Source organism: Monodon monoceros, unplaced genomic scaffold (genome assembly GCF_005190385.1).
Source record: "Monodon monoceros isolate NGI ecotype Baffin Bay Population unplaced genomic scaffold, NGI_Narwhal_1 Super_Scaffold_12, whole genome shotgun sequence".
In the NCBI taxonomy this organism is placed as follows: domain Eukaryota; kingdom Metazoa; phylum Chordata; class Mammalia; order Artiodactyla; family Monodontidae; genus Monodon; species Monodon monoceros.
In genome coordinates this window covers 127259246-127735571 of record NW_021703768.1, presented here as the reverse complement: position 1 = coordinate 127735571, position 476326 = coordinate 127259246, and the positions used below count along the sequence as shown (strand labels likewise).

Here is a 476326-nt window from a genome sequence, read left to right as displayed (position 1 = left end):
CCGCTCCCCACCGCCCTCCGCATCGCCCTCCCCATCGCCGCTCCCCATCGCCTCCCCATCGCCCTCCCCAGCCCTCCCCATCCCCGCTCCCCATCGCCTGAAAAACTGTCTTGCATAAAACTGGCCCCTGGTGCCAAAAAGTTTGGGGACCGCTGCATTAAAGGATAACAAGTGATTTCCTCATCTGGTGTGAGTGTAGGTTCTTTGGCACTTCTACCTCCCTACCTGTACCGAAACCCACATAACGGGTTCTGGGAGTTAGGGAATGAAGACCTGGGCTCCTTTGCCAGCTCCCCTCAGAGTATGGAAGACATGGCACCAACACTTAGAATAAGGCCTTGGCTGGTTACCTAATTTGAGGCTTCTCACGTTGAAAGTGAGAATGCTACCTGTTGATCATGGACATATTGTTGAAAAGCCTATTGCCATTGTATGCTCTGAATTTATAAATGAGTGGGAGAATGTGCCCTTAACTGTTCCATGGGACTCAAGGGCGGAAAATTCATGATCTTTACCACATTTTGCTGAGTCACGTTGGAAAGATGGGTCAGTGGTAGGATAGAAGTGGTTCTTTGGAACTTACTTCCTCAGTCTAAGGTTCTTCCACCTGGCTTCCTCATCTCAGACCAAACCATTCTGGTCCTAATCAGAATGTTGGAATGGGGCCCAACAATCTGAATTTTAAACACACCAGGGCTTTTTTTATCAGAGTGGTTCGGATTCTAGAAAGCAGTTGCCAGGACTTATGGGTCCCTGTGCATAGGAGTCTTAATGTTCAACGAAATACATCATGAAATGCTAATGAAAAAAAAAGTGTGCCAGTCTGTTGCCCCACAATTTCCATTCTATGAATTCACGGTATAGAAATATTTCCACAAGTTTTATAAGATACGTTCAAGTATGTTTACATGGTTGTGATCATAGTGAGAGATTGGAGGCAACCTCAGTGTCCTTCAGAGGGGGACTGAGTAGATGGATGGTACATCCACACTATGGGATATGGTGTAGCTGTTAAAAAAGAATGAAGTTAAGTCTGTATGCACTGAGATGGCAAGATATCCTGGACATTGGAAAGTGACATATAGCAAGACCTGTTTACTTTTCATTTGTCCATCAGGGAGAAACACTGGATAGGGGCCCTATTGTTCAGTGATCCTTAGAGGTAGGAAATAGTAGGGGCCTTACAGTTTCAAATTTTATTCAGAAATGCTTGCCTTTTTTATTTTTAAATGGTGTGTCTGGGGACTTCCCTGGCAGTCCAGTGGTTAAGACTCCGCACTTCCACTGCAGGGGGGCACGGGTTCAATCCCTGGTAGGGAAATTAAGATCCCACATGCCGCGTGGCACGGCCAAAAAAAAAAAAAAGTGTGTCTGTATTACTTTTGCAATTAAGAAAAAAAAATTTTTAAAGCCCCCATCTAGAGCAGGGATGGGCAAACTACAGCCCCTTGGGCCCAGTCCAGCCCACAGCCTGTTTTTGCACAGCTGACAATGGTTTTTACATTTTTACAGGGTTGTAAAAACAATATACAGAAGACTATGCAGCCCACAGTTCCTAAAACATGTGCTCTGTGGCCCTTTTCAGGAGAAGTGTGCCGATCCTTGGTCTAGAAGAGAGGGGAAGGGTGGTGGCCAATAATTCAGGAGCCTGACTGGGAACGTCTCTGTCCCCCCTCACCCCCCTTCCTGCAGGAGTTCAATTTGACATTGACCTGCCCAACAAGAAGGTCTGCGTCGACTCTGAGCACAGCGTGGACACTCTGCTGGAGACCCTGGGGAAAACAGGAAAGGCCGTTTCCTACCTCGGCCCCAAGTAGCGAGGGCCTGGGCCCCCAGCTTGCAGGATGGACCAAAGTGGGCAGGTGGGTGAGGCCCCAACACTGCAACAAAATATGTCTCTACTGGATGCAAATCACAAGCTCAGGGACTCCTTCCAGCCCCCTGTGAGTAGACAGAGCACTTCGTGATGTCTCCCAGGGTCCCCTCTATGACTTCAGGGTACATTTCATGATCAGCAGGGTTTAAGTTTAAGCATATGGCCCTGAGCAGTGTGTCTTTTGCTTTGATAACTTAACGGTCCCATCAGAGGTGACACCTACGCCCTGAGCCTTGTGGTCCGGTGCACTGACCAGGTGAGTTAGTTCACCTTGGCCTCTGTCCCCACTTGGAACTGTTCTCAGCTTCCTGAGCATGCCCTCTGCCCAGACTGGTGCAAAGACAATACTGTGGTCAATCTGGTAGTTTCTTAAAACCTACCATATGACCCAGCCATTCCTTTGCCAGGTATTTACCCAAGAGAAATGGAAAGCACTGTCCATATGAAGACTTGTAAATACTGAGAGCAGCTTTACTTGTAATAGCCAAAAGCTGGAAACAACCCAATGTCCATCACTAGGTGAATAGATAAACAAATTGTGGTATAGCCATAGAATTGAATACTATTGTCCATGCAACAACTGCAATGAATCTCACATACTGTATGATATCATTTATATAAAGTTCTAAAAGATGCAAACGAACCTATAGCGACCAAAGCAGATCCGTGATTGCTTGATGATGTGGGGTGGCAAGGAGAGGCAGGAGGAGACTTTGGGGTTGGAAATGTTCATTATCTTGAGTGTGGTGAGGGTATGTGGGTGTATTCAATTGATAAGTCACAGATCATCACATTGTGCACTTAAAATATGTCTACGTATAGCATGTCAGTTACACCCCCAATAAAGCTGTTAAAGGTGAAAAACAACACAAACAAAAAACAGCATCGTGTTTAAGCTGGATGTTCCCTTTGATTTTACATAGTCCAGAAAGGAGGCTAGTGACACTGTGCCAGCACCCTTCACTGCGGAACCAGGGCAGACTTTAGTCATCCATCCAGCATTCCTTCCCTCCGTGCCTAGCCACAGTCTCAGAATCCTTCACAGCACAGCCCTCCTAGCAGTCACTGGCCCCGTAGTGCCTTTCATGCCCTTCATGCGTGTATTACAACAATCGTCACATCCCTGATGTCGCTCAGTGCTCTCGCTGTAATTAAGGAAAATGAGGCCTGGAGAGGGGAAGTGACTTGGCCAAAGCCCCACACAGGTGAGTGCCAGGGGCAGGCTGAGAATCAGGCATCCAACTACAACTGACTGCTGGGCCATGGCAGTGAACTTCAGCTGCAGCCTCCTTCCTAAAGGTGTGCGTTGGAATCTGAGCCGTGGCAGTGTCCTTTGTATCTGGTGACATCACGTGCAAATCATGAGATGTCAGATGTGTCTGTCTTCGTCATCCCCTTTCTGCCCATGGATGAACCATGTTCAGGAATGAGCCCAGGATGAATAATCAATATTCTAGGAGCCTAGTTTTTAGCTCTGCCCTCATTTCACACTCTGACTGTGGACACTTCTCTTTCATTCCTGAGACTTAGTCCTCCCTCCTGTAAAATGGGGCTATAACCTCTGCCCTGCTTTCCTGCCTTGTGGAGGTTACTGTGAAATCCCTCTGAATATGAAGGATGATCCTTAAAGGGAGGGTAACGTTTCTACCATACCAGTGTTCATCACATGGTTCCTGCATCCCTAGGGTTTTGGGGGGAGGGTGGGTGGGTGGGACCCTAGACCCCTCCATGTATCCCAAGTAGCCCCGTTTTATATTGGGCTTCCGTGTAAGACTGTGTGTATAAAAGTCTCTGTGACAAGGAGGGATGGAGGGAGGGAAGAGAAAAAAACTTCTTCAGCTGGCTACGCACGTGGGAGAGCCCCAGTGTAGACACTTTGAATTGGAAACTCCCGACCTGAGCATGTGAATTTTGTTTGACTGAAAAAGCAACACCTGCCTGTTGTAAACCATGTGTAGCTTAATGTGTATTTTTCTCATAGTAGGCTCTTTTTTTTTATTGAGATGAAATTCACATGACATGCAATTAACCATTTTAAAGTGTACCATTCATTGGCCTTTAGTGTATTCACAATGTTGTACATCCACCACTTCTCTCTAGTTTCAAAACTTTTCATCACCCTAGAAAAACTCCCTGTACCCATTTAGGCTGTCCCCACTGCCTCCTCTCTCCATCCCCTGGCAACCACCAATCCGCTTTCTGCCCCCTGGACTCACCTGCCCTGGATATTTCACATAAAAGGAATCATACGTTATGTGGCCTTTTGTGTCTGGCTTCTTTCACTTAGCATAATGTTTTCAGGATTCACCCAAGCTTAGCATGTATCAGTACTTCATTCCTTTCTATGGCTGGATAGTTCTCATAGTAGTTTTAATTAATTAATTTTAGCTTTTTTATTATAGGAAGTGTCGAACCTATGCAAATAGGGTAGTAAAATGAATCTCCATGTACCCACCACCCAGATCCAACGGTCATCAAGTCATTGCCATCATTTCATCCATGGCCCGCTCTCTCCACCCCCATATTCACAGCAAATTCAGGCATCATATAGTTTCATCTGCACATCTGTCAGTAACCATGTGTAGTATGAAAAGGCTCCTGGAGATTCATATGCACGGCACTGGGTGAGAATCACTGATCTGGTAAGCTTTTACCCCACACACTAGGCAGCATCTGTCTCTGAGTCTGTTTTAAGAGGCTGCCCAGTGACTGATTTGAAGCCAGGTTCAGGAACCAGAGATAGAATGTTTATTGGTTCTGAAATTTCCTTGATCGTCTGGCTCTCGGCAGATTTGTTTGCTCGTGATTTTTTTTGTTGCCCTTCTGGTATAAGTTGAAACAGGACAGGGAAGGTGCCCCAGCAGCCCTGGGAGTTCCCCAGAAGAGGGCCTCGGCGGTGACCGGCTTAGCAAGATCAGTGGGTTCTGGTCAAGACTGCCAAGAGGCAGTCTTGGTAGAAGCAGCGTTTAGGGCTGGACATGGGGTTCTAGTCCTGCTCCAGCACCTGGGTTTCTCACCTCACCCGGTACAACTGCCTCTTAGTGAACCTTTACTGCTTTTGTAATGTCTCCATGTGTCCAGCAGATGGCGCCTGTGTTCCACCTCACGTCTCATCTCTTCCAGGATGCTGAGCCAGCTCCTGCCTTCCAGACAGATCTAGGACCTGACAATCCTGCTCAGAGATGGTAGTTCCTGCGGAGACCCTCACTTGCCCTGCTCTTCTGTAGCTTCCTTGCAATAAAGTCAAGTCGATTTTGCTGGAGATATTGTCTCTTGCCTGGTCTTGATGTCACTTGCTTACGTGCTGTGCCGTGCTGCTCCCATGTTGCTCTGAAGGAGATGACTGCAGTGCTTGCTTGGGTGGGAGTTCTAAGAGCTCCCAACTGGGTGAAAGGGGTCCGATGGATTCCGAGTCTTTGCTGTGTGAGCTTTTACAAGTCACTTCCCCTCTCTGGGCCTCACTTTTCCTCATCTATAAGTGAAGGTGGGTGATCCTCTTTCTTTTCACTACTTTCTTAGACTCCGTATTGTGAAAAACTTTTGTCTGTCAAGTGAATCGCATTTAAGGGAGGTAAAATTGTATGGCAGTTAGAATAACGGGAAGAGGCAGTGAAGACAGACTGCCTGGGATAGAGTCCAAGCTCCATACCTCCCAGCTGGGCCACGTAACCTCTTGGTGTCCGCAAGCATAAAATGTGGTAACAGCATCTCCTGCAAATGGTGGTTGTAGGGATTAAATGAGGCAACTCATGTAAGTCGCTTAGATAGTGCTTGTCAGTTAGTAATCACTCAGTGAACATTCTCTATTCACGTACATTTTTTGTGTGTATTTAATTATCAAAGATCTGTAGAAATGGCAATTAGAATTCCAGTCAGCCTAAAAGTTAGTGCCTTACAGAGTTGATGCAATTATATCAAAACAAAGGGAAATGTTTTAGTTTGTACAGCTTTACTTATTTTTTAAAAATATTTCTTTAAGCCAGCAGCTCTCAAACTGTTTCATCCCAGGACCCTTTTACACTCTTAAAAGTTACTGAGTATCTCAGAGAGCTTATGGTTGTGTGGGTTATGCCATAACAGAAATTAAAACAGGAATTTTTGTAACACAAGAATACGCAAGCATATATCCCATTAGCCATCAGGGTGAGATGAGGTCATTGCACAGCACTTAGATTCTGGAAACTTCACTGCATGATTGTAAGAAAAAGAGAAAAAGGCATCTTGTGTGAATAGTTTTGACCTTGTGTTCCTTCTGAAAGGTCTTAGGGACCACACATTGAGAATCACTGCTTTGACCATCTACTGGGCAGTGACTGGGGACCAGCGCTGCTGGACCTGGGATGAGACCCAGCTCTGCCTTTGGCGACCTGTGACCTTGGACCAGTCACCTCATCTCTCCCAGAGGCAGTTTTCTCACCTGCACAACGTACCATATCTGTACCTCAGGGGCCTTACGTAAGAGTTGGCAAACTTTGCCAACTCTGAACTGTATGCTAGCATAATTTGGGTCCCATTATGAGAGTATTAAAACAAGTCTCAGCCATTTCTGCCTTTGTGGTCCCTTGGGGGCACAGGGACTCTCCCTGCCCTCATGGTATCTAGGGTCCTTGGCCACAAGATGGCAGTGTTCTTTGGCTCTGACCATCCACGGAGACACTGAAGACAGTTTCTGTGGGCGCTGGGAGTACAAACTTGAGTTTTTCCATTTTCACAGCTTCCCAGGAGACCTGGTTCAGGCTGTCTGGCCCACTGGGAATGCCCAAGGGTAAAGACACTGGTGTCTTGGGCCGAGTGGTCATTGGAGGAGTTCCTTTCCTTTGGCTCTTCTCTTACCCCCCACCCCGCCGCTGGAATCCAGGTTTCCAGCTGAGGCCAAGGCCCCAAGCAGCTGGAGCAAATGAGACCACACAGCAGGGTGTGGCAGGGGGGAGCAGATGTGTCCGCCTGTCACCCAGGTGCTCTCCCCAGCACCTGACCCCAGCCCACCTGCCCAGCATTTCCAGCGCCCCCTGCAGCCAGCCGCGCCTCCTGTGTCTCCCAGGTGCCTTGCGATTGTTTATGCTGCCCCGAAATGGCATGATCTCTGCCTGCTTCCCCAGCCCCGCCTGTCTCCATGTACAAATTCCTTTTCTTCCCTTGCATACCACAGCCTGCATGAAACCTCTCCACAACTGGAAGTAATTTATTTCTCCTCTTGGCCCTCACAGCATTTATCCCACTAGCTTCGGGGCTGAGGCAAAGCTTTTCGTCCACGTGTCTTTCCTGTCCTCAAGGATCAGGCCACGTATCTATTCCCTCAGCGCACAGAACAGGCACTGAGGGGATATTTGATGGATGTGTAATGGCTGCCATCTGGGGGGCATTTATTGTGTGTCCTGCCCTTGCGTTCATGCCATTCATCTTCATCTGGTCCCTGTAAGCCAGCGGACCAGGACAGACCCAGAAACGTGGTAGGTGTGCCGGAGGCGTTTGTTGAGTTAATCTCACAGAGGTGGAGATCACCTGGTCTGATCCTTTCAGCAGGGTTATGTTTTTGTCAAAGGTCCCTGGTGTGAGTACAGCAGCCTGGAGCCACCCCTGGGGCTCACTGTTCCCGGCTCCTTGGCCTCTGTCGACCACCCCACCCTGTGGCCAAAGCCTTACCGTGTCCAGTGCTGACATTCCCAGGGCTGGAGAGAAGCCTCACAGCCCCCATGAACTCGGGAGAAGGTCCATCGCCCGTGACCGGGTGAGCTGCAGAGGGAGCCCGTCTGCTCTGAGTGAGCTTGAGCAAGTCATCTCCTGTCCCTGCCTCCTGTTAAGGACAAGTTTTTGACTTTTAAGTGTTTTTGTTTTTAACAGCTTTAATGAGGTATAATTTCATTCAATAAACTGTACACAATTTAAGCCTATATGTAATTTTTAAAGATACACATACACGCTCATGTAAACCATAAGCACAATCAAGAGAGTGATGACAGTTATCACCTGGGAAAGTCCCCTCAGGCCCCTTGGAAATCCTTCCACCCCTCCCTCCCCCCTCAAGCAACCACCATCTGCTTTCTGCTACTATCAATTAGTTTGCAGTTCCTAGACTTTTATTTAAATAACAATCACACAGAATGTACTCATTTTTGTCTGGCTTTTTCCGCTCAGCACAGTGACTTTGAAATTCACCCATGTTACTGAGGTATCAGTGATTAGATACTCACTTCCTATCACTGAGTAGTATTCCATTGCATGGCCATACCACAAAGTGTTATTCATTCAACTGTTGATGGACACTGGACTTGTTTCCAGTTTTTCAAACTGCTGTCTGAGGCTGGCCAGGTTCCCCAAGGGCTCCACAGGGCACAGGGGGACAGTCTCAGATGCCAAACCAAAGCAGCTCAACATATGGTTTTACCTACCGAGCCTCCACCTACCGAGCCCAGAGGTATTCAGCCACGATCTGGACTTGAGCAGATCTGGATTCAAATTCCGTCTCCACCACTTAATAACTGCATGACCTTGGGCAAGTAACTGATTCTTTTGTGCAACTCAGTTTCCGCATATGTAAAATGGGGATCATAATGTACCTACCTCAGGTGGCTATGGTGGGACTTAAGATCACATGCCTAATGCTTGATGGTGGCATTCCACAAATCAAGCTTTTTGAACAAAAAGTTTCACAATTATACAACTTGAAGTTTGAAAACTGGAATTTGGAAGTCATTGGATCTAGGTCCTTTCAACCCTGCAGACTCAGAAGGAAAAATGGACCCTCAAGCGCTGTGCTGTGTGGAGGAGAGCGGTGGTTGTTCAGGTCACAGCCCTCTTTGTGGCACCCTCCTTTAATTAGGGACAGTCTCTTCAAAGCACGAGTCTGTAATTTCTGGGGAGTGCCCGGCAGAGCTGCTTTTAGATTTCCATGTCTTTAGGGGCTGTGGCCACTTAGTTTAAGTGGATGAGGCGAGTCTTCTAATCTGCCTCCCAAGAAGGGAAAGGTCTGCAAATCTCATGACTGCCAGTTGGAGCCTTGAAAGAAAATATCAAAGCCTCTGGAAATAAGGATGCTGTCTATCCCCCACCGGTCTGCTCATCACGGGCTCCTAGTATCCTAATCCTTTTAGGACCACAAATCCCCAGGCAGCTAGAAGCCAGCTGGATCTCAGATAAGAATGCAGGCTCTGCAGACAAACGGATGGGTTCAGTGCCAGCCTGGCTGTTTCCCAGCTGTGTGAATTTGGGCAAGTCGCTTAACTGTTCAGGATCTCAGTTTTCTCATCTGTAAAATAAGAATAATAACTACGCCTTCTTCTCAGAGTGATATACGCACACGGCGAGTGCTCAGCTTGGCTGCTGCTATCACTGCAGGATCTTTGAAAAGAAGGCCTGGCTGGTCATCCAGCCCAATGTCCACATCCACGCCCCCCTACACCCGACAGTGGGGCCCTAAGCCTTGGCCTGCACACTACCCCTGCGAGGGAATGCCACAAGCAGCTGGCTCCGCTCTGGACAGCAATCTGGGGGAAAGTTCTGGCATCGAGCCCACCCTCACCTCGCTGGCACGTCTCTCACGACTGGGGCTGGGTTCATCCTGACACCCGGGGCATCAGTCCAGCCCCTCCCCATGGTGCCTTCTCAGAGGCAGAACTCGCTCTCCCCTTCCCATCCCTACCCCACTCCCTGGCCCACCACTTCCTCAGGGACGGAGCTGGAGTTATCAGACCACCTGGTCACTAGTCTCTTCGTTGATGCCCCTCCTCCCATTTTTTTTTGGCCGTACCTCACGGCATGCAGGATCTTAGTTCCCCAACCAGGGATGGAACTAGTTCCCCCTGCAGTGGAAGCATGGAGTCTTAACCACGGGACCACCAGGGAAGTCCTCGTTGATGCCCTTTTGATAGTGCAAGGCGAGAAAACACGAAAAGGCCAGGCAGCCCTGGACTCCCACCACTCCTAGGCCCGTTCACACGGTTCCCGGCGCAGCACGGAAGGAGCTGGGCTGAGTCCAGAGAGCACGAAGTCCTCACACAGGGGAACCTGGGCGGGTTACGCAATCTCTCCTCATCGGGGAACTGTGGCTCCGCCCTGGATAGCACCTTCTTCACAGGTAAGGCCCATAAAGCACCTAGCATGCGCGTGTGCGTGTGGCACGTGCCTGGTCAGTGCTGGCACTCACTTTTACGTTTTGGGGAGTGGGTCCCTGAATCTGATGGCTCCATAAAAGGAGACTGAGGCTGCCTGGTCAGGGCACACCCCCAAATCAGACCTGGCCTCTATTCTGCTCACTGCCCCTCCCAGGGTCCAGTTTGGAAACCATGCTCTCCGAGGCAGCCATTTGTGAGTATCTAACTCTTTTTTTTTTGTTTTTTTTGCGGTACGCGGGCCTCTCACTGCTGTGGCCTCTCCCGTGGCGGAGCACAGGCTCGAGACGCGCAGGCTCAGCGGCCGTGGCTCACGGGCCCAGCCGCTCCGCGGCATGTGGGATCCTCCCGGACCGGGGCACGAAACCGTGTCCCCTGCATCGGCAGGCGGACTCTCAACCACTGCACCACCAGGGAAGCCCCCTAACTCCTTTTTTTGGTCTAAACAGAAACTGTGGTTCCCTCCGTGTTCCTGGTAATTAGAGAGACCAGAAAAGCCATTGAGATGGTAGGAAGGGCTAGAGGGAGAGGTGGAAGGCTAGAGGCTGGCACAGAGCAGCCTGGAATCTCTAAGAGCTTCAAGTGCCCTCCAGGGCAGAGAGACAAGCTCCCCAGACCTTCCCACCATCGCCCCAGGCCTGTGCCTCTTCCTCCGACCAAACTCTGGACATGGCAGAGGCCTCGAGGAATTCCAGAATGTTAGAACTGGACGGGTCTTTAGAAGGAAAAAGTCCTTCTGCCTCATTTGGTGGTGGTGTTATATTACTAGTGGAAATATCTAACTTTCGATGATGATACAGAATAATTAGAAAAAAGTGAAACAATCTTATTTATAAATCACTCCCCCCATTATAATCTCTACATGACAAAGAGAGTCCACTTAACTTTCTGGTGTATTTCCTTCCGGATCCTTTTTAGGCTTATGTAAATATATGTAAGTAAACATAAAAGGCAATATACTGTAGCATTTCAAAGCTCAGGCTCTGGAGTTAGACTGCATGGGTTTAAATCCCCACTCCGTATGTTACTGGCAAGTTATTTAACCCACCTAGATCTCTGTTTCCCCATCAGTGAATTGGAGATCATTGCCTTTATACTGTAGGGTAGTTCTGAAAATTAAACAAGGTAATCCACATAAATCATTTAGCACAGTAAGCACTCAGTAAGCGGTTTAACCATTTTATTAGTATTGATGTTTTGTAACCTGCTTCTTTCACTAAATAGTTCACAGACACGTTTTCATCTCAGATGTATGTGTTCTCTGTGGCTGCTTCTGCACTACAATGGCTGAGTTGAATAGTTGCAGCAGGGACCATATGGCCCGTGAAGCCTAAAATGTTTACTATCTTGCCCTTTACAGAGAAATTTTATCAATCCATGGTCTAGATCAGTGATTTCAAACGGTATTCTATGGAAACCTAAGGTTCCTACAGGTGTGTCAGGGGAAAAAGGAGTAGATGGTAGGGCTCCAGGCCCCTAGCACCTTTCTAGCAAGACTGATCCTCTTATTTGTTAAGATTAACTATGTGTTCTACCAAACGTAAGGAAGAAAATATACCAATTCTCTACAATCTCGCTCAGGGGATAGAAATAGAAGAAATATTTCCTAACTCACACCATGAGGCCAGCATTACCCTAATACCAAAACCAGACAAAGACTCTGCAAGAAAACAAAACCATAGACCTTATGAACATAGACATAAAATCCTCAACAAAATATGAGGAGATCGAATCCAACAATGCGTAAAAAGAATTTTATACCATTATAGGTATGCAAGGCTGGTTCAACATTCGAAAATCAATGAGTGTAATCTTTCACATCAATAGGCTAAAAAAGAAAAATCACTTGATCATAGCAATAGATGCGCAAAAAACATTTGACAAAATCCAACAGTCATTCATGATTAAAAGCTCTCAGTATCCTCACTTGATAAAGAATATCTACAAAAAAACGTAGAGCTAACATCATACTTAATAGTGAGAAACTCAATGCTGTCTCACTAAGATCGGGCACAAGGGAAGGATGTCCCCTCTCACCACTGCTTTTCAACATTTTACTGGAAGTCCTTGTAATATAATAAGGCAAGAAAAGGAAATAAAAGGTATAAAGATTGTGAAGGAAGAAATAAAACTGTCTTTGTTTTCAAAGAAAAACAACTCTCTTTGTTTGCAGATGACATGATTGTCTATGTAGAAAATCCAAAAGAATTAGGGTTCAAAGAGCTTTCAGGTTGGAGAACGCATCCATGTACCAGGAGGGTGGTACACCCCAATTCCATGGGGACAGAACCTTGCTCTTGCACCTGGAACCCTCCCAGACCTCACCCCTATGTATCTCTTCATCTGGCTGTTCAAGTGTATCTTTTATCATGTCCTTTAGTAAACTGGTAAACGTAAGTAAGGGTTCCCTTGAGTTCTGTGAGCTGTTCTAGCAAATAATCAAATCCAAATGGGAGGAGGTCATGGGAACCTCCTATTTGTAGCCAAGTCAGAAGTTGGGTGTGACCTGGGGACCTACTATTTGCAAGTGACATCTGAGTAGGGGGAATGTCTTGGGACTGAGTCCTTAACCTGTGGGATCTGATGCTATCTCCATGTAGGGAGTGTCGGAATTGAGTTAAATTGTAGGACACCCAGAATTGCTTGCTGTGGGGAAAACACATACACATGTGGTGACCAGAAGTGTCAGAGTGTTCTGTGTGGCAGTAAAGGAGAAAGACATAGGACGAGAACTGTAGGTTTCTCAATATATGGCAAAACATCAAGATTCGTCAAAGACAGCAGTTACATACAAAGATACTAACTTTAATATCCTCTATACCTTCTTTGTATGCTTGAAGTATCTCATAAATTAAAAGAAAAAAGATTTGATATACAAACATGGAAAATACTGCCAACAGTTCAAAAGGATACACAATGAAAAATAAACATCCAGTTTATCTTAGATCTGTGGTTCTCCTCAGGGACCACAATGTAAGCTTTAAGATCCAAAAGAGCGGCTCCACTCAGAAGAATCATTAACCATCCTTACACACATGGACATCTGATTCCATCCCCCACGTGGGAAGCAGCTTGTACACCGAGGCCTTCCGTTTGAAGAGTCTACCTTGTGACCCTTTATTCTGGATATTCACTGGAAACCACTCTTTGCTTTCTCTGTCAGTGGACCCGAACCCATCTGGTGCATCTTTTCCAGTTGGTGACTATGTGGGCCTCTCTTATTTAACTAGAGTCAGCTTCTCTGGAGAATGACTGCTTATCTCCCCAGGACCCCTAGAATAAAATTTCCATATGCCAAACAAACTATATTTTAAGTCAGACCATCCCAAATATATTCTCAAAATTTGGTATGAATCAGTCCAGCCATTTTCTTGCAATGGGGTACACAAATACACAAGAAGTCACAAACTTCATTTTTATCTTATACGGACACACCCCTTACTGCTCTCCTACCCTGACCTTTAGGGGAAACAAAAGAGAGAACACATAGAACATGGGAACATAGTTAGCACGGTGTGTTTTGTACTTTGGCTTTTTTTTTTCATACATTTCACAACATCTTGAAATGATTGCATGTTTCATATCAATCCACATAGTTTTGTCCTCCTATTTATAGTGCAAATACTGGTTCGATTTCATTTGTGAATATACTGGAGGCTAAAATTCGTAATCATCTTATTCTTTCTAAAATAGTCTTAATTTGTGCTAAGTATAGGGTGAACAACTCATCTCCTTGCCTGAGATTTTTTTCAGTTTTACTACTTAAAGTCCGGTATGCTGGGAAACCCCTCAGTTCTGGGTGAAGTGGGATGTTTGGTCATCATATTTAAGTACCATAAAAATATCAGACAAGTTTGAATAGGAGTTGGTGCCTTATAACAATGTGAGTAGTAATCTTCATTTTTGCCCTAAAATTAAGTTATTAACCAAATAGTTTCCATATAAAGTAAGGATTTTCCTAGGACTTTTGTGATTATTGTTGGGAATTGCCTCATGCTGTTAGGTGGCTGCATAATATTCCATTGTATGACTTCACCATAATCTTATTAAACCCATTCCCTACGAATGGTCATTTCATTTCTTTCCCATGTTTTGCCAGAATAAACAAGTCTGCCATAAATGTCCTTATTTATCTGTTCTATAAACTGGTAAATTCTTCCAATAATTTGTTTTAAAAATAATTCCCGCTAAAAACAAAACTCAAAAAGCCACAGTATTAAACACTCTTTCATCTTGGGTCTCCTGTGAGCCTCTTTTTCTCCAGGTGACTGGGCTGAGGATGAGTTTAAAATGGGTTGGCAGCCAAGGCCCCTGGAAGGAAGCCCAGGCAAAGGGGAGGCTTCCTGGGGTGCAGGAGGGAGAAAAACAGCCCAGTGCTGTGGTTCCCAGCTTGGAGGGGGTGTTTATCAAGGCGGTGGGAGAGGAGCTGGCCAGACTTCTAGGGGTCCAGTGTTGGCTGGGAGAAGGGCCGAGAGACTGGAGCCATTCAGCCGTGTTCTAAGAAGAGCAGGGAGAGGAAGGAAAAACAAGCCCAGACACACACTGGGTGGCTGCCGGCTGGCCAGGGATCTTGGTACAACAAGCCAGGTGCCAGGCTGTGCGGCCAAGGCAGCTTTCCCCCGGGAACCCACCCCAGACTGGGCAGGTTTAGGTCAGTTCCACAACTGCTTCTTGGGTCTATTAGGAATGGGTTTTTACAGAGTATGGGATAATTCAGTACTTTTCCAGAAAGATGGGCTACCTGGGGCAGAAAGGTGGTTTTCCAGCCCTGTTGTATACGTGATACATGTGTATTAATGCATCCTTTACCCATCAAAGGGTCTGAGCATCACTTGCCAAACTGTTCTAGGCAGAACGGTGTCAGTGAAACACGAGATCCAAAAGTCGAAAAAGTTTGGGAAATGCTAGGTCAGTCAAAATCAAGCAAAATTCTCTACTGTGGGAATTCACAGAGCCTTCAATATGCTAATGCCATACTTCATGAATTTTCCAGAAGTGGAGAAAGTGTGCATTGTTTCCCAAACTTTGAGTCCTCAGAACACAACCCTACCCCCAATCACGGGATATATGATAACAACTTTGCTAAATGTTGATTGCTAATTTTAATCCATAGGATAAGACAGAAGCCAACAGACCTACCCTTAAATGTCCAAGCATCTAGGAGAGAGAGGGCTGTGGAATCTGGCCAATGTGAGATCTTGGACGCTGCCAGGTCCTCCATGAAAGCACAATGGGCACCTTTCACAAAATAACATAATTGACCTTCACGAGCAGGAGGGATTCTCCTGGAATTCTGACTTGGGGGTAGCCCCATGCAGGTCATAACAGTTGAGTGAATATGGCAGAAGAGCTCAGGTTTGCTCCAGCCTGCCTCTCTGCATCTCACTTCTCTTGGTCTCAGAGACTCAGCATCATACTTAACCACAGTGCTGTCTGAGGGCCTCTGTGTATCAGGGTGGGTGCACACGGCACCACAGGAGAGATGCCCCACACTGGGTTCTGAGAAATGCTGAGAAGATCACTTCATCCAATTAGCACACCCGTTGTGTGGCTCTGTGTCTATGACTCCATCTTTGCTGATGCATTCTTTTAGGTTACAATGCACAGCCATCTGGGAAGAAACACTGGCAGCCTCTCTACCCTGCGATCTCTGTGGAAAGACCCAAGTTTGGTGCTGGTGGATGATGAAATGCCCTGTACTAGACAGGCCGTATTTGCAAATCTTTTCCATCCTTGAGTAATTAGGTAAGGCTGGTACCTTGTATTGAGGGTCCCTTCCCCTCGAAAGAACTGGAAAAATGAAATGGTAAGGCTTCAGCGAAACCCGGGTCTTAGTTCACCCTGCCACTAACTTGCTGACTGATACTAGAAAGTCCTTTCCCAAGAAGCCTCACATTCTCCCTCTGGAAAATGAGGTGGTCAAACTATTCCAGTTATTTTCTAACTTTTGACCAGAGGAAAACTTTGGTCAAACAAAGTCTTAAACTTTATCCCATATACTACAGATAAAAGTGGTTTTTAACCAAAATGTTTTTAAGGTAATATTACAACATGGAAGTGTTTACTATAAAAGTCAGGATAGAGGTGCTTTTACAAGCAAAGAGGTAGTTGTAATTGAGTCAGGGCACACGGAGGTCTTCTGTGTGGCTGCAAAATTCTGTTTCTTGACATGAGTGATAGTTACAACTGGTGTTTTCCTTAGAATCATTAAGTAAACTATACAAATATTGTATTACTAATGCATTGTAAAGTCAATCGCTGAGAACATAAATGTGTGAATTAGGTTTAGCTGCAAAAGGCAGAAACTCCAACATAAAAGTGACTTGAATATGACAGAGGTTTATGTCTCTTTCATGTAAATGAAGTATGGGAGTAAACAGCCCAGGCACTTAATGTAAGTAAGTAAGAACACAGTGATCGTCAAAGATGCAAGATTCCTTCTCTATTTTTGCCCACCATCTTCAACATGAGCCTTCCAATTCGAAGTCCAAGGTGGCTGACCGAGTTCCACCATCATGTCCAAATCAGAGCCAGTGAGAAGAGGGAAGAAGAAAAGCATACCTCTTCACTCTAAAAAAACACCCAGAAGTAGCACTCACAACCATTATTTACATCCCACTGACCAAAACTTCATTACATGGCCTTACCTAGCTGCAAGGGAGGCTGGGAAATGTAGTCTTTAATCTGGGTGGCCATGGACCCACCCAACTGTAGTTTCCACCACAAAGAGAAAATGGAAGGGTAGATTTAGGGGACAATCAGCAGAATCTGACACAACATTCTAATGGATTTTCATTTCTGATGTGTTGAAATCTAATGGGTGACTGATACGACTGATATTCGTGTCTTTGCTGTTTTTAGGTCACAGTTTTAAATACACCTTGAGGTATACAAAAGGAGATGAATATTAATAGTTTGTGGAACTGCAGAAGCACTCACAGAATGCGGCTTGAAAACCCCTGAACTAGAAACTCCCTAAGAGATTTTCCAGTATTGACATTCTAGAAATCTATGAAAGCCCTGCCCTGTTTCGTGAGCTTACAGCGGGCTTTCTCTCTGGGGACTGGCAGGGGACTTCTTGTTACCTTCAGGACTGAGAATTGTACTGTTTGTTTCTTCTGAGTCAGCACAGCCCCAGCCAAATATCTTGAAAAGCTCTCTGTCGTTTAGCAGCCTTCCCTCTTGGGCTGGGAGTTCCCTAGAGGAAGTATAGTTTACTGAGGCATTGATAACTCAGTGTTTCGAAGCCGTGGCAGCTTCTTAGCAGGGAGTGGCTTAGACTTTCCCTCAAGGGTTTCAGAGATCTTTAGAGTAGAGGGCGCTACCTTTGGTTCAACTCTTTCATTTTTTCAGAGGAGGAAGAACTGATCCAGAGAGGCGGAGAGATTTATTGGAAGTCACCAGCAACTTACAGCAGGGCTGGGCCATGTACTGACTTGTCCTGATGCCTTCCATTAACTATAATAGCTTGAGTTTAACGTACACTTTCTATGTGCCAGGCTCTGAGCTAAGCACATAACATGCTAATGTAATGTCCTCCAGCACCAGAGGCTATTAATCTATTCCAGGGACGGAGGAGAGGTGGGATGAGGTCATGAGCCTGAGAGACTTGGTATCTTAGAGAAGGTTCTAGACAGACTCAGGGGCCAAGGTATTGTTTTTGTCCTGATTCTGACCACATTTCTGAGAGGAATGCTGTGAGGGGTGGGACTGCTGGGCAGCCTGTTGCAAGGGTAGCAGGGCCGGAGCACTGAAAGGGGATCAACATAGCTGACCTGCCTCTGTGAGAGCATAACCCCGGAAAATCCCAAAACTTCATGCAACCCCAGTCTGGGCAGAGCCACAATCGAAGAAAACAAAGTCCCACCGTCACCAGTCATTTAAAAGCTCTATAATCTTTACTTTTATATCTCTAGGAGCATTATAGGGATCTAATTAATTAAGCTAATGAATTAATCCATTCCCATCCCCATCATATTCTCTCATCTCCTCGCTCTTACTGCCCAACCGCTAGGAAACTACAAAACCCGACACCCAGGACTGGTAGATTTTCGTCTTTTCCTTCCTTCCTATTAATTAAAAAAAATTTTTTTTAGAACTTTTAATTTTGAAATCATCATAGATTCACAAGAAGCTGAAGAGGAAGTAGCAAAAGTACGCAGAGATCCCATGTACCCTCTACCTGGCTTCCCCCAATGGCTACTCCTTATGTAATTCTTTCATATTACATTTTACTAGCTCATCTAATCCTTGCAACAACTCTATGAGATAACTATTACCATGACCGTTTTACATGGGAAGAAACTGAGTCCCAGAGAAATTAAATACATTGCTCAAGATCCCCAGCAATTTGGTGCAGAATCAGGACTTCGATTCAGATTTTCTGACTCTAAAGTTTGTGCATGCTCACATGAATTCATTTTCTCCCTCCATCTTCTCCCTGACCCTCCCCAGGAGAGTGGAAAAATCCAGAAGAGAGAGGCCCAGCTCCCGAAAGAATGCAGTTCTTCACATGCCTGAGAAGTGTAAGGGCCAACGGCAGCTTGCTAAAAATTGGAGGAGCCTCCCTACATAGCTTGGCTGTAGAGTCATCAGAATTATGCGTGTGACCCAGACAGCGGCCCCAGACACTCTTTCGGCTCCTTTCTAAAGCCAGGACACATGTTCTGCTCTCCTTAAGGCTACTCTTTGCCCTCTCCCGTGACTTTCTTCCTTTCTCGTCCTGCTTTGCTGTTTCTCTGAAGCCGTAGGGTGATTCTCCTCTGCCATGTAATGAATTTCATCTCCTTTCTCTTAAAGCTATGACTGGGGCTCACCTTGTCTCAGAGACGTGAGAAAAGGTTAGCCGCCTGCTTGAGTAAACACAAGATCTCCTCAGAGCTAGAAATCTGAATTCTTCTCTTGAAAGTGACAGAACACCCATAAAACAGATAACTAATGAGAAACTACTCTATAGCACAGGGAACTCTACTCAGTGCTCTGTGGTGACCTAAATGGGAAAGAGATCCAAAAAACACGGGATATACGCATACGTATAGCTGATTCACTTTGCTGTACAGCAGGAACTAACACAACATTGTAAAGCAACTGTACTCCAATAAAAATTAATTTTTAAAAAAAAAAAGAAAGAAAGAAAGTGACAATACCTAACCCAAAGCAGCATAAGCCCCAAAGGGACCTGACTGGCTCCTGTAAACAGAAAGGCCAGGAGCAGGGCTATATATCACGTAGGGAGTGCACGCTGCTGTGTGTCACAGAAGCTTGATTCCAAACACATTGATCTCTCTCTGCAAAGCAACCTGTTCCTCCCATCAGCCTTCCTGGTGCCTTTCACTCCCCTGCTGCCCTCCTTCTAGTCTCATGCCTGCAATCCGAGAAGAAAGGGACAAGGGGCAAAGTCTCCTTCCTTTCACAAGCTTCCTCAGAAGCTTCCAGGCATGGACTTCTGCCTACAAGTCATTGACCAGAAACATGTCACACGGCCTCCCTGCACAGCAAGGCGGTCTAGGAAGCTCAGTATGTTGGCTGGACGTGGACAGAGAGCTCCTTGAGCAAAACGGAGGGTCTGCAGATTAAGCAGAAGAGCAGACAAATAGTAGTGTCTGCCTCGGGCTGGTTTAGGGGCTCCGACCAACGTCCCAGGACCGGTCTCTGTCTCTGTCTCTCTCATGTTGGCTTCATGCTCACACAGGCCTCCCCATGTGATCTCAGGAAGGCTGCTGCTACTCTGGATCTCGCATCCACTCCTAGTCCAGCCCAGGAGGAAAGGCCAGATCCTTGGCTGCAGGCCTGGCTTCCACCTCATGCTCTTCCTTGAAAGGGTTGCTGTGGCCATGGAGCATGGGATGGCTTAGCCTAGTCACAGGCTCTTTTTCTAAGCTGGGCTGAGCGTGCAGGAGAGGGTATTATTGCCTGAGAGGGAAATCAAGACATGGTTCCCAAAGAAGGGGAAATGGATGCTGGTGGCCCCCCAACGCCCCAACAAATATCTACTGCTGAGTCTAAGGCATCATCGTGTTCCAAGATTCTGAAATCACTGAAGGTGTGTCCAGCCGCCCCAAATATTTGATTAAAATTTCATGTTTTAGATCAGTGGTACTCAAAGTGTGGCCCCAGGGTCCTGGGGGTCCCTTTAAGGTCCACGAGTTCCAGACTATAGGTTCATAATACACTAAGATGTTATTTGCCTTTTTTACTCGCATTCTTTCCCAAGCATCCAGTGGAGTTTTTTCAGAGGCTACGTGACACGCGGCTACATGACATATGATGTTCTCATTGCCCTGATACCTAATGGGTGGTGTGTTTGTATATTCTCGCGTTTTAAAAAGATCTTAGTGTTAATTTCTAACACAGTGAATATTGATAGATATAACTGACTAAATAAAAATTCTTTGAAGTCACAACACTTTTCTCTTCTTTTTTTTTTTGGCCGTGCTGTGCAGCTTGTGGGATCTTAGCTCCCTGACCAGGGATTGAACCTGAGCCACAGCAGTGAGAGCCCAGAATCCTAACTAATAGGCCATCAGGGAACTCCCTCATAACAATTAAAAAAATAATAATTTAATTAATTTATTTATTTTTGGCTGCATTGGGTCTTCCTTGCTGCGTGCAGGCTTTCTCTAGTTGCTGCGAGCGAGGGCTACTCTTCATTGCAGTGTGTGGGCTTCTCATTGCAGTGGCTTCTCTTGTTGTGGAGCACGGGCTCTAGGCATGCGGGCTTCAGTAGCTGTGGCACGCGGGCTCAGTAGTTGTGGCTCACGGGCTCTAGAGTGCAAGCTGAGTAGTTGTGGCACACGGGCATGTGGTAGCTCTGCGGCATGTGGGATCTTCCTGGACCAGAGATCAAACCCATGTCCCCTGCACTGGCAGGCGGATTCTTAACCACTGCACCACCAGGGAAGTCCCCCTCACAACAATTTTTAAGACAATAATGGGGTCCTGAGACCAAAAGTTTGAGAATCATCGTGAAGGGCAGCCGAATATGCCACCCATGCCATGTTGGCATATTTTGGAGTGGCATATTCTGCTACCTTCCAGCTGTTTTAGATATTAGGCTCACTTGAAAATCTTAAGGAACAACAGGCACACTTATAAGTGTTAGGTAACAAATTTTAACCCATTCAAGGCCATCATCTGTTTACTTTTCCATATCACAGTTTCAGCTGTAAGTATCAGAAAACCAAACCAAAAACAGCAATGCCTTAAACAATGCAGAAATTTGTTTTGCTCTCATATAAACAAAATTTGGAGGCAAGTTATCAAGGGCTGGGATTTTGGCTTCATGATCATGAAAGACCTGGATTCACTCTATTTTGCTGCTCTGCCACACCCAACATTGGCTTTAAACCTCATGTTCCAAAATGGCTGCTTAAGCTCCACCCACCCCAATTGCATTCTGTCAGCAAGGCATTTCCCAGAAATTGCATATGACACTACTGTGTATATTCTTTTGGCCAGAACTTAGTTATATGGCCACATCTACCTGCAAAGCAGTCTGGGAAATTCACTTTTTAAAATTCTGTTTGTCACACACCCAGTTAAAAATCAGAGTTTCTATTTCTGAGAAAGAAAAGTCTATAAATATCAGCAGTCAACTATCAGGTTAACTTTTGTGTGTGTGTAGACCTTGGAATCAAACTTCTCCTTTATTCTCTGTTTAACTGCAAAATATTCTGTTTCAAAGAGAGCTGTTTAAAAATTGCGCCCAGTTTCAACTACATATCCGTAAATTGGTATTATCTCAATATTATGGCATAAAAAATATATATTGTTCAGTGGATTGGCTGCTGAGGCTGATTCAAGTCTGCAATTGTCATACAAACTCCAGTTTCAGTTTCAAGTTTTTGTGATCATCAATGCCTATTCTTCTCATTGACTGGTTTTAACAAACACAGGAAACAATGTTTATTTATTTATTTATTTATTTTGGCCACGCCAAGCAGCTTGCAGAATCTTAGCCCCCGAACCAGGGATTGAACCTGGGCCCTCGGCAGTGAAAGCCCATAGTCCTAACCACTGGCCTACCAGGGAATTCCCAAAATGATGTTTAAAATCAGAAAATAAACTTATATTGATAAGACACTACTATTAGTTATTAATATATTGAAAGTGTGTGTGCAATTTCATTTGGAATTGGGGTTGTATTATTAAAGAATTGATAGCAAAGATTTTCTGAAGGTCCCAGGCCAACAGGTGTTTTCTGTCTGGCTACCACTTCGTTCATAAGCATTTTAAATTTGAATGTCTTTATGCAGGCCAGATACTGTCCAGTTCACTAAGGCTCCATCCCACTCCCTTGTGTTAAACTGGGCCATTTAACCAAATCTTAACCTCTGCCTCGAGGCACCTGAAATTTCTACCAGATTATACAGAGAGGGAAACGTCTTGTCTAAAGTCCAACAAGTATTTGTCAAACTTGGGAAAAAACAAGAAGGTGGGTGAGCACTCTTATAGAGAATAATCACTCAAGTATGAAGTAAGTAGAAGGTGCGTAAAAGATCATGGTACACGTTGAGGTCAGATGTTGGAGAATCTTGAAGGTGAGCTGAGAATCCTGGCCTTGACCATGCGGGAGATGGCAATCCACTGGATGTTAAATTTTAAGTGGTTTAGGATTGTTACGGAGGTCCTAGGAAGTGCTTCTTTAAAACCAAGGGTAAAATAATCTATTCTGGGGATGAGACTAGGCAGGTTAAAACAAGGCAAATAGGATGGCCTGCGGTTAGTATTAATAGGGAGAAGGACTGGGTGTGTCTGCCAAAGGAATTTGGGAAAGACTTCTGGAAAAAAAAATGGGTCAGATTTATCCTAGCCTCTCGGCTGTTTTTTATGGTCATTAGTGTTCCAATCAACACTCATAAACAGGAATTTGATTGGTTTCCTGAGAGTTCCAAGCATACCTGCTTGGGCCATTCAACCTAGAGAATGACTCAGGGGCCATAAATTGAATGACTAGGGCCGAGGTTGGGTTTTCTGGGTCCTATGGGTGGCTGAGAGCAAGGGTCACAGATAATCAACAAGAAGGTTACACTTCAGGAAGCCTGGGCAAGCTAGGGAGTTGCTTTCTGGGTCTAGCGAATGGACTAAGTGGACAAGAAGTAGTGAAAGACCTGCCATTTTTTTTCCAGAATTAAAACTTTTTTTTTAAATTTACTTTATTAATTTTTTATACAGCAGGTTCTTATTACTCATCCATTTTATACACATCAGTGTATACATGTCAATCCCAGTCTCCCAATTCATCACACCACCACCCCCACTCCCCACTGCTTTCCCCCCTTGGTGTCCATACGTTTGTTCTCTACATCTGTGTCTCTATTTCTGCCTTGCAAACCGGTTCATTTGTACCATTTTTCTAGGTTCCCCATATATGCATTAATGTACAGTATTTGTTTTTCTCTTTCTGACTTCACTCTGTATGACAGTCTCTAGATCCATCCACGTCTCTACAAATGACCCAATTTCATTCCTTTTTATGGCTGAGTAATACTCCAACGTATACATGTACCATATCTTCTTTATCCATTCATCTGTCAATGGGCCTTTAGGTTGCTTCCATGACCTGGCTATTGTAAATAGAGCTGCAATGAACATTGTGGTACATGACTCTTCTTGAATTATGGTTTCCTCATGGTATATGCCCAGTAGTGGGATTGCTGGGTCATATGCTAGTTCTATTCTTAGTCTTTTGAGGAACCTCCATACTGTTCTCCATAGTGGCTGTATCAATTTACATTCCCACCAACAGTGCAAGAGGGTTCCCTTTTCTCCACACCCTCTCCAGCATTTGTTGTTTGTACATTTTCTGATGATGCCCATTCTAACTGGTGTGAGGTGATACCTCATTGTAGTTTTGATTTGCATTTCTCTGAGCAGCTTTTCATGTGCTTCTTGGCCATCTGTATGTCCTCTTTGGAGAAATGTCTATTTAGGTCTTCTGCTCATTTTTTGATTGGGCTGTTTGTTTTTTTGATATTGAGCTGCATGAGCTGCTTGTAAATTTTAGAGATTAATCCTTTGTCCACTGATTCGCTTGCAAATATTTTCTCCCATTCTGAGGGTTGTCTTTTCCTCTTGTTTGTAGTTTCCTCTGCTTTGCCAAAGCTTTTAAGTTTCATTAGGTCCCATTTCTTTACTTTTGTTTTTACTTCCATTACTCTAGGAGGTGGATCAAAAAAGATCTTGCTGTGATTTATGTCAAAGAATGTTCTTCCTATGTTTTCCTCTAAGAGTTTTATAGTATTGGGTCTTACATTTAGGTCTCTAATCCATTTTGAGTTTATATTTGTGTATGGTATTAGGGAGTGTTCTAATTTCATTCTTTTACATGTAGATGTCCAGTTTTCCCACCACCACTTATTGAAGAGACTATCTTTTCTCCACTGTATATCCTTGCCTCCTTTGTCATAGATTAGTTGACCATAGGTGCGTGGGTTTAGTTCTGGGCTTTCTATCCTGTTCCATTGATCTATATTTCTGTTTTTGTGCCAGTACCATATTGTCTGGATTACTGTAGCTTTGTAGTACAGTCTGAAGTCAGGGAGTCTGATTCCTCCAGCTCCGTATTTTTCCCTCAAGACTGCTTTGGCTATTGAGGTTCTTTTGTGTTTCCATACAAATTTTAAGATTTTTTTGTTCTAGTTCTGTAAAAAATGCCACTGATAATTTGATAGGGAATGCACTGAATCTGTAGATTGCTTTGGGTAGTATAGTCATTTTCACAATGTTGATTCTTCCAATTCGAGAACATGGTATATCTCTCCATCTGTTTGTGTCATCTTTGATTTCTTTCATCAGTGTCTTATAGCTTTCTGAGTACAGGTCTTTTACCTCCTTAGGTAGGTTTATTCCCACATATTTTATTCTTTTTGTTGCAACAGTGAATGTGATTGTTTCCTTAATTTCTCTTTCTGATCTTTTGTTGTTAGTGTATAGGAATGAAAGAGATTTCTGTGCATTAATTTTGTATCCTGCTACTTTACCAAATTCATTGATTAGCTCTAGTAGTTTTCTGGTGGCATCTTTAGGATTCTCTCTGTATAGTATCATGTCATCTACAAACAGTGACAGTTTTGCTTCTTCTTTTCCAATTTGTATTCCTTTTATTTCTTTTTCTTCTCTGATTGCCGTGGCTAGGACTTCCAAAACTATGTTGAATAATAGTGGCAAGAGTGGACATCCTTATCTTGTTCCTGACCTTAGAGGAAATGCTTTCAGTTTTTCACCATTGAGAATGATTTTTGCTGTGGGTTTGTCGTATATGACAATGATGTTTGCTGCGGGCTTTATCATGTTGAGGTAGGTTCCCTCTATGCCCACTTTCTGGAGAGTTTTTATCATAAATTGGTGTTGAATTTTGTCAAAAGCTTTTCTGCATCTACTGAGATGATCATACGGTTTTTATTATTCAATTTGTTAATATGGTGTATCACATTGATTGATTTGTGTATATTGAAGAATGCTTGCATCCCTGGGATAAATCCCACTTGATCATGGTGTATGATCCTTTTAATGTGTTGTTGGATTCTGTTTGCGAGTATTTTGTTGAGGATTTTTGCATCCATAATCATCAGTGATATTGGTCTGTAATTTTCATTTTTTGTAGCGTCTTTGTCTGGTTTTGGTATCAGGGCGATGGTGGCCTCACAGAATGAGTTTGGGAGTGTTTCTTCCTCTGCAAATTTTTGGAAGAGTTTGAGAAGGATGGGTGTTAGCTCTTCTCTAAATGTGTTTTTTTTTTATAAATTTATTTTTATTTATTTTATTTTTGGCTGCATTGGGTCTTCGTTGCTGCACGTGGGCTTTCTCTAGTTGCAGCGAGCAGGGATTACTCTTCATTGCAGTGTGCAGGCTTCTCACTGTGGTGGCTCTTCTTGTTGCGGAGTGTGGGCTCTAGGCCTGCGGGCTTCAGTAGTTGTGGCTCGTGGGCTCTAGAGCGCAGGCTCAGTAGTTGTGGCGCACGGGCTTAGTTGCTCCGCAGCATATGGGATCTTCCCTGACTAGGGTTCGAACCCATGTCCCCTGCATTGGCAGATGGATTCTTAACCACTATGCCACCAGGTAAGCCCTCTAAATGTTTGATAGAATTCACCTGTGAAGCCATCTGATCCTGGACTTTTGTTTGTTGAAAGATTTTTAATCACAGTTTCAATTTCATTACTTGGGATTGGTCTGTTCATATTTTCTATTTCTTCCTGGTTCAGTGTTGGAAGATTATACCTTTCTAAGAATTTGACCATTTCTTCCAGGTTGTCCATTTTATTGGCAAAGAGTTGCTTGTAGTAGTCTCTTAGGATGCTTTGTATTTCTGTGGTGTCCATTGTAACTTCTCCTTTTTCATTTCTAATTTTATTGAATTGAGTCCTCTCCCTCTTTTTCTTGATGAGTCTGGCTAAAGGTTTATCAGTTTTGTTTATCTTCTCAAAGAACCACCTTTAGTTTTATTGATCTTTGCTATTGTCTTCTTTGTTTCTATTTCATTTATTTCTGCTCTGATCTTTATGATTTCTTTCCTTCTACTAACTTTGGGTTTTGTTTGTCCTTCTTTCTCTAGTTCCTTTAGGTGTAAGGTTAACTTGTTTATTTGAGATGTTTCTTGTTTCTTGAGGTAGGCTTGTATTGCTATAAAATTCCCTCTTACAACTGCTTTTGCTGCATCCCATAGGTTTTGGATCGTCGTGTTTTTGTTGTAATTTGTCTCTAGGTTTTTTTTTTTTTTTTTTTTCAACTTGAAAGTAATTATTTTAATCAAGTAAAAAAAACTTGGTGTATGGGGGGGGGGGGGGGGGGGGGGGGGGGGGAAGGAGACGCAAGAGGGAAGAGATATGGGAACATATGTATATGTATAACTGATTCACTTTGTTATAAAGCAGAAACTAACACACTATTGCAAAGCAATTATACTCCAATAAAGATGTAAAAAAACCCAAAAACTTGGTGTATAGACACAGTAATGTACCCATATTACAAGTCTACAATGAATATTACAAGCTGAATGAATTTTCATAAACTGTTTAGGTATTTTTTGATTTCCTCTTTGATTTCTTCAGTGATCTCTTAGCTATTTAGTAACATATTGTCTAGCCTCCATGTGTTTGTGTTTTTTACGTTTTTTTCCCCTGTAATTGATTTCTAATCTCATAGCATTGTGGTTGGAAAAGATGCTTGATATGATTTCAATTTTCTTAAATTTACTGAGGCTTGATTTGTGACCCAAGATGTCATCTATCCTGGAGAATGTTCCATGAGCACTTGAGAAAAATGTGTATTCTGTTGTTTTTGGATGGAATGTCCTATAAATATCAATTAAGTCCATCTTGTTTAATGTGTTATTTAAAGCTTGTGTTTCCTTATTTATTTTCATTTTGGATGATCTGTCCATTGGTGAAAGTGGGGTATTAAAGTCCCCGACTATGATTGTGTTACTGTCGATTTCCCCATTTATGGCTGTTACATTTGCCTTACGTATTGAGGTGCTCCTATGTTGGGTGCATAAATATTTACAATTGTTACATCTTCTTGGATTGATCCCTTGATCATTATGTAGCATCCTTCTTTGTCTCTTGTAATAGTCTTTATTTTGAAGTCTATTTTGTCTGATATAAGAATTGCTACTCCAGCTTTCTTTTGATTTCCATTTGCATGGAATATCTTTTTCCATCCCCTCACTTTCAGTCTGTATGTGTCCCTCAGTCTGAAGTGGGTCTCTTGTAGGCAGCATATATATGGGTCTTGTTTTTTTATCCACTCAGCGAGCCTGTGTCTTTTGGTTGGAGCATTTAATCCATTCACATTTAAGGTAATTATCGATATGCATGTTCCTATTACCATTTTCTTAATTGTTATGTGTTTGATTTTGTAGGTCCTTTTCTGCTCTTGTGTTTCCCACTTAGAGGAGTTCCTTTAGGATTTGTTGTAGAGGTGGTTTGGTGGTGCTGAATTCTTTTAGCTTTTGCTTGTCTGTAAAGCTTTTGATTTCTCCATCGAATCTGAATGAGATCCTTGCCGGGTTCTTCCCTTTCATCACTTTAAATATATCGTGCCACTCCCTTCTGGCATGTAGAGTTTCTGCTGAGAAATCTGCTGTTAACCTTATGGGAGTTCCCTTGTATGTTATTTGTTGTTTTTCCCTTGTTGCTTTCAATAATTTTTCTTTGTCTTTAATTTTCGTCAATTTGATTACTATGTGTCTTGGCGTGTTTCTCCTTGGGTTTATTCTGCCTGGGAGTCTCTGCGCTTCCTGGACTTGGGTGGCTTTTTCCTTTCCCATGTTAGGGAAGTTTTTGGCTATAATCTCTTCAAATATTTTCTTGGGTGCTTCCTCTCTCTCTTCTCCTTCTGGGACCCCTATAATGCGAATGTTGTTGCATTTAATGTTGAAAGACCTGCCATTTATCAAGTTTTTTTTTTTAATGTTCCAGGCATTGTGCTAAGCCGTTTACATGAAGTATCTGCCTGGATCTTTTTCATTGCTTTATGGGGATAGATACCATTATCCCTATTCCACAGAGGAGAAAACTGAGATAGAGATGTTAAAACAATTCTTTGGACTGATTCCTATTGATGGGGTTAGTTAAGAAGTAGTAGAGTGGGAACTTCCTGGTGGCACAGGGATTAAGAATCTGCCTGCCATTGCAGGGGACATGGGTTCAATCCCTGGTCTGGGAAGATCCCACATGCCATGGAGCAACTAAGCCCATGAACCACAACTACTGAGCCCGTGCACCACAACTACTGAAGCTTGCATGCCTAGGGCCTGTGCTCCACAACAAGAGAAGCCACCGCAATGAGAAGCCCACACAATGCAACAAAGAGTAGCCCTCGCTCACCGCAACTAGAGGAGGCCTGCGCACAGCAACAAAGACCCAACACAGCCAAAATAAATAAATAAATTAATTAATTAATTTAAAAAAAAAGTAGTATAGTGACATTTCTTTATGTTATCTCCCCACAGAGGAATGGGGAAGTGTGGTACATTTATTCTAGCACTGGCAGTGAGATAAGAGAGGCAGTGGGCTGGTACCTTCTGTCCCTCAGCATCCACTGACCCTTTCTCCAGTTACAGCACCTGAGTTTTCCCCTGGACCATCCGTCTTCCCACTCTCAGCACCTGTGTGGGGTGGGAAGACTCTACCCCCTGCTTCAGGATAAGAATGACCCCTTGCCTAGCTATTCAGGGCATCGCATCCCCTGGTCCCAGGGAGGTGAGAGCTATTCTGAAATGCAGGTGGTCTGGGGAGGAAAAGTCAGGATTTGAGTAGGCAGGAGATCTGGGAGAAAACTCCTCATACCCCTTCCAAAATGTACCACTACACCAGTGTCTACTTTTCAGAATAACTAACATTCTCTTGGAAACGGCAGATTACAGCTAGACCCTAAGCTCTGTGTGCAGGCACATCCCAGCATCTAGCACCGTCAATAGTAGGTGTTGAATAAATTGATTGTTGAATGACTGAATGAGTTGTTAGACACATTGGTCATTTACTGAATCACAGCTTGACATAATTGGAGGGATCCTAGAGATTTTTTAGCCTGATTTCTCCCATTTTACAGAGGAAGAAACCAAGGTGAGGGGACTTCCCATGAGACAGTTCTGAGTGAGAATTTGATCCCAGGCCTCCTGCCCCCAGTCCTGGGCTCACTTTATAATACCGGAGCCTCTCAAGATGGGACGCTGACCACTTTTTGTTCTGAAGATTATTTTTCGCATGAAATTACACTGAATCCACAGATTCAGTAAATTATTTGCTTTTAAATATTTTTCTAAGCCTTCTGATCACATGGAGGAGAAAGTCTTGGTTTGAAGCTATTAAATTGCTAACACCTCTCACTTGCTAATCTTTCTTTTTTTTAACAACAGTGGAGTCCATGTTAGGCTCAGAGCCTTCACAAGAAACAGAAGTAATTTAGTTTAATATTGTTATCTTAATGTTTTGTGGAAATTTTCAAGCATAATTCAAAGCAAAGAGAATAATATTATTAACCTCCTATGTACCGGCACCCAGCTCTAATTACTCTCAAGATTTTATCAAGCTTGTTTACACACCCAGTGCCATCACACACCTTTTTGCAGAAGTATTTCAAAACAAATCTTATACATTATCTCATCACACTCATAAATATTTCAGCATGTAAAGCTAACAGATAAGAACTTTCTTTTCAGTGGAGCCACAATTCCATCATCTCACCTAACACAATTAAAAGTAATTCTTTAATGTCATCCAATACCCAGTCTGTGTTCACATTTTCCAAATTATCTCAAAAATATTTCTATTTGGCTGATTTGAATCAAGATACAAAGAAACCCATACCCTACACTACTTTTACGTCCCGTTCAATTTATTGGAGTTCCTCCGCATGCCCCACCTTTTTTCACACCATTTATTGAACAAACCATCTTATTTGTCCTGCAGAATTTCTCACATCTGGATTTGGCTGGTTGGATTCTTGCAGTGTTTCTGAATATGTTCCTCTATCCCTTTGTTTCCTGTAAACTGGTAGTTAGATGAAGATTCAGATTGATACTGAAAGTGGTTCCTGAGAAACAGAATCTTAAGATGAATTTTCCAAATTGATTCTCTAGTCTGACTAGGTTTAAAGGCACTAATGACCTTGTTTTCAGGGCTAAAGGGGACACTTGCAGTCTATGGCAGGTGGTGGTACAACAGTTACTCACACTATTAGCTACAGATTCCCATAACCAAGTACCTATAGAAGCCAAGGCCCTAAGTGATCAAATATTCGCCATCATAGAACATCTTAGTGAAATTAAGGAGAGTGATGAAGCTGGTTGGTTGCTTCTAAGGGTGCTGCCAGAGGCAAGGAAAGAAAATGACGAGCTCAGGGCTTTAAATTCCCAGTTCAAGTGATTACAAGCATTTTGTTTAATTGTTTTATTTTAAAAATGTATCTCTTAGGCTCTAAATGTTGGTTGCTAATGATATCAGTACAAGTTATTTCCTCTACCACCTATATAATTTATTTCTTTATCCTATCGTATCCAGATACTAATATTAATACTAAAAATAAGTCTATGGAATATACTTTTTTTCCTAAGTATATATCTCCTTAAGGATGAACAGCCAAAATACTATTAAATTTACTTGAAATAATGGTTCTGAGGATGGTTATGCCACCAACGTGATATACAATGAGGCTCTTTCGCTCCTGTATATTTTTATTTTTAGAATTTACTTTATCCCTTTGATATAATTTAGCTATTTAACTATTAAAACATTTAATAGTTCCAAAGTTAGAATTATATAACAAGGTATATTCAGAAAGCTAGCTTTTATCAATAGTCTTTTTCTCTCTCCCTAAGGTAAACACTTCTATTAATTTTTGGTTTGTCTTTTGTTTCTCTTTGAAAATATAAGCAAACACCTACACAGATGTTTGTTTGTCTCTCCCTTGTACTCTAAACACTGTTCGGCACCGTGTGTTTTTGTTGTTGCTTATTTGTTTTTTAGCTAATATGTCCTGGAGATCATTTTATAGCATTACATAGAAATTTCCTGGACTTAGAGATTGTCATACAGAGTGAAGTAAGTCAGCAAGAGAAAGACAAATAGCATATAATATCGGTTATATGTGGAATCTAGAAAAATGGCTCAGATGAACTTATTTGCAAAGCAGAAATAGAGTCACAGATTAGAAAATAAACTTATGGGGCTTCCCTGGTGGCACAGTGGTTGAGAGTCCGCCTGCCGATGCAGGGGACACAGGTTCGTGCCCCGGTCCGGGAAGATCCCACATGCCGCGGAGCGGCTGTGCCCGTGAGCCATCGCCGCTGAGCCTGCGCGTCCGGAGCCTGTGCTCCGCAACGGGAGAGGCCACAACAGTGAGAGGCCCGCGTACTGCAAAAAAAAAAAAAAAAAAAAAAAGAAAAGAAACTTATGGTTACCAAGGGAGGAGGGGGGTGGGATGAACTGGGAGATTGGAATTGACATACATACACTACTATATATAAAATAGATAACTAATGAGAACCTACTGTATAGCACAGGGAACTCTACTCAGTGCTCTGTGGTGACCTAAATGGGAAGGAAATCCAAAAAAGAGTGGATATATGCATATGTATAACTGATTCACTATGCTGTATGGTGGAAACTAACACAACACTGTAAAGCAACTATACTCCAATAAAAAAAAATTAAAAAAAAAAGAAATTTTCCCTCGTTCTCTTTTACACTGAGTTAGAATTTAATACCATCATTTTATTAGCACTGTGTCAATTACTTTCTATTTATGACAAGTTTATCAGTCAGGTTCCCAGCAGGAAACAGATGGCACTTTCAAAACGTGGGCCCAGGGAGGTCAACCACAGGGATGGCACAGGTCCCCAGGGCCAGCAACAGCACGGGGCCTGAGGGGCAAGGGGAGAGGTGGTTACAGGAAAAAGAGAGGGGCCTTGGATGGGAGCTGGGCCTCTGGGCAGAGGGACACAGTCAGTCTGCTGTGAAACCCCAGGGCAGGAGCTAGGGGAACTGATACGCCAGCCAACCTCGCTCTTCTTTCTCCTCTTCCCAGTCTCCTACTGTGCTTCCCACTGGCCCATCCCAAATGGAAACAGGCCATGGGCACCGACTGGGGTGGGTTTAAGACCAACCTCTGTGGATGGACCTACGGTCTGTCATACAGAGTGAAGGAAGTCAGAAAGAGAAAAACAAATACCGTATGCTAACACATGTATCTGGAATCTAAAAAATAATGGTTCTGAAGAACCTAGTGGCAGGACAGGAATAAGGACGCAGACGTAGAGAATGGACTTGAGGACACGGGAAGGGGAAATGGTAAGCTGGGACGAAGTGAGAGAGTGGCATGGACATATAAACACTACCAAATGTAAAATAGATAGCTAGTGGGAAGCAGCTGCATGGCACAGGGAGATCAGCTCGGTGCTTTGTGACCACCTAGAGGGGTGGGATACGGAGGGTGGGAGGGAGGGAGACGCAAGAGGGAGGAGATAGGGGGACATATGTATATGTATAGCTGATTCACTTTGTTATAAAGCAGAAACTAACACAACATTGTAAAGCAATTATACTCCAATAAAGATGTTAAAAAAATTTGAAAATTTTTAAAAAGACAAAAAAAAACACCCCAAAGTAAATAAAGTCTATTGTTTAAAAAAAAAAAAATAGACCAACCTCCGTGCAGAGGGGGAGGGGCAGAGAGTGGATCCCAGACACAGTTAGTGAGACACTTTTTCACTTATTTTGGTTTTAAAAAATAAGCTGAAATAAGATGGTAGGTGTTAGGAGGACACGGCAAAGATGGTGAAGGTGGTGCCCGATGACTGAATCTGAGAAGCCCCGCTCAGGAGGACACACTGCCTCCTTGTATTTTAGGAGAAAGCCTCCCCTCTCTCCTGGCTCCCCCCTGGCTGCCTTTCCTCTGGACCTCTGAGAGTTGCTGAGAAACATTAGAGAAATGATATTTTTCATTGGAAAGAGAGGAGAGCCCCTGGGAAGTCACTGGGTGTAGGACTCTGAGAGCCCCTGAAATGGATCTGTGCTCGCCTGAGCCTTCCACTGCCTGCTCCCTGCACCCCAAACCCGCTCCCTTGACTACTCTTCTGGGGAGCACAGGGCCTTCTTTCTTATTCCCTGATCAGCTGAGCCACTGAGGGAAGGCGGATGCTGCCTGCCCTTGGGGCTGAAACCCTGGGCTGGAAACCAGAGAAGGACTTAAAGAGGTGGAGGATCCCCTGCCTGTATTCAGTGCAAGCCCCACCTGGCCCTGGCTCACAGCCGCCATGGCCTGAGGGCTACGTGAGGACCTCAGAGAAGATCTCTCCAAGGATGGGGGAGCCAGAAAGCTGTATGATTCCAGGGTGGGAGGGATAAAAGAGACCATTCTAAAAGTAGGGAGCCCTCCTGCCTTTTCTTTGCCTTCCACCACTAGGTATAATCTCATTTACTCAAATGAGCGATTGAGCCCTTCCTCTGGGCCCGGCACTGTGCAAACGCTAGGGACACGATGGAGAACAAGGTATCATTTCCACTCGCCCCCCCCGCCCCCCGCCCCCTTCGCCCGGCATGAAACTCAGTATAGTGCGGAGAAGAGATGAGTAAACACTTACAGAGCCTGTAGGGAAGGTACCTAACCCAGTCCTTGGGAATCAGAGAAGCTTTTCCAAGGAAGTGATGTCTAGGCTGAGCACTGAAGGATGGTAGGAATGAGCAAGTCCATAGGGAAATTTTCCTACGCAGGGAAAATAGGATACACAAAGGCAGCTGCAGGTTCAAGAGATCCTGGTGTCATAGAGCAATTACAAGTGGGTCAGTGTATTAGAATGTGTGTGTGTGTGTGGGGGTGTTGGGCAAGGGATGGGAGGTGTTGAGGGATGAGGCTGGAGGGTAGGCAGGGGCCAGGCTATGCAGGAACTCAAGCTGCCTTAAGGAGCTTGAAGGGTATATTCTGCGGGGAATGAAGTGTTTAGGCAGGGGAGTGACACCAGATTTGTGTTCAAGAGACTCTTCATGCTACCCTAGAGGTAGCCCTCAAAAGTGCCTTGATACTTCCATCCTCACTGTCATTCCTTGGATCCCTGCAACAGCAAGTTCTCCTCCTGAATCCCCCAGCATGTTGTGCTTCTGCCCTAGGTGAACCCCTCCCTCCCTCCTTCCTTCCCTCTCTCTCTCTCCCCAGTACCTCAGAATGTGCTCTTATTTGGAGATAGGGCCTTTAAATACATGCTTAAGTTAAAATGAGGTCAATAGGGTGGGCCCTAATCCCATATGACTGGTGTCCTTATAAGAAGAGGAAAGTTGGACACAGACACACACCGAGGGAAGACCATGAAAAGACACAGGGAGAAGACAGCTATTTACAACCCAAGAGGAGAGGCCTTGGAAGAAACCAACCCTGATGACACCTTCATCTCAGACATCTAGCCTCCACAATTGTGAGAAAACAAATTTCTGTTAAGTCACCCAGTATGTGGTACTTTGTTATGGCAGCCCTAGTAACTAATACACCGCGCAATTCACCTATTTAAGGTGTATAATTCAATGGTTTGTAGTATATCCACAGAGTTGTGCAGTTGTGCAGATCACCACAGTCAATTTTAGAATCTTTTCATCATGCCAAAAAGAAACCTCATTAGCATCCATTCTCCCTAGGACCCCCGCTACCGTCAAACCCCACCCCCAGCTCTAGGTAACTACTAACCATCTTAAAATAGGTAAACAACAAGGACCTACTGTATAGCACAGGGAACTCTACTCAATATCTTTTAATAACCTATAATGGAAAAGACTCTGAAAAAGGATTTATATAAATATATATATATATATATCTGGATCACTTTGCTGTACACTTGAAACTAACACAACATATACTTCAACTTTAAAAATACACTAAAAAACCCAAATCAAATTCCAGTTAACCTTAACATTCATTAGTGTTAATTTCTTAAAAATAATTATATCGCTATTCCTTAAGCCTTCTAATCTTTGCACCTAGTAAGACTGATTTTTTAAAAACTGTGATAAAACAAACATAACATTCATACGGGGAGTTCTTGAAAATGGAAAAATCACCACTGTCGAGCAAATGTAGGCATTGTGTGAGGCCACAGGGCTGTACTGGTGATCAAGACATACAAGGTCCCTGCTCATGGGACACTTAGATTCTGGGGAGAGGGAGATAGAGAACAAGCCCACGAATAAACACACAAGGTCAATTTATCTTCTGATAAGTGCTATAAAGAAAATCCCCCCAGGGTTGTATGACAGAGTGACTGGAGATTAGGGGGTGGGTCATGAATCTTTTTGAGATTAGGTCGTTAGTGAAGGCTTCTCTCAGGAATTAGTTGAGCTGAGATCAGATGGCTGGAGGGTAGCATGTCTGTGAATTCCTGGAGTTAGAACATTCTGCATGGGAACAGCAAGTGCCAGGTCCCTAAGGTAGAACAAGGATCTGCTTCACAGAGAGAAGACCAGTGCAGGTAACGAGTATAAAGTAAGGGAGTGAGTAGTTTGAGCTGGAGGCTGATAGCTGGGACCAGATCACATAGGGCTTTGGGGGCCAAGAAAAAGAATTTGGATTAAAACAAATGTTTAGGAAACATTAAGGGTGAATCAATTAGAATTAAGTTTGACTGCATATAATGGGAAACCCCAAAATAATAGTGCCTTAAACAAGACAGAAATGATTTCTCTATCAGGTAAAATTCCACAGTTGATGTGGCAGCTCCTTGGTCATCAGGGCCCAGGCTCTTTCTATCTTAGCTAATGGCTTCCATTCTTAATGTCATTTTGTGGTCCAATATAGCTGCTGGCACTCCAGCCATTATGTCTGCATTCCAGGCAGCAGGAGGAAGGGAGGAAGGAAAGGCCAAAGGGATAGATTTCCAATCGCTAGATCAAAGTATTGCTGGAAATAACAACTCTGTCCTTTGGAGTCCTTTTTCATCCCACCAGAAATGAGTGTCTACCACATGAGAGAACTTCACCACCTTGGGAAGGAGAAGGGATGAAGAGGACCAGCTCAGTCTGCTTTGCCTGCCAAGAGTGAGCATTTGAAGCATCTGAGGGGAATTCCCTGGAGGTCCAGCGGTTAGGACTCCGTACTTTCACTGCCAAGGGCCCAAGTTCAATCCCTGATCAGGGAACTAAGATCCCACAAGACGCGCAGCATGGCCAAATTAAAAAAAGAAAAAAAAAAAGATATTACAATATCATGGAAGGACCTGAGGAGGAGAGTCCATGTCAAGAATCTATTGAGGACACGAGACAAGATATTTGGATTTAGCCACAAGCAGAGCTGCCTCTAGGGTGTACATGGCCTTGGCCAAATTTTCGGGGGTGGGTTAGAGTCCCTATCTATATAAATAATTTGATTTTTTAAAAAAGAAATAGATGGACTTCCCAGATGAGTCAAATTCCTGAAAGGATCCTTCTCAGAAACTCCATACATCTCATTGGCTAGAAAATGGATACTGCAGGAGAGAATTCTGCAAGGGTTTCAAGCAAGGCAGGGACATGAAGTGATGTGCATTTTAAAGGAGTCATTCTAGTTGCTGTGTGGAAGGGGCAAGAGTGGAAAGAATATCAAAGAGGGAGTTGCAGACTCAGTTCCTCATCCTGATGATATTCAAATTAACCATGTGACCTTGAACAAGTCTCTCCTCCTGCCTGGGCCTGAGTTACCTCATTTCTTAAATTGGGTTGGACGTGACAAGCACTCAGTCCCCCTTCCCCTTAGGAGGCTGACGTACCAGAGGTGGTTGCCTGTGGGCCTGGCAGCTCTCAGGGCAGATTCCATGCCCTGGAGAAGCACCTCTGGGAGGCTCTCCTGTCCTCTATCTCCTTAGCCCCACAGCTCTGAAAGGCACCTGACTTCAGGCCTTGGCGCCCAGGTTCCGGAAGGAGGGAGAAGGTCTGGCCTTGGCTCCTGTGTGCCCCTCCACCTGCCCCGGATCTCCCTGTTCCTGCTCTATCTGTGTCCTCCACGTCTGCCTCTTCTCTGCTTTCTCCGGCTCCCTCCCAGCCTCCCACCCAGACTTCCAGCAGCACCACACCCAGCCCGTGCCAGCCTCCAGGGCCTCCCTTCAAATGTCGCTTTCCCTACTTGTGCTGATCCTGATGCCAAGTCTGTCTCTGGTGGTTTCTTCCTCACAGTCTCTCTTTGCCTTTCCCTCTATGTCTGATTCCCTCTTTTAAAACCGTAAAATAACAGGCAATTACATGTCCATGAAAAATGCAATACAGAAGTATTAAGATGTGAGCATGAAGTCCCTTTCACCTCCATGTTCCACTCCAATCCATCCCCTCTCCAGAAGCCACCACTATTTACGGTTTTGTGCGATGCATGACCAACACTATATTCTGCTTTTAGCCCTTATGTCTCTCTCTCTCTTTCTCTCTCTGATTTTGTGTATGGGTTTGACTGGGTCTCAGTCCCTCTGCCTTTATCTCTGTGTCTCTCTGTGTTTCTGTCTCTTTTCTTTTGTTTTTTTTTCCTCTCTCTCTGACTCTCTGTATGGCTTTGACTGGGTCTCAGTCTCTCTGCCTTTATCTCTCTCTTTTTTTTTTTTTTTTCCCTTTTGGCTGCACCATGACTTGAGGGATCTTAATTCCCCGACCAGGGATTGAACCCAGGCTCCGGCACTGAAAGCACCGAGTCCTAACCACTGGACCGCCAGGGAATTCCCATCTCTGCCTTTGTCTCTTTCTGTTTCTCTGTGTTGCTTTCTCCTGCCGGTCTGCCAGTGTCTCTCTCTCTTTCCCTTTCTCTCTCTGTCTCTGCGTCTCACTCTCACTCTTTCTTTATCTGCCTCATTCTATTTTTGCTTCTCTTGTCAAAAATATAGTTTTTTTAAGTTAAAAACACAGCTTGCATAAAAATAAAAAATGGGCACATGTCAATGATTTATTTAACCTGTTAATGAGGAAATAAGCAGGGTGGTAAAGCTGATTCAAGGAGAGTTCAAAGAGAGATCATGTCTACAAAGGCATTGAAGGAAGGCTGGAAAAAGTCTGCTAGGACATATACGAAACTGTTTAATGTCCTACAAGGCATTAAAACTGTAACCTCTGGGCTTCTTTCTTTAACTGGACAGAAATCTATGAGTTAATATGTAACTTCAGAGCCAACCCCCAATCAATAGTAAACAGCAAGTCAAACAACAATATATCCCCTAGAGCAGCAGATCTTTGGACAGGCGTGTGTAAGCTTCAGTCTAACGTCAAGAGGATACACAGGGACTTCTCTGGTGGTCCAGTAGTTAACACTCTGTGCCTCCACTGCAGGGGGTGCGGGTTCGATCCCTGGCTGGGGAACAAGCCATGAGGCACAGCCAAAAACTTTTTTAAAAGGTAAAAGACCTCTTAGCTTAGTACATTCATTTATTAAAAAAAAAAAAAAAGAGGATATGCATTCACCCTTTTGTCTTATTGCTAAGTTTTGAGTCGTTTTCTCCACATTTGTTTCTCTGTGTCTGCCTCTTCCCCTCTCTCCTCACCTCTCTTGATCATGACAGACTCTGTCGGTGTCTCTCTCTTCCTCTCTCCGAGCCTGTCTCCCTTTCTTGCTTTGACTGTGTCCCTCTGTCTTGATTTCACAAACTCATTTTAGTCCCCTTTACCTGGGAGTCAGCCATGTGCCAGGACCCGCACAGGAGCTACAGGGAAAGGCCAGAGCTGAATCCCAGAGCTGACATGCCCCTGCCACTCTGTCTGAATTTCTTTTTAGCCTTGGAAGGACATCATATGGAAATTCTGAGCACTTGGAGGAAAGGAGCTGAGGGTGTGGGACGTGGCAGGAGAAGGGAGGGCCGGTGAGCTGTTGTGGGCTGTAGCAAGCTCCTGGCTTCAGCTGGCTGGGGCAGAGATGATTTCACACCACAAAAATGTCTGAATCAGGAGAATAATCCAACTTGGGATAAGGCTGGGAAGCTGGCCGTTTAGTGGGGGAGGGCAGGGGGTGGAGATCTCAGTGTTGCAACCAGGGGCCAAGATGGGTGGCTGGCTACAATTCCTCACGGCCCTGGGATTTCAGGAAACAAACCATTTCTTCTCCCACGTTGCAAGTGAAGGCGCACAGCCTGGTCTCTCGAGAGACAGCGGGACAGACTTAGGGTTGCTACCCTGGAGGACTGTTAAGTCTCCACTAGCAAACCTGAGGACCTGAGGGAGGGAGAGACACAGGAGCAAGAATAGAAAAAGAAGAGGAAACACTGAACTGAAAGGCTGGAAGGCCTTGAGTTAAATGACTTGTGATTTTCAAGAGTTATTTAGCTGCAGAACCTGATTAAAATAGCCAAACAGCTGCCTCTGGGGGTCTAAGGAGGGAACCTGAGTCCCCTCATCTTGGTCCTCATTCCCTGCTGTTTTGAAATTATGACCTCACCCAACAGCCTCATTTTACAAGTGAGCTAACTGCCCAGAGAGGGGAGATGACTTGCCCAAGTCATTTACAGAGTGAGGAACTCAGGCCCCTTGATTCTTGGTCCACTGCTCTTTTCAAAAAGATGGGAAGGACAGAAAGAGGAGGGGCCCAGGCAAAAAGGAAGAAGAAAAATGAGAAAATGGAGGAGAAGAGGAACAGATTAGCAGAGAGAAGGAAGCAAGAGGCTATGTCTCTTTAAAGTTTTCAAAACCAGAAAGTAAGACGTTGGCCCTTCTCCCAGAAGAATACAGAAGAGGGATGGTCCATTCCCTTAAAGAAAGGTGAACCAGCCCCTATCAGTAAAGGTGCCAAACTGGTGGCCAATGGAGAGATTCCTCCTGAAGTTGCATTTTGTTTGGAGGGCAAAACATTTTTAAAAAGGGCAGAAGGGGGACTTCCCTGGTGGTCCAGTGGTGAAGACTTCACCTTCCAATGCAGGCGGTGTGAGTTCCATCCCTGGTCGGGGAACTAAGATCCCACATGCCTCGCAGCCAAAAAACCAAAACATGAAATAGAACCAATATTGTAACAATTCAATAAAGACTTTAAAAAATAAATTCATTAATTAATTAAAAGGGCAGAAGGGATCTGAGAGCCTCTGGGCGGGGCATGTTCTCTCCAGGTTGCTCAAGGCCCAGCCAATCCTTAGAGGGGCTGCTCACATCCATCACCGCCTGCCCCTGAAGATGATAAATTTACCTCCCTGGTAACCCTTGTTTCTCCTCCAGGGATGTACCGGGCTGGTGGATGGAGCCCCTTCCTCATGGCTGCCTACCTGGGGTGAGTGGACTGCAAGCTTCCGGGGAGTGGGTCTGACATCCTCCAGGGCTCATGCGTGGCTCTCGGAAACCTCCCTTTTCCCATAGGGCCTGGTATAGTTTGTGAGTTTGTGATACTCGGTATCTGGGACAGATTACCCTCTTTTTCTCTGTTCATTTTTTCTTCACCCATAAAGCCAGTGGATGAAAAATAAATTTGTACATTTCAAATTTTTTTTAAGCAGCGAACCCATTCTAGGAAATGAAATGAAATCTTAGGCAAAAGTCTGATATGTCAGACAGATAAAAGTAGTTCTGCTCTAGATAACTAATAAGAAGCTGCTATATAGCACAGGGAACTCTACTCAATACTCTGTAATGGCCTATATGGGAAAAGAATCTACAAAAACAAAAAAAAGAGTGGATATATGTATATGTATAACGGAACCACTTTGCTGTACACCTGACACTAACACAACAGTGTAAATCAACTCTACTCCAATAAAAAAGTAGTTCTGCTCTGGTTGAAGGCAGGGATGGACTGGGACCTAGAGACCTGCCCCTTTGGCCTTCTTTCCGTCCCCTTAAGACTCCTGCATGAAACTCCTATAGAAGGCAGTTTGAACACCACTGGCTTGGAAAGTCTCGAAGATTCATCACAAGAAGTTGCTGTCTGAGAACAGAAGCCAGAAGTGGGGAGAGGTGACACATTGGGGCCGTGTTAGATCAGTCTCTGAAGAGAGCGATGCGACCTGCTTTATCCAGGCAATGGTGGGGAAAAAACAGACTTGTGCTGCAGATGGGGGTAGAGTTTCTACTGGTTAATCCAGATCTCCCTTCCATGTCCCCTATCTGCCCAGCCCTGGGACCCGGAAAAGACCAATGGAGGCTCCAGGCTGCCCCCCAGGTCGGCTGAGTCACAGCACCGTCTGCCACGTCGCTGGGCTGGCGGGGCTGTCATTACTCCTGGGTCTACAGCTGCTAAAACTGAAGAGAGGCTTGGTTTGCGGGCCACGTCAGGGAACATGTAAGAGCTGCCACGTTGTTGGGTTGGGTTATTGGGCTTTCCTTCTCCTTCAGAAAAGATTTCCAGGCGTGTGGGGCTTCCGAAGAAAATTGGTGCCTGCGTGGGAGTGTTCCCTGGACCTGGACCAGCAGCTGCAGTGTTACAGAGCCAGGAGTGGGAGGAGGCAGAACTAATCCATAGTCGAGCTCCTCCAACCCCACCCAGGGCTGCGGGGAGACAGCTCGGGCCAGAGGGAGCCTGGCATCCTCAGTCATGGATACAGAACCTCAGAGGAAGAATAAAAGGCTATGAAACCAGTATAGAAATCTTTGACATTTAGAGAGTCAAACAGCAGAAGGTGTTTTCTCAGCGTGCTTTAACAGAGCAATAGCCCAAAGAATTCGTTAGCTTGGGTCAAGTCCCAGCTCTGCCATTTACTGGCCACGTGACCCAGGACAAGTCGCTTCACCTTCCTGGACTTTAGTTTCTTCTTTGGACAAGGGCATTGGATCAAATAGGCATTCCCCTAAAGGTATTTTCATGGAACACGAGTTCTGTGGGACGCATTCAGAAGTTCATGGAAAAGAGAGATGTGTAAATGTTAGATGGAGTTAAACAGGTTTCTTTTCTGCAGAGCTTTTCAGAGGCTTTAATGCTCTCATGTGCCTGAGGAATAGCTATAAGGAAGGTGGCAAATGCCACATTTCCCAAACTCGCTCGAAGCCAGGGTCCCCCTTTTTATCTGAGGACTAATAGTTTGTGGACATGCTTTGGGAACTGTTTAATGATCTAATGGTAAGATAGCTCACATTTATTCATAGTGTAGGATATGAACGGTGAGCCAAACACGTTACCTATATGATCTCATTTAATCCTCACAAGATAAAGGGGGGGGAGTTACACGTTACACTTGAGAAAACTGAACGTGGAGGTGAAATAACATGCCCCCAGTTTTAGAGTTAAGTCACTTGCTACAGGATCCAGGCCCAGAGATCCGACTCCAAGGCTGGGACTTTTGACTGCTCATGTTAATTGACTCTCTGAAACCCATGCTCGCTTGAATCTTACACTGACCGTGCACCCAGGAGGGTCAGATAATTATGCTCATTTAACAGACAAGGAAACCGAGGTGGGGGCTTCCCTGGTGGTGCAGTGGCTAAGAATCCGCCTGCCAATACAGCAGACACGGGTCCGAGCCCTCGTCTGGGAAGATCCCACATGCCGCGGGGCAATTAAGCCCGTGCGCCACAACTACTGAGCCTGGGCGCCTACAGCCCGTGCTCCGCAACAAGAGAAGCCATCGCAATGAGAAGCTTGTGCACCACAATGAAGAGTAGCCCCCGCTCGCCTCAACTAGAGAAAAGCCCGCATGCAGCAACAAAGACCCAGTGCAGCCAAAAATAAAATAAATAAAATAAATAAATTTTAAAAAAAGAAAAAGAAAACCGAGGTGGAGAGGAAAGATGGGCCACTCAAGGACAGACTACAGGCAGGGCCACAGGGCACAGGTCCTACTAAGGGCAGAACCTAACTGGAACTCAATCACTTCTCCTTGGGTGGGTTTGTGTCAATGCGAGGAAGTGCAGCCAACACATTGTGAACAGTTTGTCACCTCAACGAAGAAGGAGATGGCTCGGTAAGCTCTCCCTGGACCCTGGGTGGAGGCAGCTGGTTAATGGAAAGAGCCTCGGACCAAGGGTTAAGTTTGGAATTGTCATTTCAGTGCCACATGGGCCACCAGGGTGACCATGAGCAGGACATTCTGTCTGCTCAAGCCCCGAACATGCTTAGTAAATTCGGACTTTTCTACCTGAGAGACTGACTGTGCCGCTCCGTAAGACTATGGGAATAAGAGTCCTTTGTGAATAGCAAAGAGTTGAGGGAAAATCTGAATTTGCCCAGTGGGAGTGTGCAAGTGGGGAGGGGTGCTGACATGAAATTTCATCCTCCTCTCCCTTTGGCCTTGCCCTAGTCAGTGGCCACTTTGCCCAGGGGACCAAGGGCCAGATGACAATGGGGTCTTTGTGCCCTTCAGCCAATAGGAGGGCTGGCCCAGGAAAAGATACAGTAACAGGACAACAGGCTGAGTCAGTCTCCATGTGCCCAGGCCGTCTTAGCTTGGCAGCCTTGACCTTCAGCCAGATGCACAAAGGGTGCATTTCAGAGTTTTGATACATAATCTTCAGCCCAAAGGATCAGCTGGTCCAGTCCCTGACTCCAGAGAGTTGGAACAGCCAGAGCTGGCCTCTACCTGGGTCTGGAGTTGGGAGACCAGGGCTCTAGGCCTAGCTGTGTACACTGTGACCTTGGGCTCTACGATCCTCAATTTCCCCAGCCATACAAGGAGATGTAGGGTTGGATAGGGCTGAAGGGCCTTATCAGCTCAAAACTTTGAAAGACTAGGAGAGAGTCAGCCTGAGCTCAAAGGATGGGTGGGGGGCTTCCCTGGTGGCACAGTGGTTGAGAGTCTGCCTGCCGATGCAGGGGACGCGGGTTCGTGCCCTGGTCCGGGAAGATCCCACATGTCGTGGAGCGGCTGGGCCCGTGAGCCATGGCCGCTGAGCCTGCGCGTCCGGAGCCTGTGCTCCGCAACGGGAGAGGCCACGACAGTGAGAGGCCCGCGTACTGCAAAAAAGAAAAAAAAAAGGATGGGTGGTTTTGGGGCAGATGGGGGAAGGGAGGCAGCCTCACCAAGAGCATGGCATAGGCAGAGCTCTGATTAGGGAAGCTATGGAGAGGTGAGGTCTGGAGTTAAGCTACTTGTGTGGATTCCTGGCTTGACCACAGTGGGACTTTGAGCAAGTTATGTAGTTCCCTGAACCTTTGTTTCCTCATCTTTGGAATGGAAATGGTCATTGTACCTACCTATGGTAGACTAAATCATGCCCTGGCCCCCCACCAAAGAAGTCCATTTCTTATTCCTGTAACTATAAATATGGCTAAAGGGACCAACTTTGCAGGTGAAGTTAAGGCTTTGGAGATGGGAAAATTATCCTACATTATCTGGGTGGGCCCAGTGTAATCACAAGAGCCTCTATAAGAGGGAGGCAAGAGGGTCAAAGCCAGAAAAAGGAGATGCAACAATGGAAGCAGAGGTTGGAATGATGTGCTTGGAGGAATGGAGAATGGGCCGCAAGCCAAGGAATGCGGGTGGCCTCTAGAAGCTGAAAAAGACAAGGAAGCAGATTCTCCCCTCAAGCCTCCAGAAGGAACACAGCCCTGCCGACACCTTGATTTTAGGACTTCTCACCTCCAGAAATGTAAAGTAATAAATGTGTGTTTTAAGTCACCAAGTTTGTGGTAATTTCTTACAGCAATAATGGAAAACTAACATCCTACCTAAGTGTGTATATTAAGTGAAGATTAAATGAGAGGATGGACATAAGTGTCTTGCCCAGTGTCTGCTAAGAAATATTGGATATTATTCTCTCTCTTCCCAGTTTACTCATAATTGTTCCAACGGGACATGGTCCCCCCATAGGCCTTCAAGTTCCCACATGCAAAACTCAATAAGTTTTTTACCTGCAAGCCCCCTTAGGATTTACAGCCTGGAGATCTGAACCACTGAGATCCTGACACTGTTTCCGATGTGAGGCCTTAGGGGATGTTTCTTGGCACTGCTTTTATTTACTTAACTTTCTGCTTGGTGGCCTTCCTTCCTGAGAGAAGTTAAATCGAGAAGTACCTCCCTGATCTATTCCAGAGATCAGACCTCTCGCTCCCTGTCCTGGTATTTCTGTCCATACATGGGAACACTGGTTGCCCACCTGGCCCCAGTCCAGCTCCCAGAGATGGTCCATCAGGTGGTGCAGGTGACACAGACTCTGGAGTTACGAGAAGACAAGCAGGTTCTCAGTGGGGTTGAGACTCTGCCTCTGAGCCAGGGCTCAGGAGACCTGGTTTTGAGCCCCAGCTCCACTGGGTGACTTGGGCCTCAGTTTCCCCATATCTACAACATAGGTTCTAAGCCCTAGCCTGACTCCCTCACAGGATGGCTCTGTCATTCACTGAGAAAGTAGACGAAGAAGTACTTTGGAATGGCCGAAAGGGTGTAAAAATAATATGCATGAAGCAGAGGAAGAGGACGGAGAGAAGGAAGAGGAGGGCCAGGAGAAGGGAAATCTCTGATCGGTAATTCTAGCTACACTTTCAGTCACTTGAAGAAGCCAAGCTCTCCCCGCCCAGAGTCTTGGCACTTATTCGCCCCTTGCCTGGAACACTCCTCCCCCAGCCCTTCTCACTGACTCATGATTCAACTTTTTTTTCTCAGAATTGGCCTCCTCCAAAGGCTTACCCCAGCTACCCTATCTAAATAGTCCCCCCACTGCTTTCTCAAGTCATCTTGTTTATTAGTTCATTATAGAATTGATGACAAGCTGAAACTCGTTTATCACCTGCCTCTGGCTGTGAGAATGTAAAAGGCAAGAGGACAGCCTTTGTCCTACTTATTGCTACCGCCTCTGTGCAGTGGAGTCCATGAATGAGTGACAGAGGCCAGCTGATGTCCTGGGAGGTGTGGGGAGCCTGGATGCCGTGCACCTGTGGGTATTGCCCTGGAGTTCTAAAGCAGCGCTGGGTGCTAAGTCAGGAAGGGCGGGATCAAGGTAGCGGGGGTGGTGCCTAAAGGAACACGGCTGGTGAGAGGGTGGAAGGGGTGGTGGGCAGCTGGCACGGACCCCAAGGTGCTGACTTCTCGTTCTGCAAGCTGAAAAGCTGATCCAATCTGATGCTGGGTCAGCAACATACTCAGCTAGGGAGATGGGCACCAAGTGGCTGTGTAGTCCAGAGTCCACAGATAGCAGAGCTGGAGAAAAACTTAGCAGAGGGTAGAGTGTAGTGGTTAAGGATTTGGGCTCTGGTATCCCTTAAACCTGGATTTGAATCTCTGATTTGACCACGTATTCGGTGCATGAGCTTGGGCAAATTATTGATCTGAAATTCACTTTCCACATCTCTAAAGTGGGGATACTAATAGTTCCTATTTTATAAAGTTTAGGTCAGAAAATACGTGCCAATCACCTAGCTCAGTGCTCGGCACATAGTAGGTGTTTAATAAATGCTGGCTCTCATTACTACTATTATGCTGTCCAATCTACTTACCGATGGAAAAAGTGTAGCTCAGACGGGAACGGGGATGAGCCCTGTGTCACTTGGTGACTCAGTGGCAGAGCGGGGACTGGCACCCCGATCTAGCACATCTTGCCCAGCTGCACGTCTCTCCCTTCTCTTGGTGGTGCCCTTGCTGGTGGCAGGAGGACCAGCCTTAGTCCTAATGGTCTTATGTCAAAGTCATCTTGCTTCAGAGGCTCCTGTTCTCCCAGGGTGCTCTCACCCCTAGATAGAAAGCCTACCAAGTGTTCCCCTGAGGGATCTGGGCTCAGGGTTCCCCCACAGGGGCTTGGGAGTGGCCCCCAGACAGGATCTCTGTCCCAGAGCTTTAGCCTGGCCCCAACCGGCTTTCCAGTTCCTGAACCGAAGGCCATATGGGAACTCCAGCGAAACACTGGGAATGGTTCCGTCAGCTCATTCTTATCATCATCATTATCTTAGTTCATGAAGGAAAACACAAAGTTCAAGATAATTTTCGCCCCCCCCCCCCCCGCGATCCCTGGGAGCTATAGCAACCAATCCTATGAAAACATACATCTGTCCACATTGCAAACAGTTACCTGAGGGGTCTGCCAGCACCCTGTACTGAACAGCTGAGGCACAGAACGCACTTTTGGCTTCTGGACCAGGGAGGGGTCTTGGGGGTCAGTTGGAACAGAGAAACTTTCATGGATTCCTGACCAGTCCCTTTGGAAACCTGAAGGAAGCCATGGACCTTCTCTGAAGAAAAATGCACAGACGCCCAGACTTTTGCAGGTTTGAGGATCTCTCTCTCTCTCTTTTTTTTTTTTAACTTTTTATTTTATAGTGGAGCACAGTTGATTAACAATGTTGTGTTAGTTTCAGGTGTACAGCAGAGTGATTCAGTTATACATATACATGTATCTATTCTTTTCAAATTCTTTTTCCATTTAGGTTGTTACAGAATATTGAGCAGTGTTCCCTGTGCTATACGGTAGGTCCTTGTTGGTTATCTATTTTATATTTAGTAGTGTGTATATGTCAATCCCAAATTCCAAATTTATCCCTCCCCCCAACCCTTCCCCCCGGAAACCATAAATTCCTTCTCTAAGTCTGTGAGTCTGTTTCTGTTTTGTAGATAAGTTCATTTGCATCTTTTTTTGTTTTTCTTAGACTCCACATATAAGTGATATCATATGGTATTTGTCTTTCTCTGACTTACTTCACTTGAAGACCAGTGAAGACCAGTGCTGGGCACTATTGCAGGGTGGAACCCTAGGTAAAAGACAACTCCCACACTGATTGACAGCCAGCTTCGTGTTGGCCACTGCTCTAGACACGTGGAGCACTGCAGCAACTAAGACACGAGAAGCCCCTATCCTCATGGAGTGTCTGTCTAGTACGGTTGACAAATAGCTCCTGATCGTGACATGTGCCAGGAAGGAAACAAAACAGTGAAAGGTGTTGAACTATGCCTGTGAGACAGGGGGTCAGGAAGGGCCTCTCTTAGGAGATGACATTAGAACAGAGACCTGAAGGGTGAAAAAACTCCAGGTACACACAATCAGATGGAGGAAGTTTCCCGGCGGGGGTAAGAGCAAGTGCAAAGATCTTGGGGTGGGAATAACGTTGTGGTTGTTGAGGAAATGAAAGGAAGCCAGTGTGGCTGGAGTAGAGTAAAAAAGGAAGAGAGGGCTTCCCTGGTGGTGCAGTGGTTGAGAGTCCGCCTGCCGATGCAGGGGACACGGGTTCGTGCCCCGGTTCGGGACGATCCCACATGCCGCGGAGCGGCTGGGCCCGTGAGCCATGGCTGCTGAGCCTGCGCGTCTGGAGCCTGTGCTCCGCAACGGGAGAGGCCGCAACAGTGAGAGGCCCGCGTACCGGAAAAAAAAAAAAAAAAAAGGAAGAGAGTGGCAGCAGGAGAGGATGGCCAAGGAGGTGGAGGCCATATTGTATAGAAGTTTATGAGAACGTTCTCTGCCTTCTCCCTTTCCATGTTATTCAAACCCAGTTCATGCTTTGAGAGCCACCTATTCCAGGAAGCCTTCTCTGTCTGCTCCAACTCAGAGATCCTGCCACTCTGAACCCCTGGGGATAAACCTCAGAGTCTGTACTCCTCATGTGAGTGGGTGGATGCCTAAGGCATGCCCTCTCAGCAAGATTCAAAGCTCCTTGAGGACAAGGACCAGATATTAATTCTTATACTTCTCAAAGTGCTAGGCCTGCACTCATAAATATTCATACACTCATCAATATTCTCATAAATATTCAACTGAGACCTGTTGCACCGAGAAGCTCATACAGCCTGAGTGAACCAAGCTGAATGTAGACTCAGCCTGCCTACCTCACTTCTAGCCACGTGATCTTGAGCACGTAACTCAGTCTCTTTGCGCCTCTGTTTCCTGATTAGTAAAATAGGCATAATAACAATACCTATGAAAATTCTAAGTCCTCAGTAAACCTTGGCCATTGTTACCTCTGTGATTGTAGTCGATATCATCAATTACCTTATTTGTTCTACACTGATGACATAGATCCCCCAGCTAGAAAGCTAACCCCTTCTGTGTCCATTGCTGGTGCAGCTAGAGTTTGAGTGGCTATTTTTAGACCATATCCCGAATCAGCAGCGATGACGCATCAATGGCAGCTTCTTTAGTCTGTACAGAGGCGAGTCCTAGCCTTGCCTCTGTCACAGATACAACCCCCTCCAATTGCTCTGCCCTCCTCAGCACTGACTGATGTTAGGGAGGCTCTTGTAAAGATCACTGGTCATACAATCAAGACCCTTGGGCCTGGCTCTGCCCCTGGGAACCTGGGGTGATCCCTTGCCTCTCCAGGCCTCAGTTCCCCTCTGAACAAGGAGGAGGCTGTTCTAGGTGATTCCTGCCGCCCCTTCTAGCCCTGGCGCACCGCTCCGTCTGTCTGTTTAGGCAACGGCTCCAGAACCCATGTGGCAGGCGGGGGTAGGGGAGGTGGGCCGTCCTGACCCACAAGGAGAGGAAGAAAGAAATGGAAGACAGAGACAGCTTTGGCTGTGGGGAGAAGGGGAGGGGGAGGGAGGGGAAGGAGGAGACACAGGAGGAGGAGGGACCACGGGGTGGAGGGCGAGACCCAGCCCAGAGCTCCGAGTGGTTTCCTGTTACCAGGCTCTAAACCCCTCACATTCCTGCAGACCTTCAGACTGCCCGGTGCTCTCGCCTGCTGCCTTTCTGCCTGCCACTGAGGTATGCACGACCCCTGCCCTGCCTGTCCCTTCTCTAGTCCCATAACCCCTGCACTCTGGTTCACTCCTCAACTTTATGTACAGGGGAGGGGAAGCTATGCTGGGAGGTCTCTTGGATCAGAGACAGGGATGTGCATCTCCTTTGGGCTCCATCATTGCTCCCCTTAAGGGACCACGGACTTGCTGCCTGCTGCTTTTCAGGATAACTTGGTCTCCCTTTTGGGTTCGCGGAAAATAATCAGACTGTCTTTGAGGGAGTCTTTTCTCTCTGTCTCTCTCTGTGTCCGTCTCTCTGGTTTCAGAGGCTGCCTTTACAAATGCGGCAGCCTCTTCCTTTCCTGGGAATCTGATCTGGGCACAGCTGCAAGAGGGGCCGGCCAGCAGCAGAGTCTGCCCTGCTTCCCATTCCAGAAGAAGAAACTTCCTAGACTTGGCTCTTGGTCAGGGGCTCTGTTTTCCAAAAGAGACTTTGCCTGAATGATACATTGATCTCTGGAAGGCAAAGGGGTAGTCTTCATTTTTAATCAGCACCTCTGGGAAGGCTCCTGTTTCCCTGGAATTTCTCCCCTCTCAAACCCCGTCCTCCAACACACACACACACACACACACACACACACACACACACACACTCACATACACTCACACACACACACTCTCACACACACACACTGATTCCGGTGCCATTCACCCTGAAATAGCACTATCAGACCGTCAGTCTTATCCTGGGTTCCCTGGGGTGTAAACACAGGAAATGGTCAGCAGTAGCCCTCTGTGTATCTAGATCTGAAGACCCCAGACATCTGATATGGTCCAGCTGAGGCACTGGGTCTGATGGGAGGCTGGGTGGGGGGATGCGCTGTAAAGAGTGGAAGGGAGGAGGAAAGGTGGAGAGGGTTCCAGGGCAACCTTCTCACACCTTGCTATGAGAAGCTCAAACTCTACACAGGCTGGTGTTAGGTCTTCTTCGGTCTATGGCTCCACTGGCTGGTTGAGAAGTGGACTTCCTGAGTCCCTGAGGACACCAAGAGAAAAGGGGGCATTAGGGGAGGCATGTCTTCTAGGAAGCCCACTCTGCCCCAAAAGGAACAGAGAGGCACACATTTTCCTCCGGAAAATTCTATTCTATGCAGAACACATAGAGGAAGTGTTTTCTCTGCGGTTAAACTTCTATACACCCCAAGTGCGGACAGTAGGGTGAGAAGCACATCAGAAGCAAGGTGGCAGACCGAAGGTACACATTTTATGTGTGATCTTAGGTAAGTGTCTCCTCTGGACTTAGTCTCCCTGTCTGTGAAGTAAGAGGGGTGGACTTGATTGATGGTCTTTGGGGTGCCCGTCGTCCTCTGAAACTTTCAAAGGAAGGTCTCTTAAACCAGAATCCACGGACTAGCTTTTGAATAGGCTTAAAGGCACCTGCAAACCCCTTAAATTTGTATATACAGTAGTGTGTGTGTGAGAGACAGAGACAGAAAGAGGCAGAGACAGCAGCAGTGTAGAAGAGGATGTTCACAGCCTTCGGTCTTAACATATTCTCAAATGGATGCTGACCCTCCAGGTAGCCAGAGGGCATGATGTGGAAGATGGAGTGGGTGGGTACTGGAAGCAAAGGTGTATTTGCAGGAGGATGAAAAACTTTGAAACGGGAGTGGTTGGGGGAAGAGAGAGTTAACTCAGCCGTCAGCTGCCACATCGACAAAGCCTGGAGCGGAGGGAGGGAGGGTGGGGAGGAAGGGGGTGGTGCTTGGGGAAGGAATCAACTTTTGAAACTTTTTCCAAGTCCCACCCACCAAAAGGCTCTACTTTGCTATGACTCACTCTATGAGGAATGCGAGTTGCCACGGCAACCTTTTTTTCAGGGTCTCTGCCTGCTGGCTGGGGACTCTAGAAACACTTAGAACATCAGGCTCAGTCTGAATGTCCCCCACTCCACTCTGTCCCCAAACACCAGGACAGCAAACTCTAGGTCCTGCCCTTCTGATCTCCCAGCACCCCAGGGCAGCTGTGAGGCTGTGATATGCTTCCCGCTTCCTAGACAGGCAACTTGAAGACCTGAGTTTCAATTCCACCTCTGCCTCAAAGGTGCCATTTGACCTTGAACTAATGGCTTCTCCTTTCTGAGCCCCAGGTTCCTCTTTGGTTAAAAAGCAATAACAGCACCACCTCAGAGGGATACTGTGTGGACAAAACAGGGTGATGCACAGCGAAGCACTTGCTACACTGTGGCCCTCCCACTTAATCAGATGGGTTTTTAGAACTGATGAATTTATGGCACCCAAGAGTTGAAAGCATCCCCAGCTTTTTTGTCTGGCAGCTTCATCATCTTGGGGTTTGGATATAACTTCCCTTTACTAAAAGTGCCGACAGGCACATGTAAACGAAATAAATATTGTTCAAATTCTTTTGATTTGGGCATCTTCTTGAGTATTTCCCAAGAGTGTTGTACCCTCCGGTGTGGAAAGAGCACTGGCCAAGGCAATGGCAGAGGTGGATCCTAATTCACAGTGAGTGACATTTGGAAAGACACTTCCCCTCTCTGGACCTCAGTTTCCCAATCTATTAAATGGGGAGTGTAACTAGATGGTCTCCAGGTACCCTTCCAGCTCTGAAGTCCTGTGAACCTAAATGCCAGGTGCTGCTTTCATTAGAAGGAATAGTTGGGCTACATTTTTAACACCTCCTGGCCCCCTAGTTGAAAAGGAAACAAGAGAGGATGGGCTAGGGGGTCTTGGGTTACATAACAGTCCTGCTAAAATCTTTATCCATCTCTAGAGACTTGTCAACCAATAGCATGGCTGGGGTTTGCTATTCACAAGAGCAGTCTTCCTTGCTGAAAATAAGCTATAAATAGAAAAGGATGGTGGAGGAAAGAGCTGAGGATGTGAGGTAAACAGGGAAACATTTTATTTTTGAGGTTATTTAGATAGGTAGCTATGTGTGCAGAGATAAAAAACCCACGAGGATACCAAATATATAAACATTGATTTCACCAACAGGCACCCACTGGCATAGCTAAAAATAAATGTCTCAATACATGAGCAGACACAGAAGGTCATGCACTCAAAGCTCTCCCTGACTCCCAGACAAGGTCCAGGTGTCCATTTTGATGCATATGCAAACTCTGACTCTCACCAACACAGGCTGAAACCGACAGATGCCGAGTCAAGTAGACATGCACAGAGTCGCACACACAGCTTCACGCAGAGGTCCTCAGGGCCATCGGTCACTCATACAGATACACAGCTGCTGTTTGTAGCCACACACGGATGTGCACAGCCAGATCTAACTATAGGCCATGGCAGGGAGACAGACTCCTGACCGCCTGTTACATATTACAGACAGAAATTGAGACTCAGGAAGGGAGAATAACTCACTTAAGGTCACACAGCAAACTGTTGCCTGAGCCACACTTTCAGACGTCTGGAAACATCCAGATGTTCAATGCGTGTTCTGTTCGTTTCATCTGAGCAGGTTGGCATCCTCCATACCCTCCTCCCTCTAGAGGCAATGAGCCCCGCGAATAATAAGTGACGAGCAGGACTTCTTTCTCTCCTTCGCTGGCCTGCCATGGCCTAAGCCAGCCCGCATGGCTTTGTCATCAGGGCAGCAGGATGTGGCTAAGGGGCGGCTGCTCATTTGCTTCCTGCTGGCTCCCTCCCTAACCTCCTTTAAAGGAGGAAAGGGAAGGCTGGAGCTGAGTTTTCAGCCAACCCTGGGGATGAAAGAAATTACTTTTTCTCTACAGCACAGAGCCTGGGTCCTGACCCCAACCCTGAACTCAGGGACAGCTGGGCTGTGCAGGCCCAAGGCCAGCAATCAGTAACTTGATAGAATTATTTAGAAAAACAGCCTCCTTCTCACCCAGAAGATGTCTTAGACGGGAAATTAACTCTGCCCTCACTCATCAAGCTATAGAGCTTGATATCTATAGGGAAAATACAAATGGAAATAGCAACTCTCTCCAGAGCTGGGTTCTTTCAGAAACTTGGTATTAACCCATCTCATCTGTGGATCCTTCTGGGCCATCTTGTGTTGGTCATAGCCTTAGGATCCTGACTTGATCAGATGAAAAAATAAAAACGCAAACATCTGGATGTTTCTGAACATCTGGGAAGTTTAGCTTGCCATACGACCTCGAGTGAATTATTTTCCCTTTCTGATCCTCGGTTTCCCTATCTCTAAAATCAGAAGCATGGCAAAGAGATTTCCCATGGCTTGACAATGCCAGTCCATTGGTAGCAGCTGCTAGAAGAACTGTGTTCAGGATTTGAATGCCACTCTGGACTTTAGAGGAAAAGGTCGTATGATTGATTAGTAATGTCTGCCACATGCACAGGAGGGGCAGGTAGAGGCATATATGCCACAGATTTGCTATCTTTAGGATGTGACAGCCTGGACACTTTGATGTTATTTTTCATCCCCTTCATTGTGGTCACCCAGGTGCAGCAGTGGACCCTAGGGGGAGCCAAGAAGGAGAGCCTGAAGCTCCACCCTGGGGCCTCTCCTAACCATGGTGAAACGTGGCATCTCAGATGTGTTTATAGAACCTCAGTCAGATTGATTCTAGTCTCACACTCTGGGGCTGCTTCTGAGTTGCCTCTGAACCTTTTCAAAGCTAGGCTTGAGCACCCATAATACCCTAAAAGTTTCCCTTAGCTTCTTCCCTTCCAGCAAGAAATGTTAGAAGTGGAAGCAGGGAGTCAAGGGGCAAGTTGGGAAAGGTGGTATTCTGAAAGATTTCTCCTTCAGTTGACTCAGAATGTCAGGGCTGAAAGGAACCTTAGGGACCCCCTGGCCCCAAGGGCTTCAAACTCTGTTCATGAAAGAACCTAGAGGCATTCCAAGGTGTCTCAGGGGGTGTCCAAGTGTACAGGATTTCCAGCCCCCATCTCAACACTGCTTTCACCTGCTTTTTTTTTTTTTATTTCAAGCTAATTCATTGAATAGATAATAGTACATTCATATGTTCAAAAAATGCAAGAGGCTCTTAGCTGTTTCAGATCTGGACTTTTGCAGAAGACTTCATTGAGAGAAAGAGCTCCTGGCTTGTATGTTGAATACACTGGTCTAAAAGATACCCCTCATTGTGCAGATGAGTGGCGCTAGGTGAGGTCCAGGGAGTAGAGGAGCCTACCCTAATCTGCATGGTGAGCTGGGAGCAACATGGCCAAGACTCGAACCCAGGACCCGACTTCCACATCACCTCTGACTGGCTGCGTCTGCTCCCCCGGGGTGTGAGTGCCCATGTGGCTACACTGGCCGTGATGGTGCCTCTCTGGCCTGGCTCAGCCCTCCTTCTGAGTCCCAGCTCCCGGGCGGGCCTGGCTCACTCACGGGGTTCCTTTATTAGCCTCTACACTTGTTTTCCTCTCTTTGGGCTTGTTTACCAGGAACATGTGTTTTTTTGGAACCCTTGTTTGCAAGCCAAAGAGTGGAAGCAAGACGCCTGGTTTGCGTCAGCAGCTCAACTGAGAGGGCAGCCTGGGGCCAGCTCTGTCACTGTGCCCACTGGGGGCTGGGCTGGTGTGCCTGAGACCAAGAGGAGCAATGTCTCCTTTCTCCACCCCAACACCTTTTCTCCCTGGGCCACAGACAAAGAGCTGGTATTCTTGCCCTGGATTTTCAAGGGGGGTGGAGATTCTGGGATCTTTGGATTTTAAGATGCTCTTCCATTGCTAACCTCTTGTATTCTCTCGGGCAAATCACCCATGAGCCTTTCAAGGTAGGTGTGTTATTTGCATTTTACAGACGGAGACATGAATTGAGGCCCAGAAAGGGAAAGTCACTTTCTGAAGGTCACACAAATGCTAAGTGGCAGAGCCAAGATTTGAACCTGTATATTCTATCTCCAGAGCCCCTGGGCTTACCTTTCTGCCATACTGCCTCTATAAAACTTGATAACCACCCTGTTTCATATGGTAGCCACTAGCCACATGTGGCTACACAGATTTAATTAAAATGAAATACAGTGAAAACTTCAGCCCTTCATTTACACTAGCAACATTTCAAGTATTCAATAACCACTGGAGGCCAGTAGCTACCATATTGGACAATGCAGATATAGAATATTTTCATCATCTCAGAAAGTTCTATTAGACTGCATTGCTTCATAAAATCTTCTACTCAAATCAGATTTGATGACTGCATCTCAGATTCTGTGTTTCATGTTCTTAGGGGTCTATGATTCTAAGACCCACGATCTAAAATTTTATGATTCTGAGATTTCCCCCAGTTCTGACGTTCAGGGACTTTTCAGTGTCCAGCGAGAGCCCAAAGGAGGCCCGTTATATTTTGAGGGAGATGAACTGGGGGCGCTGGCTGTACTTTTCCATCCCCAGAGAAGTGACCTCAGCTTCGGGTCCTGCTGGCAGCCAAGGACAGGTTTTCAGCCATCTCCAGAGCAAATAAAGGCAAAAGGAAGGGACTGGCTGTACAGAACAGGAGGCAGGACAGGCGGCGGGGTGGGAGTGAGCGGTGTCTGCATCTGATGACCACTGAGCCAAGGGAAACACACCTCCTGCCCCCCTCATCCCCCCCCCCCCCCCCAGGCTCCTTTCCTTCCCTGTAACTTGGGCCAGTTCGCAGCCCAACTGGGCCCCCTTCAGGTGAGCACCTAGGGAGGGAGCTGCCACAAAGGGAAACAGTGTGTGAGGTGGAGGGCATGCCAGTGGCAGAGGGGGGCAGCCTGGGTCCTCATTCAGCCCTGCCGCTAGCTCCCTGGGGCTCTGGGCAGGTTTATTCCCCGGCTCCGGCTCCAGCTCCGGGCCTCAGCCTTCTCTCCTGTGTTAGAAGGCAGAAAGACATGCCTTCAGCCCCCAATGGGATGCCGGATTATGAAGACATTTTGAAAAGGATAAACACAGGTGTCATTACAAACTAAAGCGATACAAAGAAGGGAGTTTTCATTTAAAATTGCTCATTTATACAAAAGTATTTTTATTTTCCCTGGGCACGCCAGACCTAGGTTTGATTGGCAAAGGATGGGTGCACAGCTGATAATTTCTGGATGCTGGGGTTTGACCCTGTGTTCTGACCTTGCTGGCGTTACTGATGCACCCCCTTAGCTTTGCAGGATGGGTGCCTTGCCTCTTCGGCCAGTGATGGTTTACAGAACCTCCAAGAGGGAGGTCATAGGTATGCAGGGAGTATGGTCGCGCATCCGAGAGCAGTCCAGCTGCCCCCCTTCCCTCCCATCCCATCACCTGGAGGGAGAGGGTTCTGGGACTGGTGAGGTAGCACTGGGCACTGGGCAAAACCTCAAATTTGGAGAATAACTCCTCCTCCAAGATTTCGTGTCCTTTTCTTAACATTCTCACTTTCCGCTTTTCTCTCCCACCCCACTCCCATCTCCGAGCATGACCCCTGTGAGGCCCAAACCAACGCCATGGGAAGGGAGTTTGTCAGCTTGAAAGGGGCCTGAATGTTGCGTGACTTTCTCCCTCTCAACTTCAGACTCCTCATTGTGACAGCAGGACTCAGAGCCCTCCCATGCCTGCCGGTGTGTCAGAGGCTCCAAGCGGACAGAGTACTATATGTGAGGCCTTTAGAAACTATAAAGTACTGTAAGATGTAGAATTATTTTTCTCTTCCAGCTGCAGCACCAAGGATGGGGGTGGCAGAAAGGGTCAGTGTGCCCCTGGGAAAGAGCGCAGGTGGTGAGGCAGGACAGACAGAAGAGCTGACCCACAAACCCTTCCCTGGTCAAAGAGAAGGAGCGGTTCCTCTGCTCATATGAAGGACACAGACTCTGGAGACATCAGTCTTCCTGGCTCTCCAACCTGAAGCTTATTGCATTTCCAGTCCTAGTTGGGCTGTTTCTCTAACGATATGTCTTCTCTGCAATTGGAGCCCAGACGAGATGACTTTTTTTGTTCCTGCTACGAGTCTCACTTTGACCCTTCAACTTCAAACAATCTCAGACAAGCCCTTCATTCATGCTTTCTCTCCTGTTCCCTTCGTCCAAAGCCACATGCGGGAGTTGCTTTGCTTGTATCTTCCAAATGTGGAAGGAAGAAGGGAGATTTTTCCACCTCAAGGCTTGCGGGCAGAGGGGGGAAGAAAAGCATACAGCTGTGTGAGGGGAGGAACGTTCCCAAAACTGCCTGGAAGGGGAAGACTGGATTCCTCTGGGAGCTGGGGACATCGTGAAGCAAAGCCAAGCTCCCAGGTTGATTTCTTTAAATTTCTGTTGGTTTTATTTCTTGTATACTCTATGAAATAGTGAGGTTTAGTGTCTATTTCAGTCCAATAAGGGACCATTATGAAGTCTGCCCTTCCCCTGTCTGTTTCCCCAAATACCATAATCCAAGTTAAAATGGAGGATATCAGAGGGGAGGATGTATGCCTAGACCAGCACATGCTGTGACAGTTTAAGGGCATCTTAAGGGCCCAGGCTACCACCGCAGTGTTCACCTAGTCTAACCCTCTCAACAGAAGGGGGAACCAAGGTCTAGAGAGGATGAAGGATTGAACCAATACACCAGGTTAGTATTTCGACAGAATCAGAATCCCTGGTATTTAGTTCCAAGCCAAGTGTTTCTTCCACGATGCCAGGGTACCTCCCACCAAGGTGCTTGGTCAGTTGAGAAGTCTTGGGAGGAACTAGGGATAATGGGACTGATATGGAAGTTTTGGGGGACAAACGAGGGAAGATACGGTTGTTGCTCACCTTGGCTAAAAGCTGCTTGGGGGCAGAGGGAGCATGCTTGCCCTGTGTGGCCACAGAAGGACCATCAGAGTAGACCAGGAGAAGCTTGAGGGAGGCAAATTGAACAGTATAAGGAAGACCTTTCTAAAGCCATTTGGAAACGGAAGTCCATTCAGTTAGAACAAGAAACGAAATGTCCCCACCATAGTTCCTCAGTTAGGGATGGCATTTTGGCAGTGAACCATCAGAGGAGATTCTGTTCCAAGATGCCTTCCAGTCATGAGATTGTTAGAGTCGAGAGCTCAGCATCTAGAGGAAGGTCACAGCAGTGACCAGGGCAGGAGAATTTTCTAGATCTCAGCTAACATCCTTTAACTGTGAAGGGGAAAGGGAAGGTACCATGCAACATATGTAAGCATTTGGATATTAGTTCCCACACAGGATCCAGAGAAGTGCCATCCTCCTGGGTAAATGGAGGAAAGTATGGCCACAAGTTCCACTGGCCACACTCAAAAACTATTGTTCTTTGTTTAGAATGTAGATCTCATTGTCTCAAATTGGCAAGAGGTTGCTGCCCATTAGCTTCTCTTATTAGAGATGGGAACGAAGCAGAAGGAAGAGGAGGGGAGGAGGAGAGTTTGGGGTATAGGAAGAAAACAATCCTAGAACACCAGGGATCGAAGGGACCCTTGAACATGATCTGGTTCAGCATTGCCCAGACTTGACGAATTAGCCAATCACCTTTGTCGAATCACTTTTTAAAAACTTAAATAAATGTATTGAGGGGACTTCCCTGATGGTGCAGTGGTTAAGAATCCGCCTGCCAATGCAGGGTACACGGGTTCGAGCCCTGGTCCAGGAAGATCCCACATGCCGCGAAGCAACTAAGCCCGTGCGCCACAACTACCGAGCCGGCACTCTAGAGCCCGCGAGCCACAACTACTGAGCCTGTGAGCCACAACTACTGAAGCCCGCACACCTAGAGGCCGTGCTCCTCAACAAGAGAAGCCACTGCAATGAGAAGCCCGCGCACCGCAACCAAGAGTAGCCCCCGCTCACTCCAACTAGAGAAAGCTCGCGTGCAGCAAGGAAGACCCAACCAACCAAAAATAAAAATAAATAAATAAATTTAATAATAATAATAAATAAATGTATTGAGAAAGGAGACTTAAGACCACTACCATAAATGGAAAAATCTGTGTACCTTTGTCATAAATAGAAGGAAACTGTAAAACTAAACACAAAGGAGACAAAACAAACTTATTGAATTCCAGCTGAATGTAGTTTCCTGTGGAGGCTCTGAGCCAGAGGCGTACTCTCGGTTCAAAAAGGATGAGTGTTAGGTGTTAAAGACACATTAGCACCGAACTGAGACTCTCATATAATCAGGATTGAAAGAGAAATGAGTAGAAGCAACTTACTCCCGTGTCTTTCACTATCCTTTAACATGGACCACCTAAAATTACCTTGCATATCACAGGAATTCAGCGTCAAGAACTCTCCATCAAGAATCCTCCCCCATGGGGACTTCCCTGGCGGTCCAGTGGTCAATACTCCGCGCATCCAATGCAGGGGGTGCGAGTTCGATCCCTGGTCAGGGAACTAAGATCCCAAAAAAGAAACCTCCCCCTCACTGAACTCTCCATCTCTCTCCTCCCCACAGGGTTCCTAGCACCATGAGGGCCTGGATCTTCTTCCTCCTTTGCCTGGCCGGGTGGGCCTTGGCAGCCCCTGTAAGTACCTAAAGGTCACATCTGTTTGGTCTTACCTGCCACCACCAGCCCAGGGGCATCGAATCTGCCAGCCCTAGATGCTCAGAAGGGACAGAGACTTCCCCATCATGATTTAACTGTCTAATTTAAAACAAAAAATTTTTTTTCTTTAATAAGCTCCGAAGAAAAAGTGAATGAGGACCATTGGGTGGAGATTCCAGAGAAGAGAGATTTCCATGTAACATGAAGATGCACTTTTTAACAATCAGAGCTTCCCAGAAAGGGACTAGAATTGCTTTAGAAGGAAGTGACCTGTTTGTCATATGAGGAATTCTAGCAGAGGGCAGGGGATACTGATGGGGATGATGCTAGAAGGGATTCAAGCCACAGAGAGAGGACTGGGTTAGTTTCTGAATCAATGAGGGCTACTTGGTTGCAAGCAACAGACTCCAATCTGACTAAATTAGGAGGGAAAAGGATATAGGGGTAGATTATAAAATCCAAGGCCTTGGGGAGAACTAGAAAAGGGCAGCTCTGGGATCTGGGAGGTAAGATCTAATGGATGGTCATGGAGGTAAGATCTAATGGACGGTCATGGAAGTGTTGCCATTTGAATGTCTCTACTCTGACAGTTTTCACATCTTGAGAAAATGTGCCAACAAGATTAAAAAAATTCAAGGAGAGCCAATCTAGTTGAGCTTGGGTCCTGGGCCTGCTTCTTGGCCAAGGGACTGTGAGGCACCTTGACTGACAGGCCCTCCAAGAATCGCATGGAGAGGGAAGGCAGTGGTCATCCAATGCTACGCTGGAAGCTGTGACCAGAAGACAGAGGAAGAAACGTGAAGTGGGCAAAGATTTTCACCTATGATTCCCTCACCCTCTCTTCACTAGAAGGTGTGATGATGGTAGACGCTGGCAATCCTGATCAGGCAGTGAGATTTTGGCAAAAGATCTGGCAAGTTAGCATCACTTTTAGAAGAAGCCCCAGCCAGCCAGGCACCTCAAAGTCATACGCTATCTTGCTGCTTCTAACTCCAAGTTGACTCCAAGAAGGAATCGCCAAATAATAATAATAATGATGATGATATCATGGTTGTGGGGAAGATAATGACCTCTGTTAAAATTCAGTGTTCATCCCCTCTGGGTCTCAGTTTTCCCATCTGTACGATGAAGGGAGTTGGTCTGCATTAGCGGTTTTCACACTTCATGGGAGCCTAAGCGGCGGAAATGTTTTTCCAAGCCAAATCTTAGATAGAAGCTCCAGATATAACTATAAAGGCAGGTGCTCCAGAGCCCCACAGGGCCCCCGTGTTTGGCTTCTCCTGTGCCTCATCCCTGCTCACAGAGGTCCCTGAGGGGCTCTGCTCATTGGAGACCCCCAAGTGCACAGCCTTGGGGGTCTCCAACGAGCCACTCTCCTAACTCCCCAGCTTTAGAGGTCCAGGCCGAGGCACTTCAGCAGTGAAGCTGGCCTTGGCCCTGACCTCTCCAAACCCCATTTTCACTTCCCAACAGCAACAGGAAGCCCTGCCTGATGAGACGGAGGTGGTCGAGGAAACCGTGGCTGAGGTATCCGAGGTAGGTGGGGAGGGACCCCAGACCTGCGGCCCCTCTTTGCCCACATCTGCTCCCTGAGAAAGCCAAACAGGTGCTGTGGGTCTCCTGCTGGAACGGGCGCAGCACAGATGTAAATCCTGTGTATCCCCCAATCCTGACACACTCCTGAATGCTCCCCAAACCTTCCATGGAACCTAACAGTTGGGAGCTATGATTTTGAATTTTGTTTACTTTTTAAGCTGTGGGACATTTTTTCGTAGATGATCGCCCACGGTCTTCCCCATATGTCAAACAGATGAAAGAGGAGCTGCTCTGGTGTGGCTGGAAGGGTGGAGAGCTTGGCACCCCCTCTTGCTCTGACCCCCCTGGTGGCCTCTGAGGCATCTCCATAGAGCTCTGGGGCCCTAGAGGCACAGCGGCCTGTAAGATTCAGTCTCACTTCTGGACCTGGCAATTGTGCTCTCTGTGACCTGGGCCCAGTGCCCCTCTCCAGCTTGTCTCTCCCCATCCCTTTGTGGGTACCTGAGGCTCCAGGCAAGCCCCCTCCAGGCTTTGCCCCTTCCTTGCAGGTCTGGGATGGGGGTAGGGCCATTTGACTCATTCCTCCCCCTCCACCCCAGGTACCTGTGGGAACCAACCCCGTCCAGGTGGAAGTAGGAGAATTTGATGAAGGTGCTGAGGAAGCCGAGGAGGAGGTGGTGGCTGAAAGTAGGTCCCTTCCCCGTGTCTGGTCACATGAAGGCTCTGCCCTCTGCCACCTGGGCCTAAAGCGTGGGCCCAGCGTGCATGAAGTTCCTTCCCAAGGAAATGCAGGGTGGGGTCCTCGCTGCAGGATGGGCCGTGGAGGAGAAACTGCCTTGACTGAAAGGTTGGGATTATTTTCTGGAATCTGGAAAGATCTATTTATAGCCAGGCCTTGAGTGTCAGGAAGGGAAGTTCTCAAACTGCAAATGGCCTTCTCCCCTTATAGCCCTTTACTGTAATTCCAAAGTTGGGTTTCACATTCCCACTGAGGTCCCCATTCCCATCTGGTCACTCGATGGCCCCAGAAGCTTTCACACTCGTGAGCTTATTTGATTTTCACACAGCCGTGGGGAAATAAGGCCTGGAAACCTGACACAACTCATATAAGCCTACCCGTGGAGTTAGCGCCAGGGCCACAGCAATGACCCAGGGCCTCTGGCTCCCACCCACAGTGCCAGCATTCCCATCCCACACAGTGGAGATGCTCCGTACCCCAGGGGCTAATAGCACAGACTCTGGAGGCGAACCAAACAAGGCTTGCCTCCAAACCGCCGCCTCTTTCTGCGATGCCCTCCGACAGCCTGCGAAGCTTCTCTGAGCCCAGCTTCCGCATGTCTTACTTGGGGAAGGGTGAAGATGGTAGATCCTTGCCCCAGGGCTGTCAGAGGATTATGAGATAAAGCAGAAGCGCCCTTGGCCCAGGGCCTAGCAGGGCAGGCATCCAACAAAGGATGACTATGATACCCCCAGCCAAGCACCAGGAGGAAAAGGCTAGACGGGCTCGCATCCTGAGGGCACAGAATATTCTCATTGGAGCAGAGGGGCGTCTACTGAGTCACGTTCCTTCCCCTCCACGCCCCTCATCCAGTGTTTACCAGACACAGGCAGGCTCTATTGTTCAGTGTGGGCCTTGGGGCTCTGCTCCCTTTTCCGCTACAGCCGCTCAAGTCTGTTTTGTTGGGCCTCACAGCTCCCTGGCTCCGTGACAACAGCTGACTTTCCAAGTCATTCTAGAAAGTCTATTCTAAAATCCCAAAATGCCTTGCGATGACTGATCCACCAACAGCTGAGGACACAATGGTTGCTTCCATCCTTGGGGGAGCTATATGGCACCTGGCGCTACTGGGTCCCAGACGGAGCCCCCAGCCCCCCAAGTGTGCCTGGCCCTGACCTCAGACTGAGTCTCTAATCCCCAAACTGAGCCAACTGCTCCCCTACATGCCGATTGCTGGGTTCAGCAGAAGAGAAGGGAGGACACAGGGCTGCTCAAAGCCCGAGTGGGGGCCACAGCCTAGGACTTCTGTCCAAGGATCCACTGTGGGGTAGGGTGGACGTGCTAGCCCGGGTGATGCTAACCGGGTGCCCTTGCGCTCTACCAGACCCCTGCCAGAACCACCACTGCAAACATGGCAAGGTGTGCGAGCTGGACGAGAACAACACCCCCATGTGCGTGTGCCAGGACCCTACCAGCTGCCCTGCCCCCATTGGCGAATTTGAGAAGGTGAGGCCTGAGGGACAGGGGCAGGGCGGGGGGCTGGGGTCCTCAGAACACAGAGCATCTGCCCAGAACACTGCTGGCTTGGTGGTCCCACGGGGCAGCTCCAGTCTCAGAAGTCCCCTCGCTAGGTGTATTCACAGCAAGTGAGTCAGAGGGGAGGCTCTTCCCACCACTGGACTCTCCAGCAACCACCAGGAATTGACGTGGCGCCACCAGCTTCCAGCTCTGCTCAGACTCCAGAGGGAATACATCAACACCGCCAGGCACCGAGATAGGGGCTTTCTATATGTGGGAGCAGCTTGGCAAAGCATCAGGTCCAAAAATGTGCATTCTGGGTCAGACTGAAGGCTGACATCAAACCCCATCTCCACCACTTGTTAATGTGGGATCTTAGCTATGTTCCACTCCAAGTTTTCTCACCTCTAAAAATGGGACAGAAATAGACTTTATCTCATAGGGCTATTGTGGGGATTTGTCAGATAATGTCTGGTACTTAGTAAGTTCTCAATATGTGCTATTTTTAAAAAATCTTTCAAACCTGTTCATTATACCTCCAGTAGGACTCAACCATCCATCCATCCATCTATCCATCCATCCATCCATCCATCCATCCATCCAAGTAAATACTTATGGAGCACCCATGCATGTCAACCATTGTGCTAGTGGTAACCTAACTCAGGGCAACAAATCGAGTACCAGTATCATTCCCACAACCTCCCACCTGGCTTCTCCATCTTCAATCTCTCCCCAGTACAGCTTATTCTCTGGGCTCCAAATTTTAGCATCTTTGTCAACTCTCCCCTCCTCGTCACCCCTTCACCCCCTACTGCACCGGTCACCAATGCCCATCAGTTCTCCCTCTGCAGTGATATATAAGCAATAAGCGTGTGCAGGGTGTTCAACGCAAGGCTCCCCTCCTCCTGACACAGCCACTTACTCTGCCACTGCCTTTGTTCAGCCCACGGCATCTCTGCTCCGCCACCCCCTCATGCAGAGATTCGCTAGGAGGACCAACATAACTCAGCATACAGTTGCACTCACCACTAAGACTTAAGGGTATGTAGCTGGATGAAAAGGGAACAAGATACAGGCAGAGTGTGGAGGAATCCATGCACGGTCTTGCTTACTCTTCCCCCTGCCATGAGGGGGTCTCACAGAACCCACTCTTTCCCCAGCTACAAAGATGAGATGTAGCCACATGTGAGCAAGGCTTCTGCCCAAGAAAGCCCTTTAGAGACTCAGCACCCAACGTTTAATTGAGGGCTAGTCACACAGACATCCTCTCCCTAGCATGTACCCAAAGTCCAGACTCCAAGCAGGAAAACAGATGTTCAGCATGAACCATATTATTTGTACAAGCAATCTAGGCACAGTGAGCCACTTTCATCATTGTGGACAGTTTTCTAACAGTGCAGGGAATTGTTTACCAGCCACGTTTTCAGACTCCAGCCAAGGGCCAACCTCATAAGCACGCCTTTCTAAGGATAACAATCCCAGGCCTGCTGTATTAACTCTTCTGCACACCCTGCGCTTTACCCATCCTCACCTTCAATTCATCCTTTCCGTATCTCCCAGGTTTGCTTTCCCATGTCTCAGCCCTGACTCAGCCATACCACAGCTCAGAGACCAGCAGTGGCTCTCAGCATGGGCTGAACATTGGCCTGGGAGCCCAAAGAGTAGATTCTTGTCCGGGCTCCACCACTAACTCACTGTATGACCCTGGGCTAATCACGTTCCTTGCCTGGCCTTCAGTGTCCCCATCTCTGAAATGGGCAAGGATGGCGGTACCAGCGAAGGGCTCTGGGAATGAATGTGACGCCCTCTATGCTTCGCCGCCAGGTGTGCAGCAATGACAACAAGACCTTCGACTCTTCCTGCCACTTCTTTGCCACCAAGTGCACACTGGAGGGCACCAAGAAGGGCCACAAACTCCACCTGGACTACATCGGGCCTTGCAAATGTGAGTCTCTCCTCGGACCCCGCCAAGCCTCCCATCTCAGGGAGAAGGCACTGAACTGGCACGGATGCTGGCTCTGCCACTCCTGTGCTGTGTGATCTTGGGCAAATCTCTTCCCCTCCCTGAGCCTCAGGGTTCCCACTTACAAAATGAGATGATTGTCTACGAATAGGTATCTGCATTCAGGACATGTCCAGGGAAGAACTGAGCAATTGTGGGAGCACAAGATCAGGGAGGATCTCTCACTAGCATCCAAGACAGCTCATTCCTTTCCTGTAAAGATGAGGAAGTTCTTCTATAGGGCTAACCACAATCTTTCCTGCTTCAACATGTGAAGCAAAAGTGATGTTCTACCTGGGCCTATAAAGTGTTTTAAAACTACTTGAATTTGAATGCTTTAAAATTGGGGCAAGGCTGTCAGTTCCCCTTAGGCCCTGTTACTCAATATTGTCATATCCTTGGCCATTTTACTCCATTACATTCCTGTCTGCCCGCATAAGACATATGATTCACCACCTTCTTCTAGAAACCTGGGAGCCAGGTGTTTGGCGAAAGGGATGCCAGGGTGTCCTCTGGCCCTTTGTTAGTGATCCCAGGTGCAGTCTCAGCTGGCCGAGGCTTCTGCTTCACCGTGGCTGCCTCCCTATCATCTGAAACACCCAAGGCCACCTCTGCTCCCCTCCAAGACAACATCCACGTGGTGTGTCTGGTACATCCTGGCACCAGATGACACTGGGGAGGGCCCCTCACCTGCCTCAGGTGTGCAGCGTGCAGAAAGGTGGAGGAGGGGGAATGAGGTTCTCCTGTGGTCAGCCCTGCTCTCCCAGTTATGGGGCCCAGGGTGTGAAATGAGAAGGCACAGCCTGGAGAAGGAAGGCAGGGGGAGGAATGCTGGTAGGAATTCCTGGGCAGTGAGACTGACACACGTGCTGAGAGGCTCTCCCGTCCTCTGGGGCGTATCACTCACTCCCTCCAACGCCTAGCATCTCCAACCCAGATCTTCTCTTCCATTCCCCAGCTGCTGGTGAAGAAGGTTGTGGCCCTAATCACAGAGGGGGCTTTCCATAGGTGAAAGGATGAGGGAAGGATGGACCCCTAGGCCCTCAGGCACCCACATGCTCTGGTGCTGGATGAGGCTCTGACAGTGAGGCCTTAGTCAAGCCCCTTCTCTCCACACGGACCTCTAATAAGTCCAACAAGAGGGTGGACTTGGATGAAATCTCCAGGTCTGACATTCTGGGATCCTAGGTTCCAAAGACCAGGATGGAATCGTATTGCTAAGAATGTTCTGGTGATCAAGCATACCTGAAACCCCACCCCAGCTAAGCGGGGCCTATGGGTGGATGCTATTCCTCAGTATCCCAGCTTCAAACACCTCTCAAGAGTCAACATCATCATCGAGGGTCCTGGCCTCTGTTTTCAGGGCGCAACACCCAGAAAAATGCAAGAGCCATTGGAGGGAACCATTTCCTTCCGCAGATCAGATGAAGGTCAAGGGGACAGCAGATGTGCCCTTTGCACTTGCCCATTTGCAGAGTATTCTTCCCCCCACACAATCTCTTTTGTTCAAAAGGTGTGAAGACACTGTGGCCCAGAGAGGCTGAGCCCTGTGCTTCAATCAAGGTCGCCGACTGAAGCTTCTTGCTGGAGGAGGGCGTGGGGCGTGGGGCGGGGAGAGGCGCCCAGCCAGCATGCTGGCCCTCAGGCAGGGAGAATCAGGGTCTGTGCTGACCATGCTTGTGTGTTGGACCCTAGACATCGCTCCCTGCCTGGACTCTGAGCTGACTGAATTCCCCCTGCGCATGCGGGACTGGCTCAAGAACGTCCTGGTCACGCTGTACGAGAGGGATCAGGACAACAACCTTCTGACCGAGAAGCAGAAGCTACGAGTGAGTGTGGTACCTTTCCATCCTGTCCCAGGGCACCTGAGCTGGACACCTCCTGGCCCCAGGCTGGCTGCGATCCACAGACCCACTCCTAGATCTAGATCCCCAAGTGTAAGCCCACATCCCCACTCCAACGAGTGCCTGTATTCTGGGCGCTAGGACACAGACTCCTCCTTGCTGCCTTTGAAGGCTCCTAGAGTACATTCACACCTTAAAGGCTCTGAGGAGTCCTGGAACAAAAAGACCTGCTGGGCTTCCCCGGTGGCGCAGTGGTTGAGAGTCCGCCTGCCGATGCAGGGGACACGGGTTCGTGCCCTGGTCCGGGAAGATCCCACATGCCGCGGAGCGGCTGGGCCCGTGAGCCATGGCCGCTGAGCCTGCGCGTCCGGAGCCTGTGCTCCGCAGCGGGAGAGGCCACAACAGTGAGAAGCCCGTGTACTGTAAAAAAAAAAAAAAAAAAGACCTGCTCACTTTGTCTCCATAAGAGATATAAATAACTTTATTCCTTTTTCCTTCTGAGTCTATGGATCTTAAACTTTAATGGACATACCAAGCACTAAGAGTACTGATAAATGCAGCTTCCTGGGCCCCGCCTCAGGCCCACTGAATCAGTGTCTCTGTGAAGTGAGCCCCAGGAACCTGCATCTGAACATACTCCCCAGTCATTCTGGTGTGGCAGCCCTATGGAGAGCCCTTTGAGATTGCCCCAGGCCTTCATTTTTGTGGTCGAGATGCTGGTACCCATCTACGCCACTTCCTTTCCTCATTTTGAACCGTGGCCTTGGCTGGTGTCTGCCAGCTCTGGCCCCCTGTCAGAGGCGGGAGGGGCCTTGACTGGTCTGGACAGCCTCCCCGGACTCTGTCCCATGCGTCTCTGCCCCCACAGGTGAAGAAGATCCACGAGAATGAGAAGCGCCTGGAAGCCGGGGACCACCCCGTGGAGCTGCTAGCCCGGGACTTTGAGAAGAACTACAACATGTACATCTTCCCTGTGCACTGGCAGTTCGGGCAGCTGGACCAGCACCCCATCGATGGGTAAGACCCCAGGCCCTCCGGATCCCGGGGAGCTGCTCTGGCTTGGCTCTGGAGTGGACAGTCGTGGGTCAGCGCTGCTAGGTGCACTAGATGCGGTCAGAAAACCTCCCAGCGGCCTCTGCTGCTCCCAGCCCTAGAGCCCACGGTTTGCCTAAGGGCTGTGGCAGGAAGGGACAGGTGTAGGAGGAAGGATGCAGGACCAGGAGGGAAGAAAGCCATGAGACACTCCCTCCTGCCAGAAGAGGCAGAAGCCATTGGAACTGAAAAGCCATCCTTCACCCGGTGAGTGTTGGCCTGGGGTATCCATTCACGGAGGGAGAGCGAGCTAGGAAGGAACGCCAGACTCCTCGGGGTGGTAGAGCCAAGGTGGGGCAGCCTGTGTGCTCACGGTCCTTCAGCAAGACCCTGAGACCCAGCCCTAACAGGGCAAACCGGCCCTGGACGTTCTTAGGAAATTCACAGAGCCAGCCCCATCCCCAAGGCAAGCCCTTGGTTTGATCACAATGAGTTAGGAAGTGCTGTGTAACTGCCCTGCAGGATAGGCAGGGAGTTGGTCAGTGAACAAACACTGACTGAGTGTCTATTACACGCCCAGCACGATTCTAGGCAGGGGATTGAACAGTAATCGGAGCTGACATGGCCCTTGCCCCCATGGAGCTCACACTCTGGGTGATGATCAGTTTTTTCCCAATCGAAGGAAAAAGTAAAGAAGCCTCCTGGAAGTTGCAGGTGGAAGCTGGCGCACCTGCAGCTGAGCAGGGGTGGTCACCCTCACTACCGCCTTCCGGCCTTCTTTTGCTGTGTGTTCTTGGAGCAGCACAAAAAGGAAGGCCACCCTGCTTGCACGCTGTGCCCAGGGATGCTCCCCTCGGGGAAGCTCACCGCTCCCTCCTGGTCCAGCCCCTGTGCCTGGACTTTGCCCACCCTGTGGGTGATCCCTGGGGCCTGGGGTCTCCTGAGCACTGGGAAACTCCCTGCTGCTTCTCTCCCAGGCTCTTTCCGTGGCTGGGATCCATCTGAGTCATACTGTGGTGGGGAGGGCAGAAGTCAGGGGACATCTGGAGCTCAGGCCGAGCGAGGAAGGGGCCAGGAGGGAGGCTTCTGGATGGAGCTGCAAGGACTGTGAGTCTGGGAAAGCGCTTCAGCCTGGGTCAGGGGATCCATCCTTCCCCTCTCCTTGTCCCAGAGCTGCCTGGTGACCTTGCTTGAGTCCCCGCCCCTCTCTGGGGCTCAGTTTTCTCACTGGTATACAATGAAGCGGGGGAGGGTTCAGTTCAAACATTGTGTGATTCCTTCCATGAGTTGGGTGGGGCAGGAGGGCCTGGGGTTCAGAGAGATAAGTGGAGTCAAGTTGTAGTCCCTTGGGGAAGAGTGTTTTCAGGACAACGAATTGAGGGCTCTGGGGAACAAGGAAAAAAAATCATACATATGCTCTGGAGTCCAGGCCAGCTGGAAGGACAGTGGGAGAGAAATCAAAAGGCCTCCTTCTCACACATGACACAGTGTACAAACGATAAAGTTGCATCCACCCTCCCTGCCAATCCCAGTCTCTTCCCACGCTCCTCCCCGGAAGTCAGCACTTCCTTCATTTTGATGCATCTCTTTTTAGCCTCTTTAATGTGCATTTGCAGCTGTAAAAATGTGTGTCCACAGAAAACATGCATCGTTGTTCCATACCAGATTTTGATCTACCAATAGCAGAAATGCTGAATATTTTCAGTTTAAGTTTCTGTGCCCTCAACTCTTAGCCAGTTAGGAAACCAGTGCACCAAGAGACCTGTGTTATGAACCCACGGACATCAGAACGGAAAGGGCCCTTAGACATTATGGTCAACTCCTCCCCCTTTGAGGGAGGGGCAAACCGAGGCTCAGGGTGGGGCAGGGCTGTGCTCTCAGAAACACAGCAGGTCAGTGGCAGAGCTGGGGGGAGACCCAGGATTCTGGCTTCTCATCTTGCATTGAGCATCCTTTGGCCCCGAGGGGCAGGCTCCCTGCCCCTGGCTCCCCATGCAGGGGTGTGGGGCTTTCTCAAGCTCTCAGGCTCTCCCCACCTCATCCCCTGCAGGTACCTGTCTCACACCGAGCTAGCCCCACTGCGTGCGCCCCTCATCCCCATGGAGCACTGCACCACCCGCTTTTTCGAGACCTGTGACCTGGACAAGGACAAGTACATCGCCCTGGACGAGTGGGCCGGCTGCTTCGGCATCAAGGAGAGTGAGTGTCTGAGCAAAGGGGCCGCCGTCCTCTCCCTCCCTCTTCGCTGCCCTCTCTGCCGTCTGCGTGTCTGTCCTCTCTGCCCATCTCTGCTCTCTGTACCTCATTAACTTCTGTCTGCTCTCCCTGCCTGGGTGGGCCTTGCTCTCTCAGGCGGCTTCCTGATCCTTCTCTGTCCATCCATCGGTGTCTCCTTCTCTCTCCCTTCCTCGAGCATCAGCTCTCACTCTGTGTCTAGCACTACTTTGGGAACTGACAGGCACCTAGAGAGGAGACAGGGAGTGTAACTTGGCAGTGGGTGTAAGTGACAAGGACCAGCCAGGGAGGGGGAGACCAAAGTTCACAGTCATAGGCTCCCTGGTTGACCTTGGACGGGTCACCTGGCCCCTGGTCCCGGGGATGGGTGGTATCCGCCAACTCTCTGGGAAGCACATCTCCATCAACACCAACCTCCAAGTCTAACGCTGCTTCTTCTTGCTTTACAGGGGACATCGACAAGGATCTCGTGATCTAAAGCCACGTCTCCACCTGCAGAACCAGATTCTTTCTCTTTGACCTTCCCCCTCCTGTTTTCCCCAATGTTTAAAATGTTTGGATGGTTTGTTGTTCTGCCTGGGGTCAAGGTGCTAATATAGACTTAAATGAATACATTAACGGTGCTAAACATGGAAATTTTAACCCAAGTCATGACATTCTTAGCTGTAACTCAGCTATCACGGCCTCTTACTCATCTACTAACAGTACCACTTTTGTCTTAACGTTTGCACCTCTGCCCATCGTCTTAGTGGCATATAGGTGGAAATTTTGATCTGTTCAAGTCTGCCTTCAACACACGTTGCATCTTTAGATTTTCTACTTTTCTGTTTGAAACTAATACTCACTGTATCAGACTTTGTGTTAATTTTATTTCAGGGTATTGGCTGCCAGGGGGGTCATCCCTACGTGGCCTGAAGGTGGGCAAAGGGAAGTAATAGACATGTGACGTTGGCAAGGATGTTTCTGGGGCTAGAGGATCAGTGGTGGGGAAAACCTGCAGAACCCACCAGCCAGAACCGCAGATAAGAAATCTTGTTTGCCCGGGGCTATAACTGAGAGAAAGAACCCAAGACTGTGTTCTGGGAATACATAAACTCTCACGTAAACCCGGTTCCTCACCATTCTCCACCCCCCTCACTTTTCAGTGCTGTTTCTTTTCATATTAGGCTGTTTGTTCAAACTTTTCAGAGCCGTGGACCATCAGTTCTCTAGAATCCACCACACCTCTGGGGGACAGATCACCACATTGTACAGGGCTGCTCCCCTCTGAACTGTCTTTGGGAGATGCAGGAGTAGGAGGGTGTTTCAGCCAGAAAGGCCAAAATCAAGAAGAGAGGCTGAGAATGTTGGAAAACAGAAAAAGTGCAGTTGGTGAATTGGTTTTGTTCAGGGTTTTTTTTTGTTTTTTTCCTCTTTTCTCACATCTGGATGGCTGTCATGAGGGATCTTTCCTTTGGTTGCTAGCACATTCCTCCTCTTCTCCCCCACCCCTCTCTTTTCTATTAATCAAAAGAAACTTCAAAGTCAATGGGATGGTCGGATCTCACAGGCCGAGAACTCGTTCACCTCCAAGCATTTCATGAAAAAGCTGCTTCTTATTAATCATGTAAACTCTCACCACGATGTGAAGAGTTTGACAAATCTTTCAAAATAAAAAGTACTGACTTAGAAACCGCCTTCCTGAGTGATTTTGCATGTGTCTTAGTGACCTCATTTCCCTGACACGCCAACACATGGACATTCGTGTCCATACACAACTGTACAAATGCAAAGTTTTGCAAACACACTTGTGCTTTTGTACACACACATGCACACACACACACAGGCTTGCTTATACACAGGGAATGCATGGTGCTTATAAGCACAGATTTAGCTTACTCTTAATTTTATGACCTGGGGGCTGACCTTTTTCATGACTACACTTCATTATCAGAGCACCAGGCTAAGCAACTCTCTCCCTTCACTAACCACTCACTCATTCATCCATCCATCCATTCAATAAATGTTTATGACATACCTCCTCTGGACAGATCCCATTCCAGGTGCTATGGGCACAAATGTGGCAAAGCAGACAAAGCATCTGTTCTTCTGGCTTTTACAGTCTAATATGGAATGGGTTAAAAAATGTACAAATAAATATAAATTACAAGGTGTGATAGGTACACTGAAGGGAGAGTATAAGAAACCAGGAGTGTGTGTCACAGGAGGACGCAGGATTATTCTAGAGTCCCACTCTCCCGCATGGTAGCTACGACCCATGCATGGCTATTGAGATTTAAATTTAAATTCATTAAAATTTAAAACTGAGTCCCTCAGTCACTCTAGAAACTTTTCAAGCGCTTAATAGCAATACGTGGCTAGTGGTTACCCTACTGAACAGGTAGATCCAGAACATTTTCATCAATACAGAAGGTTCTATTGGACAAAGCTGTTCTAGGGCTTCCTTAAGAAAACTTGAGCTGAGTCACAGAGGAAGAGAAGGAATGAAGCGTTTGGAGAGGCAGAGGTGAGAGAGGGGAGCGGTCGGGGAGAGGGCATTCCAGGCAGGGGGAACAGCACAGGCAAAGGTCTTGAGGGGATGGGGCGTACTATGAGTCCCACGCCAGTGTGGCTGGTGTGCAAAATGAGGGCTTATCCCGGATGAAACTGAGGAGGTGGGCAGAGGCCAGACCCTGCAGTCTGGTAGGTCATGATATGGAGTTTGGATTTTATTTTTTTGTTTGCAATGGGAAATTGTTGGAGGGTTTTAAACCAGAGAAAGAGAGAGACAAGATTAGATTGCCTTTAAAAAGAACACTCTGGTTCTGGAAAGATAACGGCATCATAAGTCCACAGAGCACATTTCGAAGCTCTTTTGTGCCCGCCACGCCGGTGTGATATTTCAGGCTGGTGTTCCGAGGCACCGCTTCGAGACGGAGAAACAGTTCCAGGAAGTGTGCTCCGTTGCAATGCCAAGCCTAGAGTTGGTTTATTCCTCTCTTATTTTAAATTATTTTCAAACTACTAACGTAATACAAACTCATTTAAAAAAATCATAAAACTCATCTCATAAACTTGTATTCTGGTGTTCTGTTTTCACACCAGAAGGAGGAGAGACTGGCCATTTGAGGAACTCAAGACCAGCACTAGTCTCATGATCTCTGGGAACCTAGGCAGGGACTGATAGCGTAAATTTCGGGAACGGCTCATTCATTCATTCGATGACGTTTACCAGATGCCTGCACTATGCTAGGCATGTTCTGTGTTCTCATGAGTACGCTCGGGCACGGCCCCTGCTGCCCTGGAGCTTTCATTCTGGCTAAGCAGACAATGCACAAGTCAGACCATTTTGGGTAGAAACACGTGCTGTAAGGGAAATAAAGCAAAGAGCTCTGATGGAACATGGCTTGGATGGGTTGTTCCTTTGGGTAGGGAGGGAGATGTGATGTGACATTTTTCCCTGAGACTGTAGGATGCAGTCCTTGTGCCTTGGTCAGCCTGGGGCAGATCACCCGTGCAACACACAGCACCCACTATCATGACAGCTCTGCCACCAACTTACTCACAGATGAGGAAACTGAGGTTCAGGGAGATTGAGTGACTTGACCATGTGATGAGGCAATGAAAAATGGGGGGAACTGGAATCCAGAGCTTTCTCCCTCATATCTGGATGCCTCCCTCTAGGGAGCTTCTCAGTTTTCAAGGGAAAGGCAGCATCAGAGAGAGGCAAGGAGCATGAATCAGCCTGGGGCCCTGGGAGGACAGGGTGGGGCTTCACTGCCTGCTGGCTGCAGCAACACTATTAGCTGAGTTGAGAGGGGCCCTCAGAATCCGTAAAGGCAGTGTTTTCACATTCTCCTTCTATCTGTGCTTCTCCTCCCTTTAAGTCAAATCTCTTAACCAAAAACAAACCAAAACAAAAACTTACCATTTAAAAGAAATTATCTCATTACCTTGGGTGGAAAACCAGTATCATTTACCATAGACATAAACCTTAAAGATAAATTTTTAAAAATACAGTGGAAAAAAATGTCACCCAATTATGAATGTCCCCTGTGCTTGAAGGATGCTCTGTTTCTTGTCAAAAGAAGAAATCTGAGAGACTTTCTCTTTGATAATCAAATGGTCCAGAAGAGAACTGAATTACACTTAATTCAATGTTAATTCATGCCAAGTCTGTAAGTCTCCTAAAATCGTCTCCTGCTCCGAAGTGGTGGGTATCTCTCCCTTTGAGCAATTCCTCTTTTCCTTGAAGGGGGTATGGGTCCCTTGGAGATCATCTAGATCCTGGTAACAGAAGCCAGCCTCCCTCCCTCCCTCCCAACATCTGCTGCAGAACTGGACTGAGCCCCATTCAGTCCAACGACCAAACACTGAGCGTGTTTTCCTCATCTGTAAAATCCTGATGATAATGGTCCCTGCCGCATAGGTCATGGTCCCTTCCTCATAGAGGAGGAGATGATATTTCCAACTTAAATGTGAGGGGCCTGGTCTTTCCCCACTGCCTGGACTGGTCTTTTACCCCTGGTCCTCTCTCATTTGTAACGTTTCAAGACCACATCCCCTTTGAGAAGGGACTCAGGCAGGCCACAGTTGTTAGGCTGTGCTGGTCTGCCTGGTGTCTGTGTTGGCTTTGGCTTTAAGACAGCAAGGGTAGGGCTTCCCTGGTGGCGCAGTGGTTGAGAGTCCGCCTGCCGATACGGGCGACGCGGGTTCGTGGCCCGGTCTGGGAACATCCCACATGCCGCGGAGCTGCTGGGCCCGTGAGCCATGGCCGCTGAGCCTGCGCGTCCGGAGCCTGTGCTCCGCAACGGGAGAGGCCACAGCAGTGAGAAGGCCCGCGTACAGCAAAAAAAAAAAAAAAGACTGCAAGGGTTAAAATATGGCCAACAGGAAGCAGAAATAAGGGCACCCTAAGGAGGTAAAGAGGCTCTGGATAGGGAATCATAAGTCTAGTTTCCAGGACAGGGATGTGAGCCTGGACAAGTGCCTTCGCCTTCCCCTCCGGGGTCCAGTCTCCTTTCTATATAATGGTAGAGGGGGAGCTGAGTGAGATGGTCTCTTCTTCAGAGACTCTAAGAGATCTCCCCATGTCTCCTTCTGAATAAGCTATCCTAGGGATGAGTAAGGGCCTGGGGCCATCGAAGCCTCACAACCCGGTTTCCAGATGGCCACCCAGAGCCAGAGGGACCGAGCAGTCCGCTCCCTGAGCCATAGGCCTGGAGCTCGCTGAGCTGAGCCAGGGCGCCCTCTGGTGGAGCAGGGGAGAAGGGCTCCCAGAACAGTGGGATGCATCTAAACTGACTGCTACAAGCATCCAAACCATAAGAACCCACAGAAGTCATCAAGCCCAGGCCCCCTCATCTTCCAAACGGGGAAACTGAGGCTTGCAGGAGCTGAAGATACCCCCTCAGGTAGGAATGCCAGATAAAACACAGGACTTCCAGTTAAAGTTGAATTTCAGATAAACAACAATTTTTTTTTGTTTTTTTAGTGTATGTCCCATGTAATGTTTAGAACATGCTTCTATTAGAAAATTATTCATTAGGTATCTGAAATTCAAGTTTAACCAGGTGTACTGTCATTTTCTTTTGCTAAATCTGGCAACTCAACCTCCAGTCCACCCACTGAGTTAATGTCTGAGCTGGGACTGCAGCCCAGATATGGGTCAGGTCTTCTTCCCCACAAATACCTGACCAACGTCTTTTGCTAGCAGCTCTGCCCAGCAGTCAGGCGCATGGGAAATATTTGTTGACATTATTCTGGGGGAGATCAAGTGGAAGGATATCTGAACATGACTTTGATGATCCTAGCAGTGCTTCAAACAGAACAAGGGAGATGGGTCCTCCCCACTCCATGCCCCGCTCCTCCCCACCCCTGGCAACCATCAAAAATCCACGTTTTGGGGCTTCCCTGGTGGCGCAGTGGTTGAGAGTCCACATGCCGATGCAGGGGACGTGGGTTCGTGCCCCGGTCCGGGAAGATCCCACATGCCGCGGAGCGGCTGGGCCTGTGAGCCATGGCCGCTGAGCCTGCGCGTCCGGAGCCTGTGCTCCGCAACGGGAGAGGCCACAACAGTTAGAGGCCCGCGTACCTCAAAAAAAAAAAAAAAAAAAATCCACCTTTTTGAGGTTTGGGTCATAGAGTTGCCTGACATCCCTGCCCCAATCTGATTCACAAGGTTAGGGAGGAGACTGGGCATCTGCATTTCTAAAAGTTCCCCAGGTGACCCTGATGCATAGCAAAGATTAAGACCTCCTGAGTTGGCTACAAGGAAGAACAGGCAACTGCTTGATGGGGCAGCTTTTAACTGGCATATATCAGTAATTGTCAAACTTCACTATGCATAGGAATCGTGGTGGGCGAGAGAGGAGGAGGGAGGATGGATTGTTTAAAATGCACATTGCCAGCTCTACTTCCAGAGATTGTGAGTGAGTAGACCCAGGCTAGGGCCTTGGAATCTGCACTTCGACAAGCACTCAGGCTTCACCTGTATTTGTAACGTGTTTTATTTCTTAAGAAACAGAAACAGAACTGTGCCAAATATGGACAAATGGTAAAGTTCTTAAAAGCAGATACTAAGCATATAAATATACGTAATTTTATTTGCTATAACTTAAACATTTCACTAAAAACACTTTCAAAACTTAGGAACATTTCAGGGGACTGTGATACAGGTGGTCTGAAGACCGTAAGAAACCATAAGACCTTGAGAAACATTGGCAAGAGAGTGAACAGAGCCGCCTGCTTCAACACATACTAGGCGTCCCCCCCATCCCCCATGTCTAAGAGCTGGGAGAGTCACGGGAGTTTCTGGGAGGAGACGGATAGAAGCTGGTCTTGAAAGGTGGATAAGATTCAGAGAAGTAGAGGGAAGTATCATGGTCAGGAAGCAAGCAGTCTGAGCAGACGGGAAAGTAAGTGCCAGGAGACAGGGTTGTGTCTTGTTTACAGACGGTGTCTAATAAATGACCCCTCCAGCCCTGTCTCCTAGCACACACCCGTCAGCCACTATACTGGAGCCACAATGCCTCCTTTGTGTTCCTGAAACAGCCGAGGTCTGCCCTGCCTCAGGGCCTTTGCACTTGCTGTCCCTGCCATTGGAACTACACTCTTTCCCCAGCTTTTCATTAGTGGGCACATTAAAACAGTTTCATTAGTAGCTTTTCATTAGTAATGAAAATATTGCCTCTTCACCACTGTCAGGACTCACTTCAAATGTCACCTCCTCAGAGAGACGTTTCAGGTCTACCCCTCTTACTCCCATTTCCTCTCCTTCATATCAATAATCACAATTTGTAATTATTATCTTGTTTATTAACTTTTGTTACCTGACAACCCTCCCCCAATGAAAATGTAAGGTCCCTGAAAACAGGGACCTGATCTCTTTTGTTCACTGCAGTGCCCCTAACCCTGAGCACATTTCTTGGAACATATTAAGATTTCAGTGAATATTTGTTACGATAATTAATTAATTAATTAATGAGAGGTGGGGCAAGGTCAGAGTAGGAAAAGCCTTGTAACCAAGAAAAAGGGCAGGTGGACACTGGGTCTGAGGAAACAGGGAAAAACTCCTTGACGTTGGTCTTGGCAAAAATTTTTAAGTATGACACTAAAAGTGCAAGCAACTAAAGCAAAAATAAACAAGTGGGACTGCATCAAACTCAAAATCCTCTGCACAGTGAAAGAAACAATCAACAAAATAAAAAGGCAACTTACAGAATGGGAGAAAATGTTTGCAAACCATCTATCTGATAAAAGGTTAATATGTAAAATATACCGGGAACTCATAAAACTCAACAGCAAAAAACCAAACAATCTGATTAAAATATGGGCAGAGAGCTTGAATAGATATTTTCCAAAACAAGATATTCAAATGACCAACAGGTACATGAAAAGGTGCTGAGCATCATTTATCATCAGGGAAATGCAAATCAAAACCATAACGATATATCACCTCACGTCTATTAGAATGGCTGTCAGTAAAAACACAAGGGTAAGGAGTATTGGTGAGGGTTTGGGAAAAGGGAACCCTCCTACACTGTTGGTGGGAATGTAAATTGGTGCAGCCACTATGAAAAACAGTATGGAAGTTCCTCAAAAAACTAAAAATAGAACTTCCATACTATCCAGTAATCCCACTTCTGGGTATATATCTGAAGGAAATGAAAACACTATTTCAAAGAGGTATCTCCATCCCCATGCTTATTGCAGCATTATTAACAATAGTCAAGACATGGAAACAACCTAAATGTTCATGAATGGATGAATGGATAAAGAAAATGTAGAAAAAAAATGATCACATGGAAACTAAACAACATGCTACTGAAAAACCAGTGGGTCAACAATGAAATCAAAAAGGAAATCAGAAAATACCTGAGACAATGAAAACACAGCCTTACAAAATCTAAGGGATGTTGCAAAAGCAGTTCTAAGAGGGAAGTTCATAGCAATATAGGCCTTCCTCAAGAAATAAATCTCAAATAAACAACCTAACCTATCACCTAAAAGAATTTAAAAAGAAGAACAAACAAAACCCAAAGTCAACAGAAGGAAGAAAAAAATAAAGATTAGAGAGGAAATAAAATAGAGATAAAAAAACAATAGAAAAGATCAACAAAAACAAGAGTGGGTTTTTTGAAAAGATAAACAAAACTGGCAAACCTCTAGTCAGGCTCACCAAGAAGAAAAGAGAGAGGACCCAAATAAACAAAACAAGAAATGAAAGAGAAGAAATACCAACCAATACTGTAGAAATACAGAAAATCATTAAGAGAATACTATGAACAGTTATATGCCAACAAATTTGACAACCTATAAGAAATGGACAAGTTTCTAGAAACATAGAGCCTATGAAAATTGAGTCACAAAGAAACAGATAATTTGAACAAATTAATCACTAGAAGTGAAATAGAATGTGTAATTTTAAAAAAAACAAAAAACCAGGCTTCCCTGGTGGCGCAGTGGTTGAGAGTCTGCCTGCCAATGCAGGGGACACGGGTTCGTGCCCTGGTCCGGAAAGATCCCACATGCCGCAGAGCGGCTGGGCCCGTGAGCCATGGCCACTGAGCCTGCGCGTCCGGAGCCTGTGCTCCGCAACGGGAGAGGCCACAGCAGTGAGAGGCCTGCGTACCGCAAACAAAACAAAACAAACAAAAATAAAAAACAAAAAACCAACAAAAAAACTCCCTGCAAACAAAAGTCCAGGACTGGACAGCTTACTGGGGAATTCTACCAAACACACAAAGAAGAACTTATACCTATCCTTCTCAAACTATTCCAAAAGACTGAAGAGGAGGGAACACTCCCAAATTCATTTTATGAAGCCACCATCACCCTAATACCAAAATCAGAAAAAGACACTACAAAAAAGGAAAATTACAGGCCAATAAGTTTGGTGAATATAGACGTAAAAATCCTCAACAAAATATTAACAAACCAAATCTAACAATACATAAAAAGGATCATACACAATGATCAAGTTGGATTCATTCCTGGGATGCAAGGATGGTTCAACATAACACAAATCAATCGATGTGATACACCATATTAACAAAAGAAAGGACAAAAGCGACATGATCATTTCAATAGATGCAGAAAAAGCATTTGATAAAATTCAACATCCATTCATGTGGATGTTGGAACTCTCACCAAAGTGGATATAGAGGGAACATATCTCAATATAACAAAAGCCATTATGACAAACCCACAGCCAACTTAATACTCAATGGTGAAAAGCTGAAAGCCTTCCCACTAAATTCAGGAACAAGACAAGAACGCCCACTCTCACCACTTCTATTCAACATAGTATTGGAAATCCTAGCCACAGTGACCAGATAAGAAAAGGAAATAAAATGTATGAGACTGGAAGGGAAGAGGTAAAATTGTCATTATATGCAGATGACATGATACTCTATATAGAAAATCCTAAACACCCCACACAAAAACTATTAGAACTGATAAATGAATTCAGCAAGGGAGCAGGATGCAAGATTAATAAACAGAAATATGTTGCATTTCTTTAGGTTAGCAATGAAATATCAGAAAGTGACCCCAAAAAATCCCATTTAAAATTGTGTCTAAAAAAATACCTAGGAATAAACTTAACAAAGGAGGTGAAAGACATATACCCTGAGAACTATAAAACATTAATAAAGGAAACTGAAGATGATTCACAGAAATGGAAAGATATCCCATACTCTTGGATGGGAAGAATTAATATTGCTAAAATGGCCATACTACCCAAGCAATCTTCAGATTTAATGTGATCCCTATCAAAATACCCATGACATTTTTCACAGAACTAGAACAAATAATACTAAAATTTATATGGAACCACAAAAGACCCAGAATTGCCAAGGTAATCCTGAGGAAAAAGAACAAAACTGGAGGCATAACCCTTTCAGACTTCAGACAATACCACAAAGCTACAGTAATCAAAACAGCATGGTATTGGCACAGAAACAGATACATAGATCAATGGAACAGAAGAGAGCCCAAAACTATATCCACACACCCACAGTCAATCCATGACAAAAGAGGCAAGAATATACAATGGAGAAAAGACAGTCTCTTCAGCAAGCGGTGTTGGGAAAGCTGGACAGCTACATGTAAACCAATAATATTAGAATACTCCCTCACACCAAATACCAAAAAAACTCAAAATGGTTTAAAGATCTAAATATAAGACATGGGACTTCCATTGTGGCTCAGTGGTTAAGAATCCACTTGCCAATGCAGGTGACATGGGTTCAATCCCTGGTCCAGGAAGATCCCACATGCCACAGAGCAACTAAGCCCATGTGCCACAACTACTGAGCCTGCACTCTAGAGCCTGTGAGCCACAACTACTGAGCTCACGTGCCACAACTACTGAAGCCTGCATGTTCTAGGGCCTGTGTGCTGCAACTACTGAGCCCACGTGTTGCAACTACTGAAGCCTACACGCCTAGAGCCTGTGCTCCGCAACAAGAGAAGCCACCACAATGAGAAGCCCGCACACCACAACGAAGAGTAGCCCCTGCTCGCCGCAACTAGAGAAAGCCCACATGCAGCAACAAAGACCCAATACAGGCAAAAAAAATAGTAAAATAAATAAATAAATAACTAAAAGACATGACACTGTAAAACTCCTTGAGGAAAACGTAGGCAAAACAGTCTCTGACATAAATTGTAGCAATATTTTCTTAGATCAGTCTTTCAAGGTAAAAGAAATAAAAGCAGAAGTAAACAAATATGAACTAAGCAAACTTAAAAGCTTTTGCACAGCAAAGGAAACTATCAACGAAACAATAAGACAACCTACAGAATGGGGAAAAATATTTGCAAGCCATGTGACTGACAAGGGGTTAATATCCAAAATATACAAACAGCTCATACAACTCAATATAGATAAAACAAACAACCTAATCAAAAATTGGGCAGAAGACCTAAATAGACATTTCCCGAAAGAAGACATACAGATGACCAACAGGCACATAAAAAGCTGCTCAACATAGCTAATTATTAGAGAAAAGTACATCAAAACCACAGTGAGGTATCAGCCCACACCTGTCAGAATAGCTATCATCAAAAAGTCTACAAAAAAATAAATGCTGGAGAGGGTTTGGAGAAAAGGGAACCCTCCTACACTACTGGTGGGAATGTAAATTGGTGCGGTCACTATGGAAAATAATATGGAGGTTCCTTAAAGAAAAACTAAAAATAGAGTTACCATATGATCCAGCAATCCCACTCTTGGACATATATTCAGAAAAGACAAAAACCCTAGTTTGAAAAGATATGTGCACCCCAATGTTCACAGAAGCACATTTACGATAGCTAAGACATGGAAGCAACCTAAATATCCATCAACAGATGAATGAATAAAGAAGATGTGGTATATATATACAATGGAATACTACTCAGCCATAAAAAAGAATAGAACATTGCCATTTGCAGCAACATGAATGGACTTAGAGAATATCATAATAAGTGAAGTAAGTCAGACAAAGACAAATATTACATATCACTTATGTGTGGAATCTAAAAAATAATACAAATTAATTTGTATACAAAACAGAAATAGACTCACAGATATAGACAACAAATTTATGGTTACCAAAGGGGGGTTAGGGGAGGGGAAATAAATTAGGAGTACGAGATTAACAGAAACAAACTACTATACATAAAATAGAGAAGCAACATGGGTTTACTGTATACAGGGAACTATATTCAATATCTTGTAATAATCTATAATGGAAAATAATCTGAATAAACTATAACCGAATCCCTTTGCTGTACACCTGAAACTAACACAACAGTGTAAATCAACTATACTTCAACAAAAAGAAAAGAAAATGTACACACACACACACACACACACACACACAGACTGCAATATTATTCAGCCATAAAAGAAGGAAATCCTGCCTTTTGCGACAACATGGGTGGACCCTGAGGGCATTATACTAGGTGAAATAAATCTAACAGAGAAAGACAAGCACTGTATGTTCTCACTTTTATCTGGAATCTAAAAAGCTGAACTTACAGAGGGTAGCATGGTGGTTGCCAGGGGCTGGGGGCGTAGGGAAAATGGGGAGATGTTGGTCAAAGGGTACATACCCCCAGCTATAAGATGAATAAGTTCTGGGGATCTAATCTACAACCTGGTGAATATAATCAAAATGTGTTATATACTTGAAAGTTGTTAACAGAGGTCTTAAATGTTATCACCACACACAAAAGAAGAGGTAATTTTATGAGGGGATGGAGGTGTTAACTAACCTTATTGTGGTAAGCATTTTGCAATACGTACGTATATCAAATCATCACATTTACGCCTTAAACTTACATGTTATATATCTCTAATATCTCAATAAAGCTGGAAAAAATTAGAAAATAAAAAACAAACAAAATAAAACCTCTGCATTTCATATACCTCTGCTAATTTAGTAACATTTAGTTCTCCATCTGTTAAAAGACCTCTCAGGTCTCTCTGGTTACGGATTTGCCAAGGAATATGGCTACAAATGCACGCAGATACAAGTGGGTGGAAATGGGGACCACACAGGTGCCCCTGGTGACGTGGTTTTATGAGATGGTGAACAACTCTTGGTAAAGTTCTAGACAAAGCAAAGAGCAAGCATCATTGATTTACAGGATGGTTGCAATTCAGTAGACCCTAAAACAGCGCAAAACAGAACAGCAACAAACAAAAACGCAAAAGACTTTGTTAATGTTTGTAAAGGAGAGTGAGTTTCAGGTTCAGACAATTATGAACAGGATTTCTTCACTGGTTCATTCAAAAACCATGCAGGATGTGAGACAATTCTTCACTGTGCAGTACTGCCTCAAGCCTTGGAGGATGTCTAGGGTCTCTCAGCCCCTGCCCGTTAAATGCCAGCTGCCCCCCAACACCGCCACATCCCCAAACAACTCCACACATCTCCAAAGGACACCCAAGGGGCGGTACAACCACCCTTGAGAACCTCTTTCTTGGAAGCTTCCTGAGCATTTCCTAAGAGACCAGCAGGGGGAAACCTGACACAACAAATGGGAACTCCCAGGCTGTGCGCCCCAACTCTGGAGCTATGCCAGGAGCAGCCTGGCCTGTCTGCCCCTAGGACACTGAGAGATCACCTGCTCCACCACACTCCCCGACACACACACACACACACACACACACACACACACACACACACACACCATGTTACAGGTGGGGAAGCTGAGTCTCAGGGAGAAAAAGGGAAAGTGACCGGCTCCATATCTACTCTTAGTGGCACAGCCAGGAAAGGAATTCCAGAAGCAGAATCCCAAAGCCCTACAATGCCATCATTCCTGTGCCTGTAAGTATCATGAAGTATCATGGACATAATAAAAACCCACCCAACAGCAAACTCCAAACTGTGCAGGACATAAAATGTAAATAAAAGGTCTTCTCCTCAGCTCCCGTTTCATTTCCTCAGCTGTTAATATTCTTTATACATCTTTTTGGAAATATCATAATAACACACAAGAATATATGTGTGTACGTACATATGTATATATACTCTTTGTTGCACAAATTGGGTTATACCATACGCTTTATTGTGTGCTTTATTTTTCATTCAAAATATCACCAGTAATCTTCCCATAGCAATGATGTATATTTGTCTCCTTCCTCCTCCGAGTGCCTGCACAGTATTCCATAAAACGAATGCCCCACAGGTTAATGCTGCACCTACCGATACTCATGCCCTGTGCTGTCTCTGGGGTTCTTGCACCGACAAAATGTGCACTACAGTGAACCTCGTACATACAGCTCTGTGCACACGTGCAAGCATTTCTGTAGGATGGATTCATAGAGTGGAATTTCTGGCTCCAAGAATATATGTGTGTTTAAAACATTGACAGATGTTGCCAAAATGCCCTTGAAAATGCATCCATTCCAATTCCTCCTCTGGCATAGAAGGCCACCTCCTCTGCTGGCCAGCAAGGGGAAGTACTCAGCTTTGGGGTCTCAGTCTTTTCATCCATGGGATAAAGGTTGGACTGGATGATACCCACGGTCCCTTGCAGCCCTAACTTTCTAAATTTGTGATTTTTTTTTTTTCCTCCAAGATGTCCAGCTTGGGGAGTGGGACTGAGCCTGGAACTTTAGTAGGACTCTGCTCCTCTCCACTCCCCTCCCCTCCCTCCCTCCAGTCCTAGGAGAGTGGAAAACGCAAGAGGCTGCCAGGTAGCAGACCCAGTCCCTGAATTGCTGTGGGAAGGAACCCTGTAAGTCTCTCCACGCTTGCCTGTCCATTTCTCCACCTGGTTCAGCAACTTCTGCATTCCCTCCCAGGGCTCCCATGCGGGTCTCTTGAGATAACATCTTATGAAGTCCTGTGCCAAAAGCATGCCTTTTTCTGCCCCTGGAAGGAATTATTTTCACTTGTTCTGAAGAAGAGTCTCTGCATGTACTTGTAACTCCTGCCAAGAAACCTGAGAGGCCCCGAATTCCTCAGCGCCTGGATCCCAGAATCGCCTAATCTGCCGACTGCTCCCTTCCAAGGGGCACTGAGATGATGGAGTTACGAGCTGCTTAAAGGCTTAGAGAGTGTCAGCCTGAAGGGAGGAGAGAGTGAGGGAGCAGGGAGGAGAGAGTGAGGGAGTGTCTGCCGCCCCTTGGTTCGACCTCTCAGATGAAAGAGTTTGGGAGAAGGGAGTGTTTATGGGGATCAGTGCAGACACCCTAGAGGGGCCAGAGTTCCCCTTGGGCTTCTCAAAGATGACAGAGGCTTGACATCATCAGAGCCCCTGAGGAAGACTTTCTACCCCTAAGTCACTTAGCATCAGGGTCCTAAGAGCCTGAAGGTTCATGTGGATTGAGCTGCTCACGCGGTCCGGACTGCTTCACCTTGCACAACTCCAGGGGGCTCTGTTTACATTAACTGCACAGTGAATGGTGCCCTGGAGAGGTACAAAGTGGTGCTAATGACAGCACTATAGCAGCCAGCGTGACTTTTTTAATGTTAAAAGAACTCTAACGATCTCTTGTTATACTCAAAACAAAATCCATAAATCTCTCTGCTCCATCCAGCCCCATTTTCCTCTCCAACCTCATGTCCTGCCATCACCCTGGCTCCCTAAGTTCCAACTACATTGGCCGTCTTTCTGATCCCTGGTGGCCCAGTGGCTCACTTAGTTCCTGCCTCAGGGCCTTTGCACAAGCTGCCTCTAGACCTTCCCAAGTTTGGCTGCTTCTTGTTAATAAATGCTTACTTTGCTTTCGGAAATGGGCTCTTTCTATTCACTCCCATTTTACATTCAAAGTTCTATCCACAAGGAGCCACAAGTATCCATTCTCAATTCCCTTTTCCTTTTCCCTACCATATTATTTCCCTACCACTTATCTCACTCATGCTTATATCCATAGAGCCAAGACAATGCCTGACACCTTATAGATGCTCAGAATTATCTGTTGAACTGTTGACCTACAATAAATAGACTGCTGGATAGGTCTCCAGCAAAAATGAATTTATTTGGGATCAGCAAAGAATTGCAATTTGGGAACTGCAACCACGGTGAGCTATGTGCAAGTCCCTGCACAGCTAGGAGAGAAGAACTCTTTTACATAGGGGAAAAGGCAGGTGGAAAGGTTGTAGTTAAACAAGAGTCCACGGCTTTTCAGTGGCTGAGTCTGTGCTAGCAAAGAAGAGGAGTCTTTCTTCTTCCTGCTGGGCTCTGCAGTGGTGCTGGGTGTGAAAGCTCCCTCTTCAGGCCTCCAAATTCTATTTAATTGAGGTTTCTGTTTATTAATTTTTTACAGAACAAGCACTGAATTGAATCAGGGCAGTGACGGCACCTTGGAAGCTGTAAAGTGCCACACCTCGGTGAAAACCATCCCAAGTAGCAGAAAAGCAATGAGTGTTAGAGAAAACTTACCATCTCCTAGTTTCATGAGCAGTTCTTAAAAAGCAGAGAACTTTCTTTTGGTGTGAGGGGTCAGCCCCATCATTTTCTCCCCCCAGCCAGCGCCCCGCTTACACAGGCTGGTAAATGGTGGGGCTGGTGGTAATCCTTCCATCCAACCCCTTTGCCATAATGATGGGAAAACTGAGGCTCTCCCCAAGGGGCAGAAGATACCAACGTTGATAGCTGAGCTGAGACTAGGGTCTCAGGTCCCCTTCTTGCTGGGCCAGAGCACCCCAGTGTCCATTGCATAGACAAAGAACGGAGGGGGAAGTATACTTGAGGGGCAGCCTAATCTGCCCTGAGAAACCTGTCACAGTGCCTGGGTATTATGTCTCCAGAAGATTCCTATTAAAACAGAAACACTTTTTCAAAATTTCATCTCTTAGAAGAGATTTGTTTCGGAGATAAGCCATGTGAAAAAGCAAAGAATGAGACCCTGAAGGGGGAGGAAATACCAAAGGTGGTGGTCGTGGTGTCTGTTATAAAGGGGAGCTTGGGGTCTAGACTTGGGCAGGAGAGTGGAAGAGAGGTGTGGCACCCATGCCTACCTCTGCCAATCTCATTTTGCCTCAGGCTGGCCTCAAACTTGAACCACAGAGAACTGTTCAAATGCCAACAAACAAACACAAGCAGGAAACAAAGAGGTGTTTGTACTGGGGATAACCAGTCCCACGGGTGGTTTGGGTGTAGCGGAAAGCAAGCTTTGGATTTTGGAACAGATGGAGTTTAGAAAGCTGAGGAGGAGAGAGGGTCATCCCCTACGGCCCTGTGCCACCCTGCCCAGCACCCCTGTGGTGAGGGAAGAGTCTGCATCAGGGGCACCTCCTGGGGGGCTGGACCACACAATCAGAGCCCCTCTTCATTCCTGCCCTCCTGGAGGGTGGGGTGGGGAGGATGCAGGGGGCTGTCTATAACTGCTTGGACAGCTGGAATAGGCAGAAAACAAGCAAGTTCAGCAAGACTTTGATATTCTAGCTAAAAAGCTCAGAACTGTACACACCCGGCTCCCTGCAGCCAACAACTAGGAACACCTATAAGAAACTCAATGGAACAAATAATATCACCCGTGGAAGAGGACCTGAGCATCCCCTGGTTTGTTCCATTCATCCTCTCCTCCTCCAGGGAGGGAAATGAAGCCACAGGACCTACTGCCAGACCTTAGTTTGAAGGCTGCTGAGTGGGCCTCCAAAGTGCATAGAGTTTTTCCTTCTTCTCTCCTTATTCAAAAGCTATCACTTCTTAGGGGCTTCTCCAGTGGCGCAGTGGTTAGGAGTCCACCTGCCAATGCAGGGGACACAGATTCGAGTCCTGGTCCAGGAAGGTCCCACACGCCGCGGAGCGGCTGGGCCCGTGCGCCGCAGCTGCTGGGCCTGAGCTCTAGAGCCCGCGAGCCACAACTACTGAAGCCTGTGCACGTAGAGCTCGTGCTCCGCGACAAGAGAAGCCACCGCAATGAGAAGCCCGCGCACCGCAACGAGAAGTAGCCCCCGCTAACCACAACTGGAGGGGGCCCGCGTGCAGCAGCGAAGACCCAACGCAGCCAAAAATAAAATAAATAAATTTATATATTAAAAATAGCTATCACTTCTTAAAGCCTCAGTTAAAGTCCTTTCCAGCCCATAGCGGCTCTCTTCCCCCTGAGCGCCAATGGCTGTTTTCTTCACCTGGCACCTTGCACAGGCAGCCTCGCGTCACCACTGCTTATCCATGCCTTACATCTCTCCGCAATTCATCATCAAGCTCCTTTGCAGGCACAGTGCTGAGCACATAGTAGGAGACCCTGATAAAAGCCTGGAGCTGGATGGAACCTGAGTCACCATGATTGTGCACTCCCTCCATATTACAGATGGAGAAACTGAGACCCAGAGTGGGCAAGGGGCTTGCATGACAGACAGCTGGGGAGGGCTGGGGTATTTGCTGAACTAAGAAACAAGGATAATGGTGGTCCCGGCGGTGTGTCCGCATTGGCAGGCATGGAAGGCAGCATTTCAACTGATGAATCTGAGATGTCCTTCAACTTTTGGATAACTGCATTTTAAGAAATGAAATCCTATTTTAGCTCTTTGGGAGCATTGTGGTTGAAGAAATTATACAGGATATTGTTCCTTAAAAGTCAATGATCAGTCAAGATTCTCTAGTTGTGAGCAACAGAAACTGACTCCAGCTAATTTAGGAGAAAGGAAATTTACTGATAGGATGTGGGAATACTTGAAGAATAGAAGGAAGAACTGAGACACCAGGATAGGAAAGGGCTGGGAACTGGGCAGCTTTGGGGACCCAGTAGGAGGAACCTGCAACAGAGACACCACAAGTGACCACAGGTTTGATCAGTTTCAACACCTTGTCCTTGCTTCAAGATAGGAAGGCCAGATAGAAAGGTCCAGCTTGGGCCATGTGCCCGCCTCTTGGCCCGAGCTGGGCGGGTTACCTTGACCAACAAGATCACACACAGGCAACTGGAAGTGTGGGTGCAGGAGGCAAGGAACACTGCTACACCTGCTTGCCACATTTTAGCGTATTGGTTTAGAACAGGAGTCAGCAAACTGCAGCCCACTGCCTGCTTTTGTAAATAAAGTTTTACTGACACACAGCCACACTTGTACGTGTTATCCATGGCTGCTTTCCTGATACGGCAGCAGACTTCAGGAGTTGAGACAGAGATCCTGTGGCCCAGAGTCTAAAGTATTTACTACCTGTCCTTTCACAGCAAAAGTCTGTCGACCCCTGGTTTAGAATCCTGGGCCACCTCCATCAGTACCTCAAGGCCTGACTTTGAGCAAGACCTTTATTCACCAGCCTCAGTTTGCTCATTTGTTAATGATGAATTTGAGCTGTGCCTTCCTTCACGTGTCTTTCCAGAACACTTAATTTAGCCCCGTTGTCCTATAATTAAGCTGGTACAAGTAATTTTTTAAAAACAGTCTTTGTTTCACGCCCATTAGGGTGGCTATTACTGAAAAAAGCAAAACAAAACAGGAAATAACAAGTGCTGGCGAGGCTGTGGAGAAATTGGAACCCTTGTGCACTGTTGGTAGAAATGTAAAATAGTGCAGACACTGTGGAAAGCAGTATGGTGGTTCCACAAAAAATTAAAATTACCATATGATCCATCAATTCCACTTCTGGGTATATACCGCAAACAATTGAGAGCAAGGTCTCAAAGAGACATCTGTACATCCATATACGTAGCAGCACTATTCATAATGGCCAAAAGGTGGAAGCAACCCAAATGTCCATCTGCGGATGAATGGATGAAGAGAATGTGGTATATACCACAAGGGAATATTATTCAGCCAGAAAGGAGGGAATTCTGATACACACAACAACATGAACAAACCTTGAAGACATTATGCTAAGTGAAACAGGCCAGTCACAAAAAGACAAATGCTGTATGATTCTATTTATATGAGATACTTAGAGAAGTCAAATTGATAGATAAAGTAGAACGGTGGTTGCCAGGGGCCTGGGGTGGAGGTGGACAAAGGGGAGTCGTTTAATGGGCATAGAATGTCCATTCTGTAAAATGAAGAAGTTCTGGAGATTAGCTGCACAGTGAAGTAAATTAGCACCGCTGAACTGTACTCTCAAAAGTGGTCAAAACGGTAAATTTAATGTTATGTATATTTTACCACAATTAAAAAACTTTTTTGAGGAAGTCTTTAAAGCTCTTATATGATTTAGCAAATCATGGACGTTCCCCGAGGGCAGGGATTTTAGTCTGTTCTGTGCACTGCTGTACCCTTCATGCCAGAGCTGCACCTGGCATGGAGCAGTGGCTGGGTACATATTTACAGAGAGAGAAGGACTCCCAGCTACTTTGCCACGGTGTTTTAGTCAAAACCCCTTTAAGGGTGAGGGTGACACTGCAATTGCTGTTTGAAGGTCAAGCCAAACCCCAGAGGGTCCTTGTGGGACTTGCCCTTTCACCTGCTTCCTGCCACCAGCTGAACTGGCACAGCTGGCACCAGGGCAAGGCAGCAACCTAGCATGGGCTGTGACAACCCAGAATCTATCCTGCACCAGACCTCACTAGCATTCTTACGGGTGACTTAAATAAACAGCCATGTCTCAGAGCACTCTTAAGTTAATCTGCTCTATCACACATGAATATGTCAAACAATATCTGAAGCTAGGATGAAACAAAACCAATAACTCTGTCCAAGAGGCACAGTATGCCTCATTTCTGTTACAGTAAACCTGTTTTGGCCATGTTGGGTAGGAAACCTTCTCTTCTCTGACTCCAGAAGGCAGAGAGCTGTGACTGGCCTTTATCCTTTCTTCTTCATTCTTACACAATAGTGGGAGCTCCTCAAATGACAGCATTTTAGAGAAACAAGAGCTGTTATTATAATTTTTTTAAATAAATTTATTTAGTTATTTATATTTTTTGGCTGCGTTGGGTCTTTGTTGCGGCACGCTGTCCTCCTCTGGTTGCGGCGAGTGGGGGCTACTCTTCGTTGTGGTGCACGGGCTTCTTATTGCAGTGGCTTCTCTTGAGAAGCATGGGCTCTAGTAGCACGGGCTTCAGTAGTTGTGACTCGTGGGCTCAGTAGTTGCGGCTCGTGGGCGCTAGAGCACAGGCTCAGTAATTGTGGCACATGGGCTTACTTGCTCTGTGGCATGTGGGATCTTCCCGGACCAGGGCTCGAACCCATGTCCCCTGCATTGGCAGGCAGATTCTTAACCATTGCACCACCAGGGAAGTCCCTATAACTTTCATTATGCAAAATTTCAAACAGATACAAAGGTATACAATATGGCATAATAAACCCCTGAGACGCATCCCCTAGCTTCAGCAATTCACATCCAATTTTGTTTCATCTCGATTCACCCATTCCCTCTCCTACCTCTTTTATACTTTATGTAAACGTTTATTGAAGCAAGATATATATCCAGAAAAGTGCCCACATTATAAATGTACAACTCAATGGATTTTCACAAATTGTACACATCCATGTAACCAGTGCCCAGTTCAAGAAACAGAACATCGCCAGCCTCCAGAAGCCCCTTCACGTTGCCTGGAATGACACTGAATTCTGGTCCACTATTTTCATTTCGTAAAGGAGAAAATTAAGGCCCAACACAGAAAATGGCTGTCCCAAAGTGACAAAGTTCAAGGCGCTGCTACTAGTTTATAGTCTTGGAGATGCAATGACTCCCACACAGAACATATCCCTCTGGGCTGCAGGCACAAGCACGTATGGAACACAACACGCTGGGTACCTCATGCCCTCTGCCTGAGGATGCTCAACTCAGGGCATGGTCCGCACCGGCCCTTTGCGGGGCTGATTTCTACATCCTGGCCATTCCCAGGGTTTCATACAGAACTTTCCCCTGACCACATGCTCCCAAGAAGCTCTTAAAAAGATTGTGCCACAAGGACCCTCAGAGAACCAATCATCATATGGTTTGCTTAAAAAAGAAAAAAACCATGAAATCTTATTTTTAAAATTCTCTAAATTAGTGGGTGGTTATTATTTTTAAAATTCTAAAAATAGAGAAATATACCAAGCCAACGTAGACTATTTCCTTGCCTGGATTGTAAATTAGTCAGGAGTACAGGTGGCGGGGTGGCCAATAGGTTTTACATGTGTGTGATTTTTTTAACAGCTAGAGGAGAGAGCTACCTCTTTTTCTTCCCTCCTCCTTGGCTTTCTCTCAAAGTCACTGTTTTTTGTTTTTGTTTTTTAAAGAAGATGTTGGGGGTAGGAGTTTATTTATTTTTGCTGTGTTGGGTCTTCGTTTCTGTGCGAGGGCTTTCTCCAGTTGTGGCAAGCAGGGGCCACTCTTCATTGCGATGCGTGGGCCTCTCACTATCGCGGCCTCTCCTGTTGCGGAGCACAGGCTCCAGACGCACAGGCTCAGTAGTTGTGGCTCACGGGCCTAGTTGCTCCGTGGCGTGTGGGATCCTCCCAGATCAGGGCTCGAACCCATGTCCCCTGCATTGGCAGGCAGATTCTCAACCACTGCGCCACCAGGGAAGCCCCTCAAAGTCACTGTTTTGCTGCCAAAAGCTGGATGAGGAGGAGATGGGAAGGGTAGGGTGATTGCCACTGGCTATGTACCACAAAAGCCCAGCTTCTCGTTCACTTCTGGTGTCATGCCTTTGTGTGTGATAGAAACACAGAGCAAGAAGGGTATTCTCAGCACTAAGGTCTCTGTAAACAGGACCATGTACTAGAAAACACAGAAGGTTGGAGTGAGATGCAGCCTACCATGATGATGGGGAGACCAGAGCAGCTGTGCGGTCTCCTGGGCTCTCTCTCACCAGAGCTTGGATTAACTCCAAGTCTCCTGGCCACCAGTGCAGTGCTCTTTGAACTTTTCCACTTGAGTTCCCAGGACAATCTCAATTTTTCTACTCTGTTTTATTTGCTCCCCAAACATGTATTTGTACTTGTAGTACTATGGGTGTCAATTCTGGGTTTGTGAAACAAGCAGGAACTCAGAGAGCCTGCCCCTTTGAAGAGCTGAGTTGGCTGGGAATTTTTTAAGGTAGGCATGTGTAGCCATCAGAGCCAATTAGGTTGCAAGTGACAGAAACTGAGATTAAATGAGTTTAAGTAGAAAGATAAGTTATTGGTTCATGCAACACGTAAGTTGAGACTTCAGACATGGCTGGATCCAGGGCTCTCTTCTCTCCATCTCTCAGTTCTGCTCTTTCTGCCTGTTGGCTTTTCTCTTTTGATGCTGAGCTTCCTTTACATGAATGGATGTGTGAGCTGAATAACAGGCCCCAAAGATGTCTGTGTCCTAATACCCAACTTGTGAATATGTTACCTTATGTGGTAAAAAGCAATGTGTGATTAAGTTAAGGATCTTGTGATGGGGAGAGTATCATGGATTATCCAGGTGAGCCCAGTGTAATCACGAGGGTCCTTATAAGAGTGAGCAGGAAGGTCAGAGTAGAAGGAGATGTGATGGCAGCAGAGGTTAGAGAGAGAGAGAGAGAGAGAGAGCGCGAGCGAGCGAGCTTTGAAGATGATGACTTGCTGGACTTGAAGACACAGGAAGGAGTCATAAACCTAGGAATGGAGATGGCCGCCAGAACCTACAAAACGTCAAGGAGTCTTGTAGTCTCCCTCAGAGCATCCAGAAGGAACGTGACCCAGCTGACAGCTTGATTTTAGGACTTCTGAGCTCCAGAACTATAAGATAATAAATTTCAAAATATGTATATTTATTTATTTATTTGGCTGCACCAGGTCTTAGTTGTGGCACATGGGATCTTTAGTTGTGGCACGTGGGATCTAGTTCTCTGACCAGGGTTCAAACCCGGGCATTGGGAGTGTGGAGTCTTAGCCACTGGACCACCGGGAAAGTCCTATAAGACAATAAATTTATGTTCTTTTGAGCCACTAAGTTTGTGGTAATTTGTTACCACAGTAATAGGAAACTGACACAATGGGCTTACTTCCCCAGGTTTTTATCTTCTCACATATGGATCCAGTAGTCAGTCCATGGGGGTGGGGAAGTTTCTCCCAAAGTCCCCACAGGACTTCCAGAGGAAGATTCTCTTTGGTCACAGTCAGGTCATGGGGCTGTCTGTTGTCGTACCAACCACTGGTGCCAGGACAGGGGAGTGAGAAAGTCCGCCCAGCCTGGGTTACCTGCCTGGATGGGGACACTCAGCAATGGGCCCTCTGAGTCACTTACAATGGAGAGAGGAAGGCCTGCTGGACAAACTAAAAAATAACACATATGCCCTACATTTGGGACTATCTGGAAAGTGATGTGAGGAGATGAAACCAAGGGCTGGATTAAGAGGTGCTGACCATAGCAGAGAGGTGAGTGAACCAGGGGAGGGGACGGTAGAATTGCCTGGAAGGTTCTGGACCCTTCAGAACCACATGGGAATTTTGTTGCTACGTCACAGAGTTGTCAGTGTGATAGTGCTAGAAGATTCGGGGTGTGTGTGTGTGTGTGTGTGTGTGTGTGTGTGTGTGTGTATACACATACAGGAGGTAGTAGAGTGCAGTGGTTAAGTTCTGAAAAGTCTGGGTTCCTTATCTCAGCTCTGCTACTTACTGGCTGAGCAACCTCACACAAAGTTCTTCATCTCTCCTAAGACTCAAGACTCCTCATCTACCAAATACGGACAACAGTCATCCCTACCTCGCGGGACCATTGTGAGAAGTGAAAGAGATCAGGCATGTAACGTGCTCAGCAGAGCGTCCGGCCACAGTAAAATTCCACATTAATGGTACCTGTTATTATTATTTTAATTAAGGGGAAACACCTTCAACACATGAAAGATTTTCAGGGGACAACTTGCTTTGTGAGGTCTTGGACGGCAGAACCAGGGCCAAAGAGTGGAAGCCATAGTTCAACACAAGGAAGAACTTTGTCTGGAGTCTTGGAAGAAGGGCCAGGCTGCCTTCGGAGGTGGTGAGCATCCATCACTGAGGCGCTCAGGTAGGGTGGAGGACCACTTGGAGGGGATGCCATGGAGGGGATGTATTTTAAGTAGGAGTTTGGTGTGGTCACCTTTTAAGGGCTCTTCTTGTTCCAAGAGTCAGTGGTTCTCATCCCTGAGGGGAGCCTTCCCCATGTGAGTTGGGCCTCTGTGGTTTCAGAAACCCTCCAGGATCCATTGAGTCCACACATATTTGGTTCTGACACTCGCGGTCTGGGATTACTTCCAGGCTTTACACTTGCAGCCCCAGAACTTGACTCCATCTCCAACTTGTTCAGCTGCAGCTTAGCGAGCAGAGGAACTGATCTGTATTCAGTAACTACCTCAGGAATCATGTGTGAAAGGCTTGGGAAAGTAGCTTCTGTCTTGGGGATAAGATCCCAGCACCCGCCCCCCCCAGGAGAGCTGAAAATAACAGCATTAACAGTCTTTGACCACTTCCAAATTGCCTGGCACTGTGTGAACTCTGGTATCAACTAGAATTCAGCATAGCAAAAAAGCCAAATAGCCATAGTTTACACATAAAAGTTTTGTTTTTCTTAGGTATAGAAGAAGTATGGACACAAGCAGTTCTGGGTTGATGTGATGACGCCATGCAATTACCAGCAACCCAGAATCCTTCTACCTTTTTCTCTTTAGAGCAGCATTTCTCCAAAGGGTGTTTGCTCTGATAAATTTGGGACATACTACAAACTATAACCCTTCTTTTTTTTAAAAATAATTTTAATTGGAGTATAGTTGATTTATAATGTTGTATTAGTTTCAGGTGTACAGCAAAGTGTATAACCCTTCTTTAGAAATCACAAATGAGCCCCAGAATGCTCAGGACCTGCACTGCTTCCTGGTGCTTTCTTAGTATCTTTGTTTTTTTTCTTTTGGCCACACTGCATGGCAGGTGGGATTTTAGTTCCCCGACCGGGGATCAAACCCGCGCCCCTTGTAGTGGAAGCTCGGAATCTTAACCACTGGACCGCCAGGGAAGTCCCTCCTGGTGTGCTTTTTCATGAATAATTTTTTTAAAGTATTTGCTTTTTTAACCACACAGTTCATATTTGCTATAAAAAATGTTCTTAAGTATAAACAAAGCTGAAAAAAAAGAAATTGTCCATATCTTTTCACTCAGAGAGAACCCTTATTAGGAAGTTGGTATGTTACCTAGATTAGATATAAAAAATATACAAACATAAATATTTACAAAAATGGGATCATTCCCACATACTATTCTATAACCTGCTTATTCCATTTAGCAAGATATCATGACTATCTTTCCACGCTGAGAATTACGGTCATAGCATCAAATTAATTCATTTGTTTATTCAACAGTTGATTCAGTGTCTAGAAAGTGACAGGTGTGAGCTATTCCAGGTGGGATGGACAAAACCAGAAGCTATCTCTTCCTCTTGGAGCTCATGGCATTGCTCCCTGCACTGTGTTTCACCTCACAGCCACATGACCCCGCGCACACACACACACACACACACACACACACGTTTATACACATATGATTATTTATTGACATGTACATAGAGTGAGGGGTCGACACCTCAGGAGCACAGCTCGATGGACTTTTCCACAAGCATGCACCCCCGTAACCACCACTCACATACTGAACATATCTGGAACCCCAGAAAGTTCCTTCCTGCCCTTTCGCAATCACACAGACCCTCTGAATGGAAACCCCTTTTGGAGCACGTGGATTTTTTCACAGGAGTGAGTTTTGACTCTAGAACCAGACAGAATTTGAGCTCCTCGGCACAGCCCTTCCTGGGCTGGGCTTCCCTCTGGCCCTTAGGGACAGGGCAGGCTGTTGGGCACTACTGACGGCTGCGGGTGCGCCCCCTGGGACCTCCAGACACCTACCCTCCCTGGGGGCACTGGAGGCAGAGGCTTAGGCGTCCTGCGCTCCCGGGTCAGAGAGCACGAAAGCTCTCCTCGCGGCGGCATCTCCTGTCCTGTCTGGCCTGGGCAGGCCTCAGTGGAGCGGGAGGGGAAAGGGGCCCTGAGCAGGAGGCAGCGGGTGAGAAAGAAAGGATTAAAGGCCTGAGTCAGGTTCCCCAGGTGAAAGGGAGGGGCACAGGGGTAATGAGTAAAAATAATCGCCAATTCTGAGGTGGGGCTGGGGGCACGACTGAGGACATTTGAATATGGACAGTATATTAAACAATGGTACGGTATCAAAGGTAAATTTCTCGATTTTGATCATTATACTGTGGTTTTGAAAGGGAAATATTCACTAACACCCTGAGGGATACTGTATTTGACTTGACCTCAAATGGTTCAGATAAAAATCGGGGTGTGTGTGTGTATGTGTGTGTGTGTATTTACGGAGCAAGAGAATGGTGAAGAAAATGGGGCAAGATATAAACAAATGGTGAATCTGGGTAAAGGGTTTCTGGGAGTTCCCTGCACTATTCTTTCAACTTCTGTCAAGTAAGTTTAAAATTATAACACCAAAATCACAGAATATAATGGTGTCTGAGACCTGCCTGAGTTTCAGATGTTTCCATTCTGACCCCAGGGAACAATGTGATCTTGGGCAGCTTCCTGTCTCTCTGGTCCTAAGGTTCTACTTTGTAGGGGTGAAACTGGACACCAGATGGTCTTTGTGTGACAGATCAGCTCTGGCTTTCTGGAAACTTAAGGCTCTGTGTTTGTACTGATAGAATCACAGGATTACCCAGGTGACCCACCAGGTGACTGACGGGTGTAGGGTCCCTCTATCTTAATCTTCCCATTTTTACCAGATCACCTGGGGCATGGGGTTTGCTTCCTGCTGGGGAGAATGAGAGGAGAAGTGGTGATTTTCCAGTGGTTGCCTTTCTCCCAAATTTAAAGTAACAGAAAACTTGTTAAGTATGGAAAATAGGGAAATGACAAGCAAGTAGCCAGGCCTCTACAATCCCACTACCCTAATGTTGGCACTTATTCGACAAGTACAGGCTGTTAGAATAGAAGGGAATCCCTACTTGCTGTACTGCTGGGGAAACTGAGGCTCAGAGGTGGGAAGTGACTTGCTCAACATTCCACAGATGCCCCCTAGTGGCAGGTTCAGGATTAGAGACTATGTGTTGTGAATTTCAGACTAGCCCAATATTGGTGTTTATTATTATCATTACTTTTTTGGCCAGGCCTCACGGCTTGCAGGACCTTAGTCCCCCGACCAGGGATTGAACCCGCGCTCTTGGCAGTGAAACCACGGGTTCCTAACCACTGGACTGCCAGGGAATTCCCCCAATATTGGTGTTTGATATATGTTATTTTTTTCTAATTATGTAGGAAATATAAAATATGGAAAAGTCTGAGAGGCCATATCAGATGGATTTGCTTGCTGGCTTTCTTGCTCTAAGAATCTCCAGATTCCAGGTGGAGCGTTCCTCTCTGCATTTGGGTCCCACACCTGGCCCTTCCTTCATCTAGCAGCCTGGGCGGGGCGGGGCAGGGCAGGGCAGGGCAGGGCTGGACTCCATTCCTCAGCAGGGTGTTAATGGCTTCCAGCTGACCATCAGTAAAACACTCAGGCCCTGAACCTTCCCTGATGGTTCCTTCTCATCCCCGCCATGGAAAGTTGGGCTGGGGCTAGCCCATGGGCTGGATGTTGTACAGTATATGCCACTCACAGAATCTGGCTTCAGGGGATCAGGAAGATAAACCATCTGTGCATCGTTCTACCTGAAATTTCACAGTTAATGCTTCATTCTTTTAACTTAAGCTTTGGCCAAATTCCTCCAGTAGCCAGGTCCACCTCTAGAGTTCATCAGAAGATGGGGGTCATTCTGTTTGTGGGGAGAGGAGGTATCCTGCTCTTCTTTTTCTCACTCCCCAGAACCCCTTTCATGCATATTCTCAGTGAACATCTGTGTTCTGCTCTGGGGCCATCCCTGGATGGGGCTTACTGTGATCTTGAGGTTGGTCAAAGTAAGAATGGCTGAGGGCAGATCCATTTAAGTTGTTTTATAAAATAAAACAAAAATAGTGATGAACTTAATATTTATTGAGCTGTTATGTTGGGCTAGGCACTCTGCTAACTGCTTGAAATACATCACTTCTTTTAATGCTCACAACGGCCCTATGAGGTATATATTTTCTTCTCCCTGGTTTATTCTTGTGGAAAAACTGGCTAGAGAGATTAGATTACACACAACTGGAAAGAGTAGTAGGGATGGGGTCAGGGATGCAAGTCCAGGTCTGGTCTGGGAGGGGGGATCACCGTTGTTTTTGGGGATTGGCTATCCTTCAACCTCTAGACCGTCTCTATCGCTATGTCTGGCCCTGGGCAAAGGCTCCATCCCTTCTCCCTCCCCAAAGCCCCACACCCTGCTCACACTGCTGCCAGGTGAGACTGGGAATTGCCCTCAGAGATGATCCACACCAACCCTCGTCCTCACTTTTCGTAGAGCTGAGGAAGCTGAGATGGGAGGCAAGGCCGCTGGGTTGCACAACTCCAGGGGCATCGTTTCATTGTCTTCCATGTGCATGTTACTTCCTGGAGCTGTGCAACACAGGGCCTGTGAGAGAGAAGCAGGGACTAGCCCAAGGCACCCGGACCAGAACCAAGGCCTTTCCTGGCAGTCAGGGCGGTCCTTTCGGTGTGTTTTGGGGAATGGGGAGGGTTAAGTCTTGCAGGGATGTCTGCCCTGGAGGCAGGCCTCGGAGGCTTGGTGTCCACTCCAGCCATTCCTCAGGGCAGCGGCCCCCAACCTTTTTGGCACCAGGGACTGGTTTCGTGGAAGACAATTTTTCCATGGACTGGGGGCTGGGGGAGAGGGGATGGTTCAGGTGGTAATGTGAGCAATGGACAGTGGCAGATGAAGCTTCGCGACCACCACTCACCTCCTGCTGTGCGGCCCGGTTCCTACCAGGCCGCAGACCCGTAGCAGTCCACGGCCCGGGGGTTGGGGATCCCTGCCATAGTGGGGAGGCTTTCTCTGCAGGAGGATCCACAGCCTCCTGTATTTGGCCCCAGAACACAGCTGGGAGGCAGAGGTGCCCGTGTGCAGCTGTGCAGCCTGACGGGGAACCCTTCTTACCCCATCCTGGCAGCTCTTCTGGAAGGCCCAGCAGACAGCAGGAAGTGGTCAGGCCTCCTCCCAGAGCCGGCCCCTGGCCTGGTGCCCATCCTTTCACTTGTTGCCAGTGAGCACAGAGCACAGCAGGTCTCTCCTCCCTTACAAAACCTTCCAGGATGCCCCACGGCCTGCAGGATGGAAGAGTGCAGACACTTCTGCCCACCTTCCAAGGTCTGCCATAACCAGGTTCTACTTTTCCAGCTGCATCTCAGGCCACAGCTTTCTTTGCACTCCATCAACCCCAGACCACTTACAACTATCACCAAGCACCTTGAACTCTCCTGTCTCCTGCCTTATCTCAGTTTGTCCTCAGCTCCCCAAACACCTTTCTCCTTTCTTTTTTTTTTTTTGTCTTGCCTCCTACATTACTTAATAAAGGAGCTATGAACAGTTTGTTCCCTATATTCAGCTTAAAATATTCTGGAGACCAGAGTAAGCTAAAAGCATAGCTTTTTGTGGGACTGCTTTGGGTCCCAGAAGCTATTTGAGAGACCTTCCTTTCTCCTTTCTAACCTCTTGTTCTTACCCTGCTGAAATCTTACCCATCCTTAAAGACTCTAAGAAGTGTTATAATCAGAATTAACTTCCCTCTGGGTTCTGAAAATATTCAACTGACCATCCATCCATTTATCCATCCATCCACCCACCCATCCATTCATCCATCCATCCATCCATCACTCCCACTGTGTCTTCTGCTTAAAGATTAAGTATTTAATAAATACTGCTTGGACACTGCCGTCAATTAGCTGTAAGTCAGAAGGCAGATAACTAAGCAAGGAATGTTGTAAGCGCTGCCCTGGGGAAAGAGAGGTCCTCAGCAAAAGCCTCACAAGGAGATGGGACAGTCAGTTCTCCTTTAATAAGTAAAGGAGATCTACGTGGATTCAACTACATTTGGAATTAAAAGCATAGCTGTTGGTGACAAGCAAGCTGTCCAGCATGCACTGTTTATCACCAGCATTATTGTGTGTCCTTAATAACTCCACATATTAATGTTTTCCTTTATTTATTTTGCTGCATGCTTTCTTACGCATTCTCATTTGGGTCCCACAATAATCTTGTTATAGATTAAGACGCTGAGGGTCAAGGAGGTAAAGTGACTTGCCCACACCACACAGCTAGCAAGAGGCAGGAAAAAAAAAAAGGGGCAGAGCTGAGACTAGAACCCAGGTGCTCTGATTCTAATCCACTGGCTTCTCATTTCCATCTCAGCTGCCTGCTTTTGAGCTTCTCGCTTATATCTGCTGGCTCCATTTACTGCACAGCCAACACAATGGACACGGATGCTCCCTGCCTTTATAAATATGGAAATTACAGCCTCTCACCTCTAGCTTATTGAGGTGGTCAGCCATACTTTGGGTGGGTGACCTTGGGCAAGTAACTTAACCTCTCTGGGCCTTGATTTCCTTATTTATAAAGGGAGAAATCCTTTCTCCATATATATGTTCCATATATATGTTCATTAACTACTTTTAACTGCCTTTGGAGGAACTAATGATTTTATATATATATATAAAATTAATAAAATATATAAGTAATATATAAATATAAAATGATGATTTAGAGCTTGGGTTCTGGAGTCACAGAGATGTAGTCACACAAATCCCAGTTCTGCCACTGACCGGCTTTGTGACTCAGAGTCACTTAACCTTTCTGTGACTCTGGCTTCACGTCAACAAAATGGGGATAATAATTGGCAACTTCCCAGGGTTTTTTGAGGAGATTAAATATTACATGAAAAGAATTTAGCTCAGTGCCTGGCATGTTATTTTATTATTATTTTTAATTTTAAATATTTTTATTTATCTTCGGCTGCGTTGGGTCTTCGTTGTTGTGCGCGGGCTTTCTCTAGTTGCGGCGAGCAGGCGCTACACTTCGTTGTGGTGCGCGGGCTTCTCATTGCGGTGGCTTCTCTTGTTTTTGAGCACGGGCTCTAGGCGTGTGGGCTTCAGTACTTGTGGCCCGTGGGTTCTAGAGCGCAGGCTCAGTAGTCATGGTGCATGGGCTTAGCTGTTCAGAGGCATGTGAGATCTTCCCGGACCAGGGCTCAAACCCGTGTCCCCTGCATTGGCAGGCGGATTCTTCACCACTGTGCCACCAGGGAGGTCCTTTGCTTAACTTTGTTTTAACATTTTACCATTCTCTCCCCCTCTCTCCTCTATCCCTAACATCTAATCATCTAGAAAAACTGTCCAACTTGTCTTGTTTTGGTTGGTCAATGAAAAGACATTATCCTATTTCTTCTTTTCTTCAATAAACATCCCCTAATAAGAGCCCCTACCACATCCCAGGAGCTGCAGCCAACAGAGCAAAAAAGACCAAGAGGGTCCCTGACCTAGTGGGGAGGCAATGAATAATGAAATAAGTCCATATGTAATTATAACCTGGAAGTGCTCTCTGGATGACAGAGCAGAGGCAGGGGAGAGCTCAGGTATCTTACACTGAGGTCTTATGTAGATGTGGTTTGGCCCGTGAGACTGCAGATGGGGTGCATTTCACATCGGGACAAAATCAGACAGTGGAGGATCCCCATTCCAAGTGTGCCCAGGTGCCTGTAGGTGTAGCGAGTGTGCGGATGGAGGAGGGCCGTGCTCAGTAGGACAGCTGCTGCAAACGGGGTCTGCTAAGTGACTGTGATGAATCACCCGGCCTCTCTGATCTGCTTAGCTTATGTAATAGGAGCAAGAAAACTGACTTCCCTCGGTCCCAGGAGGGTCTGCAGAGTCCTCTGACATGAGGGAATTATTCACGTGTACCTTCATTTATTCGTAAAAGATTCCTTGAGTGTCTACCTACTCTGTGCTCTGTACAAGAGGAAGATGAACCCATAGGCTCTTGAGAGGCTCATCATAACAGCCAGGATTTATTGAGCTGTTATTATGTTTCAGGCATTTTACCCATATTAAGTCATTTTATTGTCATAAGACTCTTATGGCAACAGTTATTACTGTCCCATATTTTATAAGCATGGAAATTGACGCACAGAGAGGCTGGCTGACTTGTCCATCGTTCCCAAGAGTTTGGCCATAATCACTACACCAGTGATTCTCATGGAGTGGCCTGGGGAACCCTGAGGGTCCCAGAGACCTTTGTTCATGGTCCAAAAGGTCAAACTAATTTTCTTTATTAGTAAGAACTTGGTTGCCATTTTAACTCTCATTTTCTCATGAGGGCACAATGGAGTTTTCCAGAATCTACATGACTTATGATATCACAGCAAGCAGCTGGGAGAATCCCGGTATCTTCTGCAGAGATGTGCAAAAACGTAGAACGATGCCACTCTCCTCACTACTTATTTATTTATTTAATATTTTTATTTATTTATTTGTTTTTTTATTTTTGGCTGTGTTGGGTCTTTGTTGCTGTGCACGGGCTTTCTCTAGTTGCAGTGAGTGGGGGCTACTCTTCGTTGTGGTGTGTGGGCTTCTCATTGTGGTGGCTTCTCTTGTTGCGGAGCATGGGCTCTAGGCATGTGGGCTTCAGTAGTTGTGGCACGCGGGCTCAGTAGCTGTGGCTTGCAGGCTTTAGAGCGCAGGCTCACTAGTTGTGGTGCACGGGCTTAGTTGCTCCGTGGCATGTGGGACCTTCCCCAACCAGGGCCCGAACCCGTGTTCCCTGCATTGGCAGGTGGATTCTTAACCACTGCACCACCAGGGAAATCCATTAATATTTTATCATGAAAACATTTTTCACAAGGATACTTTTTGTGAATATGTGATGGGTTCACTGCTATTTTTAAAATAAATTACTCCAGATTGGAAGAATCAATATTGTGAAAATGATTATACTACCCAAAGCAATCTACAGATTCAATGCAATCCCTATCAAATTACCAATGGCATTTTTTACAGAACTAGAACAAAAAATCTTAAAATTTGTATGGAGACACAAAAGAACCTCAATAGCCAAAGCAGTCTTGAGGGAAAAAAAATGGAGCTGGAGGAATCAGATTCCCTGAATTCAGACTATACTACAAAGCTACAGTAATCAAGACAGTATGGTACTGGCACAAAAACAGAAATATAGATCAATGGAACAGGATAGAAAGCCCAGAGATAAACCCACGCACCTATGGTCAACTAATCTATGACAAAGGAGGCAAGGATATACAATGGAGAAAAGACAGTCTCTTCAATAAGTGGTGGTGGGAAAACTGGACATCTACATGTAAAAGAATGAAATTAGAACACTCCCTAACACGATATACAAAAATAAACTCAAAATGGATTAGAGACCTAAATGTAAGACCGGACACTATAAAACTCTTAGAGGAAAACATAGGAAGAACACTCTTTGACATAAATCATGGCAAGATCTTTTTTGATCCACCTCCTAGAGTAATGGAAATAAAAACAAAAATAAACAAATGGGACCTAATGAAACTTAAAAGCTTTTGCAAAGCAAAGGAAACCACAAACAAGATGAAAAGACAACCCTCAGAATGGGAGAAAATATTTGCAAATGAATCAATGGACAAAGGATTAATCTCTAAAATATATAAACAGCTCATGCAGCTCAATATTAAAAAAAAAACAACCCAATTAAAAAATGGACCGAAGACCTAAATAGACATTTCTCCAAAGAGGACATACAGATGGCCAAGAAGCACATGAAAAGCTGCTCAACATCATTAATTATTAGAGAAATGCAAATCAAAACTACAATGAGGTATCACCTCACACCAGTTAGAATGGGTAGTATCAGAAAATCTACAAACAACAAATGCTGGAGAGGGTGTGGAGAAAAGGGAACTCTCTTGCACTGTTGGTGGGAATGTAAATTGATACAGCCACTATGGAGAACAGTATGGAGGTTCCTCAAAAAACTAAAAATAGAACTACCATACGACCCAGCAATCCCACTACTGGGCATATACCCTGAGAAAACCATAATTCAGAAATACACATGCACCCCAATGTTCATTGCAGCACTATTTACAATAGCCAGGACATGGAAGCAACCTAAATGCCCATCGACAGACGAATGGATAAAGAAGATGTGGTACATATATACATTGGAATATTACTCAGCCACAGAAACGAACGAAATTGGGTCATTTGTAGAGACGTGGATCAATCTAGAGACTGTCATACAGAGTGAAGTAAGTCAGAAAGAGAAAAACAAATATCACATATTAACGCATATATGTGGAACCTAGAATAATGGTACAGATGAACCAGTTTGTGGGGCAGAAATTGAGACACAGATGTAGAGAACAAACGTACGGACACAAAGGGGGGAAAGTCGGGGGGTGGTGGTGGGATGAATTGGGAGACTGGGATTGACGTATACACACTAATATGTATAAAATGGATAACTAATAAGAACCTGCTGTATAAAAAATAATAATAAATAAATTACCCCATAAAGATTTAGAATATTCTTCTCAGTTTTAATTTCTAATAAATTAAGAGTGTAAAGGGGCCCAGAGACCAAAAAGCTTGAGAACCACTGTACTACACTAAATAGAAATGCTCCCCAATCATTGTAACGTGGGAATAATGCTCTAAGAGAGGCCTGTTGGAGGTGTGGTCCCAGTGTTGCTTGCCAATATCATTAGCATTATTAAGAGACAGATCCCTGGATCATGCGACATGGTGTGGCCTGTGTGAGAACCAGCCCCATTCCAAATCAATGCCTGTGATTCAGAGCGTCTGCCCTTGTGACTTGCAATATGGGAGTTAAATTTTAAAACCCTCTTTGTCTTTCTCTTTCTACAGCTTCTTCACGGCTATGGCTTGTCTCTCTTGATCAGCCACCCATCCAGGGTCTAAGATGACTTCCCTACTCTTTGAGATGCCCCCCACCTGAGCCCTGCAAAGTAAATTTTGTTTCCTACGCAGCTTATATTTTACACAGTATGCTCACAAACATTCCCACTAAATTTGGTGACCACCCATCTAGTCGCTTTCACTTGATAAGGTGACAAATCAAAACTGAATAGTAAAAATGATGACAAGAATAATATCAGGAATTCAGTAAACACTAATGGCATGGAGACAAATGCCAAACCACGGCAGATCTGAAGAGAATTCTGTGAAAACTTTCACAAAATCTGTGTAAGTGTCCCTTGTGGGGGAATCTGGTCTTCTGGATGACAATCTTGATATTAACTTTTAGATTATTCTCTCTACCTGGAACTCTGCAGGAAGCTTCTTGGAGGAATTCCAAAGGACATATATTTGAAAAGAATTTCATTCCAGAGATATTAAGTTACGATCTGACACGAACATGATTCTAACTTACAGTGTTTCTATAAAGGTTTCTTCAAAAGACGAGAGCTAAGTTTTTCAGCCACACTGGTTAAATTACTACACTTGTACAGGGTGTGTTAAGTCTCTATACAGACTCACCACAGGGCATTCTATATCATGCCTGGCAACTTGGCTTCACCTGGCTCTGCTCTGAATTTTGTAACTCATTCAGAGGCTTGCCTAAGAGCTGATCTTGTTTTGGAAGCTTGCGATGGCAGGGTATCAAAGGAATGAGCTTCAGATCTGACCTGAAAAAATAGTGCAGGCCACAGATTTCAGCTCCTGGATCAGGATATTCCTGTGTGATCCTGGCTGAACTGTTAGACATTCTAGAGCTTCAGCTCCTCAGCTGTCAAATGGAAAAAGACATCTACCCTTCTTAGCCTTACAGCTTTGTTCTGAGGATCAAATGAGGTAAAATACTTTGAAAAACAGAAAGCTCTTATCTCTCTCCTGAGGCCTTCGCACATGCCGTTCTTACCTGGAACCAGCTCCAACCCCGCCCTGTAGCTGCTCCTAAGTTATGGCTTGCTCGGGTCCAGTCATGCTGCCCTGCCCTGCAAGTCTGTCTCAGGACCTTCGTAGCTGCCATGTCCTTTGCATGGAATGCTCTTCCCTCAGGTACTGTGTGCCCGACTCCCTGATTTCCTTTAGGTCTCTGCTCAGATGTCACCTTATCAGAAAGGCCTTCTCTGGACACACTATACGAACTAACATCCAACCCCCAAGAGTTGGATGTTATTCCCCTTACATCAGAGCACGTGTGCAGTTTATAGTTGTTTACCTGTTGATTATCCGACTAAAATGTCAGTTCGATGAGAACAGGGGCTTTGCTTTGTTTGCTATAACCCTAAAGGTTAGAACCTATCATGCATGCTCTCCTCCACCAAAAAAAAAAAAAAAAAAAGAAGAAGAAAAATCAGCAGACAGCCATATCAGGGTACGAGACAGGGTGGGCTGGGTGGAAGAGACTCCAGCGGGGCAGACCAAATAGAGTAAAGAGGAGGCCCCATGTTCCCTCCTGCTCCGACTCCCACCTCTTGGCTAACATGTGTTAGAGCAAATCCTTAGCGTAATTATGGGTATTTGGGTTGTTTACTCCTTGTTAACCACCCTCTTTGCTCACTTAATTGGTCCAAAGCCTGTGGCAGGAGTAACTAACTGTGCAGCAATTTGGCATGCAGTGAGCCGGCAGCGGTGGTGTGATCACACAGTGAGGGCTGCATTTGCATTAACCAGGCTCTGGGTGCTCCTCATGCAGTAATGGAGTTCAGACGTAGCCCACAGCACCTCTGATGTCCCGGCAAACACACTTGGCGGGACTTGCTCAACCCCAGCACCTTCACTCTGGGCTTCTCACGGGGGTCTGATTGGTTGCTCAGATTCCATGCTCTCTGAGCATCCTACCCAAGTGGGCAGAGTAATTCACATCCCTGCTTCAGGGGGAATATAACCCAAGCTGCGTATGCATGGCCTGGCTTCTGCTTGTCTGGCCACCTCACCTCACATGTCTCACCTCCACATTCAACTCCTACTTCCTCTCCTGTATAGGTCCTGCCTCAAGCCCTTTGCACTAGCTGTTTTCCCATATCCTCACATGGCTACCTCTTCTTACCTGTGTTATCAGCTTATATGAATGACTGGATGACTTTGGGCAAGTCCTGGTCTCTCTCTGAATCTCCATTTCCCCATCTGATAAATGGGTAGATGGATTCAAGGTCTATGTTCCTCTCTAAAACACATGTCTGAGCACTGTGCTAGTCATCTAATGAGGCCACAAAAATTTTTAGAGACTTTACTGCGTACTGGGTTCTAGGGGCTAGGTAGATAGTGGTGAAAAAAGAAGATAGAAATCCTGCCCTAAAGGGGCATACGTTCTAGTGGGAAGAGACTGACAGACAATAAACATAGAAACAGATAAATAAGATAACTTCAGTTATTGTAAGTGCTGTGACAATAAAAATAAAAGAATGTGATGGAGAATGAGTGATGGGGGTGGGCTTCAGTTAAAGTAGTCAAGGAGGGCCTCTTTGAGGTGGTGACCTAGACAATAGTGAGCTGGGATGAACATTCCAAGAAGGAGCAGTAATTTCAGGGACCCAGAGAAAGGAACAAGGTGTCATCTTCTAGGAGTAGGAAGAAGCAGGGAAGATGACCAGTAGGTAGGAGAGAGAGGATGAAGGTTTTGTCTAGGGGCCGTGGTGCCTCTGCACCTCTATGCGTTTCATGCTAAGGGCCATGGGATGTCCATGGAGGGTTTTGGGAGGAGAGTGACTTACATCTTACAGCAAATCATTCTGACTGCTCCTCTGAGAACAGACTACAGCAGGGAGGCAAGAGTGGAGGTGGGGGAATGGCCATCTAGGGGATAAAAGGCAGCAACAGGGGAACTCCCTGGTGGTCCAGTGGTTAAGACTCTGTGCTTCCAATGCAGGGGTCGCGGGTTCAATCCCTGGTCAGGGAACTAAGATCCCACAAGCCGCGAGGCCAAAAAAAAAAAGGCAGCATCAACATCTGGGTCAAGGACAGAGAGGCTGGTCAAATTTGGGGTGTGTGTTTTGGAGGTAGAGCGGAGAGTGCTCACTGATGGACTGGATATGCTCGTGAGAGAGGGAGAGGCATGTGGGATACAGTTAATACATGTCTGATGAGTAATAAACATAGCTGTGATCCCTCCGGGATGCGAGTTTGCCAAAGACAAACTCACATCATTGGGGTTTAGGCACATCTAAAATGATGACAGAGTGATCTTTGTATTTCCCACTTGTCATCGTCCTTGAGGGCAGGAACCATGTGGGTTTTGTTGCTTTATCCAGGGTGCCTAGCACAATGCCAGGCACAGAATGGCACTTATAATAGTTACAAGTAGTCCCTGGAGCGTCTATCTTCCAGCAACTTCACAGGGAGCCTGGGCCAAGAAGGCATTCCTGGGCTCACAAGCCACATGATACCTCATAGTCCTATCGGTCCCTTGATTAACCGATTCCAGCAGGTGAGGCAACGCTGCCACATAACCACTGCCAAACACAGATCACCCAGAGCCCTCTTCCTGTCCCAGGCTCCCAACTTTGATGCAATCTGGCTGCTTTACCAGCTCAAAAATATGCCCACTGCTTAAAAGTCGCCAATAGCCTGGACCCCCAACTTCCTTCTTCCCCTGTGCGTCACACACACATTCACAGAGGCCTTTGAGAGACCCGGGAGTCTGTTTCATATTAAGGGTGGAATTTCAAACTGTATGGGGGAAATGTTAGGGGCAGGGGTACTTTGGGGAAGGGGTGATCTGTATTAATCCAGGCTTCTTTTGGCTAAGGAGCACCTTACCTTGTCTATGACTAGGGCTGGTACAGGAAATATATACTCCTTTTTCTGAAGGTCCCCCCAAGATACCTCCAGAGGGGGAGAGGGCTGCCCCAGAGAGCTTCTCAGGGAAAAAACTCCAACCCTTGCATTCCTGGCTCAGCCTGACTATGCAGGCTTCGCCCTGTTCCAGGGCTAATAAGAAAGCACAGCCCCAAGGCACTGGGGCTCGGTATTAAATTTTTAATAGCCACAGTGGGTTTGATCCCATACTACTGGGAGAATTAGTCACTGCAAGTTCAGGTGAGGAATTTATGGACAGGCCTCAACAATCTGCTTCTAATCTGGGGATGGAAATTCTTTGATTCAAGAATCCCAAGAGGCAATATGATATAGACAAGGAGGCCTAGGTTCCTACTGTTCAACAACTTTCATTGATCTATGTGTCTGGTATTGTGCTACTCCAAGCTCCTTCCTATGAGTCTAAAGCTGTGTGACCTTGGGCAAGTTCCTCCCCATCTCTGGGCCTAGGCCTCTTGACTTGCAAATGTTAGTGTGGGACTCTTCCCAGCTCTGACGCCCTGTGTCTGGGTCTGTGAAGGACAAATGGCATTTCTAGCTGCAGCTGCTCCCTGGGAGGCCTCCCTTATGGAAAGTTGGCTTTGGAGGCACAGCAATTCCTAGATGCCCAAGCATGCCCTGCCCTGCAGTCCTGCTTGCCCTCCTGCTGCTTGGGGAGGCATGGAAGGGGTTAAAGTTGGCTCAGCCAGGCAGGGGGAGACTCACTCAATTCCTTCCCTCTTCAGGTCCTCCCCTCTTTTTGTTCTCAGGGATTTGCTCAGCTTGCTGAGGTTAGGTAAGCCTTCTTGCTGGGCCAGGAGCCATGCCCCTCTGCCTCTCTGCTGTGTGAGAGAGCTGAACTGTAGCAACTTGCCCTAGCTCTTCCCCCAGGCAAGAAATCTGAAACTACCGCAAGGGGTGGAGAAATCTTGGAACCTGAGATAGTGATTCCAGCTGGAGCCAGAAGTGGCTTTAGAGTTTATTGAGTCCAACTAACTCCTTTCGCAGATGGGGAAACTGAGGCCCAGAGAGGGGACTTTTCTTAGGTTCACCTAGAGAGTGAGGGACGGACTCAAATGCAGGTTCCCAGACTCCCAAGCCACTGGGCTGATTTCTGGAGTTTGGTGACAGTCTTTGGGGCTGAAGGTGTCATGAATAGGTCATGTTGGGGTGGGAGGCAGGCAGAAGGAAAGCAGAGGGGGCATGATTCCAGGTGTCATGAAAGCAGGAAAAAGGGCCTGACTCTTTGTTGATGCTTCTTGGAGCTGCCTTCTCGACACTTATCCCTGCTTCTACCACGTTGCTCCAGGCACCCCAAATGTCTACCCCTCCAATCCTCAGATTGCAGTAGACAGGTGTGTTCTTACTAAGAACCCGGTTTGGATGGAGGTTCCTTTGTTTACGGCCCAGTTTTCTAAACAGACCCCTGCCTCAAGCCCCAGCTTCACTTCTTATTAGCTCTGTGACCCTGGGCAAGTTGTTTAACTCTTTTGACCCTGAGCTACCTGTCTGAAAAATGGTGGTGCTAATAGTTCTTTAGCTTCACAGCATTGATGAGAAATGAACAAGATAACGTAGGGCCGGGCATAAAGTAAGTGCTGGAGAAATCACAGCGGTTACTATATCACCCCTCAGCTTCCTCCTCTTCTCTAGAATGGACCTATTTCTGGTCCTGCCCCCCTCACAGGATAGTGTGAAGCTCTAAAAAGAAAAATGGAGATAAAGGAGCTCTATGAGGACAATATGCAACCAATGGTCTCTCTTGGTGGTCCCTCTGGCTAGATTGTCTCATGGCTCTGGACAATCCCTGGGTTGACCAGTTGTCAGTCAGCTCAGGGTGTGGTGTAGTGGAAACACCAGGAAGCCAGGTACACTGGGATTCATCCTAATCACCTGTGAGCTAAATGGCTCTCTCAGATAGTTATGCCCACTGCAAAATGGGACCAGAATCCCTGCATCTCCTTTTTTTTTTTTTTTTTTTTGCCGTACACGGGCCTCTCACTGCTGTGGCCTCTCCCGTTGGGGAACACAGGCTCCGGACATGCAGGCTCAGTGGCCATGGCTCACGGGCCCAGCCGCTCCATGGCATGTGGGATCTTCCCAGACCGGGGCACAAACCTGTGTCCCCTACATCGGCAGGCAGACTCTCAACCACTGCGCCACCAGGGAAGCCCTCCCTGCATTTCCTAATTCATAGGTCTATGGTAAAACTGCAAAGCTTTAGGCCTGCTCTGCATTCATCCCCCCTTCCTCCGGTTCCACATCTGATTTTCATGAAGGGTCCAGTCCACTCTAACCTTCAATTTTAACCAGTGGTTTTGGGGCAGATGACCCAACTTTTGCTCCAGGGTTGGGGCTGAGACATGGCCTTGCCGATCAGAGCCCTGAATTCCCTATGGTCACCATGATTGGCTTGGGGATGGGCCTCTGACCCAATCACAGCCAACCAACTTTCACCCTGGAACTTCTGGTTGTAGTGACAGGGAGAAATGACTCACTCTCTTTTCTGCTAGACCACAGGTGGGGTGAATGAGAGCTTGGAGCTCCCAGGCACCATCAGGTGAGGAGAATCTACCTGATTATTAAGCAAATACAAAAGAAAAGAAAAAAAAACAGAAAGTGGAGAAGGGCAGTCTTCTGCTAATGCTGTTTGCACATTTGGCCCCAGACTTACCTAAAGCCAAACTATTCCTGGGCTTCTCAGGAAAATGAGTCAATTAATTTCTTGTATTATTTCCCTTCCTTCTTTCTTTCTATTAATTTTTCTATTTATCCATTTCTTGATTTTTGCTTAAGGCAGTCTAATTTTGGTTTCTGTCATTTTCAATCAAAATTTCCTAATTGAGACCAAAAAAGAATGGTGATAGTTACTGGGATAAACAATATTAGCTGCTGACCCAGTATCTATTTTTCCCTCTTCTTCACTAACAGAACCCTGGATAGAGGATGGGAACAGGGAGAGATGGTGCGGTAAGCCCCAGGAGAGAGGTGATGTTTGGTCTAAGCTAATCATGACACCCCTGTTTCATGTTTTTCAGAATCCCTTGTACTGACAGTGGTCACATGACCCAGTTCTAGACCATGAAACAAGGAGAAATCTGCTGGGAAAGGAAACACAGGGAAAATAGACATAGCCAGCATCACTCTATCTCCCTCTTCCTACCTTGAAAGAGGATGTGATGGCTGGAATTGCAGCAGCCACATTATGACCATGAGGCAGAGGCCAAAAGAACTGCAATGACACAAGTCCTAACATAATTGAGCCACTGAACTAATGCCAAGAGCGCTCTACCTGTGTTTTTCTTGTAATAAAAACAAACACCTATTTGTTTAGGATACTGTTAGTTGGATTTTCTGTTACTTGCAGCTTAAAGCGTAGGAACGAGTCATCTTAGTCATGCAGAACTCAAGCAGCTACCCAGCAATGTCACTGACTCAAAACTCAGACAGGAATACTAGTTAAGAATAAAACAAATAACCCTTATTGAGTAGCTACTATTGCCAGGCAGTGTATAAAGTGCTTTTATTGCATATAACTTTACATTTAGTTGCAGTAACCTTACAAGGCAGATACTATTATTCATCCCATTTTATAGATCAGAACTGTAGAAATATCTTTTTAGGCTCATATGGCTAATACGTGCTAGAAAAAAAAGGCTTCTGAGTAGCCACAATGAATTCTACCATGTATTTCACTCTTAGGAGAGCCCCTTGCTTAGACAATGTATGTTCTCATTTTCTACACAACGTAGATGTGCAGTTATCAAACAGATTCACTGTTGTAAATAGAGCAAGAAGGGCCCCTAAAATAAGTGTCAGCTGATACTTCTGCAATGAACAAAGAAAAAATATGAAAAAGAAAAGCCTGGGGACTTCCCTGGTGGTGCAGTGGTTAAGAATCCACCTGCCAGTGCAGGGGACACAGGTTCGAGCCCTGGTCTGGGAAGATCCCATATGCCGCAAAGCAACTAAGCCTGTGTGCCACAACTACTGAGCCTGCGCTCTAGAGCCCACAAGCCTCAACTACTCAGCCCATGCACCACAACTACTGAAGCCCATGCACCACAACTACTGAGCCCATGTGCTGCAACTACTGAGCCTGTCCACTTAGAGCCCATGCTCTGCAACAAGAGAAACCACCAGAATGAGATGCCCGTGCACTGCAACGAAGAGTAGCCCCTGCTCACCACAACTAGAGAAAGCCCACACACAGCAACGATGACCCAACGCAGCCAAAAACAAATTAAAAAAAAAAAAAGAAAAAAAGGAAAAGCCTGGCTCTTGCATTGTAGGGGCAAATAGCCTAACATACCTGCCCAGCCCTCGAAGACATTCCAGCATTAACACTCAATTCAATCATTAATGTTTTATAATGGCCCTGAGTCATCAAGTAAAGATGAAGTCACGCCTAGCCTCTTGTTTGGGAAGACAGGGAAGCAGTAATACTGTACATCTAGGGAAGGTTCCCATCTGAAATACTTACACGAAGGTTGTAGCATGTTAATCAGCAATACCTTTCCCCTCGCGCCTCCCACCCCAACTCTCCCTGGAAAAATCAACTCACAGAATGCTTCCACCCCCAGAGGCCCAGAGGCCAAGGTGGTAGAGGACTGCATTTTTCATCACCATTTTCCCAAAATGTTCCCTTCCCAAGCCTATAAATGTCAACCAGTGGGCTTCTAGCAAAGGGGATCTTAATTATAATGCCTGGGGATTACCAACGGGCACTCACACCAGAGGACACAGCAACAGCGTGAAGACTCAAAGAACAGGACTTGGCTGGGACCTCTGTTCACAGCCTGAGCTGGGATCAGAGGAAGTTGTACAAGAAGTGGGAGAAGGACCTGAGAGAGGCAATTAAATCAATCCAATGTCAGGATGGACAGGGGCCACTGAGCAAAGGGCTTGAAGGTAAAAACCACACCATGCTGAGACTGGATGTGGCCTCTGATGTCCGTTAAGTCCAACTTGCTCTTTTAACAGGGAAACTGAGGTCCAGAGAGGGAAAGAGACTTACTCAAGGTCACACAGCAAGGTTATAGCAGAGCTCAGAGCTTTGTTTCATGACTTTTGACCAGGGCAGAAGGGGACACTGGACGAAAGTCTGAGGGTTGGAGAGGTCAGCTGACACGTGTCCCGAGCTAGGAATGGGATCAACCTGGCTGAAGTCCTTCTCGCATCCCCCTCTTTGGGATTTCTGGAGCTTCTCAGGGAGCTGGGCCAGGTGGGAGCCTCTCTGAGATATTAATTCAACAAATGGTACTGAGTATCTATTATGTTCTCACAACAGTGAGAAAAATAGGAAGTGGCGCCTGTCCTCAAGGGGCTAACAGTCAAACGCGGTGGTTGAGATTACCGGTTGTGGGATCATATGGCAGGAGCCAAGCTTGGGGCCTCCTGCTTGCTGCACTACGACAGGTTACGGAGGGAGAGACAGACATGTAGATCCACACAACAGAGACACACCGGCACAGGTGCAGAGTGACCTACACATTCACACACAGATGTAGACACTGCACACACACAGAGACACAAACACATAGATGGGTGCATAGACAGGTGTGCCCAGAGACACACACGTACCTACCACACGCAGACACATGCACACATGTACACACGTGAACACACACACACAGAGCCTTCTCATTCCCCCATAAGCATGCTGCAGAATCAGCAACTCGAGAGATGACATCTACATGTTTTCCTGGAAAAAGAGACTTCTTCAATGCTGCCTGACCCAAGACCAGGGGTGCCTGGTTCTCCATCCCCCCACCTCCCTGGCTGCTACAGGTATTTGCTGAGTAGAGGCTGGAAACCAGGATCCGAGCCACTCCTGCCTGATTCACTCCTCTCGGGCCGCAGAGCTTCCTCTCGCCTGCCGCCTCCCAGGGCTCTCAGCACCTCGACTTCTGCCCCTGACTCATCCTGCCTTAGCACAGTACACAGGCCTGTGGTTTGCTCAAGTCAGGGCACAACCCAAGGTGGGGATGGGGCGATCTTGGCGGGGGTTGGGGGTCATTATTAGGTAAGGGCCCAGGAGGAGGTAAGGGTGTGGGCTGTGTGCTCGCAGGGAGTACAAGGCGTGGGTACCAATCAGTCCTGCTGGAAAGCCGGCTAATGGGGCAGGGAGGGGGACCTAGCAGTAACCCCGGGATCATCTGCAGTTAGGATACCCCGCAGGCTGGAGCTACAGGGCCCCGCCCTGCCCCTCATCCAGTGGCATTCTTCGCCTGGGGCCGAGCGTCTGTGGAGCCAAGGGGATGGCTCTCCCCAAGCCTGTGACCCCCCCACCCCCCGCCCAGTTCCCTCTGCATCAGGCCTCTGCCAGGTGCTTTCCTCCAAGGGCTGGCAGTGCATCCCCAGGGAGATCTAAGCAGGGGCCACGTTGGTGCTGTTTGCTGGCCAGGAGTTAGGGTGGTGTGGGTGGACCCGGGGCTGGGAGGTGTAGGCATCTTCCTTGTTCGGAGGGAACAGGTAAGAAGGGAAGGCAGGTGGGCTGGAGCCACGGGGCCTCGCATTTGGACTATTGCTTGTCGCTCCACACTATTAAGGGTGGACCTGAAGTTGGTCGCTCCTGGTTCAGGGATGTGGAGGCCTCCCAGAAGGGGTACACCAGGCTGAATATCTATTCTAAAAGCAAGAAGCATGAAGCTGAATGTCAGAGAACCTGGGCTCTGGCCAAGTTCTGCCTAAGAGTTCCACTGGATAGGAGTAGAGGCTCTGGGGTCAGCTACGCTGGGGATTTCTAGCTGGGTGACCCCAGTCAAGATCCCCTCCACGAGCCTCAGGTTCCTTCTTCGTCACATGAAACCAATAATTGTCTCTACCTCGTGCTGGCTGATTAGCATGACCATCTGTGACCTTGATAAGTCCCTTGCTTCCTCTGAGTCTCAATTCTCTTTCAGGAAAGGGGGAGGGGTTGATGATGCTAAATTCAATGATCTTTAAAGTTCCTTCAGAAGCTCTTAGTTCAGGATTAGGCCCCAAGGAGATGCCTCTCAGTGCCCTGAACGCCCCACTGACAGAGAACGGCAAGCACACGGGACGTTTTCCAGCACCAGCTCTCTGCTCTAACAGATGGTTTGAAACTGCAGAGCCTCATCAAAGGGCTCGGAGAGGAAAGTGGTTCTCAGAGAATCATACTCCCCACCCCAGGGCCTTTGCACACGTTCATTCCTTTGCTGAGACCACTTGCTGTCTTCCACTTCTTACCAGTTAACTTCCACTTAGGTTTCAGGTTTTAGATCAAGTAACCTTCCTCAGGAAAGTTCAGACCCTCTGTTACAGGTTCTCCTTGTTCTTCGGATCTATTCCCATCTATGATCATATATCTATGCAGGTGACGTTAGATGTCACTTCCTCTAAGAGGCCTTCCTTTCAACCCTGTCAACGTCTAGTGCCCTCCTGCTGTGCTCCCAAAGCACCTGCACTTTGCGTTTCACGCTTCATCTTGGAATTCTTTGTATTTCATCTTTGAGGAGTGGATGAAATGTCATCTTGTCATGGAGGCACCGGATTGAGACAGGCTCCCCTGCCGCATGTTCCCCTAGAGCTTCTTACTCTCCTTTCACAAAATGCACTGTACCTGTCAAACTTGTCATGACTTACTGAATGTCTGTCTTCTCTCACCAGAGCAGGAACTTCCTGAGGCAGGAACACACTTGTCCTCTGCACAGCTGTATCCCTAACATATAGAACAGTGCTTAGCGCATTGAAAGAATTAGAGCAATATGCCTACCCTTTCCCCTCTGCAAACACACACACACACACACGCACAAACGCAGACATGCTTGTATCCTCAGTGTCTATGACAGTGCCTGGGACAAGGTAAAATTCTCAGTGAGCACTTGTTGAATGAATGAATGAATGAATGATTCTCCTTGATTGGATTAGAAGCTCTGGGAGCCAGGGATCATGTCTTCAATGATGTTGTTTTCCATCTCCTTGTGAAAATGGGATCAAATGAGATCCCCAGAGAAATGTCCCTGTTATAGGATCAGATCTCCTGGCTTCCACTCCACGCAGACACATCAGGGCCTCCATTTCCTCACTTCTCAACTGTTTACAACCTGCCCCATTCTCCCATCTGGTCCCAACATTTCTTTCCAATCTTCATTTCCACAATCTCCCCTCAACCTTAGGTCTCAGCCATGGGGCCCCTCCCATGGTTTCCTGAAGCCCCCTGGTTTTTCTCCATTGTCCAATAGCTACCATGGAGAGCCTCATGAGAGAAAAGATGCACAAGTTCAATGGCATAGGGGGAAACTTCATTGAAACAGTGATATTTGACACTGGCCTTGAAGGGTAACTAGCTAGCTAGCCACGCTGAGACTGTGAGGGGTGGAGTAGAAAAGAGCAAGGGAGGAAAGGTATTTCAGGCGGAGAGAACGGTCAGCAAAAGCTCACAGCAGAACCAGCTGAAATGCCCGGCAATGTGGCTACTCCCTTAAGGACACTGGGGTCCAGCATTATGGGGGTAGCAGAATGATTGGCAGGGGCTGGAAGAGAACCCGAACCTGGTAGCGTTTTAGAAAAAAGAAGTACTGTTATCAACAGCAATAGAAAAACTAAGATGTGACCTTTCCTTTTAAAGAGACCATTGTGTAACCGTCCGTGGGGCCTTGCCTTTCTTAGGCCTCAGTTTCCTGATCTACCAGATGAATGTTTTGGTTGAGGTGATCCCTCCAACTCTTTCCAGCTCTGAAGTCCTGTGACTGAAACTAAAGTCTTCTCTTGGCTTCTCATTCCTGTTTTGGGCCAGCCCCAGGACTTGTGACCAGATATGAGGTCAGTTTGCAGACTTCAAGACAAATGAGGGCTCAGTCTGTGCAGCTGGTGCCCATTTCCTGTGTCCAGGATTTTGCTCTTGTGCTTCGTGCGGCCGGCTGTCATCACGTCCATGGCGTCACCTGCTCCTACCAGCCTTTCATCCTCAGGGCTCCTGGAGCATCCCTGGAACTTGGCCAGGGGGAAGGTGGCACAGCAGGTCAGGGAGGGTAGGGGGATCCTACAGAGGGCTGGCAGGGCATTGCGGACACCCTGATGGTCCTTGGCTCGATGGCCAGGCTCCCGTCTTTTTTTCCTATACCCACATATGTTCTTTGCAGCCAATAGATTTTGGAATGAGTCAGACCTGGCTTTGAATTCTCTTCTTGCCACTTACTAGCTGTAGGCATTTGGCCTAGTTTAGTTGTCTGTTTACTACTTATTTCATTTGTCCATTAGCTCAATTTGCTTGTCGATGCATCCACGCATGCATTCTTCAATAAATGTTCATTGAATGCCTACTATGTGTCCACTCAATGCAAGTGATGCAGTGGTCAACAAGCTGACTCTGTCACTGCCCTCATGACAGTGTGACAGGAGTGTTGGCCTGTGTGTCCAACACAATAGCCACTAAACATCCATGGCCATAGAGCACTTGAAATCTGGTTACTAAGATTAAGGAACTGAATTTTTAATTTTATTTACTTTTTATTAATTTAAACTTAAAAGCACATACTTGGTTCACTTTTAAGTATGTTTGATATAACTCAGGAATGTGAAGCTACTTTTTCAAATGTAAATTTTGTGAAATCTAAACACAGCTCAAACATTGCTGATGAAAATTTAGCATTTGAATCAAGGTGTGCTGGACATCTATAAGAACACATTGGATTTTAAAGTGTTAGTAAGGAAAAAAAGAATGGAAAGATATCCCACTAGTAAATGTTTAAATGTTGATTAATGCTGGAGAGGATAACATTTGTGATATATTGAGTTAAATAAAAGTATATTACCAAAATGAATTTCATCTGCTTCTTTTTACCTTTTTAATGTGGCTCCTGGAAATTTTACATCACATATGCAGCTCACATGGTATTTCTCTTTTTTAAAAAACAAATTTTATTTATCTATTTATTTACTTTTGGGCTGCCTTGGGTCGTCGTTGGTGCACGTGGACTTTCTCTACTTGCGATGAGTGGGGGGCTACTCTTCGATGCGGTGCGCCGGCTTCTCATTGCAGTGGCTTCTCTGGTTGCAGAGCACGGGCTCTAGGTGCACAGGCTCAGTAGTTGTGGCACACAGGCTCAGTAGTTGTGGCATGCAGGCTCAGTAGTTGTGGCACACAGGCTCAGTAGTTGTGGCTTGCGGGCTCTAGAGCACAGGCTCAGTAGTTGTGGCGCACGGGCTTAGTTGCTCCGTGGCATGAGGGATCTTCCCGGACCAGGGCTCGAACCCGTGTCCCCTGCATTGGCAGGTGGATTCTTAACCACCGTGCCACCCAGGAAGCCTTCACATGGTGTTTCTATTGGACAGTGCTGTGTTAGGCAATTAAGCAATGTGACATAAACTGACAAGATTGTGGTGAGCATTAAATGAGATGCATCTAAAGTGCTTAGTTCAGGGTAAGTACTCAGTCAATATTAGCTACTTCTGAACATCAGACATTGGGCAGTACCCCCACATCACTGCTTTCCCTCATCTTGACACTGGTGCCTTCTTGGGGCCAAGATCTGGTTCCCCTGGTGGAGGGTGACTTTTTTCAGGAGTCTTTTGGGCCTTTCCTGCAAACAGTCTTCCAGATCCCACCTCTCAGCCCTTCAGACACTCTAAGACGTACCTGTTACACCAAGGCCCCACTTGATGCCCTCGCTGTCTTCCATCTTCCTCCCCAGGAGTGCACACTCTCTGCCTTACCTCTAAATCTAACCCACTCTCCAGAACTTTCCAAGTCGCTTTCGGATCTCACAGATTGATAAAATTCCCCAGAATTTTGCAGGTCCAATACAGGATTACTTTTTTTTTTTTTGGCTAAATAAGGTCTTTAAAAATTACTGTCTTCTATCACCTTATTTCATAAAAGAAAGAACACTTCTAAAACTGAGACCTTTTTTGGGTAGAATTTGACAAGCTAATTCCAGAATTTATATGGAAATGCCAGGTACTCAGAAAAGCCAAAACAATCTTGAAAAAGAAGAACAAAGTTGAAGGACTCATACTCCTCCATTTCAAAAGTTACTACAAAACCACAGTAATCAAGACTGTATGGTACTGGCAGAAGGACAGGCATATAGGTCAATGGAAGAAAACTGAGAGCCCAGAGATAAACCCTTACATTTATGGTCAACTGATTTTGATGAGGGCACTGAGACAATATGGACATAATAGTCTTTTCAACAAACGGTGCTGGTATAATTGGATACACAATGCAAAAGAATGAATTTGGCCCCTTATATATCATCATATATGAAACAGCTCAACATGAACCACAGACCTAAATTAAAGGGCTATAAACTCTTAGAATATACAGGTGTGAATCTTTGCAACTCCAGATTAGGCAATGATTTACTAGATATAACACCTAAAGCATAAGCAATAAAAGAAAAAACTGATAAATTGGAGATCAAAATTGAAAACTTTTGTGTTTTAAATGACACCATCAAACAAGTGAAAGGACAACTCACAAAATGGGAGGAAAATATTCGTAAACTGTATATCCAATAAGGGACTTTTATCCAGAATATATAAAGAACTCTTATAACTCAACAACATAAAGACAAACAATCTAATTCTAAAATGGGTAAAGGATTTGAATAGGCATTTCTCCAAAAAAGATACACAAATGGTCAATAAGCATATGAAAAGGTGCTCAACATCCTTAGTCATTAGGGAAATGCAAATCAAAACTCCAGTGCCATACCATTCACACCTACTAGGTTGGCTATAATAGCAAGTGTTGGCAAGGATGTAGAGAAACTGGAAACTTTATACACCGCTGGTGGGAATGCAAAATGGCCGCTTTGGGAAACAGTTCGGCAGTTCTGCAAAACGCTAAGGATAGAGTTACCATATGACCCAGCCATTCTACCCAAGAGAAATGAAAACATATGTCAAAAAAGAAAACCCCACCCCATATACATATGTGCATAGAGGCATTATTCCTAATTCCTAGAAAAGTAGAAAAAGCCCAAATGTCCATCAACTGGTGAAGGGATAAACAAAGTGGGGTACACCCATACAATGGAATTTTATTTAGCCACAGAAAGGAATGAAGTACTAATACACGCTACCACATGAATGAACCTCAAAACCATTATGCTCAGTGAAAGAAGCCAGGAACAAAAGAACACATATGATTCCATTTATTTGAAATGTCCAGATTAGGCAAATCTATAGAGGCAGAAAATAGATTAGAGCTTGGCAGGGGCTGGAGGTGAGGCATGGGGATTGGGGAGTGACTACTAATGGGTATGCAATTTGGGGGTGGGGGTGATGAAAAGGTTCTAAAATTATATTAGGGCAATCGCTGTAAATAAACAAAAAGCCATTGATTTGTACACTTTAAATGGGTGAATTTTATGGCACTGTAAATTGCATCTCAATAAAGCCATTAAACATAAAAGTCAGCTCTAGGACAGATGGCATATTGGTTAAGAGGGCAGAGCTCTGTGTCCCAAGGGCCTCAGTGTGTCTCAGCTCTGCCACTTTTCAGCTGTGGGACCGCGGAGAAATTAGTTGGCTGTGCTAAGCCTCAATTTTCTCAATTATATGAGGGGGCGTTGTGAGGATTAAGCAAGAACATCTGTGTAAAATGTCCAGGACACAGCCAGGGCTCGACAATCACCAGGCATTTTTGTTCTTAGATAGGTTTTCATCTCTGATTCAAGTGCAGTCCTTTAAATGAAATAAAGTAAATTTTTTTGAAAATCTCACTGGCTTATCCTTCTTTTTCTCATTTTGTAAAAACTAAGGAAAGCCTCTTTACCAGCTAGCATCTCCCCCAGCCCCCCAGGCAGCAGCGTGCTGCTCACCCACAGCTGCATCCCTCTCTTTGAGAAGGAGACTGCCAGGGCTGGGAGATCTTTAGGGATCATTTACTCCAGTCCTTTCCAAACATGTTTTAGAAGTGGAATCAGTCTTCACAGGAAATTAAAACACTAATAACCATGATAGTAGCTAACGATTATCGAGCCTTTACCATAAGCCAAGTTCCATGTGAAGTATCTCATGCGCATTATCTCTTTCAATAACCCTCAGGGTACTCAAGGCCTGTTAGTAAGTAGCAGAGTCCTCAACTCAAGAGCCTATTACTTTAATACAAAACACCTGTACTCTGAATGGGGGCCAGTTAAAAGGGGCCTGACCACAAGCCTTTGCCTCCTAGCTCAGATCCTAGACAGGGTACTTAACAGCTCAGAGCCTCAGTTTCCTCATCTATAAAATATATATGCTCATGATACAAGTACCGTGCAGGGTAAGTGCAGTAAGCATTTTGCACACATTAGCACACATAATCAACCAACATCGTGGGAGGGTTCAGTGTTTATTTTCATTATCACTACACATAGTTCCTCATGAAGAAACCCAGGGTGTGAAACAGGTTAAAGTAGGCGGTTCTGGTTGAAAAGAGTGAGGGCCCACTTCTATCCGTCCTATCTCCTGCTGCCCCTGCCCCCAAGGCAGCCCTAAAAACCTCTCTCTGGGACTGGAGGGCTCCTTGAAGCATAGTTTGAAACTATGCTTCTTACCACGTCCTCGTTAATTGCGCAGATGAGACACCTGAGGCCCAGGGAGGGCAGGCTACCCACCCAAGTTCACACGGTCACTTGGGGCAGAGATAGGACTACAACCCCGGCTCCCTGGCTCCCGACCCAGTTGTTGCTGAGGCAATTGGGGTCCCCAGGTCTCCCTGCTGCCTCAGAGGAGGTTGTGTGGCTGCCAGAACTCCCAGGTTGAGCTCCCTGCCCTCACCCAGTCTCAGGGATAATCCTTTAAAGAATTAAGTGCCGCAATGACGGGGCTTCGACAGAGGTTTTGTTACCTTTTGGGAACCGACTAGCATCTTGCAGGGTCTCATTTACTGTCAGTTGCGTACGCAGAGAGAAACCCTCTCGCTTTTCACATCTCCATCAGAATTTCCTCCCAACCACCTTCCCCTATCAATTCACGGCACCCCCCGCCCCCGGCCCCACCGCCACCTCCTCTCCTGGCGCTTCCAGCTAGCACAGCAAATGGCACCAAACAAGCAAAAACCAGAGCAAAACCCCAAGCAATAAATAGTCTCAAGCTACCTTCCAGCGTACGGCTCTCCTGTTCCGAGTGGAGGAAGGAGTTGTCTTGGAGGAAGCACAGAACAAGGCCTGGCTGCCGCTTTTCCTTCCGCCTGGAATGCTCCTCTCTGACCTGTGTGGCTGGCTCCTCATCACTCTGGGTCCCCTCAGGGGTCATCTGTTCAGAGTGGCCTTTGCCGGCCACCCCACTGGCATGATACCCAGCCACTCTGGCCCTTCCTCTGCTTTATTTTCTTGAGAGCTCACAGTTAGCTCCCATCATCCAATTGATTGATTTGCTGATGTGTTAATTCTGTCTTCTCCTGCAGTGGAAGCTCCGGCAGGCAGGAAACGTGTCTATCTCACTCACTTACTGCAGGCCCAGCACCTAGAGCAGTGATTGGCATCTGGTAGGGGCTCCACAATACGTGTTAAGTGAAGGACAGGAGGAAGGAATGGGAGAGCAAAGTGCAAAGAAGTGGGAGTTGGGAAAGGATTCTAGTTCCACGTCCATCACTAACTTGCAGTGGGACCTTGGGCAAGTTTCCTAGCCTCTCTGGTTAACCTCCTTTTCTTCAATTGCAAAATTAAAGAATTAGAGTTAGCATCTCTTTCAGCTGTGTGCTCACATCTCTCTATAATGATTTTCACACTGAAGTACAATCTTGTCTCTAGACATCTGTCTCACCCACTAAGCTCTATGTTCCTTGGGGGCAGGGACCAAGTTTTAGTTTCCAGTCTAACCTAGCACAGTACTAAACATACAGGGGAGCTAACAGTGTTGGGTGAGTGGATGGATAGATGGATGGATGGATGGAAGGCTCTCAGAAGTTCCTGCCAGGCCTAGAGACTTAGGGTTCTAGGGTTCCTGTAAGCATGGGCAGTTAAAAGAGGAAGTAGGTATCCAGGTCTTTGTCTCCTTTGGTGTCTTAGCTTGGATGTCCTCCCCAGAGTCTTCCCAAATCCATTTCTGGGGGTTCAGGCTGTTCCTCCTCTCCCAAGCCCTAAGGCAGAGACCTATCTGCCCCACCGGAGGTAAGACTGTGGAAGGAGTGGTACAAAGGTGGCATATGACACTGTCTCATTAAAGAGTACAGACAGGGCAAATTATCTCATTATCCAAACAGCACAGGCTGTAAAGGTGATACAGCAACAATCCCGTGGACTGGGGGGACCTAGAGCACAGGCTGGCACACTTTTTCTGCAAAGAGCTGGACAGTAAATATTGATATTTTAGGCTCTGTGGGCCATACTGTCTCTGATGTAACTCCTCAACTCTGCCATTGTATCATGAGAGCAGCCATAGACGGTACCTAAATGAGTGAGCACGGCTGTGTTCCCATAAAACTAGGTACGGACACTGAGATTTGAATTTCTTTTAATTTTCACGTATCACAAAATATTATGCTTGATTTGATTTTTTTCAATTATTTACAAATCTAACACCCATTCTTAGCTTGCTGGCAGTGCAATGGGCTGCACCGGCCCATGGGCCATAGTTTACTTGCCCTTGACCTAGAAGGGAGAGGACAGTGTTAGGTGGCCTATCTGGGGGGCTTTCTGGAGGAGGGACCTAGAAGCCAGGGAAAGAGTTGGATAGGAGAGCAGTGGTGGTTCAAATCCAAGGTGAGCTAGCAGGGCACACACTCAAATGCTAACAGAGGCCAGGGAGACCTAGGGGATGAGTGAGGCAAGCCGGGAGGGACTAGGGGAACTCACATCCTTAAAATCTACGGCATCTGCTGCCAACATGCCCATTTTTCAGATCAACCAAAATTTCAAGAGAAGCCTGGATTTAAAACAACTCATTGATAAAAATGAAAAAAACCTAGAGTTGGTTAAAAAGAATGTGAGGAGGGGTGACTGTGGCTCAGGAACCATTAGTTTGTGACTCTCAGCTTTGGATGTTTATGGAGATCATTCAAACTGGAGTGAGGGGGAAAGCTTCTTAACCTGGGAGTGTGCCTCCAAGGAGAGGGGACTGAAGTCCACTGGATAAACAAGGCCTATACTCCTGAAGAGTCCATTTTCCTGAAACATTCTGGAGGAAATCATTGTTAAATTGCAAAGGTATTTGGATAGACTGCAAAAATTACATGTTGTTTCTTTTTTTTAAATTAAAACATTTTTTAAAAATTGGCATTACATACAATAAAGTTCACTTATCTTAATAAGTACAGCTCAGTGAATTCGTTTTGCCTGTTCCTGAACTTCATGTACACGGAGTCATATAGCATATGCTGCTTGGGGTCTGGCTTGCCTCTCTCAGTGTGTTGTCTGAGATTCATCCACGTTACTACGTGTAGCAGTGGTCTGCTATTTTTTTGTGCTCATGTACTATGGCTTAGTTTACTGATTTTACTGTTACTGGACATTTGGCTTGCTTCCAGTTTCTGGATTCTAGGAATGACATCGCTATGGCCGTCCCTGTGTGTGTCTCTTTGTGGACATAAGCACTCACTTCCCTGGGGTATGTGCCCAAAGTGGACTTCCTGGCAGTCTGGCTGATGTGTGTCTCAAAGGAAAGATGTGCTTGCTGTGAGTGATTTCAGATTCTGCTCCCATGCCCTCAGGGGCCCAAGCCCTCTCTCCTTTGCAGTTAGGTGCCCCCACTGGAAAAGTTGAGAACAAACGTAGAGGCAAGAGCATGGAATGAAGAGCCAGAAGACAGAGGTCAACAGATGGTACCATTATTAGCATCCTTTTGCAATGAGGCTCAGTCAGAGAAGTAGGCTGATTTGTCCGAGGTCAGGGAGATATTAAGGGGAGACCCTGGGTTTAAATCCAGATTCATCCAACTCCAGAGGTTTTTTTTGTTTTTTTTTGTTTTTTGCGGTACGCGGGCCTCTCACTGCTGTGGCCTCCCCCGTTGCGGAGCACAGGCTCCGGACGCGCAGGCTCAGCGGCCATGGCTCACGGGCCCAGCCGCTCCGCGGCATGTGGGATCGTCCCAGACTGGGGCACGAACCCGAGTCCCCTGCATCGGCAGGCGGACTCTCAACCACTGCGCCACCAGGGAAGCCCCAGAGTCATATTTTTAATTGCTCTGCTCTTAAACCTGGGAGTGGGCACCTGTATTTTCACCCACTCAGCGTCCATTCCTCTCCTTTTGGTAACAGTGCCACATTTATCCCTTGGGGAGGCATCCAGGGGCTATCTGATGCAGTCTTAGTGGGCTGTCACTAAGGACAGGAGGTACCCTCCTCCGTGGGCCAAGGTGTAGGACCAGCACAAGGGTGAGGGGAGTCAGGTGTCTAAGGCCCCCAGGGTGCAAAATTTAAGGAGGCACTCACTCTCAGGGTCACACAAGTGCAGGATCAGCCTCGCCCTCATCCCAGCCCTGCAAGGGACCCAAGCTCAGCCAGCCCAACCCACCGGCAGCGATCTGGATCTTGAGAAGACCAGCTCACGGAGAGGAGGGGCACCCTCCTGGTGGTGACGGCCTGAGTGGGTTGCCCATCCACTCCTGGCTCCTGTCTTTTGGGAGGTCTAACTGTGAACCCTACACTCTCATTTTGTGTCGCTCATAACTGTGCATTAACTCCCCCTTCTGCGTAAGTTAGGCAAGGTTGATTTCTGTGGCTCTTAAGGAACACACTATGCGCTCTGGGGCATGTTGCCTGACGTTTCTGAGTCTCACTTACTCCATCTTGGAAATGGGGATTCGATGCTTAGCACTCCAGCTGGAAAACACAGCAAGTCCCTGGGTAAGGGACACCTCTAGGCATTGCTTCCCAGCCTTGCCTCCACATTGGCGTCACCTACTGAGACTTAACAGTCCGACGCCCAGGCATGCAGACATTCGGAATCTCTGGGGTGGGCCCACATAACAATAGTTTGTAAAGTTCCACAGGTGATTCCAGGGAGCAGCAAGGGCTGAGAACAACTGCTCTCAACAACTCGGGCTTTCTGTGGGTAATTAGCAGCTCTACCTCCCCTGCAATGCCCTCGTGGCTCCTTGCCTGGGACTTGAGCAGCACATTAGCGTGGCCCCCGTCCGGGCAGCAGGCAGATGGGAGGAGAAGAACCTCTTGCCTCCATTAGGCCTCCCTTATCCCTGGGTTTTCAAGGATCCCAGCAGCAGCCTGGAGAAAGCCGGAGGGCTTAGTTCAAAGTCCTCGGGCCGTTGGAGAGGCTTGTGTCTCAGAGCTGCTGAGGAGTCTGCGATCTCAGAGCCCAGGGCCATGGAGAGGTCATTTGGGCCACTTCCTTGCAGGAGGCACTGGCAGGGGTGCTGGAATAGGCAGCAGGAGAGCTGGGTTCAAGTCTCAATCCTCAATATCAACCAGTGAACCTGGGCAAACACCAAGAGCTGCAAAATGAACACATATTTATGGAAGAATCACTGTGTGCAAGGCACCGGGCACATCAAAGGACACTGATGGAGAGGATGGAAGTGGGACCCCAGAATCTGTACTTGTCAGTGGGCATCCAAGTGATTCTGATATTGGTGGGTTCTGGATACTGACTCTGAGGCTGAGTAATCCAGGTGATTCTGAAGAGGGAAGCAGAGTCGAGCGTCACAGCAGAAGGTGCTCTCTTCGGGAGGAGTGGCATGCTTTGGATGGTGAGACAAAGCGAGTAAAGCCAGACACTGACCTCAAGCAGTCCCCAAACATCAGGCCCTTAGTTTGCTCCACAGATACTTGATAGAGTAGGTCCTACAGCTGTGTAATATACATTCCAGCTCCTACATCTATTCCTCCACCAGTCTCTTAATGTGCCAGTTCTGCATCGTCCTCTATGTGTATCTAGGACCGAGAAGTCCTTTAGATTTGCTTATAACCACAATCCTCTGACACTTACATGCAGCTTTATGCAGTTCTCCCTCTCATCTATTATTTGAGCAATTCTTATAATTTCCTGGGGAAGGTGACAGGTTGGACTGATAATCCCTGTTTTCAGCACAAAACTCTCATGGTCACATGGCCAATAAGAGTCAGTAAGCAGAAGGGCCCAAATCCAAACTTGGACATTGGACCCTACATTCAGCGAGCCTAGACTAAGATTATCTGTCTGTCTCTCTGCTTGCTCATCCATTTGTCCATCATCCATCCATCCATCCACCCATCCATCCATGTGTCCACCTATCCACGTGTCCATCCAACCATGCATGACTAACTTACTTTCATCTGCTTATTTCTGTCATCTATTTAATATACTCATATATTTATATTTATCCATTTAACGCAATTTGGTATCTATAACAATCTGTTTATCGCAAATATTTATCAAGTCTGTCATGTGTCACACTCTCCCTATCTCCTGCTTTCACTCTCCGCATACCTCATTTTCCCTCTGAATGCTTTCTCCTCTGACCTCTTTGCTGGACCCTTAGTCTGTGTGACCACAATTTCCATTTGCCTGTCTCCTAACCCACACTCTTCCCTGATCACTTGTGAGCCGACCCCTTGTCCTTCCGTGACTGCCCCCACCTGGCTCCATTCCTCCCCATGCTAGACTCCAGGGAAATACTGATTGACTCGATGACTGGACCCCCAGCTGGGCTGTCTGCAACTCGAGGGCAAGGACGATGTCTCTTTCAGAGTTCCATCCCCCTCAGTTCTCAGTCTAGGGCTATGCACACGCTATGCATTTTGTTCACACTGGTTGGCTGGAATCTGCACTCCTTGGGAGTTGGAAGGGGCTTTTCAAGTATTATTCATTCAACAAATCTTGCATAATTTTTCTTGCTAGATGCTCTTGCCAGGCATAGAGATTAATGAGTACAACCTTATGGACAGATGGGGAGAGGGAAGCCCTGAGAAGGATAAGGGCTTCTTCATGGTCCCACAGCTGTGACAGAATCTTGAGGACAGTGAGGAAAACATTACTACTCTAGACCCAGACAGCTCCTGGGTCCCCCACAGAGCCAGATGGCATGTGCTAGAAGGTCCCCAGCGAGGACGTATTGGGAAACCCTGGGCTGCTTCACCAAGTCAAACCAGTTAGCCTCCATCAAGAGCCATGGGGAGCTGCCTTCCAGGTGGCAGGGAGAGCCTGAGTCAGCCCTGCCTGCACAGATGACATCAGGATGACCAGGGGCTGGCAAGGGAGGGAGGGAGTGGCCCTGAGAGTTCTAAGGGAAGGGAAGTAGGGGACCTTAGCTGGATCCCAGGGTACCACACTCTTGATACGGGATATCTGAGCAATGAAGTCCAGCTCCAAGTGCCAAGGACACTCTAATTAGGCTGGACCTTCCCTCATTGCTGGAAATATCCTGCTCTCCCTGCCCCTACCTTATGCTAAAATTAGACTCATAAGATGTGATGTCAGAATTCATCTAGCTCAGAGGTTCTCAAACTTGAGTGAGCCCCAGAATGAGCTCCAAGCGTGAGGTGGAGCTATGTGTACTGCACGAAAAGACCCCAATACACACCACTGACTAAAAAAGTTGCAGAAGGACACACAACATACTGCTTTAACAACCCCCATTCCCACCCCCTCGAAACAAGCAAAATACCCAGACGCTATATATTTCCTACTGGTATGTATATATATATATATTTTTTTTTTTTTTTAATTAATTAATCATTTTTGGCTGCGTTGGGTTTTTGTTGCTGCACATGGGCTTTCTCTAGTTGCAGCGAGCAGGGGCTACTCTTTGTTGTGGTACGCTGTTTTCTCATTGCGGTGGCTTCTCTTGTTGCGGAGCACGGGCTCTAGGCATGTGGGCTTCAGTAGTAGTGGCATGCAGGTTCAGTAGTTGTGGCTCGTGGGCTCTAGAGCGCAGGCTCAGTAGTTGTGGCGCACAGGCTTAGTTGCTGTGCGGCATGTGGGATCTTCCTGGACCAGGGCTCGAACCTGTGTCCCCTGCATTGGCAGGTGGATTCTTAACCACTGCACCACCAGGGAAGTTCCCCTACTGGTATATTTATGTGTCAATGTAAGTATCTCGAAACGTTACACACGTAAATGATTATACTGTTTGCCTTTGGAGAAGGTATTGGTGGTGGCAGCAAAGAGGGCTTTAGCCTTAAATGTAACGTTTTATTATTTTAGAAGGAAAATATACCATGTATTATTTGTGTAAATGCAACACTTTACCCATTTTATCTGGTTGGAAGTCTGAGAATCTGCATTTTAGCAAAGTTTCTGTGCTTCTGTGGAGCTGATCCATGCACTGCACTTTGAGCAAAGCTGGTCTAGTCCCATCATTGTACAAATGAGTAAGCTAAGAGTCAGAGAAGGTCAGGAATTTGCCTAAGACCACACAGCATGGTAGTGACTGAGTTGGGACTTGAGCCCAGGATGTCTTACTCTCTTGTACACGGTGACATGAGGAGGCAACGCATGAGGAGAGAGGAGATGGGGGGGTGGGCGTGGTTGTCCACAGGCAGCGTGTGAGCAGATGGGGCTCGGTGTACCACTGAGCTGGGATCGTTAGCAGCCTCTGTGAGGGACAGGGGTACAGGGATGGCGGTGGGGAAAGACGGGGAATCATTATCCATCTTTCTAACTTTCCCTTGAGCCACCCTGTTCTCAGCTCCTCTTCCTTTCTGGGTTTCCCTGCTCTTGTGCATCTTGCCTCTGAGGCCCTCCTGTTTCCATCAGTGGCAGTGGCTCCCCTTTGGACAGCCTGGTTGCTAGGTAACCTTGGGCCATTCTCTTCCCTCTCTTGACTGCATCTTCTTCATCTCTCATCTATACAGTGGATGGACTCAGAGGCTCCCAAACCTGATTTTGCACCCTCTTGGAAGCTCATTTAAAAATGCAGAATGCTGGGCCCCTCCATAATGGGGGCAGTGGGACCTGGAACATGCACATTTTAACAACCTCATCGCTCTGTCCCTCCATGAGGCCTACAGAGCCTTAAGTTAGAAAACCGCTGTGCTGCTAGACTTTTTCCTCATGAGCAGCTCCCCCAGCACCCCCAAAGGAGCCTTGGGTGGCCTGAGGTCTGGCCTGTGAGGAGCACCTGCTGTGCTGAGGGATCCAGAGCGCCAGCAAGCCTGGTCCCCAGGAGACCTCTCTCCTTGCCACCCCCTGTCTAGTGGTTCCGGATTTCCTCCCTCGGGCTGGCCTCTTCCTCGCCTGGGCAGAATGTCTGGAATGTGGCTGCCAAGGGAGATGGGGCCGGTGGGGCTGCCAGAGCTACCTCCGGAATTCAGGCAGCAGAGAGCAGACTCCTGCCCCTGAGGGCCTCTGCCTTGCTGACCTGGAGGTGACCCAGCAGGACCTGAGTACCCGAGCAAGCGAGGAAGAGAGGGCAGTGGGGCCCTGAGCAGGCCAGGAAATCTCTCCAGGCCTCAGTTTCTGCATCCGTAATCATGTTCTACTCTCTACACGTGTGGCATTCTGGCACTAGCAAAACAATTTCACATCTATTCCTCCTCTGCACCTACCACAGTTCATTAGCACTATATGAAGACCTACTGGAAATTCATAGATGAATTAGACACCAAACTGATCCAGAACACTACCATTTTTCGCCTCAGGCACACTGCTTAGTTTTACTGATTCATTACTTTATTTAATTCTGACAACCCCTGCAAGATAAGAACCCCATTCGGGCACCCTCCATTGCCACCTCCAGTTGGCAGATGAGGAAACTACTTCCCAGAGAGGTTAAGTAACTTGTTCAATGTCACACAGCTGCAAGATGGCAGAGCTGGGTTTGAATCCAACTGTCTAACATCAAGTTCAAACCGCCCCCTGTGCCCCACTCCCCTGACAAGTACAGCAAGGGGGAGGAGGACCACACAGTGGTATCCTGCCCTGACCTCACTGTCAGACCGGAAGACAGCAATCTGTGCTCCACAAAGAGCACAGAAGCCCCAGCGGTTCATGGGGAGGTGTGGAGAGGGAGGCCAAGAGACGCTCCTGGATTGGGTAACCTTGTGATGGATCTGGTAGGTGCGAGCGGGATGGCAATCCAGGTAGACACACAGCATGAGCCAATGGAGGGTGATGGGCTGAGGTTGGCTGATCTGCAGAACCTGCTACCTCATCTGCTTGGCCCAGTGCGAAACGACCATGGGTGAACCTCATTCAAAAGTTATTGGGGGGCTTCCCTGGTGGCGCAGTGGTTGAGAGTCCGCCTGCCGATGCAGGGGACACGGGTTCATGCCCCGGTCCGGGAAGATCTCACATGCCGCGGAGCGGCTGGGCCCGTGAGCCATGGCCGCTGACCCTGCACGTCTGGAGCCTGTGCTCCGCAACGGAAGAGGCCACAACAGTGAGAGGCCCGCATACCGCAAAAAAAAAAAAAAGTTTTTGGGGGCAAGTCTGCGGCGCACAGATCGAGGGATTGAAGAATGTCCTGAGTTCCCTTGGGGACGGTCCTCCTGAGGAACGTCATCCAGCACATAGATGCTCACAATAAGACTCAGGAGGAATCAGATATGTGGAAAATAAGAGAACTGGAGAAACAGATGGAAGATGCGTACCGGGGGACCAAAAGGAAAATGTTACCCAGCAGTTCAAGCCGGATGCGTAGTGATGGTTTTGATGAAGAAAGTCAAAAGAGACTATTGGAGGCCAAAGAATGAAACTTCTGGGGCACTGGATGATGGTTTTCTTAAGCCTAAATCCTGGAACAAGAAGTTACATGATTATGAAGCTAACATGCCAGACAGATGGGGTCACAGTGGATATAAGGTGTTATACCCTGAAGAATTTGAAACAGTAGTGATCAGCAAGATATTACCAATGGGAAAAAAACATCTCCCCAGGTAAAAATCATCTACCCATGAATCTCACAAACACAAGAAGTCAAAGAAATCCTCCCCCCAAAAAAAAGCAGAAAAAAATGTCACACAAAAAACAGAAGAAAAGCAAAAAGGAAGCCACAGATATAACAGCAGATTCCTCAAGCCAGTTCTCAGAAGAAACTGGGGCTTTTAGTACCAGGAAAAGGAAACAGCCACACAAGCGCAAGAAAAAAATCCAGGAAAAAGTCTCTCAAGAAATCTGCTTTATTCTTAAAGGCAGAAAGTGACACGTCCAAGTCAGATGATTCTGCATCGGGCAGTTCTGAGGAAAGTGAGGAAAGAGACACAAAGAAAACCAAAAGGAAAAAGAGAGATTAAAAAAGCCCACATCCCTACGGATAACAATGACAAACAAACACACAAATTGGAAAGTGGCTACAGATGGAAGGTCTGCAGAGCGTTCAGAGGACGACTTAATGAGAAAGAAACATTCTTGTTTCCTGCGTGACTCTGGATATTTACAGCTCTTACACCTTGGGGATTTGCCAGTGACTCTATCGCTCAGCACAGGGGGCCTGAGGTCAGAGCTGTCCTGTGCCATCTATATACATTCTGACAGACTTCTTGTCTTTTTTTTTTTTTTTTTTTTTTTGTGGTACGCAGGCCTCTCACTGTTGTGGCCTCTCCCGTTGCGGAGCACAGGCTCCGGATGCGCGGGCTCAGCGGCCATGGCTCACGGGCCCAGCCACCCCGCGGCATGTGGGATCTTCCCGGACCGGGGCACGAACCCGTGTCCCCTGCATCGGCAGGCGGACTCTCAACCACTGCACCACCAGGGAAGCCCCTTGTCTTCTATTTTGGCCTGTTAAACTTGATCCTCTAATTGTTAATAGGGAATCTGTTATTTTGTTACGAAGGTTTCTTGAAGACATTATTATTATTATTATTTTTGTACTTAATCACATTTAGTGGAGAGTGCATATGCAGCCAATTAAAGGACCCAGAAAGCTGAATCCAATAATGACCTGGGTGTAGCAACTGGAATGTTGAATTTGGGGAAGGCAAGGGCTGGGGTCAAGAGATGGATTGGAACTAGTGCTGTATACAATGGTATGATAAGGGAACAGCTGTTGCTCTTGTCTGTTTACATAGTAGGTGCCACAACTTGACTTTTTTTGCCTTTAGCCTTGGTGCTTTGACCTTTCTGTATTTCGACCCCACAGGTGTGGTCCAGTTTACTTAATGAGGAAATGAGCATAAGAACATTTTCTATTCATGATAACATCCATAGACAGCTGTTATTGGAAGAGACTAGGAGTTTTTGTCAAATTTCCCTGCTGGACAGGGTCTGTGGCTACACTCAGTATATCTCTAAACATGGTAATTGGATCGTAAAAGGTTTTCTAGTTCCATTGTTCATTGCCTAAATGGACTTGTGTTCAGAATTATTTCCTCAGTTGTCTTAGGTTAAGTCCTCAACCAAATGAGGAAGAATTAGGCATTAGCTGTGCTAATGGTGCTCTGAACAGGATTCAGGGCAGCAACAGCTATCTAAACGTTGTCTTCCTTGTTCATTTCTTAATCTGTTAATGAACTTTAGATTTTTCCTGAAGCTAGGTTGAATCAGTTCCAAAATGAAACAGGCTTCTCGGGGACATATCCATTTCTTCCTAGTCTGCCTTTGGATTAAAGCACCAAGCAGAGACCTTGTTACTTCCCTTTGCTATATACTGTGATCTCTACAATGTTAATTCTTAAGAAACCAAATATCACTGGAAGAAGGCTGGCAGAAAACAAGTGAATTTTTTTCATTAAGGCAGGTCAAGTGACATTGTTTTTTCTTGGTTGTCAATTCATGGGTGGAGTAAAAAGCTTGAAAGCTCAGACTTTCGGTCTTGGTTCTGCCATTCATTGGTTATGAGGTCCGGAGCAGGTAAGTCAACCTCCCTGGCCTTACTTTCCCTGTGTGTAATACAGAAATACTTCATGGTAGCATGACAGTGTACGACACTAGCAACAGACTATAACTATGACAACATTCCACGAGGTGGTAATATTTTGCAGTTCTAAACTATTAAATTTTTCTCTTTACAGAACAGATTTCCAATAAAATGCTTAGTCATAAAATAAAAAAAAATTTTTTTTTAAGTTATTGGGATTTGTAAGACAGAGACAGCAGAGCACTGAATCAAGAGCGGGGGCCTATCTAGATATAGGCAGCATGGCCATGGATCCAAGTCCTGTGATTGGATTGGAGCATAACAGAGGGCAGAGGTTAAGAGCACAGGTTTTAGATCTAGATAAACTTAGTTCAAATCCGGGCTCTGCCATTTAAAGGTATGACGACCTTGGACAAGTCCCTTTAAACTCTGAATCTCAGTTCCTTCCTCTGCAAAATGAGAATGATAATAGTAGTACCTTACTGGGAGGATCTCTGAGGATCAAGTGAGACGATGCGTACTTAGCCTAGTCCATAATAAATTAGAACAAATATCAGTTATTCATATATTCACCACAATTGTTACCGTTGTTGTTACTATACAAGAGGGAGAAATGGGAGATGATGCTGGAAAAGTGGTTCGCGGTTGTGGAGAAGGGGACATGGGAGGGATACTGGTTCTCAGTGGGGCCAGGGCCACATCAGAGCCCCCCATCTGGGGGCAGGTAAAAGTGGGGATTACATCAGAGGTTCCATTTCACGTCCTCAGGGTGGCCCCCCATCTCCCGTCTTCCTGTTGCGGTGACCTAACCAAAGACATTGAACCAGCCAGCCGGGCTCTAGGAGCTCTCAGAGACACCCCACCTACCAGCACCAGACTGAGGTAGGCTGAGTAAGGGCTGGATTGGGCGGATGAGCTCATTCTTACTAGCCTCACCAACCAGGCCGGACGCTTCTCCTGGCAGGAGCCTGTCAGAACTGCCAGCTGGGGGTCAGGATGAGCTGGAGGGCCTGGTGGTGCCCAGATGCCCATGGCCAGCAGGTCTGCTGAGTGTTTGATTACATTCCCGGGCACCCCAGGCAACACCAGGGCTGGCGGTTCCCACTCCTGCTGGGTCCCGTCTGTCAGCCACACAGCTGACATCCCCAGCTCGGCCCCCTCAGCCCACCTGCCTTCCACCTTCTGCTTCTTCCTCTTGGCTGCAGGCTGCAGCCCTCACGGAGCCAGGTGGCCTCATCCCCTGATGACTTCATCCTCCTTAAAGGCATCAGGTCCCATGGACAGCCAGGTCTCTGGAGCCCTTCCTGTCCACAGGTCCACGAACCAGACTCCAGGGTCTCCGCTCCGTACCCACTCCCATCCTGCTATATGTGACTCTCCCCGGGAAGTATGACAGAAGGGACCCCAGCCCTGGAAATGACAGCTTGCATCTCATGTTCATTGAACATGCTATCTCATTGTAACCAGTCCATCAGCCAACTGTCCCTATGAGCTGAATCTTTTCTCCAGACTGGTCCTCCAAGGTGGGCCACACTCACTCCACACCTACTCTGGGTATGCGACTCCTGTGGGCCAGTGATGTAGCAGTTCCCTCTGTTAGGGTGACGGACGGTTCCCATTTCCCTGAAAGTCCTGCATCCCTGGAAGCCCCTCAGTCCCGTGCCAGCCAGGATGTTTGTCAGCCAGTCCTGCACGTGCATCCGTGATGCGCTTTCTTTCATGATTCGTGTCTATGATTTTCACTGAATTAACCAGAGCCTTTAGCCTGCCCCAGAAGGAATCAGAGGGGTTCAGTCTATTAGAAATGAAAATAATACTCTCTGTGCTTCCAGAATCCATGGACACCCTGAAACTTGTCGTCTGGTTAGAATTTTCATCACTGCTCAAGCCCCTCATTTATACTCTCTACCCCATGGTGAACATGGACAGATTGCTCTAGGAAGGAAAACCTAGGAGGGAGGGAGGAAGTGCTCACCAGTCCAGCTTTCCTCAGGCAAGTAGGAGAGTGGACAGTGATAATTTGCCAGGTCTTTCTCTTGAAGCCTACAACATCCTATGTCAAGAATGTTAGAGCTTTAGAATACTAGAGTTAGATGTCAAAGATCAGAGTTCAACACCTGCTTCAATGAGACAGGGAAACTGAGGTCCAGGCAGGGGATTCAGAATCAGATGTAATTCTTTAAATGCCTATGATGTGGCTGACACTGCTGGGAAAAACTGATGCCCGGGGCCCACTCCCAGGGAGTTTGATGGAATTGGTCTGGGGGGTGGGGCCTGGGCACCATGATTTGTAGAAGCTTCCCAGGTGATGCCAGTGTGCAGCCTCGGTTGAGAACCCCTGGGTTAGACAGAGATCCATCCCTGAAGAGCTTAAACCAGAGTGGGGCGGGAGGTGATGTGAAAAGAGGCACCCACAAAAGTAGAACAAAGCAGAGAGGCACACAGGAGGTTCAGCCACAATGCTGCAGGGAGGCAGGGGAGAGCCGGGGTAGTACAGCCCGGTGGTTAAGAGGGTCCAGACAGAGCCGGGCTTGCAACTTAGCTTAGTCTAGACCAGTGACCTTGAGCAAGGAATTAAAGCTTTTCTGGGCTTCAGTTTCTTCATCTGAAAACTAGAGAATGGTAACAGCGCTTAATCCATTGTGGCGGCGTTCAGAGAAACGAGATAATCCCAGCAGAGTGCTGAGATGAGTGCCTGACATAAAGATTAGCTGCTATTATTATTACTTCTCACTCAGGTCAGGGCCATGGTCTGGGGGAGCTCACAGAGGGGAGCTGGCATATGGGCTGTACCAAGATGAATAGGTACCATTTTTGATGTCCGGGAAGCTGTGAGCAGGGGCTCAGGAGTGAGAAGTTGCAAGCATGCTTGGGGGTCAGTGAGGAGTGCAATTTCCCTGGAGGGCTGGAGGCCAGAAGGTCGCCCAGTTAGGTCCTGGGACCCGCAGAGTGGGGGATCAGGGCCTGGGGCAGGAATGGTGGAGGAACTGGGGAGGAGAGGACGGATGTCAGTAGCGTTCTGCGGTTCTGCGATCTATCCCAATCCTCGTTGCTCCCTTATCCCCAGGCTGCAGACATCCCTGCACTGGACAGGCTGGAGGCCAGCCTTGGCCAGGATGGGGAGCCCAAAGGAAGGCAGTCACACATGACTAGCCAAAGGGGCCGCACAGCCACCTTCCTCGGGTTAATGCCTAATCGGCCCAGACTCGGAGACTTGGGTGGCAATCAGCCAAGTGAATAATTGCCCAGGTTAGCCTTCCCATTGGCGTTGATCACAGCAGTCCCCCTCATGCTGTAAACCCCTAGGCCTCTCATGCAACTTGTAGGAGGGAACACCTGGGTGACTCTTCCTGTTAGGGGGCCCCTCTAGATGTCTTGGGCAACACGTGGAAGCTGCTTGACACCTGTGGTCATCCCTGACCCCGGTGACAGATCCCTGAGGGCATGGCCCACAGTGGCTGCAGCCACTCCATGAATGGATATCTCCTGAGGGCTGGGAAACCACCAAGCGCCTCATTACTCCTCCATAAACAAGACCAGAACCTTAATGGTTCCACTTAGCCATAGGGTCCAGAGGCCTTAGGTTTTGTCGCATGGCAGAGGAAATAGTTCTGTTCTGAGTGGCCCCAGCAGTTTTGAGCCCATTTAACAAAAGAGGAAATAGAGATAGCAAACTGACATCATTTGTCTTGAGTCATATAGTTATAATAATAGTAATAATAAAGATATGTAGACTTCTTGTTTATTAACCAGGTTCAAGGGCTGCTACTCAGCTGAACATCAGGTAGAATTGCTGAGTCAGAACTGACTGCTGGAAGAGGTAGTGAGCTCCCTGTAATTAGAGGTATGCAAGCAAAGACTCATTTATTTGCCAGGGAAGCTGCAGAGGGGTTGTAAATCTGGGGGCCGGGGGAGAGTGGGGGGAATGAACAGGATGGTAACAGAGCCATTTTCAGCTCTGTGGGGCAGGAACTATTTCATTTACCTCTATGTCACCAGTGTCCAGTACAGTACCTGGAAAAGAGATGCCAGGCACTGTGCTTTGCACTTTACACACATTATCTGTCTCACGATTCTGCACAACCTTATGAAGTAGGGATTCCTGTTACCCCCATTTCACAGCTGGGGAAACCGGAGCTCAGAGAGGTTAAGTCACTTACTGAGGAAGGCACAGCTAATAACAATGAGAAGAAGAATTACCTTTTACAGGGGACTTTCTCTGCCAAGTGCCTTCCCTCAACTGTTATCTCATTTAATCCTCATAACAACCTCATGAGGTAGCGAGTTATTAACCAGACCTTGCGGGGAGGGGTGACTGTGGTCGTCCATCCAGATCTGCAGTGTGGGGAGGAGAGAGGAGAGAACACTGGCCGGAGAGCTGAGCGACCTGTGTCCCTTCCCAGTGCCTCATGGTCTCTTTGTGTCCTCAGGCAAGTACAACCTGTCCAGGGCCTCAGTTTATCCCTCTGTAAAACCGAGAAGGGAGGTGGAGATGGGCCCGATTTCTCAGCAACTCTCCAGCCGTCATTTTCCATAACTTGATTCCCCACCGTGAGTTCTGGGCCACAACCCAGTTGGCTCCCTCCCTCCACTCCAGAGCTGGCAGGAGGGGATGATCCGCCTCAATTCTCCCACCTCCTTTTTCCTCCTCCTCCTCCTGGGCTGGGACACACCTACTCCAACTTTCTCAGCAGCCTCTTCGAGTGTGAGCCTTTCTGCTCTGAGACTCTGCACCTCCCTCCCGAGCTTGTCAGCCTGGGGCTTGTGAAAGGGGCTCCAGACCAGCAGCCCACCCCGGGGCACCCTCCCCCACCTGAAGGGCACAGGTAAGAACTGCTGGAGGATGGGAAGTTAGGGGGTGGGAGTTGCAAAGTTCATCCATTCTGGTCCCTGAGCGGGGGCTACTGGAAGGTGGTGACAGAACCAGGAGACGGCTGGGGCAGGCACGGCAGGGGTAGGACAAGGACACCTGGGTCCTGGTCACCTAGGTACACTGAATGAAGCCAGCCTGAGCCTGGGGGCTGGGGATTGGGGCCCAGGAATGGACAAGGCTAGGGCTTTGATCTTCGGGAGAAGCCAGGTCACATTTGCATGTATGGAAAGTTGGGCTCCTTTTCTTGGAAGAATGAAATCCCCTGCTCGGGGTCTCTGGGGCTGAGCCTTCAAGGGGATGTGGAGACAATTTCCTCCTTGATTTTAGGAGGAAGGGCTGGGGCTAGGGAACCGAGAGGTGCTGAGTTCTCCCGTGTGTCCAGGAGGCACGGGGTCCCTAAAACAGACAAAGCCACCTGGTGAGGGGGAGGGAGGGCGGGAGGGTGACTCTCGTGCGACTCTTTAGAGGCACCCGGATTAGAACCTCAGCTTTCCTGGCTGTCGGATGGGGGTGCTCACTGTCTCCAAGGGCTGCGAAAGGCGGCGAGTCTCAGAGGCCAAGGGCAGCACTGCGGTGGGTGTGGGGAATGGGTGCAGCTCTTGGGGGAAGCAGGAATCTGACGCCTATCTGTGGGGGAAGGAGAGCTGGAGTGGAACGCTGAACAGAGCCACCAGGCCAGAGTTCAGCCCTCCACTTGGGGGGGGGTGGGCGCGGGTGCTATTGGCCCCAGTGTGGGAAGCAGCAGGCCATGCTGAGGTTGGCTAAGGGCTCAGAAAGTCTGCCTCTGTCCCCAGGTGCACAGCACTCAGGGGCAAGGCCTGGGCTCAGGAGAGCAGGGAGGTAGAGAAGCAGGCTCAGAACGCAGCATTTCCAATCCTTCAGCTCCTTTTAAGGTGGGGGTGCTGAGCCCGGGCAGGTGAGCAGTGCCCTCCATGCAGAACCAACTAACAGTTTTTATTACAGCTGATACCCACTGGATGCTTCCTGTGTTTAGGGATGGGGCTGAGTATACACGGTTATTTGAAAATGTTGGGTTTTCAAAGCAGGCAGGGGGAAAAGAGAATTTCATTATTCACGTCCCTGTAACTCAAAGGCGGCGTGGCCTGAAAGAGTTTCATACTGCTCTGGGCCTACCTATTTCCCTACATTTTCAATAATGGTGGTTGGATTATTGTTAAGATCTGTTCTTTTTTTTTAATTAATTTTTTTATTGGAGTATAGTTGATTTACAATGTTGTGTTAGTTTCTGCTGTACAGCAAAGTGAATCAGCCATACATATACATATATCCACTCTCTTCTAGACTTCGTTCCCATATAGGTCATTACAGAGCACCGAATACAGTTCCCTGTAAGATCCATTCTTAATCGATTGACCCCAACAAGGCTGCTGGGTAGGCAGAGCAGGAATGATTGCATTTTGCAGGTGAGGAAGCTGTGGAACTCAACACCCTGGTGCAGGAAGAGGCAAGATCGGGTTCGCCCCAGGGCTCTCCACGGGGCACAGGTTACACTTCTGGCAGGAAGGGGCTGAGTCCATGAGTTGGCCAGGGTGGTGGAGCGAAACAGTGAGGCCCCGTCAGCCACAAGCTCCCTGGGTCTCAGTTTCCTCATCTGTAAAGTGGGGAGGAACTGGAGGGAGTCAAGGTTTCTCTAGAACTCCCCTGTTTCCATGACCCTTAGTGGTCTCCTTAAGGACTCAGAGAACCAGACCCAGAAAGACACTGACACTCTTCAGCCCCTACATGTCAGCTGTGCCTGTGCTTTCCACTGGGAGGGGCTGCCAGGCCCCCCTGCCCCAGGCCTCTGTGAGCTGGGCCACCACCCTCTGCTACCTGCACACTTTTCCCTGGGTATCAATGAACTCACCTCGGCCTGGCGGTTTTCCTTCTTGTTCTCGCCAAGTACGCGAGAACGTGGGGCAGCCTTAGTGGAAACTAGTGTCTGCTAGGGACGATGGGGTGGCATAGGTGGGGACCTTCCTGTACCTGCCGGATGCGCCCTGGCTTTTGGGTTCCTTCAGTAATGTGTGCGCTGAGCCCCTGAAAGCTTCCCGTGCTTCCTGGGTCCCCAGCACAAGCTGAGCTAACTCAGAAGCTCAGTGTTGCTGTTCCTATGACTAATGGAACTAAATGCTTACATTTACAATAGGGGTTTCCAGACAGGTTTAAAATGAAGAGTGTGGGTCCAAATCCTGCATACTATCGGTTGTATGACCTGGGCCTCAATTCCTTTAAACCTCAGTCTCCTCATTTGAAAAAACGGGGTGAATGATAGTTCCTTTCTCAGAGATTGATGTGAAAATTAAATGAGATAATGCATGTAGTGCCAGGGCCTTGTTCATGCTGGTCACAGTCATCAATTATGTGCCTCCTCTCCACTTCCCCTGGGGTGGAGATCATCTCACGGCACCCTGAAGTGTTCCTTCCTAAGACAGATCACAATTGTAATTATTAGTTATTTGCGTATATTTTGTTTGATATGGTCTCTCCTACTAAGTGCTGCTCTCTGCTCTGGAACCCGTGTCTAGCACAGCACCTGGCACGTAAAAGAAACTCACTGCATATATGTTGAGAGAATGAATGAAGCTTCACTTCTAATTCACAGATGAGAACTGTCGCTCAGAGGAACTAAGCATTAGTCCAACCCCATCATAGATAAGAGTGGAAGGGTCGCTAGAGATCATTGAATCAGACAGGTAGAGACACGGAGGTCTACTTAGAGAAGGCTGATAACTTGGCTGCGGTCACACGGCAAGTGAGTGGGGAAAGCAGGGCCACAAGGCAGATCTTTTCACCTTCCTTTTCCTCTCTTTGCCTCGCCCAGCTCAGGACAGAGTCCTGCTCCCTGTGTGGGTGGTCAGCCTCAGAGGCCAGTGAATGGCCCCCATACCCCCTGGAGGCAATTTGGGATCAACAACAAGATTGATCCCTAAACTGTAAGATGCCTTTCAGGGGACAGGGGACATAGACCTCATCAATCAGACCCCTCCCCCAACACCTACCAACACACACACACACACACACACACACACACACACACTTGCACACCATTCCCTCACTATTGCCAGAGAGTCAGCAAGAATCTGCAACTGTACAAGTGGAAGGTGCTCAGGAGTTCCCTGAAGTCTCCCTTCAAGAATTACTGGTTCCATTTTACAGATGGAATCATAGATTTGGAATTATTTGCCTAAAGTCAGTAGCCAGTCTGCAGTGGTGTCCTGGGTCAATGCGCAGCCCTGAACATGGGATTTAAAGGTTGAAAAGAGACCTCTGATGTACTGAGCCCCTCGATGTGCCTGTCACCAGGTTAGACTGTGTCACATATACCTTCTCTTCTACTCTGCACAACCTCCCTGCAGGCCTGCAATCATGATTCTCTACCACTTCTTTTTGTTGCTGTTCTTGTTGTTTTCAGTGTGGATGTGAGTAGAGACTCAGAAAAGCTAAGCCGCTTCCTTTCAGTTGCACAGCTTCTGTTTTCTCAACAGATCTTAGTTCAATAGACACTTAGCACTTACGACGTGTCAGGCCCCCAGAAACTCACAGCTGGTAAAGGCAGCTAAGTGGGTGGTTCAATACCCCGAGGTAGGTGGTAAAATGGAGGCAAACTGGGGCTAGCAGTGGGGCCCGAGGAGCCATACATAGATAGCCCAGTTATGAAGTTGGTGGAGGAAGGCTTCTAGGAGAATCTGAGACTGAACATCAGTTTTGAAGACTGAACGAGGCTTAAAAAAGGAAAGAAAAGTGGGAAAGGCAATTCAGAAAGAAAAAGTAGCATACGCAAAAGCATAGCAGTTAAAAGAAAATGGCATGTGTGTGCAGAAAACTATCAGCTGGGTGGGGAACATTTGGAGATGTGCTCTGAAAGGCAGGATGGGGTCAGGTCACTGAAGGCCATGTGTGCCAGGCCAAGGAGTATGACTTTTAAAAAATAGATATGTATATAATTTATGTATAATTTTTTATTAATGAGAAATTATAGAAATACCAAAAGGAAGCAGAAGAGTATTAAAAAAAAATCACTCAGCTTCAATAATTACGTTTCCCCTATACCTCCACCAACTCTTCCCAGATCAGATTATTTTGAAACAAATCTCATATACGTAATTGCATCTGAAAATATTTCAATATATGTCTTTAAAACGTTAGGATTTCAGGGAATCATCATAGGGGCATGGTTTTTGTTTTGTAAATATTGGAGGACCACGTTAAAGAAGTTTAATTCAAAGAGTGTCTTGGTGGAGCCAGAATTTAAGGAGGGGTCAGAGCAGAAGGTGATGATATCTTGTTGTCTCCCCCTTGGCCAATCACAGTGCCCGACTGTCCACCACTACCCACTGATTGACGAACTACCTCCTGAATGAGGTGATGCCGTAAGCATTTTCCAGTTAGGAGCCTGCAGAAGAGACAAATACCTTCCCTGCCCGCCTTTCTCCATTCCTGAGACTTGTGGGTCACTGCAAGGTGACCTGGAATGGCAGGTAAATGGCAGCTGCCCATCTTCTGGCTGAGGGCAGGGAGCCCACAACAGAGAACTCTCCAGTTCCAAGTTCCCGTTCAGCTCCAGTACCCACAGCAGTTGGCCTCGGTGCCAGCTGAGCAGGATTGTACATGCCAGCTGTGGGGTAACGTCAGCATGTATGTGCCTGTTGGCCCACATGTGCTCACGTGTCCCAGGTCAGAGCTGCTGTCTGTCCCGGCAGCATCCCCTTCCCTCTGGGTCCTCCCAGCAAATGCAAGGCTAGACGGCACAAAATGCATCACTGAGATGCTTAGACACTTAGCCTTGGGAAGCGGCAGACCTTGATACCAGTATGGCACCATGGTTGGGCACACCAGCTCTGGAGCCAGGGTGCTGGAGATCTGGTCCTGGCTTTGCCGCTTTCCAGCTCTGTGAGCTTGGGCACATCATTTCACCTCTCTGAGGGTCGTGGGCTGGATAATGTTATCTATCAATACCTCACAGAGCTGCTGTGAATGGATCCATACGAAGCTCTTAAGCTCTTAGCACAGCAGTCAGCACATGCCAAGAGCTCACTAAATGTTAGCTACTGTTACAGATTTGGGGGCTTCCTGAAGTCTTGGGAATGGACTCAGAGAATCACAGCATCTTGGAAAATTCGAATCCTAGAATCTCAAGCTCTTGGAAGCATGTAATTAGAAGAACTCTATTGGATTTCTTGTATAAATCTCTACTCTGTGTAAAGATTGCTCTTTACACGGTGTCTCTGACAGATGGTTGGCCTGACTTTTGTTTTTTCCTTTTTGTAAACATTCAGAAAGAGGGCGTATCAACTGTAAGTTATAGCTTGATGAATTTTTACAAAGTGAACGCCAACGGTGGCAAACCAGGAACCAGAGCGAAAAGCAGACATCACCAGCACCAGTGCCCTTCACACAACCTCCAGATGCCCCTTGTCAGTCACTGCCCCCCACCCTAAGCATAGCTATTATCCAGCCAGTCGGGCTGCTCTCAAATACCTTCTGGAGGGGTTGTGTACCACTGTTAGGAGGACTCTAATTATTAGAGAGATTCAGTGTGTTAATCTGGAAGTTGCTGAGTTAAGCTTTACCTTTAAATTATCTTGCTTTTACTGTCTTATTTCAGTGGCAGCCTAGTTTAGAGCTGAGCATCCCAAATGCCTAGGGCTGTTTTTAAAAATACAGCTTTCTCAGCCCCATCCTGAGTCGACATCATTGGAATGTGTGGTCTGGCGGTGGAGCCAGGGAATGTGTATTTTTACAAGCTCTAAGGAAACTCCAGGTGAGGTCCAACTGGGTTTGGGAACCACTGGACTAGTGGTTCAGACCTTTGACTCAACTCAGATCTGACCATTTCTTCCAATCCATGCTCCACACTTACTAGGCATTGACCTCGGACAAGGCACTTGGACTTTCTGACTTTTCAGTTTTTTCATTTGTTAAAATGGAAATGATATGATAGTACCTACCTCCTTGGGTTATTGAAGGCCCTGAGACATCCCCAGGGAAAGTGCTCACTAACTGATAGGTGCTATAATCAGCATTGCTATTACTGGGAAGAGACCATCTGCGGTGTAGCCAAGGGAGTGTTGGATTTGGTATCTGAAGCCTTGTGTTTGAGTCCTGGCTGGGCCGCTTGCTAGCCCTTGCTAGCTTTGGACAAGCCTTTTGACCCCCATCTCGGGGCCTCAACTTTCCCATCTATAAAGTGGAAATACTTCTTGCTCTACATTTAGGGTCTTTGAGGGGATCAAAAAAGAAAATGGGCCAGAAAACTGCTCTGAGGACGGAAAAATGCTGCATGAAGCAAGCCCCAATGAATGCGAACTCAGCTGAACGTGGGAATCCAGTGCAAAATGGGCTGCCATTGTCCTTGCGGTTCTGGGGAGGGCGGGCCATGGGGGGGTGGGGACAGGAACTGCTGAGGCATCGGTTTTCCACAGCCGTCGTAGGACCTGGCATGACGCCCGAGCTCTTGGGTTCTGAGAATTGTCTCCTTTCTGGTTCCTGGGACAGGAAGAGTCCACGATCCCATAGCCATGAAATCCCATGCAATTTGCCACAGTCAGAAGTCACCTGGAGTTCCCTTTTATTATTTAAATCCTTTTCCTTTTATTGAAAGTCTTCTTTGAAGTCCTTTACTAGTACTTTTAGAAAACTTTTAAATTAAGTATAATATGCATACAGAAAAATGCACAAATCCTAAGTGTGCAGGCTCAATGAACTTTCCAGAAACTGACCAGCTCCCAGATAAAGAAACAGAACTTTACCACCATTCCAGAAACCTTCTTTGTGCCCCTTCCAGTTACTAACCACCCCTCTTCCCCTGCCCAAGGGTAACTTTATCCTAATGTAATCCATAGATGAGTTTTGCCTGTTTTAAAGTTTTATATAGTTGGAATAGCACAGTATGTACTCTTTTGTATATAGCAGTTTTCACCCCACATTATGTGAGGGGGATTCATCTCTGTTGTTGCCTAGAGCAATACTTTCATTTTCTTTGATGTATAGTATTCCACTATATGACCAAGCCACAGTTTACTTAGCCATCTGCTCTTGATGGACATTCAGGCTATTTCCAACAGAGGGCTATTATAAACAGTGCTGCTCTGAACATTCTCGTGTGAATCTTTCATGAACATATGTACACACTTCCGCTGTGTAAATGCCTAAGAGTGGAATTATTGGGCCCTTGAGGTATGTGTGTGTGGCTGGAACCCTTTGATTTTCAGTTCAGTTCTATTCATTGCAAGGGGAACATTGTTCACAATGTTCACAACATTGTGTCTCTATCTGGGACAGACCTGTCCGCAAGAAGGTAAACAGTTGTCTCTGGGGTTTGACATGCTAATGAGTGGAGACATTTGCAGACTCAGGGACTTCCAGGCAGGAATCAGATCTGTTGTTTCCCTCTCCTGTCTGCTCTTCTGTTTGACTTTAGAGATGACCTTGTGGCTGCTTTGCCCGGGAGCCAGTGTTCCCCATCTACAGGGGAAAACATGCCCTCCGAGTTCTACCACAGCCTTATGAAATCAAACTTCTTAAGAACGAGGCTGTGATTTTTAACACACTGACATTTGAGAAGCACTTGTCTAGCCTAAAAGAGTCATGGAGATTTCAGTCTTTTCCTAACTTCCCCACCCGCCTCTCTCCACCAGGGCCACGAGAAGGCCACATATGCAATATCAACTTTGCAACAAGGCATGGTAGGACACAGGATCCTAAAGAAAGCGATTACCACCTTCAGCGGATCCCAAACACCAGTCACCCCGGGAGCTTGTTAAACATCTATTCCTGAGCCCCACCCCTAAGGATTTTGATTCAGTAGATTTGGGGTGGGGCTTGGACTATGTATTTGTAACCCCTACACCCACCCGCTTCGGGAATTCCCAAGATGTAGCCCCTGGTTCAATTCAATGGCCAGCCCTGTCTGATGAGAGCACAGCAGGCCCAGCAGTTCTGCTGAGTTCCGTGTCCGCCAGTGGCTGGGTGGAGCACAGAGTTACCATGGGTAAGAGGAACCGGTGTGGACACAGCCCAGGGGGCTTGAATGTGGGACTCTGGGCTTGAGCTGGAGTCCCCGCAGAGGTTCATTTGCATCTCATTAGTATGCACCTTGATGCTCCCAAATCATCCCTAACCCCTCTCTTGCCTCTGGCCCTACAGTTCAGGTTCAGCCAGCTCCACAGCAGGACCGCCAACAGCGGAGGGAGCTGCCTGCCTTGCCCCACTGCTAGAACCAGCTCCTCACCTGCCAAGCAAGGCCTACCTACTTGCCAGCTTTGTCCTAAGCTGTTCTGTTCAGAGAGGATTGGACTTGGACAGACAGACAGCACTGCTGGGCTGGGTTCAGCCAGAGGGAAAATGATGGAACTGGGGATGAAGGCTTTGCTGAGAATCTGTGTTTGCTGGTGGGAGAGGACATACGGCTACACGATCCCTGGTGTGGGGAAAGGATCATAAAACTCTCCCCCTCCCAAGAGCTCTTTCCAGGCTGTGGGCACCGGCGTGGGGCAGCCCAGGGAACTGTTAGACACCCAGGTTATCTGAGTTTTAATCCTGCTTTGGCCGCAAACTAGCTGTGTGAACTTGGAGCTTAGGTAACCTCTCTGAGTCTCATTTATCCCTTCTGCAAAATGAAGATAATTACAGGGTTGCTGTAAACCAGCTTAAAAGTGATAATGCCTGCCAAGCACATACCACAGGGCCTGGCGCATAGTAAATGTTCAGTAAACATCAGCTATGACCAGGGCCTGTGCCTCTGTAAACATTTCCTATTCCCCAAATGTCGCCTTCTTCAGAGCATCATTTGACAACAGCTCAGTGGAGGGTTACCCAGGAAGGCAGGAGAGCAGGGACTAGTCCCAATTCCCAGATGGACAAGTGGAGGCCCCATGAAATGAGGGCGTTTGCTCAGGGGCCTCCGGCTTGATCCCCTCCCGGGCCCTCTGATATATTACCAAGGCCCCTCGGCACCAAAGGAGTGCTAAATGCTTTGCATGCATAAGCTCATTGAATCCTCCAAGTAGGTAACCACTGCCAGCCCCATTTCACAAATGGGGAAACGGAGGCTCGGAGAGAGGAAGCCAGGCCCCCAGACGAAAGCACAGGCAGGATGGGGGGGGCAGGTCTGACCCCGAAGGCTGGCTCCTTCCCCTGCACTCTCCTGGGTAGGAGACCCTGCCTGTGTGGGTTCCTGAGGAGCCCCAGGTTGGGAGAGGAGCCGGGTTGCAGGGAGCCACTTGGCCAGTGCAAAGCGCCCAGGATGGGGAGACCGGGTTCTGGTTCCAGGTGCGCCATCAACGTGTGATGTGACTTAGTACATAGCACTATGGGACTTCCCTTCTTGGGGCATAGTTTTCCAATCTCTAGAAAATGGAGATTAGACTCCTAGCAGTTTGTAAACTGTGCCCTAGGGAGACTTGGGAACTTCACAGGGATGCCTCAGAAGGTGAAGGTGGGAATGAATGGGCACGGGGCTCAGGGCAGCAGCTGGGTTTCAGTCCAGTTTCCATAATGATAACGATCGTTTTTAAATAACAGCCAATATTTACTTAGCGGTTGCTAGGTATCATGCACTGTGTTAACTGCTTGATATGAATCATCTAGTCGAACCTTCAGAACTATCTGAGGTGGGTTCAGTTAGTATCTCTCTTTTAAAGATGAGGAAAACAGAGGCTCAGAGATCCAAGTCATCCTGTTGGAACTTGATGTCTAGATGTCTGAAAACTCATTCATAGTTCCTGGAAAGACACAGGATTTCATTGGATCAAAGAGTTTCAAGGAACGCAGAAGAGGAAGGACCCCGCCGGATGAAGTCCACGCAGCAGGGACATTCTGGCCTCTGCAATCTGTTCTGCCCTCTGAAAGGAGCATTCCGGTCCTCCGGGGGGAGTCTATCTCTTGACTTCAGAACACAACCTTCCAGGCTTGCAGAGAGCCACCCCCCAAACCCAGGCCTTCCGGGCAGCCTCCTCCCATACAGGAGGCCTCCTGGTCCCTGCCTGGCCAGAGGCTGCCCCACCAGGAGGAGAGACTCCAGGGTTCCCCCTGGCCTTCCCATAGGGCTGAGTTCACACTGTGCCCTGATGGATCCCAAGGCACAAACGCAGAACTTAGAGGAGGTGCTCTGTTCCTCTTGCTTTGTTTCCAGAGCTTCTAAATGATAAATAGGTTCAATGCCCTGCTGAACTAGAGCTGGTTTTGCTCTTACAAACCTCTCTGGACAGAGAGCCCTGGAAGAAGTGGGGCAGGATTCGCCCTCCGTCCAAGCCCTCTGATCCTGGGATGCCCTCTGATTTAGGGAGTTTACAGCTCCAGATGCAAAGCTCATGGACCCATATAAGGCAACCCCAAGACGAAGAGATCCCTTGCTCTCTCTGGGGCTCAGTGAGTGTCAGGGGCTCCAAACTCAAATGTCTACAGCTGGCAGGAGCCTCAGGGCTGAAGCAGGCCCAGTGTGTGAACAGGAGGCCATCCTGGATTGTATTTTCTTCACAGTTTGGAAAGAGGTGTAGGTACAGATATGTGTCTCTTCTATTAGAAAACTACCTTGGAGGTAAACGGTAGCTGAAATGGCCTCCACATCCGGGAGAGCTTGGGGAGGTGGGATTAGAGAGCCCAGGCCCCATCTAAAGGGGGCAGCCACCACTCAACTCCAGCCAACCATGCCATGGGTGGACACAGACAGTGCCCTCCACTTTGGTAAACAGAAGTTGGAATCTAGATTTTTGGGTGAAGCTTCCCAATGTTTATATGTTAAGTAATTAAGTAGAAAACCATCAAACAACAAAACAATGTATTATAGGCCCAACAAAACTAATTGCAGCTGGACAGCTTGCACACCACCCCTTGGCCACAGGGGATGGTCTTGAAGGGCTCTAAGATTTTATGTCCAACAGCACGACCCTCCCTCCTTCTGCTCCTTACAGAACCATCATGTAAATCCTGTGATGGGATCCCACCTCACTACAGGTCTTTTCTTTGGGCTGAATTGCCCTGGGCCACCTCCCTGATCTTGCAGGTACCCCTCTCTCTTTGCTCCCTCTAGTCTGTCTGCGGTCTCCTTGCTCCTGCCCCAGGGCCTTTGCACTGCCTGTTTCTTCTGCCTGGAACTCTTTCTCAAGATGGCTTTGTGGCCCTCCCTCTGCTCAAATGTCACCTTGTCACGTAGGATTTCCCTGACCACCCTTTTAAAAACAGCGCCCCCTCCATCACTCTCTAACCTTGCCTTGCATGATTTTCCTTCATATCACTTTTCATCACCCGATGATAGTGTATATTTTTAAATTTATCATCGCCCTCTCTCTGCCACTAGAATCCAATCCCCACAAGAGCAGGGACCTCACCTGTCCTATTCTCTGCTCTAGAATGCCCTCACAGGGTAGGCCCTCAAAAAGGAAGTATTGAGTGAGCGAGTGAATAAATGACTTTGGCAGAGGAAGTCCAATAACAAAACACTTTCTCATCATCTCCCACTTTGTCTCTTTTTTTCCTTAAAGCCCAGGTGCCTGGAAGCCCTGTGTTTCCTTCAAATGTCTATCTCCCCAGGGTCACATTCTGACTTTCAAGGGCCCTAGTCACTTTAGCTTTTGTGGGCCCCTTCCTCCATGAAAAAAATTAGAGATTATATTTAAGGACAACATTGGTATAAAGATGAATATATGGGCTAATGGCTCCCACACTGGACAGCTCAGACATAGAACATTTCCATCACTGTAGAAAGTTCTGATGGAGAGTGCTGCTCTAGAGAATCAGCCCCAGCCACTCCAGCCCCCTCTGAGTCTCTCTTCTTGGAATATGGATTCCTGTTCTGGGTCAGTACTTGAATCCACCACCTACTAGATGGGTAAACCCAGGCAAGAGCCTTCCAATTATCTGAGCTTCAGTTTCTCATTTACAAAATGAGAGTGATAATAAGTGCCACAATAAGGATGAGGTTGATACAATAGCTGGCACTGAGTGTTTCCTGTGCTGGGAATGTACCATGCATTGACCCTTGCAGCCTTCTCAGCAGTTCCATGAGATAGCTGCTACTCTCATTTCCCCTTTTTCTGGGACCAGAGAGGTTAAATAACTGCCCAAGGTCACACCGCTGTTGAGTAGGATTTGAAAGCAGGTGTATCCGACTCTAGAGACCACTTTCTTACTATTAATTCTACCCAATAATGGGTCTTCTCCCCAAAGACCAAGTGAGAAAATGCATGCAGATGTGTTTTGAAAACATACAGATTACCATCCAGATGTAAGACAGTATAATTTTTGTCATCAATAATAATAACCAGAATACTGATAAAAAAGGGGACCCCAAGTCCCACCTCCCTTTCACCCATGCGCTAGGCGAGAACTTCCTTTTCAGTCGTTTCTCTTCCCCTTAATTCCAGTCTCGGGTAGGCCTTGCTTTTACAAGCAGCTCTCCTGAGACTGCCTCTCAGTCCGCTGGTGGTTCCAGCTGCCTTTTACCAAGCCATTATTGGTCCTAATAAGGTATTACTCTGCGTCTTTCCTCCCTATGCTTTCTCCTACCGTATTATCTGTCTTTCCTCCAGCCTCTAGGAAGTAGGTAGAAGCAGCTATTATTATCTCCATTTTACAGACAGGTAAATTGAGGCTCAGAAGAAGTTCTGTGGCCTTCCCAAGGTCACATGGCCCATCCAGGGCTCAAGCCTCTGGTCCTTTTCCTGCTCGTACCCAGTTCTTTGATTTGTTTACGTTACACGAGGACCCAGCAGCGGCTGCCTACAAACTAGCACATGACTCAAGTGTTCATCCAAGTTTCTTAGAAGTAAATCAGTCCCTCCTACCAATTCCTGAATTCCAGTTGGCTTAAACCAATAGAGCTGGTGGTGTTCAAGCCCAGTCCACACTAGAGTGGGAATCTTGAATGTGAAAATTCCCCTTTTGATCTGATGTTAGATTACTCTTCCTAGCATATAGTTCTGCTCTGGTTCTGCCTCTTCTCTGAAACTTTCCATGGCTCCCAAAGACTAAGTAGAAAAATTATTTCAGTAGCTAAAGACTTCCTAACAAGCAGGTACCTGGAATGTCAACATTCTTTCACTTACAGTTTTAATCTGGCTCAAAGGCACAACCCCTCCTAATTCCTGCTCCCCGGTCCCACCCTCCCCCCACTTCCCAGCCTTTGTCATAAACAGAATATATTTACGATTCTTTCTTGAGAGCCATAGGAGCCAGCCCTAACACTGGATGCCTGGGACAGAGATGGGGGATGGGGGTGGGAGGTCAGAAAATAAATGCTGAGGGCACCCAAATCCTTTGTAAATTCACATTCAGATTTTGGGGGGAGAGTATGGACATTCTCCAATCCAGAGGGATGAATCCAGTGACTCCTTCTTTCAGGAAAGACTCTCCAAACTTTGAAAAATATCTTCCCTCTTTGCTTCTCCCCTCAGTCTAGGAAATCCAGAGCACCCAGCTTCAGGAAATCCGGCTCTCTGTTATCAGTACAGCCGCCCCCTTCTGGGTGGCCTTGGGTGTGCCAGGCAAACCTCAGTTTGTCTTACCTGAGAAATGGGAGTAAAAGGACAGATGCGTTTCCTAGGAGTATGCTGTGGCTATTAGTTAATGTCTGTGTCATGCCTAAGAAAAGGGAAGCTGCTGGGCCATGAGGGAGAATGTCATTGCTGATCTGTGCCTGGGTGATGGGAGGAATTTCATCGTCAGAAACAAAGCCTGGGGACTTCCCTGGTGGCACAGTGGTTAAGAATCCACCTGCCAATGCAGGGGACATGGGTTCGATCCCTGGTCCAGGAAGATCCATATGCCGTGGAGCAACTAAGCCCGTGTGCCACAGCTACTGAGCCCGCATGCTGCAACTACTGAAGACTGCGTGCCTAGAGCCCGTGCTCCGCAACAAGAAAAGCCACTGCGATGAGAAGCCCGTGCACCGCAACGAAGAGTAGCCCCTGCTCGCCGCAACTAGAGAAAGCCCGCGGGTGCAATGAAGACCCAACACAGCCAAAAATAAATTAAAAAAAAAAAGAAAGAAAGAAACAAAGCCTGGCATTTTGAACAAATTTGGTAGGAGCTTCTTTAGCGGAAGTTTGATTTGGCTTTGAATTCCTTCAAGTACATCTGCTTCCCCGTGGAAGGGATAGAATTAGCAACAGTGTCACAGGCTCCTAGAACTAAAATGCCTGAGCCACTGCTCATGGACCATTACGGATACAGGTCACAGAGAATTAGAATCACAGAGCACCCAACCACACCGCTTAGAACATGTAGGCAGGACACAGGATGTTAGCATAGCAGAGCCCCCGCTTATCAGATCTGGAGGGGCTCTTAGTCCAGTTTTTCAATCCTGTGCTTCCCAAGGGAGTGAGGGACAAACCTGGGGGCAGGGTCCTAGGCCTCGAGCCCTGCTTCAATAGTGCGGCTCTGCTTTTATCTGTTTAGAGGCTGTGTTTCCAAGTACAATTTCATCAGGAAAAAAGAGATTCTGCCCCTGAAAGCAACAGAGGGGTCTGAAATCACAGATCCATTCCCGCCCCTTCCCCCAACATACACACATCATTTACAGATGAAGAAGGAGGTCCAGAGGGCTTAGGAGACTGATTTGACCAGTCACGGGAATAAGTGACTTTAGACCTAGGTCTCCTGAGAGCCAGGTCAGCTTACTACACTGACCACTGAATAGGCATCGCGAATGATTTTCCTGATCCACAGCCAGAGGCAATCCCATAGGCCTGCACAAGCCGAAGAACCTACCAGTATAAGATGGAAAGGACTTTAGAGCTCTCCTTGTTTCCCCCAAGGGCACCTATCCCGCTAGAGTAGCATATCCTTCTTGGGTGGCCACTGCTTGGATTCCCCCAGTGACGGGGAGCTCTCCACGTTGTGAGATGAGTCGTTCCAGAATTGCACTTGAGATCACTAACCAAGAAAATGAGGATGGATCTCAGAGCACTTATCCTGCCAGTTGTGTTCAGACTTTTATCAATGACTCGGATAAAGACATAGATGTTACAACCACCAAGTTTCTGAACGTTAGAATTAAGATTCTGGGATGCTGGGGCAGTGAGTGAAACACAGGGAGAAATGAAATCACAGTCTCATTAAAATCCTACGTCATTTAGTTGCAGAAGATCAGCCTGCACAAGAACTGATTGGGGATGATGTGAAAAGACATCTGAGAGTTTTCATTACCCACAAACTCAACAATCAATAGTCTGAGCTGGCTGCTAAAAAGTAATAGTACTTCGTAATATTTTTCAAAAATTGTGTCACACGTCACGTTCAGCATTTATGTACATTAACTCATTTCATTCTCAAAATGGTATTATGAAGTCAGGAAACTTAGAATCAGAGAAGGTAAGCCACTTGCCCAAAGTCACACAGCCAGAAGCTTTGTCCTGTGAACCACCTTCTGCTGCCTTCCCCATGCATGAAATGGGGTTGGGAGTCACATGGAGACAGAGTTTGATTCACACATATGTCCTAAAAGGGTCCATTCACGAAACCCCACACCTGCACTTGCTCACACCCGTGTACACACAAGCCCCACAGCTACCAGTTTATTTATTCACACAGCATGCATTCTGCCAAGCAGGTGCACACAATTAGCGTACCCACACACAATTATTCAAAATTGCCTCCTAAGTGTGTGTGTGTGTGTGTGTGTGTGTGCTTTCTTGCAAATGTGCACATTCACCCACATGCAGATTTCTCTCTGAGTCTGGGGAGCCAAGAGCATGAGGCCCCACCCCAGACAAGCGCCTGCTCGCAGCTTCCCAGCAGAGCCTGCGGCTGGGCCAGCAAGCTTAGACTTGACCAGGGACCAGCGGATTCCTGCTCCACTGGGGCGCAAGCTGGGCCTTCTCCAGGAGGTTCAGTCTACCTCACCCTCACCCCAATCTCAGGCTTTGATTCTGTGTTGGCTTTGAGACTAATATTTATTGAGTGCTTTTCTATGGGCCAGGCACCAATGCTAAGCATATTAATGTACACGATCGTATTTCATCTTCATAAAACCCCAGGAAAGAAGTACTGTTAATAGCCCCATCTTACAGATGAGGAAACTGAGGTTCAGAGAGGTTAAATTCCCCAAGGTTATACAGTTAGCAAGTGGTGGAGTTGGGCTCGAACCCAAACAGTTGGATTTACAGGTGAACACAGTTTCTCTTTCTGGCAGCATGGTTGGGAGGAAAGAACCTGGCTCTGGTTCTCACCCTGTGACTTTGGGCAAGTCCCTTTCTTTTTTGGGGACTTTATTTTCCAGCATCAAAAAGGAAGGAATGATCGCTAAAGGTTCTTTCAGCTTTCACTTTGTCATTGCTTTCCCTAAGTCCAGATCCTTTCATTTTTCAATTAGTATTTATTGAGCTCTGTTATGTACCAGGCACTCATCTAGGCACTGGGAATTCGTGCATGAATAAGATCAAAAAGCTCCTGTCTTCATGGAGCCTAGCATCTAGGGCAGGAGACAGTAAACAAATAAATAAGAACATATTGGGAGGTGACAAGTGCCATGGAGAAAATGGGGTGATGTGATAAAGAAGGGCTTTAGGAAGGAGGCTACATCAAACTGGGGGTTATGCAGTGACATCAGAGGTGAGAAATGGATAATAACAAGAAGCTAGCCATGGGAGAATCTTAAATAGAGGGAAACAGCAAGTGCAAAGGCCCTGAGGCAGATCCCAGTTTAGTACGTTTGTAGAGGAGAAAGAAGGCCCTTATGGCTGCAGCTTGGTGAACAATGGGGAGAGTGGTGGGAGGTATCACTGGAGATACAGGCAGGGCCCAGATGGTGGGGAGCCTTCCAGGCCATGATAACAAGTTCAGATTTTCATGTAAATGCTGTGGGAAGCCACTGGAAAATTTTAAGCAGGGAAGTGAAAAGAACTGATCTATGTTTTCACAAGATGTTTCAAAATAGTGGTCCTAGGTGGTATGAGGTGGGAGGGTAGCCCAGGGAGCCCATATGCCCCTGCACCCTGTAAGCCTGTTCACCTGCCCAGGTGTGGTGCCAGAAACAAATATCAGACACAGGCCCTTCCCCCAGCAAACCACTCACCAGGTCTGTGGGTCCCACGGCTTGAACACAGCCATGGGCACCAAACCCCTACACAAGGGTGCACCCCCTTTGGCATCTTATTGCCCCCGAGGGAGACCCCATCCCTGCTCCCTTCCCTACAGCTCATCTTAAGGACTCCGGCTCTCAAGGCGCCCCTGCAGCTGCTGAGCGGAGTGTCTTGTTGGGACCTGCCCTCCACAGGTGCTGACCTGGTGAACAGGAAGCTTTCCCCAAATCAGGGCAGGCAGCGCTGGGAGGCTGCACGCACCCTGGGCTCGCCGGGCCAAGGAGTGAGTGTGGACCTGGGACCGGGGTAAGCACTCATTTCCCCCCTGGGTCTTCAACTTCAAAAGCAATGCCATCCTGGGGGAAGGGGTGGGGTCCAAATGATTCAGGGGTGTCCTCGTGCTTGCAGCGGATTGTCAGGGATGGGTGAGTGTGGCTTTTGCCTGTGGCCGGGTCCTTCATGGGCTGTGGTGGCAAGCAAGGGGTGACAGCAAGGGGGCAGGAAGGGTGGGGAGTAGACAGCATCTTTTTCTGTCCCTGGCTTTAGGACCCTAAGCATAGAATCTACCTCCATCCTGCCCCCTCTCTTCTGGGGTGCTGGGTTTAGGGCGCCGCCAACAGGATCTCAAGCGAGGGATGGTGGTAGGGAGGCTGGAAGGAGGAGGCCTATTCAAATTCTTTTCTGTCACAGGCTTTCAGAGGCCAAGTTAGGTTGGCTTTTCCATTTCTGCCTCCACCCTCCTTCCCATGTTGAGATGCAACCCACGAGGTCTTAAAGAACCTGCATTTGGTTCTCTCAGGACTCTGGAAAGACAAGGATCCAAGCCTCTCCCTTTCCCCCTTGCCTGGAAGTTTAACTCTTCCTTGCCTTTGAAGACCAAGGCAACTGGAAAAACAAGTTTTGCCTGTTTCCTCCAAGAATGCTCGGCACATCTGGCTGGTAGCCATGAACTCCACGGAGTCAAGACTCCCAAGGGCAGGCCGGCCACCAGCCCGGTGTACACAGCCTCACACATTGCTTCTAGAAGACCCGGTTTGGCAACCGAACTCTGCCCTACCCAGTCCTCCTCCCCATCCTCGGCTCTGATGAGTCTCACATTTTGACCCAGGCTGGAGTTCAGGGATGAGGCGTTCGGGAAGCGGCAAGGGAGAGGGTGAAGCGTTCACTCACGGTTAGTTCAACAATCTCCAGGGGTTGGTTCCTACCTGGCCACCCACCCTGGGAATTGGGGCAAGACCCCTCCCCCACCTGGGGCTCTATTTCCCTATCTATGCATGAGAAGGGGGATCTGAGCTCCATCATCTCTCAGGTCCATTTCAGCTCTGACATTCCAGTAAGGGAGGGGTTTTCTCTGTTCAGGGTTACAAGATGAGTCAGAATCAGGCTCTGTCCAAAGGGACTTGTGGTGGGATAGGTGGAGGTAAGCCTGGGATGGGGTAGCAGCCCTGGCCTGTGATGCAAGGAGCTCCAGGTCTAATTCTTGCTTCGTTTCTATCTAGCTGTAAGGCCCTGGGCAGGTCCCTTCGCTTTATGAAACTTAGATTCCTATGACTAATAATAGCTAATATTACATTAAAACTTACTATGTGCCAGGCACTATGCTAGGTCATTTACCTTTGTTATTTCACTTAATTTTCACAACAGTCCAATGAGGTAGTTAATATCCTTATTCCTATTCTACAGAAGAGGAAACCGAGTCTCACAGAGGTGAAATGGCCTGCCTAGAAAGTCACCCAGTTAGTAAGTGGTGGAGCCAGGCCTGACAGCCTAGCAGCCTGATGCCGGGCCTGTGATCGTGGTCCCTTTGCTTTTCTGCAGCCCCTACGTATGCAGACACAGCTCAGTTCAACTGGAGCTGAGCCCTGATGGAGGGGTCTTGTCAGAAGTACTTAGGGCCAGACTGCTAAGCTTGGGTACCTGGTCAGAATGATTTCACCATCACTGGGGAGACATTGAAGGTTTTGGGAAAAGGAGGAAAGTGGTAAGGACAGTGTTGTATCTGCCGGATGCCCTTCAGAAAGCACTTAAACTAGTCTGTTATTCTTCAAACACAAGGTTTCGCAATCTCAGCCCTAATGACTTTGCTGTGGGGATCTGTCCCGTGCATTGTAGGATGTTTAGCAGCATCCCCGTCCTCTATCTACTAAATGCCAGTAGCACCTCCTGCACACAAGCTCGGGTAGCCAAAAATACCTTCAGACATTGCCAAATATCTTAACCACCCCAGTTAAGAACCACGGCAGTAGGAACCATTTCTTTGCTAACTTGTACCCTTTCTTTTTCTGCCCAGGGTTTCGGGAGGTTTTCCATCATGATTATTGCCTTGTTGGGGTTTGCCATTTTCTTGCTTCATTGTACAACTTGTGAGAAACCCCTAGAAGGGATCATCTCCTCAGCCTGGCGCTTCACACACCCCCTTTATAATGTGACCATCTATGAAAACTCTGCTCCCAAGACCTATGTGGAAAGCTCTGAGAAAATGGGCATCTATCTCACAGACCCCCAGTGGGCAGTGAGGTACCGGATTATCTCTGGAGATGTGGCCAACGTGTTTAAAACAGAGGAGTACATGGTAGGCAACTTCTGCTTTCTGAGAATAAGGACAAAGAGTAGCAACACAGCCCTTCTGAACAGGGAGGTGCGAGACAGCTACACCCTCATCATCCAAGCCACGGAGAAGACCTCGGAGTTAGAAGCTCTGACCCGCGTGGTGGTCCACATCCTGGACCAGAATGACCTGAAGCCCCTCTTCTCCCCGCCTTCATACCGAGTCACCATCTCTGAGGACACGCCCCTCAAGAGCCCCATCTGCAAGGTGAGCGCCACAGATGCCGACCTGGGCCAGAACGCCGAGTTCTATTACACCTTTAACACAAGGTCGGAGATGTTTGCCATCCATCCCACCAGCGGAGTGGTCACCTTGGCTGGGAAGCTCAACGTCACCTGGCGAGGGAAGTATGAGCTGCAGGTGCTGGCTGTGGACCGCATGCGGAAGATCTCAGAGGGCAACGGGTTTGGCAACTTGGCAGCACTGGTCATCCATGTGGAGCCTGCCCTCAGGAAGCTCCCGGCCATTGCCTCAGTGGTCTTGGCTACACCAGAGAGCAGTGGCAATGCCACCTACGCCACGGTGGTGGTAGATGCAGAGAGCTCAGGTGGTGACGTGGACTCGCTGGAAATTGTTGGTGGTGACCCTGGAAAGAACTTCAAGGCCATCAAGTCTTACGCCCGGAGCAGTGAGTTCAGTTTGGTTTCCGTCAAAGACATCAACTGGATGGAACACCCTCATGGATTCAACCTCAGCCTGCGGGCCAGGGGTGGGAGCAGACCTTCTTCTTATTCCCAGATCAGGGGCTTTCACCTACCTCCTTCCAAACTGGCTTCCCTCAAATTTGAGAAGGCTGTTTACAGAGTGCAGCTTAGTGAGTTTTCCCCTCCTGGTAGCCGTGTGGTGATGGTGAAAGTAACCCACGCCTTCCCCAACCTGAAGTATGTGCTAAAGCCATCCTCAGAGAGTGCAGCGTTTAAACTGAATGCTCGCACGGGGCTGATCACCACCACGAAGCTCATGGACTTCCATGACCGAGCTCAGTACCAGCTACACATCAGAACCTCACTGGGCCTGGCCTCCACCACTGTGGTCATTGACATCATGGACTGTAACAATCATGCCCCCATGTTCAACAAGTCCTCCTACTATGGCACCTTTGATGAGAACATCCCTCCAGGCACCAGCATTTTGACTGTTACGGCCACAGACCAGGATCATGGAGAGAATGGATATGTCACCTACTCCATCGCTCGCCCAAACTCTGTGCCCTTTTCTATCGACCCTTACCTGGGGATCATCTCCACCTCCAAACCCATGGACTATGAGCTCATGAACAGAATTTACACCTTCCAGGTATGGGCATCAGATTGGGGATCCCCATTTCGCCAGGAAAAAGAAGTGTCTGTTTCCCTTAGGCTCAAGAACTTGAATGACAACAAGCCTATGTTTGAGGAAGTCAATTGCACTGGGTCTATCCATGAAGACTGGCCAGTAGGAAAATCAGTAATGACCGTGTCAGCTATAGATGTGGATGAGCTTCAGAACCTAAGATATGAGATTGTGTCAGGCAACGAACCAGACTATTTTCATCTAAATCACTTCTCTGGAGTGATATCCCTCAAACGCCCTTTTAGGAACCATACTACTAGTCAACCCATCAAATATTCCCTGAAAATTACAGCCTCAGATGGGAAAAACTATGCCTCGCCCATGACTTTGAATGTTACTGTAGTGAAGGATCCTCATTCTGAGGTCCCTGTAAAGTGTGATAAAACGGGGGTATTGACACATTTCACAAAGACCATCCTGCACTCTGTTGGCCTTCAGAATCAGCAGTCCAGTGACGAGGATTTCACTTCCTTAAGCGCATATCAGATCAATCATCATACCCCTCAGTTTGAGGACCACGTCCCACAGTCCATTGACGTCCTCGAGCGTGCTCCTCTCAACACGCCCCTGGCCCACCTGGCAGCCACCGACCCTGATGCTGGCTTTAACGGCAAACTGGTCTATGTGATTGCAGATGGCAACGAAGACGGCTGCTTTGACATTGAGCTGGAAACAGGGCTGCTCGCTGTAGCTGCCCCCTTGGACTATGAAGCCACCAGGTTCTACACTCTCAACGTAACGGTGTGTGACCTGGGCACTCCCCAGAAGTCCTCCTGGAAGCTGCTGACGGTGAATGTGGAAGACTGGAACGATAATGCACCCAGATTTCCTCCTGGTGGGTACCAGGTAACCATCTCAGAGGACACAGAAGTGGGAACCACAGTTGCAGAGCTGAAAGCAAAAGATGCTGACTCGGAGGACAATGGGAGGGTTCGCTACACCCTGCTAAGCCCCACAGAGAAGTTCTCCCTCCATCCCCTCACTGGGGAACTGGTTGTCACAGGACCCCTGGACCGGGAATCAGAACCTCAATATATACTCAAGGTGGAGGCCAGGGACCAGCCCAGGAAGGGTCACCAGCTCTTCTCTGTCACCGACCTGATAGTCACATTGGAAGATGCCAATGACAACTCTCCCCAGTGCATTACAGAACTTCGCAGGCTTAAGGTCCCAGAGGATCTGCCGCCAGGGACCATTCTAACATTTCTAGATGCCTCTGATCCTGACCTGGGCCCTGCGGGAGAAGTACGATATGTCCTATTGGATGATGCCCATGGGACCTTCCACGTGAATCTCATGACGGGGGCACTCAGTCTGGAGAAAGAGCTGGACTTTGAGAGGAGGGCTGGCTATAACCTGAGCCTGTGGGCCAGTGACAGCGGGAGGCCCCTGGCCCGAAGGAGCCTCTGCCGCGTGGAGGTGATCGTCCTGGATGTGAACGAGAACCTCCACCCTCCCCGCTTTGCCTCCTTTGTGTACCAGGGCCAGGTGCGGGAGGACAGCCCCTCGGGAACCTCAGTGGTGGCAGTGGCTGCCCACGATGAGGACAGTGGCTTGGACGGGGAGCTCCGGTACTTCCTGCGGGCTGGCACCGACCTTGCAGCCTTTAGCATCAACCAAGACACAGGTACTGGGAGTGGGATGGGATGGGAGGGCCAGGTGCTGGGAGAGGATGGGCCTAAGGGAATCAGGCACTGTCTCGAGAGAAGTCAGGCTATAGGCTGAAAAGAACAATAAATAGGGACACTCCTTCCTGTCCCTTTTATTTTATTTTTAATTTATATACATATATATATACTATATATATAGTATATATATGTATATATACATATGTGGGTGTATGTATGTATATCCATTTAAGCTGAATCAACCATCTCACACACACTTGTATACACATACACACACACAAAAACATATATTACATATATATGCTTATAAAAATAATGTATCATAGTTATAAAATTTTTATATATAATTTAAAAATGAATGTTTCTCTGTGTCCCATCTCCCCAGATATAATCTCTATTAAGAATTTGTCCTATAATCTTCTAAATGTTTCTCATTGCATCTGATATATTATCTCTTTTCATTTTTTTATTATGAAAACATATAATACAACAGATACTAATTCTGAAACTTATTTTGTCACCAGGATATCTTATATGTCAGTACATATAAATCTCCTTCATTCTTTTTTAATGGCTGCATTTGTTCATATACTTTTACTCATATGCAATGAGTCTCTACAGGAAAAACTCTTAAAAAATGGAGCTCTTGGGTCAAAAGATAACATTAATAGATATATTATATCCATATATCCATCATCCATGGATATATAATTAATATCAATGCTAACAGATATTTTCAAATTGTCCTCCAAAAAGGTGGCACCTTTGAAGCTCCACAGAAAATAAGTGCAATTCAGCAAACACTCACTGGGCACCCTCTACTTGTGAGGTCCTGAGATAGGCACCTTGGGAGAGATCCCAGGTGAATAAAAGTAGGTCCTTCTTGATGGGGTGATTTCTCTCTGGGGTAGAGGGCAGGGTGATGTGGTAGAACGAGCATTAGACTGAGAGTCAATCCTAGACCCAGCTCTTCTGCTTACTTGCTACATGATCTTGGTCAAGTCATGCTCTTTCTCTGGGCCTCAGTTTCCCCATCTGTCAAAGGAGTAAGGTTCCTTCAGCTCTGCAATGCTATGGCTCTGAGTACAGGCTCTGCCCTGTCATCTGGGTCTTTCCAGCTGTGTGTGACCCATAAGAACTTAGGCTACAAGCCTCTTCCACTCACTCTTGGACCCTTGACTTCTAGAACAGTGCTAGCTCATAATAAGCAATTTGTAGGTGAGAGAACCAATGAATGAAGCCAAGTCTCTAAAATCATGAAGATGAGGAGAGGGGAACAGCAATTTATTTATCAAACCCCTACCCTTGAATTGGTATCTATAAGGACTTGAAGCTTGAAGGAACCAGTCTAAGGACAAATGTAAGGAAATCCCACTTAGAGAATGTGAAATGAATAAATTGGACTCGGCTTGAAGTAGTCAGGAGAAAGTAGGTCAACTACCATGGTCTTCTGGAAACCCTGCATATGCCCACATGCCCCAGTCATGGGCCTATCTTAGCAGAGAAAGGCTCTGAGAGGTTCTACAATAAGGATATGAATTTCCCTGTGCTTAACTCAGCAGCTCCCATGCCATATCAGCCACAGTTCCCTTTTCTCGTGGAATAGTTATTAATATCCTTTCCACAGTACCATTTCAGGATTGTTAGGTAAAGTGCTTTCTAAAGCTACTTTGAGCTCTAAACTATTTTGGGTTTGGTGATTGACTATCCCTAGGAATGATTCAGACTTTGGCACCCCTGGACCGAGAATTCATGTCCTGCTACTGGCTGACGGTACTGGCAGTGGATAGGGGTTCCACCCCCCTCTCTTCTGTAACTGAAGTCTACATTGAGGTTTTGGATGTCAATGACAACCCACCCCAGATGTCCAGACCCGTGTTCTACCCCTCCGTCCGGGAGGATGCACCCCTGCACACCTCCGTGCTTCAGCTGGATGCCTGGGACCCGGACTCCAGCTCCAAAGGGAAGCTGACCTTCAATATCACCAGTGGCAACCAAATGGGATTCTTTGTTATTCATCCTCTCACAGGTAAGGACCTCAGAAATCTGGGTGCATAGGATTATCTACAACAGTGCTTCTCAAAGTGTGGTCCTAGAATGGCATCATGAGCATACCCCATGAACTTGTTAGAACGTCAAGTTCTCAGGCCCCGTCTTAGACCTACTCAGCCAGAGCTCAGGGTGGGGGCCAGAAATCTGTATTTTAATATGACGTCCAGAGGATTTTGATGTGTGCTAAGTTTGAGAAGTGCTGCTCAACAAAGTCCATCTCCGTGGGAGAATAAGAATATGTGAGTTTTCTTTCCTTGGAGCCCAGGGGAGCTAAGCAGGTTCCCTAGGTGGTCAAGCTGGGACTATTTCAGACCTCCAAGTGCTCCCAACTGACCATTCCTGAGAATCACAAGCCACAGGTTGAATCTCTTAACTCTAGTCCCACACTGATCTCAAGCCTGCTCACGGCACGGTGGCCATACAGATCCACTTCAGAGCAACCAACCGTCTCACAAAGGTCTGTCCTCGGTCCAAGGCCATCTTGGATGGTTTAGAGGAATCCAGCGGTCATTGGCTTGCAGCCATGAACCAGATGCAGCCCACAAAGGTGTTCTGTTTGGCCTGCACAAGCTTTAAACGGTGATTTTTCAAGTTGTTGCCAACATTTAAAAATTTGGAAATTTCGCAAAATATTCCGGATTTCTGGTTGTTCTTAAAATAACAAGATCTGGCCACATGGACCACACATCCCGCAGGGCCACAGCTGCCCGGAGCTGACAGCAGCTCCCTGTGTACAGCAGGTGTGTCCTCTGTGCCCACAGTCCCTATTCCCGCCTGCTTCCTGCAATTATGCTGCCTGCCTGGCTCCCAGCAGAAGGTGAGAGCCAGTTCCCACTGCTGCAGGTACGGCTCTAGGGCACATGTCCCTCTTGACCATGAACAACAACCCTATTGCAGAGAAGGCTGACATTCTCTCCTTCGAACCCAACTTCCCACTCTCCAGCTCCAACTGACTCTCGTCCTGGAAGGACAGAACTCGGGCAAGACTGGAGGAAGGAGAAGGGGAGAGTGCTGGCAGCAGCTTCCTGATCCTTAAGGCAAAAGGGAGTCAGGAGGAGCAATGGGCCTGGGGATCCTGAGGCAGACAGTGGGCGGGGGATACAAGCGCCCCTTTGCCCTGTGACATCTGTTTGGAACCTTTGACCTCGGGGAGTGGATTAGTCCTCCTAGAAGGAGAATGCTTTTCTCTTGAAGAACAGGCCTAAGCTGGCTCTCCGCCTGGGCCCACTCTGTCCCTCCCTTTTTGGAAGAGGGAAGAGATCTCTCACCTAAGGCAATAGGTTCTCTACTTCTTCCAAATCCCTGCTCTGTTTACTGTCAACAGTTCCCTGACACCAGGTCTGGCAAAATGCCCCAGAGGGCAGAGAGCTCTTAGTCTTCCTACAGTTGAGAAGAAATTTTTATCAGCATGAACATTTGAAAATAAAATAATAAGTCAGCAATGATTCCCCGCCCCCCCCCCACCTTTCTTATCCACATTATATTGTCCACTTCCATACTTGGATCCCTTGGATGGCTTTCCTGTGCCCTTAAGATAAAGCCAGACCCTGCCGTGTCCCACAGACTTGTGCCTGACCGGGCCCCTGCTTTCCTTTCTGGCTTCATCTTGCCTCTCTTGCTCTATCACTCTCTGGATCCAGCCACATGGCCTGCCCTGGTCCATGACCTCTCCTGGCACAGGGCCTTTGCACATGCTATTCCTTCTGCCAGGAGTCTCTTCTCTCTGTTTTCAGGCTAACTCCTGCTCTTCTTTCAGATCTTGGCCCAGCTGTTCTTTCCTTAGAAAAGTTTTTCCTGACACTATAATACATCTCCCAGCAGCATCTCGTTTTTAAAAACACTTATCACTTAGAACATTATATTCATGTATGTGATTATTCCATTAATTATCCATGTCCTTCACTAGACTTCAAAGGTTTTCCAGAAAAGGAAGCTTGATTTTTTTTTTGCCCACTATAATATGAAGTCCTGGCACACAGTAGGACCTCAATAATTGGGAAATGAATGAATGAATCTCTGCCAGCATCCACAATCTTTTGTTAAGCCCAAGACTCATTTATTCAGCAAGTGTTTAAAGGTGTCTGCCCTGATGAGGCATTGAAATTACGTGCTGTAGAGAAAGGGGAAGGTATAAAACATAATTTCAGGCCTTGAGGAATCCAATCCATCAGGACCATGAAGATCTGGATGTAAAAAAAGCTATAGAACCAGTGTAAAGAGTACAACATTGGGACTTCCCTGGTGGTGCAGTGGTTAAGAATCTGCCTGCCAATGCAGGGGACACGGGTTCGAGCCCTGGTCTGGGAAGATCCCACATGCCGCGGAGCAACGAAGCCCATGCGCCACAACTACTGAGCCCATGAGCCACAAATACTGAGCCCACGAGCCACAACTACTGAAGCTTGCATGCCTAGAGCCTGTGCTCCACAACAAGAGAAGCCACCGCAATGAGAAGCCCGTGCACCGCAACGAAGAGCAGCCACCGCTCACTGCAACTAGAGAAAGCCCTTGCGCACAGCAACAAAGACCCAACGCAGCCAAATTAATTAATTAATTGATTATTTTTTTAAAAAATTATATATATAAAAAAAAGAGCACCACATTGTTAAAATATGAGTAGATGTGGTGCTGTGACTGTTTAGAGGAGAGAGGAAGCTGCTCAGTGTGGTAGACCAGCAACGGCTTCGTGGAACAGGGGTGGCTATGCCGAGCTGAAGGATTTGGAGGATTTGACAAGGAACAGTCTGGCAGGGCACTTGGGCAAGGACTGTGACAGGAGAAATAGCCAGGAGGGAAAAAGACCCAGGTCTTGTTGAAGACAGAGCAAGTACGTCCATTTTTTTTTCTTTTTTTTCCTTTTAGTTTTTTCTTCTTTTAAAAATTTTTAATGGTCAAATAATTGTAGACCTACAGGAGAGTTGCAAAGAGAGTTCTCATACATCCATCACTCAGTTTCCCCTAATGTTAACCTAGCACATTTATCAAAACTAAGAATTAATACTGGTGCAAGGCTATTAAGGAGAATACAGACTTTACTAAGATTTCCCCAGTTTTCTCTGCTAACATCCTTATTCCCATCCAGGACCCCACACTACCTCTAGTCCTCACGTGTCCTTGGTCTCCAGTGTCTGACCGTTCCTCAGTCTTTGCTAGTCTTTTATGAGCAAGTAGGCCCATTTTCTAAAGGCATATCCATTTCCACCACTTATCAAATGTAAGATCTTGGGGAAGTTACTTGACTGCTCTATGTCTGAGTTTGCTCACCAGTAAAATGGAGATAATAATAGCTACCTCTTTGCTGGTTGGGAAGACTAAATGGGTGAATAGACGGAGATATGTAAGGAGCTTTGAAGAATGCCTGGACGTGTAAGAGCTCAGTGAGTGCTGGCTCTTATGATTCTGAGGAAGGGCAGAGGGGGGAGAGGAAGCTGGCAGGGTAGGTGGGGTAAGACCTAGATGGTGGTGGGTCAGGGTAAAAAGAGTAGAAGAATCTAGAATCCATTAGAGGTGGAATCAACAGTAGTTATAAAACCACTGGATGAGGGAAGGGAGGGAGAGGGAAGGGGCTGAGATGGGGTGATGGGGGACATTTGTTTGGAGGAGAGAAATGATAAGAGCTGAATCGGCTGAATCCCCGCCTCATGCCAGGAAGGGTCCTTGGTGGACCCTCACACAGTCCCTTGGGGGTGGTTCCACCATGTCCCCATCCTACATGGGCACTCCCTGGAAATCCTGACACCAACCTCAGAGGGGGGACGAGGCTGAGAACACGGGCAATGGCCCAGGAGGCCAGGCAGCAATTCCAGGGACACTGGCCCTGAGAAGATGCGGGGGAGGCAGAGAGAAAAGAAAAACCAGAGATGGAGAAAGAGTGACAGATTCCAAGATGCAAAGAGGGGGAAGGGAGAGAGGAAGCTCTGGGAAGGCAGAGAGAAGGAGGATGGTGAGGGATGAACAGAGAGGGGGGAGGGGATGAAGAGAGAGCAGGACTGAGCCAGAAGGAAGGCTCCCAGCCAGGGTCCTCTCATCCCCACACTCTTCCCGGGGGTCACCCAGATGCTAGGCCTTCCCCATGAGGCCCCTCAGCTTGGGGATAAGCTGGGTGGGGCAACCTGAAACAATATTCACTCTGTCCTAGAGGAATGCATCTTCCTCTCTAGCTGTGGGGCTTTCCAGGAGCCTTCCCGGATTCCTCCCGTGCCTGCCTTCATTGAGGGAAGAAAAGGCGGGAGGACGAGGAGGCAGGAACATGGCGCAGACAGAGGTCACTCCTCACACCACACTCCCATTTCCAGCACTGGAGGCCTCATCCCCAACACCGGATCCCCATTTCTCTCATGGAGCCCCCATCCCCACACTTCATTCCATTACTCCGTCATTTAATTGCCTAAACAAGATCAAGAAACTTACTGAAAGTTTTTAGAACACCCACTGACCCCCTACCAATAGCTCTGCTTTCATTGAAAAGAGACCTCCCTACCCAGCTAGGACCTCTCAGTCTATGGGCGTGGATGCCCCTCTGGGCCCCCGAAAACCTTGAGCTTGACTTTCCTGATGCTTGCAGAGAACTGGCACCTTCTCGCCTTTATAGCCTCAATTTATAGCCACAGTGTCTAGAAAATGAAAACCAGAATTACAGATCACTAAGTTCACCTTCCTGAATTTACAGAGGAGCACTCGCCTGGCTCATCTGTGCCAGCCCGGCATGGGAAGAGCTGGTCCTAGGTCTCAGATGAATAAGAGAATTACAACAAAGGAGTAAAAAGCCACCCCTCTGTGATTTCTCGTGAACTGAAGGCAGTGACTGTGATCCCTGTTATAACTCCTGATGAGCTGCCTTTTTTACTCAACAATATACTGTGCTCAGGACCCTCCTCATGGTGAAAGCAGGAAGTAGGTGGGAACCTCCGCTCATGCCATCACCTCGGCTGTCCTCTCCCCTTCCTCTCTTCCCCTTCTTTCTCTCCAGAGTTCCATTTCCCCCTCATGCTCTTGCTCTCCAAAGACGAGAATTCTGATCTAGGCTTTGAACGTAACCCTTGAATTTATCCCAGTAACATGGCCCTGGGCAGAAGACCTAAATAGAGATTTCTCCAAAGAAGATATACAGATTGCCAACAAACACATGAAAGGATGCTCAACATCACTAATCATTAGAGAAATGCACATCAAAACTACAATGAGGTATCACCTCACACCAGTCAGAATGGCCATCATCAAAAAATCTACAAACAATAAATGCTGGAGAGGGTGTGGAGAAAAGGGAACCCTCTTGCACTGCTGGTGGGAATGTAAATTGATACAGCCACTATGGAGAACAGTATGGAGGTTCCTTAAAAAACTAAAAATAGAACTACCATAGGACCCAGCAATCCCACTACTGGGCATATACCCTGAGAAAACCGTAATTCAAAAAGAGACATGTACCACAATGTTCATTGCAGCTCTGTTTACAACGGCCAGGACATGGAAGCAACCTAAGTGTCCATCGACAGATGGATGGATAAAGAAGATGTGGCACATATATACAATGGAATATTACTCAGCCATAAAAAGAAACGAAATTGAGTTACTTGTAGTGAGGTGGATGGACCCAGAGTCTGTCATACAGAGTGAAGTAAGTCAGAAAGAGAAAAATACCGTATGGTAACATATATATATGGAATCTTAAAAAAAAAAAAAGTTCTGAAGAACCTAGTGGCAGGACAGGAATAAAGATGCAGACGTAGAGAATGGACTTGAGGACACGGGGAGAGGGAAGGGTAAGCTGGGACGAAGTGAGAGAGTGGCATGGACATATATACGCTACCAAATGTAATATAGGTAGCTAGTGGGAAGCAGCCGCATAGCACAGGGAGATCTGCTATGTGCTTCGTGACCACCTAGAGGGGTGGATAGGGAGGGTGGGAGGGAGACGCAAGAGGGAGGAGATATGGGGATATATGTATACGTATAGCTGATTCACTTTGTTATAAAGCAGAAACTAACACACCATTGTAAAGCAATTATACTCCAATAAAGATGTTAAAAAAATAAATAAATAAAAATAAAATGGCCCTGGGAGCCTTTGCTCCAGTCTCCCTCCAACCATCTCTCCCCCAGGTGTCCTATCCACTGCCCAGCTGCTGGACCGAGAGAACAAGGATGAACACATCCTGGAGGTGAGTGATGCTGCTGAACCCATTTGCTAGATTTGAAAACCTCCTGCAGGAGGCCAGGCTGGAGCCAAGCCAGGCCTTGGGGCCACATGCACGTTTCCAGGCGATGGCTGAGGAGGGTGCTGACTCAGAGAGGAGTTGCTACTTAAGCTGAGCCTTGCTGTGGTGGAGACTCTCAGCGTCTTCGCTGGCTCTCGAGCACTGTGAAGGGAAGGAATCTGAAGCCATGTGAGGGCTGGACAGGAAGCACTGATGGATTAGCAATGCCTGCAGTGAGTACAGGAAGACGGAGCAGTACACACGGGCTATGCACTTGTCCGGTCTGCTTTCCAGTCCATCGCTATGCTCTAGAGAGAGTCACCCAGTGTCAAACACTAGGTCAGTAGGAGAGCCAGGATGAAAACCCAGACCTTTGTCCTCTAGCTCTGTGCTCTTTCTAGGACATCTCTGAAATCACATAAGCATCCCTGGTGACCATTCTAATGAGAGGCATCGGTCTTGACCCAGAGGGGATTAAATCAGAAGGAATCTAGTTATACCCCCTCCTGCACTATCCACAACTAATGAACAGGCATCTCTTCTAGTCTTAAAGACGTCAGCTGGGAGGGACACATATTCCTCGGCAGGAATTTTGCCTTCTATGCTCCCAGGCTCTGGATGTTCCCTTTGTATGAAACAGGCATTACTAGTAACGGCAGCCAAATGTCCCTCTAGGGACTGAGGCATTCTCCACAGTTCAGCAGAGGCATTCATCTTTAAACAGCAAAATATATTAAGAACTCGGAATCATTTAAAGTGGAAATGTCTCTTCTCATACTGATGCATGGGATGATTTGCCCCTACCTGAAACAGCCCGATTCTGAAATTGTTTTCGTGCCTTTATTCTGTCTCTTGATATCATTTCATGCATTGGGCGGCATGTCTGACTCCAAAGGTACCGCCCATGCCTCCATTAACATCTCCTCAATTATTTTTTTCTAACCTCCAGTAGCTTAAGAAAAGCGAGAACAAAGCTTACTAGAATTACGAGCCAATAAAAAGTAAATGGTCTCCGAGAAGTGGCCATTGGCCTTCTGAGTAAAGAGTTCTAGCTTTTGTCTAGAGCCTCTGTGACTCTTCTTCCAGTTCTTTCTGGTTTCTTCCTCTGTTGTTGCTCGCTTTCCTGTGGGCGAGGTTACCAAAGAGCTGGGTTCCAAGAAGGTAAGGTTATGATAATAAAAATCACGAGTGTATACCAAACAACAGATGGACTGGTATTTCCGGGCTTTTGAAAGCAGGGGTAGTGGCAGAACTGTGGTGGGTGGCGATACATATTCACTGCCTTGCGTTTGTCAACTCACACTGGATTCTGTCCCCAGGTGACTGTGCTGGACAACGGGGAGCCCTCCCTAAGGTCCACCTCTAGGGTGGTGGTACACATCTTGGACGTCAATGACAACCCCCCTGTCTTCTCCCACAAGCTCTTCAATGTCCGCCTTCCAGAGAGGCTCAGCCCACTGACCCCTGGGGCTGTGTACAGGCTGGTGGCTTCAGACCCGGATGTGGGTCTCAATGGCAGGGTCACCTACAGTATCGAGGAGAGTGACGAGGGGGGCTTCAGTATTGACCCAGTCACAGGCGTGGTGTCGTCCAGCAGCATCTTCCCAGCTGGAGAGTACAACATCCTAACGGTGAGGGACGGATGGAGGCCGTGGAGGGGGAGTGGCATACCTGGTCAGGGATTTTCTTTGAGGATACGGGAGGAGGGGGACAGCCTTCAGGCTTGATGGAGGTAATGCTCCCCTCCGTGGCTTTCTCCCAAAGAAACTGGGAATCCCGACTTCAGCCAAAAGATCAGAATTCTGGGCCTTTCTCCTTTAGGGCAATAAGGTCCTTGCCTGGAAAATCCACCCTACTTAGAGATAAGGATTTTGGTGAGAAGAGCAGGGCTTTGAAATCAAGATAAGCCTGGATTCCAATCCTAGCAATGCCATTTTACAGCTGTGTGGCCTTGGACAAGTCACTTAACCCTCGTGAACCTTTGTTTCATCATCTGTAAGACGGGCATAAGAACATCTTCCTTGTAGAAAGCCAATATAGCAAGTGGCTACGGCCTGGGCTCTCATGTCAGTAGCCTGAATCCAACCCCATCCTCACTGCTGGCCAGGCAGACATCCCAGGCAGGTGAATTCACTATGCTGAGCCCCGGTTTCCTCCTGCAAAAGGGAGGTGATAACAGTACCTCTCTGAGGGCTGTCAATAGGATTAAATTAGATATTGCACACAATGCTTTCAGAGCAGGGCCTGATAATAGGGAGTGCTCAGTAAATTCTAGTTTATTATGTTGATGGCTGTTGGGAAGGGTAAAGGGTCCATTCATGGAAAGTCCAGTTCAGGAAGTAGCACACAAAGCCTTCAGATAATAGTGGCTTTGATTCATTTTTTACTACCTATGAGTTTCTGGAGCACAGTTCTATGTTCTGTTCACCACTGTGCCTGCTGCAACTGGCTTGGTGCCTGTTTACGTAAGCTCTCAGCTGTGTGTTGAATGGATGAACCAGTGGACGAAAGGCCAGCTCAGTCAGTCACAGGGTGCTCTGTCTCCTGGCCTGGCCACCAGGGTCTTCTTGTTTCTTAACCCCAACCCTACAGTCAAAGCCTCACCTTCTGGCCTCTTTTCAGGTCAAGGCAACAGACAGTGGGCAGCCACCGCTCTCGGCCAGTGTCCGGCTACACATTGAGTGGATCCCCCAGCCCCGGCCCTCCTCCATCCCACTGGCCTTTGATGAATCCCACTACAGCTTTACAGTCATGGAGACAGACCCCGTGAACCACATGGTGGGAGTCATCAGTGTCGAGGGCCGACCTGGTCTCTTCTGGTTCAACATCTCAGGTGAGGGCCCAAGGGTCCCATCCTTGCAGACCAGCCCTAGTCCTTAGGACACAATCCTTCTGAGCCCTCTCAAGGTCACACTCCGTGGCAGCTGCTGTTTTGGCCATGAGTGGTGATTGCCTCTTCCCTGGTCCTTTGGGGCAGTGGGTAGTCAGACCACTGCTTCTGCCAAGCTTTCCTTCGCACCAGCTGTGATCTCAGGTGCAACCTCCACGGTCTCACTGGTAACCCCAGCCAGAGCCAGACAGGGCCTCAGTTATCCCAAGTTCCTGGGAGACCTAAGACAGTGGTCCAGAGAAGCCCAGAGGAGAAAGCACAAGTTTTATGTTTCCTCTTCTGCCTCAATGTGAACATCAGTGTAGAGCTGACTTCATTGACCATGAGCCCGAGGCCAGCTCTACCCTGGGGCCCTGCTTAACGTTCTGGTCCCAGGTTCCAGCCTCAAGATCAGGGAAAGGGTCTATTCTTTTTTTTTTTTTTTTTTTTTGCGGTACACGGGCCTCCCACTGCCACGGCCTCTCCCATCGCGGAGCACAGGCTCCGGACGCGCAGGCCCAGCAGCCACGGCCCACGGGCCCAGCCGCTCCACGGCACGCGGGACCCTCCCGGACCGGGGCACGAACCCGTATCCCCTACATCTGCAGGCAGACTCTCAACCACTGCGCCACCAGGGAAGCCCAAGGGTCTATTCTTGTAGTAGGAGACACTTGGGTCCAAGCTCTCATGGCCTCCTCTGAAATTCCTTTCTGTTTCTAAATCAAGATTTTGTTAAAACATCTTGGGGTGGGGCGTGGTTCATAGATTCCTTTGGGAACCTGATGAATGTTTAGGTCCTCTTCCCAGAAAGATGCATGCGATTGCGTGCATGCGTATGTGCGCACGCACGCGCGCACATACACATACACACACACACACACACACACACACACACACACACACACCTGCATGCAAATTTAGGGGTTTTATAGATTCTCTGAAACCCAGCCAGGGATTCCAGGTCAAGAATCTCTAATCTAAGAGCTTCAGTACCCCCTGAACCATGAAGTCCTATTACAGAGATTCCCAGCCTGCTTCAGAGGTTGGATACCAGCCTGTCTCAAGCTTTTTGACCTCCTAGATTTACTTCCAGTTCTGATTCACTGCTCTTTTTAAGTATTTGACTTTTTTTCTTATAGAACATTTAGAAAACACAAATGAGTACAGAGAAGAGAATAAAAATCACCTAAACTCCCACTAACCTGAAGATAATCCCCTGTTATCATTTTTATGTTTCCCTCTAGTCTTTTCCTTTATACACCCATACACTTAGGGTTATATGAAAATATTGTCATATAACCTTTTTGTTTTTGTTTTTTGCGGTACGCGGGCCTCTCAATTGTTGTGGCCTCTCCCGCTGCGGAGCACAGGCTCCGGACGCGCAGGCTCAGCGGCCATGGCTCACAGGCCTAGCCGCTCCGCGGCATGTGGGATCTTCCCGGACCGGGGCACGAACCCACGTCCCCTGCGTCGGCAGGCGGACTCTCAACCACTGCGCCACCAGGGAAGCCCTGTCATATAACCTTTTAAAATATCTCATGAACATATTTCCATGCCACTAAACAAATTTCTACGAGCAGACATTTAAATAGCTGCATGCTAATTCTATATTTTGGATTCTCAGTTTATTAAAACAATTCCCTCTTGTTGAACAGAGTTACTTCCATTTTTTCCTGTGTCTAAGCTGCTTTAGACTATGCAAACTACCTGTAAGCCATGATGTAGAGCTCCATTACTCCTGCATGTTTCAATACTAGTAGCAGAATACATTCTAGCGCAAATTTTGGTCTTCCTCTGGGACTCTTCAGTCCTTATAAGTGTACCTTTTCCTGAATCATCACTTGGATCTTCAAAAATTTGACAATAAGTTGAGAGGATAAACTACCACCTCCTCTAGATCTGCCAGCCACATCCCATAGTACTTGTGTTACTACTGCCTACATCACTGAGGTCGTGTGTGCTTTCCTCTTACCACCCGTCCAGGTGGGGACAAGGACATGGACTTTGACATTGAGAAGACCACAGGCAGCATTGTCATCGCCAAGCCTCTCAATACAAGGAGGAGGTCAAGCTATAACTTGACCGTGGAGGTGACCGATGGGTCCCACACCATTGACACCCAGGTGAGAGGCCTCATTGGGAACCCTGAGTCGAGAGGAGATGGGAGGCCTCCTTGGTTGGAAGGCAGCTGTGCTCACCACTGTGCCACCATTGCACACTAGGGCCTCTTTGGTTGGGATGAGGATACTGAAGGCTCTCTGTGCATGTGGTGTACCTCAAGGAACACCGAATTTGGAATCAAGGTTCTGTGCTCTAGTCTTGTCTGATCACTCTCTATGTCTGTGATCTTGGGAGAATTCTTGTTCCCACTATGGATCTCTATATAATGAGGGGTTTTGTCTAAATGAGCAGGTTTTAATTAAAGGTAGAGTGCCACAGGGGCTACCACAGACATAGGAATGATGGTAAGTGGGGCTCTGGATTTCTACTCTGCTTTCAGCCAGTTTTATTTGTTTCATATACTGCAATTGCACCCAAAAAATTGCATCTGAAGAAAAGGCCCTTTAAGAAGAATTTTGTTTTTGAAAACCACGAAACTGCATACCATCTGAAAGCCCTGTGATTTTGAAATCCTATCATTCATTCAACAAATATTTATCAAGTGACTGCTGTGTGCCAGGCCCAGTTGTTATGGTGGAGAACCAGACAGACAAGGTTCCTGACCCCCTGGAGCTTACAGTCTATTTCTCTTTCATTCTCCTCCCTAGGTCTACATCTTCATGATTGCCAATGTTAACCACCATCGGCCCCAGTTTTTGAAGCCTCATTATGAGGTCAGAGTTCCCCAGGACACACTGCCTGGGGTTGAGCTCCTCCGAGTCCAGGCTACTGATCAAGACAAGGGCAAGGGCCTCATCTACACCATACACGGCAGCCAAGACCCGGGAAGTGCCAGCCTCTTCCAGCTGGACCCAAGTAGTGGTGTCCTGGTAACTGTGGGGAAATTGGACCTGGGCTCGGGGCCTTCCCAGCACACACTGACAGTTATGGTGAGTTAACTGAAAAACTGGGTAAGGATGTGCTTGCACGCGATGTGTGGGGTGGACATGCTTGGAGGCGTGCTGAAGGTTCCCTTTCTCCTGCTGAGCCAGCTGTACTAATGCTCATAATGATAATCCATGAGATGAGTTGTGACATTTCACAGCCTGCCAGAGGCACCTTCCATAACGGATGCCTGGGAGTGAGGAAAGAGATGGGACAGCTGCCAAAGAACCCCCTGCAAACTTGGCTTTTTCTGGGCTCACTCCAAATACCCCCCAAGAATTCTCTCCTTGCTCCATGACTGCATGATCACACAAACTCACATAGCGTCAGAGCTGGAAGGGACCCAGAGACCATCCCACCCAGAGCAGGCAGGTATATAGGGCACAAATGAAGGAAGACTTGACTCTTAGGGTCACATGCCTGCAGTTTTATGACCCTGAGAGTGAGAGCTTCCTTAAATTTATGCCCTACATGCCTCATTTGCCTCACTCTAGTCCCAGCCCTGGTCCCACCCATTTCTCTTATCTTACACCTGAGGCCCATAGAGGAAGAGAGACTTGCTCACCATCATACAGTTCTTTACGATGGAACCCAAATCAGAGCCAAGCCTTCCAGACTCAAGGTTCTTATGTGTTAGTTTATCATCCTCTGGGCACTTATATATATATTAAAGGCTCTGAGCAGTCCTGCAGCAAAGAAAACTTCAACTTCATTTTAGTTCAGTGCTCCCTAAATTTATTTGACCATAGAATTTTTTTTTTCCTGAATAACGTGTTGACATCTTGAAGAACTAATATTCTCTGAGAACCAATTTGGAAAATACTGCTTCTCTGCTTATTTCTGCCTTTCTCCTGAAATGGAATTATCCCTGAAAATAGCTAAGCCTAATAATCACGAATTGATAAATTTATTTAAGAAGAAAAAAGAACGTAACTGAGAGCAAAATTTAAAGGAATACAGAGAGTTACAATTGTGTGCCTTTTTCACTGGCATTCTCTGTCATCGACCTTAATCTAACCGTCCCTCCTCCCATTCCACTTGCTGCTCATCCCATTGCACCCTTGGACCCACAGGTTCGCGACCAGGAGATGCCCATCAAGAGGAATTTTGTGTGGGTGTCCATTCACGTGGAGGATGGAAACCTCCACCCTCCTCGCTTCACCCAGCTCCACTATGAGATGAGTGTTTCTGACACCACAGCCCCCGGAACAGAGCTGCTCCAGGTCCGAGCCATGGATGGTGACCGGGGAGCCAATGCTGAGGTCCACTACTCCCTCCTCAAAGGTGAGAGGCCTGAGTTCGGGACATGAAGGGAGGGACTTTGGCAGTAACGGAAAGCACCAGAGGCATGGACTTGCAAGTTATTCAAGTGCCAAGCTCGCTAAGCTTTGGCAAATTATCATTCTAAAGCACTCCCTGGGACTATAGTGACCTAAGTTAATGCACTTTCAAAGGTGGAAAGAACAGTAACAAAGGATTACTCAAGTTATGGGAGAATTTACATAGAGAATACATATATATTCACCAACAACCACACATGTAAAGGATGTTTATGAAGTCCATGCAACATTTTAAAAGATAATATCTTTGTGTATGTACAATAAAAGGGACCTATAAATACTTGGTAAGATATACGGCATAGTTTTAGGAGTATTTTCTTCTAAGGCCACATCATGATTTCATATCTATTACATTGTTTTTTATCTTAAAAATAGGAATATTACCTGCGCCAGAAACTCGTTGTAAAGATTAAAAGAGAAAATGTATGTTAACACATGCAGTAAACTGTAAAATATTATACAAGTGCCAGGGGTTATTACTATCATTGATAAGTGTTAATTATAAGTAGTTAATAGGACAAAAATGATAATATCCACTACCCAACTAAAAATGATAATATCCAGTACCCAACTAATTAATCACGGTTAGATTAAGGTCGATGACAGAGAATGCCAGTGAAAAATACACACAATTGTAACTCTCTGTATTCCTTTAAATTTTGCTCTCAGTTATGTAATATCTGATAATTCATAATTGATATTTAATAATTATTGTTATCTTTAATATTCATTAATACTTCATAGAGCTAGCTGCTGCGGACAATCAAAGATGCGAGTGACTTGCTCTCTGCCCTAAAGGGGCATAATAATGTTCATTTATTGCTTTCAGTATCTTACATACTTTAAGGATTCAGAACTTTTTACATTTTCATTTTTTGAAGAAACGGAAGTTGTTATACCTTGTCATACGGCAGAAATCTATTCATCCCTGAGGAATAATAATACAAATCATAACCCATTAATTGCTTACTTTTTGTGACTTATGAAGTATAATCACATCTTTTATCTCACTGACAACCCCACTGATATTGGTATTAATTTTATTTTACAGATAGGGTTAGTTTTAAAATATTCTTCTGATATAGAAATAACGCATTCTGATTCTTTAAAACCTGGAAAAACCAGGAATGTATGAAGAAGAAAATAACATTCAGCCATGGTTCTCATGACCTAGAGAAAATAATTTCATGTATTTCCCTGTTATTTTTTTCTATGCATCATTCTGCAGTGGTAAGATCAAAATGAATATACGATCTTGTTCCCTAATTTTTTCTCTCAGCAGTAAAATAAAATGTTATGATTATGTTAAATAGTTTACTTGGCTACTTTTAATGGAACTACTTTTAAATTGCTGTTTACTCATTAAAACCATGTTCTTTGACCGAACTTAGGATTTGTATCACAAAGGCAAATTGGGAAATCACCTCACTAGTCAGCTGGAAAAGGGCTTCCACGAGTGGCAGAATCAGACGGAAGGCTTTGTGGTAAAGCCTGGCTATTTACTTTGCCACTGGAATAATAAAATATCATAAAATATGATAAATGAAATAAGAATGGTAATAAGAGGTACTCCTCTGAGTGAAGGACCTGTACCCCCGAGCAAAATTACTCAGGTGTACGTCATGGTATTAAATAGGTAATGGTCTCATCACAAGAAAAAAATGTATTTGTAACTATGTCAAGTGACGGATGTTAACTAAATTTATGGTGGTAGTCATTTCACAATATATACTTATACATATATCAAATTATGTTGTACACCTTTAATGCAATGTTATATGTCAATTATATCTCAATAAAACTGGAAAGAAGTACCAGTTATGCAAGCTGAATGCGTTCTAGAGATCTCTGTATGACATTGTGCTTATAGCTAACAATACTGTACTAAAACCCCTAAAAATTCAAGAGGGTAAAATCTCATGATGCCTGTTCTTACCACAGTATTAGAAAAGGAAAGGAAAAAAAGGATAGTTGCAGTCCAAGTAAGGTCAGACTCTAAAAACTGTGATAACTTTGAGAATTTCTTTTTTAGGAAAATATGATTAGTTTTCAACATTATCTTTTGTGAACTACGTAATGTCACATAATCACAACTTTCCTCAAAGCTTAAATTTGAAATGGTATTATGTATTTATCTAAATAAACATTAAATTTTAAAAGGATTACAAAAATGATAGGTAATCAGACATGGAGAAATTACTCCATTTTCGATTCTCATTTGGGCTTCCTCATAAGTCAAGGAAGACTCCTTTGGGTACTAGAATCTCTGCAGTTCTCTAATACTTGCTACTCTTCGCCAAAGAAAGCCTGTAGTTCTCAGGCCCAGACCCTTTTAGCAAGCAATAGATTTTATCCAGATTTTAAGAAAATATTTTCCATTGACTGGTGTTTGCGGTAACTTCTGATTTGTGACAAGCAATAATGGTTTTCTTTTTAAAGTACCAATATAAAGCTGCCTGTTAAAAATATTTTAAATTAAAAAAATAAACCAATTTAAAGGAAAATATCCATTAAATAATGACATAAATCATATACTATACTATTGTATAGGTAGTGGCTGAATATTAAAAAAAATTGTAAAGGCGGTGTGAGAATGCCTAAAATTTAGGAAATCCAGGTGTGGTGGAAAGGGCATTTGATCAGGAGCCTCAAGATCTGTGTGTGCTATCCAGTCCCTCCCCACTCAACCCATTGCCACTCACTCCCAAGCCTGACAATGGACTTTCCCACAATAGACTATATGAGGACTAGACGAGGTGGTTTTTCCAGTCCGTATCAGTTTTGACTCCATATTTACAATTTTCATCTACCAAGTATATAATCAAAGCTATTACAAGTTACGTAAAGAATGGGTTAAAATTCTAAACAACGTAACTGAAATTTGTCCTGTAAAAGTCAGCACTGAAATACAGATGGAGTGTGCTTTTCCTACAAAGTATGTCTCCTTTCTTTGCTCCACAAACCTACTACTGCTTTAGTTTATAGCTTAAGTTGCAGCCCGAACACTTAGTGATCATTGAAGCTTCCATTTATGGAGCACCTAATATGAGCACCACATAAGGAATTTCGTGAAGTATATATCTACCCTACACATTATATCATAATTAAATCCAGGGTGGTGCAGGATGTGGATTTTGCCCTGTCCAACTTTTGTGTGGTTGCCTTTTACTGATCTAGAAAGCCTAGTTGGTACCTCTTGAGGGTGTGGTAAACTTCAATTTATCTTGTGTTTTGTTTCAGGGAACAGCGAAGGTTTCTTCAACATCAATGCCCTACTAGGCATCATAACTCTGGCACAGACACTTGATCAGGCAAATCATGCCCAGTATACTCTGACAGTGAAGGCAGAAGATCAAGGCTCCCCACAATGGCATGACCTGGCTACAGTGATCATTCATGTCTACCCCTCAGACAGCAGTGCCCCCATCTTTTCAAACTCCGAGTACTTTGTAGAGATCCCTGAATCAATCCCTGTTGGTTCCCCAATCCTCCTTATCTCGGCTACAAGCTCCTCAGAAGTTACCTATGAGTTAAGAGAGGGAAACAAGAATGGTGTATTTTCCATGAACTCATACTCTGGACTCATTTCTACCCAGAAGAACTTGGACCATGAGAAAATTTCATCTTACCGGCTGAAAATCCGAGGCAGCAATATGGCGGGTGCATTTACTGATGTCATGGTTCTTGTTTATATCATTGACGAAAATGACAATGCTCCCATGTTCTCAAAGTTGACTTTTGTGGGCCAAATTAGTGAAGCAGCTGCACTGAACAGCATGATAGTGGATGAAAACAACAACCCCCTTGTGATCCGTGCCGCTGACAGTGACAAAGAAGCTAATTCCTTGTTGGTCTATAAAATTTTGGAGCCAGAAGCTCTGAAGTTTTTAAAAATCGATCCCAGCATGGGAACCCTAACCACTGTATCAGAGATGGATTACGAGAGCATGCCCTCTTTCCAATTCAACATCTATGTCCATGACCAAGGAAGCCCTGTCTTATTTGCACCCACGGCTGCCCAGGTCACAATCAATGTCAGAGATATAAATGACTGTCCCCCCAGGTTCTCAGACCAGATATATGAAGTAGCAGTACTGAAGCCCATCCACCGGGGTATGGAGCTCCTCATGGTGCAGGCCAGTGACGATGACTCAGAAGTCAATTATAGCATCAAAACTGGCAATGCTGATGAAGCTGTTGCCATCCATCCCACTACTGGCCGCATATCTGTGTTGAATCCTGCTTTGCTGGGACTCTCTCGGGAGCTCATCATCAAGGCTTCTGATGGCCTGTATCAAGATACTGCACTAGTAAAAATTTCTTTGACACAAGCCCTTAACACAAGCTTACAGTTTGACCAGGATGTCTACAGGGCAACAGTGAAGGAGAATTTGCTGGACAGAAAGGCACTGGTGATTCTTGGTGCCCAGGGCAATTGTTTGAATGACACCCTGTCTTACTTTCTCTTGAATGGCACAGATATGTTTCATATGGTCAAATCAGTAGGCGTGTTGCAGACAAGAGGTGTGGCATTTGACAGAGAACAGCAGGACACTCATGAGGTGGCGGTGGAATTGAGGGACAGTCGGACACCTCAGCGGGTGGCTCAGGCTCTGGTCCAAGTCTCTGTTGAGGATGTCAATGACAATAGCCCTGAATTTAAACATCTGCCCTACCACACAATCATCCAAGATGGCACAGAGCCAGGGGACGTCCTCTTTCAGGTATCTGCCACTGACCAGGACTTGGGGGTGAATGGTGCTGTCACATATGCATTTGCAGAAGATTACAGATATTTTCGAATCGACCCCTATCTTGGGGACATATCATTAAAGAAACCCTTTGATTATCAAGCTCTAAATAAGTATCACCTCAAAGTCATTGCTCGAGATGGAGGAGCCCCATCCCTCCAGACTGAGGAAGAGGTACTTGTCATTGTGAGAAATAAATCCAACCCACTGTTTCAGAGTCCTTACTACAAAGTCAGAGTGCCTGAAAATATCACACTCTACACCCCAATTCTCCACACCCAGGCCCGGAGTCCCGAGGGACTCCGGCTCATCTACAACATTGTGGAGGAAGAGCCCTTGATGCTGTTCACCACTGACTTTAAGACTGGTGTCCTAACAGTGACAGGCCCTTTGGACTATGAGTCTAAGACCAAACATGTGTTCACAGTCAGAGCCACAGACACAGCTCTGGGGTCATTTTCTGAAGCCACAGTAGAAGTCCTGGTGGAGGACGTCAATGATAATCCTCCCACTTTCTCTCAATTGCTCTACACCACTTCAATCTCAGAAGGTTTGCCTGCTCAGACTCCTGTGATCAAACTGTTGGCTTCTGACCAGGATTCAGGGCAGAACTGTGATGTGTCTTACCAGATTGTAGAGGATGGCTCGGATGTTTCCAAATTCTTCCAGATCAATGGGAGCACGGGGGAGATGTCCACAGTTCAAGAGCTGGATTATGAAGCCCAACAACACTTTAATGTGAAGGTCAGGGCCATGGATAGAGGAGACCCCCCACTAACTGGCGAAACCCTTGTGGTTGTCAATGTGTCTGACATCAATGACAATCCCCCAGAGTTCAGGCAACCTCAGTATGAAGCCAATGTCAGTGAGCTAGCAACCTGTGGACACCTGGTTCTCAAAGTCCAAGCTCTTGACCCCGACAGCAGGGACGCCTCCCGTCTGGAGTACCTGATTCTTTCTGGCAACCAGGACAGGCACTTCTCCATTAACAGTTCATCGGGCATAATTTCTATGTTCAACCTTTGCAAAAAGCACTTGTATTCTTCTTACAATCTGCGGGTAGGTGCTTCTGATGGGGTCTTCCGAGCAACTGTGCCTGTGTATATCAATACTACAAATGCCAACAAGTACAGCCCAGAGTTCCAGCAGCATGTTTATGAGGCAGAATTAGCTGAGAATGCAAAGGTGGGAACCAAGGTGATTGAGTTGTTAGCCATAGACAAAGATAGTGGTCCCTATGGCACTGTAGATTACACCATCATCAATAAACTAGCAGGTGAGAAGTTCTCCATAAACCCCAGTGGCCAGATCACCACTCTGCAGAAACTGGATCGGGAAAATTCCACAGAAAGAGTCATTGCTATTAAGGTCATGGCTCAGGATGGAGGAGGACGAGTGGCCTTCTGCACTGTGAAGATCATTCTCACGGATGAAAATGACAACCCCCCACGGTTCAAAGCATCTGAGTACACTGTATCCATTCAATCCAACATCAGTAAAGACTCCCCAGTCATCCAGGTGCTGGCCTATGATGCAGACGAAGGTCAGAATGCAGACGTCACCTACTCAGTGGACTCAGTGGAGGACTTGGAAGAAGAGGTCATTGAAGTCAACCCAACCACTGGTGTTGTCAAGGTGAAAGAGAGCCTGGTGGGATTGGAAAATCGGGCCTTTGACTTAAAAATCAAAGCCCAAGATGGGGGCCCTCCTCACTGGAACTCTCTCATGCTGTTACGACTTCAGGTGGTTCCTAATGAAGTATCCTTGCCCAAATTTTCTGAACCTCTATATACTTTTTCTGCATCGGAGGACCTTCCAGAAGGGTCTGAAATTGGTTCTGTTAAAGCAGTGGCAGCCCAAGATCCAGTCATCTATAGTCTAGTGCAGGGCACCACACCAGAGAGCAACGAGGATGGCATCTTTTCCTTGGACCAAGACACAGGGGTTCTAAAGGTGAGGAAGGCCATGGATTATGAGTCCACCAAATGGTACCAGATTGATTTGATGGCACATTGCCCCCATAATGACACTTACTTGGGTTCCTTGGTCTCTGTCAACATCCAAGTGAAGGATGTCAATGACAACAGGCCTGTATTTGAGGCTGATCCATATAAGGCTGTTCTCACTGAGAATATGCCAGTGGGGACCTCAGTCATTCAAGTGACTGCCAATGATCAGGACACTGGGAATGATGGCCAGGTGAGCTATAGGCTGCCAGTGGACCCTGGCAGCAATATCCATGAGCTCTTTGCCATTGACAGTGAAACTGGCTGGATCACCACACTCCAGGAACTTGACTGTGAGACCAGCCAGATCTACCACTTTTATGTGGTGGCCTATGACCATGGCCGGACCATCCAGCTATCTTCTCAGGTCCTGGTTGAAGTCTCCATTACAGATGAGAATGACAATGCCCCCCAATTTGCTTCTGAAGACTACAGAGGATCTGTGGTTGAGAACAGTGAACCTGGTGAACCTGTGGCCACTCTTAAAACTTTGGATGCTGATATCTCTGAGCAGAACAGACAGGTCACCTGCTATATCACAGGTAAGTATACCTATCTTGGAACAGAGTCACTGGGGTGCGTTGAAAAAAGTCCAATAAGAGGTTCCCTAAGACATGGCTCTGCCACTCATTAGCAATGTGACCTTGGGTAAATCACTTAACGTCCCAAGACCTCAACTGCTCCATCTGTAGTCTTGGCATGCCTGTTCTCAGTCAACTCACAGGGATGCTTGTAAGATCTAACTTGAAAAAGCTTTGAGAGCTTTTTGCAAAGTGCATTGTAAAGAGGATTTCTTATTACCTTAGACGGAGTAGATAGACTAGAAGTGAGATTCTGCAACTGTTCTCAGTTAGCTTCTGGGAGACAGAGAGGGAATCAACAGTTGTGTGGTCCATGAAAACTCTGTGAGGTGACTGTCCTTGTAGAGTAGTATTCTGCCTAGGGCAAGTTGTCGATAGTAGAAAACGCTGCCTAGTCAACCATAGGACCTAAGTGTTGGAGCAAAAACACTTTCTTGGATATGATTCCAGCCCAATCCCCTCATTTCATACATGGGAGAACCAAAGCCCAGATAGGGGAAGAAACTCAACCAAGGTCACACTCCAAGCTTGCATCAGGGCTGGGATTAAAACCATACCCTACAAACTGCTTTCCCCAGTGGATACCTATTGTAAACCTACATTTCCCCAATCTCTGCCCAGTGGCTAAATGTGCCAATCAGTGGCTAAAAGAGAGTTTCTTTACTTCTCAGTGTCCCTTTCCCCATCTCCCAGGTACCATGTCATTCCATTCCCATAGTCATGGTTTCTTCTGCTATCACAGCTGTCTGGTGGAGAGTTAATGAGCCTAAAGTTCCAACCAGGAATCATAGACTCCTGGAGACAGATCCTGGATCAGAGCTGTTTGAAATATGGAGTCTTAGTGAAATAGAATCTTGTCATCTTGTAATATCAGACTCTTAAAAACACAAAAGTCTTAAAATCTCTGAATAATAGAATAATAAATGTCAATATATCATCAACTCTTGGAATAGTTTAATCTGAGGACTCTGGCATCTTAGAATCTCAAAAATCCATCTCTCCTCTCAGTGATTGGTATCAAGGAAAGATAACTCAGAAGCAAATCTAGCGATCCATCTGAACCTCCACTTAGCCTGTGTCGTCAGTCATAAAATAAAGCCTCAGAGAGTGTATTTATTTATTTATTTATTTAATTTATTTTTGGCTGCATCGAGTCTTCGTTGCTCCATGTGGGCTTTCTCTAGTTGTGGCGAGTGGGGGCTACTATTCATTGCGGTGCACGGGCTTCAGTAGTTGTGGCACGTGGGCTCAGTAGTTACGGCGCACGGGCTTAGTTGCTCCACAGCATGTGGGATCTTCCTGGACCAGGGCTTGAACCCGTGTCCCCTGCATTGGCAAGTGGATTCTTAATCACTGCACCACCAAGGAAGCCCCCGCAGAGAGTTTTTACTGATCATTTCCCACCCCTCCACTGTTGAACAGATACTAGATACTAGAAGGTTCTTTTCTAGAATTGCAATCTGCTTCCCTTTAACTTCCTCCGATGCCTTCCAATGCACAAAAATAAAAAACCTGCCCTTCAGCCACATATTCTGGAACAGTGTTTCTTGCAGTGATGATTCCATTTAATGGAGGCCTTTGAAGTTGGTACAGGCTTCATAACACCAGATAAACGGACTCATTGCAGAATTATGGGTCCTTAGCTAAGGGAGGAAGTTTTTGCCTTTCCCAACAATCCTAAAAAAGAGTGTCAGGTGGGCAGCCACATAGGGCACAAAGCCTGGTTTGTTCCTGTTGCTTGGATTCAGGAAACTCTGTCCCATCTTTTTAGAGGGAGACCCCCTGGGCCAGTTTGGCATCAGCCAAGTTGGGGATGAGTGGAGGATTTTTTCGAGGAAGACCCTGGACCGTGAGCACATGGCCAAGTACTTGCTCCGAATCACCGCTTCCGATGGCAAGTTCCAGGCTTCAGTCCTCGTGGAGATCTTTGTCCTGGACATCAATGATAACAGCCCGCAGTGCTCAGAGGTGAGAGCCTGGTGAGGGTGGGGGAGGAGTAGAGGCAAGGAAGCTGGAGTGAAGGGCAAAAGGAAGGAGAAGGACTCAGGGTACCATCTCTGGAACTGGACATCGTTGACCACACTTGCCCTTGCTTCTCCTTGGCTGGCCTCCGACTAGTGCCCTAGGCAAGGGAGATTCTAGGTGATTCCTCCCACCCCCTCCAAAGGGATGTCACCAAGCTCTTTAGGACCCATGGTCCATACCTCTTCCCCTACACTCCAGAAAAATATCCTTTTCTCTGCAAAACATATCCAGAAGTAAAGTAAATTCTTCATTCTCAAAAAAGCCTGCTATGCCCATTGGGAAAGCCCCTCCACTGCTCAGCTTGTTAGCATGGCTCATTGTTATCAAATACATCCAAAGAGACCTTCCCCCGAGACACCCCACACCACTCGCCATGCCTATATGGGCCTATCCCTACATATGAATAGGTTATACAGAGCAACAGAGACCCTACTCCAGGTTATATGTATAAACAAACATGCAGACAGGGCAGTTACACTTTTGATAAGGGAGACTTTCCTGAGACTTCACGTAATTCAACACTAAATTTCCCAAGGAAAATGTTGAGTGGTGTGTGTGTGTGTGTGTGTGTGTGCACGCGTTCACATGTGTAAGGAGAGGAACTGCATTCTTAGAGGGCATAAATCAACAACCACTGTCATGTAGCATTGCTTTTAAACATATTTTTTTAAACACAGTAAATAATTTTTAACTTTGGGGAGATTTGCATTACTTCAAAGTTTGCAGATAAAGGTAAACTATTAACATTTAAATTTTATAACATCAAATTAGCATAATTCAAATTTATATAAAATCCAGCTATTCAGTATATATAATAAATGCAAACTTATACGTAGGTACTCACACACACGCATAGTCAAAAGATCATGTACAACTCTCTATAAATATGCAAATACCTCTCTCTCTCTCTCTCTCTCTATATATATATATACACACAAAGATACACATAAGCATACACCTACATACCCACAACATTCATCCATAAGTATACCCATCCATATACACAAATGTACATCTATAACTCACACATACTTACATATGCATGTGAATATATATATACTTCAATTCTTCATACTTTATTTGTCCACACACATATATACGGACACACACCTTGGAACACACAAAAATCATATATCCTATCACCTTTTCTTCCACTGTCTTCCACGCTCCAACCTCATAGAAGCAGAGTAGAAAAAGAGAACCTGGGTTATCAAGTGGGGTGCATGGAAAAAAGTCTTTGCAGGATCCAAGATGACTACTTTTTGGGTGGTCTCAGAAGGGCAGCCTTTTGGGGGAGAATGGTAGCCACACCTTCCTCTTCTTTCCCCTCAGCATCCTGCCAACCAGCTTGCACCCTCCCCATGCTGGAAGAGGCTGGGGCCAAGTTCACCCTGGCCTTCTCAGAGGTGGTCAATAGCATCACCAGAGCCAGGGAAAGGAGGCCTGGGGGCTGTCTCCACACAGCCCCCCAGGCACAAAGCCCCCACCTGGAGCACGTACAGGTGTCCATGTTCACCCACACCATGCAGTGGGGGGACTGGTTTGCTTGGAAGCTGTGCCCAGAGCCAGCAGCTGGAAGAGCACTGGGTTCTCAGGGAACTCCAGCCTCTCCCCTGTGCCACCCCTTCTGCAATGTGGCCCCTGTGGAGTAACAGATTGCGGCAGGTCCTTCTAGCCCTGAGTGTGAGCTTTCAGATGATGGAAATTCTCTCGCATTCTTTGCTTTTCTGACTATGTCTCTTGTCATCATTCTCCTTGTTTTTAATCTCCATTTCCTTGCACGTTCCATCTTATTCTGTTCTCCTCCCTCCCCCTCTCTGCTTCTCTCCCCTACCTGCTTCCATCTCTGCTCTCTAATCTCTCTCTCTGCTTCTGTCTCCCTCTCTGTCACTCTGCCTCTCTCTGAATCTCAGCGCATCTCCCATAATCCCCCTCTTCTTTGTCTTCTATCTCCAGCTTCTCTACACTGGCAAAGTCAGTGAAGATGTACCTCTAGGACACTTCATTTTGAAAGTTTCTGCAACAGACTTGGACTCCGATACCAATGCTCAGATCACATATTCACTGCATGGTCCTGGGGCAGATGAATTCAAGCTGGATCCTCATACAGGTAGGTTTCCTGAGCTGCAGGATCAAGCAAAGAACTTATACACTGAATAACCAGGGCCCAGTACCCAGGCTCCTTAGAAAAGAAACAGGAATTTACTTATCCATCCATCCATCCGCTCAGCAAACATATGGCACTGTGTGTCGAGCATTCACTAGATGCTAAGGACATAAACTGATAAGACAAGATCTAGGTCTTTACAATCCAGTGGGAAAGGCAGTCATTGAATCAGTGGTTTGACGTGTGCTAAGAAAAAATGCAGGATGCTAGGGGAGGTTTGACAGGAGGACTTAAATTTGGGATCAGGGTTAAGTAAAACTTCTCTGAGGAAATGTAGCCAGGGGCTAAGGGAGTGGTAGGGATGGATATTCAAGGCAGAAGGAGATTTTATACGAGGACCTTGTTTTGGGAAAGAGCACAGCCAGAAATTGGTGCACAGAAGGTGGGGAGGGAGAGAGAGCAAAGGATGAGGCCCTTCTGAGCAGGGGGGCCAAATCCCACCTTTAGAGCCATTAAAGGATTCAAGCAGGTGAGAGTCATGGTCAAAGACATGATCTCAAGATTGTATGCTGCAGATTGAGATAAAATCTCATAGCATTGTTGCAAGGATCCCAACAAATAAAGTATATAGAAATCTAGCCCAGGTCTGGCACATAATAAGAATTCAGTAGCTATGGTTTCTATTGTCAATTATTATCAGTTAGGGGACAAAGCGGAGAGTGGGGAACAGACAGCCCAGCAGAATAGACCACGAATACTTGGGAGAGGTTGGCCTGTGAGCATCTGGTGGAGAAGACAGGGTAGAGACTGCTTCCTTTAGAAAAGGAGGGATCCCTGTCCTGCTGCTATAAGGAAGGGTGTGGAGACGGACAGCACAGAAGGCCCAGGTGACAGAGAGCCAGCTTCTGACACTTGACTTGGAGTCAGTAGCTCAAAGGATGCCTTGGAGATTCCTGAGCAGGGAGGTGGCAGGTGAGAGCTGGTATCCCAGAAAACTGTCTGGATAGAAGGAGACAGCATTGGGACTTCCTTGGTGGCGCAGTGGCTAAGAATCCGCCTGACAATGCAGGTGACATGGGTTCGAGCCCTGGTCCGGGAAGATCCCACATGCCACGGAGCAACTAAGCCCGTGCGCCACAACTACTGAGCCTGCGCTCTAGAGCCCCCGAGCCACAACTACTGAAGCCCACGCACCTAGAGCCCGTGCTCAGCAACAAGAGAAGCCACTGCAGTGAGAAGCCCATGCATCGCAATGAAGAGTAGCCCCCGCTCGATGCAACTAGAGAAAGCCCACATGCAGCAACGGAGGCCCAATGCAGCCATAAACAAATAAATTAATTAAATAAATAAAAAGGAGACAGCACTACCCTGTCTGACCCCAGCATGGGCATGCTGAGTCACCCCAAGTGACCCCAAGTAGGTGACCTAATCTCTGTTGCTGTTTGTCCAGCTGCAGGATGATCGGTGGGGTCTTAAAAAAAAAAAAACAAAAAGAAAAACTCAGCGGTTTTTCTGAGTATGGAAATAATACATGCTCATTATTCAAAAATTCAAACCACGTAGGCATGTATTATGCGGAAATTGGAAAGTCTTCATGATAACCAGCCTCTCCCCCAAAGATAAGCACTCTTGGTATATATTCTATCAGACCGCTTTTCCACGCATCCCCCACATCTCTATGTAGCATACTACGTTGTGACTTTTTTCTCATAGCAATATCTTGGCGCTATTAACAAGGCAGTACATAAAGCTCTATCATAATTCCTTTTGTGTTGCATAGTATTTTACTATATGGCTAAATGATAATATATTTAACCAGTACCTTTCTGAAAGACACAGGATATTTTCAGTATGTTGCTATTTATAAAGAATGCTGCAGAGAATATCTCTATATGTATATTTTATCCTTGGGTTGATTATTCTATAGGATACATTCCTAGAAGTAAAACTGCAGGCCAAAGGATAAACCCATTTTATGCGCTGTTAGAAATTGCCTAACTGGCCTTTTAAAATGTTGTGCCTCTTTGTAGCTTGTTGGTGTGGATCTTAAATTGGGTATGTGGTGGTGGAATGTGACTAGGGAGGCGAGCAGGTGTGGGAAGCTACAAGACTGAACCCCTTTCCTAACCATTTGTACACAGGACTGACCCCTTTTCTCTGTGACAGCACACTGCATGGCTGGGTTTGTCTCACATAGACATCAGGAAGTCACATGCTGGGGTCATTGCCCCCAGAGAAAGCTCACTTGCTGTCCTTTCTCCGGCCAGGGGAGCTGACCACACTCACAGCCTTAGACCGAGAAAAGAAGGATGCATACAGCCTTGTTGCCAAGGCGACGGATGGAGGCGGCCAATCGTGCCAGGCAGATGTGACCCTTCACGTGGAGGATGTGAATGACAACGCCCCCCGGTTCTTCCCCAGCCACTGTGCTGTGGCAGTCTTCGACAACACCACAGTAAAGACCCCCGTTGCGGTGGTATTGGCCCGGGACCCAGACCAAGGTGAGAAAGAGAAGGATTGGAGGCCATTTGCTTACAGGGTCACCCTGGGCGAGGGTCTGGCTTTCTCTGTGTTGCTCTGAGACTGGCAATACCTCACTCCTGAGCCTACAGACACGTACAAGTGGAAAATGTCCACAAACTGCATACCTAAGTGCTAGGTACGAAAGATTTTGGCAATGTTTCAAAGCTGGTATGGGGCATTTCAGCCTCATTGTTTCTCACTGCCACTTAGACCTGGAGCCCTTTCCATCCCACCATTTAACCTCAAGAACATTGGAATACAAACATTTAATGTGAAATACACCAATCAGAATTATTCAACTCTGATTAATTGGCCACAAGAAAGAAACTTAGGGCACAAACTCCATTAAGTCTATCAAATTCTTGGATCAATTTTCTAGTCAATGAAGTAGAATATTTTACATTTTATTTTGCATTTTAATTGTAATGACATTGTTTTCATTAGGGTTAATTCTTTTCCTTTTACTACTTACAAGGCAAATTGGATTCATCCAGGAGTCTTCATTCCATATTATACCAATTATAGCTTCTGACATCATGAAGTGTTTCATTGTGGAGATCTCTATATCTATAGATATATGTATATATATATACATGTTTTATATATATATATATATATACACACATATACGTGTGTGTATATATATATATATATATATATATATATATATATACACATCCAATTTTCTTGAATTAAATTTTATAATTTAGGTTGGGTAAAAAAATACCCTCAGGGTCAAAGTTGCCAGAGGAACATAGGATATGACAATGATGATGATGGTGATGGTGATAAAAGAGGGATCAAAACACCCTGCTTTGTTTGACACCAACAGAGTAAAATTTAAGACTTCTTAGAGGAAGTGAGTTTTAGGTTGGCATTGACGAAGGTGAGAGATTTTGGAGGAATGCAGGGGTCCTAGGGAGGGCAAAGGCATCGAACATCCAAGGCCCTGCAAATGCTCAATTAGCCAGTGCTTGCACACCTCCAGGGACAGGAAGCTCCCTACTTCCTAGGCAGCCCCTTCCTTCCATGGTACCTCAGATAATTATCAAGTGTTACCTTTTTGGAGCAGACATCTGTCCATCACGGTCCTGCCCTCTGCAGCCACACAGATCTCCCAGGCCCTCGCCCATGACAGCCCTTCAGACACTAGGAGGTGGTGACTATCCGCTCCAGCCTCGAGGTTCCCTTTCTGGGTAGAAGGGCCCTACTTTCTTCAATCTCGTGTTTCCAATCCCACCTCTCTTCTAGGATTCATCCTCTGGCCTTGCACCAATTAACCATTAACACTTCAAAGCTGTTATTATTATTCTAACCCAAATATTCCACCTCAATATTCCAAATATAGCCTGACCAGCGCCTCTCTCTCTCTCCAGAAAATTCATACATGGGAGAATGTGCATGGTATGCACATTTATTTCATGTAAATTCAATGAAAGGGCTGTGTGTCCCCACGTGTGTATAAGACTCAATCCCTATAGGCTCAGAGCCTGTGCTTTTCCCGCTGGCTAAGGCTCTCATGGCTGAGCACTAAATGTTGGTGTTCTTCAGATGCTATGGTCCCTACATGAGCCAACTGCTTCATCTGGTCCACAACCCAAGGAAATAATAGCACCTGAGTCAGAGCTGGAAAAACACCACAGGCTTTGATTTACTAAGAACTTTCCGTGGGTGTGTGTTTTTTTGTTTGTTTGTTTTGGTTTATTCTGACATAATTATAGACTCATAGGAAGTTGCAAAAATAGTACTGAGAGGCCCAGCACCCTTCACCCAGCTTCCCCCAACGGCAGCATGTGCAGTATGATATCAAAGCCAGGAAACTGGCCCTGGGACATTACTGGTAATTGGACTCCAGTCTTATTCAGATTTCACAGTTTCTATATGCACACATTTGAATATGTATGCAAACACCACCACAATCAAGATACAGGATTGTTCTATCACAACCAAAGAACTCACTATGGGTGCTTTTGATCTTGCACAATTTTTATTTTGTGAGCTGACACTGGACCCTAACCTCCACATAAACAGCTTCAGATGTCCTTAAGGGCTTGCAGAACCCTCCCCTTCATAAGAACCTTTCTATGAGGCCTTGAACCCCACCCTAGTCAAGAACCCTCACGTGAGAGAGTCTCACTGCTAACAGCCTAAGCATGTTAGCCTTTATGGGGACCCTGCTGGCTAGGCCCTCCTCTGGCTGAAAGCTCTGCGGCAGGCAGGGCCAGAGGAGGGTCCCTCTGTATGAATCACGCGCTCTGTCTCCCCCCACAGGCACCAATGCCCAGGTGGTTTACTCTCTCACGGACTCTGCCGAAGGCCGCTTTTCCATCGAGGCCACCACAGGCGTGATCCGCCTGGAGAAGCCACTGCGGGTCAGGCCACAGGCAGCACTGGAGCTCACCGTCCGTGCCTCTGACCTGGGCACCCCAATACCGCTGTCCACGCTGGGCACCGTCACCATCTCCGTGGTGGGCCTGGATGACTACCTGCCCGTGTTCCTGAACACCGAGCACAGCGTGCAGGTGCCCGAGGATGCCCAGCGTGGCACGGAGGTTCTGCGGCTGGCCACCCTCACTCGCCCGGGCGCCGAGAAGACCAGCTACCGCGTGGTCAGCGGGAACGAGCAGGGACGGTTCCGCCTGGATGCCCACACAGGTGAGGGAGCAACCCCCTACACACATATACACACACAGAGTCTTGGGGAACACTGGACTCCTCGCATACCATAGCCCCTCCCCAGCATCCTTCAGCCCCTTCTTCACTCTCCATCTCTCCAGGTGCCAAGTCCCTTCTTGTAGCATGGGGCCAGCTTACATGGAAACATCCCTTATTCCACTACAACCCCACCAAAGACTCTATTGAGGACTCTCTCCTCCCAGTTTGCAGCTTCATAGTCCTGGCTCACACCCAGCCCCAGGAGGCTGAAGCCACCCTCCATCCTTGGCTGCCAAGGCACGAAGAATCTTGCTAGAATCTGGGGCTTAGGCAGCCCAAGGCAAGGCTGCCTGCTTCCCTCCTAAAGCCTTCCCGAAACATCCGGGGACCCCCGAATTTTCCCTTAGTCTCATAAAGAGAGAGAACTAGGAAACCGGCTCTCTTCTCTCCTAGCCACAGGAGGATCTAAGTCAGACTCCCAGAATCCCATGGAAGGGAGGATTCAGAGGCTGCTCGGGTCCGACCAGGCTCCATGTGGATTCCTCACCACAACACCTCTGCAACGGTGCGCTCTACCTCCTAAGGCATCCGCCTTACTGTTGAGCAGTATTTTTTTAGTTTTTATTACAGAGACTTTAAACATATAACAAATAGAGGGAACAGTATAATGGACCCCATGTTCCCATCACCCAGCTTCAGTAATTATCAATATTTGTCTAGTCTGGTTTCATCTTTGCCCCCCATATCCACCTACTGCTGAGTTATTTTAAAGCAAATCCCAGACATGATATCATTTGGTTGTAAATACTTTAGTGTGTATCTCTCTCTAAATGATAAGGACTCCTTGTATAAACACAACCATAATACCATTATCACACCCAAAAGATAATAATTCCTTAATACAGTCCAATACCCAGCCAGACAATTTTTCAGATTATCTCACAAATGTCTTTTAGAAGTTGATTTGCTTGTCAGCATCCCCCAAATGTCCACATATTGCATCTGGTTGATAGGCAGTGTCTTAAGCATCTTTTAACCTCTAACGTTTTCCTCTCCCTCTTTATTTCCTGCTGCCATTTATTTAATGAAATATTGGGGTCGTGTGTGAGGCAGGATTTTAAAAATAATTTTAGATTGGCTAGTTGTATCTTTATGGTGTCATATAACGTATCTCTCTAGCCCCTATATTTATTATAAATGACATTTGGATCAAAGACCTTGATGCCGTTCAAGCTCAATTTTTTTGCCAACAAAGCTTCATAGATGATGCTGGGCTCTCCTTTGCACCACAGGAGGAGGCACATAATGGCTGACTGGTTCTTTTTGCTGAGGTCAAGATTGATGGTGGGTTCGGGGGTTGTCAGCCTGATCCATCCAGCTCTTTTTCTAATGGTTTTAACAGCCTTTAATGATTATTTCCCAGATATATTATTTCATTAGGGGCTGCAAAATGGTGATTTTTCTAACCTTATCATTCCTCATTCATTTACTAACTGGAATTATTTTATAAAGAAGAGTGTTCTACCATTAACTATTCAGTTATACAGGAATGGCAGGATAAATCCTTGTTCTTTTATTTTCCAGAGTTCAGAATAATAAATCTCTGCTCTAATAATTTGTTACACAGCTTTGGGTATTATAAAACTCTATAATCTAAGTTCTGTCATTTACTAGGTGACTGAGCTGGGGCAAGTCATGTAGATGTTAGGAGCGTCAGCTGACTTACCTAGAAAATGGAAATCACACTTGTTCCTGCTCTACAGGGTTATTACAGATCTACATGAGATAGAGTCAGTATTATAGAATTAAATGAGATTTCAATGAAATAATACAGAAATAAATGAGGGAAACACTGCTGTTGAGAATGGTAATAAGGAAAATGAGAGGAAATGGAGGGGAAGGGGGAGGCTATGGGAGAGAGAAAATGAAGAGGGAGGTGAGATGATGGAGGAGATGATGCAGGAGGTCTGTCTCTCCCAACCCAGTTGAGCTGCTTCTCCTGGGGTTTGGCTCAAGACCCCCTCAGTACTCTGCCTTTGTGGTCCCAACTGCCTCAATGCTCCCATCACCTCTTGTTTCCTCAGGGATCCTGTACGTCAATAAAAGCCTGGACTTTGAGACAAGCCCCAAGTACTTCCTATCCATCGAGTGCAGCCGGAAGGGCTCCTCCTCCCTCAGTGACATGACCACAATCGTGGTCAATATCACTGATGTCAACGAACACCGGCCCAGATTCTCCCAGGATCTGTACAGCACGAGGGTCTTAGAGAATGCCATCGTGGGTGATGTTGTGCTCACAGTAAGGATCTGCAATTTTGCCCTTTTGAGGGGCATGGACTCTGGGGTGGGTTTGTATCTCCCCCTCCCCCAGTCATCTATGAACATGGATTATTTTATCAATTAATACACTACAGACTTGACTCTGACTTGTAGCCACTCAACCAAACTCTCTCATGATAAAATTTCTCAGAGCCACGTTTGATAAGATCTAGATCAGGTACTGAAAGAATGGGGCATGGGAGAGGCCCCAGAGGATGGCCAGAGGGACACTGAGTGTCAGCATGGGAGGGGAGGAAGAGAGGGGACACCATACAACACCTTTTTGCATTTAAACATGTAATTGCTCCTCACTTCATGGAGTGAAACCAAACTCTGTATGTCCACATTCGAGGTTCTCGTCTCCTTCCACCCCCTGATATGCACCCTATGCTCCAACCACACAGGAAGAGGTACCATTCCCCAAACATCCTCTGTACTTTCATACCTCTGGGCTCACATTGTTTCTTCTGCCTGGAATGCTGGCTCCACTCCCAGAAGCCTTCAGGGCTTCATGAATCCTCTTCTAATCTCTCCAGGTGAAATTTATCACCATAAAGTTGATCATACTTTGCCCCAAATTAGACTTGTCCATAAAATTAGACATTAAGCTTCCTGAGGGCTTATTCATTTTGGCACATTCCTCAACTCCTAGCACAGGACCCTAGCATCCTGTCAGTTATGAGTGAATGAGTGAATGAATGAATGAATGGATAGATAAACGAATGAACCATGCACGCTGACATCCATACTAGGATGTATGAGGAGATTCCCTTGGCAAGGATGACTATGGTCCAGGGATTGCCAGCCCAAGGGCAGTGTATGGGGCAGGGACATATCTGTGCCCCCTACACTCCCAGGGGCCAAGATTCCTTTCTGTTCCTTCTTGCCTCCCCAATCACAACTGTCACCCGCCTCTATTGCAGGTGTCAGCGAATGACGAAGATGGACCCCTAAATAGTGCCATCACCTACAGCCTCATAGGAGGGAACGAGCTTGGGCACTTTGCTATCCACCCCAAGAAAGGGGAGCTACAGGTGGCCAAGGCCCTGGATTGGGAACAGGTAAATCATGTGGGAGGGGCCCAATCTGAGTTCATCAGAGCAGAATACAGCCCTGCTGCAGGTCCAGAGGGTGAACTGTGTTCAACACCCCATCCTGACACTTCTCTAGACCTGCCCTCAGGGCCTCCCACTCCTTTTCTCTGTGGGTCCCCCTGACCTCAGCAGGAGAGGGGCTGAGTAAACTTTAACCTTCCTGAAAGAGCTCAGGCCAGCTTCTCACTATTAACCAGGGATCATTAGATCATTACAAGTTATCACTTATTGAGCACCTGCTCTGTGCCAGGAACTTTGCTAAGTGATGTACATACATTACGCCATTTGGTCCTTAGGCCATTTGGTCCTTAAAGTAATCCTAGGAGGTAGGTCCTAATACCGTCCTCACATAAGCTTAGTCACTTTCCCAAGGTCTCACATCTAGTAAATGGTTAAACTGGAAGTCAAACCTACTTCTGCCTGACTCTAGAACCTGAGCCCTAAAAGGCTATGGGAGAGTAATGAGGGCAGGCATAGGGGAGTGTCTCCATCTTATTTTTCTAAAAACATTAGTCATGAATCAGGGGGCAGAACTGAGTGGTCTTGTTGCTAACTCTCCCCTGGGCATCTTGCTGTAGATTTCTAGCTACTCCCTGAGGCTCCGAGCCACAGACAGTGGGAAGCCCCCACTGCATGAGGACACAGACATCGCTATCCAAGTGGCTGATGTCAATGATAACCCACCAAGATTCTTCCAGCTCAACTACAGCACTTCCATCCAGGTATGCTCAAGCTTCCCAAAGCATCCTGAATCCATCTTCCCTTCATATCCCTCCTAGTGGAGGGCACTCACCACTGATACCAGTCCACCCAAACAGTGACTGTGACCTTGCATTGATATCCCTAATGGCAACACGGTCTGCTGAAGGGGATTATGGATTATACAATTAAAAATCATCAGGCACTGTGCTAGGCACATCCACATCCATGATCTCATGGGGGACTCACACAGCCATATGGAATTAGACAGTACCCATTTCATAGATTTTTTTAAATGGAGGTATAGAAATGTGCCACAGTCAAAATGTGGCAAATTTGGGATTTGAACCCAGAAGATCTTCCAGATCCCAAGCTATTTCCACCATACTAATGGTTTGTGAATGGGATTTGGAGAGAGTCTTAAGATTCCGTGGGGAACTGTGACCACAAGGGGTGAGGGAGGTGAGGAAGTAGGTAAGAGGACAGAGTTCTGTGTCACACTATGCATCAACCAGCGTCACCCCACTTTCACCTGTTTTGTATCATGAGTATGAGTTAGGATGCTTTGGCTGCAAATAACAGATCACCTGACTAAAAGCTTATTAAATAATAAGGCCTTATTATTTCACATAACAAAAGGTCTGCTCGTGGGAAATTCTATTCCAGAATTGGTTATTTCAGCAGGAAACTGATATCACAACTTTGGGTTACCTTCTTCAAAATTCCTGTACCTTCTCCCTCGTGGTAACAAAATGGCTGCTGCAGCTCCAGCATCACATCCTTGCTAAACCATCTTCAAAGGCAAACAGATGGGGACTTCTTTTGCAGAATCTGTTTTTATCAAAGAAGAAGACTTTTCAGAACCCCCACCTGGTAGACTCCTCCAATGATCAGAAATGGATTACATGATTGCCCTTAAATCCAAAAACTGGCACAGGGACTCAGATTATTGTAACTGACTTAAACCAATCACAGTCCATCTCCTCTTAGGAGGGGTATATCTTTGCTGAGGATATTGCCACCCAACGCCTGAACAAAAGTCGGGTTTTGTAAGAAAGGAAGGAAAGAATGCCTGTTGGATAGGCAATTACCAGTTTCTGCTCATAAGATACTGTTTGTAGATAAGGTTTTGATGCTAAAAAAGAGAGTTAACAACCACTGTGTTACAGCATACTGAATTCCCGTGTTATAGAACAATGACTGGAACAATATCCAGGGGATCCATTTTTCTCTGTTAATTCCTAATCATCTTTGAATTTTCTCATTGGTCCTCTAATCAGAAAACCATTTATAGGTTTTCAATGGACCCTATGAATCACAAAATTCCCACATGGACCCCAGGCACTAATTTATATACATGAGTCATCAGCTATGTGACTTCGGCAAGTCACCTCTATAGGATAAAGGGACTCTAAAGACCCTTCCAGCCCCAATGGGCTTTGTTTCTAAAAACCAGCACTGCCCTCAGGAAGTTCAAAAGTCAACAACTAATTCACAGATGGGCAGAATGAATGAATGGCATCTCAAGATGCAGACATGACCTGGGAGCAGTCAGAGTGCTGAGGACTCATCCCAGAGAAGGGGACCCGGAAAGATGTGAAAGAAAGGACTGGGACTCATTTTGCTCTTTGATTTCCTGTCTCTCTTGGTCTCAGGAAAACTCCCCCATCGGCAGCAAAGTCCTGCAACTGATCCTGAGTGACCCAGACTCCCCAGAGAATGGTCCCCCCTACTCATTTCAAATCACCAAGGGGAACGATGGCTCTGCCTTCCGAGTGACCCCGGACGGATGGCTGGTGACCACTGCAGGCCTGAGCAAGAGAGTCCAGGAATGGTATCAGCTTCAGATCGAGGTGAGAGCTGTGCTGGGCCACTGGTGGTGACCATGGGGACAGAAAATGTGCTGACAAAAGTACCACCAGTGCTTCTCTTATTAGAAAAACAATATACAGAACTCTTCCTTTGTGCCAGGCACTGGCCTAAGTGCTTCACGGGCATCACTGCATTAAATCCCCACAACATGCTTTACAGTGAGTACGGTTATCACCCCCAGTTTCCAAATGTGGTAACTGAGGTACCCAGAGGTTAAGTTACTGGCTGAAAGTAATGCTACTAATAAGTGGTAGAGCTGGGCTGCTTCAAACCCAAGCATTCTGACTCCAAGCTCTTAATTCCTCCCCTGCTCCCAGACAGAACAAAAACTCCCGCACCCTGGCTCTAACTCCTTGAGTTTGGCCAGGACAGCTCTCTGAACCTCAAGTCTTTTTAAAGACCTACCTCAGAGAATTGGTGCTGTTATCGAACCAGGTTCAGTTTGTCCAACCGTGCAGCAAACTGAAATGCTGAGATGTCGAAGTCTGCAGTAAAGAGAGGGTTTATTAGCAAGGCAGCCAAGCAAGGAGATAGGAGAACAAGTCTCAGAACCGCCTCCCAAAAGGCAAGGGGCTTGGGGCATTTATGGAATAAAAAATAAAGGAGCAGGGCAGTCTGACGCATGGGGAGCATGGGGAAAGGTGACAGGAAAAAGGTGCAGTAATCATAGTTCTGCCGCAGGTGTAACTAAGCTACAGGTCTCTGCACGTTCAAAAATGGAGGCAGTTAGCACTATCTGAGGGTTTTCTGCCCTCTGATGTCAAGGTCACCAAGCAGACCCTTGGGCATGCCCAGTTAAAGGGTCGGCGGTCCTACCCAGTCTTAACCAGCTCAACTCCAACTAGTCACGGTTGACTCCAAGTCCTGGAAAATAACTCTGGAAAACATCATATTGTTTAGGATATGTGCAGGTGCAAGTCTTTAAATGACCTTGTTTAGTGAAGGCAGGTGAAATGAATTTGACTAATCCATAGATCCACTACTCCATGATTACCCACAGTTTCAGTGCAGGGGTCAAATGAGAGAACATATACATACATGGAGAGGATTATGGTGATATTATATGGGTTGTATGAGAACTGCCCAAGGAAAAGTGGCCAAGATGGTGATCAAACATTTCTCCCTCATTTCATTCCCCCAAATCCCTTTCCTAAATCTCAAATCTAGTGGATCCTACTATTCTGTGAACTTCTCTGGGCTCACAATGATGTAGTCATCCATTCAGCCAGCCAACCAGCCAGCCAGCCATTCATCATTCAACAAACGTTTATGAGTACCTATCATATACTTATGAGTACTTATCATATGGCATGCTACCTGCTAGTAATATAGCAGGGGAAAGAAGGGGATGATCCCCATCCCCATGGGCTTTTGATTCTAATTATGGAGATAAGCAATAAACAGATGAAGAAAGTGACAGGAGGCTCATAAGGCACAAGAGAGACACTTTCAGAGGGTGGCTGTCCTTGTGAGGAGGGGGCATTTGAGCTGAGATCTGAGGAGCTGCCCATGTGGAAAGTGTGCAGGAGAGTATCACAGGCAGGAAGAGCAAGATGAGACCAAGTGCCAGGGTGGGAAAGAGCTTGAAGTGACCTGAGGTGTTGCCATGTGGTCAGCTATTGGTGAGCATCGGTGGGAATGAAGTTGAAGAGATGGGTTGGGTGGATCACGCGGGTCTCATAGCTTGGATGACCGTGTTATTTGAGGCCCAAACTGTGATGTTCTTGAGAGTGAGAGAGGCACTAAAAATAGTTAATTGGTGATAAGTGATCCACAAAGGTGAAAATCAAGACTGTCCTGGGCTAACCAGGAAGTAGAGTCATCCTAATGATAAGCCTTGATAATACTTTTAGATTCTAATCAAAGTGCAATTAGAAGTGATTGAAGGGTTTCAAAGAGAGAAGTGACCCTTCTTGTGTCTCAGGAGGCTTGTTTTTGAAGCTCTAGAGAAAGTCAGTTGAAGGGGGCAGGAGTGGTTGAGGGAGACCAATGAGAATTCATCTAAGCTGGAGGTAGTGGTGATGAGACCTTGAGGTGATGGTGAAGATGAACAAATGGACGTATCTGCGACAGGTTTTGCTTGGAAATAAATGGGAGTCGGTGGTGGATTGGATACAAAGAGAGAGAGAAAAGAGAAGAATCATGACCACTCCCAGGTTCCTGGCTCCAGTAAAGTCTGGATGATAGGGCCATCTATGAGACTGGAAAGACTTGGGGTGGGGGAGGGACAGGTTTATGGGGTAAAATGAGGGCTCTGCTTAGCATATGTTACCTTTCAGGTGTCCATAAAATATCTAAGTAGAGGTGTCCAATAGGCAGCTGGGAATGGGAGTCTGCAGCTCAGAGGACAGGCGCGGGCTAATGTAGAGGGTCCTCAAAGCCAAGGACATGGGTGTGACTATCTAGGGAGGCAACAGCTTCCTGACCTCGGTATACTGGCCCAGACAATCACTCAGTAACTATTGGCATCATCACTCTCTCTTGCATTTGTCCTGTATTTCTGCTTCCGTTCACTGGGAGGCACTATAGGCCAGCAAAGAAACAGGCTATGAACACAAGAAGAAGTTCAGATTCTGCTCTGGCCTTACCTGCTGTATGACCTTGGGCACGTCACTTGACCTCTCTGAGACTCAGTTATATCTTTTGTAAAATAGGACACTTCAGGGTACTTACCTCATAAGAAAGATAAACTACGATCATGCATTTAAAGCATTCAAAAGTGACTGGCACACAGTTTGTACTCAGTTAATATTAGTTATATATTATTCTTAGTAGTAATGTTAATTATTACTGTTGCTATTTATATCTCATCAGTGTTATGCACAATTCCCAGCAGTAGGTGTAATATTGCACCTTTCTCCCACACTCAAAGCGAATCCACATGAACAAGATATTACCGTAGGGAAAACCGTGAAGACCCTGCTGACAGCTGAGAAAGTGATAACATTACTGAGGAGAGGAAGGAAAGCTTCCTCCTTGCTAAGTCCAGACAGAAAGTTGCAGAGATGTTTGGTGAAATGTGCAAGGGAAAGGCATTTCTAATTTACGATCTTTCCTTGCTTAAGTGAGGTCACGTTGCTTCAAACCTGCAGTGGCTTTTCGGGCCTGCCTTAAATCCAACCTCGTGCTCCTCAGCCCATCAGCGACAGCCTGGGCTTCCCTCTCTGCTCACCTCTGGCCCTCAGCCCTGCCCGCTCCTCCAGCAGCAGTGGTCCCTTCCTGCTGTGTTGAGCATTCTTTCCCACCAGAGGGCCTGACGCTTGCTGTTCCCTGTCTGTCACCTCTTCTCCTCACCTCTCTTTTCTTCTAATCATAGCAGACGGCCTGGCCCATACAAGGCACTCAATAAATATTTGTTGTTTGAGCTGAAGAAGACATGCCCATCCCAACCCCGACCCCAGTCACATAGTAAAGAGGTGTAAGAGAACCTCCTTAGGCTGACAGGGGCCATGAAGGGTGTACCCTAGAATCACTAGGAGACCTTTGATGACCCTCCTAAGGAAAGAGACAGAATGAGAGAAGCTCAAGAGGTAGGAGGCCACGTGTGGCTGGAGAGGCTTAGGACGGGCTCAGAGAAGTGTCAGATGGAAGGTGGAGTTAAGTTTTACCACCCACACCAGTGATGTGGGATGTAACTCCCTCCACAGAGCCCTCAGTGCTTTTGGAGTTACGATTTTCCCTTTCAAATGCGACAACACGCTGAGCCTGCCCTGGAGCAGAGGGATGTGGCTCCCTGGGGAGGCCCCGACAGCCCCAGTCCTATGGTAATTCGGTGCCCGCTTCACCCACAGGCGTCAGACAGCGGCACCCCGCCCCTCTCATCTTCCACGTTGGTCAGCGTCCACGTCAGGGAGCAGAGCCACTACCCACCCTCCGCCCTCCCACTGGAGATCTTCATCACCATCGGGGAGGAGGAGTTCCAGGGCGGCATGGTGGGCAAAATCCACGCCACAGACCGAGACCCACAGGACACGCTGACCTACAGCCTGGCAGGAGAGGAGAGCCTGGGCAGGCGCTTCACAGTGGGCACGTCTGATGGCAAGATCATCGCTGCCCAGGGGCTGCCTCGGGGCCGCTACATGTTCAACGTCATGGTCAGCGATGGGACCTTCTCCACCACTGCCGGGGTCCATGTCCACGTGTGGCATGTGGGGCAGGAGGCTCTGCAGCAGACCGTGTGGATGGGCTTCCACCAGCTCACCCCGGAGGAGCTGGTGAGTGACCACTGGAGGAACCTGCAGAGGTTCCTCAGCAACAGGCTGGACATCAAACGAGCCAACATCCACCTGGCCAGCCTGCAGCCTGCAGAGGCCATGGCTGGGGTGGACGTGCTCCTGGTTTTTGAGGGGCATTCGGGGACCTTCTCCAAGCTCCAGGAGCTGGCATCCAACATCACTCACTCAGCCAAGGAGATGGAACACTCGGTGGGAATTCAGATGAGGTCAGCCATGCCTGTGGTGCCCTGCCAGGGGCCAGCCTGCCAGGGACAAATCTGCCAAGAGACCGTGCACCTGGACCCCAGGGTTGGGCCCACGTACAGCACAGCCAGGCTCAGCATCCTGACCCCGCGGCACCACCTGGAGAGGAAATGCTCCTGTAACGGTGAGGAATGGGACTTCCCCGGGACAACCAGTGCTGATGGCCCAGCCAGACTGACTCCAGGGATGGAGATCCCAGCAGGGGGCTCTCTGGGGTAGTCAGAGGGACATTTTAACAGGGTTAAAGACCAGGGACCACCACAAGACAGGTGGGGCCTCACAAAATCTAGTCATGGAATAGCACCCTAGTTCTGGTCACTTTTTGGAACTTTGAAAATAATGGTAAGAATTCAAGAGGCAGTTCAGCATCACAGCTGAAAGCATAGACTCTCGCATCAAGTTGCCTGGGTTCAAATCCCAGCTATGCCACTAGCTAGCCAGGTGACCTTAAGAAAATTATTTAACCTCTCTGTGCCTTTGCACTGTGGTAGGGATTAAATGAGAATTAAATATCAAGTGCTTGCTTAGAAAAGTGCCTGACCTACAGAAGGTGGTCAATTAACCCAAGTTACTAGCGCTACTACTATTACTACTATAGCCTGAGAGCTTTAACCTCAACGTTTAGGCTAAGCAGCTCAGGTTCAAACCCCAGCTCTGTCATTCACGAGCTGTGTACCTTTGGGCGGATTACTAAAACCCTCTGAGCTTTTTCCTCATCTTTGAAATAATGAAGATAGTATCATCTGTCTCCTTGAGTTGGTTTGGGGAGTAAATTACTTAATGGATATGAAAGCACTTTAACCCCTAAGCTGTCTCATGCTAAGCACCCCGTCAGTGGTGGCTGCCATTCACATGGTGGTAGTTGTTGCTATAAGGACTCTGCTATGTGCCGGTCTCTGTGTGTATGTTACCTAAACTCATCACCACCACCTTAGGAAGCAGGATCATTAGCTCCATCTACAGCTGAAACAGGTATGGGGATTGTATTGGTTTGCTTGAAACTGTACAGCCTCCAGTGAAAGGCTGGTTATTCAAATACCTGTGTCCCACTCTAAAGCCTGAGCTCTTCGCCAAACTCTTTAGGAACTTGGTGTTCTGACAGGACTTACCCCAGTGCCCCTGGCATTAGGACCAATGCCCTGGATCAGCTCAGGTGCATTTGCAAAAGGGGAATGACATCAGCCCCGCCCCCTTGCCCCCTGCCTGGCCTGGCCTAGGGGTCCATCCAGCTTGCATTAGGGAAATTCTAGGAAGATTTGTGGACTTTCTCCAGGGCCCTGTGGATTTAGGCTAGGTGAGCTACTCTAGGGGTATGGGGTGGGCTGGGGCGGCAGGTGTTCCCTTCTTGTGTCTCTTACCCTGGAGTCAGCTGCAGGGAAAGCTGTGATGGCTGAAGGTTCTCTCCTGACCCCCTGGCATCAGATAGCAGAGGTTCTAAAATTCAAGGTTATGCAAAATCACCTGGGGAGCATGTTTATAAAGTGACCTGCTCCTGGCTGTCACCTGCGGAGTTTTTTATTTAGAAGGTCTTGGGTGATGCCTGGAATTGGCCTTTTTAGCCAGCACCTCAAGCATTTCTGAAGCAGGTGGGCCAAGGGCTGCACTTTGAGAAACACTAGGTAGGCTGGCTCACCTAACACCAGAACCACTTGGAAAGAAGTTTGGTTTCTGTTTGTTTGTTTGAACATTTTAGTGAAACAGGACACACAGAAAGATCCATGTATCATAAGTGTACAGCTCAGCAAGTGTTCACAAATCAAATACACCGGCGTAACGAGCCTCGATCAAGGTAATCACCTAGATCAAGGGCCAGAATACGATCAGCATCTCAGAAACCTCCCTTGGGCTCTCTTCCAGTTGCTACACCCATCATGGGGAGATTTTTTAAATACAGATACCCAAGTGCCACCAGAACTACAGAATCTTACTCACTAAGGGTAGAGCCTAGCATTCTGTATTTTAAAAGATTCTTCAGCTAATGCTGATACTCAGCCAGGTTTGGGGATTCTTGATCTAGATCACCTGCAATATCCCATCCAACAATGACCTACCGGAATGGAACTGCCAGCATCAGAGCGTTTTAGACATACGGTATGACAGCATCTTAGCATCTTGTAATCCCATGGGCCTCACTTTCTGGTTCTTTCTCCTCCTTTTGGCCTGTGTTCCCTCTCTTCAACAATCCTCTTCCCTAGGAATCTGGAGCCTGTACTGCTCATCCCTTCTCCTGATAACTGATAAGCTTATTCACACTGAGGTTGGAGGGATTTAATAACTGAACTCACTTCTGAGGAGGGTGGATTTAAAAAAAAAAAAAAATCTGGGGTGGGCATGGCTAAATATAACACAGCATGTCCCAAAGGAGTTTCCACAGAATGCTATTTCCAAGGGCTAAGGGTACGAAGTCCACACTAGAGGGTCCCATGTTCAAATAAGCTTGAAAAACTCAAGTTTAGGTGAAGTCTCAGACTCCTCACTGTGCAATTCTGCATTAGCAATTGCCACGGAGGATGGAGCACATGGAAGTTTTGGCCACACCATTTATCACTACCTTCTTCCTTTACCACAGAAGTCTCTCGACTCCTCCTCTCGACTCCTTTCGTGTGGGAAGTGCTTACCCAAATGATTACACTCCTGATGATGAAGAAGATGTCTTGAGGCCAAAGCCCTCGTGGTGTCCCTGAAATCACACACATATGCAAAATCCTCTCCAACTCAACCTCCTTCTTCCCCAAGTGATGTCAGAAATCACATGGAAAATATGGAGGATAGAAGTTTTGACTTGTGCACACTTGACTGATGACCTTTCTGGCTTGATTCTTGCTTTCTTAATGGTTTGAGTTCATAGTTTCTGATCCAGGCCAGGACCCAAGGCGAGGGTCCCTGGGGCCAGAGGAAGGTGTGCAGGGTGATGGTCCCTGTCTAACTGTGTGACCCTGGACAAGTAACCCCACAGCCTCTGTAAATTTCATCTGTAAAATGGAAGCAAATGCTTGCCACCCAAGGGTTGAATGAGACAAAGTCAGTTCCAGGGCTCCGTGGGGACCACTTTGTGTGGAGGTGACAGTGCCTCTGGTTGCTTTCACAGGTACTGCCGCGAGGTTCAGCGGTCAGAGCTTCGGGCGGTACAGTCTCCCAGAGGCTCAGAATGGGCACATCCGTTTCCGCCTGAAAACACTCCAGTCACAGGCCATCCTCCTGTTCAGCAATAAGACAGTGTGTCTCTCCCTGAAGGTAAGGCACTGCCAGCCTGAGAGATTTCCTGTGAGTGTGCCAGGCTGGGGAGGTGAGGCGGCATGGGGGGTGGCCAAGAAGGGTCACTTCTGCAAAGAAACCCCTGCATGGTTTTCAGGGATACTGGGTGTGACTCTTAGGTAGAACACGAGACTTGCCAGCCATGAGAGCCAAAGCCACCCCACCTGGCAATACATGTCCAAGGACAACAGAGGTCAGGCGTTCTGTGGGATGACAGAGAGCCTGTGAAGATAGAAAGAGAGATGGGTAAGGCCACCTAGACCTGGTTGATGCTTTTATCATTTTTTGCTGAGTAAGAGACCAGTGTTTTCCAAGATGGGTGGAAGGCTGGGGTACATTAAGGTACGTGGAATCCACGTGGAGGAAAATGAATTTCCTTTCAAGGGTCTTTTAGTCCTTCTGATTATGTCTTGTAGAAAGTCTCAGAGTACCTGCCTGATTTTAACATCTCTATCACAGGTGTCCATCTCCCATTTTGACAAAGAGAAAGCAGACTTTGGCAGCTAGTTAGAATTTAATCCATTCAACAAATATTTGTGGAGCATCTACTATGCAACAGGCACTCTTCCAGGTGCTTGGGTCTCATCAGTGAAAAAGACAAAAACCCCTCCTAGAGCTTTCATCCTATGGTGGGAGACTGACAATAAACCAGAAAATTATAGAGTTTGTCCAAATGTGATAAGTGCTTTGGGTTAAAAGAAAAAAAAAAGGTTAAGGGGAATCAGGAATGTGGGAAGTTGCAATTTTATTATTATTATTCTTTAAACAAAAGAGAGAATTCTATTGGCTCATGTAATGGAAGAGTCCAAGGGTTGACCTCAGGCTTGGGTAGATCCAGGTGTTCAAAGTATATCAACAGGATCCTTTTCCTTCCTGCTGTCAGATCTGCTTTTGTTCAGAAGACCACAAATATCCCCCCAAGTAATGGCAAAGGTGGCCCCAGCAGCCCAGGCTTTCATTCTGCCACCAAGCCAGCCCAGCAGAAAGGGAGCATCTCTTTCCAACAGCGGTAAAAGTCCCACCTCAGACCTTGATTGGCAGGTCTGAGTCATGTGACTATCCCCAAGGCTGCCAGGGAGAGGGGCCAGCCTTTCCAGAACAACATAGATCAGTTGAGAAGGAGGCAGAGTGTCCCAAAAGGAAAAGAAGAATGAGGGGCACAGTAACCACTACTGTCCACCCCTACCCTTGTGTACCTGTCCACCTGCAACGCGGAACCCTGCAGCAGCAACTTTGCGGAGGTCAGCTGCTCAGAGAGCAGGGTGGTGTGCAGGAGAGGCAGCCTGCAGAATATTTCTCTTCTACAGTCACAGTCCTTTTGTGCTTTTAAAGCTCTCAAATAAATCAAAAGCCTGGAGGTCATGATTTTCATGGACAGTCTTCTTTATATTTTTCCTTTCCTGCTATATTATTCTAAATTCTGAAAATAGCTTTATGGGTTTTTTTTTTAAATAAAAATGACAGATACTTATTGTAATAAATTAAAATGCTATAGGGAAATATACTGAAGAGAGCCAGTTGTTCATGTCAGGCTCCTGTGACCAGCACATATGCATGGCTGAGCTCCCATTTTCGAATCCCTGCTCAGGCACTCGGTCCTTTGGGCCAGAGCCTCAATCTCACTACATCTCGATTTACTCATCTATGAAAATGGGGCTCATCCTTGTAGAGTGGTCATAAGAAAGTACTGAGCCCTTGTTGTGCCAGACACCTTATTGCCTGTGTTGTAGAATTTAGTCCTCGAAAGAGCCTTGTAAGTTGGTGACTGTCATCATCCTTGTCCTATAGATGAAGAAACCGAGGCTTGGTGGGATTAAGTAATTTGCTTATGACCGCACAGGCAGTAAATGGTGGGGCCTGGGCCAGTCCAACCTGCTCCAGCACCCGAGCTCTTACCCATTGCTCTGTACTCCGTGAGAATTACATAATGATTCAAGGAAAGCTTTTGGCACAGTGCCTAAAACAAAGCAAGCACTCAAGTAATTGTGTTCATTTTTTAAATAGTAATGATACTGATGACATGGTGCAGTTTTATACAAAAGAATGACACATTTGGTACAGTCTTTTTCTTTTTGTAACATCTTTATTGGAGTTAAACTGTTTTACAATGGTGTGTTAGTTTCTGCTGTATGACAAAGTGAATAAGCTATACGTATACATACATCCCCATATCTCCTCCCTCTTCCGTCTGCCTCCCACCCTCCCTATCCCACCTCTCTAGATGGACACAAAGCACAGAGCTGATCTCCCTGTGCTATGCAGCTGCTTCCCACTAGCTATCTATTTTACATTTGGTAGTGTATATATGTCCATGCCACTCTCTCACTTCATCCCAGCTTACCCTTCCCCCTCCCTTTGTCTTCAAGCCCATTCTCCACATCTGCGTCTTTATTCCTGTCCTGCCCTTAGGTTCTCCAGAACCATTTATTTTTCTTTAGATTCCATATACATGTATTAGCATACGGTCTTTGTTTTTCTCTTTCTGACTTTCTTCACTCTGTATGACAGTCTCTAGGTCCATCCACCTCACTACAAACAACTCAATTTAGTTTCTTTTTATGGCTAATATTCCATTGTATATTTGTGCCACATCTTCTTTATCCATTCATCTGTCGATGGACACTTACTTGGGTTGCTTCCATGTCCTGGCTATTGTAAACACAGCTGCAATGAACATTGCGGTACATGACTCTTTGAATTATGGTTTTCTCAGGGTATATGCCCAGTAGTGGGATTGCTGGATCGTATGGTAGTTCTATTTTTAGTTTTTTAAGGAACCTCCGTACTGTTCTCCATAGTGGCTGTATCAATTTACATTCCCACCAACAGTGCAAGAGAGTTCCCTTTTCTCCACGCCCTCTCCAGCAGTTATTGTTTGTAGATTTTTTGATGATGGCCATTCTGACTGGTGTGAGGTGATACCTCATTGTGGTTTTGATTTGCATTTCTCTAATGATTAGTGATGTTGAGCATCCTTTCATGTGTTTGTTGGCAATCTGTAAATCTTCTTTGGAGAAATGTCTATTTAGGTCTTCTGCCCATTTTTGGATTCGTTTTTTTGTTGTTTGATATTGAGCTGCATGAGCTGCTTGTATAGTAGTTTTCTGGTAGCATCTTTAGGATTCTCTATGTATAGTATCATGTCATCTGCAAACAGTGACAGTTTTACTTCTCCTCTGCCAGTTTGGATTCCTTTTATTTCTTTTTCATCTCTGATTGCTGTGGCTAAAACTTCCAAAACCATGCTGAATAATTGTGGGGAGAGTGGGAAACCTTGTCTTTTTCCTGAAAAAGTGGAAATGGTTTCAGTATTTCACCACTGAGAACGACGTTGGCTGTGGGTTTGTCATATATGGACTTTATTATGTTGAGGTAAGTTCCCTCTATGCCTACTTTCTGGAGGGTTTTTATCATAAATTGGTGTTGAATATTGTCAAAAGCTTTTTCTGCATCTATTGAGATGATCATATGATTTTTATCCTTCAATTTGTTAATATGGTTTATAACATTGATTGATTTGTGTATATTGAAAAATCCTTGCATTCCTGGGATAAACCCCACTTGACCGTGGTGTATGATCCTCTTAATGTGCTGTTGGATTCTGTTTACTAGTATTTTGTTGAGGATTTTTGCATATGTTCATCAGTGATATTGGCCTGTAGTTTTATTTTTTTGTGACGTCTTTGTCTGGTTTTGGTATCAGGGTGATGGTAGTCTCATAGAATGAATTTGGAAGTGTTCCTTCCTCTGCTATATTTTGGAAGATTTGAGAAGGATAGGTGTTAGCTCTTCTCTAAATGTCTGATAGAATTTGCCTGTGAAGCCATCTAGTCCTGGGCTTTTGTTTGCTGGAAGATTTTTAATCACAGTTTCAATTTCAGTGCTTGTGATTGGTCTGTTCATATTTTCTATTTCTTCCTGGTTCAGTCTTAGAAGGTTGTGCTTTTCTAAGAATTTGTCCATTTCTTCCAGGTTGTCCATTTTATTGACATATAGTTGCCTGTAGTAATCTTTCATGATCCTTTGTATTTCTGCAGTGTCAGTTTTTACTTCTCTTTTTTCATTTCTAATTCTGTTGATTTGAATCTTCTCCCTTTTTTTCTTGATGAGTCTGGCTAATGGTTTATCAATTTTGTTTATCTTCTCAAAGAACCAGCTTTTAGTTTTATTGATCTTTGCTATCATTTCCTTCATTTCTTTTTCATTTATTTCTGATCTGATCGTTATGATTTCTTTCCTTCTGCTAACTTTGGGGGTTTTTTTGCTCTTCTTTCTCTAATTTCTTTAGGTGTAAGGTTAGGTTGTTTATTTGAGATGTTTCTTGTTTCTTGAGGTAGGATTTTATTGCTATATATTTCCCTCTTAGAACTGCTTTTGCTGCATCGCACAGGTTTTGGGTCACTGTGTTTTCATTGTCATTCGTTTCTAGGTATTTTTTGATTTCCTCTTTGATTTCATTGGTGATCTCTTGCTTATTTAATAGTGTATTGTTTAGCTTCCATGTGTTTGTATTTTTTACAGATTTTTTCCTGTAATTGATATCTAGTCTCATAGCGTTGTGGTCAGAAAAAATACTTGGTACGATTTCAATTTTCTTAAATTTACCAAGGCTTGATTTGTGACCCAAGGTATGATCTATCCTGGAGAATGTTCCATGAGCAGTTGAGAAGAAAGTGTATTCTGCTGTTTTTGGATGGAATGTCCTATAAATATCAATTAAGTCCTTCTTGTTTAATGTATCATTTAAAGCTTGTGTTTCCTTATTTATTTTCACTTTGGATAATCTGTCCATTGGTGAAAGTGGGGTGTTAAAGTCCCCTACTATGATTGTGTTACTGTTGATTTCTCCTTTTATGGCTGTTAGCATTTGCCTTATGTATTGAGGTGCTCCTATGTTGGGTGCATAAATATTTACAATTGTTATATCTTTCTTGGATTGATCCCTTGATCATTATGTAGCGTCCTTCTTTGACTCTTGTAATAGTCTTTATTTTAAAGCCTATTTTGTCTGATATGAGAATTGCTACTCCAGCTTTCTTTTGATTTCCATTTGCATGGTGTATCTTTTTCCATCCCCTCACTTTCAGCCTGTATGTGTCCCTAGGTCTGAAGTGCGTCTCTTGTAGACAGCATATATATGGATCTTGGTTTTGTATGCATTCAGCTAGTCTATGTCTTTTGGTTGGAGCATTTAATCCATTTACATTTAAGGTAGTTATCGATATGTATGTTCCTATTCCCATTTTCTTAATTGTTTGGGGTTTATTATTGTAGGTCTTTTCCTTCTCTTGGGTTTCCTTCCTAAAGAAGTTCATTTAGCATTTGTTGTAAAGCTGGTTTGGTGGTGCTGAACTCTCTTAACTTTTGCTTGTCTGTAAAGGTTTTAATTTCTCCGTCAAATCTGAATGAGATCCTTGCTGGGTAGAGTAATCTTGGTTGTAGGTTTTCCCTTTCATCACTTTAAATATGTCCTGCCAGTCCCTTCTGGCTTGCAGAGTTTCTGATGAAAGATCAGCTGTTAACCTTCTGGGGATCCCCTTGTATGTTATTTGTTGTTTTTCCCTTGCTGCTTTTAATATTTTTTCTTTGTATTTAATTTTTGATAGTTTGATTAATATGTGTCTTGGCGTGTTTCTCCTTGGATTTATCCTGTATGGGACTCTCTGCACTTCCTCGACTTGATTGACTATTTCCTCTCCCATATGAGGGAATTTTTCAACTATAATCTCTTCAAATATTTTCTCAGTCCCTTTTTTTTTCCTTCTTCTTCTGGGACCCCTATAATTCTAATGTTGGTGCATTTAATGTTGTCCCAGAGGTCTCTGAGACTGTCCTCAATTCTTTTCATTCTTTTTTCTTTATTCTGCTCTGTGGTAGTTATTTCCCCTATTTTATCTTCCAGGTCACTTATCCGTTCTTCTGCCTCACTTATTCTGCTATTGATTCCTTCTAGAGAACTTTTAATTTCATTTATTGTCTTGTTCATCATTGTTTTTTCTCTTTAGCTCTTCTAGGTCCTTGTTAAACGTGTCTTGTATTTTCTCCATTCTATTTTTAAGATTTTGGATCATCTTTACTATCATTACTCTAAATTCTTTTTCTGGTAGACTGTGTATTTCCTCTTCATTTGTTTGGTCCAGTGGGTTTTTACCTTGCTCCTTCATCTGCTGTGTATTTCTCTGTCTTCTCATTTTGCTTAACTTACTGTGTTTGGTGTCTCCTTTTCTCAGGCTGCAGGTTCGTAGTTCCTGTTGTTTTTGGTGTCTTCTCCCTGTGGGTAAGGTTGGTTCAGTGGGTTGTGTAGGCTTCCTGGTGGAGGGGACTGGCACCTGTGTTCTGGTGGATGAGACTGGCTCTTGTCTTTCTGGTGGGTAGGACCACGTCCGGTGGTGTTTTTTGGGGTGTCTGTGACCCTTATTATGATTTTTAGGCTGCCTCTCTGCTAATGGGTGGGGCTGTGTTCCTGTCTTGCTAGTTGTTTGACATAGGGCATCCAGCACTGTAGATTGCTGGTCGTTGAGTGCAGCTGGGTCTTAGTGTTGAGATGGAGATGTCTGGGAGAGCTTTTGCCGTTTGATATTATGTGGGGCTGGGAGGTCTCTGGTGGACCAATGTCCTGAACTCAGCTCTCCCATCTCAGAGGCTCAGGCCTGACACCCGGCCAGAGCACCAAGACTCTGTCAGCCACATGGCTCAGAAGAAAAGGAGGAAAAAGAAAGAATCCGAAAAAAGAAAGAAGCCCAAAGAGCTTTTGTTAATGTGAGTTATATCTAGTGATGTTTACCCTGTTAGAAATTAAAACCATGAAACACTTAAAATAGCTGTTATTAATCCATTTAGAAATGAGTAATAAGCCCAATTCATGTTCACATAAATAACATAATTTTTGAAAAGCAGTATTTTAAAAATTACTGATAATGGCATTGTTTTACATCTTTGCAAATCTCTTTCATGTCTGGCTTAATAAAATATAGCTGGATTCTCCTAAATGCTTCTACATTCAAAAGAAAGAAAGAAAAAGTAATAAAATAAAGTTATTAAAATAAAAAAATTATTAAAAATAAAAAACTTTAAAAGTAAAGAAAGAAAGAGAGCAACCAACCAAAAAACAAATCCACCAATGATAACAAGCCCTAAAAGCTATACTATAAAAAACAAAACAAACAAAAAAACCCAGACAGACAGAACCCTAGGACAAAGGCAAAAGCAAAGCTTTTGGGAAGTCTGAGGTCTTCGGCCAGTGTTCAGTAGGTGTCCTGTAGGAGTTGTTCCACATGTAGATGTAGTTTTAATGTATTTGTGGGGAGGAAGGTGGTCTCCACATCTTACTCCTCCACCATCTTGAAGGTGCCTGGTACATTCTGTACATTCTGCTTTTCTCCCTCAATGAAGATGAGCCTCTAACTGCTATGTTGTCTACCAAGCCAGAGCGGAGGAGATGATGCTTGCATTCTGCCCTTTTGTGGGAAGTAGCAATTTTAAATAAGGTGGTTAGGGAAGGCTTCATTGAGGTGATAATTGAACAATAATTTGAAGGGGGTGAGGTAGTTAGCCATGTAGACTTCTGGGGGAACAGCATTCTAGGTAGAGGGTATAGTCATTGGCAGGAGATTGCTTGGCATGTTTAAGGAACAGCTCAGACGTCAATATGGCTTGAGTGAAGTGAGCAAGGGGACAGTAGTAGCAGGAGTTGAGGTCAGAGATGTAATAGGATGGGGTCATATCTATAAAGGTCTCATAGGCTATTTAAGGACTTTGAGTTTTATTCTGAGCAAAGTGGGGGGCATTAGAAGGTTTTGAGCAGAGAATTAACATGGTGTGACATATGCAAAAACGGTCCTTGTGGCTACTGTGTTGAGAATAGATTTTAGAGGAACAAAGATGGAATTGGAAAGACCCAGCCAAAAGGCAGTAATTCTGGTGAGAGCTGATGGCAGTTTAGATCAGGGGAATGACAGTGGAACTGGGAAAAAGAGTTCAGATTCTGGAGAGATTTTGAAGGTAAGGTCAACAGGACTTCCTGATGAACTGAATAAGGGCTGCGAGAGAAAGCAAGGAGTAAGATGTTGACCTGAGCAACCTGAAGGAATGGAGTTGCTGCCAACAGACGCGGGCAAGGATACAGGTGGAGTAGGTTGGGGAAGGGGGATGACCAGAAGTTCCGTTTTGGACATATGAGCTTGAGATGACTATTAGACCTACTAGTGGAGCTGGACAAACAAAATCTAGCGAGAAAGGTCTGGGTGGAGATGAAGATCTGGGATTCTTCCACATATACATAGTATTCAAAGCCATGAGACTGGGGAGATCACCAAAGAGTGTAGAGTGAAAAGAGAGTAGACTAAGGATTTATCCCTGACATACTCCAACACTGAGAGGTTGGGGAAGAGGAGGATCCAATAAAGGAGAATGAAAAGATACAACCAATGATGTTGGAGAAAAACCAAGAGAGTATTGTATCTGGGAAGCCAAATGAGGGATGTGTATCAAGAAGGAAGCAGTGATCAGCTGCATAATATGCTGCTGAGAGGTCAAGTAAGATGGGAAGTGATATCAACCATTGAATTTGGCAACACAAAGGATGCTGAGTGCCCTGACACCAGTGGCTTCAGTGTCATGGTGGGTGGGGGTAGAATTTTGCTGCAAAGGGAAAGCAAAGAAAGAAAGTGCTATCTGGCAGGAAAAGTGCGTTCAAGAAAACTTTTTTTTTTAAAGATTAGAACAATAACAGCATGTTTATATGATGACTGGGATGATCCAGTAGAGAGTGAACAAAGATGTAGGAAGGAGAAAGGAAAGTCAGTGACATCTTGTCCTTCAGGAGGTAAGGGGGGTGGGGTGGGATCTAGTGCATGAATGGAGAGATTGGCTTTGGACAACGTGGACAGATACGATGGTGAGAGTGCCTGGAAGTTTCCATCTGATTGCTGAGAGCGAGGATGGGGAGAGAAACGTTAAGGGTCTGAGGAGAGAGAAGTTGTGAAAATAGTCATCTGAGAGAGTGAGGGAACTAAGCAAGATAGTACGATTGTTGGGTAGCATGAAGGGCTCATTTGAGACTCATGGTCATGAAATTAAAGGGAGACCAATAAGCAAAAGCTGTGTGTTTTTCTCCAGCCATGTTCAGCTCCATGATACTTATATATAGAGGGAGAGTTGGATTTTACCGGATTTGTGTATTAGCCAAGTGAGTTCTACCAAGTAAAAGAGGGACAGGAGTTTGGCTATGGAATTTAAGATTGGTAAGGAGAGGAATGAGGACATTACAGAGGGGAGAGACAGTGAAAAGATGGAGGGATCAACAGATCTGTGGTCCTAAGTAAGTGAAAGGAGTGATTTAATGACAATGTTTTGTATAAGTTGTACTTATATTTGTCATTGTCTTTTCTTAATGGCAGGTTATATTGGTTTTCTATTTACTGTAATAATACTGTTTTCTTTTTAAGGAAATAAAGGTATAGGTAGAATTCAACCAGGGCAAAAATCAGGAAGATGGTGTACAAATGCCCAACTTCTGGAAAACACTGGGTTAGATCTTCACATTTCACCCAGAGAAAGCGCTACCTAACCCAGAGTGACAGGAAAACTATTTGGCCACAAGTAGTCCCACTTCTCGAGGGTGAAGGGAACTAAAATGTTCCAACCCAGTGATTCTCAGACTTTTTGATTTTGGGACTTTTTATACTCTTAAAAATAATCGAGGATCATAGGGAAGTTTTGTTTATGTGGGTAACAGCTATTGGCATTTTCATTATTAGAAATTAAAACTGAGAAGTTTTAAAATAACAAGAAACCCATTACATGTTAACATAAATACCATATTTTTAAGAAAAATTGTTCCATTTTCCATAATTAAAAAAAAGAGTGGTATTGTTTTACATTTTTGCAAATTTCTCTTACATCTGGCTTAATAGAAGCTAGCTGGCTCGTACCTACTTCTGCCTTTATCTGTTGTGATAGCGCATGTCTAGAGATCACCACTGTATATTTGTAACAGAATCAGAGTAGAAGAGGCAAATAATGTCTTGGATTACTATGAAAATAGTTTCACCTTGTAGATGCCCTGAAATCGTCTTAGAGACCCACTTCAAGAACTGTTGAACTGTTGAGTAAGGGAGTGGGGGTGAGAGGGAGGTTTTTGGTATCCCTGAAGGCTGAGGAGTATAGAATACTGGAGAGGCCTGTGAAGAATCCAAAAGACAGGGTCTTGATCAGCAAGGCATCTCTGGGCCTCAGTTTCCTCATCTCTGAAATGGAGATATCATCCCTGCCCAGGCCATCCCATGGAGAGCGGCGAGGGCCAAATGAGACCATAGAAGAGCACTTTGAGGGTTTCTATACTCTACAAATACAATGTCTAAAACAGCCTTGAAAATCACCAAACACTACCCCTCCTATCTGTGAAAATAAACTAACATTCTTTGCACTGGCAGCTTCTGAGCAGGGATTTTTAAAGTACTTCTTGGCTTTGCTGATGGCCATTTGGATTTTCTTTACAGTTGGTCGATGGAGTGCTCCAGCTGGAATACCATTGCCCAGGTGGCTTCTACAGAAATCTTTCCTCCCAGTCTCGTGTGAATGACCAAGAGTGGCACTCTGTTCTGGTGGAGGAGACAGATACTTCCGTTCACCTGTCGGTTGACAGTGCAGCCAACGCCTCCCTTGCGCTCCCAGAGAACTGCTGGAGTCTGAGGCCTGAAAGGGACCTCTTTCTGGGTGGCCTCGTCCTCTTGCATTCTTTCCCAAATGTCTCCCAGGGCTTCGAAGGCTGCCTGGATGCTGTCATGATCAACGGAGAGGCGCTGGAGCTGCTGGCCCATGGCAAGAAGGTGGCGGGCATGCTGGAGAGGCGGGCCCTCACCCAGTGTTGCCTCCACAGTGACCAGTGCAGCCAGAACCCGTGTCTCAACGGTGGAAAGTGCTCACAGACCCGCGGGGCAGGTAAGGCTAGGGCTGACCCTGAGGCTTATCCCAGGAGGCTCTGCAGAGGACCCTGCCAGGTTGAACTAGCAATCGTGTATCACCATAGAGTTTACCAAGCCGATTCCTCCACCACAGTCCTATGAGGGAGGGAGTGGGGGTGGAGGGCGGAGAAGAGAGCCATTAAAGCTCCATTTTACTGCTCAGGAAGCCACTGGGCTACGTAAGGGATACCCAGAGAGGTAAAGGGACGCACCCAAGGTCACAGGGCTGTTAAGCGAGAGGCGTGCTCAGGGTGCAGATCTCAGTGGAAATATCCCCCTCTTCCCCTTACTGTCTGGTGAGTAACGAGTAGGGATCTGCTAGGTTTACACCAGGGGAGGCCAGTAGTCTTCTTTCTCCCTCAACAAGAACTATCTTTCTTTCTCCTTTTTTTTTTTGGATGGGGGAAGGGTACGAATGGGGACCTCTGATGTAGAAGGCTGAAGTCATCACACATCTCAGTGTCATCATTGGTGCGCGCTAAGTTTCTCTCTCCCTCTCTTTTTTTTAAAATTTATTTTTGGCTGCGTTGGGTCTTCGTTGCTGTGTGCGGGCTTTCTCTAGTTGTGACAAGCGGGGGCTACTCCTCGTTGCAGTGCGTGGGCTTCTCATTGCGGTGGCTTCTCCTGTTGCGGAGCAGAGGGTCTAGGCGTGCAGGTCTCAGTAGTGGTGGCTCATGGGCTCTAGAAAGCAGGCTCCAGTAATTGTGGCGAATGGGCTTAGTTGCTCCGCGGCATGCGGGATCCTCCGGGACCAGGATTCTAACCCGTGTCCCCTGCATTGGCAGGCGGACTCTTAACCACTGCGCCACCAGGGAAGCCCAGTTTCTCTTTCTTATTGCCCTTTATACTCCACTGCCTTCTCCCTTCCTCAAACCCACAGGCAAACATTTAAAGTTTTAAAATGAGTTCTTTCAAAATGTAAGAACTGTTTTTCACATGCTTGAATTTCTAACTTATATAACTGGTATATCATGTTTTACAGTTTTCCATCCACGCTGCCACGAGTAATTCTTATTCATTGCTTTTAATTGCGGCTCAATACTCCAAGGCGTGCACGCGCTCACCTTTCCCCTCTGGACTCTCCCAGCAATGGACATCCCACCTCCATCAACAATGCTGCACCGAACATCCTCCCACATCATGTTACAAACCTGTGTGAGAACTTTTCACACATACACACATACATACGCACCGCCCAGAGACGGAATTCACATACTCAGAGTATGCAAATAGTTACTTTGACTAAATCGGGTCAGACTGCTGTCCAGCATGGCCGCAGCAGTCTGTACTTCCACCAGCAAGTGCGTGAGATTCCTAGGCCCCTACATCTCTGTCAACACTTGGCATTCTCCCATTTTCTAATCTTTGCCTGACAAATAATACTGTCATTTCTACCTAAGATACCCAAGGAGTCCATCACTTCTGCATCCCCACCGCCATTGGTCTGACCCCAGTCCCCATCACCTCTCTTCTTTTCTTCTGCACCAGCCACCTCCCTGCTCTCCTGCTTCTCTCCCTCCACTAGCATCTTCCAGCAGGGCACCAGAGAGGTCTTTAAACAATGTAGATAGGAGCACATCGCTTTCCTGCTTGGAATCTTGCAGTGGCTTCCCCTTGCCGTTCAGATGCCGTTCAGATGGAGTCCCAATTCCTAATTCCTGCCTGTGGGTCCTATGCCCTGGCCCCTCCCACCTGCTGGTCCACCCTGGTGACATGCCACACCTTCTCCTCCAAACCTTTGCACACGTTCTCCTCTGCCTGAAACATCTTCCTCTTTGCCCCTTTATCTTTTTGCCTGGCTAATTTTTACTCAACCTTCAGGTCTCAACTAAAATATCACCTCCTCCAGGAAACCTCCCCTGGTGCCTAGTTTAGGCTAACTCCTTTCCCCAATGCTTCCCTTCAGTAAAACTAATTTTTATGATAATTACTAATATACTGATATTATCTATAACTATCTCAGTTTGAACCCCCAAATTGCCATTTGCTTGCTGTGTGACCCTGAGCAAATGGCATGCATTTCCCGAGCCTCATTCCCTGACCTGCCATCAACTTGTACCTGTCCCTGATGAGGATAATAACAGTAACCAATCTCAGGGCTGTCGGGAGGATCAAATGAGCTAATACATGAAGATTCTTAGAATAACGATTACAATAAATAGTGTTGTCTAGGATGACGATACTCATTATTATCCTTTAGATGCCTATTCTCTGTAGTCTGTAAGTTGTTTGAGGGCAGGGATCCAACCTTCTTGTCCAGCAGGGCACCAGTGCCTACCACAGTGCATGTGGCAGAGAGAGGCACTCAATAACTACGTGTGAACACTGGGATCTGCAAACACACAAGAACCTGTCCCCTGGGGCCACTGGACCAGAGTGCTCTCTCATGGCCCTGCCCTTCTCCCCAGGCTATGTCTGCACGTGCCCCTCACAGTTCTCCGGGAGGCACTGTGAACAAAGGAAGGAGAACTGCACTTCGATGCCCTGCCTGGAAGGTGGAACTTGCATCTCTTCCCCCGAAGGAGCCCCCTGTATCTGCCCTCACCCCTACATGGGAGACAGGTAAGCACAGGAGAGGTCCCCTGCCATTGGTTCCTCTCCCTGAGTGTGGCACCACTGGGGGATGACCTCTGCACTCTGACCCCTAGAGAGGCCAATGGGCAGCCAGGGGCTGAGTGCTCTGGTTACCTGGCTTCTTGGCCTTTTCCACGTGTCAAGGCTTCTCCCTCCCACCACCTGCATCAGAACACTCTGGGAGGGGAGGTGCTCGTTAAAAAGACAGATTTCCCAAGCCCTATTCTGAACCTACTGAATTGGACTCACTAGGCTGGGGCCAAGGAATCTGCAGATCTTCGGGCAGCTCTGATCTTTGCTGAAGTCTGAAAGTAGCTAAAGTTCTTATTCTCTTGCTCTGGACCGTGACTTTCCAGAAAGCGGCCTGGGGGTAATGATTCCACTTGATTCAGGCACTGCTGTGGGCCTCAAACCCCACCACTAGCTACCTGTGCCTCGTATTATGCTGGCCTGCGGGGTTGTAAGGGAAGGAGAATCATCCCTAGAATCCTAGATGTAAAGAGGCTTTGGCAACTCTCTGGTTTTATGGCTCCCCAACTTGGAAACCTTTACAAATCATGAGGGGGACTTGTGAAAAATAGATTCCTGGACCAACTAAACTGTAATCTCCAAGGAAGGAGATTCTCCAAGGATTCTACTTATAACAACAAGGTACCCCCTTGCTGTCAGTGGGTGCATAAGAGATCCAATGATATAGTCCATCCACCCAATTTACAGATGAAACTGAGGCCCAGAGAAGGAAAGGGCTTGTCCGAGGCTCCCCCGTGTGTTTAAGATCCAAGTCCTTTCTCTCAGCACCTGGGATTTCCAGCCCCACTGTGCGCCTCACTCTGCAGCAGGGGATTCTCTCCATCCAGCAGATGTGTTAGGGCAGGGGTCCCCAGCACTCGGCCAAGGACCGGTCCGAGGCCTGTTAGGAACCTGGCCGCACGGCAGGAGGACAGTGGCGAGTGAGGGAGCGAAGCTTCATCTGCTGCTCCCCATCGCTCCCCATCGCTCGCATTACCGCCTGAACCATCCCCTCCCCACACCGGCCCATGGAAAAACTGTCTTCCGTGAAACCGGTCCCTGGTGCCTAAAAGGTTGGGGACCATTGTGTTGGGGGGCACTTCCTGGCTGAAAGCGGTGTTTGCATTTTAAAGGAGAATTTGGGGAGGCCAACGTGTAACCCAAAGGACAAACTGTTGGTGGTGAAATTTCAGGCACTGGGACTCACGTGGGATGGAGGGAGCCTTTCCCAATGTCCCTCAAAAGTATGCTAACGCATATATATGGAATCTAAAAAAAAAAAAAAAAATGGTACTGATGAACCTAGTTGCAGGGCAGGAACAAAGAGGTAGACATAGAAAATGGACTTGAAGACATGCGGTGGGAGGGCGAAGCTGGGGCGAAATGAGAGTATCATCGACATATATACACTAGCAAATGTAAAATAGCTGGCTGGTGGGAAGCAGCCGCATAGCACAGGGAGATCGGCTAGGTGCTTTGCGATGACCTAGAGGGGTGGGATAGGGGCGAGGGGAAGGAGGCTCAAGAGGGAGAGGATATGGGGACATGTATAAGCATGTCTGATTCGCTTTGTTGTGCCACAGAAACTAACACAGTACTGTGAAGCAATTATACTCCAATAAAGATCTATTAAAAAAAAAAAAGTAGGTAAAGCTGACTATAGAAGTCTCCTAGGAGCCTCACACCAATGAAAGCCAAGCTGAAGGTGACCTGAGAGGTCATATGGTTCTAGGGGTTCTCTCTGAGCAAGTTGTCCCGTGTAAGGTCTGTGTGGAGCCATGCTGGGTTCCTGCGACCTCCTGGTGAGGGACAGAGGGAACACTGGCGTCTGGTTACCATTGCTGGGTGACTGCTGACTTGTATCTGGGACCCTGACCCGAAGGACAGCTAGGTTGCTGGCTGCCTCTACCACAGCATATGATTGGAAGTTTGACCTCAGTGGTAGGCAGTGTATCCAATGCCTAGATCTCATGGGTGGAACATAATGGACTTGCCCAGAGCCTAGATTCAAATGGTCATGAACAAGGGTATTGCTGAGTCTCATACCTCACTGGTAGAGGATGATGTGAAACTGAAGTTGATGTGTTGATATGTGTGATAATTACTTTTTTTTTTTTTTTTGGTGGGAAATTGGAGAGGCAGGCTTGAGTGCAGGGGTTTTTATCCCATACATCTTTTAAGAGGGGACATGGAAAGGGCAGTATAGTGACTCAGTCCCCTGACTACTTCTCTGTGTCTGCAGGTGTGAAATGGAATCAAGGGGCTGCTCAGAAGGACACTGTCTTGTCACCCCTGAGATCAAAAGGGGGGACTGGGGACAGCAGGAGATTCTGATCATCATAGTTGTCCTACTGGTCATTGTCATAATCTCTACTGGGCTTCTCTTCTACTGCCGCCGTTGCAAGTCCCACAAGCCCGTGGCCATGGAGGACCCAGACCTCCTGGCCAGGAGTGTTGGTGTTGACACCCAAGCCACACCTGCCATTGAGCTCAACCCCCTGAGCACAAGCACCTGCAACAACCTGAACCAAGTGGAGCCCAGCAAGACCTCAGGTCCAAATGAACTCGTCACTTTTGGACCCAGCTCTAAGCAACGGCCAGTGGTCTGCAGCGTGCCTCCCAGACTCCCGCCGGTGGTGATCTCTTCCCACTCTGACAATGAGGCCATCATTAAGAGGACCTGGTCAGGCGAGGAGATGGGTCAGTACAGCCCACAGGCCTTTAGCCTCTGGGATTGATGGAACAGGGTAATAGACTGAAACACTCCATTATCTGAGCCACCATCCAGTCCATGAAGGGACGTGGTCAAGGTCACGGTGCACTAGTGGGCTGCACCAGATCCCAGGTCTCTGGACTCAGAGTCTGTGCCTCATTCCGCTGTACCATGATCTACTCCTCTAACTTCCAAGACATTCCACAGGATTGATGTCCATGGCAGAAACCTGTAGACCCTGGATGGGGTGGGTAGGATCCCTGAAGTGAAAAGGGGGCTTCTGTATATTTATGCTTTTCTGGAAAGGGAAAGAGAGGCAGTCCTCCAAGCTTCTGGCTGCCCAGTCTAGAGGTACAGTAGCCTTGGGCCAGACCTGGCTGACCCAGAGGAGGGACCTTCACCCCCTCTCATCTTTGGCTCAAAATGAGGTGAATTTGTAAAGCACTTTATATTTTCTGGCTTATTCAGTAATAGTTAAAACAAGTATTTGCCCTTTCTGCAAATTGGGTCCCATAATTGGGACCCATAAAGCCACAGTGACTTATTCTAACTTACCCAACTATTCAGTAGCAGGGACAGAGGTAGGACCAAGGATGCCTGATCTCCAGCCTTCGAAGCCACATCTCATTTAATCACCCTCTGTGATAGATGCCATCACACCTCCTAGTCCAAAATATGTGTTTGTTTCCTTCAATTAAGGAGACAAAACCCACCAGTAGGACTTGGGATAGAGCTGCTGTCTCCAGGAATGGGGGTGGGATGCGTGGAGCCATTCAGATTCTTCCCTTATCCACTGACCCTTGGATCAGTGGCACAAATTTACAAGATGGGCTGGCTTTGAGTTAAACCTCTGGCTTTGAACTTGACCCCATTGGATTCTAGATATTAATCTAAGCTGCCAGAGACAACACACAGACGGGCCACATACCCACCGACTCCTCGGCCCATCTGTACCACATGCTAAGTCATGTAGAGCAGCTCTAAGGCCAGTTGGAGCTTTCACCAGGGAAACTCAGAGCTCACCCTATCTTGCTGTTCCCTTTCAGTGTACCCAGGTGGAGCCACAGTCTGGCCCCCAACTTACTCCAGGAAGGAACGCTGGGAATACCCCCGCTCCGAAGGGACCCCCGGCCCTCTGCTGCCATCGCCTCGCTGCCACCGGAACCCAGCTGTGATGCCGGACCCCACTGGCCTCTACGGGGGCTTCCCCTTCCCACTGGAGATGGAGAACAAGCGAGCACCCCTTCCACCCCGTTACAGCGACCAGAACCTGGAAGATCTGATCCCCCGACGGCCCCCCAGTCCCCGGGAGCACCTGCTGGCCCCCTGTCTCAACGAGTACACAGCTATCAGCTACTACCACTCGCAGTTCCAGCAGGGAGGGGGAGGGCCAGGGCCCTGCCTGGCAGAAGGGGGCTACAAGGGGGTGAGCATGCGCCTCAGCCGGGCCGGGCCCTCTTACGCCGACTGCGAGGTAGGGGGCGGGCGTCCCACGGGCCGGGGCCAGCCCCAGGCTCCCCCCAACTATGAGGGCTCTGACATGGTGGAGAGTGATTATGGGAGCTGTGAGGAGGTCATGTTCTAGCTGCCCTCAGACGGAGGCAAGGGGGAGGCCGAGGACTTGGCGCCTTCCCCTGTCTGGCGGGGAGCGAGTTGAGCGTGGCTGGGAAAGTGGGAGGGAAGCCCCCATACCCAGTCCGGGTTGCCACATCTTGAAATGTGCTCTTCCAGACCCCCAGCTAGTCCCTGAGGATGGAGGGAAGCTGAGGGTAGAGCTCCAGAAACAGCACTAGGGCCCCCAGCAGAAAGGGTGTGCACAGAGCCGTTACCCTGGAAACCCAGGAAAAACTGACTCCTGGGATGGGTAAGAGGCAGTGTGCGTCTCCCTGCCAATTCCTAGGGAGTCAGGGCCTGAACGGGCCTGTCGGGCACATTCTTAGACCTGCCCGTTGCTGCACACGCTGCAGGCCGAGGTAGGATCATGCCTCACAGGCAAGCACCACAGCTGCTGAGAGACACGGTCCAAGGTCACCGACCCTGCAGGGCAACAGGGTGTCCTCCTAGGGGCTGAGAGGTGAGCAGCAGGGGAGCAGCTACCACATGTCACTTGTACGCCCTGCCTGCCTCGCTGCAGAGTCTGCTCCATGTCAGGCACCGAGCTAGGCATCAGGCATAAGACAGTGAACTATGGCAACAAGGGTTCCCAAGGGGCATCACTTGGCCTCAGTCTCCTGGAGGTCCCACTCCTCTAATCTAATTCCAAACACCTTGAGCCTCCTCTTTAAGTCTGACTTAAAGCCAGACTTTCTACTAGCCAGGGCCTGCCAGGATCTGTGCAGCCCCTGAACCGTCTTTGTTAAAGAATTCAGACCTCATGGAACTCTGGGTTCGTCAGCCCAAGTTTCGCAAGCACTTTGGGCCAAAGGCAAGAAGGACATCATTCTTCATTTTTAAAAAAATTCTTAGGCACTTTTCAACCTTGCTGTCTGGATGAGTTGCCCCAAAGGGATTTTTCTTCCATAGACACAAGGAAGTCGGAACTCCTATGCAGGGAAGGGTGGAAGCAGGGAGCCGGACATCAGGAGTATCCTTTCCTGCCCCTCTGTTTCAGAGGCCTGCCAATCCAAGTGTTACCTGCAGCGACTCAACCCTATGCATGGAGGGTCATTGTGGGCATGTGTCTGCACACGTGGGTGCTCATGTACAGTACGTGTGTACACATGTGCAGAACATATGTAGCCCGGAGTGGTAGGGACCAGAGACTTCTGGTGGCCTTGCCACTCCCTCACCTGCCAATCCCTGTCTCCGGTCCACTGCCTTTTCATGTGTCTTGCTTCTGGAGATGAAAGTCTAAAGGAAGAGCAATAGCCACTCTTACCCATAGGGCTGCTGCCTCCAGCAAGAGGGAGCTGTGTGGGTGACAGGGTGTTTGTGTGCATGGTTCATGGCTGTGCGGGCGACTGTGAGCGTGAGTGACGGGATGCCTGGTTTTACTGGTTATTTGTGGTTGTTGTTTTTTTTTTTTAACAATAAAATATCTTTTTTACTGTTATTTTCCGTGTCACTTAGGCTGTTTGGTCAGGGGAAGGTCACAAGGGTCTACAGGCCCTTCCAAGCTGAGGTTCGTGGGATTTGGGGGCTGGAAGGGGCCCCAGAGGTCATTAAGCACCATGATTCTCAAACCTTGCAAAATGGCTAAAATACAGATCTCTGAGGCCCACACATACAAAATCAGAACCTCTGGGAGAAGGGCCCAGGACACTATTTGGAAAAAAGGCCTCAGGTTCTGATACAACTGTGCATAGTTAGTGGACAAGTCTGCTAAGCAGTAGGTGAATGAAAGGCCCTGGACAAGACTTCAGGACTGCTGACCGCCCCCCGCCCCGGCCAGCACCCTTGGCCACACATCGCACCGGTCAGGGAGAGGGGACAATATCGCAGGTTTGGGAGGCCAGCCTCCTGATGCCCAGAGTCAGCCTTTGGCGCTGCTCCACAGCTCGCCCCGAAGCCCAGCTGGACGTGAATGTCACCAGGCAACCTGGTCCGTGCGGGCCTTGAGGGTACAACACCAAGACTGGACAGTCCAGTCCCTGCCGACAGGCCCCCAGTGCAGGTGGGCAGAGAAGGCACGTCCACGGGAGGCACCACAGCAGACCGTGGCTCTGGGGTCCGATGGGCTCGGTTCCAAACCTGCCGTGCCACACACTAACGTGGTCTCAGGCAGGTATGACCGGGCCTCTCACTGTTCAGTAAAATGAAGAGTAAATAATATCCCTATTCTCAGGGATACGTTCAAAGAGCTTATAGCAGCATAAACAATAACTGGTGACCATCATGCTAGGGAACAATACTGGGTAGTATACAAATAGGATTAACTTATCAGAACTGTGCGGGAAATCACAAATAACCTAGTCCAGTGTCGCCCAAATTTCTGTTGCTTTGCTTAACACTTTTATGATTTTTGTCCTGATAGAATAACACCTGTACTATTATTTACTAAATTGTTTTTACTGTACTCAGATTTTAAAAAATGTTTTTATTCACCTTAAAAGGATAATATCCATAAAAGAAAAGATCTGAAAATTCCTATTTTTTGTAGCGCACATGAAGATACATAAACATTCTGGTTTTCACAATGACTGTCTAAGGCCCTCTAAATCATCTCTGGGAAACACGGATCTAGTCCATCTTTGTTCTCAATGTTCCTCACCCTGAGGCCTGCAGAGAAGGGGTTTGTGTGAAGTTCCACAGGTAGAACTTCAGAGCAGTGACACCACATTCAGGTCTGACACCAGCCTTGGCATCTCCCTAAAATACCACATGCTCTTTTCCTGGATGGGGAGCCTCTCTCCACCCAGCCCACCTCTGTCCCCACCTGTCCCCTCCTTCCCTTTGTCCTCCTGAGCCTGCACCTTCATGGGTCAGCCACTAGAGGGCTCTCTGGGACCAAGAAGCAGAGCCGCAGAAGAGAAGGTTTTCAGGGAAATCCTCGCATCTCAAGGCACTGGGGTTCTGATTCCAAACATCCTGAGTCTGACACAGGGTGACAGTGTCAGAGAAAGGCAGAGACCCAGACCTAGGCCTCCTGACCTGACCCAGGTGAAAACACAGTTCACCAGAATCATTCTCACCACCACTACTGGCACTTGCTATATGACAGGTGCTATGCAAGCACTTGGCATGTCTTATCTCATTTAATCCTCACCGAAAACCCATAACGTAAGTACTGTCATCTCTGTTTTACAGATGAAGGAACAGGAGGCATCCAGAAATTAAGTGGCTTGTAACTTACAGTAGTGACTCAAAGTGAAGTCACCCAGTTCATGAGTGACAGGGTCAGGATTCAATCCAGGGCTGCCGGACTCCAGAACTATGCCTTACATTTGGGTTCGTGAAACCAATTATAAATACAGGATATCAGAAGACTGAAGAATAGCAGAAACTAGTCCAAGGATCCAACTGAGTTCAGAGGCCAAGAACGTCACTATAATTCTAAGTGGTGTTAACAGCTGGAATGTCTGCTCAACCCCAGGGCTCAACTCCAGACCACCCTTGTAATCCTGCATCCAGTTCTGAGGCTGGGCCTTAAGAGCGACACGGTAACCTTGGGCATTGCTAGAGGAGGGCAGCTAGGAAGGGGGCGGGGCTGGGGGGGGCGGCGAGGACTCACAACCACGTCCCACGAGGAAGGGCAGCCGTAATCCACCAGGGGCACCTGTAATCCACCAGGACCAATGGCAAGGGAATTGTGAGACAGCTCCTCGGATGGACAGCCTGCACTGCCGCACCATCACACGGAGTTTCTCAAGGCCTTATGGAGAAGGTAGATACATCTTCCAGGAATCAGAGCAGTGCTCTGGAGGGACACACATCAGGTCTTGCGGGGAGAGCCGCAAAAAGTGACTATCTGGGGGTAGAAGAAGGGCAGACGGAGCCAAACCACTCTCATGTGGAGTGAAGATTATGGAGATTCTATAAGATAGAGGGGGAGAAAGATACAGTATGTAAAGTTTTGAGATATGGAGTGACTTGCCCAGGGCCCACGCTGGTCCCCTAGAGAACAGCTGCCCCATCCTCCTGGCGCCACACCATGAATGGGTGAAACGCCTGCCTGCGAAGACACCGGGCCCAGGTGCAGAACAACAGCCCACGGTGCAGCATCTGAGGACAGGCTTTGGGAGTTCTCGGTGACTCTGCCAGCTCCGCATTGAGGAGAGGCACAGGCTGTGGCACCGAAAGAAGAGCAGGATCATTCTCAAGGACAGGGCTGGGGAACGACAAGCCTTCTGAATTTTCTCATGATTCCTCAACAGGCCTACAAGGTCCAACCGAGGAAAGTGCTTCGTTAGATCAACAGGAAACTCAAAATTAATAGAGTGATGTCAGCTCCTCACAGGCCGGGACACCATTCTCTCCTGAAGGAGACGACACTGAATTTAGTAACCAGCCAATTCCAGATACACGATTAGCCCCACAGACTGGCACTCATCCTGATCCGATCAACACCACAATCAACTCGTGATCTGGGGAAGTGGCCAAGTAGTCACATCTCCCTAGCATCAGTAGCGAGGAGGTTAACCAGAGAAGCAGTGTTACAGCATCACCGAGAAGGAAGCCATAAATTCTGACAGAAGCGGCCAGGGAAGGTTCTAGAGAGCAGCAGCCACTGGAGCGGGGTCTTAAAGTTGAGCTTCAGACGGAGCACAGGGAGAAGGGCCAGCTGGGCTAAGAAAACAGCCCAAAAGGAAGGCCTGAAGGTTTTCAGTATTTCCCCAGTGCTGGGTGGTTCTGATGGGTGGGAGTGGAGGGACTGTGGAGCACAGGGCGGGGAAAGCATCCTGGGGTCGGAATGTGGGAGGAGCTAGGTGCCCAGAGCAGGGCCTGGAGATATACTGTGTCCACCCAGGGATGTGAGGGGAGGAGTGACAGAATCAGGTAGCAGGGAAGTGAATCCTTGGAGCAAAAACATGAGGTCTGGAGTCAGACAGACCTGAGTCCACCATTTAGAAAATGTGTGATCTTGGGGACTTCCCTGGAGGTTCAGTGGTTAGGACGCCGCGCTTCCGCTGCAGGGAGCATGGGTTCAATCCCTGGACAGGGAACTGAGATCCCGCATGCCGTGTGGTGTGGCCAAAAATAATAATAATAATAATAATAATAGAAAATGTGTTATCTTGGGCAAGTCATTTAACCTTTTATGCCTCAGTCTGAAAAGTGGGGATTATTACCAGCACCTTCCCTCACTGGATCTGAGCACCGAAGAAAATAATATAGGTAAAGTGCTTAGCACGGTTGGCAGAGTAAATGTTTAGAAGATGTTAGATATTTTATCACTGCTATTAAAGAGGCAGATCTTAAAAAAAAAAAAAAAAAGAGGCAGATCTTTTCAGAGTATCCATGACCACACACCTTTGTTCCACAGCCAAGACAAAAAGACATCCCCCCAGCTTGGGGTAGTTAGGGGCTAAGTGTATTAAGGCAGTGGTTCTTGATAGAGACCGTGGTGATTTCCAAACATACCTCTGCCCCAACACACACACACACACACACACACACACACACACGGACCTTTGACAATGTCTGGAGACACTTTGGGTTGTCATAACTGGCAGGGTGCAAGTGGCATCTAGTGGGTAGACTAGGGATGCTGCTAATCACCCTACAGTGCACAAGACAGTCCCCACAGCAAAGAATGATCCAGCCCAAAATGAACATAATATCGAGGCTGAGGAACTCTGTCCTAAGGAAACATATGTGGCCTTTAGGTAACACGGTAGCAGCTGGGAACCTGGCCTGAGTCAAAAGTACACGTAGGCCAAGAATTGCAGTTACGGCATATGGTTTGCTCATTTATAAAAAGGCACCAGTCTGGATCCTACATTTGTCAGAGTAAATATCAGGGTGAGTAAAAAACAATCCATGTATATTTTATATATAATATATATATAATATAAATATTCCATGACCAAGTGGGATTTATTCTAGGTAAGCTAGGCTGGTTCAATATTCAAAGATGAATCTATTTAATCTACCATATTGACCAGTGAAAACAGAAAAAATTTAAGATTATAGCAATTGATGCAGAAAAAGCATTCAACAAAATTAAGCCATTCAATGTTTTCAAGAAAAATCTCTCAGTACAGGAATAGAGGGGAACTTCTATAAAAATCTTACAGCTGGCATCATATTGAAAGGTGAAAGACTGAAGGCTTTCCCTGTAAGATCAGGTACAAGGCTAGGATGCTACTGGAACCACTCTTTTTTAACACAGTACTGAAAGTTCTAGCCAGTGCAGTAAGACAAAAAAAAGGTATACAGATCAGAAAAGAAGTACAACTACTTCTATTTGTAGACCACATGTGTTATCTACACAGAAAATCCCAAGAATTTTAACCAAACACTCACAGAACTACGAAGTGAGTGCAGAAAGGTCATAAGACAGGTTTAACACTCAAAAATAAATTTCATTTCTATATACTACCAATGAACATGTGGAAACTGAAATAAAAAACACATTACCATTTACAATTGCTCCAAAGAAAACTAAATACTTAGGTATAAATCTAACAAAACATTTACAAGATCTGATAAATGGCTAAAATAAAAAATAACATCACCAAATGCTGGCAAGAATGCAAAGAAACTGGATCATTCACACATTGCTGACAGAAACGTAAAATGGTACAGCCACTCTGGAAAATGGTTTGCAAAATACTTTTAGAACTAAAAACGGTCTTGCCATACAACCCAGCAATTGTACTGACATAACATCCCAGAGAAATAAAAACTTATCTTCATGAAGAAACTTGTACATGAGTATTCACAGCAGCTTTATTTGTAATAGCCGGACCTGGAAGCTATGCAAATTTCCTTCAATGGGTAAATGGATAAACAAACTGTGGTAGATCCATACCATGGAATACTACTCAGCAATGAAAAGGAATGAACGCTTCATACAGGCACCAACATGAATGATCCTCAAGGAAATTACACTGAGTGAAAGAAGCCAAACTCAAAAGGACACAGAGTATAATTACATTTATAGAACATTCACGAAATAACAATGACAGAGATGAGGAACAAACGGATTAGTGGTTGCCAGGGGTTAGGGGATGTTGGGAAGGTGCAGGGCATGGATGTGTCTGTAATGGGGTAGCATGAAGGAGTCTTGTGGTGATGGCACAGTTAAGCATCTTGATTGCGGTCGAAGAAGCCACACATGATAAAACTGCTGAGCTACACACACAAACACACATACACGAACATGCACACACTCAAACGAGGGCATATATAACTGGAGAAACAAGAATGAGTGCTATGGATTGTGCCAATGTCAATTTCCTGGTTTTGATAATGTGCTATAGTTATGCGAGCTGTCAACACTGGAAGAGACTGGGTGGAAAGTGCACTGGATCTCCCTATTTCCCTGCACCTTCCTGTGAATCTATAATTACTTCAAAATAAAAAGCTTAATGTTTTTAAAAACCAAATTTTAAAGGAGGAAAATTATTTGAATGAATACCTTGCTAAAGAAGATAGACCAGGGGGCCAGAGAACCAAGGAATCGGGGAACTTGGGAACCAAGAAAAGAAGGAAAATGGTCAACTTGATGAAGAGGAAGGTGAAGGAGGAGGAGACAAGGTGATCAAGATGCTGGTTACATCGAGTAACAAAACCAAGAAACAGAAAACAGCCTCGTGCTTGCTGCTGGGGAATGAAATACTGATGTATACTACAACATGGACCTTGACAACATTACGCGAAGTGAAAGAAGCCAGAGAAAAAGGTCACGTATTGCATGGCTCCGTTTATATGAAATGTCCAGAATAGGCAAATCCATAGAGACAGAAAGCAGGTTAGTAGTTGCCAGGGTTAGGAGGAGGGGGTGTATTGATCGTGGTTTCTGTTTTCTGTATTTTATGATGCTTTGACATCTTGGGGCCTTGTGGACCCAGAGGGGGGATTGCCCCTCCCAGAGTCAGCTAACTCCTGGAGAAAGCAAACAGCTTGCCTGAGGACATCCCTTTGAAATGCAAATCAATCAGTCCTGAGTGCAAACCCCAACCCAACTCATTTAATCAGTCTGGAACACAGTCTCTGCCCTCAATCACCCCAGGACCAGTTATGGACAACTAGGGACCACCTCTACAGCCCAGGCTGCTCAAAGTGTTTACCTATCTAACCCTAAGTCTGCTCAGCTTGCTAACCCTGCCCTGCCTTGCCTTTCCCACAAAAACCTCAATAAAGGCTCCTGCCCACATTTCCCCCTCTCTTCTTCTGCCTCCGGATCACCCCTGGCACTTCCCCATGTGGCTCTGCCTACTGTTTCTGTGGATCTGTGAGTATAAAACCTTCATCCTTCGTGACAGTCATATCTGTTTCTGTGTGCCTTACCATACCTAATTAAAACAAATCCCAGGTACATTTTAAAACAGGGGGGAATAGGAAGTGTTTCATGTGTATATGGTTGTCATTTGGGGTGATAAAAACATTCTGGAATTAGCTAGTGGTAATGGTTGCACATCACTGTGAATGAGCTAATTGCCTCTAGCGGTAAATTTTATTCTGTATTTCTGTACTTTGCATTTCTACATAGACAATCGTTGTCTATGAATAAAAGGTTTTTTTTTTAAAAAAAAAAGGCCAATGGTAAATAAGCCCAGGAAAAGATGCACAGCATCAGTAGTCATTAGGCAAATGCAAATTAAAATCACAATGAGGTACTACTACATATCCATTAAGATGGGTAAAATTTTAAAAACCACAATATGAAGTATTGGTGAGGATATGGAGCAAATGGAACTTTCACAAATTGTTGCTAAGAATCCAAAATGGTACATCCACTTTGGAAAGCAATTTTCCAGTTTCTTACAGAGTTAGTATACACTTAACCACACAACCTCACAATTCCACTCCAAGGTATTTACCAAAGAGTAATAAACACGTATGTCCACACAAATATCTGTACGTGAATATTTATAGCAGCTTTATTCATAACACCCCAAACTGGAAGCAACCCAAATGTCCAATAAATAAACTACGGTTCAGCCACACTACAGAATATTATTCCGCAATAAAAACAAACTCCTGATACATGTCAGAACAGAGGTGAATATAAAAAGCATTATGCAAAGTGAAAGAAGTCAGACAGAAAGGACCATACTTAATGTTCCATTTATATGACATTCTAGAAAAGGCAAAACTACGGTCAGTTCAGTTGTTTCCAAGGGCCGAGTGGCACAGGGATGGGATTGCAGAGGGGCACAAGGGACCTCTGGGTGCTAAAGGAAACATTCTGATCTTCATGGAAATGGTGGTTGGCATGCATTTGCCCAAACTCATCAAATTGTGCACGTAAAAAACAGGTGACTTAGGTAAATTATTCCCCAATTTTTTAAAAAAGAGGTGGGGGAGACCAAAGGCCAAGGGTCTAGTAAAGGGTACCAGTTGAAGACACACAGTTTCTTGGCATATGTCCGCAATGGGCTGGGTCTGAGGAAGCCAGCCTACTTGGCAAAATGCCCTAGCTAGACTTAGGACCCAAATCCAGTCCCTGTCACTCAATTTATATCTGTGCAGGTGCAGTGGGCTTACCTTGAGGGCCTTGGTTACCTGGAAGGGGGGATTATGGCATTATGTACAGACATGAGCAGGAATAAAAACATGAAGAGGTGAACAGTCTAAGAAGGGCTGAATGCTCTGCCCAAAGCCAGTGAGCAAGACAAGATTATAATGAATGCATAACCAAAAAAAAGAAAAAAAACAAGTAAAACTGCTTCTCTCTAAGTCTTGGTTTTCTTCAATTCAGCTAATGTTTCATAAAATGTTTCATAAGCCCTTCATGCCAGGTACTTTATAACATTCTCTCTAACCCTCTCAATAGTCCCTAAGGGTGGCCCTCCCTCCTGAGGCTGCAACAAAGAGGGCAAGGATGCCACTGCCTTGGGAAGGGCTTGGGTTCTGCAACCACAGGGCTCGCATACATATCCCGACTCCGCCCCTTGCTGGCTGGTGTCCTGGAAGAGTCACTGAATGCCTTTGACCCCCCTATCCACCCACCGCCAGTTCAGTAATAACACTGATCGTAGAAAAGTCATCATACTTTCCCCACCTTCCTCTGTCAGTAAAGTTTTACACCTCAACAGTGTTCCTTGAGGGCTCTGCTTTTAGACAAGTCTAATCTAGTCAGCCAATGAAGATCAGTATTCAAATCATCTCAGGGGCAGCTTGGATGGCCTTGTTTTTCCTCTTAAATGTGACAAAAAGGGAGTCATCTCTTGCATGTCCTGAAATCTATCTTGTCACTTCCAGAAAGGTAGGTGTTACCTCTTGTATCAGTCAGGTTCTTCAGAGACACAGAAACAGTTAAGATGGAGATATTCATACTTACATATATACAGGAGGTGGTGGGGGAGACAATGAGGGGAAAACAGAGAGAAAGAGAGAGAGACACAGACAGGCAGAGGGACATTTCAAGGACTTCAGTGATTGTGCAGGGTGGCAAGTTCAGAATTTACAGGGCCAGCTAGCAGCTGGAAACTCTCGGGCAGGAGTCGATGCTGCAATCTTGAGGCAGAATTTCTTCTTTCTCAGTGAAACCTCAGTTTTGCTCTTAAGGCCCTTTAGCTGATTGGACAAACCCCACCCATATTTGAGGATAATCTTTTTATTTAAACGCAACTGACTGTGGACATTAACCACATCTATAAAACATCTTCACGGCAACACCTAGGTTAGTGTTTGACTGAATAACTGGGTTATTCAATACAATCGCCCAACCACCTTGACACTTAAAACTGACCATCACAATTGTCTTGGGTGGTCATCTGACACACACAGAGGGGGCTGAGAATTCCTACTCAAGTTTTTGAGAGAAGCAGGAGCACACTTAGGAAGGGCAGGATGGTCTAACAGAAAAATAACTACTGCCCTTTCTTGGGGACTCTCCATCCACAGATGGTTCTGCTGTTCCCACTACACCCCTGGATGAGCTCTGTGACATAAACCAGAAACATTTTGACATAACATCTAGTAAAGGGATCTGAGTGACCAAAAAAAAAAAAAAAAGTGAAAACAAGGACACAGACTGCAACCTCTCAAAAATCAAAAATAAAATTCATTTATTAAGGAAAAGTTTAACACATGAATCGTGTGCAGAACCCAAAATAAGATCTTCCATGAGCTCCAGCATGATCCACATCTCTATACATACCATGCGGGAAACACACATCCAACGCAGGCACATAACATACACAGGACTGTCTTGTTATCAAGACCTGCTGGAGGGTAATTTTTCATATTCCTCTTATTCACACATTCACTGACATGTTCTACAACAGAGCCACATGATTTTATTGTTCAGTAAAACAAAATCACTTCTACAGCACCACCTTGATTGAAACAAAAGAACACAGCTGACAACAGGCACCCTCACCCTTACTCCCCACTGCAACTCTGGCAACCTTAGATCAGCACCGTTTATGTCTCCTGGCCAGGAAAGGACCCAGTGGTACAAGGACAGGGAAGAAATGCCACAGGCAGATGCTGTGACAGCAAACAGCCTTGCAACCAGCAGGACTGTCTAAAAAGTATTGACCATGATTTCAAAGACAAAGCACTCTCCTTTCCCCTTGGAGACGTGTAATGTACTTTGAAAAAATTAATTCTAAGGCAGACGTCGAGCCGACTCCTATACACCAAGTCATGCCACTTACATTTTTTATTTCCACCTTGACAAAGCAGCTTTGTGTTCTGAGCGGGGCTGATGCCGGGTCTCGCCTTAACGTCCAATCGGCCATGAACTAAACTGAAACAGACCCCCTTGCGGCGAATAGTGAACAGAGGGAGCTGTAAACAGACATAAATTGAGACTCTGCACTTCCAAGAAGCATGAGGTGAACATGTAGTATTAAACACAGATGATGTTCTACAATTTAGGAAGGGAGAAATTTTAGAAAAAAAGAGAGACAGGAGAAGAGGGAGGGGGGAAAAGATTTTCCTAATGTACCTGTTTGCCTGGGGGGTAGAGAGTGAATGGTGAGCATCAGCCCGTGAATTTGGCTGGAGAGGTGAGTGACAGAGAAGGAGGGTGTAAGCGGCAGGTTCTAGGCTAAGACATGCCACACAGTCACATACCTCTGTGCAGATGAAGGGCTCCTAGCAGCTGGACAACAGCACAACATAAATATAAATAATGCCACTTGTGAATGGTACAACTTCTAGGAAAAAGGGAATAGTAGCCTACAGGGAGTTGGAAACCTGCTCCCAATAGCGGCATTTGCAGGACAGAACAAGGGGCTCTGAGAAGCTACCTCTGGGCCGATGGAATCTGGGGTTGCCCTGGGGAGACTGGAGGAGGACACAGAGCCCAACAGCACTGGGCCAGAAAGCCCCACGGTTTGGTTTGGTCTGACAGATGTGGCCTCACACACCTGAAAGCCTTCGCTCTGCTGCTCCCCGATCAGTCTCTTACTGATGCTGGGGCTTTCTCACCAGAGACTAAAGCAGGGCCCAGGAAGAGGCTGGGCAGCTGGTTCCTAAGAGCACTGGGAGGAAAGCAGGGAGGGCTCCCTGACTGAGCAGCCCCGTGGGCAGCAGAGGAGTAAGCTTCCCTGAGCTGGCCCCGCGGGCTGCTTCCAGAAGAGGAAGGGCTTCCTCCACTACGACCTCTGGCCGACCCTTTACTCGATACCTGATTGCTGTGCAACTGCACTAGCCGGAAGGTCCCCATGGGGTCCGCCTTGCCTAGGTCTCCTGAAGCAGCCATGCCATCGGGCTGTCAAAGCAGCAAAAGCACGGGAATGCAATTGAACAGGACGAAGGCCAGGCCAAACTAGCTTCCCGAAGCCCCAAGGCTAGAGCTGTCTCTCCTATGCACCACCTTCCCTGGGCAGGGGCTCTGAAGGAAGAGACCTGGGGCCAGAGGACCTCAGTATTGTGCCACCCAATCCTCAGGTCCCAGCATCACAGTCCGGGTCTCAAGACCCACCTGGAGAGGACTGCCTCTAGCAGTGCCCAGAGCCTCCGCAGTGGAAGCTGTGGGTGGGCTACACATCTGACCCCCTTCTACCGGCCTGCACCTTCTCGCTGAAAACAACTCTCAGGACCACTCTGGAAAGACTGCTGGAACCGGGGCTTGCAAAGAGGAGCTGACAGTTCTTGAAGTTACATTTTGGTACTAGAAGTTACTTAGAAAGCCCGAGGGCAGGGAAAGCCTTCAGAGGGCAGGGCTGCTGCCACCTCCAGCTAGAACCCTGGTCATGTAAGCACCTGTGAGTGACCACCAAAGAGCAGAAAGGATGGAGGAAAGTGTCATTTTCCTAAGGGAGACCAAATCACCACTGACTGCATCTTCCTAAGTGAATAAATTATTAGGTAGGTCAGGAGTCACTGCAATGAGAGAATCTGGCTTTGGAACAGAAGAGAAAGAAAAAGCTGGGGCTGTGAGGGCGAGTCACAGCCCCTAGGAGCTTTGGTGAAATACAAAAACAAAACCCCTGATAAAGTGGTGCTGTTCTCCCCACTTTCAGGCAAGAGCCTGGTAGCAGGGGTAGAGGACAGCAGAACCCTGTTATATATGCAGGGGAGCGCGCGCGCGCGCACACACACACACACACACACACACACAGCTCAAGAGATGGAGAGTCAATGAACACCCTTCTGCAATACTTCTCACACCAAGAGGGAAGACGGGGCAGCCGAAAGCAAGGCAAGGGACCTTCCCCTGCCTTCTCGGCAGTTTGTTCCCAAACCTGAAGGCCGACCTTGAGGTGAGTCAGCCCTGAGGCTGTTTCTTTTCTGATACCCAGGGAGGCATGCATGGGGAGGTGGAGCGGGGGGGTGGGGGTGGGGGGGTGGGGGGCAGAGACAAGGGCATGATTAGTGTTTAGAACACAGGAGACCGAAGCCCCAACCATTGGAAGTCCAGGTCCTGGAGGCAGCTTGGGGCGGGGCACTGTTTCTGCCCATCCTCCTCATCCTCTGGGGGTTGTAAACAACTGAGCACCACTCGTAGGGTCGGACCAGCTGCTGCAAACTCCAGGAACTGAATCTCACACGCTCTGGGCACACTGGCCTCGTCTTCTTGTCCATGGCAAGAGTCTGGGTGTCTTCCTGGACGTTGCCGTGATGCTTGTCTGTCAGGGGCTGAGGCTGGGAAACAGGCCTGAATGCACAATGCAGCCATTTTCTAAGCCTCCTATGGAGAGAAACACACCCCACGTGGCCATCCTTCCCCTCGGCCTTGTGCACCGGCAAACATCTCTTGAGTCCTTCATGTCTTCTCAGTAGGAAATCTGGCTGGTCAACGGGAGGCAAAGTCCATGGTGCCCCACTAAGGTCCACACTCTGATGATCCTGATGAAAATCTCTGGGGTCCTTGGCCAAGGGTGCTGAGGGTCTAAGCAGACATCTCCTGCACTTAGCTTCTTCTCAGCGGGAGAAGCCGAGCAAGGGTTTACTGAAGAAGGAACAATTCACAACAGTCCCAGATCCAGAGACGGAGTCTAAAAACAAAGGCTGATTTTAAATAAAATATAAATATTTTCAACTTTGGCAGCACTTGATACCTTCCAGGAGTTCCAGCAACTAAGATAATAACAGTATCGTGACCCACACAAGGAAACCGGAGAAGAGGAGGTGTCGCCGAGGATGACAGCACGCCAGAGACAGCAAAGGCTAAAAACTCCAGCTTTGGGCAGCTGGTTTTAAACTGCTAGGTAGTCTCCACTACGAGGTGGAGACTTGAACAGGTAGGAAAATACTGAGGTAAAATATTTGGGAGAGAGATAAGAGATGGGCCCGGCAAGGGCATAAAGAAGGGCATTTCCACTGACATCATCTAGGCCTGGCCCGGGCGAGGAGAACACATAGGTGAGAGACATTAAAATTTTTAAATAAAGTGAGCTGTGCAACAGTAATAATTTGGATGAGGTGGGTCAGAAGGAGAAGGGCAGGCAGTAAGGGAGGAGGCGTGATCAGGGAAAAGAGTTGAAAAGTTCCGGGTTAAAATAAGTACAAATGAACAGAGATGGCACTGCCCCTAGAGGTACCTCCCACATATCTGCTGCCGACTCTCTACCCTGCCCTCAACCCTATCTGGCTCAGGGAACCCAGGTGCCAGGTAAGGGTACGTGGATGGCAACCTTGCCTCTCCCCAGAGCCTGGACCCTACCTAAGGCTCTGGGGCCAGGTGCTGGGGAACATACAGGGCGGAGTGGGCCGGTGCAGGGAACGCACCCAGCCCGCTATACAAAGGCACTGGTGGAGTTGACGAAGATGGGAGCGCTGCTGGGCTGGATCAGCTCGTAGAGGGTCACACACGTCCCCACCACAAAGCCCACGAAGCCCAGGAGGCTGATCAGGGCGTCCTTGACGATGGTGACGGGGCTCATGCCCTCTGAGTAGTAGGTGGCGATCTCCAGGAGGGGCGGGATGATGAGGGCCAGGGCACTGCTGCTCACGGAGCCCACCAGGGAGATGACCAGGTCCAGGCGGGGGATGAGGATGGCCAAGACGCCTGTGGAAGAGAGGACACGCCTGTTGATGACTGCCCAGAGCTGAGAGAGACCGCCTCACTGTTCAGCAAATTTAGCAAGTGTTCTTCTCATAGTATGGAGAGCTCCAGGGAAGCTGAGACATCGTCCAGTCCAATCTCTCATTCCACAGATGAGAAAACTGATGCCCAGAGATGTGGCATGACCCGGGTCTCACAGCAAGGATGGCAGAACTGGAACTGGAAACCAGATTTCCCAGTTTCGCCTGCCACAGTCCTTGACTTCCACCTTTCTGAGGAAAAGGAACCAAATTACATTCCAGGGTAACCCGGTCCTACCAAAGGAGAGCGAGTGGAGAGTAGAAGAGGAGGTGAACCTTTTCTGAGCGACTGCTCATCTTCTTACCACTGAGGGTACCTCCAACACAAACCACTCTACTTGAATGACAAGAAACGAAATGGGGAGAAAACCCTCCTTCTTCTGGAACGATCCCATGTCAGCCCCACTGCACAGAGCGTTTTTATACAGGGAAAGGAGAAGCAGGTCTGTGTGCAGGCCAACCTCAGAAGCAAGGCCCCCCATGATGACTGTGTCCCTGTGCCAGGACAAACCAGTGGCTCCCACACCTGAATCTCAGCCCAGGTGTACACGAGGAAGGTGCAACTGATGATAAAGGTGAATGGGGGGGACTTCCCTGGTGGTCCAGTGGGTAAGACTCAGCGCTCCCAATGCAGGGGGCCCGGGTTCGATCCCTGGTCAGAGAACTAGTTCCCGCATACCGCAACTAAAAGCCCACATGCCGCAACTTAGGAGTCTACATGCTGCAGCTAAGAGGTCTACATGCTGCAACTAAAGATCACACGTGCTGCAACTAAGACCCAGTGCAGCCAAAATTAAATAAATAAATAAATATTTTTTAAAAAGACGGGCTTCCCTGGTGGCGCAGTGGTTGAGAGTCTGCCTGCTAATGCAGGGGACATGGGTTCGAGCCCTGGTCTGGGAGGATCCCACACGCCGCCGAGCAACTGGGCCCGTGAGCCACAACTACTGAGCCTGCGCGTCTGGAGCCTGTGCTCCGCAACGAGAGGCCGCGACAGTGAGAGGCCCGCGCGCTGCAATGAAGAGTGGCCCCCGCTCGCCGCAACTGGAGAAAGCCCTCGCACAGAAACGAAGACCCAACACAGCCAAAAATAATAAATAACTAAATAAATTTAAGAAAAAAAAAAAAAAGAAACTGAATTGCCATTGCCATCCGGATTTACTGCCTGAAACAAAAAAAAAAAAGCTCCTGATGTGTTTGGCTTAAAAAAAAAAAAAAAAAAAAAAAGATGAGTGGGGGCTGCACGAGGAAACGCCATCGGCTTGCAGAGCATACCAGCGCCTGTACCACCAGCCAGCTTAGGGGTGAAGGCCAATGTTTCACAGGTTTATTGAGGATTATGGCCTCTGGAATTAGGCACTTGTGTGTGAACCCTGGCTCTGCCTTGAGTGACACATGGCTCCTTTCTATTTCCCAGTGTTCTTGTTGGCAAAACAGGGATACAAAAAGCTCTTACGTCACAGAGATGTTGCGATGATCAAAGGAGATTACACGGGCACTTAACTAGAGTCCTGGTGTACACCAGGCACATAATACAGTTAATATTACTCATCACTAGTGTATATCTCGTTGCTTATGGAAAGTGCATTGTTAATTCGTCAGTCATCGAATGTATTTTGATGGATTGTCTTCCCGGCTGCGGGGCTCCAGCCGGAGGTCCTGCACATTGAGACAGCGATCCAGGGCACATCTGTTACCTCACTGATCCCTATGAGAGTCTCACACTAGACACGGGGGTTTCAGTTCTCACTTCATTTCATAAAGCAGAAATGTAGTTAAATTGCTCTGAGGAAGGCATCACAGTGGTGAGAGACCAGAACATCTTGTATTGGCCGGAGTCCAATATAGCCTTTTTACCCTCCAGATGGATTGTCTGAATCGATCGCTGCTTCTTTGGCTGAGCACCAGACGAAAGCAGTGGGCTGCATTTAGAGGCCAGGCTTTATTAGAAACACCTACTTTTAAACTGGAATACCACTCCATGCGGTAAAGGAAGAGGCATGCTGGAAGCCGGGATTTAGCAGGGGAGGAGCAGGGTCACGTCACCTGTCTTACACTCACTCTGCAGCTGTGCTGTCCGATAAGGCCGCAGTCACTAGCTATCTAAATCTAAATGAATTCAGTTCCCCAATCACACTGGCCACATTGCAAGGACTCAACTGCCACCTGTGCCTAGTGGCTACTGTCCTGGACAGCACACCTAGAACACTCCCATCACACAGACCATCTAGTGTCTAGTAGACAGCACTGGGAAGCATCCACTCACTGAGCTGAATTTCCCTCTGCTCCACGGGTACGGAACTCCACATTATTATGGTCCCTGTGGAAGGAAAGGTCCAAAGAATTTAAATGATAGAAAGTGACAGAGCTGGGACTAGAGTCCAGGATCTTAAGCCCCTGCTACAGTCACATCATAGACCTGATGATCAAGAAAATACAGAATGGGACTTCCCTGATGGTGCAGTGGTTAAGAATCTGCCTGCCAATGCAGGGGACACGGGTTTGAGTCCTGATCCAGGAAGATCCCACACGCCGCAGAGCAACTAAGCCCATGTGCCATGACTACTGAGCCTGCGCTCTAGAGCCCGCGAGCCACAACTACTGAGCCCAAGCACCACAACTACTGGAGCCCACGCGCTCTAGGGCCCGCATGTTGCAACCACTGAGCCTGCGTGCTGCAACTACTGAAGCCCATGCAACTAGAGCCTGTGCTCCGCAACAAGAGAAGCCACCGCAGTGAGAAGCCCACGCACTGCAATGAAGTAGCCCCCGCTCACTGCAACTAGAGAAAGCCCATGCACAGCAACGAAAACCCAATGCAGCCAAAAAAGAAAATACAGAATGATACATGCAGCAGGAGGGAGAACAGGGGATCTGGCTGATCGGCGGAAAGATCCTGTCTGTGAAGAACTGGGGGAGTCTGATATCGGGTTAGCTTTCCCAGGGATGCACCACAATCATGTGGTAGGGAATCCGGTACAGGTCAGCCCTGACCTCTCTCTGCTTTGTAGAGGACACCAGACAAGGATTTTGAAGCCTGGATAACAGAAGGGGGTACAAGGAAAATGAGTCTCAGATCTGCCTCTGCCGCCCAGGGTTTTATAGCCCTGGGGCAATCCCTTCCTCTTTCTTTCTTCTATATTCAACCATCATGGCAATTATCCATGAATACCCTCACTGTTCTGAAGCCTTCAGAAAGTCTAAACAAAGGATAAGCTTTTAACTTGCTCTGCAAGTTAAAAATAGTCTGTTTCAGCCTTTAGTTACTTCTAAATAGAGTTGGTGATGTCCCTCAAACCTTCAGGGTTGAATATGGAGGAAAGGTGGAAGTGAAGTGTCTGTAGGCTGATGACAAAACGGCATCCTCATCATGGATAACCTGACGCTCAACAAATGGTGATCTGCTGTGTGACCTGGAATAAGACACTTGCCCTCTCTGGGGTCTGGATCTCTCTCTGCCTAATGTTTAACCACACAGTGGCGGCTCCAGATGTTCCAGTTTGGGTGAGCAGTGGGGTGGAAACAGCTGGGGCAGCCATCAGACCTAAGCCTGGGTGTGGTTAAGGGTCTGGACTCAGAACCTAGGCTCCAATCCACCACCAGCCAGTTTCTTAACCTGTTTAAGACTCATCTCCCGTACTGCTAAAAAGGGATGGTCAAATGAGATCATTCACGTAAAGAGCCTAGAGTACTACACACATAACAAGTGCTTCATACATGTCAGCTAATAGCATCACCCGTCCCTGCTCAGTAGTAGGCTGTGTGTGACCTGGGGGGGAAATCAGTTCCTATTCTGAGCCTCAGTTCACTTACCCATGAAGTATGGTGATTGTATTAACGCTGGATGATCACTCAAGTCACACTCGACTCTGAAATTTTAAGGAACTGTGCAATGCAGATTTAGTCACGTAGGAATGTGTTCTGGGATATGTCCCTCAACTCACTGTCAACTGGGAAGCAACGTGTGCTGCTCCAGAGTGGCACAGCGGAGAGACGGGATTCCGCTCTAAGAACACATGGTTGGGCCAAAAACGTAGCTTCTAGCCTGCCTGCTTTTGTACCGTTAAAGGGAGTGTGAGTTATTCCTCCTGGTCCCCAGGATGCTCCAGCCCACTCAAGAGAAGGGAGGATTTTAGCAGAGGCAATGAGCCCCTGGAGGAGATAAGTCAGAGGACCTGCCCAGCCCTCCCAGCTCTGACAGTCTGTCCTCTCCCTTCCCTCTCTCCCCTTCCCTCTCTCGTATTAGCCCGGAGGACAGATGGGTACTTCATGATACGAGTTAAGTGAAGTCACTCGTGCTCCACACTGATAAGAATTAAATGAAAACAGAAACAGAAGCTTGTGAGATCAGAATCTTTTCTCAGATTGGACAGAGATGTTCCATTTCATCATGACTTTAAAAAGCAATCTAAACACTTGTTCCTGTTTTTACTACAACAGATACACAAGATAAGTATGTTTAGCAAAAATATCCTTAATAGAAATATTTTTAAAAGGGCAAAAACTTTTCTTTTAAAGCCAGGACCACAGGGTTGCAAATGGAGCACTGTCTTCCTGTCCTAGCTGGACTGGATATTTAGCTGAACCAAAATACAGGCTGACATTGGAGAAAGATAATGGGGGAAGAAGGCGGGAAGAGTGAGCCTCCCGCTAATACACTGGGGGAAGAGAAAGAGAAAGGGGCCCAAACTGAGGGCTCACTAGCCAAGGCATCTGTTTACCTACAAGGCAAAACGTGACAAACTAGTTTTCACTAATCCCATAGGTGGGAATCAGTACTTGGGAAAGATACAGGAGCAACTAAAACCTCTTCTAGCACTGAATGTCTTTACTCCATGAGTTAAAATAAAGCCCTCTAGAAAGAGAAACCCAAGAAGGCAGAGATCTCAGAAAGCAGCCAACTGGGAATACCCTATCCCTACTTCCCCACGAAAAGAGCACCGCATGCAAAGAGGAAGCCCACAAACTCCCAACTGGCAGTTGCCAGACCTCTGCATTAGCCCAGCTGTGGCATGAACAGAAAGGGGGCCCTGAGGATAACCAGACCACATGATTAGTGAAGAGGGCTCCAATGGTATTACAAGACATCTTCCCTCTGGGTTAAGAAACACTGAGAATGTGACTTTAACTGCTGAAGCAGCAGGAGGCCAACGGCCATGTTCAGAGGAGGAGCTGATTGGGATTCTGGAGCCTGTGGTTGTAGACCAGCAGCAGAAAGAGCTGACTTATGCACAAGAGGAGAGCAAGCACTTTAGAGACAAACACGCACTGACAGAAATCCCTTGGACACTTACAGCTCCCGTGTCCAGAAGTGCTCACTGCTATTTATTATGATCAACGCTGGTGAGGCCCACCTATGTGACTCTTAAATTGCTAGAAATCTGCCTTTAAATTAATAGCAGCCTTGGACAGGATATACAATTTCATTTAGTGGGAGTATAAATTTTAAAAATAATACAAAAAGCACGGGAAACACCTTACACGTCCAACATTAAAGGAATAGTTTAGTAAATACAATTCATCAATAAAATGGAATACCATGCGGTCATAAAAATATTTATGAAGGATATGTATATTCATGATGTAATTTTAAACAAAATGCAAAAGGCAAAGTTATATGTACACTAGAATTGCAACTTTTTGTACAGAGCGCCCATGACGGACTTCCCTAGTGGCGCAGTGGTTAAGAATCCGCCTGCCAATGCAGGGGACACGGGTTCAAGCCCTGGTCCGGGAAGATCCCACATGCCGCAGAGCAACTAAGCCCGTGCACCACAACTACTGAGCCCGTGCTCTAGAGCCTGCGAGCCACAACTACTGAGCCCACCTGCTGCAACTACTGAAGCCCGTGCGCCCAGAGCCAGTGCTCCACAACAAGAGAAGCCACTGCAATGAGAAGCCTGTGCACTGCAACGAAGAGTAGCCCCTGCTCACCGCAACTGGAGAAAGGTCACGCGCAGTAACGAAGACCCAATGCAGCCAAAAATAAATAAAATTTTAAAAAAGAAAAAGAAAAAGCGCCCATGAGGATTAACACAGAAGATAAAATGCAAGAAAAATTATTTTAAGTCACTGGGATATTGGGAATTTCATTTTTACTTACTCCAGATCTAGACAGTCTTCAGGTGTTTTTACATTAACTTTCTTTTTTCGAGCAATACTTTGGTAGAAATTTAAAATCAGGCTCAAAGTAGCTGTGCAGCATCACAGAATTTTAGACATGAGGCGATCGGATACCCTTCTTATCTTACAGATGAAGAAGCTGAAGCCTTGCGACCGTCCCCGCAGTGGGGACAGGGGGCACAGTGTACAGGTATTAATGCTGCTGCCCTTTTTCTTTATAGCTGCAAGACTGAGACGTGTGAACGGCCAAAAGGCATTGAAAAACCACTTTGTTTGGACCTGGAAGCTTCATGCTCTAAAGGGTCTGGCTGCTTGGCATGTTTTACATTCTAGTCTAAACAGGCTTCTTAACTGAGGTGGTTTTGTTGTTATTCTATCTTCAATAACAGGTGTGTGACATTCTCATACCTAACTGAAGTAAAATGTTTCAAGTGGCAAATGCCACAGAGAATCAGTTCAAACCACTGAAGGACAGGTTAGGGCCTCAAGGAATCCAAAGAAACTACTCTTCATACAGCCCCGGCTGCCCTCAGGTGGAGCCAGCCTCTTCCAGCCCCTTCTACACAAGTTCTGGACATAAGGTGGCCTGCTAAGCCTGTATGTCCAAACATACAGACTGGAAGTAACTACTGTCCCACATGAAATCATAAGAAAATGAGCACCAGTCTCTGACGTGTGTTATTTTCCTTTCCTCTCCTCTCCAACAGTGTGAAATTAAGCATCAAAAAGTAGACACAGGGCTTCCCTGGTGGCACAGTGGTTAAGAATCCGCCTGCCAACGCAAGGAACACGGGTTCAATCCCTGGTACGGGAAGATCCCATATGCCTCAGAGTAAGTAAGCCCATGAGCCACAACTACTGAGCCCGTGTGCCACAACTACTGAAGCCCGGGCACCCAGAGCCCAAGCTCTGAAACAAGTCACTTCAATGAGAAGTCCGTGCACCGCAACAAAGAGTAGCCCCCACTCGCCGCAACTAGAGAAAGCCCGCGTGCAGCGATGAAGACACAACGCAGCCAAAATTAAATAAATAAATAAATAAATAAATTTTTAAAAAAAAAGTAGGCACAACCATCTTTGGTGGATGGGGAAGAGTGGTGAGACGGTTGAATTCCAAGCGGAAAAAAAAATGAGGCTGGACCAAATGCTTTCCTTGGGGACGAGGGTGAGGAAGAGGAGAGAAAGTTGAGAAAATGACGAGAAAAATACCCAAAATGGCAATAAAATGAGCTGCCATTAAAATTTATAGGTATAATTGAAAACAATCAGTTATATCAAAGATCTAAAATCATACACCAATTAACCTTCTGCAAAAGGATCTGAAGGTACAGAGGAACAAAAACAAATGAACTCAGATAAATGCAATTAAGTTGGTGCTACAGTAAAATGCCTCTCCTGAATCCCACAATTACTTCATAGTCTCCAGGGAAAGCAAGAGAAGCCTAGGGCTGGGAGATGAAGGGGTTGCACCCTTTAATAGGATGACAATGTAAGGCTAAGTCACAAGCGACCACAGAAGAAGGGAAAAACAACCCAATGCGCTTGAAGATCAAAAGCGGCTCATGTCATTTGAGAGTCACGCTGTAGAAGGGAGGTGAGACCCACAGACAGTGCCAGGAAAAGCAAAGCGAAAACCAAGAGGCATCTAAGGATAGTTAGTATGAGGTCTGTGAATCAGAGACTGCTGGTTCCTGCGGGACGCAGCAGAGAGGAACCTGGCAGGAAGCGCGACATATGGTAGCGGAGGCTAAGCCAGGCTTGAGAAGAAAATGGGGCGGTGAGAGGAGTCAGGGCCAGCTCAGTGCCCCAGCTCTTCCGGCAGAGACAGCACATTGTACCCAGACAGACCTACCTTCTCTCGAGGAACCACTCTGAAACAAAGCCCGTTATTTGAGCTATCCCTATCCTTTCTTCCAATGCCCCTTGCATTCAAGAATCAGGGCCCTGAGAGTTGACATTATGAACACTTTTCACGTGCAAGCTGTCTCCTCAACACTCAGAGCTAATCCATCCACAGAGGAAACATACATATTTGATCAAAGCCTCCAGAGTTGCCAGCAGGAGACAGGAGTAAAATCTAGAAGAGTCTAAGCATCCTATCTTATCACACATTAAGGCAATTTACTGGAAAAGCAAGCTATATCACATTCCTTCCTTTCAGTCTCTTTGGGGCAGCAGTGGCCTGCAGCCAGTGGGTTGTTTCTCTAGGCTGGTCTAGGAGAGAGCCGGAAGGGCTGTCAAATAAAGGCTACAAGAAGTCAGATTCTTGGTTGCCATCAGCTCTCTGGGGCTGGGGAATCCAAGGTACCCACGGTCCTACCCAGGTTCACCCTATAAGAAATCTTCAGCAGGACAGCTGCCCAAGATTAAGGTCAAGGGACAGTCTTTAGTTCCTCAGCTCCAGTGAGTTTTTTCCACGCAGATCCAGGATGCTGAGCTTCCACCCACTGCCCTAGAAGTAATATCAGGAAGACAACTGCAGGTGGCTTGAGGAGGTCCATTCCAGGATGAGCACTAGTCTGATCCCCACGTTTGCTTGGGTAAGGATGGACAGCCTCTTCCCTGTCCTCCTCTTGCTAACAGTTAACCAATAAACTCATTTCTGACTTTCCATACTATGAGTGCATGCTAGACAACATTCACATCATTCATCCCTAAAACATTCCATTCTGGTCTAGTTAAAAAATCACATAGAACTATCTTTACTCCAAAGACAGAGGCTTGGACTGGATAATTTAAAGAAAGTCCCAGGGAAGTCTCAATATAATAGGAAAGACGTTTCTTTCCCAAAAAAAAAAAAAAAACTTAAACACAGCCAAAAAGAGAAATCTATGATTCAAGCATTCAATTTGGAAAGGAACTGCAAATCGCCTAGAAATTTAAATTAGATATTACAGACCAATTTATTCAAGGATTCTCTATTGTATCAATTCACAGAATCTTCCAAAAAAAAAAAGAATTTATTTTTATTTTTGAACTTATAGCAGTTTTAACCAAGAGCAAATAGGGTGATATCTCATCTCTCAACTCACGCTCCTGGGTGTGTGGTCAGGGAAGAGGAATAAAACACAAAGTGATAAGTCAAACACCTACATTAATCAACAGAAATTTTCTAAGAAACACAATTTAGTTAAGACCAACATCCAAAAGTGTCTGGAATAGTATCAAGCAGTCTCAAAATGAAATCCAAGGAATAGACTGTCACATTGGAAACACAATTATTTGAAAAAACAAACAAACATACACCTGCTATCAAAGTAACCTATAGTACTCATTATGCATATGGGTTAAATGGCTGTCTTTTAAACTTTTGCCATATTTCATACGGAATAGTAATTGCGCATGTTTAGCATGAATTATGACCATCGTCATTGCATTTTAGGCCATATCTATAAATAAAGCACCGTTTCCATTCCCGTGTCCTTTAGAGCACATCTATAATCAATTCACTCCCTTCACGGACGTGCCTCAACTCTGAAGCTGACACTGCACCCCAAGTTCTCTGCTCACACAGCACTGGCCATTTCACTATGATACAAGTTCTCTCTCATGAAAGCCCTGGGGACTCGATGCCCTCTGGAAGAAAACAGACAAGGCAATGATCTTGTCCTCTACTCACACGTCAGGCAGACCAGCATGGTGCGCACGGAGAGGTCTATCACCAGCTCGCAATGCTCAGGTGCACGGGCCACGAAGAAGGGGATGATGATCTCGGCTGGGACGTAGAACTGGAGGGCATAGGTGAAGAAGATGCCGATGGAATAGAGCAGCTTAACTGACTGGTACAGCCTGCAGAGAGAGCCGAGACACGTTCAGAGCCGGCTCTGTACGCTCATACACCGGCAATGAGAGTGCAAAACAGTCCCAAGGTGATTTGGCCATATCTATCCAAGTTACAAGCGCACGTGTCCTTTGGACAAAAAAATTCAGGTCTAGGGATTTATCTTGTAGATATACTTACACATGCACACATAAACTTACATAAAAAATAAGTTGCTGCAGCATTATTTAAATCTGAAAGACTGAAAAGAGTTTAAATGTTAATCAGCGGGGAACTGGTTAAATAGATCACGGCACCCCCATATAACTGTTAAAAAGTAGGAGACAGAACTCCAGGCGCTGATGTGGTACGAGCTCCACGATATATGATGAAGTGAAAAAAGCATGAAGCAGAACAGTGTTGACAGTATGGTACCAACTGTCTAAAAAAGGAAAAAGAGGGAAAAACACTCCCCTTCACACACACATACATGTGACATTCTTACATACACCAAACATCTTCAGGAGGAAACATAAGAAACTGGTAATATGGTTGTCCCTGAAATGGAAAATTGTAAAACTGGGGTCCTGGAGAGGCAAGTGGAAACTTAACATTTTCTGTATGCCCTTTGAACATCTGAAGTCTTTTCCACAGGCATATATCCTTTCAAAAATAAAAACAATTGAAAATACAAGGTGGAGGAGCTTCAAGATGGCGGAAGAGTAAGACGCAGAGATCACCTCCCTCTCCACAAATACGTCAGAAATACATCTACATGTGGAACAACTCCTACAGAACATCTATTGAACGCTGGCTGAATACCTCAGACTTCCCAAAAGGCAAGCAACTCCCCACGTACCTGGGTAGGGCAAAAGAGAAAACAGAGACAAAGAATAGGGACGGGACCTGCACCTCTGGGAGGGAGCTGTGAAGTTGGAAAGGTTTCCACACACTAGGAAGCCCCTTCGCGGGCGGGCGGAGACTGCGGGGGGGGGGGGGGGGGGAAGCTTCGGAGAGACGGAGGAGAGCGCAGCCACAGGGGTGCGGAGGGCAAAGCGGAGAGATTCCCGCACAGAGGATCGGTGCGGACCAGCACTCACCAGCCCGAGAGGCTTGTCTGCTCACCCGCCAGGGCGGGCGGGGCTGCGAGCTGAGGCTTGCTTCAGTCAGAGCGCAGGGAGAGGACTGGCGGCGTGAACACAGCCTGAAGGGGTTAGTGCACCACGGCTAGCCGGGAGGGAGTCCGGGGAAAAGTCTGGACCTGCCTAACACACAAGAGACTTTTTCTTCCCTCTTTGTCTCCTGGTGCGGGAGGAGAGCGGGTTAAGAGCGCCGCTTAAAGGAGCTCCACAGACGGGCGCGAGCCGCGGCTATCAGCGCGGACCCCAGAGACGGGCATGAGACGCTAAGGCTACTGCTGCTGCCGCCACCAAGAAGCCTGTGTGCGAGCACAGGTCACTGTCCACACCTACCCTTCCGGGAGCCTGTGCAGCCCGCCACTGCCAGAGTCCCGTGATCCAGGGACGACTTCCCCGGGAGAACACACGGCGCACCTCAGGCTGGTGCAACGTCACGCCGGCCTCTGCCGCCGCAGGATCGCCCCGCATCAGTACCCCTCCCTCCCCCCGGCCTGAGTGAGCCAGAGCCCCCAAAGCAGCGGCTCCTTTAACCCCGTCCTGTCTGAGCGAAGAACAGACATGCGCAGACGACCTACACGCAGAGGCGGGGCCAAAGCTGAACCCCGGGAGCTGTGCGAACAAAGAAGAGAAAGGGAAATCTTTCCCAGCAGCCTCAGGAGCAGCGGATTAAATCTGCACAATCAACCTGATGTACCCTGCATCTGTGGAATACCTGAATAGACAACGAATCATCCCAAACTGAGGAGGTGGACTTTGAGAGGGAGATTTATTACTTTTTCCCCTTTTCCTCATTCTGTGAGTGTGTATGCGTATGCTTCTGTGTGTGGTTCTGTCTGTATAGCTTTGCTTTTACCATTTGTCCTAGGGTTCTATCCGTCCGACTTTTTGTTTTTCCTTACTTTTAAAATTTTTTTTCTTAATAATTTTTTATTTTAATAACTTTATTTTATTTTATCTTCTACCTTTCTATTTTTTCTCCCTTTTATTCTGAGCCGTGTGGATGAAAGGCTCTTAGTGCTCCAGCCAGGAGTCAGTGCTGTCTCTGCCTCTAAGGTGGGAGAGCCAACTTCAGGACACTGGTCCACAAGAGACCTCCCAGCTCCACGTAATATCAAATGGCAAAAATCTCCCAGAGATCTCCATTTCAACGCCAAGACCCAGCTTCACTCAACGACCAGCAAGCTACAGTGCTGGACACCCTATGCCAAACAACTAGCAAGACAGGAACACAACCCCATCCATTAGCAGAGAGGCTGCCTAAAATCATAATAAGCCCACAGACACCCCAAAACACACCACCAGACGTGGACCTGCCCATCAGAAAGATATGATCCAGCCTCATCCACCAGAACACAGGCACTAGTCCCCTCCACCAGGAAGCCTACACAACCCACTGAACCAACCTTAGCCACTGGGGACACACACCAAAAACAATGGGAACTATGAACATGCAGCCTGCAAAAAGGAGACCCCAAACACAGTAAGTTAAGCAAAATGAGAAGACAGAAAAACACACAGCAGATGAAGGAGTAAGGTAAAAACACACCAGACCTAACAAATGAAGAGGAAATAGGCAGTCTACCTGAAAAAGAATTCAGAATAATGATAGTAAAGATGATGCAAAATCTTGGAAATAGAATAGAGAAAATAAAAGAAACGTTTAACAAGGAACTAGAAGAACTAAAGAGCAAACAAACAATGATGAACAACACAATAAATGAAATAAAAATTCTCTAGAAGGGATCAATAGTGGAAATAACTACTGCAGAGCAGAATAAAGAAAAAACAATGAAAGGAACTGAGGACACTCTCAGAGACATCTGGGACAACATTAAATGCACCAACATTCGAATTATAGGGGTCCCAGAAGAAGAAGAGAAAAAGAAACGGACTGAGAAAATATTTTAAGAGATTATAGTTGAAAACTTCCCTAATATGGGAAAGGAAATAGTTAATCAAGTCCAGGAAGCACAGAGGGTCCCGTACAAGATAAACCCAAGGAGAAACACGCCAAGACACATATTAATCAAACTATCAAAAATTAAAAACAAAGAACAAATATTAAAAGCAGCAAGGGAAAAACAACAAATAACACACAAGGGAATCCCCATAAGGTTAACAGCTGATCTTTCAGCAGAAACTATGCAAGCCAGAAGGGACTGGCAGGACATATTTAAAGTGATGAAGGAGAAAAACCTACAACCAAGATTACTCTACCCAGCAAGGATCTCATTCAGATTTGACGGAGAAATTAAAACCTTTACAGACAAACAAAAGCTGAGAGAATTCAGCACCACCAAATGAGCTTTACAACAAATGCTAAAGGAACTTCTCTAGGCAAGAAACACAAGAGAAGGAAAAGACCTACAATAATGAACCCAAAACAATTAAGAAAACGGGAAAAGGAACATACATATCGATAATTACCTTAAATGTAAATGGATTAAATGCTCCAACCAAAAGACATAGACTGGCTGAATGGATACAAAAACAAGACCCGTATATATGCTGTCTACAAGAGACCCACTTCAGGCCTAGGGACACACACAGACTGAAAGTGAGGGGATGGAAAAAGATATTCCATGCAAATGGAAATCAGAAGAGAGCTGGAGTTGCAATTCTCGTATCAGACAAAATAGACTTTAAAATAAAGACTATTACAAGAGACCAAGGACACTACATCATGATCAAGGGATCGATCCAAGAAGAAGATATAACAATTGTAAATATTTATGCACCCTACATAGGAGCACCTCAATACATAAGGAAAATACTAACAGCCATAAAACGGAAAATCGACAGTAACACAATCATAGTAGGGAACTTTAACACCCCACTTTCACCAATGGACAGATCATCCAAAATGAAAAGAAATAAGGAAACACAAGCTTTAAATGATACATTAAACAAGAAAGACTTAATTGATATTTATAGGACATTCCATCCAAAAACAAAAGAATACACATTCTTCTCAAGTGAACATGGAACATTCTCCAGGATAGATCATATCCTGAGTCACAAATCAAGCCTCGGTAAATTTAAGAAAAATGAAACTGTATCAAGTATCTTTTCTGACCACAATGCATTGAGACTAGATATCAATTACAGGAAAAAACCTGTAAAAAAATACAGGCACATGGAGGCTAAACAATGCACTACTTAATAACCAAGAGATCACTAAAGAAATCAAAGAGGAAATCAAAAAATACCTAGAAACAAATGACAATGAAAACACAGTGACCCAAAACCTATGGGATGCAGCAAAAGCAGTTCTAAGAGGGAAGTTTATAGAAATACAATCCTACCTTAAGAAACAGAAAACATCTCAAATAAACAACCTAAACTTACACCTAAAGCAATCAGAGGAAGAAGAACAAAAAAACCCCAAAGTTAGCGGAAGGAAATAAATCATAAAGATCAGATCAGAAATAAATGAAAAAGAAATGAAGGAAACGATAGCAAAGATCAGTAAAACTAAAAGCTGGTTCTTTGAGAAGATAAACAAAATTGATAAACCATTAGCCAGACTCATCAAGAAAAAAAGGGAGAAGACTGAAATCAATACAATTAGAAATGAAAAAGGAGAAGTAACAACTGACACTGCAGAAATACAAAGGATCATGGGAGATTACTACAAGCAACTATATGCCAATAAAATGGACAACCTGGAAGAAATGGACAAACCCTTAGAAATGCACAACCTGCTGAGACTGAACCAGGAATAAATAAGAAATATGAACAGACCAATCACAAGCACTGAAATTGAAACTGTGATTAAAAATCTTCCAACAAACAAAAGCCCAGGACCAGATGGCTTCACAGGTGAATTCTATCAAACATTTAGAGAAGAGCTAACACCTATCATTCTCAAACTCTTCCAAAATATAGCAGAGGGAGGAATACTCCCTAACTCATTCTACGAGGCCACCATCACCCTGATACCAAAACCAGACAAAGATGTCACAAAGAAGGAAAACTACAGGCCAATATCACTGATAAACATAGATGCAAAAATCCTCAACAAAATACTGGCAAACAGAATCCAACAGCACATTAAGAGGATCATACACCATGGTCAAGTGGGATTTATCCCAGGAATACAAGGTTTCTTCAATATATGCAAATCAATCAATGTGATACACCATATTAACAAATTGAAGGAGAAAAACCATATGATCATCTCAATCGATGCAGAGAAAGCTTTTGACAAATTCAACACCCATTTATGATAAAAACCCTGCAGAAAGTAAGGATAGAGGGAACTTTCCTCAACATAATAAAGGCCATATATGACAAACCCACAGCCAACATTGTCCTCAATGGTGAAAAACAGAAACCATTTCCACTAAGATCAGGAACAAGACAAGGTTGCCCACTCTCCCCACTATTATTCAACATAGTTTTGGAAGTTTTAGCCACAGCAATCAGAGAAGAAAAAGAAATAAAAGGAATCCAAATCGGAAAAGAAAAAGTAAAGCTATAGTATCATGCAGATGACATGATACTATACATAGAGAATCCTAAAGATGCTACCAGAAAACTACTAGAGCTAATCAATGAATTTGGTAAAGTAGCAGGATACAAAATTAATGCACAGAAATCTCTAGCATTCCTATACACTAATGATGAAAAATCTGAAAGTGAAATTAAGAAAACACTCCCATTTACCATTGCAAGAAAAAGAATAAAATATCTAGGAATAAACCTACCTAAGGAGATAAACGACCTGTATGCAGAATATTATAAGACACTGATTAAAGAAATTAAAGATGATACAAATAGATGGAGAGATATGCCATGTTCTTGGATTGGAAGAATCAACATTGTGAACATGACTCTACTACCCAAAGCAATCTACAGATTCAATGCAATCCCTATCAAACTACCACTGGCATTTTTCACAGAACTAGAACAAAAACTTTCACAATTTGTAGGGAAACAACTAGGGCTTCCCTGGTGGCGCAGTGGTTGAGAGTCCGCCTGCCGATGCAAGGGACACGGGTTCGTGCCATGGTCCGGGAAGATCCCACATGCTGCGGAGCAGCTGGGCCCGTGAGCCATGGCCGCTGAGCCTGCGTGTCCGGAGCCTGTGCTCCGCAACGGGAGAGGCCACAACAGTGAGAGGCCCGCGTACCGCAAAAAAAAAAAAAAAAAAAAAAAAAAAAGTGACAGGAGAGAAAGCCCAGAGATAAACCCACACACATATGGTCACCTTATCTTTGATAAAGGAGGCAAGAATATAGAGTGGAGAAAAGACAGCCTCTTCAATAAGTGGTGCTGGTAAAACTGGACAGGTACATGTAAAAGTATGAAATCAGAACACTCCCTAACACCATACACAAAAATAAACTCAAAATGGATTAAAGACCTAAATGTAAGGCCAGACACTATCAAACTCTTAGAGGAAAACATGGGCAGAACACTCTATGACATAAATCACAGCAAGATCCTTTATGACCCACCTCCTAGAGAAATGGAAATAAAAGCAAAAATAAACAAATGGGACCTAATGAAACTTCAAAGCTTTTGCACAGCAAAGGAAACCATAAACAAGACCAAAAGACAACCCTCAGAATGGGAGAAAATATTTGTAAATGAAGCAACTGACAAAGCCAAACTTTACAAGCAGCTCATGCAGCTCAATATCAAAAAAACAAACAACCCAATCCAAAAATGAGCTGAAGACCTAAATAGACATTTCTCCAAAGAAGATATACAGACTGCCAACAAACACATGAAAAGATGCTCAACATCACTAATAATTAGAGAAATGCAAGTCAAAACTACAATGAGGTATCACCACACACTGGTCAGAATGGCCATCATCAAAAAACTACAAGCAATAAATGCTGGAGAGGATGTGGAGAAAAGGGAACCCTCATACACTGTTGGTGGGAATGTATATTGATACAACCGATATGGAGAACAGTATGGAGGTCCCTTAAAAAACTAAAAATAGAACTATCATATGACCCAGTAATCCCACTACTGGGCATATATCCTGAGAAAACCATAATTCAAAAAGAGTCATGTACCAAAATGTTCATTGCAGCTCTATTTACAATAGCCAGGACATGGAAGCAACCTAAGTGTCCATCAACAGATGAATGGATAAAGAAGATGTGGCACATATATACAATGGAATATTACTCAGCCATAAAAAGAAATGAAATTGAGATATTTGTAGTGAGGTGGATGGACCTAGAGTCTGTCCTACAGAGTGAAGTAAGTCAGAAAGAGAAAAACAAATACCATATGCCAAAACATATATATGGAGTCTAAGAAAAAAGAAAAAAAAAAGGTCAGGAAGAACCTAGGGGCAAGACGGGAATAAAGACACAGATCTACTAGAGAATGGACTTGAGGATATGGGGAGGGGGAAGGGTAAGCTGTGACAAAGTGAGAGAGTGGCATGGACACGTATACACTACCAAACGTAAAATAGATAGCTAGTGGGAAGCAGCCGCATAGCACAGGGAGATCAGCTCGATGCTTTGTGACCACCTAGAGGGGTGGGATAGGGAGGGAGGGAGACGCAAGAGGGAAGACATATGGGAACATATGTATATGTATAACTGATTCACTTTGTTATAAAGCAGAAACTAACACACCATTGTAAAGCAATTATACTCCAATAAAGATGTTATAAAAAAATGCAATATAACTCCAACAAGCCTATTTATATCCTTCCCATCCAATTCAGTGCTCCCTAGAATCAGACAGTGACCACACAGTGCAAGAGGCAGGAGCAAAATCCATCTTTGCATTCCACTAGGGTTACTATCCTACTACTGCTTCATGTGTAGCTTCTCAGGGAGACTGCTGACTCACCATGGGACATCTCTATCTTATCCCAGGCCTAGGACTGTGCAGAGGAGTAAAAAGGTCTGATCAATAAGTATTCACAGATCTGACTTGATCATTAAAGGGAAGGACACTGCCCCTATGCAAAGCTCCACTTCACATAAGACCCTCATGCATTATGAAGCGAGAAACACGGACCTCCCTGCCTTGGAAATCTATTTAAAAGTGGTGATTATATTGTGCATGATGCATACTGAATTCCTCTGTGGTCGAAATTAATACCTAGAAGATGTTCTAATGCTATGAGCAGAACATCCTGGGAGAAACTGAGATTGACAAAACGTCTTACTTGTTCTAAGAAGAGATGATAAAAATCCTTGGGGAAAAAACCAGCTAGTGGCTCTATAATTAAACTCAGTGCAGCACCGAAGCCTTCTGGAGTGCTGGCAAGTCTAGAATCAGGATAGTCACCTGCTGGGATGGCCAAATAAATCACACCCGAATGGAGGCAGAAAGATCAGGGTAGCTGGGTTTGAAACATCAGAGGAAAGAAGACAGATGCTCAGCTATGGCTTCAGATTATGTGGGCTGCTTCTGCGGCCCCTGATCCACTTATCTTCACTTATGCGAGCTACCACCCAACTCTTCTCTCTTGAAAGAGCAGGAACATTTGGAAATTTAAAAGCAGGCATCAGAGGGAAAGAGAAAGACTTTCAGAAAACAAAAGCCCATTTCAGGGCTACCACTTGGCTGGCCATACAACAAACCTAGTCCCCAAAGCCCTGCTGATCAGGGTGTCCTGTGCGAAACACTGATACTCCTGAAAAGATGTTTTTCTCAATTTTCTCAGTCTGTCCTTGTACAATGCCTCACTGATCAGAGCTCTAATACCAGACTGGCTTGAAAGGTGATTCTGATCCCTAGGGCATTGGACACGCTTCTCAGAATCTGCTCACGGCTGCTCTCTGCAATGAAACTGTAATCTTCCGAAAAGAACTGCTGCTTAAGACACACCCTGTGACATCTACCTTTTTAGGAAGCATTTCAGTATGTCTCAGTGCTTCTCTACAATACAGCAACCGTGACTTCGGGAAAATGAGATACAGAAGGGTTCCCAAGCATCCCGGGCCCACGGTGAGAGGCTCCATCTGCACCTGCACGTGGAGCAGGTGACAGCCATTGGGACAGGCACAGCAGAAGCTGGGAACCAGGCAGGTTTGCCCTCCTCTTTCTCCGTCTATTTAGAACGGTTCAAGGTCAATGGACTGGATGCTTGACCATTCTGGGCTCAGATCTCCGGGGAGAAATGGCACCATCAGTCAGGGGATCAGCCAATCCATGCAGCATCCATTTCCATCGGAATGACTCACCCAAAGCAAAAAGCTCTTGCAGCATCCTACTTCCCCATAGTGCCAGTTCAGTATTAGAAAGCTCACACACATCTTTTGCTCTTCATGACAATCCTGGCAGAAATGACTATTCTTATTTCCCAGAAAGGGGAACTGAGGCAGTGAGAAGCTGTGATCTGTCCAAGGCTGTAGAGCTGGGACACAGCAGATCACCTCTATCCTCTGGGCCCCACTGGCTTCCTGGTAACCTCTCCTCATTTATAAATGCCTCACAGTCTCAGCGCTTAGTCCTCCTTTTCATTCAAAAACTTTTCACTGGGTTTTGATCGTACGCCAGGCATTGTGCCAGGGGCTTGGAGTAAAATGAAGAACTGGACAGTTGCTACCCTCAGAGCTTACAATGTAGGGAGATCACAGTACAGGTAAACAGACAACTATAACACAATGGGAGAAGAATTAGGACAGGATCCTCACGAGACTCCAGGGCAGCAGAGAGGAGGGCCACTGACCTAGACTTGAAGTTGCTGCGGCTGAGACATCAGAGAAGTTTCTCAAACAGAGTGACGCCCAGGCTGCGTCCTCCTCACTGAGAAGGAATAAGGTAGGGGTGGGGCTAGAGCCTGAGTGGCCCTGACTGTACCTGAAGGTTTCCTCTTTATCATAAGAACTAAAGGAAGCCTTTGAGCCTTCTCAATGGGGAAGTGCATGACTGCACTACGGGTTAGATGGCTCACGCGGGTAACAGGAGGAGAACAGATGTGGAGAGAGAGTCAGACCCAGGCAGGGAAACCAGCCAAAAGGCTTACTGGGCAGCCAAGGAGGGATGGTGCTAGGCTAGGGGCTGGTGGCAAGTGAGAGCTAAAGTGAAATGGGCTGGGGCTTCCCTGGTGGCACAGTGGTTAAGAATCCGCCTGCCAGTGCAGGGGACATGGGTTCGAGCCCTGGTCTGCGAAGATCCCACATCCCGTGGAGCAACTAAGCCCGCGAGCCACAACTACTGAGCCCGCGTGCCACAACTATGGAAGCCCAGGCGCGTACAGCCCGTGCTCCGCAGCAAGAGGAGCCACCGCAGTGAGAAGCCCGCGCACCGCAATGAAGAGTAGCCCCCTGCTCGCCACACCTAGAGAAAGCCTGCCTGCAGCAACGAAGACCCAACGCAGCCAAAAATAAATAAATAAAATAATTTTTTTTTTTAAAAAGTGAAGTGGGCTGATTTAAGAGATAGGGAGGAGGAAATAATCACATTCTGACCCTCATTAATTTTTTTAAAAACCCAGTGCTCCCAGGCTTCCATCCTCCCCAACATACCAACAGTTGGGCAGGTTGAGGGTTATGCTCCCTTGGATGCTAGCTCCAAATTGCAGGTACCCCAGACACGCCAGGCTGATGTAGAGGACAGTGATGATAGCCATTCCCACATAGAGGATGAGCGAGAACTTCCGGGGATCCTTCATTTTGTTTTCAAGGGGCAGAACCTAGGAGAGTAGTGAGAGAAGAGAAAGCATAGAATAAAGCAACATTAATGGCCAATGACAACAACAAAGTAATATTCTCAGAAAAAAGTAACTTCTCTATGCCCAAATTCCCCCAAAGCACATCTGTCCTTGACTAGACAGACAAATGCAAGCTGTTCCTCATTAGTTACGCTTGCCGAGCTGGAGGAGCTCTGGAGCCTGCTGTCTAAGCAGGAAGTCCCGGGAGGTAAGGGCGGGCAGGCCCGGAAGCCAGGACTTCTGGCACAGGCTGGATCTTTGCCTCCGGCTACAAGATCCCTGTGGGCTGGGAGTGCTGTTTACTCCTCAAATGCAGGTGGCATGGCACCCAGCAGGCCCTCTTGCATCATGCCCACCCAGCGCAACAAGGAAGAGACACAGGTGGTGGCCCAAGCCAGCTGTACCTCACCTGAAATCACAGCTCTACTAACCTGTCCCAAGAATGCAAAATGCAGGTCAGGGAAAACTGCCACTCCAGTTCCCAGAAACCGTTTCCTTACCTCAAAAGGGGTGGGCACTAGCAGTGACAAGTGAAATCTCCAAGTTAGAGAAACCGAGAGGACCCTGGAGATTGAGGCTCGTGGAGATGTATAACAAAACCCAGTTTCCAGACTCCTGTTTCAAACCACTGATCCTCACGGCCTTCTCCCTCATAGAAGAGGACTTTATTTATTTTTATTATTAAATTTATTTATTTTATTTTTGCTTGCGTTGGGTCCTTGCTGCTGTACGCGGGCTCTCCCCAGCCATGGCATGCGGGCCTCTCATTGTGGTGGCCTTCCCTGTTGTGGAACACGGGCTCCAGGTGCATAGGCTGCAGTAGCTGTGGCATGCAGGCTCAGTAGCTGTGGCTTGCGGGCTCTAGAGCGCAGGCTCAGTAGCTGTGGTGCCCGGGCCTAGTTGCTCCACAGCATGTGGAATCCTCCCGAACCAGGGCTCAAACCCGTGTGCCCTGAATTGGTAGGCGGACTCCCAACCACTGCACCACCGGGGAAGCCCAGGACTTTCTTTAACATTAGCCAAAGCCAAGGAAAGGCCCCCCCTTTTTTTTAACACTTAAAATTTTTATTATGAAAATTTTCTTTTAAAACATTTAAGTATAGTTGACTTACAATGTTGTGTTTAATTTCTGCTGCACAGCAAAGTAACTCAGTCATACATATATATATTCTTTTTCATATTCTTCTCCATTATGATTTATCACAGGATATTGAATACAGTTCCCTGTGCTATACAGTAGGACCTTGTTGTTTATCCATCCTATATGTAATAGTTTGCATTTGCTAATCCCAAGCTCTCAATCCTTCCCTACCCCCGACCCCCTGGCAACCACAAGTCTGTTCTCTCTATTTGTGAGTCTGTTCTTGTTTTGTAGATACGTTTGTTTGGGTCACATTTTAGATTCTACATATAAGTGATATCAGATGATACTTGTCTTTCTCTTTCTTACTTTATTTAGTATGATAATCTCTAGTTGCATCCACATTGCTGCAAATGGCATTATTTCATTCTTTTCAATGGCTGAGTAATATTCCATTGTGTGTGTGTGTGTGTGTGTGTGTGTGTGTGTGTATGCCACATCTTCTTTATCCATTCATCTGTCAGTGGACATTTAGGTGGCTTCCATGTCTTGGCTATTGTGAACAGTGCTGCTATGAACACAGGGGTGTTCAAATTATAGTTTTGTGTGGGTAGATGCCCAGGAACGGAATTGCTGGAATTGCTGGATCACATGGCAACTCTATTTTTAGGTTTCTGTTTCAATAAATTTATTTTTATTTATTATTTATTTAGGCTGTGCTGGGTCTTCGTTGCGGCATGTGGGCTTCTCTAGGTGCGGCGCACCGGCTCTAGAGTGCGCAAGCTCAGTAGTTGCAGCGTGTGAGCTTAGTTGCGATATGTGGGATGTTAGTTCCCCGACCAGGGATCGAACCAGCATTGAGAGCGAGGAGTCTTAACCGCTGGACTACCAGGGAAGTCCCTATTTTTAGTTTTTTGAGAAACCTCCATACTGTTAGGAAAGGCCCTTAATGAAGGCTGGTTCGTATAGGGACAGGGAAAATAGCAAGTGTGACTGTAACAACCTTCATGATCTGCTGTCAACCGCCCCTGGCTGGTCTGACTCCCAAAATGTGACTCACGGCAACATCAAACTGCCCCCCCCACCCCACCCCCACCCGTCCCAACTGTCTTTGATCTTGTCGTTATGCTCATTTTCCTTGAGGGAAATGAGGCAGAGCAGGTCTGAGCCAGACACACCCTGCGAGCCAGCTGCCGGCCTGGGGCTCTGGGGCGTATCACTGCTCTGTATCTCCAACTGGCCCTCAGCAACCCCACCCCCCAACCCCCAGCCCCCGCTGCCCGGCTCAAGGGGCTCAAGCTTCAGTTGATCCACATCCAATGAGAAACAGTTTCTAAGCTTTCCTTCGGTTTCTTTCTATGGAGAGTCTCAGGAGCCAGAGGGCAGGGTGCCCATCTCCTCCAGCCCAGCCAGCCCAGGTCAATGGTGCAGAAACAGAGAGAGCACGGGAAATCCCAGTGAGTCCACTGCTCTTACCCGTCATGCCCAACAGCCCTCAGATCCAAACTAACAGTCAAAACAGCAGTGTCTCTATTGTAAAAAGAGAAAACATGGACAAATCTTGAAGTAACGGATAATGAGGATTACGGAATCACTCTGTATCCAAGCCTCAGCTAATGAAATGAAACAAAGAACAATTTCTGCCCTGTGTTGTTAGGGGAAACTGACAAATGCAGTACAACGTTCCTAAAGAAACCCGAGCATCTTTCCGCACTCACTCAGCCTCTTCTTTCCAGTCCCGAGTGCTTGGGACCGCTTTCTCCTGCTATAATACAGGCCCCTTCAGGCCTCTGCCCCAGCAGCAGGGAAACCATATATGTCTGTGAATCAAGATGAGACATTCTGAGGTTAAGAATCCGCCTGCCAATGCAAGGGACATGGGTTCGAGCCCAGGTCTGGGAAGATCCCAAATGCCACGGAACAACTGAGCCCGCGCTCTAGAGCCCGCGAGCCACAACTACTGAAGCCCACGCGCCTAGAGCCCATGTTCCACAACAAGAGAAGTCACCGCAGTGAGAAGCCAGCGCACCGCAATGAAGAGTAGCCCCCGCTTGCTGCAACTAGAGAAAGCCCGCGCGCAGCAACGAAGACCCAAAGCAAAGATAAAATAAATAAATAAATTTATTAAAAAAAAAAAAAAAAAGATGAGACATTCTTCTTGGGCAATGAGAAGCCCCAAGAGCAAGCACAGGGAAAGGTTCAAAACCTCAGGACAACCACGTACACACAATCACCCGAAAAGCCTCCCCCATGTTGTTAGAGCCTCACGTTCCATGGACACCACCTGGGCAATGCCTCAAATTGTGACAAAAAATGTCCAGCTTCTAGGTTTTCTTAAAAGTGTATAAGGTGACAGGACAATCAAATGGGGACAAAAAGATATTCCATGAAAGAAGTGTCTTCCCATTTCCTAAGCCCTAGGCCAGCAGAGCTAATAACTTTCTTCAGAGAATACTGGACCTTTATTATGAAAAACACAAATAAAAACCAAAATAGGTACACCTGAGTGACAGATCCCTCCCTTTAGGAGAAGAATTTGGTGGAATCACAGCACCAACACGGGGAAGCTGAGCTAGGATTAAAGGCTACTCATTTATACAAGGAAAATACAGCTCAACAGTGTTCCAGGGCAGAGAATTAGTTCATATGTTTATTGATTTAACAATAAAATCAATAGTATTATTAATGAAAATAAAAAGTACTTATGCTCACCATATGTCAGAGACCGTACAAAGCACTTTACACATATCTCATTTAATCCTAACAACTACTAAACATTAAGCCCACTTTTCAGAAGCAAACAATGAAGGCTCTGAGCAGGCGAGTCCTTGCACAAGGTCACACAGCTGCTCTCTGGCAGAGCCAGGACTCACCCCAAGTCAGTCTGAATCTAGACCCTGTGTTCAGAATTGCCCTGCACTGCTGCTTACTGCACACACAGGAGATGAGTGTGCAACAGAGAGGGCTTGAAGGGAAACATTCTCAAATTACATACAACTTACTTCCAAAACCTGGAGCTGGGAAACTTCAGTGGAGTCTTTGAAACGCTATTCATTAACTGGCCAATAAGACTCAGAAGATAATTTCTAATAGCATTTCCTCAGCATTCCTTAAAGCAGACCTCAAGGACACTGAGGGCCCCAGAGAATCACAGTGCAACTCTTACCATCCCGATGCCTTCAAATGCAAAAATGGCTGTGCCAAAGAAAAGAGGGTAGGTCTGCCAGGATGCCACCAAGGGGAGGAATCTGGGGTCTGGGATATCCTGAAAGAGAGAAAATAAAACAGATCAAAGGCTATATAGAGATTCATGATTTCAACCCCAGCATCAGACAGGTCAAACCTTTCCTAAGTCTGGGACAGGTGATTTGGGGTCATTTATAGCCTTTCTTTTTTTTTTTCCATCGCTGAGAAAACCCTACTTGCTTTGGGGAAAGACTAGCCCAAAGTACCATTAAAAACTCAAATGTTGGGACTTCCCTGGTGGTGCAGTGGCTAAGAGTCTGCCCGCCAACGCAGTGGACGTGGGTTCAATCCCTGGTCTGGGAAGATCTCACATGCCACGAGCAACTAAGCCCGTGCCCCATAACTACTGAGCCTGCGCTCTAGAGCCCGCAAGCCACAACTACTGAAGTCCGTGCACCTACAGCCCCTGCTCCGCAGCAAGAAAAGCCACTGCAATGAGAAGCCCGCGCAGCACAACGAAGAGTAGCCCTCGCTCGTCGCAACTAGAGAAAGCCCACACAGCAACAAAGACCCAATGCAGCCAAAACTAAAAAAATAAATTTATTATAAAAAAAACCTTAAATGTTAGAGACTGCATAAAAAGAATCATGTTCTTTCACTAGGTAATCCCATCCCCAGAAATATAATCTAAGTAGAAAAAAAATGATGAAAATATGAAAAAAGTTGAGCAAGGCTTTTTAACAGTAAGTGATAACAACCTAAATGCTCCCAAACATCTGAACAGGTAGTTTACTGCACATCCAATACACCACAGAATATTATGCACTATTTAAAAAGTAAAGAGTGGGATAACTAAGTAGTACATGAAAACTGCTTATAAAATAGTAATGAGAAAAATATTTTTAAAATTTATATGTTCACCATGATACAACTACATAAACACTCCACACAGATAAAGCTGGAGGGAAAGGTGGTAGATTTTTAGATGAGCACTTTCTCTACTTCCCTTTCTCTCTTTTTTCAAAAATTCTGTAAATCAACACTTGGAAAATATTTCTGATAGGCACATGACAGGAGTATTGGCACATATGGGGAAAAAAATAGCAAAAACAGCATTTTAAAAAGAAGGCATATAAAAACCAAGGCACTTGATAACTGCAGGTACAATGTAAGTATGTACCCACCTGGCTGACTAATGGGCAAGAGTCCCCAGTGATGGACAGTATCGAAGGAGCAGGACTCAGAGGAGACAGAAGCTGCCATCCGTTCAGAATTTGGCCTTTAGATTTAAAAATGACTTTAAAACTGCCTTTTACAATCTTTTAAAACTGATTTCCCTAAAGAGGTCTCTAGAGAGATATGGGGAATGTTCTAACAGTGTGATGGAATAATATCAGAGAGCAAAAAAGAGATCTACTATTCTTCTCTGTAATAGGCTTCTCTTTGAAAGATTTCAAAGCAATTATATTATAGTCTTCCTAAGATAAAAAGGATTTTTTAAATGCTTTCTTTTTTTTTTTTTTTTTTTTTCTGAGCCCCTACTAAGAAATCAGTTAGATCTCTCATAAGAAGCACTTCAGGGACTTCCCTGGTGATGCAGTGGTTAAGAATCCGCCTGCCAGGGGACACAGGTTCAATCCCTGGTCCAAGAAGATCCCACATGCCGCGGAGCATGTGTGCCACACCTACTGAGCCTGTGCTCTAGAGCCTGCGCTCCACAACTACTGAAGCCTGCCTGCCCTAGAGCCCATGTGCCACAACTACTGAAGCCTGCGTGCTCTAGGGCCTGCGTGCCGCAACAACTTAGCCTGCGTGCTGCAACTACTGAAGCCCGTGTGCCTACAGCCTGTGCTCCACAACAAGAGAAGCCACCTCAATGAGAAGCCCGCACACCGCAAAGAAGAGTAGCCCCTGCTTGCCACAACTAGAGAAAGCCTGCACGCAGCAATGAAGACCCAACGCAGCCAAAAAATAAAAAAGAAGCACTTCAGTTCCTAGAATGAAGACAAGATTCGTAAATATTTTTGTTTTTTGATGAAATATGAGGGTGAGATCACCCCGTAATTATCCCTGAGTCACAGTGTAACTAGAGTTCCTGAAAACAGGAGGTTAGTGGATCTGTTGGTTAATGGATGACTACTGCCCAGAATGATATATCAGATCGGGCTGAGATATCAGAGAGGGAATTTCAAAATACATGTCTGAGGATACCGGTGTGAATGAGACCAGCAGAAGGAATTTATAATTCTACATACATAATGACTGCTACTGCCTTACACCCCAACGAATTAAACTTGGGGAAAAACTTTCATTTACAAAGAAATGTACAAATTAAAATCGGCTCACTTGCAACATATTATCTCCTCATTTGTACCACATTATCATATAATTGTAACAGCTTTTTGAAAAAATGCTGTTAAATGTACATAAGGATTGTCAGATGTACTCCAATTTTGGAAACGTTATTAACTGTGAAAAATTACATCTCAGAATCAAGGATATCCCTGGCAGCGCAGTGGTTAGGACTCAGAGCTCTCACTGCCATGGCCCGGGTTCAGTCCCTGGTCAGGGGAACTAAGATCCCACAAGCTGTGCGATGCGGCCAAAAAAAAAAGAATTAAGGATATGCAGTGATAACACATCTATTGGATTTATTGGGAGCCCTTCTGGGCAAGGCACTCTGCTCAGAACTGTGCCATTTGTCATGCACATGATGAAGACAGCTGCTCCGGTGGAAGGCATCAGGCGACTTCCTACAATGGCATGAGCCTGAGGCGCAAGAGCATCGGTCATGTAGAGGCTCGGGTTTAGGTGAAAATTCAGGAACTTTGGACAGCAGGAGGAAATATCAAGGTAAAGGGGGTAAAATGCCAAGATGGGACAGAACTAACAGCAACAACAAAAACAACCCAGAGGGACATCTTTAGCTGTGTACCACATCAAAATGAAGCTCCTGAACACACAGCCAGACCCGGGCAGATAGCACCACCAGATCACAACCTACCTCCTGGCTGAGCCCAGAGACAGGCTCAGAATCGCTCTCGCGAAGTCAGCAGGGCTGCCTCATCCGAAAGCGCAGGTTGTACGAGGCACAGGCAATGCCCTGGATGGACTTTCAGGGGGGACTGAGATGCTATGGAACCCATATTCCCATCCCAGCCCTCTGATCACAGCAACGACCACAGTCCAACAACCTGCAGTGGTTTGAAATTAAATGCGGTGTCTCCGTGAGCTGGCATCACCCGTTTTTGTCTTTAACGTTCACCACAGTGTGTCCTAGGCACTGACTGAGATCTCTAATTACAAAGTTAAATCATACATTTATTTACCCTTGCTTGTTTTAACTGAATTGGCCAGATAGGGAAAGAAACTCTCTGGAAATTGTCATTCATGTGTTCACAGGTCCTCTTTCCAGTCCCATAAAAAAATGGGACATGGACAGCTGTCTATTTTATGTGTTAGAAAATAGTTCTGCTTAGATCCTTGGCTAGTTTGATTTGGTATTCTTGCACCTTGACTGCTAGTAAGAATATTGCAAGGCTTTTTATAAAGGATATCACTTACATTACTAGAACCATAAAAGATACTAAAATAAAGCTATAAACAAAATTATGAATAAAATGTATATAATGAAGACATATACTTACATGATTATTATATGTAAATTATATATTTTAAATCTTTTGGTATTGTTTTTGCAATATGTTTTTTTTTGTTTGTTTGTCTTTAGCTATTTATGATGTTTGAAATGGTAAAAAGTACCCAGAATAAAAATTTGTATTCAAAAAAAAAAAAAAGAAAATAGTTCTGCAGGAGAAGAGTCAGTATCTGCCATCCACCTGACTTACTGGGAGAAGGAAATACCAGTAAACGCTCACTGCTACACTGTTAGTCTAAACTCATTATGTCATTTCCTCAGTACAGGAAGTCCTTGTATTTTATGACCCACTGTTTTCCTAGAAACCTCATCAGGGGGTAACCGGGTCACTGTTAAGCAGACTGTGAAAATGAGGTAATGTTCACCTGTCAGACTGAGCCAGATTCAAAAGATTGACACAGTGTGGCTAGAAGGGGTTGCTTACAAACTGTGGAAGGGAGTCAATGTGAAATTGGTAAATAGCTTTTGGAAAAAGCAACTTGGCAATATAAAAAATTCTACAGTGCACACTGTCTAGCAATTGCGTCTCTAAGCACCTCTAGATGCTTATCTTGGAGAAGTATTTATACATGTCCACAAAAAGGAAGGCATACGAATATTCACTGTCATAATACTAAATGACACTACAGATGATACATGACTTGACAGGCTACAAAACTACAGCATGTCTATTCTCTGAGATACTATTTAGCAATTAAAAAGAATGAGATAAAACCAGGTGTATCAGCATGGAAGGCTTTCTGAGATATTGTCAATGAAAAAAAGCAAGGCAGATGAACACTACATGTAATAACTTTTTAAATTATGTTAAAAAACGCACAAAACCAATTTTTGCTTTATATATTTCTCTACATAGGAATACAGTGTGTAAATGCATTCGCAGGACCTAGAAACACACACAGTGGGTCCCAGAGTGGAGGAGACTCAGGGTGGAGATGGAGTGTTCAAAAGGTATTTGTGTTGTCTGTATTTTCATAAGTATGTATTGATGAGTTATTTGGGGAATTAAATTTACATACCTTTTTTTAAAGTTATTCTTTTATTCACATGCTTACATTTTCTTCCTTTTCTCAAGTCTTGGCAAATGTCTATAATCAACCAGTGTTTAAGGGCACATTTTCCTCAGCCTGATCTTCTACCCATCTATATACAGATGTCCTCTCCTGCACCTCCCCACAGACCTGCCCACATGGGCTATGTGAGGTGGAATAATCACCGGATTTACAGTTCTGACAAATAAATATAAAACTGGAGTGGTAAGGAATTATTTACTATTTGAATAAATATAAAACTGGAGTGGTAAAATAAATATTCCTTATTACAATATGTTATATAATAAGATGATTCTTATATTATTTAATATACGAATATAAATGTTATAAGTTAATATAAGAATCATCTTAATATTTTTCTCTATTTTCCAATCTTATACAATGATCATGTCTTAATTACCTAACTGGGAAAAAGTCTAAACCAGTGATCTCAGTGGGGATGATTTTGCCCCCCCGGGGACATTTGGCAACGTCTGGAGACACTTTTGGTTGTCGTAACTTGGGGAGCGGTTGCTACTGGCACCTAGTGGGTAGAGACCAGGATGCTGCTAAACATCCCGCGATGCACAGAACAGCCCCACAACAAAGGGTTATCCAGCCCAAACGTCAACAGTGCCCACGCTGAGAAGCCCTAACCTAAGTACACTGCTCATAAGTAACAAACCCCTATTTATGTTCCACTTACTCACCTTGTTTCTCTGATTATTTAATAGGTGGAGCGGGGAGCCTGGGGTCATACCTGAACAATGAACTGGTAGAGCATAACCAGGCTGACCACCATGGTGATGTTGGCCAACAGGGAGAAGATGGACAGGACTCGGAGGTTTCTGACGAACACCAGAAGCACCAGGAAGGGCAGGAAGGCGAGCATGTAGAGTCTCGAGTCCATGGTGGGCATCAGGATCACCGTCTCGTTGTTGTGGCAGTTGGTGGTGGTCCCATTGGCTGCTTCTATCACCTAGAACGAGGGGAAGAAAAGCTGCAGGGAAAGCCTCTCAAATGACAAAGGCCAGTGGCCCTCCCACCAGAAGGGATTCTTGGCTAAAGGCTCAGCGTGTGAAGAAGGCCACATAGAAAGTTAGTGGTCGATGAACTGTCTTTGGAGATCTTCGTAATTGTTAGCCACCTGAATGTCTGAACTGGATTTGATCACATCTTACCTAAAGACAGGAGGACAGCAAGACATCTTGAGGTTTCTCGATGCCCTGGGTCTCTCTAAAGTATTTTTTTTCTTTTAATTTTCATTTATTTATTTATTATTTATTTTTTGCCACGCCATGCAGCATGCAGGATCTTAGTTCCCTGAGCAGGGATCGAACCTGTGCCCCCTGCAGTGGAACTGCTGAGTCTTAACTACTGGACCACGGGGGAAGTCCCACGCCCTGGGTCTTTAGATAAAATCAAACGACACTGACACTGTTCTACGTAAAGTGTTAAGATCTCAATTCTTGTGTTGAACAAAACTGGCTTGGAAGAGACCCTAAACAGGAAGTCCACTCATCTCTTGCCAGTCTCTCTTTTTACCAGGGCCTACCTGTTTGAAGTTGTCAGCCAGAAAGACAAAATAGACACAGCAGAATCCCAGCTGCGTGACGATTAGGAAGAAGTCCACAGTGTGCCTGCAGGTGGGGAAGGAAGGAAGACAAAGATCGTAATGATAGCAAGCAAGACTGCCAGAGAGACAGGTGTTTGAACAGCGCTTATTCCCAAGTCATCACAGACCCTTCCCATCAGGTGACAAGGATGAGTGTGCCCAGGAAAGAGGAGAAAATGTGCCACGTGCCACTGGTCTAGAGCCTTAGAGGAAGGTGAAGGAGGTGCTATCTGTGTGGTTCCCGAGGTCCCCTTCCTGGCTTCGTGTCAGGAATGCTGCACGCGGTCAGGCAGACTCGAGACAGTCCTGAGACTGCACTGGCCGGGGCGGAGCACATACACCAGGACCACTACCCAGCCCCTTGGCTACCCGCTTCCCATAGCCCGCCTATCCCCTCTCACACTGTTTGTCCTAAAGCTACAGGGAACCCTCAGCATAAAAGCCCAAGAAGTGGACCCCTTCACAGACCTCTTTCTATAACTTGGATCTAAGAACCAACTGACTCTCACATAAGGACACAGAAATTGATGTACCAAAACAGGCTGCTGGTTGAAGCACTGTTACAACAACAGCTGGTAACAACCTAAGGGGTCATCAAAAGGAAAATGATTAAATTATAGGCCATTATGAGATGAAACAGAATACAGCAGATAAAAAGAATATGTTAAATCTGCGTGTGCTGATAAAGAAATGTCTAAGACCTTTAAGGGAAAAAAACAAAACAAGTTTCCAGTCAGTATGCATAGTATGGTAATTAGTGTAAAAAATGTTAAGAATGTGTGTATGTTTGTATATATTCAGAAAATTCCAAAAGAAAACCCATGCAACTGTGACTGGGTTATACTTTTACTCTTCACTTTATGTTCTCCTATCTTGTTCCAAAAAAAAAAAATTTTTTTTTAACCACAAGCACACATTAATTTTATTAAAGGAAGGCAGGGAGGGAGGGAGTAAGGAAGGAGGGGGAAGGTATGGGGCTAGAGGGAAAGAGAGGAGGAGGAGAGAGGAAAAAAGAGATGAAGAAAGGAAGAGGAGAAAAGAAGAGAGGTCAAGAAAGAATCAACTAACAACCAACCAACCAACAGTGGTCACTTGGCAATCTGGCTTCTCCCAGGCACAGAAAACGACTTTGCTGAAAGAATTACATAATCCTGCATCACAGGAAGAAGCTGACTATGTGTGAAGGTAAAAGTCTCCCTATGACCACAACAAGGAGTTTTTCTGGAGAACATAACTTTAATGTGATTCAACTTTTTTTAAAAAAAAAGGATTCAGCCCTCGATGTTATCAATTTTTTACATCTACATGTACCGTTTCCTCAAATAGGAAACAAACAGTAGAATATTTCTCTCCAGGCATCTGAAAAGTTACCATAAGGAGAAACTTCCAAACACCTCCCAACCCAGGTCCTGAAACGTCTCTTTCCCTAACAAACCCATTTGTTCTGGCTCACCTCACCTCCTCCTTGAAGCCTTCCTTCTCCTGCCCAGTACCCTGCCCTGAAAGCTCCTATCACGTGCGCGTCTCATCTGCCACGGCGGACAAGAGCGTCTTTAGGGCTCCTCCCTCTCAGGGCTCCTGCGGTGTATTTCTAGCTCATGACTCTCTCTACTGGTATATCCTTTTCCTGATCTCTTGTTCTCAAGATTCCCATGCATCTTTCTCCGTCTATTGGAGTGCCAGGACTACATAATATCCCTCAGGGAAACCCCCCTCCCTATACCTAAAATTGTTTTGTACCACTTATAAGAGTGTGCTTAAATATATCTGTTAACCAAACAAGGGGATGAAATATAATCACTGGTCACAGGCTGTCAAAGCTGGGAGAGCCCTTCAGTATCTTTCAGGGCAGGACCCAAGTTTTACAATGAGGAAACTGAGGCCCACAGAAAGGAGAGGTCACACAGCCCAGGGTCACACAAATGACCACTGGCAGAGCTAAGCTAGAACTCAAGTCCACAGACCCAAGCAATGCTCTTCTCACGAGCTGCACTGTCTCCCACACCTCACCTCCCTATCCGAAGGCCTCCACACCCAGCGGCCACAGCCGCAAAGAAAAAGGAAACCCATTACCTTCCCCAGTGGGCGTTGTTCCGGAGCCAGGAGATGGGGGTGGCTTCCAGGCCATACATCACCGTATCCCCATAGTCCACAAAGGGCTTGTTCAGTCTGGGAGGAGGGGAGGGAGAGGAAGGGCAGAGTGCAGGGGTCAGACAACGACAACAACAGAACAAACACAGCTCACGGGAGACCTGGGCCGGTTCGCCATCAGCCACCTTAGACATACCGCTGAGTCCTGGGTCTGATGCTTTCAAGGAGCAGAAGTCTTATGTCAATGGGACGATTACTTCCCTTATAATTAACAACCATCTGGTAAACCTTTTCAATGGGGTAAATATTACAAAGCACGTAAAACCAGAATGTGGTCTCTGTCCACTGGATATAAGTAAGTGCGACAGATGACAGCAAGCTAAAAAAGAACACAAAAATCGCCAGGGAAAGGCAGTGCTGCGATGACTAGCAGCCACCTTCAGCCGGCACAGAGTCCAGAGTGATCTGTGTTAAGTGCTCACTTTCAGTGTTGGCAACGGAACCCCAAAGGACAATCTGTCACTCGAGAAGTGGCTCGGAGGGCTCTCACCTGCGGCAGAAGTGGTGAGCGCACTTCACCAGGATACCCATGCAGTGCACAGCCACGAGGCCTATCACCAGCAGGCTGAGGGGACCCATCTGCAGACAGGCGTTGTGGGTAAGAGGGGGAGAGACAAGCAGACAGAATTAGAACTGGATTTGCAAATGATCAAAACTTTACTAGGGAACCTTCCAATGACAGAACTTCCGGCAGAGCTTTCGAGAGACAAACGTGCTCACAGAGGTGAGCTGAGTAGGACGGGCATCATCTGAACCTCAGCATGCCTTCTAGAGAATTAATCTCCCGGAGGAGAATGACACAAGATAAGGCTATTCCGAGACTGTTGCCAATCGGCAGAATAGAAGGCTCCTGGGACTGTCTGGGAAGAAGAGACAGGCTAAGGGGTGGTGGAAGGGGGAGAGTTCTCTCCAGAGCAATGCCACAACACCGTCCTTAGCGGAGGACAATCCCCGTCTCTAAGCTTCTCCAACTTTAAAAGAAACCAGAATGGCTTTGGATAGGCAGCCTATACGGGGAGAATCATGAAAGGAAAAAAATAAGATTCTCAGAGTTGGCCATCTAAGGGTAGGGCATGGAAGGACTGTGTAGAAAATGGACAGACTTCTGCTACTAACTCATTAGTTAATATTATTGATAGAAACTTCCAGAAACTTTTCAAGTACCTCCTCCTCGCCTCAAAGTAAGCTCCATGAGGAAAGGAATCATCGTCTGTTTTTATTCACTGATAATATTCTAAGAGTCTAGAACAGTGCCTGGCACACAGAAGATCCTCGATAAATATCTTTAGATGATATGTATATGTATAACTGATTCACTTTGTTATAAAGCAGAAACTAACACACCACTGTAAAGCAATTATACTCCAATAAAGATGTAAAAATATATATATATATCTTTAGATGAATGAACACCTGAACTTTGCTTTCTCTCAACTGAATTTGAAAAAGAAAAGCTTCCCATTTTAAAATGTTTTCCATGAAGTAAATTAAAATAAAACCACTGTCTCCTAAAATGTGTCACAATACTTCCTTGCACCGACACAGACCCTTACCAAGATGCCTGCATTTTTCACGGCCAGAGGCAGCCCCAGGAGTCCTGTGCCAATGTTGCTTTTTAATAGGTGGATCAGGGTCTGGAACCATCTGAAGTGGGAAGAAGGCAGACAAGGGCATGTTAACAATAATGAGAGCTAGCATTTACTGAGCACTTAGCACTGTGCTAAGTGCCTTCATGAGTTATCTCATTCAATTTCCAGAACAACCCTATGAGATAGGTATTAACTTCACCTTATGCATGAGGGAGCAACCTGCTCAAGGCCATGTACCTTGAGTGTGAGCCTAGATTCAAACCCAGGCTGTCTAGCCCCTGAGCCCACTCTCTTAGTCACTGGGCTATAAACTCTGTTCCCTGAAGCATCTGAAAAGTCCACCTCTCTTGGAGATTAGATCAGAGGGACAGTGGGGGTCTGCAGTCCCTGGTGTACTTTTTATTAAAAAAAAAAAGTCAAATGCCTAAGATTGGAGAAGCCCTCTTCACACAGTCACCTAGTTTATCCTTCTGCCTTGAGGACACAGTTTTCCCTCATCTGTTGTACAGACTGTGCACCTGAAGCTGCAACTGTAAAGTCTCTCAAGTGTCCTCATTATTTTTTCACTCAACAAATACCATCTATAATGTGTAAAACATTGTGTTAATGCAATGGTGGAAATCAGCATGAACCAGATACGGACCTCAGTCTCTAGAAACTAATAAAAGTCTCCAAGGAGATAAAGCGGACACGTTAACAACCACCCAAGGTAGAAAGATCCCTGTCCTAGGAAGAGTCCAGGAACAGTGCCCAGGGAGGGGCAGGGAGGTGAGGGCTTGTAGCGTGCAGAGACCTGGGCTGAGCCCAGCTGGGCCCTACGTAGGGCTCTGTGTGTGTGCCAACAGGGAAGAAGAGCCTGGGAACACTCGCCCAGACACAGGCGTGAGCACCAACACAGAGGAGTGCGTCAACTCTGTGGCCGCTCAGGTTGGGTGAGGGTGGGCATTCCATACAGAATGGGAGCTCCTCAAAGGACTTACGTCAGTGGCCTCATCTTTAGCATTTTCCATCCTCTGTTACTCCAGCAGGATACGGAAAAGATCAAACATGGTACCAGAGACTTAATCAGGATTTGGCCCCTGGCACTGTCTGGAAATTCTTCTGTGCAAATAACCTAAATACGTCATAAATGATGCTCCCACATATTTCTTCAAATCTGCAATTCAGTAGAAACTGAAAGCAAGTCATGTGTTAACTTGTAAAGACCGTAATAAATAAGACCCATCTACACTCTCTGGAAAGGAATTTTACTTTCGGTAACCTTTCTCCCTCTATCTCCAGGAAGAAAATCTCTTGACCTTCCTACCGTCTCCCAAGCTTCTCAGGCAAGATGAAGAAAACTGCTTCAAGTCTGAATGAGAAGAGGCAAGCGCTCTCCTGGATTAAACTAAAGGACAGTAAGGGTCCAGGGGTGACTCATTCATTATCAGTGGCCAGTGACCAGGAGATTAAGTGCAGGGTGATGGACTAAGCAAATTTCTATCTTGGCAAATGTTTAATCCACTTAAGGGCAAAGATAAGCACTGTATCAAAACCACCTGCCTACCAGAGGCCTCCCCAAAATGCCTCTGAGCTGGGTTTCATGGGAGATCAGGTCCCTCCAGCCCTGGCTCTGCCATTAACTCCATATGGCAATTCCCTTCCCTTCTCCGGTCCTGTTCTCTCATCCGTAGAGTGAGGGGACTGGACCAGAACAGCATACCTCAGCTCTGAAACAGCAGGGTTCCAGGCAATTGACCAAAATCATGCTTTTTAATCAATGGCCATGAGCTGGGATTACCCAAACCCATATGACCTATCACAAAATCAACTCCATGGACTGCAGAGTCTTAACTGCGGAGGGTGGGAGGGAGAAATAAGCCTCACAAATCTCTGTCGTCTCTTTACGCTCCAAATCTGTTCTTGTATACTTGTTTGGTCTTAGGTCCCCTTTATACACTTATGAATTATTGAGGATCCCAAACAGTTTTTGCTTATATGGATTATGTCTGCTGACATATATTATATTGTAAATTAAACCAAGAAATTTTAAAACATTTATTAATTTAAAATAACAATAAACCTATTACATGTTAATATAAATAACCAATTTTTAACAAAAAGTAACTCTATTTTCCAAAAAGTATAATGTGAGAAGAAGGACACTGTTTTACTTCTTTGCAAATCGCTTTAATGTCTTGTTTGACAGCTGGACTACCTACTTCTGCATTCAAGCTGTTGTGATATGTTGTTTTGGTGGAAGTACCTGAAGAAAATCTGTCCTCACACAGACATGTAGTTAGTATGTATCTTAATAGCCTCTTCTGACAATTGTGATAATTTTTCTTTGATACTACACCAAAACTCGACACATGGAGTTTCTTAGAAGTTAGTTGTAATGTGGAATCTGACCTTTTCATCCTCTCTTACATGAAAACGCACTGGTAATCTTGCTCCTTGGATGGATCTTTTACCCACACACAATTTTCTAACATCGCCCTTTGGTCATCTGGGAAGATAGTGATTCCCTGAGCTATGTGGATCTTCCAAATGCTGGCACATTTCATTATACGATATCAAAAAAAATCACATTCATTAATATCATTCCTAATCTTATCAGAAAAGTCTTTGAGTAGAGGGAAGCTGTCAAGGTCACAGTGCTGGATACGAGTTTTTTTTTTTCTGATTTTGCTCGAAAGCTCAAATTTCATTGTGGGCAACAAATACTACTGATTGTTTTTCTTGAGGTGACGGTCTCATTACTGCCATTTTCAAGAAAATGTCTGCCAAGTACTCAGGTCTGAATGACCTATACTTTGTTAGTTGTTCAGTAGAAGTATTGCATGTGTACTTTCCATTTTGTCACACAGAATATTAAAAGACCTGTACCGAAGGGTCAAGATTTAACAAAATTAGTAATTTGACTGCTTCATCAAGGACGTGCTTAAGTGAAACCGGCTTATTCTCTGTATACGTATATGTGTGACAGTGAGAAATACGATGACAAGCATAATTTGGTGCCACCGCCTTGATTTCCACTAAGGCGCCAGCAATTTTACCCATCATTTCTTCTGAACTATGAGTGCAAATGTCAACACAGTGAAAAAACAAATCACATCTTAGTATTATTATGAAAACAGTTTTGACTTCGTGGGCTTCTTAAAATGGTCTTGGGAGCCCTAAAGGGTCTGAAGACCATACTTTGCAAGTGGCTGCTCCAGATAACCTACAGAAGACCAGTTTCAGTCAACTGGTTTCTCAGCCTGCCAGCCTAGAGAAAAAGTATCAAAGCCTGATCAAGAGCAGTATAATGTAGCTCAATAGGGCAACAAGAAAACTTTGCCCAAAAGAGTAAAAAATGAGGCTGTCATCAAAGCAGTCGACAGCTTGATAACATTCAAGTGTTAGGAAATACCCTCACCAAACACATCATCATGGAAGCATCTGGGGTTCCTATTTGCACCCCGATTAGGGATTTTTACTGAGCCCTAAACCCTTAGAAGAGCCTGGTGTGTACATGCTTTTTGTACATGGAACGAAGTACATATACTTTGCTTTTTGTACTTATACTTTGCTTCTTGTACTTATACTTTGCTTCTTGTACTTTGTTCCATGTACTTTTTCCATATTCCCTGGCGGTCCAGTGGTTAGGACGCCACGCTTTCACTGCCAGAGCCCGGATTCAATCCCTAGCTGGGGAACTAAGATCCCGCAAGCCTCGCGGCCAAAAAAAAATAATGACAAAAAAAAGAAAAGAAAAAATAAATATGAAAATCTAGACCCCATACGGCAAGCACTGCATAGACAAGCTGATGCCTAAGAACAAGGAGCAAAAACTGGAAAGGAAACTAGAGAGAGAGAAGCTTGGAAGAAGTATTTCACAGTAACAAGAGTGACTTCGGAAGGGAAGCTATCAAATGTCATTGGCTGCATCTGACACTCCTTCCACCTGGGGGAAGCCAATTAGGTAGGTAAGGTTAGGGAAAAAAGAGGAAAGACAGTCCTCACTGCTGCCAGTTGTGGTCTTAGCAATATTTTCCATCAGCTAACACTGCAAGCAAATGGGGGAATCTAAAATAGCATGCCACAGGAGAAAGAAGTTATGGAGGCTGAATCTTTATGAGCAGAAAACCAGCTAGAGGTGGAGAGGGGCTTATAACGTGGGCCAACCATCTCCTCTAGTTCTGAGTTCACTAGGGAAAATGCCCTGCACTAGGAGAGATTGCAGCTAGGCGGAGCTTCACCAGTAATGAACTTCAAGAGAAGCTTCCATGGTCTCCTTGGGTAGTCACAGTGGGACAGTGTGAGTCAAGAACGTAATGGATCCCTCAGTTAAGTCACACCCAACCCACAAGGGAACACAGAGCAGGTGATGGCAAAGCTTGAGGAATAAAGAGAAGGGCTGCAAAAGATGGAATGCTGGGGTCCAGAGAAAATGTCAGGGCTCTGCTGACTTTCAGAACTGAGCCAGACAACTCAGTGGAGTAGAAAACCCTCCTCTGAATCTTTTCATTTGAACAGTGAGTCGGTATAGCTTCACGGGGTAAGGGGGTCCTCAATTTTATCTTACATTTGGAAAAACTGAGGCCCATAGAGGGCCAAACTCACCCAGATGAGACTTGGAATTCAGTTTCCAGGGGTAAGACTTAAGCCCTCCCAAGGGCATGCAAAGCAGATCACCTTTAACAAGCCCTTGAGTGTTTTAAGGGCAGGAGAAGTTATTCCTCCCTCTTCCTGCTTCTTCCGCCAAATGTCCCAGTTGATTGGTGATGGGGACGGAAGTCTGGGGGAGACTTTGCAAAGGAGGCTTCCAATTGGACTTGGAGGCATTTAAGGTTCTAGCACAGACGACTCATGGCTCTAAATTAAGAGAATGTTCTCTCTAGAAGTTTTTCTGATGTTCAGGCTCTTACTCGGCACCAGCCTTCTGGGACCACACAGGTGAAATGAACAAAGAATAAGAAACAGACTAGAGAGTGGCAGACAAGAAGCGCAAATCTTAGCACCATTACTCACTCAATCTCTTTACCTCTTACTTTCACCTGTAAAGTAGGGAACTGATAAAAATAGGGGAGCAAAAATAACTCTAATGGAGATTACGTTACTAATACAGAATTTAGGAATACGAACCCCACCCGGGAGGGTAGACAGGAACAGCTACTTACGTTGTGCTGTTGCTTTCCCCGAACCGCTGGTAGGATCCTGGGGAAGAGAAGTTGTTCAGGCCTTCGGATGGACTCTCCTCCGGGCTCACGTCGGTGGAGCTGTAGTCACGGTAGTCCTCGTTCCGAAGTCTCTGCGTGGACATGGTAACTGGGGGGACAGGGGCAGTGCTAAGACCTCCAGTGGCTGGGGCCTTTAGCTCCAAGCCTGGAGTCGGCTCTGGGGCAGAAGCAGCCATTGCCACAGTAGCTCAGTGACAGCTGCACTATGGATTAAGTACAATGACGTTGCCTGATACCAAGAGAAATGAAAAAGGTACAAAGTACACATGGGCGGGCTGAGCTCTCTTGGCTTCTCCCTCGCAACCTATCTAGTCGGTGCCACACTCATAAGTTTCTAAATTTGCCCGCACATCTGGACAGAGCAAAGGTGAGGCACGGCTTGGGAGGGATGGGGAAAGACGCAGACAGGCACTTCTAGGCAGCCTTTCCCATTCCTTAGGTTGGGATTAACGACCCCTTCCTTTGAGGTAATTTCTTGGACCCTGAACGATACTGACATTGTATCTACATCCACCTTCCCCAAGAGCAAGCTCTCAGAGGATGGGAACCTAAATATTCCTAGCTGTATTCTATTTTTCCTCTGCATTCGGTCCAGAAAGAGCCTCTTCTGCATTCCAGAAATCCCTTCTAGATCATCTAATTCTGCTCAAACCCGCCACCAGGCCCCAGAGCCACAGATGACCTTTTCTTTCTCTCTGCCGTGATTTCTGGTATGTCCTATACTCTTTGGAGGTCATCAGTGATGCTCATTCCCTCATCCTAGGACTCTTTTCTTGCAACCAGCCTGCATACTGAGAAATGGCAGCTGAAAGCAGCACAAAGGATGACCAGGAGCATGAGACATGCTCACCACTGGCCCTTGTAGCAACATCTCCCCGCCACAACCCTTCTCCTTTTTTTGCCAATTTTTCAAAAGCTGGTGAAAGAAGAAACCCTTCCTATTGTGTGCTGAGGAAGGATGGTGAGGGTGGTGTCCCACGAGTGGAGTTTTTAATAATTATACACCAGAAAAGAGAAATACAAGGACTTCGCTAATATACACTATAAGGATACATTTTGAGAGCTGTGTAGGCTCCCAGAATCCTAGAGACGGTTGCTAAAAGGGCCTTCGGAGGTCACACCAAACTACTCATTTCACAGATGAAGGATCGTTCCCCCAAAAGATGAAGGGACCTGCTCTGCTACAGACAGGTAGCACCAAGCCGTAAACATACATCCTGACGCCCTGCCTAAATCTGGAAACACCTACTGAATACACTGCCAGTTGCAGTGATGGAATATCATAATGAAAGAGAGTCAACTTCCTCCAAGAATCCGCAATCAAGTAAGGAAGAAAAGGCTCATGAACATTAAAAATTACCAATAAAAATCCTTCTGACACTTGGCAGACTGGCACAACCAGCTGCCTATAAGGGGCTCTCCCCCAGCACGTGGCTGGATGCCCATCCTTAGTCTGATGTGCTATCTCAGATGCCTGGTGAGGAGACAGGACCTCTGATGGCCATCACAACACACCATCCCGCCCAGCACCCATCACTAGCTGCCAGAGGATAGACAGCTCTGTGTCAAGTGCTCCCAGAGGTCCAGTCCCAAGGGACTCTTTGGAAACTGACCCCACCTAGCACCTGAGTGATCCAAGGTTGATCTCATTTTCTCCCACCCACTATAATGGAGGAAGGACCCCACGTAATCTCACGAGGAAAGTGCTTCCAAAGCCAGTGAAGGGCTTGGAAGTCCCAGAGAGGATCCTGCCTCACTTCACCACCAGAGCCGACTTTGCTAGATATCTAAGTCAGCATCATTTACTCACATGGTGGAGGAATTCAAGGAAGTCATCTAAGCTCTGGGGCAATGAAATTCATAAGAGGGCCAGGAAACAAAAAATCTATTTAGTATCTCAATATGAACAGTTGAAAGCTGCTATTCAGGCAAAAGCAATTAAATTCATTTCTATGAATGTCAGAAGGCTTGGGTGCTAAAGCTGCCTCTAACACCAGTTTGCTCAGTAGCCTGGAACAATTCTCCTTATTTCTCTCGGGTCTTAGTTCCACATGCTCAAAAAGACGGGGGTGGGGCTTCCCTGGTGGCACAGTGGTTGGGAGTCCGCCTGCCGATGCAAGGGACGCAGGTTCGTGCCCTGGTCCTGGAGGATCCCACATGCCGCGGAGCAGTTGGGCCCGTGGGCCATGGCCGCTGGGCCTGCGCATCCGGAGCCTGTGCTCCGCAACGGGAGGGGCCACAGCAGTGAGAGGCCGGCGTACCGCAAAAAAAAAAAAAGGCGGGGGTGGGGGGTACGGTGTACTAAACTATTGCTCTAATATTCCAGGAATCAATTAATGCAATTCTTTATGCAGACAGCAGCTAATTTCTAGTCTCTTCCAATACACCAAAAGCATCTGAGGAACAGCGCCTTCCAGGTGAACCTTGCATATTACTGAGGGAGAGGGACAGAAAACAGGCACTGACAAGTTCCCCAATCCCTCCCCATCAACCAAAAACCACTCTTGCTTACTTGGTACAGACGCTCAATTTATTTCAAACACTGTAAAGAGGCCTCTTTATGTTGTGACCCACAGCAGATTATCACTAAGAAAACTGCTCAGAAAGAAGCTGAAATCTACAGATCAAAAGTCCAATGAACAACTGCAGGATGTGGAAGATGTGGCTTGGCAACTGTGTGCATGTTGAAAAAGGAAAAAAAAATGCTACTTATGGGTTTTAGTTGATAAGCTCAACAGAAATCAATGATATCATAATAGATGCCAATTCAACTAATGCAATTTTTGGTTGCACTACAACAAGAGAGAACCCCAGGGAGATGACAGACTGTTCTTTTTTGCCATACCTTGTACTCTGTTCCAGGCAGCATGCTATAAAGGGGATAATGATAAACTGTGGTATAGCCAGGGGTCAGCACCAAGGTCATGAGGGGGAAGAAAACCAGCTAAATGAAGAACGGTTGGAAGCCCTGAGAAGTTTCAACCTGGAGAACTGGCAACTCGGGAGGTAAAAAAACTGTCTTTAAAATCTGTCCTAGGGATCAGATTTGTTCTGTGGAGCCTCAAAGATTACTCAGATACAGGATCAGTAGGTGGAAAGTAAAGGGAGGCAGGTCCTTGGCTAGACATAAGAAAGACAACTATCAAAAGGAGTTGTCCAGAGCTTCCCTGGTGGCACAGTGGTTAAGAATTCACCTGCCAATGCAGGAGACGTGGGTTCGAGCCCTGGTCCGGGAAGATCCCACATGCCACGGAGCAACGAAGTCTGTGCACCACAACCACTGAGCCTGCGCTCTAGAGCCCATGAGCCACAACTACTGAGCCTGCATGCCACAACTACTGAAGCCCGTGCGCCTAGAGCCCATGCTCTGCAACAAGAGAAGCCACCGCAATGAGAAGCCCGCGTACCACAACAAAGAGTAGCCCCCGCTCGCAGCAACAAAGACTCAAAGCAGCCAAAAATAAATAAATAAATTTATTTAAAAAAAAAAAAGGGAGTTGTCCAAATGGATCGCTCTAGGAGATAGCTCCTTATCCCTGGAAAGATCCAAGCAGAAGCCCCTCTCAGAGCTGCTAAGCAGGAATTGAAGCACTGTAGAGGGTGGGTGCAATCACTCCCTGGAGTGCCTTCTAGGGTTCTTTCTGGCAACCAAGGCGTCCTCCTCTTCTCTCTAGCTGTCCCCACTGAGTGCAAGCCTCCATGGACACCTTGCCTTGGGCTCTCTGTGATGAAATCTGGTTTCTACTGTCTAGTGCTATAATTGCCATTTCCTGCCCTGTGGGAGATTTTATTAGACCCTGTTAACTGTCTAAATGAGTATGGACAGTTAATATTTAAGAGTTGTAATATTTAAGGGTTCAAGACCAGCTCTTCCTTCAGGTTCTTGAGGACAATGGACAGAGTTTATACAATATGTGTGGCCCATCAACACAAAGTAAAATCTCCATAAGATATTTAGATTCAAAAGAGTGTACTAAGGGACTTCCCTGGCAGTCCAGTGGTTAAGACTCCACCCTTCCAGTGTAGGGGGCGCGGGTTTGATCCCTGGTCAAGAAACTGAGATCCCACATGCCACGTGGCACAGCCAAAAAAAAAAAGTGTACTACATAAGAAAAGTCTGCATGTTTACTGGCAAACATATATATGTATATATTGTTTTTTTCAAGTGTACATTCAACCAAAATTGCATTGAAATACCAACTATTTGTATAACCCTGACAAATTTCCTTATATAAACTATTTTTAATTAATCAATATTCTCATTATTTTAAGGTTTTTTTCCACTTATTTTATATCTACTCTTCCTTGAATCTACACAGTACACACACTGATGATCTTTAGTTGTAATATAGTAATATAATGGTCCATCATTATATTAATAAAATAATTTGCTTCACTAGCTCCCAACTGTTGGCTTTTGAGCTTTTTTTTTGGACTATCTTACATCATACCTAAAAAAATTCCTACAAATAGTTTCTAGTTTTCAAGTCATATCCTTGGAGTAGAGCTAGATAAATAGGCTTTTCTATGGTTATCACCATACAAATGACTGAACTAACATACAGTATCACTAGCAATATATGGACATGCCTATCTTTTCATAACCCTGCCAACTTTGGATTTTATCTTTTTTTTTTTTTTGGGCCACACTGTGCACACAGGTTGTGGGATCTTAGTTCCCTGACCACGGATTGAACCTGGGCCCCAGCAGTGAAAGCACTGAGTCTTAACCACTGGACTGCCGGGGAATTCCTGGATTTTATCATTTTTATTTTTGCTATTTCTGATGAATGGGTGGCTCCTTGTATTTATTTTATTTTATGTTTCTTTAATTTCCAACAAAGACCACTGATAATAAAAACTGTAAGAGCATCTTTCCCTCACCTACCAGACTCATACTTTTGGAAATACTAAACTCATTTTTGAACTTACTTTTGAATATACTAAAATGTTCTCAAGACAGCTATTTAAGACTTAGTGATTAAATTTTATTCCAAATTCAGTACAATAAACAAGATAAATTCCAATAACGGAAGGAGAATCCATCTGTATGAGTTTGTAGGTCTCTTTCAGGGCACACAGGAAGGTCAGGGAGAGGAAAAGAGAGGAGGGAGGGAGAGGCAGTACTAAAGTGTTAGCTTCATTACTAAAATTTAAACAATACTTCTAAGGGTGACTTGTAAACACATAAAAAATTATCCTCTAAAAACCATTAGAACTAATAAGTTCAGCAAAGTTGCAGGATATAAGATCAATATACAAAAATCAGTTGTATTTCTTTGTACTTTCAGTGAACAATTTGAAAACAAAATTGAGAAAACAGTTCTATTTACAACAGCATCAAAAAGAATCAAATATTCAGGAAGAAATTTAGCCAAGTAGGTGTAAGACTTGTACATGAAAACTATAAAACATTGTTGAAAGAAATTAAAGAAGACCTAAATAAATGAAAAACATCCCAATATTCATGAATTAGAAGATTTAATACTGTTAAGATGGCAATATTCCCTAAATTGATCCACAGATTCAATTGAATCCCTATCAAAATCCCAGCTGCCTTTCTGCAGAAATTAACAAGCCAATTCTAAAATTCATATGGAAATTCAAGAGGCCCAAATTAGCCAAAACAATTTTGGAGAAAAAGAACAAAGTTGGAGGACTTCCCAATTGCTACACAAAGCTACAGTGACCCCAAGACAATACAGTATTGGCATAATGACAGACAGATAGATCAACAGAATAGAATTTAGAGTCCAGAAATTAACTCTCATACCTACGGTCAATTGATTTTTGACAAGGGTGCCAAGACAATTCAATGGAGGAAAAAAATAGTCTTTTCAACAATTGACACCGGGACAACTGGATATCCACGTGCAAAAGAATGAAGTTGTAACTCTACCTCACACTATGTATAAAAATTAACTCAAAATAGGTCAAAGACCTACATGTAGGGGCTAAAACTATAAAAACTCTTATTAGAAAACATAGGTATAAACTTTTGTGACCATGGATTAAGCAGAGTTTCTTATATACGACAGCAGAAGCACAAGAAAAAATAGGTAAATTAGACCTAATCAAAATTTAAAATGTATATGCCTCAAAGGATACCACCGAGAAAGTGAAAAACAACCCACAGAATGGGAAAAATTGTCTGCAAATATATTACACTTTAATAATAAAGTGAAAACCCAATTAAAAAATGGGCAAAGGATCTGAATAATATTTCACCGAAGATGTGAAAATGCCAATAATCATCTGTAAAAATACTCAACATCCTTAGCCATCAGGTAAGTGAGAGACAAACATCACAATGAGGTACCACTTCACACCCACCAGCATGGCTAGACTCAAAGACAGACAATAATAAGTATCCACAAGGATGTAGACAAATTGTAGAGGGTTCCCTCTTACACTGCTGGTGGGAATGTAAAATGGTGCAATCACTTTGGAAAACAGTCTGGCAGTTCCTCAAAAGGCTAAACATAGTTACCATATGATCCAGCAATGATTCCACTCCTAGGTACATACCAAAATGAAAATGTATGTCCATAGAAAAACATACACACAAATGTTCATAGCAGCATTATTCGTAGTAGCCAAAAAAACCCCTGATGAATGGACAAGTGAAATGTGGAATATTCATACAATGGAATATTATTCAGCAATAAAAAGAAATGAAACACTGATAGATGCTACAGCACAGATGAACCTTGAAGACATTATTCTAAGGGAAAGAAGTCAGTCACAGAGGATCATATAGTGTATGATTTCATTCATATGAAAGTTCAGAATAGGGAAACCTATAGACAAAAAGTAGATTAGTAGTTGCCTAGAGTTTGCGGTAGGGAGTTGGGAGGGATTAGGGGGTGACAGCTAAAGGGTTCAGAGTTTCTTTTGGGTGATGAAATATTCTAAAATTGATTGTGTTGACGGTTGCATAACTGTGAGTTCAGTGGAAAAGCTATTGAATTGTACACTTTAAATGGATGAATAGTATGCTATGTGAATTATATCTCAATAAAACTGCTAAAAACAAAAACAGATTTCTGGGCCCAATCTGATTCAGCCTGAGCATTTTAATTTTAACGAGCTTCTTAGATGATCCCGATTACAGGCAGATTTATATAAGGCACTATGAAAAAAAACATATAGGGCTTCCCTGGTGGCACAGTGGTTGAGAGTCTGCCTGCCGATGCAGGGGACACATGTTCATGCCCCAATCTGGGAGGATCCCACATGCCACCGAGCGGCTGGGCCCGTGAGCCATGGCCACTGAGCCTGCACGTCCAGAGCCTGTGCTCCTCAACGGGAGAGGACACAACAGTAAGAGGCCTGAATACTGCAAAAAAAAAAAAAAAAAAAATATATATATATATATATATATATATATATATGATCTTATGATAGGTATACCACAGGCCTCACCTCCTACCAAAGTTCATGGATTGGTGATAATACACAGACTAAAAGTGCTACCTATTATTCTGAAACAATTACATTCTCTGGAACCCAGAGAAACAGCGAATTCTCTAGATATACGTTCTCTTCTCTGTTGCTGGAATTCCAAAAACATGAACAAGGACACAGACTGTGTTCCTATATGTGGTCTACAGGGAGGGAAGTGAACATTTCTGACATCCACAAGATTTATTTTAGAGGACATCAGATAGGACTCCATCTGATCTACCAAAAAAGTACATTCCCTAACTTGAGACTCCTGCCTGAGAGGCTCTGGTGCAAGGACAGCCGCAAAACAGCTGCTGACGTCAGCAGGCTCTGCACGGAAGCAGCTGAAAGAGCAAACACACTCACTTTATACCCACAATTATAAAAATCTCTAAATGTTAGGACCAGGCATGACTGACAGGTAACCAAGCTCCAGTTTCCCATTTATAGGTGAGAAAACCAAGCCCCCAGCTGGTTAACAGTTTGGGATTAGAATACAGCATATCCGATTCCTAGTCCACTGTTCTTTCTAACACACCATCTATTCTCCCCAAAATCTCCCTGGGAACAAAACTGGGGCAGGATTAGGTCTACAGGGGGAATCCTGAATAATAAAAAGTACATGAGTTCAGAGCCTAGTTGTGTGACCCTGATCTCCCTTTGTCTCAATTTCCTCATCTGAAAAATGTCATTAAGAATGCTTACATAAAAAAAAAAAAAAAGAATGCTTACATCACAATATTGTTACAAGGTAGAAGGAAAAGATGTTAATTATGTTGCCTGGTACATAATGGACCCTCATTAATGGCAGCAACTGTGTTATTACCAGAGAGAAGTTTAAGGACAGAAGTCAGAAGTTCAAGTCAGGGAGTCACTACACAAATAAAGCGCTACAGGGCTTCCTCCATTCCATCACTCTGGAGAGCTGAGCCAGGTCTCCATCTCGGAAACAGTGATCTATGTGCCAAGAGCATCCCAGTAACCCATGTAGACAGATTCCTGAACTTCATGGAAAAGGGAAGCACAGAGGAGTCTTTCCTACTAGAGAGGGTCATTGAGAACTGGCCCTGGGTGTCAAGGATTCCAAGAGAAATGTATGGAAGGAAAAAGATGAGACAGCACCAAATACAGCATCAGGAGGTTTCTCTTTTGGCATATGCAGAATATCCTATCCACTGGACCCCACACTCATTAAATAGAGACTAGCTTTGTGTGCTCAGACCCAGTAAGGCCCGGCCAAAGGAAGGAGGTACAAGATTCCGCCAAGATCTGGGTTAAGACAATGTGAGCTTCCTCTATGGGAAAAAGAGAAAGCTAGCCTAGGACTCAGTGGGTAGTCACACACCTCTGGAAGAAAGTATGAGGACCAGTCAGCAAAAGTAGAAACCAAAGTCCACTCACTCAGCCCAGCTCTAGGATCTCACTTCAGGTCAGGATGGAAAGAAAGAATATACCATTAACAGCAATGACTCTTCAGCATCTGACCCTGGAAGAGGTATCAAGAACTTAAAGAACTGAGACACTCACTGGGGAAGAGAAGAGGGATAAAAAGAAAGAAAAAGTGGAATATTTAACATGAGAATTGTTATCTGAGCAAAGGGGAAAAATAAAGCATTCACAAAAGTGGACCTCGGTTCCATCTACTCTACCTCACATCCCACATGCTAACAAGTCCAGTCCTACAATTTCAAAGAACTTCTGAGTTAGAAGAAAACTGAATTTTTTTTTTTTTGGGGGGTACGTGGGCCTCTCACTGCTGTGGCCCCTCCCGCTGCGGAGCACAGGCTCCGGACGCTTAGGCCCAGCGGCCATGGCTCACGGGCCCAGCCGCTCCGCGGCATGTGGGATCCTCCTGGACCAGGGCACGAACCCGTGTCCCCTGCATCTACAAGCGGACTCTCAACCACTGCGCCACCAGGGAAGCCCGAAAACTGAAAATTTTATCTAGTCTGACCCTCTACCCAACACAATGACCTAATCTACAACATTCCCAAAAGTAATTGCCCAGTGACAATGACCTCCAGAGACAGGGACTGCCATGCTCTGTGTTGCAACATGCTAGAGCACTAATTCTTTTAAAGTTCTTATGCTCACCCCAAAACCACTTCCTTTATGGCACTTCCATCCACCGTCCCAGTTGTGGTCTCTGGAACATTACAAAAGAAATGGAATCCACCTCCTTACACTGCCTTTAAAATAGACTAAGCTCTGAGCACTTCAAGCTGCCACAGGGATGAGGCCAAAATGAACAGATACATGCTTTAAAGGGAAAACAAGGACTCAAGAGCAGACAATTATAAATGGCACAACCAGAAAACAAAGGGAGAGAGACTTAATATGATCATCAGAGCAGGCTCTGTTGCATAAGGCCTCCACCCCAAACAGTCTCAAACCCAGAGGGAATGGTCAAGTCTTTTGTGTCCTCTTGACTTCAAGAACATCTTTTAAAAAAACACACTCTAAACATACAATCACGTTAATTACTGTAGACTAGCCTCTCAACAAGAATCAAAGAGGGCCTTGATCATATTTAAAATAATAAAAGTCAAAACCATTTTCAGCTATCAGCATTTAGCTTAGATATAATACAGAGATAGGTAGAAAGAAGAGGTGGATTTCATGGTAACCTAGAAATAAGTAGAGAAACTGCTTCCTGGACAACTGAATTAAACCTTTTTGCAAGGGAAATACTAATATACAGGAGAAAAAAATCTCTCTGAATAGACAACAAACAGACTGAGATGCAGAGAATGTCACAGCAGAAGGAGACCTCAGGGATTCCACCCCATCACTGTTCAGACTGGGAAACCTAAACCCAAGCAAGGATGGGAGTCACCCAAGGTTGCAAAGCAAGTGTCAGAACTAGAACAAAATCTCATGATTCCCCAGTCTCAGTTCTTTCCATTACACCACGCTGCTATCTTCTTTTGGCAAGCAAAACATCCATCCGAATGACCAGCATTCCCCAAATCTAACAAGCTATATTAAAAATAAAGCAAAGGTCTTGACATTCTTCAAGCTAATGTTAGGGCTCTCCACAACCTCAGCTGTGAGCCACCTACCCTCCCAGGAGCATACTCTGCTTTTTATTTCATATTTTGGTATGACTTACACAAAATTTCAGAACGCTTAGAAACAAAACCTACAGAATGATGAGTTTGCAGAAAAATCGGTGAACACTGAATCAGGGAACCACACCCAGAGCCAAGTCGATCCCGGCGGCGATGGAGAATGCAGAGCTAAAAAAGGGAGAGGAATGAAAGAAAAGGGGAAAGGAAAAGCGTGCTTTTCACCTGTCAAGTTTTCTGCAGGAGGCAGTGTGGTGAAAAGCAAAAAGCCACTGGAGCTCAGGGAGACTTGGATTCTAGTCGCAGGGCTGCGACTAACTCACTGGATGACCTTAGGCAAACCCTACCGCTTCTTGGACCTCGATTTCCCCACAGCTCTAGAAAGGGGCTGCAAAAGATAATTTCGCTGCATCGTGGTAGTTTCGGTATTCTATGACCCAAAGACCCGCTATTAGCAAGTCCCAAGCAGGGTTCCCGCAGCTGGCGGGTCACCTGCCCGCGATGTCCGGACCCCTCTAGAAAGCGCTCAACAGAAGCTCTAGCTGGTCATTTCGGTGATTCTTCCCGTCTCGGGACCTCAGTTTCCACACCTGTCAAACAGGTCGGGGAGGTCAAGGGAGACAGCGCGAAGGACTAGGGATTCTCCACCTCCCCTCATCCAGGAGGAGTGCCCGCATCGCACCGCAGCTGCGACCGGGATACCGAGGAGACTCGGACCCGCAGCCTAAGCCGGTCGGTGCCTGACCCGGAGCATCCGCTGAGCCCGGAGGAAGGTGACGTGGGTCCAGCAGAAGGCGACGACCTGCCGCCAGCCCCAGGCCATCAGCGCGCGGACTCACCGCTCGGGTTCCGACTCTGGCTCTGGCTCCAGCTTCAGCGCAGCAGCCCACCACTCCCTGCCTCAGCTCGGAGCCCTAGCCATCCCCACCCTCCGCTGCCCAGGCAGCCGCTTCCGGGCGCCATCACGTGATCCAGGCTCCCAAACCCGAGGCCCGAATCACATGCTCCCGCGCGCGGCTGCTCCTCCCCTCTCGCGGGGCTCGGGGGCTCGGCTTCGCAGCACCACCTGGCGACGGGAGCTGCCTCTGCGGGAAGGACGGTGCTCGCGGGATCTGGGCGTGAGCCGCGCGTCGAAGATCCAGGCCCGGCCGCGAGTCCAGAGTCGGAGAGCGCGGTCCCCTGAGCTGTGGGCTTGTGAAAGGTGGCTCAGTTTTACCCTAGCCGTACGTTAACACGTCTCACCGAGCATACGTTGCGCTTAATAATCGAGAAATAATGCATCTTTTCAAAACTTTCGTCATACTTTTAAACGTTTGCCCAAACGTGTGGTTGCGACTGGAAATGGGGCAGTGAGGTAAGTCAATACCCTCTTTTTAATATATTTAAAAAATGTAAATAACATTTTTTAATGGCAACAGGGGGGTGTATGTCTTATCTACGCTCCTCTTCCCTCCTCCTAGCAGATTTTACTTTTAAAAATTACGGAGAAAAAAAAAAATCTATTGAAACAGGTACAGAATGGATACATCTTAATTATGCTGAGTGAAAGAAGCCAGAAAACAAAATTCTGTTTATATAATATTCTAGAAATTTTAAAATAATCTACACCGACAGAAAACACATCAGTGGTTGCCTGGGAATGGCTGAGGAGATCAGGAGAGGAGAGAGTGATTATAAAGGGACATAAGGAAACTTTCAAGGTGACAAATATATTCATTATCTTTAAAAAAATTTTTTTTAATATAACTTTATTTATTTATTTTTGGCTGCGTTGGGTCTTCATTGCTGCACACCAGCTTTCTCTAGTTGCTGTGAGCGGGGGAGGCTAATCCTCGTTGTGGTGCACGGGCTTCTCCTTGCTGTGGCTTTTCTTGTTGCAGAGCATGGGCTCTAGGCCCATAGGCTTCAGTAGTTGTGGCTCACAGGCTTCAGAGCGCAGGCTCAGTAGTTGTGGCGCACAGGCTTACTTGGTCCGCGGCCTGTGGGATCTTCCTGGACCAGGGATTGAACCCATGTCCCCTGCATTGGCAGGCTGACTCTTAACCACTGTAACACCAGGGAAATTCTTGCGTAACATTTCTAATAAAAATATGTTACTGCATTATATAATTTTTACTGAATATTTTAACAGCTTTATTGTGGTTTAATTTATATACAATAAACTGCACATAATTAAAGTGTATAATTTGATAACTTTCAACATATGTATTCACCTGTGAAACCATCACCACAATCAAGATAATGAACATGGACTTCCTTGGTATATATAAACAGTGAAAATTTCCCTTCTCCCAAATTCACTCTCCTCTCCAAAGATTTACAGTTACCAGCATTTGAGTATTGTTTTCCAAACCCTATGCCATGTATTTATAGAAGTATCTATATATAGGCATGTACAGATGTGTGGTGTTAAAATTTAGAATCATGAATACCAGTACTTACTGTTTTCCTTAAGACTTTTATTCTTCACTGTCTGTACTGTTTAAATTATTTCATAAACATATATTACTTTATGTATATATGTTTAAAATCTCTATATGTTCCATAACCTATATATATATTTTTAAAAATCTATTCCAGTTGATTCATTTCAGCAGGGAAAGAGAAAAGAATGTAGTCAAAATACGAGGATGAATGAATTCATCCCATCCCTGGTAGAAGTCCCCAGTTCATTGACTGCTCAGTGCCAGGAGCTGTGCTTGGAATGCTGCTGAGTCCAAGTCTAGGAATGCCCCCTTTAGGTCATCTCCCACCTCAAATTTCATTGATTCTGTGGCTCCTCCTAATGTTTTACCCCAGAAAGGCAGAGCTTGTGAGAACCACATAGCTCCCTATTGGAATTACTGATGGAGGTGGGACTTTGCCATCTGCACCTGGGATGCACTGACTCTAGATAAGGTTCTTACTTCTGTGGTGACTACTACACCTTTATCAGAGAGACCCTTGAGAAAAGGCTGCACAATTTTCAGATACTGTTAGGACTCTATCAACCTTATCATTTTGCAGCCCTAATTAGAAACTGGCATACGATAACATCTCCTTATCTTTCCCAGATAACTTTTCCCCAATATGCAAATCTCCACCTCTGCCCCCATTGTTTACTCAGAAATATAAAGATTTCTAGTGCAAAATGGTTGTGTAAATAACCACTTTGACTTTTACTCTTAGAAACTGTACAAAAGCAAAAGGGAAAAAACTGCAAATTCTATTTACAGCAAAGCCAGAAGAGAAATATAATCCATAGTTACCAAAATACGTGTAAGGACCAACAAAAGCAGCTGAGATCAGACAGAAGCTGTGCAGGAGAAAGGAGAAGAAACTCAGAGAGGAGTGAGGGGACCCAGGGTGGGGGGTTAGGGGAGAGGGCAGATCTCAGAAAAGCATCAATAAAAACTCTTTCTGAAGGTGAAGAGCTCACTCAGAGCTGCACAGCTCATATCGCCTTTGTTTGAAACAGCACTCATGGACAGTTCAGCAAGACTAACAACAAAAACTCTCCTGAGTCTCATTTGGATCAGGAAAGCCAAAGAGATGAGGATGACAGAAAGAACTGCACAGGTGAGCCATATTTGCAGCAGTCCATCTGTGGCAACAGAGAAGAAAAGAGTGGAAATACATGTGTTGGTGAGGATGTGGAGCAACTGGGACTCTCATCCCTTGCTGGTGGGAGTGTACAATGGTGCCGCCACTTTGGAAAACTCGTTGGCAGTTTTTTACGAAGTTAAATGCATACCTATCCTATGATGGAGCAATTTCACTCTTTTTTTTTTTTTTTTTTTTTGGTGGGGTGGTACGCGGGCCTCTCACTGTTGTGGCCTCTCCCTTTGCGGAGCACAGGCTCCGGACGCGCAGGCTCAGTGGCCATGGCTTACGGGCCCAGCCGCTCTGCGGCATGTGGGATCTTCCCGGACCAGGGCACGTACCCGCGTCCCCTGCATCAGCAGGCGGACTCTCAACCACTGCGCCACCAGGGAAGCCCGCAATTTCACTCTTTACCCAAGAAAAATAGAAGCATATTCAGTAGTTGTGCCTTGGGTGGAAAATTTAAGGAGGGGCTCCCTCTCGGGGTTGTGCAAGTGCAAAGTTGGCACTTATAGGTACACAAGAGTGAGGGCCTCCTTAAATTTTGTGAACTAGGTTTCCCGGCTTGCCTCACCCTAGTCCTGGCTGTGATCCATACAAAGACTTGTACTCACAGGTTCACAGCAAGCAGCTTACTAAAGCTAAATTAGTAACAACTCAAATATTCATTAATAGATGAATTGATAAACAAATTGTGGCATATATAGCAGGAAGGAACTACTGATAAGGATGAATCTCATTATGCTAAGTGAAAGAAGCTAGACACAAGAGACTACATGCTACATGATTCAATTAATACAAATATGTAGAATGAGCAAAAAACTAATCTAGTGACAGAAAACTGATCAGTGGTTGCTTGGGATGTGTGGGGTGCGGACTGACAGCAAAGGGACTTGAGAGCTTTCCGGGGCAGTGCTAAAATGCTACATCTTGATTGGGATGATGGCTACCTAGGCTTAAACGCTGGTCAAAAGCCATTACCTGGACAATTAAGATATATGAACTTTACTGTATTTAAAAGGTTAATTTTAAAATTTGAAAGAGATTACCAGACATCTGAGAAAAGCCTCTAAGAAGAATAATCAAATGCACAAACACATGAAAGCACGTTGGAAGAAACTATGCAAAACATAAAAGCACAAACTGGGGTCCCTGGGCCAACAGTATCAGCATCCCCTGGGAACTTACTGGAAATGCAGATTCTGGGGTCCCATTCCAGAATCTGCATCAGAAACTCCAGGAGTGGGGCCCAGCAATCTGTTTCAATAAGCCCTCCAGGTGATTCTGATGTTGCCTCTTGTTGGAGAAATGCTGCCCTAAAAAAACCTCAGAGAGATAAGATGTTGCAATCATGAAATAAAAACAATATGCTTTAAAAAAGAATATTCTGAGAAAAATAAAAATTATAAATTTTATATTTTAAAATTAATTTTAAATTAAAATTAAAATTTGGAAATTTAAAATATAATAACAGAAATTAAGAATCAAATCAAACAGAAGATAAGGATGAGGAAATGTGTTCATATTTTTATCAATGAGTATTTATTGAGTATCATTGTGCCAGGCTCTAGGGATACAACAGTGAACAAAATAGACAAAAACCCCTGCTCTTGTGCAGTTTATATTTTAGTGGGAGGAGACAGGCAACAGAAATAACTAAGAATAACTAAGTAATATACATATGTCAGCAGTGTATCTGCTATGGAGAAAAATCAGGAAAGTGGAAGAGGGAGTCTGGAGGCAGAGGGAAGGGATTGCAACTTTTAAAATAGTCAAGAAAGCTCTCACTGAGAAGATGAAATGTAAATAAAGACCTGAAATAGGTGAAGAAACAGGCCATGTGAACACTGGGAAGAGCATTCTGGGCCGAGGGAATAGCATATGCTAAGGCCCTGGGGTGGGACTGCGCCTCATCCGTTTGAAGAATGACAAGGAGGTCACTGTGGCTGCAGCAAAGAGAGCTAGGGAAAGAGAAGTAGATTAGGTCAGAGCAACAACAGATGGGTGAAAATTGTATAGTGCTCTGTGAGCCACTTTAAGGGCTTTGGCTTTTATTCTGAGTGAGATGGGAAGATACTGGAGGAGTTTCAGCAGAGGAGTGCCATAATCTGATTTGGGCTTAAAAGGATGCTTTGTCTATTGGGTTGATATAGGCAAGGGCAGAAACAGCGAGACCTGTTGGGAGGCAGTTGTAGTAAGCCAGGATAAGATTGTGATGACTTGACAAGAGTGACAGCAGTGAAGGTGGTCAGTTTCTGAAAATAATTTTATCGTAGGTTGGACACATTGATGGACTGGAAGTGGAGTATGAGGGAGGAGCCAAACACTTTGGCCTGAGCAACGGGAAAGATAGAGTTGCCTTTTACTAGAACAGAAAGACAGTGGCAGGGGCAGGTTTTGGTGGGGAGCAAGGGGAGACTGTTGTGTGTGAAGCGCCTGTTAGACATCTAAGGGAAGGGGTCAGGTAGGCATTGGGATGATTGTGGAGAGTAGAGAGGTCCAGCGTAGAGATAAAAAATTGGCCATTGTCAGCATATTTATGGTAGTTAAGCAAAGAGACTAGATGAGCTCACCAGGGAGGTGAGTGCAAATAACTATGGGAGGAAATCCAAAAATCAAGTCTAGGAGAGCATAGAAAGATGACTAGGAATGAGCAGAAGGAACCATGAAGGCACGGTCACTGAGCTAGGAGGCAAACCAGAAGTGGTGGTGTCTGGGAAGCCAAGTGAAGAAAGTTTTTCAGGGAGGTTAGAGACTACCTATGTCAAATGCTACTGCTTGTTCACATAAGAAGAGGACTGAAAACAGACCATTGTGTTTAGTAAAGAATGACCATTGATGGTGTTCAAAAGAGCAGATTTGATTGGCTGCTGGGAGTGAAACCAACTCTGTTTGGAGAGAGTTCTTGGCCAACATTATTTATCTGTATCCCAACCCAATACCATCACCACCACCACCCCGATTATCTATTCCCACCTATTGCCCCTGCACCCTAAATTATTTTGAAGCAAATTCCAGTTATATTCCTAAGGGAAAATATGAAGAGAATGGTGATACAGCCTTTTGTATAAAAAGGAGAGGGTGTATGTTTATTGATTGTGTATGTCATATGAGTCCTGCTCAATTTCCCCTTTTTCTCTCCATCTCTTCTTTCAGGATCCCTTGGGTCCCCGATCCATTTCCTTCACACTCTATGACAGATGGGGGAAGTGCAGTCCACAGCCAATTACTTAAGGCGGATGGGAACCAAAGGTCAGTCCCCTGACTTTAAGGTGGGACCAGCTTATGATACAACCTGTGCTCCAGAGCTCCCTGTGGGATCAGGCTGAAGCTAGTCTCCGCCTGAGACTGCATCCGCACTTAGCTTTTCCCTTTTCCTCCCTTCTGCTTCCCTCGCACCCCTTCTCCTGAGAACACTCCCTTAGTAAATCACTTTCTCAAGAAACCCTGTCTCAGCTTCTCATTCTAGGCATAAGGCATTATCCCCATTTTACAGATGAGGAAAGTGGGCTTTAGAAAGATTTAAAACATTTAGGGTCGCACGGCTGATCATCGCTGAAGCCAGAGTGCCAGTGACCACATACTTGACCATCTCACCGCACCCACCACTCAGCAGCACCCACGGTTAGTGAAGCAGCAGGGTGGGGAACGCCATCAAAGGGCAGAGAACACGCAGGAGCCCAGCCTCCCCGGAGAAGCTGAGCGAATGCCTCCCCAGGTTATGGGTACTGGGACAAAAGTGTTGAGATAGAGCTTCCCAGCTTCCTATACCCCTGGACACATGACATGACCTCTTGGGGCTTAACCTCCCTGAGCCTCTGCCTCCTCTTCTCTCAGCCAGAAGAGGGTCTGATGGGTTTCAGAGCACTTGGCACACTGTACTGATCAATATACCCACACAAGAGGTGATTCTCATTACTCTCACTGTCCACATCCAGTGGAGGGACAGACCTGGGTAGCATGGGGGGAACATATGTGCTTCGCCTCTCTGGGTTCTTCACTCAGGAAGTGGGAGTTGTTTGGCTTCATGAGGATGTGAAGGGGAAGGGTGACCTACAAACACCTTAAAGGAAGGAGAATTCCTGCCCCCGCTGTCTCAGAGGGACTCCATGAAAAGTGATGACAATGACAGTAAGATCTCTGATTCACTGAGTGCTATGTGCTTTACAAACTCATTTACTCCCCACTGAGATCCTATGAGGTTGTTATTTTTCATTCCACTTAATAAATGAAACTGAGGCAAGGAGACAGGAAAACTATGCCCAAAGTCACACAAGAATATAAGTGATAAAGCCAGGAGTCAAACTCTGTATAACTCCACAGCCAGTGTTCTTAAAAAAACATTGGGAATTGAAACCTATTTTTTAATAAATGAAGTCCATACTCACACTTTGTGAGTCTAGGCATCTTGCTGCTTCTTTCCTTTCCCCTTTTTTTATCAACACGTATCTGCTCCTTCCCGTTTTTTCTTGTAGCTGTTTCTTTTCCTTCCCCTTTGTTCTCTTTTTCTTCTATTTACATCCCTAGACATAAAGAGAATGAGGGATTCTTCCAGGGAGCCTCCTTTAACTCTAGATTATCAGAGCTGGAAAGCCCCTCTTGGGTCAGTGAGTCCAACCTCTCATCCTTAGTGGAGAAACTGAGGCCTAGAGAGGAGGGGCAATGCACCCAGAGTCACAAACGTCATGTGTCTCTTGGTTCTGGCTTCCCAGCCCTTGGCCCCCACATACATGGCAGTTACAAAATAGCACATGTAGAATGAGCACATTTGGTTAAGGAAAAAACAAAAACACCCAGGGTACACGACACGGTCTCTGTATACATAGCTGCATTACATGTATTTAAGATGGTGTGGTATAAAAATGTTCATGAAGTCGTACTTCATATGCAGAATTTAGAGTATTTAGAATCCTACCCAAATTTAAACTTTCACGAGGTATCTCGTAATAGCCTGACTGATGTTCAAAAGAGTGAACTGTAAAGTGTGCTACACTTCAGCTGGGACACAGAAGTGCCCACCCATTTTTGTCAGAAACCAGAGAGAAATCCCGTTGTTCACATGGAACTTCTATGGGTGGATTGAGTAATTATCTGTAGTATAAGCACTCTTTGTTAGTGTAATTTAAAATATTCTGTAAGCCATAACAGTAGAATTCATTAAGTGGCACAGAGCCAAAAAGTTCACTTAAAAATTCTTAATTTGGGGGCTTCCCTGGTGGTGCAGTGGTTGAGAGTCCGCCTGCCGATGCAGGGGACACGGGTTCGTGCCCCGGTCTGGGAGGATCCCACATGCCGCGGAGCGGCTGGGCCCGTGAGCCATGGCCGCTGAGCCTGCGCGTCCGGAGCCTGTGCTCCGCAACGGGAGAGGCCACAACAGTGAGAGGCCAGCGTATGCCAAAAAAAAAAAATTCTTAATTTGGGAATGGAAATCAGAAGTGGCTATAGAAATTAGGAATTGTTATAAAGAAAGCCAAACACCATCATTATGTAACGTGCTGATGACCAAGGAAGGTGCATCCTGTTCAGTAAATTAGCAACGTGGTTGAAATGAAAAGCAGCCATTAAAGCAAGGACCCCACTAAGGGAACAAACAGCAGCTCAGATACTAGGAAAAGTGCTGGTGCCATATCTACACTACAATGTGCCTCTGAGCCAAGCTCTTGTGACTTTTGATGATTAGAAAGGAGGTAATGTTGATAAAATGTTTTACCACTAACGGCTTTGTGGTAAATGAAGTATGTTTAAAGAAAAAAAAAATGTGTTACAAAGTTAAGAGACGTATGCACTCTGAAGACCCAGAGAAAAATTTTGCAAGCTGTCTAAAAAGCCCATCCAGAGAATCCAACGGGACCTCCCTGCCACCAACACCGACACTCTTGGTGCCTGGGAGAATGCGCGAGGGATGGGGAATTCTGCAGGGACAGAGAACCAGAGGGCATATGGGAAAAGATGCCAGCAGTCTGACAACCTGAACTAACCTGCAGGCAGGATTGCAATGACAGGAGCGTCAGGGCATGTGTATGAGAACCCGGGCACACTCCTTGGAATTAAATGCTGCTCACACAGGAGCATATCAGAAGAACAGGCTTTAAAACATATTATATTGCTTTAGTGTAAGGAAGACTTTGCAGTGGTATGCAGTGGCCAATGGCGTACCATAAGTGGGTTATAGGGGTGCTGAGATGTTGATACTTTTGCCCCTTGGAGCAGCCAGCTGGGTCCTAACGTGGCCAGAGCTTCTGAGGCAATTACCTCTAGTCATGAGTAGGCTTGTTCTTTTATCCTGAGGATCTATAAAATGTTATCGTTTTCCACATGTGTTATGGTATAAAAGAGATTGGGAAACATTGGATAAGTGGGGTGTTATAATTTTTTGTTCAAGTGGAGACACTTTTGAGAATAAAAGGGGCTGTATTAATATTTTTTAAAACATCTTTATTGGAGTATAATTGCTTTACAATGGGAGCTGTATTAATAGTTACACCAGGACACCAGGCATATAGTGGGACTGTTCCAGGTAAACTGGGATGAATGGTGGAGTAGGCAGAATAATGACCCCCAAAGCTGTCCAGGTCCTAATCCCCACAGCCTGTGAATATGTTACCTTAGATGGCCAAAGAGACTTTGCAGATGTATTAAGTTAAAGATATTGACAAGAGGAGATTATACTGGATTATCCAAGTCGGGCCTAATGTAATCACAATGGTTCTTATAGGAGGGAAGCAGAAAGGTCAGAGAAGAGAAGATGCTCCTCTACTGGCTTTGGAGATGGAGAAGGAGCCACAAGCCAAAAGAGTGCGGGAGGCCTTTAGAAGCTGGAAAAGCAAGGAAGGGGATTCTCCCTAGAGCCTCCAGAAAAAAACACAGCCCTGCCAACATCTTGATTTTAGGACTTCTGACCTCCAGCACTGTAAGACAACAAATTTCTCTTGTTTTATCCACAAAACATGTGGTAATTTGCTAAAGCAGCAATAGGAAACTAACACAAATACTCTTTATAATTTAAGAAGTTTATCTTTATGCTTATATAATTTTTAAAAGTACAAAGATAGGTAAAAAAGAACTAAAAGTGAAATAATTATATTGACAGGAGGAGTGGGGGAGATTAACAGGCATAAATTTTCATCTAACAGCCTGTTGATTAGTTGAGAAATATCATTAAAGTGTATTATACAAAGAGATGGAGAACTGAAGAACTAAAACAAAAAACCAATTAAAAAAAAAAGGCTAAAAAAAAAAAAAAAAATGGCTAGCCCCAGAAAGAGGAATGGAGAGGGTTAGATAAGGAGACTCTAGCTTTAATTATAAATCCTTTGATTAAAAAAATTAAGGGTTTAACTATGGACGTCTTTTTAAAAATGTGAATATTAATTTTTTTTTTTTTTTTGGCTGCGTTGGGTCTTTGTTGCTGCGCACGGGCTTTCTCTAGTTGTGAGCGGGGGCTACTCTTTGTTGCAGTGCGCAGACTTCTCCTTGTGGTGGCTTCTCTTGTTGCGGAGCACGGGCTCTAGGCATGCGGGCTTCAGTAGTTGTGGCTCGCGGGCTCTAGAGCGCAGGCTCAGTAGTTGTGGCGCACGGGCTTAGCTGCTCCGCGGCATGTGGGCTCTTCCCGGACCAGGACTCAAACCCGTGTCCCCTGCCTTGGCAGGCGGATTTTTAACCACTGCGCCACCAGGGAAGCCCCGTGAATATTAATTTTTAAAGTAGGAGTGTGTGGCGGGAAGCCTCCGAGAGCTTACTGGGCTCAGGTTCTCCAAAGCTCTAGCTTCCAATCTACCTGAAACCAACTTACAGCTTCCATCGTACCCACAGATACTCCCCTAACCTCTTACTCAGCCAACAGCTTCCTTTATCTCAGTCTCTGCATAAGACAGCGCCAACTGGTAGGTCCTCCTGAAATAAGGCAGGAAAAGGCAGCATTGGGTGAGGAATATTCCCAGGATTGGGACCAAGTCCTCTAAGAGATCTGGAGCAAACCCACTAAGCCCCTGTAGGGCAGGCAGACCTTGGGGTTCCCTCACAACGGTAACAAAGGACCTGGGAGAGCTGAGAAGAGAGAACTGCCTCCTGTTGCCAAAAAAACACTGATGTAGGAGCCCAAAGGAAAGGGCTGAGGCTAGCTCTGCCATGTACTAGCAAGTCCCTTTCATCCGGGCTTCAGTTTCTCACCGATGAAATTAATAGGGGAAGAAATTCATCTCCCAAATGTTTCAGCTCTGTGCGTCCTTCTTTTCCCTGCTTCAGCAACATCCCTCCCTCCAAAGAAGACTGGATAGGCCCTCAGTCAGCCACAGAATCATTATATATTACACTTTAGAGTTTCTTTGAGATGGTCTGCTGCAACCCATTCATTTTTTTTTTTTTTTTTCTTAGCCGCACCACTTGGCTTGCGGGATCTTAGTTCCCTGACCAGGGATTGAACCCCAGGCCACGGCAGTGAAAGTTCTAACCACTGGACTGCCAGGGAAATCTCCCATACATTTTATATATGGGAAATTGAACCTCAGAGAGACAAAGGTGTTTGGTCAGGGTCACACTTGGTAAGAAGTGTGAGAACCTTTGGGTTCTCTTCTGACCCCTCACTTAGACCCTAGGGTTCCGTGGTCATGATTTGCCATATGAAGGTACAGAATAGTACCTGTTTAATATGCAAATAACTTGTGTCTGAGTTTTTAAAAATACAGTATAAGATGCCACTATGGAAAAAATATAACCATATAAAAGAAGATGAGTGGTTATATTAGTTACCTATTGCTGTGTAATAAATTACCACAAACTTCGTGGCTTAAAGTGACATACATTTATTGTCTCACAGTTTCTCTGGGTCAGAAGTTCAGGCATGGCTTAACTGGGTCCTAAGCTTATAGGGGCTTACAGGCTGCAACTACGTGTTGGCTGAGCTATAGTCTCATCTGGAGGCACAACTGGAAAATAATATTCCTCCAAGCTCGCTCAGGTTTCTGGCGCAACTAATTCCTTTGCTGTTGTAGGACTGAGGGCCCCAGCTTCTTGCTGGCCCTCAGCTTCTTGCTGGCCCTCAGCTCCTAACCATATGGGCCTTCTAACATGACCACTTACTTCTTTAAAGCCAACTAACTTTGAAGTCTCTAGAGTCTGCTAGTAAAACAAGACCTTATATGACGATGTAATCATGAAAGTGACATTACATCATCTTTGCCACATTCTATTGGTTAGAAGCAAGCATAGGTCCCACCCACACTCAAGAGGAGGAGATAAACAAGGGCATGGATACCATAAATATCAAAGGAGGTGGAATCTTAGAGTCTATCACCACAGCGGTGAAAATAGTGTGTGTAAAAAGGACTGAGGAGTTCCCTGGTGGTCCAGGGGTTAAGACTCTGCGCTTCCACTGCAGGGTGCGTAGGTTTGAGCCCTGATCCCTGTTCGGGGAACTAAGATCCCACATGACGTGTGGCACGGCCAAAAGGAAAGGGGGGTGGGGACTGAAATGTCTACTCCTGTCAAGTCAACTGAGAAGAGGGCTAAGTTTTAGCCATTGGATTTGGCAACAGGAACCATAGTTGCCACTGGCAAAAGCAGTTTCAGTTAAATAATAAGGATGAAAGTCGGCTGAGGTAGATTCAAGAGAATGGAAAATGAGAAATTGGAGAGAGTGAATAGAGACTACTCTTTTAAGGAATTTTGCTATGAAAGGGAGCAGAGAGATGAGAGATTAAAGGTACTATGGTATGTTTATATGTTCATGGGAATGATGCCGTAGAAAGGGAAAGGCTGATGGTGCAAGAAAGAGGGAAGAAAAAAAAAAAAAAAGAAAGAGGGAAGGATCATTGCAGGAGGAAGACTCTTGAGTAGGTGAAGGAAAGGAGATGAGATCCAGTGATCAAGATAAAGGGACTGAGGACAGGATGAGGATGGCTCAGCCACTTTCATGGGAGAAAAAGCCTCATATATGGATTCAGACACAGGTCAGTGGATAGATTTAGTGGCTGGAGGATAAGGAAGTTCTCTTCTGATTGCTTCTGTTTTCTCAATGAAATGAGAACAATGCCATCGGCTGACAGGGGAGAGTAATGGAGGTTTGAATAGAGAGAAGGTTTGAATAGAGAGAAGAGGTAGGAAATAGTCCTCTTGAAGAGTAGAAGAACCACATAAATAAGACAAAGAGTAGATTTTCCCTGCGGTGCTAGGACCCACCTGAGGTTTTCATAAATTTAAAATGTGACGGGTTGGCAAATCCGGCTGTTGTTCTCTAGCCACATTCAACTACTTGGGTGTAGTCTCAAAGTAGAGGCAAAGGTGCATCCGGTCAGTGTTGTGGCTTTGGAAGGTGGATACAATACAAGGAGAGGGATGAGAGTGTATGGCAGGGAGACTCCACAACTGACCAATCACTGGGTAAAAAGGGGAATGAAGCTATGAGGGGGCGAAGAGCAGTGGATGGGTCTCAGAGCAGCATCAGTGGACAGGAGGCCCTGACGTGGTCAAAGATCTGGTAGGGTCTGCAAATTAGTGGATGTGAGATGGACCAGTAGGTGTTGGTGAGGCACCCAGAGAATGGGATGCTTGAAATAGAGACTTTGAAAGTAGTGTAGGAACACAACATTGTAAATCAACCATACTTCAATAAAACTTTTTTCAGAATAGTGGTGCAGGTTTTGATAATGACAAGGTCTGGGGTGTGATGGTGGGAGTCAGTGTGTGGAGGACAAACTGAAAGAAAAGGTGGTCAAGGACGTAAGAGGCTGGAGTACAGGTGATTCCTTTATGTGGTTGAACTAATCAAGAATGATCGTAGGGAAATGGTGGAGGGAGAGAGAGAGGGTAAGAAAGGGAGAAAGAGAGAAAGAGGTTGTTAAGTGGAAGAGGGGGCGGCCCTGAGGGCTGTGCATGCCGCAACAAGTAGAGGTGCTGCGGACTGCTGTCATGTGTTCCAAGGGAGCTGTCTTAGAGAGGAGAGAGGAAAGCAGCCCTCTCTTAGAGGCCTGCAGAGGAAGCAGTGACCTCAGGAGGAAGCCACATGTTGTTACAGCAGCAAGGCGAAGAGAACATTGCTGTGCAGGGGACTTCCCTCTTCCTCAGGAAAACCTTCCTGATCCCCTTTATAAGAGTAACTGCTTTTGTTACACACACTCAGCCTTGCTAAATTTTCTTTCAGAGCACTTATCACAGTTGAAATTTTTTAAATTTATGTATGGGAAACCCTGATTGATATTCATGATTTCCAGCTAAGCTCATGGAAGGCAGGGACTGCACCCTGGCCCCGGTGGATCCCCAGCACCCAGCGGAGTGGCCAGCATGGGGGTACTTCATCAGAAGGACTCGTAGAGCAACTGTGAGGCGTCTCCGTGTTGAGGGTAGGAGAAGCCCATCTATCCATCCATTCATGCTTTTGGCCATTTGTTCTTCCCAAGGAGCAGAGCCTGCATCACAACAGGCGAGGCAGGCAGTGCAGTATTTCAGCTCCTGAGCCTTCTATGGCTCAAGCAGCTGAGAGCTGGGCGTTGCAGCTCCTGCATGCCAAACCTGTGCTTGCTCAACCCCTGCCAAAGCCATGACCGCTCCCAGCCCCTCACCCGCACAGTGCTTGAGCGCAAGAGCGAGGTGTCTGCCTGCCTGGGGCGGGAGGCACCTCCTTCAGCAGCCCAAGGAATGCTCCGGTGGCCCCCAGGGAGTGTCTAGCAGCATCTCCACCAGGCCTCCTCCTGCCCGGAGGAGGTCAGTGGGATCTCATAAGTCTCCTTACCTCCCCGACAGGAGCTCCTGGGCCTGAGATCTTGCACCTGGAGACTTTTATGGGAACTTTTTCCTTCTTCTTTCCAGTAACTCCAGGAGCTAAATCTTGACAGACAGGCAAAGAGAGATTTAGAGAAGTTGTGTTGGTGGCAAAAAATAATGCTCCTTAAAGATAATTTTTAAATCCTAAGCATAACCCTTTAGGGGTCCATTTACTCAACATTACTGAGCACCTGGGCATCGTGGGGCTACAGCAGTGAGCACGTGACATCATTCACGTCCCTGCCTCTAAGGCTCTCGCAGCCCAGGGAGGAAGAGATGTGCACACAAAACTGAAATAACAGAGAGAATGACATGGGTGAAGTGCCTCAAACATAGTTGATACTCAGTAACTGATGGACAAATTAACTTTTGAAAAACCTGGATTTACATATCAATTAATTTCAATATATATTACCATGTATAACTGAATACCATTCAATTGGATAAATGTATCATCATTAATTTCCCTAGCATTATGACTTGACAAATAGCTTGCTTATAATTTTACATGTATAACTAAGGCTGTAATGAGTACCCTTGAGTTTACATACATGTTTGAACACTCCCTATTATATCCTATAGGTAAACTTCTAAATATAAAATTGTTAGTCAAAATGTGCTAATTTCCATCTAATACATATTTTCCACTGTCTATTGGAAAGATTGTAACACACAAGGAAGAGGAAACCTTCAAGCATTTTATGGGAGGGGAGAGAACATTGAACTAGATGGCTTCTAGGATGCTGGACAACCTGTAGTTAAGATCACAGAAAAACACACTCATTCCCATCCTGCTTTTGTGACTTCCATGTTAGCTGTGTGACCTTGGGCAAGCTCTCCCCAACTCTGAGCCATAGGTAAAATGGTGAGAATAAGTCCTATTGCTTAGAGTTGTTGAGAGGGTTGAAGGAGACAATGGGTATTAAGCACAATGTGGGTAACACTTATAACAGGGATTTCTCCCTCAGATTGTGGGCAGGGCTAAGTCTGGTTCTGGTATCCTGTGAATTTTCTGTCACAACTTTACCCATTTCATGGAGAGCTTTCTCCTCAAGAGCCCACAAGGCAGCAGAGGAAGGAAATGTTCTTTATCACTTATCCCCAGAAAAGCCCCAAATTAAGGTCAGGCCACCTGTCCTGGAACCCTGAGTACAATTAGGGCCAGACTTAGCATCAGTGCCAAGGGAACAAGAGAGAGTAGATCTGAGAAGCCATGGGACACATCAAACTCACCTCTGCTTGGGCGAGTCAGGGCCTGGAGATGCAGCCAGGGAAGTGAGGGGCGAGCTGGGCCACCCCTTTCTCCTGCCAGCATCGCCACATGTCCCTCAGTAAAAACACTGGATTTCGAGGACTGCTTTTCTGCCATGAAACAATGTGGAAAAGTCATAGAAATTGAGAGTAGGAAACTACATTGTAGGTTTTGCACATCCCTGCCTCCCATCAGTCAGGGTTAGGGTAGGAAACCGTATTTTACGCAGGAAAATACCAGAAATAGATTTCATAATGGGAATTAGGGGCTTACAGAGCCATTAGGAGGGTCGGAGGAGGGGGCTGTAGACTGGACTTACAGGAAGGATTCTCAGAACAATGCCTCTGAAGTGGCACCTGGGGAGTCACCACCTCCCCCATAATCAGGAAGGCAGGGAAGCAGGAGACCCCTGGAACCACTGTGGTCAGGAACCCAAGGCTGCTGCTGTGACCCAGGGATTGGGACTGGGGCCTGCCGCGGCATGCCTCTAGACAACCTCGAGAACAAAGCCAGGATGACTCTATAGAAAAACCCGTCCTCTCTACAGCCTCTCCTGACAGCAGAAAACAGCCTGAAGCAGCAGATATCCTCCACCACCTTTTGACCTTCCTGTTTTATAGACAGAACTGTAGCTTCCAGGAGTATAGGAGATGTAACTAACTGTTCCCTTTCCAGCCTCTGCAATAGAGGAAGACACACCAAAAAGATGTGGGAATAGAAACTACCAGTCAACCGTGTCCTGCATACCTTGATCTCTGCTTGAATACCCTTACTGACAGGGAGCTCACTACCTCAGCAGTCTTCTAGGGAGAATGTTGGAGAGATCTGAGGACTTTCTTTTTTTTTTTAATTTTAGTATCATTGAATTACAATGTTGTGTTAATTACTGCTGTACAGCAAACTGACTCAGTTATACATATATATATACACACATTCATTTTCATATTCTTTTCCATTATGGTTTATCACAGGATATTGAATATAGTTCTCTGTGCCATACAGTAGGACGTTGTTGTTTATCCATTCTATATGTAATAGTTTGCATCTGCTAATCCCAAACTCCCAATCCAACCCTCTCCCACCGCCCCCGCCCTTGGCAACCACAAGTCTATTCTCTATGTCCCTGAGGGCTTTCTTAGATTAGTAGGAAAGCTGCTGCACCATATGGCCTGCTGTTGACCTTCACCCCACCTGGATGCACAGCACTTTGTGCTCCCTTATCTTAATGACAGCCCTTCAAGGAGGGGCAGGGCATGAGTCTGGCTGTCCTAATTTCCACAGAGTCCTTTCAAGCGCTTCTCCAAGACATAGTTTCCTGGGCCCTGACGTCTTAACTCTCACCTTCAGACAGGTTCCAGTCGTACAAGATCTTTGATAAAGTGAGGAATAGGAACCGAGTCCAGGAGTGCAGCCCCACAAGGAGCTGCCACTTGCACTCTTCAGAGACGGATCCAGGGTGAGAAGTGTGGCACCCAGCGCTTGCTGGGATAGACAGAAACAGTCCCTCTCACCCTCGGCTTGTAGAAAGCAAATGAGTGGTACCCCTTGGAGGATAATTTGTTACTGTGAAAACTTTAAAAGTACATGCCCTTGACCTACTAAACCCACTTCTGAGAATGTATCTGACAGGCAAATTCTCATATATGTAGGAAATCATATGTGCATAATTACCCGTTTCAGCTCGGGAAAGAGCCAAAATACTCACCAGTAGGGGACTGGTTAAATAACCCATGATGCAGCCTCTAACAAAATACTACACAGTTGTAAAAACAATGAAGAATGAGCCACATCTGTTACACACTGATGGGCACGATCTTGTTCTTTAAAAAAGTAAAGGTAGAAGTGAATTTAATACTGTATAAAGGGGTATAAGCGTATGTGGCCCTCCTAAAAGAAACCTGCCCAAGTACAGTCACCCCTTCCCTGGCTCTTTTGAGTCTCAGTTTTCTCACCTATAAAAATGGGTATTGTGGGACTTCCCTGGCAGTCCAGTGGTTAAGACTCCGCGCTTCCACTGCAGGGAGCACGTGTTTGATCCCTGGTTGTGAAACCGTGCGCCGCTGATTGGGACTTGAACCCACGTGTTGGGACTCAAACCCAACCTAAACCCAGACTGGGACTTGAACCCACAGTCTTTTAGTTAGAGTCACTCACCTGTGTCTGGACTTAACTGAGGCTCAGGTTCTTTGTGTCTCAGCGCAGAAGGAATTCAGTGAGAGGCAAAGTGATAGGCAAGAAGTAGATTTATTAATATAGGATGCTTGTGAGGGATACAAGCTGGCAGGTGAGGGGGCTCTGCCCCAAGGATTAAGCAGGCTACATTTTTATAGTCAAAGGAAAGTGGGGGAAGGGGAAAAGACCGCCTTCCTCATTCTTCGCGTAGGCTTACATCACAGGCTCCTCCTTTGTATCAGGCAGGAGCGTGTTTGACCCTATGAGGTCACATTAGCACTGTCATAGCGCTTACTCAAATCAGCAGCAGGGTGGTAACATATACTAAAATATGTTGAATAGTCTCAGGTTTCTGTATAATGAGGGTCTCCTACTTTGGAATGTCACCTTTCCCTTAAATTCCTGTCCTTGGTCCTAAGGATCCCCGTCTTGCTGAACTCCACCAGCAGAATGCAGACCTCATTTTTTTCTTTCACTTAATAACCTGGGCATATCTCATGTTTTTATTTATGGCTTTATAGTTAAACAAGCCTGCTTCGTTGCATGACGTTCCCAATAGTTCTTGAGCGATCTTTAACTTACAGTGGTCTCCCAAAGTTCCCTAGGTTTCCCTCTCTATCTATAATCCCCTACTGGGACTTCTACAACTACCTGTGATGGATAGAGTAAGATAGAGTACTATCCTACTCTATCCCTATCACTCGAGGAGCTAAGATCCCACATGCCGTGCTCAGCTGGCCAAAACAAAAAAGGGGGGGGCGGTGGGGACTAACAGCCTACTTATTGGAAAGATTAAGTAATGTATGCAAAGTTATTTTGTAAATGTTAGAGTACTTGACACTTAAATGGTTGGGGGTTTTTTTGTTTTTTTTGTTTTTTGTTTGTTTTGCGGTACACGGGCCTCTCACTGCTGTGGCCTCTCCCGTGCTCCGGACATGCAGGCTCAGTGGCCATGGCTCACGGGCCTAGCCACTCCGCGGCATGTGGGATCTTCCCGGACCGGGGCACGAACCCGTGTCCCCTGCATCGGCAGGCGGACTCTCAACCACTGCGCCACCAGGGAAGCCCCACTATTACTTTTAACATAATTATTGGTTGACGATTCTTACGAGTCTCCCTAGGCCATGGGTCTTCTTAGGAATTTGATAAACGTCGTGAAATTGTAGGCAAAGCTTAATGATTAATGTTTGCTTTTTCTCTGAGAGGATCAATTCTTTATCTCATGGAAAAAGAAATTTGTGATTCACAAAAAGAAGAAAAGTTCTAAATTTTCTGAACAGTCTAGTGGAGTGATAACCCTTTAATTTTTCCCTTGTTTTATAAGTCCATATTATCTTCCTCTAAATGCATTCTTATCTCCAGAGATCAGCCCCTAGAGTCTGTCCTCTGCCTTTCCTTCACCAATGATGTTGGAACCTCCACACCCTCCATCCTCTGAAGTTTGCTGTGCCCTCCGGGCTCTGCCATTGTTCTCTGTGATGTTAGAGGTAACTGGGAGAGTGTCCAAGGTCAGACCCATTTCCTGTCTAACATCAAGTGCTTTTATTTTATATTCTCTGTTCTCCTCTCCCAGGCCACAGAACCTAGAGGCTCTTCCTGCAGAGTGGTGGAGAGGGAGGGCAGAGGAGTCTACCTTCTTCGAATCCTGATGCCACCACTGATCAGCTCTGTGGCACTGGTCAAGTTCCCTGATGCCACCACTGATCAGCGTTGTGGCATTGGTCAATTTCCCTAAGCCTCAGTTGCCCCATCTGTAAAACAGGGCTAATAGTAGAGAGTTGTTCTCTAGATTAAATGAGACAATAATACTTAGTAAATGGTTACTCTAATTAATTACCCTTATCAATGGTTACTCTAATTAATTACCCTTATCTTAGGAAATGTTCAAAAAGTTCTGCTCCCAGGAAATAATGCATACAACCTTAAGAAATAAGAGACCCTTGAGAATTGCAAGCCCACTTTACACAAAGAGAAAATGGACCTAGAGAGCGGAAGGGACTTGTCCCAGGTTGCACAGCAAACCAGAGGCAATGCCAGGGTGAAAACTGGGCACTGAGCTCCCAGCACAGGGAGCTCCTGTGCCTCACACGCCCCACTGGATGGGGGAGAAGGGCAGTTACAAATTCTTTTTTTTTAAAACAATGGTTAGCATCTTTTTATTTGCAGGTATCAGGAGCACAAATATATATAGCCAGCTAGTATACTACTAGTCTCTAGTGTGTTGATGGAGCCCCTGATAGGAGGGCTTGGTGCCCTTTCTTTATCCTGTTTCTCTTTTCCTTTTGGCTACTTACTGCTCCAGCCTACTCTCTGTAGTACCTTGTTGTCTGTCCATGTGAGACTAGTCATATACTTACATCATTAATATCAAACTAGAGTTCTTAGTACCCCTGTCTACATGTCTTAAATATTTGGAGGTTTCGGGGTTTTCTTTAATAGACTTTGTTTCTTTTTTATTTATTTATTTTTGCCGGAACTGGGTCTTCGTTGCTGCACGCAGGCTTTCTCTAGTTGTGGCGAGCGGGGGCTACTCTTTATTGTGGTGCGCAGGCTTCTCATTGTGGCTGCTTCTCTTGTTGCAGAGCCCAGGTTCTAGGCACACAGTCTTCAGTAGTTGTGGCACGCGGGCTCAGCAGTTGTGGCTCCCGGGCTCTAGAGCGCAGGCTCAGTAGTTGTGGATCACGGGCTTAGTTGCTCCGCGGCATGTGGGATCTTCCTGGACCAGGGCTCGAACCCGTGTCCCCTGCATTGGCAGGCGGATTCTTAACCACTGCGCCACCAGGGAAGCCCTCCATGTCTTTTTATGGCTTGATAGCTGATTTTTTTTTTTTTTTACTGCTGAATAATACTGCACTGTCTGAATATACCACAGTTTATCTGTCCACCTACTGAAGGACGTTGTGGTTGCTTCTAAGTTTTGGCATTTATGAATAAACCTGCTATAAACATTCGTGTAAGGTCTTTGTGTTGCCAAAAGTTTTCAGTTCATTTGAGAAGATACCAAGGAATGCAATTGCTGAATCATACGGTAAGGATCTGTTTAGTATTGTGAGAAACCACCAAACAGTTTTCCGAAGTGGCTGTTTCATACCATTGTGCATTCCCACCAGCAGTGTGAGTGTTCTCGTCACTCCACATTCTCACCAGCATTTTATGTTGTCAGTGTTGTGGATTTCGGCCATTCTAATAGGTGTGTAGTGATATCTCCATGTTGTTGTAACTTGCATTTCCCTGATGACACATGAAGTGAAGCATCTTTTCGTATGCTTTTTTTGCTTTCTGTACACTTCTTTTGATGAAAGGTCTGTTCAGGTCTTTTGCCCATTTTTTAATCGGGTTGTTCATTTTCTTATTGTTGAGTTTTAAGAGAGATAACAGTCCTTTTTCAGATATGCTTTTGCGAGTATTTTCTCTTAGTCTATGGCTTGTCTTCTCATTGTCTTCACAAATCCATTTTTGTCCTGTTTTTCATCCTAACATACCTACTCAACTCCCTTCCTTCTGCCCACATCGTCATCTCCATCTCGGTCCTGTCAGACTGTAGGTGATAGGCTGTGGCCTTGCACCACAAGGGTGTCCTAATGAACTGTGCCTACCGCTTTTGCTGCTGGTGAGAGCCTCCGAGCCATCTCACAAAGAAGACTTCCTTTGCTTTAGTTCTAGCCCCAGGTTCTGCTGGTTCTCCTGCCATCTCTTTATACACATACCAGAACAAGGCCTCTTGACTGTGCTCCATCAGCCGAGAGTTTGTTCCATCACAAAAGTAGTGTCCTTTTTTCACTTTCAACACACACAGTTTTATTTAATTTATTTATTTTTTAAATATTTATTTGGCTGCATCGGGTCTTACTTGTGGCAAGAGGGCTCTTTGTTGTGGCATGCGGGCCTCTCTCTAGTTGTGGCGCATGGGCTCCAGAGCACATGGGCTTAGTTGCCCCACAGTATGTGGGATCTTAGTTTCCTGATCAGGGATCGAACCCACTTCCCCTGCATTGGAAGGCGAATTTTTAACCACTGGACGACCAGGGAAGTCCCAACACACACAATTTTAAAAATAATATTGAATATGTGTTTAAAACTCTACAGGATTTTAAAAAATAACCTATTTAATATATATGTATATAAATTATTTATACATAATATTTATAAATATATTAAAAAGGCCTGGACTTAATCACACTACACTGTTAAAAGTAGTTACTTTTGAGGAAAGAAGTGGGAAGGAGAATTAGATTGGGATGAAGTGGGGAGAGGGGTATGAATACAGATGTTCCTTTTTTACGTATATACTTCTGTACCATTTGACCGTTGTATAATAATCATTCATCACCACTATATTTTTTAACTAAATGGGAAAAAAGTCACATTACTTCTCATTTCCTTGAAATTCTGATGTGCCCGTGGGAGTATGAATCCCTGCACTCCGGGTAAAAACTGTTGTAGTAAGGGGTAGCGTGTATGATAATCTTCATTGCTAGCACAAAGACCAGCAATTTTTGTGGTGTCTGGGAAGCAGCAGGGTGTAATAGGAAAATCACTGTTGTGGAGCCAGGAGACGTGAGGTCAGGTCTTGAATCAGCCGTGTGATCTGAAGTGCTCTGCAAACATCTTTAGTCACCCTTACTGACTCTGTTAATTGTGGACCAGCCTACACAGAAAGAGCCAAGGGCCAAGGCAGGATAGGACCAAAGTGTAGGATGTGGGCGATGGAGGCCCTTCAGCTCCACTGGCTTCAGCAGCCAGGACCAGGAAGCTAGAAGTTGCACGTAAGCACAAAAGGCAGAGGGGCCAGGCTAAGGAGGCCCAAGGGCAGTATAAGATGGCTCATGACCCTGAACAGCATGTAGTGACTCAAAGTCAGATGGATCCTGTGTGTACTTCCTAGAAGATCAGTGCATCCACTGAGAAACCAGCATCTCGTTCACTCATTAGTTCATTCATCCACTTACTGAACAAGTGTCAATCGAGTACTCACTATAGATCAGGCACCGTGCTAGCTGTTAGGGAGATAAGGATAAATGAAACAGGTATGATCCCTACCTTGATGGAGTTTCATGACCTAGTGGCAGAGACAGAAAATAAATAAGAAAAGAAGTAAATGTATAATTATGAATTAGGATAAGAGCTACAGGGGGATGGGGAAAACCTGTCCGAGGACGTGAAGTTTAAGCCAAGATATGAAGGACAAGAGCCGACCAAATGAAGAGGCGTGGGAATGGTATCAGCAAAAGGCCATGGAGTGGGAAGAGCTGAGAGTCCTCCAGAAGCTGGTGACGCGTCGGAGTGAGGAGGAAGAGATGTAGAAGGAAAGAAGGGAAAGGGAGGCCGGAGCCGATCATGTGCTAGAATGTTATTCCAAGAGTAGAGGAAAGCTCCATAAGGGTCGTAAGCAGAGGAAGGGCATGACATAATATTTTTTTTTTTTTTTGGTACGCGGGCCTCTCACTGTTGTGGCCTCTCCCCCGTTGCGGAGCACAGGCTCCAGACGCGCAGGCTCAGCGGCCATGGCTCACAGGCCCAGCCGCTCCGCGGCATGTAGGATCTTCCCGGACCGGGGCACGAACCCATGTCCCCTGCATCGGCAGGTGGACTTTCAACCACTGCGCCACCAGGGAAGTCCCCATAATCAATAATTTTTAAAAGATATCTATAGCTGCTGCATGGATCATAGATGGGCGAGCCAAAAGAAACAGATGCATTCCATGTGGCAAGAGATGGCCTAACACTGAGCAGAGCGTTCAGTGTCCAAGTCAAGTCAGAATTTTCAGGGGTCAGAGCCTTCCTTCTTCAAGCAGATGAGACTGGGCAGCAGATAATGGGATAGGGAGGCCAAGGCAGGCCCTCGGCTCCATAACTACCTGGACACAGAGGTTCTGCCTGGGAACACACCTGGACACATGTAAAAAGAGCCTGCCAGGGCATTCCTGCCTCTTCTTGAGCAGCAGGAGGTCTGAGGCTGCCACAAGGCTTCCTACCTATGGCTGTGGGTAGCAAGGGCACCCAGGCAAGACAGGTGAGGCAGAGGGTAATAACTCCAGCACAGTGAGTAGCCCCATTTTCTCTCTGCCTTTCTTCTTTTTATAACCAATAACCTTCTCCTCCCAACACCCACATGCAATCATGTTCTTCCTCCTGCTTGTGGACTAGCTGGGATTCTTCTTTGTGTTCCTCATGTTTGTGGTAGATAAGTGTAAACAGGTAGGGCAAAGCCCTGGAGCAGAATTGCAAGATGGCAGGAGATATGCCAGCTTGAGCTTCCAGCAGCTCCCTCCCAATCAACCAAGTTAGTGAAAGCCTAAACAATTGAGCCTTTGCTTTTGAAAGCCTAAACAATTCAGTCCTTATCTCAAAGCAGCAACAGATAAAACCCGAGCATACCTTTTCTACTTGAGAATCTTCAAGGTCTCCCTACCGCACAGGATATATTCTAATCTGGCTCATAAGGCTTTGGGCGACCTGGCCCCCACCTAGCATCCAGCCTGATTTTCCACTTCTCTTCTGTATGTGTCCTATGCTCCAAAACGTGAGTTCTCTAGTGCTCCCACATATATCTCCTCTTTCCCACAACTGAGCCTTTACTTCTGCTGTTCTTCTCACATGCAGTGTCCTTCCTCCTCCACTCTCTCTCTCCGAATATCTAAATCAGGGGTCCCCAACCCCCGGGCCACGGACAGGTACCGGTCCGTGGCCTGTTAGGAACCAGGCCACACAGCAGGAGGTGAGTGGCGGGTGAGCGAGCGAAGCTTCTTCTGTATTTACAGCTGCTCCCCATCACTCGCATTACCACCTGAGCTCTGCCTCCTGTCAGATCAACGGCAGCATTAGATTCTCATAGCAGCGCGAACCCTGCTGTGAACTGTGCACGTGAGGGATCTAGGTTGCGCGCTCCATATGAGAATCTAATGCCTGACGATCTTCAGTGGAGCTGAGGTGGTGATGCTAGCGCTGGCAGCGGCTGCAAATACAGATTATCATTAGCAGAGAGGTTCGACTGCATAGAGACCATAGTAAATCAATTGCTTGCAGACATATCAAAACCCTATCGGTGAGTGGCAAGTGACAATTAAGCTGCATCTGGTGGCAAGTGAGTTGATGTACTTCAGTTGTACAGCTGCATCTGATGGCAGGCTTTAAGTCAGAATCTGACACTTATTTTAGCTCGGGTGTGGCCTGCCCATTATTTTCTTTACCACTTCCATCCACGCCTCTTTCCCACACTGCACACTTGTCTCAGTCACAGTTTTGGTAAGTCCACAAGCTAACCCTAGCCAAAATGAGTGAAAAACAAATGTCGCTGGGGAGCTTCTTTGAAAAGGGGGAAAGACCCAATGATGAGACAGCAGAAGACTCTAAGACCTCCAACAAAAAGAAAGCTGCATTTAAAAGAAAATACCAAGAGTCCTACTTAAATTACAGGTTCATTGCAACAGGTGATTCACATTCTCCAAGACCGCTTTGTATAATATGTGGCAACTGGCTATCCAACAAAGCCATGAAAACTTTAAAACTGCTTCACCACATGGTGACCAAGCACCCTGCATTAAAAGACAAGTCTTTGGAGTTTTTCAAAAGAAAAACATGTGAACACGAAGAACAAGCAATTATTGAAGACCACCACTTCATCAAATGTGTCTGCGCTGAGAGCATCATTCTTAGTGGCTAACCGCATTGCTAAAGCTAAGAAGCCCTTTACTGTTGGTGAAGAGTTGATCCTGCCGTCTGCTAAGGACATTTGTCGTAAAAATTTAGGAGAGGCTGCAGTTCAAAAGGTGGCACGTGTTCCTCTTTCGGCTAGCACCATAACTAGACGATGAAATAGCAGAGGATACTGAGGCACAATTGTTAGAGAGGCTTAATGAGTCACCATGGTATGCAATCCAGGTTGACGAGTCTACCGATGTTGACAACAAGACAACAATGCTTGTTTTTGTGCAATATATTTTTCAGGAGGATGTTCATGAGGATATGTTATGTGCACTTTTGTTGCCAGTCAACACCGCAGCTGCAAAACTATTCGAGTCTTTGAATGATTACATGTCAGGAAAACTGAATTGGTCATTTTGTGTCGGTACATGCACGGATGCAGCAGCTGCCATGGCAGGATGGCTTTCTGGTTTCACTACTCGGGTCAAAGAGGTCACTTCTGAATGTGGGTCTGTACACTGTGTCATCCATAGAGAAGTGCTGGCTAGCCAAAAAATGTCACCTGAACTTAACAATGTTTTGCAGGATGTGATTAAAAGTATCAGTCACATTAAAGTACATGCCCTTAACTCACATCTGTTCATGCAGCTCTGTGAGGAGATGGACACAGAGCACACACACACACACACATGTCGTCTCTTATACACAGAAGTGAGATGGCTTCTAAAGGTAGATCTCTGCCTAGAATTTTTGAGTTACAAGAGCTGCTCCAGAGATTTCTTTTAGAAAAACAGTCACCACTGGCAGCACATTTCAGTGACACAGAATGGGTCACAAAACTTCCTTACTGGTGTGACATATTCAACCTGCTCGACGAACTCAATCTGTCACTTCAGAGGAGAACGACAACTGTGCTGAAGTCGGCAGATTAAGTGGCTGTATTCAAAGCCAAACTGGAATTGGGGGGTGGGGGGCGACAAGTGAACGTTGGAATTTTTGACATGTTTCAAACATTGGCAGAGATTTTGAAAGAGGCTGACCCAGGGCCTTCTTTCTCCCAGCTGGTGCATGATCACCTATCTCAGCTTTCAAAAGGGTTTAAGCATAATTTCCCAACCACAAAAGACCCCCAAAATGAGAAGGAAAGGATCTGAGACCCATTTGTGAATAAGCCAGGTGAATCAACTTTGTCCGTGCTAGAAGAGGATCAACTGCTTGAGATCGCAAATGATGGTGGCCTTAAAAGCATGTTTGAGACAACTTCAAATCTCCATACATTCTGTATTAAGGTCAAGGCGGAATATCTTGAGATTGCCACAAAAGCACTGAAAAGCCTGCTTCCATTTCCAACATCCTGTCTTTGTGAAGCAGAGTTTTCTGCAGTGACAGCAACCAAAACGAGATCATGGAGTAGACTACACATAAGCAACACACTTCGGGTGCCGCTGTCTCCCATCACCCCCAGATGGGACCATCTAGTTGCAGGAAAACAAGCTCAGGGCTCCCACTGGTTCTGCATTATGGTGAGTTGTATAATTATTTCGTTATATATTACAGTGTAATAATAACAGAAACAAAGTGCACACTAAATGTAATGCGCTTGAATCATCCTGAAACCGTCCCCCCCACCGACCTGCTCCATGGAAAAATTGTCTTCCACGAAACCAGTCCCTGGTGCCAAAAAAGTTGGGGGACCGCTGGTCTAAATTACATCCGTTCTACATGCTCACCTCCTCTGGGTATTGTTCCCTGATCCACACAGCAGAATCGCCACCTTATTTTAACCTTCTCAATTCAACCCTATTAAAAAAAAAAAAGGTAGATTTATTTTTTTCCTTTAATTTATTTATTTTAAAAAATTTTTTAGTTTATTGAGGTAACATTGATTTATAACATTATATAAATTTCATGTGTAGGACATTATATTTCGACTTCTCACCACCAAAAGTTTAGTTTCCATCAACCACCTGTTGATTTAAAAAATATTCACAACCTGAAAGTTGAGAGTTATGTTTTATCCAGTGGGAATTTTTAGGACTCAAGTCCAGGAGGCAGCACCTCAAGTAACCCTGAGAGAACTACTTCAAGGAGGTGAGGGGGGGGAGCCAGGTTATATAGAAGTTTTGCAACAAAGGGCAGGTAGTTGGGAACATCAAAAGATTATTGTTAATTAAAGAAAACCAGATACCCCAAGTTAAGGAGTTTAGCACTTTTCTGTGTATGGGAAGATGCAAGTGTCTCAGCTCACTGAACTCATTCCTTTGATATGCATCTCAGCTATCTAGGGACAGTATCCTATATTTTCATATTCTTAGTTTCCTCAAGGTTCACAGTAGGGAGTGGCTGCAATCTGATGGCTGCCTGGTAGCAGGTATTCTTTCCTTCCTGAGTTTCCTCAGGGCTCACCGGCTCACATTGGAGGGCTGCAATCACTGATGAGTGTGACGTCCTTTGTTTAAATATTCCATTTATCAGTCCCTCCTTTTGGTCAGAAATTTGATCAATGTTTGGGAGACATTTCATGACCAAATTTTGTCCCACAGCGCTGGGAGGCTCATCCCAGATCAGGAGAAACTTCTTGTTGCTATGCCATTCCAGGTGTAATTTTTGGATTAGGCCCTGTTGGTAATTAAAGATTCTCTGGATCCTCTGTCTTACTAGTCTACTATGATCTAGGAAATATTTTTCCTTATCGTTTCTTCCCATACCTAAAATCACACTATTACAATTATTTTATAAGAGTCATAAATGTGATTGATTTTTTCAAGATGTTTAGCCATCATCAAATTTGTTGGAGGCCTGGTTACCCACTAAGTACTGTAAGAGACAACAATCTTATAAGATAGACAGGATATAAGTAATGCAGCTAGTAATATTGACAAAGTCATAGTGCAGCAGGGAGACACAAATCATCAACAATTCGGAAATAAGGAACAAATTAAAACAAGGATTAGTATAACTAGTTGTAGTAAACCATCAAGTCCATAGGAGAGCCAGCTGGAGAAGCCAAATTATGGGCAGGATCAGGTACAGAGAAAAAGATAAATGTTTTATCTTTGTTTACAAAGGTATACTTTATCAAGTTGTATGTCATAGCATAAGAGAAAAGTTTTTTCTGAAAAACAAAGATTAAAGCTAGTATACTTCCCAAATTCATAAAAGTTATAAATCATATTCGTCAGTTCATTCAGTCCCATGTAATTGATTCCTGTTGATCTGGATGAAGTAATCAGGTTTTGCGTCATTTGTTACACAGTAAAGGCCATCAGAAACTTATGTTTGTTAAAAAAAAGTTCTTTTTATGAGTCTTGAAAATCTTCATTTTGTAAAAGCATCAGGACAAAACTTAAAATAACGTGGTTAAAGATTTGAGTACAAGGCAATTAGTAGGAAACGTGGATATTTCTGTGACATATAACATTTTAGAATAACCGGAATTATGACTGATAACGTTATATCAGGGCATACCAATGTTAGGAATTCCATATAAATTTTGGAATATCTATATTAATGACATTTATCCATACACTATAACCTAATTTTCATCTCCAGTCTCTTGACATTGTTTCTGAAGTAATTAAACATACGAAATAAACTTAGTTTAACATTCCTCTCTAAGATGTCTGACATGTTCCTTCAAAGCATCCCAGAGTCAGCTGGAGGCTAAAAGAGCTTTAATTGGATTTTAGTATTTGGGAAGTTTGTTAAAAATATCAAAACATTTTAAAATATAACAGGTCACTGTGAAACAATATTTATTCATTTAACCAAAGTCACAAAAAGATTACTTAAGGGCACAGAAACTCACACAATCTGTTATCAAAAAGGAGCACTCTGAGAAACTTTGTTCAAATTCCAGTCTTGTACCGGCTTATTTAACAACAAAATCTATTTACTTAATTAACTTCAATCTAAATTTAGTTAATCCTGACCATGTATAAAACTTTTTCCCCCCCTCAGGGTTTTCTTCCACAACCTTTCATCACTTCTGTCTTTATATCAGCCTGTCCCTTATTTTTTTATCCAAATAAACCAACCAGCCCTAAGACATATTTTTTTTCTTTTCCCTCAATAAAATGTAATTCCATTCCTCAAACCTTCTTTACTGAAAACGCACATTCTACTTTCCTACTGTACACTGAAATGTTTCCGTATTATTCCTGTTAGCTTTAATTACATGTTTAAATTGGAATCCTCAACTCTTAAAAACCTTAATTTCTAGTGAAAGTTAAGAAGTAAGCAATTATGAACTGTCTTTCACATTAGCATTCTGTAGATTGGTGGACATAAATACCAGTGATGATTTCTAAAAACATTTGTTTTCTTATAGAGGACATCTCAGGGTGGCACCAAACATTTTCATTAATAGTCCTAAATACCTTTAGTTTCTCTATTTAGTAATTGATGTCTCAGTATCTTATTTTTTTGGAAATTATCTAGCTATTTAACAAACTTCCATCACTTAAATTAGCAGAACTCTAGAACTTTAAGGTATCAAGTATCTGTAAAGATCATTTTAACTAGACATTTCTAAAATATAATTAATTTTAAAGAGTTTACCCAAAAGTTCTTATCTCATTTACATTTACTTTAAAGTTTCAGCATATCAAGTTATTTCCTTGCAACAGGTATAATAAGGTCTTATTTGACTTCTATTAAACCTGGGTAATAAAGCATTATACTTAATGTTGATGACTAAGGATATGTCTATTAATTAGATCAACAAACAAACTTTAATACCAGATATCAACTTCGTATTGAATATTTCCCAGTTCATGTGAACCTGAAAGTCATTTTGGCCGGTTTCTTTATTTGTAATCATTTTCTTTTAAAATTAAATAGAGCTCTTTATAAATTCAATTTTGATAATACTTTCCAGAGGTAGAGATATTCCATATATATAATGTGTACATAGACATAAACAGGCAAAACTAGAGAGCTCATGGCTTCACTTAAAAAAAAAAGTTATGAATCAGGTATTACAATATAAACTTACCAGTTTACAAAGAACAGTTGGAATACGTTAAAGTTGCTTGCTCAGATGACTAAGGCTTTACTATTTGTAAAGTTTGGCTGAGGGAGCATTCCCAGCGGTTTGAATTTTAAAACTGCCACTTTGCTATTTTTTTTCCTTGGTTTCAGGTCTTGCCAGACTGAGCTAATTAGGCTCAGCCTCAGTTCCTTGTGGCCTGTATTTGCATTTTCCGTTTGTAGAGATTTGCAGGAGAAAGACAGTTGCTTTTAGTTTCCCAAAGAACAGGTTTGTAACCTAAACCATACTAAAAGGTTTTTTCAGTGACAAGATTTCTAACTAAACTGAAATTTATTTTATGAGTTCTGTGTTCGAGAACTTTAGTGTTTAATTTCTCATGCCTTTAATGGTTTGTATAAAGCATTCAGCAAAGACCTTCTTTCTGAGTTTACAACTTAAGCCAGAGCAAAATCACTGTTTTTCTTTTTATTAGTCCTTGAATGTTACTTCCCAGTTTTACTTATTTTTATGGCTCAGGTAACACTATTGGTGTCTTTTAGTATGTTCAATTAATATTTCCTGAGGGGCGGATTTATATGCCTTGTCTTATAATACCATGTAGGGGAGGTATTTTCTAGTGAAGCATGCCTATCCCACAATATAATTAAACAAAACAGATGTATCCATCTTATATAAAGTCCATTTAAATATACCAGTTTTATATATTTGCATCTCAATGCCGTCAACTTTATACTTTTACTTTTCATTAGGATCCAATCAACAAGCTTACAGGAGGAGTTCTAGAAGTTTTTCTTTTTTTTGTTCCCTATTTTATCTATTTTTATATAAAAGGCTCTGGGATCCCCGGAGTGGGGTTGAGCCAAGGAGCTCAGACCCTTTGGCCTAGCTGTTGTCCCAAATCGTTGTTGGTCAAGTATCTCAGCGTTAAAAAAAAATTTTTTTTCTAGCCCCTTAAATATATTTTAAAACTGGGGTAAATAGAACAGACTTGTTTGGCTTTTAATGTTGGGGACCAGTAGGGGCGTCCCTTTTGACCCATTTAACCTTAGGTCATGTAGTAATGTCAGATACCTTGTGTTTTAATTACATAAATGTCCATTTTATTTATCCCATTTTAAATAACCATCTAAAGATTTCTTTATTTATTTGAGATAATTCCTTTAAAATTTCTACCTTGGTGGAAATAGTATCCAGACTTTCCTTACAGGATTTTTCCTGTTAACATTAATTATTCTAATGTTTTTATGAGCATCTGTAAGACGCACTGAGGGAAAGCAAAGATCAGGAATGAAGTTTCCCAAACCAGTTTTTCTTACTTGTTTTAAACTAAAGAAGTTCTTAGGTTAATCATTAGATGTATTTCTTTTTTCCACCTTTAATTTGATTTTTTTTGTTTTTATAGGTACCAGTAAAACAGTTGTTTATAATAAGAGTGCACTAGATTCACCAATTTGTTAGTTTCTCCAGTTTTAAAAGGATCCATCATTTGGCCATTAAAAACATATATGTATTTATAGTGATTCAAATCATTAAGACGCAAGAGGCTTCCCCATAAGAGAGTGGGGGAGATTGTAACCAAAGTAAAATACGAGAGTTTACTCTCAGAAACAGTATGGCAGAGGTCAAGTTTTCCAAACATATACATACACATATAGACATACATGGAATGTCCTAGGAAGATCAGGTAGAACATATACATCTCAAAGACACAGGAAGAGAAATGCAGGTTTCCCTTTACAAGGACTTTGTTTAAAGTCAGAATTCTGAAAAGGTATTTTTTTCAAGTCACCTTTTTAACCTTAATTTAACTTAACTGCCTCTGCACTAAAAGGGCCTCTTCATTTTTAGGGCGAGATTTACTTTAATTTCCAATTAAGTAAATACTAATTGATATAGATCTGAAAACCCGGGCTCATAGGTCCAAATGGTTAACTCAAATTCCTTAGCAAATCCCAATGGATTTTTTTTTTAATACTTATTTATTTATTTTGGCTGCACCGGGTCTTAGTTGCAGCACATGGGCTCTTAGTTGCGGCATGTGGCCTTCTTATTTGCGGCATGCGGCCTTCTTAGTTGCGGCATGCGGCTTTCTTAGTTGCGGCATGCATGCAGGATCTAGTTCCCCGACCAGGGATCGAACCTGGGCCCCCTGCATTGGGAGCGCAGAGTCTTACCCACTGGACCACCAGGGAAGTCCCAGCAAATCCCAATGGATCTTGACTTGGATCGGGAAGTTCCTTAGCCAAGGCTCTAAGTTCTGTTTCGGTCCAGGGTGTGTACCTAAGCACCAAGGATGGCTCACCTCTCCCTGTAATAGTTTTCTCCTTAAAGAGAGCTATAATCACTTCTGATTTTTTATCTTCCGTTGCTGGGGAAGAGGGAGCAGCAGGAAGTGGAAGAGTTGGAAGAGAAAAAGAGATAGCGTCTGGACCAGGGAATTCTGATAGGAAAGGATACATGGGAGGAGCAGAGGGAGAGACAGAGTCAAAGACAGAGTGCTAGCAGCCTTTTTTAGCTCTGATGGTTTCAAAAAGTTACTCTATCATTTTCTCTTTTAGAAGCTTCTAGGTACCAATCAGTGTAAGCTTTCCATTCAGTCTGGTTGGTCTTATGGCCGGCTTTTTCTAACTGTGCACACAAATATAGCAATTTTGGAATATCTGAAGAACCTAAATTTGGCCATTTTAGGTTGAGATCTCCTTTAGTATAATTTCCCCAATTAACTAGGTACTTGTAAGTATGAGCTCTGTACAGTGTTGTACATGAATCTGGCTGGGGTGTTAGTCGGAGGTCGGTTTTCTGATGCCCCTCGTTTCTCTGTTTGAGAGATTCTGTTTCCCATTTTAAGTTGAATTTGTCAGGGATGAAATTTACTAGTGAAGTTGTGTCATGGGCCAGTGTGCTGCTTGTGAGCTTTACTCCTCTAGGCATCACCCTAGAGTCGTTTCAGCCCTCTTCTCCCTTCTGTGGTCTAAGACCACTGCAGGTGCTTGGATCACTGAATGGCCAATTCTTGTCCGCGACCCCTGGACGAGCAAGTGCTTTAATGAATGAGTAGATTTCCCTATGGGACCACTGCACGGGTATGAGGCCTCTGCCTCCACCACTCCCGTAAATTTCTCACTTGCCTGAGAAAGCTGTAACCGGCCGGGGGCAGTCTTGTCCCTTTTCTTTAGAGCGAGGCTCTCATGTAATATCTTCACTTTTATCCCGACAAATTCTATTAAGGTAGCCAAACTGAGGAAAAGCGTCAGATCAACCTCTTACCTAACTACTCAGCCAACCACTCAGTCTCCTACAACTGAGCAAACCCTGGTTTCTTTCGACCGGGCACTCCCCCCACTCTACCCTCCCAGTATCTTTCAACTGGGTGGGTATTTCCCTGGTACCTTTCAACCAAAGCCTGGGCGGGGGCAGGTACCCGCTATACACCACCAAATACAACTCAGGATCATCAACCAACATGGGAGATCCGAGAACCAGGAGAGACTTACCCAAATTCGTCTGAACTCTCCAAGGAGGTGGACGGGCACAAGGGGCCTCTGCTGGTACCAAGCCTCCGGTTCCTCATAGAGTTCAGGCAAAGGAGAGGAGTCCACTCTGGGTCCCTTGCTCATGGTCACCATAACTGTTGACTTAAAAAAAATGCACAACGTGAGAGTTGTGAGTTAAGTTTTATTTGGGGCAAAATGAGCACTGCATCCGAGGAGACAGAGTTTCAGATAGCTCTGAGAAACTGCTCTGAACAGGCAGGTTATATAGAAGGTTTGTAACCTGCCATCTAGCAGCCATCAGACTGGGGCCACTCCCTACGGTGAGCTCTGAGGAAACTCAGGACTTGAAAATACAGGATACTGGCCCAGATAGCTGAGGTACATATCCAAGGAATTAGTTCAGGGAGCCCAGACTCTTGCACCTTCCCATACATAGAAAGGCGCTAAATTCCTTAACTTGAGATATCTGGTCTTCTTTAATTAACAATAATCTTCTGATGTTCCCGACTACCTGCCCTTGGTTGCAAAAACTTCTGTATAACCTGGCTCCCCCCCTCACCTCCTCAGAGCAGTTCTCTCAGGGTAACTTGAGATGCTGCCTTCTGGACTTGAGTCCAAAAAATTCCCTCCGAGTAAAACCTAACTCTCAACTTTTAGGTTGTGAATAATTTTTTAAGTCAACACCTAATGGAATATTTCTCTCTCTCTTTTTTTTTTTTTTAAGGTAAGGTACTAGTTTTATCTATCTATCTATTTAATTATTTATTTTTGGCTGTGTTGGGTCTTAGTTGCTACGCGCAGGCTTTCTCTAGTTGCAGTGAGCAGGGGTTACTCTTCGTTGCTGTGCGTGGGCTTCTCATTGCAGTGGATTCTCTTGTTGCGGAGCACAGGCTTTAGGCGCGTGGGCTTCAGTAGTTGTGGCACGCGGGCTCAGTAGTTGTGGCGCACAGGCTTAGTTGCTCCGCGGCATGTGGGATCTTCCCGGACCAGAGCTCAAACCCGTGTCCCCTGCATTGGCAGGCGGATTCTTAACCACCTCACCAACAGAGAAGTCCCTCACTATTTTTTAATGCCCAAACTTCATAGCATAAATATATCTCTCCCACTATAATTTTTCTGTACAATATTTATTTAGGAAACATTTACATTTATGTCCCCAGACTCAATACAACAGGTTTAACAAAACAATCTGTGAGAAATATCTTGAGATATTTCTTACACTGTCTTACATCCCAGACACAGCGAAATGTTAGAATCCCACACAGACAGCCTAGAACACAGAACAAATGTCCACAAAGAGGATATGGAAGATGTTACTGTAAACAAAGCAACTTTTTGTAACAAGCACATTAATTTGTGTTCAGAATCACATTGTAAGCATTTATAGCCTAACATCAGTTAATTACGTATATAGTGACACTCTACTGAGTTTTAGTTATGTTTCAAAAATTGGCTGAGTGTTTGGGTTGATGTGTCATGTGACATAATCTTTCCAATTCAAAATAATAGGAACTTGATTATCAGGCATGTTTGCACAGGTCAAAATTTTAGGAGCAGGTTACTGATATTAAGAAGGGTTTCTTTTCCCCACAACAACTAGGTATTTTGTTTTTAGGGAAAAACTGTAATAAGGGCTCTCATTCAACTCAACCTAAAGTAAATGGGGAACAAAAGGAGACTGTATGAGAAAGATCTTGGGAATGTTCATGGAACGGTCAAGCCCCAGGAAGAATCCTGAGGCAGTCAGAGGTGGGAGCAGACACACCCAGGAGTCAGGTCATATCAGGGCTTCCCGAGCCTCTGCTCAGGTTGACTCTGTGTATTGGCTTCCTTCCTTCCTTTTGATGTGAACGAACTCTATCCACAGCTCTTGACTTTTACTTTTTACCAGAAGGAAACTAATCTGATGATGTCTGGTCCCAATAATCTAGGGAAGGGGCTTCCCTGGTGGTGCAGTGGTTGAGAGTCCGCCTGCTGACGCAGGGGACACAGGTTCGTGTCCCGGTCCGGGAAGATCCCACATGCCGCGGAGCGGCTGGGCCCGTGAGCCATGGCCGCTGAGCCTGCGCGTCCGGAGCCTGTGCTCCGCAACGGAAGAGGCCACAGCAGTGAGAGGCCCGCGTACCACAAGAAAAAAACAAAACAAAAAAACAACTTCATTTAGAATTTGACTTGGGAAAGTTTGTCAAAGATAACAAAGGGTTTTAAAACACTTGGTCAAATGGGATCGCAGGTCACTGTGAAATAATACTTATTCATTCAACCAAAGTGACAATAAAAGATTTTAAAGACAACTATAGAAAGTTATACCAGATTGCTTAAACGGTAAAGAAACTTTACAATATGTTACCAAAAGCAGATCAGTATTCTAAGAAAACTTTGTTCTCTTAACATAGAGAGAAAACCGAATTCTAGTTTTTGTACCAGCTTACTTTTAATATTAAAATTTATTTGCGCAATTAAATTTCACTATTATCCAGTCTTTCTTTCTTTTTTTTTCCCGAGAGAAGGAAGGATTAATTATTACTTGCAGCAAGTAAGGAGAACACTGAGGATCTTTTCCACAGCAGTGTCTCCCTAGACAGCTAAACTGGGGACATTTTAAGCTAAGGGTACATGCATATTCATGAGGGGGCTTCAGCAGAGGAAAATCCAGCATAGAATTGGGGCAGAGGTTGACAGAGTGCAAGCTTTAGTTGGTTGAAATCAAGAGGTTCCACATCATCATTCTGTCCTCCATGTGGGTGGGGGACCCTCAGTTCCTGCAGAACTCAAAGATGTATTATTATGTATATCCTTCGGGAGGAACTAAGACTCTGCTTTACCACCACACGGTTGTTTGACTGCCATTTCTCTGTTCCTGCATTCCTTTGTTCCCTTAAGATCATTAGTTACTGAGAACTATTCAAGGACAAGCATTGCAGCCAGGCTTAGATCACAAAATTAGTGCAGGAAAGAAAGTGGGGCATGAGAGGGTGGTCACATCCCACCCAGGTCTCAGGCGAATCCCTAGGATGGCTGCTGAGTATGGGTTCTTGGCTCAGCACAGGAAAGAATTCAAGGGTGAACCAAAGTGAAAGAAGCCTCATTCAGGGAGATAGACACTCCACAGACAGAGTGTGGGCCATCTCAGAAGGCGAGAGGCCAATATTAGCCAGTCTTGACCACGTACAAAACTTTTCTTGGGTTTCCTTTCCCACAAACCTTCTAAAACTTTCTTTTTCACCTTGAGATTTTGTCCTGTGTTTTCCCTTTCTTTGTCTCTCTCCAGGACAAAATTACTTTCTTTTCTCTTAGCAAAATGCATTTCCATTCCGTATACCTTTTCCTTTCATATAAAAGTGTTTTCCTTATTTTCACTTAATTTCTAGTGAAAACCAAGAAGGAAGCAATTATGAACTGTCTTTTACATTAGCGTTCTATAGATTGGTAAACTTATAAATATTATTTATGATTTTTTTAATGTGCTATTTTTATAGAAAAAATTCACTGTAGCACCCTGGTGCTACACTGAAATTTCAGTCCTAAATATCTTTAGCTTCTCTTTAAAAGGAAGCTTATGTTCAGTAATTAATGTTTCAGTATCTTATTTGGGAATGATCTAGATATTTAATGAACTTCCATCATTTAACTTAACTTAGCAAAACTCTCAGGTTTCAAGTTACCAAAAATCTGGAGAAAGTTAATTTTAAGTAGACATACCATAACATGTAAGTATTCTTAAAGAGATCACCTGAAAGTTCTTACCCCATTTATATCTATTTAATTCACTTGTTCCCAACAATTATGTTTAGATTACCCATGAAACTTTTATGAGACATTAGACCAACTCAGCCATCATTCTAAGCTATTTTTCTTACCAGTGAATTTTATTTATTTATTTTAATTGATCAATTAATTAATTAATACTTTATTTTTGGCTGCGTTGGGTCTTTATTGCTGCACGCAGCCTTTCTCTAGTTGCAGCACGCGGGGGCTACTCTTCATTGCAGTGCGTGGGCTTCTCATTGCTGTGGTTTCTCTTGTTGTAAAGCACGGGCTCTAGGCGTGCAGGCTCAGTAGTTGTGGCTCGCGGGCTTAGTTGCTCCGTGGCATGTGGGATCTTCCCAGAGCAGGGCTCAAACCTGTGTCTCCTGCACTGGCAGGTGAATTCTTAACCACTGCACCACCAGGGAAGTCCTTACTGGTGAATTTTTTTTTTTTTTCTTCTTTGTGGTACGCGGGCTTCTCACTGTTGTGGCCTCTCCCGTTGTGGAGCACAGGCTCCGGACACGCAGGCTTAGCGGCCATGGCTCACGGGCCTAGCTGCTCCGTGGCATGTGGGATCTTCCCGGACTGGGGCACGAACCCGTGTCCCCTGCATCGGCAGGCGGACTCTAAACCACTGTGCCACCAGGGAAGCCCCTTACTGGTGAATTTTGTAAGAGAGATAATATAACCTTATTTGACTTTTAGTAAACCTGTATTAATTAAACCAACAAGCTCTAATAACAAATATTAACTTAATATTGAATATTTCCTAGATCATGTGAACTTGAAATTCATTTGGGTTAGTTTCTGTTACATTTAGAAATATTTAATTTGTAAGCACTTTTAAGTCAGTTAAATAGAGCTCTTTTATAAATTTGATAATACTATCTGAAGGTAGAGACATATCACATGTATAATGGACACACAGAATATAAACAGACATTTTCAGAGATCTCATAGCTTCATTTTAAAACTTAGTCATGAATCAGGTATTAATGATACAGTTTAAACTTACTAGTTTATAAATAACCGTTGGAATAAGTTAAATTTATTTGCTTAGATGACTAAGGCTTTTTTACTATTTGTGGAGAAGACTTTTTAATCTTATTTTTATTTATTTACTTTGGCTGCTCCAGGTCTTCGTTGTGGCACACAGGATCTTCACTGTGGCATGCGGGATCTTTAGTTGTGGCATGCAGACTCTTAGTTGTGGCATGTGTACTCACTTGTGGCCTGCAGGCTTAGAGCATCCTGCGGCATGCACGCAGCATCTATTTCTCCAACCAGGGATTGAACCCAGGCCCCCTGCATTGGGAGCGCGGAGTCTCACCTACTGGACCACCAGGGAAGTCCTGTGGAGAAGACTTTTAAGGTTTGTATTTGTTCTTAATAAATCTTTATGGAGACTGTGAATTAAGATTTTGGGTGAGGGAGACTTTCTAGCAGTTTGAGTTTTAAAACCTTCTTTTTCCCTTTTTTTTTTTCCCCCTTTGGTTTCAGGTTCTATCTGATTGAGCTAATTAGGCTCAGTCTCAGGTTATTGTGGGCTATATTTACATTTCTGATTTGTATAGATTTGCAAGACAAAGATACCTGCTTTTAATTCCCCCAAAGAACTGGTCTGCCACCTAAATTATATCAGAAGATTGATTTGCTAGACTACATTTTCCTTAATTTGATTTTTTTTTTAATATCAGCAAGTAGATTTCCCACTAAACTGAAAATCAAGGGCTCTGTGTTCTAGAACTTTAGGATTCAATTTATTATGTTTCCAGAAGTTTGCACAAAGCATTCAACAAAGGCCCACTTTCTGAGTGCACAAGTTAAACCCAGAGCAATTTACCGTAGGGGAAAAAAAGTCTCCATTATTGCTTTTATTATCCCCTGAATATTAGCCCCCAGTTTTTACTTCATATTGTGTGGGCTCTGGTAACTCTCTTGGTTTCTTTTAGTATTTTAATTAATATTGATTGGGGGGCAGATTTATACACCTTGTCTTCTAGTACCAGGAATACTGTGCAAGTATTCCCCAGTGAGACATAATGTCTATCCCACAATATAATTAGGCAAAAGAGATGTAACCATCTTACATAAAGCCCTTCAATTTTTATCAACTTTCATCTCAATTTTATTAGCTCTTATACCTTTAACTTTAGCTCCATTAGGACCCATTAACAAGACTTGGTCTTACATTGAGTCTCAGAAACTTTCATTTTTATCCCCTGGCCATTTTACCCATTTTTGTGTAAAAGGCTTTGGGGTCCACAGTGATGGGTTGAGCCAAGGGACTCAGGCCCTTTTGTCAATCTTTTAACTTGATTAATTGATCTAACTGTTGCCCCAAGCAATTGCTGCTCAAGTATCTCAGTGTAATTTTCTTCCAGCCTTATAAATTTTTTTGAACTGGGGTAAATAGAGCAGACCTGTTTGGGTCCCTTTAATGTTGGGGGGGAATGCTAATAGGGTCTCTTTGGCTCATCCAACTTTAGGTGGTGTTGTATCAAAACCTTTGTTTTAATCCCATCAATTCATTTTATTTATCCCACTGCTTAATAACCATCTAAAGATTTCCATCCTGTTGGGAGGAGTACTTTTAAAATTTCCACCTTGTTGGGGAGAAGTCTCTTGACTTTCTCCTCAGCTTCTTCTTTGTTAATCAACCTAATTAACATTAATTAATCTAATATTTTTATTAGCATCTCTAAGACCCATTGAAGGGAAGCCAAGATCACAAATAAGGCTTCCTAAACCACTTTTTGTTTGTTTAATTTGTTTTAAATTAAGGGTGTTCTTAAGATTAGCTGTTATATTTTTTGTATCCACCTTCTAATTTGGTCTTTCCATGGTACCAATAAAACAGCTATTTATAAGAGAACTCTCTAAAACTTTACCAATTTAGAAGTTTCTCCAACTTAAAGGATCCATTGTCTGGCCATTGATGAGTAGTATTTTAATAGCAACTCAAACCAACATGACGCAAGAGTCATCCTCAAGAGAGAATTCAGAGGATGTGTTACCGAGTCCAGGCTCACTCTGCTTGCCACACGACAGGCCAATACATCGGGAGACGAGGTGTTGAGGCAAGGAATAGCGACTTTATTTGGAAAGCCGGCAGACTGAGAAGATGGCAGACTAGGGTGCCCCAAAACCATCTTATCAGGGTCTGGATGCCAGTTTCTTTTATAGAACAGAGAGGGAGAAGAGGTGAGGAAATAAAGTAAAAAGGCCATTTATGTTGCAAAATAGGAGGGGATGTGTTAATTTCTTCTTTTCTGCAGCCATTCACAGGTGGGTAGGGTCAAAATGTCTCTGTGAGCTGAGCAAAGACACTTTGGTACCCTGTGGCAGGATGCTTACAGCCTTAGACAGTGATTATAATAACAAAAGCAATGAAAAGCAAAGGTTAAAGTAAAACAAACAGCTCCAACATGGATTCAGAATTGGCTCTTCCCTGTTACAGATGCAGCCTTCACAAGATCCAGAAAGTTTACTCCCCAAAATAGTTTAAGAAAGTAAAGGCCTGCATTGTAGAGGCGATGCAGCAAAGGCTGAGATGACAAAGGCTCCTTATGGGCTGGGACCCCTTCTGATAAATTTCCCTGAAAACTGGCACAGTTAAAGAGACTGCTCGGAATCCCAGTCTATTTGACTGACTGCCAAATGTATGTATACCTTCTGGATGGCAGAGACCAAGCTCTCGAAACACAGAACAAAATGCCTAAAAAGATCAGTTAGAACATTTACATCTTAAAGGCATGGGGAGAGAAATGCAAGTTTCTCCTTTACTGGGGAAAGAGGAAGCAGCAGGAGGCAAAGGTGATGAAAGAGAGAGAGAGATGGCATCTGGGTCAGGCAGTTCATATAAAAGAGGATATGAGGGAGGAGCAGAGAGTGAGGCAGGGTTAAATTAATGTTAGCAACTTTTAAAAAATTCTGATGTTGTTTCAAGCAATTTTTTGGTTGATTTCCCACAAAGAAGTTAGTTTATCATTTCCTCTTCCAGAAGTTTTAAAATACCAATCAAAATAAGCATTCCATTCAGTCTGCTCTTTAACTGTAGACACACACACAAAAATTAATTTTGGAACGTGAAAAGAGCCCCAATTTGGCCATTTTAGGTTGAGGTTTCCTTTAGTATATTTTCCCCAATTAAGTAAGCATTTGTGAGTATAATTTTCACAGGTAGCATACATGAACCAAGCTGGGGTGTTAGCTGGAGGTTGGCAATCTGTTGCTCCTTTTTTTTTTATTTTGAAAGCTTTGTTTCCCATTCTGGGTTGGTTTGTCAGGATGAACTGCTACGGATGATTGTGTGGTGGGCCAAGGTGCTGTCTGTGAGCTTAACTCCTCTAGGTGTCACCCTAGAGTCGTTTCAGCTCTTTTACACGTCTTGGCTTTTCCCTTTGGCAATCTAAGACCGCCGTGGTTGCTCAGATCACTGAGTGGCCAGCTCTTATACGTGGTTCCCCAAAGAAGCAAGTTTTTTAAATTAAATAACTGGGTTTCCCTATGGGACTGCTACCTGGTATGAGGACTTGCCTCCACCACTCCTGCAAGTTTCTCAGTTGCCTGAGAAAGCCATTGCTGGCCAGGAGGAGATGTCCCTTTTCTTCTTCAGAGCTGAAAACTCTCATGTAACATTTTTACTTTTATTCTGACAGACTCAATTAAAGTAACCAATTCGAGGGAAAATAACAGGTCAGTCTCCTACCTAATCACTCAGTCTGAACCTACTTAGTATTTTTCAACTGGGGCAACCCAGGTACCTCTTCTTGAAACTAAGTTCAAGGAAGACCTACTCCTCACAGGGAGGGGTTTATCCACCACCATATAAAACTTAGGATCATCAGCCAATAACGGGAGATCCAGGACCGAGGAGAGACTCAACCAAATTCATCTGGAATCACGACGAGGCAGACAGGCACAAGGGGCCTCTGCTAGTACCAAGACTCTGGATCCTCATAGAGTTCAAAGGAGAAAAGTCTTCTCTGAATCCTTTCATGGTCACCAAAACTGTTGACTGAAAGAAAAATGCACAACGTAAAAGTTGCGAGTTAAGTTTTATTCAGGGACCTTACTGAGGACTGTAGCCCAAGAGACAGCCTCTCAGATACCTCTGAGGTATCTTATCCAAAGAGCTAAGGGAGGCGCCAGGGTATATGAGTTTTTCTGCTGGAAAAACAAAAAAACACATAGTCAAACATCAAGAGATAATCACAAAGAACACACATCTCAAGCTAACAATTTTAGTGTTTTTCTTTGTATGGGAAGATGCAAGCATCTGAGTTCATTGAAATTATTCTTTAGATACGCATTTTAACTATCTAGAGCCAGTCAAAGCACAGAATGCTTCCTGAATTTCCTTCAGGGTGAACTGTCAGTGGGCGACTGCAGTGGCTAATGGCCTAATCCTTGCAGAACTGGAATGGCAGGCCCTAAAATTCATTTGGAAATTTGATTGATGCATGAAACCCCAAAGTCTTGAACCACATAAACTATGTACATGGGAGGGTTTTGTTTTGTTTTAATTCTAGAGTTTCTACTATGCACTAGGGATATAAGGGAACATGGGAATAACTAAACTACAGCTTCAGAGGCTTGGATTCAAATCAGAGCCCTGCCTTTAGGCAAGTGAAGTAAACTTTTCTGAGCCTCGGTTTCCTCATCTAATGAGGATAATAAGAGTGCCTACCTTATGTAACACACTTAGTCTAGAGCTAGGCACATGTGAGTGTATTATCATTTTTATCTAGGCAACAGGAGAGCCATAGTAAACAACCACAGGCTATGGAAAGGTGGCTGAGGAAACAAGGATGGGGTAATAAATTCCACCTGAGTATCGGTTTCATTGTTGTTTTTGAAGTCCCTAACTTCCAGCCCAAAAGAGTACTTGTGTTCATTTCCACCAGATTATATTGGGTTGGCCAAAAAGTTCATTCAGGTTTTTCCGTAACATCTTACAGGAATCCGAACTTTTTGGCCAACTCAGTACAACCTCAGGCAAAGCATTCCCCGGCTGTCTGCTTCAGTTCTCTAGTCTATTAAAGAGGGGCAATTCTTCCTAGTCCATAGAGTAGTGGAACTCAAACTCTGGCCAGTATCAGAACCACCTGGGGAACTTGGTAAAAATAGAAAGGCTCGAATTCTCCCTACTTCAATAAGTCTGGGTCTCTGTGTGCTTTACTATCTCCCCAGGTGATTCTGATAACACACCAACTTTCCAAACTGCGATAAAAGAATAAAAAACACAAGGTTCTCTGTTTACTTTAAAGGGTCATAAAGATTCTCGTTATTTAAATCCCATTTGTTCCACCTTCTATGGAGAGGTCAGGCAGTTCAGGCTGTCCTCACATAAGTTGTATGTGCCCCAACCCAAAAGGAGCTGGGCCTGCATCTCAGCATCCAGTGGGAATGAAAAGCACAGGCCCTGGGGTCCTCAGTCCCTTGGAGGCCCTCTATAATCTAGTACCTATTTCACCAAGGGGGAAAGGGGAGCAATACCTTTCCCAGGATCACAATGGTAGAGCTGTAGTGGAACCCAGAGCTACAGTTGCCTGGACCAGTGTTAGAAGGGCTTATTTTGGAGGCTCTCATCCTGGAAGAATCCCCTGCTGACAGGTGGTACAACAAGTTGGAAGCCTGCAGGCTGTGCCCCTGCAGGTTTTCTTGTAGGTGATGATATCTGGGAAGGGCCCCAGCCAAATTCTGATATTCTAGCAGCCCTGTTCCCAAAGGCTTGAAGATTAACTCAGGTTTCTTCTCCAAACCTGGAGAGGAAAGCAAGAACTAGTCTTTTTGTTTTTTTTTTTTTTGGCCGCACCACATAGCTTGTGGGATCTTAGTTCCCTGACCAGGGATTGAACCTGGGGCCACCACCGCAGTGAAAGCGCCAAGTCCAAACTACTGGACAACCAGGGAAGTCCCAAGAACTATTCTTTTTTTTTTTTTTTTTTTTTTTGTGGTACGCGGGCCTCTCACTCACTGTGTGGCCTCTCCCGCTGCGGAGCAAGTCTCCGGACGCGCAGGCTCAGCGGCCATGGCTCATGGGCCCAGCCGTTCTGCGGAATGTGGGATCCTCCCGGACTGGGGCACGAACCCGCGTCCCCTGCATCTGCAGGCAGACTCTCAACCACTGCGCCACCAGGGAAGCCCCCAAGAACTATTCTTATATCTGAACATCTCAAGACAATCTTATTTACTGATCTTGTTGCCTGAACAAGAAAAAAGATCTATCGGTGGATCAGATCTGAGATTAGCATCGCATTATGGAATCTCTGCCGCCCCACAGGCCAGGAATACTGCCACGTAAATGGTGCTGGACAAGGGAATAGAGGATGTTTCTCAAACCACAGTGAGTGTTTCAGTTGATTCAGGGCAAGAAACTTGAAGAGTGGGGCAAGGATTCAAACCAATAGGTCAGTGTAGTGGTCAAAGCCTCAGCCTTCAGAGATAGAAAGATCTGACTAGGGCAGAGTTTGGGCTCTGCAGAGGATTTGCTGTGGCCTTGGGCAAGCTATTCTTTACTTCCCTGAGCCTCAGTTTCCACATCTGTAAAAACAAAATAACAGTGCTACCCAGAGAAGTAGACAGGCTTTGTGGAGTCTGAAGCTTATACCACTGGGAAGGGGATTGGGGGTAGCAGTAAGGGGTGGAGAGAGCCTCTTTAAGAAAAAGAACACAAAATTACAAATTCAAAATTGCATGTAGGACCTTGGAAAGGGTCCCGTGTGAGGGAGGGGCCCAGACAAATCTGTCTCGAATGCTACCAGTTAGCTGTGAGACCATTTAAATAAAGCTCGTGGCAGATGAGATGATGACGTGGGGAATGGTGTGGCTTGAGTAAATGCTATAATTTTGAGGGAGGAGGAAATTTTGGCCCATTCATCTGTCACTGAAGCAGAGATAATGACAGAGAACGGAAACCTCCAAAGCCTTCTTTAGCAGCAGAGTTCTGTCCTGACTGCCACATGTGACCTTAGGCAACTCACACCCTCTCCTGCGGCCAGAGCTAGGCTAAGGGTTGAACAATCTCTGCCTCTCCGTCCCTTTGCAAAAGAATCCCCACTCCTCTCTCCCTGGAGCCTCACAGAAGCTAAGAAGCAGTTCGAGGTGAGTAAGTGCTCCTTTTTTTCCAGCTTAAGAAAGGGAGCTCCCAGAAGGATGCCTTAGAGCAGGCATGCAGCCAGTGAGAAGCGGAGCCCCTGCCCCAACGGAGGTGGCAGGGCGGGATAGATATTCTCTTGGATGTAGAAATAGGTTATTGGCTAAAAAGCCTGACGCGTTGGGCTCTCGTCCCTACTCTGTCACTTTTTTAGCTATGTGACCTTAGGCAGGTCCCTTTAGTTCAGAGCCTGATTTCCTCATTAGTTAATTTATAGGACTAAGTGAGAAAATATAGGTAAAGCACTTAGAAGAGCATCTATCCCTTAGTGAAGTGATTAATAAATAGTAGTTATCAAAATGATCAGTGTCGTAGTTGCTGTTGCCGTTACTGTTGCTAGGTAAGCGGGGATGACTCCCTCCGCAGTGCCCTCCCCTCCTCTCCTCCTCCTCCTGGCCATTGCTCCTCTTCCACTGGGCTTCTTCGGGGCAGGAGGCGCACCCTCCGGCGGAGGTGGGCGGGGCCTCGTTCCCGCTTGGCCAGCGCCTGCTAAGGGCACAAGCCGCAGCTGAGCTGGCGTTTGCACCTGACTGGACACCTTCCTGTTCAGTGCAGACCCCACCATCACCGGGAGCCCTCTCTTTGTGAACAGCCATGTCCATGACAAAGAGTGCCGGGGGTCCCCAGGGAGCTGTTGACCTCAAACTGGACCTCAAGCCCTCTTCCGAAAGTGCCAAGAAGTTGCAGAACAAGGATTCCAGTTTCTTGGATGGAAGCCCTTCTGAGTCGCCAGACTTGGAAACGACCAAGGGCATAACGTGAGTGCTCTTTTCTGCCATCCCCAGTTCTGCCTTCCAGCCTGGAAGCTTGCAGTGGCAAAAACCCTGAGGCAGGTGTGTCTGACCCCCAACCCATCATGCAGCCTTGGGGAAACCAGAGCTGCAAAAGGTACAGTCAGAGACTGAGTCAACTTGAGAACTTAAAGGGGCAGGAGGGGAGACTGTCAGAAAGCCCTTAGGATAGAGTGTTGTAGCCCCCAACATGTGCAGGTGGGGAAACTAAGGCAAGTTACCCCAGGCCACGCACTGGCTCATTGGCAGGATGGGGGCTGGACTCCAGTGCTGGCCCTAGAGTCTGTCTGTTTGTTTCTTTTTAATTGAAGTATAGCCCTAGAGTCAGTTTTGCTCCTGGCCAGTCCTGATAATGTCCGGGAGAGGGGCAGAATCCCCAGCCTCTTGGTGGAGAAGGTGACACTTGAGCTAAAACCACAGACAACCAAGCATTGCCTCCTTCCTGCAGTTACCCGGGCCTGTACTTCCATTGACCACTGCAGTGACAACATCAAAAGCACAGTATGTAGAACAGTCTAGTTTCTTCCACCTCCCTGGGGTATGTTTGGGGGGCAGTGGGGGGGTCACTCATGAGGCTTTCAGACCGTGATAAGGAGAGGTATACTGAAAGGGTTTCGGCAGGGAAGCCAAGCTCCAGCTCCCTTCGCCTCCACCATTCAAGCAGCGTGGCTAGTTCACTGAGGAAAATGGGAGGGGCGACTGGCTGGCATGGTGGTCAGGTTCCACAGCTTGATGACGAAAATGTTGACCCTGTCGGAGTAGTGGAAAGGTCACTTGCATCCAAGGTGTGAGTCTGCTCCTTCTTTCTCGAAGCCTCAGTTTTCCCCATATGCAAAATGGGGACACATTGTGAATTTAAGGAGGTTGCCTGTGGCAGTTACATCTGAAAGGTTGAGTGTTGTGTGGGTCGGGGGAGAGTGTGCAGCAAGGAGGGAGAAAGAGGCAGGCAAAGCTCCTCCCACTGCCACCCTGTGGGACCATTCAGGGATGGACACAATGAGTGACGTTATGACCGGGTTCACTTGCCCCAGGACTAGTCCCCCAGGGTTGCTAAGAATTCAGGATCCTGAGGGTGAGATCTCCAGGCCTTGGGGCCATCCACTACTGAGGTGGGCTATTTCTCCATCGGAGGCCTTGAGGGAACCAGTCCTGAACGGTTGGGTTGGAATAGTGACATCTTATGGAAAAACCCGAACGAAATTTTCGGCCAACCCGATAAGATATGGTTTGATGGCAACTTTAGCTACTTAAGAATCAAAGAAAGAAAGCAAGTCAGAACTAGCTCCTGGCTTGGAGGGAGGTAATAAACAGGTTGGGTAAGCATGGTACCTATGGAGTTAGCTCACGGGGGTTTGAATTCCTACTTTAGCTACTTACCAGCCTGAGCAAGTGATAGAACGTAGTACTCTAGTTTCTCCTCTGTGAGATAACAGTTGGCTCCTTCCCAGGGTGGCTGCAAAGACAATTTGTGCAGGAAGCCCCCAAGCTTAATGCCCGTAAGCCGACTACTGTGACTACCGTGACGTTCTGAAGTCACCAAAGGAGTTAAGGCTAGAACCCAGGTCTCCTGCCTCCCAGCCCAGTGCTTTGCACAACTCACCACATTATTAAGTTGTCTGAGTGGCCCAAAGTTAAATTCAGATTTCCTAAGTCCTTTAGTTAGAAAGTTCCAAGTGACCCTTTGACCCTAGTTGCAAAACAAGTCCATCATTGGAGGGCCGTGGGGTGCAGTGCTCAATCAGCGATGTTGACACCCACAGGGAGAGAGAAAGGGACGCAGAGACTCTCCACCCTCTTTCTCCCACAGTTTTTCTCTTTAACCCTTAACAAATAAATGGGCAGATCCTCAGGAAGCTAGAGGATTCAGGGATTAATATAAAGAACATTTATATTAATCCCTGAATGTTTGAGGCAGTTCTTCCAAAAATATTCCTCCTAACATTCATAGAGGCTCAGCAAAGTGGACATGTTGCCCAAGATAACACAGCTAGTTAAGTAGTAGATCAAACCCATGCCCCCGAAGTAGAGGTGTGGAGTCTTAACCACTGGACCACCAGGGAAGTGCAGCCTTGGGTTTTAATCCCTGGTTTGTCCAACCCCAGAGACCAGGCTCCTTCCATAATACCTCTGCTGTTCTTCACAGTAAGTCTCTTCACTTGGAAGGCTCTCATGGGGAATTTCCAAGGTTTCTCAAGTGATAAATGTTAACCCGATACTCATCTTAGTTTAACCTTGTCCAGGTACAAAGAGGTGTAAAAATAGGTTGTTTAGTTAATTCACCACCAGAGAGCATACCTCCCTAGATCTTTACCCCGGCTGGCTTAGACCTTGTCTTCTGTCTTAAAAGTCTGAGTGTTGGGTTTTGTTTTTGCCGGAGGTAGGAGGAGACTTGCCATTCCCCAGTTTGATGTCCTGGCCTGAGGGAAAAAAAATCCCTCTGGAGCCCAAACCCTAAACAACCCTGTCCCAACAGACCCCATCTGGGGACCAAGTCATTTGACCTCTTCATTAGTCATAATGATTTCTCTTTGCTGCCTGCCCTTTCTCCTTTTCTATGAGTTCAGTCCTATATCTGCTACCAGTATTATGACCTTGGGCTGTTCGCTGCCCTCTCTGAGCCTTATTTCCCTCAATTATGAAATGGGGCTGTCCCTTTAACCCATCTCTCTGGGCTCCTTTCCGGGGGGCAGTCCAGTAGAAGTGGGATGAAGAACAAAGACTCTGAGGCAGTTCTGGGTTCAAATTCTGGCTCCCCAGTATATCCTTAGATAAGTCATTTTTTAAAAATCTCTATTCCTCAGTTTCCTTATCTGCAAAATAAGGGCAATAACCTGCTTCCTTGTCTTGACAAGAGGATTAAATGAGATAATACATGTAATCCTTAGCATAATGTCTGTTATATAGTAAGTGTTCTAATGGCATATATTGAGTGTTAGCTGATAAAACCAGGACAGTTCTGGGCAAACTGGGATGGTTGGTCACCCTACACGAGACCCAGAGTGCCAGCAAAGGCCGTGGAGACTGAGAGACAACCAGGAGCCCACCTATCCAGCTCAGCTCAGGTGTGGGCACGCTGGGAAAGAATGCCTGTTGGATCTCCTCACCTCTGCACACCCACATGCTCATGTCTTTTTCCTCTCCTTTAGAGCATTCCAGGCCTTGGTTCACCTGGTGAAAGGTAACATAGGCACAGGGGTCCTGGGACTACCCCTGGCTATGAAGAATGCAGGCATCCTGGTAAGAGGGGCTGCCACAGGTGGGGCCAGTACAACTGGATGGTCACAAGGAGGTAGGAGGACAGCCTCTAAAGGTTTATAGTGGCCTACAGTGAGCAATCTTTCTGAAAGGCTGCTTGGTCCAGACTTGGAGTCTAGATATCTAGCCTAGGTTTGAGTTCTGACCCTGCCACAGACTTTGAGTGGCCTCAGCAAGTCAGTTGTCCACTGTCCAGGCCTCAGCTTCCTCCCCTGTGGAATGCAAGGGTTGGACTATGACTAGTTTTCCAGCTGTGCTCTGTAGAGCACTAGCTCTCAGGGGCACCTCAGAGGCCACTAAGGACCGCAGTTCTGAGCCCTTACTCCTTCCACAATACCCCATCGTGATTGCCTTTTGCACTTTCCCAGAGTACGACTTGAGAGCATCTTTGCAAGAATAGATAACATTTTAAGTCAAGTATACTTCAACAAAGAAAAAAGAAAAGAAAGAATCGCTGTTACTGCTAAAAAGGGTTTGCAAACCAGTTTGCTAGAATATTCTTTGAGTCCGGAATAATATCTGCACTACCAAATCTCTCCTGGCCGAGTTATTCACAAGTCCATTCTCTTCTCTCTTCCCTTGCCCCTTGGCCCTTCCTCCAGATGGGCCCTCTCAGTTTGCTGGCCATGGGCTTCATCTCCTGCCACTGTATGCACATCTTGGTCAGGTGTGCCCAGCGCTTCTGCCACAGGTGAGGAAAACACCGTCCTCTTGTCACTTCCTTTGGTACTTGGTTCTCAGGGACATCCCAGAAGCATCCCACATATAACAAGAGTTCACTTCTTAATTTCTTCCAACAAGGCCAAGAAAAAGAGAAAAGCATTTGGGGCAGGGACCTAAATGAAGCTCTACCACATGACTCATTAGGTGATCTCAATCAGGCCATTGTGCTTATCTGCTTGGCTCATCTATAAGTTGGGCATAAACAATCCATGCCTAACCCTGCCTCGGAGAATTGTCATGAGGATCCAATGGGATCAAGGATATGAGAACTACTGTACCCATGCGAGGTGTGTATTATTACCCATGTTATATAGTCACCATCCCACTTGACAGGTAAGGAAAACAAGCCACCAAGGAAATACCACCAGGTGTCAAAACCTGAACTAGAACTTGGGTTTCTGCCCCAGTGTTCTTTCCGTTCTAGCTGGGTTCTGTCTTGCTATGTGTCTCCTGACTTTTCAGTATATTATCTTAATTTAAACTGCCTCTTGATAACTGTATGCAGTCTCTCCTGCAGACTTAACAAGCCCTTTATGGACTACGGGGATACGGTGATGCATGGACTAGAAGCCAGCCCCAGCACCTGGCTCCGGAACCACGCACACTGGGGAAGGTACCTTGTTCTTGCTTTGCCCAAAGTAGGGAGGACATGTGGCTGTCAGGGATGCTCTCTTCCCTGGAAAGTTGGCTCGTGTAACACAGAATGCTGGACTTAACATGAAAGGGATTCAATGGCAGTCTTCCTGATCCAACCCCACTTCTTGTATATACAGGGTTCTCATTCCTTTGCTATGCAACTTGAATATCATTCACTTTTTTATTAAACCACATTTATCTAGTTGTGACTATGTACCAGGCCCTAGAAATACTGCGGGGAACAAGGCAAACAAAGCTTTGCCCGTGCAGAATCCACAGTCCAATGGGAAACACAGACCTTAAACAGTTTAGGACACAGTTACTTAATAGCCACTGGGATAAGTACCATGAAGGAAAGAAGTACTAGTTGCTACCAAGTAGGTAAGGAGATGTACATAGGTTCAGGTAGGCTTCCTAGGATGGAACAGTTGAGATGAGTTCTGAAGGAAGGCATTCTTAGGAATGAGGAATTACCTAGGGAAAAGTGGGCAGGAGCCTGAAGGGCCTTCCAGGAAGAGGAGCAAGCTATGAGGTCCTGAAGCAAGAGGGAGTATGTGACAGTTTCAGGGTAAAGAACGACCAGGTAGCTTGAGGGCAGATAGGGAGATGATGCTGAAGAAGGATCCAAGGGCCCAAACAAGCTGTACATTTTAGACCCTCTTCAAGGTCTTGTTCTTTTCTTAAAAGCAACCAGGAAACCATTGGAGGGTTTTAATCAGAGGCTTTCCTGTTTTAATCATATTTGCATTGTGTGAAGATCTGTCTGGCTTCTGTAAGGAGAAGAGATTGTAAGGGAGCAAGAATAGACTTAGACCCATGAAGAGGCTGTTGACAATGTCCAGGCAGGTGACAGTGATGGCTGGGTCCAAGCTGGTGGCAGTGGGGATGGAGAAAAGTGAATTTGGTCATGATTTGGGCCCCAGGGTTGTGGAGAAAGGAAAGAAAGAGTCGAGGTTGACTCAGGCTTCTGATGACTTCTGTTTTGCATATTCAAGCAGAGATGTCAAGTGGGTAGTTATATGTATAGGTTTGAACCTGTCTTCATGCAGGAGACACTGAAGTCATCAGCTATGATGCCAGGGGACAGAAGAGGTCTCTTAGGGAGAGAGTATGTAGTGAGAAGAAAAGAGAGAAGAAGACCAAGACGTTGAGGGTTCCTTGGTGAGCTGAAGTCTACCTCCTGCAACCTCCACTTTTTTGCTTTTGGAGATGATGGAAACAGTCAACGCCTTCTGTCTCCTGGTACTTGGGACTAAATCTACCCTTTTGTCTTTGTTTTCCCACCTCTCCCCACCCTGTCTGTCTACTCTTTTCTACTCACCTCTAGATTATCAAAGTCTCTCTTGAACTGTGATACCCCAAACTGCACTACCTGAGGCGTGCCTTGCTCATGAGCATCATGGGTCTGGCACGTCTCTTGACCCAAAGCCCATTCACATACTGAATTAATAAATTCAGTCTATGAGCAGACTAGGAAGGCTATGGGATGATTTCTAGTATTTTCCCAATTGTGTGACCCAAGAGGTGGCTTTTGCCTGTCGCAATGCGTCAGATCCTTCTACTTATTGTTGGGCATGTAAGGTAGATTTTCCTGCTCTATTTAGGAATTTCACTCCACTAATTATCTCCTCTCCTATAACTTGAACTTCTTTTTTGAACTATGGGCTCTTCCTCTCAACATTGAAACGTGTTCATGTATCTCCATCTTAAAAATAATAAAATAAATTAATAAAGCCTCCTGGACCTTATACCATCCTCTATCTCATATTCATTATCTGATTATTCAACAGATATCTACTGAATACCTGCAGTGTGTCAGGAAGTGCTTTAGGCAGTGGGTTTACTACGATGAACAAAACGGGCACCTTCAAGACTGGAACTCACACTCTAGCTTTATGAAAGAATAGCCCACCCTCTAATTTTACATCCATACACCCCATTCACACCTCCTTCATGGGTCACCTGGCTTTCCTGTCCTATACTTCTACTGAAGTCCTTTCCACCAATGTCCTAAAAGACCTCCCTATTGTACCTTCTTTGCCCTAGAGAACCTCTCAGCAGCAGTGGGTACAATTGACTGTTCTCTTCTTCAGACATTCTCTCTTCACTTGGCTTCTGTTAAACCCTTTTTCATCCTAGTTTCCCACCTACCTCTCTGGTCATTGCTTTGCAGGCTTCTTTGTTTCTGTCCTCCCTTTAAATGTTGGTGTTCTCTAGGGTTTGGAATGCTGCCTTCTCTTCTCACTCTGCACACTTTCCAACACTAATTTGCCTTCTCAAGGCTTTATCCATCACTGACAAGTCAACATTTCCACACCCCAATATGTGGTTGTCTCCTGAATGTCTCCTGTAGGAACCTCAAGCTCAACAATACAGGTACTGAATGTGCCATTTCTTCCTCTTCCCCTAAAACCTGTTCTTCCTTCTGAGTTTCCCAGTTCATTTTGTTGTCCAAGCTAAAAACTTGTCACTCACCTTAAGTCACTTCCTTTTTCCTTCCCCTAGATGTAGGTGGTCACCAGGTTCTGTAAGTTCTAGTTCCCTAGTATCCCTTAAAATGCTTTCAGTTCCCTCACCCTAACAGCTATGTCTTTGTCCAGGTGGCTGCCATCTTTCACTTCCATTATCTGGTCTTCCCATCCTGAGTCTTGCCCCCTCCAATGGACTCTCCACACGGCAGCTAGAGAAATCTGCCTAATCCCTCTGCTGAAATGCTTTTTCCTCACTACTTCTTCACCATCTGCCCCTCCTCTTTATTCCTTTTTTTCTTCTCTCATTCTCTTTCCTCCTCTTCCCAAGGGACTCCCGCTCAGGTATTGTTTTTTTCTAAGAAGGCTGTCTGCTCTTTAATTCAGGTAAAATGCCCTTTTTACCATGGCCCTTAGTGCCATATTATTATTTTTCTAATTAATTAATTAATTTATTTCTGGCAGCACTGGGTCTTCGTAGCTGCATGCAGGCTTTCTCTAGTTGCGGCGAGCGGGGGCTACTCTTTGTTGCAGTGCATGGGCTTCTCACTGCGGTGGCTTCTCTTGTTGTGGAGCACGGGCTGTAGGCATGCAGGCTTCAGTAGTTGTGGCTCGTAGGCTCTAGAGCACAGGCTCAGTAGTTGTGGCGCGTGGGATTAGTTGCTCCACGGCATGTGGGATCTTCCCGGATCAGGAATCGAACCCATGTCCCCTGCATTGGCAGGTGGATTCTTAACCACTGCGCCACCAGGGAAGTCCCACCATATTATTTTTTATCCATCTCACCCACTAGTCTCTAAACCACTAGAGGAAAAGACCATGTGTTATTTGTCTGTGTATCTTCAGTGCCGAATATGGTGTCTGGCACATGGTAGGAAAAAATTTTAATGATTGCTAATAAGTTGTGCCTATTGCCTTACATCAGTTAGTATCAACACAGAGCTGGGTATGGGGCAAGGTTCCTGATGATGAAGAATTTTACCACTGCTGAGTTGAGAGTATGGATGTGGTTGAGAAACATGTTTTTCAAAGAACTATTGTTACATCCCTTCTACTGCCCCATTGTTGATTGTGGTAGCAGGACCGAGGGTGCTGGTCGAGGGTTACCAACCCCTGGGAATAGAAATGGAAATGACAAGCCAGCTTTTCTTTTATAACAAGTTTTTTTCTTTTTCTCTCTCTCCTCTCTTTCAGGCGTATTGTGAGCTTCTTTCTTATAGTCACCCAGATGGGCTTCTGCTGCGTGTACATTGTGTTTCTGGCTGATAATTTAAAGCAGGTAGAGTCTTCTAGAGAAGGCGGGAGGGAAAAGAACATGGAAAAGGAGGGTCCTCTTTTTCTAGTTGTTCAACAAATAGCTTCTTCTCTTTGGGCCCTAGTATCCTCATCATACAATGAAGAAAGTTAAACTGAGTGTTATCAAAGAACCCAGGCTTCCCCCAGTTCACATATCTGCGGATTTCTGTAAGTGGTTACTTTATCCACAGTACCCTTTGTCCAAGAGTTGTCTCTAAAACTGGACCTGTCCTCAAGGTTGGTCCTCAAGGTTGGTCTTTAAAATTGAGCTGGAAGTAACCTTGGATTTTGTCAATCGTCCTGCTTTGGTACGTAATTATCCTTAACTCTTCTTAAACTGATACAGGTCTTTTTGAATAATACCTAATCTTTGGGCCATCTGTATCTACCTTTAGCTGTTTAATCTCCTTGGTTTAACAGTTTTTTGTCCCCGAGAAATTCTTCTGATCTAACCCAATAGTTATCTTGGAGCAATTTGAGCAAAATAATGTGGGTAATAACAGAGGCTATCCTTAATCAATAAGCTTAAAAAAGAAAACTATTCTTCAGGGCTCTTTTTCTGTTTATAGTAATACCAGAAATTTGGAAATGTAAACAAAAAATTAAAAAGAAGGAAAAAAATAGTAAGAATTCAGAATTAGCTTCTATTATGTGTCAGGTACAGTGATCATTTTATGTTTTCCCTCATTTAATTCTCTCCATGGTCTTATCAGAGTAGGTACTACGGTTATTCCCATCTTGCAGATGAGAAAACTGATGTTATGAACTCTATAATGTATATAAATATGGTCACAGAACAAAGGTTAAAAACACAGGCCTTTTTAACATCACAGCTCAGGTTTTTAAACACTATGCTATACTGCTTCTCAAAATAAAACGAAATTATTCTTAATCCAACCACTCATGGATGGTTTTAAATGAGTATTAACTGATTAGCATTTTTAGATGTCCTTCAATTTTTTAGTGTAATTTTTAATAGTTTTATAATTTTCCATCATACAGATGACTTGGTCTTTTATCATCTGATATTTTCTGTTTTACTACTATAATCTGTACAAGTCTTTGTACAACCCTTTATTACTTTAGTATATGTATTTTTTAAGTAAAATTACTGGGTCAAGGAATTTGATTTGAAAGCTCTTAATTGCCAGATTGCTGCTTGGAAATCAATCTGACATTAGCAGAACTTTATCAATCATCTGTCTAGAGACAAGGTAAGCACTGTCTCAAGGAGTTTGCAGACTAAGTGGGATGTGCTCTAAGACATATAAAAAGCTAAATATCAATATAATATGTCGGTGTTGGGTCAGGACTCCACTAACACCCTGAGGTTGGGGATGCTTAATTGTGAACTAAGGGGCAGAAATGTATGGGAGCAGGAGAGATCATTGGAGCAAGAGAAGCCCCCCTTGAGGAGATGCACCTGAGCTGGGCATTGAAGGGCAGGTTGGAGAAGTAGTGGCAGCCAAGGTGGGAGGAGGAATAAACACCTGAAGGCAGGAATGTACTGGACTTGCTCAGGAGAGGCAATACAAGTGGTTGTAGAAGAAGGTGTGGGCCTTGGGAGAGGAAGAGCTTTCACGGTTGAATGGGTCCATTTATGGAAGGCCTTGAATACCTGGCTAATGTTCCAAGTATTTTTCCTACTGTAGTGAGGAATCAGAAAAAAACAAAACAATGATTTATTTAAGTATTCATGATGTGTTAAATGAAAAGGAGATTTTTTTTAAATTTATTTATTTTTGGCTGCATTGGGTCTTCGTTGCTGTGCATGGTCTTTTTCAAGTTGCGGTGAGCAGGGGCTACTCTTCGTTGCGGTGTGCAGGCTTCTCATCGCGGTGGCTTCTCTTGTTGCGGAGCAGGGCTCTAGGCGTGCAGGCTTCAGTAGTTGTGGCACATGGGCTCCGTAGTTGTGGCTCGCAGGCTCTAGAGCACAGGCTTAGTAGTTGTGGCACACGGGCTTAGTTGCTCTACAGCATGTGGTATCTTCCTGGACCAGGGATCGAACCCGTGTCCCCTGCATTGGCAGGCAGATACTTAACCACTGCGCCACCAGGGAAGTCCCGGAAAGGAGATTTTAAAATAAGAGTGTATAGTATAATTTCAGTCTTGTAAAATAAAAAGGATGCGTGTAATACATGTAATTTGTGATACTGCATAGAAAATGTACAGACGAATATATTGCAAGGCATTACCATGGCAACCCATAGGTACTGAGATTATCATTGATTTTACGTTTTCTTCCTGCTTAAATCTAGTTTCTAATTCTTCTGCAGTGGACTGTGTTGCTTGCACAATAAGACTGTAGCCATTAAGTCATGCTGATTCCAAAGGAGGGTGGTACCCTCCCTCCTACCACCACTTTGCTGGGAGGTATTTGTACAGCGTGCAGGGGGTGTTCCTTGTTTGTCGCAGTGACGCGGAGATGCTAATACCTTTTACTGGGTGGCGCCCAGAGATGCTAAATGTCCTGCAATGAATGGTCAGATGCTCACAAGGAAGAGTTCTCTCACTCAAAATGTCAGTGTTGGTCCAATTAAGAAACAGTAAGTGATGAGCTTTTTTGGTTATAAGCAAAAGAAACAGATTCAGTGGAACTTCAGCAGAAAATGAGTTTAGTGGAAGAATATTAGCTAACTTCCAAAATGACAGAGAAAACTAAAAAAAAAAAAAAAAATGGGTCTCAGAAAAGGACAGGAACAGGAACCAGGGCAGCTAGGGGGATGTCGATAGAATTGATGAGCAGTCTCCTCAGGGATTCCCTATCGTAATTACTGTTTACCCTTTTCTAGGTCTGCCTTGTGTCATTTTGCTTGTTATTTAGATTCATACTCCAGGGAGAGATGTGAGTGCCTGTGCTTGAGTCAAAGGCAGTGCTTTGGCTCTGCCACATGATTGTGATTTACAGGCCACCAAGGTTGTATTCAGGTGAGAGAGAATGCACCAAAAATAAATGAAAATCAGGAGGAATGGATTCTGCGTTGCCAAAAGCTAACAAATGGCCACTCTAAGTTTAGGTATTTATGTTTATTAAGTTCGCTTTTTATTAAAGTTATTTCTGCAGCCTCTTTTGAGGAAGTATGGTGCAGAAGATTTGCAATAAGAAGTCCTAAAGTCACTCTAACTCACTCTGAGACCCTGGCACGTGAGACATGCCAGCTCTTTGTGAGGGAGTCTGATTATGGGCCAGGCTCTGAGCTAATGATGTGGCCAGAAAATTCATCGAATCTTCTCCTTGCTTTTCCCATTCGTCTCCCAGGTAGTGGAAGCGGTTAATAGCACAACCAACAACTGCCATTACAACAGGACAGTGATTCTGACGCCCACCATGGACTCGAGACTCTACATGCTCACCTTCCTGCCCTTCCTGGTGCTTCTGGTGTTCGTCAGAAACCTCCGAGCCCTGTCCATCTTCTCCCTGTTGGCCAACATCACCATGCTGGTCAGCTTGATCATCATCACCCAGTCCATCATCCAGGTTAGCACACCACACTCCTCACTCCTCTAGTGGGCAGAGCCTTTTATCAATGATAGACTGACACCTGGGGCCAGCCCTGAGGGTAGAAATGTATGCACTCCCCTCTTCAGCTTAGAGCTCACTTTACTGTAACATTTCTTCCACAAAGCTGTCTCTGCGCACTCTCATTTTTCTGGGTATCTCCTCTTTGATGTTGCTTCTCCAATACTCGTTTTATGTCAAATCCTGGTTATAGAAAAAAATTATGCTTTGCAAGGAAAATATCTTGATTGGTTAACTACAGACCATTCCTGTAATGGTTGGATAGCAGCAAAAGGCAGATAAAAAGCAGGATTTTCTACCACAGCTAAACCTTATTGAACTAGTCTTACATCCTCTAAGCTATAATTCCAAGTAATTGCAAAATTACCCCTAGGGAACTCAAGAGAAAACAACAACAACTAATATTTAGTCACAGAGGTATAAATAGAAAGTCTTGAAAGACCACAAACAAATCTGTCATGATGTAAATCACACGTCTTTGAAGTTGAGTATGGATATTCATTTTCCCTCAGTTTCCCACTTTTCTCTCCTTTCTAATTTTCATTTTATAATGGACAAGCCTACGTAGAAATTTAAATCCAGAAGACCCTTGGCATGCCTAATACCTTTCAGATGTTTTCCTCTTTCAGAAGTCACAAGAAAAAAACGTTATTTTGTCCATGGAATTTAGTAAAAATAAGAGATTAGCCAAATATTTTAGGATAACCACAGATAAGTCTTAAGGCAATATTGATAGATTCTACAAAATTGAATTTCCCAATGAAGTAGCTACCTCTGATTTATTTTTGGACTATTCCAGAGGTTGCTCAATTAGAGAAATTGTTCTGTCATTACTTTCACATACTAGGTCACAGGGTACATAAAATATTTATTCCACACACTTTTCTTCTCCTTCTGTTTACAGCTCATTGAAGAAGAAAAGGGGACTTTCATATGTAACGAATTACTTTGGGTTCCCTAGAATATCACTGTAACTATAGTCAAAGTAATTTCCCATGTCTATAACCACTGGTACATTCAAAGTGTTCTTGGGCACTTTAGGCTAGTACTAACCTGTGGTGGGCAAGATTGTCTTCTGGAGGATTCTGATAAACCAGACTCCCTCTGTGAGATCCCTGATCCTTCAGTACTTTGAGAATACCTTAATCTTTCTTTCCTCTGGCTCTTTGCTATTGGGAAGCGTTAAAATCAACTCTAATTGTGGCCTACTTCCTTGTGAAGTTTTCTGAATTGCTTGATATTCAATTTTTTTTATAATTCAGCTTTACTCTCAGAATACTCTTCTCTTAAGGGATCCCAAACATGCTTTGACAGAAAATGTCTTTACCACATTTCTCTCCCCCATAGGGAATCCCAGACCCCAGCCACTTGCCACTGGTAGCAAATTGGAAGACCTACTCGCTCTTCTTCGGAACAGCCGTTTTTTCATTTGAAAGCATTGGTGTGGTAAGGTTTCAATTGGGGTAGACTTTCCAAGGTGCTGTGGGTGGCCTTCTGAACAGGAGCTGGGAGCTCTGGGCTCTGTGTGCACGGGAGAAACTAACCTCTGACCTCACTTGGGTCAGGTGGAGAAACTAACCTCTGACCTCACTTTGGACCAGCAGGAGAAAGTAGGTTATAGCAGAGAGGTTAGAGCAGTCGGGAGAGTTTTATTCCTGTCCCAGTACATTTGTTAAACATTTATCTTCATATCAACATGTCTTTATTAATCTTTAAAAATCAAGATAAATGGAGGTGTACAACTTAAATTATAGGATTTTTATGAAACATAAAGGAGTTTTAAACTGGAAAGTACAGTTTATTTACAATGGATTATTATATAGTCTCTACTTCCACACTTGAGGAAGGATAGTGCTGTGTATAATTTTTTTCTTCCAGTTTTATTGAGGTATAATTGACATACAGCACTGTATAAGTTTAAGGTATACAGCATAACGATGTTACTTACATATATCATGAAATGATTATCACAATAAGGTTAGTGAACATACATCATCTCATATAGATACAAAATTAAAGAAATAGAAAACAATTCTTTTCCTTGTGATGAAAACTCAGGATTTACTCAACTTTCATATATAGAATAGTGTTAATTATATTTATAATTGACCTACAGCACTATGTTAGCTCCTGTTACTTACAATATAGTACTTCGATATTTCTTTGGCTTTCAAAATGATCACCATGGTAAGTCTAGTTATGATAAATGTCACAATACAAAGATATTACATAGTTATTGACTGTTTTCCCTGTACTGTACATTTCATACCTGTGACTCATTTATTTTGCAAGTAGTAGTTTGTACCTCTATGCTTTTTAAGTTTACTTTTAATTTATATACAGTACAATTCACTTTTATTTGGTGTACATCTCTTTAAGTTTTGAGAAGTGCAGAGTCATAGATGCACCACAATCAGAACACAGAACAATTCCCCCACCATAAAAAGCTCCCTTGTGCTGCCCTTTTTGTAGTCAACTTCCCCCTACTCCCACTAACCCCTGGCATCCACCTTCTGTTCTCTGTCTCTATTGTTTCACTTTTTCCAGAAAGCCATCCACATGGGATCATACAGTATGTAACCTTTTAAGCTTGGCTTCTTTCACTTAGCTGCATATACGGTCATCCACGTGGTTGCATGCATCAGGAGCTTGCTGTTTTCTACCGCTGAGCATCCACTGTATGAGCAGTACCACAATTTGTTGAACCATCACCTGTTTAAGGACATTTAGGTTGTTTCTAGTTTCTGACGATTATGAGTAATGCTACCGTAAGCATTTGTGTACAGGGTTTTGTGTGAACATACGTTTTCATTTCTCTAGGAGTAGGTTTGTTAGGTGACATGTTAATGTATGTTTAACATTGTAGAAAATTGCCCAACAGTTTTCCAGAATTGCTATACCATTTTGCATTCCCACCGGATGTATGAGTGTTAGAATTCCTTTGCATCTTTGCTAGTTCTTATCTGTGTTTTTAGTGTTTTTTTAAATTTTAGCCACTCTAATAGGTTTGTAGTGCTATTTGATTGTGATTTAATTTGCATTTTACTAATGACCATTGATTTTGAGCATCTTTGTATGGGCTTATTTGACATCTGTATATCGTCTTTGGTATAAGTGTCTTTTCAAATCTGCGAATTTTTAAAGAACTGAGTTGTTGTCTTTTATTGCTGAGTTTTAAAAATTCTTTATATATGCCAAATGCAAATCCTTTATTAGATGTGTAATTTGCAAGTATTTTCTCTAGTCTGTAGCTTGTCTTTTCATTCTCTTAACATTGTCTTTCATAGAGAAAAAGTTTTAATTTTGATGAAGTTCAACATATCAAAATTTTTCATTTATGGATCCTACTTAGTTTATCTAAGACTTTAGTTTTATCTAAAACACTTTGCCTACTCCAAAGTCACGAAGACTTTTCTCCTATGTTTTCTTCTAAATGTTTTGTTTTCATTGTACATTTAGATCTATGATATATTCTGAGTTAATTTCTGTTAAAAGTGTTTATAGGTTGAAGTTCAATTTTTTTAAGGATGCCAATTATTCCTTCATCATTTGTTGAAAAGACTATCTACTCTCCATTGAATTACCTTTGCATCTTTGTAAAAAGCTAATCGATATATGAATATGGGTCAATTTCTGGACTTCCTATACTGATTCATTGATCAATGTGCCTTTCCTTTCACGATACCAAAATATCTTGATAACACAAGCTTTACCTTAAAATCATGTAATATTAGAGCTCCAACTTTGTCCTGATTAATATTTGTGTGATACATTTTTTTCCATCCTTTTAATTTTTTTACTGAGATAAAATTCACCATTTTAACCATTTTAAAATATATAATTCAGTGGTTTTCATTGCCTTCACAGTATTGTGCATTCATCACCACTGTCTAATTCCAAAACATTTTCATCATCCCAAAAAGAGACCCTATGCCCAGTAAGCAGTCAGTCTCCACTCCCCTCTGCTCCCAGCCCTGGCAACCACAATCTTTGTCTTTTAATTGGTGTGGTTAGACCATTTGCAGTTAATGTAATTATTATGTTTATTAGGTCTGCATTTTATTATTTGTTTTCTGTTCTACCCTTCCTTTTGCTTTCCCATTTTCTCTTTTTACCTCCTTTTGGATTCTCTGAATACTGTTTAGTATTCTACTTTAGTTTGCCCGTCAGAGGTTTGACTGCATCTCTTTCTATAATACTATTCATGGTTGCTCTAGGGATTACAGTATACATATATAACTTTTCACAGTTTACTTACAGTTACTATTTTATCATTTCTAGTAAACTATAGAAATCTTATAGTTGTAGAGGTTTTTTTTCTTTCCCCCCTTTTTGTTGTAATGACCATATGTATTACTGGTTTGGCCAAAAAGTTCGTTCGGGTTTTTTTAGGAAAAACTCGAAAAAACTTTTCAGCCAACCCAATACATCTAAATGTATCAAAACACCATCAGAAAAATGTTATAATTTTTGCTTTCAGTAGTGCCACATGGCCTTTTGATAAACTTACTAAGGGAAAAATAGTCTAATGTATCTATCCAGGTACCTACCATTTCTGTTGCTCTTTCCTTATTCCTGAAATCACAAGTTTCCCTCTGGCATCATTCCCTTCAACATGAAGAAACTCCATCATTATTTCTTTTAGACTGGTGACAAATTTTTTTCATTTTTTTTAAATTTCAGAATATCTTTATTTTTTGCCTTTATTCCTGAAGGATGTTTTTGCACAATATAGAATTCTAGGTTGGTAGTCTGTTTTTAGCACTTTGAAAATATGGTATCCCTTCCTTTTGCCCTCAGTGGTTCTGGTGAGGAATCTGCAGTTATTTGAGTCATTGTTCCCCTATATGTGATGTTGTTTTTTATCTGGTTACTTTCAAGATACTTTTCTAAAAATCTTTGGTTTTCAGCAGTTGTATTGTATTGTCTGGATTAGTTTTCTTTGAATTTGTCCTGTTTGAAATTCACTTAATTTCTTGAATCTGTAAATATATGTCTTTTACAATTTGGGAAATTTTCTTTTTCAAAAATTTTTTTCTGTACCAATCTCTTTTTCTTCCCCTTCTGGGACTCCAGTGACCTGAATGTTAGACACTTTGATATATGTCCCGCTATTTTCTAAGGCCCTATTCATTTTTAAAAATCTTTTTTTCTCTTTTATGTTCAGATTCAATAGTTCCTATTGATCTATTTTCAAGTTCACTGACTGTGTTCTGTCATTTACATTGGACCTCTCCAGTGGGGTTTTTCAGTTCTAAAATTTCCATTTGGTTCTTTGGTTCTTATTCCTTCAGCTTCGTTGCCAAGAACTTATATCTGTCCATTTGTTTCAACAGTGTTCTCGCTTACTTCACAGAGGATGGTTATAACACTTGCTTTAAAGTCTTTGCCTGATATTTCCATAATTTCTGTAATCTTAGGGTTGGCATCTGTTGTCTTTTCCCTTGAGCAGTGTTGAGATTTTCCTGGTTCTTTGTATGTTGATTAATTTTAGACTGTATCCTGCACATTTTGAATATTATTTTATGAGACTCTGGAGCCTGTTAAAATCCTCTGGAGAATGTTGACTTTTGTATTTTAGCGAGCAGTCAGTCTGATTAGATTCAAACTACAAGTCTTGATATACCTTCAGTAGACCATGGTTTTAATATCAGATTAGTTTTCAAAGACTTTGAAGTGATATTTGGCTTCACCTTGCTTATATGCTACCCAGGGGCCAGACAGTGGTCTGTCTACACAATAGTTCTCAAAGCCTTTACTTTGATGCTTCACATCAGTTCCATACATGTACAGCTCAGGGCTAAACCCAGACTTCATTCACAGGGATGAAGGGAATCACTTTCTCTGGCTCCCTCCTTTCCGTGTTTTCCGGCACACTCACCAGTGTGCTGCACATTCACCCAGGAGCTTCTTTTTCTGGTCCTCTGGCTACAAAGCCAGGGTTTTAGCCTCCTTATACTCCTATACACTTCTTGTGACTGGGCCTAACTCGAGGGTGACCACTGAGAGTAAAAAGAGAAGAAAAGAGCAATAGGGATTCCTTCCAGGTCTGGCTTCATGGGCATGTAACCTGTGTGGTCACATGGGCCTCTGCCTTTAAAAGGATTTCACACTTGGTTTAATGCCCTGTGTTCATCATCTTGAATTTCTTGATCTTTGACCAAGTAGCCTTGCATTGTCATTTTGCACTGGGCCCCACAAATTATGTAGCCAATCCAATTCCCCCTTTACTCTTTGGACTCCCAAAGTCCTCTTTCCCTGTTCCTCTGCTCCAAGAGAAAGAGTTTGTCTTGTCTCAGATTTTTAGATGCCTAAGTAACCACCACAGTCCCTGATACAACAGATTGCTGCTTTGTGACTGAGACTTGCCTTGGGGAGTATGGCCTGGAGAGTAAAAAAGGAAACAGAATAATAGGGATTTTCTCCATGCTCTCTGTCCCACAGGGTCCCTTATTTTAGGCCCCTCTGGCCAGAAAGAGGGTTTCTTTTTGAGTTTTTTCTCTCTGCATCCACTACATAGTTCTAGGATTTGGGCTCTCCTTGAGTCTAAACTAGGAGATACAAGAAGAAAAAAAATCAGGAAACTCACTGCCATGATGGCCATTTTTACTGGTTTTGAGCAATTCACCTTCTATTATATACTTTTCAGAGTCCGTGGATAGTTGCTTTATGTATTCTGTCCAGGGCTTTTAGTTTTAATTAGTGAGAGAGATATGGTGCAATGTGCTTACACCATCTTAATGGGACCGGAAGCACTTTATATTTAGAATTTTGAACAGTCATGGCAAAAAGAAGAGTGGTTGAGCAAATGACTTTGGAGGCAGAATGTGCTGGAATCTTACTTTAGTCACAGGCTAGTCTCTGAACCTTAATTCTTCAACTGTAAGATGATGATTCTACATGTTCAGTAAGTGTTTATGAACATCTACTATGTGCTAATGATTATTAGTATCAGAGTTCAAATTACCTTTAGAAACCTTCTATTCCAGTCTCTAATTTTACAGAAGAGGAGCCTCACTCCAAAGAGGGACAGGGTCTTGAGCTGCGTCACCAGCTGGGAACTGCTACAGCTGGTACTATTCACTCCCAAGCCAGAGACCTTCCCACTTTATGTGAATGGCCATTTAATCTCTTTGATTGTGGGGAGGCGCGGGGGGCGGAGGGAGAAAGCCAGTTACAGTAAATCTCCTACATACAAACCTTCAAGTTGGGAACTTTCAAAGATGCGAACGCAAGGAGTGAAACTGTGCAGCTTGCCCTCTGTCTCCTATTGCTGACGATACTTCAGCTCTACATCTCCCACCTCCTCTCCCTCCTCCAGTAAGTAACTCTTCTTGCCTGTTCACTCCATACCAGCCCCTGTATGCCATCTGTTGTACTGTATGTACACTACTGTACTTTTCAAGGTACTGCACTGTAAGATTAAAAGTGTTTATTTTTTTGTGTTTTTTATGTAGTATTTGTGTGAAAAGTATTATAAACTTATTACAGTACAGCACTATATAGCCGATTGTGTTAGTTGGGTACCTAGGCTAACTTTGTTGGACCTATGAACAAATTGGACTTATGAACGCGCTCTCAGAATGAAACTCGCTCTTATGTAGGGAACTTACTGTACTTAGTATGAGCTGGCCTTGTAAAAAGATCATCTTTAGCCTGGGGAATTTATGCAACAAAAATGTATTGCAGGGTAGGAAAGCTCACGTTGGATTGCTCTTCACCTAATCCCCTGGACATTTTCCCAAGCACCTGCTGCATCTAGGAACGTGCACCTAACCCAGAAGAAAGTGGAAAGTCCCAGACACGCACTCCCCTCAAGCGTCTGCCATTCACATGGGGAGGGAGGGGAGGTGCATACAGGACAAAGAAGGATTTAACAATACAAAGGAATAGGTGCTAAGTTCTCACTGAGTAATAAATAAGCCCAGGGCTGTGGGAGTTTAGGCAAGATCGGGTAGAAGTACTTGGACTTTGGAGGACAGCCCTGGTTTGCAGCCTTCCTCTGCCACTTCCAAGCTGTATAGCTTGGTGTAAGTTATATCATCTTCAGAGCCTTGTTATAAAATAAGAATTACACCAAGTACCAGCTTCATAGAGTTGTGGTCTTTGCAGTATTACCAAATAATTGTAGTTAACATTTACTAAGTCCTTACTGTGCACCATTTCAATGCTCATGTAATTCTCCAAAAGATTCTAACAGGTAAGTTTTCAGATCAGGAAACTGAGGCACAGATCACCCTAATGGTGCATGAAGTGTGCTTAGCACATGGCTGGATCAAGGAGAAGGGGAAGGTGAGGGTGGGCCTTGGTCAGTAGAAGTCTGAGGAGGAAATTATGAGATGAGGCCAAAGAGTTGGTACCTAAGATAGAAGAGACCTTGGAATGCCCAACAGGCCCAAGAGGCAGGCTGGCCGCAGTTTGGATTCTCTTAGAGCCAGATATGCATCTGGGGAAGAAGGATCCTGAGAACATGGTATGTGGGGAAATGTGCCTCTGGGGAGCCAGGGTGCTCTAGTCCCAGTGCTCCTGCCAGCCCACTGCATAACCTGAGTCTTGGCCTTCCCATCCGTACAGAGAGGGGCAAGTGCACTAGAATTGGGAGCCTCAAACTCAAGTGCTTTTGGAAGACAACATGGGTGGAGAAGCCAGGTATATGTCAGTGTGAGAGGGAGAGGTGGGCCTGGTAGGTGGAGAAAGAATGTTGTGCTTAAAGGCATTCATATTCAGTTGTCTGAAAGACTGGCCAAACAAAATGCACCGGCTGGGCCAGATCGGGCCGCCCCAGGGAGTTGAGCTCCTTGGTCTGGTCAACCTGCAGGGTGCTTCCAGCTCTGAACGGTCCAGGGATCATCTTGTGACTGCAGGCCTTCCTTTCCTTTTTTTTGTTTTTTAATTATTTATTCACTTATTTTGGCTGCGCTGGGTCTTAGTTGCAGCATGCAGGATCTTCATTGCGGCATGTGGACTTCTTAGTTGCCGCATGCGGACTCTTAGTTCCAGCATGCATGTGAGATCTAGTTCCCCGACCAGGGATCGAACCCCGGGCCCGCTGCATGAGGAGCGCCGAGTCTTACCCACTGGACCACGAGGAAGTCCCTCTTTTTTTTTTTTTTTTAATTGTGGTGAAATATACCTCACATAAAATTTACCATCTTAACCAGTTTTAAGTGTACAGTTCAGTGACATAAAGTACATTCATATTGTTGTACAAAGATCATCCATCTCTTTTCATCTTGCAAAACCAAAACCGTGTACCCATTAAACAATAATTCCCCATTTATTCCTCCCCCCAGCCCATGGGACTCACCAGTCTAATTTCTGACTCTGAATCTGACTACTCCAGTTACCTCATATAAGTGGAATCACATAGTATCTGTCATTTGTGACTAGCTTACCTCACTTAGCTTAATGTCTTCAAGAGTCATCCATGTTGGGGCATATGTCAGGATTTCCTTCTTTGAAAGGCTGAATAATATTCCATTGTATGTATGGACCACATTTTGTTTATCCATTCCTTCATTGGTGGACACTCAGCTTGCCTCCAACTTCTGGCTACTGTGAATAATGCTGCTATGAATGTAGGTATACAAATATCTGTGCATGTTCCTGCTTCCGATTCTTTTGTGTACATACGCCGGGAAGGGGCATGCCTTTCTTCTTTATGCTTGTGTTCCTCTTTCTCCTCCTCTCTTCTTACATTGGGTGTTTCTGTAGGTTCTGCCCCTGGAAAACAAGATGAAGGATGCCCGCCGCTTCCCAGTCATCCTGTCTTTGGGAATGTCCATCGTTACTGCCCTCTACATCAGCATCGGGACTCTGGGCTACCTGCGGTTCGGAAATGACATCAAGGCCAGCATAACCCTTAACCTGCCCAACTGCTGGTAACTCTATGGGCTCTGAGGCGGTAGGGGCTCAGGGCCAGTGGGAACAGGAACATATAGGTCACTTTCTCCTCCTTTCCGCAGAAGGTAAACTGAGGTCTGGAGGGTCTCCACAGGGAGAAGCAGAGCTGACACTGGAACCCTGGGCTCTGGATTCTCTGTCCAGGGAGCTCTTCTTCAGCAACAGCCTCCCATGTTGAGTGAGGCCTTGATAGCTAGCTTAGTATGAGGAAGGACATGATTTAGGAAGAGAGGGGAGAAGTCAGAGTCCTTGGTCACCTAAAGAGAGAAAGGAGGGGCACAGAGAAGGGCAAGAGGCAGAGAGTGGAGCCGGTGGGTGGCTCCAATTACATTTACTAAGGCTGCACTACCAAGTCCTGCAGAGTAGCTAGGATGAAAAAGTAGTAAAACAAGAACCAATTAGGGAAGACCATTAGAATCTGGAAAATGTTTATATCAAGTGACCCAATTCATATAACAGTTAGCTGACCCAGACTTCAACACTGAATATTTAAATAGACAGATGAACCCCTATCACATGGTGCACTTTCTCCCACACTGAGGCATGTCATTAATGACCAGGTGCCTGTCTTTTTAAGGGTCACTTGGAGGCTTAATTTGTCTAAATGGGGCTCCTTTCCCAAGTTGATCAGTATCATTCACCAAGCATTTACTGCATCCCAATTACACGCAGATGCCAGTCTAGGCACGTGGTGTGGAGGGTGCTGATGTGAGTAGACTATGATTTTGAGCTTCACCGTCTTCCTCAGCTCATGGTCCCATGGGAATGGGGAATGGATAGTGTACGTACACAAAGACTACATAGAACAGAAAAAGAAGCCCTCCAGAATAGTGGAGAGGACTTGGGGACTCCCAAGGAAAGAAAGTACATTGGAATGGGAGAACAGGGAATCTCCCTGTCCAATGAGAACTCCGTCCAAACAAGGACAACGACAGCACCTCTGAATCCAAGACCCAGTTACACCAACTCCTAGCTCCTGGTCATGGATGGTTTATTTAACTTCTCTGATGTTCAGTTTCCTCTTCTAAAAAGCAGAGTTATCATGCGGATTAAGTTGGGCATGCCTAAAAGCATCTGCAATGTAGTAGCACCTCCTCTAAAGATGGGAATTTTTAAAAACAGGTGGGGTTTGCACAGATGGAAAGGGAGTAGAGAGGGTGTTCCAGGCAGCAGAAATAGTGTGAGCAAGAAACACAGAGATGTGGAAGTTTGCCTTTTTAAGGAATGGACTAAATATACACAGACACAGTCATACAGGTTTATTTAACATGCCAGATGCATCTACCACATTAGTGGGCTAAATGAAAAAAGCCTTATCTCCATTGGTCAAAAAAGGCATCGATAAAACTCAGCATCCCCCATCACATGTTCTCCTGCCCCCAGTCTGAGGCCTGCAAGTAACCCTGCCTCTCCTTTTATCCCCCAACCCTCACACAATCCTCTGTGTAGACCACCTCTTCCCTCAAGGATTTGGGATTCTGCAGTTCATTCAATCACCTGGAAGCATTTGTTGAGAGCCTGTTATATGCCAGGTGCTTTGGGGGATCCAGAGAATTCCTAAGAAAGGAGATTACAGAAGACCAGATCTTTTAGACCCAGGTTTTTTGGTCTTCACCACTTATCACTTGTATCTCCCTGAGCAAGGTACCAGGCCTGAGCCTCTGTTTCCTAAAATCTAAAATTCAGCGTCAAGTGATGGTGGTTTATGAAGGCGTTATATTACCCATACCTGAGATTCTTTTTATGTAGAGATGACCCTCTCAACGGTTTCCATTTGAATCTGTGATGCTTCACTCTATTTCCACTGCATGCTCTGCTGTGACTTCCTTTCATAGAAGGTCCCTCCCCATCATTTTCAGACAAGGAAACATTTGCCTATGGGACTGTTCCAAGGTCAGAGGTTAATGTACAAGGAGGCCAGGGACTTCCCTGCCAGTCCAGTGGTTAAAACTCCACACTTCCAATGTAGGGGGCTTTCAATCCCTGGTCGGGGAACTAAGATCCCACATACCTTGCAGAGAGGCCAAAAAAAAAAAAAAAGCAAAAACAAAATAACAAGGAGGTCAGGTGTCAGAGCACATTGGCCTTGAGAGCACTGCTCTGGTTTGTCCTGCAGGCTGTACCACTCGGTCAAGATCCTCTACATAATTGGCATCTTGTGCACCTACGCCCTGCAGTTCTACGTCCCTGCAGAAATCATCATTCCCTTCGCCACCTCCCAGGTGTTAAAGCGCTGGGCACTGCCTCTGGACTTGTTCATCCGCCTCGCCATGGTCAGCCTGACATGTGAGTAAAGAGGCAGAGCACCTCGTTGCTGTTTTCCTGAGGGTTATCAGGAATCAGCCAGATGGCAGACAATAGTCATGATAACCAGCATTGATTGCATACTAACTGTGTTTCAGGGACCATTCTAAGGCTTTCCAAGTAGTAATTCATTTCATTTATGCTTTAGGGGCAACTTAATTCTTACATGTACCTAATTAGACAGATTTACCGGTGTCCAGCTTGAGGGAGTGACAACTTATCAAATAATAATCACAATAAGAACTGACTTTTATTAAACACCTACTATGTGCCAGCCACTGTGCTAAGCTCTTTCTGTTCCATATTTCATAGTATCTTATTCAGTCCTTGCAGGAACTCTTAAGAGGTAGGACTGTGATAAACTCTACTTTGTAAATGAGAAAGCTGAAGCAGAGAGTGATAAGTAATTGGGCAGGAAGTGCCAGAGGTGGGATTTGAACCCAAGTCCAGGCCCATCACCCTTCACCTCCAGGACAGAGGTTGAAAATGGTGGCCAGTGAGTCTAATCTGGCATCAGAGGTATGTTGTTTCACCCTCATAATGTTGTATAAATTTGGGCCAACATTAAAAATGTGGGAGAGGTCTCACATACAAATGCAGATTTCTAATGTTTGGGGGAATAATAAAATGATTTGGCCAACCTAGGGTCACATCCCCATTGGCAGCAGTTCCTTGGCCTCCGATGGGCTGGTATTCACCTGTTGGCTTCAACTGTCCCCACTCACCCCCTCGGCAGCCCTCCTTGTGCTCCAGGCCCTATGATCCAGGGTGCCCCTTTCTGTAAGTATTTTAGTGGAGGCGAAGATGATAGAGATTCCTGTGTTGTGTTTGCCATGGCCCAGCTGTCCCTAAGCCTCCTTTTAATTGTGATTCTTGCTGTGCTAGACCAGCCCATATAAATCATGGGACACTGATTTTCTTCCTTTGAAGTTATTTGTTCCCAATTTGTCCTAGGAGGCAGGGACACTACCCTTCAGAATATTAGAGACTCCAGAAAGATCAATGAATTTGCCCCAGATATGAAGATAACAATTCCTTAAGCTTCTGTATGCATTGCCCCAGTCAGTACATATGCAAACAGTTACTTGCAAACAAGTAATAATAATAAAGTAATAATGAAATAATAACAAAAATAACTTTTCTGAGTGTTTTACACGAATTAACTCATTTAAAACTTTAACACCTGGGCTTCCCTGGTGGCACAGTGGTTGAGAGTCTGCCTGCCGATGCAGGGGACACGGGTTCGTGCCCCGGTCCGGGAAGATCCCACATGCCGCGGAGCAGCTGGGCCCGTGAGCCATGGCCGCTGAGCCTGCGCGTCCGGAGCCTGTGCTCCGCAATGGGAGAGGCCACAACAGTGAGAGGAACGCGTACCGCAAAACAAACAAACAAACAGAAAACAACTTTAACACCATTTGCGGTATGACCCATAATACCTAAAAGGATAGCTACCATCCCCGTTTGGCAGATAAGGAAAAAAGCTGAGAAACGGGTGGAGACTTACCCAAGGCCACACAGGGAGAAACCAGAATCCTGCCTTCCAGTCCTGTTTTGTTCTGTTATACCACACTCCACCCCAGGAAACCTGGGGGAGCCTCTTGGGCTTTCTTTGTAACTAGGAAAATTGTCCATCAGGTAAAATAAAAAATGTAAAAGCCCAGGCCTATAAAACAGCCTACAAAAAAAACTATATACATAATATATAATTATATATAAAAATTTAAACATATAATTATATATTACATATAATATATAATTATAAAATATAATTATATAATTATAATTATATCACATATATGTATATATTATATATATATATAATTTCAAAATCTTTATTTTAGCTTTTAGTATTTCTTTGTTAGATGTTTTCTGACATGTATATAAAACCTGGAGAAGATACTGCTTTAGAGGGACCCTGTGATCTTGTTCCCACCGAAGACCCCTTTCTATAAATAATTTCACATTTTAATTGTTTGCAAGTAAGAGGTTCTTGCAGTCATGTTACTTATTAATGTTAGTTCCACGAAGGTAGGGGTTTTTTTTTTGTCTATTTTGTACATTGACACATTCCAAACAGCTGGACAGTTCCCAGCACTGTTATTTAGTGTTATTTATTAAGTAAGAGCTTAATCATTGAACACGTAGAGATTCGAAATGTACTTCCGTGGCATAAAAATTATCTTAGGCTAAAAGCATTAGAACAAGCAGCCACAGGGGGCGCAAAGCCTTATCTAAACTTCCTTTGCTGAATTAAGCAGGAACTTCTGAAAAATACAGGCACCATAAATCCCCTTTCTGGGAGATTTTCAATCAGAAAGAAGACTAACCATCATCACAGACTGAGTAATTACTTAAATTATCAGAGAATGTCATACCTTCCACTTGTTCTTGCATGGAAGCTATTTCTCCCCCATCCAGTTCCCCTTCTTTGTTTGGAGAGCCAATTCATCTGAAGGCTCCCTAGCCCGAAATAAACTTTGTCTTTCCTCCTGTTAATTGCCTAATTGTCAGTTAAATTCTCAGGCCCCCAAACACTTGAACCTGAATGGGAAGCGGGAAGGTTTTTCTCCCCAACAATATGAATGTATATATTTGAACAATAATTGGTCGAAAATGATTGAAAAGAGACACACCAAAATTTTAATGTATAAACCTCTAGTGAATGTGATTGGGGGGTATTACAGGAGTTTCAACTTTTTCTTTAAGTAACTGAATGTATGAGAAATAACTGGTATATGTTTTAAGAAAAAGATTTTTAAAACAAACTTTAAAATTTTGGCTAAGCCTGGGAAGAGCCTTCTATCCCGTATCATCTCCCGCAGGCGTCTTGGCCATCCTCATCCCCCGCCTGGACCTGGTCCTCTCTCTGGTGGGCTCCCTGAGCAGCAGTGCACTGGCGCTCATCATCCCGCCCCTCCTGGAGATCACCACCTACTACTCAGAGGGCATGAGCCCCGTCACCATCATCAAGGACGCCCTGATCAGCATCCTGGGCTTCGTGGGCTTTGTGATGGGGACCTACCAGGCCCTGGACGAGCTGATCCAGTCAGAAGACCCTCTCACGTTTTCCAACTCCACCATTTTTATTCAGTGAAAATGGCGCTGCTTCTTACCCACCAGCACCTGACATTTAATGATATAAATCTCTTCTATATGCATTATCTATATTTTGCTGCTTTACCTTTCTCTGAGTCAAGTCACAGTGAAACAAGCACGGACTCACCAGCTACAAGGTCTAGATGGTAATTTAAAAAAAAATTTTTTTAATTTATTTTCTTTCCATCTCTAGCTTTCCACTACACTGAGAGCTCTCTCACTGAAGGCTCTTGATTCCATTCGGGTTTTTGGCAATTCACACGATGAATTTCACACATTGAGTGGGGCTATGCAAGAGGAAGCCACCAGGGGGCATCCAAGAGGCAGCACCTGACAGAAGGAGGTGCAGCCAGCTAAGGCTGATGGTGATTTGGTAGACAAAGGGTGTCCCCTTTTCCAGATCTGTTTAAAGAGCAAAGATTAAGAGTGGGGACATAATCCATAATCCAGCAAGGTGTGCACAGCTCCAGCGTCAAGATGGACAGGATCCACAGGTCCATGGTGAGCTGCAACTCTCAGACAGAAAGGAACCACCATATTTAAGTCAAGGGCAATAAACTTTCTAAACAACTGGATAAAGTTTTGGCCCAATTCAAAGATCTCAACAAGGGACAGTCGTCACAGAAATGGATGTGCCAATGGCGGGGGGTTGGGGGTAGGGTGGGGATGGACAATGATTATTTCATTATTTATCTCTTGATTCTTTTTTTTTTCTTTAACCTCTTGATTCTTGCAACAAGCGTTCTTTCTTACCTACCACACACCAAGCATAGTTCAAAGTTCTTGTAATAGTTTGCAAAAATGGCGACAAATTCCTCTTGACAATGTGACATTGCAGCTCCCATCAAGAAGTGAAATCTATATCTCTACCCCTAGAATCTTGTCTTGGCCTTGTAACTTGATTTGGCCAATGGGACATTAGTAAATGTGACGCAAGCAGAGGTTTCGTGATGGCTAATGCATTGGAACTTTCATCGTGATGCTCTGCGTAGATAAGAGCACCAAGTGAAGAAGCCGGGGCTAGCCTGCTGGAGGAAGAGAGACCATGTGGAGCAGAAATGAATCATCCCAGTTGAGCCCCATCTCCCAGAACAGCCAGCCTGCCGACTTCCAGACACGTGAGTGAAGTATCCTAGACTATATACAGCCCCAGTCAAGCTGGCCTGGACCATAAATATTGCTCAGATGCTCCACAGAATTACAAGAAATAATAAATGTTTTTAGTTTTAAGCCATGAGATGTGGAAGCTTTTATGCAGCAAAAGCTAACTGATACATTTCTCTAAAGGGGATACACTAATGAGTGAGAAAAGAATCTCCGTCCTCCAGCTAGTCTGTTCTCCACTGGGGAATAATGACAGGTCATCAACTAAGTTAATATCATCATAGGTCCTTTTGAGGGCAGGGGGACACTAACTGCTCTGGAGTACTGAGCATGTCTTTCCACCGGTGGCACCATTAGAGCTGGATTTTGAGTAGAACTTGGGTCTCCCAACACTGAATCTGACCCTCCTTCCACTCAATCCTGCTGCCTTGACATTCCCGTGCCTTTTGTCATGTCTGACCTTGGCTGACAGCCAGGAGCCCCTCAACCCAACACAGCACTTCACCCTTCTTGGTGGTGACGGCTCCCTCCCTCCTCCCTAAAATCACTAAAATTGGGGAAAGGCATATAGATAAATGAGATGTTGTAGGCAGATCTGTAGTTTAGTGGGGGGTAAGGATGTTTCTTATTACACTGTCTATGGTGTTGGAAAGTGACCCATGCTTGTTTCAGCCTCAGTTTTAGGATACCATTTTAAACAGCCCTTTCCTGCTTATTTTTATCCATCATCCTCCCTTTGCAGCCTAGGGAAGTTACGGAGGGGTGAGGGGCGTGTCTGCCTCAATTCCCAAGTCCTGGTCTCCTGTTTTTGTGTGTTACTTTCTACCTGCTGGATTCCAGAAGGTACTTCATGAACACAAGCTCCACACCCAGATCCCATAGTCTGCAGAGTACCTGCTGGGAGATGGGACACTCATAGCCTCTGCAGTGGTCCACAGCCTACCTGGCCAGAGTGCTGGGTCATCATTTCTACATCAGAAATGTAAAAGACCCAAAGGACTTCCACCGATTGGTTCAGAGGCTTGGCAAAGTGGTCTTCCTCTCTCTGACCCTGTCTCCTCCAACTGGCTCAACTGTCACCCCACCCAACCTTGCTAAGTTTAAGATTGTTTTCTCTGTTATTAAAAAATGGTCACTCTCATTCTCCAAGGACAAGTCCCTACTGTGTAAGATGATCAGGTTAATCTTATCATTTAGACCAGTCTGGCTAAAGTTAAATCTTGGAAAGAAAGAAAGAAATTTAGCAACATGGATATAAGCAATAAAAGCAATCTGGGGAGACTTATTAGTAATTGTCAGCAACACTAAAGATACCAACTATTAGAATTGTGTGAGTGTTGGGGGTATTAAAATTTTTTAATTGTTTGATACTGGGTTTTTACATACACACACACACACACACACACACACACACACACACACACACACAGAGGCTTCCCCCGCCCTACCCGCCTACTGATTCTTTAACTTTGGGAGCTTGCTTTTGAATCAAGGATCAGAGAAAATCATTCCGTTCCTCAGTGAGCACTTTTTAAGTGTTTTGCATGTGCTTATCTCATTTAATCCTTACGGTGAAACCATGAGGTATGTATTGTCATTGTTCTCATTTTCAGATAAGGAAATAGGCTTAGAAATATTGAATAACTTGCTGACGATCAAACATGTAGTGACAAATGGGTTCAGGACTGAAGACTTTCCACACCAACACTCCTCACTGCTTTGTAGAGAGCCCAGGAGAGACCTTTGAATGATGGTGGTTAAAGTAAAAATGGGAAAAATGTGTCCAGTAGATTACACATTTTAAAAAATTAGAAACCCCACAGCCTCTCTTTATAAGTAATAAATCAGCTGTGAACTGAAGAGGGGGTTTCTGGAGACTGTATGGTGATTCAGGAGCAAAGCAGGATTTCCTTGCCACCCTTCAAGTCTGCCTGATGCTATTTAAACTCTTCTCAGGCCTAGAGAGAAAAGAAAGTCTCCCCTACTTTTTACACAAAGATATCCTGATTCTGATACCAAAATCTGACAAAGCACACAGAAAAACCATGACCAAATATAAACATAAATACAAGCATCTTTGGGACTTCCCTGGTGGCGCAGTGGTTAAGAATCCGCCTGCCAACTCAGGGGACACTGGTTCAAGCCCTGGTCCGGGAAGATCCCACATGCCGCAGAGCAACTAAGCCCACAAAACACAACTACTGAGCCTGCACTCTAGAGCCCGTGAGCCACAACTACTGAGCCCACATGCCACAACTACTGAAGCCCATGCACCTAGGGCCCGTGCTCCGCAATAAGAGAAGCCACCACAATGAGAAGCCCGTGTACCACAATGAAGAGTAGCCCCCGCTCGCCGCAACTAGAGAAAGCCCGCATGCAGCAACGAAGACCCAACACAGCCAAAAATTAATTAATTAATTAATTAAAATATAATGTGCAAAATCATTATCTTTCCTACATACTAATTGTCATCAAAAAAACAAAATGAGTGGAATGATATCAGCAACATGGAGTGAAGAGCTACCTCTCTCTCTCCCCCCTTCAATCTACAATCCATCAAACATCCACAACTCAACAAAGGCTCCTCTACCCAACACACCAGGACACTAGAGAATTCTAAACATCTGTATACCTAAAGGTGGGTAGACTGAAACACATAAAGGAGGCAGAACTGACTCTTACTGAGGCAGTAAGAATCTGCTTGCCAATGCAGGGGACAGGGTTCAAGCCCTGGTCCAGGAAGATCCCACATGCCGTGGAGCAGCTAAGGCTATGAGCCACAACTGCAGTCCAGAGCCCGCGAGCCACAACTACAGAGCCCACGTGCCACAACTACTGAAACCCACGTGCCTAGAGCCTGTGCTCCGCAACAAGAGAAGCCACCGCAATGAGAAGCTCATGCACTGCAACAAAGAGTAGCCCCCGCTCGCCGCAACTAGAGAAAGTCAGCGCACAGCAACGAAGACCCAACACAGCCAACAATTAATTAAATAATTTTTTAAAAAAGAAGTCAAAGACAAATACTCTATGATTTCACTTATATGTGGAGATTATATGTATTAAAAACTAATAAACAAACAAAAACAAAATAAATGAACAAACCAAACTGGACAAAAACAAACACGTAGATATAGAGAACAGAACAGTAGTTTCCAGAGGGGGAGGGATGGGGGAGGGCAAAATGGGTAAAGGGCGTCAACTGTATGGTGATGTATGGAAACTAAACTTATGGTGGTGAGCATACTGTAGTGTATAGAGAAGTAGAAATTTAATATTGTACACACGAAACATATAATGTTATAATATTGTACACATGAAACATATAATGTTATATATCAGAATTACCTCAATTCAAAAATAATAATAAAACTAAATAAAAGGGGAGTTATTAGAAATCCTACACATAACAACAGGAAACAAAAGCACCTAGAAACAAACTTTTAAAATGTGCTATATCTATGTGAAGAAAAAGTCTACTAAGAGGCATAAATTAAGATTTCCATAAATAGAGTCATAATGCATGCTTTAGATGGGAAAACTCAGATTGTAAATATGACCATTTTGCCCAATGTAATCTATCAATCTAACTTAATCTCAATAAAAATGCCCAAGTAGATTTCAGTGGGGGGTTGAGGGGGTTAGGAGATTCTTAAAGTTATCTAGAAGGATTAATGGAGGGGGGAAATAAAATCATGAAAAAGGTAAAGTGGCCCTTTCTTATCAGATATTAAATATACTACATAATTAAAACAATTTGGTACTAGCATTAGAAAAGACTAACCAATGGAAAAGGAGAATACAAAAAAACAGATCCAAGCCTACAGAGAAATTTGATTAATATGAGGGAAACCTTTCAAATAAAATAAGGAAAAGATAGATTATTCAATATATGGTGTTGGGGAAACTAGCTAGCCATTTAGAAAATGTATTAGCAACAGTAATAACTTATTGGTGCTTACCAGATGCTGAGCACTGTTCTAAATGCTGTACACATGTTAATTCATTTAATCTTCCTAACAACGCTCTGACATTGGTATTACTATCATACTCATTTTACAGATGAGGAATGTAAGGCACAGAAAGGTTAAGTGACTTGGCCATGCCACACAACTAGTAAGTGGCAAACCCAGAATTCTATTAAGAATTAAAAATTAGATATTTAAAGGCAAAAATTAATAGCCATTAAAAATATACATCTTTATTTTTCCAAAGAAGACATACAGATGGCCAGCAGGCACATGAAAAGATGTTCAACATTGCTAATCATCAGAGAAATGCAAGTCAAAACCACAATCAGGGACTTCCCTGGGGGCGCAGTGGATAAGACTCAACACTCCCAATGCAGGGAGCCCAGATTCGATCCTTGGTCAGGGAACTAGATCCCACATGCATGCCACAACTAAGAGTTCGCATGCCACAACTAAGGAGCTCACACACCACAACTAAGGAGCCCACGAGTCACAATTAAGGAGCCCGCCTGCTGCAACTAAGACCCAGCGCAACCAAATAAATACTTTTTAAAAAAACCACAATGAGATATCACCTCACACCTGTCAGAATGGCTATCATCAATAAGACCACAAATAACAAGTGTTGGGGGTGTGTGGAGAAAAGGGAACCTTTGTACACTGTTGGTGGGGATGTAAATTGGTGCAGCCACTGTAGAAGACAGTACGGAGCTTCCTCAAAAAACTAAAAGCAGAATTACCATATGATCCAGCAATTCCACTCCTGGGTATATATCTGAAGAAAACAAAAACACTAATTTGAAAAAATACATACACCCCAATGTTCATAGCAGCATTATTTACAAATACCAAGAGATGGAAGCAACCTAAGTGCACATCAGCAGATGAATGGACAAAGAAGATTTGGTGTATATACAGTGGACTATTAGTCATAAAAGAGAATGAAAATTTGCAACAGCATGGATCGACCTGGAGGGTATTATGCTTAGTGCAATAAGTCAGACAGAGAAAGACAAAACCTGTATGTTATCACTTATATGTGGAATCTAAAAAATAAAACAAACGAATGACTATAAAAAACTGTGAGGAAAGAGACTCCACAGATACAGGGAACAAACCAATGGGGATACCAATGGGGAGAGGGGAAGGGGGAGGGATGAGACAGGGATAGGGGATTAAGAGGTACAAACTACTATGTATGAAATAAATAATATACTGTACAGCACAGGGAAATATGGCCATTATTTTATAATAACTTTAGAGGCTAATCTATAGAAATTTTGAATCACTATGTTGTACACCTGGAACTAATATAATATTGTAAATCAACTACACATCAATTTAAAAATAAAGCCACTCCACCCCCACGCAGCGAAGGCGGCAGCCAGATTACCCTCTGTTGAGCCACACCTGTGTCCTGCGAGTCAGCAGCACCTTATTGGCCGGGCAGCCTCCATTGTGAGGTAGTTCTGGTTTCCTCCTTACCAAAGACAGACAAGCCCTGAGCCTGGCCCTACATCCAGGCACCAGAACCTCCAGTCCAATGCTGTCTTATTCCTCCCAGTCACACAGTTCACTTTGCCCTAAAGCACTAAGGGCTAAACTGGGAGGGGCTGAAACCCCGGGCGAGTCCCAGCGTGTGGCGGGGGCAATCACAAGGAGCCCTGAGAATCATCCTGAGATGAGACTCTCGTAAGTCCCCAAAGCCAAGTGAGGCATATAATCGACATCAGCGTCCCCCTCTCACCAGCGCCGGGGCCAGGCACCCTTGGGAATTAGAAGCCAGCGTCTCAGTCCTGCAGCTTTGGTTCCTCTGGAGAAAAACCCATGGGAGGCTGGTTCAAGGCTGTTACAGTCCTTAACCCTGAGCCACCACCACCTACCCACCATGCTGAAGATCTCATTGCTTGGAAGGGACAACAACAGCGAGCCCAAGTCCTTGGATGATGGGTCCAAGTCACTCTCGGAGAGTAGAAGTAGCATCACTTCAGAGAGTGTCCGCCCTGAAGAGGAAGCCAGTGGATTATCGTAAGTGGTTGCACGGCCCTCCTCTACCTGAGGTCAGGCACTGCTACCTTCACAGAGCGGGGCCACAACTTCCTACTTCTCTCTTCTTAACACATTTATTCCCATTGAACAGGAGACACGTGGATTAAAGACAAAACCTTCAGAATCTAAGAAGTTTGACCCATGTGGCTCTGGGTATTACACCTGTTTCACAGGTTTTGCAAAATCGCAGAGAGTCATCCCCAACATGAGCTGCTTCTTTTTTTTTTTAAATTAAGTAATTTATTTATTTAACCTGTGCCAGGTCTTAGTTGCGGTGCTCCGGGATCTTAGTTGTGACATGCGGACTTCTTAGTTGTGGCATGTAAACTCTTAGTTGCAGCATGCGGGATCTAGTTCCCTGACCAGGGATGAAACCCGGGCCCCCTGCGTTGGGAGAGTGGCGTCTTACCCCCTGGGCCACCAGGGAAGTCCCCAACGTGAGCTTCTCAATTCCCACAACAATTTTCTATCTCAGGCTGACTGTTCTTTCTTCAGCAGTTTCAAGCTGCTTTCCTCTCTGTCGACTTCTGCTATCATTCATACTCTCTCTCCCTCTGTCTCCACCCACCAGCCTCCCTCTCCCTTCCTCATACAAACCCATCCAGGAAATAGAAGTTCACCTCCTAGACCCATGTCCCTACTTTTACTCCCATAAACTCAGACACGTGGCTCTTTTCCCCAGGGCTGTATTGCCAATCAGACTATTATTTAGTAATCAGATCAGATAATATCCATGGTATAGAGAGATTGTAAATGACAATACCCAGTGCTGAAAGGATGTCAGGAAACGCCCTCTGTCGTGTCCTTTTGGGAAGAATTAAGCTAGTACCTTTCTAGATGGCAATGTTGTAATATATGTCGAATCCTAACACATATTTATATAAAACATACAAATACTTATTTGGCCTATGCTTTCTTTTAAAGTACACACACAAACAACTGGCCGTAGTGGCTGCTTCTGGCTAAGAGAATTGGGAGACTGAGAGGCAGAGATAGAAGAGACATTTATGTTCACTACATAAGGTTTTTTTGGGTTATTTTTTAGTTTGTTTTACCTTTTGAATTTCATACTGTGTTACTTAGGGCTTTTTTTTTTTTTTTTTGTCTGCGTTGGGTCTTCGTTGCTGCACGTGGGCTTTCTCTAGTTGCAGCGAGCCGGGGCTACTCTTCGTTGCGGTGCGCGTGCTTCTCATTGCAGTGGCTTCTCTTGTTGCGGAGCACGGGCTCTAGGTGCATGGGCTTCAGTAGTTGTGGCACGCGGGCTCAGTAGTGGTGGCGCACAGGCTTAGTTGCTCTGTGGCATGTGGAATCTTCCCGGACCAGGGATCAAACCTGTGTCCCCTGCATTGGCAGGTGGATTCTTAACCACTGCGCCACCAGGGAATTCCCCTACTTAGGGCTTTTTAAGCGTAAGTAAATATAAATAAATAAATCCTTTGATCAGTTATACCACTTCCAGGAATTTTTCCTAAGGAGACAATAATGCAGGTATGAATGATAATTTTATTGAAGCCAGATCTTAACCTCAAATCTGGTTGTAATACTGACAATTGAGAAACAACGAGAGATTATTTAAAGTATGATACACATAGTGGGATACAATACAGCCATTAGGAGCGATGAAGGAAATCTATGGTTGTGTGAAAATATGTAGGACATACTAGTCATAAAGAAAATTAAAATACAGTATTATAATGGTTCTCCTTGTGTACAATCTGTGTGCATTTATAGACAAGTAAGGATGCCTAGAGGAATGTTAAAGTGTTAAAAGTAGTTTTTTCCAATTGGTGGAATTTGAGTATTTCCTTTTATAATGACAATGTATCATTTTTCAAGGAAAAAAAAATAGAAACTTTTTTTTAAGTCCCTGGGAGCTCCCAACATGTGTTTTACTCCTCACAGCCCTGCTCTATGATGCTGTTAACTGAGGTGCAATGTTTTCTCCAAACCCTTATCTCACCCTTCCCAAGAGATTTGATCAGGTTGGGCAAGACGCTGCTATAGGAAAGAAATGAGAGATGGAGGGATGGAGAACAGGAAGGGGGCACATCTTTTGGAGAAATTACTATCAAAGAATTGACAAAAGATTGTTTTAAATAGGGTGGGTTTTTTGGGGTTTTTTTTTTTTTTGACTTTGATATATTTTTCAAAAATTGCAGTTACCAAGAAATATAAATTTCTGTTGGAAGTGAAGGGACAGCTTGTACCACCACCACCCCCTTTGCTTAGGTGAAAAGTCTGAACTCACAGAGATGCTGGAAGTCACTCTCTTCTCTCAGCCCCAGCCCTCTCCCTGGGCAATACTGAAATGCCAAAACCTGACCCAGCCCTGACACCCTAACCAGGAGGACAAGACCAGGAGACGTGAGCACTGACTGGCCATGTGACCTTGGTCAGTTTATTTCCACCCTCCGGGCTGCCTCCAGACAGTCCAAAGGCTGCACAAGGAGGTGCCTCCAATGTCCTCCTCCAGGTACCTTTTGTTACAGGAGGAGGGGGCCCCACTACCTGCTTAAACCAGCCTTTGCTTGCCTTTTTTCTATCACCCCAGCTCTGTCTCCTCTTTAGGAAGCCGTTTCAAACAGGTGAGCACCAGAAGGCCAAACCAAAGGTGGTGGTGGTGATAAGGATGTTGATGGTGATGATGCCTCACATCTGTGAAGCACTTCACAATTCCAAGATTCATTACCTCTTCTGATTCTTAGTATATCCTTGGGAGGTAGGCAGGTCAAGATGAACAAACAGAAGATGTAAGCAGCCGAGGGGCCTTCCCAAAATAGTGATCAAACACAGTCGGTTAATGGCAGAGCTAGAACTCAAAATCTAGTGGTCCTACCACAGTTCAGTCCTTTGCAGTCAACTTTTCATTTCAATTCCTTTTTGATTCTCTTCTCAAGATCCTGTTCCACATTCCCCCTCCCTAGTGGACTGGTGGTGCCTGAGCAGGTGCTGCCAGCACTGGTGTGGAGAACATTTAGAACCCTGGTACCTAGCACCCTGCCAGGCACATAGTAAGTGTTCTATATGCACGTTTAGCAACTGTTATTAAATTGTATCCAGTGCATAGCATGGAATAAGTTTGCAGTGAATATTGTTGAGTAATTGGATGAAAGAGTGAACTAGAACCAATAAATACTCCATATGTGGTGGCAGACGGTTGTTTCTCTAGTGAATGAATTAATAAATGACTGGGCAGCGATAATTACCTGTAAATTGAGAAAATTCTTATTATTTTTTCCATTGTCTATCTAAATGCCAAACATCTAGTAGGTCTCAATACATTTTGAGTGAAAGTATCACGAAAGAAATCGTTGAAGGCATTAACGAATAAACTGGTACTAGGGAGTTATCCAGAATAGTGGCAATGGTTATTAACTTTTTCTTTAGGGCCTAGTGTGTGTTAAATATTTGTTGAGTCACTTGAACCAGCACCAGCCCTCGATCAGAGGTTCCAGAACAGACCCTGGGAACAGAGTTAAACCAGAGTCCCCTTCATCTGGTTTTGTCTTCCCACCACAGGGTGCCTGGAGAGGCGGAAAGAAGCCTGAGCGTTGCGTCTCCTTTCCCTCTGCTAACATACCCTTTTGTTGCCTTATGCTCCCCCTACAGGATTATGCAAACCTTGATTCACTTATTGAAATGCAACATTGGCACGGGGCTCCTGGGACTTCCTCTGGCCATGAAAAATGCCGGCTTATTGGTAAGATGGACCTGTGCAACGGGGACAAGGTCTACCCATTTGGGGGAAAGGGTTGGCGGGTCCCTAAGGCCTTAGTACTGTTTATCAATGGGCAATAAGCCTATTGCTTAGGGGGTCACCCTTTGGAATAGGAAATGAGCCTATTGGCATCAATCCACTGGAGCCAACCCAGAGCTAAATGGAGCATGCCTGGAGGAGACAAGCCATTCTTTTTTTTTTTTTTTTCCAGTTTTATTGAGATATAATTGACATACAGCTTTGTATAAATTTAAGGTGTACCGCATAATGACTTGACATACGTATACTACAAAATGATTGCCACAATAAATTTAGTTAACATCCATATTCCCATATAGTTACAAAAATAGATGTTTTTTCCTTGTGATGAAAACTTTTAGGATCTACTCTCTTTGCAACTCTCAAATATACCATATAGCAGTGTTAACTAAGTCATTGTGTTGTACAATATACCCCCAGTACCTTTTATCTCATAACTGGAAGTTTGTACCTTTTGACCACCTCCATCCAGTTCCCCTTCCCCACCATTGTTCTTAAAGACTCACCATACTCGCATACTGATGCAGGGTCTACTTTGCCACAGTTCTCCCAACTCCCTAGGATTATATCCTTGTTATTTCATTCATTTCTATCCCCTCCAGGCATTTGAGTGTGTGACTCCTGTTTTTGATTGATTGTTTGTGAGAAAGTGGCTTGGAAGATGAGGATAACGAATTCTCTACCAATCCCCTGACACTTCCTGTGCCCTCCCACCTCTGTCTTCTTGCATATGCTGTTACCTCCTCCTTTATTTCTGTCTTTTGAACTCCACCTCCTCTGTAAAATTTGACTGTTTCCGATTAAAATTCCTTCACCTTGTGTTTTTCTAGAACTTATATATACCTAACCTGGAATCCTTCTAGCACTTACAAAGATGAAACATGCTTATTTTTTAAAATACCTATCTTCCTCACTTACCTGAAAGCTCTGAGGGCAGGTACTCTCTAATTCATCTTTATACCTCCCCACAATACCTGCTATAGAGACTGGCACACTGGAAGTCCCAATTTGTGTCCATGGAATTGAATAGATAATTTCCATTTAGTTGAAACTAATTTCTCCTTCTCTCCAGGCCTGCAAAGTGGCCCTCATGTCTAAAAAGGTAACATGGAGACCCTGGCTACTGACATGACTTCCAATCTGAATCAGTTCCAACCCAGAGATGGGACGTTCCCCTTTAGAATTCTCAGGGTTCTAGAACTTCTGAAGAGCATTATTACCACATGGCCCTCAACCAAACTCTCTTTGCCAGTGTGGTCTTTGCTTTTTAATATAACTCTTTTATCCTTTGATTTTGGTTCCTAAGAGTTATTAGGTGATTTCTTTACCCTCCATCTCCCATCAGAACCTGTAATCATGATTCATTTGAGAAATATATATTGAGCACCTACTATTCTTAAGCCCTGGGAATATAGATATAAACAAGACAAAAGAGTCTCTGCTATAGGGAGGCTACATCCTGGTGCAATCTAGTGGTGCTCTTCATCTCTCAAATTTCTTTGTGATATTAGCACAGGTCACATCTATAAAGGCACAGGTGTCCAGCACAAAGAGGGTGAGAGAGTCCCTCTTTGCTCTGTGCCGTTGTGATCACATCTGGGAGATAATGATTAATAATGAGCGCTGCTTTTTAATATCATTGCACTTAAAAAAAAATGGAGACTGTGAAGAGGAGACTTGTTCATTAGCTTGACTCTAGTCATCGTTTCTCTGTGTATGTATATCAAATCATGTTGTTCACCTTAAATACATACTATTTTTTGTTAAAAAAATAAAAGGGACATGGAAAGTAGACATACGAGAGCAGTGATTCTCAACTGAGGGTAATTTTGCACCCCCCTTACCCAAAGACATTTACAGTGTCTGGAGACATTCTTGGTTGCCACAACTTGGAGAGGAGGGGGAGGGAGTGCTTCTGAAATCCAGTGGGTGGAGGCCAGTGATGCTGCTATATATCCCACAATGTATAGGACAGCCCCCTGCAACAACAAAAAAAATCAGCTGGCCCAAAATATCAGTAGTGCCCCTTTTGATAACTTTGTACTAAAGGAAGGAAGCCAATCCCTAAAAGGAACCTTGGTCTTCAAGCATCTTGGAGGAGGTAAGGGCTGGGATATGAGAAGGAATGAGAGATCTAGAAGCGGAACTAAAGGCCGATGAGGAAAGGCATGGGCTGTCTGGGAGGTAGTGAGCTCTCTGTTACTGGAAGTATTGTAGCACAGGTTGGGCAGCCACTTTGCAGTGATGCCAAGAAGGGTATTCAGGCCAGAGCATCTGGGGGCACAAGGACATTCAGGCAGGGGCTCTCATCCCCAAATCTCTATTATGAGAGGGACCCTAGCACCCAGGCAGGGAGAGGGCCAGGTATGGGAGCAATCCACCTGTGGCTCACTGTGCCCACATCTCCTTTCCCCTCCAGGTCGGTCCTTTCAGCCTGCTTGCCATCGGGATCCTCACTGTGCACTGCATGGTGATCCTGTTGAACTGTGCTCATCGCCTAAGTCAGAGGTGAGAGTCCTGCTTCTCTGTCACTTGGTGCCGGGTTCCATCTCAGGGTGTGCTAAGTTTCCCTGGATCGCTGACCCAATTAGCTGGCCCCCTCTCCAGGCCACCACCCCTGCTCCTCTAGATACTGCAGAGGCGGTGGAGGGAGTGATTAAAATCCCACCTGGGAACTCCTAGGTCTGGACCCAACTCTCCTGCTAACTAGCTGGACAACTTTGCCAAGCTCCTGAACTCTCTGAGCCCAAATATCCCTATCTAGAGAAATCAAAAGGGAAAAAGGATGCAAATCTGCTCCTACATATCCATGAATATGCGAGATACTTAAGATGTCTTTCTTTTCCTCTTAATCTCCCCACCTCCATCTCCCCCCAACTCCAATACATACACCTTCGAAGGGGAATTTTTTCCAGGTAAACCCTTCTTGGGACAAGTTAGTAACAGTAAAAAAACATAGTTAGCAATGAGATGAATAGCTCACAGGGATATTAGGGATATCCCTAATACAGGGATCATTCACTTCAATCCCTAATAAAGTATACATACAACACTCAACGTTTATATATTTAAAACTGTAATGCAAAACAAAATTCCAGAAGGAAAAGACAAATGCAGTGAAAACAAACAATGATGAGAATTTCATATTTATAAACTAGCAATTCATGGTGATTAGCAATTCTTTACAGCCAATAGCCTTATGGCTTTCTGTCCACAGGGCTCAGCTTCTCCCAAGGCAGGCAAATCTAAATATGTCCGCATAGATGTGGAGAAAGTCCTCATGAGTCAAAGTAGGGATATTAAATGAAGCTCCTCATAAAGTCAAATTATCATAACCCAAATAGGTGCATCTGGAGTATATATCAATCACACCTAACTCGTGTGGTACTTTCCAGCCCACGAAACACTGTTAAGCGCATTTACTCATTCAGCAATTAAATTTATTGCACAATTACATTGTGCCAGGTACATGGCAAGAGCTTTGCAAGTCTTCTTTTATTTACTCCTTACAGTAAAATTTTATGGTAGGCACTATTTTTCCCGTTTTATAGATGATTAAACTGAAGCTTAGGTGAGTTAATGCCTCGCTCAAGGTCACACAGCTAGGAAGTGGCAGAGCCAGTATTCTAAGACCTGTCTGACTCTACCCCTTAACCTATCTGCAAATCTTTTTCTTCCCTCAAGCCTGCCAGGACCATTTTATCACCGTGCAGGTTTCCAACATCTCTGTCATTTATGACAACCTTTCCCTGATTTTTGCTTTTGATTATTTGTTTTTCCTTTTTTTTTTTTTTCTCTAATACAGAGGTTATAGACCCATGGCCTAAGAGCTGACAATGGTTTTCAAATATACTTAGGAGGACTTCTACTGTTTTTTAAAAAATATTTATTTAATTGACTGTGCTGGGTCATAGTTGCAGCAGGGGGGCTCCTCAGTTGCGGTTCATGGGCTCCTTAGTTGTGGCATGTGAACTCCCAGTTACAGCATGCATGTGGGACCCAGTTTCCCGATGAGGGACCTAACCCAGGCCCCCCGCATTGGGAGCACAGAGTCCTAACTACTGTGCCACCAGGGAAGTCCCTTGGTTTTTTGTTTTTCGCCAGCGTTTAAAAACCTGGGGATTTCACATAAAAAAAAGTCTGTACCTTCTTGCCAGTCAGACACTCTGCCACTTCTGCGGCTTCATTCCTTCATCATTCAGCTGGAGCCACATCCTGATCAACCCCTTTTGGAGCAAGACCTGTACCAGAGCCTAGGATACTGTCTCCACTATCCCCTATTCTGTCTCATATCCAGCACTTCTCACCACATTACTGATACCTTTCTGATCCCCATTGCTTTTGAATTTGTAATCCTCAGAGTAATGTATTTGCCAGTCCTATGCAATGTGACCTCGTCTATTTTCATATGCCAAGTGCATTGAGTAATAATAAAAACAGAAGCATCATGCCATGTTCTCAGTGCATCACCATATTCATCTCTTACTGGCTCCTCCCCAAAACCCAGACTGCATGTAAAAAAACTGAAGCCTGGAAGTATCAAGAGACTTGCTCAAGGTCTCCCAGCCATCTAAGGGGGTGTGTTGGGACTTAAACCCTAGTCCCTGACAAGTCTGGGGCCCTTTCCCTCTCCAAGCTACTCCCCTGAGTCATGCAATTAACTCCAGGGACCTGGGCAACTTGCTCCCACTTGCTCTGTTGACAGTCCTCAGCAGGGCCTTCCTGTCCCTTAGGAAGGGCCACCTAGGGAAGGAGGGATGAGGAAAGAGGGATAGGCTGGAACTGGGGTGTCACATCCTACAGGGGTGCTGGGCAGGAGGCTAAAGATTACCTTTGCATGGTGTCTGGTCCGGGGCAAGCATCCCAAATGTTCCAACACCCTCAACAGTGGGAAGAAGGGAATGTAAGTCCAGAAAAGACAGAACCACTGTCTTGGCCATACTCATACCCCGTCCCCCTCCCTTCTCCTCCCTCTAACCAGGTGTGCACACCTCACAACTTTCGTATTCTCTCTGCCCTTATTTGCAGACCTAATTAATTCACAGCTACTGTCTACCTAAATAATAATAATAATATCCACTTAAATATTAGTGTTAAAAAAGACAACTACAAAAAAGAGGCAGAATTCTGAAACTTTAAAAGTATACCATTATAAAATATCTCAATAACACTGTTGCTAGAAAATTACCAGAATGTCCCATATTAATATATGAATATATAATAATTACTCACTTCGGAAGTACAGTGTACTTTAAAAAAAAAAATGTTTTAAGTTATTCATTGCTTGTCCTTTCCCTAGACTGCAAAAGACGTTTGTGAACTATGGAGAGGCCACGATGTACAGCCTCGAAACCTGCCCAAACACCTGGCTGAGGACCCACTCAGTGTGGGGAAGGTAGTAGTCATAGATGTCACAGTAGTAGTAGTAATAACAACAACAACAACAATAATAATAATCCTCACCTGTTTTTTCTTTATTTCTAGTAACACAATTTTAAATGAATATGGTCTTGTTGAAAACTATTGAACAATATAGAGAATCTCCTCTGATAGCTCCATCCCCCATCCCACTCTTCACCCAAGAAGTAATCACTGATATCTAGTTAGTAAACATTCCTCTAGACTTTTTCTCTGCGTGTACTTTTTCTCTGTATATATGTGTACAAATGGAAATATATATTTTGTTTTGTATTTTCTTGTATATTAATTGGAATATTTTTTGCAAATTTGCTCTTTCATCTAATAATGTGATTAATTTCTTTCCACATTGGGACATGGAGATTGACCTCATTATTTTGTAAGGCTCACGACGTTCCCCCGTGTAGATGGATCCTGTGGGGTTTTTTTTTTGCAGTACGCGGGCCTCTCACTGTCGTGGCCTCTCCCGTTGCGGAGCACAGGCCCCGGACGCGCAGGCTCAGCAGCCACGGCCCACAGACCCCCCAGACCGGGGCACGAACCCGTGCCCCCGCATCGGCAGGCAGACCCCCAACCACTGCGCCACCAGGGAGGCCCAATCCTGTGGTTTTATTTAATCCTTCCCCTAATGGTGAACATTTAGGTTGTAACCCTCGCTGGATAAAAAGTTTATGGTGTACAGAATGCTCTTCTCTGTCTGATCTCCTCTGATCATCTCAATGACCTTGTGAGGTAGGTAGGTGTATCTTTATTGGGAGGAAATATGGTGATAAAGGCTCACAGAGACAGAATAATGTGTCCAAGGTCACAGGTATAGATACTGGTGAAGCAGGGTTTTGACCAAGCACCTAACATGTTAGCCTTTCCCAGCAGAGCCCCTCAGGAGTTAGTCCCTCACCTGCCAAGATCCTTCCTGCAGCTCCTCTCTTGGGAATGTCAGTAGGTCACTGACCTCCCAATCAGGAGTCACTCTGATTGTCAGACAGGAAAGGCACGGGGCAGTAATAATAGAGACCTCGCAATTGTCCATCGTTTCTCACGAAGATTTATCAGCTTCTGATGATACCCTGAATAAAACTTTCAGGCAGGAAGGCTCCTTGGAGATCACTATATCCATGCCCCTTCAAGTGGAGGACAATGAAGACCAGATAGAACAATAAAGCTGCTCAAGTTACCCAGGGATCAGAGCAAGGACTGAAATCCAGAACATTCAGCTCTCATCCACTATACTGTGCCATTTCTCTGGAGGCCCAGCAGCTGAGAAAGAATTGGGAAGCTATTTTATTTAAACGAATGATCTGTAATTTTTAGGATGCTAAGAAATACCTGGGGAGTTTGATTAAAAATTACCTATTCCACATAAGCAACAGTCATCAATTGATGCTCATTGTGAAAGGTCATTGGAAAACTATAAAGCAAGAATACACTGGCATCACCTGACCCCGTGTAGTCATCGACTCATGTCTAGACATGGGACAAGTGGAAACGATGTGTCTTATAATACAGTCGGGAGTACAGAGAACCACCTCTGAAACACCCTTGCCGGAAAGATAAATGAAGAACCTCAGTCTTATCAAACCACTAGATCTAATATCAGTTTACAGGAAACACAGGGGATAGAAGAACAAGATAAATGACATTATGAATTCATCATCTGAATCTAGAAAGTGAAACGTACTACAGGGCAATTTTCTGGTATCTTCAACACCAACCAAAAAAACTAAAGTTGCAAGGGAAAAAATAAATAAGGCAAGGGGAATGTAGCAGATTAAAAAACTTGAGACTTAATTACAAAATGCAATGAATAGACTTGTTTAGAAACCAACTGTGAAATAGACATTTTTGAAAAAATTGGAAAAATCTGACTATGGATGGAATATTAAATGATATAAGAAATTATTGTTAGTTTTGTAAGGGGTGATTAAGGACATGATGGTTATATTTTATTTAAATTCTTGCCCATTAAAGCTGCATACTGAATTATTTACAGGTGGAATGACTTGACATCTCCAGTTGGCTTCAAATACACCAACAAAATAAGCTTGTGTGCAGTGGGGGTGAAGGAATAGATGGAAGAGGATTGGCAAAAAGTTAATTGTTGAACCTGGGATGAGCACACGAGGAGTCATTGAATTATTATCATTGTTTTCATGTATGTTTGAAAATCTCAACAATAAAGAGAAAAAACATCCCTATTCTGAAGTCTCATATGACACTGCCAAGCTTCTGACTCAATAGGCTGATAGGAGAGCCAGGACTCTGTATTCTTACCATAAACCTCAGATGATTCTGATGCAATGGTTACTACAACCTGGTCTTGAAAAACATGGATCTAAACCTTAGAACCTAAGTAGGGGAACATATTTTTGTTCTCTTAAAAAATAAATGCAGGGCTTCCCTGGTAGCGCAGTGGTTAAGAATCTGCCTGCCAATGCAGGGGACATGGGTTCGAGCCCTGGTCCGGGTGAATCCCACATGCCGCGGAGTAACGAAGCCCATGCACCACAACTACTGAGCCCACACGCCTAGAGCCCGTGCTCCACAACAAGAGAAGCCACCGCAATGAGAAGCCCGCGCGCCGCAACTAGAGAAAGCCCGCTCACAGCAAGGAAGACCCAACGCAGCGAAAAATAAATAAATAAAATAAATAAATTTATTAGAGTAAATAAATAAACGCATCTCCACATATGGGACAATTTAAGAATCCAAAAGAATAACCACAATAACAGAGTTTAATATATTAAATAGAGAATAATTAATTGAATTTACTGTGATAAAAAAAGAGGAAAGGAGAATATATCTTTCTTAGACGTTAGCTAATAAACTTAGATAAAATGACAGAACTAGAAAATCACCACCTTACAACTACCAGTGAAATAACTGATTCAGCAAGGATCATCAATGAATGTTAAAACCCTTGGGTTGAGGAGGATAGGCTATTCGTGGCATCTCAAAGTTTTTACCTCCAGGTTGCAATGTAGGAAATGTACACTTTCAGTAGAGAGGCCTAGCATTCGCCATCACAGTGGACATCCTGTACCTCCCAATGTGATGACACACAAGTACACAGTATCACCTATGTGTGTGCTTGCTTCTCTGAATCATGAGGAAACAGTCACTTAAGCCCACGATGTGGGACATTCTACAAGACAGATGGCTTAGACTCTTCCCAAAAAGCCAATGCCACGGGAAACAAAAAAGGTGGATATGTACAGGGCAGCTCTACCTGAAAAAAAATACTAAACAAACATAGCCGAATGCCATATATGAAGCGTGATTATATCCTGAATCAAAAAAAATTTTAAAACAGCTATAAAAGATACTTTGGAGAGAATTGGGTTATTTAAAATATAGACTATATATCTGAGTATATTGAAGTTGATTTTCTGGACATCATAGTCCTAAGGGAGGACTATGTTATGGTCTTTAGGGTTGACGTGTTATAATATCTGCAATTAATTTTCAAGTAGTTCTGAAAAAATGCACGTGTGTGTGTGTGTGTGTGTGTGTGTGTGTGTATGGATAAACACATTCATCCATACATATTTAATGCAGTTAGGGCTAAACTTTAGCAATCAGTATATCTAGTTAAAGAGTATATGGATGTTAATTATACTAGTCTTTCAACTTTTACTGTGGACTTCAAATTTTTCAAAATTAAAAAATGAGGAAATACTAAAAATAATAAAAGAAATAATTGTCTCAAAAAATGCATTTAAAAATAATTTGTTTCTCCCTCTGTCTGCCTCTTGTTTTCCTTCTCAGGTACACTGTCAGCTTTTTATTAATCATCACCCAATTGGGCTTCTGCAGTGTTTATTTTATGTTTATGGCAGACAATTTACAACAGGTAAAGACGCCCCTTCTGGGCAGAGTGGGGGAAAGCAGACCTCCTGCTGCTAGGGTTGCATTAGCAAAATTATAGTTTTTGGATCATGGGAAGAGAGGGCTTCATTTCTACTCCCTAGTCAGACTACACTTGGGAGTTCTTTCAGTCCTGGGAATCACTCTTTAAACGGATCATAGGGAAGCCGAAGCAACATCTGAGGAGTGTAACCAGGATGGAAAGAGAGACTTGCAATCCTGTCCAATCAGAAATAATTGAGAATTTTTAGCCTGAAAAGTGTTGATGAGCTTTTCTTTAGGCAGCTCAAGGTTGTCATGTAGACGACTTAAATTAAGGCAAACAAGTTGCAACATTGCCTTCATTGCATTCCTAACAGGCATTATAAATGAATCACAGCATTCTTTCTTGGTTTCATGGAATAAAGGAAGCATACTTGTTTTCGTGCACTCAAACAGCCAGAACTATGAAAGGCATTATAGATGGAATATTCAAGCAGACAGATTTTGCTCACTATTCAGAACTTTCTAACTTTTAGGGCTATCTAAAGTTGAAGAAGATATTCCCGTGTAATCAATTCCTATTCTCTGGATGTATGAAAGAAAACCATTTGGTACGGAAGAAGAGCTTTGGCTAGATAAAAAAAGGACCCTTCAGGCTTGAGATTTGATGATTCTAAGGGTTTCTGGTTGTCACAGTCATGGGTACTATGGTTTAGGGTTACCAGACTTGGCAAATAAAAATATATGACACCCAGTTAAATTGGAATTTCAGATAAGCAGCATATTTTTTTTTTACTACAGGTATGTCCTTATGTAATATTTGGGACATACTTTTACTAAAATGTTATCTGTTAATTATCTGAAATTGAAACTTAATGTCATCCTGTGTTAATGTGGCACCTCTAACTACACTGCCCTTCCTTGTGTTCCACATCAGATGGTGGAAGAAGCCTACGTGACCTCCAACACCTGCCAACCCAGGAAGATCCTGGTGCTGACCCCCACCCTGGACATTCGTTTCTACATGCTGGCAATCCTGCCCTTTCTGATCCTACTGGTGTTTATCCAGAACCTCAGGGTGCTATCCGTCTTCTCAACACTGGCCAGTACCACCACCCTGTGGAGCATGGCTCTGATCTTTGAGTATATCGTGCAGGTCTGTGCCCAGAACTACCACAGAAGGGGGTCAGTGTCCAGGGCTTCTGAGACCCTTGGGGAGGGTGACTGTTGTCATGGGCAGATGAGAGTGAGGAAGGGGGCCTCCTGCTCTGAGCAGCCCCTGCCAAAGTGATGTCCGTGAACACCTGCCCGTCAAGCTATAAAAGCTAGTCACCATCATCATCATTATCATCACACTGGACAATGGGTCATTCAACAAATAGTTATTGATAGCTTCTATGACGCAGGCATTGTGCAAGGGGTGGGGATTCAGTAGTAAGTAAAATTGATGAGGTGTCTGCTTTCATGGAGGTTACAATCACTTGGGGTAATAAATCTCAATCAAATAACCAACCAAAATTGTAGCAGTGATAGGTTGACAAGGGATACATGGATGATAAAGGAATTCGATTTACTTTGTGCCAAATTCTTTACATAGATTAAATCTTCACAATGATGCTACTTTGGAAGTAATACTACTTTATCCTCAGTCCACAGACAAGAAAACTGATAAACAGAAAGTAATTTTTCCACTAATTACAGTCATTTTGCCTCCCAAGCCCATGCTTTGCTATCATTACAGGCCCTGAAATTTCACCATTATAGGTTCATTTCTTTGAAAGTCTCTGGGGTTGTATTAGTTTCCTGCTGCTGCTGTGACAAATTACCATAAATCTGGTGACTTCAAACAGCACAAAATTATCTCAGAGTTCTGGAAGTCTCACTGGGCAGGACTGCATTTCTTTCTGGAGACTTGTGGGGAGAATCTGTTTCTTTGCTTTTTCCGGCTTCTAGAAGCTGCCCTCATGCCTTGGCTCATGGCCCACTTCCCTCTTCAAAACCAGCAATGTCAGGCCAAGTCTTTCTCATGCTGCCATCTCTCTGGTTCTCTCTTCCGATTCTCTCTTCCACTTTTAAAGTCCCTTGTGATTACATTGAATCTACCCATGTAATCCAGGATAACCTCGTTATTTTAAAATTAGCTTCAGGGGAAGTACAAGGCATTATCCACCTGTGCGTCTCACCTCTCAGTTGTCTCCTCAGTTGTCTCCTGCTGCTGCTCACGGCTCACATTCAAGTGCAGTAGCCTCAGTGATGTACGCTGTGATCACACTCATGCTGAACCCCTCCATCTAGTCTGAGAAATAAAGACTTAAAGAGGGGCCTGAAATTGCTCTTTGGAAAGGAAACTATGAAAGGTCCTATTGTCCTAAGGGCAGAAGAAGTGCCTGTGATGGCAGAGCTCAAAGCCTGAGCCCAGTGTTGCCAGTCTTTGATCAGACTGTGGAAGTAGAACTTGCCTCTTCTATTTTTCTTGGAATTTCTACTTTGATTTTGACTCTATACAATTCACGTAACTCACCTTTAAGTTTTGTGATAACTCTGATATCCAAGAGTTTTTCCCTTTGTCATTTTCGTACTCTCCCAATTGTATTCCCAAACTTGGATTTGAAATATCTGGAAATTCCCATTTATCTCAAGGGACGACATGAATCTCTTAGGAATAATTTCTTCTCAAATAAAATATATAATACTGTGAACTAAATAAATAAATAAATAAAATTAGCTTGATTAGCTACCTTAATTCAGTCTGAAAACTTAATTCTCCTTTGCCATGTAATGTAACATATTCAAGGTTCCAGGGATTAGGATGTAGACATTATTCTTCCCACAGGAGTCTATTAAAATAATCATTCCCTCTAGATCTGTGATAGCTACTGTGCCAGCCAGCAGACTTCACGGCTCCGAGAGAAGTGATGGGAAAGAGGTATTAGAGAACTGGGAAACAGAAGACCTAAATTCTTATCTGGGCTGTGCCACTCACTTGCAGAGTGGCCTTGGGCAGTTCCCTTCTTCTCCCTGGGTTCCATTTTCACCACATGTAAAGATGTGGTAAATCAAAATGTAAATATATACAATGTATTCCTTAAGAAGGAATGAAATTCTGCTTTATGCTACAACATGATGAACCTTGAGGACATTATGCTTAGTGAAATAAGCCAGCCACAAAAAGACAAATATTATATGATTTCACTTGTGAGAGGTACCTAGAATAGTCAAATTCATAAAGACAGAAAGTCGAATAGGGATTACCAGTGGGCTGGGTAATAGGGAGTTATTATTTAATGGGTGCAGAGTTTCGGCTGGGGATGATGATAAAGTTCTGGAGATGGAATGTGGTGATGGTTGTACAACAATGTGAAGGCTCTTAATGCCACTGAATTATACACTTAAAAGTGTTTAAAATGGTAACTTTTATGCCATGTATATTTTACCACAATAAAAATAAGTAACTTGTTTAAAAGATGAGAAGGCTGACTCAGCTGTAGATACCTCATGGGTGCTTCTAACACTGTCTCTGTTGACGTCGGGCAAGCCCAGCTCTCTACCAGATTTGGGGAGACTTCTCCGCCTTGGCAAAATGAATGCCCTCCTTCTACTTCCTTTCAGGAGATTCCAGATCCCAGGAACCTACCCTTGATGGCAAGCTGGAAGACTTTCTTGCTGTTCTTCGGTACAGCCATCTTCACGTTTGAAGGCGTCGGTATGGTAAGATGGATGTAGGGTTTGATGGAATGGTCCCCAGTGCTCTCTATGAAAGCCAGTCATTGGTCTAGGTGCCTAAATAGTAGTATTTATGAAAAGTGCAGAATGTGATCTTCTCCTGGTGGAAGGGAAAGTCAGTACCCATTTACAGGGTGCCACCTGCCCCATGCACCACACCAAGCCTTGAAGACTGAGTGAGAATTTACCATCAGGCCAGATGGAGTGGGGCACTCCTGGCTGTAGAAAATGTGGGAGAAGATGAAAGGGGGTGTGGCCCCTTCCTGACTCTGGGCTGCCTGGTGAAGGATGTCTGTGCTTGTGGGGGAACCTGCTAGCTTTCTTTCTACCTTTTCTTTCTCACCCTCCTTTCATCTCTAGGTTCTGTCTCTCAGAAACCAGATGAAGCATCCACAGCAGTTTTCTTTTGTTCTGTACTTGGGGATGTCCCTTGTCATCATCCTCTACACCTGCCTGGGGACACTGGGCTACATGAAGTTTGGGTCGAACACCCAGGCCAGCATCACCCTCAACTTGCCCAACTGCTGGTACGTCCCGGCCCATCTGGGGTTGGGGGGAAGGGGAGGGGAGTCACAGGGTCTGAGTCTTAGCAACAGAATGTGGCATCCCTGAGTTACCATTAGCAACAAATATTAACTGCTAGTATTAGTATTATAATAACAGGTACGTTTAATAACCCAGGCATTGTGTATTATCTCATTTAAGTCTCCCAACAGCCCTATGGGTTAGCATTATTATTATCAACTCCGTTGAATGGATAAGGAAGTTGATATGTGGAGAGGCTGTAAGTAACTTGCCCAGCTCACACTGCTCATGCGAAGTTGAAACTTGAAACTGAATCTGTCTGACTCTATGGTTCACAGGCTGTCAGACAGGAATGATCTGAGAGTGTCTATGAAACAGAAATAGCAACAACAAAAAGTATAACTCCAGAGTAATGATTGAGGGGCCTGCAAGTGGACTGCTACTCAGGACCCCAATTTCAGAAATGGGCCTGAGCTGCCACTGCTATGCCCCACTTGGTTCTTGGACTGGAGTTCTTGCATTCAGTCGTTGATTCACTTACTCATTCATTCATTCATCCAGGAAGTGTTTTGGGGACTGGCACGTAGCATTCATCTAGTATTAGCTATTGTCATTATTCTGGCAGTATTGGGTGCAGAATGACTAAGCAGTCAGTAGAACCAAGTGTTTAAGAGCACAGATTCTACACCTGAGCAATGGGATTTGATCCTGGTTCTCACGTGACCTTGGATAAGCTAACCTAATCTTGCAGACCTCATTTCCATCCTCCATAAAATAAGGATAATACTCTCGCCTATTTGTATCAGTCAGGATAGGTTGTGCTCTGGTAATAAAATAAACCACTCCAAAGTCTCAACGGCTGAACACACAAATGCTTAATTGTATGTTCATGCTACATATCCATTATGGGATGGCTGGGGCTCAGCTCTGCACCATCCCCACTCCAAGACCTAGACTGATGGAATAGCCACTCCCTGAAACATTGGTGGTTTCCATGGCAAAGGGCACATTGAATCATACCCTTTACCATGAAGCTGCTAAAGCTTCTCTAGGAAGTGACATATGTCTCTTCTGCTCACACTTCATCCGTCAAAGCAAGTGGCCACGCCTCACTCCAAGGGGCAGGGAAGTGAAATTCTACCATGTGTCTGGAAGACTGGGAGGTATTTGGCAAGCAGCGCAAATGACTGCCATGCTATCTCGGGGAGTGACTGTGAGGGTGAATTGGCTTAATATACATAAAATGCTTAGAAAAGTGTCTGGCACGCAGTAAATGCTCACTGCATGTTAGCTATTATCACTGCTATGTCTCCGCGCAGCCTCGGTCTTTTGGAAGTGAGTAGGATGGTGGGGCGTTCATTTCCCATAAGGCCACAGCTGTAAAATGAGAAAAATGTCACCAGTCCCACCCACTTCACTGTGTTGTGGTAATGACTAGATGAGATAATAAACGTGGAATTTCTTTGAAGTGGTGACTTATTTTACACGAGTAAGATATCAGCCTAATATGCTGTTCTTATTCTGGGTAATTCGGGCTGCCACTAGCTACCTTGGGCAGGGCGGGTGCTTTCCTTCTGGGATATCAGCTGGAAAAAAACGTGCATCGGGTGCTGTGAGAACCTCACAGCTTCTCTGAACCTGGCTGGTGATGAGATTCTCCAGAGGAGCCTTAAAGAAGGAATGAACAAATATCCCCTCCCAATGAGCAAAAGACCAACAACCCAAGGAGAAATGGGCCTGAGCAAACAGTTCACAGGCAACTCAGAAGGTGACATTTTATATATTTGAAAAGCTACTCTGTCTCCCTCATAATCATAGCAATGCCAATTTTACAAAACACAACGGCACAAACCAGCATGTGTTCACACACTGTGTTTTGCCAAGGATGGAGGGAAGCAAGCACTCCATTATGCTGGGACAACAAATGTGCAATATGTCAAGAGCTATCAAAAAAAATCTTTTTAACATTTTTATTGGAGTATAAGTGCTTTACGATGGTATGTTAGTTTCTGCTTTACAACAAAATGAATCAGTTATATGTATATACATATGTTCCCATATCTCTTCCATCTTGAGTCTCCCTCCCTCCCACCCGCCCTATCCCACCCCTCCAGGTGATCACAAAGCACCGAGCTGATTTCCCTGTGCTATGCGGCTGCTTCCCACTAGCTATCTACCTTACGTTTGGTAGTGTATATACGTCCATGCCTCTCTCTTGCTTTGTCACAGCTTACCCTTCCCCCTCCCCATATCCTCAGGTCCATTCTCTAGTAGGTCTGTGGCTTTATTCCTGTCTTACCCCTAGGTTCTTCATGACATTTTTTTTCTTAAATTCCATATATATGTGTTAGCATACGGCATTTGTCACTCTCTTTCTGACTTACTTCACTCTGTATGACAGACTCTAGGTCTATCCACCTCATTACAAATAGCTCAATTTCGTTTCTTTTTATGGCTGAGTAACATTCCATTGTATATACGTGCCACATCTTCTTTATCCATTCATCCGATGATGGACACTTAGGTTGTTTCCATCTCCGGGCTATTGTAAATAGAGCTGCAATGACCATTTTGGTACATGACTCTCTTTGAATTATGGTTTTCTCAGGGTATATGCCCAGTAGTGGGGTTGCTGGGTCATATGGTAGTTCTTTTTGCAGTTTTTTAAGGAACCTCCATACTGTTCTTCACAGTGGCTGTATCAATTTACATTCCCACCAACAGTGCAAGAGGGTCCCCTTTTCTCCACACCCTCTCCAGCATTTATTGTTTCTAGATTTTTTGATGATGGCCATTCTGACTGGTGTGAGATGATATCTCATTGTAATTTTGATTTGCATTTCTCTAATGATTAGTGATGTTGAGCATTCTTTCATGTGTTTGTTGGCAGTCTGTATATCTTCTTTGGAGAAATGTCTATTTAGGTCTTCTGCCCATTTTTGGATTGGGTTTTTTGTTATTAAGCTGCATGAGCTGCTTATAAATTTTGGAGATTAATCCTTTGTCAGTTGCTTCATTTGCAAATATTTTCTCCCATTCTGAGGGTTGTCTTTTGGTCTTGTTTATGGTTTCCTTTGCTGTGCAAAAGCTTTGAAGTTTCATTAGGTTCCATTTGTTTATTTTTATTTCCATTTCTCTAGGAGGTGGGTCAAAAGGGATCTTGCTGTGATTTATGTCATAGAATGTCCTGCCTATGTTTTCCTCTAAGAGTTTGATAGTGTCTGGCCTTACATTTAGGTCTTTAATCCATTTTGAGCTTATTTTTGTGTATGGTGTTAGGGAGTGATCTAATCTCATACTTTTACATGTACCTGTCCAGTTTTCCCAGCACCACTTATTGAAGAGTCTGTCCTTTCTCCACTGTACATTCCTGCCTCCTTTATCAAAGATAAGGTGACCATATGTGCGTGGGTTTATCTCTGGGCTTTCTATCCTGTTCCATTGATCTATCTTTCTGTTTTTGTGCCAGTATCATACTGTCTTGATTACTGTAGCTTTGTAGTATAGTCTGAAGTCAGGCAGCCTGATTCCTCCAGCTCCGTTTTTCATTCTCAAGATTGCTTTGGCTATTCGGGGTCTTTTGTGTTTCCATACAAATTGTGAAATTTTCTGTTCTAGTTCTGTGAAAAATGCCAGTGGTAGTTTGATAGGGATTGCATTGAATCTGTAGATTGCTTTGGGTAGTAGAGTCATTTTCACAATGTTGATTCTTCCAATCCAAGAACATGGTATATCTCTCCATCTACTTGGATCATCTTTAATTTCTTTCATCAGTGTCCTATAATTTTCTGCATACAGGGCTTTTGTCTCCTTAGGTAGGTTTATTCCTAGGTATTTTATTCTTTTTGTTGCAATGGTAAATGGGAGTGTTTTCTTGATTTCACTTTCAGATATTTCATCATTAGTGTATAGGAATAACAGAGATTTCTGTGCATTAATTTTGTATCCTGCTACTTTACCAAATTCATTGATTAGCTCTAGTAGTTTTCTGATAGCATCTTTGGGATTCTCTATGTATAGTATCATGTCATCTGCAAACAGTGACAGCTTTACTTCTTTTCTGATTTGGATTCCTTTTATTTCCTTTTCTTCTCTGATTGCTGTGGCTAAAACTTCCAAAACTATGTTGAATAAGAGTGGTGAGAGTGGGCAACCTTGTCTTTTTCCTGATCTTAGTGGAAATGGTTTCAGTTTTTCACCATTGAGGACGATGTTGGCTGTGGGTTTGTCATATATGGCCATTACTATGTTGAGGAAAGTTCCGTCTATGCCTACTTTCTGCAGGGTTTTTATCATAAATGGGTGTTGAATTTTATCGAAAGCTTTCTCTGCATCTATTGAGATGATCATATGGTTTTTCTCCTTCAATTTGTTAATATGGTATATCACGTTGATTGATTTGCGTATATTGAAGAATCCTTGCATTCCTGGAATAAACCCCACTTGACCGTGGTGTATGATCCACTTAATGTGCTGTTGGATTGTTTGCTAGTATTTTGTTGAGGATTTTTGCATCTATGTTCATCAGTGATATTGGCCTGTAGTTTTCTTTCTTTGTGACATCCTTGTCTGGTTTTGGTATCAGGGTGATGGTGGCCTCGTAGAATGAGTTTGGGAGTGTTCTTCCCTCTGCTGTATTTTGGAAGAGTTTGAGAAGGATAGGTGTTAGCTCTTCTCTAAATGTTTGATAGAATTCACCTGTGAAGCCATCTGGTCCTGGCCTTTTGTTTGTTGGAAGATTTTTAATCACAGTTTCAATTTCAGTGCTTGTGATTGGTCTGTCCATATTTTCTATTTCTTCCCGATTCAGTCTTGGCAGCTTGGGCATTTCTAAGAATTTGTCCATTTCTTCCAGGTTGTCCATTTTATTGGCATAGAGTTGCTTGTAGTAATCTCTCATGATCTTTTGTATTTCTGCAGTGTCAGTTGTTACTTCTCCTTTTTCATTTCTAATTCTATTGATTTCAGTGTTCTCCTTTTTTTTCTTGATGAATCTGGCTAATGGTTTATCAATTTTGTTTATCTTCTCAAAGAACCAGCTTTTAGTTTTACTGATCTTTGCTATCGTTTCCTTCATTTCTTTTTCATTTATTTCTGATCTGATTTTTATGATTTCTTTCCTTCTGCTAACTTTGGGTTTCTTTTGTTCTTCTTTCTCTAATTGCTTTAGGTGCAAGGTTAGGTTGTTTATGCGAGATGTTTCCTGTTTCTTAAGGTAGGACTGTATTGCTATAAACTTCCCTCTTAGAACTGCTTTTGCTGCATCCCATAGATTTTGGGTCCTCGTGTCTCCATTGTCATTTGTTTCTAGGTATTTTTTTATTTCCTCTTTGATTTCTTCAGTGATCACTTTGTTATTAAGTAGTGTATTGTTTAGCCTCCATGTGTTTGTATTTTTTTTACAGATCTTTTCCTGTAATTGACATCTAGTCTCATAGCATTGTGGTTGGAAAAGATACTTGATACAATTTCAATTTTCTTAAATTTACCAGGGCTTGATTTGTGACCCAAGATATGATCTATCCTGGAGAATGTTCCATGAGCACTAGAGAAAGATGTGTATTCTGTTGTTTTTGGATGGAATGTCCTATAAATATCAGTTAAGTCCATCTTGTTTAATGTATCATTTAAAGCTTGTGTTTCCTTATTTCTTTTCATTTTGGATGATCTGTCCATTGGTGAAAGTGGGGTGTTAAAGTCCCCTACTATGAATGTGTTACTGTCGATTTCCCCTTTTATGGCTGTTAGTATTTGCCTTATGTATTGAGGTGCTCCTATGTTGGGTGCATAAATATTTACAATTGTTATATCTTCTTCTTGGATCGATCCCTTGATCATTATGTAGTGTCCTTCTTTGTCTCTTGTAATAGTCTTTATTTTAAAGTCTATTTTGTCTGATATGAGAATTGCTACTCCAGCTTTCTTTTGGTTTCCATTTGCATTAAATATCTTTTTCCATCCCCTTACTTTCAGTCTGTATGTGTCTCTAGGTCTGAAGTGGGTCTCTTGTAGACAGCAAATATATGGGTCTTGTTTTTGTATCCATTCAGCCAGTCTGTGTCTTTTGGAGGGAGCATTTAGTCCATTTACATTTAAGGTAATTATCGATATGTATGTTCCTATTCCCATTTTCTTAATTGTTTTGGGTTCGTTATTGTAGGTCTTTTCCTTCTCTTGTGTTTCTTGCCTAGAGAAAGATCCTTTAGCAGTTGTTGTTAAGCTGGTTTGGTGGTGCTGAACTCTCTCAGCTTTTGCTTGTCTGTAAAGGTTTTAATTTCTCCATCAAATCTGAATGAGATCCTTGCTGGGTAATCTTGGTTGCAGGTTTTTCTCTGTCATCACTTTAAATATGTCCTGCCAGTCCCTTCTGGCTTGCAGAGTTTCTGCTGAAAGATCAGCTGTTAACCTTATGGGGATTCCCTTGTGTGTTATTTGTTGTTTTCCCCTTGCTGCTTTTAATATGTTTTCTTTGTATTTAATTTTTGACAGTTTGATTAATATGTGTCTTGGTGTATTTCTCCTTGGATTTATCCTGTATGGGACTCTCTCTGCTTCCTGGACTTGATTAACTATTTCCTTTCCCATATTAGGGAAGTTTTCAACTATAATCTCTTCAAATATTTTCTCAGTCCCTTTCTTTTTCTCTTCTTCTTCTGGAACCCCTATAATTCGAATGTTGGTGTGTTTAATGTTGTCCCAGAGGTCTCTGAGACTGTCCTCAGTTCTTTTCATTCTTTTTTCTTTATTCTGCTCTGCAGTAGTTATTTCTAGTATTTTATCTTCCAGGTCACTTATCCGTTCTTCTGCCTCAGTTATTCTGCTATTGATCCCATCTAGAGTATTTTTCATTTCATTTATTGTGTTGTTCATCATTGTTTGTTTCCTCTTTAGTTCTTCTAGGTCCTTGTTAAATATTTCTTGCATTTTGTCTATTCTGTTTCCAAGATTTTGGATCATCTTTACTATCATTATTCTGAATTCTTTTTCAGGTAGACTGCCTATTTCCTCTTCATTTGTTAGGTCTGGTGGGTTTTTATCTTGCTCCTTCATCTGCTGTGTGTTTTTCTGTCTTCTCATTTTGCTTATCTTACTGTGTTTGGGGTCTCCTTTTTGCAGGCTGCAGGTTCGTAGTTCCCGTTGTTTTTAGTGTCTGTCCCCAGTGGCTATGGTTAGTTCAGTGGGTTGTGTAGGCTTCCTGGTGGAGGGGACTAGTGCCTGTGTTCTGGTGGATGAGGCTGGATCTTGTCTTTCTAGTGGGCAGGTCCATGTCTGGTGGTGTGTTTTGGGGTGTCTGTGGACTTATTATGATTTTACGCAGACTCTCTGCTAATGGGTGGGGTTGTGTTCCTGTCTTGCTAGTTGTTTGGCATAGGATGTTTAGCACTGTAGCTTGCTGGTCGTTGAGTGAAGCTGGGTGCTGGTGTTGAGATGGAGATCTCTGGGAGATTTTCGCCGTTTGATATTATGTGGAGCTGGGAGGCCTCTTGTGGACCAGTGTCCTGAAGTTGGCTCTCCCACCTCAGAGGCACAGCACTGACTCCTGGCTGCAGCACTGAGAGCCTTTCATCCACACGGCTCAGAATAAAAGGGATAAAAAGTAGAAAGAAAGAATTAGTAGAAAGAAAGAAAGGAAGGAAGGAAGGAGGGAGGGAGGGAGGGCGGGAGGCAGTAAGGAAGGAGGGAAGGAAGGAAGGAAAAAAAGAAAGAAAGAAGATAAAGTAAAATAAAGTAAGATAAAATATAATAAAGTTATTAAAATAAAAAAATAATTATTAAGAGAAAAAAAAAACAACAAAAAACAACGGACGGTTAGGGCCGTAGGACAAATGGTGGAAGCAAAGCTATACAGACAAAATCTCACACAGAAGCATACACATACACACTCACAAAAAAAGGAAAAGGGGGAAAAATCATAAATCTTGCTCTCAAAGTCCACCTCCTTAATTTGGGATGATTCGTTGTCTATTCATGTATTCCACAGCTGCAGGGTACATCAAATTGATTGTGGAGCTTTAATCCGCTGCTTCTGAGGTTGCTGGGAGAGATTTCCTTTTCTCTTCCTTGTTCTCACAGCTCCCAGGGGCTCAGCTTTGGATTTGGCCCCACCTCGGCGTGTAGGTAGCCGGAGGGCCTCTGTTCTTTGCTCAGACAGGACGGGGTTAAAGGAGCCGCTGATTCGGGGGCCCTGGCTCACTCAGGCCGGGGGGACGGAGGGGCACGGAGTGCAGGGCGAGCCTGCGGCGGCAGAGGCCGGCATGACGTTGCACCAGCCTGAGGCGCGCCGTGCGTTCTCCCGGGGAAGTTGTCCCTGGATCCCGGGACCCTGGCAGTGGCGGGCTGCACAGGTTCCTGGGAGGGGAGGTGTGGAGAGTGACCTGTGCTCGCACACAGGCTTCTTGGTGGCGGCAGCAGCAGCCTTAGCGTCTCATGCCTGTCTCTGGGGTCCGCGCTTTTAGCCGCGGCTTGCGCCAGTCTCTGGAGCTCCTTTAAGCAGTGCTCTTAATCCCCTCTCCTCGCGCACCAGGAAACAAAGAGGGAAGGAAAAGTCTCTTGCCTCTTCTGCAGGTCCAGACTTTCCCCCGTACTACCTCCCGGCCAGCCGTGGCGCACTAACCCCCTGCAGGTTGTGTTCAAGCCACCAGTCCTCTCCCGGCGCTCCTTCCGAAGACGGAGCCTCAGCTCCCAGCCCCGCCCAACCCGGCGGGTGAGCAGACAAGCCTCTCGGGCTGGTGAGTGCCGGTCGGCACCAATCCTCTGTGCGGGAATCTCTCCGCTTTTCCCTCCACACCCCTGTTGCTGCGCTCTCCTCCGCGGCACCGAAGCTTTCCCCCTCCGCCCCCCCGCAGTCTCCGCCCGCGAAGGGGCTTCTAGTGTGTGGAAACCTTTCCTCCTTCACAGCTCCCTCCCACTGGTGCAGGGCCCGTCCCTATCCTTTTGTCTCTGTTTATTCGTTTTTCTTTTGCCCTACTCAGGTACGTGGGGGGTTTCTTTTCTTTTGGGAGGTCTGAGGTCTTCTGCCAGCGTTCAGTAGGAGTTGTTCCACGTGTAGATGTATTTCTGGTGTATCTGTGGGGAGGAAGTTGATCTCCGCGTCTTACTCTTCCGCCATCTTCCCGGAAGCCTCCCAAACTTTTATTTTTTATTTTATTTCTTTTTATTGAGGTATAGTTGATGTATAATGTTATATAAGTTTCAAGTGTACAACATAGTGATTCACAATTTTCAAAGATTATATTCCATTTATAGTTATTATAAAATATTGGCTGTATTCTCTGTGTTGTACAATATATCCTGTAGCTCATTTATTTTATACACAGTAGTTTGTATCTCTTAATCCCCTACCCCTATCTTGCCCCTCCCCCATCCCTCTCCCCACTGGTAATCACTAGTTGGTTCTCTATATCTGTGAATGTGCTTCTGTTTTGTTATATTCATTAGTGTGTTTTATTTTTTAGATTCCACATATAAGTGACATCATACAGTATTTGTCTTTCTCTGTCTGACTTATTTCACTTAACATAATACCCTCCAAGTCCATCCATGTTTTTGCAAATGGCAAAATTTCATTCTTGTTTAGGGCTGAGTAGTATTCCATTGTGTGTATCTGTGTGTGTGTGTGTGTGTGTGTGTGTGTGTGTGTGTGTGTGTAACATACATATATATATGTATATACACACTGTGTTGAACATGGGGGTACATGTATCTTTTTGAATTAGTGTTTTAATTTATTTTTTCAATTATATACCCAGGAGTAGAACTGCTGGGTCATATGGTAGTTTTGTTTTTAGTTTTTTGAGGAACGTCTATACTGTTTTCCACAGTGGCTGCACTAATTTACAACACTGTATGATAGTACCGTTTTCTGAGAGCTATCAAAATGCTAAATCACATACTTTTACCCAACATTTTTACTTCTGGGGTCGTATACTGTATGTGCATAGGTATATGTACAAGCATATTCTTTACTGCATTGTTTACTGGCAAAAGACTAGGAATAATCTAAATATCCATTAATTGGAGACTGGTTAAAAAATTATAGTATATCCATGCAATTGGAATATCAAGCAGCTGTTAAATAGAAGAGCCAGAGCTATGTATCTGTGTGTACTGATAGGGAACAACCTCTAAGAAATATTTAATGACTAAAAGCAGAGATCAATGGTGTGTAGACGATGCTTCTGTGTGTGTGTGTACACCTACATTCTGTGTAAGTTTGTATCTACACTATTTCTGGAAGTGCTTCAAGAAAATTGTTTGAAGAGTTGCCTATGGAGAGAGGAACTGGAGACTGGGAATCAAAGGTAGGAGGGAGTCCTGGTATGACCTTTGTACTGTGAAATTTACTCCATACAGGTATACCTTTTTTAAAAAGTAAAAGAAAAAAAGAAAGGCACAGATTCCTGAACCACAGGCCTATTGAACGAGAATCTCCAAGAATGTACACTTTTAATAAGCTTCCCAGGTGGCTCTGGTGGTGGGTCAGGCTGAGTCAGTGGAAGTTAGGCAATTCTATAACTCAACTAGTCCCAGCTTCCAAGCAGTGGATGAGTCCTGTGCGGCCCTGCCCAGGAGCCACGTCGAATTTCACGTGCTGTCCCTCTCTCTGCAGGTTGTACCAGTCGGTCAAGCTGATGTACTCCATCGGCATCTTCTTCACTTATGCCCTCCAGTTCCATGTGCCAGCTGAGATCATCATCCCCGTCGTCATCTCCCAGGCGTCAGAGAGCTGGGTGCTGTTTGCAGACCTGTCGGTCCGCACGGCCTTGGTCTGTCTGACCTGTGAGTAAGATAAAAGGGCTCTCTTTGACCAAAGCTGTGGCCGGGAGCCACATTGACAGCTACCCCCATCACTGGCTCGGCCACAAGCCAAGCAAGATATTTCACTTTCCGGAACCGCAACTTTCCAACTGAAAAGTGGGCTTAACAGAACTGTCACATAGTAAATGTTATAGTAATCTCTACTGTCTACACATAGAAAGAATACATTGACTGGTTTGAGGGAGAAAGAAGCGTCATTTATTCATTCCTATATGCCTCCTATATGTCAGGCACAGCACTGACATTATCTAAGACTCATGACAGCCTAACTATGTAATATGACCAATTGAAGGAACTATGACCCAGGAAATTAAGTAACATGCTAACATCATAAACAGCTGCTAAGCGACAGAGCTGGGATTTGAATGCAGGTTGTGTAGCACCAAAGTCTGTGTTTTCCATTGTGCCATATTCCTTCCTATCATAAATTAAGGTCAAGTCTCCTTAAAGTGGCGTTTAACTATAGAGAAAAACCCCAAGGGTCTGATTTGTTACAGTCTTGGAAGTCATTTTCTCCTCCCTTCCTCCGTCCCTCCCTTTCTTCCTGCTTCCTTCCATTCATTCATCCATTCATTACCTCATTCATTCTACATCAGGTGCCATTGTAGATGTTTGGGAAACATTGTGAACAGGGCTGGGAAACTCTTTCTCTGAAGCATGTTCAGAGAAAGAAGATCAAAACAGGTGTCCCATGAAGAATGAGGGAAAGAACTATGGAGGTTTTGCCTGGAGAAGCAAAGGCTTGGGGAAATTCTATATCTGGTCTCAAACACCTGTGGGATTATTGTGCAAGAGAGAGAGCAGATTTCATCTTAAAGTCTCCAGGAGTCAGTGTTTACAGTTGAGGGAATCCCATCTCAGTTCAGGGTCAGGAGAAAGTGTGTAAATCTTGGAGCAGACCAGCAGAACAATATACTACCAGATGCTATACTCCACATAACTGGAGTTCTATAAGCAGAAACAGCTTGGCCTAAGGTGTTGTTAGACCAACTTGTTGTTACAGAGAGTTCCCAGTCTGTACCAAGACATCAGGAACCTGTAAATACATTGTTTTTAGATCTTTCCCAATAGGAAGGGTGTACATTGAAGAGAAACACTGAGTAGTTCAGGCCACTTGGTATCAGGGAAAGGGCATCACTAGAGACAGCTGACTTTCAATGACATGTCCTGCTTCTGTTCTGTGCTGAATGACCACTTCTTCCTCTTTTATTCATCTGTCAATTCTGTTATCCTTCATTCAGTAATCATTTGTTGAACACCTACTATGTGCCTGACATTGTGCTAGGTGCTAGGGATACAATAATGAATCATGAAAAAGACATGGCTCCTGCCCCCATGAGGCTTATAGTTTGAGTGGGAAATATATGCAGGCAAATAATTATAGCACACTGTGATGAATGTTAAGATGGTACACGGTGATGTACCAGGGGTTAGTTAAGACTGTAAGAAGAGGCTACCCTAAGAGCACCTGAGAAGGTCCTATAACTTAGCCTGGGCCAGGTCAGGAAGTCCTCGCCACTGGAGTGATATTTCAGTTAAGACCTAAAAGATAATTAGGAGGCAGGTGGAGCAGTGGAGAATGTACCACGCGCAGTGAGCAGGCTCTGCACAGATTGGAGGCAAGTACTTACATACGGCCTCTCTGGAGAACTGAAAGCATAAGGAGTGATAAGACGCGAAGCCAGAGGATTTGGCAGGGCCCAAGTCCTAAGGGACCTTGTGCTAAGGAGATCAGGCAGTGGGGAAGGGCCCACAGCAATGGGTTAGCATGACCAGATCTGACCCTTCTAGAGCACTCCTCCAGTCCACCGTGCATTGTAGCTTTCCTTGAGCATATCTTCTCTCTGCCCTGTCTGCATGAGCTCTCCTAAAGAACAGACACTGAATTTTCTCTGTACTTCCTCCAGTAAGCAATTTATTAAATATCTGATAAAGGAAAGCTGTGGACGAGGATCATCCCATCAGAGAGGTGATGGATTCTTAACCGTGAGAGTCTATGAGTCTCTCTTGTTCTCTGATTAGATGTGCTGGAGCAATTTCAGAAAGAGGTGATGTTTTCTTCAAGACCCAGAAAGCTAGACTGAGTGCTTTCCAGAGCTGGTTTTCCCTAATTTATTCATAGGAAAATCATATGGCTGTATAAAGTTAAGTCACATAATTTATATGTTTGTTCATTCAAATATCAAAATTGGACTCCCCTCGAAAATCCATGATATATGTTCATTGTATGTATAAAAGGTGGAAATCTAAGAGTGTCTATGGAAGAGAAGAGATGGTGAGTGAGCCGCCTAATGCTGTCTGCATGTTTTATATCCTCCTTAATTACCAGTTTCCTTCTAAGAGTAGGAAAACCAGTGGTTGAGAGTCTGAGAGCAGCAGAGCCATCTCTCATTGTTTATCCATCCTTGCTTCTAGACAGCGACTATATTGTGTAGATTAGTACAAATTCACTGTAGATGCAGTGCCTGGGCAAGAGTCAAGCATTTATCAAGCACCTACTGTATATCAAGTTCTTTCACGTACATTAGAAGCAACCTAGTAGGGTGGAAAGGGCCTTAGATTGGACATTTCAGTGGCTTCTCATCTCAGCTCTGTGTCACCTTGGGCACAACCCATTCCCTCTAGAGCTCTAGATTTCCCCAGCTCTGTGATGACAAGGTTATAATAGATAGGTGGTAGAGGATCCTTTTCAATAAATATTATATGTGAAAAACCCAATAGATAAAACATAAAAGGAGAGCATGTTTTGGCAGCTAAAACAGAGGCGGGAGTCCAGAGCCACAGTGCCTGTTCTGCTCCAGTTCACAATGGGCTCCTTTCCCACCTCTCCAATGGTCTGTCAGGCACCTGTAGAATTGCACAAGTCTCCAAAGAAATGATTTGTTTCTGGGCTCCCTTCCTGCAGGAACGTTCAGCAATTCTAAACTTCTTTTTTCCCCGCAGGTGTCTCAGCCATCCTCATACCCCGCCTGGACCTGGTCATCTCCCTGGTGGGCTCTGTGAGCAGCAGTGCCCTGGCCCTCATCATCCCGCCCCTCCTGGAGCTCATCACCTTTTACCCTGAAGACATGAGCTGTGTCACCATTGCAAAGGACATCATGATCAGCATCCTGGGCCTTTTGGGGTGTGTATTTGGAACATACCAAGCCCTCTATGAGTTGATCCAAACCATCAACTATTCCATAGCCAACTCCACAGCTGTCTATGCATAATTATCTATTTTTATTCTGATAGTTCTCCCTTACTCCCATCCCCAATTTGACTTCTATCGTGGATGTTATATACATTCATCAAACCCCAACATCTCTATATTAATTAGTGGCTTCTTTATCTTTCCAAGGGAAATGTAGGTGACACAAGTCAGTACTGATACCTCTCAGGCTATGTCTTTTCTGGTTTTTGGATTTCTCTGGAGGCCTTTTGTACCTCCGAACCAAAACCACATTCAACCGTTTGTATTATCAGCCTCATTTAATGGGAAAAAGGATGCCATTTGCCCATGATATCCCTGGAAACAGAGACCAAGCAAAAATATAAATGCAAAAGGAATTGTTTTCTCTATTCTGCAGTAACTACCCTTAAAGCATCAGGTTTAGAAAAGTGTATGTTGGGGGAAGAGGAGTTTCTATTTAGGTATGGTTCTAAGTGGAAGAGTCACAGAACAAAAATAGTACTTAGCAGTAATTTTTGTAACCAATAGCTCTGACACTGATTTCCTATGGCATCTTTTTTTTTTTTTTTAATTTTTATCCTATGGGATCTCTGGCAAGTTTCTCTCCCTGTCCATCTCACTTTCCCATTCTATGAATTGAAGGATTGGATTAATTGGCTGTTACAGGCTCTTCCAGCTCTGACATTCTGAAAGTGAAAAAAAAAAGAAAAAAAGAAAAGAAAAGAAATGAATTTATCCTTTAACACATGTGTGAAAATCGAAGGGTTTTCTTCCAGCAAGTTACCCTGTTGCCCTGGAGACACAGGCATACCAGAAGTAGGTTAAGGGATAAAAACATATTTCTTAGCAATCTTTCATTATGGTGACCTCCCTACTGAGAAGGACATCACCTCTCTCTCTCTTTCTTTTTCTCTCTCCCCCCACCCGACCCCCACCTTCTCGGATATCTTAAGGCCACTTAGAGCTGATTTAGGCTAAAGGGGATGAGCAGTTTGTGTGAGGGAAAGGATTTCATCATGTGCAAGGACCACTGACCTTTTGAAAAATAATACTTAGTTTTGGTAAGGGTTTGGAAAAACAATCTTATACTCTGCAGATGGCAGAATACATTTTTATGGCTTTTCTGAAGGACAATTTTTATAATACATAAGTTTTAAAATGCATAGCCCTCTGACCCAATTTCACTTCTGGGAGTTTATCCTAAGAATCTTTTATGTTTGCAAAAATGTATGCATTATTTATGTTGGAAACAAATATCCAACATTAAGTTGAATTATGATTCATCCAGAATAGAATTCTGTGATGACCCCAAACACTGCAAAAATGCACCTATTGATATGCAAATATATTTGTGATTTATCGGTGGAAAAAAAAAACTGGTTTAAAACACTCTGTGAACCAAAATAAGGCAAAGACATTACAAGAAAATAGAGCTACAAACCAAAATCCTTCATGGACATAGATGTAAAAATTCTAAACAAAATTTTAGCAAATCAATATAATCAATGTAATTCACCATATTAACAAACTAAAAAGAGAAAAATATATGATCATCTCAATATATACAGAAAAGCATTTGGCAAAATCTAATGTCTATTCCTAGAATAAAACTCTTGGCAACTAGGAATAGTAGGGAACTTTTACAATGCAATCACAAACCCAATGAAACAAATAGACCCTGGGTTGCAAAAGAACCTCTGGAAAAAGGAAGGCAAGAATATTTGCTTCTTGTGGCATTGAACAATCTGCAGATGGTGGATAGCCAACCCTGGCACTAAGGGTTGAATGCAGAATGGGGCAATATGCAAAATCAGGTGAGGGAGGTAAGCTACCAGACGAGGAAACCCAGGCCACCATATGACTGGTACAGAACACATTTACTGACTGCAGCCAGCACTGACAGGACGCAAATTGGCCTTTCCAGTTTCATCAGTGTATACTGAATTTTCTGCTGCCATGTGCTTCTTTGGCAAAAACTGGGACCTGGTAGTTGGAATAGAGATGTCTGGGAGGATACAGAGGCTGTAGGGGGATTCCTGACCCCCAGAACCTTCAGAATCATCTCCCACTGCATTTCTGGGCTCCACGAGCATGATCTGTCTCAACATGACCGAGATGGACTGTGGTTGGGGCATTGAGGGGAATGATATACAAAATCACTTTAAGGAGAGGCTGAATTCGGATCTTCAACAACCCATCGAAAGAAAGAGGAATGAGAGAGTTGAGATTGCTAAGCAACACAAGCCCTGCGTGGGGGTGGCAGCAGAAGTTGCCCGTGAGAAACTGAGGCATTAAGAGTTGGCTACCAAGTGGACACAAGTGACATGAGTGGCGTATAAGCCACCATGACCCTGAGAATGAAACTGACAGAGAACTCTATAAAGATTCACAAGATTTGTGACTAGCAAACAATGTCCAGACAGTGCCTGACTCAAACCCACGAAGGAGCGCCTCAAGCAATTCCCTGAGCTCTGAGCTCTAATGTTATAAAAAGGGGGCCGGGGGAGCACAGAACCTCTCCCTGGCATCTGACACCACTTGGAAGTGAAATTGCACTGCTATGATATTGCACTGAAAATTTTCTTAAGGGAAAATTTTCAGGTGGACCATAACTTAGGAAGTTGGACTTGCCGGTCAGGGAGATTCACACGTGAACGACAGGCCCTGTGATCTGGTCCTTCCCCACCTCTCTTGCTTCTTCTGGCACGAATAGCACCTTTTCTCTCCATCCGCACCAGCCTTTGTCCAGTTTCCAAAAAGCAGCTCCTCCTTCCTGCAGGGCCTCGGCATATGCTATTCCCTCCACTTTGAACTCTTTTCCCCCTCTCTCTACCTACTTAATTCCTACTCATTTGTCAGATCTCAGTTATCACTTCCTCAGGAAAACCCTCCCTGACTTCACCCACTGACCCAGGCTCTGCCATTCCCGATAAGCTTCTATTTCGTAACACTCCTCAGTTGTCATAGAAAAACTTCAGCAGCATATTTTTACAACTTTTTATTTATTTTATTTTTTTGGGGGGGGGTCGTTTGTGTCTCCATTACAAATTTTAAGATTTTTTTGTTCTAGTTCCATAAAAAATGCCATTGGTAATTTGATAGGGATTGCATTGAATCTGTAGATTGCTTTGTGTAGTATAGTCATTTTCACAATATTGATTCTTCCAGTCCAAGAACATGGTATATCTCTCCATCTGTTGGTATCATCTTTAATTTCCTTCATCAGTGTCTTATAGTTTTCTGCATACAGGTCTTTTGTCTCCTTCAGTAGGTTTATTCCTAGGTATTTTATTCTTTTTGTTGCAATGGTAAGTGGGAGTGTTCCCTTAATTTCTCTTTCAGATTTTTCATCATCAGTGTATAGGAATGCAAGAGATTTCTGTGCATTAATTTTGTATCCTGCAACTTTACCAAATTCATTGATTAGCTCTAGTAGTTTTCTGGTGGCATTTTTAGGATTCTCTTTGTATAGTATCATGTCATCTGCAAACAGTGACAGTTTTGGCTAGGACTTCCAAAACTATGTTGAATAATAGTGGTGAGAGTGGACATCCTTGTCTTGTTCCTGATCTTAGAGGAAATGCTTTCAGTTTTTCACCATTGAGAATGATGTTTGCTGTGGGTTTGTCATATATGGCCTTTATTATGTTGAGGTAGGTTCCCTCTATGCCCACTTTCTGGAGAGTTTTTATCATAAATGGGTGTTGAATTTTGTCAAAAGCTTTTTCTGCATCTATTGAGATGATCATATAGTTTTGTTTTGGTTTTTTTTGCGTTACGTGGGCCTCTCACTGTTGTGGCCTCTCTCGTTGCGGAGCACAGGCTCCAGATGCGCAGGCTCAGTGGCCATGGCTCACGGGCCCAGCCGCTCCGCGGCACGTGGGATCTTCCCGGACCAGGGCACGAACCCATGTCCCCTGCATCGGCAGGCGGACTCTCAACCACTGCACCACGAGGGAAGCCCAATCATATAGTTTTTATTCTTCAGGTTGTTAATATGGTGTATCACATTGATTGATTTGTGTATATTGAAGAATCCTTGCATCCCTGGGATAAATCCCACTTGATCATGGTGTATGATCCTTTTAATGTGTTGTTGGATTCTGTTTGCTAGTATTTTGTTGAGGATTTTTGCATCTATATTCATCGGTGATATTGGTCTTTAATTTTCTTTTTTTGTAGTATCTTTGTCTGGTTTTGATATCAGGGTAATGGTGGCCTCATAGAATGAGTTTGGGAGTGTTCCTTCCTCTGCAATTTTTTGGAAGAGTTTGAGAAGGATGGGTGTTAGCTCTTCTCTAAATGTTTGATTGAATTCACCTGTGAAGCCATCTGGTCCTGGACTTTTGTTTTTTGGAAGATTTTTAATCACAGTTTCAATTACATTACTTGTGATTGGTCTGTTCATATTTTCTATTTCTTCCTGGTTCAGTCTTGGAAGGTTATACCTTTCTAAGAATTTGTCCATTTCTTCCAGGTTGTCCATTTTATTGGCATAGAGTTGCTTGTAGTAGTCTCTTAGGATGCTTTGTATTTCTGCAGTGTCTGTTGTAACTTCTCCTTTTTCATTTCTAATTTTATTGAATTGAGTCCTCTCCCTCTTTTTCTTGATGAGTCTGGCTAAAGGTGTATCAATTTTGTTTATCTTCTCAAAGAACCAGCTTTTAGTTTTATTGATCTGTGCTATTGTTTTCTTTGTTTCTATTTATTTCTGCTCTGATCTTTATGATTTCTTTCTTTCTGCTAACTTTGGGTTTTGTTTGTTCTTCTTTCTCTAGTTCCTTTAGGTGTAAGGCTAGATTGTTTATTTGAGATTTTTCTTGTTTCATGAGGTAGGCTTGTATAGCTATAAACTTCCCTTTTAGAACTGCTTTTGCTGCATCCCATAGGTTTTGGATCGTCGTGTTTTCATTGTCATTTGTCTCTAGATATTTTTTTATTTCCTCTTTGATTTCTTCAGTGATCTCTTGGTTATTTAGTAACGTATTGTTTAGCCTCCATGTGTTTGTGTTTTTTACGTTTTTTTCCCTGTAATTCATTTCTAATCTCATAGCGTTGTGGTCAGAAAAGATGCTTGATATGATTTCAGTTTTCTTAAATTTACTGAGGCTTGATTTGTGACCCAAGATGTGATCTATCCTGGAAAATGTTCTGTGCGCACTTGACAAGAAAGTGTAATCTGCTGTTTTTGGATGGAATGTCCTGTAAATATCAATTAAATCTATCTGGTCTATTGTGTCATTTAAAGCTTCTGTTTCCTTATTTATTTTCATTTTGGATGATCTGTCCACTGGTGTAAGTAAGGAGTTAAAGTCTCCCACTATTATTGTGTTACTGTCAATTTCCTCTTTTATAGCTGTTAGCAGTTGCCTTATGTATTGAGGTACTTCTATGTTGGGTGCATAAATATTTATAGTTGTTATATCTTCTTCTTGGATTGATCCCTTGATCATTATGTAGTGTTCTTCCTTGTCTCTTGTAATCTTCTTTATTCTAAAGTCTATTTTGTCTGATATGAGTATAGCTACTCCAGCTTTCTTTTGATTTACATTTGCATGGAATATCTTTTTTCATCCCCTCACTTTCAGTCTGTATGTGTCCCTGGGTCTGAAGTGGGTCTCTTGTAGACAGCATATAGATGGGTCTTGTTTTTGTATCCTTTCAGCAAGCCTGTGTCTTTTGGTTGGAGCATTTAATCCATTCACATTTAAGGTAATTATCGATATGTATGTTCCTATGACCATTTTCTTAATTGTTTTGGGTTTGTTTTTATAGGTCCTTTTCTTCTCTTGTGTTTCCCACTTAGAGAAGTTCGTTTAGCATTTGTTGTAGAGCTGGTTTGGTGGTGCTGAATTCTCTTAGCTTTTGCTTGTCTGTAAAGCTTTTGATTTCTCCATGGAATCTGAATGAGATCCTTGACGGGTAGAGTAATCTTGGTTGTAGGTTCTTCCCTTTCATCACTTTAAGTATATCATGCCACTCCCTTCTGGCTTGTAGAGTTTCTGCGGAGAAATCAGCTGTTAACCTTATGGGAGTTCCCTTGTATGTTATTTTTCCCTTGCTGCTTTCAATAATTTTTCTTTGCCTTTAATTTTTGCCAATTTGATTACTATGTGTCTTGGTGTGTTTCTCCTTGTGTTTATCCTGTATGGGACTCTCTGCGCTTCCTGGACTTGGGTGGCTATTTCCTTTCCCATGTTAAGGAAGTTTTTGACTATAATCTCTTCAAATATTTTCTTGGGTCCTTCCTCTCTCTCTTCTCCTTCTGGGACCCCTGTAATGCGAATGTTGTTGTGTTTAATGTTGTCCCAGAAGTCTCTTAGGCTGTCTTCATTTCTTTTCGTTCTTTTTTCTTTATTCTGTTCCGCAGCAGTGAATTCCACCATTCTGTCTTCCCGGTCACTTATGTGTTTTTCTGCCTCAGTTATTCTGCTATTGATTCCTTGTAGTGTATTTTTCATTTCAGTTATTGTATTGTTCATCTCTGTTTGTTTGTTCTTTAATTCTTCTAGGTCTTTGTTAAACATTTCTTGCATCTTCTCGATCTTTGCCTCCATTCCTTTTCCGAGGTCCTGGATCATCTTCACTATCATTATTCTGAATTCTTTTTCTGGAAGGTTGCCTATCTCTACTTCATGTAGTTGTTTTTCTGGGGTTTTATCTTGTTCCTTCATCTGGTACATAGCCCTCTGCCTTTTCATCTTGTCTACCTTTCTGTGAATGTGGTTTTTGTTCCACAGGCTGCAGGATTGTAGTTCTTCTTGCTTCCCTACCACTTTTTATTTTGAAAAAACTTTAAAGTGGCAAAAATAATATAGTCCCCATATACCCTTCACCTAGCTTTCAATAATGTTAACATCTTACCCAAACAGAGCACAGTGATCAAAACTAAGTAATTAACACTGGTGAAATCCTATTTCTGGTCCTTTTTCTAATCCAGCATCCAATCCAAGTTCTCACAATTTCTATATTCTCTTCTAATCTGTGACTGTTCCTCAGTCTTCCCTTACTGTTCATGGCCCTGATGCTTTTGAAGACAACTAGCCAGTTATTTTGTATTGTTTCTCAATTTAGGTTTGTGTGATCTTTCTTTTTTTTTTTTTACATCTTTATTGGAGTATAATTGCTTTACAATGGTGTGTTAGTTTCTGCTTTATAACAAAGTGAATCAGTTATACATATACATATGTTCCCATATCTCTTCCCTCTTGCGTCTCCCTCCCTCCCACCCTCCCTATCCCACCCCTCTAGGTGGTCACAAAGCACTGAGCGGATCTCCCTGTGCTATGCGACTGCTTCCCACTAGCTATCTGTTTTATGTTTGGTAGTGTATATATGTCCATGCCTCTCTCTCGCTTTGTCACAGCTTACCCTTCCCCCTCCCCATATCCTCAAGTCCATTCTCTAGTAGGTCTGTGGCTTTATTCCTGTCTTACCCCTAGGTTCTTCATGACATTTTTTTTCTTAAATTCCATATATATGTGTTAGCATACGGTATTTGTCTTTCTCTTTCTGACTTACTTCACTCTGTATGACAGACTCTAGGTCTATCCACCTCACTACAAAAAGCTCAATTGCGTTTCTTTTTATGGCGGAGTAATATTCCATTGTATATATGTGCCACATCTTCTTTATCCATTCATCTGATGATGGACCCTTAGGTTGTTTCCATTGCCAGGCTATTGTAAATAGAGCTGCAATGAACATTTTGGTACATGACTCTTTTTGAATTATGGTTTTCTCAGGGTATATGCCCAGTGGTGGGATTGCTGGGTCATATGGTAGTTCTATTTGTAGTTCTTTAAGGAACCTCCGTACTGTTCTCCATGTGTGATCTTTCTTGTGATGAAATTGAGATTATACGTTTTGGGCAATACCAGAGAAGTGTCACTGTCCTTTATCAGTGCACCATATTGGGAAGTGCACGATGTCAGTATGTCTTACTGGTGATGTTAAGTTTGATCAGTTGGTTAAGTGGTGTCTGCCAGGTTTCTCCACTATATTTTTCCCCTTTGTAATTGTATCCTGTAAGGAGATATCTTGAGACCATGCAAAATCCTGTTTCTCATCATACGTTTATCCAATAATTTTAGCACACTTAGATGTTTCTTGTCTGCAACAATTCTTACAATGGCATTTGCCTAATGATGTGTTTTTTTCCCATTTTTGCCATTTCTTCTACATTTAATTGGGATTCTGTTGTGTATGGACTCAAGGATGTTTATTCAATGGATTATAACCCATTACTGTCAATATTTCTTTTCTTGCTCAAGTTGTCCAAGATTTGGCCACTGAGAGCTCAGGTTGGTTCCTGTGTCCTTTCAATATGCCCCTATGCTCTCAGTGTCCATAATATACTTATTCATTTTCTCAATCCTAATATACACATGAAATACTTTCAAAATTGCTAACTGCTACTCCTGTGAAAAAACTAATTGACTAATTAGAGTACATTCAGTATTTGTGTGCAGTTCCTTTTTTCTGTTGCTTTATAGTACCCCATCAAAATACTGTAATTTTATTTTTTCCCCACCCACTTCAGTGTGGTTGTATTATTTGAAATGGGTTTTCATTTGAAATAGGTTTTGTTAGTTTGTATTCCATGTTAAATTTCCCTTATCTCCTGGTTGATTTTAATCATGATTTGGGAATCAGAAACATTATATGGTTGTAAGAGTCAGATACACAAAAAGATATACTCAGAAGCATCCCATCCTCTTCATCCTTTATAAACTGTTATCATTTCCCTCTTCTTTCCACTCTCTGTAAATAAGCAATTCATTAGTTCCTGGCTCATTTTTCCTTATGTACAAATGAGCAGACACACGTCTATTTTTCTTACACTCTTTTCTTACATGACAAGTAACACTGACAAATTCCCCTCAAGGACTGAATCAGTTTGCATTCCTACCAGCTGTGTATGAGAGGACCTGTTTCCACACAGCCTTGCCTGGTGGGTTGTGGTGGTGTACTTATTTTTTACCAACCCAAGAAATGACAAATGTTATGTCAATATTGTTTCAATTTACATTTTTCTGACCTTGAAGTGAGTTTCAACATTTTTTTTCATGTTTAAGGGTCATTTTTATACCTTTGTGTGAGAGTTTGTCTGTTCAATTCTTTTCCCAGTTTTTCTATCAGGTTTTTGATCCCTTGACAATTCTTTTTTTTTTTTGGGGGGGGGTAGGAGTTTATTTATTTTTGCTGTGTTGGGTCTTCGTTTCTGTGCGAGGGCTTTCTCTAGTTGTGGCAAGCAGGGGCCACTCTTCATTGCGGCGCACGGGCCTCTCACTATCGCGGCCTCTCTTGTTGCGGAGCACAGGCTCCAGATGCACAGGCTCAGTAGTTGTGGCTCACGGGCCTAGTTGTTCCGCGGCACGTAGGGATCTTCCCAGACCAGGGCTTGAACCCGTGTCCCCTGCATTAGCAGGCAGATTCTCAACCACTGCGCCACCAGGGAAGCCCCGACAATTCTTTATAGTAGGAATATTATTAACCTTTTATCTATGATATGTGCTGTAAATATTTTCTTCCAGTCTTTTGACTGGCGTTTCTTGCCAAGCAATTTTTTTTCATATGTAGTCAAATGTATCAGTCTTTATTGCCTCTGGATGTTTCACCCACGTTTCCTTTTAGTATTTGTATGGTTTCATTTTTAACACTTAGACCCTGGATTCACTTGGAGTTTATTCTTGCATATGGCATTAAGTATAGATCTAATTTCAACTTTCTCCAAATGGCTTTCCATTTGGCTCAGCACCATTTATTAAAAAGTTCACTTTTCCCTGTGATTTGAGATTCTCACCATCTCCCCACACAACCTCTCACTGCCCCCCACCAAGACTTGGAGGAGCATCTGAGCCGAGAGCATGGCATGGCACACAAAGACTAACCAAACTATCGAGCTTCCTTCCGTGCAAGGACGCAACTGGGAGAATAATGCTCAACTCAAAGATCCAGGAGGGGGAATAAAAGGGCTGGAGAGGTCACAGTGTGATGGGAAGGCAAAAAAACAACCAAGGAAGCTGGATGGTGATGAGACAGAATGAAGCTGAGATAACAAGCAGCACGGGAGACAGAAACAGAAGAGTCAGTCCCTGGCATCGCCTCAGCTCACCTGTCCAACTGCCACAAACTCTTCTGGCAGAAACAGCCCAGAAAACAAGCTCCGGAAATCCCGAGATGTCACTCCAGTCAGAACGGGCATCATCAAAAAATCTACAAACAATAAATGCTGGAGAGGGTGTGGAGAAAAGGGAACCCTCTTGCACTGTTGGTGAGAATGTAAATTGACACAGCCACTATGGAGAACAGTAAGGAAGTTCCTTTAAAAACTAAAAATAGAACTACCATACAACACAGCAATCCCACTACTGGGCATATACCCTGAGAAAAACATAATTCAAAAACAGACATGTACCACAATGTTCATTGCAGCTCTATTTACAATCGCCAGGACATGGAAGCAACCTAAGTGTCCATCAACAGATGAATGGATAAAGAAGATGTGGCACATATATACAATGGAATATTACTCAGCCATAAAAAGAAATGAAATTGAGTTATTTGTAGTGAGGTAGATGGACCTAGAGTCTGTCATACAGTGAAGTCAGTCAGAAAGAGAAAAACAAATACCATATGCTAACACATATATATGGAATCTAAAAATAAAAAAAAGGTTCTGAAGAACCTAGGGGCAGGACAGGAATAAAGACGCAGACGTAGAGAATGGACTTGAGGATACAGGGAGGGGGAAGGGTAAGCTGGGACGAAGTGAGAGAGTGGCATGGACATCTATACTCTACCAAATGTAAAATAGATAGCTAGTGGGAAGCAGCTGCACAGCACAGGGAGATCAGCTTGGTGCTTTGTGACCACCTAGAGGGGTGGGAGAGGGAGGGTGGGAGGGAGGGAGACGCAAGAGGGAAGAGATATGGGAACATATGTATAATTGATTCACTTTGTTATAAAGCAGAAACTAACACACCATTGTAAAGCAATTATACTCCAATAGAGATGTTTTAAAAAAAAAAAAGAAAGAAATCCTGAGATGTGATCAATGAGAAAATATGCAGCCACAACGAAGGAGGAATTCTCCTCAAGTTAAAAAGATTTATTACAATTCTAGCCTTCATGTGAGCCCAGAACCCGGGGCTGGTCATGGGTGATTAAGTTGTCATGAGAGGACAGGACAGTGAACAAAGCCAGGCACGTGACATGAGTCCACCTCTCTTCGCTGGATCCCTGCTCCACAGAGTGGCTGCTGGCGGGTCCGCCTGTTCAGCCTCTGCCCCTCACCCTGACAGTGCTCCAAGGCCAGGGCAGGCAGCCTCGTGATCCCTGAGCTCACAGCTCTGAGGCCGCCTCCACTCCCCCAGCACTGGAGGAGCATTCTAGGGTCAGGCACTATGGCTTTGACCCGATGGAGGGAGACACAGTGGTGGAGGAGTTGTCTCAAGGTTAAAAGGACAAGGCATGCATGTTCTTATATCCAAGGCCACGAACTGGCCACCCATGAGCCAACTAGATTTCCCCAGTGACAAGTCTGTTTGGCCCCTTCTGCCTGCTCAGTATTTAAAAAAATAATTCGTTGCCAATATTTAAAAATTGATTTCATATAAAAGTCTGGATTTCTGGCTTCTCGAGTGAAAAAGAAATTGAGAATATTTGGCAATGCTGGGCCCATACTCTCCTGTGGTACTCACTAGCTATAGCTAGATAGCAGCTGTCCCTATGGACCAGATGTGCCCTTCCCAACTCACCCCACTCCCCACATCCCTGATTATACCCCCAGCTCGAGACTGGGCAGCAGCTGCCTCAGATCAGTTATGTTATACAAAGGAAAAAATGGAAGATGTGCCGGCAAACAACACGTTCCTCGTGGTCTCATCACATACTGATGTCTTGCGCTTTGCCCTGCAGGTACCTGAGTTCGCAGACTATCTTAAACACAGAGCATTCTCAGATATCTCTCCCATCACATGCCCTGCCTCTCCAGGATACACTGTGCCCCACTGTTAACTGGGCAAGTCTAGAAAAGAATACTAAATCATAGACGTTAATGGAGGAACAGACTGAGATCGACTCCTTCAGACCCTTCGTTGTAAGAGCGGGGTGGGAGTAAAATGAAAACTGTTAGTACTCTCACTCTGCTTTTAGGTCAGCGATGCACACAAAAAATCAATGAGAAAAATCATAAAGGTACTTCAGGAGACCAAGACTGGGTCAGCCTGAACGTGGGGTCACAAAACGTGTTAGCCCCCTTCCTTGACCATTTAGAAAATGAGTTGAGCTCTTAGAGAGAAAGCCATGGGGGTGAGGAGGAAAATGCAGTGGCCAGCCCAGTAGATGTCCTGGGCTGTCAAAAACCACCAGGCTCGGAGCTTTCCTGGTGGCGCAATGGTTGAGAGTCCACCTGCCAATGCAGGGGATACGGGTTCGTGCCCCGGTCCGGGAAGATCCCACAGGCAGAGCAGCTGGGCCCGTGAGCCATGGCCGCTGAGCCTGCGCGTCCGGAGACTGTGCTCCGCAACGGGAGAGGCCACAACAGTGAGAGGCCTGTGTACCGCAAAACAAAAAAACAAAACAAAAAAACCCACGAGGCTCATTCTCCTTTAGGTTAGGGCTGCTGGCCCACACCTAAAAATTTTGTAGGTGGCATAAAATGACTTTCAGCGGGGGAGTGTCATCATTGTAGAAAGGGGCCTGAGAAAGGACAGAGAGTAGAATCTGGCCTTGGCCAACGTAAGACAGAAGAAGAGGATGCCTTCCTACATCCCCTTCATTCTGCTGTGGCAGGTGCCACCTTATTTGCCCTTTAGGGAGGCGGAGATTTTGACACAGCCCAGATGCTCCCCGTTGATGCTTAGGATGGTCTTCGAGCGGTAGTTCCCACTGCTGAGCCAGCTGGGCAGCTCCAGGTCAGGCAGGAAGAAGTCAGACTTGGGAAGTGAGTAGGTACCCTGTGGGAAAGGCAGTGGACCACAGGTCAGTGAAAGCCTACAGATGGGACTCTCTCCTGGAGTGACCTCTAGGATTGCAGCTGCAAACCGCCCCTCCTCCCACTCTCCTAAGAGCCAGGTAGAGCATAGAATGTGACAGCAAAAGGACACCAGAGGTCAGATCGAGCTTCAGGTCTCCCATTCACAGTTGGATAAACCGAGGCCCCCAAAAGATAAGTGATTCAGGATAGATCATATCAATTTACACCCACAGACATCCAGGTCTGCAAGAGAATGTCTCCAAACCCCATGTCTCTACTCTAGTCACGGTGGGAATGCTCTCCCCTCCCTATACTTACTCGTTTGAAGGGACAGTGACAGGGAAGCCCATAGGTGTGCAGGGGTTCTGGGCAGGGATTCTCATCGGGAGTTAACACTTCAAGCACATTACAGAAGTTCTCGTAGGTGCAGCTGCCAAGTTGCTCCATACATGGGACTTTGACCCAAAAGCCAGCCAGTTCCTTCTCCAGAGTTAGTACCACCTGGTGAGAGAGTTGGAGAAAGTGTAAAATTCCAAGGCAAACATACCAGTTCCTCTGCCTCTTTAAAAGGTCAGTCTTTTATTTTAACAGAGTTTTTAATTGGATGGGATCTGGGAGATATTCTGATCGAGAAATGACAGTATTGTGGCGCATGCTCCAACACTATCCTTTCCTGTGCCCGTGGCTGACATTAATAATCAAATGTAACATTTTTCCCCCTGCACTGAACCACAGTCTTATAATTCTTTAGGTAGTCACTACCCATTGGTTGAAGTTGAAATGCACTTGTCATCTAACTGCTAATTGGCTAACTGTGGCACTGCTTCTAGACTTTCCTTCTCAGCCCAATCTTGGCTTCAGAACCTTTTCCTTCAGAGGACTTCAGGCAGCTACCACCAACTGATTGGAGTTGGTTACCAAGATGAAACCCATCTGCTATTCTTGGATCCTATTTTCTCTGTACAGCCATAGAAGACAGAACTGAAAACAATAGGAATTTACAGAGGGATCATTCTGGGATTGCTATTAGGAAGATCTTAACAATCATAGTGAAGTTACAACAGATGGAACTACCTCAAGAAGAGACGGGCTGCCTGGACCCTGTTGCGGAAGCTACTAAAGGACTCCTGCACCCAGAGAGAAGCTGGATGGGGAGACCTGTGAGTACTTCACACCTCTATGCTGCCACGATTCTGCTCCTGTTCTGGAGGTGGGGGCTGACCAGCTGTGCATGGCACGGGCTAAGCATTCACTACGTGTTAGCTGCCTAAGAGCCAAATGAGTGGTGCCTTAGGGACCGTGATCGTATCCCCCCAAAGGTGTCAGGGAAAAGTGTCGGGAAAGGGCAGGAGGAAGTCTGATTCTCTGTGGGTGTAATGGCAGGAAACCCCTCTCGGTTGTAACATCACAGCATTCTATGAATCCCAGCCTCCAAGCTCACTTGATTCAGGGCTTCTGTTTCTAAGAGACAAATCCTGGATGGGCACTATTCCCCTTGAGCCTGCTGGGCTCAGGCTGGCTCCCCAGGCTGTGGACTCAGTCTTCCAACTGCCCCAGGTGTCAGGATCCAGGTCCAGGAGGAAGGGATAAGTCCGTGCAGCCTGTATCCTGAGTGGACAAACTCAAATTTGCCTCCTCCCACTCTGCTGACCCAAATGTTATTCCCCACCCCGAGTCATGCACGGTCCCCTCCCAGCGCTCCTGTCTCCTCTCCTGCCAAGCCTGCTTCAACCCCTTTGCCTAGAAAGAGCTGAGGGCCTGGAGTAGAATGCTACTTCGGCCACTTCCTACTCTTGTGCCCTTGGGGAATTTCTTCTGTCTCCATTCCCTTATCTCCAAAATGGGATATTTTAAGAGTGTCTGCCTCTCTCACAAGGTCCCACTGAGTGAGACAATGCCTGTCAAACACTTAGCATAGTGCCTGAAATCCAAAAATTACTTCCTGCTGGACTTCTCCCCTCCATACCCCTCCTTGTTTTGCTAACACCCCAATGAAAATGGTTGAGCCAGTTCTGCCCTGAACAAGAAAGAACACCCAGCTGAGGGGACCAGCGGGGACCAAGTCCTGCCTGGGCTCCTCCCACCACACTGGAAGCCTGTGGGGCTGCATCCACCAGGAGCCAGGCCTCCCCCAGCCAGGACAAGCACAGCACAGGAGGTACTCAGCGGGGGCACCCCGAACTTAAGGCAACAGCCATGCCTGCCGTTTGGGGATTACAAACCATGGCTGATTTTCCAGTCCTTGTTCTCAGTCTACTTGTTCATATGGCTCAGAAGAGCAAGCAGGGGGAGTTCCCTGGGCGGTCCAGTAGTTAGGACTTGGTGCTTTCACTGCCATGGGCCCGAGTTCAATCCCTGGTTGGGGAACTAAGATCCCACAAGACGTGTGGCGTGGGCAAAAAAAAAAAAAAAATTCAAGCAAAGCTGAGTAATAAAGGACCATCAATCCCTCTACTCCAGGACTACCTTAGCACCTCCACCGCTCAACCTAAATAAACCCCTGTGTCATGGGACCTGGTTCCACAAGACAGACAGAGGCACTGACAGGTAATGGAATCATGATCCCTGTACCCACCAGGGTGCTTGGGCAAGTCCCTTCCCCCCTCAGGCCTCTGCTCCTCCATCTTGACCATCTTGACCATGGAGTATTTGGATCTCATGATCTTGAAGAGACCTACCAGTTCTGACATCCTAAGAGTCCAAGTTTCTTGCAAGTTGAAAACAATGACTTTTCTCTTGGCCTCTAGCTCAGGGCTAGGCACACAAGGCTCTAGATAAAGACCCACTGATAGGGGCTTCCCTGGTGGTGCAGTGGTTAAGAATCCGCCTGCCAGTGCAGGGGACACGGGTTTGAGCCCTGGTCCAGGAAGATCCCACATGCCGTGGGGCAACTAAGCCTGTGCGCCACAACTACTGAGCCTGCGCTGTAGAGCCCACGAGCCACAACTACTGAGCCTGTATGCCACAACTATTGAAGCCCACGTTCCTAGAGCCTGTGCTCCACAACAAGAGAAGCCACTGCAATGAGAAGCACATGGACCGCAACGAAGAGTAGCCCCCGCTCGCTGCAACTAGAGAAAGCCCACACACAGCAACAAAGACCCAATGCAGCCAAAAATAAAATAAATAAATTAAAAAAAAAAAAAGAACCACTGTTAGCAACTGACTTGAAGGGGAGACATTTTGATGAGATCAGGGAAGGGGCAGTTATATCTCAATCACAGGGCTCAGGCAGGGGCATTGCAGGTACAGGACTTTAGAGGGGAAAAAAAAGGTAAACCATCAGGGCTGAAAGCTATGTGTCTAAAAGCCTGAAATAAGTGTACATGCCAAATGTTGTAGCAATTTACGATTCCTGAGGATGGGGAAACCAAGGTCTCAGAGGCTGGAACTTGAGAGCTCAAATAAGGGAGTTCTAAATTATGCCAAATCCTGTGGAACACATCAAAAGAAAAAGGCGTTCCTGGACAGACTCTAACCTTGCCCACGGCTCACAGAATCTGGCGCATCCAACTTCTAAAAATTGTAGCTGGCATCAAGTCCATCCAGGTTCCAAATGGGACTTTTTTTTCCTCTTAATTTTTTGTTTAATTGATTTAATTTATTTATTTTTGGCTGTGTTGAGTCTTCATTGCTGCACGTGGGCTTTCTCTAGTTGCGGCGAGCGGGGGCTACTCTTCGTTGCAGTGCCTGGGCTTCTCACTGCAGTGGCTTCTCTTGTTGCAGAGCTTGGGCTCCAGGCACGCAGATTCTTAACCACTGTGCCACCAGGGAAGCCCCAAATGGGACTTTTGATTGGAGAGATTTCACTTCAGCAAGGTCAGAAGAGGAGGAGGTTTCTCTCCTGCCACTAACAGGTGCGTAGCCTGGACCAGTCACTCCTCTCTGGGCCCCAGTAACAAGAAGAGAAGCCATTAACCTTAAGAGCCCTTCAGGCTCATACAGTGCTTGCATCCTAGCAGCTCTCCTGGGGGGTGGGGTTCTTTGCTGTCAAGGGGAAAGTCTTGGCATACTCCCCTGCTAAAACTCCAAGCACTAATTCCACCTCCCTGCCAGAAAGAGCTCAGGAATAGGAAACATTAGACAGATAAGGACACCAGCCTTGAATGCTGACCTGGGGCAAGTTGCATCCTTCTCTGAGCTTCAGTGTCCCTTATCTGTAAAAGGAGACTCATCGTCTTTTCTCCTACCCAAGTGGTGAGAGGCTTTCATTTAATAGCTAGTATGCACATACCCTAAAAAGATAAAGGAACCAAATCAAAACTATATACATAAGAGAAATGTAGGAGGAAGGGAAGGGGCAGTGGGAATCTGAGTCCAATTTTAAAAAGCTCAATGGCCCAAGTCTATGACAGGTAATAAAGTACAGACTGATGATGGTTCAACTTACAATTTTTCAACTTTACGATGGTACAGAAACAATACACATTCAGTAGAAACTGTACTTCCTGTTATGAATTGTGATCTTTTTCAGGGCTAGCAATATGTAGTACCATTCTCTCTGGTGATGCTGGGCAGTGACAGGAAGCCACAGCTTCCAATCAACCATGCGATCACGAGGGTAAACAACTTAAACCATTCTGTACCCAGACAACCATTCTGGTTTTCACTTTCAGTACAGTATTCAATATTCAACACCTTATCATAAAATAGGCTTTGTGTTAAATGATTTTGCCCAACTGTAGGCTAATGTACATGTTCTGAGTGTGGTTAAGGTAGGCGAGGCTAAGCTGTGATGTTTCGTAGGTCAGGTGTATTAAATGCATTTTCGACTTAACGAGATTTTTCAACTTATGCTAGGTTCACTGGGACGTAAGTTGAGGAAGATCTATAATAGAAAATGGGTGGGGGGGAACCCATCTTAATGGCCTACAAAGAAGCCAGAAAAGGGCTGGGGGAAGAAAAAGGAGTTCACCAGCTTTTTCCTTCCAAGTCAGTTGTACTGCATCAGTGTTCTTGGAAACGTCTGCAGTTTGCATGGCAGTGGCAGAAGAGCAAGCATGATGGCCAGCTCGCTAAAGAGCTCTTTGCTCAGACTCAGTGGAGGTAGTGTAGAAATGTGACCCTGGTAGAAAATCACTTGAAGAACAGCTAAAGAAAATGCAGTGACCTAGCCTGGAGAAGACTTGGGAAGAGGTGCTGGGCAAAGCAAAGCCTGAGAGCTGCTTGCACGTACAGGACTCTGTCTGGGTCAAAGAAGCCACAGGAAGAGACTGATACTAACGGAAATATTAACAAGGGCTAACATGTACCGAGCTGGTCTTGTGTGCCAGGCCCTGTGCAAGGAACTATCCATGTTATTAACTCAGTAATCGCTCAGAGAAATGTATGAGGTAGGGGCTGTGATTAACCAAGTCAAAGGGTAGTTTCAGGTACACAGATTCCAAATCAGAAATCCTTTTAAAGAGTCAAAAGGGAACTGTTACCAGAAGAGATCTGCACCAGGACAGGCTGAAGGCATACAAGAATACAGTATATGTCACAACTACTAAGCCCACATGCTCTGGAGCCCGCGTGCCACAACTAGAGAGAAGCCCCGCGCCCTGCAATGAAGAGCCCGCATGCCGCAACTAAGACCTGATGCAGCCAAATAAATATTAAAAAAAAAAATAATATGGTATAAAGGTAGCGATGCAAACCAGTGAGGAAAGGACTACAATATATGGAGTTGCAATGGATACACAGAAAGTTTCTATTGTTCTGTATGAAAACATGCAAATACCCACCCCCAAAGCAGGCAACAGGCATGAATGAACTGGTTATTCCTAAACAAAAACACAAAAGGCAAATAAACTTATGAAAGGACATTTAACAAATCTATGCTTCTTTTGCTGCTCTGGGATTCCAGGATTCCAAAATTATTCAGTTCCCTGAGCATACATGCCTCAGGGCCCTCCCTCTGGCCCATAGCACCTTCCCTCCAGCACCTCCCTGAACCTGCCCACCCCTGGGCTCACCTTCAGAGGATCTTTGAGGTACGCAGTGGTCCTGACCTCAGCACTGACGGTCATGTTCCCAGGAATGACAATGGGGTCAGGTTCCACAGTCAGGCTGTTGATCACCACAGGGTCCTTCCCTTCATCGCAGTTATCCCAGGAAAAGCTACTGAGCTGGGAGAGCTAAGGACAATAAGGCAGCAAGAAAAGAAGAGAAAAGAAAAGTTGACAAAAGGAACTGTCACAGGTTAGAAGGATTAACAGAGCAGCTTACTGACAGTGTGCCCGTCGGCGAGGTACCTGCCCTCTATGAGCTTCATCTGCAACTCCACATCTGTAAACCTGGAATAACATCGGTCCTACCCATTTCATAGGCAGGACTAAACTAAAAGACAATCTCCCAAAAGTGTGCCGTGAACTATAGAGCACAGAATCACAGACCTTGGACTTCAAAATAGGAGACTAACCATATCCACCTTTGGTAGATACCTTCTCTGATCTCTCACCTCCCTGCTCTCCACTCCTCTCCAACTAGTCTTGGCATCTCCTTAGAGGGAGGCTTTTGGAGGATTCGGCTTTGCAGCCCACACCCAGAACCTTATTCACATCACAGCCCAGGCCCAATCCAGGGCCAGGAACAACAGGCAACACAAAACACAGTGGGAAACATAACAACATCTAACACCCTACCCTCAAGGAGGCACAATTAGCCCAGGGAGGGACTAGGACACACCTGAAAAGATCCCCAGTGGGCCATCTGTTGATGAACAATCCCTAGTGAACAAACTTGCACAATCCTAACCAGTGCTTGCTTTTTTTTTTTTTTTTTTGCGGTACGCGGGCCTCTCACTGTTGTGGCCTCTCCCGTTGCGGAGCACAGGCTCCGGACGCGCAGGCTCAGCGGCCATGGCTCACAGGCCCAGCCGCTCCGCGGCATGTGGGATCTTCCCGGACCGGGGCACGAACCCGTGTCCCCTGCATCGGCAGGTGGACTCTCAACCACTGCGCCACCAGGGAAGCCCTAACCAGTGCTTTCTTAACTCCCATTGCGCATGCCCTGCCCTGTCCCACACCCCACGTCCTTCCCCTCCCCTCTGCTGAGCCATATCTCCTCCTCTTCCTCCACATCCCCCAAGAGGTCTCCTGATTCCTGATTCCACCATCGCGTCCAACTACACATGACCACTGACTCCCCACTCCCACAGAACCCTGTCTATGATCTTTAACACTTCCTATACCATGCAGACTCTGCCCACCCACTCACACCTTTCCCAGCCCCCTGAAGGCCACCTGCGAGAGACTTTCAGCATTCCCACCATGCACATCCCATCTTAGAAGGAAAACCTGCCAGTACCATGTCCCCAAGTTGACCCCCGTCATCAACACAGCCACAGGTAGATGGGCCAAAAGAGAGTACTTAACCCAGGCCAGGTGGACAGATTCTCTCTGCCTCCAATTTGGGAAGTGAGACAGAGGCAAAATCATTCAGAGGACTTTGGGCTTTGAGCTGTCATGGGGTCATAAACTTTAAGTCAGAGCCAGAACACCTAGACTCATGACCAAGCCAAAGGGACAAGAACTAAGGGCTCTGCTGGTCTGTGGAAAAGAGAACAGAGTCGCCCCCTGCCTCCGGCCCCCTATCTAAATAGGCAGTGAGGGGGGACAGCCAGGGGCATGGTTTTAGACTAAGATATAGGTAAATCAAGGCTTTAGTTGGCAGACATGGCTTGAAATCATAGCTCGACCCCCATATCATGTGACTCTACAGGCCAGTTTCCCCTTTGGAGCTGCAACTTCCACATCTTTTAAGTGCAGTCATTTCTACTTCCCTCCCAGACCTGGTGCGAGGGTGAGAGCATGTACATAAAGCTCATGACACAATGCCAGGCACAAAGCATGAGCCGGCTCCCTAAATGACAGCCATTAGACATCCCAGCCGCTACTTCCTGCCATTAGTTCCACGAGATTCCTTGTATACCTGGAATAAACTTCCCTTGAGCTTCTTGAAATGGGCTTCTGTCCCTTGGAATGAAGCATTGGGCCATGACTAAGAAAGGCCTGATTCATCCCTGCATTCCCCACAGCCCCTTAGACAGGGTAGGTACCAACAAATGTTTCCTTCAACATTCATTCCACAGGTATTTATGAAACAGTGATCACAGGCCCGGGGCCAAGGGCTGTTCACAGAGGTAAACAATTAGAAATGTGCCTGCCCTTCGGTGAGGAGCTTACAGTCCAATGTAAATAACTGTTACCCACTATGATCTCTGGGTGCCATAAAAGAGACAAACAGAAGGTCGTGTTGAGAGTAACAAGACTCACTTAAATAGGGTGATGAGGAAGTTATAATCCTGCAGGATGAGGAGTCAGCCACGCAAGTACTGAAAGAATGTTCAGGCAGAGGGAACATGGGCAAAGGCCCCGCACTGGGAAGATGCTCAGCTGCTCTGGGCCCTGCAAGGCCAGTGGGCTAGATGTAGTGGATGAGGCACCCAAGTAAGCTTAGAGGGGTGGCAGGGTCATTTAATTCCTGCCAGACCTCATAGGTCATCCTCAGGAGGCTGGATTTCCTATATGTGCAATGGAACACCATTGCAGGAGAGGGCCACGCTCTGGTTTATGGTTGAGAATGGACTGCAGAGGGTTAAGTTTAGAACACGGGAGATCAATTAGAAGGCCACTATCAAACGAAAGCATGCCTGGGATTAAGAGCTGGGCTGGAGGGTGGGTAGGAGGACTAGCCATTTTCTAGAGCTGCTTTCACAAATTCCAAGGCAGCCTGATTCACAGCGAGGATTGATTCCAGGCTGGAGGAAGTGTCCAGAGTACCCCGCTCCTCCTGCCCTCAGGCTCTGGGGAGACTTAACAAGGTGGTTTCTCGATGGCTGACTAGAGGCTTCTGTCGCAGTGAATTCTGCAGCTGAGTCCAGGCTCATCCGGAAAAGGAAGCATGATGTGTTAGCAATGCCCACTAAGGGCAGGCCTGCCACCAGATATTTGTCATCCCAGCCTAGGCTAACATGTGGGAAGATGCAACGTATGGCAGAGGGCAAAGGCACAGCTGTGGAGGCAGAAATATGCGTCCAAATCACAGACCTGGATTAAAACCATACCTCAGCCACTCTCACTAGCTGAGAACATGCGTCAGTTGACCCCTCTTGAGGCTCAATTTCCTCATATATTAAATGGGCATAACTATATCTTCTCACAGGGCTACTGTAAGAGTGAGAAGTTTGTATACAGAAAGTACAGGTCACAACTCCTCAACACTGTCACGGCCATGAAAACATAAGTCTGAGAAACTGTCACAGACCAGAGGAGACTGGGGAGACAGGATAACACATGCAATGTGGTGCCCGAGACAGGATCCTGGAACAGAAAGAGGATGCTAATGGGAAAACTGGTAGAATTCAAGTAAAGTCTAGAGTTTAGCTAGTGGTAATGTACCTAAGCTGGTTTCTCAGTCTTGACAAATGTACCATGGTAATACAAAATGTTAACATTAGGGGAAACTGAGTGAGGAGTGTGTGGGAACTCTGTACTGTCTTTGCAACTTTTCTGTAAGTCTAAAATTACTCCCCTAAAAATGTTTATTAGGGAAATAATGAGCAAAGCACCTGGCTCAACACATAGCACATAGTATGTGCATAATAAATGACATTAGACAGTTATCAGAGAGTCTATTAAGTACCTATTTTGCACCCAGCCTGGGGCTAGACATTCTCCCCTTTTATCTAAGGATCACCACAGCCCAGGGGCATGAGACTGGGTTAATGCTTTTGGAGGAACTGGAACTCCCGGTTTCCTGATGCTCAAACACTCACGATCACCCCACAGCCTTCATGTGGCCCAGGGTTTCAGGGTAAGGGTTCCGAATCACATGAGCCCAGAGAAGACCCCGTGATAGCAGATAAGAATGGAAAGTGCCCCTTGCTGTGTAATCTCAGATGAGTCTCCTATCCCCTATGGGGCTGGGTAAGGTGGGTGAACTCCCTGATGTCTCATGGCCTCTCTAAAACTGCCAGCGTAAGACCCTCTGGTCTGGGACGGCATCCACAGCCAAGACGTGTAGGAGAGCGGGGATGTAGGACTGGTTCCAGACTTAGCCACACCACCTCATAGTGGTCAGACCTGGAGCCAAGAGAAACATTCTCAACCTACACTCAGGGACTAACTGTGAACCCTCCGGGACAATAAGGCCAAGAGTTCTTTGCTCCTCCATTCAATAGGCAAAATAGACTCCTTGCCCCTGGGGCAGGGTGAGGCCGAGCCCACTGGCTTCTATCACTTTATGAGTTTTAAGATATAAGAGCTTTTCCATCCACAGAAGCATTTCTCTTCACCCACAACCATCAAAGACAGGCAGGTTGGCACTATCCAGCCCATTGTACAGATAAGGAGACCAAGGCTTAAGGAACCCAAATGCCACTCCCATGGCTTAGAGACAGAGGAGGAATCAGAAGCCAAGCCTCCTAGTCCTATCCCACTTTCCCTCACACCGCCCTGTTCCTGGCTCTGACAAATATTTCCAAGGAGGTTGGCAGGAGGGGACCTAGGCTGGGCCTCTCTCTTTGACTGCTGCCAGAGATACCAAGTGTCTGGCCCCCAGGTATGCAGCAAAGAGGCCATGGAACTAGGCTTCTCTACTTCTCAGAATGACAGAACTTCCCCTTCCCCAGGGTCTGGAGCACAGGGTGTCTGAGAAGATAAGGGAGAAGCTTGTAGGCTGTTGCCTCTTCATGCCTCACACCCAGGAGCAGGGCTGCACCTTTGTCGCCAGAGGAGCAAGTATGGACCTTCTGGCCTGAAAAGCCTCTCAAACCCACCCACCCACGAGGAGGAGCAGCGCCTCAGAGCAGTACAGAGGGGAGGGGAAAGGTTCCAGGCATTTTCATGGCGGAAAAGAGAGGGCACGTAAACGGGGCTGCGTCTCTGGGCCTGGGATTAGAGCCTTGGTCTTGCAGTTCCGTAAAATTTCACTCAGACGTTTGGAAGGAGGACAGGAGTACAGACGGGACTGAGATTAACCCTTCCAAAACAGTCTGGAGCAGAGCAAAGCCTTACAGCCCACCCCTCTGTACAGATGGGGAAACTGAAACCCGCAGAGAGCGAAGGACCCACTCAGAGTCCCACAGTTAGTGACTTTGGGAGGCTCTGCTGCAAAGAAGTAATTCTAGAGACCGGAGAGGCCACCCCCATATCCCACCCCAGCCCGCACATCCCGAGCTGGGCTGGGATGCTGGAAGCAGCCTCCTAAAGGATAGGATGCTCACCCGGTTCGAGAAGACGCGTGCAGCAGCCGCTGGGCCGGCGAGAAGCAAGCCCAGGGAGATGAGGAGAGGGGCCTGCATCAGAGGGTTCATCGCAAAGGGTGAGTCCTCACCGGGTTAACTACAAGGTTCGTGGAGGCGACGACGCCTTTAAATGCCTGCCTGTATTGGTTATGCAAAGCTGTGCATTGCTATGCAAAGCTGAGCGCGGCCACTTCCCCGTGCGTCCCGCCCCCTCCGGATCTGAGATTTCGGGGCCGGGGATTGGACAGAGCTCTCCCGGATCCGCCCCCCGAAAGGTTCCTCCTTTAGCCCCGCACTTCGCCCTTGGGCGACAGGCCCCGCCTTCAGTGGCGAAGGCAGAGCCTGAGGAGAAAAGGGGCGGGTCGAGTACGGGGCGGGGTGGGGCCGGAGCGCGAGGGAGGGGCGGGGCTGTTGTTTCTGAACTCACGCTGTGGACCGCCACTGCTGGAAGGGTCGTCATGTTTTCGTTCGCCCAAGTCCTTCTTGACAAAAATATCATGCTCCCTGTCGATACTCAGCTTCCCCTTAGCTGTGTTACAAATCACTGTGTCTTTTAAATAATTATTATAATGATAATGATAATTTTTAGTAAGTGCTTTAATGCATGGCAAGCGCTGTTAAGCGCTTAACGAGGGAATCCATTTTTTTGCCCCACTTTACCGCTGAGGAAACATACATGATAAGGCAGGTTAGCTTTGCCAAGGTCACACAGCTAAGAAGTGATAGAGCAAGGATTCTGATTATATATACCTCATCAGCCAAGATTTCCCTAAGCTACTACACTTCGTAGTTGAGGTTTAATTTTTTAAAAAGCAATAGGGACCCTATTCCTGCCAAATTACCACTAGATTGTAAACCCCACAAGGGGTGGAACCATGACTTCTGGTCACTAGTAATGTGACACATAATAGGCAATCTTTGTTGAGTAAATGAACGCATTAATAGAATTTAAAACAACCTAATCATCTTTTAAAAGAAATTTTTAATTTTGGAATTAATTTTAGATTACAGAAAAGTTGCAAAAATAGTGCAAAACGCTCTCCTAGTTTCCCCATTGTTAACATTAAGATATAAGGGTATTTTTTATAAAAACTAGGAACCAGCATTGATGTATTAACTAAGCTCTAGACTTTACCTGATCTTTTAATATGCTTTTCTAATTGCACACCTTCCTTCCATTCTGATAATCCCTTCCCTCTCTCATCTAGCACAACCTCTTCATTATACACAAGTGCAATTTCAGGCCCCCTGATTGAGAGGACCTGTCCAATGTCACATAGCAGAAGCAAAACTAGAACTCACTTCTCCTGAGGCTGTTGCCTCAGAGGTATAAGAGGTGTCAAACTAATGAAAGGGTTCATGCAATCAAGCACACATCTCGGTAGAAGGTTGCTGCTAGTCACAAAGAACAGATATCTTAGTCAATGGTTTTAGTGCTTTTCTAATTACAGGAAGATGCAAGAATCAGGTTCATAAAAATTCTTCCTGAACATATCTAAATATCTAAGGCCTGTTCTGTCAGTTTTCCCAGAGCACAGAGTGTCTCATCCTAATCTCTTCCCTGAACCCCTTTCAGGCTGCACTGTAGGTAGAACTGGATGGTGGGCAACATTCTTTGTTTTACTCTTTACTTGCGGATTGCTTTTCTTGAATAGACCCTAGTTTTTGTGGAGGTGGGGTAGGGTTATAGGAATGGGGGCAGGGCCTTTATTTTGTCAGTTCCAAACTCCCTAACTATCCCTTCTGTTCACCCTTCCCCACTGGTAACAATAAGTTCATTTCCTAAGTCTGTGAGTCTGTTTCTGTTTGGTAAATAAGTTCATTTGTATCATTTCTTTTTAGATTCCGCATATCCTTTGATATTTCTCTTTCTCTGTCTGACTTAACTTCATTCAGTATGACTGACAATCTCCATGTCATCCATGTTGCTGCAAATGGGATTATTTCATTCTTTTTAATGGCTGAGTAATATTCCATTGTGTATATGTATAAGGTGAAAGGTTAATCAGCAACTACCTGCATGATCGGCTGGACACCCAGCTAATGATGTTTCTAGTCCTCGAAGTAGAACGACTCCAGTATGTTCAGTTATCAACAGGAAACAGTGGCCCCCTTGCAAGGGTTACTAACCCAAAGAGCTGGGTGGGGGGGAGGCTCCAACAGTCCCCCTGGCAACTAAGGAGCCCTTCTGACGTCATGCCCCCTGCAGCTAATAGCCTCCTCCTCCCCTGTGTAGCGGAGATTGCAGCTGTGCCCTGCCAGCTGCCATCCGTACACAGTGGGGGGTCGTTCCAGGACATTTGCCTCTGACTTGCAAGATTCCCTGTCCAATAGTTGATGCCTCTGTCCCTGACTCCCTCTGGGTTCTTTCTTCAGTCTCATGGCTGGGCGACTGCAAGGACTGCAGGACTTCGGGGTGCAGCCCTACATCATTTCCTCCCAGCTCCTAAAGTCTCCATTCTCTCAGCCTCAGGCACACTCCTTCACACAAGAAGTCAATGGTCTTGGGCAGTAAAAGGTCAAATCTCCTGGCCACTTAGGAGAACCCCTCAATGAGGGGGCACATCCCTTGGGAATCAGAGTGCCTGACATCTCCATCTGGAGGGCTTTGGAGGAGATTGTGCAAAGCCAGAGACACAGTGACTGGAAACCAAGACCATAAGGAAGATGCAAGAAAGAACAGGACAGTAGCTTGTTCAGAGTGCTTGCTTCCAGTCAGGCAGACCCAGGCTTGTCTTGTAAGAGCCTGAGCAGGGGCCTTAACCTTTCTGGGCTCACTTTCCTCATTTGCAAAACAAGGATTAATAATAATAATTATAACAACAACAAACTACCTCCCAGTACTAAGCTATTCACTCATTCAAAAAATATTTATAGATTCAAGTCAGATAAAATAAAGGCCCTGCCCCTATTCCTATAACCCTACCCCACCTCCGCAAAAACTAGGGTCTATTCAAGAAAAGTAATCAGCAAGTAAAGAGTAAAACAAAGAATGTTGCCCACCATCCAGTTCTACCTACAGTGCAGCCTGAAAGGGGTTCAGGGAGGAGATTATGCTGAGACACTGTGCTTTGGGAAAACTGATAGAACAGGCCTTTAGATAGTTAGATATGTTCAGGAGGAATTTTTATGAACCTGATTCTTGCATCTTCCTGTAATTAGAAAAGCAGTAAAACCATTGACTGAGATATCTGTTCTTTGTGACTAGCAGCAACCTTCTACCGAGATGTGTGCTTGATTGCATGAACACTTTCACCAGAATTACACATATACTGACCTCTCCCCCAACTCCCTCCACCTCTTCAGAGCAGTTCCTCAGGACTGAGAGACTGTCTCCTCGGCTACAGTCCTCAGTAAGTCCCCAAAGAAAACTGAAACTCACAACTCTCATTTTTGGGTTTGTTTGATTGGTTGGTTTTTTTTTTCTTAGTTGATAAGACAAACAAGATACTATCCAAGAGTATTAATACCCAAAGACAAGAAATCAGGTTAAAGTAATACAAAGTGCAGGTGGTCAGCATTCTTGAGTCTAATAACTCTCAGACCATCTGGGAGAAATAGAAACATCTGGGAGAAGAGCCATTGTAAAATTTTAAATGGTCCAGACCATCAGGCCATCATTCTTAGCCAGGACTGCACACTGCACTTCTCTGCAGAGCGTTTACAATTCCCAGTCGCCAGGCCATACTCCAGACCAACTACACCTAAATCTCTGGAGGTGGGACCCAAGGTTGGTTTTTGTTTTTAATCCCAGATGATTCAAATGTATGACCGAGGTTGACATAAAGCACCTGGCATACAATAGACGCACACGTACATAAAAGTGGCAATTACGGGACTTCCCTGGTGTTCCAGTGGTTAAGACTCCACGCTTCCACTGCAAGGGGCGCGGGTTTGATCCCTGGTCGGGAACTAAGATCCCGCATGCTGCATGGTGCGGCCAAAAAACAAAAAAACAAACAAAAGTGGCAATTACTAAAACAAGACCATTATCCGTGAAGAACCCACATTTTAGGAGTGATGGGTTGCAACTTGAAAGTTGTTGCCACTCTAATGTTCATCATCATGGGCTTCCTGGAGGAGCAACTGGGTCTGAGCCCTGGAATAACACGGCTCAGGATGACCTCCCAGCCTTGCTTGTGTGTGGTTGGAGACCCAGTGTGAGCGTAAAGCCTGGTGTGGGAAGCGCCCTTGTTGCTGAACCCAAAGGTCACGCACCTGACACACAGTGAGGCCAAACAAACCGAAACATTGGAGTGTGGAGCTGAGAAAGTTTTATTGCAGGGCCAAGCAAGGTGAATAGGCAGCGCCTGCTCAAAAGACCAGAACCTCCCAGTGGTTTTCAGGGAATAGTTTTTAAAGGCAACATTTGGATGCTGGCTGCAGGGTGCATGACTTTCTTCTGATTGGTCGGTAGTGAGGTCACAGGGTGGTGTCCCAGGAATCTCAACCATCAGCCTCCTGGCTCTGACCAGTCTGGGGTCTCAGCATGTCCTCACCATCCTCCATCTGGGTGGGAGCCTTAGTTCTTGCAGAACAACTCAAAGACACGTGTCAGATTGTTGTGTACATCCCCTGAGAAGCTAGGACTCTGTTTCATCACTGAACTACTTTTTGTTGACGCTTTTCCTTTGTTTTTGCACTCCCTCACTTCCCTGATTAGTAGCTGCTTGAATCTGCTCTTTGGAACTCAGGGAAGGTCTAGGAGACTAAAACCCTTTTTCTACAAACAGGAAACGGGAGACATGGAAAGGTTGTTGTACCCGGGAGTGTCCCGCAGGGTCCTGCTCAATTTCAGATTTAGTGAGGAATGCTTACCACCTCAAATGCATGTGAAGACGTCACAGACAGCAACACAAGCCTCAAATATCATTTGTTTGTCTATGTGGCGTTTCTTAGAATTTTTACTTTTTTTTTTAATTGAAGTACAGTTGGTTTACAATGTCTTAGTTTCTGATTCAGAAACTATATACATATAGTGATTCAGATGTATATACATATATATGTATGTATTCTTTTTCATATTCTTTTCCATTATAGATTATTACAAGACATTGAATATAGTTCCCTGTGCTATACAGTAGGACCTTGTTATTTACCTATTTTATAGATAGTAGTGTGTGTAGTTGGTTTTTACTTGGTTGTCAGTGTATAATAAAAGCAGGTGATTTCTCATTAAATTATGGACTTCCAGCTTTCCTGAAAAACTCAGAGAATCTGGAAACACTGGCCTGCATTTCTACAGGGCAACAGTCTGTTGAAGCTGAGTTGTCACTGATGGGATTCTGCAGCCTCCAACAGCCCCTACAAGCTGTGCATGTCTCACTTTTGTTACTGCCTGGTCTCTGTGGGTTTCAATCCCAAATTTAGCCTGGACCTCTGGTTTTAAAATCTTAACTCTTTTCGTTATTAAAGGTTGTTTTTTTTTTTTTTTGCAGTACGCGGGCCTCTCACTGCTGCGGCCTCTCCCGTTGCGGAGCACAGGCTCCGGACGCGCAGTCCCAGCGGCCATGGCCCACGGGCCCAGCCGCTCCGCGGCATGTGGGATCCTCCCGGACAGGGGCACGAACCCGTGTCCCCTGAATCGGCAGACGGACTCTCAACCACTGCGCCACCAGGGAAGCCCTAAAGGGTATTTTTTATTTATTTTAAAAAATTATTTACTTAATTTATTTATTTTTGTATGCATTGGGTCTTCTTTGCTGCGTGCAGGCTTTCCCTAATTGCGGCGAGCGGGGGCTACTCTTCGTTGCGGTGCGCGGGCTTCTCATTGCGGTGGCTTCTCTTGTTGTGGAGCATGGGCTCTAGAGCACCGGCTCAGTAGTTGTGGCGCACGGGCTTAGTTGCTCCGCGGCATGTGGGATCTTCCCGGACCAGGGCTCAAACCCATGTCCCTTGCACTGGCAGGCGTATTCTTAACCACTGCACCACCAGGGAAGCCCAAGGGTAATTTTTAAAAAGAAGGTAAAATCATAACTCTCATACAGATATGAAATGAGCATGCAGTAGTGATTTTATTTTTAACTCCTTCAGTGAGGGAAACTGTGAGATGTTACAACCAGTGCAAAGGAGAGTTCAAAGAACAAACACAAGTATGGATCAGGAATATTGAGATAAAAGTAGAAATGGAGGCAAAATCGGCCTCTTCCATAGTGGGGGAGGGAAGTCAATTTAACTTCCACAGGACAAAAATGAAATGTCTATAGGCAAAGATTATTTTCTATTGTTATGGGTTATCTACAACTTCAGATGTAGATAACCTTCAATGACAGACACAGAGTCTCCATAGAACCAGAAGTAGATACGTAGAAGGGTATGCTCTAGACAATGAAGAGTCTTCCATTGAAGTCAGTGGTAATGGTATTTCTTTTTTTATATATAAATGTATTTATTTATTTATTTATGGCTGCATTGGGTCTTTGTTGCTGTGTGCGGGCTTTCTCTAGTTGTGGCGAGCGGGGGCTACTCTTCATTGCGGTGCATGGGCTTCTCATTGTGGTGGCTTCTCTTGTTGCGGAGCACGGGCTCTAGCCGCACAGGTTTCAGTCATTGTGGCACACGGGCTCAGTAGTTGTGGCTCGTGGGCTCTAGAGCACAGGCTCAGTAGTTGTAGCACACGGGCTTAGTTGCTCCGCGGCATGTGGGATCTTCCCGGACCAGGGCTCAAACCCATGTCCCCTGCATTGGCAGGCGGATTCTTAACCACTGCGCCATCAAGGAAGCCAAGGTAATGGTATTTCTGACTTAAACAATGCCTTTAACCTTACCGGGCCTCAGTCTCCCCATTTGTAAGAAGGTCCGATTAAACTAGATGACCTCCAAGCTCCCTTTCAACTTTGAGAGTCTGTCTACATAGTAGAACACTGGAAGGAACACTAGAAGTTATTTCAATCTCCTCTGACTAGCCCATTTTGGAGATCAAGAAATTGAAGCCCAGAGAGGGACAGACCTTGCCGAAGGCCACCCAGCTGAAATGGGATGAGAATCCAGGTTTCTGGCCTCTCGGCTCAGGGCCACACCCCCGGGCAGAACTGCAAAGCTAATAAGAGCACGAACCCCTTTCTCACCTCACCCTTCTGAAACCTGAGAGCAGCTGGAGGCCTGACAGTGCCTTGGGGAGCAGGGGTTGGACTGGTTGGGCAGGCCCAGCAGGGCTGGGGAAGGTGCCAAGGGAGGGCCCAGGGTGGGAAGCCCCACCCAAATTTTCATTGCCTTGATACCCCCAGATTTTCATCTCATTAGAGCCTTTGCCTGGAGCTGTGATTCTCAATGCTGGTTACACACTGGAATCACCTCGAGAGCTTTATTTTTATTTATTTATTTATTTATTTATTTATTTAATTTAAAAATTTTAGGCTGCATTAGGTCTTCATTGCTGCGCTCGGGCTTTCTCTAGTTGCGGCAGGCGGGGACTACTCTTCGTTGTGGTGCGCAGGCTTCTCATTGCGGTGGCTTCTCTTGTTGCGGAGCACGGGCTCTAGGCGCGCGGGCTTCAGTAGTTGTGGCATGTGGGCTCAGTAATTGTGGCTCGCGGGCTCTAGAGCGCAGGCTCAGTTGTTGTGGCGCATGGGCTTAGTTGCTCTGCGGCACGTGGGATCTTCCCAGACCAGGGCTCAAACCCGTGTCCCCTGCATTGGCAGGCGATTCTTAACCACTGCGCCACCAGGGATGTCCCTAAATCCTTCTTTTAAATGGCTGTAGCACCTGGAGAGCTTTAAACAAATCACCTGGGAGCCCAGGCCCAGACTGCTGCCCATGGCGGGACACATGCAGCAACATTTTTTAAAGTAACCCCCAGAGGATTCCAAGGTGCACCCAACTTGGAGAACTACTGGACTAAAGCAGCTTTTCTCTAGTGGTAATACACATGCAAAACACCTGGGATCTCATTAAAATGTCCTGGGCAGAGCCCAAGAATTTGCGTTTCTAAGAAACTGATGCTGAGGCCAAGGCTGTTACCCAGAAGACCACAGAGTAGCAAGGGTCAGTACCAGACACTGTCTCCACCACTGAGTTGCAGGGTTGGGATACAGATGGAGTCGCTATTTCCTTCCAAGGAAGGCATCTGGTGAACTTTCCCCTTTTCCTCTGTTTACTGAAACCCAGCAGAAAGGACAAAGCCTCAGCTGTTCGCAGGTTCTCACTCTACACCTCATCGCCCTACAGCTTGTAGAGGCAGGATGGATTCCATGATGTCTGAAGGTCAGTCCACATGCAGCATCCTTTGGTTCTGTGAAGTGTCTAGCTTCAGTGAGTTTATCAAGGAGAGCTGGGTGAATCCAAGCAGGCTGTCCTGAAGCCTGTTCTTTGAACAGGTCTGCTCAACCTTTGCTACCCTTCCTCCTGATTCCTTCCCTGCCCCTTGGCTTGTCTCCAAAGTGGTGCTAAAGATAATTTAACAGACCCTGACTGTTCTGTTTTTTTGTTTTGTGGTACGCGGGCCTCTCACTGTTGGGGCCTCTCCCGTTGCGGAGCACAGGCTCCGGACCCGCAGGCTCAGCGGCCATGGCTCACAGACCTAGCCGCTCCGCGGCATGTGGGATATTCCCGGACCGGGGCACAAACGCGTGTCCCCTGCATCGGCAGGCGGACTCTCAACCACTGCGCCACCAGGGAAGCCCGACCCTGACTGTTTTTGCCAGTAATTTTTCAACCAAGGACAATCCTACTGACTTATCAGGAAGGAGGACAATACTTAAGAACCTTAGTTGTCTGATGACTCCCACCAGGGGTGGGGTTAAGGGGGAGGGTATGAGGATCTTGTGCTTTCTGAGGGCTTGGGACCTGGACTCAGGGACAGGCTCACAATGCGCTGGCAACAGATTTCAGCCGGGCAGCACCACGGTCAAAACTCCTTCATGGGGACCTTGACAGTTGAAACCGAGTCCGCCTAAAACTGAGTTCCCTCTCTATCCAAAACTTTATTCCCTTTCTTGTCCCCTCTGACCTCAAGGCTGTGCTAACTGAACACTAATCAGCTAGAGTCCGATAACTAAAATTGCTGTTGTCGATAACATGTTAGCATTTGCTGGGCAGAGCAATGCCAATGTCCCGACCCTAGCCTGTAAAACTGAATCTGCCAGCACGCAGAGTACTCACTCGTATTGCTCCAGGTGCCTCGCACAACTGCAAGGCTGGGCAGAAATGTGAGGGCGTCAGCCTCCACCTGTAGTTACGTTAATTCTGCCAGCAGGGGGCGACAGCTACCCAATTCTTGTTTCCTGACACACTGGCCCAGTGTAGACAGACCCGATATTTCAAGAGAAGCTGGAAATCCAGATTTTTATGTGAATGTTTCAAATCGTTAAGGACTGGGCAGCGAATTAAGATCCTAATGAAAGACGGCATGAGTCTGCAGGACAGATGTATCCTAAAGAACCCCAGTGGGCACTCTCTGAAGTTTTGAGTGTGGGATCCTGAATTCATTCAAAAATGCCAGCGCTTTACATCATTCGTCAAACGCCCGCATTTGACATGTGGGGAGACTGAGGTTCAAAGAAAAAAGGGACTTGCCCAGCTTTGTTAGGGCAGAGCCGAGAGTTGGAGTCGGGCGTCCTGATTTCTGGTCCAGGTCTTCTTGCGGTGGGAAGCTTTCCCACCAGAGCCTTGGGGTCCTCAGCGACACAAGATTCTATAGCTCCGGCAAGGGCGGGCTCCGAGAGCTGGTCCTGCCCAGGGGAGCCCTGACGGGGCTGGGGAGGTCGCCAAAGCCCTAGGGCAGGAGGGGGAGCCAGAGTTTATTTTTAGCTGCCTAGAATGTGCTTCTAAGCCTTATTTAGACATCAGGCGGCAGGGTGAGCTGGAGGCATCAGGAGGGGGGGGAGGAGATGGCTGCCTCCCCCTCCCCGGGCTCCTCTTACAACTGCTCTTCCCTGCCTACCCCTTATCATCCTTTCTGGGGGCTCTGGGGCTGCTCTAAATAGCAGCCCTTGCTGGCATGGGCGCTGTCCTGCTCCGGCTGGCTGGCTGGCTTCCTCCTCCACCTCCACCCCTTTCTCCCCATTCCCCACAGTCCCACAGAGAAATAGAACTCCAGGGTCCTAGAATGTTTTCATCTTCTGCGGTCACAGATCCCTCTGAGAAGCTGTAGTAATTTACCGCAGTGGCTTAGAGCTTATTTTGTGGAGTCTCGTGGACCTGGGTTCGACTCCAGTATATGACCCTAAGCAAGTCCTTACACTCCCCAAACCCAAGTTTCCACTTTAGTACAGTGGAAATGGTAACCCCTCCAACCTCCCTCATGGTTCCTGAAGATTAAATGTGATAAAATATGTACAGACCTTAGTTTGCTGTAACAAATCCTCAATAAATGATGGCAATAGTGATTAAAGCTACAGACCCTCTACCCAGAAAAAAACTGAATTGCTCATACATGCAGAGTTGTAAATGTAATTTCAGGAGGTTCAGGTAGCCTCTGAGGCCTGCTGATCCCAGTCCAACTTCGGACCCAATCCAGCTAATTCATCCATTCATTCATTTGTTCAACGAACCTTTGCTGGGAATGTTCTGGTGGTCCAGTGGTTAGGACTCCACGCTTCCACTGCTGGGGGCCGGGTTCAGTCCCCGGTCAGGGAATTAAGATCCCGCAAGCTGGGCTTCCCTGGTGGCGCAGTGGTTGGGAGTCCGCCTGCCGATGCGGGGAACGTGGGTTTGTGCCCTGGTCCCGGAGGGTCCCACGTGCCGCGGAGCGGCTGGGCCCGTGGGCCATGGCCGCTGAGCCTGCGTGTCCGGAGCTTGTGCTCCACAGCAGGAGAGGCCACAGCAGTGAGAGGCCCGCGTACCGCAAAAAAAAAAAAAAAGATCCCGCAAGCTGTGTGGTACGGCCAAAAAATATATGTATATATACTGTAGGAGTTTATTAAATTTACAAAAACAAAACAAACAAAAAACAAATCTTTGCTAGTGCTTACTCCATGCCAGGCACTGGGTAAAGTGTGGGGTGGGGAGATGTGAGGCCAGAGAAGTGAATGTATGTGAATTATCCAGGGTCAAAATGCAAATCGATAGCAAGCCAAGGATCAGAATGAAAGTCTCTCTCTTTTCTAAAACAACTTTCTTGAGGTATAAATGATATATAAAAAAAACCTGTACATATTTAACATATATGATTGGATGAGTTTGGACATATGCATGCACCCCTGATACCATCACCACAGGCAAGGTAATAGACATGGCCATCACTTCTGAAAGTTTCCTTGTGCCCCTTTGTTTTTTGGTTTCGTTTTTGTGGTAAGAACACGAAACATGAGATCCACTCTCTTAACAAGTGTTTCGGAGCACAATACTTTAGTATCGTTAACTGCAGACCCTATGTTGTACCACAGATCTCTAGAACCACCTTTCCCTGCTTCTCTGAGACTATTTGAGATACAAGTGGAATCATGCAGTATCCTTCTGTGCCTGGTTTATTTCACTTAGCATAATGTCCTCCAGGTTCAGCCATGTTGTCACAAGTGGCAGAATTTCTCTCTTTTTAAAGGCTAACTAAACTTTGGTTGTATGCATACAACCATTTATCTGTCAGTGGACATTTGGGTGTTTCCATATCTTGGCTTTTGTTAATAATGTTTCAGTGAACATTGGGAGTGCAGATAACTCTTCATGGTCCTGATTTCAGTTCTTTTGGCTATATACCCAGAAGTGAGACGGCTGGATCATATTACCATATTTTTTAAGAACTGTCCACACTGTTTTCCATAGCGACTGTACCATTTTACATTCCCATCAACATGTACTAGAATGAAAGTCTCTTGAATGCCAATCTTTTTTTTTTTTTTTTTTTTTTTTTTGCGGTACGCGGGCCTCTCCCTGTTGTGGCCTCTCCCGCTGCGGAGCACAGGCTCCGGACGCACAGGCTCAGCGCCCATGGCCCACGGGCCCAGCTGCTCCGCGGCATGTGGGATCTTCCCGGACCGGGGCACGAACCCGTGTCCCCTGCATCGGCAGGCGGACTCTCAACCACAGCGCCACTAGGGAAAACCCTTGAATGCCAATCTTGATTCCTTTGAGGAAGAACTACTGTCTCTGAAGGGGGACCACAATAAATACCCCTTCCAGTCACAATCACAGTGAATCTGAGCACCCATTCCCTCAGGACCCCTATCTCAGCAGGCCCTTGCAGTACTTTCTCCAACATGCCCTATCAATGTTAGCCTCTCCTTGCATACCTCCCACAATGGGGACCTCACTCCCTGTCAAGCCAGACCCCTGAATCTTGGACCAGTTGGAAGGTCTTCCTTCCCAAGGAGCTGGACCCCACATTCCTGGGCTACGCTACCCACTAGTTCTGGTTTTCCAGGACAGCTTGGAACACTGTTCATCTTCAAGTGCTCTGGATGCAAAAGTGTCCTAAGGAAGGAAGAGTGGAAATGGGGTGACCTGGAGATCTGATCTCCTTCCACCTTGCCCACCTTCCAAGCCCTGCCTGAACTCGGGCTCTCCCAGCAATCCAGGTTCCGAGGCTCCCTCCCTCTGCAGCTACTTCTTTAAGAAGTACCACAGAGGCTGATCCTTGCTACTGTCCTTGGATCCTGTCCAAGGCGCTGATTTAAAAGATATTGCAACGTTTTTTCAAAAACAAACGTGTTGAAACCCAAGGCCAAGAGGAAAGGAAACTGCCCACTGCCTACCCCACAGCACCCAAGCTCCGCTGCCTCCTTTGCAGTACCTGCCTCGTTACCATAGTATCTCAGGCTGGGAGCCCAGTGGGGGCAGGGCCAGAGTTGGACCTGGGGGCTGCAGGCCTTCTGGACCAAAGTGCCTTTAGGAACCGCTCCGGTTCCCTCCTGAACCATTCCAGGAGATGTTTGACGGCTCCAGGAGAGAGCTTTCTGTCTGCCCTCCACCTGAGTCCCCAGAGTGACCGTGAATAAGGCCAATCTGATTGTGCCACTCCTACTGCCCACAGGATAAAGTAAGAACGTCTGAGAAAACCATAATTCAAAAAGACTCATGTACCACAATGCTCCTTGCAGCTCTATTTACAGTAGTCAGGACATGGAAGCAACCTAAGTGTCCATCAACAGATGAATGAGTAAAGAAGATGTGGCATATATATACAATGGAATATTACTCAGCCATAAAAAGAAACGAAATTGAGTTATTTGTAGTGAGGTGGATGGACCTAGAGTCTGTCCTACAGAGTGAAGTATGTCAGCAAGAGAAAAACAAATACCGTATGCTAACACATATATATGGAATCTAAAAAACAAACAAAAAAAATGGTCAGAAGAACCTAGGGGCAAGATGAGAATACAGACGCAGACCTACTAGAGAATGGACTTGAGGATACGGGGAGGCGGAAGGGTAAGCTGGGACAAAGTGAGAGAGTGGCATGGACCTATATATACACTACCAAATGTAAAATAGATAGCTAGTGGGAAGCAGCTGCATAGCACAGGGAGATCAGCTCGGTGGTTTGTGACCGCCTAGAGGGGTGGGATAGGGAGGGTGGGAGGGAGGGAGATGCAAGAGGGAGGAGATATGGGGATATATGTATATGTATAACTGATTCACTTTGTTATACAGCAGAAACTAACACACCATTGTAAAGCAACTATACTCCAATAAAGATGTTAAAAAAAAAAAAAGAATGTCTTGGTCAGGGACCTCCCTGGCGGTCCAGTGGTTAAGACTCTGCGCTTGCACTGCAGGGGTCATGGGTTCATTCCCTGGTAGGGGAACTAAGATCCCACATGCGGCGTGAGAAGGGCCTTCGAGGCTGTCCTGTCCATCTGTGTCCCACTCCTTCCCTAATCTCACCCAGTACTCCAGCCATACAGAGCGGCTGAGCCCCCCTAAAAACCAATGCAGTACTGCTCACTGGGCACGCATGTTCTCTCCACTTTCTTTTTTTTTAAATTTTATACATATATGTATACATAAGTATGTATGTGTATGTGTGTGTGTATATATATATATATATATATATATATATTGCAAAATGATCAGCACAATAATGTAAGTTAACACAGTCATCCCCTCACAGAGTTACACTTCCCCACTTTCTTGACAAGAAGAATCCTGGCCTAATCTACACAGCCCAGGTCAACCATCACATCCCTGAGGAAGCCTGCCCTTCCCTTTCCTCCCAGATAGAGTTCGTTACTCCTTTTGCTTCCATGGTATTTTTCTGTACCCCTTGTTACATTATTTGTCTACCTAAACCAGAAGCTATGTAACCTCCTGCAAATATTTTGTTTAGCTTGCATGATGGCATGTGTGTGTGTGTGTGTGTGTGTGTGTGAGAGAGAGAGAGAGAGAGAGAGAGAGAGAGAGAGAGACAAATTTTACATTTAAAAAAACCCCCAGATTTCTAATTTCTCTTGACAAATCGGAAGGTCAGGCCAGCTTGGAGTTTCATTTCCTTCTAACAACCATCCACCACAACACATCCACTTGTGCTCCTTTTAGAGGGGTATGTGGCCCCAGTTTAACCCCACCCCTGTCTTATGCCCTCTTCTCATTTACATACCTACCCAGCCTTGTAGACAGTTAGGTTTTAAGCCTTGGAGCTGGATCATGCTTCTCATGTGTTCTGTTCCCATTTACAAATATCCCGCCTCCTTGTCCCCATAAACCGTTTAGCTGTCCTAGAAATTCCAATATGTTGGCAAAGAGTAAATGAATAGAATTAGGTCAATAAAGAATATAAATGTCACAAATTCCTTTGTTAAATCATGTGTTCCAATTTTTGACTTGGAAAACAGTCCCTGCCTCACCATCTTCCAACTCTCACTCCAGTTAGTTCCCTGTGGGTAAGATGCTCCCATTGGAGTGGAGAAAGGAAGGTGGCATCAGGGCAGGAAACAAGAGTTTTCCAGAAAGGAGAGGTTTAGGGCAGTTATCTGTTCAAAAAGGGTTGCTTAAATTTTGATTACATAGCAAATGATATAGGTGGAAAAATATTCATTTTCAAATGAGATGGGCTGGTGGAAACTGGGATTGCACTAAAAATATACAGTAAGTTTGTTTGGAACTGAATGGAATTGAGAACGTGATGTTGGGTGGGAACGTGCGGAAGGTGCAAACAGTCTGGGGCATACAGGAGGGGACAGGTGGATGGCCGACTTCCAGGCAGACAAGTCAATATCCATCCTTGATATAGGCCCGGAAAGCTCAGCTAGTGTTGAAGTCCTGCTCATTCAATTACATTTTTTAAATTTTTTGATATTTATTTATTTGGCCGTGCTGGGTCTTAGTTGTGGCATGCGGGATCTTCGTTGTGGCATGTGAACTCTTAGTTGCGGCATGTGGATCTAGTTCCCTGACCAGGGATAGAGCCCGGGCCCCCTGCATTGGGAGCGTGGAGCCTTAGCCACTGGAGCACCAGGGAAGTCCCATGATTCAATTACATCTAAGTGAACAAGCTGATCATCAGGGGACTCTATCTGGAAGGACTCACCCTTAGTCCCTAGATGTGAGATGGCTCAGGGCCTGGCTCAGAGCCCATGGAACAGTACTCTGTGTGTCACAGGAAGGGCACGGTTAGGAGTGGCCTGGAAACCAGACACTCAGCCCAGCCAAGGATGTCTCAAACACGGAAAATGGGGCTTACTGGAGACTCACTGAGCCCAGGACCTCACTCCATCTCTCATCTCTGTGCCCATTAAAAAATGGATGACAGGGACTTCCCTGGTGGTGCAGTGGTTAAGAATCCGCCTACGAATGCAGGGCACGCGGGTTCGATCCCTGGTCCGGGAAGATCCCACATGCCGTGGAGCAACTAAACCCATGTGCCACAGCTACTGAGCCTGCGTTCTAGAGCCCATGCGCCACAACTACTGAACTCGCGCGCCACAACTACTGAACTCGCGTGCCACAACTACTGAAACCCGCACGCCTAGAGCCTGTGCTCCGCAACAAGAGAAGCCACAGCGATGAGAAGCCCACGCACCACAACGAAGAGTAGCCCCCACTCGCTGCAACTAGAGAAAGCCCGTGTGCAGCAACGAAGACCCAACAGCCAAAAATAAATAAATAAAATTAATTTTTTTTTTTTTTGTTTGTTTTGCGGTATGCGGGCCTCTCACTGCTGTGGCCCCTCCCGTTGCGGAGCACAGGCTCCGGAGGCGCAGGCTCAGCGGCCACAGCTCACAGACCCAGCCGCTCCGTGGCATGTGGGATCTTCCCAGACCGGGGCACGAACCCGTGTCCCCTGCATCGGCAGGCGGACTCTCAACCACTGCGCCACCAGGGAAGCCCTAAAATTAATTTTTTTTAAATGGCTGGCGGGAGGACATAACGGTTGAAAGTAGCTCAAACATAAGCACACATCAGAATTACCTGGAGGACTCATAAAACACAGATTCCTGGGCCCCATACCCAGTGTTTCTGAGGCAGCTCGTCTGGGGTGGAGCCCCCAAATTTGCATTTCTAACCATTTCCAAGAGATGCTGATGCTGCTGATCCCCAGACCACATTTTGAGAACTACTGATGTAAAGAACTGTTTACTAGCAGCCTCCAGACCCTAGAGCCCACTTAAAGAGGTGGTGTGTAATTTTCCCTAGAATCCCTAGGTGATGCTCTGTACCCTCCTGATCTGCATCACCACAGAAGCTCCTTGAAGACTCCATCCAAACTTCATCGAACAGAGAAAGCATTAACCAATGATTGGTGGCATGAATTCGCTCTTGGTACAAAGAAAGTGGTAAAGTGAATCTTGCCGCCTCTCCCAAGGCAGCCCCAAGACCCAAGCCACAGGTCTTCTGGGAAAATAGGCAGGGATGGCTTCTTGCTAATTAGCATTACTCAGACTCAATTCTCCTTTCCAAGGACCTCCCTATTAATTCAGTTCAACACAATTCGATATAATTAATGTAATAATTTGATTCCCTGGTGAGATAACCTACCACAACAACTGGAGCAATAAGCTTCAAATTTTATTGTGAAAATTCCTCAGACTCAGCCCTCCAGGGCCTGACTGAATAGATGGGAAAAGGATCCAGATGATTCTGAAGCACATGAGCCTGCCCATTCCCTGAGAAACACTCCAATAGAAGCCTAAGAACTCGACAATTTTAGGTCCCCTCTCATTTCCTTCTCTTACATATATTTCCAGGAGGAAGTTGTCAAAACCAACATTTCCATCAAGAGTCTGGCAAATCCAGGATAACTTCCTCAGCAGAGCCTCGTGTCCCACTTCCAGAACTGAAGCTGGGGTACATATAGTATCTCCAAGAGTAAATTATTCTAATTAAATTCAATATAACAAATGTTAATTAGTGACCTATGAATTGGTTAGAAATTGCATTCTGCTGCTAGTGACAGAATCTCAGTGGCAGTGATCTCAGTGGCGGTGGCTTAAACAAATTTGTTGTTTATTCTATTACGTGAAAATATTAGGAAGTGGTTGATCAAAGCTGGGACTGGGGTCTTCCCTGGTGGTGCAGTGGTTGAGAGTCCGCCTGCCGATGCAGGGGACTCGGGTTCGTGCCCCGGTCCGGGAAGATCCCACATGCCGCGGAGCGGTTGGGCCCGTGGGCCATGGCCACTGAGCCTGCGCGTCCGGAGCCTGTGCTCCGCAACGGGAGAGGCCACAGCAGTGAGAGGCCCACGTACCGCAAAAAAAAAAAAAAAAAGCTGGGACTGGGGCTCCATCAGTTCATCAGAGATCAAGGTTCCTTCCACCTTCTTGCTCAGGGTAATAAAATGGCTGTATTCCATCACGTCTGTATTCCAGGCAGGAAAAGCGGGGGCAAGAAAAGGGGGAGACCTGCTCCCAGCTGAGTCATTCTTCTGTTAAATGTTGTCCTGGAAGCCCCAACCAGTAATGCCCCCTTACATATCACTGAGCACCCCTTGATGCAAGTGAAGCTGAGGAAGTAGCACACCCCTGACCCAGAGACTATCAGGATTCCATCACTAAGGAAGAGAGAAGAATGGAAGTTGAGTAAGGTGACCGGAAGTCTCTGCCATGACCTACTAAGGACCAGGTGGCATAAGGAGGCAGGAGGCAGAGCTGTGTAACCCGTAGTCCATTAGGGAGGACTCACAGAGCACACAAACAAGTAAAAGAGTTGTAGAACAGGTGCTGCAGGGCTTTTGTCAGGAGAGGGCATTTGAGTTGTTTCCTGATGTACAGGTAGAATGGTAACTCACACAGGTGGATAGTAAAGAAAGTTCCTCTGGGCAGACAACATGTTTGGGAAACAATTGGGCTCAGTCGGAACCCACACAGAGAAAGCTTTCAGGGCTAGAATGATGTTTAGTGACCACTGCATTGAGAGGTTCTTAACCTGGGATCCACACTCAGCCCCACTGTGTGGGCTGCAGGGAGCCCTGAAATTCTAGGCGAAACTTTTTATGTGTGAGTATATTGTACTTTTCATATGAAAGGTGTTCAAGATAATTCCAATATTGTTCTTTCCAATCTTTCCCCAAAATTGCTCACCCCATCCTCCACTTTTGTCCCTTTACACACAACTTAGTCACTAACACTAATTCCTACTTTTTCCCCAGCTCCGCAACCTCCACTGTCTACCCTGACTTGACCCATGCTGTTCCTCCCTCTTGTGATTACTCCTTCCTGCTTCTCCTCTTCCCCCTAGATATGGAAAGATAGGTAGTGATTTCCCCATCACTGGAAGTATTCAAACATAGACTGCACAAATACAGTAGGAAAGGTAATTATAGAAGGGAAATTATAAAAGAGATTTATCTGAGTTAGAAGCAACAGAAGTGAAGCATCAGATCCCATGCCAGCCTGAGATTCTAGGATTCCTTTTGCCATGAATGGCTTTTGGCTTTAGTATTTCTCCAGGAAGTCTTCCTTTCCCATCCCCATCCACCACTGTCTCTTATGTCCTTTTAATGCTAATACTTCCTGCATGCAATATGCAACTTGACATTTGCTTTATAACCTGTTTTTGTAAGTTTCCCATCTTTTCCTATGTATAGGTCTAATGTCAAGAAAATAGATTATAACTAATTCAAGACAAGAACTGAGTCTTCACTGTCCTTGCCCATAGGGTGACCAACTGTCCCAGTGTGCCTAGGACTGAGGAGTTTCCTGAGACATGGGACTTTCAGTGCTGAAAGTGGGGAAATCCTGAGCAGACCAGGATGAGTTAGTTACCCTACTTGCCCAAGAAATGGGCACATCATAGTACCTGCTTGTTGATTGCTAACTGTGGTAGACATTTCTGCTGTTCAGTATTTCTGGTTCTCTTCTCCTTCTGGGCACACATTACACTTCTCCATCCCCTTGAAGTTGTGCATGACCATGCGACTTGCTTTAGCCAATAAAATGTGAGTGGACTTAATGTGTGTCACTCCTGAGTGGAAGAATTTAAGACCCCATGTACCATTCTCCATATACTGTCTTCTCTTGGCCTGGCAAACCCTGAAGCCATGGAGTTGGGATGGCTGCATCTTAGAATGGTGTCAGATATCTCTGTGAAGCAGAGCCCTCGGCCTCCCCATGCTAGATGGGTCGTGTGAGCAAAACTTAGCTTCACTCATAAGTTGCTGAGATTTGCATGTTTTTCATCACTGCAGCAAAACCTTACCTAACCTGACTGGCACGACCACCACCAGAAATCTCATTAGCAACTTATTTAAACTCAAGTTCCTAAAGCAAAAAAAAAAAAACTCCTTAGGGTTTTTTCTCAGGTGGAACTTCAAAGCACATAACCAAAAAGCCAGTTGTGTGAACATAAGAAATCTGAGCCTGGTCTCCCAGGAAGCTTAAAGAAGCTGGAGGCAGGAGCTCCTGAGAACAGAGTCTCTGGGAACAGAATTTGCCTTCCTGGTTCCTACCCACCAGCCCAAGTTACTGATTCCAACTGCTGACATTAAAATTCCAGATCATTTTTAGAAAGTTCAACTCTTCGATGTTCAGATGGGAAACTCTCCAAAAAGAGAAACAACAGGTTCAGGATCACCCAAGACATTACTGGTTATGATCTCCCTACACATTTTTGGCCCTGTTTGTCCTTTACATTGCTTTCCTACCTAGTTCATCACAATCATTGTCTATTTCCTTGGGATTTCACATCCTTACCCACTTGATGGTGAAAAACTAGTCTCAATCTCATGCCTGGGTTTAAAAACATATATATATTTTAAATTTATTTATTTTTGGTTGCATTGGGTCTTCGTTGCTGCACGGTGTGTGGGCTTCTCACTGCGGTGGCTTCTAGTTGTGGCACGTGGGCTCAGTAGTTGTGGCACACGGGCTTAGTTGCTCCGCGGCATGTGGGATCTTCCCGTACCAGGGCTTGAACCCGTGTCCCCTGCATTGGCAGGCGGATTCTTAAGCACTGCGCCACCAGGGAAGCCCTAAAAACATATTTTTTGGAGAACATTTTTCTTATTATGACAATAATTTTCTTATTATAATAGTAGAAGTGTATACTCATTTTTTTTAACATAAGAAAATGAATATCCAAAATCTCACCCTCATGTAGAGGTAATCACTATTAACACTTTTTAAAAATAAATTTGTTACATTTTATGACATTTAAAGACTTCATCCTCATCAGTATTTTAGCAGGTTACATGATATTCTATTTTTATGGATATATCATAATTTTTTAACCAAGCTCCTTTTCTTGGATATTTACTTTGTTCTGGTTTTTTGCTTGTTTGTTAGTTTGGGTTTTTAGTAAATCGTGAGCACTGTTTCATAATCATTGTTAATTTAAGTAGATACTCTTTCCTCATTACCTGTTCAGCGCGTCCTACAGCAGTGGTTCTCACACATAAGCATGGCTCAGGATCACTGGGAGGGCTTAGGAAGCTAGAGATTGCTGAGCCCCATCTCCAGAGTTTAGGATCTGTAGGTCTGGGTGGGGTCTGAGAATTTGTATTTCTATCAAAGATTTCTGGTAGTGCTTATGCTGTTGATTTGGGGGCCACACCTTGTGAACCACCGTCTTATTCTTCTTCCCAAGAACCTAATATCACCTGTGTCCTTAGTTTCCTTTCTTTGAGCGTGCTGCAATTGGGTTTTTACTCTGTGGAGGGGGAAGTTCTGTAGTGGTCTCACATTCTCTTCCCTTTCAAGACTGTAAGTCCCTTTTCAGCACATCTTTCCAAGTGGTACACACTCACACTGATTTTCAAAGTTAGGTGTCTTTTTCCTGCATTGCCACTCCCAGAAACCTCAGCTAGTAACAAAGCAAGGGTAAACAAAAGTTCTTTTTCCCAGACTCTGACATTTTACATCGCTTATTCTCCCTGCATCTGCCTGTCTGCCTCACAAAGTTGTCGTGATGGGCAACATCGATTCAAAATGGATAGAGTAGAATATTACAGGTGTTTGTGAGCTGGAAGGAGCTGTGGACCCAGAAGTGGGGAGGCATTACAATTAAACTTCCCATTATTATGTATTTGTAGGGAAATGGTTGGAAGCTTAGGTTCTGGAGTTAGAACTGGATTTTTATCTGGGCTCTGATACTTACTAGCTTTGTGAGCTTGGGCAAATCACATATCGGAGCCTGATTTTCCTCACCTGTAAAATGGAGGAACTAATACCTTTGTTGCAAGGAGATTGCAAGAAATCGAAATAATATGTGCAAAGAAGCCGGGACAGAAACAACTCAATAAATGGTAGCTGTTGTGTTTACTAAATAATTGTTTTAATTTTTTTTTTCCTGGCCTTTTCTCTGCTGCGGGCCTGGAAAGGAATCCATTGATCGTAGGGATCTTTTCGGCCCTGGCCCGAGTTTTCTATCATTTACAAAGATTCTGGTCACCTGCTCAGGCGGCGGCTCCGCGCGCCCCGCCGGCTTCGCTGAGGCCCTGATTTTCGAGTATTTACGGCGCGCGGCCGTCCTAGCTCAAGTCTGCGCTTCCAGGTTCAGTCTCAGGGTCTCGCCGGCAGCCCCGGCCGGCGGGCGCGGAGCCGGCAGCGGGGCCAGAACGGCAGGGTCCTCTGGGGGCCCCGGAGTTGGGAGGCGGCGTCCGGGAGTTCCCCGAGGAGGATGGGCTGCGGACACAGCAGGCTGAGCTGCTGCAAACCCCCCAAAAAGGTAAAGGGCGCCGGCGGAGAAGTTTGTCTTCGGAGGGGAAGGAGGGTGCGGAACCACTCCGCCTCAGGGGACCCTCGGCGCCCCGGGTTTCCTCGGGTCGGCCGGGGATGCCGGACGCAGAACAGCTAGAGGCCGGCGCGGAGGGAGGCGGGGAAGACTCGGCCGGGCGGCGCTCTCTCCCTCACGGCCCTGGGCTCAGCCGCGCGGGGCAGCCGAGTTTACAAACACGGCCCCAGGGCCCGGGAAGGGCAGCTGATTCCGGCTGGCGGGCTGGGGAAATGTCTAGTGCCTATGGCAGGTGCCTTTTCCTTCGGTCTGGGGCTGCTCGCTTTGCGGCCGTGGACATGTGACTTGACCTCTCTGGGCCTTGGGTTTTCCCACCTTTAAGAGGCAGATTATCTCTAGGGCCGCTACTCGCGCGCAGAGTGGTCCACGGCTTTACATCATCGGCATCACCTGGGATCAGTTAGAAATGCAGAACCTCTGGCTGTGCCCCAGACTTACTAAAATAGAACCTTTTAACAAGATGCCCAGGTGATTACAAGTTTGAGAAGTGCTGGTTTAGAGCCTTTTCAGGCCCCGGAGCCGGTGCATGTGGGCTGTCCTAAGGGTAGCTGGGAGGGGCCAACGAGGGGGGGGAGATTTACCGCCTTCTGCTCCCCTTCCCTCCCTTCCTGTCCCTCCCCCAAGGGGCCTCCGAGCTGGGGCAGGGCCCAGGAGACTCTACTCGGGTTTCTTGCAGTGGGACCAGCTGCCCCTTGGGTTCTGACAAGCCCAGAAGGTCAGAGTCTGGAACCAGAGGACAACCTGAGGCACAGAGAGGGAAGGAAGGACCCTCAAGTCCTGAGCCTTTTTCCTACGACTGCCTGCCCTCCAGCCAGGTGGGAATAGGTGGTCCTATAAACTTGATGATCAGTCCCCTGAGACCTCAAGAGCCCCCCCCCCCCCCCACACACACACATACACACACACCCTGTGACACTATTTAGTCATTTTTCATTGAACTTGAGTGTCTGCTGCCTTGCCTGTGCTTGAGCACAAGCTTTTCTACTTATTGAGAATGCAGGACTGTCCCCAACCTGGGTGATTCTATTTCCTGCCCTATGCCTAGTTCAGGGAGAAGAGTTTCTGTCCCAAGTACAGTGCCTCCTCCGCTTTCCTTGCTCTTCCTTTATTCCCAGTTCAAAAAACCTCACTGAGCTCTGACCCAGAAACCCTCCTGTCTTCCCTGGCTCCAACAGGGAAACTGAGGCTTGCCTCCATCAGTGGAAGCAGAGGCTGGCTGATGGGATGATGCGCACATAAACCTGAGCCTGGCTTGAGACTTAGAACAAACTGGTGATAGATGGACATGATCCTCAGTGTTAATCCTAGCTCTGCCACAAGCATCCTGTGTGACCCCAAGTAAGCCATTAGCGCTCTCTGGGCCTCAGTTTCTCCCTCTATATGGAGAGGGAGGGCAATGAGCAGGATGATTTCTAAGAGTCTGAGAATCTGTGCTCTCTGCTCTCTTAGTCTGCAAAGTGGGCCAAGGGTGAATTCCATCTACACAGTGGTGGGAGGAGACTGGAGGAGGAGCCCTGTTCCAGGCCTTGACTCTTCCATAGTCCAGAAGAGGAGACCACAGTGAGCATGGGTTGCCCTGCCTCGTGGCCTTTCTGAAAGCCTCGCCAGCTGTCCCTGTCTGTCCCTGGCACAGCCTGAACTGGACCCCCTGTCTCAAGCTGTGAAGGGCAAGTGAAGTCAGCAGAGACTTTCCCTGTGGGAAAGGGCCTTGGGTACCACCTGGGCTGATGCACCCAACATACAGATGGGAGGTTAAAGCCTGGAGAAGGAGGGGTCTTGACTGAGGTCACAGAGCAACTTAGAGTAGAGCCCAGGTGTCCAGTCCCCTAGCCCAGTGTTCTTTGTCTCTGCCCCTACTCGGTGCTTCCAGTGGCTTCTTGTTGATTCCAAAGCCCTTTGGCATTTAAAGCCTTTACCCTGTTGCCTCAGAGCAGCCTGGCTTTTCTTCCTGCCCCAGCAGTGCCAGGCCCCTGGCCCTGAGTGGCAGGATTTATAAGCTGATTTTGTTTAAAGTTCACGCCCGTTTCCATCCCTTCGTGCTGTGGTCCTGCCCAGTTTCTCATCCAAGCGCCAACCCCTAGAAGGCGTGAGCTTCCAAGCTCATCCCCAGTAGGCTCTCAGCCCCCTGGGGGGGAGGGGGCCTCTGAGGATGTGATGTACAAAAATGAGCTCAGACCGCAGGAGGCTCAGGTCACGACAACAGTGACTCACCCTGAGTGGCAGTTGACAGAGTACTTTCACATCCTGCCGACTTCACGGCAGCCTGGAAGCCAGGCTGAGCTGCCGAATCTTCCCCACTTTATAGGGGAGGAGACTGAGGTTCAAGGGAGGAGTGATGTCCCATAGCCAGTTGGTGGCCAAGCTTTGCAGTGGGGCCTGGTTTTCTGCCCTCCCCGGCTAGTGCCCACTGCCCCGCACAGAGCCCAGAGCAGGTGCTACATAAATATTTGAGTGAGTGAATGAGGGCCACATGAGAGCCAGACTAGGGGTTAGCCCAGGGTACAGCAGGAGTATCTCATCCAGCTTTGAGAGACACAGGAAGGCGTCTTGGATGAGGGCTGAGCACGCCTTGGCTGAGTGTTGAAGGTTTGGTAGGAGTTACCCAGTCGAGGTAGAAAGGTCAGTCTGAGCAGCCGCTGAGCCTGAGAAGCAGAGTCACAGTGCTGGTTGTGGAGAGTGGGCGTGGCCAGCTGTGAGGAATGAGGCTGGCGCTCTCAGCGGGGACTTCGCTGGCTAGGGACAGGGGCTTGACCACTAGGACTTCTCAAGGTCCCTCCAGGGGCCAGGCCCTGAGGGCTTGCTGAGTCCTGTGGTCAACAGTGCCTTGTGGCCTTAGCTGACCAGCTGTCCTAGATCCCACTGAGAGGCCTGACCTGGGGCTGTTACTGGGACTTTTGGGGAAAGTTGAAATCCTGGTGAAAAAATGAGTGAGGATCCCTAGCAGGCTGGATGTGGATACCGAAGAACCACCTGCATTGTGTGGTCCTTCCAAAACCCTTTTTGGCAGAGACTGTGGCTGATGTGGCCACATCCCTGGGAGGATTTGGGAGAAGGCCGGACATAAAGGGGAAGGGCCGAGGAAGCAAGCCCATGGACTTGCCTGTAGGAGTGACATGGAGAGTACGCAGGGGCCTTCCATCCCCAACAGGTTACCCGTCTGGGCCCAAGGTGGGGAGGGACAGCTAGTGCCTCATGGTCAGTCCCCTGTATGTGTGCCTGGTGCCCCCAGGGCTTCAGCTCTGGCGCCACAGCTCTGAGCAGCGCATCAGAGGCCCTGGCTCAGCACTGCTCCCGGAGACATGCCTCGCGCAGCAGGTTCTCTGTGGTCAGTAGCCCTTCAGGAGGGTCTCCATGTAGCAGGCCAGGTGAGGGGCAGAGATGCAGAAGTGAACACCATGGGAGAGCCTGGCATGGGCACAGCTAATTCTGAAACAAAACCATAGACACTAAGGACATGGGCTTTAGAACTGGGTCCACATATTCATTTATTAACTCAGCTGTCTGACTCTGGGCCAGGTGCCACTTCAGTCCTGGCTCTGCCGTGGATCCATTAAGTGACCGTGGAAGGGACTTGGCTTTTCCGTGCCTCAGTTTCCTCGTCTGTAAAATACGTGTGATGTTAGCTCCTGAGTCATAGGGTTCTAAGATTAGATGAAAGAATGCATGTAATAGAGCCCCTGATACACCAACTGGTAAGTGGCACACCCTCGATAAGACAGAATGTGGGTGAGGACATCACCGCCTGGATTGTACCCAAGGAAAGCAAACAGGGTTGCGGAAGACAGGGGGACGTTAATGTTCTTGGCAGGCTGTTGGGTTAGGAAGATGAAGCCTGGAGCCTGGCCACTGCCTTCCAACCTCTGAAGTGTTGTCAAGAGGCACGGGCACAGGGCACGGCCTTGTTCTCTGGTTTCAGGAGGCAGAGTTGTGGCCAATGAGGGGAAGCTAAAGGGAGCCAGATTCTACTTCTCACCAGGAAGAGGGGTAGTGAGTTCCCCATCCTGGAGTAGTTCAAGCAGAGGTCAGCTGCGATTGTGGCAAAAATAGAAGAGGGGACGCCAGCCCCGGACGAGGAAGCACTTAGGATTCCACTCGAGACACCTCATTATTGTGATTACTATAATGTTTGAGGCAAAATTTCAGAATTTGGAAAAGTATAAAGAAGTTTTAAAGTAGTTTTTAATCTCACCATGAAGAGGTAGCCTCTGTGTACATTTCAGTGGCATTCTTTCTACTGTTTTCCTACATGTATGATATATGCGAATGTGACTATTTTTGCAGAATTGGGAAAATATTTTATCTTATTTATTTATTTGATATATATTCATTTTTTGGCTGCGTCGGGTCTTGGTTGCAGCGTGTGGGCTTCTCTCTAGTTGTGGCGCGAGGGCTCCTGAGCTCGTGGGCTCTGTAGTTGTAGCGCGGGGGCTTAGTTGCCCCACGGCGTGTGGGATCTTAGTTCCCTGACCAGGGATCGAACCCGCGCCCCCTGCGTTGGAAGGTGGATTCTTAACCACTGGACTGCCAGGGAAGTCCCTGGGAATATATTTTAAATGATTATATTGTAGTTACTTAATATTTTGTTGGGGGCGTTCTCCCATGTTAAATAGTCCGAGGAAATGTGATTTTTAATGGCCACCTGATGTTCTGTGGCTTATTTAACCAGTTTGGACGCGTGGTTATTTGCACTCCCCGCTGCTGCCCGCCCTGTATCTTCATCCTAAGCCGGGAGACTGTGCCTTTCAGAGGGGAGAGATGGTGGAGGGAGGGCCTCCAGGGAGAGATGTCATCTTGGCTGGGCTTTCAAGGTGAATGGGGGCCAGACACTTGTGTCAGGGTGAATGGGGTACACAAGGGGCAGGGCCCCTGACACCTGGTCGGTAGGAGCAGGGCAAATCTGACCTTTGAACGTGCTTTGCTGAGGGTGGGACAGAGGGTCTACGAAAGGAAACTGCCTTTCCCTGGCACTGAGTCCTCTGTCCCAAACCTTGTGGGGACGTTGCTGTATATGTGGCCTCTGAGCTTTGCCCAACCCCCAAAATGATGCCCCCCCCCAACCGGAAAAATCATCCTAGTTAAAGTCAATACAGGCTTCCATATGTATGACCTCTGACAACCTTGTGAGGCTCAGTGCCAGATTTCTATGTTATAAAGAGACATCTGTGCCCTGTGACCTGAAACCCATCAGAATAATTCCTAATAAATCCTTGCCTTGGACACACATCCTTTGGTAACACACTTTCTGCACATGTACATGTTTTTTAATTCTGTTCCTTTGTAGCTGAATTCCCAATCAGCTAGCATAGGTCCCTGAGAGCCTGAGATGCCTCCAGGCACCTCAGGACTTCCATTGCTGCCTCAGTTGGGTGTTGAGTTTGGGGCCCATGCTTCACGTCATCACTTGTGTTTTTTTATTATAAAAAGGGCCGAAAAGATAAAACTTCAAATTGTTCGTCCGGAAACAGGATGCCATATAAGTCAAGATGGTGACACTCCTGGTAGGAGGGGCTGCCACTAGACATCTCAGTGTTCATAGGTTGGCTAGTAAGCAAAGGTCTGAAATCTACCTGAAAAAGAGTTCCAAGAGACCTCAGTATAACATTCATGAGTGTTCATGTTCAAAAACCAAACTTGGAAAAAGTTGGGTAGCCCCCATAAAAGGAAGAGTCTGATGGATGGCCTGAGTCCTGGCTCTGACATCTCGGGGTGCACTTGGGTTTCCCCCCTCAAGGCCTGCACTTTGTCCTCTCAGTGTCCTCCACCCTCAGAGCACTGTGAGCCACCCCGGATGACTGATTAACCAGGGACTGGGCCAGGAAGGGAGCAGGACCTGCAGGTGGGTGCAGGGGGAGCTCCCGGGGCCCCACCCCAGGCAGAGAGAAGGAGAGAGAGAAAATGAGAAATTCCACCTATCTTTAGCATAGATAGATCTAAATCTATCCATCACCCGAAGACAAGCCATCGACTTCTCACCAGGTAAATGTGAATCCTTAAAAATCATTTATCTTGTGTCACTTTATTTTCAAATCTGAATCTTCCAGAACATCTAGGCCAAATGCCTCACAATACATCCATCCCACACCCATGCTTTCCCCCCAGATACATGATGTACAAACTGACCTACTTCCAGTTTTCCTTCCTCCCCAGCAGAGAAGTTCTTTTTCAGTGTACAACGAATCTTGTCATTTTCCACCACCCCGTGCAACCCTACCCCCTGCCGTCTCCTTGAGAAAACAGCTTTGACATCAGAAAAGTTATGTGTAATGGATTTTTTTATGTTTGTTTATTTGTGGCCGTGCCACACGGCATGCGGGATCATAATTCCCTGACCAGGGATCAAACCCGTACCCCCTACAGTGGAAGCACAGAGTCTTAACCACTGGACCGCCAGGGAAGTCCCTTTAATGGGTTGATTAGTGTCCCTACCCAAACTCATGTACACCCAGAACCTATGAGTATGACCTTATTTGAAACAGGGTTTTTGCCAATGTAGTCAGTCAAGATGAGGTCATACTGGATGATGGTGGGCCCTAATCCAAGGACTGGTGTCCTTGTAAGAAGAGGGAACTTTGGACACAGATACACAGGGAGAAGGCCGTGTGATGACAGAAGCAGAGACTGGAGTGATGCAGCTCCAAGCCAAGGAACGCCAAGGATTGCTGACAACCACTGGAAGCTAGGAGAGAGGGATGGAACAGAAACTCCCTCAGAGCCTCCAGAAGGACCCAACCCACCTGATACCTTGGTTTGGGACTTCTAGCCTTCAGAACTGGAAGAGAATAAATTTCTGTTGTTTTAAGTCACCAACGTCGTGGTGATTTGTTACAGCAGCCCTAGGGAACATATATTTTAAGGTTAATTACTCCCCACCCCCTCTCACCCCTCCCCCACCTTGCCACCAGTAGAAATGGGCAGGAAGAGCCCAGTGCCTCCCCTTTGGAACCATGGCTTGGCAGAAAGGTAGGGAGCACTGCAAACAAGGAGGTGCTTGGACAAGGCCCAAATGCTGTTGGACACCAGCTGCAGCACCTGCAGAGGAAAGCGCACTGGGCCGGGGGTCAGGAGTGGGTCCCACTCCTGCCTCTGTCACTAACTTGCTGTGTGATCTCAGCTGGTTCTGTCCCCGGGCCTTGATCTCCCCACCAGTAAAATGATGGCCATGGCTGCTTTTAGGTTCCAAGAGAGGTATTTATTCTGCCTGTTGTTGTTCATTGTACACAAGTCAAACGTGAGTACACTATTGTTTGAAAAATTCTAAGAATTTAGGCAAAACTGAAGCTCCCCCTCCTTGACTGCAATAATTCTAGTCCTTTCTCTAGAGATGATGACTGACTGCCATCAGTGTGCGCCTTTCTAGGTAGTTTTTCCTGTGCATTTACGTACAGTAGAAATAGTTTATTTTCCCTATTCATATTCTACCAAATGGCTTTCCACTGTTGTCGGTAAATTCCTACTTGGTTTTTTTAAACATATGAGTGGCACTGCCTAGTGTTATATACCTTAGTGTATTGAGCTGGTGCCCTGTTGTGGATATGAGCCTGGTTTCCAGCGTTTCCCTGTTACAAGTGACCCTGCCCTGAGCACCCTGGAGGAGCCACCATCCTCGCTAATGGGTGCCGGTCTCTGCTGGCCGTGCTATGGCAGGGTGGGGGTGCTTTGCCGCGTGTACCTTGCGAGGTGGCTGCTGGGCTCTGTCATCTTCTGCTCCAGGCACTGCAGCGCCCCCTTTTACATCCTCTCCACAGGAGCTGCTCAAGAACAGAGGGTGGTATGAAGGGTTCAGGACACCCCCCAGACCCTCCTGAGCAAGGGCCCCTCCTTCCTTGTCCTGCAGAGAAGCCCTCTCCATGCAGCGGCTGACAGCTGAGTGTGTCCAACTGTCAGCTCTGCCGTGCCTGGAGCCAGCGAGCGTGACAGGACTGATAGAGGATGAGGTGTCAGGGTGACCTCACTCTGCCCCTTCTTTTCAACCCACAGCATACCAAAACCAGAAGGGCCCTGATGTATCCCATTGCCCAACTCCATGCCAGAGAGAGGAGGAAACAGAAGCCCAGAGAGGGGAGGGTGCTTCCCCAAGGTCACACAGCAAGCAAGTAGCAAGTCAGGGGCCTGACTCTGGACTCCGACTGGGGAGTTTACCATTGGGTTGCTGAGACAGGTGGATATCCAGCCGTGTACGTCCCTTCCCCCGCTGTGGCCACTGACACCGTTTTCTGTCCCACTCCTTCAGGGTCCTTCTGCCTGGCGGACTGACCCAAATGCTGGAGATGGTACCGAGTGCTTCTGCCAGCTCCAGGCGCTCTCAGGCGAGCAGAACTGGCAGACCCCCTGGGAGGCTGATACGGGACAGGAAAAGGTGGGCTCTAGGGAGGAAGGAAGGGGATGTGGTATACTGGAAACCCTTTCCTAGGTCTCAGCCCCTCCATCTGTGAATGAGGGGTTGGGCCCTGCACTCACTGTCTGCCATGGGTAGGCTCAGCAGGTGCGTGGGAGGGAAGTGGTTCTGTCCTCCCCTGAGATCTCGTTCGTCAGCTGGTCAGATGGGAGGGATGGAGGCCACATCCGCCCCTGACTTGGGGTGTTCTAGGGGCATTACAGGTATTCAGAGAATAGGCGGGGCCTCCTGACACAGCTGAGAGGTACTGGCTGGTGCTCCTACCTTTCGGTTGCGTGGTCACGTCGGTATGTCCCCAGGCAGACACTGGCTGATGCTGACGCCGTCATATGTAAAATGAACAAGTTGAAGTAAATCTTTGGCGTCCCTGGCCGCGTGAAAGTGAAATCACATTCAGGCATTGCTTTGGCAAAATACTTCTGCCCATCTTAGAGATGGGGAAGCTGAGGCCTGTGGTTATGGTGTTCTTACATCCGAGGCTCTGTAGTTTGGGTGTGAACGCTAACATTTCTCAACAGCCCTGAACATTTAGGTCCTTCCTCTCCCCCACCCGAAGTCCTGGAGGGGCCCCTTGGGCCTCCGCCTCCACAGGCCTCCGCTGCCACCTCCTTCCTGCCTCTACCCTCAGCCAATGGGCTCTGCTGTGGTTGTTCAGATCCCGAAACCACGCTGAGTTCTGACATCGGAAAGGCAGCTCTGATACTGCAGAGGGTTGCGACATGAGTCCCTTGAGGCTCAGAATCCCCTAATCGTTTGGCTACTTGGATCAATCTGGCGCGTGCACGAAGGACGCGGAAGGGGCTCCGCCTCGAGTCTGGATTCCCTTTAGGGCTCTGCTCCCTGCTTTGTGGCCTCTGACAGCACTGCTCACCTCCCCTCTGGGCCTCAGTTTTTCCACCTGGAAATAGGAGGTGAGGATTGGAATAAACTGTCTCCAGGGGCCCTTCCATCCCTGTCTTCTGGGTCCCAGTAAGCCTTCCTCAGCCAAGGTGGGTGTGACAGAACTATGCGGCCAAGGGAAGCCAGGGCTGTGGTTTATGGGGTTGGCCGAGGAGCTTGGTGAACTCTTAAGGGTCCTTTGATTACTAAATTCTCGAAGCTAAGCAGGATTAATGAGGCCATAAATCACACCGTTCAATCAGAAATACACAATGCCTAAAGGCCCATGAAGAAGATAGAGTGATGGTCCCTAAAGCAAGGTTAGACCAAGTGTCTTCAGGAAAGGCCGAGCCAGCCTCAGGGCTTGGCTTCCATCCTAGCGGGATTCCCAAGGGAAGGAATAGCTGGGAAGTTTCTATCCAAGTTGCTTCTGCCTTCCTCATTCTTTCCTGATGAGGCTCGGAATTTGAGGGAAGTGAGGAGTCTATCCTGGACACTTCAGTATGAGACTATGGAAAATTCACCCCAAAGTACTGCAACCTGAATAATACTCAACAGAGCCCCCTGGGACTCTGTTAATGTTGGTGGGTTTTACGTACCACCTGCACTAGCTAAACGCTTGATGCTTACCAGAGGTCTTTACTTGTTGAACATCAGGGATATTTTATAGAATTATTGATGGTTGGAGTTGAGGGCCCTCTGAGACCACTCAGTCAGTCCAACCTGCAAAATGAAGTTTGCCTCTTCTTGTATGCTACCAGTGACAGAGAGCTCACTACCACCACCCCACCCTCCAATAAGGCAGCCTGTCTCTATTTGGGACAGTTCTGAGATTCTTCATATTGCACTTGAAACTTCTAGTCGTTGGACACCATCTTGCCCTTCAAGGCTGTGGACTACACACTAGGAGCTTCTACCTCATGGCAGTCCTGCAGAGGTTTGAAGGCGGAGTCCAGAGTTTTTTCTTTTTGTTTTTGTTTTTTGCCTATTCTCGAGGCTGATCAACTATTAACAGTCCCTCCTGTCACTTGGTTTGAATCTCCTACCACATCCTGTCAGCTACTCTTGCACACCTTCCATTTGGTCAGTTTACCCTCCAAAATGCAAGCATATTCGAGAGGGTCTCACCAGGCCCAGTCCGAGCTTGCCTGGTTTCCTCATGGCCCTGGGCCCTGTCCTCATGCTCTGCCTGGACCCTGTCTGCTTTCGGAGCCGTGTTCTACCGCGGACCAGGTTTGCTTCTGGTTGACCCCAGAGCAGAGCTCTGGTCTGCTTGACAGCAAGGAGCTGGGCCCCAGAACGGTGCATGTCACCAAGATAGAGGGGCCCTGTTTCCAGCCCTCTTAGTTGAAGGGCTGCCCTGGAGCCCAGAAGGACTGAGGAGAACGTCTGTTCCAACCCTGACCCATCACAGATAGGTCCAGAGAGGGGACAGCACTTCCCTCAAGTCACACAGTGAAGCTGGAACCTGGGTCTCCTGGCCTCTCCCCCAGTCCTGGGTTCTCCCTCTATCCCGTGCTGCCAGCTGCCACCTCATAGCTTTCTTCGCCCAAGTTTCCATTGACACAGGAAGCTGCCATCCCTCTTCCAGAGCTCAGACCGGATGCCCCTCCCAGTCTGAGGCCTGCCCCACTCTGCTTTTGGAAGGGAAAATTTTTGTGGCCCCCTCCCAGCTCCTGTCCTCTCCCACTGCAGGGTGAACTCTGCTGCATGACCTCTGAGGAGGAAGTAGCCAAGGCCCCACCGTGGGAATTTTCCACGCAGTAGTTGCTTATCGATTCCCGCTCAGCTCTGGGCTGTGTGTCCTCAGGCTTTGGCGAGCCTCAAAATCACCTGGATGGGTTGGTAGATCAGAGCTTCCCAGCACACACACACCACCCTCGGATGCTGTAGGTCTAGAACTGGGCCTGGGAGCTGTGTTAAGCAAGGACTTCAGGTGGTTCTAATACAGGAGACCCTCTATAAGGCCTGGAAATTCCTAGAAATATTGTTCTGGGCATCATAACAGATACTGGGGCAAATCCAAAGTCGATTTCAAAAATGGCCCCTGTCCTCAGGGAGCCCCTTGGACTAGCAGAAGTACAGGTAACTGGGTAGCTACTCACATAGGTGTCTGAACAGGCCCTGGAGCGTAGTGCTGATAGGAGCTAACTCAGCCCTGGGGAGAGACCAAGTAGAAATAATATATTAGCGGGGCCTGGAGGCCTGAGAAATTATTGACCATGTGTCATGCTGGGATGGTCTTGAACACACGGTTGTGCATCTTGCGGCCAGGAGCACAGTAGGTTGTTTTGGTTTGGTTTTGGCCTAGCAAATTGGTCAACATGAAAAAAAATTTTTTAATTAAAGAAAAAAAAAGACACTAGTCCATGTAGACAAGGTTGTAGTGAAACTGGCCTTCTGTGTGTTATTAGTGGGTGAGCTAATTGATAGAACTTTCTGGAGAGTAGAGCCAGTAATTTTATTTTATTATTATTATTTTTTAATCTTATATTTCTTTTTTTTTTAAATTTTATTTATTTTTGGCTGCATTGGGTCTTCATTGCTGCACGCGGGCTTTCTCTAGTTGAGGCAAGCGGGGGCTACTCTTCATTGCAGTGCCCGGGCTTCTCATTGTGGTGACTTCTCTTGTTGCAGAGCACAGGCAGAGCCAGTAATTTTAGATGTGTGAAAAATTTTATAAATCAGTACGTTCTCTAAAGCATGATTTGGAAATTAAAAAATGGAAATAATGTATATATTCAACAGTGGATTTTTTTTTTCGGCTGTGGCGTGTGGGATCTTAGTTCCCCAACCAGGGATCGAACCTGTGCTCCCTGCATTGGGAGCGCGGAGTCTTAACCACTGGACCACCAGGGAAGTCCCTCAACTTTTTTTCCCTCAATGTGAAAAAAAAAAAGATGCGGATTTTTTTTTCACATCTGGATTTATGTTTATTCACATGTGGGAGGGAATAACATTTTACAGTTAGATCACAAATATCAGAAAGCTACTCAAAGTGGGAGCTTCATAGACATGTTAGAGAGTGGAAGGAGATACATGAAGGCATTATTTTTTTTAAAAAGCAAATTCTTTGCGGTCAACATATTCTTGCAAACTATTTTGAAAATGAAACACTCAATTAGATATTGAGTAATATTAATGATTTAAAACCAGTGGAGGTTGTATGGATTAAAAAACCATTCAACTGTGGTTTATTGATTAAATGATTAAATTCACCTGTAAGGATGTCATACTCAAGTCATTAAAATTAATATATTTACAGAATATTTAATGCCATGTAGTAAATGCTCATATTTGAAAAAGTAAGATGTAAGAAAGTATATATAATATTCCAATAATGAATAAATATGTATTATTTATTACCACTATAGTTGGAAAAAGATGTTTACCAATATTTAAATATTAAGAAAATGGAGAGAACAGTAGAGTGAGGACAGATTATGAGTCTTGAATGTCATTCTGAAGGATTTATCCTGGGGGCAGGGGTGCCATCAGGATCTGGAGACTCAAGCACAAGGCCATGTCCTGCCTAAGGTCTGGAAGCTGTTAGTGGAGAAGAGTTTTCCACCTTCTGTGGTGGTTATTTGGGAGAAGACAGTTTCTCATGAGCTTTATGAACTTTTTTCAGGCAACCTGAGGCCAATGGCAGCCCAGAAGATCTAGGAAAGCACTGTGCGTCTTTGCTCTTGCCGTGCTTTTCAAACATAATGTGATAACTGTCATAATGCCATGTTTGAGATCTTAGAATATGCCAGACGTTATAGGCGCCTTATCTCATCTAATCCTTAAAATAACCTCCTGAGGAAACCAAGGCTTGGAGAGGCCATGTAGTCACACAGTGTTGGATTTAGTATTTGAATCCAGATCTGGGTGATTTTAGACTCCCACAGTTCTTAACCATACTGTTCTGGTCTCTACTGTTCTGAGACCTTGTTCTTATGCTGATTTTGACATCGAGGTCCCGTTAGACAGTGTCTTACCTCCCCAGCTCCAGTTTCCTCCCTTGTAATAATAACCCTTGCCTCTCAGTGCGGTTGAGAGGATCTGAAATCAGACACTCAGAGTTTGAACGCCATGGGCGTCGTTGGGTGAAACTAAGACCTCCTCACCTCCACTTCACAAAGGAGGAAGTGGGAGCCCGGAGGAGGAAGGAGACTTGTCCAAATTTGTGGAAAAGCCAAGACTGGAATTCTGGAAATCTCACTCTCATAAAAACGTTGACCAGATTAGCGTAACCAGTGGTGGCAACAGGGACAAGACAACCGTTGGTGTTTATCTCCCTCCTTCCTCCGGCCCAGGGTGGAGAGGCTGCCTCCTGTCATTTCCCCAGAATCCTGTGTTGACAGCTTGTGCCTGGGCCAGGCGTCCCCTCTCCCATGGGCAGGAGGGCGGAGACTTCACAGGGTGGGTGGAGGGAGGGTGACAGGCGTGCCAGCCACTGAGCAGATGTGGGGACCAGGGCCTGGGGGAAGCACTGTGCCTTGCTCAGTTTGCCGGGATTTCACGCAGCACCAGGCCCTGTGCCAGGCACTGTGGGGCAGGAGCAGAATGTTCTAGAAGCCTTCCCTTCTCTTCCTTCCTCAACCGGAAGTATGCTTTCTAGCAGCATTTCATTCATTCTCAAGTTCAGGAAATTGTTAATAATTTTTATTTTAGTAATCTATTATTACAGAAAAAAGTAAAGCTTTTCCTTTACAATGATAATTCACAATTGAATGCTTTCATAGCCTTTCACAGGCTGACTTATTGAAGTGATTTTGAAAATGGGGCCTAGGGACTTTCCTGGTGGCGCAGTGGTTAAGAATCCGCCTGCCAATGCAGGGGTCACGGGTTTGAGCCCCGGTCTGGGAAAATCCCACATGCTGTGGAGCAACTAAGCCTATGTACCACAACTACTGAAGCCCGTGCACCTAGAGCCCATGCTCTGCAACAAGAGAAGCCACTGCAATGAGAAGCCCGCACACTGCAACAAAGAGTAGCCCCCGCTCACCGCAACCAGAGAAAGCCCGCGTGCAGCAACGAAGACCCAATGCAGCCAAAAATAAATAAATTTTAATTAATAAAAATAAAATGGGGCCTAGAATATCTTTTTTTAAAAATCAGAACACTTTTTCAAGGTATAGTTGAGAAGTAACATATTAATTTCAGGTGTACAACCTAAGGATTCAATATTTATATACATTGTGAAATGATCACAATAAGTCTAGCTAACATCCTAGAGCATTTTGAAAAGTATACAAAATAGCTTAAATTTTTTTTCTACCCCAGATCCTGGTCCAGTGGCCAGTGCCAGACTTTGACCAACTTTTCACCTCTCTGGGGTGAAATGAGAAAATTAAAGGTGTGAATGTGTGTGTAACGTTGAGTAAGATGTTACTTCACCTTTCCTGGAAGAACTGTCTTGAGCTTTCCTTAATATACTTTGGAAGGTTAAAAATGTCTTCTGTTTTATGAAATGATAGTGATAGTCTGCAAATAATTTTTGTCAGCATCCTTTCTTGTCAACCCATATCAATTCTCCTATTTCAAAATATTATTTATGAAAACTGAAATCTGGGAGCCACTGACACTGCCTTGTGGTACAGAAGGCCCTTTTGCCTCAGTTCTCTCCTATGATCAGATTCAACCCACACTGGCCAAGGTTGGTTAAAGTGCCCACTAGGTATGGCTCAAATACTTGACTCTGCCAGCTGTCCCCTGATTTACCTTGATGGACTCCTCACCTGCCTCAGCCTTGTCATCTTTAAATTGGGGGGCATTCGTATTTCCCGGGGTCCTTCTAAAGATTACCTGAGATAGTATAGATAAGACAGCATAGTGCCTGGTACATCCTGGCTGCAGTATCTCACCCCCATCTGTCACGTTAAGTACTGCTGTCTCCTTATAGTTGGGGAAACAGCCCTTCTAGCAGAGAAGAAGCATAGTAAAACATGGCTCGAACTTTGATGCTCTGCTTTCAATACAGGGAAGTTGGCTGGAAGTTGTGGTAGCCACAAGCCCCGAGAGGGAAGGGGAATTGTCTCTGAACTGGGGGTTAGGAAGCTTTAGGACACCTAAAGGCCATAACTGGGGTGAGGGTAATAGCAGAAGGTCTGGCCAAGACCCTAGAGAAGGAAGATAAGGGCAGAGAGGGGCCCATGGTTGGTGGCCAAGCCAAATCACAAGAATCTAAGGAGAGACCAACCAGCATCAAACTCCCCACGGAGGGTTTCCCTGGCCAAGATGAGAAATTCTGCTCTGAGAACCCTTTTCCCACAGAGGGAGTGCTGCCTCGGTATGGTGAGGAAGGAAGCTAAGTGAACTGGGCCTAGAGCCGGGTTTGGCACGACTGGAATTCTGTCTTGCCTTTAGAAGAATCTTACCATAGCATCCATCCTCACACTGACCTCCTACCTTCTTCCTTCATCCTCATTGTTGTCTCATCTCTTCCAGAGGTGCCAAGGACCAGATCAGCCTCCCAAACCAGAGCTGCAGGAACTCGGTCCCCTCAATGGTGACACAGGTGAGTAGGCAGCCCTGTAAATGCGCTCCCTGACATCTATGAGATTTCCTACTTTATAATCAACAGACATGATATGGCTATTTAATTATCTCACAAGATTTTACTTAGGTTACATTAATAGGAGTATCATGTCTAAAATCAGGGAGGTGATAGTTCTTCCCTGTTCCCGACTATTCATACCACACCTGGAGTGCTGAGTTTATTTCTGGAAAATACATTTTCAGAGGAATCCAGAACAATTGGAGAGAGTACAATGGAGAAAGATGAGGCTGGTGAGGAATCTGGAAACCATGTCTTGAAGGAACAGTTAAAGAAACAGAGGATGTTGCAATAAAACACAACAGTTCTCTCCAAGTGACTGAAGTGCCCTCATGGAGAAGAAAGATGAGGCTTGTTCAGTGACCCAGAGATCAGTACTAGGGCCTCAATGTAGCAGAAACAGGCTGGCAGAATTCAGTTCAATCTCAAAGGATTTTTCGTGTGGTTGTTGGTTTAACATCATCAGAGGTACTTCATAATAGGATGAGCTCTCCATCTCTGAAAGTGTTTCATTAACACCTGGAGGCTGTCAGGGATATTGTAGATGAAGTTCAAGTACCAGATAAGCAACTGGGTCAGAATTCAGAGGTTCTCCAATCTGAATGTACATAAGAATTACCTGGGGTGGGTGATTTTCAAAAGTACAGATTCTGGGGCCTCACCACAGGCCAACTAAATAAGGATCTCTGGGAGCGGGGCTGAAGACTCTGCATTGTTAGTGATGATAAATCTTTTTAATAAGCTTCTCCCCAGTTGGGGCCAGTCTGGTACTGCTGACCAACGTTTGGGACCCCGAGCCAGATGATTTATGAGAGCTGATCATGACCACTGCCTCCACCCAGGACCCAGGGCTCAGACTACCTATCTGATGGACTGACCACAGCCTCTTTCCTCACATTTCTCGTCATATCTTGTACCCAACCTGGCCTATGAAGTTCTGTAGTAATATTACTACTACATTTCCTTTTATTTATTTATTTATTTATTTATTTATTTATTTATGGCTGTGTTGGGTCTTCATTGCTGCTCACGGGCTTTCTCTAGTTGCAGCGAGCAGGGGCTACTCTTCGACACAGTGAGCTGGCTTCTCATTGCAATGGCCTCTCTCGTTTCAGAGCACGGGCTCTAGGTGCGCAGGCTTCAGTAGTTGTGGCACGTGGGCTCAGTAGTTGTGGCTCGCGGGCTCTAGAGCACAGGCTCAGTAGTTGTGGCGCACACGGACTTTGTTGCTCCGTGGCATGTGGGATCTTCCCGGACCAGGGATCGAACCCGTGTCCCCTGCATTGGCAGGAGGATTCTTAACCACTGTGCCACCAGGGAAGTCCCTATTACTACTACATTTATAATAATGCTAACAATGCTAGTATTAGCCTCCAATGCTTGTCATGAACACTGAGGAATATTTAGAGAACATTTAGTGAACAATGAAGAGTACTTACTGAGCACCTCCAAATGCCTGGCACTACACTTAGTGCTTTTTAAAATTCATTCATTTGTTGTATTTTTTGGATTCTACATATAAGTGGTAACATACAGTATTGGTCTTTCTCTGACTTAGTGCACTAAGCATAATACCCTCTAGGTCCATCCATGTTGTTGCAAATGGCAGAATTTCATTCTTTTTTATGGCTGAGTAATACTCCTTTACATGTATATACTGCATCTACTTTATCCATTCATGTGTTGATGGACACTTAGGTTGCTTCCACGTGTTGGCTATTGTACAATTACTGCTTTTTATGCATAAGCTGGTAGAACAAGGTGGTAGTTCAGAATGTTTGCTGTGGAATCACATCGTGTAGGTTCACAGTCCTTTATCCCGATTGTGAACTGGGTAATCTTGCGTAGGTTGCATGATTTCTTTGTCCCTCAGTTCCCTCATCCGTGACATGGGGATAATCACAGTGCCCACCACTCTGGGTGGTTGTGAGGATTCAGTGAGTAATACCTGTGAGATACTTAGAACAGAGTTGGGTGTGTTTCTGAGCATGGTAAGCGCTCTTTATTGTTTACCTGCTGTTGTTATTTTTATCGCCTTTGTTTTCTGACTTAACTATCTCAATAGCCCCATGAGGTAGGTATTATCATTATCCTGATTTAATTGAAGCCCCGAGAGTGTGGGTCCCTGCCTTAGGTGAGACCCAGAGCCTGTTGGAATCAGAGTGGCATCACCAGGCCTGTTTGGGGGTCTCCTGTTTGCGTCTCCTCACTGTTCACAGCAGCCTCTCTGCCCCCCGCTTCGGGGGATGCTGAAGGTGAGGGGTCACACACAGGGTCCAGCAGGTAACGTGTGTGACCAAGTGGCCCCTTACACGCGTCCTCTGTGAGCAAAGGGCAGAGCCACATCCTGGACGGAGGGGAAGGCAGCTGCCCCTCAGCCCAGCTCCTGCTTTGACACTAAGGCACACACCGCCACTTCTTTGGCTTCTTCAAGATAAGTTGGAAATCTGTCGTATTAAGTAAAATCTGCCCAGTTATTAAGCATCAGCCACTATTTGTTTTTAATTTAGATATTGGGTAGAGCAGCGTCCCCAACCTTTTTGGTACCAGGGAACGTTTTCGTGGAAGACAATTTTTCCAAGGACTGGGGCATGACGGGGGCGGGGGGGATGGTTTTGAGATGACTCAAGTGCGTTACTTTTATTGTGCACTTTATTTCTATTATTATTACATCAGCTCCGTTTCCGATCATAGGGCATTAGATCCCGGCGGTTGGGGACCCCTGGGGTAAAGCAAATAGCACCTTTATGGGCTGAACATGTCCCGTGAGTTACCGGCTCTGCTATAGATCCCAGGGGCAAAATGAGACACCTGGCTTCTGCACTTAATGAAGGAGGGTCTCCAAAGCCAGGGATATTTAAGGAGCTGCCTCTGGAGGTTGATCCCCGAGCTGAGACCATTCTTGAGGAGGAGACAGGCTCCCCAGCCCTTAGCTTGAGCCTCATACACCCTCTCTGCTGGGCCTGGTCCCAGCCTCTGCTCTGTGATTGTTTTTTTCCTCCCTCACCTATAGCCACAACTGTCCATCTCTGTGCATCTGAGGAGGCTGGGCAGCACCAGAAGGCTCTCACCAGAATTCTCCAGCAACACGAAGAGGACAAGAAGAAATGGGCACAGAAGGTAAGGCCTAGCCCCTCTCTTTTCCTCCTGCTCTGCTGACCATGTTAAATCCCAGAGTGAGGCCATCTTTTGTTCTTATTGTTGGTGTAAGTATCTCTTACTTGTTTTGCTGGGAAGAGAGTCCTTTATCTGTTGAACAAATATTTGTAACTGCTGGCATATAATTCATTACATTCATTCTATGCAATAAAAGGTGGGGAAACACTAACATAACAAAGGGCTTCCTGCCCTCAGTGGCATCAGGATTAGAAGATTCCAAAATCCCTTTCCACCTGGTAAATCTCTGGGAACCCCCTTCTAAGCCCTAAAGAGGGCAAAGTTAGCCACACCTGCTATGTCTTGGAGGCCTTGTGCCCTCTCTGGGCACATGTCATTCCCATCACTCCGATCAGCGGGTAGGACTCTGATCACCAACCTCCAAAAGGCTCCAGTGTCGGTGAGTGAATAAGTGAGGCTGCCCTGAACCTACTCAATCTTATCCTGCTCTGGACCCTCCGCCCGCAGGTGGAGAAGGAGAGGGAACTAGAGCTTGGAGAGAAACTGAATGAACAGCGAAGAGTCCTGGAGGGAGAGCACGCGGAGGCCCTGAGAGGTAAGGACAAGATGCACTTGCGAGGGTGTGGAACGGACTCCTTCTGTTCCACCAGCTGAGTTCACACGGGACTCCCACTGTCCCCTCCCTCCCAGCTCTGGTCCATAAGCAGTTGGTCACTTCAGGGCTGGAGTTTGCAGCGTCCTTCGACTTGTCCTTTCAGGCATGTAAAATCTGACCCCATCCTTTGTTTTACCTTACTTGAGAGGTGTTTTTCCTTTCCATTTTAAAAGCAATTTGTATTCATTACAGGAAATTTGGAAAACCTTGACAAATAGGAGAATTTAAAAATATCTGTTTTCCTTCCCCACAATGATGACGGCTCTTACAATTTATGGTTAGGTTGATTATTTTTTTCAAGTAACTTTCTTTCCTTTTACATGTGATGTGCTCATCAAAGAAAATTTAGAATGTATGGATTAAACAAAAAGATCTTACAGCATAATGGTTGGATCTCAGACTCTGCAAATGGTCTCTGGGTTTGAATCCCAGCTTCACCATTTACCAGCTGTGTAACCTTGAAGAAGTTAGTTAACCCTTGTTCATAGGGTCTTTATGAGAATCAAACAATTTAATTTATAGTTAGTTAGATAGATAGATAGGTAGATGAAGGAATCTAGAACAGTCCCTGATAGTTCACAAGATACTTAGCAAGTATTTATTAGTATGTTTTTATTACTGAGAAAATTTAAATTGTGTATAATTCCACCCAGAACTAATCACTGCTACCCCTTTGATATAGATCCCTTTTACTTCTTTTGTGTGTATTTACCTAGAATATATATTTACCTAGAATATATATCTGTGTGCACACACACACTTTGGGGGGAGGAGATAAATGGATTTTTTCACTTTGAACTGTATTAACATCTTGTCATTAAACTCCTGTAGCACAGTTTTAGTAACTACGTAGCATTCCAGTGTGTACCCTTGCTCATTTAACTGAGCCCCTCTGGTTAGGCATTTCGGCAGTTTCAAACTTTTGCCATTGTTTATAAGAGCAGTGATTCTTACACAGTGAACCTCATTTTGTAAAATCTTTGCCACACTCATGATTTTATCATTAGAATAACATCCTAGTAGGGTTGGTATGGCAAAGTTTATGTACATATATCTTTTAGTTTGGTAAAATACACATAAGATTTACCATTAGTGACATTTACTCCATTCACAGTGCCCTGCAACCATCACCACTGTCCACTTCCAGAACTCTCTCATCCTAAAGGCAAACCCCACACCCACTAAGCAGTCACTCCCAAACCCCACCCTTACCCTTCCAACCCCCCAGCAACTATCAGTCTGCTCTGAGTCTCATGGCTGTGCCACTGCGGACACTCGTGTAAATGGAATCATACAACCCCTACATCTGGCTTCCTTCACCCAGCATAACATTTCCAAGGCTCATCCATGCCGCAGTGTGCATTTGCACTCCATTCCTTTTTCTCCCCCCATTTTAAAAATTATTCCATTCCTTCTTGTGGCTGAATAATATTCCATTGCCTGGGCACCCCACACTCTCTTATCCATTCATCAGTTGATGGGTACCTGGGCTATGAACCAGTGCCACCAGTACAAGCACCTGCTTGAACACCTGCTTTCAGCTCCCCTGGGTGTACGCTTAGGAGTAGAACTGCTGGGTCACATGGTAATTCTATGCTTAACTTTCTGAGAAACCACCAAACTGTTTTCCACAGTGGCTGCACCACTTTTCAGTTCCAACATCATTGCACAAGGGTTCCAATTGCACCACATCCTTGCCAACACTTGTTAGTTTCCATTGTTGTTGCTATTATTATTATTGCCATCCTAGTGAGTGCAAAGTGGTATCTCATCATGGTTTTGATTTGCATTTCCCTAATGACTAATTTTTCTGAGCATCTTTTCATGTGCATGTTGGCCATTTGTATAGCTTCTTTGGGGAAGGTTATCTAGATTTTTTTTTTTTTTTTTTTCTGCTGTACGCGGGCCTCTCACTGTTGTGGCCTCTCCCGTTGCGGAGCACAGGCTCCGGACGCGCAGGCTCAGCGGCCATGGCTCACGGGCCCAGCCGCTCCGCGGCATGTGGGATCTTCCTGGACCGGGGCCCAAACCCGTGTCCCCTGCATCGGCAGGCGGACTCTCAACCACTGCGCCACCAGGGAAGCCCTATCTAGATTTTTGATACTATTGAAATTGACCTTGAAAATGTTAAGCCAATTTTTCTTTAATCATCAGTATTTGTATGACTTTCCCCCAGAGTTATTTATCTTTTTAAAAACACAGTTAAGATGATTTTATATGTAAAATTTTATATCTTGTTCTTTTTATTTAACATTGTATCAAACATGTTTCCAAGTAATTCTTCTGCTACTAAAATGTAAAATCTAGACCACTGCATACATGGTTTTCCTTATTTCCTGTGAGTCTAGACATATAGATTTTTAACTATTGTAAGTAACACTGCACTAAACGTGTTTTGTGTAAAGATGTGCCCACATTTTACATTATATCCTTAGATTCCCAGAAGTGGAATAACTAGAACAGAGGTCTGAACAATTTTAAGAATCTTGAAACATATTGCAACATTAGCGCAATTTTGAAATAGAATTGAAGCCCTTGCCCTGGGAATTTGAAGGGTTGCATTTTAATACTAATACACCCCGTGAAACTGGGTCTGTCACTGGACCTTAGTTCACTTTCTGTATCTCTAAAACCTACCTTGAATCTCCTTTCAGTATGTGTATCTCTAAAATCTTCCTTCCCTCCCTCTCAAGGCTATTATGGGAAAAGAACTTTCTTCTCCAAGCAGAGCATTGCTTTGATATTAATTTTAGCATTGTAAATATATTGTTAAGAAAATTTTCCTACGTAACAACCCCAGAGGGGAAGGGACTGCCTGTCTCGAGTTCTTCCCATCAGCCAGAATTCTTTCATAGTTACTTTTAAATTGCTTGGCACCAATTAGGTGCTGCCTAAGTGTGTATTAAATGAATGACTAAAAGCACAGCATGGGGGAAGTATAACTGGGAGAGGCTAGTGGTGGTTATTCACATTTGATAACCTTGTTGTCTTTTATTTTCTATTTTTGTTTTTATTTTTTAATTATTATACATTAAAATTGACTTTCTGATATACAGTTTCATAAACTTTAACACATGTGTAGATTCGTACAACCATCACCATAATCCAATATAGAACAGTTCCATCACCCCCAAAACACTCTCTCAGGCTGCCCATTTGTATTCACATCTTCTCCCACCCCAACCCCTGACAACCACTGATCTGTTCTCCACCACTATGGTTTTGTCTTTTTGAGGCTGTTAGAGAAACAAAATAATACAATATAATTTTTAATATTGTCTTCTTTCCCTCATCATGATGCCTTTGAGAGTCATCCAAGTGGCTGGGTGTATCAATAGTACCTTCTTTTTCATGGCTGAGTTGTGATCTAGTGTTCACTCATCCCCTTGTCCCTGGGGGGACAGGTCGTTTCCAACTTGAGGCAATTATGAATAGAGCTCTTCTAAACATTTGTGTACAGGTCTCTGTGTGTTCTTTAGTTTCTTGGGTAAACACCTAGGAGTGGAATGGATATCATAAATGTATGTTCAGCTTTATGACAAATGACTAAACTGCTTTCCTAAGGGACCATCATTTTACATTCCCAT

General features: G+C 45.6%; 8 protein-coding genes and 1 pseudogene across 18 annotated transcripts in view; 7 read left to right on the top strand and 2 right to left on the bottom strand.

Annotated features, from left to right (window-relative positions):
* The window catches only part of ATOX1 (antioxidant 1 copper chaperone), a 13847-nt gene extending 8709 nt beyond the window's left edge, over positions 1-5138 (top strand). The window contains exons 4-5 of the mRNA XM_029216587.1: positions 1693-1862; positions 5000-5138. Coding sequence (XP_029072420.1) covers positions 1693-1817 — 125 coding nt within the window. The 3' untranslated portion in view covers positions 1818-1862; positions 5000-5138. The remainder of the gene's footprint in view (positions 1-1692; positions 1863-4999) is intronic.
* Positions 5139-49841: 44703 nt separating this feature from the next.
* Positions 49842-72895, top strand: SPARC (secreted protein acidic and cysteine rich). The gene is made up of 10 exons (XM_029216586.1): positions 49842-49937; positions 60244-60313; positions 61808-61870; positions 62470-62557; positions 63973-64094; positions 65931-66051; positions 67804-67937; positions 68821-68969; positions 71035-71183; positions 71669-72895. Exons 2-10 carry the CDS (start codon positions 60257-60259, stop codon positions 71695-71697), a joined length of 912 nt encoding a protein of 303 aa, XP_029072419.1. The 5' UTR covers positions 49842-49937; positions 60244-60256; the 3' UTR covers positions 71698-72895.
* Positions 72896-134003: 61108 nt separating this feature from the next.
* On the top strand, positions 134004-135642 carry LOC114892155 (annotated as a pseudogene).
* Positions 135643-160540: 24898 nt separating this feature from the next.
* Positions 160541-228981, top strand: FAT2 (FAT atypical cadherin 2). The gene is made up of 23 exons (XM_029218389.1): positions 160541-163800; positions 165516-165830; positions 171956-172014; positions 173370-173681; positions 174673-174883; positions 176903-177042; positions 177688-177969; positions 179038-179248; positions 182545-186603; positions 188414-188610; positions 190624-190777; positions 193042-193275; positions 195569-195952; positions 198037-198251; positions 199195-199332; positions 199944-200087; positions 201720-201917; positions 205728-206538; positions 209503-209648; positions 220169-220610; positions 223042-223195; positions 225459-225916; positions 226976-228981. The coding sequence occupies exons 1-23, from the start codon at positions 160545-160547 to the stop codon at positions 227512-227514; spliced, it is 13059 nt and encodes a 4352-aa protein (XP_029074222.1). The 5' UTR covers positions 160541-160544; the 3' UTR covers positions 227515-228981.
* LOC114892986 (proton-coupled amino acid transporter 1) lies at positions 200565-294668 on the bottom strand. Of its 2 annotated transcripts, XM_029218392.1 has the most exons (12): positions 294559-294668; positions 283146-283293; positions 277966-278056; positions 276903-276991; positions 276335-276430; positions 274202-274286; positions 273407-273625; positions 267938-268036; positions 263506-263672; positions 252765-252934; positions 202342-202421; positions 200565-200895 (listed from the first exon to the last, which is right to left on the bottom strand). In XM_029218392.1, the coding sequence occupies exons 2-11, from the start codon at positions 283286-283288 to the stop codon at positions 202360-202362; spliced, it is 1221 nt and encodes a 406-aa protein (XP_029074225.1). In that variant the 5' UTR covers positions 283289-283293; positions 294559-294668; the 3' UTR covers positions 200565-200895; positions 202342-202359. The 2 variants fall into 2 exon arrangements, with proteins under 2 accessions (XP_029074225.1, XP_029074224.1); XM_029218391.1 differs by lacking the exons at positions 200565-200895; positions 202342-202421 and adding an exon at positions 241341-242946.
* Positions 294669-294858: 190 nt separating this feature from the next.
* SLC36A2 (solute carrier family 36 member 2) lies at positions 294859-369797 on the top strand. 10 transcript variants are annotated; one of them, XM_029218352.1, is made up of 14 exons: positions 294859-295073; positions 300458-300553; positions 304017-304211; positions 333500-333735; positions 341117-341282; positions 344462-344552; positions 345173-345261; positions 345811-345906; positions 349592-349676; positions 352953-353171; positions 354561-354659; positions 362928-363094; positions 365233-365402; positions 368243-369797. In XM_029218352.1, the coding sequence occupies exons 5-14, from the start codon at positions 341119-341121 to the stop codon at positions 368512-368514; spliced, it is 1452 nt and encodes a 483-aa protein (XP_029074185.1). In that variant the 5' UTR covers positions 294859-295073; positions 300458-300553; positions 304017-304211; positions 333500-333735; positions 341117-341118; the 3' UTR covers positions 368515-369797. The 10 variants fall into 10 exon arrangements, with proteins under 10 accessions (XP_029074185.1, XP_029074186.1, XP_029074187.1 ...); XM_029218353.1 differs by lacking the exon at positions 300458-300553 and adding an exon at positions 297177-297277; XM_029218354.1 differs by lacking the exon at positions 300458-300553.
* Positions 369798-375353: 5556 nt separating this feature from the next.
* SLC36A3 (solute carrier family 36 member 3) lies at positions 375354-407531 on the top strand. Its single transcript, XM_029217629.1, has 10 exons — positions 375354-375616; positions 379247-379337; positions 381814-381902; positions 384694-384789; positions 388578-388662; positions 389596-389814; positions 392268-392366; positions 392742-392908; positions 403516-403685; positions 406668-407531. Exons 1-10 carry the CDS (start codon positions 375477-375479, stop codon positions 406934-406936), a joined length of 1425 nt encoding a protein of 474 aa, XP_029073462.1. The 5' UTR covers positions 375354-375476; the 3' UTR covers positions 406937-407531.
* A 10417-nt stretch (positions 407532-417948) lies between these two features.
* Positions 417949-431264, bottom strand: GM2A (GM2 ganglioside activator). Its single transcript, XM_029215646.1, has 4 exons — positions 431088-431264; positions 425836-425997; positions 420197-420379; positions 417949-419858 (listed from the first exon to the last, which is right to left on the bottom strand). Exons 1-4 carry the CDS (start codon positions 431175-431177, stop codon positions 419703-419705), a joined length of 591 nt encoding a protein of 196 aa, XP_029071479.1. The 5' UTR covers positions 431178-431264; the 3' UTR covers positions 417949-419702.
* A 21632-nt stretch (positions 431265-452896) lies between these two features.
* CCDC69 (coiled-coil domain containing 69) overlaps positions 452897-476326 on the top strand; it is a 35443-nt gene continuing 12013 nt past the window's right edge. The window contains exons 1-4 of the mRNA XM_029218990.1: positions 452897-453083; positions 468859-468928; positions 471981-472087; positions 472592-472679. Of these exons, the coding sequence (XP_029074823.1) occupies positions 453036-453083; positions 468859-468928; positions 471981-472087; positions 472592-472679 (313 nt within the window). The 5' untranslated portion in view covers positions 452897-453035. The remainder of the gene's footprint in view (positions 453084-468858; positions 468929-471980; positions 472088-472591; positions 472680-476326) is intronic.

Coding starts and splice junctions, on each gene's coding strand:
- GM2A (XM_029215646.1), bottom strand. CDS start 431,177: ATGAACCCTCTGATGCAGGCCCCTCTCCTCATCTCCCTGGGCTTGCTT. Junction 425,998..431,087: donor CACGCGTCTTCTCGAACCGG/GTGAGCATCCTA, acceptor TATTGTCCTTAG/CTCTCCCAGCTCAGTAGCTT. Junction 420,380..425,835: donor ACCTCAAAGATCCTCTGAAG/GTGAGCCCAGGG, acceptor CTCTCTCACCAG/GTGGTACTAACTCTGGAGAA.
- FAT2 (XM_029218389.1), top strand. CDS start 160,545: ATGATTATTGCCTTGTTGGGGTTTGCCATTTTCTTGCTTCATTGTACA. Junction 193,276..195,568: donor GGCCCGGGACCCAGACCAAG/GTGAGAAAGAGA, acceptor CTCCCCCCACAG/GCACCAATGCCCAGGTGGTT. Junction 206,539..209,502: donor GAGGAAATGCTCCTGTAACG/GTGAGGAATGGG, acceptor TTGCTTTCACAG/GTACTGCCGCGAGGTTCAGC.
- SLC36A2 (XM_029218351.1), top strand. CDS start 344,286: ATGGTTGGTCACCCTACACGAGACCCAGAGTGCCAGCAAAGGCCGTGG. Junction 349,677..352,952: donor TGGCTGATAATTTAAAGCAG/GTAGAGTCTTCT, acceptor TTCGTCTCCCAG/GTAGTGGAAGCGGTTAATAG. Junction 354,660..362,927: donor CATTTGAAAGCATTGGTGTG/GTAAGGTTTCAA, acceptor GTGTTTCTGTAG/GTTCTGCCCCTGGAAAACAA.
- LOC114892986 (XM_029218391.1), bottom strand. CDS start 283,288: ATGTCCACGCAGAGACTTCGGAACGAGGACTACCGTGACTACAGCTCC. Junction 276,431..276,902: donor GCTCACCACTTCTGCCGCAG/GTGAGAGCCCTC, acceptor CCCTCCTCCCAG/ACTGAACAAGCCCTTTGTGG. Junction 263,673..267,937: donor CATTTGAAGGCATCGGGATG/GTAAGAGTTGCA, acceptor CTACTCTCCTAG/GTTCTGCCCCTTGAAAACAA.
- SLC36A3 (XM_029217629.1), top strand. CDS start 375,477: ATGCTGAAGATCTCATTGCTTGGAAGGGACAACAACAGCGAGCCCAAG. Junction 384,790..388,577: donor ACCCACTCAGTGTGGGGAAG/GTAGTAGTCATA, acceptor TTTCCTTCTCAG/GTACACTGTCAGCTTTTTAT. Junction 389,815..392,267: donor TCTTTGAGTATATCGTGCAG/GTCTGTGCCCAG, acceptor ACTTCCTTTCAG/GAGATTCCAGATCCCAGGAA.
- SPARC (XM_029216586.1), top strand. CDS start 60,257: ATGAGGGCCTGGATCTTCTTCCTCCTTTGCCTGGCCGGGTGGGCCTTG. Junction 62,558..63,972: donor GGAGGAGGTGGTGGCTGAAA/GTAGGTCCCTTC, acceptor GCGCTCTACCAG/ACCCCTGCCAGAACCACCAC. Junction 66,052..67,803: donor CTACATCGGGCCTTGCAAAT/GTGAGTCTCTCC, acceptor GTTGGACCCTAG/ACATCGCTCCCTGCCTGGAC.